Here is a 407585-nt window from a genome sequence, read left to right as displayed (position 1 = left end):
TGCAGCTCTTCAAGATGGGCCTGCAGGCCGATACGAAGTGCTGGAGATGTGGTGTGAGGGACGCTACGTTCTTCCATCTGGTGTGGACATGCGGTCCCATTGACGGCTTCTGGGATGCCATATTTAAAGCTGTCAGTGAAATTGTGGGCATGCGCATTGTTCCGGACCCTTTGGTGGCCCTCCTGGGCTTCGTCAAGAATATACCCCCGGCGTTGCGTCGCCTTGTGGCCCTTCTCCTACTACTCGCTAAGCGCCAACTGGCAGTACACTGGAAGAAGCAGGCTCCGCCGGCTGTTGCAGGATGGGTTAGGTCTGCGATATACTGCAAGGACCAACTCACTGCCTATTGGGATCAGATGCCGCAGCGTTCACGACCAGTGGATATATGGCAGCCGCTAGTAGAATGGCTGGCGAGTAGAGATGCGGCTGGCGAGGATTGAGGCCGTGGGAGAGTGGACTGGTGGTTTGATATGGGCGCACTTTGGGTCTGCATGTGGAGGCTGATTGGCGTTGGGGCTGCGCTGCCCAGGCCGCTGCTGCTCTGGTGGCTGGGCTGTGATATGACTGGATGGGACGACTAGGGTTCCCGAGGCTGCGGCATTGCATAGGTGCGCGTTAGTAACTGCAGGAGTACTGATGACTGGAATGTGCTACTGTTCTTCGACTGTCGCTTTTTGGTTGTATGTTACTGTAAATTGTGTATATTCATATTTTGGATATATCGCTCAGATGTACAAGGTGGATAATCTTTGGCGGTGTGCCGCCACGTCACTTTGCTGCCTGCCTCCGGGTTGTTGGCTAAATAGCGGTGAACAGTTTGAAATGACAATAAAGGTTTTTAAAACACAAAAAAAAAAAAAAAAAAAAAAAAAATGTAGTATTTAGGGTAGGCCTGGGCGAAGCACTACGCTACGCTCGCGTAGTTTGCGAAGTTCGCGCTACTTCGCGCTACGCGAACTGCACGTAGCACAGTGCGAACACGCGTAGCGTAGTGTTGCGTAGTGCTGCGGTCATTTTTTGCTTGCTCGCGGTCCTCAACGTCAAGTTGGCGACCGCGAGCAAGCAAAATGACATCCTGGCGAGACTTTTTCCTTGTTCGCGATCGCGAGCATGGAAAATAAACCTCCCGGCGAGATTCCCAACTAGAGAAGGTCAGGTTTCTCATTGCGAGGGGTCGCGTATGCTCGCGACCGCTCGCGATGAGAAACTACCAGTTCGCGTTGAGAAAGCTGCAGCTCGAGTAAAAATCTACTCGAGCAGCAGAAAACTACAGCTCGCACTGTGCAAGATGCCATTTTCAATGATTGCACAGTGCCGGTTGCTTGTCCGCACTGTGCAATCATTGAAAACAACATCTTGCACAGTGCGAACATGTTACTTCGCAGTTCGCGAAGTGCTACGCGTAGCTCGCGTAGTGCGAACTTCACTTTGCGTAGCTTCGCGAAGTGCTACTTCGCGAACTACGCCCACCCTTAGGGGCACCCTGAACCTTCCTTCCCCAGATTCCAGATTCCGAAATACAAAGAAGAGGAAGAAGAAAGAAGACCTGCCCTGCAGCTGCTAAGAAGAGGAAGACACCAACTGCTTTGGCCCCAGCCCTACAGGCCTGGCGACACTCGAACCTGCTCCTGCTCCAACCCGGCATCTATTGTGGCCAGCAACCTCACAAACCCCGGAGGACCTGGCTACCTTTTGGCTCTAAGCCCCTGGGACTCCCATGAGTAGAGGCTCTACTCAAAATCTACTTCTAATCCCTGGCATCAGCCCGGAACCGCGAACCCTACACACTCTGCACCCGCCAAGCCTGGCCTGTGCCGGAGTGACCAAAGACCACGAGGACGACCCCACGACGACTGTGAACCCGAGTCCGGCACCCAAGGACTTCCCTAGACGCTCCTGACGACACCTGCAGCCTCAGAACCAGGTACCCCCCCAACGCGATCAACAGAGGGTAAGATTTCCCGACACCAAAAGGCACCCCTGCACCCGGCGCCCTGCGGCTCCCTGTGCCCAAATCCTGGGTACCTACCTATCCTCCAACTACCCAACTTACCTCTCGAAGTGGTGGTGGCACCTAAAGAATCTTCGTCCCCGAGCTTGCAATCTTTTTCTAAACCGGAGCTCTCCCATTGAAATCAATTGAGCGCCCAAGAGCTCAAAAGCACCCGGCACCCAGCCGCCCGAGTGGCCCTGGCAGTGTAACCTCTACACTTATCTACTTCCCCATTTGCCCTGAGCAAGTGACCAGGAGCCCAGCTCCCACAGCCGCGTAGCCTGCTAGTCAGCAGCCACCAACCAAGGCCCCCCTACCTCTCATAGGATAACATTGGGCCTAACTCTCTCTGCACCCGGCTGCCCCTGAGCCGCTGAGGGTGAAAAAACTCTACCTACCTGACCCTGGGAGACCCCTGAGTCTATGCCCAGAACCTTAACTCTGCCAGTCGAGTACTTACCTTTAAACCGATAACTCAATTTTCTCCATAGGGTAACATTGACTGGTTTCTTCTGAAAATTTCTTCAAAGTGTGGAGTTTTCAAAACTTAAAATATTCACAAAAAATCAGCCGAGTAACGAAAGCGAAAATACTCACCTGCTATTAGGTGAGCTCCCAGTGCTGGATCTTGGTGCCCAGCACTGACTTTGAAAAATACTTACAACTGTACTTACCAGTAACCCAATTTTCTTCCATAGGGAATCATTGACTGTTTTTCTGTGAAATTTCTTCAAAGTGTCAATTTCTGCAAACTTTAAATATGCTTTAAAAATCGTATAACTTCTGAAAACGTAATTACTTACCTGTTTTGGATAAAGGTCCCAGTACTGAGTCTAGGCACCCAGTACTGGATTACAAAAGTAACGAGAACATACTATACCTGCAGCTTGAATTTTCTTCCATAGGGAATCATTGACTGTTTTCTATGAAATTTCTTCTAAGTGTCAACTTTTAAAATAGCAAAATATTACTTAAAAATCCTAGTAGTAACTAAGTCGACTTTTATCACTTGTTTCTAAGTACTGTCCCAGGACTGAATCTAGGATCCAGTCCTGGAATCTCTAAAGTAATCCTGAAAGTAATCTATTGCAAATAACTTGAAATTTCTATTGAACTCAATGCATTATTGTGTTTAAAACTGTGTTGCCTATTGCAACAACTTATAACTTTCTACAAAAGCCAATTGCATATTGCAAAAGTATTTAAATAAAGCATCTCATTCTGAGAAAGTATATTTTAATTCCTATTGTTGGTTCTAAAACAAAACAGACATATATTTTTTATACAAACCATTGGCCTAGAGTTCAGTTATTGAGTGTGTGAAATCATTTCGCTGACTGAGTGTGTACAACAAATGCTTTACACTGTCCTCTGATACTGCCTTACTGCTCGACCAAGCTACCACTTTAGAGACTAAGGTTATTTCTAACTTTAGCCTCTGCCAAACCTCTGGGGACTGTGGACTCTGTACACCCTGTACCTATTTTGGAACAGTATATACAGAGCCACTTTCTCACAATAGTACATTTGATCTAAAACCTAGAGAGATGCTGAATAAATGTCTGAATCTTCGGACACTGCGCAGCTTCTAAATCAATTAGCACCCACAGTTTAATATGTGTACCTTACCTAATGATTAAGCGGACCCTCTTTTACGCATATAAAAAACACGTTGGTTGAAATGAAACAGTTAATGAAAAACATATCGAGCAAAGAGTATTGATATTCTATGAAAAATATCTACACCTTTTTTCTTACTGAATAAATACATTGATGTATAATCAATCATTTTTTGACACAATTGATCTAGCCTCCGTAAAGATTATCCTAAATTACCAACAACAACTGTTGTTCAAGTTGACAAAACTAGGTATTGCACAAAGTTTTGAATAAGCAACAATCACACCTCGGATACACCACATTGGTTACAATACTGCCACTATTCAAAGATAACGTCCAATTGGCAATATGAGCAGTCCCACAATCGTGACACTTTTGTCTCTTACAGGGAGACAAAGTTGGAACATATGCACTGATCAGAGAGATATGCAAGCATACTTTCTATGTTTTCTATCACTCAGGTCAAAAGCCAGACATCAGGTGGACTACTTTATCTTCTGTTGGTTCTGCAGATAAGTGCCCATTGGGCTCTGGGATTCCATATGCTAATTAGCAGATTTCACTATACAGCCTCCTTTGGCACCTCCCTTCATCCCTCTCTATGTGTGATGTCATCAGTACATGATTCTGTATGCAAACACATATACTCCTAAGCCCCATCTGGCTCCTCCCAAAACGAGTTATTGTACCTAAATGCAAGCAGAGCAACCAAAGGAGTACTATTCTAGAATATTACAAGAGTTCACTTTGGCACCTCTTTGTTCACCCAGATACAAGATGCCTTTCTTGTAAAAGGATACATATCAGTCTGCCGACAAAGGAGTGTACAATCTCAGCTATTCACTCAATAGCCGACAAAATAGCACATTAGCTCGGCTACTTAGAGAGATGCTGAATGAATGTCTGAAGCTTTGGACACTGTGCAGCTTCCAAGACAATTAGATCACAAAGTTTAATACGTGTACCTTACCTATTGATTAAGAGGACCCTTTTCCACAGATATGAGAAACACTTTAGTTGAAATAAAACAGTTGTTAAAAAAACATATTGACCAATGAGTATTGACATTCTATGAAAAATATCTACACCTCTTTGCTTACTAAATAACTATAATGATGTATAATCAATCTTCTTTTGACACAATTGATCCAGCCTCCATAGAGACTATCAAAAATTGCCAATATCAACTATTTTTCAAGTTGACATGGCAGGGTATTGGGTAAAGTTTTCAATAAGCAATAATCACGTCTCGGATAAACCTCATTGGCTACAATACTGCCACTGCACAAAAATAACATCAGCTAGGCAATATGAGCAGTCCCACAACGGTGACACTTTTGTCTGTTACAGGGAGACAAATTTGAAACGTGCACCGATCAGAGAGATATGCAAGCATACTTTCTATGTTTTCTATCACTCGAGTCAAAAGCCAGACATCATATGTACTACTCTATCTTCTGTTGCTTCTGCAGGTAAGTGCCCGTTGGGCTCTGGGATTCCGTATGCTAATTAGCAGATTTCACTATACAGCATCCTTTGGCACCTCCCTTCATCCCTCTCTATGTGGGATGTCATCAGTACATGATTATGAATGCAACCACATATCCTCCTAAGCCCAAGCAGGCTCCTCCCAAAACTAGTTCTTGTACCTAAATGCAAGAAAGCAACCAAAGGTGTACTATTCTAGAATATTACAAGAGTTAACTTTGGCGCCTCTTGTTCACCCGGATACGAGATGCTTTTCTTGTAAATGGATACATATCAGTCTGCGGACAAAGGAGTGTACAATCTCAGCTATTCACTCAATAGCCAACAAAATAGTTGTGTGAAAGTTAGCCAACTGGGGTATTATTTCACACTGCCAGGTTATTAACGAGCGCTCTCTTTTATACGTTCTTGTATCAAGTTGTAATAAATCAGTAACGGTGCATCAGAAGAGGGAAAACAACCCCTAAACCCTCTATAAGTGGGCCTAAGCCCGCTATACGAACAGTAAGCAAGACCTTGCACACGTTAATTTCACAGTATTTAAGGTATGTTACCATTTGTATCAAACAAGATTCATGCAATACAATAATTGAGTAATGAGGGATCACAGGACGATCAAGTAGATTCAGTTTTCGGTTTTATGGTGTAATTCAGACAAATCCAGCCAGCCAACACGTGTTTCGTCATGGGGTACACACACCCCCCGACTTCTTCAGGGCTTATCGTAGTACGGCCAATGATTCAGACCTTCCACCTGGTGATAATTCCAACCCAGGGGGTCTTATATTTCAACAAACAACCGGTGTAATTAAGCGTTGTCAGCAGTTGTTTACCCAAAGGTCCAAACAAGTCTGTGCGTATGTCACACTGTTCAATTTCGACACTCAGGCTCCGTTGACGAGTACGTCTATCCGGAGGACCTTGCTACCTTTTGGCTCTAAGCCCCTGGGACTCCCATGAGTAGAGGCTCTACTCAAAATCTACTTCTAATCCCTGGCATCAGCCCGGAACCGCGAACCCTACACACTCTGCACCCGCCAAGCCTGGCCTGTGCCGGAGTGACCAAAGACCACGAGGACGACCCCACGACGACTGTGAACCCGAGTCCGGCACCCAAGGACTTCCCTAGACGCTTCTGACGACACCTGCAGCCTCAGAACCAGGTACCCCCCCAACGCGATCAACAGAGGGTAAGATTTCCCGACACCAAAAGGCACCCCTGCACCCGGCGCCCTGCGGCTCCCTGTGCCCAAATCCTGGGTACCTACCTATCCTCCAACTACCCAACTTACCTCTCGAAGTGGTGGTGGCACCTAAAGAATCTTCGTCCCCGAGCTTGCAATCTTTTTCTAAACCGGAGCTCTCCCATTGAAATCAATTGAGCGCCCAAGAGCTCAAAAGCACCCTGCACCCAGCCGCCCGAGTGGCCCTGGCAGTGTAACCTCTACACCTATCTACTTCCCCATTTGCCCTGAGCAAGTGACCAGGAGCCCAGCTCCCACAGCCGCGTAGCCTGCTAGTCAGCAGCCACCAACCAAGGCCCCCCTACCTCTCATAGGATAACATTGGGCCTAACTCTCTCTGCACCCGGCTGCCCCTGTGCCGCTGAGGGTGAAAAAACTCTACCTACCTGACCCTGGGAGACCCCTGAGTCTATGCCCAGAACCTTAACTCTGCCAGTCGAGTACTTACCTTTAAACCGATAACTCAATTTTCTCCATAGGGTAACATTGACTGGTTTCTTCTGAAAATTTCTTCAAAGTGTGGAGTTTTCAAAACTTAGAAATTCACCAAAAATCAGCCGAGTAATGAAAATACTCACCTGCTATTAGGTGAGCTCCCAGTGCTGGATCTTGGTGCCCAGCACTGACTCTGAAAAATACTTACAACTGTACTTACCAGTAACCCAATTTTCTTCCATGGCGAATCATTGACTGTTTTTCTGTGAAATTTCTTCAAAGTGTCAATTTCTGCAAACTTTAAATATTCTTTAAAAATCGTATAACTTCTGAAAACGTAATTACTTACCTGTTTTGTATAAAGGTCCCAGTACTGAGTCTAGGCACCCAGTACTGGATTACAAAAGTAACGAGAACATACTATACCTGCAGCTTGAATTTTCTTCCATAGGGAATCATTGACTGTTTTCTATGAAATTTCTTCTAAGTTTCAACTTTTAAAATAGCAAAATATTACTTAAAAATCCTAGTAGTAACTAAGTCGACTTTTATCACTTGTTTCTAAGTACTGTCCCAGGACTGAATCTAGGATCCAGTCCTGGAATCTCTAAAGTAATCCTGAAAGTAATCTATTGCAAATAACTTGAAATTTCCATTGAACACAATGCATTATTGTGTTTAAAACTGTGTTGCCTATTGCAACAACTTCTAACTTTCTACAAAAGCCAATTGCATATTGCAAAAGTATTTAAATAAAGCATCTCATTCTGAGAAAGTATATTTTAATTCCTATTGTTGGTTCTAAAACAAAACAGACATATATTTTTTATACAAACCATTGGCCTAGAGTTCAGTTATTGAGTGTGTGAAATCATTTCGCTGACTGAGTGTGTACAACAAATGCTTTACACTGTCCTCTGATACTGCCTTACTGCTCGACCAAGCTACCACTTTAGAGACTAAGGTTATTTCTAACTTTAGCCTCTGCCAAACCTCTGGGGACTGTGGACTCTGTACACCCTGTACCTATTTTGGAACAGTATATACAGAGCCACTTTCTCACAATAGTACATTTGATCTAAAACCTAGAGAGATGCTGAATAAATGTCTGAATCTTCGGACACTGCGCAGCTTCTAAATCAATTAGCACCCAAAGTTTAATATGTGTACCTTACCTAATGATTAAGCGGACCCTCTTTTACGCATATAAAAAACACGTTGGTTGAAATGAAACAGTTAATGTAAAACATATCGAGCAAAGAGTATTGATATTCTATGAAAAATATCTACACCTTTTTTCTTACTGAATAAATACATTGATGTATAATCAATCATTTTTTGACACAATTGATCTAGCCTCCGTAAAGATTATCTTAAATTACCAACAACAACTGTTGTTCAAGTTGACAAGACTAGGTATTGCGCAAAGTTTTGAATAAGCAACAATCACACCTCGGATACACCGCATTGGTTACAATACTGCCACTATTCAAAGATAACTTCCAATTGGCAATATGAGCAGTCCCACAATCGTGACACTTTTGTCTCTTACAGGGAGACAAAGTTGGAACATATGCACTGATCAGAGAGATATGCAAGCATACTTTCTATGTTTTCTATCACTCAGGTCAAAAGCCAGACATCAGGTGGACTACTTTATCTTCTGTTGGTTCTGCAGATAAGTGCCCATTGGGCTCTGGGATTCCATATGCTAATTAGCAGATTTCACTATACAGCCTCCTTTGGCACCTCCCTTCATCCCTCTCTATGTGTGATGTCATCAGTACATGATTCTGTATGCAAACACATATACTCCTAAGCCCCATCTGGCTCCTCCCAAAACGAGTTATTGTACCTAAATGCAAGCAGAGCAAGCAAAGGAGTACTATTCTAGAATATTACAAGAGTTCACTTTGGCACCTCTTTGTTCACCCAGATACAAGATGCCTTTCTTGTAAAAGGATACATATCAGTCTGCCGACAAAGGAGTGTACAATCTCAGCTATTCACTCAATAGCCGACAAAATAGCACATTAGCTCGGCTACTTAGAGAGATGCTGAATGAATGTCTGAAGCTTTGGACACTGTGCAGCTTCCAAGACAATTAGATCACAAAGTTTAATACGTGTACCTTACCTATTGATTAAGAGGACCCTTTTCCACAGATATGAGAAACACTTTAGTTGAAATAAAACAGTTGTTAAAAAAACATATTGACCAATGAGTATTGACATTCTATGAAAAATATCTACACCTCTTTGCTTACTAAATAACTATAATGATGTATAATCAATCTTCTTTTGACACAATTGATCCAGCCTCCATAGAGACTATCAAAAATTGCCAATATAAACTATTTTTCAAGTTGACATGGCAGGGTATTGGGTAAAGTTTTCAATAAGCAATAATCACGTCTCGGATAAACCTCATTGGCTACAATACTGCCACTGCACAAAAATAACATCAGCTAGGCGATATGAGCAGTCCCACAACGGTGACACTTTTGTCTGTTACAGGGAGACAAATTTGAAACGTGCACCGATCAGAGAGATATGCAAGCATACTTTCTATGTTTTCTATCACTCGAGTCAAAAGCCAGACATCATATGTACTACTCTATCTTCTGTTGCTTCTGCAGGTAAGTGCCCGTTGGGCTCTGGGATTCCGTATGCTAATTAGCAGATTTCACTATACAGCCTCCTTTGGCACCTCCCTTCATCCCTCTCTATGTGGGATGTCATCAGTACATGATTATGAATGCAACCACATATCCTCCTAAGCCCAAGCAGGCTCCTCCCAAAACTAGTTCTTGTACCTAAATGCAAGAAAGCAACCAAAGGTGTACTATTCTAGAATATTACAAGAGTTAACTTTGGCGCCTCTTGTTCACCCGGATACGAGATGCCTTTCTTGTAAATGGATACATATCAGTCTGCGGACAAAGGAGTGTACAATCTCAGCTATTCACTCAATAGCCAACAAAATAGTTGTGTGAAAGTTAGCCAACTGGGGGTATTATTTCACACTGCCAGGCTATTAACGAGCGCTCTCTTTTATACGTTCTTGTATCAAGTTGTAATAAATCAGTAACGGTGCATCAGAAGAGGGAAAACAACCCCTAAACCCTCTATAAGGGGGCCTAAGCCCGCTATACGAACAGTAAGCAAGACTGTGCACACGTTAATTTCACAGTATTTAAGGTATGTTACCATTTGTATCAAACAAGATTCATGCAATACAATAATTGAGTAATGAGGGTGTCAAGTTCCTCAGCTGAGTTCTTAATCCACAGGAGCAGATGCTGGTTCTCCACTCCCCTACTCCGCTACCGCGAACTCTAAGGCTCACGAGCAGCAGTGAGGGGGAAAGGGGAATTGGACAGACAAGAGAGACAGCACTGTACGTTCTTCCTGGACTGGCCTCGAAACCTCTTCGTCAAGGATCCTGCAAAGAAAACTCATTAACTACTGCTCTACTTCTACTAACTCACAAAGTTCTAGTTACCACCTTCTACACTATACCTGTCCAGATACAGTGGGTAGCTGCTCTCTATACAACTTCAGCGAAATTCTCTTAGGTGGAAGTTGGTGTGGGTGGATGGCATGCAACTATTCCTGTAATAGAAATTCACATGTGAGAACCAAAACTACCCAAGACCTTCCCCACCCTGTACCCTTTCTAGTAACTATCTTTACCTGTCTACCATCTGAGAGAGTGGAATCTATCGCTGAATTTGAAGGTGGAGCTGAAGTATAATGAATCTTCTTTTAGAGTTTGGTACTCCACAATAGGTTATTGAACTAATGTATACCCCATATATATATATATATATATATCAATATACTACTAGGAAGCTCTTTGTGGCCAGTAGATAGGTCTCTACTCGATGAAAGTTCTCCTCACAAGTCTCTTTATTTTCAGGTACTCTGGAGTCAATGTTAAGACGACTGAAAATGCCTCTCTACAAGAAAATCGAACTACTGCAGGACTTGGCTGGAACTCGTAGTTGGTTCTGAATGACTGAATTCAATATACAACTGTCTCTGGAATAAAGGCACTGGAAAGATGTGGCAACAGCAAATTGAATGAGAGGCAGCACTTACTTCTCAAGAGTCATAGCCTCCCTCTTGCCACCTTGCCTCCTTACTTTCAGAAGAACGAAGTCACAGAAAAAATGCAGACTGCTAAAATCTCCGCTTCACGCTGACAAAACTTCAGGATACGCTGTGGAGATTTCCCTCAAAAAATACGCTCCGCTCATAGAGCCAAATGGAAGTCACAAAACAGGGAAACTCTTGTTGAACTTTCCAAGAATCCGACTGAAAATAACCTGAGGGAAAGAGTCGGATCTCCAGACGAAAACCGCCTCTTCCCAGAGTTTGACGGTTGAAGTGCGCCGCGTATTGGCCACGCGCGCACTAAATCAAAAATGAAACACTGCAACGCAGTCACAGCGGGAGTAACTGGGAAGTGATGAACCTACCAGCGGCCATCTTAGGGAGGGGAAGGGGATGGAAACTAAGCGACTACCTAAACTAATAGTAACCGGAGGAAAGCGGAAAGTGATCTAGCAGACACACATCTCCGCTTCCTTCTTCCCACTCTGGTCTGACTACCGTGTAGTAGTTGTAATCGGGGGAATCTGACTCTCTCAACTCCAAACCTGACAGTACCTCCCACCAAAACCCCCCTCCTTCCCTCCTTGGGTTTAGCGGGATAAGTGCGATGGAACTCTTGAAGCAAACGTGGTGCATGAATATTGGATGATGGCTCCCATGATCTCTCTTCAGGACCATACCCCTTCCAATCCACTAAGTAGAAAATCTTCCCTCTCTGTAGCCTAGAATCTAAGATTCTCTTCACCTCAAATTCCTCACTACCCTGCACTTGAATTGACATAGGAGACTTCCTTAGCCTACAACCCTCGGGACTACGCTGGAGCAGGGAGGCATGAAAGACTGGATGAATCTTTAACCTAGGTGGGAGTCTAACCTTGACACTGACGGGATTCACCATTCGGTCTACACGAAAGGGACCCACGAACCTTGGTTGAAACTTCCGGTTCCCCTTCATACGTAGATTTTTAGTAGAAACCCAAACCAGATCTCCCTTTTTATAAACTGGATTTGGACACCTCTTCTTATCTGCCTGCTTCTTAAAAGAACTTTTTGCCTTAGATAGATTTCTGGAAGCTGACTGATAGGCCAAGTGTAACTCCTGTACTACTGTTTCTACTGCTGGAACATCACTGAATTCTTTCCCAACTAGGGTGTTTGGGTGCCTACCTTGATTCAAATAAAATGGGGAGTAACCGGTAGAAGCATGCTGAGCATTATTGTAGGCAAACTCAGCTGCCCAAACCAAATCTGGCCATTCTCCCTCCTGATCCATCAAGAACAGGCGCAGGTATTGTTCCAATTCCTGATTTACTCTTTCTGTCTGTCCATCAGTCTCTGGATGGAAACTGGTGGACAGACGAGAATCCACACCCAACCTCTTCAAAAAGGATCTCCAGAAACGAGAGACAAACTGCGGGCCCCTGTCGGAAATAACTGTCTTAGGGATTCCATGTGCCCTTACAATGTGTTGTGTGAACAATTTGGACAGTTGTGTGGCATTGGGGAGAGCTTTCAATGGGACGAAATGGCTCATCTTAGAAAAATGATCCACCACCACCCAGATGACAGAAAGACCTCCACTGGACGGAAGATCAACTATGAAGTCCATAGAAATGGTATGCCAAGGGTATGGGGCTATAGGCAACGGCTGTACAAGACCTTGTGGAGCCCTTCTAGGTGTCTTTCCCTTGATACATAACACACAAGTGGCTACATACTGCCGCACCTGAGCTTCCATTGCCGGCCACCAAAATTCTCTCCGAATCAGCTCCAACGTCTTCTTTACTCCTTTATGTCCTGCCAGTGGATCGTCGTGGAAATGTTCTATGATCTGCCTTCGCAAATCCAAATTTAACACCAACACCTTGTCAAGATAATGGAGTTTCCCTTCTTTGACTTGGAATTCTTTTCCCTTGGCTGTCCAAATCTTCACCTCTTCGGGGGACTGCGAATCACTTAACTTCTTTTCAATGTCAGCATAGGAGAGTGTTCCAATGATTCGTTCTACAGGGATAATTACCCCTTTGTCACTGGTGTGGACTTCTTCACCCACATTCAAACGGGAAAGAGCGTCCACCTTTCCATTAGCTGTTCCAGGTTTGTAGGTTAAAACAAAATCATAATCTGCAAAAAATAAAGACCATCTCAATTGACGTGGAGTTAGGGTGCGAGCGGATTTTAGGAACTGCAGATTTCGATGGTCCGTAAAGACAGTTACAACATGCTTGGCACCCAACAAGTAATGTCTCCACTCTAAAAACGCATCCTTGACTGCCAACAGCTCCTTATCAGCGATGGGATAGTTGATTTCCGCAGCTGATAATTTCCTTGAACGATAGGCAACTGGATGCAGCTGACCTGTCTGTTTATGGCGCTGAGACAAGATCCCCCCAATGGCCAGATTGGAGGCATCTGCTTCCACAAAAAATGGCTCTTCAGGATTTGGATGGAGCAGCACTGGGGAGGATACAAAAATTCTCTTAAGTTCATTGAACGCTGATTCAGTTTCTGCATTCCACTCAAACTTGGTCTTCTTCTTGAGTAGTCTCGTGAGAGGACATACTCGCTCAGAGAAGTTGACGATGAAACGCCTGTAGAAATTGGCGAAGCCGAGGAAACTTTGAACTTCCTTCACTGAGCTCGGAGAGGGCCACTCCTTGATGGCTCTAACCTTGGATTCATCCATGGACACACCATTTGGTGACAGCACAAATCCTAAAAACTCAACTTGGGTGGAATGAAATACACACTTCTCCAATTTGACAAAAAGTTGGTTCTCAAGCAACTTCTTCAAGATGGCTCGAACATGCTGGACATGTTCCTTTAAACTAGCTGAAAAAATTAGGATGTCGTCAATATACACCACTGCACATCGATCCAAAAATTCACGTAGCACCTCGTTCACGAAGTGCTGAAATGCAGCTGGGGCGTTACATAATCCAAAGGGCATGACTTGGTATTCGTACAACCCAAACCGAGTACGAAAAGCCGTCTTCCACTCCTCTCCTTCTGCCATGCGCACCAGATGATAGGCACCTCTCAGATCCAATTTAGTATATAACTTCGCTCCCTTAACCTGGTCCAAGAGCTCAGAAATCAAAGGTAGTGGATAACGATTCTTCTTGGTCACCAAATTGAGGGCACGATAATCAATGCAAGTGCGCAGTTGGCCATCCTTCTTCGGAATGAAGAAGAGGGGAGACGAAACCGGAGACTGAGAAGGGCGTATGAAGCCATTGGCCAAGTATCTACTCAGATATTCCTTCAGATGGACATTTTCTGCTTCGGTCAGTGCATATATTCGGCTACAGGGCAGTGAGGCACCAGGCTCCAGCTCAATTCGACAGTCGTACTCTCGATGGGGGGGCAAACGTTCCGCTTCTCTTTCATCGAACACTGGGGCGAGATCTTCATAGTCTTGGGGAATTTCTTGTGTATCTACTGCACAAATGGTCTGAGTTATACTGGCTAAACATTGGGACTGAGAAACTAGTGTTGCAACTGATGTATCTGGATTTGAATGGAAACAATGTTGCAGACAGTAGTCTGAATTCATGCGAATGGATCGTTGAGCCCAGTCTATTTGAGGGTTATGCTCAGTGAGCCAAGGCAGACCCAAGATAAATTGGAATTGCGGAGCATCAATCAAATTGAATTGGACAGAGCTTACATGTTTTCCTGGACCATACAACAAAATTTCCTCAGAATCATAGACTATGGGTCCAGAGGACAAACTCGTTCCATCTACTGCTCGTACCGGCTCTGGCCGTTCTTTTCTCACAAATGCGATTCCAAGAGCCTTAGCAAAACCAATGTCACAAAAATTTCCTGTGGCCCCTGAATCGATCATGACAGAAATCCCCTCCTTGTCTTGCCCACCGAACCTAATCCGTACCAATAAAATCAAATGTGGGGCCGAAGATTGCAAGGTGTTTGCCGCTAATTTCAAATCTGGAGTTGGCTGTTCCTTCGCTTCCACCAGGGCAACCCCTTCTACTGGTGGAGCCGATCTTTTACCCAAGAATTGTTCTTAGGTTTCTTTTGGCATTCCTTCACAAAATGACCTGGATTCCCACAGTACATGCACAGCTTACCCAGACGTCTCTTCTCTCTTTCTTCCTTGGACAAGGGTCCTCGCACTGAACCAATCTGCATAGGCTCATCTTCAGAAGTCGTTTCCCTTGACTTAGCACCTTCTGCCTTCATTCTGTCGAAACGAGGAGGGATAAACCTAGTTTCCCTTCTCCTCTCATTCTTCCTCTCATTCTGACGCTGATCAATCTGAAGGACAAGGTCAATCAATTCGGAAACCTCTGTGGGACGTCTTGGGATCTGAGATAGGCCATCCTTGATCTCATCCTTGAGACCTCGATAAAAGATTGCAGCACGTTTTGCTTCTGGCCAGTTAGTTTCAACAATTAATTTATTAAATTGCGCCAAATACGCAACTAATTCTCGATTCCCCTGCTTCAGATCTAATAATTCATTATCTGTAGATTGAGAGATGGACCGTCTGTCAAAAATCCGTAGAAACTCTTTCTTGAATTCTTCAAAACCATATAAAATGGGATCATTGTTATTTACCAAAGGCATGGACCAAGCGGCGGCATCTCCACTCAGGTACGACAGCATGAACGCCACCTTTGACTGATCTTCCTTAAAAATTATGGGCCGACAGAGATAGTGTAAGGAGCATTGTGTGAGGAAAATTTGGGCCTTATTCGGGTCCCCACTATATCTCTCAGGGGCTGCCAAAGGAATAGTTGGCGAGATTGTGTGGATCACCTGTGTAGTGAGTTCCGCCGCAGATGGGGCGGGAGCGAAAGAGGGGGACTTATCTTCCTTGACAGGTAAACGAATTCCCCCAGAAAACTCCTCAAACTGTTGGCGCAAATGACTAGCATCTGAGACTGACTTTCTAACTTCTTCTCTCAGGGACCTATTCTCTTCCATAGTATCTGTTAACTGCTTTTGGATACTATCTAATACTGTGGCTAGGGCCTTGACGTCAATTCCCTCAGCCATCGTGCTCAGGTGGAAAATTCAGTTTTAAGGCACTTCAATCTGTCAAGTTCCTCAGCTGAGTTCTTAATCCACAGGAGCAGATGCTGGTTCTCCACTCCCCTACTCCGCTACCGCGAACTCTAAGGCTCACGAGCAGCAGTGAGGGGGAAAGGGGAATTGGACAGACAAGAGAGACAGCACTGTACGTTCTTCCTGGACTGGCCTCGAAACCTCTTCGTCAAGGATCCTGCAAAGAAAACTCATTAACTACTGCTCTACTTCTACTAACTCACAAAGTTCTAGTTACCACCTTCTACACTATACCTGTCCAGATACAGTGGGTAGCTGCTCTCTATACAACTTCAGCGAAATTCTCTTAGGTGGAAGTTGGTGTGGGTGGATGGCATGCAACTATTCCTGTAATAGAAATTCACATGTGAGAACCAAAACTACCCAAGACCTTCCCCACCCTGTACCCTTTCTAGTAACTATCTTTACCTGTCTACCATCTGAGAGAGTGGAATCTATCGCTGAATTTGAAGGTGGAGCTGAAGTATAATGAATCTTCTTTTAGAGTTTGGTACTCCACAATAGGTTATTGAACTAATGTATACCCCATATATATATATATATATATATCAATATACTACTAGGAAGCTCTTTGTGGCCAGTAGATAGGTCTCTACTCGATGAAAGTTCTCCTCACAAGTCTCTTTATTTTCAGGTACTCTGGAGTCAATGTTAAGACGACTGAAAATGCCTCTCTACAAGAAAATCGAACTACTGCAGGACTTGGCTGGAACTCGTAGTTGGTTCTGAATGACTGAATTCAATATACAACTGTCTCTGGAATAAAGGCACTGGAAAGATGTGGCAACAGCAAATTGAATGAGAGGCAGCACTTACTTCTCAAGAGTCATAGCCTCCCTCTTGCCACCTTGCCTCCTTACTTTCAGAAGAACGAAGTCACAGAAAAAATGCAGACTGCTAAAATCTCCGCTTCACGCTGACAAAACTTCAGGATACGCTGTGGAGATTTCCCTAAAAAAATACGCTCCGCTCATAGAGCCAAATGGAAGTCACAAAACAGGGAAACTCTTGTTGAACTTTCCAAGAATCCGACTGAAAATAACCTGAGGGAAAGAGTCGGATCTCCAGACGAAAACCGCCTCTTCCCAGAGTTTGACGGTTGAAGTGCGCCGCGTATTGGCCACGCGCGCACTAAATCAAAAATGAAACACTGCAACGCAGTCACAGCGGGAGTAACTGGGAAGTGATGAACCTACCAGCGGCCATCTTAGGGAGGGGAAGGGGATGGAAACTAAGCGACTACCTAAACTAATAGTAACCGGAGGAAAGCGGAAAGTGATCTAGCAGACACACATCTCCGCTTCCTTCTTCCCACTCTGGTCTGACTACCGTGTAGTAGTTGTAATCGGGGGAATCTGACTCTCTCAACTCCAAACCTGACAGAGGGATCACAGGACGATCAAGTAGATTCAGTTTTCGGTTTTATGGTGTAATTCAGACAAATCCAGCCAGCCAACACGTGTTTCGTCATGGGGTACACACACCCCCCGACTTCTTCAGGGCTTATCGTAGTACGGCCAATGATTCAGACCTTCCACCTGGTGATAATTCCAACCCAGGGGGTCTTATATTTCAACAAACAACCGGTGTAATTAAGCGTTGTCAGCAGTTGTTTACCCAAAGGTCCAAACAAGTCTGTGCGTATGTCACACTGTTCAATTTCGACACTCAGGCTCCGTTGACGAGTACGTCTATCCGGAGGACCTTGCTACCTTTTGGCTCTAAGCCCCTGGGACTCCCATGAGTAGAGGCTCTACTCAAAATCTACTTCTAATCCCTGGCATCAGCCCGGAACCGCGAACCCTACACACTCTGCACCCGCCAAGCCTGGCCTGTGCCGGAGTGACCAAAGACCACGAGGACGACCCCACGACGACTGTGAACCCGAGTCCGGCACCCAAGGACTTCCCTAGACGCTTCTGACGACACCTGCAGCCTCAGAACCAGGTACCCCCCCAACGCGATCAACAGAGGGTAAGATTTCCCGACACCAAAAGGCACCCCTGCACCCGGAGCCCTGCGGCTCCCTGTGCCCAAATCCTGGGTACCTACCTATCCTCCAACTACCCAACTTACCTTTTGAAGTGGTGGTGGCACCTAAAGAATCTTCGTCCCCGAGCTTGCAATCTTTTTCTAAACCGGAGCTCTCCCATTGAAATCAATTGAGCGCCCAAGAGCTCAAAAGCACCCTGCACCCAGCCGCCCGAGTGGCCCTGGCAGTGTAACCTCTACACCTATCTACTTCCCCATTTGCCCTGAGCAAGTGACCAGGAGCCCAGCTCCCACAGCCGCGTAGCCTGCTAGTCAGCAGCCACCAACCAAGGCCCCCCTACCTCTCATAGGATAACATTGGGCCTAACTCTCTCTGCACCCGGCTGCCCCTGTGCCGCTGAGGGTGAAAAAACTCTACCTACCTGACCCTGGGAGACCCCTGAGTCTATGCCCAGAACCTTAACTCTGCCAGTCGAGTACTTACCTTTAAACCGATAACTCAATTTTCTCCATAGGGTAACATTGACTGGTTTCTTCTGAAAATTTCTTCAAAGTGTGGAGTTTTCAAAACTTAGAAATTCACCAAAAATCAGCCGAGTAACGAAAATACTCACCTGCTATTAGGTGAGCTCCCAGTGCTGGATCTTGGTGCCCAGCACTGACTCTGAAAAATACTTACAACTGTACTTACCAGTAACCCAATTTTCTTCCATGGCGAATCATTGACTGTTTTTCTGTGAAATTTCTTCAAAGTGTCAATTTCTGCAAACTTTAAATATTCTTTAAAAATCGTATAACTTCTGAAAACGTAATTACTTACCTGTTTTGTATAAAGGTCCCAGTACTGAGTCTAGGCACCCAGTACTGGATTACAAAAGTAACGAGAACATACTATACCTGCAGCTTGAATTTTCTTCCATAGGGAATCATTGACTGTTTTCTATGAAATTTCTTCTAAGTGTCAACTTTTAAAATAGCAAAATATTACTTAAAAATCCTAGTAGTAACTAAGTCGACTTTTATCACTTGTTTCTAAGTACTGTCCCAGGACTGAATCTAGGATCCAGTCCTGGAATCTCTAAAGTAATCCTGAAAGTAATCTATTGCAAATAACTTGAAATTTCAATTGAACTCAATGCATTATTGTGAATAAAACTGTGTTGCCTATTGCAACAACTTATAACTTTCTACAAAAGCCAATTGCATATTGCAAAAGTATTTAAATAAAGCATCTCATTCTGAGAAAGTATATTTTAATTCCTATTGTTGGTTCTAAAACAAAACAGACATATATTTTTTATACAAACCATTGGCCTAGAGTTCAGTTATTGAGTGTGTGAAATCATTTCGCTGACTGAGTGTGTACAAAAATGCTTTACACTGTCCTCTGATACTGCCTTACTGCTCGACCAAGCTACCACTTTAGAGACTAAGGTTATTTCTAACTTTAGCCTCTGCCAAACCTCTGGGGACTGTGGACTCTGTACACCCTGTACCTATTTTGGAACAGTATATACAGAGCCACTTTCTCACAATAGTACATTTGATCTAAAACCTAGAGAGATGCTGAATAAATGTCTGAATCTTCGGACACTGCGCAGCTTCTAAATCAATTAGCACCCAAAGTTTAATATGTGTACCTTACCTAATGATTAAGCGGACCCTCTTTTACGCATATAAAAAACACGTTGGTTGAAATGAAACAGTTAATGTAAAACATATCGAGCAAAGAGTATTGATATTCTATGAAAATTATCTACACCTTTTTTCTTACTGAATAAATACATTGATGTATAATCAATCATTTTTTGACACAATTGATCTAGCCTCCGTAAAGATTATCTTAAATTACCAACAACAACTGTTGTTCAAGTTGAGAAGACTAGGTATTGCGCAAAGTTTTGAATAAGCAACAATCACACCTCGGATACACCGCATTGGTTACAATACTGCCACTATTCAAAGATAACTTCCAATTGGCAATATGAGCAGTCCCACAATCGTGACACTTTTGTCTCTTACAGGGAGACAAAGTTGGAACATATGCACTGATCAGAGAGATATGCAAGCATACTTTCTATGTTTTCTATCACTCAGGTCAAAAGCCAGACATCAGGTGGACTACTTTATCTTCTGTTGGTTCTGCAGATAAGTGCCCATTGGGCTCTGGGATTCCATATGCTAATTAGCAGATTTCACTATACAGCCTCCTTTGGCACCTCCCTTCATCCCTCTCTATGTGTGATGTCATCAGTACATGATTCTGTATGCAAACACATATACTCCTAAGCCCCATCTGGCTCCTCCCAAAACGAGTTATTGTACCTAAATGCAAGCAGAGCAACCAAAGGAGTACTATTCTAGAATATTACAAGAGTTCACTTTGGCACCTCTTTGTTCACCCAGATACAAGATGCCTTTCTTGTAAAAGGATACATATCAGTCTGCCGACAAAGGAGTGTACAATCTCAGCTATTCACTCAATAGCCGACAAAATAGCACATTAGCTCGGCTACTTAGAGAGATGCTGAATGAATGTCTGAAGCTTTGGACACTGTGCAGCTTCCAAGACAATTAGATCACAAAGTTTAATACGTGTACCTTACCTATTGATTAAGAGGACCCTTTTCCACAGGTATGAGAAACACTTTAGTTGAAATAAAACAGTTGTTAAAAAAACATATTGACCAATGAGTATTGACATTCTATGAAAAATATCTACACCTCTTTGCTTACTAAATAACTATAATGATGTATAATCAATCTTCTTTTGACACAATTGATCCAGCCTCCATAGAGACTATCAAAAATTGCCAATATCAACTATTTTTCAAGTTGACATGGCGGGGTATTGGGTAAAGTTTTCAATAAGCAATAATCACGCATCGGATAAACCTCATTGGCTACGATACTGCCACTGCACAAAGATAACATCAGCTAGGCAATATGAGCAGTCCCACAACGGTGACACTTTTGTCTGTTACAGGGAGACAAATTTGAAACGTGCACCGATCAGAGAGATATGCAAGCATACTTTCTATGTTTTCTATCACTCGAGTCAAAAGCCAGACATGATATGTACTACTCTATCTTCTGTTGCTTCTACAGGTAAGTGCCCGTTGGGCTCTGGGATTCCGTATGCTAATTAGCAGATTTCACTATACAGCCTCCTTTGGCACCTCCCTTCATCCCTCTCTATGTGGGATGTCATCAGTACATGATTATGAATTGTTGGAAAGGCGTTCGCCGGAGGGGGGTTCGGTACACGTCTTGCCCACCCCTGTGACCCACCTCTCCCAAGCAGGCCGAACCAGGCGCGCACCCCCTGAGCTCACACTACGAACAGAGGGACACCACATGTATTCTTTGTAGGACGATAGGTTCTTTTATCGAAGGTTTCAAGGGATCTTTATGATCCAAGGAGTAAGTAGTACATCAGCGGCACAAGATACTACAAATCGGTGGTAGGGGACTGGGGGTAGCGGGACAGTCTTTGAAGGTAGTGTCTCTGCAAAGTACCCTGCGGATAGCTCACAATCCTCGAGCTGGAGGGTGTTGTTTCTCTGGGCGATCTCTTGCCAATTCGTCCTCGAGGGGAGCGCCGCGAGTCACTCAGCAGGCACAGGTAGTCGGAGTTCGGGAGCCGCGATCTCGTCAGCAGGGCTCAGATGGTTCAATGGCTGGGGGCCGCGAGTCACTCAGCAGGCCCAGGTGGTTCGGAGTTCGGGAGCCGCGATCTCGTCAGCAGGGCTCAGATGGTTCAATGGCTGGGGGCCGCGAGTCACTCAGCAGGCCCAGGTGGTTCGGAGTTCGGGAGCCGCGATCTCGTCAGCAGGGCTCAGATGGTTCAATGGCTGGGGGCCGCGAGTCACTCAGCAGGCCCAGGTGGTTCGGTATTCGGGAGCCGCGACAGCGTCAGCAGGCTTCGATGGTTCCAGGTCTTCTCTCCCCTTGTTCCTCCGGCACCCCCTATTATACTCCCCCTGCCCTTTGAAGTCCGGAGTCCTCGCAGAGAGGGGTCTTTGGTGACTGAGGGGGTTCGGCGGGATTTCCTGCCGCTCGTTTCTTTGGTCTTTTCAGGTGGGTCTGGGAGGGTCCCCAGACGCTCGGCAGGCGAGGCGCCTGCTCCCCAGGGGCCTGGTGGCCGATCGAGTCCTCCCGGGGGAAGGCGATCCGAGGTGTGACTGGGCTGGCGTCTCTTGGTCTGGCTCGGGGGTTCCCGCTCCCTCGGTCGGACATGCGTGGTAGGGTGTCGAGTCTGTCGGGGACTCTGGCCGGCCCTCGGGTCTGTGTGGCTGGTGCGGCCGGAGTCGGAGATGCCGTGTCTTGGGGGTGGTTGCAGGTTGGCTGGATGATCGGGAGGGCATACGCCGTGAGGCCGGTCTCACACGCGTCCCCCCCAGCTGAAAGGCGTGGAGAACTACCCATCCACTGGGGGGTTCTCCTCGCCGAAGCGGAAGAACCGGGACAGGCCGTCGGCGTTGTCATGATCCGTCCCGGGGCGATGCTCGACAGTGAAGTCCATCCCTTGGGGGGAGATTGACCATCGTAATAGCTTGGGGTTCTCTCCCCTCATCTGCATCAGCCACCGCAAGGGCCGGTGGTCCGTCTGCACTCGGAAGTGGGTTCCGAACAAATAGGGCCGTAGTTTCTTAAGGGCCCAGACTACGGCGAAGGTCTCTCGTTCTATGGTACTCCAACGTTGTTCTCGAGGCAGCAGCCTTCGGCTGATGAAGGCTATGGGCTGATCTATGCCCTTGTCGTTGAACTGCGAGAGGACGGCTCCGATGCCGTGTTCGGATGCGTCGGTCTGGACCACAAACTCTTGGGAGTAGTCGGGGGCCTTGAGTACTGGGGCGGTGCACATGGCGGTTTTCAAGGCGTCGAACGCCTGCTGGCACGGGGGGGTCCACTGCACCTTCTTCGGGAGCTTTTTGGAGGTCAACTCCGTGAGAGGCCCTGCGAGGCTACCATAGTTTTTAATGAACCGCCGGTAGTATCCTGTGAGGCCCAGGAAGGCCCGGACTTCCGTCTGAGTGGTGGGGGGCTCCCAGGACTTGATGGCGTCGATCTTTGGTTGGAGGGGGGCGACCTGCCCGCTGCCCACCTGATGCCCCAGGTAGACCACGGAGCCTTGCCCGAGCTGGCATTTGCTGGCCTTCACTGTTAGGCCGGCTTGGCGCAGGGCCAGCAGTACTTGTCGGAGGTGCTGGAGATGCTCGTGCCATTGAGAGCTGAATACGGCTATGTCGTCAAGGTACGCTGCGCTGAACTCCTCGAGTCCGGCCAGGACCTTGTTTACCAACCGCTGGAAAGTGGCCGGGGCATTTTTCATCCCGAACGGCATGACCCTGAAGCGGTAGTGTCCATCGGGTGTGGAGAAGGCGGAGCGTTCTTTTGCTTCCTCCGTGAGCGCAATCTGCCAGTAACCGCAGGTCAGGTCGAAGGTGCTGAGGAAACGTGCGGCCCCAAGGCGGTCGATGAGCTCGTCGGCGTGGGGAATAGGGTGAGCGTCCGCTCGGGTGACCGCATTGAGCCCCCGGTAGTCCACACAGAATCTTAGTTCGGGGGCGACCCCAGGGGCGGCTGCTTTCGGGACCAGGACTACCGGGCTGGCCCAGGGGCTATCGGAGGGTTCGATCACTCCAAGGGTTAACATCTTCTGTACTTCGGTCTTGATACAGGTGCGGACCCGGTCAGGCACCCGGTAGGCTCGGTGTCTCACAGGTGGGCTGTCGCCGGTGTCTACGTCGTGGACACACCAGTCGGTGACCCTTGGGATGAGGGAGAAGAGGTCTGCGAATTGTCTGAGCAGCTGGCGACAGTCGTCGGACTGTTGGGGAGTGAGGGTGGTTGACAGCTTCACTCCCTCCACGGAACCATCCAGTTCTTTCGCGCACAGGGGGTCGGGCAGGGGTTCAGTGTCTTCTTCCGCCCCATCATCGGTGGCCAGTAGCAAACTCAACTCCGTTCTCACAAAGTGGGGCTTGAGACGGTTCACGTGGAGAACCCGGAGGGGGTTCCGCGGGGACTGTACATCGATCAGGTACGTGACCTGACTCTTCCGCTCGATCACCTTGAAGGGGCCAGTCCATTTGTCCTGTAGGGCGCAGGGTTTCACCGGGGCCATGACCCAAACCTGCTGGCCCGGCTGGAACTCGACCAGAGTTGTGTTCTGGTCATACCAGCGCTTCATCTCTTCTTGGCTGGCCTCGAGGTTAGCCTCAGCGAGTTCTCTGAACTTCCGGGTCTGGTTGCGGAGCGCCAGGATGTAGCGGAACACATCAGGGGGGGTCCCCCAGGGGCTTGTCTCCCAGCCCTCTTTGACCAGGCTCAGGGGCCCCCGGACGGGGTGTCCGTATAGTAGTTCGAATGGGCTGAACCCCAGGGACTTTTGGGGAACTTCCCGGTACGCGAACAGGAGGCAAGGGAGGAGGACGTCCCGTCTTCGGCGCAGGGGCTCCTCGAGGCCCAGGATCATCCCCTTCAGGGTTCGGTTGATGCGTTCCACCAGGCCATTGCCCTGGGGGTGGTAGGGGGTCGTGAACTTATATGTTACTCCGCACTGCTGCCACAGGGACTTCATGTAGCGGGATATGAAGTTAGTGCAGCGATCACTCACAACCTCGCGAGGGAATCCGACACGGGAGAAGATCCCCATGAGAGCCCGGCCCACCACGGGAGCCGTCACGGTGCGGAGGGGAATGGCCTCAGGGTAGCGGGTGGCATGGTCCACCAGGACGAGGATGAATCTGTGGCCCTGGGCGGTCTTCGGATCCAGGGGTCCCACGATGTCGATGCCGACCCGCTCAAACGGGGTACTCACAACGGGAAAGGGTTGTAATGGAGCCTTGCGCTTCCCGCCACTTTTCCCACTGCCCTGGCACGTGAGGCAGGATTTACAGTGGACTTCTACATTTGCTCGCATCTTGGGCCAATAGAAGTGTGTAACTAATCGCTGATATGTTTTGTCTTGGCCTAAGTGTCCTGCCAAGGGTACATCGTGGGCCAGGCCCAGGAGGAGGCTTCTGAAGCGCAGGGGTACCACCAGTACTCGGGCTGCGCCTAGCTCGGCTGACTTTTGTTCGCTGTATAGGAGGCCATTGTCCCAATAGACCCAGTGGGTTCCGGTCCGGTCACCGGCGGTCTGGGCTTCGGCTTGTTGTCGGAGTCCCACGAGGGAAGGGCAGGTGGCCTGTTCCTGGCAGAACTCTTCACGGGAGGGCCCTCCCTCACAGCGCCACTGGGCCATCTCGGGCAGTTCTCCGAGCTCAGTCAGTGCCTCAGGGGCGGAAGGTTCCGGCCCTTCTCCCGGGTTAGTGTCTTCTTCTCCCTCCGAAGGAGGGTTGTCCGTTTCTGGTAGGGTGTCCCGGTTCTCGGGGACAGTGTTCGGTGGGAGGGCCTCACCGCCCTCGGAGAGAGGCAATCGCGCGGTCATGGAGCGCGTGGTGGCGCAGACCCATTCGGGTAGGCCCATCATCCCGAGATGGGCTCTTCGTTCCACTTGCCCCCACGGGGAACTCTCAAGGTCGTTGCCCAGGAGGCAGTCTACGGGCTGTGATGTTCGGACGGCTACCTTCAATTCTCCGGAGACTTCTCCCCACTCGAAAGGCACCAGAGCCATCTGGCAGAGGCTCTCGGAATTGTCGGAGGATATGACCGGACAGAGGGCACCGGGTAGGATCTGGTCTTCAGAGATTAGGTTGCGGTGGACCGCGGTGACACTTGCCCCGGTATCGCGGAGGCCCTCGACTCGGTGGCCGTTGATGGTCACCTGCTGTCGGTACTTCTTCGTGTTGGCGGGCAAGGGTGTCCCGGGGACCATCTCTCGATCACCAAGGGAGACCAGGGCCATGGCAGCTGGTTCCCACTCTTCAGAGTCCTCTATCTCTTCCCCTAGGGCCACGGAGGCCATCTGCCGGGCCGGGGGGTTGGTCATTGCGGTTCGTTGATACTGGGGACACTGGGGGTCACTGGCGTAGTGTCCGGGCTGTTGGCAGCGGAAGCAGGTGATCCTGGTTCGAGGCCCTAGCCGCCCCGGGGCTCCGGTGCTGGCTGGGGATGGGGCTGGACCTGCCGCTGGTGGGCTGCTGGGAGGGCTGTGCGGGGGCCCCCCTGGGAAGTCTCTCGGTCGGCCGTGGTTTCCTCCGCCCCTCTGGTGGGGGGGTCCTTGACTGTGGCGACCGTAGTCTCCCACGGGGCCTCGGGTGGCCCGGGTGTTCACCCAACGGTCAGCCTCGGCGGCCAGCTTTCGAGGGTCGGTGAGTTTACTGTCCAAGAGATGTTGGCGCAGTTCTACAAAGCAATTGGCCGCTAAATGTTCCCAGGCGATCAGATCAAACAGCTCTTCGAAGGTGGAGACCTTGCTGCCCTTGATCCACCCGTCCAAGGCCCGGCTGTAAAAGTTCACGTATTCTACCCATGTGGTGCCCGGTATCTTTTTGCAATCTCGGAACCGTTGCCGGTACATCTCGGGGGTGAGTCCATACCGGCCCACGAGGGCTTCTTTTATGTGGCTGTAGGAGTTCATGACCGTGGAGGGCAGATCCAGCAGGGTATCTCTTCCCTCGCTTAAGAACCGGCCCCATAGGCCAGCCCCCCAATCCTTCTGCGGGACTCGGTGAGAGGTCATGGCCTTAAACCACTGCTGGATATCGTCGTTTTTGTAATACTCCTTTACCACATCCTTGGGGATGTGGACTTTGGCTTCCACGGTGGGAGCGGATGGTAGATTCCCGGAAGGTTGTGACTTTTCGCTTTTAGCCCTCAACTCGATCTCTTTCAGGCTGCGTTCATGTTCCAGCTGGAGTTTCTTTTCGTCGTGCTCTCTTTGGCGTCTCTTTTCCTCGAGTTCCCCTTGTAGCCGTAACTGCTCGACGGCTAACTTTTTCTCGGCCAGTTTTATTTCTCCCTCGATTTTCAGCTTGGCCAGTTCAAGTTCGTGGTTGCGGCTTCTCTCTCGGTCTGCTAGTTCCTCGGGGGACAGGTTGCCCTCTGGCCCGATGTTTCTCACCGGGATGCTTTGTGGTTCATGGGCGGAGTCTCCTTCCGTTTGGGTCGGGGCCGCCCCTGTCTCGACCCAGGACTTCAATACTTTCTGGATGTCTTCCTTTGTGCTTAATCCGGTGGTAGAGATTCCAAGGTCTTTGCAAAATTGTTTTAATTCTCTATGCGTATAATAGTCCAATTGATCCTCTCGGAACGGTGAGCTCATTTCGGTACCTGCGGCACCCAGGGAGGTTTCTCCTTCCATCTCTGTTTGGTAGTGCGTCAGTCGTTCCCTGCACGCTCTCTTTCGGTGTCGGCTCGGATCCCGTCGTCTGCCACCAAATGTTGGAAAGGCGTTCGCCGGAGGGGGGTTCAGTACACGTCTTGCCCACCCCTGTGACCCACCTCTCCCAAGCAGGCCGAACCAGGCGCGCACCCCCTGAGCTCACACTACGAACAGAGGGACACCACACGTATTCTTTGTAGGACGATAGGTTCTTTTATCGAAGGTTTCAAGGGATCTTTATGATCCAAGGAGTAAGTAGTACATCAGCGGCACAAGATACTACAAATCGGTGGTAGGGGACTGGGGGTAGCGGGACAGTCTTTGAAGGTAGTGTCTCTGCAAAGTACCCTGCGGATAGCTCACAATCCTCGAGCTGGAGGGTGTTGCTTCTCTGGGCGATCTCTTGCCAATTCGTCCTCGAGGGGAGCGCCGCGAGTCACTCAGCAGGCACAGGTAGTCGGAGTTCGGGAGCCGCGATCTCGTCAGCAGGGCTCAGATGGTTCAATGGCTGGGGGCCGCGAGTCACTCAGCAGGCCCAGGTGGTTCGGAGTTCGGGAGCCGCGATCTCGTCAGCAGGGCTCAGATGGTTCAATGGCTGGGGGCCGCGAGTCACTCAGCAGGCCCAGGTGGTTCGGAGTTCGGGAGCCGCGATCTCGTCAGCAGGGCTCAGATGGTTCAATGGCTGGGGGCCGCGAGTCACTCAGCAGGCCCAGGTGGTTCGGTATTCGGGAGCCGCGACAGCGTCAGCAGGCTTCGATGGTTCCAGGTCTTCTCTCCCCTTGTTCCTCCGGCACCCCCTATTATACTCCCCCTGCCCTTTGAAGTCCGGAGTCCTCGCAGAGAGGGGTCTTTGGTGACTGAGGGGGTTCGGCGGGATTTCCTGCCGCTCGTTTCTTTGGTCTTTTCAGGTGGGTCTGGGAGGGTCCACAGACGCTCGGCAGGCGAGGCGCCTGCTCCCCAGGGGCCTGGTGGCCGATCGAGTCCTCCCGGGGGAAGGCGATCCGAGGTGTGACTGGGCTGGCGTCTCTTGGTCTGGCTCGGGGGTTCCCGCTCCCTAGGTCGGACATGCGTGGTAGGGTGTCGAGTCTGTCGGGGACTCTGGCCGGCCCTCGGGTCTGTGTGGCTGGTGCGGCCGGAGTCGGAGATGCCGTGTCTTGGGGGTGGTTGCAGGTTGGCTGGATGATCGGGAGGGCATACGCCGTGAGGCCGGTCTCACATGAATGCAACCACATATCCTCCTAAGCCCAAGCAGGCTCCTCCCAAAACTAGTTCTTGTACCTAAATGCAAGAAAGCAACCAAAGGTGTACTATTCTAGAATATTACAAGAGTTAACTTTGGCGCCTCTTGTTCACCCGGATACGAGATGCCTTTCTTGTAAATGGATACATATCAGTCTGCGGACAAAGGAGTGTACAATCTCAGCTATTCACTCAATAGCCAACAAAATAGTTGTGTGAAAGTGCCATCTTTCTTGAATGGTATGCCCCCACTTTTTGCTGAATTGCTGAATGTACTTTGACTGAGTGTGCCCTGGACTCCTGCCAATCAGGAGCCCAGGGCCTATGTTCCTTCCCAAAACAAAAATCTCAAAACAAAATTGGCAAACCCTGGCCACATGTCAGCCCCTGGTAAGTGGTACCCTAGGTACCCAGGGCCTTGTGAGCAGGGAAGGCCTCTAAGGGCTGCAGCACTCATTGTGCCACCCTTAGAGGCCCTGTACCCTAACACACACACACTGCCCTGGCAGGCTGAGTGTCTGGGTACAAGACAAAACAGAGAATCGACATGGCACACATCCCTGTGTGCCATGCCCACAACCTTCACTGCCCTGGCATACATCAGCCACCCCTCTAGCTGGGTGCCCTATGCCAGTGGTGTGGGCACAGAGGCAGGAGCCCGGTGCCCCTACAGTACCCAGGTCCATTCCTGGGCCCTGTAAGTGCAGTGCTTCCATTTAAGAGTACATGGTGCTGGGAGCTTGTCAAACACGAACTCCACAGCACTATAATGGCAGCACAGAAGACTGAGAAGTTTGGTATCAAACTGCTCAGCACATTAAACCCACACTGATGCCAGTATGGTATTTAATGTACCAAGCACCACAGAGGGCATCTTAGAGAGGCCCCCTGAAACCTAACCTACAATCCACGTCTGTTCTGAGGCTGCCTAGGCTGCCACACAGCAGACATGTTGCTGGACCCCTGGGTAGGAGAGCCCCTGCTCTCCTGGGTCTGCAACAATGCACATCCTGGGCGAGATGCTAGATCTCCTCCCCCAGGATGGGCAGGGGGAAGCTTCAAAGGCATGCCGCCTCAGTGAGCTTCCCCAGCCCACTTGCAACCCCCACTCTGGCGGGAAGCTTGGCCGGAAACCCCAAATAAGGACAGGGGATGGGCCAGCATGCCAACCCCACCCCTCAGGTGGGGATGGCGAGGTGAAGCACATCTCCGGGCGCTCGCCATCTTGAAGATGGGAGGCCCTACCCAATCAGGACTAGGCTGCTGCCCCCCTCCCAGAGGAGAGTGGCTGAATAGGGGGTGTACTCACCCCAGGACAGGGACCCATTGGTCCCTGCCCTTCGCCTACTTGTAACGCCCCTAAATTTAGTATTTAGGGGCACCCTGAACCTTCCTTCCCCAGATTCCAGATTCCGAAATACAAAGAAGAGGAAGAAGAAAGAAGACCTGCCCTGCAGCTGCTAAGAAGAGGAAGACCCCAACTGCTTTGGCCCCAGCCCTACAGGCCTGGCGACACTCGAACCTGCTCCTGCTCCAACCCGGCATCTATTGTGGCCAGCAACCTCACAAACCCCGGAGGACCTGGCTACCTTTTGGCTCTAAGCCCCTGGGACTCCCATGAGTAGAGGCTCTACTCAAAATCTACTTCTAATCCCTGGCATCAGCCCGGAACCGCGAACCCTACACACTCTGCACCCGCCAAGCCTGGCCTGTGCCGGAGTGACCAAAGACCACGAGGACGACCCCACGACGACTGTGAACCCGAGTCCGGCACCCAAGGACTTCCCTAGACGCTCCTGACGACACCTGCAGCCTCAGAACCAGGTACCCCCCCAACGCGATCAACAGAGGGTAAGATTTCCCGACACCAAAAGGCACCCCTGCACCCGGCGCCCTGCGGCTCCCTGTGCCCAAATCCTGGGTACCTACCTATCCTCCAACTACCCAACTTACCTCTCGAAGTGGTGGTGGCACCTAAAGAATTTTCGTCCCCGAGCTTGCAATCTTTTTGTAAACCGGAGCTCTCCCATTGAAATCAATTGAGCGCCCAAGAGCTCAAAAGCACCCTGCACCCAGCCGCCCGAGTGGCCCTGGCAGTGTAACCTCTACACCTATCTACTTCCCCATTTGCCCTGAGCAAGTGACCAGGAGCCCAGATCCCACAGCCGCGTAGCCTGCTAGTCAGCAGCCACCAACCAAGGCCCCCCTACCTCTCATAGGATAACATTGGGCCTAACTCTCTCTGCACCCGGCTGCCCCTGTGCCGCTGAGGGTGAAAAAACTCTACCTACCTGACCCTGGGAGACCCCTGAGTCTATGCCCAGAACCTTAACTCTGCCAGTCGAGTACTTACCTTTAAACCGATAACTCAATTTTCTCCATAGGGTAACATTGACTGGTTTCTTCTGAAAATTTCTTCAAAGTGTGGAGTTTTCAAAACTTAAAATATTCACCAAAAATCAGCCGAGTAACGAAAACGAAAATACTCACCTGCTATTAGGTGAGCTCCCAGTGCTTGATCTTGGTGCCCAGCACTGACTCTGAAAAATACTTACAACTGTACTTACCAGTAACCCAATTTTCTTCCATGGCGAATCATTGACTGTTTTTCTGTGAAATTTCTTCAAAGTGTCAATTTCTGCAAACTTTAAATATTCTTTAAAAATCGTATAACTTCTGAAAACGTAATTACTTACCTGTTTTGGATAAAGGTCCCAGTACTGAGTCTAGGCACCCAGTACTGGATTACAAAAGTAACGAGAACATACTATACCTGCAGCTTGAATTTTCTTCCATAGGGAATCATTGACTGTTTTCTATGAAATTTCTTCTAAGTGTCAACTTTTAAAATAGCAAAATATTACTTAAAAATCCTAGTAGTAACTAAGTCGACTTTTATCACTTGTTTCTAAGTACTGTCCCAGGACTGAATCTAGGATCCAGTCCTGGAATCTCTAAAGTAATCCTGAAAGTAATGTATTGCAAATAACTTGAAATTTCCATTGAACTCAATGCATTATTGTGTTTAAAACTGTGTTGCCTATTGCAACAACTTATAACTTTCTACAAAAGCCAATTGCATATTGCAAAAGTATTTAAATAAAGCATCTCATTCTGAGAAAGTATATTTTAATTCCTATTGTTGGTTCTAAAACAAAACAGACATATATTTTTTATACAAACCATTGGCCTAGAGTTCAGTTATTGAGTGTGTGAAATCATTTTGCTGACTGAGTGTGTACAACAAATGCTTTACACTGTCCTCTGATACTGCCTTACTGCTCAACCAAGCTACCACTTTAGAGACTAAGGTTATTTCTAACTTTAGCCTCTGCCAAACCTCTGGGGATTGTGGACTCTGTACACCCTGTACCTATTTTGGAACAGTATATACAGAGCCACTTTCTCACAATAGTACATTTGATCTAAAACCTAGAGAGATGCTGAATAAATGTCTGAATCTTCGGACACTGCGCAGCTTCTAAATCAATTAGCACCCAAAGTTTAATATGTGTACCTTACCTAATGATTAAGCGGACCCTCTTTTACGCATATAAAAAACACGTTGGTTGAAATGAAACAGTTAATGAAAAACATATCGAGCAAAGAGTATTGATATTCTATGAAAAATATCTACACCTTTTTTCTTACTGAATAAATACATTGATGTATAATCAATCATTTTTTGACACAATTGATCTAGCCTCCGTAAAGATTATCCTAAATTACCAACAACAACTGTTGTTCTAGTTGACAAGACTGGGTATTGCGTAAAGTTTTGAATAAGCAACAATCACACCTCGGATACACCGCATTGGTTACAATACTGCCACTATTCAAAGATAACGTCCAATTGGCAATATGAGCAGTCCCACAATCGTGACACTTTTGTCTCTTTCAGGGAGACAAAGTTGGAACATATGCACTGATCAGAGAGATATGCAAGCATACTTTCTATGTTTTCTATCACTCAGGTCAAAAGCCAGACATCAGGTGGACTATTTTATCTTCTGTTGGTTCTGCAGATAAGTACCCATTGGGCTCTGGGATTCCATATGCTAATTAGCAGATTTCACTATACAGCCTCCTTTGGCACCTCCCTTCATCCCTCTCTATGTGTGATGTCATCAGTACATGATTCTGTATGCAAACACATATACTCCTAAGCCCCATCTGGCTCCTTCCAAAACGAGTTATTGCACCTAAATGCAAGCAGAGCAACCAAAGGAGTACTATTCTAGAATATTACAAGAGTTCACTTTGGCACCTCTTTGTTCACCCAGATACAAGATGCCTTTCTTGTAAAAGGATACATATCAGTCTGCCGACAAAGGAGTGTACAATCTCAGCTATTCACTCAATAGCCGACAAAATAGCACATTAGCTCTGCTACTTAGAGAGATGCTGAATGAATGTCTGAAGCTTTGGACACTGTGCAGCTTCCAAGACAATTAGATCACAAAGTTTAATACGTGTACTTTACCTATTGATTAAGAGGACCCTTTTCCACTGATATGAGAAACACTTTAGTTGAAATAAAACAGTTGTTAAAAAAACATATTGACCAATGAGTATTGACATTCTATGAAAAATATCTACACCTCTTTGCTTACTAAATAACTATAATGATGTATAATCAATCTTCTTTTGACACAATTGATCCAACCTCCATAGAGACTATCAAAAATTGCCAATATCAACTATTTTTCAAGTTGACATGGCGGGGTATTGGGTAAAGTTTTCAATAAGCAATAATCACGCCTCGGATAGACCTCATTGGCTACGATACTGCCACTGCACAAAGATAACATCAGCTAGGCGATATGAGCAGTCCCACAACGGTGACACTTTTGTCTGTTACAGGGAGACAAATTTGAAACGTGCACCGAACAGAGAGATATGCAAGCATACTTTCTACGTTTTCTATCACTCGAGTCAAAAGCCAGACATCATATGTACTACTCTATCTTCTGTTGCTTCTGCAGGTAAGTGCCCGTTGGGCTCTGGGATTCCGTATGCTAATTAGCAGATTTCACTATACAGCCTCCTTTGGCACCTCCCTTCATCCCTCTCTATGTGGGATGTCATCAGTACATGATTATGTATGCAACCACATATCCTCCTAAGCCCAAGCAGGCTCCTCCCACAACTAGTTCTTGTACCTAAATGCAAGAAAGCAACCAAAGGTGTACTATTCTAGAATATTACAAGAGTTAACTTTGGCGCCTCTTGTTCACCCGGATACGAGATGCCTTTCTTGTAAATGGATACATATCAGTCTGCGGACAAAGGAGTGTACAATCTCAGCTATTCACTCAATAGCCAACAAAATAGTTGTGTGAAAGTGCCATCTTTCTTGAATGGTATGCCCCCACTTTTTGCTGAATTGCTGAATGTACTTTGACTGAGTGTGCCCTGGACTCCTGCCAATCAGGAGCGCAGGGCCTATGTTCCTTCCCAAAACAAAAATCTCAAAACAAAATTGGCAAACCCTGGCCACATGTCAGACCCTGGTAAGTGGTACCCTAGGTACCCAGGGCCTTGTGACCAGGGAAGGCCTCTAAGGGCTGCAGCACTCATTGTGCCACCCTTAGAGGCCCTGTACCCTAACACACACACACTGCCCTGGCAGGCTGAGTGTCTGGGTGCAAGACAAAACAGAGAATCGACATGGCACACATCCCTGTGTGCCATGCCCACAACCTTCACTGCCCTGGCATACATCAGCCACCCCTCTAGCTGGGTGCCCTATGCCAGGGGTGTGGGCACAGAGGCAGGAGCCCGGTGCCCCTACAGTACCCAGGTCCATTCCTGGGCCCTGTAAGTGCAGTGCTTCCATTTAAGAGTACATGGTGCTGGGAGCTTGTCAAACACGAACTCCACAGCACTATAATGGCAGCACAGAAGACTGAGAAGTTTGGTATCAAACTGCTCAGCACATTAAACCCACACTGATGCCAGTATGGTATTTAATGTACCAAGCACCACAGAGGGCATCTTAGAGAGGCCCCCTGAAACCTAACCTACAATCCACGTCTGTTCTGAGGCTGCCTAGGCTGCCACACAGCAGACATGTTGCTGGACCCCTGGGTAGGAGAGCCCCTGCTCTCCTGGGTCTGCAACAATGCACATCCTGGCCGAGATGCTAGATCTCCTCCCCCAGGATGGGCAGGGGGAAGCTTCAAAGGCATGACGCCTCTGTGAGCTTCCCCAGGCCACTTGCAACCCCCACTCTGGCGGGAAGCTTGGCCGGAAACCCCAAACAAGGACAGGGGATGGGCCAGCCTGCCAACTCCACCCCTCAGGTGGGGAAGGCGAGGTGAAGCACATCTCCGGGCGCTCGCCATCTTGAAGATGGGAGGCCCTACCCAATCAGGACTAGGCTGCTGCCCCCCTCCCAGAGGAGAGTGGCTGAATAGGGGGTGTACTCACCCCAGGACAGGGACCCATTGGTCCCTGCCCTTCGCCTACCTGTAACGCCCCTAAATTTAGTATTTAGGGGCACCCTGAACCTTCCTTCCCCAGATTCCAGATTCCGAAATACAAAGAAGAGGAAGAAGAAAGAAGACCTGCCCTGCAGCTGCTAAGAAGAGGAAGACACCAGCTGCTTTGGCACCAGCCCTACAGGCCTGGCGACACTCGAACCTGCTCCTGCTCCAACCCGGCATCTATTGTGGCCAGCAACCTCACAAACCCCGGAGGACCTGGCTACCTTTTGGCTCTAAGCCCCTGGGACTCCCATGAGTAGAGGCTCTACTCAAAATCTACTTCTAATCCCTGGCATCAGCCCGGAACCGCGAACCCTACACACTCTGCACCCGCCAAGCCTGGCCTGTGCCGGAGTGACCAAAGACCACGAGGACGACCCCACGACGACTGTGAACCCGAGTCCGGCACCCAAGGACTTCCCTAGACGCTCCTGACGACACCTGCAGCCTCAGAACCAGGTACCCCCCCAACACGATCAACAGAGGGTAAGATTTCCCGACACCAAAAGGCACCCCTGCACCCGGCGCCCTGCGGCTCCCTGTGCCCAAATCCTGGGTACCTACCTATCCTCCAACTACCCAACTTACCTCTCGAAGTGGTGGTGGCACCTAAAGAATCTTCGTCCCCGAGCTTGCAATCTTTTTCTAAACCGGAGCTCTCCCATTGAAATCAATTGAGCGCCCAAGAGCTCAAAAGCACCCTGCACCCAGCCGCCCGAGTGGCCCTGGCAGTGTAACCTCTACACCTATCTACTTCCCCATTTGCCCTGAGCAAGTGACCAGGAGCCCAGCTCCCACAGCCGCGTAGCCTGCTAGTCAGCAGCCACCAACCAAGGCCCCCCTACCTCTCATAGGATAACATTGGGCCTAACTCTCTCTGCACCCGGCTGCCCCTGTGCCGCTGAGGGTGAAAACACTCTACCTACCTGACCCTGGGAGACCCCTGAGTCTATGCCCAGAACCTTAACTCTGCCAGTCGAGTACTTACCTTTAAACCGATAACTCAATTTTCTCCATAGGGTAACATTGACTGGTTTCTTCTGAAAATTTCTTCAAAGTGTGGAGTTTTCAAAACTTAGAAATTCACCAAAAATCAGCCGAGTAACGAAAACGAAAATACTCACCTGCTATTAGGTGAGCTCCAAGTGCTGGATCTTGGTGCCCAGCACTGACTCTGAAAAATACTTACAACTGTACTTACCAGTAACCCAATTTTCTTCCATAGGGAATCATTGACTGTTTTTCTGTGAAATTTCTTCAGTGTCAATTTCTGCAAACTTTAAATATTCTTTAAAAATCGTATAACTTCTGAAAACTTAATTACTTACCTGTTTTGGATAAAGGTCCCAGTACTGAGTCTAGGCACCCAGTACTGGATTACAAAAGTAACGAGAACATACTATACCTGCAGCTTGAATTTTCTTCCATAGGGAATCATTGACTGTTTTCTATGAAATTTCTTCTAAGTGTCAACTTTTAAAATAGCAAAATATTACTTAAAAATCCTAGTAGTAACTAAGTCGACTTTTATCACTTGTTTCTAAGTATTGTCCCAGGACTGAATCTAGGATCCAGTCCTGGAATCTCTAAAGTAATCCTGAAAGTAATCTATTGCAAATAACTTGAAATTTCCATTGAACTCAATGCATTATTGTGTTTAAAACTGTGTTGCCTATTGCAACAACTTATAACTTTCTACAAAAGCCAATTGCATATTGCAAAAGTATTTAAATAAAGCATCTCATTCTGAGAAAGTATATTTTAATTCCTATTGTTGGTTCTAAAACAAAACAGACATATATTTTTTATACAAACCATTGGCCTAGAGTTCAGTTATTGAGTGTGTGAAATCATTTCGCTGACTGAGTGTGTACAACAAATGCTTTACACTGTCCTCTGATACTGCCTTACTGCTCGACCAAGCTACCACTTTAGAGACTAAGGTTATTTCTAACTTTAGCCTCTGCCAAACCTCTGGGGACTGTGGACTCTGTACACCCTGTACCTATTTTGGAACAGTATATACAGAGCCACTTTCTCACAACAGTACATTTGATCTAAAACCTAGAGAGATGCTGAATAAATGTCTGAATCTTCGGACACTGCGCAGCTTCTAAATCAATTAGCACCCAAAGTTTAATATGTGTACCTTACCTAATGATTAAGCAGACCCTCTTTTACGCATATAAAAAACACGTTGGTTGAAATGAAACAGTTAATGAAAAACATACCGAGCAAAGAGTATTGATATTCTATGAAAAATATCTACACCTTTTTTCTTACTGAATAAATACATTGATGTATAATCAATCATTTTTTGACACAATTGATCTAGCCTCCGTAAAGATTATCCTAAATTACCAACAACAACTGTTGTTCAAGTTGACAAGACTGGGTATTGCGTAAAGTTTTGAATAAGCAACAATCACACCACGGATACACCGCATTGGTTACAATACTGCCACTATTCAAAGATAACGTCCAATTGGCAATATGAGCAGTCCCACAATCGTGACACTTTTGTCTCTTACAGGGAGACAAAGTTGGAACATATGCACTGATCAGAGAGATATGCAAGCATACTTTCTATGTTTTCTATCACTCAGGTCAAAAGCCAGACAACAGGTGGACTACTTTATCTTCTGTTGGTTCTGCAGATAAGTACCCATTGGGCTCTGGGATTCCATATGCTAATTAGCAGATTTCACTATACAGCCTCCTTTGGCACCTCCCTTCATCCCTCTCTATGTGTGATGTCATCAGTACATGATTCTGTATGCAAACACATATACTCCTAAGCCCCATCTGGCTCCTTCCAAAACGAGTTATTGCACCTAAATGCAAGCAGAGCAACCAAAGGAGTATTATTCTAGAATATTACAAGAGTTCACTTTGGCAAGTCTTTGTTCACCCAGATACAAGATGCCTTTCTTGTAAAAGGATACATATCAGTCTGCCGACAAAGGAGTGTACAATCTTAGCTATTCACTCAATAGCCGACAAAATAGCACATTAGCTCTGCTACTTAGAGAGATGCTGAATGAATGGCTGAAGCTTTGGACACTGTGCAGCTTCCAAGACAATTAGATCACAAAGTTTAATACGTGTACCTTACCTATTGATTAAGAGGACCCTTTTCCACTGATATGAGAAACACTTTAGTTGAAATAAAACAGTTGTTAAAAAAACATATTGACCAATGAGTATTGACATTCTATGAAAAATATCTACACCTCTTTGCTTACTAAATAACTATAATGATGTATAATCAATCTTCTTTTGACACAATTGATCCAGCCTCCATAGAGACTATCAAAAATTGCCAATATCAACTATTTTTCAAGTTGACATGGCAGGGTATTGGGTAAAGTTTTCAATAAGCAATAATCACACCTCGGATAGACCTCATTGGCTACGATACTGCCACTGCACAAAGATAACATCAGCTAGGCGATATGAGCAGTCCCACAACGGTGACACTTTTGTCTGTTACAGGGAGACAAATTTGAAACTTGCACCGATCAGAGAGATATGCAAGCATACTTTCTATGTTTTCTATCACTCGAGTCAAAAGCCAGACATCATATGTACTACTCTATCTTCTGTTGCTTCTGCAGGTAAGTGCCCGTTGGGCTCTGGGATTCCGTATGCTAATTAGCAGATTTCACTATACAGCCTCCTTTGGCACCTCCCTTCATCCCTCTCTATGTGGGATGTCATCAGTACATGATTATGTATGCAACCACATATCCTCCTAAGCCCAAGCAGGCTCCTCCCACAACTAGTTCTTGTACCTAAATGCAAGAAAGCAACCAAAGGTGTACTATTTTAGAATATTACAAGAGTTAACTTTGGCGCCTCTTGTTCACCCGGATACGAGATGCCTTTCTTGTAAATGGATACATATCAGTCTGCGGACAAAGGAGTGTACAATCTCAGCTATTCACTCAATAGCCGACAAAATAGTTGTGTGAAAGTGCCATCTTTCTTGAATGGTATGCCCCCACTTTTTGCGGAATTGCTGAATGTACTTTGACTGAGTGTGCCTTGGACTCCTGCCAATCAGGAGCCCAGGGCCTATGTTCCTTCCCAAAACAAAAATCTCAAAACAAAATTGGCAAACCCTGGCCACATGTCAGCCCCTGGTAAGTGGTACCCTAGGTACCCAGGGCCTTGTGACCAGGGAAGGCCTCTAAGGGCTGCAGCAATCATTGTGCCACCCTTAGAGGCCCTGTACCCTAACACACACACACTGCCCTGGCAGGCTGAGTGTCTGGGTACAAGACAAAACAGAGAATCGACATGGCACACATCCCTGTGTGCCATGCCCACAACCTTCACTGCCCTGGCATACATCAGCCACCCCTCTAGCTGGGTGCCCTATGCCAGTGGTGTGGGCACAGAGGCAGGAGCCCGGTGCCCCTACAGTACCCAGGTCCATTCCTGGGCCCTGTAAGTGCAGTGCTTCCATTTAAGAGTACATGGTGCTGGGAGCTTGTCAAACACGAACTCCACAGCACTATAATGGCAGCACAGAAGACTGAGAAGTTTGGTATCAAACTGCTCAGCACATTAAACCCACACTGATGCCAGTATGGTATTTAATGTACCAAGCACCACAGAGGGCATCTTAGAGAGGCCCCCTGAAACCTAACCTACAATCCACGTCTGTTCTGAGGCTGCCTAGGCTGCCCCACAGCAGACCTGTTGCTGGACCCCTGGGTAGGAGAGCCCCTGCTCTCCTGGGTCTGCAACAATGCACATCCTGGGCGAGATGCTAGATCTCCTCCCCCAGGATGGGCAGGGGGAAGCTTCAAAGGCATGCCGCCTCAGTGAGCTTCCCCAGGCCACTTGCAACCCCCACTCTGGCGGGAAGCTTGGCCGGAAACCCCAAATAAGGACAGGGGATGGGCCAGCCTGCCAACCCCACCCCTCAGGTGGGGAAGGCGAGGTGAAGCACATCTCCGGGCGCTCGCCATCTTGAAGATGGGAGGCCCTACCCAAACAGGACTAGGCTGCTGCCCCCCTCCCAGAGGAGAGTGGCTGAATAGGGGGTGTACTCACCCCAGGACAGGGAGCCATTGGTCCCTGCCCTTCGCCTACCTGTAACGCCCCTAAATTTAGTATTTAGGGGCACCCTGAACCTTCCTTCCCCAGATTCCAGATTCCGAAATACAAAGAAGAGGAAGAAGAAAGAAGACCTGCCCTGCAGCTGCTAAGAAGAGGAAGACACCAACTGCTTTGGCCCCAGCCCTACAGGCCTGGCGACACTCGAACCTGCTCCTGCTCCAACCCGGCATCTATTGTGGCCAGCAACCTCACAAACCCCGGAGGACCTGGCTACCTTTTGGCTCTAAGCCCCTGGGACTCCCATGAGTAGAGGCTCTACTCAAAATCTACTTCTAATCCCTGGCATCAGCCCGGAACCGCGAACCCTACACACTCTGCACCCGCCAAGCCTGGCCTGTGCCGGAGTGACCAAAGACCACGAGGACGACCCCACGACGACTGTGAACCCGAGTCCGGCACCCAAGGACTTCCCTAGACGCTCCTGACGACACCTGCAGCCTCAGAACCAGGTACCCCCCCAACGCGATCAACAGAGGGTAAGATTTCCCGACACCAAAAGGCACCCCTGCACCCGGCGCCCTGCGGCTCCCTGTGCCCAAATCCTGGGTACCTACCTATCCTCCAACTACCCAACTTACCTCTCGAAGTGGTGGTGGCACCTAAAGAATCTTCGTCCCCGAGCTTGCAATCTTTTTCTAAACCGGAGCTCTCCCGTTGAAATCAATTGAGCGCCCAAGAGCTCAAAAGCACCCTGCACCCAGCCGCCCGAGTGGCCCTGGCAGTGTAACCTCTACACCTATCTACTTCCCCATTTGCCCTGAGCAAGTGACCAGGAGCCCAGCTCCCACAGCCGCGTAGCCTGCTAGTCAGCAGCCACCAACCAAGGCCCCCCTACCTCTCATAGGATAACATTGGGCCTAACTCTCTCTGCACCCGTCTGCCCCTGTGCCGCTGAGGGTGAAAAAACTCTACCTACCTGACCCTGGGAGACCCCTGAGTCTATGCCCAGAACCTTAACTCTGCCAGTCGAGTACTTACCTTTAAACCGATAACTCAATTTTCTCCATAGGGTAACATTGACTGGTTTCTTCTGAAAATGTCTTCAAAGTGTGGAGTTTTCAAAACTTAAAATATTCACCAAAAATCAGCCGAGTAACGAAAACGAAAATACTCACCTGCTATTAGGTCAGCTCCCAGTGCTTGATCTTGGTGCCCAGCACTGACTCTGAAAAATACTTACAACTGTACTTACCAGTAACCCAATTTTCTTCCATGGCGAATCATTGACTGTTTTTCTGTGAAATTTCTTCAAAGTGTCAATTTCTGCAAACTTTAAATATTCTTTAAAAATCGTATAACTTCTGAAAACGTAATTACTTACCTGTTTTGGATAAAGGTCCCAGTACTGAGTCTAGGCACCCAGTACTGGATTACAAAAGTAACGAGAACATACTATACCTGCAGCTTGAATTTTCTTCCATAGGGAATCATTGACTGTTTTCTATGAAATTTCTTCTAAGTGTCAACTTTTAAAATAGCAAAATATTACTTAAAAATCCTAGTAGTAACTAAGTCGACTTTTATCACTTGTTTCTAAGTACTGTCCCAGGACTGAATCTAGGGTCCAGTCCTGGAATCTCTAAAGTAATCCTGAAAGTAATCTATTGCAAATAACTTGAAATTTCCATTGAACTCAATGCATTATTGTGTTTAAAACTGTGTTGCCTATTGCAACAACTTATAACTTTCTACAAAAGCCAATTGCATATTGCAAAAGTATTTAAATAAAGCATCTCATTCTGAGAAAGTATATTTTAATTCCTATTGTTGGTTCTAAAACAAAACAGACATATATTTTTTATACAAACCATTGGCCTAGAGTTCAGTTATTGAGTGTGTGAAATCATTTCGCTGACTGAGTGTGTACAACAAATGCTTTACACTGTCCTTTGATACTGCCTTACTGCTCGACCAAGCTACCACTTTAGAGACTAAGGTTATTTCTAACTTTAGCCTCTGCCAAACCTCTGGGGACTGTGGACTCTGTACACCCTGTACCTATTTTGGAACAGTATATACAGAGCCACTTTCTCACAATAGTACATTTGATCTAAAACCTAGAGAGATGCTGAATAAATGTCTGAATCTTCGGACACTGCGCAGCTTCTAAATCAATTAGCACCCAAAGTTTAATATGTGTTCCTTACCTAATGATTAAGCGGACCCTCTTTTACGCATATAAAAAACACGTTGGTTGAAATGAAACAGTTAATGAAAAACATATCGAGCAAAGAGTATTGATATTCTATGAAAAATATCTACACCTTTTTTCTTACTGAATAAATACATTGATGTATAATCAATCATTTTTTGACACAATTGATCTAGCCTCCGTAAAGATTATCCTAAATTACCAACAACAACTGTTGTTCAAGTTGACAAGACTAGGTATTGCGCAAAGTTTTGAATAAGCAACAATCACACCTCGGATACACCGCATTGGTTACAATACTGCCACTATTCAAAGATAACGTCCAATTGGCAATATGAGCAGTCCCACAATCGTGACACTTTTGTCTCTTACAGGGAGACAAAGTTGGAACATATGCACTGATCAGAGAGATATGCAAGCATACTTTCTATGTTTTCTATCACTCAGGTCAAAAGCCAGACATCAGGTGGACTACTTTATCTTCTGTTGGTTCTGCAGATAAGTGCCCATTGGGCTCTGGGATTCCATATGCTAATTAGCAGATTTCACTATACAGCCTCCTTTGGCACCTCCCTTCATCCCTCTCTATGTGTGATGTCATCAGTACATGATTCTGTATGCAAACACATATACTCCTAAGCCCCATCTGGCTCCTCCTAAAACGAGTTATTGTACCTAAATGCAAGCAGAGCAACCAAAGGAGTACTATTCTAGAATATTACAAGAGTTCACTTTGGCACCTCTTTGTTCACCCAGATACAAGATGCCTTTCTTGTAAAAGGATACATATCAGTCTGCCGACAAAGGAGTGTACAATCTCAGCTATTCACTCAATAGCCGACAAAATAGCACATTAGCTCTGCTACTTAGAGAGATGCTGAATGAATGTCTAAAGCTTTGGACACTGTGCAGCTTCCAAGACAATTAGATCACAAAGTTTAATACGTGTACCTTACCTATTGATTAAGAGGACCCTTTTCCACAGATATGAGAAACACTTTAGTTGAAATAAAACAGTTGTTAAAAAAACATATTGACCAATGAGTATTGACATTCTATGAAAAATATCTACACCTCTTTGCTTACTAAATAACTATAATGATGTATAATCAATCTTCTTTTGACCCAATTGATCCAGCCTCCATAGAGACTATCAAAAATTGCCAATATCAACTATTTTTCAAGTTGACATGGCGGGGTATTGGGTAAAGTTTTCAATAAGCAATAATCACGCCTCGGATAAATCTCATTGGCTACGATACTGCCACTGCACAAAGATAACATCAGCTAGGCAATATGAGCAGTCCCACAACGGTGACACTTTTGTCTGTTACAGGGAGACAAATTTGAAACGTGCACCGATCAGAGAGATATGCAAGCATACTTTCTATGTTTTCTATCACTCGAGTCAAAAGCCAGACATGATATGTACTACTCTATCTTCTGTTGCTTCTGCAGGTAAGTGCCCGTTGGGCTCTGGGATTCCGTATGCTAATTAGCAGATTTCACTATACAGCCTCCTTTGGCACCTCCCTTCATCCCTATCTATGTGGGATGTCATCAGTACATGATTATGAATGCAACCACATATCCTCCTAAGCCCAAGCAGGCTCCTCCCAAAACTAGTTATTGTACCTAAATGCAAGAAAGCAACCAAAGGTGTACTATTCTAGAATATTACAAGAGTTAACTTTGGCGCCTCTTGTTCACCCGGATACGAGATGCCTTTCTTGTAAATGGATACATATCAGTCAGCGGACAAAGGAGTGTACAATCTCAGCTATTCACTCAATAGCCAACAAAATAGTTGTGTGAAAGTGCCATCTTTCTTGAATGGTATGCCCCCACTGTTTGTTGAATTGCTGAATGTACTTTGACTGAGTGTGCCCTGGACTCCTGCCAATCAGGAGCCCAGGGCCTATGTTCCTTCCCAAAACAAAAATCTCAAAACAAAATTGGCAAACCCTGGCCACATGTCAGCCCCTGGTAAGTGGTACCCTAGGTACCCAGGGCCTTGTGACCAGGGAAGGCCTCTAAGGGCTGCAGCACTCATTGTGCCACCCTTAGAGGCCCTGTACCCTAACACACACACACTGCCCTGGCAGGCTGAGTGTCTGGGTACAAGACAAAACAGAGAATCGACATGGCACACATCCCTGTGTGCCATGCCCACAACCTTCACTGCCCTGGCATACATCAGCCACCCCTCTAGCTGGGCGCCCTATGCCAGTGGTGTGGGCACAGAGGCAGGAGCCCGGTGCCCCTACAGTACCCAGGTCCATTCCTGGGCCCTGTAAGTGCAGTGCTTCCATTTAAGAGTACATGGTGCTGGGAGCTTGTCAAACACGAACTCCACAGCACTATAATGGCAGCACAGAAGACTGAGAAGTTTGGTATCAAACTGCTCACCACATTAAACCCACACTGATGCCAGTATGGTATTTAATGTACCAAGCACCACAGAGGGCATCTTAGAGAGGCCCCCTGAAACCTAACCTACAATCCACGTCTGTTCTGAGGCTGCCTAGGCTGCCACACAGCAGACATGTTGCTGGACCCCTGGGTAGGAGAGCCCCTGCTCTCCTGGGTCTGCAACAATGCACATCCTGGGCGAGATGCTAGATCTCCTCCCCCAGGATGGGCAGGGGGAAGCTTCAAAGGCATGCCGCCTCTGTGAGCTTCCCCAGGCCACTTGCAACCCCCACTCTGGCGGGAAGCTTGGCCGGAAACCCCAAACAAGGACAGGGGATGGGCCAGCCTGCCAACTCCACCCCTCAGGTGGGGAAGGCGAGGTGAAGCACATCTCCGGGCGCTCGCCATCTTGAAGATGGGAGCCCTACCCAATCAGGACTAGGCTGCTGCCCCCCTCCCAGAGGAGAGTGGCTGAATAGGGGGTGTACTCACCCCAGGACAGGGACCCATTAGTCCCTGCCCTTCGCCTACCTGTAACGCCCCTAAATTTAGTATTTAGGGGCACCCTGAACCTTCCTTCCCCAGATTCCAGATTCCGAAATACAAAGAAGAGGAAGAAGAAAGAAGACCTGCCCTGCAGCTGCTAAGAAGAGGAAGACACCAACTGCTTTGGCACCAGCCCTACAGGCCTGGCGACACTCGAACCTGCTCCTGCTCCAACCCGGCATCTATTGTGGCCAGCAACCTCACAAACCCCGGAGGACCTGGCTACCTTTTGGCTCTAAGCCCCTGGGACTCCCATGAGTAGAGGCTCTACTCAAAATCTACTTCTAATCCCTGGCATCAGCCCGGAACCGCGAACCCTACACACTCTGCACCCGCCAAGCCTGGCCTGTGCCGGAGTGACCAAAGACCACGAGGACGACCCCACGACGACTGTGAACCCGAGTCCGGCACCCAAGGACTTCCCTAGACGCTCCTGACGACACCTGCAGCCTCAGAACCAGGTACCCCCCCAACGCGATCAACAGAGGGTAAGATTTCCCGACACCAAAAGGCACCCCTGCACCCGGCGCCCTGCGGCTCCCTGTGCCCAAATCCTGGGTACCTACCTATCCTCCAACTACCCAACTTACCTCTCGAAGTGGTGGTGGCACCTAAAGAATCTTCGTCCCCGAGCTTGCAATCTTTTTCTAAACCGGAGCTCTCCCATTGAAATCAATTGAGCGCCCAAGAGCTCAAAAGCACCCTGCACCCAGCCGCCCGAGTGGCCCTGGCAGTGTAACCTCTACACCTATCTACTTCCCCATTTGCCCTGAGCAAGTGACCAGGAGCCCAGCTCCCACAGCCGCGTAGCCTGCTAGTCAGCAGCCACCAACCAAGGCCCCCCTACCTCTCATAGGATAACATTGGGCCTAACTCTCTCTGCACCCGGCTGCCCCTGTGCCGCTGAGGGTGAAAACACTCTACCTACCTGACCCTGGGAGACCCCTGAGTCTATGCCCAGAACCTTAACTCTGCCAGTCGAGTACTTACCTTTAAACCGATAACTCAATTTTCTCCATAGGGTAACATTGACTGGTTTCTTCTGAAAATTTCTTCAAAGTGTGGAGTTTTCAAAACTTAGAAATTCACCAAAAATCAGCCGAGTAACGAAAACGAAAATACTCACCTGCTATTAGGTGAGCTCCCAGTGCTTGATCTTGGTGCCCAGCACTGACTCTGAAAAATACTTACAACTGTACTTACCAGTAACCCAATTTTCTTCCATGGCGAATCATTGACTGTTTTTCTGTGAAATTTCTTCAAAGTGTCAATTTCTGCAAACTTTAAATATTCTTTAAAAATCGTATAACTTCTGAAAACGTAATTACTTACCTGTTTTGGATAAAGGTCCCAGTACTGAGTCTAGGCACCCAGTACTGGATTACAAAAGTAACGAGAACATACTATACCTGCAGCTTGTATTTTCTTCCATAGGGAATCATTGACTGTTTTCTATGAAATTTCTTCTAAGGGTCAACTTTTAAAATAGCAAAATATTACTTAAAAATCCTAGTAGTAACTAAGTCGACTTTTATCACTTGTTTCTAAGTATTGTCCCAGGACTGAATCTAGGATCCAGTCCTGGAATCTCTAAAGTAATCCTGAAAGTAATCTATTGCAAATAACTTGAAATTTCCATTGAACTCAATGCATTATTGTGTTTAAAACTGTGTTGCCTATTGCAACAACTTATAACTTTCTACAAAAGCCAATTGCATATTGCAAAAGTATTTAAATAAAGCATCTCATTCTGAGAAAGTATATTTTAATTCCTATTGTTGGTTCTAAAACAAAACAGACATATATTTTTTATACAAACCATTGGCCTAGAGTTCAGTTATTGAGTGTGTGAAATCATTTTGCTGACTGAGTGTGTACAACAAATGCTTTACACTGTCCTCTGATACTGCCTTACTGCTCGACCAAGCTACCACTTTAGAGACTAAGGTTATTTCTAACTTTAGCCTCTGCCAAACCTCTGGGGATTGTGGACTCTGTACACCCTGTACCTATTTTGGAACAGTATATACAGAGCCACTTTCTCACAATAGTACATTTGATCTAAAACCTAGAGAGATGCTGAATAAATGTCTGAATCTTCGGACACTGCGCAGCTTCTAAAACAATTAGCACCCAAAGTTTAATATGTGTACCTTACCTAATGATTAAGCGGACCCTCTTTTACGCATATAAAAAACACGTTGGTTGAAATGAAACAGTTAATGAAAAACATATCGAGCAAAGAGTATTGATATTCTATGAAAAATATCTACACCTTTTTTCTTACTGAATAAATACATTGATGTATAATCAATCATTTTTTGACACAATTGATCTAGCCTCCGTAAAGATTATCCTAAATTACCAACAACAACTATTGTTCTAGTTGACAAGACTGGGTATTGCGTAAAGTTTTGAATAAGCAACAATCACACCTCGTATACACCGCATTGGTTACAATACTGCCACTATTCAAAGATAACGTCCAATTGGCAATATGAGCAGTCCCACAATCGTGACACTTTTGTCTCTTTCAGGGAGACAAAGTTGGAACATATGCACTGATCAGAGAGATATGCAAGCATACTTTCTATGTTTTCTATCACTCAGGTCAAAAGCCAGACATCAGGTGGACTATTTTATCTTCTGTTGGTTCTGCAGAAAAGTACCCATTGGGCTCTGGGATTCCATATGCTAATTAGCAGATTTCACTATACAGCCTCCTTTGGCACCTCCCTTCATCCCTCTCTATGTGTGATGTCATCAGTACATGATTCTGTATGCAAACACATATACTCCTAAGCCCCATCTGGCTCCTCCCAAAACGAGTTATTGCACCTAAATGCAAGCAGAGCAACCAAAGGAGTACTATTCTAGAATATTACAAGAGTTCACTTTGGCACCTCTTTGTTCACCCAGATACAAGATGCCTTTCTTGTAAAAGGATACATATCAGTCTGCCGACAAAGGAGTGTACAATCTCAGCTATTCACTCAATAGCAGACAAAATAGCACATTAGCTCTGCTACTTAGAGAGATGCTGAATGAATGTCTGAAGCTTTGGACACTGTGCAGCTTCCAAGACAATTAGATCACAAAGTTTAATACGTGTACCTTACCTATTGATTAAGAGGACCCTTTTCCACTGATATGAGAAACACTTTAGTTGAAATAAAACAGTTGTTAAAAAAACATATTGACCAATGAGTATTGACATTCTATGAAAAATATCTACACCTCTTTGCTTACTAAATAACTATAATGATGTATAATCAATCTTCTTTTGACACAATTTATCCAGCCTCCATAGAGACTATCAAAAATTGCCAATATCAACTATTTTTCAAGTTGACATGGCGGGGTATTGGGTAAAGTTTTCAATAAGCAATAATCACGCCTCGGATAGACCTCATTGGCTACGATACTGCCACTGCACAAAGATAACATCAGCTAGGCGATATGAGCAGTCCCACAACGGTGACACTTTTGTCTGTTACAGGGAGACAAATTTGAAACGTGCACCGATCAGAGAGATATGCAAGCATACTTTCTATGTTTTCTATCACTCGAGTCAAAAGCCAGACATCATATGTACTACTCTATCTTCTGTTGCTTCTGCAGGTAAGTGCCCGTTGGGCTCTGGGATTCCGTATGCTAATTAGCAGATTTCACTATACAGCCTCCTTTGGCACCTCCCTTCATCCCTCTCTATGTGGGATGTCATCAGTACATGATTATGTATGCAACCACATATCCTCCTAAGCCCAAGCAGGCTCCTCCCACAACTAGTTCTTGTACCTAAATGCAAGAAAGCAACCAAAGGTGTACTATTCTAGAATATTACAAGAGTTAACTTTGGCGCCTCTTGTTCACCCGGATACGAGATGCCTTTCTTGTAAATGGATACATATCAGTCTGCGGACAAAGGAGTGTACAATCTCAGCTATTCACTCAATAGCCAACAAAATAGTTGTGTGAAAGTGCCATCTTTCTTGAATGGTATGCCCCCACTTTTTGCTGAATTGCTGAATGTACTTTGACTGAGTGTGCCCTGGACTCCTGCCAATCAGGAGCCCAGGGCCTATGTTCCTTCCCAAAACAAAAATCTCAAAACAAAATTGGCAAACCCTGGCCACATGTCAGCCCCTGGTAAGTGGTACCCTAGGTACCCAGGGCCTTGTGACCAGGGAAGGCCTCTAAGGGCTGCAGCACTCATTGTGCCACCCTTAGAGGCCCTGTACCCTAACACACACACACTGCCCTGGCAGGCTGAGTGTCTGGGTACAAGACAAAACAGAGAATCGACATGGCACACATCCCTGTGTGCCATGCCCACAACCTTCACTGCCCTGGCATACATCAGCCACCCCTCTAGCTGGGTGCCCTATGCCAGTGGTGTGGGCACAGAGGCAGGAGCCCGGTGCCCCTACAGTACCCAGGTCCATTCCTGGGCCCTGTAAGTGCAGTGCTTCCATTTAAGAGTACATGGTGCTGGGAGCTTGTCAAACACGAACTCCACAGCACTATAATGGCAGCACAGAAGACTGAGAAGTTTGGTATCAAACTGCTCAGCACATTAAACCCACACTGATGCCAGTATGGTATTTAATGTACCAAGCACCACAGAGGGCATCTTAGAGAGGCCCCCTGAAACCTAACCTACAATCCACGTCTGTTCTGAGGCTGCCTAGGCTGCCACACAGCAGACATGTTGCTGGACCCCTGGGTAGGAGAGCCCCTGCTCTCCTGGGTCTGCAACAATGCACATCCTGGCCGAGATGCTAGATCTCCTCCCCCAGGATGGGCAGGGGGAAGCTTCAAAGGCATGACGCCTCTGTGAGCTTCCCCAGGCCACTTGCAACCCCCACTCTGGCGGGAAGCTTGGCCGGAAACCCCAAACAAGGACAGGGGATGGGCCCGCCTGCCAACTCCACCCCTCAGGTGGGGAAGGCGAGGTGAAGCACATCTCCGGGCGCTCGCCATCTTGAAGATGGGAGGCCCTACCCAATCAGGACTAGGCTGCTGCCCCCCTCCCAGAGGAGAGTGGCTGAATAGGGGGTGTACTCACCCCAGGACAGGGACCCATTGGTCCCTGCCCTTCGCCTACCTGTAACGCCCCTAAATTTAGTATTTAGGGGCACCCTGAACCTTCCTTCCCCAGATTCCAGATTCCGAAATACAAAGAAGAGGAAGAAGAAAGAAGACCTGCCCTGCAGCTGCTAAGAAGAGGAAGACACCAGCTGCTTTGGCACCAGCCCTACAGGCCTGGCGACACTCGAACCTGCTCCTGCTCCAACCCGGCATCTATTGTGGCCAGCAACCTCACAAACCCCGGAGGACCTGGCTACCTTTTGGCTCTAAGCCCCTGGGACTCCCATGAGTAGAGGCTCTACTCAAAATCTACTTCTAATCCCTGGCATCAGCCCGGAACCGCGAACCCTACACACTCTGCACCCGCCAAGCCTGGCCTGTGCCGGAGTGACCAAAGACCACAAGGACGACCCCACGACGACTGTGAACCCGAGTCCGGCACCCAAGGACTTCCCTAGACGCTCCTGACGACACCTGCAGCCTCAGAACCAGGTACCCCCCCAACACGATCAACAGAGGGTAAGATTTCCCGACACCAAAAGGCACCCCTGCACCCGGCGCCCTGCGGCTCCCTGTGCCCAAATCCTGGGTACCTACCTATCCTCCAACTACCCAACTTACCTCTCGAAGTGGTGGTGGCACCTAAAGAATCTTCGTCCCCGAGCTTGCAATCTTTTTCTAAACCGGAGCTCTCCCATTGAAATCAATTGAGCGCCCAAGAGCTCAAAAGCACCCTGCACCCAGCCGCCCGAGTGGCCCTGGCAGTGTAACCTCTACACCTATCTACTTCCCCATTTGCCCTGAGCAAGTGACCAGGAGCCCAGCTCTCACAGCCGCGTAGCCTGCTAGTCAGCAGCCACCAACCAAGGCCCCCCTACCTCTCATAGGATAACATTGGGCCTAACTCTCTCTGCACCCGGCTGCCCCTGTGCCGCTGAGGGTGAAAAAACTCTACCTACCTGACCCTGGGAGACCCCTGAGTCTATGCCCAGAACCTTAACTCTGCCAGTCGAGTACTTACCTTTCAACCGATAACTCAATTTTCTCCATAGGGTAACATTGACTGGTTTCTTCTGAAAATTTCTTCAAAGTGTGGAGTTTTCAAAACTTAAAATATTCACCAAAAATCAGCCGAGTAACGAAAACGAAAATACTCACCTGCTATTAGGTGAGCTCCCAGTGCTTGATCTTGGTGCCCAGCACTGACTCTGAAAAATACTTACAACTGTACTTACCAGTAACCCAATTTTCTTCCATAGGGAATCATTGACTGTTTTTCTGTGAAATTTCTTCAGTGTCAATTTCTGCAAACTTTAAATATTCTTTAAAAATCGTATAACTTCTGAAAACGTAATTACTTACCTGTTTTGGATAAAGGTCCCAGTACTGAGTCTAGGCACCCAGTACTGGATTACAAAAGTAACGAGAACATACTATACCTGCAGCTTGAATTTTCTTCCATAGGGAATCATTGACTGTTTTCTATGAAATTTCTTCTAAGTGTCAACTTTTAAAATAGCAAAATATTACTTAAAAATCCTAGTAGTAACTAAGTCGACTTTTATCACTTGTTTCTAACTACTGTCCCAGGACTGAATCTAGGGTCCAGTCCTGGAATCTCTACAGTAATCCTGAAAGTAATCTATTGCAAATAACTTGAAATTTCCATTGAACTCAATGCATTATTGTGTTTAAAACTGTGTTGCCTATTGCAACAACTTATAACTTTCTACAAAAGCCAATTGCATATTGCAAAAGTATTTAAATAAAGCATCTCATTCTGAGAAAGTATATTTTAATTCCTATTGTTGGTTCTAAAACAAAACAGACATATATTTTTTATACAAACCATTGGCCTAGAGTTCAGTTATTGAGTGTGTGAAATCATTTCGCTGACTGAGTGTGTACAACAAATGCTTTACACTGTCCTTTGATACTGCCTTACTGCTCGACCAAGCTACCACTTTAGAGACTAAGGTTATTTCTAACTTTAGCCTCTGCCAAACCTCTGGGGACTGTGGACTCTGTACACCCTGTACCTATTTTGGAACAGTATATACAGAGCCACTTTCTCACAATAGTACATTTGATCTAAAACCTAGAGAGATGCTGAATAAATGTCTGAATCTTCGGACACTGCGCAGCTTCTAAATCAATTAGCACCCAAAGTTTAATATGTGTTCCTTACCTAATGATTAAGCGGACCCTCTTTTACGCATATAAAAAACACGTTGGTTGAAATGAAACAGTTAATGAAAAACATATCGAGCAAAGAGTATTGATATTCTATGAAAAATATCTACACCTTTTTTCTTACTGAATAAATACATTGATGTATAATCAATCATTTTTTGACACAATTGATCTAGCCTCCGTAAAGATTATCCTAAATTACCAACAACAACTGTTGTTCAAGTTGACAAGACTAGGTATTGTGCAAAGTTTTGAATAAGCAACAATCACACCTCGGATACACCGCATTGGTTACAATACTGCCACTATTCAAAGATAACGTCCAATTGGCAATATGAGCAGTCCCACAATCGTGACACTTTTGTCTCTTACAGGGAGACAAAGTTGGAACATATGCACTGATCAGAGAGATATGCAAGCATACTTTCTATGTTTTCTATCACTCAGGTCAAAAGCCAGACATCAGGTGGACTACTTTATCTTCTGTTGGTTCTGCAGATAAGTGCCCATTGGGCTCTGGGATTCCATATGCTAATTAGCAGATTTCACTATACAGCCTCCTTTGGCACCTCCCTTCATCCCTCTCTATGTGTGATGTCATCAGTACATGATTCTGTATGCAAACACATATACTCCTAAGCCCCATCTGGCTCCTCCTAAAACGAGTTATTGTACCTAAATGCAAGCAGAGCAACCAAAGGAGTACTATTCTAGAATATTACAAGAGTTCACTTTGGCACCTCTTTGTTCACCCAGATACAAGATGCCTTTCTTGTAAAAGGATACATATCAGTCTGCCGACAAAGGAGTGTACAATCTCAGCTATTCACTCAATAGCCGACAAAATAGCACATTAGCTCTGCTACTTAGAGAGATGCTGAATGAATGTCTGAAGCTTTGGACACTGTGCAGCTTCCAAGACAATTAGATCACAAAGTTTAATACGTGTACATTACCTATTGATTAAGAGGACCCTTTTCCACAGATATGAGAAACACTTTAGTTGAAATAAAACAGTTGTTAAAAAAACATATTGACCAATGAGTATTGACATTCTATGAAAAATATCTACACCTCTTTGCACACTAAATAACTATAATGATGTATAATCAATCTTCTTTTGACACAATTGATCCAGCCTCCATAGAGACTATCAAAAATTGCCAATATCAACTATTTTTCAAGTTGACATGGCGGGGTATTGGGTAAAGTTTTCAATAAGCAATAATCACGCCTCGGATAAACCTCATTGGCTACGATACTGCCACTGCACAAAGATAACATCAGCTAGGCAATATGAGCAGTCCCACAACGGTGACACTTTTGTCTGTTACAGGGAGACAAATTTGAAACGTGCACCGATCAGAGAGATATGCAAGCATACTTTCTATGTTTTCTATCACTCGAGTCAAAAGCCAGACATGATATGTACTACTCTATCTTCTGTTGCTTCTGCAGGTAAGTGCCCGTTGGGCTCTGGGATTCCGTATGCTAATTAGCAGATTTCACTATACAGCCTCCTTTGGCACCTCCCTTCATCCCTATCTATGTGGGATGTCATCAGTACATGATTATGAATGCAACCACATATCCTCCTAAGCCCAAGCAGGCTCCTCCCAAAACTAGTTATTGTACCTAAATGCAAGAAAGCAACCAAAGGTGTACTATTCTAGAATATTACAAGAGTTAACTTTGGCGCCTCTTGTTCACCCGGATACGAGATGCCTTTCTTGTAAATGGATACACATCAGTCTGCGGACAAAGGAGTGTACAATCTCAGCTATTCACTCAATAGCCAACAAAATAGTTGTGTGAAAGTGCCATCTTTCTTGAATGGTATGCCCCCACTGTTTGTTGAATTGCTGAATGTACTTTGACTGAGTGTGCCCTGGACTCCTGCCAATCAGGAGCCCAGGGCCTATGTTCCTTCCCAAAACAAAAATCTCAAAACAAAATTGGCAAACCCTGGCCACATGTCAGCCCCTGGTAAGTGGTACCCTAGGTACCCAGGGCCTTGTGACCAGGGAAGGCCTCTAAGGGCTGCAGCACTCATTGTGCCACCCTTAGAGGCCCTGTACCCTAACACACACACACTGCCCTGGCAGGCTGAGTGTCTGGGTACAAGACAAAACAGAGAATCGACATGGCACACATCCCTGTGTGCCATGCCCACAACCTTCACTGCCCTGGCATACATCAGCCACCCCTCTAGCTGGGCGCCCTATGCCAGTGGTGTGGGCACAGAGGCAGGAGCCCGGTGCCCCTACAGTACCCAGGTCCATTCCTGGGCCCTGTAAGTGCAGTGCTTCCATTTAAGAGTACATGGTGCTGGGAGCTTGTCAAACACGAACTCCACAGCACTATAATGGCAGCACAGAAGACTGAGAAGTTTGGTATCAAACTGCTCACCACATTAAACCCACACTGATGCCAGTATGGTATTTAATGTACCAAGCACCACAGAGGGCATCTTAGAGAGGCCCCCTGACACCTAACCTACAATCCACGTCTGTTCTGAGGCTGCCTAGGCTGCCACACAGCAGACATGTTGCTGGACCCCTGGGTAGGAGAGCCCCTGCTCTCCTGGGTCTGCAACAATGCACATCCTGGGCGAGATGCTAGATCTCCTCCCCCAGGATGGGCAGGGGGAAGCTTCAAAGGCATGCCGCCTCTGTGAGCTTCCCCAGGCCACTTGCAACCCCCACTCTGGCGGGAAGCTTGGCCGGAAACCCCAAACAAGGACAGGGGATGGGCCAGCCTGCCAACTCCACCCCTCAGGTGGGGAAGGCGAGGTGAAGCACATCTCCGGGCGCTCGCCATCTTGAAGATGGGAGCCCTACCCAATCAGGACTAGGCTGCTGCCCCCCTCCCAGAGGAGAGTGGCTGAATAGGGGGTGTACTCACCCCAGGACAGGGACCCATTAGTCCCTGCCCTTCGCCTACCTGTAACGCCCCTAAATTTAGTATTTAGGGGCACCCTGAACCTTCCTTCCCCAGATTCCAGATTCCGAAATACAAAGAAGAGGAAGAAGAAAGAAGACCTGCCCTGCAGCTGCTAAGAAGAGGAAGACACCAACTGCTTTGGCACCAGCCCTACAGGCCTGGCGACACTCGAACCTGCTCCTGCTCCAACCCGGCATCTATTGTGGCCAGCAACCTCACAAACCCCGGAGGACCTGGCTACCTTTTGGCTCTAAGCCCCTGGGACTCCCATGAGTAGAGGCTCTACTCAAAATCTACTTCTAATCCCTGGCATCAGCCCGGAACCGCGAACCCTACACACTCTGCACCCGCCAAGCCTGGCCTGTGCCGGAGTGACCAAAGACCACGAGGACGACCCCACGACGACTGTGAACCCGAGTCCGGCACCCAAGGACTTCCCTAGACGCTCCTGACGACACCTGCAGCCTCAGAACCAGGTACCCCCCCAACGCGATCAACAGAGGGTAAGATTTCCCGACACCAAAAGGCACCCCTGCACCCGGCGCCCTGCGGCTCCCTGTGCCCAAATCCTGGGTACCTACCTATCCTCCAACTACCCAACTTACCTCTCGAAGTGGTGGTGGCACCTAAAGAATCTTCGTCCCCGAGCTTGCAATCTTTTTCTAAACCGGAGCTCTCCCATTGAAATCAATTGAGCGCCCAAGAGCTCAAAAGCACCCTGCACCCAGCCGCCCGAGTGGCCCTGGCAGTGTAACCTCTACACCTATCTACTTCCCCATTTGCCCTGAGCAAGTGACCAGGAGCCCAGCTCCCACAGCCGCGTAGCCTGCTAGTCAGCAGCCACCAACCAAGGCCCCCCTACCTCTCATAGGATAACATTGGGCCTAACTCTCTCTGCACCCGGCTGCCCCTGTGCCGCTGAGGGTGAAAACACTCTACCTACCTGACCCTGGGAGACCCCTGAGTCTATGCCCAGAACCTTAACTCTGCCAGTCGAGTACTTACCTTTAAACCGATAACTCAATTTTCTCCATAGGGTAACATTGACTGGTTTCTTCTGAAAATTTCTTCAAAGTGTGGAGTTTTCAAAACTTAGAAATTCACCAAAAATCAGCCGAGTAACGAAAACGAAAATACTCACCTGCTATTAGGTGAGCTCCCAGTGCTTGATCTTGGTGCCCAGCACTGACTCTGAAAAATACTTACAACTGTACTTACCAGTAACCCAATTTTCTTCCATGGCGAATCATTGACTGTTTTTCTGTGAAATTTCTTCAAAGTGTCAATTTCTGCAAACTTTAAATATTCTTTAAAAATCGTATAACTTCTGAAAACGTAATTACTTACCTGTTTTGGATAAAGGTCTCAGTACTGAGTCTAGGCACCCAGTACTGGATTACAAAAGTAACGAGAACATACTATACCTGCAGCTTGAATTTTCTTCCATAGGGAATCATTGACTGTTTTCTATGAAATTTCTTCTAAGTGTCAACTTTTAAAATAGCAAAATATTACTTAAAAATCCTAGTAGTAACTAAGTCGACTTTTATCACTTGTTTCTAAGTACTGTCCCAGGACTGAATCTAGGATCCAGTCCTGGAATCTCTAAAGTAATCCTGAAAGTAATCTATTGCAAATAACTTTAAATTTCCATTGAACTCAATGCATTATTGTGTTTAAAACTGTGTTGCCTATTGCAACAACTTATAACTTTCTACAAAAGCCAATTGCATATTGCAAAAGTATTTAAATAAAGCATCTCATTCTGAGAAAGTATATTTTAATTCCTATTGTTGGTTCTAAAACAAAACAGACATATATTTTTTATACAAACCATTGGCCTAGAGTTCAGTTATTGAGTGTGTGAAATCATTTTGCTGACTGAGTGTGTACAACAAATGCTTTACACTGTCCTCTGATACTGCCTTACTGCTCGACCAAGCTACCACTTTAGAGACTAAGGTTATTTCTAACTTTAGCCTCTGCCAAACCTCTGGGGATTGTGGACTCTGTACACCCTGTACCTATTTTGGAACAGTATATACAGAGCCACTTTCTCACAATAGTACATTTGATCTAAAACCTAGAGAGATGCTGAATAAATGTCTGAATCTTCGGACACTGCGCAGCTTCTAAAACAATTAGCACCCAAAGTTTAATATGTGTACCTTACCTAATGATTAAGCGGACCCTCTTTTACGCATATAAAAAACACGTTGGTTGAAATGAAACAGTTAATGAAAAACATATCGAGCAAAGAGTATTGATATTCTATGAAAAATATCTACACCTTTTTTCTTACTGAATAAATACATTGATGTATAATCAATCATTTTTTGACACAATTGATCTAGCCTCCGTAAAGATTATCCTAAATTACCAACAACAACTATTGTTCTAGTTGACAAGACTGGGTATTGCGTAAAGTTTTGAATAAGCAACAATCACACCTCGTATACACCGCATTGGTTACAATACTGCCACTATTCAAAGATAACGTCCAATTGGCAATATGAGCAGTCCCACAATCGTGACACTTTTGTCTCTTTCAGGGAGACAAAGTTGGAACATATGCACTGATCAGAGAGATATGCAAGCATGCTTTCTATGTTTTCTATCACTCAGGTCAAAAGCCAGACATCAGGTGGACTATTTTATCTTCTGTTGGTTCTGCAGAAAAGTACCTATTGGGCTCTGGGATTCCATATGCTAATTAGCAGATTTCACTATACAGCCTCCTTTGGCACCTCCCTTCATCCCTCTCTATGTGTGATGTCATCAGTACATGATTCTGTATGCAAACACATATACTCCTAAGCCCCATCTGGCTCCTCCCAAAACGAGTTATTGCACCTAAATGCAAGCAGAGCAACCAAAGGAGTACTATTCTAGAATATTACAAGAGTTCACTTTGGCACCTCTTTGTTCACCCAGATACAAGATGCCTTTCTTGTAAAAGGATACATATCAGTCTGCCGACAAAGGAGTGTACAATCTCAGCTATTCACTCAATAGCAGACAAAATAGCACATTAGCTCTGCTACTTAGAGAGATGCTGAATGAATGTCTGAAGCTTTGGACACTGTGCAGCTTCCAAGACAATTAGATCACAAAGTTTAATACGTGTACCTTACCTATTGATTAAGAGGACCCTTTTCCACTGATATGAGAAACACTTTAGTTGAAATAAAACAGTTGTTAAAAAAACATATTGACCAATGAGTATTGACATTCTATGAAAAATATCTACACCTCTTTGCTTACTAAATAACTATAATGATGTATAATCAATCTTCTTTTGACACAATTTATCCAGCCTCCATAGAGACTATCAAAAATTGCCAATATCAACTATTTTTCAAGTTGACATGGCGGGGTATTGGGTAAAGTTTTCAATAAGCAATAATCACGCCTCGGATAGACCTCATTGGCTACGATACTGCCACTGCACAAAGATAACATCAGCTAGGCGATATGAGCAGTCCCACAACGGTGACACTTTTGTCTGTTACAGGGAGACAAATTTGAAACGTGCACCGATCAGAGAGATATGCAAGCATACTTTCTATGTTTTCTATCACTCGAGTCAAAAGCCAGACATCATATGTACTACTCTATCTTCTGTTGCTTCTGCAGGTAAGTGCCCGTTGGGCTCTGGGATTCCGTATGCTAATTAGCAGATTTCACTATACAGCCTCCTTTGGCACCTCCCTTCATCCCTCTCTATGTGGGATGTCATCAGTACATGATTATGTATGCAACCACATATCCTCCTAAGCCCAAGCAGGCTCCTCCCACAACTAGTTCTTGTACCTAAATGCAAGAAAGCAACCAAAGGTGTACTATTCTAGAATATTACAAGAGTTAACTTTGGCGCCTCTTGTTCACCCGGATACGAGATGCCTTTCTTGTAAATGGATACATATCAGTCTGCGGACAAAGGAGTGTACAATCTCAGCTATTCACTCAATAGCCAACAAAATAGTTGTGTGAAAGTGCCATCTTTCTTGAATGGTATGCCCCCACTTTTTGCTGAATTGCTGAATGTACTTTGACTGAGTGTGCCCTGGACTCCTGCCAATCAGGAGCCCAGGGCCTATGTTCCTTCCCAAAACAAAAATCTCAAAACAAAATTGGCAAACCCTGGCCACATGTCAGCCCCTGGTAAGTGGTACCCTAGGTACCCAGGGCCTTGTGACCAGGGAAGGCCTCTAAGGGCTGCAGCACTCATTGTGCCACCCTTAGAGGCCCTGTACCCTAACACACACACACTGCCCTGGCAGGCTGAGTGTCTGGGTACAAGACAAAACAGAGAATCGACATGGCACACATCCCTGTGTGCCATGCCCACAACCTTCACTGCCCTGGCATACATCAGCCACCCCTCTAGCTGGGTGCCCTATGCCAGTGGTGTGGGCACAGAGGCAGGAGCCCGGTGCCCCTACAGTACCCAGGTCCATTCCTGGGCCCTGTAAGTGCAGTGCTTCCATTTAAGAGTACATGGTGCTGGGAGCTTGTCAAACACGAACTCCACAGCACTATAATGGCAGCACAGAAGACTGAGAAGTTTGGTATCAAACTGCTCAGCACATTAAACCCACACTGATGCCAGTATGGTATTTAATGTACCAAGCACCACAGAGGGCATCTTAGAGAGGCCCCCTGAAACCTAACCTACAATCCACGTCTGTTCTGAGGCTGCCTAGGCTGCCACACAGCAGACATGTTGCTGGACCCCTGGGTAGGAGAGCCCCATCTCTCCTGGGTCTGCAACAATGCACATCCTGGCCGAGATGCTAGATCTCCTCCCCCAGGATGGGCAGGGGGAAGCTTCAAAGGCATGACGCCTCTGTGAGCTTCCCCAGGCCACTTGCAACCCCCACTCTGGCGGGAAGCTTGGCCGGAAACCCCAAACAAGGACAGGGGATGGGCCCGCCTGCCAACTCCACCCCTCAGGTGGGGAAGGCGAGGTGAAGCACATCTCCGGGCGCTCGCCATCTTGAAGATGGGAGGCCCTACCCAATCAGGACTAGGCTGCTGCCCCCCTCCCAGAGGAGAGTGGCTGAATAGGGGGTGTACTCACCCCAGGACAGGGACCCATTGGTCCCTGCCCTTCGCCTACCTGTAACGCCCCTAAATTTAGTATTTAGGGGCACCCTGAACCTTCCTTCCCCAGATTCCAGATTCCGAAATACAAAGAAGAGGAAGAAGAAAGAAGACCTGCCCTGCAGCTGCTAAGAAGAGGAAGACACCAGCTGCTTTGGCACCAGCCCTACAGGCCTGGCGACACTCGAACCTGCTCCTGCTCCAACCCGGCATCTATTGTGGCCAGCAACCTCACAAACCCCGGAGGACCTGGCTACCTTTTGGCTCTAAGCCCCTGGGACTCCCATGAGTAGAGGCTCTACTCAAAATCTACTTCTAATCCCTGGCATCAGCCCGGAACCGCGAACCCTACACACTCTGCACCCGCCAAGCCTGGCCTGTGCCGGAGTGACCAAAGACCACAAGGACGACCCCACGACGACTGTGAACCCGAGTCCGGCACCCAAGGACTTCCCTAGACGCTCCTGACGACACCTGCAGCCTCAGAACCAGGTACCCCCCCAACACGATCAACAGAGGGTAAGATTTCCCGACACCAAAAGGCACCCCTGCACCCGGCGCCCTGCGGCTCCCTGTGCCCAAATCCTGGGTACCTACCTATCCTCCAACTACCCAACTTACCTCTCGAAGTGGTGGTGGCACCTAAAGAATCTTCGTCCCCGAGCTTGCAATCTTTTTCTAAACCGGAGCTCTCCCATTGAAATCAATTGAGCGCCCAAGAGCTCAAAAGCACCCTGCACCCAGCCGCCCGAGTGGCCCTGGCAGTGTAACCTCTACACCTATCTACTTCCCCATTTGCCCTGAGCAAGTGACCAGGAGCCCAGCTCTCACAGCCGCGTAGCCTGCTAGTCAGCAGCCACCAACCAAGGCCCCCCTACCTCTCATAGGATAACATTGGGCCTAACTCTCTCTGCACCCGGCTGCCCCTGTGCCGCTGAGGGTGAAAAAACTCTACCTACCTGACCCTGGGAGACCCCTGAGTCTATGCCCAGAACCTTAACTCTGCCAGTCGAGTACTTACCTTTCAACCGATAACTCAATTTTCTCCATAGGGTAACATTGACTGGTTTCTTCTGAAAATTTCTTCAAAGTGTGGAGTTTTCAAAACTTAAAATATTCACCAAAAATCAGCCGAGTAACGAAAACGAAAATACTCACCTGCTATTAGGTGAGCTCCCAGTGCTTGATCTTGGTGCCCAGCACTGACTCTGAAAAATACTTACAACTGTACTTACCAGTAACCCAATTTTCTTCCATAGGGAATCATTGACTGTTTTTCTGTGAAATTTCTTCAGTGTCAATTTCTGCAAACTTTAAATATTCTTTAAAAATCGTATAACTTCTGAAAACGTAATTACTTACCTGTTTTGGATAAAGGTCCCAGTACTGAGTCTAGGCACCCAGTACTGGATTACAAAAGTAACGAGAACATACTATACCTGCAGCTTGAATTTTCTTCCATAGGGAATCATTGACTGTTTTCTATGAAATTTCTTCTAAGTGTCAACTTTTAAAATAGCAAAATATTACTTAAAAATCCTAGTAGTAACTAAGTCGACTTTTATCACTTGTTTCTAACTACTGTCCCAGGACTGAATCTAGGGTCCAGTCCTGGAATCTCTACAGTAATCCTGAAAGTAATCTATTGCAAATAACTTGAAATTTCCATTGAACTCAATGCATTATTGTGTTTAAAACTGTGTTGCCTATTGCAACAACTTATAACTTTCTACAAAAGCCAATTGCATATTGCAAAAGTATTTAAATAAAGCATCTCATTCTGAGAAAGTATATTTTAATTCCTATTGTTGGTTCTAAAACAAAACAGACATATATTTTTTATACAAACCATTGGCCTAGAGTTCAGTTATTGAGTGTGTGAAATCATTTCGCTGACTGAGTGTGTACAACAAATGCTTTACACTGTCCTTTGATACTGCCTTACTGCTCGACCAAGCTACCACTTTAGAGACTAAGGTTATTTCTAACTTTAGCCTCTGCCAAACCTCTGGGGACTGTGGACTCTGTACACCCTGTACCTATTTTGGAACAGTATATACAGAGCCACTTTCTCACAATAGTACATTTGATCTAAAACCTAGAGAGATGCTGAATAAATGTCTGAATCTTCGGACACTGCGCAGCTTCTAAATCAATTAGCACCCAAAGTTTAATATGTGTTCCTTACCTAATGATTAAGCGGACCCTCTTTTACGCATATAAAAAACACGTTGGTTGAAATGAAACAGTTAATGAAAAACATATCGAGCAAAGAGTATTGATATTCTATGAAAAATATCTACACCTTTTTTCTTACTGAATAAATACATTGATGTATAATCAATCATTTTTTGACACAATTGATCTAGCCTCCGTAAAGATTATCCTAAATTACCAACAACAACTGTTGTTCAAGTTGACAAGACTAGGTATTGTGCAAAGTTTTGAATAAGCAACAATCACACCTCGGATACACCGCATTGGTTACAATACTGCCACTATTCAAAGATAACGTCCAATTGGCAATATGAGCAGTCCCACAATCGTGACACTTTTGTCTCTTACAGGGAGACAAAGTTGGAACATATGCACTGATCAGAGAGATATGCAAGCATACTTTCTATGTTTTCTATCACTCAGGTCAAAAGCCAGACATCAGGTGGACTACTTTATCTTCTGTTGGTTCTGCAGATAAGTGCCCATTGGGCTCTGGGATTCCATATGCTAATTAGCAGATTTCACTATACAGCCTCCTTTGGCACCTCCCTTCATCCCTCTCTATGTGTGATGTCATCAGTACATGATTCTGTATGCAAACACATATACTCCTAAGCCCCATCTGGCTCCTCCTAAAACGAGTTATTGTACCTAAATGCAAGCAGAGCAACCAAAGGAGTACTATTCTAGAATATTACAAGAGTTCACTTTGGCACCTCTTTGTTCACCCAGATACAAGATGCCTTTCTTGTAAAAGGATACATATCAGTCTGCCGACAAAGGAGTGTACAATCTCAGCTATTCACTCAATAGCCGACAAAATAGCACATTAGCTCTGCTACTTAGAGAGATGCTGAATGAATGTCTGAAGCTTTGGACACTGTGCAGCTTCCAAGACAATTAGATCACAAAGTTTAATACGTGTACCTTACCTATTGATTAAGAGGACCCTTTTCCACAGATATGAGAAACACTTTAGTTGAAATAAAACAGTTGTTAAAAAAACATATTGACCAATGAGTATTGACATTCTATGAAAAATATCTACACCTCTTTGCACACTAAATAACTATAATGATGTATAATCAATCTTCTTTTGACACAATTGATCCAGCCTCCATAGAGACTATCAAAAATTGCCAATATCAACTATTTTTCAAGTTGACATGGCGGGGTATTGGGTAAAGTTTTCAATAAGCAATAATCACGCCTCGGATAAACCTCATTGGCTACGATACTGCCACTGCACAAAGATAACATCAGCTAGGCAATATGAGCAGTCCCACAACGGTGACACTTTTGTCTGTTACAGGGAGACAAATTTGAAACGTGCACCGATCAGAGAGATATGCAAGCATACTTTCTATGTTTTCTATCACTCGAGTCAAAAGCCAGACATGATATGTACTACTCTATCTTCTGTTGCTTCTGCAGGTAAGTGCCCGTTGGGCTCTGGGATTCCGTATGCTAATTAGCAGATTTCACTATACAGCCTCCTTTGGCACCTCCCTTCATCCCTATCTATGTGGGATGTCATCAGTACATGATTATGAATGCAACCACATATCCTCCTAAGCCCAAGCAGGCTCCTCCCAAAACTAGTTATTGTACCTAAATGCAAGAAAGCAACCAAAGGTGTACTATTCTAGAATATTACAAGAGTTAACTTTGGCGCCTCTTGTTCACCCGGATACGAGATGCCTTTCTTGTAAATGGATACACATCAGTCTGCGGACAAAGGAGTGTACAATCTCAGCTATTCACTCAATAGCCAACAAAATAGTTGTGTGAAAGTGCCATCTTTCTTGAATGGTATGCCCCCACTGTTTGTTGAATTGCTGAATGTACTTTGACTGAGTGTGCCCTGGACTCCTGCCAATCAGGAGCCCAGGGCCTATGTTCCTTCCCAAAACAAAAATCTCAAAACAAAATTGGCAAACCCTGGCCACATGTCAGCCCCTGGTAAGTGGTACCCTAGGTACCCAGGGCCTTGTGACCAGGGAAGGCCTCTAAGGGCTGCAGCACTCATTGTGCCACCCTTAGAGGCCCTGTACCCTAACACACACACACTGCCCTGGCAGGCTGAGTGTCTGGGTACAAGACAAAACAGAGAATCGACATGGCACACATCCCTGTGTGCCATGCCCACAACCTTCACTGCCCTGGCATACATCAGCCACCCCTCTAGCTGGGCGCCCTATGCCAGTGGTGTGGGCACAGAGGCAGGAGCCCGGTGCCCCTACAGTACCCAGGTCCATTCCTGGGCCCTGTAAGTGCAGTGCTTCCATTTAAGAGTACATGGTGCTGGGAGCTTGTCAAACACGAACTCCACAGCACTATAATGGCAGCACAGAAGACTGAGAAGTTTGGTATCAAACTGCTCACCACATTAAACCCACACTGATGCCAGTATGGTATTTAATGTACCAAGCACCACAGAGGGCATCTTAGAGAGGCCCCCTGAAACCTAACCTACAATCCACGTCTGTTCTGAGGCTGCCTAGGCTGCCACACAGCAGACATGTTGCTGGACCCCTGGGTAGGAGAGCCCCTGCTCTCCTGGGTCTGCAACAATGCACATCCTGGGCGAGATGCTAGATCTCCTCCCCCAGGATGGGCAGGGGGAAGCTTCAAAGGCATGCCGCCTCTGTGAGCTTCCCCAGGCCACTTGCAACCCCCACTCTGGCGGGAAGCTTGGCCGGAAACCCCAAACAAGGACAGGGGATGGGCCAGCCTGCCAACTCCACCCCTCAGGTGGGGAAGGCGAGGTGAAGCACATCTCCGGGCGCTCGCCATCTTGAAGATGGGAGCCCTACCCAATCAGGACTAGGCTGCTGCCCCCCTCCCAGAGGAGAGTGGCTGAATAGGGGGTGTACTCACCCCAGGACAGGGACCCATTAGTCCCTGCCCTTCGCCTACCTGTAACGCCCCTAAATTTAGTATTTAGGGGCACCCTGAACCTTCCTTCCCCAGATTCCAGATTCCGAAATACAAAGAAGAGGAAGAAGAAAGAAGACCTGCCCTGCAGCTGCTAAGAAGAGGAAGACACCAACTGCTTTGGCACCAGCCCTACAGGCCTGGCGACACTCGAACCTGCTCCTGCTCCAACCCGGCATCTATTGTGGCCAGCAACCTCACAAACCCCGGAGGACCTGGCTACCTTTTGGCTCTAAGCCCCTGGGACTCCCATGAGTAGAGGCTCTACTCAAAATCTACTTCTAATCCCTGGCATCAGCCCGGAACCGCGAACCCTACACACTCTGCACCCGCCAAGCCTGGCCTGTGCCGGAGTGACCAAAGACCACGAGGACGACCCCACGACGACTGTGAACCCGAGTCCGGCACCCAAGGACTTCCCTAGACGCTCCTGACGACACCTGCAGCCTCAGAACCAGGTACCCCCCCAACGCGATCAACAGAGGGTAAGATTTCCCGACACCAAAAGGCACCCCTGCACCCGGCGCCCTGCGGCTCCCTGTGCCCAAATCCTGGGTACCTACCTATCCTCCAACTACCCAACTTACCTCTCGAAGTGGTGGTGGCACCTAAAGAATCTTCGTCCCCGAGCTTGCAATCTTTTTCTAAACCGGAGCTCTCCCATTGAAATCAATTGAGCGCCCAAGAGCTCAAAAGCACCCTGCACCCAGCCGCCCGAGTGGCCCTGGCAGTGTAACCTCTACACCTATCTACTTCCCCATTTGCCCTGAGCAAGTGACCAGGAGCCCAGCTCCCACAGCCGCGTAGCCTGCTAGTCAGCAGCCACCAACCAAGGCCCCCCTACCTCTCATAGGATAACATTGGGCCTAACTCTCTCTGCACCCGGCTGCCCCTGTGCCGCTGAGGGTGAAAACACTCTACCTACCTGACCCTGGGAGACCCCTGAGTCTATGCCCAGAACCTTAACTCTGCCAGTCGAGTACTTACCTTTAAACCGATAACTCAATTTTCTCCATAGGGTAACATTGACTGGTTTCTTCTGAAAATTTCTTCAAAGTGTGGAGTTTTCAAAACTTAGAAATTCACCAAAAATCAGCCGAGTAACGAAAACGAAAATACTCACCTGCTATTAGGTGAGCTCCCAGTGCTTGATCTTGGTGCCCAGCACTGACTCTGAAAAATACTTACAACTGTACTTACCAGTAACCCAATTTTCTTCCATGGCGAATCATTGACTGTTTTTCTGTGAAATTTCTTCAAAGTGTCAATTTCTGCAAACTTTAAATATTCTTTAAAAATCGTATAACTTCTGAAAACGTAATTACTTACCTGTTTTGGATAAAGGTCTCAGTACTGAGTCTAGGCACCCAGTACTGGATTACAAAAGTAACGAGAACATACTATACCTGCAGCTTGAATTTTCTTCCATAGGGAATCATTGACTGTTTTCTATGAAATTTCTTCTAAGTGTCAACTTTTAAAATAGCAAAATATTACTTAAAAATCCTAGTAGTAACTAAGTCGACTTTTATCACTTGTTTCTAAGTACTGTCCCAGGACTGAATCTAGGATCCAGTCCTGGAATCTCTAAAGTAATCCTGAAAGTAATCTATTGCAAATAACTTTAAATTTCCATTGAACTCAATGCATTATTGTGTTTAAAACTGTGTTGCCTATTGCAACAACTTATAACTTTCTACAAAAGCCAATTGCATATTGCAAAAGTATTTAAATAAAGCATCTCATTCTGAGAAAGTATATTTTAATTCCTATTGTTGGTTCTAAAACAAAACAGACATATATTTTTTATACAAACCATTGGCCTAGAGTTCAGTTATTGAGTGTGTGAAATCATTTTGCTGACTGAGTGTGTACAACAAATGCTTTACACTGTCCTCTGATACTGCCTTACTGCTCGACCAAGCTACCACTTTAGAGACTAAGGTTATTTCTAACTTTAGCCTCTGCCAAACCTCTGGGGATTGTGGACTCTGTACACCCTGTACCTATTTTGGAACAGTATATACAGAGCCACTTTCTCACAATAGTACATTTGATCTAAAACCTAGAGAGATGCTGAATAAATGTCTGAATCTTCGGACACTGCGCAGCTTCTAAAACAATTAGCACCCAAAGTTTAATATGTGTACCTTACCTAATGATTAAGCGGACCCTCTTTTACGCATATAAAAAACACGTTGGTTGAAATGAAACAGTTAATGAAAAACATATCGAGCAAAGAGTATTGATATTCTATGAAAAATATCTACACCTTTTTTCTTACTGAATAAATACATTGATGTATAATCAATCATTTTTTGACACAATTGATCTAGCCTCCGTAAAGATTATCCTAAATTACCAACAACAACTATTGTTCTAGTTGACAAGACTGGGTATTGCGTAAAGTTTTGAATAAGCAACAATCACACCTCGTATACACCGCATTGGTTACAATACTGCCACTATTCAAAGATAACGTCCAATTGGCAATATGAGCAGTCCCACAATCGTGACACTTTTGTCTCTTTCAGGGAGACAAAGTTGGAACATATGCACTGATCAGAGAGATATGCAAGCATGCTTTCTATGTTTTCTATCACTCAGGTCAAAAGCCAGACATCAGGTGGACTATTTTATCTTCTGTTGGTTCTGCAGAAAAGTACCCATTGGGCTCTGGGATTCCATATGCTAATTAGCAGATTTCACTATACAGCCTCCTTTGGCACCTCCCTTCATCCCTCTCTATGTGTGATGTCATCAGTACATGATTCTGTATGCAAACACATATACTCCTAAGCCCCATCTGGCTCCTCCCAAAACGAGTTATTGCACCTAAATGCAAGCAGAGCAACCAAAGGAGTACTATTCTAGAATATTACAAGAGTTCACTTTGGCACCTCTTTGTTCACCCAGATACAAGATGCCTTTCTTGTAAAAGGATACATATCAGTCTGCCGACAAAGGAGTGTACAATCTCAGCTATTCACTCAATAGCAGACAAAATAGCACATTAGCTCTGCTACTTAGAGAGATGCTGAATGAATGTCTGAAGCTTTGGACACTGTGCAGCTTCCAAGACAATTAGATCACAAAGTTTAATACGTGTACCTTACCTATTGATTAAGAGGACCCTTTTCCACTGATATGAGAAACACTTTAGTTGAAATAAAACAGTTGTTAAAAAAACATATTGACCAATGAGTATTGACATTCTATGAAAAATATCTACACCTCTTTGCTTACTAAATAACTATAATGATGTATAATCAATCTTCTTTTGACACAATTTATCCAGCCTCCATAGAGACTATCAAAAATTGCCAATATCAACTATTTTTCAAGTTGACATGGCGGGGTATTGGGTAAAGTTTTCAATAAGCAATAATCACGCCTCAGATAGACCTCATTGGCTACGATACTGCCACTGCACAAAGATAACATCAGCTAGGCGATATGAGCAGTCCCACAACGGTGACACTTTTGTCTGTTACAGGGAGACAAATTTGAAACGTGCACCGATCAGAGAGATATGCAAGCATACTTTCTATGTTTTCTATCACTCGAGTCAAAAGCCAGACATCATATGTACTACTCTATCTTCTGTTGCTTCTGCAGGTAAGTGCCCGTTGGGCTCTGGGATTCCGTATGCTAATTAGCAGATTTCACTATACAGCCTCCTTTGGCACCTCCCTTCATCCCTCTCTATGTGGGATGTCATCAGTACATGATTATGTATGCAACCACATATCCTCCTAAGCCCAAGCAGGCTCCTCCCACAACTAGTTCTTGTACCTAAATGCAAGAAAGCAACCAAAGGTGTACTATTCTAGAATATTACAAGAGTTAACTTTGGCGCCTCTTGTTCACCCGGATACGAGATGCCTTTCTTGTAAATGGATACATATCAGTCTGCGGACAAAGGAGTGTACAATCTCAGCTATTCACTCAATAGCCAACAAAATAGTTGTGTGAAAGTGCCATCTTTCTTGAATGGTATGCCCCCACTTTTTGCTGAATTGCTGAATGTACTTTGACTGAGTGTGCCCTGGACTCCTGCCAATCAGGAGCCCAGGGCCTATGTTCCTTCCCAAAACAAAAATCTCAAAACAAAATTGGCAAACCCTGGCCACATGTCAGCCCCTGGTAAGTGGTACCCTAGGTACCCAGGGCCTTGTGACCAGGGAAGGCCTCTAAGGGCTGCAGCACTCATTGTGCCACCCTTAGAGGCCCTGTACCCTAACACACACACACTGCCCTGGCAGGCTGAGTGTCTGGGTACAAGACAAAACAGAGAATCGACATGGCACACATCCCTGTGTGCCATGCCCACAACCTTCACTGCCCTGGCATACATCAGCCACCCCTCTAGCTGGGTGCCCTATGCCAGTGGTGTGGGCACAGAGGCAGGAGCCCGGTGCCCCTACAGTACCCAGGTCCATTCCTGGGCCCTGTAAGTGCAGTGCTTCCATTTAAGAGTACATGGTGCTGGGAGCTTGTCAAACACGAACTCCACAGCACTATAATGGCAGCACAGAAGACTGAGAAGTTTGGTATCAAACTGCTCAGCACATTAAACCCACACTGATGCCAGTATGGTATTTAATGTACCAAGCACCACAGAGGGCATCTTAGAGAGGCCCCCTGAAACCTAACCTACAATCCACGTCTGTTCTGAGGCTGCCTAGGCTGCCACACAGCAGACATGTTGCTGGACCCCTGGGTAGGAGAGCCCCTGCTCTCCTGGGTCTGCAACAATGCACATCCTGGCCGAGATGCTAGATCTCCTCCCCCAGGATGGGCAGGGGGAAGCTTCAAAGGCATGACGCCTCTGTGAGCTTCCCCAGGCCACTTGCAACCCCCACTCTGGCGGGAAGCTTGGCCGGAAACCCCAAACAAGGACAGGGGATGGGCCCGCCTGCCAACTCCACCCCTCAGGTGGGGAAGGCGAGGTGAAGCACATCTCCGGGCGCTCGCCATCTTGAAGATGGGAGGCCCTACCCAATCAGGACTAGGCTGCTGCCCCCCTCCCAGAGGAGAGTGGCTGAATAGGGGGTGTACTCACCCCAGGACAGGGACCCATTGGTCCCTGCCCTTCGCCTACCTGTAACGCCCCTAAATTTAGTATTTAGGGGCACCCTGAACCTTCCTTCCCCAGATTCCAGATTCCGAAATACAAAGAAGAGGAAGAAGAAAGAAGACCTGCCCTGCAGCTGCTAAGAAGAGGAAGACACCAGCTGCTTTGGCACCAGCCCTACAGGCCTGGCGACACTCGAACCTGCTCCTGCTCCAACCCGGCATCTATTGTGGCCAGCAACCTCACAAACCCCGGAGGACCTGGCTACCTTTTGGCTCTAAGCCCCTGGGACTCCCATGAGTAGAGGCTCTACTCAAAATCTACTTCTAATCCCTGGCATCAGCCCGGAACCGCGAACCCTACACACTCTGCACCCGCCAAGCCTGGCCTGTGCCGGAGTGACCAAAGACCACAAGGACGACCCCACGACGACTGTGAACCCGAGTCCGGCACCCAAGGACTTCCCTAGACGCTCCTGACGACACCTGCAGCCTCAGAACCAGGTACCCCCCCAACACGATCAACAGAGGGTAAGATTTCCCGACACCAAAAGGCACCCCTGCACCCGGCGCCCTGCGGCTCCCTGTGCCCAAATCCTGGGTACCTACCTATCCTCCAACTACCCAACTTACCTCTCGAAGTGGTGGTGGCACCTAAAGAATCTTCGTCCCCGAGCTTGCAATCTTTTTCTAAACCGGAGCTCTCCCATTGAAATCAATTGAGCGCCCAAGAGCTCAAAAGCACCCTGCACCCAGCCGCCCGAGTGGCCCTGGCAGTGTAACCTCTACACCTATCTACTTCCCCATTTGCCCTGAGCAAGTGACCAGGAGCCCAGCTCTCACAGCCGCGTAGCCTGCTAGTCAGCAGCCACCAACCAAGGCCCCCCTACCTCTCCTAGGATAACATTGGGCCTAACTCTCTCTGCACCCGGCTGCCCCTGTGCCGCTGAGGGTGAAAAAACTCTACCTACCTGACCCTGGGAGACCCCTGAGTCTATGCCCAGAACCTTAACTCTGCCAGTCGAGTACTTACCTTTCAACCGATAACTCAATTTTCTCCATAGGGTAACATTGACTGGTTTCTTCTGAAAATTTCTTCAAAGTGTGGAGTTTTCAAAACTTAAAATATTCACCAAAAATCAGCCGAGTAACGAAAACGAAAATACTCACCTGCTATTAGGTGAGCTCCCAGTGCTTGATCTTGGTGCCCAGCACTGACTCTGAAAAATACTTACAACTGTACTTACCAGTAACCCAATTTTCTTCCATAGGGAATCATTGACTGTTTTTCTGTGAAATTTCTTCAGTGTCAATTTCTGCAAACTTTAAATATTCTTTAAAAATCGTATAACTTCTGAAAACGTAATTACTTACCTGTTTTGGATAAAGGTCCCAGTACTGAGTCTAGGCACCCAGTACTGGATTACAAAAGTAACGAGAACATACTATACCTGCAGCTTGAATTTTCTTCCATAGGGAATCATTGACTGTTTTCTATGAAATTTCTTCTAAGTGTCAACTTTTAAAATAGCAAAATATTACTTAAAAATCCTAGTAGTAACTAAGTCGACTTTTATCACTTGTTTCTAACTACTGTCCCAGGACTGAATCTAGGGTCCAGTCCTGGAATCTCTACAGTAATCCTGAAAGTAATCTATTGCAAATAACTTGAAATTTCCATTGAACTCAATGCATTATTGTGTTTAAAACTGTGTTGCCTATTGCAACAACTTATAACTTTCTACAAAAGCCAATTGCATATTGCAAAAGTATTTAAATAAAGCATCTCATTCTGAGAAAGTATATTTTAATTCCTATTGTTGGTTCTAAAACAAAACAGACATATATTTTTTATACAAACCATTGGCCTAGAGTTCAGTTATTGAGTGTGTGAAATCATTTCGCTGACTGAGTGTGTACAACAAATGCTTTACACTGTCCTTTGATATTGCCTTACTGCTCGACCAAGCTACCACTTTAGAGACTAAGGTTATTTCTAACTTTAGCCTCTGCCAAACCTCTGGGGACTGTGGACTCTGTACACCCTGTACCTATTTTGGAACAGTATATACAGAGCCACTTTCTCACAATAGTACATTTGATCTAAAACCTAGAGAGATGCTGAATAAATGTCTGAATCTTCGGACACTGCGCAGCTTCTAAATCAATTAGCACCCAAAGTTTAATATGTGTTCCTTACCTAATGATTAAGCGGACCCTCTTTTACGCATATAAAAAACACGTTGGTTGAAATGAAACAGTTAATGAAAAACATATCGAGCAAAGAGTATTGATATTCTATGAAAAATATCTACACCTTTTTTCTTACTGAATAAATACATTGATGTATAATCAATCATTTTTTGACACAATTGATCTAGCCTCCGTAAAGATTATCCTAAATTACCAACAACAACTGTTGTTCAAGTTGACAAGACTAGGTATTGTGCAAAGTTTTGAATAAGCAACAATCACACCTCGGATACACCGCATTGGTTACAATACTGCCACTATTCAAAGATAACGTCCAATTGGCAATATGAGCAGTCCCACAATCGTGACACTTTTGTCTCTTACAGGGAGACAAAGTTGGAACATATGCACTTATCAGAGAGATATGCAAGCATACTTTCTATGTTTTCTATCACTCAGGTCAAAAGCCAGACATCAGGTGGACTACTTTATCTTCTGTTGGTTCTGCAGATAAGTGCCCATTGGGCTCTGGGATTCCATATGCTAATTAGCAGATTTCACTATACAGCCTCCTTTGGCACCTCCCTTCATCCCTCTCTATGTGTGATGTCATCAGTACATGATTCTGTATGCAAACACATATACTCCTAAGCCCCATCTGGCTCCTCCTAAAACGAGTTATTGTACCTAAATGCAAGCAGAGCAACCAAAGGAGTACTATTCTAGAATATTACAAGAGTTCACTTTGGCACCTCTTTGTTCACCCAGATACAAGATGCCTTTCTTGTAAAAGGATACATATCAGTCTGCCGACAAAGGAGTGTACAATCTCAGCTATTCACTCAATAGCCGACAAAATAGCACATTAGCTCTGCTACTTAGAGAGATGCTGAATGAATGTCTGAAGCTTTGGACACTGTGCAGCTTCCAAGACAATTAGATCACAAAGTTTAATACGTGTACCTTACCTATTGATTAAGAGGACCCTTTTCCACAGATATGAGAAACACTTTAGTTGAAATAAAACAGTTGTTAAAAAAACATATTGACCAATGAGTATTGACATTCTATGAAAAATATCTACACCTCTTTGCACACTAAATAACTATAATGATGTATAATCAATCTTCTTTTGACACAATTGATCCAGCCTCCATAGAGACTATCAAAAATTGCCAATATCAACTATTTTTCAAGTTGACATGGCGGGGTATTGGGTAAAGTTTTCAATAAGCAATAATCACACCTCGGATAAACCTCATTGGCTACGATACTGCCACTGCACAAAGATAACATCAGCTAGGCAATATGAGCAGTCCCACAACGGTGACACTTTTGTCTGTTACAGGGAGACAAATTTGAAACGTGCACCGATCAGAGAGATATGCAAGCATACTTTCTATGTTTTCTATCACTCGAGTCAAAAGCCAGACATGATATGTACTACTCTATCTTCTGTTGCTTCTGCAGGTAAGTGCCCGTTGGGCTCTGGGATTCCGTATGCTAATTAGCAGATTTCACTATACAGCCTCCTTTGGCACCTCCCTTCATCCCTATCTATGTGGGATGTCATCAGTACATGATTATGAATGCAACCACATATCCTCCTAAGCCCAAGCAGGCTCCTCCCAAAACTAGTTATTGTACCTAAATGCAAGAAAGCAACCAAAGGTGTACTATTCTAGAATATTACAAGAGTAATTTTGGCGCCTCTTGTTCACCCGGATACGAGATGCCTTTCTTGTAAATGGATACACATCAGTCTGCGGACAAAGGAGTGTACAATCTCAGCTATTCACTCAATAGCCAACAAAATAGTTGTGTGAAAGTGCCATCTTTCTTGAATGGTATGCCCCCACTGTTTGTTGAATTGCTGAATGTACTTTGACTGAGTGTGCCCTGGACTCCTGCCAATCAGGAGCCCAGGGCCTATGTTCCTTCCCAAAACAAAAATCTCAAAACAAAATTGGCAAACCCTGGCCACATGTCAGCCCCTGGTAAGTGGTACCCTAGGTACCCAGGGCCTTGTGACCAGGGAAGGCCTCTAAGGGCTGCAGCACTCATTGTGCCACCCTTAGAGGCCCTGTACCCTAACACACACACACTGCCCTGGCAGGCTGAGTGTCTGGGTACAAGACAAAACAGAGAATCGACATGGCACACATCCCTGTGTGCCATGCCCACAACCTTCACTGCCCTGGCATACATCAGCCACCCCTCTAGCTGGGCGCCCTATGCCAGTGGTGTGGGCACAGAGGCAGGAGCCCGGTGCCCCTACAGTACCCAGGTCCATTCCTGGGCCCTGTAAGTGCAGTGCTTCCATTTAAGAGTACATGGTGCTGGGAGCTTGTCAAACACGAACTCCACAGCACTATAATGGCAGCACAGAAGACTGAGAAGTTTGGTATCAAACTGCTCACCACATTAAACCCACACTGATGCCAGTATGGTATTTAATGTACCAAGCACCACAGAGGGCATCTTAGAGAGGCCCCCTGAAACCTAACCTACAATCCACGTCTGTTCTGAGGCTGCCTAGGCTGCCACACAGCGGACATGTTGCTGGACCCCTGGGTAGGAGAGCCCCTGCTCTCCTGGGTCTGCAACAATGCACATCCTGGGCGAGATGCTAGATCTCCTCCCCCAGGATGGGCAGGGGGAAGCTTCAAAGGCATGCCGCCTCTGTGAGCTTCCCCAGGCCACTTGCAACCCCCACTCTGGCGGGAAGCTTGGCCGGAAACCCCAAACAAGGACAGGGGATGGGCCAGCCTGCCAACTCCACCCCTCAGGTGGGGAAGGCGAGGTGAAGCACATCTCCGGGCGCTCGCCATCTTGAAGATGGGAGCCCTACCCAATCAGGACTAGGCTGCTGCCCCCCTCCCAGAGGAGAGTGGCTGAATAGGGGGTGTACTCACCCCAGGACAGGGACCCATTAGTCCCTGCCCTTCGCCTACCTGTAACGCCCCTAAATTTAGTATTTAGGGGCACCCTGAACCTTCCTTCCCCAGATTCCAGATTCCGAAATACAAAGAAGAGGAAGAAGAAAGAAGACCTGCCCTGCAGCTGCTAAGAAGAGGAAGACACCAACTGCTTTGGCACCAGCCCTACAGGCCTGGCGACACTCGAACCTGCTCCTGCTCCAACCCGGCATCTATTGTGGCCAGCAACCTCACAAACCCCGGAGGACCTGGCTACCTTTTGGCTCTAAGCCCCTGGGACTCCCATGAGTAGAGGCTCTACTCAAAATCTACTTCTAATCCCTGGCATCAGCCCGGAACCGCGAACCCTACACACTCTGCACCCGCCAAGCCTGGCCTGTGCCGGAGTGACCAAAGACCACGAGGACGACCCCACGACGACTGTGAACCCGAGTCCGGCACCCAAGGACTTCCCTAGACGCTCCTGACGACACCTGCAGCCTCAGAACCAGGTACCCCCCCAACGCGATCAACAGAGGGTAAGATTTCCCGACACCAAAAGGCACCCCTGCACCCGGCGCCCTGCGGCTCCCTGTGCCCAAATCCTGGGTACCTACCTATCCTCCAACTACCCAACTTACCTCTCGAAGTGGTTGTGGCACCTAAAGAATCTTCGTCCCCGAGCTTGCAATCTTTTTCTAAACCGGAGCTCTCCCATTGAAATCAATTGAGCGCCCAAGAGCTCAAAAGCACCCTGCACCCAGCCGCCCGAGTGGCCCTGGCAGTGTAACCTCTACACCTATCTACTTCCCCATTTGCCCTGAGCAAGTGACCAGGAGCCCAGCTCCCACAGCCGCGTAGCCTGCTAGTCAGCAGCCACCAACCAAGGCCCCCCTACCTCTCATAGGATAACATTGGGCCTAACTCTCTCTGCACCCGGCTGCCCCTGTGCCGCTGAGGGTGAAAACACTCTACCTACCTGACCCTGGGAGACCCCTGAGTCTATGCCCAGAACCTTAACTCTGCCAGTCGAGTACTTACCTTTAAACCGATAACTCAATTTTCTCCATAGGGTAACATTGACTGGTTTCTTCTGAAAATTTCTTCAAAGTGTGGAGTTTTCAAAACTTAGAAATTCACCAAAAATCAGCCGAGTAACGAAAACGAAAATACTCACCTGCTATTAGGTGAGCTCCCAGTGCTTGATCTTGGTGCCCAGCACTGACTCTGAAAAATACTTACAACTGTACTTACCAGTAACCCAATTTTCTTCCATGGCGAATCATTGACTGTTTTTCTGTGAAATTTCTTCAAAGTGTCAATTTCTGCAAACTTTAAATATTCTTTAAAAATCGTATAACTTCTGAAAACGTAATTACTTACCTGTTTTGGATAAAGGTCTCAGTACTGAGTCTAGGCACCCAGTACTGGATTACAAAAGTAACGAGAACATACTATACCTGCAGCTTGAATTTTCTTCCATAGGGAATCATTGACTGTTTTCTATGAAATTTCTTCTAAGTGTCAACTTTTAAAATAGCAAAATATTACTTAAAAATCCTAGTAGTAACTAAGTCGACTTTTATCACTTGTTTCTAAGTACTGTCCCAGGACTGAATCTAGGATCCAGTCCTGGAATCTCTAAAGTAATCCTGAAAGTAATCTATTGCAAATAACTTTAAATTTCCATTGAACTCAATGCATTATTGTGTTTAAAACTGTGTTGCCTATTGCAACAACTTATAACTTTCTACAAAAGCCAATTGCATATTGCAAAAGTATTTAAATAAAGCATCTCATTCTGAGAAAGTATATTTTAATTCCTATTGTTGGTTCTAAAACAAAACAGACATATATTTTTTATACAAACCATTGGCCTAGAGTTCAGTTATTGAGTGTGTGAAATCATTTTGCTGACTGAGTGTGTACAACAAATGCTTTACACTGTCCTCTGATACTGCCTTACTGCTCGACCAAGCTACCACTTTAGAGACTAAGGTTATTTCTAACTTTAGCCTCTGCCAAACCTCTGGGGATTGTGGACTCTGTACACCCTGTACCTATTTTGGAACAGTATATACAGAGCCACTTTCTCACAATAGTACATTTGATCTAAAACCTAGAGAGATGCTGAATAAATGTCTGAATCTTCGGACACTGCGCAGCTTCTAAAACAATTAGCACCCAAAGTTTAATATGTGTACCTTACCTAATGATTAAGCGGACCCTCTTTTACGCATATAAAAAACACGTTGGTTGAAATGAAACAGTTAATGAAAAACATATCGAGCAAAGAGTATTGATATTCTATGAAAAATATCTACACCTTTTTTCTTACTGAATAAATACATTGATGTATAATCAATCATTTTTTGACACAATTGATCTAGCCTCCGTAAAGATTATCCTAAATTACCAACAACAACTATTGTTCTAGTTGACAAGACTGGGTATTGCGTAAAGTTTTGAATAAGCAACAATCACACCTCGTATACACCGCATTGGTTACAATACTGCCACTATTCAAAGATAACGTCCAATTGGCAATATGAGCAGTCCCACAATCGTGACACTTTTGTCTCTTTCAGGGAGACAAAGTTGGAACATATGCACTGATCAGAGAGATATGCAAGCATGCTTTCTATGTTTTCTATCACTCAGGTCAAAAGCCAGACATCAGGTGGACTATTTTATCTTCTGTTGGTTCTGCAGAAAAGTACCCATTGGGCTCTGGGATTCCATATGCTAATTAGCAGATTTCACTATACAGCCTCCTTTGGCACCTCCCTTCATCCCTCTCTATGTGTGATGTCATCAGTACATGATTCTGTATGCAAACACATATACTCCTAAGCCCCATCTGGCTCCTCCCAAAACGAGTTATTGCACCTAAATGCAAGCAGAGCAACCAAAGGAGTACTATTCTAGAATATTACAAGAGTTCACTTTGGCACCTCTTTGTTCACCCAGATACAAGATGCCTTTCTTGTAAAAGGATACATATCAGTCTGCCGACAAAGGAGTGTACAATCTCAGCTATTCACTCAATAGCAGACAAAATAGCACATTAGCTCTGCTACTTAGAGAGATGCTGAATGAATGTCTGAAGCTTTGGACACTGTGCAGCTTCCAAGACAATTAGATCACAAAGTTTAATACGTGTACCTTACCTATTGATTAAGAGGACCCTTTTCCACTGATATGAGAAACACTTTAGTTGAAATAAAACAGTTGTTAAAAAAACATATTGACCAATGAGTATTGACATTCTATGAAAAATATCTACACCTCTTTGCTTACTAAATAACTATAATGATGTATAATCAATCTTCTTTTGACACAATTTATCCAGCCTCCATAGAGACTATCAAAAATTGCCAATATCAACTATTTTTCAAGTTGACATGGCGGGGTATTGGGTAAAGTTTTCAATAAGCAATAATCACGCCTCGGATAAACCTCATTGGCTACGATACTGCCACTGCACAAAGATAACATCAGCTAGGCGATATGAGCAGTCCCACAACGGTGACACTTTTGTCTGTTACAGGGAGACAAATTTGAAACGTGCACCGATCAGAGAGATATGCAAGCATACTTTCTATGTTTTCTATCACTCGAGTCAAAAGCCAGACATCATATGTACTACTCTATCTTCTGTTGCTTCTGCAGGTAAGTGCCCGTTGGGCTCTGGGATTCCGTATGCTAATTAGCAGATTTCACTATACAGCCTCCTTTGGCACCTCCCTTCATCCCTCTCTATGTGGGATGTCATCAGTACATGATTATGTATGCAACCACATATCCTCCTAAGCCCAAGCAGGCTCCTCCCACAACTAGTTCTTGTACCTAAATGCAAGAAAGCAACCAAAGGTGTACTATTCTAGAATATTACAAGAGTTAACTTTGGCGCCTCTTGTTCACCCGGATACGAGATGCCTTTCTTGTAAATGGATACATATCAGTCTGCGGACAAAGGAGTGTACAATCTCAGCTATTCACTCAATAGCCAACAAAATAGTTGTGTGAAAGTGCCATCTTTCTTGAATGGTATGCCCCCACTTTTTGCTGAATTGCTGAATGTACTTTGACTGAGTGTGCCCTGGACTCCTGCCAATCAGGAGCCCAGGGCCTATGTTCCTTCCCAAAACAAAAATCTCAAAACAAAATTGGCAAACCCTGGCCACATGTCAGCCCCTGGTAAGTGGTACCCTAGGTACCCAGGGCCTTGTGACCAGGGAAGGCCTCTAAGGGCTGCAGCACTCATTGTGCCACCCTTAGAGGCCCTGTACCCTAACACACACACACTGCCCTGGCAGGCTGAGTGTCTGGGTACAAGACAAAACAGAGAATCGACATGGCACACATCCCTGTGTGCCATGCCCACAACCTTCACTGCCCTGGCATACATCAGCCACCCCTCTAGCTGGGTGCCCTATGCCAGTGGTGTGGGCACAGAGGCAGGAGCCCGGTGCCCCTACAGTACCCAGGTCCATTCCTGGGCCCTGTAAGTGCAGTGCTTCCATTTAAGAGTACATGGTGCTGGGAGCTTGTCAAACACGAACTCCACAGCACTATAATGGCAGCACAGAAGACTGAGAAGTTTGGTATCAAACTGCTCAGCACATTAAACCCACACTGATGCCAGTATGGTATTTAATGTACCAAGCACCACAGAGGGCATCTTAGAGAGGCCCCCTGAAACCTAACCTACAATCCACGTCTGTTCTGAGGCTGCCTAGGCTGCCACACAGCAGACATGTTGCTGGACCCCTGGGTAGGAGAGCCCCTGCTCTCCTGGGTCTGCAACAATGCACATCCTGGCCGAGATGCTAGATCTCCTCCCCCAGGATGGGCAGGGGGAAGCTTCAAAGGCATGACGCCTCTGTGAGCTTCCCCAGGCCACTTGCAACCCCCACTCTGGCGGGAAGCTTGGCCGGAAACCCCAAACAAGGACAGGGGATGGGCCAGCCTGCCAACTCCACCCCTCAGGTGGGGAAGGCGAGGTGAAGCACATCTCCGGGCGCTCGCCATCTTGAAGATGGGAGGCCCTACCCAATCAGGACTAGGCTGCTGCCCCCCTCCCAGAGGAGAGTGGCTGAATAGGGGGTGTACTCACCCCAGGACAGGGACCCATTGGTCCCTGCCCTTCGCCTACCTGTAACGCCCCTAAATTTAGTATTTAGGGGCACCCTGAACCTTCCTTCCCCAGATTCCAGATTCCGAAATACAAAGAAGAGGAAGAAGAAAGAAGACCTGCCCTGCAGCTGCTAAGAAGAGGAAGACACCAGCTGCTTTGGCACCAGCCCTACAGGCCTGGCGACACTCGAACCTGCTCCTGCTCCAACCCGGCATCTATTGTGGCCAGCAACCTCACAAACCCCGGAGGACCTGGCTACCTTTTGGCTCTAAGCCCCTGGGACTCCCATGAGTAGAGGCTCTACTCAAAATCTACTTCTAATCCCTGGCATCAGCCCGGAACCGCGAACCCTACACACTCTGCACCCGCCAAGCCTGGCCTGTGCCGGAGTGACCAAAGACCACGAGGACGACCCCACGACGACTGTGAACCCGAGTCCGGCACCCAAGGACTTCCCTAGACGCTCCTGACGACACCTGCAGCCTCAGAACCAGGTACCCCCCCAACACGATCAACAGAGGGTAAGATTTCCCGACACCAAAAGGCACCCCTGCACCCGGCGCCCTGCGGCTCCCTGTGCCCAAATCCTGGGTACCTACCTATCCTCCAACTACCCAACTTACCTCTCGAAGTGGTGGTGGCACCTAAAGAATCTTGGTCCCCGAGCTTGCAATCTTTTTCTAAACCGGAGCTCTCCCATTGAAATCAATTGAGCGCCCAAGAGCTCAAAAGCACCCTGCACCCAGCCGCCCGAGTGGCCCTGGCAGTGTAACCTCTACACCTATCTACTTCCCCATTTGCCCTGAGCAAGTGACCAGGAGCCCAGCTCCCACAGCCGCGTAGCCTGCTAGTCAGCAGCCACCAACCAAGGCCCCCCTACCTCTCATAGGATAACATTGGGCCTAACTCTCTCTGCACCCGGCTGCCCCTGTGCCGCTGAGGGTGAAAACACTCTACCTACCTGACCCTGGGAGACCCCTGAGTCTATGCCCAGAACCTTAACTCTGCCAGTCGAGTACTTAACTTTAAACCGATAACTCAATTTTCTCCATAGGGTAACATTGACTGGTTTCTTCTGAAAATTTCTTCAAAGTGTGGAGTTTTCAAAACTTAGAAATTCACCAAAAATCAGCCGAGTAACGAAAACAAAAATACTCACCTGCTATTAGGTGAGCTCCAAGTGCTGGATCTTGGTGCCCAGCACTGACTCTGAAAAATACTTACAACTGTACTTACCAGTAACCCAATTTTCTTCCATAGGGAATCATTGACTGTTTTTCTGTGAAATTTCTTCAGTGTCAATTTCTGCAAACTTTAAATATTCTTTAAAAATCGTATAACTTCTGAAAACTTAATTACTTACCTGTTTTGGATAAAGGTCCCAGTACTGAGTCTAGGCACCCAGTACTGGATTACAAAAGTAACGAGAACATACTATACCTGCAGCTTGAATTTTCTTCCATAGGGAATCATTGACTGTTTTCTATGAAATTTCTTCTAAGTGTCAACTTTTAAAATAGCAAAATATTACTTAAAATTCCTAGTAGTAACTAAGTCGACTTTTATCACTTGTTTCTAAGTATTGTCCCAGGACTGAATCTAGGATCCAGTCCTGGAATCTCTAAAGTAATCCTGAAAGTAATCTATTGCAAATAACTTTAAATTTCCATTGAACTCAATGCATTATTGTGTTTAAAACTGTGTTGCCTATTGCAACAACTTATAACTTTCTACAAAAGCCAATTGCATATTGCAAAAGTATTTAAATAAAGCATCTCATTCTGAGAAAGTATATTTTAATTCCTATTGTTGGTTCTAAAACAAAACAGACATATATTTTTTATACAAACCATTGGCCTAGAGTTCAGTTATTGAGTGTGTGAAATCATTTCGCTGACTGAGTGTGTACAACAAATGCTTTACACTGTCCTCTGATACTGCCTTACTGCTCGACCAAGCTACCACTTTAGAGACTAAGGTTATTTCTAACTTTAGCCTCTGCCAAACCTCTGGGGACTGTGGACTCTGTACACCCTGTACCTATTTTGGAACAGTATATACAGAGCCACTTTCTCACAATAGTACATTTGATCTAAAACCTAGAGAGATGCTGAATAAATGTCTGAATCTTCGGACACTGCGCAGCTTCTAAATCAATTAGCACCCAAAGTTTAATATGTGTACCTTACCTAATGATTAAGCGGACCCTCTTTTACGCATATAAAAAACACGTTGGTTGAAATGAAACAGTTAATGAAAAACATATCGAGCAAAGAGTATTGATATTCTATGAAAAATATCTACACCTTTTTTCTTACTGAATAAATACATTGATGTATAATCAATCATTTTTTGACACAATTGATCTAGCCTCCATAAAGATTATCCTAAATTACCAACAACAACTGTTGTTCAAGTTGACAAGACTGGGTATTGCATAAAGTTTTGAATAAGCAACAATCACACCTCGGATACACCGCATTGGTTACAATACTGCCACTATTCAAAGATAACGTCCAATTGGCAATATGAGCAGTCCCACAATCGTGGCACTTTTGTCTCTTACAGGGAGACAAAGTTGGAACATATGCACTGATCAGAGAGATATGCAAGCATACTTTCTATGTTTTCTATCACTCAGGTCAAAAGCCAGACAACAGGTGGACTACTTTATCTTCTGTTGGTTCTGCAGATAAGTACCCATTGGGCTCTGGGATTCCATATGCTAATTAGCAGATTTCACTATACAGCCTCCTTTGGCACCTCCCTTCATCCCTCTCTATGTGTGATGTCATCAGTACATGATTCTGTATGCAAACACATATACTCCTAAGCCCCATCTGGCTCCTTCCAAAACGAGTTATTGTACCTAAATGCAAGCAGAGCAACCAAAGGAGTACTATTCTAGAATATTACAAGAGTTCACTTTGGCACCTCTTTGTTCACCCAGATACAAGATGCCTTTCTTGTAAAAGGATACATATCAGTCTGCCGACAAAGGAGTGTACAATCTCAGCTATTCACTCAATAGCCGACAAAATAGCACATTAGCTCTGCTACTTAGAGAGATGCTGATTGAATGTCTGAAGCTTTGGACACTGTGCAGCTTCCAAGACAATTAGATCACAAAGTTTAATACGTGTACCTTACCTATTGATTAAGAGGACCCTTTTCCACAGATATGAGAAACACTTTAGTTGAAATAAAACAGTTGTTAAAAAAACATATTGACCAATGAGTATTGACATTCTATGAAAAATATCTACACGTCTTTGCTTATTAAATAACTATAATGATGTATAATCAATCTTCTTTTGACACAATTGATCCAGCCTCCATAGAGACTATCAAAAATTGCCAATATCAACTATTTTTCAAGTTGACATGGCGGGGTATTGGGTAAAGTTTTCAATAAGCAATAATCACGCCTCGGATAGACCTCATTGACTACAATACTGCCACTGCACAAAGATAACATCAGCTCGGCGATATGAGCAGTCCCACAACGGTGACACTTTTGTCTGTTACAGGGAGACAAATTTGAAACGTGCACCGATCAGAGAGATATGCAAGCATACTTTCTATGTTTTCTATCACTCGAGTCAAAAGCCAGACATGATATGTACTACTCTATCTTCTGTTGCTTCTGCAGGTAAGTGCCCGTTGGGCTCTGGGATTCCGTATGCTAATTAGCAGATTTCACTATACAGCCTCGTTTGGCACCTCCCTTCATCCCTCTCTATGTGGGATGTCATCAGTACATGATTATGTATGCAACCACATATCCTCCTAAGCCCAAGCAGGCTCCTCCCAAAACTAGTTCTTGTACCTAAATGCAAGAAAGCAACCAAAGGTGTACTATTCTAGAATATTACAAGAGTTAACTTTGGCGCCTCTTGTTCACCCGGATACGAGATGCCTTTCTTGTAAATGGATACATATCAGTCTGCGGACAAAGGAGTGTACAATCTCAGCTATTCACTCAATAGCCGACAAAATAGTTGTGTGAAAGTGCCATCTTTCTTGAATGGTATGCCCCCACTTTTTGCTGAATTGCTGAATGTACTTTGACTGAGTGTGCCCTGGACTCCTGCCAATCAGGAGCCCAGGGCCTATGTTACTTCCCAAAACAAAAATCTCAAAACAAAATTGGCAAAACCTGGCCACATGTCAGCCCCTGGTAAGTGGTACCCTAGGTACCCAGGGCCTTGTGACCAGGGAAGGCCTCTAAGGGCTGCAGCACTCATTGTGCCACCCTTAGAGGCCCTGTACCCTAACACACACACACTGCCCTGGCAGGCTGAGTGTCTGGGTACAAGACAAAACAGAGAATCGACATGGCACACATCCCTGTGTGCCATGCCCACAACCTTCACTGCCCTGGCATACATCGGCCACCCCTCTAGCTGGGTGCCCTATGCCAGTGGTGTGGGCACAGAGGCAGGAGCCCGGTGCCCCTACAGTACCCAGGTCCATTCCTGGGCCCTGTAAGTGCAGTGCTTCCATTTAAGAGTACATGGTGCTGGGAGCTTGTCAAACACAAACTCCACAGCACTACAATGGCAGCACAGAAGACTGAGAAGTTTGGTATCAAACTGCTCAGCACATTAAACCCACACTGATGCCAGTATGGTATTTAATGTACCAAGCACCACAGAGGGCATCTTAGAGAGGCCCCCTGAAACCTAACCTACAATCCACGTCTGTTCTGAGGCTGCCTAGGCTGCCACACAGTAGACATGTTGCTGGACCCCTGGGTAGGAGAGCCCCTGCTCTCCTGGGTCTGCAACAATGCACATCCTGGGCGAGATGCTAGATCTCCTCCCCCAGGATGGGCAGGGGGAAGCTTCAAAGGCATGCCGCCTCAGTGAGCTTCCCCAGGCCACTTGCAACCCCCACTCTGGCGGGAAGCTTGGCCGGAAACCCCAAATAAGGACAGGGGATGGGCCAGCCTGCCAACCCCACCCCTCAGGTGGGGAAGGCGAGGTGAAGCACATCTCCGGGCGCTCGCCATCTTGAAGATGGGAGGCCCTACCCAATCAGGACTAGGCTGCTGCCCCCCTCCCAGAGGAGAGTGGCTGAATAGGGGGTGTACTCACCCCAGGACAGGGACCCATTGGTCCCTGCCCTTCGCCTACCTGTAACGCCCCTAAATTTAGTATTTAGGGGCACCCTGAACCTTCCTTCCCCAGATTCCAGATTCCGAAATACAAAGAAGAGGAAGAAGAAAGAAGACCTGCCCTGCAGCTGCTAAGAAGAGGAAGACACAAACTGCTTTGGCCCCAGCCCTACAGGCCTGGCGACACTCGAACCTGCTCCTGCTCCAACCCGGCATCTATTGTGGCCAGCAACCTCACAAACCCCGGAGGACCTTGCTACCTTTTGGCTCTAAGCCCCTGGGACTCCCATGAGTAGAGGCTCTACTCAAAATCTACTTCTAATCCCTGGCATCAGCCCGGAACCGCGAACCCTACACACTCTGCACCCGCCAAGCCTGGCCTGTGCCGGAGTGACCAAAGACCACGAGGACGACCCCACGACGACTGTGAACCCGAGTCCGGCACCCAAGGACTTCCCTAGACGCTCCTGACGACACCTGCAGCCTCAGAACCAGGTACCCCCCCCAACGCGATCAACAGAGGGTAAGATTTCCCGACACCAAAAGGCACCCCTGCACCCAGCGCCCTGCGGCTCCCTGTGCCCAAATCCTGGGTACCTACCTATCCTCCAACTACCCAACTTACCTCTCGAAGTGGTGGTGGCGCCTAAAGAATCTTCGTCCCCGAGCTTGCAATCTTTTTCTAAACCGGAGCTCTCCCATTGAAATCAATTGAGCGCCCAAGAGCTCAAAAGCACCCTGCACCCAGCCGCCCGAGTGGCCCTGGCAGTGTAACCTCTACACCTATCTACTTCCCCATTTGCCCTGAGCAAGTGACCAGGAGCCCAGCTCCCACAGCCGCGTAGCCTGCTAGTCAGCAGCCACCAACCAAGGCCCCCCTACCTCTCATAGGATAACATTGGGCCTAACTCTCTCTGCACCCGGCTGCCCCTGTGCCGCTGAGGGTGAAAAAACTCTACCTACCTGACCCTGGGAGACCCCTGAGTCTATGCCCAGAACCTTAACTCTGCCAGTCGAGTACTTACCTTTAAACCGATAACTAAATTTTCTCCATAGGGTAACATTGACTGGTTTCTTCTGAAAATTTCTTCAAAGTGTGGAGTTTTCAAAACTTAGAAATTCACCAAAAATCAGCCGAGTAACGAAAACGAAAATACTCACCTGCTATTAGGTGAGCTCCAAGTGCTGGATCTTGGTGCCCAGCACTGACTCTGAAAAATACTTACAACTGTACTTACCAGTAACCCAATTTTCTTCCATAGGGAATCATTGACTGTTTTTCTGTGAAATTTCTTCAGTGTCAATTTCTGCAAACTTTAAATATTCTTTAAAAATCGTATAACTTCTGAAAACTTAATTACTTACCTGTTTTGGATAAAGGTCCCAGTACTGAGTCTAGGCACCCAGTACTGGATTACAAAAGTAACGAGAACATACTATACCTGCAGCTTGAATTTTCTTCCATAGGGAATCATTGACTGTTTTCTATGAAATTTCTTCTAAGTGTCAACTTTTAAAATAGCAAAATATTACTTAAAAATCCTAGTAGTAACTAAGTCGACTTTTATCACTTGTTTCTAAGTACTGTCCCAGGACTGAATCTAGGATCCAGTCCTGGAATCTCTAAAGTAATCCTGAAAGTAATCTATTGCAAATAACTTGAAATTTCCATTGAACTCAATGCATTATTGTGTTTAAAACTGTGTTGCCTATTGCAACAACTTATAACTTTCTACAAAAGCCAATTGCATATTGCAAAAGTATTTAAATAAAGCATCTCATTCTGAGAAAGTATATTTTAATTCCTATTTTTGGTTCTAAAACAAAACAGACATATATTTTTTATACAAACCATTGGCCTAGAGTTCAGTTATTGAGTGTGTGAAATCATTTCGCTGACTGAGTGTGTACAACAAATGCTTTACACTGTCCTCTGATACTGCCTTACTGCTCGACCAAGCTACCACTTTAGAGACTAAGGTTATTTCTAACTTTAGCCTCTGCCAAACCTCTGGGGACTGTGGACTCTGTACACCCTGTACCTATTTTGGAACAGTATATACAGAGCCACTTTCTCACAATAGTACATTTGATCTAAAACCTAGAGAGATGCTGAATAAATGTCTGAATCTTCGGACACTGCGCAGCTTCTAAATCAATTAGCACCCAAAGTTTAATATGTGTACCTTACCTAATGATTAAGCGGACCCTCTTTTACGCATATAAAAAACACGTTGGTTGAAATGAAACAGTTAATGAAAAACATGTCGAGCAAAGAGTATTGATATTCTATGAAAAATATCTACACCTTTTTTCTTACTGAACAAATACATTGATGTATAATCAATCGTTTTTTGACACAATTGATCTAGCCTCCGTAAAGATGCAACAATCACACCTCGGATACACCGCATTAGTTACAATACTGCCACTATTCAAAGATAACGTCCAATTGGCAATATGAGCAGTCCCACAATCGTGGCACTTTTGTCTCTTACAGGGAGACAAAGTTGGAACATATGCACTGATCAGAGAGATATGCAAGCATACTTTCTATGTTTTCTATCACTCAGGTCAAAAGCCAGACATCAGGTGGACTACTTTATCTTCTGTTGGTTCTGCAGATAAGTACCCATTGGGCTCTGGGATTCCATATGCTAATTAGCAGATTTCACTATACAGCCTCCTTTGGCACCTCCCTTCATCCCTCTCTATGTGTGATGTCATCAGTACATGATTCTGTATGCAAACACATATACTCCTAAGCCCCATCTGGCTCCTCCCAAAACGAGTTATTGTACCTAAATGCAAGCAGAGCATCCAAAGGAGTACTATTCTAGAATATTACAAGAGTTCACTTTGGCACCTCTTTGTTCACCCAGATACAAGATGCCTTTCTTGTAAAAGGATACATATCAGTCTGCCGACAAAGGAGTGTACAATCTCAGCTATTCACTCAATAGCCGACAAAATAGCACATTAGCTCTGCTACTTAGAGAGATGCTGAATGAATGTCTGAAGCTTTGGACACTGTGCAGCTTCCAAGACAATTAGATCACAAAGTTTAATACGTGTACCTTACCTATTGATTAAGAGGACCCTCTTCCACAGATATGAGAAACACTTTAGTTGAAATAAAACAGTTGTTAAAAAAACATATTGACCAATGAGTATTGACATTCTATGAAAAATATCTACACCTCTTTGCTTACTAAATAACTATAATGATGTATAATCAATCTTCTTTTGACACAATTGATCCAGCCTCCATAGAAACTATCAAAAATTGCCAATATCAACTATTTTTCAAGTTGACATGGCGGGGTATTGGGTAAAGTTTTCAATAAACAATAATCACGCCTCGGATAGACCTCATTGGCTACGATACTGCCACTGCACAAAGATAACATCAGCTAGGCGATATGAGCAGTCCCACAACGGTGACACTTTTGTCTGTTACAGCGAGACAAATTTGAAACGTGCACCGATCAGAGAGATATGCAAGCATACTTTCTATGTTTTCTATCACTCGAGTCAAAACCCAGACATCATATGTACTACTCTATCTTCTGTTGCTTCTGCAGGTAAGTGCCCGTTGGGCTCTGGGATTCCGTATGCTAATTAGCAGATTTCACTATACAGCCTCCTTTGGCACCTCCCTTCATCCCTCTCTATGTGGGATGTCATCAGTACATGATTATGTATGCAACCACATATCCTCCTAAGCCCAAGCAGGCTCCTCCCAAAACTAGTTCTTGTACCTAAATGCAAGAAAGCAACCAAAGGTGTACTATTCTAGAATATTACAAGAGTTAACTTTGGCGCCTCTTGTTCACCCGGATACGAGATGCCTTTCTTGTAAATGGATACATATCAGTCTGCCGACAAAGGAGTGTACAATCTCAGCTATTCACTCAATAGCCGACAAAATAGTTGTGTGAAAGTGCCATCTTTCTTGAATGGTATGCCCCCACTTTTTGCTGAATTGCTGAATGTACTTTGACTGAGTGTGCCCTGGACTCCTGCCAATCAGGAGCCCAGGGCCTATGTTCCTTCCCAAAACAAAAATCTCAAAACCAAATTGGCAAGCCCTGGCCACATGTCAGCCCCTGGTAAGTGGTACCCTAGGTACCCAGGGCCTTGTGACCAGGGAAGGTCTCTAAGGGCTGCAGCACTCATTGTGCAACCCTTAGAGGCCCTGTACCCTAACACACACACACTGCCCTGGCAGGCTGAGTGTCTGGGTACAAGACAAAACAGAGAATCGACATGGCACACATCCCTGTGTGCCATGCCCACAACCTTCACTGCCCTGGCATACATCAGCCACCCCTCTAGCTGGGTGCCCTCTGCCAGTGGTGTGGGCACAGAGGCAGGAGCCCGGTGCCCCTACAGTACCCAGGTCCATTCCTGGGCCCTGTAAGTGCAGTGCTTCCATTTAAGAGTACATGGTGCTGGGAGCTTGTCAAACACGAACTCCACAGCACTATAATGGCAGCACAGAAGACTGAGAAGTTTGGTATCAAACTGCTCAGCACATTAAACCCACACTGATGCCAGTATGGGATTTAATGTACCAAGCACAACAGAGGGCATCTTAGAGAGGCCCCCTGAAACCTAACCTACAATCCACGTCTGTTCTGAGGCTGCCTAGGCTGCCACACAGCAGACATGTTGCTGGACCCCTGGGTAGGAGAGCCCCTGCTCTCCTGGGTCTGCAACAATGCACATCCTGGGCGAGATGCTAGATCTCCTCCCCCAGGATGGGCAGGGGGAAGCTTCAAAGGCATGCCGCCTCAGTGAGCTTCCCCAGGCCACTTGCAACCCCAACTCTGGCGGGAAGCTTGGCCGGAAACCCCAAATAAGGACAGGGGATGGGCCAGCCTGCCAACCCCACCCCTCAGGTGGGGAAGGCGAGGTGAAGCACATCTCCGGGCGCTCGCCATCTTGAAGATGGGAGGCCCTACCCAATCAGGACTAGGCTGCTCACCCCCTCCCACAGGAGAGTGGCTGAATAGGGGGTGTACTCACCCCAGGACAGGGACCCATTGGTCCCTGCCCTTCGCCTACCTGTAACGCCCCTAAATTTAGTATTTAGGGGCACCCTGAACCTTCCTTCCCCAGATTCCAGATTCCGAAATACAAAGAAGAGGAAGAAGAAAGAAGACCTGCCCTGCAGCTGCTAAGAAGAGGAAGACACCAACTGCTTTGGCCCCAGCCCTACAGGCCTGGCGACACTCGAACCTGCTCCTGCTCCAACCCGGCATCTATTGTGGCCAGCAACCTCACAAACCCCGGAGGACCTGGCTACCTTTTGGCTCTAAGCCCCTGGGACTCCCATGAGTAGAGGCTCTACTCAAAATCTACTTCTAATCCCTGGCATCAGCCCGGAACCGCGAACCCTACACACTCTGCACCCGCCAAGCCTGGCCTGTGCCGGAGTGACCAAAGACCACGAGGACGACCCCACAACGACTGTGAACCCGAGTCCGGCACCCAAGGACTTCCCTCGACGCTCCTGACGACACCTGCAGCCTCAGAACCAGGTACCCCCCCAACGCGATCAACAGAGGGTAAGATTTCCCGACACCAAAAGGCACCCCTTCACCCGGCGCCCTGCGGCTCCCTCTGCCCAACTCCTGGGTACCTACCTATCCTCCAACTACCCAACTTACCTCTCGAAGTGGTGGTGGCACCTAAAGAATCTTCGTCCCCGAGCTTGCAATCTTTTTCTAAACCGGAGCTCTCCCATTGAAATCAATTGAGCGCCCGAGAGCTCAAAAGCACCCTGCACCCAGCCGCCCGAGTGGCCCTGGCAGTGTAACCTCTACACCTATCTACTTCCCCATTTGCCCTGAGCAAGTGACCAGGAGCCCAGCTCCCACAGCCGCGTAGCCTGCTAGTCAGCAGCCACCAACCAAGGCCCCCCTACCTCTCATAGGATAACATTGGGCCTAACTCTCTCTGCACCCGGCTGCCCCTGTGCCGCTGAGGGTGAAAAAACTCTACCTACCTGACCCTGGGAGACCCCTGAGTCTATGCCCAGAACCTTAACTCTGCCAGTCGAGTACTTACCTTTAAACCGATAACTCAATTTTCTCCATGGGGTAACATTGACTGGTTTCTTCTGAAAATTTCTTCAAAGTGTGGAGTTTTCAACACTTAAAAATTCACCAAAAATCAGCCGAGTAACGAAAACAAAAATACTCACCTGCTATTAGGTGAGCTCCCACTGCTGGATCTTGGTGCCCAGCACTGACTCTGGAAAATACTTACAACTGTACTTACCAGTAACCCAATTTTCTTCCATAGGGAATCATTGACTGTTTTTCTGTGAAATTTCTTCAAAGTGTCAATTTCTGCAAACTTTAAATATTCTTTAAAAATCGTATAACTTCTGAAAACGTAATTACTTACCTGTTTTGGATAAAGGTCCCAGTACTGAGTCTAGGCACCCAGTACTGGATTACAAAAGTAACGAGAACATACTATACCTGCAGCTTGAATTTTCTTCCATAGGGAATCATTGACTGTTTTCTATGAAATTTCTTCTGTCAACTTTTAAAATAGCAAAATATTACTTAAAAATCCTAGTAGTAACTAAGTCGACTTTTATCACTTGTTTCTAAGTACTGTCCCAGGACTGAATCTAGGATCCAGTCCTAGAATCTCTAAAGTAATCCTGAAAGTAATCTATTGCAAATAACTTGAAATTTCCATTGAACTCAATGCATTATTGTGTTTAAAACTGTGTTGCCTATTGCAACAACTTATAACTTTCTACAAAAGCCAATTGCATATTGCAAAAGTATTTAAATAAAGCATCTCATTCTGAGAAAGTATATTTTAATTCCTATTGTTGGTTCTAAAACAAAACAGACATATATTTTTTATACAAACCATTGGCCTAGAGTTCAGTTATTGAGTGTGTGAAATCATTTCGCTGACTGAGTGTGTACAACAAATGCTTTACACTGTCCTCTGATACTGCCTTACTGCTCGACCAAGCTACCACTTTAGAGACTAAGGTTATTTCTAACTTTAGCCTCTGCCAAACCTCTGGGGACTGTGGACTCTGTACACCCTGTACCTATTTTGGAACAGTATATACAGAGCCACTTTCTCACAATAGTACATTTGATCTAAAACCTAGAGAGATGCTGAATAAATGTCTGAATCTTCGGACACTGCGCAGCTTCTAAATCAATTAGCACCCAAAGTTTAATATGTGTACCTTACCTAATGATTAAGCGGACCCTCTTTTACGCATATAAAAAACACGTTGGTTGAAATGAAACAGTTAATGAAAAACATCTCGAGCAAAGAGTATAGATATTCTATGAAAAATATCTACACCTTTTTTCTTACTGAATAAATACATTGATGTATAATCAATCATTTTTTGACACAATTGATCTAGCCTCCGTAAAGATTATCCTAAATTACCAACAACAACTGTTGTTCAAGTTGACAAGACTGGGTATTGCGTAAAGTTTTGAATAAGCAACAATCACACCTCGGATACACCGCATTGGTTACAATACTGCCACTACTCAAAGATAACGTCCAATTGGCAATATGAGCAGTCCCACAATCGTGACACTTTTGTCTCTTACAGGGAGACAAAGTTGGAACATATGCACTGATCAGAGAGATATGCAAGCATACTTTCTATGTTTTCTATCACTCAGGTCAAAAGCCAGACATCAGGTGGACTACTTTATCTTCTGTTGGTTCTGCAGATAAGTACCCATTGGGCTCTGGGATTCCATATGCTAATTAGCAGATTTTACTATACAGCCTCCTTTGGCACCTCCCTTCATCCCTCTCTATTGGTCATGTCATCAGTACATGATTCTGTATGCAAACACATATACTCCTAAGCCCCATCTGGCTCCTCCCAAAACGAGTTATTGTACCTAAATGCAAGCAGAGCAACCAAAGGAGTACTATTCTAGAATATTACAAGAGTTCACTTTGGCACCTCTTTGTTCACCCAGATACAAGATGCCTTTCTTGTAAAAGGATACATATCAGTCTGCCGACAAAGGAGTGTACAATCTCAGCTATTCACTCAATAGCCGACAAAATAGCACATTAGCTCTGCTACTTAGAGAGATGCTGAATGAATGTCTGAAGCTTTGGACACTGTGCAGCTTCTAAGACAATTAGATCACAAAGTTTAATACGTGTACTTTACCTATTGATTAAGAGGACCCTTTTCCACAGATATGAGAAACACTTTAGTTGAAATAAAACAGTTGTTAAAAAAACATATTGACCAATGAGTATTGACATTCTATGAAAAATATCTACACCTCTTTGCTTACTAAATAACTATAATGATGTATAATCAATCTTCTTTTGACACAATTGATCCAGCCTCCATAGAGACTATCAAAAATTGCCAATATCAACTATTTTTCAAGTTGACACTGCGGGGTATTGGGGAAAGTTTTCAATAAGCAATAATCACGCCTCGGATAGACCTCATTGGCTACGATACTGCCACTGCACAAAGATAACATCAGCTAGGCGATATGAGCAGTCCCACAACGGTGACACTTTCGTCTGTTACAGGGAGACAAATTTGAAACGTGCACCGATCAGAGAGATATGCAAGCATACTTTCTATGTTTTCTATCACTCGAGTCAAAAGCCAGACATCATATGTACTACTCCATCTTCTGTTGCTTCTGCAGGTAAGTGCCCGTTGGGCTCTGGGATTCCGTATGCTAATTAGCAGATTTCACTATACAGCCTCCTTTGGCACCTCCCTTCATCCCTCTCTATGTGGGATGTCATCAGTACATGATTATGTATGCAACCACATATCCTCCTAAGCCCAAGCAGGCTCCTCCCAAAACTAGTTCTTGTACCTAAATGCAAGAAAGCAACCAAAGGTGTACTATTCTATAATATTACAAGAGTTAACTTTGGCGCCTCTTGTTCACCCGGATACGAGATGCCTTTCTTGTAAATGGATACATATCAGTCTGCCGACAAAGGAGTGTACAATCTCAGCTATTCACTCAATAGCCGACAAAATAGTTGTGTGAAAGTGCCATCTTTCTTGAATGGTATGCCCCCACTTTTTGCTGAATTGCTGAATGTACTTTGACTGAGTGTGCCCTGGACTCCTGCCAATCAGGAGCCCAGGGCCTATGTTCCTTCCCAAAACAAAAATCTCAAAACCAAATTGGCAAGCCCTGGCCACATGTCAGCCCCTGGTAAGTGGTACCCTAGGTACCCAGGGCCTTGTGACCAGGGAAGGTCTCTAAGGGCTGCAGCACTCATTGTGCCACCCTTAGAGGCCCTGTACCCTAACACACACACACTGCCCTGGCAGGCTGAGTGTCTGGGTACAAGACAAAACAGAGAATCGACATGGCACACATCCCTGTGTGCCATGCCCACAACCTTCACTGCCCTGGCATACATCAGCCACCCCTCTAGCTGGGTGCCCTATGCCAGTGGTGTGGGCACAGAGGCAGGAGCCCGGTGCCCCTACAGTACCCAGGTCCATTCCTGGGCCCTGTAAGTGCAGTGCTTCCATTTAAGAGTACATGGTGCTGGGAGCTTGTCAAACACGAACTCCACAGCACTATAATGGCAGCACAGAAGACTGAGAAGTTTGGTATCAAACTGCTCAGCACATTAAACCCACACTGATGCCAGTATGGGATTTAATGTACCAAGCACAACAGAGGGCATCTTAGAGAGGCCCCCTGAAACCTAACCTACAATCCACGTCTGTTCTGAGGCTGCCTAGGCTGCCACACAGCAGACATGTTGCTGGACCCCTGGGTAGGAGAGCCCCTGCTCTCCTGGGTCTGCAACAATGCACATCCTGGGCGAGATGCTAGATCTCCTCCCCCAGGATGGGCAGGGGGAAGCTTCAAAGGCATGCCGCCTCTGTGAGCTTCCCCAGGCCACTTGCAACCCCCACTCTGACGGGAAGCTTGGCCGGAAACCACAAATAAGGACAGGGAATGGGCCAGCCTGCCAACCCCACCCCTCAGGTGGGGAAGGCGAGGTGAAGCACATCTCCGGGCGCTCGCCATCTTGAAGATGGGAGGCCCTACCCAATCAGGACTAGGCTGCTGCCCCCCTCCCACAGGAGAGTGGCTGAATAGGGGGTGTACTCACCCCAGGACAGGGACCCATTGGTCCCTGCCCTTCGCCTACCTGTAACGCCCCTAAATTTAGTATTTAGGGGCACCCTGAACCTTCCTTCCCCAGATTCCAGATTCCGAAATACAAAGAAGAGGAAGAAGAAAGAAGACCTGCCCTGCAGCTGCTAAGAAGAGGAAGACACCAACTGCTTTGGCCCCAGCCCTACAGGCCTGGCGACACTCGAACCTGCTCCTGCTCCAACCCGGCATCTATTGTGGCCAGCAACCTCACAAACCCCGGAGGACCTGGCTACCTTTTGGCTCTAAGCCCCTGGGACTCCCATGAGTAGAGGCTCTACTCAAAATCTACTTCTAATCCCTGGCATCAGCCCGGAACCGCGAACCCTACACACTCTGCACCCGCCAAGCCTGGCCTGTGCCGGAGTGACCAAAGACCACGAGGACGACCCCACGACGACTGTGAACCCGAGTCCGGCACCCAAGGACTTACCTCGACGCTCCTGACGACACCTGCAGCCTCAGAACCAGGTACCCCCCCAACGCGATCAACAGAGGGTAAGATTTCCCGACACCAAAAGGCACCCCTTCACCCGGCGCCCTGCGGCTCCCTGTGCCCAACTCCTGGGTACCTACCTATCCTCCAACTACCCAACTTACCTCTCGAAGTGGTGGTGGCACCTAAAGAATCTTCGTCCCCGCGCTTGCAATCTTTTTCTAAACCGGAGCTCTCCCATTGAAATCAATTGAGCGCCCGAGAGCTCAAAAGCACCCTGCACCCAGCCGCCCGAGTGGCCCTGGCAGTGTAACCTCTACACCTATCTACTTACCCATTTGCCCTGAGCAAGTGACCAGGAGCCCAGCTCCCACAGCCGCGTAGCCTGCTAGTCAGCAGCCACCAACCAAGGCCCCCCTACCTCTCATAGGATAATATTGGGCCTAACTCTCTCTGCACCCGGCTGCCCCTGTGCCGCTGAGGGTGAAAAAACTCTACCTACCTGACCCTGGGAGACCCCTGAGTCTATGCCCAGAACCTTAACTCTGCCAGTCGAGTACTTACCTTTAAACCGATAACTCAATTTTCTCCATGGGGTAACATTGACTGGTTTCTTCTGAAAATTTCTTCAAAGTGTGGAGTTTTCAAAACTTAAAAATTCACCAAAAATCAGCCGAGTAACGAAAACAAAAATACTCACCTGCTATTAGGTGAGCTCCCAGTGCTGGATCTTGGTGCCCAGCACTGACTCTGAAAAATACTTACAACTGTACTTACCAGTAACCCAATTTTCTTCCATAGGGAATCATTGACTGTTTTTCTGTGAAATTTCTTCAGTGTCAATTTCTGCAAACTTTAAATATTCTTTAAAAATCGTATTACTTCTGAAAACGTAATTACTTACCTGTTTTGGATAAAGGTCCCAGTACTGAGTCTAGGCACCCAGTACTGGATTACAAAAGTAACGAGAACATACTATACCTGCAGCTTGAATTTTCTTCCATAGGGAATCATTGACTGTTTTCTATGAAATTTCTTCTGTCAACTTTTAAAATAGCAAAATATTACTTAAAAATCCTAGTAGTAACTAAGTCGACTTTTATCACTTGTTTCTAAGTACTGTCCCAGGACTGAATCTAGGATCCAGTCCTGGACTCTCTAAAGTAATCCTGAAAGTAATCTATTGCAAATAACTTGAAATTTCCATTGAACTCAATGCATTATTGTGTTTAAAACTGTGTTGCCTATTGCAACAACTTATAACTTTCTACAAAAGCCAATTGCATATTGCAAAAGTATTTAAATAAAGCATCTCATTCTGAGAAAGTATATTTTAATTCCTATTGTTGGTTCTAAAACAAAACAGACATATATTTTTTATACAAACCATGCCTAGAGTTCAGTTATTGAGTGTGTGAAATCATTTCGCTGACTGAGTGTGTACAACAAATGCTTTACACTGTCCTCTGATACTGCCTTACTGCCCGACCAAGCTACCACTTTAGAGACTAAGGTTATTTCTAACTTTAGCCTCTGCCAAACCTCTGGGGACTGTGGACTCTGTACACCCTGTACCTATTTTGGAACAGTATATACAGAGCCACTTTCTCACAATAGTACATTTGATCTAAAACCTAGAGAGATGCTGAATAAATGTCTGAATCTTCGGACACTGCGCAGCTTCTAAATCAATTAGCACCCAAAGTTTAATATGTGTACCTTACCTAATGATTAAGCGGACCCTCTTTTACGCATATAAAAAACACGTTGGTTGAAATGAAACAGTTAATGAAAAACATATCGAGCAAAGAGTATAGATATTCTATGAAAAATATCTACACCTTTTTTCTTACAGAATAAATACATTGATGTATAATCAATCATTTTTTGACACAATTGATCTAGCCTCCGTAAAGATTATCCTAAATTACCAACAACAACTGTTGTTCAAGTTGACAAGACTGGGTATTGCGTAAAGTTTTGAATAAGCAACAATCACACCTCGGATACACCGCATTGGTTACAATACTGCCACTATTCAAAGATAACGTCCAATTGGCAATATGAGCAGTCCCACAATCGTGACACTTTTGTCTCTTACAGGGAGACAAAGTTGGAACATATGCACTGATCAGAGAGATATGCAAGCATACTTTCTATGTTTTCTATCACTCAGGTCAAAAGCCAGACATCAGGTGGACTACTTTATCTTCTGTTGGTTCTGCAGATAAGTACCCATTGGGCTCTGGGATTCCATATGCTAATTAGCAGATTTTACTATACAGCCTCCTTTGGCACCTCCCTTCATCCCTCTCTATGTGTGATGTCATCAGTACATGATTCTGTATGCAAACACATATACTCCTAAGCCCCATCTGGCTCCTCCCAAAACGAGTTATTGTACCTAAATGCAAGCAGAGCAACCAAAGGAGTACTATTCTAGAATATTACAAGAGTTCACTTTGGCACCTCTTTGTTCACCCAGATACAAGATGCCTTTCTTGTAAAAGGATACATATCAGTCTGCCGACAAAGGAGTGTACAATCTCAGCTATTCACTCAATAGCCGACAAAATAGCACATTAGCTCTGCTACTTAGAGAGATGCTGAATGAATGTCTGAAGCTTTGGACACTGTGCAGCTTCCAAGACAATTAGATCACAAAGTTTAATACGTGTACCTTACCTATTGATTAAGAGGACCCTTTTCCACAGATATGAGAAACACTTTAGTTGAAATAAAACAGTTGTTAAAAAAACATATTGACCAATGAGTATTGACATTCTATGAAAAATATCTACACCTCTTTGCTTACTAAATAACTATAATGATGTATAATCAATTTTCTTTTGACACAATTGATCCAGCCTCCATAGAGACTATCAAAAATTGCCAATATCAACTATTTTTCAAGTTGACACTGCGGGGTATTGGGTAAAGTTTTCAATAAGCAATAATCACGCCTCGGATAGACCTCATTGGCTACGATACTGCCACTGCACAAAGATAACATCAGCTAGGCGATATGAGCAGTCCCACAACGGTGACACCTTCGTCTGTTACAGGGAGACAAATTTGAAACGTGCACCGATCAGAGAGATATGCAAGCATACTTTCTATGTTTTCTATCACTCGAGTCAAAAGCCAGACATCATATGTACTACTCTATCTTCTGTTGCTTCTGCAGGTAAGTGCCCGTTGGGCTCTGGGATTCCGTATGCTAATTAGCAGATTTCACTATACAGCCTCCTTTGGCACCTCCCTTCATCCCTCTCTATGTGGGATGTCATCAGTACATGATTATGTATGCAACCACATATCCTCCTAAGCCCAAGCAGGCTCCTCCCAAAACTAGTTCTTGTACCTAAATGCAAGAAAGCAACCAAAGGTGTACTATTCTAGAATATTACAAGAGTTAACTTTGGCGCCTCTTGTTCACCCGGATACGAGATGCCTTTCTTGTAAATGGATACATATCAGTCTGCCGACAAAGGAGTGTACAATCTCAGCTATTCACTCAATAGCCGACAAAATAGTTGTGTGAAAGTGCCATCTTTCTTGAATGGTATGCCCCTACTTTTTGCTGAATTGCTGAATGTACTTTGACTGAGTGTGCCCTGGACTCCTGCCAATCAGGAGCCCAGGGCCTATGTTCCTTCCCAAAACAAAAATCTCAAAACCAAATTGGCAAGCCCTGGCCACATGTCAGCCCCTGGTAAGTGGTACCCTAGGTACCCAGGGCCTTGTGACCAGGGAAGGTCTCTAAGGGCTGCAGCACTCATTGTGCCACCCTTAGAGGCCCTGTACCCTAACACACACACACTGCCCTGGCAGGCTGAGTGTCTGGGTACAAGACAAAACAGAGAATCGACATGGCACACATCCCTGTGTGCCATGCCCACAACCTTCACTGCCCTGGCATACATCAGCCACCCCTCTAGCTGGGTGCCCTATGCTAGTGGTGTGGGCACAGAGGCAGGAGCCCGGTGCCCCTACAGTACCCAGGTCCATTCCTAGGCCCTGTAAGTGCAGTGCTTCCATTTAAGAGTACATGGTGCTGGGAGCTTGTCAAACACGAACTCCACAGCACTATAATGGCAGCACAGAAGACTGAGAAGTTTGGTATCAAACTGCTCAGCACATTAAACCCACACTGATGCCAGTATGGGATTTAATGTACCAAGCACAACAGAGGGCATCTTAGAGAGGCCCCCTGAAACCTAACCTACAATCCACGTCTGTTCTGAGGCTGCCTAGGCTGCCACACAGCAGACATGTTGCTGGACCCCTGGGTAGGAGAGCCCCTGCTCTACTGGGTCTGCAACAATGCACATCCTGGGTGAGATGCTAGATCTCCTCCCCCAGGATGGGCAGGGGGAAGCTTCAAAGGCATGCCGCCTCTGTGAGCTTCCCCAGGCCACTTGCAACCCCCACTCTGGCGGGAAGCTTGGCCGGAAACCCCAAATAAGGACAGGGGATGGGCCAGCCTGCCAACCCCACCCCTCAGGTGGGGAAGGCGAGGTGAAGCACATCTCCGGGCGCTCGCCATCTTGAAGATGGGAGGCCCTACCCAATCAGGACTAGGCTGCTGCCCCCCTCCCACAGGAGAGTGGCTGAATAGGGGGTGTACTCACCCCAGGACAGGGACCCATTGGTCCCTGCCCTTCGCCTACCTGTAACGCCCCTAAATTTAGTATTTAGGGGCACCCTGAACCTTCCTTCCCCAGATTCCAGATTCCGAAATACAAAGAAGAGGAAGAAGAAAGAAGACCTGCCCTGCAGCTGCTAAGAAGAGGAAGACACCAACTGCTTTGGCCCCAGCCCTACAGGCCTGGCGACACTCGAACCTGCTCCTGCTCCAACCCGGCATCTATTGTGGCCAGCAACCTCACAAACCCCGGAGGACCTGGCTACCTTTTGGCTCTAAGCCCCTGGGACTCCCATGAGTAGAGGCTCTACTCAAAATCTACTTCTAATCCCTGGCATCAGCCCGGAACCGCGAACCCTACACACTCTGCACCCGCCAAGCCTGGCCTGTGCCGGAGTGACCAAAGACCACGAGGACGACCCCACGACGACTGTGAACCCGAGTCCGGCACCCAAGGACTTACCTCGACGCTCCTGACGACACCTGCAGCCTCAGAACCAGGTACCCCCCCAACGCGATCAACAGAGGGTAAGATTTCCCGACACCAAAAGGCACCCCTTCACCCGGCGCCCTGCGGCTCCCTGTGCCCAACTCCTGGGTACCTACCTATCCTCCAACTACCCAACTTACCTCTCGAAGTGGTGGTGGCACCTAAAGAATCTTCGTCCCCGAGCTTGCAATCTTTTTCTAAACCGGAGCTCTCCCATTGAAATCAATTGAGCGCCCGAGAGCTCAAAAGCACCCTGCACCCAGCCGCCCGAGTGGCCCTGGCAGTGTAACCTCTACACCTATCTACTTCCCCATTTGCCCTGAGCAAGTGACCAGGAGCCCAGCTCCCACAGCCACGTAGCCTGCTAGTCAGCAGCCACCAACCAAGGCCCCCCTACCTCTCATAGGATAATATTGGGCCTAACTCTCTCTGCACCCGGCTGCCCCTGTGCCGCTGAGGGTGAAAAAACTCTACCTACCTGACCCTGGGAGACCCCTGAGTCTATGCCCAGAACCTTAACTCTGCCAGTCGAGTACTTACCTTTAAACCGATAACTCAATTTTCTCCATGGGGTAACATTGACTGGCTTCTTCTGAAAATTTCTTCAAAGTGTGGAGTTTTCAAAACTTAAAAATTCATCAAAAATCAGCCGAGTAACGAAAACAAAAATACTCACCTGCTATTAGGTGAGCTCCCAGTGCTGGATCTTGGTGCCCAGCACTGACTCTGAAAAATACTTACAACTGTACTTACCAGTAACCCAATTTTCTTCCATAGGGAATCATTGACTGTTTTTCTGTGAAATTTCTTCAGTGTCAATTTCTGCAAACTTTAAATATTCTTTAAAAATAGTATAACTTCTGAAAATGTAATTACTTACCTGTTTTGGATAAAGGTCCCAGTACTGAGTCTAGGCACCCAGTACTGGATTACAAAAGTAACGAGAACATACTATACCTGCAGCTTGAATTTTCTTCCATAGTGAATCATTGACTGTTTTCTATGAAATTTCTCCTGTCAACTTTTAAAATAGCAAAATATTACTTAAATATCCTAGTAGTAACTAAGTCGACTTTTATCACTTGTTTCTAAGTACTGTCCCAGGACTGAATCTAGGATCCAGTCCTGGAATCTCTAAAGTAATCCTGAAAGTAATCTATTGCAAATAACTTGAAATTTCCATTGAACTCAATGCATTATTGTGTTTAAAACTGTGTTGCCTATTGCAACAACTTATAACTTTCTACAAAAGCCAATTGCATATTGCAAAAGTATTTAAATAAAGCATCTCATTCTGAGAAAGTATATTTTAATTCCTATTGTTGGTTCTAAAACAAAACAGACATATATTTTTTATACAAACCATTGGCCTAGAGTTCAGTTATTGAGTGTGTGAAATCATTTCGCTGACTGAGTGTGTACAACAAATGCTTTACACTGTCCTCTGATACTGCCTTACTGCTCGACCAAGCTACCACTTTAGAGACTAAGGTTATTTCTAACTTTAGCCTCTGCCAAACCTCTGGGGACTGTGGACTCTGTACACCCTGTACCTATTTTGGAACAGTATATACAGAGCCACTTTCTCACAATAGTACATTTGATCTAAAACCTAGAGAGATGCTGAATAAATGTCTGAATCTTCGGACACTGCGCAGCTTCTAAATCAATTAGCACCCAAAGTTTAATATGTGTACCTTACCTAATGATTAAGCGGACCCTCTTTTACGCATATAAAAAACACGTTGGTTGAAATGAAACAGTTAATGAAAATCATATCGAGCAAAGAGTATAGATATTCTATGAAAAATATCTACACCTTTTTTCTTACTGAATAAATACATTGATGTATAATCAATCATTTTTTGACACAATTGATCTAGCCTCCGTAAAGATTATCCTAAATTACCAACAACAACTGTTGTTCAAGTTGACAAGACTGGGTATTGCGTAAAGTTTTGAATAAGCAACAATCACACCTCGGATACACTGCATTGGTTACAATACTGCCGCTATTCAAAGATAACGTCCAATTGGCAATATGAGCAGTCCCACAATCGTGACACTTTTGTCTCTTACAGGGAGACAAAGTTGGAACATATGCACTGATCAGAGAGATATGCAAGCATACTTTCTATGTTTTCTATCACTCAGGTCAAAAGCCAGACATCAGGTGGACTACTTTATCTTCTGTTGGTTCTGCAGATAAGTACCCATTGGGCTCTGGGATTCCATATGCTAATTAGCAGATTTTACTATACAGCCTACTTTGGCACCTCCCTTCATCCCTCTCTATGTGTGATGTCATCAGTACATGATTCTGTATGCAAACACATATACTCCTAAGCCCCATCTGGCTCCTCCCAAAACGAGTTATTGTACCTAAATGCAAGCAGAGCAACCAAAGGAGTACTATTCTAGAATATTACAAGAGTTCACTTTGGCACCTCTTTGTTCACCCAGATACAAGATGCCTTTCTTGTAAAAGGATACATATCAGTCTGCCGACAAAGGAGTGTACAATCTCAGCTATTCACTCAATAGCCGACAAAATAGCACATTAGCTCTGCTACTTAGAGAGATGCTGAATGAATGTCTGAAGCTTTGGACACTGTGCAGCTTCCAAGACAATTAGATCACAAAGTTTAATACGTGTACCTTATCTATTGATTAAGAGGACCCTTTTCCACAGATACGAGAAACACTTTAGTTGAAATAAAACAGTTGTTAAAAAAACATATTGACCAATGAGTATTGACATTCTATGAAAAATATCTACACCTCTTTGCTTACTAAATAACTATAATGATGTATAATCAATCTTCTTTTGACACAATTGATCCAGCCTCCATAGAGACTATCAAAAATTGCCAATATCAACTATTTTTCAAGTTGACATGGCGGGGTATTGGGTAAAGTTTTCAATAAGCAATAATCACGCCTCGGATGGACCTCATTGACTACAATACTGCCACTGCACAAAGATAACATCAGCTAGGCGATATGAGCAGTCCCACAACGGTGACACTTTTGTCTGTTACAGGGAGACAAATTTGAAACGTGCTCCGAACAGAGAGATATGCAAGCATACTTTCTATGTTTTCTATCACTCGAGTCAAAAGCCAGACATCATATGTACTACTCTATCTTCTGTTGCTTCTGCAGGTAAGTGCCCGTTGGGCTCTGGGATTCCGTATGCTAATTAGCAGATTTCACTATACAGCCTCCTTTGGCACCTCCCTTCAACCCTCTCTATGTGGGATGTCATCAGTACATGATTATGTATGCAACCACATATCCTCCTAAGCCCAAGCAGGCTCCTCCCAAAACTAGTTCTTGAACCTAAATGCAAGAAAGCAACCAAAGGTGTACTATTCTAGAATATTACAAGAGTTAACTTTGGCGCCTCTTGTTCACCCGGATACGAGATGCCTTTCTCTTGTAAATGGATACATATCAGTCTGCCGACAAAGGAGTGTACAATCTCAGCTGTTCACTCAATAGCCGACAAAATAGTTGTGTGAAAGTGCCATCTTTCTTGAATGGTATGCCCCCACTTTTTGCTGAATTGCTGAATGTACTTTGACTGAGTGTGCCCTGGACTCCTGCCAATCAGGAGCCCAGGGCCTATGTTCCTTCCCAAAACAAAAATCTCAAAACCAAATTGGCAAGCCCTGGCCACATGTCAGCCCCTGGTAAGTGGTACCCTAGGTACCCAGGGCCTTGTGACCAGGGAAGGTCTCTAAGGGCTGCAGCACTCATTGTGCCACCCTTAGAGGCCCTGTACCCTAACACACACACACTGCCCTGGCAGGCTGAGTGTCTGGGTACAAGACAAAACAGAGAATCGACATGGCACACATCCCTGTGTGCCATGCCCACAACCTTCACTGCCCTGGCATACATCAGCCACCCCTCTAGCTGGGTGCCCTATGCCAGTGGGGTGGGCACAGAGGCAGGAGCCCGGTGCCCCTACAGTACCCAGGGCCATTCCTGGGCCCTGTAAGTGCAGTGCTTCCATTTAAGAGTACATGGTGCTGGGAGCTTGTCAAACACGAACTCCACAGCACTATAATGGCAGCACAGAAGACTGAGAAGTTTGGTATCAAACTCCTCAGCACATTAAACCCACACTGATGCCAGACTGGGATTTAATGTACCAAGCACAACAGAGGGCATCTTAGAGAGGCCCCCTGAAACCTAACCTACAATCCACGTCTGTTCTGAGGCTGCCTAGGCTGCCACACAGCAGACATGTTGCTGGACCCCTGGGAAGGAGAGCCCCTGCTCTCCTGGGTCTGCAACAATGCCCATCCTGGGCGAGATGCTAGATCTCCTCCCCCAGGATGGGCAGGGGGAAGCTTCAAAGGCATGCCGCCTCTGTGAGCTTCCCCAGGCCACTTGCAACCCCCACTCTGGCGGGAAGCTTGGCCGGAAACCCCAAATAAGGACAGGGGATGGGCCAGCCTGCCAACCCCACCCCTCAGGTGGGGAAGGCGAGGTGAAGCACATCTCCGGGCGCTCGCCATCTTGAAGATGGGAGGCCCTACCCAATCAGGACTAGGCTGCTGCCCCCCTCCCACAGGAGAGTGGCTGAATAGGGGGTGTACTCACCCCAGGACAGGGACCCATTGGTCCCTGCCCTTCGCCTACCTGTAACGCCCCTAAATTTAGTATTTAGGGGCACCCTGAACCTTCCTTCCCCAGATTCCAGATTCTGAAATACAAAGAAGAGGAAGAAGAAAGAAGACCTGCCCTGCAGCTGCTAAGAAGAGGAAGACACCAACTGCTTTGGCCCCAGCCCTACAGGCCTGGCGACACTCGAACCTGCTCCTGCTCCAACCCGGCATCTATTGTGGCCAGCAACCTCACAAACCCCGGAGGACCTGGCTACCTTTTGGCTCTAAGCCCCTGGGACTCCCATGAGTAGAGGCTCTACTCAAAATCTACTTCTAATCCCTGGCATCAGCCCGGAACCGCGAACCCTACACACTCTGCACCCGCCAAGCCTGGCCTGTGCCGGAGTGACCAAAGACCACGAGGACGACCCCACGACGACTGTGAACCCGAGTCCGGCACCCAAGGACTTCCCTCGACGCTCCTGACGACACCTGCAGCCTCAGAACCAGGTACCCCCCCAACGCGATCAACAGAGGGTAAGATTTCCCGACACCAAAAGGCACCCCTTCACCCGGCGCCCTGCGGCTCCGTGTGCCCAACTCCTGGGTACCTACCTATCCTCCAACTACCCAACTTACCTCTCGAAGTGGTGGTGGCACCTAAAGAATCTTCGTCCCCGAGCTTGCAATCTTTTTCTAAACCGGATCTCTCCCATTGAAATCAATTGAGCGCCCGAGAGCTCAAAAGCACCCTGCACCCAGCCGCCCGAGTGGCCCTGGCAGTGTAACCTCTACACTTATCTACTTCCCCATTTGCCCTGAGCAAGTGACCAGGAGCCCAGCTCCCACAGCCGCGTAGCCTGCTAGTCAGCAGCCACCAACCAAGGCCCCCCTACCTCTCATAGGATAACATTGGGCCTAACTCTCTCTGCACCCGGCTGCCCCTGTGCCGCTGAGGGTGAAAAAACTCTACCTACCTGACCCTGGGAGACCCCTGAGTCTATGCCCAGAACCTTAACTCTGCCAGTCGAGTACTTACCTTTAAACCGATAACTCAATTTTCTCCATGGGGTAACATTGACTGGTTTCTTCTGAAAATTTCTTCAAAGTGTGGAGTTTTCAAAACTTAAAAATTCACCAAAAATCAACCGAGTAACGAAAACAAAAATACTCACCTGCTATTAGGTGAGCTCCCAGTGCTGGATCTTGGTGCCCAGCACTGACTCTGAAAAATACTTACAACTGTACTTACCAGTAACCCAATTTTCTTCCATAGGGAATCATTGACTGTTTTTCTGTGAAATTTCTTCAAAGTGTCAATTTCTGCAAACTTTAAATATTCTTTAAAAATCGTATAACTTCTGAAAACGTAATTACTTACCTGTTTTGGATAAAGGTCCCAGTACTGAGTCTAGGCACCCAGTACTGGATTACAAAAGTAACGAGGACATACTATACCTGCAGCTTGAATTTTCTTCCATAGGGAATCATTGACTGTTTTCTATGAAATTTCTTCTAAGTGTCAACTTTTAAAATGGCAAAATATTACTTAAAAATCCTAGTAGTAACTAAGTCGACTTTTATCACTTGTTTCTAAGTACTGTCCCAGGACTGAATCTAGGATCCAGTCCTGGAATCTCTAAAGTAATCCTGAAAGTAATCTATTGCAAATAACTTGAAATTTCCATTGAACTCAATGCATTATTGAGTTTAAAACTGTGTTGCCTATTGCAACAACTTATAACTTTCTACAAAAGCCAATTGCATATTGCAAAAGTATTTAAATAAAGCATCTCATTCTGAGAAAGTATATTTTAATTCCTATTGTTGGTTCTAAAACAAAACAGACATATATTTTTTATACAAACCATTGGCCTAGAGTTCAGTTATTGAGTGTGTGAAATCATTTCGCTGACTGAGTGTGTACAACAAATGCTTTACACTGTCCTCTGATACTGCCTTACTGCTCGACCAAGCTACCACTTTAGAGACTAAGGTTATTTCTAACTTTAGCCTCTGCCAAACCTCTGGGGACTGTGGACTCTGTACACCCTGTACCTATTTTGGAACAGTATATACAGAGCCACTTTCTCACAATAGTACATTTGATCTAAAACCTAGAGAGATGCTGAATAAATGTCTGAATCTTCGGACACTGCGCAGCTTCTAAATCAATTAGCACCCAAAGTTTAATATGTGTACCTTACCTAATGATTAAGCGGACCCTCTTTTACGCATATAAAAAACACGTTGGTTGAAATGAAACAGTTAATGAAAAACATATCGAGCAAAGAGTATAGATATTCTATGAAAAATATCTACACCTTTTTTCTTACTGAATAAATACATTGATGTATAATCAATCATTTTTTGACAGAATTGATCTGGCCTCCGTAAAGATTATCCTAAATTACCAACAACAACTGTTGTTCAAGTTGACAAGACTGGGTATTGCGTAAAGTTTTGAATAAGCAACAATCACACCTCAGATACACCGCATTGGTTACAATACTACCACTATTCAAAGATAACGTCCAATTGGCAATATGAGCAGTCCCACAATCGTGACACTTTTGTCTCTTACAGGGAGACAAAGTTGGAACATATGCACTGATCAGAGAGATATGCAAGCATACTTTCTATGTTTTCTATCACTCAGGTCAAAAGCCAGACATCAGGTGGACTACTTTATCTTCCGTTGGTTCTGCAGATAAGTACCCATTGGGCTCTGGGATTCCATATGCTAATTAGCAGATTTCACTATACAGCCTCCTTTGGCACCTCCCTTCATCCCTCTCTATGTGTGATGTCATCAGTACATGATTCTGTATGCAAACACATATACTCCTAAGCCCCATCTGGCTCCTCCCAAAACGAGTTATTGTACCTAAATGCAAGCAGAGCAACCAAAGGAGTACTATTCTAGAATATTACAAGAGTTCACTTTGGCACCTCTTTGTTCACCCAGATACAAGATGCCTTTCTTGTAAAAGGATACACATCAGTCTGCCGACAAAGGAGTGTACAATCTCAGCTATTCACTCAATAGCCGACAAAATAGCACATTAGCTCTGCTACTTAGAGAGATGCTGAATGAATGTCTGAAGCTTTGGACACTGTGCAGCTTCCAAGACAATTGGATCACAAAGTTTAATACGTGTACCTTACCTATTGATTAAGAGGACCCTTTTCCACAGATATGAGAAACACTTTAGTTGAAATAAAACAGTTGTTAAAAAAACATATTGACCAATGAGTATTGACATTCTATGAAAAATATCTACACCTCTTTGCTTACTAAATAACTATAATGATGTATAATCAATCTTCTTTTGACACAATTGATCCAACCTCCATAGAGACTATCAAAAATTGCCAATATCAACTATTTTTCAAGTTGACATGGCGGGGTATTGGGTAAAGTTTTCAATAAGCAATAATCACGCCTCAGATAGACCTCATTGGCTACGATACTGCCACTGCACAAAGATAACATCAGCTAGGCGATATGAGCAGTCCCACAACGGTGACACTTTTGTCTGTTACAGGGAGACAAATTTGAAACGTGCACCGATCAGAGAGATATGCAAGCATACTTTCTATGTTTTCTATCACTCGAGTCAAAAGCCAGACATGATATGTACTACTCTATCTTCTGTTGCTTCTGCAGGTAAGTGCCCGTTAGGCTCTGGGATTCCGTATGCTAATTAGCAGATTTCACTATACAGCCTCCTTTGGCACCTCCCTTCATCCCTCTCTATGTGGGATGTCATCAGTACATGATTATGTATGCAACCACATATCCTCCTAAGCCCAAGCAGGCTCCTCCCAAAACTAGTTCTTGTACCTAAATGCAAGAAAGCAACCAAAGGTGTACTATTCTAGAATATTACAAGAGTTAACTTTGGCGCCTCTTGTTCACCCGGATACGAGATGCCTTTCTTGTAAATGGATACATATCAGTCTGCGGACAAAGGAGTGTACAGTCTCAGCTATTCACTCAATAGCCGACAAAATAGTTGTGTGAAAGTGCCATCTTTCTTGAATGGTATTGTTGGAGGGAGGACCACCGGGGCGTCGGGGGGACTACTCCGGGGCACCTTCCTACCGCAAAGTTATAGCCGAGCGCCGCTGACAAGCCCCCTAGGGGAGGTCCTTCTCCTATGATCGTACTAGGTCCAGTAACACCACCACACAGGACTCCGTATTAGTTGCTTATCTTGGGTCTTTATCAATAGTAGCACATTCAATATTTACAGTGGGATTGAGTGATCCAGTAAGAGTCTCAATGTCCTTGGAGGGATATGGTAGCGGGACAGTCTTAGTACCAGCCAGGTACGGGAAGGCTCTGCGACAGACCTTGAATGCTGGTCTCAGAGCGGCTCGGACGTGGAGAGCCGCGACGGCGTCAGCAGGCTCGGGTGGTAGTTCCGCTTGGGTCGAGCCGCGACACAGTCAGCAGGGCTCCGGTGGTAGGTCCGCTTCGGTCGAGCCGCGACGAGGTCAGCTGGGCTCTGATGGTACGTTTCAACAAGGTCGGGCCGCGACAGCGTCAGCAGGGCCCCAAAGGTTCGTGAAGGTCTTTAAGCACGGTGGAGCCGCGACGTCGTCAGCAGGGCTCAGAGTGTGGTTTCAGGAAGAGTCTTTCTCCGTAGGGTCAGCCGCGATCCGATCAGCAGGGCTCTTTACTCCGGGATACAACTGTCGTCTTGTTGCCGGGTCGCCCCAGATATAGGTCTGGAGCCCTTTGATGTCCGGACCCTTGCGCCCAGGAGGGTGGAGAGGCCGGGTAGGGCGCGGCCAGACGCCCAGCAGGAGAGGTGCCAGGCCCCAGAGAGCTGTGGGGCGATCGCACCTAGGTGTGGAAGGACGGTTGGGGGTCCCATCGATACTGCCCTTCGCCGGGAGTGGGAAGGGCTCACGTGGTATCCTCCGGGCCAGGGGTTGGCGCCTCGATGTCGCGCCTCGCTGGGACCGAGGCCGGGTGGAGCGGGGTCACGTAGGTGGTCACGTAGAGTCACGTACAATCCAAAATGGGGGAGCCACGAGGTGCATGGGACCTCGTGCGGCTTAGCGAGGGGGAACAGGACCACGCCACGAGGCCGGCTCCAACACGCGTCCCCCCCAGCTGAAGGCAGGGAGAGTCACCCATCTCCTTGGGGGTTCTCCTCGCCGAGGCGGAAGAATCTGGACAGGCCGTCAGCATTGGCGTGGTCGTTGCCGGGCCGGTGTTCCACAGTGAAGTCCATCCCTTGCAGCGAGATGGACCATCGCAACAATTTGGGGTTCTCGCCCCGCATTTGCATGAGCCACCGCAAGGGGCGGTGGTCAGTCTGGACCCTGAAGTGGGTGCCGAAAAGGTAGGGCCGGAGCTTCTTGAGAGCCCATACCACAGCGAAGGCCTCCCGCTCGATGGTGCTCCACCTCTGTTCTCGTGGCAGTAGTCGGCGGCTGATAAAGGCCACAGGTCGGTCGAGGCCCTCGGTGCCCATCTGGGAGAGGACTGCCCCGACCCCGTACTCCGAGGCATCGGTCTGAACCACAAATTCCTTGCTGTAGTCAGGGGCCTGTAGCACAGGGGCAGCACACATGGCCGTCTTGAGGGCTTCAAAAGCGGTTTGACAGCGGGGCGTCCAGTGCACCGCCTTGGGCTGTTTCTTGGAAGTGAGCTCCGTAAGGGGGCCCACAAGGCTGGCATAATCCTTAATAAATTGTCGGTAGTAGCCTGTGAGGCCTAAGAAGGCCCGGACAGTGGTTTGGGTTGCGGGGGGCTCCCACGCCTGGATGGCATCGACCTTTAACTGGAGGGGCGCCACCTGGCCACTCCCCACCTGGTGGCCCAGATAGGTCACAGATCCTTGACCGATCTGGCACTTGCTGGCCTTAATTGTGAGCCCGGCCCTTTGGAGAGCGGCCAGGACTTCCCCAAGGTGTCCTAGGTGCGCGGCCCAATGGTCGCTGAAGACTGCAATGTCGTCGAGGTAGGCCGCGCTGAAGGCTTCTAGCCCGGCCAGGACCTTGTTCACCAGCCTCTGAAAGGTCGCTGGGGCGTTCTTCATACCGAAGGGCATCACCCGAAAGTGCTAGTGCCCATCGGGGGTGGAAAAGGCGGATCGTTCCTGGGCGCCGGGAGTGAGCTTGATCTGCCAGTACCCAGCGGTGAGGTCAAAGGTGCTTAGGTAGCGGGCGGCCCCTAAGCGATCGATCAGCTCGTCAGCCCGTGGCAGGGAGTGGGCATCGGTCTTGGTGACTGCGTTCAGGCCCCGGTAGTCTACACAAAATCTGAGTTCCGGGGAAGTGCCGGGGGCGGCGGCCTTCGGCACCAAGACCACCGGGCTGGCCCACGGGCTGTCTGAGGGCTCGATGACTCCGAGGGCGAGCATCTTGGCGACCTCGGTCTGTATGCAGGCTTGGACTCGGTCAGGTACTCTGTAGGCGCGGTGTCGCACAGGGGGGCTGTCCCCGGTATCCACGTCGTGGACGCACCAGGGGGTCACCCCAGGCGTGAGCGAGAAGAGGGCAGCGAAGGGTTGCAGCAGCTTCCGGCAGTCATGGCGCTGTTCTGGGGTCAGGGTGGCGGAGAGGTGGACGCCCTCCAAGGAGCCGTCTTGGCCCGAGGACCCCAGGAGGTCTGGTAGGGGCTCGGAGTCGCTTTCACCCCCATCGTCAGTAGCCAGCAGCAGGCTTAGTTCAGTCCGGGCAAAGTGGGGCTTGAGCCGGTTGGCGTGTAGGACCCGGAGGGGGTTCCTCGGGGACTCCATGTCGACCAGGTAGGTGACGGGGCTCTTCCTCTCAACCACCTTGAAGGGCCCGGTCCACTTGTCCTGCAGGACGCAGGGGTCCACGGGTGACATGACCCAGACTTGCTGGCCCGGCTCGAACTCGATGGTCGAGGCATTCTCGTCATACCAGCGCTTCATGTCTTCTTGGCTGGCTTCGAGGTTGGCTTCTGACAGGGCCCGGAACTTCCGAGTCTGGTTCCGCAGGGTCAGGAGGTACCGGTAGACGTCGGGGGGGGCATCTTGGACGTTCGCCTCCCAGCCCTCCTTGACCAGGCTGAGGGGCCCTCGGACGGGGTGCCCATACAATAGTTCGAAGGGGCTGAAGCCCAGGGATTTCTGTGGTACCTCTCGATAGGCGAACAGGAGGCAGGGCAGCAGGACATCCCACCTCCTCCTCAGGGGCTCTTCCAGGCCCTTGATCATTCCCTTCAGGGTTCTGTTGAACCGCTCGACCAGTCCGTTCCCCTGGGGGTGGTAAGGGGTGGTGAATTTGTAGGTGACCCCACATTGTTGCCAGAGGGATCTCATGTATTTTGAAATAAAGTTCGTACCCCTGTCGCTCACCACTTCTCGGGGGAACCCCACCCGGGAGAAGATGCCCATCAGGGCCCGGCCCACCACTGGAGCTGTCACAGTGCGGAGTGGGATGGCCTCGGGGTATCGGGTGGCGTGGTCGACCAGTACCAGGATGAAGCGGTGTCCCAGGGCGGTTCGGGGGTCGAGGGGCCCCACGATGTCGATCCCCACTCGTTCGAACGGGGTGTGGACGGCTGGAAATGGTTGGAGGGGGGCTTTAATTCGACCCCCAGTCTTTCCGCTCGCCTGGCAGGTCGGGCAGGACCGGCAGTGATGGTCCACGTCCCTCCGCATTCGGGGCCAATAGAAATGGGTCACTAGGCAGGCTGTAAGTCTTGTCCCGCCCGAGGTGTCCGGCGAGGGGCACGTCATGCGCCAGGTTCAGGAGGAACCCTCGGAATCGGAGGGGAACCACCAACACCCCGCCGGCTCCCAGTTCGGCGACTTTCTGCTCGCTATACAATAAGTCATTGTCCCAATAGACCCAGGGGGTTCCCGTGGGGTCCCCCGAGGCCTGGGCGGCCGCTTGCTGTCAGGCCCCCTCGAGGGACGGGCAGGCCTTCTGCTCTTGCTGGAATTGTTCGCGGGTGGGGCCCCCGTCGTGGCGCCACTGGGCCAGCTCGGGGATCTCGCTGAGGGAGGCGGCCTCGTCGGGAGAAAGTTCGGATGGCCCGGCCTCATCGTCAGATTCCTCTGGGCCGGAAGATGGTGGTAGTTCTGGGCCCGTAGGCTTGTCGGGGGCCGCGGCAGCGGCTGGTTGGGCGGTCATGGACCGGGTGGTGGCGCAGGCCCACTCGGGCAGCCCTAGCATCCCCAGATGCTTTCGGCGCTCCACCTGGGCCCAGGGGGAGCTCTCTAGGTCATTCCCCAGGAGGCAGTCCACTGGGGCGTCGTCGCGGACAGTCACTTTTAGGGTGCCGGACACTCCTCCCCACTCGAAGGGGATCCTGGCCATCCGGCACATGCTTTCGGTGTTGTCCGCGGTCCGGACAGGGCATAGGACATGTGGCAGGATTTGTTCGGGGGTCACTAGGTGGCAGCGGACAGTGGTCACACTGGCCCCAGTGTCCCGGAGGGCTTCGGCCCGTCGTCCATTGATGGTGACCCACTGCTGGTACTTCTGGGTGTTGCTTGGGATGGCAGCTCGGGGCACCATTTCTCGGGAGCCCAGGCATACGAGCGACATGGCAGCTGGTTCCCACTCGGGGGACCCGTCGTCGCGGTTTTCCTCCTCGTCCTCTCCTTCCCCCAGGGCTGCGGCGGCTATTTGTCGGGGAGGGGGCCCAGCGGTCCCGTTCCGTCGGTTCACGGGGCAGGCCGGGTCGCTCGCATAGTGGCCGGTCTGCTGGCAGCCGAAGCAGGTCACCGTTGGTCGGGGTCCAGGCCGGGCGATGGGGGTCCCCCTTCGGCCCAGGGTCGGGGACGTGTGGTTGGCGGCTTGGCCTCGTGGCGGGCTTCTGGGCGGCCCGGCCGGGAATTCTCGACTGCGGTGGGACCCCCCTCCTCCGCCCCGCTGGCGAGGCGGTCCCGTGGTACTCCGTTGGTAGTCCCCCACGGGGTTCCGGGGGACCTGGGTGTTGACCCATCGGTCCGCTTCGGCGGTGAGCTTCCGGGGCTCGGTCAGCTTACTGTCCAGGAGGTGTTGCCTTAGTTCAACGAAGCAGTTGTTGGCGAGGTGCTCCCAGACAATGAGGTCGAACAGTTCATTGTACGAGGTGACCTTGCTCCCTTTTATCCACCCTTCAAAGGCCCGGCTGAAGAAGTCCACGTATTCTACCCATGTGGTACCGGGGAGCTTCTTGCAGTCCCGGAAGCGCTGCCGGTACATCTCGGCTGATAGTCCGTAGCGGGTGAGTAGGGCTTCTTTCATGTGGTCGTATGAGGTCATCACCGCGTCGGGGAGTTGCAGCAGGGTATCACGGCCCTCGCTGAGGAACCTGCCCCATAGGCCGGCACCCCAATCCTTCCGGGGTACCCGATGGGAGGTCATGGCTACCTCGTAGGCTCGGAACCACTGCTGGATGTCGTCGTTTTTGTAGTATTCCTTGACGACATCCTTGGGGATATGAACCTTTGGCTCGGTCAGTGGCAGGGCGTCCCGGGCCCCGGGGGTGCTGGTCTCCCCCGTTTTGGATTTCAGTTCGAGTTCCTTGAGGCTCCTCTCGTGCTCGAGGGTTAGCCGTCTCTCTTCTAGTTCCCGATGCCGTTTCTTTTCTTCGATTTCCTCCTGCAGCCGTAGTTGCTCCAAGGCTATTTTCTTCTCCGCCAGTAGGAGCTCACCGTCCAGCCGGAGTCGTGCGAGGTCCATTTCGTGTGTCCGGACCCTCTCCCGTTCTCGCATTTCTTCGTGGGACAGGCTGGCTTCCGGGATGCTTCGCCCCCCCATCTGTCGGGGTTATGGTCGGTGGCAGGTTTCCGTCCCGGGCCGAGGTCCCTTCGGTTCGGGGTGGAGTGGCCTCGGCTTCTGCCCAGGCTTTCAGGGTTTTCTGCATTTCCTCCTTGGTGCCCAATCCTGTGGTTGGGATCCCTTTGTCCTTGCAGAATTGTTTTAGTTCTTTGTGGGTGTATTCTTCCAGCTTTTCCAGCTGGAAGGTTGCGGCCACGGTTGCTTCTCGGCCGTCCATGGTTCCCTTTTTTTTTTTTTTCGTCTGGTTAGGTAGTGGGTGCGTTACTTGCCTGTACGATTGCGTCTGGCTCGGATCCCGTCGCTGGCCACCAAATGATGGAGGGAGGACCACCGGGGCGTCGGGGGGACTACTCCGGGGCACCTTCCTACCGCAAAGTTATAGCCGAGCGCCGCTGAGAAGCCCCCTAGGGGAGGTCCTTCTCCTATGATCGTACTAGGTCCAGTAACACCACCACACAGGACTCCGTATTAGTTGCTTATCTTGGGTCTTTATCAATAGTAGCACATTCAATATTTACAGTGGGATCGAGTGATCCAGTAAGAGTCTCAATGTCCTTGGAGGGATAGGGTAGCGGGACAGTCTTAGTACCAGCCAGGTACGGGAAGGCTCTGCGCCAGACCTTGAGTGCTGGTCTCAGAGCGGCTCAGACGTGGAGAGCCGCGACGGCGTCAGCTGGCTCGGGTGGTAGTTCCGCTTGGGTCGAGCCGCGACACAGTCAGCAGGGCTCCGGTGGTAGGTCCGCTTCGGTCGAGCCGCGACGAGGTCAGCTGGGCTCTGATGGTACGTTTCAACAAGGTCGGGCCGCGACAGCGTCAGCAGGGCCACAAAGGTTCGTGAAGGTCTTTAAGCACGGTGGAGCCGCGACGTCGTCAGCAGGGCTCAGAGTGTGGTTTCAGGAAGAGTCTTTCTCCGTAGGGTCAGCCGCGATCCGATCAGCAGGGCTCTTGACTCCGAGATACAACTGTCGTCTTGTTGCCGGGTCGCCCCAGATATAGGTCTGGAGCCCTTTGATGTCCGGACCCTTGCGCCCAGGAGGGCGGAGAGGCCGGGTAGGGCGCGGCCAGACGCCCAGCAGGAGAGGCACCAGGCCCCAGAGAGCTGTGGGGCGATCGCACCTAGGTGTGGAAGGACGGTTGGGGGTCCCATCAATACTGCCCTTCGCCGGGAGTGGGAAGGGCTCACGTGGTATCCCCCGGGCCAGGGGTTGGCGCCTCGATGTCGGGCCTCGCTGGGACCGAGGCCGGGTGGAGCGGGGTCACGTAGGTGGTCACGTAGAGTCACGTACAATCCAAAATGGGGGAGCCCCGAGGTGCATGGGACCTCGTGCGGCTTAGCGAGGGGGAACAGGACCACGCCACGAGGCCGGCTCCAACAGGTATGACCCCACTTTTTGCTGAATTGCTGAATGTACTTTGACTGAGTGTGCCCTGGACTCCTGCCAATCAGGAGCCCAGGGCCTATGTTCCTTCCCAAAATAAAAATCTCAAAACAAAACCCTGGCCACATGTCAGCCCCTGGTAAGTGATACCCTAGGTACCCAGGGCCTTGTGACAAGGGAAGGCCTCTAAGGGCTGCAGCACTCATTGTGCCACCCTTAGAGGCCCTGTACCCTAACACACACACACTGCCCTGGCAGGCTGAGTGTCTGGGTACAAGACAAAACAGAGAATCGACATGGCACACATCCCTGTGTGCCATGCCCACAACCTTCACTGCCCTGGCATACATCAGCCACCCCTCTAGCTGGGTGCCCTATGCCAGTGGTGTGGGCACAGAGGCAGGAGCCCGGTGCCCCTACAGTACCCAGGTCCATTCCTGGGCCCTGTAAGTGCAGTGCTTCCATTTAAGAGTACATGGTGCTGGGAGCTTGTCAAACACGAACTCCACAGCACTATAATGGCAGCACAGAAGACTGAGAAGTTTGGTATCAAACTGCTCAGCACATTAAACCCACACTGATGCCAGTATGGTATTTAATGTACCAAGCACCACAGAGGGCATCTTAGAGAGGCCCCCTGAAACCTAACCTACAATCCACGTCTGTTCTGAGGCTGCCTAGGCTGCCACACAGCAGACATGTTGCTGGACCCCTGGGTAGGAGAGCCCCTGCTCTCCTGGGTCTGCAACAATGCACATCCTGGGCGAGATGCTAGATCTCCTCCCCCAGGATGGGCAGGGGGAAGCTTCAAAGGCATGCCGCCTCAGTGAGCTTCCCCAGGCCACTTGCAACCCCCACTCTGGCGGGAAGCTTGGCCGGAAACCCCAAATAAGGACAGGGGATGGGCCAGCCTGCCAACCCCACCCCTCAGGTGGGGAAGGCGAGGTGAAGCACATCTCCGGGCGCTCGCCATCTTGAAGATGGGAGGCCCTACCCAATCAGGACTAGGCTGCTGCCCCCCTCCCAGAGGAGAGTGGCTGAATAGGGGGTGTACTCACCCCAGGACAGGGACCCATTGGTCCCTGCCCTTCGCCTACCTGTAACGCCCCTAAATTTAGTATTATACAAAGAAGAGGAAGAAGAAAGAAGACCTGCCCTGCAGCTGCTAAGAAGAGGAAGACACCAACTGCTTTGGCCCCAGCCCTACAGGCCTGGCGACACTCGAACCTGCTCCTGCTCCAACCCGGCATCTATTGTGGCCTGCAACCTCACAAACCCCGGAGGACCTGGCTACCTTTTGGCTCTAAGCCCCTGGGACTCCCATGAGTAGAGGCTCTACTCAAAATCTACTTCTAATCCCTGGCATCAGCCCGGAACCGCGAACCCTACACACTCTGCACCCGCCAAGCCTGGCCTGTGCCGGAGTGACCAAAGACCACGAGGACGACCCCACGACGACTGTGAACCCGAGTCCGGCACCCAAGGACTTCCCTAGACGCTCCTGACGACACCTGCAGCCTCAGAACCAGGTACCCCCCCAACGCGATCAACAGAGGGTAAGATTTCCCGACACCAAAAGGCACCCCTGCACCCGGCGCCCTGCGGCTCCCTGTGCCCAAATCCTGGGTACCTACCTATCCTCCAACTACCCAACTTACCTCTCGAAGTGGTGGTGGCACCTAAAGAATCTTCGTCCCCGAGCTTGCAATCTTTTTCTAAACCGGAGCTCTCCCATTGAAATCAATTGAGCGCCCAAGAGCTCAAAAGCACCCTGCACCCAGCCGCCCGAGTGGCCCTGGCAGTGTAACCTCTACACCTATCTACTTCCCCATTTGCCCTGAGCAAGTGACCAGGAGCCCAGCTCCCACAGCCGCGTAGCCTGCTAGTCAGCAGCCACCAACCAAGGCCCCCCTACCTCTCATAGGTAAACATTGGGCCTAACTCTCTCTGCACCCGGCTGCCCCTGTGCTGCTGAGGGTGACAAAACTCTACCTACCTGACCCTGGGAGACCCCCGAGTCTATGCCCAGAACCTTAACTCTGCCAGTCGAGTGCTTACCTTTAAACCGATAACTCAATTTTCTCCATAGGGTAACATTGACTGGTTTCTTCTGAAAATTTCTTCAAAGTGTGGAGTTTTCAAAACTTAAAATATTCACCAAAAATCAGCCGAGTAACGAAAACGAAAATACTCACCTGCTATTAGGTGAGCTCCCAGTGCTTGATCTTGGTGCCCAGCACTGACTCTGAAAAATACTTACAACTGTACTTACCAGTAACCCAATTTTCTTCCATAGCGAATCATTGACTGTTTTTCTGTGAAATTTCTTCAAAGTGTCAATTTCTGCAAACTTTAAATATTCTTTAAAAATCGTATAACTTCTGAAAACGTAATTACTTACCTGTTTTGGATAAAGGTCCCAGTACTGAGTCTAGGCACCCAGTACTGGATTACAAAAGTAACGAGAACATACTATACCTGCAGCTTGAATTTTCTTCCATAGGGAATCATTGACTGTTTTCTATGAAATTTCTTCTAAGTGTCAACTTTTAAAATAGCAAAATATTACTTAAAAATCCTAGTAGTAACTAAGTCGACTTTTATCACTTGTTTCTAAGTACTGTGCCAGGACTGAATCTAGGATCCAGTCCTGGAATCTCTAAAGTAATCCTGAAAGTAATCTATTGCAAATAACTTGAAATTTCCATTGAACTCAATGCATTATTGTGTTTAAAACTGTGTTGCTATTGCAACAACTTATAACTTTCTACAAAAGCCAATTGCATATTGCAAAAGTATTTAAATAAAGCATCTCATTCTGAGAAAGTATATTTTAATTCCTATTGTTGGTTCTAAAACAAAACAGACATATATTTTTTATACAAACCATTGGCCTAGAGTTCAGTTATTGAGTGTGTGAAATCATTTCGCTGACTGAGTGTGTACAACAAATGCTTTACACTGTCCTCTGATACTGCCTTACTGCTCGACCAAGCTACCACTTTAGAGACTAAGGTTATTTCTAACTTTAGCCTCTGCCAAACCTCTGGGGACTGTGGACTCTGTACACCCTGTACCTATTTTGGAACAGTATATACAGAGCCACTTTCTCACAATAGTACATTTGATCTAAAACCTAGAAAGATGCTGAATAAATGTCTGAATCTTCGGACACTGCGCAGCTTCTAAATCAATTAGCACCCAAAGTTTAATATGTGTACCTTACCTAATGATTAAGCGGACCCTCTTTTCGCATATAAAAAACACGTTGGTTGAAATGAAACAGTTAATGAAAAACATATCGAGCAAAGAGTATTGATATTCTATGAAAAATATCTACACCTTTTTTCTTACTGAAAAAATACATTGATGTATAATCAATCATTTTTTGACACAATTGATCTAGCCTCCGTAAAGATTATTCTAAATTACCAACAACAACTGTTGTTCAAGTTGACAAGACTAGGTATCGCGCAAAGTTTTGAATAAGCAACAATCACACCTCGGATACACCGCATTGGTTACAATACTGCCACTATTCAAAGATAACGTCCAATTGGCAATATGAGCAGTCCCACAATCGTGACACTTTTGTCTCTTACAGGGAGACAAAGTTGGAACATATGCACTGATCAGAGAGATATGCAAGCATACTTTCTATGTTTTCTATCACTCAGGTCAAAAGCCAGACAACAGGTGGACTACTTTATCTTCTGTTGGTTCTGCAGATAAGTACCCATTGGGCTCTGGGATTCCATATGCTAATTAGCAGATTTCACTATATAGCCTCCTTTGGCACCTCCCTTCATCCCTCTCTATGTGTGATGTCATCAGTACATGATTCTGTATGCAAACACATATACTCCTAAGCCCCATCTGGCTCCTCCCAAAACGAGTTATTGTACCTAAATGCAAGCAGAGCAACCAAAGGAGTACTATTCTAGAATATTACAAGAGTTCACTTTGGCACCTCTTTGTTCACCCAGATACAAGATGCCTTTCTTGTAAAAGGATACATATCAGTCTGCCGACAAAGGAGTGTACAATCTCAGCTATTCACTCAATAGCCGACAAAATAGCACATTAGCTCAGCTACATAGAGAGATGCTGAATGAATGTCTGAAGCTTTGGACACTGTGCAGCTTCCAAGACAATTAGATCACAAAGTTTAATACGTGTACCTTACCTATTGATTAAGAGGACCCTTTTCCACAGATATGAGAAACACTTTAGTTTAAATAAAACAGTTGTTAAAAAAACATATTGACCAATGAGTATTGACATTCTATGAAAAATATCTACACCTCTTTGCTTACTAAATAACTATAATGATGTATAATCAATCTTCTTTTGACACAATTGATCCAGCCTCCATAGAGACTATCAAAAATTGCTGATATCAACTATTTTTCAAGTTGACATGGCGGGGTATTGGGTAAAGTTTTCAATAAGCAATAATCACGCCTCATATAAACCTCATTGGCTACGATACTGCCACTGCACAAAGATAACATCAGCTAGGCGATATGAGCAGTCCCACAACGGTGACACTTTTGTCTGTTACAGGGAGACAAATTTGAAACGTGCACCGATCAGAGAGATATGCAAGCATACTTTCTATGTTTTCTATCACTCGAGTCAAAAGCCAGACATCATATGTACTACTCTATCTTCTGTTGCTTCTGCAGGTAAGTGCCCGTTGGGCTCTGGGATTCCGTATGCTAATTAGCAGATTTCACTATACAGCCTCCTTTGGCACCTCCCTTCATCCCTCTCTATGTGGGATGTCATCAGTACATGATTATGAATGCAACCACATATCCTCCTAAGCCCAAGCAGGCTCCTCCCAAAACTAGTTCTTGTACCTAAATGCAAGAAAGCAACCAAAGGTGTACTATTCTAGAATATTACAAGAGTTAACTTTGGCGCCTCTTGTTCACCCGGATACGAGATGCCTTTCTTGTAAATGGATACATATCAGTCTGCGGACAAAGGAGTGTACAATCTCAGCTATTCACTCAATAGCCGACAAAATAGTTGTGTGAAAGTGCCATCTTTCTTGAATGATATGCCCCCACTTTTTGCTGAATTGCTGAATGTACTTTGACTGAGTGTGCCCTGGACTCCTGCCAATCAGGAGCCCAGGGCCTATGTTCCTTCCCAAAACAAAAATCTCAAAACCAAATTGGCAAGCCCTGGCCACATGTCAGCCCCTGGTAAGTGGTACCCTAGGTACCCAGGGCCTTGTGACCAGGGAAGGCCTCTAAGGGCTGCAGCACTCATTGTGCCACCCTTAGAGGCCCTGTACCCTAACACACACACACTGCCCTGGCAGGCTGAGTGTCTGGGTACAAGACAAAACAGGGAATCGACATGGCACACATCCCTGTGTGCCATGCCCACAACCTTCACTGCCCTGGCATACATCAGCCACCCCTCTAGCTGGGTGCCCTATGCCAGTGGTGTGGGCACAGAGGCAGGAGCCCGGTGCCCCTACAGTACCCAGGTCCATTCCTGGGCCCTGTAAGTGCAGTGCTTCCATTTAAGAGTACATGGTGCTGGGAGCTTGTCAAACACGAACTCCACAGCACTATAATGGCAGCACAGAAGACTGAGAAGTTTGGTATCAAACTGCTCAGCACATTAAACCCACACTGATGCCAGTATGGGATTTAATGTACCAAGCACCACTGAGGGCATCTTAGAGAGGCCCCCTGAAACCTAACCTACAATCCACGTCTGTTCTGAGGCTGCCTAGGCTGCCACACAGTAGACATGTTGCTGGACCCCTGGGTAGGAGAGCCCCTGCTCTCCTGGGTCTGCAACAATGCACATCCTGGGCGAGATGCTAGATCTCCTCCCCCAGGATGGGCAGGGGGAAGCTTCAAAGGCATGCCGCCTCAGTGAGCTTCCCCAGGCCACTTGCAACCCCCACTCTGGCGGGAAGCTGGGCCGGAAACCCCAAATAAGGACAGGGGATGGGCCAGCCTGCCAACCCCACCCCTCAGGTGGGGAAGGCGAGGTGAAGCACATCTCCGGGCGCTCGCCATCTTGAAGATGGGAGGCCCTACCCAATCAGGACTAGGCTGCTGCCCCCCTCCCAGAGGAGAGTGGCTGAATAGGGGGTGTACTCACCCCAGGACAGGGACCCATTGGTCCCTGCCCTTCGCCTACTTGTAACGCCCCTAAATTTAGTATTTAGGGGCACCCTGAACCTTCCTTCCCCAGATTCCAGATTCCAAAATACAAAGAAGAGGAAGAAGAATGAAGACCTGCCCTGCAGCTGCTAAGAAGAGGAAGACACCAACTGCTTTGGCCCTAGCCCTACAGGCCTGGCGACACTCGAACCTGCTCCTGCTCCAACCCGGCATCTATTGTGGCCAGCAACCTCACAAACCCCGGAGGACCTGGCTACCTTTTGGCTCTAAGCCCCTGGGACTCCCATGAGTAGAGGCTCTACTCAAAATCTACTTCTAATCCCTGGCATCAGCCCGGAACCGCGAACCCTACACACTCTGCACCCGCCAAGCCTGGCCTGTGCCGGAGTGACCAAAGACCAAGAGGACGACCCCACGACGACTGTGAACCCGAGTCCGGCACCCAAGGACTTCCCTAGACGCTCCTGATGACACCTGCAGCCTCAGAACCAGGTACCCCCCCAACGCGATCAACAGAGGGTAAGATTTCCCGACACCAAAAGGCACCCCTGCACCCGGCGCCCTGCGGCTCCCTGTGCCCAAATCCTGGGTACCTACCTATCCTCCAACTACCCAACTTACCTCTCGAAGTGGTGGTGGCACCTAAAGAATCTTCGTCCCCGAGCTTGCAATCTTTTTCTAAACCGGAGCTCTCCCATTGAAATCAATTGAGCGCCCAAGAGCTCAAAAGCACCCTGCACCCAGCCGCCCGAGTGGCCCTGGCAGTGTAACCTCTACACCTATCTACTTCCCCATTTGCCCTGAGCAAGTGACCAGGAGCCCAGCTCCCACAGCCGCGTAGCCTGCTAGTCAGCAGCCACCAACCAAGGCCCCCCTACCTCTCATAGGATAACATTGGGCCTAACTCTCTCTGCACCCGGCTGCCCCTGTGGCGCTGAGGGTGAAAAAACTCTACCTACCTGACCCTGGGAGACCCCTGAGTCTATGCCCAGAACCTTAACTCTGCCAGTCGAGTACTTACCTTTAAACCGATAACTCAATTTTCTCCATAGGGTAACATTGACTGGTTTCTTCTGAAAATTTCTTCAAAGTGTGGAGTTTTCAAAACTTAAAAATTCACCAAAAATCAGCCGAGTAACGAAAACGAAAATACTCACCTGCTATTAGGTGAGCTCCCAGTGCTGGATCTTGGTGCCCAGCACTGACTCTGAAAAATACTTACAACTGTACTTACCAGTAACCCAATTTTCTTCCATAGGGAATCATTGACTGTTTTTCTGTGAAATTTCTTCAAAGTGTCAATTTCTGCAAACTTTAAATATTCTTTAAAAATCGTATAACTTCTGAAAACGTAATTACTTACCTGTTTTGGATAAAGGTCCCAGTACTGAGTCTAGGCACCCAGTACTGGATTACAAAAGTAACGAGAACATACTATACCTGCAGCTTGAATTTTCTTCCATAGGGAATCATTGACTGTTTTCTATGACATTTCTTCTAAGTGTCAACTTTTAAAATAGCAAAATATTACTTAAAAATCCTAGTAGTAACTAAGTCGACTTTTATCACTTGTTTCTAAGTACTGTCCCAGGACTGAATCTAGGATCCAGTCCTGGAATCTCTAAAGTAATCCTGAAAGTAATCTATTGCAAATAACTTGAAATTTCCATTGAACTCAATGCATTATTGTGTTTAAAACTGTGTTGCCTATTGCAACAACTTATAACTTTCTACAAAAGCCAATTGCATATTGCAAAAGTATTTAAATAAAGCATCTCATTCTGAGAAAGTATATTTTAATTCCTATTGTTGGTTCTAAAACAAAACAGACATATAGTTTTTTATACAAACCATTGGCCTAGAGTTCAGTTATTGAGTGTGTGAAATCATTTTGCTGACTGAGTGTGTACAACAAATGCTTTACACTGTCCTCTGATACTGCCTTACTGCTCGACCAAGCTACCACTTTAGAGACTAAGGTTATTTCTAACTTTAGCCTCTGCCAAACCTCTGGGGACTGTGGACTCTGTACACTCTGTACCTATTTTGGAACAGTATATACAGAGCCACTTTCTCACAATAGTACATTTGATCTAAAACCTAGAGAGATGCTGAATAAATGTCTGAATCTTCGGACACTGCGCAGCTTCTAAATCAATTAGCACCCAAAGTTTAATATGTGTACCTTACCTAATGATTAAGCGGACCCTCTTTTACGCATATAAAAAACACGTTGGTTGAAATGAAACAGTTAATGAAAAACATACCGAGCAAAGAGTATTGATATTCTATGAAAAATATCTACACCTTTTTTCTTACTGAATAAATACATTGATGTATAATCAATCATTTTTTGACACAATTGATCTAGCCTCCGTAAAGATTATCCTAAATTACCAACAACAACTGTTGTTCTAGTTGACAAGACTGGGTATTGCGTAAAGTTTTGAATAAGCAACAATCACACCTCGGATACACCGCATTGGTTACAATACTGCCACTATTCAAAGATAACGTCCAATTGGCAATATGAGCAGTCCCACAATCGTGGCACTTTTGTCTCTTACAGGGAGACAAAGTTGGAACATATGCACTGATCAGAGAGATATGCAAGCATACTTTCTATGTTTTCTATCACTCAGGTCAAAAGCCAGACATCAGGTGGACTATTTTATCTTCTGTTGGTTCTGCAGATAAGTACCCATTGGGCTCTGGGATTCCATATGCTAATTAGCAGATTTCACTATACAGCCTCCTTTGGCACCTCCCTTCATCCCTCTCTATGTGTGATGTCATCAGTACATGATTCTGTATGCAAACACATATACTCCTAAGCCCCATCTGGCTCCTTCCAAAACGAGTTATTGTACCTAAATGCAAGCAGAGCAACCAAAGGAGTACTATTCTAGAATATTACAAGAGTTCACTTTGGCACCTCTTTGTTCACCCAGATACAAGATGCCTTTCTTGTAAAAGGATACATATCAGTCTGCCGACAAAGGAGTGTACAATCTCAGCTATTCACTCAATAGCCGACAAAATAGCACATTAGCTCTGCTACTTAGAGAGATGCTGAATGAATGTCTGAAGCTTTGGACACTGTGCAGCTTCCAAGACAATTAGATCACAAAGTTTAATACGTGTACCTTACCTATTGATTAAGAGGACCCTTTTCCACAGATATGAGAAACACTTTAGTTGAAATAAAACAGTTGTTAAAAAAACATATTGACCAATGAGTATTGACATTCTATGAAAAATATCTACACCTCTTTACTTACTAAATAACTATAATGATGTATAATCAATCTTCTTTTGACACAATTGATCCAGCCTCCATTGAGACTATCAAAAATTGCCAATATCAACTATTTTTCAAGTTGACATGGCGGGGTATTGGGTAAAGTTTTCAATAAGCAATAATCACACCTCGGATAGACCTCATTGACTACGATACTGCCACTGCACAAAGATAACATCAGCTAGGCAATATGAGCAGTCCCACAACGGTGACACTTTTGTCTGTTACAGGGAGACAAATTTGAAACGTGCATCGATCAGAGAGATATGCAAGCATACTTTCTATGTTTTCTATCACTCGAGTCAAAAGCCAGACATGATATGTACTACTCTATTTTCTGTTGCTTCTGCAGGTAAGTGCCCGTTGGGCTCTGGGATTCCGTATGCTAATTAGCAGATTTCACTATACAGCCTCCTTTGGCACCTCCCTTCATCCCTCTCTATGTGGGATGTCATCAGTACATGATTATGTATGCAACCACATATCCTCCTAAGCCCAAGCAGGCTCCTCCCAAAACTAGTTCTTGTACCTAAATGCAAGAAAGCAACCAAAGGTGTACTATTCTAGAATATTACAAGAGTTAACTTTGGCACCTCTTGTTCACCCGGATACGAGATGCCTTTCTTGTAAATGGATACATATCAGTCTGCGGACAAAGGAGTGTACAATCTCAGCTATTCACTCAATAGCCGACAACATAGTTGTGTGAAAGTGCCATCTTTCTTGAATGGTATGCCCCCACTTTTTGCTGAATTGCTGAATGTACTTTGACTGAGTGTGCCCTGGACTCCTGCCAATCAGGAGCCCAGGGCCTATGTTCCTTCCCAAAACAAAAATCTCAAAACAAAATTGGCAAACCCTGGCCACATGTCAGCCCCTGGTAAGTGGTACCCTAGGTACCCAGGGCCTTGTGACCAGGGAAGGCCTCTAAGGGCTGCAGCACTCATTGTGCCACCCTTAGAGGCCCTGTACCCTAACACACACACACTGCCCTGGCAGGCTGAGTGTCTGGGTACAAGACAAAACAGAGAATCGACGTGGCACACATCCCTGTGTGCCATGCCCACAACCTTCACTGCCCTGGCATACATCAGCCACCCCTCTAGCTGGGTGCCCTATGCCAGTGGTGTGGGCACAGAGGCAGGAGCCCGGTGCCCCTACAGTACCCAGGTCCATTCCTGGGCCCTGTAAGTGCAGTGCTTCCATTTAAGAGTACATGGTGCTGGGAGCTTGTCAAACACGAACTCCACAGCACTATAATGGCAGCACAGAAGACTGAGAAGTTTGGTATCAAACTGCTCAGCACATTAAACCCACACAGATGCCAGTATGGTATTTAATGTACCAAGCACCACAGAGGGCATCTTAGAGAGGCCCCCTGAAACCTAACCTACAATCCACGTCTGTTCTGAGGCTGCCTAGGCTGCCACACAGTAGACATGTTGCTGGACCCCTGGGTAGGAGAGCCCCTGCTCTCCTGGGTCTGCAACAATGCACATCCTGGGCGAGATGCTAGATCTCCTCCCCCAGGATGGGCAGGGGGAAGCTTCAAAGGCATGCCGCCTCAGTGAGCTTCCCCAGGCCACTTGCAACCCCCACTCTGGCGGGAAGCTTGGCCGGAAACCCCAAATAAGGACAGGGGATGGGCCAGCCTGCCAACCCCACCCCTCAGGTGGGAAAGGCGAGGTGAAGCACATCTCCGGGCGCTCGCCATCTTGAAGATGGGAGGCCCTACCCAATCAGGACTAGGCTGCTGCCCCCCTCCCAGAGGAGAGTGGCTGAATAGGGGGTGTACTCACCCCAGGACAGGGACCCATTGGCCCCTGCCCTTCGCCTACCTGTAACGCCCCTAAATTTAGTATTTAGGGGCACCCTGAACCTTCCTTCCCCAGATTCCAGATTCCGAAATACAAAGAAGAGGAAGAAGAAAGAAGACCTGCCCTGCAGCTGCTAAGAAGAGGAAGACACCAACTGCTTTGGCCCCAGCCCTACAGGCCTGGCGACACTCGAACCTGCTCCTGCTCCAACCCGGCATCTATTGTGGCCAGCAACCTCACAAACCCCGGAGGACCTTGCTACCGTTTGGCTCTAAGCCCCTGGAACTCCCATGAGTAGAGGCTCTACTCAAAATCTACTTCTAATCCCTGGCATCAGCCCGGAACCGCGAACCCTACACACTCTGCACCCGCCAAGCCTGGCCTGACCCGGAGTGACCAAAGACCACGAGGACGACCCCACGACGACTGTGAACCCGAGTCCGGCACCCAAGGACTTCCCTAGACGCTCCTGACGACACCTGCAGCCTCAGAACCAGGTACCCCCCCAACGCGATCAACAGAGGGGAAGATTTCCCGACACCAAAAGGCACCCCTGCACCCGGCGCCCTGCGGCTCCCTGTGCCCAAATCCTGGGTACCTACCTATCCTCCAACTACCCAACTTACCTCTCGAAGTGGTGGTGGCACCTAAAGAATCTTCGTCCCCGAGCTTGCAATCTTTTTCTAAACCGGAGCTCTCCCATTGAAATCAAGTGAGCGCCCAAGAGCTCAAAAGCACCCTGCACCCAGCCGCCCGAGTGGCCCTGGCAGTGTAACCTCTACACCTATCTACTTCCCCATTTGCCCTGAGCAAGTGACCAGGAGCCCAGCTCCCACAGCCGCGTAGCCTGCTAGTCAGCAGCCACCAACCAAGGCCCCCCTACCTCTCATAGGATAACATTGGGTCTAACTCTCTCTGCACCCGGCTGCCCCTGTGCCGCTGAGGGTGAAAAAACTCTACCTACCTGACCCTGGGAGACCCCTGAGTCTATGCCCAGAACCTTAACTCTGCCAGTCGTGTACTTACCTTTAAACCGATAACTCAATTTTCTCCATAGGGTAACATTGACTGGTTTCTTCTGAAAATTTCTTCAAAGTGTGGAGTTTTCAAAACTTAAAATATTCACCAAAAATCAGCCGAGTAACGAAAACGAAAATACTCACCTGCTATTAGGTGAGCTCCCAGTGCTGGATCTTGGTGCCCAGCACTGACTCTGAAAAATACTTACAACTGTACTTACCAGTAACCCAATTTTCTTCCATAGGGAATCATTGACTGTTTTTCTGTGAAATTTCTTCAAAGTGTCAATTTCTGCAAACTTTAAATATTCTTTAAAAATCGTATAACTTCTGAAAACGTAATTACTTACCTGTTTTGGATAAAGGTCCCAGTACTGAGTCTAGGCACCCAGTACTGGATTACAAAAGTAACGAGAACATACTATACCTGCAGCTTGAATTTTCTTCCATAGGGAATCATTGACTGTTTTCTATGAAATTTCTTCTAAGTGTCAACTTTTAAAATAGCAAAATATTACTTAAAAATCCTAGTAGTAACTAAGTCGACTTTTATCACTTGTTTCTAAGTATTGTCCCAGGACTGAATCTAGGATCCAGTCCTGGAATCTCTAAAGTAATCCTGAAAGTAATCTATTGCAAATAACTTGAAATTTCCATTGAACTCAATGCATTATTGTGTTTAAAACTGTGTTGCCTATTGCAACAACTTATAACTTTCTACAAAAGCCAATTGCATATTGCAAAAGTATTTAAATAAAGCATCTCATTCTGAGAAAGTATATTTTAATTCCTATTGTTGGTTCTAAAACAAAACAGACATATCTTTTTTATACAAACCATTGGCCTAGAGTTCAGTTATTGAGTGTGTGAAATCATTTCGCTGACTGAGTGTGTACAACAAATGCTTTACACTGTCCTCTGATACTGCCTTACTGCTCGACCAAGCTACCACTTTAGAGACTAAGGTTATTTCTAACTTTAGCCTCTGCCAAACCTCTGGGGACTGTGGAGTCTGTACATCCTGTACTTATTTTGGAACAGTATATACAGAGCCACTTTCTCACAATAGTACATTTGATCTAAAACCTAGAGAGATGCTGAATAAATGTCTGAATCTTCGGACACTGCGCAGCTTCTAAATCAATTAGCACCCAAAGTTTAATATGTGTACCTTACCTAATGATTAAGCGGACCCTCTTTTACGCATATAAAAAACACGTTGGTTGAAATGAAACAGTTAATGAAAAACATATCGAGCAAAGAGTATTGATATTCTATGAAAAATATCTACACCTTTTTTCTTACTGAATAAATACATTGATGTATAATCAATCATTTTTTGACACAATTGATCTAGCCTCCGTAAAGATTATCCTAAATTACCAACAACAACTGTTGTTCAAGTTGACAAGACTGGGCATTGCGTAAAGTTTTGAATAAGCAACAATCACAACTCGGATACACCGCATTGGTTACAATACTGCCACTATTCAAAGATAATGTCCAATTGGCAATATGAGCAGTCCCACAATCGTGACACTTTTGTCTCTTACAGGGAGACAAAGTTGGAACATATGCACTGATCAGAGAGATATGCAAGCATACTTTCTATGTTTTCTATCACTCAGGTCAAAAGCCAGACAACAGGTGGACTACTTTATCTTCTGTTGGTTCTGCAGATAAGTACCCATTGGGCTCTGGGATTCCATATGCTAATTAGCAGATTTCACTATACAGCCTCCTTTGGCACCTCCCTTCATCCCTCTCTATGTGTGATGTCATCAGTACATGATTCTGTATGCAAACACATATACTCCTAAGCCCCATCTGGCTCCTTCCAAAACGAGTTATTGTACCTAAATGCAAGCAGAGCAACCAAAGGAGTACTATTCTAGAATATTACAAGAGTTCACTTTGGCACCTCTTTGTTCACCCAGATACAAGATGCCTTTCTTGTAAAAGGATACATATCAGTCTGCCGACAAAGGAGTGTACAATCTCAGCTATTCACTCAATAGCCGACAAAATAGCACATTAGCTCTGCTACTTAGAGAGATGCTGAATGAATGTCTGAAGCTTTGGACACTGTGCAGCTTCCAAGACAATTAGATCACAAAGTTTAATACGTGTACCTTACCTATTGATTAAGAGGACCCTTTTCCACAGATATGAGAAACACTTTAGTTGAAATAAAACAGTTGTTAAAAAAACATATTGACCAATGAGTATTGACATTCTATGAAAAATATCTACACCTCTTTGCTTACTAAATAACTATAATGATGTATAATCAATCTTCTTTTGACACAATTGATCCAGCCTCCATAGAGACTATCAAAAATTGCCAATATCAACTATTTTTCAAGTTGACATGGCGGGGTATTGGGTAAAATTTTCAATAAGCAATAATCACGCCTCGGATAGACCTCATTGGCTACGATACTGCCACTGCACAAAGATAACATCAGCTAGGCGATATGAGCAGTCCCACAACGGTGACACTTCTGTCTGTTACAGGGAGACAAATTTGAAACGTGCACCGATCAGAGAGATATGCAAGCATACTTTCTATGTTTTCTATCACTCGAGTCAAAAGCCAGACATGATATGTACTACTCTATCTTCTGTTGCTTCTGCAGGTAAGTGCCCGTTGGGCTCTGGGATTCCGTATGCTAATTAGCAGATTTCACTATACAGCCTCCTTTGGCACCTCCCTTCGTCCCTCTCTATGTGGGATGTCATCAGTACATGATTATGTATGCAACCACATATCCTCCTAAGCCCAAGCAGGCTCCTCCCAAAACTAGTTCTTGTACCTAAATGCAAGAAAGCAACCAAAGGTGTACTATTCTAGAATATTACAAGAGTTAACTTTGGCGCCTCTTGTTCACCCGGATACGAGATGCCTTTCTTGGAAATGGATACATATCAGTCTGCGGACAAAGGAGTGTACAATCTCAGCTATTCACTCAATAGCCGACAAAATAGTTGTGTTAAAGTGCCATCTTTCTTGAATGGTATGCCCCCACTTTTTGCTGAATTGCTGAATGTACTTTGACTGAGTGTGCCCTGGACTCCTGCCAATCAGGAGCCCAGGGCCTATGTTCCTTCCCAAAACAAAAATCTCAAAACAAAATTGGCAAACCCTGGCCACATGTCAGCCCCTGGTAAGTGGTACACTAGGTACCCAGGGCCTTGTGACCAGGGAAGGCCTCTAAGGGCTGCAGCACTCATTGTGCCACCCTTAGAGGCCCTGTACCCTAACACACACACACTGCCCTGGCAGGCTGAGTGTCTGGGTACAAGACAAAACAGAGAATCGACGTGGCACACATCCCTGTGTGCCATGCCCACAACCTTCACTGCCCTGGCATACATCAGCCACCCCTCTAGCTGGGTGCCCTATGCCAGTGGTGTGGGCACAGAGGCAGGAGCCCGGTGCCCCTACAGTGCCCAGGTCCATTTGTGGGCCCTGTAAGTGCAGTGCTCCCATTTAAGAGTACATGGTGCTGGGAGCTTGTCAAACACGAACTCCACAGCACTATAATGGCAGCACAGAAGACTGAGAAGTTTGGTATCAAACTGCTCAGCACATTAAACCCACACTGATGCCAGTATGGTATTTAATGTACCAAGCACCACAGAGGGCATCTTAGAGAGGCCCCCTGAAACCTAACCTACAATCCACGTCTGTTCTGAGGCTGCCTAGGCTGCCACACAGCAGACATGTTGCTGGACCCCTGGGTAGGAGAGCCCCTGCTCTCCTGGGTCTGCAACAATGCACATCCTGGGCGAGATGCTAGATCTCCTCCCCCAGGATGGGCAGGGGGAAGCTTCAAAGGCATGCCGCCTCAGTGAGCTTCCCCAGGCCACTTGCAACCCCCACTCTGGCGGGAAGCTTGGCCGGAAACCCCAAATAAGGACAGGGGATGGGCCAGCCTGCCAACCCCACCCCTCAGGTGGGGAAGGCGAGGTGAAGCACATCTCCGGGCGCTCGCCATCTTGAAGATGGGAGGCCCTACCCAATCAGGACTAGGCTGCTGCCCCCCTCCCAGAGGAGAGTGGCTGAATAGGGGGTGTACTCACCCCAGGACAGGGACCCATTGGCCCCTGCCCTTCGCCTACCTGTAACGCCCCTAAATTTAGTATTTAGGGGCACCCTGAACCTTCCTTCCCCAGATTCCAGATTCCGAAATACAAAGAAGAGGACGAAGAAAGAAGACCTGCCCTGCAGCTGCTAAGAAGAGGAAGACACCAACTGCTTTGGCCCCAGCCCTACAGGCCTGGCGACACTCGAACCTGCTCCTGCTCCAACCCGGCATCTCTTGTGGCCAGCAACCTCACAAACCCCGGAGGACCTTGCTACCGTTTGGCTCTAAGCCCCTGGAACTCCCATGAGTAGAGGCTCTACTCAAAATCTACTTCTAATCCCTGGCATCAGCCCGGAACCGCGAACCCTACACACTCTGCACCCGCCAAGCCTGGCCTGTGCCGGAGTGACCAAAGACCACGAGGACGACCCCACGACGACTGTGAACCCGAGTCCGGCACCCAAGGACTTCCCTAGACGCTCCTGACGACACCTGCAGCCTCAGAACCAGGTACCCCCCCAACGCGATCAACAGAGGGTAAGATTTCCCGACACCAAAAGGCACCCCTGCACCCGGCGCCCTGCGGCTCCCTGTGCCCAAATCCTGGGTACCTACCTATCCTCCAACTACCCAACTTACCTCTCGAAGTGGTGGTGGCACCTAAAGAATCTTCGTCCCCGAGCTTGCAATCTTTTTCTAAACCGGAGCTCTCCCATTGAAATCAATTGAGCGCCCAAGAGCTCAAAAGCACCCTGCACCCAGCCGCCCGAGTGGCCCTGGCAGTGTAACCTCTACACCTATCTACTTCCCCATTTGCCCTGAGCAAGTGACCAGGAGCCCAGCTCCCACAGCCGCGTAGCCTGCTAGTCAGCAGCCACCAACCAAGGCCCCCCTACCTCTCATAGGATAACATTGGGTCTAACTCTCTCTGCACCCGGCTGCCCCTGTGCCGCTGAGGGTGAAAAAACTCTACCTACCTGACCCTGGGAGACCCCTGAGTCTATGCCCAGAACCTTAACTCTGCCAGTCGAGTACTTACCTTTAAACCGATAACTCAATTTTCTCCATAGGGTAACATTGACTGGTTTCTTCTGAAAATTTCTTCAAAGTGTGGAGTTTTCAAAACTTAAAATATTCACCAAAAATCAGCCGAGTAACGAAAACGAAAATACTCACCTGCTATTAGGTGAGCTCCCAGTGCTGGATCTTGGTGCCCAGCACTGACTCTGAAAAATACTTACAACTGTACTTACCAGTAACCCAATTTTCTTCCATAGGGAATCATTGACTGTTTTTCTGTAAAATTTCTTCAAAGTGTCAATTTCTGCAAACTTTAAATATTCTTTAAAAATCGTATAACTTCTGAAAACGTAATTACTTACCTGTTTTGGATAAAGGTCCCAGTACTGAGTCTAGGCACCCAGTACTGGATTACAAAAGTAACGAGAACATACTATACCTGCAGCTTGAATTTTCTTCCATAGGGAATCATTGACTGTTTTCTATGAAATTTCTTCTAAGTGTCAACTTTTAAAATAGCAAAATATTACTTAAAAATCCTAGTAGTAACTAAGTCGACTTTTATCACTTGTTTCTAAGTATTGTCCCAGGACTGAATCTAGGATCCAGTCCTGGAATCTCTAAAGTAATCCTGAAAGTAATCTATTGCAAATAACTTGAAATTTCCATTGAACTCAATGCATTATTGTGTTTAAAACTGTGTTGCCTATTGCAACAACTTATAACTTTCTACAAAAGCCAATTGCATATTGCAAAAGTATTTAAATAAAGCATCTCATTCTGAGAAAGTATATTTTAATTCCTATTGTTGGTTCTAAAACAAAACAGACATATCTTTTTTATACAAACCATTGGCCTAGAGTTCAGTTATTGAGTGTGTGAAATCATTTCGCTGACTGAGTGTGTACAACAAATGCTTTACACTGTCCTCTGATACTGCCTTACTGCTTGACCAAGCTACCACTTTAGAGACTAAGGTTATTTCTAACTTTAGCCTCTGCCAAACCTCTGGGGACTGTGGAGTCTGTACACCCTGTACTTATTTTGGAACAGTATATACAGAGCCACTTTCTCACAATAGTACATTTGATCTAAAACCTAGAGAGATGCTTAATAAATGTCTGAATCTTCGGACACTGCGCAGCTTCTAAATCAATTAGCACCCAAAGTTTAATATGTGTACCTTACCTAATGATTAAGCGGACCCTCTTTTACGCATATAAAAAACGCGTTGGTTGAAATGAAACAGTTAATGAAAAACATATCGAGCAAAGAGTATTGATATTCTATGAAAAATATCTACACCTTTTTTCTTACTGAATAAATACATTGATGTATAATCAATCATTTTTTGACACAATTGATCTAGCCTCTGTAAAGATTATCCTAAATTACCAACAACAACTGTTGTTCAAGTTGACAAGACTGGGTATTGCGTAAAGTTTTGAATAAGCAACAATCACACCTCGGATACACCGCATTGGTTACAATACTGCCACTATTCAAAGATAACGTCCAATTGGCAATATGAGCAGTCCCACAATCGTGACACTTTTGTCTCTTACAGGGAGACAAAGTTGGAACATATGCACTGATCAGAGAGATATGCAAGCATACTTTCTATGTTTTCTATCACTCAGGTCAAAAGCCAGACAACAGGTGGACTACTTTATCTTCTGTTGGTTCTGCAGATAAGTACCCATTGGGCTCTGGGATTCCATATGCTAATTAGCAGATTTCACTATACAGCCTCCTTTGGCACCTCCCTTCATCCCTCTCTATGTGTGATGTCATCAGTACATGATTCTGTATGCAAACACATATACTCCTAAGCCCCATCTGGCTCCTTCCAAAACGAGTTATTGTACCTAAATGCAAGCAGAGCAACCAAAGGAGTACTATTCTAGAATATTACAAGAGTTCACTTTGGCACCTCTTTGTTCACCCAGATACAAGATGCCTTTCTTGTAAAAGGATACATATCAGTCTGCCGACAAAGGAGTGTACAATCTCAGCTATTCACTCAATAGCCGACAAAATAGCACATTAGCTCTGCTACTTAGAGAGATGCTGAATGAATGTCTGAAGCTTTGGACACTGTGCAGCTTCCAAGACAATTAGATCACAAAGTTTAATACGTGTACCTTACCTATTGATTAAGAGGACCCTTTTCCACAGATATGAGAAACACTTTAGTTGAAATAAAACAGTTGTTAAAAAAACATATTGACCAATGAGTATTGACATTCTATGAAAAATATCTACACCTCTTTGCTTACTAAATAACTATAATGATGTATAATCAATCTTCTTTTGACACAATTGATCCAGCCTCCATAGAGACTATCAAAAATTGCCAATATCAACTATTTTTCAAGTTGACATGGCGGGGTATTGGGTAAAGTTTTCAATAAGCAATAATCACGCCTCGGATAGACCTCATTGGCTACGATACTGCCACTGCACAAAGATAGCATCAGCTAGGCAATATGAGCAGTCCCACAACGGTGACACTTTTGTCTGTTACAGGGAGACAAATTTGAAACGTGCACCGATCAGAGAGATATGCAAGCATACTTTCTATGTTTTCTATCACTCGAGTCAAAAGCCAGACATCATATGTACTACTCTATCTTCTGTTGCTTCTGCAGGTAAGTGCCCGTTGGGCTCTGGGATTCCGTATGCTAATTAGCAGATTTCACTATACAGCCTCCTTTGGCACCTCCCTTCATCCCTCTCTATGTGGGATGTCATCAGTACATGATTATGTATGCAACCACATATCCTCCTAAGCCCAAGCAGGCTCCTCCCAAAACTAGTTCTTGTACCTAAATGCAAGAAAGCAACCAAAGGTGTACTATTCTAGAATATTACAAGAGTTAACTTTGGCGCCTCTTGTTCACCCGGATACGAGATGCCTTTCTTGTAAATGGATACATATCAGTCTGCGGACAAAGGAGTGTACAATCTCAGCTATTCACTCAATAGCCGACAAAATAGTTGTGTGAAAGTGCCATCTTTCTTGAATGGTATGCCCCCACTTTTTGCTGAATTGCTGAATGTACTTTGACTGAGTGTGCCCTGGACTCCTGCCAATCAGGAGCCCAGGGCCTATGTTCCTTCCCAAAACAAAAATCTCAAAACAAAATTGGCAAACCCTGGCCACATGTCAGCCCCTGGTAAGTGGTACCCTAGGTACCCAGGGCCTTGTGACCAGGGAAGGCCTCTAAGGGCTGCAGCACTCATTGTGCCACCCTTAGAGGCCCTGTACCCTAACACACACTCTGCCCTGGCAGGCTGAGTGTCTGGGTACAAGACAAAACAGAGAATCGACGTGGCACACATCCCTGTGTGCCATGCCCACAACCTTCACTGCCCTGGCATACATCAGCCACCCCTCTAGCTGGGTGCCCTATGCCAGTGGTGTGGGCACAGAGGCAGGAGCCCGGTGCCCCTACAGTACCCAGGTCCATTCCTGGGCCCTGTAAGTGCAGTGCTTCCATTTAAGAGTACATGGTGCTGGGAGCTTGTCAAACACGAACTCCACAGCACTATAATGGCAGCACAGAAGACTGAGAAGTTTGGTATCAAACTGCTCAGCACATTAAACCCACACTGATGCCAGTATGGTATTTAATGTACCAAGCACCACAGAGGGCATCTTAGAGAGGCCCCCTGAAACCTAATTTACAATCCACGTCTGTTCTGAGGCTGCCTAGGCTGCCACACAGCAGACATGTTGCTGGACCCCTGGGTAGGAGAGCCCCTGCTCTCCTGGGTCTGCAACAATGCACATCCTGGGCGAGATGCTAGATCTCCTCCCCCAGGATGGGCAGGGGGAAGCTTCAAAGGCATGCCGCCTCTGTGAGCTTCCCCAGGCCACTTGCAACCCCCACTCTGGCGGGAAGCTTGGCCGGAAACCCCAAATAAGGACAGGGGATGGGCCAGCCTGCCAACTCCACCCCTCAGGTGGGGAAGGCGAGGTGAAGCACATCTCCGGGCGCTCGCCATCTTGAAGATGGGAGGCCCTACCCAATCAGGACTAGGCTGCTGCCCCCCTCCCAGAGGAGAGTGGCTGAATAGGGGGTGTACTCACCCCAGGACAGGGACCCATTGGTCCCTGCCCTTCGCCTACCTGTAACGCCCCTAAATTTAGTATTTAGGGGCACCCTGAACCTTCCTTCCCCAGATTCCAGATTCCGAAATACAAAGAAGAGGAAGAAGAAAGAAGACCTGCCCTGCAGCTGCTAAGAAGAGGAAGACACCAACTGCTTTGGCCCCAGCCCTACAGGCCTGGCGACACTCGAACCTGCTCCTGCTCCAACCCGGCATCTATTGTGGCCAGCAACCTCACAAACCCCGGAGGACCTGGCTACCTTTTGGCTCTAAGCCCCTGGGACTCCCATGAGTAGAGGCTCTACTCAAAATCTACTTCTAATCCCTGGCATCAGCCCGGAACCGCGAACCCTACACACTCTGCACCCGCCAAGCCTGGCCTGTGCCGGAGTGACCAAAGACCACGAGGACGACCCCACGACGACTGTGAACCTGAGTCCGGCACCCAAGGACTTCCCTAGACGCTCCTGACGACACCTGCAGCCTCAGAACCAGGTACCCCCCCAACGCGATCAACAGAGGGTAAGATTTCCCGACACCAAAAGGCACCCCTGCACCCGGCGCCCTGCGGCTCCCTGTGCCCAAATCCTGGGTACCTACCTATCCTCCAACTACCCAACTTACCTCTCGAAGTGGTGGTGGCACCTAAAGAATCTTCGTCCCCGAGCTTGCAATCTTTTTCTAAACCGGAGCTCTCCCATTGAAATCAATTGAGCGCCCAAGAGCTCAAAAGCACCCTGCACCCAGCCGCCCGAGTGGCCCTGGCAGTGTAACCTCTACACCTATCTACTTCCCCATTTGCCCTGAGCAAGTGACCAGGAGCCCAGCTCCCACAGCCGCGTAGCCTGCTAGTCAGCAGCCACCAACCAAGGCCCCCCTACCTCTCATAGGATAACATTGGGTCTAACTCTCTCTGCACCCGGCTGCCCCTGTGCCGCTGAGGGTGAAAAAACTCTACCTACCTGACCCTGGGAGACCCCTGAGTCTATGCCCAGCACCTTAACTCTGCCAGTCGAGTACTTACCTTTAAACCGATAACTCAATTTTCTCCATGGGGTAACATTGACTGGTTTCTTCTGAAAATTTCTTCAAAGTGTGGAGTTTTCAAAACTTAAAAATTCACCAAAAATCAGCCGAGTAACGAAAACAAAAATACTCACCTGCTATTAGGTGAGCTCCCAGTGCTGGATCTTGGTGCCCAGCACTGACTCTGAAAAATACTTACAACTGTACTTACCAGTAACCCAATTTTCTTCCATAGGGAATCATTGACTGTTTTTCTGTGAAATTTCTTCAGTGTCAATTTCTGCAAACTTTAAATATTCTTTAAAAATCGTATAACTTCTGAAAACGTAATTACTTACCTGTTTTGGATAAAGGTCCCAGTACTGAGTCTAGGCACCCAGTACTGGATTACAAAAGTAACGAGAACATACTATACCTGCAGCTTGAATTTTCTTCCATAGGGAATCATTGACTGTTTTCTATGAAATTTCTTCTAAGTGTCAACTTTTAAAATAGCAAAATATTACTTAAAAATCCTAGTAGTAACTAAGTCGACTTTTATCACTTGTTTCTAAGTATTGTCCCAGGACTGAATCTAGGATCCAGTCCTGGAATCTCTAAAGTAATCCTGAAAGTAATCTATTGCAAATAACTTGAAATTTCCATTGAACTCAATGCATTATTGTGTTTAAAACTGTGTTGCCTATTGCAACAACTTATAACTTTCTACAAAAGCCAATTGCATATTGCAAAAGTATTTAAATAAAGCATCTCATTCTGAGAAAGTATATTTTAATTCCTATTGTTGGTTCTAAAACAAAACAGACATATCTTTTTTATACAAACCATTGGCCTAGAGTTCAGTTATTGAGTGTGTGAAATCATTTCGCTGACTGAGTGTGTACAACAAATGCTTTACACTGTCCTCTGATACTGCCTTACTGCTCGACCAAGCTACCACTTTAGAGACTAAGGTTATTTCTAACTTTAGCCTCTGCCAAACCTCTGGGGACTGTGGAGTCTGTACATCCTGTACTTATTTTGGAACAGTATATACAGAGCCACTTTCTCACAATAGTACATTTGATCTAAAACCTAGAGAGATGCTGAATAAATGTCTGAATCTTCGGACACTGCGCAGCTTCTAAATCAATTAGCACCCAAAGTTTAATATGTGTACCTTACCTAATGATTAAGCGGACCCTCTTTTACGCATATAAAAAACACGTTGGTTGAAATGAAACAGTTAATGAAAAACATATCGAGCAAAGAGTATTGATATTCTATGAAAAATATCTACACCTTTTTTCTTACTGAATAAATACATTGATGTATAATCAATCATTTTTTGACACAATTGATCCAGCCTCCGTAAAGATTATCCTAAATTACCAACAACAACTGTTGTTCAAGTTGACAAGACTGGGTATTGCGTAAAGTTTTAAATAAGCAACAATCACACCTTGGATACACCGCATTGGTTACAATACTGCCACTATTCAAAGATAGCGTCCAATTGGCAATATGAGCAGTCCCACAATCGTGACACTTTTGTCTCTTACAGGGAGACAAAGTTGGAACATATGCACTGATCAGAGAGATATGCAAGCATACTTTCTATGTTTTCTATCACTCAGGTCAAAAGCCAGACAACAGGTGGACTACTTTATCTTCTGTTGGTTCTGCAGATAAGTACCCATTGGGCTCTGGGATTCCATATGCTAATTAGCAGATTTCACTATACAGCCTCCTTTGGCACCTCCCTTCATCCCTCTCTATGTGTGATGTCATCAGTACATGATTCTGTATGCAAACACATATACTCCTAAGCCCCATCTGGCTCCTTCCAAAACGAGTTATTGTACCTAAATGCAAGCAGAGCAACCAAAGGAGTACTATTCTAGAATATTACAAGAGTTCACTTTGGCACCTCTTTGTTCACCCAGATACAAGATGCCTTTCTTGTAAAAGGATACATATCAGTCTGCCGACAAAGGAGTGTACAATCTCAGCTATTCACTCAATAGCCGACAAAATAGCACATTAGCTCTGCTACTTCGAGAGATGCTGAATGAATGTCTGAAGCTTTGGACACTGTGCAGCTTCCAAGACAATTAGATCACAAAGTTTAATACGTGTACCTTACCTATTGATTAAGAGGACCCTTTTCCACAGATATGAGAAACACTTTAGTTGAAATAAAACAGTTGTTAAAAAAACATATTGACCAATTAATATTGACATTCTATCAAAAATATCTACACCTCTTTGCTTACTAAATAACTATAATGATGTATAATCAATCTTCTTTTGACACAATTGATCCAGCCTCCATAGAGACTATCAAAAATTGCCAATATCAACTATTTTTCAAGTTGACATGGCGGGGTATTGGGTAAAGTTTTCAATAAGCAATAATCACGCCTCGGATAGACCTCATTGGCTACAATACTGCCACTGCACAAAGATAACATCAGCTAGGCGATATGAGCAGTCCCACAACGGTGACACTTTTGTCTGTTACAGGGAGACAAATTTGAAACGTGCACCGATCAGAGAGATATGCAAGCATACTTTCTATGTTTTCTATCACTCGAGTCAAAAGCCAGACATGATATGTACTACTCTATCTTCTGTTGCTTCTGCAGGTAAGTGCCCGTTGGGCTCTGGGATTCCGTATGCTAATTAGCAGATTTCACTATACAGCCTCCTTTGGCACCTCCCTTCGTCCCTCTCTATGTGGGATGTCATCAGTACATGATTATGTATGCAACCACATATCCTCCTAAGCCCAAGCAGGCTCCTCCCAAAACTAGTTCTTGTACCTAAATGCAAGAAAGCAACCAAAGGTGTACTATTCTAGAATATTACAAGAGTTAACTTTGGCGCCTCTTGTTCACCCGGATACGAGATGCCTTTCTTGTAAATGGATACATATCAGTCTGCGGACAAAGGAGTGTACAATCTCAGCTATTCACTCAATAGCCGACAAAATAGTTGTGTGAAAGTGCCATCTTTCTTGAATGGTATGCCCCCACTTTTTGCTGAATTGCTGAATGTACTTTGACTGAGTGTGCCCTGGACTCCTGCCAATCAGGAGCCCAGGGCCTATGTTCCTTCCCAAAACAAAAATCTCAAAACAAAATTGGCAAACCCTGGCCACATGTCAGCCCCTGGTAAGTGGTACACTAGGTACCCAGGGCCTTGTGACCAGGGAAGGCCTCTAAGGGCTGCAGCACTCATTGTGCCACCCTTAGAGGCCCTGTACCCTAACACACACACACTGCCCTGGCAGGCTGAGTGTCTGGGCACAAGACAAAACAGAGAATCGACGTGGCACACATCCCTGTGTGCCATGCCCACAACCTTCACTGCCCTGGCATACATCAGCCACCCCTCTAGCTGGGTGCCCTATGCCAGTGGTGTGGGCACAGAGGCAGGAGCCCGGTGCCCCTACAGTGCCCAGGTCCATTCCTGGGCCCTGTAAGTGCAGTGCTTCCATTTAAGAGTACATGGTGCTGGGAGCTTGTCAAACACGAACTCCACAGCACTATAATGGCAGCACAGAAGACTGAGAAGTTTGGTATCAAACTGCTCAGCATATTAAACCCACACTGATGCCAGTATGGTATTTAATGTACCAAGCACCACAGAGGGCATCTTAGAGAGGCCCCCTGAAACCTAACCTACAATCCACGTCTGTTCTGAGGCTGCCTAGGCTGCCACACAGCAGACATGTTGCTGGACCCCTGGGTAGGAGAGCCCCTGCTCTCCTGGGTCTGCAACAATGCACATCCTGGGCGAGATGCTAGATCTCCTCCCCCAGGATGGGCAGGGGGAAGCTTCAAAGGCATGCCGCCTCAGTGAGCTTCCCCAGGCCACTTGCAACCCCCACTCTGGCGGGAAGCTTGGCCGGAAACCCCAAATAAGGACAGGGGATGGGCCAGCCTGCCAACCCCACCCCTCAGGTGGGGAAGGCGAGGTGAAGCACATCTCCGGGCGCTCGCCATCTTGAAGATGGGAGGCCCTACCCAATCAGGACTAGGCTGCTGCCCCCCTCCCAGAGGAGAGTGGCTGAATAGGGGGTGTACTCACCCCAGGACAGGGACCCATTGGCCCCTGCCCTTCGCCTACCTGTAACGCCCCTAAATTTAGTATTTAGGGGCACCCTGAACCTTCCTTCCCCAGATTCCAGATTCCGAAATACAAAGAAGAGGACGAAGAAAGAAGACCTGCCCTGCAGCTGCTAAGAAGAGGAAGACACCAACTGCTTTGGCCCCAGCCCTACAGGCCTGGCGACACTCGAACCTGCTCCTGCTCCAACCCGGCATCTATTGTGGCCAGCAACCTCACAAACCCCGGAGGACCTTGCTACCGTTTGGCTCTAAGCCCCTGGAACTCCCATGAGTAGAGGCTCTACTCAAAATCTACTTCTAATCCCTGGCATCAGCCCGGAACCGCGAACCCTACACACTCTGCACCCGCCAAGCCTGGCCTGTGCCGGAGTGACCAAAGACCACGAGGACGACCCCACGACGACTGTGAACCCGAGTCCGGCACCCAAGGACTTCCCTAGACGCTCCTGACGACACCTGCAGCCTCAGAACCAGGTACCCCCCCAACGCGATCAACAGAGGGTAAGATTTCCCGACACCAAAAGGCACCCCTGCACCCGGCGCCCTGCGGCTCCCTGTGCCCAAATCCTGGGTACCTACCTATCCTCTAACTACCCAACTTACCTCTCGAAGTGGTGGTGGCACCTAAAGAATCTTCGTCCCCGCGCTTGCAATCTTTTTCTAAACCGGAGCTCTCCCATTGAAATCAATTGAGCGCCCAAGAGCTCAAAAGCACCCTGCACCCAGCCGCCCGAGTAGCCCTGGCAGTGTAACCTCTACACCTATCTACTTCCCCATTTGCCCTGAGCAAGTGACCAGGAGCCCAGCTCCCACAGCCGCGTAGCCTGCTAGTCAGCAGCCACCAACCAAGGCCCCCCTACCTCTCATAGGATAACATTGGGTCTAACTCTCTCTGCACCCGGCTGCCCCTGTGCCGCTGAGGGTGAAAAAACTCTACCTACCTGACCCTGGGAGACCCCTGAGTCTATGCCCAGAACCTTAACTCTGCCAGTCGAGTACTTACCTTTAAACCGATAACTCAATTTTCTCCATAGGGTAACATTGACTGGTTTCTTCTGAAAATTTCTTCAAAGTGTGGAGTTTTCAAAACTTAAAATATTCACCAAAAATCAGCCGAGTAACGAAAACGAAAATACTCACCTGCTATTAGGTGAGCTCCCAGTGCTGGATCTTGGTGCCCAGCACTGACTCTGAAAAATACTTACAACTGTACTTACCAGTAACCCAATTTTCTTCCATAGGGAATCATTGACTGTTTTTCTGTGAAATTTCTTCAAAGTGTCAATTTCTGCAAACTTTAAATATTCTTTAAAAATCGTATAACTTCTGAAAACGTAATTACTTACCTGTTTTGGATAAAGGTCCCAGTACTGAGTCTAGGCACCCAGTACTGGATTACAAAAGTAACGAGAACATACTATACCTGCAGCTTGAATTTTCTTCCATAGGGAATCATTGACTGTTTTCTATGAAATTTCTTCTAAGTGTCAACTTTTAAAATAGCAAAATATTACTTAAAAATCCTAGTAGTAACTAAGTCGACTTTTATCACTTGTTTCTAAGTATTGTCCCAGGACTGAATCTAGGATCCAGTCCTGGAATCTCTAAAGTAATCCTGAAAGTAATCTATTGCAAATAACTTGAAATTTCCATTGAACTCAATGCATTATTGTGTTTAAAACTGTGTTGCCTATTGCAACAACTTATAACTTTCTACAAAAGCCAATTGCATATTGCAAAAGTATTTAAATAAAGCATCTCATTCTGAGAAAGTATATTTTAATTCCTATTGTTGGTTCTAAAACAAAACAGACATATCTTTTTTATACAAACCATTGGCCTAGAGTTCAGTTATTGAGTGTGTGAAATCATTTCGCTGACTGAGTGTGTACAACAAATGCTTTACACTGTCCTCTGATACTGCCTTACTGCTCGACCAAGCTACCACTTTAGAGACTAAGGTTATTTCTAACTTTAGCCTCTGCCAAACCTCTGGGGACTGTGGAGTCTGTACACCCTGTACTTATTTTGGAACAGTATATACAGAGCCACTTTCTCACAATAGTACATTTGATCTAAAACCTAGAGAGATGCTGAATAAATGTCTGAATCTTCGGACACTGCGCAGCTTCTAAATCAATTAGCACCCAAAGTTTAATATGTGTACCTTACCTAATGATTAAGCGGACCCTCTTTTACGCATATAAAAAACACGTTGGTTGAAATGAAACAGTTAATGAAAAACATATCGAGCAAAGAGTATTGATATTCTATGAAAAATATCTACACCTTTTTTCTTACTGAATAAATACATTGATGTATAATCAATCATTTTTTGACACAATTGATCTAGCCTCCGTAAAGATTATCCTAAATTACCAACAACAACTGTTGTTCAAGTTGACAAGACTGGGTATTGCGTAAAGTTTTGAATAAGCAACAATCACACCTCGGATACACCGCATTGGTTACAATACTGCCACTATTCAAAGATAACGTCCAATTGGCAATATGAGCAGTCCCACAATCGTGACACTTTTGTCTCTTACAGGGAGACAAAGTTGGAACATATGCACTGATCAGAGAGATATGCAAGCATACTTTCTATGTTTTCTATCACTCAGGTCAAAAGCCAGACAACAGGTGGACTACTTTATCTTCTGTTGGTTCTGCAGATAAGTACCCATTGGGCTCTGGGATTCCATATGCTAATTAGCAGATTTCACTATACAGCCTCCTTTGGCACCTCCCTTCATCCCTCTCTATGTGTGATGTCATCAGTACATGATTCTGTATGCAAACACATATACTCCTAAGCCCCATCTGGCTCCTTCCAAAACGAGTTATTGTACCTAAATGCAAGCAGAGCAACCAAAGGAGTACTATTCTAGAATATTACAAGAGTTCACTTTGGCACCTCTTTGTTCACCCAGATACAAGATGCCTTTCTTGTAAAAGGATACATATCAGTCTGCCGACAAAGGAGTGTACAATCTCAGCTATTCACTCAATAGCCGACAAAATAGCACATTAGCTCTGCTACTTAGAGAGATGCTGAATGAATGTCTGAAGCTTTGGACACTGTGCAGCTTCCAAGACAATTAGATCACAAAGTTTAATACGTGTACCTTACCTATTGATTAAGAGGACCCTTTTCCACAGATATGAGAAACACTTTAGTTGAAATAAAACAGTTGTTAAAAAAACATATTGACCAATGAGTATTGACATTCTATGAAAAATATCTACACCTCTTTGCTTACTAAATAACTATAATGATGTATAATCAATCTTCTTTTGACACAATTGATCCAGCCTCCATAGAGACTATCAAAAATTGCCAATATCAACTATTTTTCAAGTTGACATGGCAGGGTATTGGGTAAAGTTTTCAATAAGCAATAATCACACCTCGGATAGACCTCATTGCCTACGATACTGCCACTGCACAAAGATAACATCAGCTAGGCGATATGAGCAGTCCCACAACGGTGACACTTTTGTCTGTTACAGGGAGACAAATTTGAAACGTGCACCGATCAGAGAGATATGCAAGCATACTTTCTATGTTTTCTATCACTCGAGTCAAAAGCCAGACATGATATGTACTACTCTATCTTCTGTTGCTTCTGCAGGTAAGTGCCCGTTGGGCTCTGGGATTCCGTATGCTAATTAGCAGATTTCACTATACAGCCTCCTTTGGCACCTCCCTTCATCCCTCTCTATGTGGGATGTCATCAGTACATGATTATGTATGCAACCACATATCCTCCTAAGCCCAAGCAGGCTCCTCCCAAAACTAGTTCTTGTACCTAAATGCAAGAAAGCAACCAAAGGTGTACTATTCTAGAATATTACAAGAGTTAACTTTGGCGCCTCTTGTTCACCCGGATACGAGATGCCTTTCTTGTAAATGGATACATATCAGTCTGCGGACAAAGGAGTGTACAATCTCAGCTATTCACTCAATAGCCGACAAAATAGTTGTGTGAAAGTGCCATCTTTCTTGAATGGTATGCCCCCACTTTTTGCTGAATTGCTGAATGTACTTTGACTGAGTGTGCCCTGGACTCCTGCCAATCAGGAGCCCAGGGCCTATGTTCCTTCCCAAAACAAAAATCTCAAAACAAAATTGGCAAACCCTGGCCACATGTCAGCCCCTGGTAAGTGGTACCCTAGGTACCCAGGGCCTTGTGACCAGGGAAGGCCTCTAAGGGCTGCAGCACTCATTGTGCCACCCTTAGAGGCCCTGTACCCTAACACACACACACTGCCCTGGCAGGCTGAGTGTCTGGGTACAAGACAAAACAGAGAATCGACGTGGCACACATCCCTGTGTGCCATGCCCACAACCTTCACTGCCCTGGCATACATCAGCCACCCCTCTAGCTGGGTGCCCTATGCCAGTGGTGTGGGCACAGAGGCAGGAGCCCGGTGCCCCTACAGTACCCAGGTCCATTCCTGGGCCCTGTAAGTGCAGTGCTTCCATTTAAGAGTACATGGTGCTGGGAGCTTGTCAAACACGAACTCCACAGCACTATAATGGCAGCACAGAAGACTGAGAAGTTTGGTATCAAACTGCTCAGCACATTAATCCCACACTGATGCCAGTATGGTATTTAATGTACCAAGCACCACAGAGGGCATCTTAGAGAGGCCCCCTGAAACCTAATTTACAATCCACGTCTGTTCTGAGGCTGCCTAGGCTGCCACACAGCAGACATGTTGCTGGACCCCTGGGTAGGAGAGCCCCTGCTCTCCTGGGTCTGCAACAATGCACATCCTGGGCGAGATGCTAGATCTCCTCCCCCAGGATGGGCAGGGGGAAGCTTCAAAGGCATGCCGCCTCTGTGAGCTTCCCCAGGCCACTTGCAAACCCCACTCTGGCGGGAAGCTTGGCCGGAAACCCCAAATAAGGACAGGGGATGGGCCAGCCTGCCAACTCCACCCCTCAGGTGGGGAAGGCGAGGTGAAGCACATCTCCGGGCGCTCGCCATCTTGAAGATGGGAGGCCCTACCCAATCAGGACTAGGCTGCTGCCCCCCTCCCAGAGGAGAGTGGCTGAATAGGGGGTGTACTCACCCCAGGACAGGGACCCATTGGTCCCTGCCCTTCGCCTACCTGTAACGCCCCTAAATTTAGTATTTAGGGGCACCCTGAACCTTCCTTCCCCAGATTCCAGATTCCGAAATACAAAGAAGAGGAAGAAGAAAGAAGACCTGCCCTGCAGCTGCTAAGAAGAGGAAGACACCAACTGCTTTGGCCCCAGCCATACAGGCCTGGCGACACTCGAACCTGCTCCTGCTCCAACCCGGCATCTATTGTGGCCAGCAACCTCACAAACCCCGGAGGACCTGGCTACCTTTTGGCTCTAAGCCCCTGGGACTCCCATGAGTAGAGGCTCTACTCAAAATCTACTTCTAATCCCTGGCATCAGCCCGGAACCGCGAACCCTACACACTCTGCACCCGCCAAGCCTGGCCTGTGCCGGAGTGACCAAAGACCACGAGGACGACCCCACGACGACTGTGAACCTGAGTCCGGCACCCAAGGACTTCCCTAGACGCTCCTGACGACACCTGCAGCCTCAGAACCAGGTACCCCCCCAACGCGATCAACAGAGGGTAAGATTTCCCGACACCAAAAGGCACCCCTGCACCCGGCTCCCTGCGGCTCCCTGTGCCCAAATCCTGGGTACCTACCTATCCTCCAACTACCCAACTTACCTCTCGAAGTGGTGGTGGCACCTAAAGAATCTTCGTCCCCGAGCTTGCAATCTTTTTCTAAACCGGAGCTCTCCCATTGAAATCAATTGAGCGCCCAAGAGCTCAAAAGCACCCTGCACCCAGCCGCCCGAGTGGCCCTGGCAGTGTAACCTCTACACCTATCTACTTCCCCATTTGCCCTGAGCAAGTGACCAGGAGCCCAGCTCCCACAGCCGCGTAGCCTGCTAGTCAGCAGCCACCAACCAAGGCCCCCCTACCTCTCATAGGATAACATTGGGTCTAACTCTCTCTGCACCCGGCTGCCCCTGTGCCGCTGAGGGTGAAAAAACTCTACCTACCTGACCCTGGGAGACCCCTGAGTCTATGCCCAGAACCTTAACTCTGCCAGTCGAGTACTTACCTTTAAACCGATAACTCAATTTTCTCCATAGGGTAACATTGACTGGTTTCTTCTGAAAATTTCTTCAAAGTGTGGAGTTTTCAAAACTTAAAATATTCACCAAAAATCAGCCGAGTAACGAAAACGAAAATACTCACCTGCTATTAGGTGAGCTCCCAGTGCTGGATCTTGGTGCCCAGCAGTGACTCTGAAAAATACTTACAACTGTACTTACCAGTAACCCAATTTTCTTCCATAGGGAATCATTGACTGTTTTTCTGTGAAATTTCTTCAAAGTGTCAATTTCTGCAAACTTTAAATACTCTTTAAAAATCGTATAACTTCTGAAAACGTAATTACTTACCTGTTTTGGATAAAGGTCCCAGTACTGAGTCTAGGCACCCAGTACTGGATTACAAAAGTAACGAGAACATACTATACCTGCAGCTTGAATTTTCTTCCATAGGGAATCATTGACTGTTTTCTATGAAATTTCTTCTAAGTGTCAACTTTTAAAATAGCAAAATATTACTTAAAAATCCTAGTAGTAACTAAGTCGACTTTTATCACTTGTTTCTAAGTACTGTCCCAGGACTGAATCTAGGATCCAGTCCTGGAATCTCTAAAGTAATCCTGAAAGTAATCTATTGCAAATAACTTGAAATTTCCATTGAACTCAATGCATTATTGTGTTTAAAACTGTGTTGCCTATTGCAACAACTTATAACTTTCTACAAAAGCCAATTGCATATTGCAAAAGTATTTAAATAAAGCATCTCATTCTGAGAAAGTATATTTTAATTCCTATTGTTGGTTCTAAAACAAAACAGACATATTTTTTATACAAACCATTGGCCTAGAGTTCAGTTATTGAGTGTGTGAAATCATTTTGCTGACTGAGTGTGTACAACAAATGCTTTACACTGTCCTCTGATACTGCCTTACTGCTCGACCAAGCTACCACTTTAGAGACTAAGGTTATTTCTAACTTTAGCCTCTGCCAAACCTCTGCGGATTGTGGACTCTGTACACCCTGTACCTATTTTGGAACAGTATATACAGAGCCACTTTCTCACAATAGTACATTTGATCTAAAACCTAGAGAGATGCTGAATAAATGTCTGAATCTTCGGACACTGCGCAGCTTCTAAATCAATTAGCACCCAAAGTTTAATATGTGTACCTTACCTAATGATTAAGCGGACCCTCTTTTACGCATATAAAAAACACGTTGGTTGAAATGAAACAGTTAATGAAAAACATATCGAGCAAAGAGTATTGATATTCTATGAAAAATATCTACACCTTTTTTCTTACTGAATAAATACATTGATGTATAATCAATCATTTTTTGACACAATTGATCTAGCCTCCGTAAAGATTATCCTAAATTACCAACAACAACTGTTGTTCTAGTTGACAAGACTGGGTATTGCGTAAAGTTTTGAATAAGCAACAATCACACCTCGGATACACCGCATTGGTTACAATACTGCCACTATTCAAAGATAACGTCCAATTGGCAATATGAGCAGTCCCACAATCGTGACACTTTTGTCTCTTTCAGGGAGACACAGTTGGAACATATGCACTGATCAGAGAGATATGCAAGCATACTTTCTATGTTTTCTATCACTCAGGTCAAAAGCCAGACATCAGGTGGACTATTTTATCTTCTGTTGGTTCTGCAGATAAGTACCCATTGGGCTCTGGGATTCCATATGCTAATTAGCAGATTTCACTATACAGCCTCCTTTGGCACCTCCCTTCATCCCTCTCTATGTGTGATGTCATCAGTACATGATTCTGTATGCAAACACATATACTCCTAAGCCCCATCTGGCTCCTTCCAAAACGAGTTATTGCACCTAAATGCAAGCAGAGCAACCAAAGGAGTACTATTCTAGAATATTACAAGAGTTCACTTTGGCACCTCTTTGTTCACCCAGATACAAGATGCCTTTCCTGTAAAAGGATACATATCAGTCTGCCGACAAAGGAGTGTACAATCTCAGCTATTCACTCAATAGCCGACAAAATAGCACATTAGCTCTGCTACTTAGAGAGATGCTGAATGAATGTCTGAAGCTTTGGACACTGTGCAGCTTCCAAGACAATTAGATCACAAAGTGTAATACGTGTACCTTACCTATTGATTAAGAGAACCCTTTTCCACTGATATGAGAAACACTTTAGTTGAAATAAAACAGTTGTTAAAAAAACATATTGACCAATGAGTATTGACATTCTATGAAAAATATCTACACCTCTTTGCTTACTAAATAACTATAATGATGTATAATCAATCTTCTTTTGACACAATTGATCCAGCCTCCATAAAAACTATCAAAAATTGCCAATATCAACTATTTTTCAAGTTGACATGGCGGGGTATTGGGTAAAGTTTTCAATAAGCAATAATCACGCCTCGGATAGACCTCATTGGCTACGATACTGCCACTGCACAAAGATAACATCAGCTAGGCGATATGAGCTGTCCCACAACGGTGACACTTTTGTCTGTTACAGGGAGACAAATTTGAAACGTGCACCGATCAGAGAGATATGCAAGCATACTTTCTATGTTTTCTATCACTCGAGTCAAAAGCCAGACATCATATGTACTACTCTATCTTCTGTTGCTTCTGCAGGTAAGTGCCCGTTGGGCTCTGGGATTCCGTATGCTAATTAGCAGATTTCACTATACAGCCTCCTTTGGAACCTCCCTTCATCCCTCTCTATGTGGGATGTCATCAGTACATGATTATGTATGCAACCACATATCCTCCTAAGCCCAAGCAGGCTCCTCCCACAACTAGTTCTTGTACCTAAATGCAAGAAAGCAACCAAAGGTGTACTATTCTAGAATATTACAAGAGTTAACTTTGGCGCCTCTTGTTCACCCGTATACGAGATGCCTTTCTAGTAAATGGATACATATCAGTCTGCGGACAAAGGAGTGTACAATCTCAGCTATTCACTCAATAGCCGACAAAATAGTTGTGTGAAAGTGCCATCTTTCTTGAATGGTATGCCCCCACTTTTTGTTGAATTGCTGAATGTACTTTGACTGAGTGTGCCCTGGACTCCTGCCAATCAGGAGCCCAGCGCCTATGTTCCTTCCCAAAACAAAAATCTCAAAACAAAATTGGCAAACCCTGGCCACATGTCAGCCCCTGGTAAGTGGTACCCTAGGTACCCAGGGCCTTGTGACCAGGGAAGGCCTCTAAGGGCTGCAGCACTCATTGTGCCACCCTTAGAGGCCCTGTACCCTAACACACACACACTGCCCTGGCAGGCTGAGTGTCTGGGTACAAGACAAAAGAGAGAATCGACATGGCACACATCCCTGTGTGCCATGCCCACAACCTTCACTGCCCTGGCATACATCAGCCACCCCTCTAGCTGGGTGCCCTATGCCAGTGGTGTGGGCACAGAGGCAGGAGCCCGGTGCCCCTACAGTACCCAGGTCCATTCCTGGGCCCTGTAAGTGCAGTGCTTCCATTTAAGAATACATGGTGCTGGGAGCTTGTCAAACACGAACTCCACAGCACTATAATGGCAGCACAGAAGACTGAGAAGTTTGGTATCAAACTGCTCAGCACATTAAACCCACACTGATGCCAGTATGGTATTTAATGTACCAAGCACCACAGAGGGCATCTTAGAGAGGCCCCCTGAAACCTAACCTACAATCCACGTCTGTTCTGAGGCTGCCTAGGCTGCCACACAGCAGACATGTTGCTGGACCCCTGGGTAGGAGAGCCCCTGCTCTCCTGGGTCTGCAACAATGCACATCCTGGGCGAGATGCTAGATCTCCTCCCCCAGGATGGGCAGGGGGAAGCTTCAAAGGCATGACGCCTCTGTGAGCTTCCCCAGGCCACTTGCAACCCCCACTCTGGCGGGAAGCTTGGCCGGAAACCCCAAATAAGGACAGGGGATGGGCCAGCCTGCCAACTCCACCCCTCAGGTGGGGAAGGCGAGGTGAAGCACATCTCCGGGCGCTCGCCATCTTGAAGATGGGAGGCCCTACCCAATCAGGACTAGGCTGCTGCCCCCCTCCCAGAGGAGAGTGGCTGAATAGGGGGTGTACTCACCCCAGGACAGGGACCCATTGGTCCCTGCCCTTCGCCTACCTGTAACGCCCCTAAATTTAGTATTTAGGGGCACCCTGAACCTTCCTTCCCCAGATTCCAGATTCCGAAATACAAAGAAGAGGAAGAAGAAAGAAGACCTGCCCTGCAGCTGCTAAGAAGAGGAAGACACCAACTGCTTTGGCACCAGCCCTACAGGCCTGGCGACACTCGAACCTGCTCCTGCTCCAACCCGGCATCTATTGTGGCCAGCAACCTCACAAACCCCGGAGGACCTGGCTACCTTTTGGCTCTAAGCCCCTGGGACTCCCATGAGTAGAGGCTCTACTCAAAATCTACTTCTAATCCCTGTCATCAGCCCGGAACCGCGAACCCTACACACTCTGCACCCGCCAAGCCTGGCCTGTGCCGGAGTGACCAAAGACCACGAGGACGACCCCACGACGACTGTGAACCCGAGTCCGGCACCCAAGGACTTCCCTAGACGCTCCTGACGACACCTGCAGCCTCAGAACCAGGTACCCCCCCAACGCGATCAACAGAGGGTAAGATTTCCCGACACCAAAAGGCACCCCTGCACCCGGCGCCCTGCGGCTCCCTGTGCCCAAATCCTGGGTACCTACCTATCCTCCAACTACCCAACTTACCTCTCGAAGTGGTGGTGGCACCTAAAGAATCTTCGTCCCGAGCTTGCAATCTTTTTCTAAACCGGAGCTCTCCCATTGAAATCAATTGAGCGCCCAAGAGCTCAAAAGCACCCTGCACCCAGCCGCCCGAGTGGCCCTGGCAGTGTAACCTCTACACCTATCTACTTCCCCATTTGCCCTGAGCAAGTGACCAGGAGCCCAGCTCCCACAGCCGCGTAGCCTGCTAGTCAGCAGCCACCAACCAAGGCCCCCCTACCTCTCATAGGATAACATTGGGCCTAACTCTCTCTGCACCCGGCTGCCCCTGTGCCGCTGAGGGTGAAAACACTCTACCTACCTGACCCTGGGAGACCCCTGAGTCTATGCCCAGAACCTTAACTCTGCCAGTCGAGTACTTACCTTTAAACCGATAACTCAATTTTCTCCATAGGGTAAAATTGACTGGTTTCTTCAGAAAATTTCTTCAAAGTGTGGAGTTTTCAAAACTTAGAAATTCACCAAAAATTAGCCGAGTAACGAAAACGAAAATACTCACCTGCTATTAGGTGAGCTCCCAGTGCTTGATCTTGGTGCCCAGCACTGACTCTGAAAAATACTTACAACTGTACTTACCAGTAACCCAATTTTCTTCCATGGCGAATCATTGACTGTTTTTCTGTGAAATTTCTTCAAAGTGTCAATTTCTGCAAACTTTAAATATTCTTTAAAAATCGTATAACTTCTGAAAACGTAATTACTTACCTGTTTTGGATAAAGGTCCCAGTACTGAGTCTAGGCACCCAGTACTGGATTACAAAAGTAACGAGAACATACTATACCTGCAGCTTGAATTTTCTTCCATAGGGAATCATTGACTGTTTTCTATGAAATTTCTTCTAAGTGTCAACTTTTAAAATAGCAAAATATTACTTAAAAATCCTAGTAGTAACTAAGTCGACTTTTATCACTTGTTTCTAAGTACTGTCCCAGGACTGAATCTAGGATCCAGTCCTGGAATCTCTAAAGTAATCCTGAAAGTAATCTATTGCAAATAACTTGAAATTTCCATTGAACTCAATGCATTATTGTGTTTAAAACTGTGTTGCCTATTGCAACAACTTATAACTTTCTACAAAAGCCAATTGCATATTGCAAAAGTATTTAAATAAAGCATCTCATTCTGAGAAAGTATATTTTAATTCCTATTGTTGGTTCTAAAACAAAACAGACATATATTTTTTATACAAACCATTGGCCTAGAGTTCAGTTATTGAGTGTGTGAAATCATTTTGCTGACTGAGTGTGTACAACAAATGCTTTACACTGTCCTCTGATACTGCCTTACTGCTCGACCAAGCTACCACTTTAGAGACTAAGGTTATTTCTAACTTTAGCCTCTGCCAAACCTCTGCGGATTGTGGACTCTGTACACCCTGTACCTATTTTGGAACAGTATATACAGAGCCACTTTCTCACAATAGTACATTTGATCTAAAACCTAGAGAGATGCTGAATAAATGTCTGAATCTTCGGACACTGCGCAGCTTCTAAATCAATTAGCACCCAAAGTTTAATATGTGTACCTTACCTAATGATTAAGCGGACCCTCTTTTACGCATATAAAAAACACGTTGGTTGAAATGAAACAGTTAATGAAAAACATATCGAGCAAAGAGTATTGATATTCTATGAAAAATATCTACACCTTTTTTCTTACTGAATAAATACATTGATGTATAATCAATCATTTTTTGACACAATTGATCTAGCCTCCGTAAAGATTATCCTAAATTACCAACAACAACTGTTGTTCTAGTTGACAAGACTGGGTATTGCGTAAAGTTTTGAATAAGCAACAATCACACCTCGGATACACCGCATTGGTTACAATACTGCCACTATTCAAAGATAACGTCCAATTGGCAATATGAGCAGTCCCACAATCGTGACACTTTTGTCTCTTTCAGGGAGACAAAGTTGGAACATATGCACTGATCAGAGAGATATGCAAGCATACTTTCTATGTTTTCTATCACTCAGGTCAAAAGCCAGACATCAGGTGGACTATTTTATCTTCTGTTGGTTCTGCAGATAAGTACCCATTGGGCTCTGGGATTCCATATGCTAATTAGCAGATTTCACTATACAGCCTCCTTTGGCACCTCCCTTCATCCCTCTCTATGTGTGATGTCATCAGTACATGATTCTGTATGCAAACACATATACTCCTAAGCCCCATCTGGCTCCTTCCAAAACGAGTTATTGCACCTAAATGCAAGCAGAGCAACCAAAGGAGTACTATTCTAGAATATTACAAGAGTTCACTTTGGCACCTCTTTGTTCACCCAGATACAAGATGCCTTTCCTGTAAAAGGATACATATCAGTCTGCCGACAAAGGAGTGTACAATCTCAGCTATTCACTCAATAGCCGACAAAATAGCACATTAGCTCTGCTACTTAGAGAGATGCTGAATGAATGTCTGAAGCTTTGGACACTGTGCAGCTTCCAAGACAATTACATCACAAAGTGTAATACGTGTACCTTACCTATTGATTAAGAGAACCCTTTTCCACTGATATGAGAAACACTTTAGTTGAAATAAAACAGTTGTTAAAAAAACATATTGACCAATGAGTATTGACATTCTATGAAAAATATCTACACCTCTTTGCTTACTAAATAACTATAATGATGTATAATCAATCTTCTTTTGACACAATTGATCCAGCCTCCATAGAGACTATCAAAAATTGCCAATATCAACTATTTTTCAAGTTGACATGGCGGGGTATTGGGTAAAGTTTTCAATAAGCAATAATCACGCCTCGGATAGACCTCATTGGCTACGATACTGCCACTGCACAAAGATAACATCAGCTAGGCGATATGAGCAGTCCCACAACGGTGACACTTTTGTCTGTTACAGGGAGACAAATTTGAAACGTGCACCGATCAGAGAGATATGCAAGCATACTTTCTATGTTTTCTATCACTCGAGTCAAAAGCCAGACATCATATGTACTACTCTATCTTCTGTTGCTTCTGCAGGTAAGTGCCCGTTGGGCTCTGGGATTCCGTATGCTAATTAGCAGATTTCACTATACAGCCTCCTTTGGCACCTCCCTTCATCCCTCTCTATGTGGGATGTCATCAGTACATGATTATGTATGCAACCACATATCCTCCTAAGCCCAAGCAGGCTCCTCCCAAAACTAGTTCTTGTACCTAAATGCAAGAAAGCAACCAAAGGTGTGTGTTGTGATGTGCTTATTCTCTATACACTCTCCCTACTCTGGCTCTCTGCCTGCCTGCTCAGTCTTTGATGAGGTATGTTAGAATGTTGAGGGTGGTTGGAATTCTAGTGGGATCAGTTGGTGAGAAGGGGCTGAGCAGGGAGGACGCTGCTCCTGGTGGGGCATTAAGAAGGAACAGAACATCTTCCTGTAACATGTAACTAATGATTTGGATCTAAAGAATAAATCATCATTCATTAATACAAGACATTGCCTGCGCCCATTCTTTCTTCATAACACTGGCGACGAGTTAAAGAACCTGCGTGTACCTTCATAGAGTTTGGACTTGTGAACTGAAGGGCCTACTTTGGATGAACTTGGAACTGAAGAAGCGCACTTAAGGAAAAAAAAAGAAGTAATTTTGCACTCCACAAGCCCCACCAGTGACCATAAGACCGGTCAGCCCTATTGTGGAGGTGCCTGATGATGGACTGGGGTGAGAGTTCCCCAAAAGACTGATTGGACTAGTTGCTGTTTGGTCCTGGGTAAAACCGACATCCCTGTGAGGAGTAAAGGCTGGTAGTCTATTATTTGCTGCTGCTGAGGTGAAAATGATGACGATATGAATTCCGGCGCAAGGGAAAGGGACTGATCAGCATCACAGCATCACACACGCACTACGGAGCATCGCATTTCAGTCTGTGTGCCCGTTTCAATTGGTGTTGGTTATGTCTGACTTGAGCTGCAACGTGTCAGAGGAATAGACAGCTGCACCGTGTACTGGGGATTTGGCAACTGGGAGCTGTTCCGGAGTAAACTGTGGTACAGTACAGTAGGAATTTCTCCGACTTTGTCTGCCAAGAAGTGGATCTTGCAGTGACTTTTGTGGAATTACTTCCACGAGTTTTGTTTGCCCTTATGCTGCTATGTCTATGTTGAGACTGGAAGTATGCGGTAATTTGCAACCGCCGCAATCGGGCTTTTAAAAAAAAATAAAGAGAGACTGTGACTAAACTGTGGATTTATGATCGGACACTCCTGTGTCGGGGGGCACGAGTCGAGCCCCAGGAAGTGTTTGCCTGGACTTCGTGCTCGCATGGAGTATTGGCGTGACAGCTATGGGAGTAATTTAACGTCCTAAGATGGTGGCCATAACGGGCGGATATTGATTTGAGGTTTAAAAACATACCGGCATTCTGTAAGTAGCGCGTGGTTCTCTTGAAGAGTGGGTTTCCGCGCGCTGAGCCGTCCTTCAAGTTCTTCTCCGATGCGTGTCATTGTGGAACGCGTATTGTCAACGCGACCCCGGATGTTCCTTGGTGACCTCAGCGTTGTTGTTACGGCGTTTCGTAATTGCGTAGTTCAACGCGGAAGGTCGTTGGACGTTGCCCTGGTAACCACTGCGCGGCGAGTTTCGTGATGGTGGATTTAGGAATTCTTTGAACGCGGGTATTTCGGGACGCTATCCTGCATGATGTCACTGGATTGAAAGTTATCAGCTGGGGGAGTCCTAGGTGAGAATCTCGGGTGAGAGATCGCTCACCGGAGCCAGAGACTTTCCTCTTCTTTATTTTTCAGCAATGTGACACTGTTATTGTTTTTATGTTCTGAATGGTGGGGTTTATTTCCCTAGGATGTGGTGGTTGGTTGGGTTACAGTTTATTATTGGGGGTTTTGTGCATTTGAGTTTAAATTCCTTATTGTGGCCAATATATTTTGGGGTTCAAGGACATACTTGTTTTGATATGTTGCCTTGAACTGTAGGGGGTTGAAGGTTACCCTGTGTTTGTATAAGGGTTAAAGGATACCCTAAATGGTCTAGAGTCACCCACGTGTGGGTGTGTCTTGGGTTAAAGGTTACCCTAAATTTTGTCTTGGGTTATAAATACCCATAGTGTTTTGCGTGTGTGTGTTATAGGGTTAAGGGATACCCTAAATTTTGACATGGGCTATAAATTTCCCATAGTGTATATTGAGTGTGTGTTTTAGGGTTAAGGGATACCCTAAAATTCGTCGTGGGGTATAATTACCCATAGTCTTTTGCGAGTGTGTTTTTGGGTTAAAGGGATACCCTAGATTTGACATGAGTTATGGTTACTCATAGTTATCGCAAGTGTGTTTTAGGGTTAAGGGATACCCTAGTTCTGTCAGTTTTAGTTACCTATAAAGCATTTTGAGTTTTAAGGTACCCTATGTTTGGTTAGGGTTATGGGATTTAGTCTTAGATCTGTTTTTATTGGTGGATCTGTCTTGTCTCAGGTTGTGCAGCTTAGGGTTGTAGTTCCCTTTTCTGCCGCAGTCTTGTGCCTTTTTATGAGGCATAATGGGTACGTTGTGGGGTGTAGTGTTGTGTCTTGTACCCATAGTTGTAGTCTGAGTTTTCATGCTTGTTTTGCAATTTTGTTTTTGATCATTATCAGGGGAAGGATGGTGTTTAATGTGTTGGTTATTCATCTTTCCTTTCTACTAAATGTGTGTTAAATTTTATCGTCATGCATTTTACTGTTATGATCATTATCGCTGGGGGGGTGATGTTTAATTTGTTGTTATTAATGCATCCTCCTATGCTCAGTGAGTGTTGTATTATCATAACACTTGTTGATTGTTTTCGAATATTATAAGGGGGGAGATGTGTTGTGATGTGCTTATTCTCTATACACTCTCCCTACTCTGGCTCTCTGCCTGCCTGCTCAGTCTTTGATGAGGTATGTTAGAATGTTGAGGGTGGTTGGAATTCTAGTGGGATCAGTTGGTGAGAAGGGGCTGAGCAGGGAGGACGCTGCTCCTGGTGGGGCATTAAGAAGGAACAGAACATCTTCCTGTAACATGTAACTAATGATTTGGATCTAAAGAATAAATCATCATTCATTAATACAAGACATTGCCTGCGCCCATTCTTTCTTCATAACAGTGTACTATTCTAGAATATTACAAGAGTTAACTTTGGCGCCTCTTGTTCACCCGGATACGAGATGCCTTTCTTGTAAATGGATACATATCAGTCTGCGGACAAAGGAGTGTACAATCTCAGCTATTCACTCAATAGCCGACAAAATAGTTGTGTGAAAGTGCCATCTTTCTTGAATGGTATGCCCCCACTTTTTGCTGAATTGCTGAATGTACTTTGACTGAGTGTGCCCTGGACTCCTGCCAATCAGGAGCCCAGGGCCTATGTTACTTCCCAAAACAAAAATCTCAAAACAAAATTGGCAAACCCTGGCCACATGTCAGCCCCTGGTAAGTGGTACCCTAGGTACCCAGGGCCTTGTGACCAGGGAAGGCCTCTAAGGGCTGCAGCACTCATTGTGCCACCCTTAGAGGCCCTGTACCCTAACACACACACACTGCCCTGGCAGGTTGAGTGTCTGGGTACAAGACAAAACAGAGAATCGACATGGCACACATCCCTGTGTGCCATGCCCACAACCTTCACTGCCCTGGCATACATCAGCCACCCCTCTAGCTGGGTGCCCTATGCCAGTGGTGTGGGCACAGAGGCAGGAGCCCGGTGCCCCTACAGTACCCAGGTCCATTCCTGGGCCCTGTAAGTGCAGTGCTTCCATTTAAGAGTACATGGTGCTGGGAGCTTGTCAAACACGAACTCCACAGCACTATAATGGCAGCACAGAAGACTGAGAAGTTTGGTATCAAACTGCTCAGCACATTAAACCCACACTGATGCCAGTATGGTATTTAATGTACCAAGCACCACAGAGGGCATCTTAGAGAGGCCCCCTGAAACCTAACCTACAATCCACGTCTGTTCTGAGGCTGCCTAGGCTGCCACACAGCAGACATGTTGCTGGACCCCTGGGTAGGAGAGCCCCTGCTCTCCTGGGTCTGCAACAATGCACATCCTGGCCGAGATGCTAGATCTCCTCCCCCAGGATGGGCAGGGGGAAGCTTCAAAGGCATGACGCCTCTGTGAGCTTCCCCAGGCCACTTGCAACCCCCACTCTGGCGGGAAGCTTGGCCGGAAACCCCAAACAAGGACAGGGGATGGGCCAGCCTGCCAACTCCACCCCTCAGGTGGGGAAGGCGAGGTGAAGCACATCTCCGGGCGCTCGCCATCTTGAAGATGGGAGGCCCTACCCAATCAGGACTAGGCTGCTGCCCCCCTCCCAGAGGAGAGTGGCTGAATAGGGGGTGTACTCACCCCAGGACAGGGACCCATTGGTCCCTGCCCTTCGCCTACCTGTAACGCCCCTAAATTTAGTATTTAGGGGCACCCTGAACCTTCCTTCCCCAGATTCCAGATTCCGAAATACAAAGAAGAGGAAGAAGAAAGAAGACCTGCCCTGCAGCTGCTAAGAAGAGGAAGACACCAGCTGCTTTGGCACCAGCCCTACAGGCCTGGCGACACTCGAACCTGCTCCTGCTCCAACCCGGCATCTATTGTGGCCAGCAACCTCACAAACCCCGGAGGACCTGGCTACCTTTTGGCTCTAAGCCCCTGGGACTCCCATGAGTAGAGGCTCTACTCAAAATCTACTTCTAATCCCTGGCATCAGCCCGGAACCGCGAACCCTACACACTCTGCACCCGCCAAGCCTGGCCTGTGCCGGAGTGACCAAAGACCACGAGGACGACCCCACGACGACTGTGAACCCGAGTCCGGCACCCAAGGACTTCCCTAGACGCTCCTGACGACACCTGCAGCCTCAGAACCAGGTACCCCCCCAACACGATCAACAGAGGGTAAGATTTCCCGACACCAAAAGGCACCCCTGCACCCGGCGCCCTGCGGCTCCCTGTGCCCAAATCCTGGGTACCTACCTATCCTCCAACTACCCAACTTACCTCTCGAAGTGGTGGTGGCACCTAAAGAATCTTCGTCCCCGAGCTTGCAATCTATTTCTAAACCGGAGCTCTCCCATTGAAATCAATTGAGCGCCCAAGAGCTCAAAAGCACCCTGCACCCAGCCGCCCGAGTGGCCCTGGCAGTGTAACCTCTACACCTATCTACTTCCCCATTTGCCCTGAGCAAGTGACCAGGAGCCCAGCTCCCACAGCCGCGTAGCCTGCTAGTCAGCAGCCACCAACCAAGGCCCCCCTACCTCTCATAGGATAACATTGGGCCTAACTCTCTCTGCACCCGGCTGCCCCTGTGCCGCTGAGGGTGAAAACACTCTACCTACCTGACCCTGGGAGACCCCTGAGTCTATGCCCAGAACCTTAACTCTGCCAGTCGAGTACTTACCTTTAAACCGATAACTCAATTTTCTCCATAGGGTAACATTGACTGGTTTCTTCTGAAAATTTCTTCAAAGTGTGGAGTTTTCAAAACTTAGAAATTCACCAAAAATCAGCCGAGTAACGAAAACGAAAATACTCACCTGCTATTAGGTGAGCTCCAAGTGCTGGATCTTGGTGCCCAGCACTGACTCTGAAAAATACTTACAACTGTACTTACCAGTAACCCAATTTTCTTCCATAGGGAATCATTGACTGTTTTTCTGTGAAATTTCTTCAGTGTCAATTTCTGCAAACTTTAAATATTCTTTAAAAATCGTATAACTTCTGAAAACTTAATTACTTACCTGTTTTGGATAAAGGTCCCAGTACTGAGTCTAGGCACCCAGTACTGGATTACAAAAGTAACGAGAACATACTATACCTGCAGCTTGAATTTTCTTCCATAGGGAATCATTGACTGTTTTCTATGAAATTTCTTCTAAGTGTCAACTTTTAAAATAGCAAAATATTACTTAAAAATCCTAGTAGTAACTAAGTCGACTTTTATCACTTGTTTCTAAGTATTGTCCCAGGACTGAATCTAGGATCCAGTCCTGGAATCTCTAAAGTAATCCTGAAAGTAATCTATTGCAAATAACTTGAAATTTCCATTGAACTCAATGCATTATTGTGTTTAAAACTGTGTTGCCTATTGCAACAACTTATAACTTTCTACAAAAGCCAATTGCATATTGCAAAAGTATTTAAATAAAGCATCTCATTCTGAGAAAGTATATTTTAATTCCTATTGTTGGTTCTAAAACAAAACAGACATATATTTTTTATACAAACCATTGGCCTAGAGTTCAGTTATTGAGTGTGTGAAATCATTTCGCTGACTGAGTGTGTACAACAAATGCTTTACACTGTCCTCTGATACTGCCTTACTGCTCGACCAAGCTACCACTTTAGAGACTAAGGTTATTTCTAACTTTAGCCTCTGCCAAACCTCTGGGGACTGTGGACTCTGTACACCCTGTACCTATTTTGGAACAGTATATACAGAGCCACTTTCTCACAATAGTACATTTGATCTAAAACCTAGAGAGATGCTGAAAAAATGTCTGAATCTTCGGACACTGCGCAGCTTCTAAATCAATTAGCACCCAAAGTTTAATATGTGTACCTTACCTAATGATTAAGCGGACCCTCTTTTACGCATATAAAAAACACGTTGGTTGAAATGAAACAGTTAATGAAAAACATATCGAGCAAAGAGTATTGATATTCTATGAAAAATATCTACACCTTTTTTCTTACTGAATAAATACATTGATGTATAATCAATCATTTTTTGACACAATTGATCTAGCCTCCGTAAAGATTATCCTAAATTACCAACAACAACTGTTGTTCAAGTTGACAAGACTGGGTATTGCGTAAATTTTGAATAAGCAACAATCACACCTCGGATACACCGCATTGGTTACAATACTGCCACTATTCAAAGATAACGTCCAATTGGCAATATGAGCAGTCCCACAATCGTGGCACTTTTGTCTCTTACAGGGAGACAAAGTTGGAACATATGCACTGATCAGAGAGATATGCAAGCATACTTTCTATGTTTTCTATCACTCGAGTCAAAAGCCAGACATCATATGTACTACTCTATCTTCTGTTGCTTCTGCAGGTAAGTGCCCGTTGGGCTCTGGGATTCCGTATGCTAATTAGCAGATTTCACTATACAGCCTCCTTTGGCACCTCCCTTCATCCCTCTCTATGTGGGATGTCATCAGTACATGATTATGTATGCAACCACATATCCTCCTAAGCCCAAGCAGGCTCCTCCCAAAACTAGTTCTTGTACCTAAATGCAAGAAAGCAACCAAAGGTGTACTATTCTAGAATATTACAAGAGTTAACTTTGGCGCCTCTTGTTCACCCGGATACGAGATGCCTTTCTTGTAAATGGATACATATCAGTCTGCGGACAAAGGAGTGTACAATCTCAGCTATTCACTCAATAGCCGACAAAATAGTTGTGTGAAAGTGCCATCTTTCTTGAATGGTATGTCCCCACTTTTTGCTGAATTGCTGAATGTACTTTGACTGAGTGTGCCCTGGACTCCTGACAATCAGGAGCCCAGGGCCTATGTTACTTCCCAAAACAAAAATCTCAAAACAAAATTGGCAAAACCTGGCCACATGTCAGCCCCTGGTAAGTGGTACCCTAGGTACCCAGGGCCTTGTGACCAGGGAAGGCCTCTAAGGGCTGCAGCACTCATTGTGCCACCCTTAGAGGCCCTGTACCCTAACACACACACACTGCCCTGGCAGGCTGAGTGTCTGGGTACAAGACAAAACAGAGAATCGACATGGCACACGTCCCTGTGTGCCGTGCCCACAACCTTCACTGCCCTGGCATACATCAGCCACCCCTCTAGCTGGGTGCCCTATGCCAGTGGTGTGGGCACAGAGGCAGGAGCCCGGTGCCCCTACAGTACCCAGGTCCATTCCTGGGCCCTGTAAGTGCAGTGCTTCCATTTAAGAGTACATGGTGCTGGGAGCTTGTCAAACACGAACTCCACAGCACTATAATGGCAGCACAGAAGACTGAGAAGTTTGGTATCAAACTGCTCAGCACATTAAACCCACACTGATGCCAGTATGGTATTTAATGTACCAAGCACCACAGAGGGCATCTTAGAGAGGCCCCCTGAAACCTAACCTACAATCCACGTCTGTTCTGAGGCTGCCTAGGCTGCCACACAGCAGACATGTTGCTGGACCCCTGGGTAGGAGAGCCCCTGCTCTCCTGGGTCTGCAACAATGCACATCCTGGGCGAGATGCTAGATCTCCTCCCCCAGGATGGGCTGGGGGAAGCTTCAAAGGCATGCCGCCTCAGTGAGCTTCCCCAGGCCACTTGCAACCCCCACTCTGGCGGGAAGCTTGGCCGGAAACCCCAAATAAGGACAGGGGATGGGCCAGCCTGCCAACCCCACCCCTCAGGTGGGGAAGGCGAGGTGAAGCACATCTCCGGGCGCTCGCCATGTTGAAGATGGGAGGCCCTACCCAATCAGGACTAGGCTGCTGCCCCCCTCCCAGAGGAGAGTGGCTGAATAGGGGGTGTACTCACCCCAGGACAGGGACCCATTGGTCCCTGCCCTTCGCCTACCTGTAACGCCCCTAAATTTAGTATTTAGGGGCACCCTGAACCTTCCTTCCCCAGATTCCAGCTTCCGAAATACAAAGAAGAGGAAGAAGAAAGAAGACCTGCCCTGCAGCTGCTAAGAAGAGGAAGACACCAACTGCTTTGGCCCCAGCCCTACAGGCCTGGCGACACTCGAACCTGCTCCTGCTCCAACCCGGCATCTATTGTGGCCAGCAACCTCACAAACCTCGGAGGACCTTGCTACCTTTTGGCTCTAAGCCCCTGGGACTCCCATGAGTAGAGGCTCTACTCAAAATCTACTTCTAATCCCTGGCATCAGCCCGGAACCGCGAACCCTACACACTCTGCACCCGCCAAGCCTGGCCTGTGCCGGAGTGACCAAAGACCACGAGGACGACCCCACGACAACTGTGAACCCGAGTCCGGCACCCAAGGACTTCCCTAGACGCTCCTGACGACACCTGCAGCCTCAGAACCAGGTACCCCCCCAACGCGATCAACAGAGGGTAAGATTTCCCGACACCAAAAGGCACCCCTGCACCCGGCGCCCTGCGGCTCCCTGTGCCCAAATCCTGGGTACCTACCTATCCTCCAACTACCCAACTTACCTCTCGAAGTGGTGGTGGCACCTAAAGAATCTTCGTCCCCGAGCTTGCAATCTTTTTCTAAACCGGAGCTCTCCCATTGAAATCAATTGAGCGCCCAAGAGCTCAAAAGCACCCTGCACCCAGCCGCCCGAGTGGCCCTGGCAGTGTAACCTCTACACCTATCTACTTCCCCATTTGCCCTGAGCAAGTGACCAGGAGCCCAGCTCCCACAGCCGCGTAGCCTGCTAGTCAGCAGCCACCAACCAAGGCCCCCCTACCTCTCATAGGATAACATTGGGCCTAACTCTCTCTGCACCCGGCTGCCCCTGTGCCGCTGAGGGTGAAAACACTCTACCTACCTGACCCTGGGAGACCCCTGAGTCTATGCCCAGAACCTTAACTCTGCCAGTCGAGTACTTACCTTTAAACCGATAACTCAATTTTCTCCATAGGGTAAAATTGACTGGTTTCTTCAGAAAATTTCTTCAAAGTGTGGAGTTTTCAAAACTTAGAAATTCACCAAAAATTAGCCGAGTAACGAAAACGAAAATACTCACCTGCTATTAGGTGAGCTCCCAGTGCTTGATCTTGGTGCCCAGCACTGACTCTGAAAAATACTTACAACTGTACTTACCAGTAACCCAATTTTCTTCCATGGCGAATCATTGACTGTTTTTCTGTGAAATTTCTTCAAAGTGTCAATTTCTGCAAACTTTAAATATTCTTTAAAAATCGTATAACTTCTGAAAACGTAATTACTTACCTGTTTTGGATAAAGGTCCCAGTACTGAGTCTAGGCACCCAGTACTGGATTACAAAAGTAACGAGAACATACTATACCTGCAGCTTGAATTTTCTTCCATAGGGAATCATTGACTGTTTTCTATGAAATTTCTTCTAAGTGTCAACTTTTAAAATAGCAAAATATTACTTAAAAATCCTAGTAGTAACTAAGTCGACTTTTATCACTTGTTTCTAAGTACTGTCCCAGGACTGAATCTAGGATCCAGTCCTGGAATCTCTAAAGTAATCCTGAAAGTAATCTATTGCAAATAACTTGAAATTTCCATTGAACTCAATGCATTATTGTGTTTAAAACTGTGTTGCCTATTGCAACAACTTATAACTTTCTACAAAAGCCAATTGCATATTGCAAAAGTATTTAAATAAAGCATCTCATTCTGAGAAAGTATATTTTAATTCCTATTGTTGGTTCTAAAACAAAACAGACATATATTTTTTATACAAACCATTGGCCTAGAGTTCAGTTATTGAGTGTGTGAAATCATTTTGCTGACTGAGTGTGTACAACAAATGCTTTACACTGTCCTCTGATACTGCCTTACTGCTCGACCAAGCTACCACTTTAGAGACTAAGGTTATTTCTAACTTTAGCCTCTGCCAAACCTCTGCGGATTGTGGACTCTGTACACCCTGTACCTATTTTGGAACAGTATATACAGAGCCACTTTCTCACAATAGTACATTTGATCTAAAACCTAGAGAGATGCTGAATAAATGTCTGAATCTTCGGACACTGCGCAGCTTCTAAATCAATTAGCACCCAAAGTTTAATATGTGTACCTTACCTAATGATTAAGCGGACCCTCTTTTACGCATATAAAAAACACGTTGGTTGAAATGAAACAGTTAATGAAAAACATATCGAGCAAAGAGTATTGATATTCTATGAAAAATATCTACACCTTTTTTCTTACTGAATAAATACATTGATGTATAATCAATCATTTTTTGACACAATTGATCTAGCCTCCGTAAAGATTATCCTAAATTACCAACAACAACTGTTGTTCTAGTTGACAAGACTGGGTATTGCGTAAAGTTTTGAATAAGCAACAATCACACCTCGGATACACCGCATTGGTTACAATACTGCCACTATTCAAAGATAACGTCCAATTGGCAATATGAGCAGTCCCACAATCGTGACACTTTTGTCTCTTTCAGGGAGACAAAGTTGGAACATATGCACTGATCAGAGAGATATGCAAGCATACTTTCTATGTTTTCTATCACTCAGGTCAAAAGCCAGACATCAGGTGGACTATTTTATCTTCTGTTGGTTCTGCAGATAAGTACCCATTGGGCTCTGGGATTCCATATGCTAATTAGCAGATTTCACTATACAGCCTCCTTTGGCACCTCCCTTCATCCCTCTCTATGTGTGATGTCATCAGTACATGATTCTGTATGCAAACACATATACTCCTAAGCCCCATCTGGCTCCTTCCAAAACGAGTTATTGCACCTAAATGCAAGCAGAGCAACCAAAGGAGTACTATTCTAGAATATTACAAGAGTTCACTTTGGCACCTCTTTGTTCACCCAGATACAAGATGCCTTTCCTGTAAAAGGATACATATCAGTCTGCCGACAAAGGAGTGTACAATCTCAGCTATTCACTCAATAGCCGACAAAATAGCACATTAGCTCTGCTACTTAGAGAGATGCTGAATGAATGTCTGAAGCTTTGGACACTGTGCAGCTTCCAAGACAATTACATCACAAAGTGTAATACGTGTACCTTACCTATTGATTAAGAGAACCCTTTTCCACTGATATGAGAAACACTTTAGTTGAAATAAAACAGTTGTTAAAAAAACATATTGACCAATGAGTATTGACATTCTATGAAAAATATCTACACCTCTTTGCTTACTAAATAACTATAATGATGTATAATCAATCTTCTTTTGACACAATTGATCCAGCCTCCATAGAGACTATCAAAAATTGCCAATATCAACTATTTTTCAAGTTGACATGGCGGGGTATTGGGTAAAGTTTTCAATAAGCAATAATCACGCCTCGGATAGACCTCATTGGCTACGATACTGCCACTGCACAAAGATAACATCAGCTAGGCGATATGAGCAGTCCCACAACGGTGACACTTTTGTCTGTTACAGGGAGACAAATTTGAAACGTGCACCGATCAGAGAGATATGCAAGCATACTTTCTATGTTTTCTATCACTCGAGTCAAAAGCCAGACATCATATGTACTACTCTATCTTCTGTTGCTTCTGCAGGTAAGTGCCCGTTGGGCTCTGGGATTCCGTATGCTAATTAGCAGATTTCACAATACAGCCTCCTTTGGCACCTCCCTTCATCCCTCTCTATGTGGGATGTCATCAGTACATGATTATGTATGCAACCACATATCCTCCTAAGCCCAAGCAGGCTCCTCCCACAACTAGTTCTTGTACCTAAATGCAAGAAAGCAACCAAAGGTGTACTATTCTAGAATATTACAAGAGTTAACTTTGGCGCCTCTTGTTCACCCGGATACGAGATGCCTTTCTTGTAAATGGATACATATCAGTCTGCGGACAAAGGAGTGTACAATCTCAGCTATTCACTCAATAGCCAACAAAATAGTTGTGTGAAACTGCCATCTTTCTTGAATGGTATGCCCCCACCTTTTGCTGAATTGCTGAATGTACTTTGACTGAGTGTGCCCTGGACTCCTGCCAATCAGGAGCCCAGGGCCTATGTTCCTTCCCAAAACAAAAATCTCAAAACAAAATTGGCAAACCCTGGCCACATGTCAGACCCTGGTAAGTGGTACCCTAGGTACCCAGGGCCTTGTGACCAGGGAAGGCCTCTAAGGGCTGCAGCACTCATTGTGCCACCCTTAGAGGCCCTGTACCCTAACACACACACACTGCCCTGGCAGGCTGAGTGTCTGGGTACAAGACAAAACAGAGAATCGACATGGCACACATCCCTGTGTGCCATGCCCACAACCTTCACTGCCCTGGCATACATCAGCCACCCCTCTAGCTGGGTGCCCTATGCCAGATGTGTGGGCACAGAGGCAGGAGCCCGGTGCCCCTACAGTACCCAGGTCCATTCCTGGGCCCTGTAAGTGCAGTGCTTCCATTTAAGAGTACATGGTGCTGGGAGCTTGTCAAACACGAACTCCACAGCACTATAATGGCAGCACAGAAGACTGAGAAGTTTGGTATCAAACTGCTCAGCACATTAAACCCACACTGATGCCAGTATGGTATTTAATGTACCAAGCACCACAGAGGGCATCTTAGAGAGGCCCCCTGAAACCTAACCTACAATCCACGTCTGTTCTGAGGCTGCCTAGGCTGCCACACAGCAGACATGTTGCTGGACCCCTGGGTAGGAGAGCCCCTGCTCTCCTGGGTCTGCAACAATGCACATCCTGGCCGAGATGCTAGATCTCCTCCCCCAGGATGGGCAGGGGGAAGCTTCAAAGGCATGACGCCTCTGTGAGCTTCCCCAGGCCACTTGCAACCCCCACTCTGGCGGGAAGCTTGGCCGGAAACCCCAAATAAGGACAGGGGATGGGCCAGCATGCCAACCCCACCCCTCAGGTGGGGATGGCGAGGTGAAGCACATCTCCGGGCGCTCGCCATCTTGAAGATGGGAGGCCCTACCCAATCAGGACTAGGCTGCTGCCCCCCTCCCAGAGGAGAGTGGCTGAATAGGGGGTGTACTCACCCCAGGACAGGGACCCATTGGTTCCTGCCCTTCGCCTACTTGTAACGCCCCTAAATTTAGTATTTAGGGGCACCCTGAACCTTCCTTCCCCAGATTCCAGATTCCGAAATACAAAGAAGAGGAAGAAGAAAGAAGACCTGCCCTGCAGCTGCTAAGAAGAGGAAGACACCAACTGCTTTGGCCCCAGCCCTACAGGCCTGGCGACACTCGAACCTGCTCCTGCTCCAACCCGGCATCTATTGTGGCCAGCAACCTCACAAACCCCGGAGGACCTGGCTACCTTTTGGCTCTAAGCCCCTGGGACTCCCATGAGTAGAGGCTCTACTCAAAATCTACTTCTAATCCCTGGCATCAGCCCGGAACCGCGAACCCTACACACTCTGCACCCGCCAAGCCTGGCCTGTGCCGGAGTGACCAAAGACCACGAGGACGACCCCATGACGACTGTGAACCCGAGTCCGGCACCCAAGGACTTCCCTAGACGCTCCTGACGACACCTGCAGCCTCAGAACCAGGTACCCCCCCAACACGATCAACAGAGGGTAAGATTTCCCGACACCAAAAGGCACCCCTGCACCCGGCGCCCTGCGGCTCCCTGTGCCCAAATCCTGGGTACCTACCTATCCTCCAACTACCCAACTTACCTCTCGAAGTGGTGGTGGCACCTAAAGAATTTTCGTCCCCGAGCTTGCAATCTTTTTCTAAACCGGAGCTCTCCCATTGAAATCAATTGAGCGCCCAAGAGCTCAAAAGCACCCTGCACCCAGCTGCCCGAGTGGCCCTGGCAGTGTAACCTCTACACCATCTACTTCCCCATTTGCCCTGAGCAAGTGACCAGGAGCCCAGCTCCCACAGCCGCGTAGCCTGCTAGTCAGCAGCCACCAACCAAGGCCCCCCTACCTCTCGTAGGATAACATTGGGCCTAACTCTCTCTGCACCCGGCTGCCCCTGTGCCGCTGAGGGTGAAAACATTCTACCTACCTGACCCTGGGAGACCCCTGAGTCTATGCCCAGAACCTTAACTCTGCCAGTCGAGTACTTACCTTTAAACCGATAACTCAATTTTCTCCATAGGGTAACATTGACTGGTTTCTTCTGAAAATTTCTTCAAAGTGTGGAGTTTTCAAAACTTAGAAATTCACCAAAAATCAGCCGAGTAACGAAAACGAAAATACTCACCTGCTATTAGGTGAGCTCCCAGTGCTGGATCTTGGTGCCCAGCACTGACTCTGAAAAATACTTACAACTGTACTTACCAGTAACCCAATTTTCTTCCATAGGGAATCATTGACTGTTTTTCTGTGAAATTTCTTCAAAGTGTCAATTTCTGCAAACTTTAAATATTCTTTAAAAATCGTATAACTTCTGAAAACTTAATTACTTACCTGTTTTGGATAAAGGTCCCAGTACTGAGTCTAGGCACCCAGTACTGGATTACAAAAGTAACGAGAACATACTATACCTGCAGCTTGAATTTTCTTCCTTAGGGAATCATTGACTGTTTTCTATGAAATTTCTTCTAAGTGTCAACTTTTAAAATAGCAAAATATTACTTAAAAATCCTAGTAGTAACTAAGTCGACTTTTATCACTTGTTTCTAAGTACTGTCCCAGGACTGAATCAAGGATCCAGTCCTGGAATCTCTAAAGTAATACTGAAAGTAATCTATTGCAAATAACTTGAAATTTCCATTGAACTCAATGCATTATTGTGTTTAAAACTGTGTTGCCTATTGCAACAACTTATAACTTTCTACAAAAGCCAATTGCATATTGCAAAAGTATTTAAATAAAGCATCTCATTCTGAGAAAGTATATTTTAATTCCTATTGTTGGTTCTAAAACAAAACAGACATATATTTTTTATACAAACCATTGGCCTAGAGTTCAGTTATTGAGTGTGTGAAATCATTTCGCTGACTGAGTGTGTACAACAAATGCTTTACACTGTCCTCTGATACTGCCTTACTGCTCGACCAAGCTACCACTTTAGAGACTAAGGTTATTTCTAACTTTAGCCTCTGCCAAACCTCTGGGGACTGTGGACTCTGTACACCCTTTAGCTATTTTGGAACAGTATATACAGAGCCACTTTCTCACAATAGTACATTTGATCTAAAACCTAGAGAGATGCTGAATAAATGTCTGAATCTTCGGACACTGCGCAGCTTCTAAATCAATTAGCACCCAAAGTTTAATATGTGTACCTTACCTAATGATTAAGCGGACCCTCTTTTACGCATATAAAAAACACGTTGGTTGAAATGAAACAGTTAATGAAAAACATATCGAGCAAAGAGTATTGATATTCTATGAAAAATATCTACACCTTTTTTCTTACTGAATAAATACATTGATGTATAATCAATCATTTTTTGACACAATTGATCTAGCCTCCGTAAAGATTATCCTAAATTACCAACAACAACTGTTGTTCTAGTTGACAAGACTGGGTATTGCGTAAAGTTTTGAATAAGCAACAATCACACCTCGGATACACCGCATTGGCTACAATACTGCCACTATTCAAAGATAACGTCCAATTGGCAATATGAGCAGTCCCACAATCGTGACACTTTTGTCTCTTACAGGGAGACAAAGTTGGAACATATGCACTGATCAGAGAGATATGCAAGCATACTTTCTATGTTTTCTATCACTCAGGTCAAAAGCCAGACATCAGGTGGACTATTTTATCTTCTGTTGGTTCTGCAGGTAAGTACCCATTGGGCTCTGGGATTCCATATGCTAATTAGCAGATTTCACTATACAGCCTCCTTTGGCACCTCCCTTCATCCCTCTCTATGTGTGATGTCATCAGTACATGATTCTGTATGCAAACACATATACTCCTAAGCCCCATCTGGCTCCTTCCAAAACGAGTTATTGCACCTAAATGCAAGCAGAGCAACCAAAGGAGTACTATACTAGAATATTACAAGAGTTCACTTTGGCACCTCTTTGTTCACCCAGATACAAGATGCCTTTCTTGTAAAAGGATACATATCAGTCTGCCGACAAAGGAGTGTAGAATCTCAGCTATTCACTCAATAGCCGACAAAATAGCACATTAGCTCTGCTACTTAGAGAGATGCTGAATGAATGTCTGAAGCTTTGGACACTGTGCAGCTTCCAAGACAATTAGATCACAAAGTTTAATACGTGTACCTTACCTATTGATTAAGAGGACCCTTTTCCACAGATATGAGAAACACTTTAGTTGAAATAAAACAGTTGTTAAAAAAACATATTGACCAATGAGTATTGACATTCTATGAAAAATATCTACACGTCTTTGCTTACTAAATCACTATAATGATGTATAATCAATCTTCTTTTGACACAATTGATCCAGCCTCCATAGAGACTATCAAAAATTGCCAATATCAACTATTTTTCAAGTTGACATGGCGGGGTATTGGGTAAAGTTTTCAATAAGCAATAATCACGCCTCGGATAGACCTCATTGGCTACGATACTGCCACTGCACAAAGATAACATCAGTTAGGCGATATGAGCAGTCCCACAACGGTGACACTTTTGTCTGTTACAGGGAGACAAATTTGAAACGTGCACCGATCAGAGAGATATGCAAGCATACTTTCTATGTTTTCTATCACTCGAGTCAAAAGCCAGACATCATATGTACTACTCTATCTTCTGTTGCTTCTGCAGGTAAGTGCCCGTTGGGCTCTGGGATTCCGTATGCTAATTAGCAGATTTCACTATACAGCCTCCTTTGGCACCTCCCTTCATCCCTCTCTATGTGGGATGTCATCAGTACATGATTATGTATGCAACCACATATCCTCCTAAGCCCAAGCAGGCTCCTCCCAAAACTAGTTCTTGTACCTAAATGCAAGAAAGCAACCAAAGGTGTACTATTCTAGAATATTACAAGAGTTAACTTTGGCGCCTCTTGTTCACCCGGATACGAGATGCCTTTCTTGTAAATGGATACATATCAGTCTGCGGACAAAGGAGTGTACAATCTCAGCTATTCACTCAATAGCCGACAAAATAGTTGTGTGAAAGTGCCATCTTTCTTGAATGGTATGCCCCCACTTTTTGCTGAATTGCTGAATGTACTTTGACTGAGTGTGCCCTGGACTCCTGCCAATCAGGAGCCCAGGGCCTATGTTACTTCCCAAAACAAAAATCTCAAAACAAAATTGGCAAAACCTGGCCACATGTCAGCCCCTGGTAAGTGGTACCCTAGGTACCCAGGGCCTTGTGACCAGGGAAGGCCTCTAAGGGCTGCAGCACTCATTGTGCCACCCTTAGAGGCCCTGTACCCTAACACACACACACTGCCCTGGCAGGCTGAGTGTCTGGGTACAAGACAAAACAGAGAATCGACATGGCACACATCCCTGTGTGCCATGCCCACAACCTTCACTGCCCTGGCATACATCAGCCACCCCTCTAGCTGGGTGCCCTATGCCAGTGGTGTGGGCACAGAGGCAGGAGCCCGGTGCCCCTACAGTACCCAGGTCCATTCCTGGGCCCTGTAAGTGCAGTGCTTCCATTTAAGAGTACATGGTGCTGGGAGCTTGTCAAACACGAACTCCACAGCACTATAATGGCAGCACAGAAGACTGAGAAGTTTGGTATCAAACTGCTCAGCACATTAAACCCACACTGATGCCAGTATGGTATTTAATGTACCAAGCACCACAGAGGGCATCTTAGAGAGGCCCCCTGAAACCTAACCTACAATCCACGTCTGTTCTGAGGCTGCCTAGGCTGCCCCACAGCAGACATGTTGCTGGACCCCTGGGTAGGAGAGCCCCTGCTCTCCTGGGTCTGCAACAATGCACATCCTGGGCGAGATGCTAGATCTCCTCCCCCAGGATGGGCAGGGGGAAGCTTCAAAGGCATGCCGCCTCAGTGAGCTTCCCCAGGCCACTTGCAACCCCCACTCTGGCGGGAAGCTTGGCCGGAAACCCCAAATAAGGACAGGGGATGGGCCAGCCTGCCAACCCCACCCCTCAGGTGGGGAAGGCGAGGTGAAGCACATCTCCGGGCGCTCGCCATGTTGAAGATGGGAGGCCCTACCCAATCAGGACTAGGCTGCTGCCCCCCTCCCAGAGGAGAGTGGCTGAATAGGGGGTGTACTCACCCCAGGACAGGGACCCATTGGTCCCTGCCCTTCGCCTACCTGTAACGCCCCTAAATTTAGTATTTAGGGGCACCCTGAACCTTCCTTCCCCAGATTCCAGATTCCGAAATACAAAGAAGAGGAAGAAGAAAGAAGACCTGCCCTGCAGCTGCTAAGAAGAGGAAGACACCAACTGCTTTGGCCCCAGCCCTACAGGCCTGGCGACACTCGAACCTGCTCCTGCTCCAACCCGGCATCTATTGTGGCGAGCAACCTCACAAACCCCGGAGGACCTTGCTACCTTTTGGCTCTAAGCCCCTGGGACTCCCATGAGTAGAGGCTCTACTCAAAATCTACTTCTAATCCCTGGCATCAGCCCGGAACCGCGAACCCTACACACTCTGCACCCGCCAAGCCTGGCCTGTGCCGGAGTGACCAAAGACCACGAGGACGACCCCACGACGACTGTGAACCCGAGTCCGGCACCCAAGGACTTCCCTAGACGCTCCTGACGACACCTGCAGCCTCAGAACCAGGTACCCCCCCAACGCGATCAACAGAGGGTAAGATTTCCCAACACCAAAAGGCACCCCTGCACCCGGCGCCCTGCGGCTCCCTGTGCCCAAATCCTGGGTACCTACCTATCCTCCAACTACCCAACTTACCTCTCGAAGTGGTGGTGGCACCTAAAGAATTTTCGTCCCCGAGCTTGCAATCTTTTTCTAAACCGGAGCTCTCCCATTGAAATCAATTGAGCGCCCAAGAGCTCAAAAGCACCCTGCACCCAGCCGCCCGAGTGGCCCTGGCAGTGTAACCTCTACACCTATCTACTTCCCCATTTGCCCTGAGCAAGTGACCAGGAGCCCAGCTCCCACAGCCGCGTAGCCTGCTAGTCAGCAGCCACCAACCAAGGCCCCCCTACCTCTCATAGGATAACATTGGGCCTAACTCTCTCCGCACCCGGCTGCCCCTGTGCCGCTGAGGGTGAAAACATTCTACCTACCTGACCCTGGGAGACCCCTGAGTCTATGCCCAGAACCTTAACTCTGCCAGTCGAGTACTTACCTTTAAACCGATAACTCAATTTTCTCCATAGGGTAACATTGACTGGTTTCTTCTGAAAATTTCTTCAAAGTGTGGAGTTTTCAAAACTTAGAAATTCACCAAAAATCAGCCGAGTAACGAAAACGAAAATACTCACCTGCTATTAGGTGAGCTCCCAGTGCTGGATCTTGGTGCCCAGCACTGACTCTGAAAAATACTTACAACTGTACTTACCAGTAACCCAATTTTCTTCCATAGGGAATCATTGACTGTTTTTCTGTGAAATTTCTTCAGTGTCAATTTCTGCAAACTTTAAATATTCTTTAAAAATCGTATAACTTCTGAAAACGTAATTACTTACCTGTTTTGGATAAAGGTCTCAGTACTGAGTCTAGGCACCCAGTACTGGATTACAAAAGTAACGAGAACATACTATACCTGCAGCTTGAATTTTCTTCCATAGGGAATCATTGACTGTTTTCTATGAAATTTCTTCTAAGTGTCAACTTTTAAAATAGCAAAATATTACTTAAAAATCCTAGTAGTAACTAAGTCGACTTTTATCACTTGTTTCTAAGTACTGTCCCAGGACTGAATCTAGGATCCAGTCCTGGAATCTCTAAAGTAATCCTGAAAGTAATCTATTGCAAATAACTTGAAATTTCCATTGAACTCAATGCATTATTGTGTTTAAAACTGTGTTGCCTATTGCAACAACTTATAACTTTCTACAAAAGCCAATTGCATATTGCAAAAGTATTTAAATAAAGCATCTCATTCTGAGAAAGTATATTTTAATTCCTATTGTTGGTTCTAAAACAAAACAGACATATATTTTTTATACAAACCATTGGCCTAGAGTTCAGTTATTGAGTGTGTGAAATCATTTCGCTGACTGAGTGTGTACAACAAATGCTTTACACTGTCCTCTGATACTGCCTTACTGCTCGACCAAGCTACCACTTTAGAGACTAAGGTTATTTCTAACTTTAGCCTCTGCCAAACCTCTGGGGACTGTGGACTCTGTACACCCTGTACCTATTTTGGAACAGTATATACAGAGCCACTTTCTCACAATAGTACATTTGATCTAAAACCTAGAGAGATGCTGAATAAATGTCTGAATCTTCGGACACTGCGCAGCTTCTAAATCAATTAGCACCCATAGTTTAATATGTGTACCTTACCTAATGATTAAGCGGACCCTCTTTTACGCATATAAAAAACACGTTGGTTGAAATGAAACAGTTAATGAAAAACATATCGAGCAAAGAGTATTGATATTCTATGAAAAATATCTACACCTTTTTTCTTACTGAATAAATACATTGATGTATAATCAATCATTTTTTGACACAATTGATCTAGCCTCCATAAAGATTATCCTAAATTACCAACAACAACTGTTGTTCTAGTTGACAAGACTGGGTATTGCGTAAAGTTTTGAATAAGCAACAATCACACCTCGGATACACCTCATTGGTTACAATACTGCCACTATTCAAAGGTAACGTCCAATTGGCAATATGAGCAGTCCCACAATCGTGACACTTTTGTCTCTTACAGGGAGACAACGTTGGAACATATGCACTGATCAGAGAGATATGCAAGCATACTTTCTATGTTTTCTATCACTCAGGTCAAAAGCCAGACATCAGGTGGACTATTTTATCTTCTGTTGGTTCTGCAGATAAGTACCCATTGGGCTCTGGGATTCCATATGCTAATTAGCAGATTTCACTATACAGCCTCCTTTGGCACCTCCCTTCATCCCTCTCTATGTGTGATGTCATCAGTACATGATTCTGTATGCAAACACATATACTCCTAAGCCCCATCTGGCTCCTTCCAAAACGAGTTATTGCACCTAAATGCAAGCAGAGCAACCAAAGGAGTACTATTCTAGAATATTACAAGAGTTCACTTTGGCACCTCTTTGTTCACCCAGATACAAGATGCCTTTCTTGTAAAAGGATACATATCAGTCTGCCGACAAAGGAGTGTACAATCTCAGCTATTCACTCAATAGCCGACAAAATAGCACATTAGCTCTGCTACTTAGAGAGATGCTGAATGAATGTCTGAAGCTTTGGACACTGTGCAGCTTCCAAGACAATTAGATCACAAAGTTTAATACGTGTACCTTACCTATTGATTAAGAGGACCCTTTTCCACAGATATGAGAAACACTTTAGTTGAAATAAAACAGTTGTTAAAAAAACATATTGACCAATGAGTATTGACATTCTATGAAAAATATCTACACCTCTTTGCTTACTAAATAACTATAATGATGTATAATCAATCTTCTTTTGACACAATTGATCCAGCCTCCATAGAGACTATCAAAAATTGCCAATATCAACTATTTTTCAAGTTGACATGGCAGGGTATTGGGCAAAGTTTTCAATAAGCAATAATCACGCCTCGGATAGACCTCATTGGCTACGATACTGCCACTGCACAAAGATAACATCAGCTAGGCGATATGAGCAGTCCCACAACGGTGACACTTTTGTCTGTTACAGGGAGACAAATTTGAAACGTGCACCGATCAGAGAGATATGCAAGCATACTTTCTATGTTTTCTATCACTCGAGTCAAAAGCCAGACATGATATGTACTACTCTATCTTCTGTTGCTTCTGCAGGTAAGTGCCCGTTGGGCTCTGGGATTCCGTATGCTAATTAGCAGATTTCACTATACAGCCTCCTTTGGCACCTCCCTTCATCCCTCTCTATGTGGGATGTCATCAGTACATGATTATGTATGCAACCACATATCCTCCTAAGCCCAAGCAGGCTCCTCCCAAAACTAGTTCTTGTACCTAAATGCAAGAAAGCAACCAAAGGTGTACTATTCTAGAATATTACAAGAGTTAACTTTGGCGCCTCTTGTTCACCCGGATACGAGATGCCTTTCTTGTAAATGGATACATATCAGTCTGCGGACAAAGGAGTGTACAATCTCAGCTATTCACTCAATAGCCGACAAAATAGTTGTGTGAAAGTGCCATCTTTCTTGAATGGTATGCCCCCACTTTTTGCTGAATTGCTGAATGTACTTTGACTGAGTGTGCCCTGGACTCCTGCCAATCAGGAGCCCAGGGCCTATGTTACTTCCCAAAACAAAAATCTCAAAACAAAATTGGCAAAACCTGGCCACATGTCAGCCCCTGGTAAGTGGTACCCTAGGTACCCAGGGCCTTGTGACCAGGGAAGGCCTCTAAGGGCTGCAGCACTCATTGTGCCACCCTTAGAGGCCCTGTACCCTAACACACACACACTGCCCTGGCAGGCTGAGTGTCTGGGTACAAGACAAAACAGAGAATCGACATGGCACACATCCCTGTGTGCCATGCCCACAACCTTCACTGCCCTGGCATACATCAGCCACCCCTCTAGCTGGGTGCCCTATGCCAGTGGTGTGGGCACAGAGGCAGGAGCCCGGTGCCCCTACAGTACCCAGGTCCATTCCTGGGCCCTGTAAGTGCAGTGCTTCCATTTAAGAGTACATGGTGCTGGGAGCTTGTCAAACACGAACTCCACAGCACTATAATGGCAGCACAGAAGACTGAGAAGTTTGGTATCAAACTGCTCAGCACATTAAACCCACACTGATGCCAGTATGGTATTTAATGTACCAAGCACCACAGAGGGCATCTTAGAGAGGCCCCCTGAAACCTAACCTACAATCCACGTCTGTTCTGAGGCTGCCTAGGCTGCCCCACAGCAGACATGTTGCTGGACCCCTGGGTAGGAGAGCCCCTGCTCTCCTGGGTCTGCAACAATGCACATCCTGGGCGAGATGCTAGATCTCCTCCCCCAGGATGGGCAGGGGGAAGCTTCAAAGGCATGCCGCCTCAGTGAGCTTCCCCAGGCCACTTGCAACCCCCACTCTGGCGGGAAGCTTGGCCGGAAACCCCAAATAAGGACAGGGGATGGGCCAGCCTGCCAACCCCACCCCTCAGGTGGGGAAGGCGAGGTGAAGCACATCTCCGGGCGCTCGCCATGTTGAAGATGGGAGGCCCTACCCAATCAGGACTAGGCTGCTGCCCCCCTCCCAGAGGAGAGTGGCTGAATAGGGGGTGTACTCACCCCAGGACAGGGACCCATTGGTCCCTGCCCTTCGCCTACCTGTAACGCCCCTAAATTTAGTATTTAGGGGCACCCTGAACCTTCCTTCCCCAGATTCCAGATTCCGAAATACAAAGAAGAGGAAGAAGAAAGAAGACCTGCCCTGCAGCTGCTAAGAAGAGGAAGACACCAACTGCTTTGGCCCCAGCCCTACAGGCCTGGCGACACTCGAACCTGCTCCTGCTCCAACCCGGCATCTATTGTGGCGAGCAACCTCACAAACCCCGGAGGACCTTGCTACCTTTTGGCTCTAAGCCCCTGGGACTCCCATGAGTAGAGGCTCTACTCAAAATCTACTTCTAATCCCTGGCATCAGCCCGGAACCGCGAACCCTACACACTCTGCACCCGCCAAGCCTGGCCTGTGCCGGAGTGACCAAAGACCACGAGGACGACCCCACGACGACTGTGAACCCGAGTCCGGCACCCAAGGACTTCCCTAGACGCTCCTGACGACACCTGCAGCCTCAGAACCAGGTACCCCCCCAACGCGATCAACAGAGGGTAAGATTTCCCAACACCAAAAGGCACCCCTGCACCCGGCGCCCTGCGGCTCCCTGTGCCCAAATCCTGGGTACCTACCTATCCTCCAACTACCCAACTTACCTCTCGAAGTGGTGGTGGCACCTAAAGAATTTTCGTCCCCGAGCTTGCAATCTTTTTCTAAACCGGAGCTCTCCCATTGAAATCAATTGAGCGCCCAAGAGCTCAAAAGCACCCTGCACCCAGCCGCCCGAGTGGCCCTGGCAGTGTAACCTCTACACCTATCTACTTCCCCATTTGCCCTGAGCAAGTGACCAGGAGCCCAGCTCCCACAGCCGCGTAGCCTGCTAGTCAGCAGCCACCAACCAAGGCCCCCCTACCTCTCATAGGATAACATTGGGCCTAACTCTCTCCGCACCCGGCTGCCCCTGTGCCGCTGAGGGTGAAAACATTCTACCTACCTGACCCTGGGAGACCCCTGAGTCTATGCCCAGAACCTTAACTCTGCCAGTCGAGTACTTACCTTTAAACCGATAACTCAATTTTCTCCATAGGGTAACATTGACTGGTTTCTTCTGAAAATTTCTTCAAAGTGTGGAGTTTTCAAAACTTAGAAATTCACCAAAAATCAGCCGAGTAACGAAAACGAAAATACTCACCTGCTATTAGGTGAGCTCCCAGTGCTGGATCTTGGTGCCCAGCACTGACTCTGAAAAATACTTACAACTGTACTTACCAGTAACCCAATTTTCTTCCATAGGGAATCATTGACTGTTTTTCTGTGAAATTTCTTCAGTGTCAATTTCTGCAAACTTTAAATATTCTTTAAAAATCGTATAACTTCTGAAAACGTAATTACTTACCTGTTTTGGATAAAGGTCTCAGTACTGAGTCTAGGCACCCAGTACTGGATTACAAAAGTAACGAGAACATACTATACCTGCAGCTTGAATTTTCTTCCATAGGGAATCATTGACTGTTTTCTATGAAATTTCTTCTAAGTGTCAACTTTTAAAATAGCAAAATATTACTTAAAAATCCTAGTAGTAACTAAGTCGACTTTTATCACTTGTTTCTAAGTACTGTCCCAGGACTGAATCTAGAATCCAGTCCTGGAATCTCTAAAGTAATACTGAAAGTAATCTATTGCAAATAACTTGAAATTTCCATTGAACTCAATGCATTATTGTGTTTAAAACTGTGTTGCCTATTGCAACAACTTATAACTTTCTACAAAAGCCAATTGCATATTGCAAAAGTATTTAAATAAAGCATCTCATTCTGAGAAAGTATATTTTAATTCCTATTGTTGGTTCTAAAACAAAACAGACATATATTTTTTATACAAACCATTGGCCTAGAGTTCAGTTATTGAGTGTGTGAAATCATTTCGCTGACTGAGTGTGTACAACAAATGCTTTACACTGTCCTCTGATACTGCCTTACTGCTCGACCAAGCTACCACTTTAGAGACTAAGGTTATTTCTAACTTTAGCCTCTGCCAAACCTCTGGGGACTGTGGACTCTGTACACCCTGTACCTATTTTGGAACAGTATATACAGAGCCACTTTCTCACAATAGTACATTTGATCTAAAACCTAGAGAGATGCTGAATAAATGTCTGAATCTTCGGACACTGCGCAGCTTCTAAATCAATTAGCACCCATAGTTTAATATGTGTACCTTACCTAATGATTAAGCGGACCCTCTTTTACGCATATAAAAAACACGTTGGTTGAAATGAAACAGTTAATGAAAAACATATCGAGCAAAGAGTATTGATATTCTATGAAAAATATCTACACCTTTTTTCTTACTGAATAAATACATTGATGTATAATCAATCATTTTTTGACACAATTGATCTAGCCTCCATAAAGATTATCCTAAATTACCAACAACAACTGTTGTTCTAGTTGACAAGACTGGGTATTGCGTAAAGTTTTGAATAAGGAACAATCACACCTCGGATACACCGCATTGGTTACAATACTGCCACTATTCAAAGATAACGTCCAATTGGCAATATGAGCAGTCCCACAATCGTGACACTTTTGTCTCTTACAGGGAGACAAAGTTGGAACATATGCACTGATCAGAGAGATATGCAAGCATACTTTCTATGTTTTCTATCACTCAGGTCAAAAGCCAGACATCAGGTGGACTATTTTATCTTCTGTTGGTTCTGCAGATAAGTACCCATTGGGCTCTGGGATTCCATATGCTAATTAGCAGATTTCACTATACAGCCTCCTTTGGCACCTCCCTTCATCCCTCTCTATGTGTGATGTCATCAGTACATGATTCTGTATGCAAACACATATACTCCTAAGCCCCATCTGGCTCCTTCCAAAACGAGTTATTGCACCTAAATGCAAGCAGAGCAACCAAAGGAGTACTATTCTAGAATATTACAAGAGTTCACTTTGGCACCTCTTTGTTCACCCAGATACAAGATGCCTTTCTTGTAAAAGGATACATATCAGTCTGCCGACAAAGGAGTGTACAATCTCAGCTATTCACTCAATAGCCGACAAAATAGCACATTAGCTCTGCTACTTAGAGAGATGCTGAATGAATGTCTGAAGCTTTGGACACTGTGCAGCTTCCAAGACAATTAGATCACAAAGTTTAATACGTGTACCTTACCTATTGATTAAGAGGACCCTTTTCCACAGATATGAGAAACACTTTAGTTGAAATAAAACAGTTGTTAAAAAAACATATTGACCAATGAGTATTGACATTCTATGAAAAATATCTACACCTCTTTGCTTACTAAATAACTATAATGATGTATAATCAATCTTCTTTTGACACAATTGATCCAGCCTCCATAGAGACTATCAAAAATTGCCAATATGAACTATTTTTCAAGTTGACATGGCAGGGTATTGGGCAAAGTTTTCAATAAGCAATAATCACGCCTCGGATAGACCTCATTGGCTACGATACTGCCACTGCACAAAGATAACATCAGCTAGGCGATATGAGCAGTCCCACAACGGTGACACTTTTGTCTGTTACAGGGAGACAAATTTGAAACGTGCACCGATCAGAGAGATATGCAAGCATACTTTCTATGTTTTCTATCACTCGAGTCAAAAGCCAGACATGATATGTACTACTCTATCTTCTGTTGCTTCTGCAGGTAAGTGCCCGTTGGGCTCTGGGATTCCGTATGCTAATTAGCAGATTTCACTATACAGCCTCCTTTGGCACCTCCCTTCATCCCTCTCTATGTGGGATGTCATCAGTACATGATTATGTATGCAACCACATATCCTCCTAAGCCCAAGCAGGCTCCTCCCAAAACTAGTTCTTGTACCTAAATGCAAGAAAGCAACCAAAGGTGTACTATTCTAGAATATTACAAGAGTTAACTTTGGCGCCTCTTGTTCACCCGGATACGAGATGCCTTTCTTGTAAATGGATACATATCAGTTTGCGGACAAAGGAGTGTACAATCTCAGCTATTCACTCAATAGCCGACAAAATAGTTGTGTGAAAGTGCCATCTTTCTTGAATGGTATGCCCCCACTTTTTGCTGAATTGCTGAATGTACTTTGACTGAGTGTGCCCTGGACTCCTGCCAATCAGGAGCCCAGGGCCTATGTTACTTCCCAAAACAAAAATCTCAAAACAAAATTGGCAAAACCTGGCCACATGTCAGCCCCTGGTAAGTGGTACCCTAGGTACCCAGGGCCTTGTGACCAGGGAAGGCCTCTAAGGGCTGCAGCACTCATTGTGCCACCCTTAGAGGCCCTGTACCCTAACACACACACACTGCCCTGGCAGGCTGAGTGTCTGGGTACAAGACAAAACAGAGAATCGACATGGCACACATCCCTGTGTGCCATGCCCACAACCTTCACTGCCCTGGCATACATCAGCCACCCCTCTAGCTGGGTGCCCTATGCCAGTGGTGTGGGCACAGAGGCAGGAGCCCGGTGCCCCTACAGTACCCAGGTCCATTCCTGGGCCCTGTAAGTGCAGTGCTTCCATTTAAGAGTACATGGTGCTGGGAGCTTGTCAAACACGAACTCCACAGCACTATAATGGCAGCACAGAAGACTGAGAAGTTTGGTATCAAACTGCTCAGCACATTAAACCCACACTGATGCCAGTATGGTATTTAATGTACCAAGCACCACAGAGGGCATCTTAGAGAGGCCCCCTGAAACCTAACCTACAATCCACGTCTGTTCTGAGGCTGCCTAGGCTGCCCCACAGCAGACATGTTGCTGGACCCCTGGGTAGGAGAGCCCCTGCTCTCCTGGGTCTGCAACAATGCACATCCTGGGCGAGATGCTAGATCTCCTCCCCCAGGATGGGCAGGGGGAAGCTTCAAAGGCATGCCGCCTCAGTGAGCTTCCCCAGGCCACTTGCAACCCCCACTCTGGCGGGAAGCTTGGCCGGAAACCCCAAATAAGGACAGGGGATGGGCCAGCCTGCCAACCCCACCCCTCAGGTGGGGAAGGCGAGGTGAAGCACATCTCCGGGCGCTCGCCATGTTGAAGATGGGAGGCCCTACCCAATCAGGACTAGGCTGCTGCCCCCCTCCCAGAGGAGAGTGGCTGAATAGGGGGTGTACTCACCCCAGGACAGGGACCCATTGGTCCCTGCCCTTCGCCTACCTGTAACGCCCCTAAATTTAGTATTTAGGGGCACCCTGAACCTTCCTTCCCCAGATTCCAGATTCCGAAATACAAAGAAGAGGAAGAAGAAAGAAGACCTGCCCTGCAGCTGCTAAGAAGAGGAAGACACCAACTGCTTTGGCACCAGCCCTACAGGCCTGGCGACACTCGAACCTGCTCTTGCTCCAACCCGGCATCTAGTGTGGCCAGCAACCTCACAAACCCCGGAGGACCTGGCTACCTTTTGGCTCTAAGCCCCTGGGACTCCCATGAGTAGAGGCTCTACTCAAAATCTACTTCTAATCCCTGGCATCAGCCCGGAACCGCGAACCCTACACACTCTGCACCCGCCAAGCCTGGCCTGTGCCGGAGTGACCAAAGACCACGAGGACGACCCCACGACGACTGTGAACCCGAGTCCGGCACCCAAGGACTTCCCTAGACGCTCCTGACAACACCTGCAGCCTTAGAACCAGGTACCCCCCCCAACGCGATCAACAGAGGGTAAGATTTCCCGACACCAAAAGGCACCCCTGCACCCGGCGCCCTGCGGCTCCCTGTGCCCAAATCCTGGGTACCTACCTATCCTCCAACTACCCAACTTACCTCTCGAAGTGGTGGTGGCACCTAAAGAATCTTCGTCCCCGAGCTTGCAATCTTTTTCTAAACCGGAGCTCTCCCATTGAAATCAATTGAGCGCCCAAGAGCTCAAAAGCACCCTGCACCCAGCCGCCCGAGTGGCCCTGGCAGTGTAACCTCTACACCTATCTACTTCCCCATTTGCCCTGAGCAAGTGACCAGGAGCCCAGCTCCCACAGCCGCGTAGCCTGCTAGTCAGCAGCCACCAACCAAGGCCCCCCTACATCTCATAGGATAACATTGGGCCTAACTCTCTCTGCACCCGGCTGCCCCTGTGCCGCTGAGGGTGAAAAAACTCTACCTACCTGACCCTGGGAGACCCCTGAGTCTATGCCCAGAACCTTAACTCTGCCAGTCGAGTACTTACCTTCAAACCGATAACTCAATTTTCTCCATAGGGTAACATTGACTGGTTTCTTCTGAAAATTTCTTCAAAGTGTGGAGTTTTCAAAACTTAAAATATTCACCAAAAATCTGCCGAGTAACGAAAACGAAAATACTCACCTGCTATTAGGTGAGCTCCCAGTGCTGGATCTTGGTGCCCAGCACTGACTCTGAAAAATACTTACAACTGTACTTACCAGTAACCCAATTTTCTTCCATAGGGAATCATTGACTGTTTTTCTGTGAAATTTCTTCAGAGTGTCAATTTCTGCAAACTTTAAATATTCTTTAAAAATCGTATAACTTCTGAAAACGTAATTACTTACCTGTTTTGGATAAAGGTCCCAGTACTGAGTCTAGGCACCCAGTACTGGATTACAAAAGTAACGAGAACATACTATACCTGCAGCTTGAATGTTCTTCCTTAGGGAATCATTGACTGTTTTCTATGAAATTTCTTCTAAGTGTCAACTTTTAAAATAGCAAAATATTACTTAAAAATCCTAGTAGTAACTAAGTCGACTTTTATCACTTGTTTCTAAGTACTGTCCCAGGACTGAATCTAGGATCCAGTCCTGGAATCTCTAAAGTAATCCTGAAAGTAATCTATTGCAAATAACTTGAAATTTCCATTGAACTCAATGCATTATTGTGTTTAAAACTGTGTTGCCTATTGCAACAACTTATAACTTTCTACAAAAGCCAATTGCATATTGCAAAAGTATTTAAATAAAGCATCTCATTCTGAGAAAGTATATTTTAATTCCTATTGTTGGTTCTAAAACAAAACAGACATATTTTTTTTATACAAACCATTGGCCTAGAGTTCAGTTATTGAGTGTGTGAAATCATTTCGCTGACTGTGTACAACAAATGCTTTACACTGTCCTCTGATACTGCCTTACTGCTCGACCAAGCTACCACTTTAGAGACTAAGGTTATTTCTAACTTTAGCCTCTGCCAAACCTCTGGGGACTGTGGACTCTGTACACCCTGTACCTATTTTGGAACAGTATATACAGAGCCACTTTCTCACAATAGTACATTTGATCTAAAACCTAGAGAGATGCTGAATAAATGTCTGAATCTTCGGACACTGCGCAGCTTCTAAATCAATTAGCACCCAAAGTTTAATATGTGTACCTTACCTAATGATTAAGCGGACCCTCTTTTACGCATATAAAAAACACGTTGGTTGAAATGAAACAGTTAATGAAAAACATATCGAGCAAAGAGTATTGATATTCTATGAAAAATATCTACACCTTTTTTCTTACTGAATAAATACATTGATGTATAATCAATCATTTTTTGACACAATTGATCTAGCCTCCATAAAGATTATCCTAAATTACCAACAACAACTGTTGTTCAAGTTGACAAGACTGGGTATTGCGTAAAGTTTTGAATAAGCAACAATCACACCTCGGATACACCGCATTGTTTACAATACTGCCACTTTTCAAAGATAACGTCCAATTGGCAATATGAGCAGTCCCACAATCGTGACACTTTTGTCTCTTACAGGGAGACAAAGTTGGAACATATGCACTGATCAGAGAGATATGCAAGCATACTTTCTATGTTTTCTATCACTCAGGTAAAAAGCCAGACAACAGGTGGACTACTTTATCTTCTGTTGGTTCTGCAGATAAGTACCCATTGGGCTCTGGGATTCCATATGCTAATTAGCAGATTTCACTATACAGCCTCCTTTGGCACCTCCCTTCATCCCTCTCTATGTGTGATGTCATCAGTACATGATTCTGTATGCACACACATATTCTCCTAAGCCCCATCTGGCTCCTTCCAAAACGAGTTATTGTACCTAAATGCAAGCAGAGCAACCAAAGGAGTACTATTCTAGAATATTACAAGAGTTCACTTTGGCACCTCTTTGTTCACCCAGATACAAGATGCCTTTCTTGTAAAAGGATACATATCAGTCTGCCGACAAAAGAGTGTACAATCTCAGCTATTCACTCAATAGCCGACAAAATAGCACATTAGCTCTGCTACTTAGAGAGATGCTGAATGAATGTCTGAAGCTTTGGACACTGTGCAGCTTCCAAGACAATTAGATCACAAAGTTTAATACGTGTACCTTACCTATTGATTAAGAGGACCCTTTTCCACAGATATGAGAAACACTTTAGTTGAAATAAAACAGTTGTTAAAAAAACATATTGACCAATGAGTATTGACATTCTATGAAAAATATCTACACCTCTTTGCTTACTAAATAACTATAATGATGTATAATCAATCTTCTTTTGACACAATTGATCCAGCCTCCATAGAGACTATCAAAAATTGCCAATATCAACTATTTTTCAAGTTGACATGGCGGGGTATTGGGTAAAGTTTTCAATAAACAATAATCACGCCTCGGATAGACCTCATTGGCTACGATACTGCCACTGCACAAAGATAACATCAGCTAGGCGATACGAGCAGTCCCACAACGGTGACCCTTTTTTCTGTTACAGGGAGACAAATTTGAAACGTGCACCGATCAGAGAGATATGCAAGCATACTTTCTATGTTTTCTATCACTCGAGTCAAAAGCCAGACATGATATGTACTACTCTATCTTCTGTTGCTTCTGCAGGTAAGTGCCCGTTGGGCTCTGGGATTCCGTATGCTAATTAGCAGATTTCACTATACAGCCTCCTTTGGCACCTCCCTTCATCCCTCTCTATGTGGGATGTCATCAGTACATGATTATGTATGCAACCACATATCCTCCTAAGCCCAAGCAGGCTCCTCCCAAAACTAGTTCTTGTACCTAAATGCAAGAAAGCAACCAAAGGTGTACTATTCTAGAATATTACAAGAGTTAACTTTGGCGCCTCTTGTTCACCCGGATACGAGATGCCTTTCTTGTAAATGGATACATATCAGTCTGCGGACAAAGGAGTGTACAATCTCAGCTATTCACTCAATAGCTGACAAAATAGTTGTGTGAAAGTGCCATCTTTCTTGAATGGTATGCCCCCACTTTTTGCTGAATTGCTGAATGTACTTTGACTGAGTGTGCCCTGGACTCCTGCCAATCAGGAGCCCAGGGCCTATGTTCCTTTCCAAAACAAAAATCTCAAAACAAAATTGGCAAACCCTGGCCACATGTCAGCCCCCGGTAAGTGGTACCCTAGGTACCCAGGGCCTTGTGACCAGGGAAGGCCTCTAAGGGCTGCAGCACTCATTGTGCCACCCTTAGAGGCCCTGTACCCTAACACACACACACTGCCCTGGCAGGCTGAGTGTCTGGGTACAAGACAAAACAGAGAATCGACATGGCACACATCCCTGTGTGCCATGCCCACAACCTTCACTGCCCTGGCATACATCAGCCACCCCTCTAGCTGGGTGCCCTATGCCAGTGGTGTGGGCACAGAGGCAGGAGCCCGGTGCCCCTACAGTACCCAGGTCCATTCCTGGGCCATGTAAGTGCAGTGCTTCCATTTAAGAGTACATGGTGCTGGGAGCTTGTCAAACACGAACTCCACAGCACTATAATGGCAGCACAGAAGACTGAGAAGTTTGGTATCAAACTGCTCAGCACATTAAACCCACACTGATGCCAGTATGGTATTTAATGTACCAAGCACCACAGAGGGCATCTTAGAGAGGCCCCCTGAAACCTAACCTACAATCCACGTCTGTTCTGAGGCTGCCTAGGCTGCCACACAGCAGACATGTTGCTGGACCCCTGGGTAGGAGAGCCCCTGCTCTCCTGGGTCTGCAACAATGCACATCCTGGGCGAGATGCTAGATCTCCTCCCCCAGGATGGGCAGGGGGAAGCTTCAAAGGCATGCCGCCTCTGTGAGCTTCCCCAGGCCACTTGCAACCCCCACTCTGGCGGGAAGCTTGGCCGGAAACCCCAAACAAGGACAAGGATGGGCCAGCCTGCCAACTCCACCCCTCAGGTGGGGAAGGCGAGGTGAAGCACATCTCCGGGCGCTCGCCATCTTGAAGATGGGAGGCCCTACCCAATCAGGACTAGGCTGCTGCCCCCCTCCCAGAGGAGAGTGGCTGAATGGGGGGTGTACTCACCTCAGGACAGGGACCCATTGGTCCCTGCCCTTCGCCTACCTGTAACGCCCCTAAATTTAGTATTTAGGGGCACCCTGAACCTTCCTTCCCCAGATTCCAGATTCCGAAATACAAAGAAGAGGAAGAAGAAAGAAGACCTGCCCTGCAGCTGCTAAGAAGAGGAAGACACCAACTGCTTTGGAACCAGCCCTACAGGCCTGGCGACACTCGAACCTGCTCTTGCTCCAACCCGGCATCTATTGTGGCCAGCAACCTCACAAACCCCGGAGGACCTGGCTACCTTTTGGCTCTAAGCCCCTGGGACTCCCATGAGTAGAGGCTCTACTCAAAATCTACTTCTAATCCCTGGCATCAGCCCGGAACCGCGAACCCTACACACTCTGCACCCGCCAAGCCTGGCCTGTGCCGGAGTGACCAAAGACCACGAGGACAACCCCACGACGACTGTGAACCCGAGTCCGGCACCCAAGGACTTCCCTAGACGCTCCTGACAACACCTGCAGCCTCAGAACCAGGTACCCCCCCAACGCGATCAACAGAGGGTAAGATTTCCCGACACCAAAAGGCACCCCTGCACCCGGCGCCCTGCGGCTCCCTGTGCCCAAATCCTGGGTACCTACCTATCCTCCAACTACCCAACTTACCTCTCGAAGTGGTGGTGGCACCTAAAGAATCTTCGTCCCCGAGCTTGCAATCTTTTTCTAAACCGGAGCTCTCCCATTGAAATCAATTGAGCGCCCAAGAGCTCAAAAGCACCCTGCACCCAGCCGCCCGAGTGGCCCTGGCAGTGTAACCTCTACACCTATCTACTTCCCCATTTGCCCTGAGCAAGTGACCAGGAGCCCAGCTCCCACAGCCGCGTAGCCTGCTAGTCAGCAGCCACCAACCAAGGCCCCCCTACCTCTCATAGGATAACATTGGGCCTAACACTCTCTGCACCCGGCTGCCCCTGTGCCGCTGAGGGTGAAAAAACTCTACCTACCTGACCCTGGGAGACCCCTGAGTCTATGCCCAGAACCTTAACTCTGCCAGTCGAGTACTTACCTTTAAACCGATAACTCAATTTTCTCCGTATGGTAACATTGACTGGTTTCTTCTGAAAATTTCTTCTAAGTGTGGAGTTTTCAAAACTTAAAATATTCACCAAAAAACCGGCCGAGTAACGAAAACGAAAATACTCACCTGCTATTAGGTGAGCTCCCAGTGCTGGATCTTGGTGCCCAGCACTGACTCTGAAAAATACTTACAACTGTACTTACCAGTAACCCAATTTTCTTCCATAGGGAATCATTGACTGTTTTTCTGTGAAATTTCTTCAAAGTGTCAATTTCTGCAAACTTTAAATATTCTTTAAAAATCGTATAACTTCTGAAAACGTAATTACTTACCTGTTTTGGATAAAGGTCCCAGTACTGAGTCTAGGCACCCAGTACTGGATTACAAAAGTAACGAGAACATACTATACCTGCAGCTTGAATTTTCTTCCATAGGGAATCATTGACTGTTTTCTATGAAATTTCTTCTGTCAACTTTTAAAATAGCAAAATATTACTTAAAAATCCTAGTAGTAACTAAGTCGACTTTTATCACTTGTTTCTAAGTATTGTCCCAGGACTGATTCTAGGATCCAGTCCTGGAATCTCTAAAGTAATCCTGAAAGTAATCTATTGCAAATAACTTGAAATTTCCATTGAACTCAATGCATTATTGTGTTTAAAACTGTGTTGCCTATTGCAACAACTTACAACTTTCTACAAAAGCCAATTGCATATTGCAAAAGTATTTAAATAAAGCATCTCATTCTGAGAAAGTATATTTTAATTCCTATTGTTGGTTCTAAAACAAAACAGACATATATTTTTTATACAAACCATTGGCCTAGAGTTCAGTTATTGAGTGTGTGAAATCATTTCGCTGACTGAGTGTGTACAACAAATGCTTTACACTGTCCTCTGATACTGCCTTACTGCTCGACCAAGCTACCACTTTAGAGACTAAGGTTATTTCTAACTTTAGCCTCTGCCAAACCTCTGGGGACTGTGGACTCTGTACACCCTGTACCGATTTTGGAACAGTATATACAGAGCCACTTTCTCACAATAGTACATTTGATCTAAAACCTAGAGAGATGCTGATTAAATGTCTGAATCTTCGGACACTGCGCAGCTTCTAAATCAATTAGCACCCAAAGTTTAATATGTGTACCTTACCTAATGATTAAGCGGACCCTCTTTTACGCATATAAAAAACACGTTGGTTGAAATGAAACAGTTAATGAAAAACATATCGAGCAAAGAGTATTGATATTCTATGAAAAATATCTACACCTTTTTTCTTGCTGAATAAATACATTGATGTATAATCAATCATTTTTTGACACAATTGATCTAGCCTCCGTAAAGATTATCCTAAATTACCAACAACAACTGTTGTTCAAGTTGACAAGATTAGGTATTGCGCAAAGTTTTGAATAAGCAACAATCACACCACGGATACACCGCATTGGTTACAATCCTGCCACTATTTGAAGATAACTTCCAATTGGCAATATGAGCAGTCCCACAATCGTGACACTTTTGTCTCTTACAGGGAGACAAAGTTGGAACATATGCACTGATCAGAGAGATATGCAAGCATACTTTCTATGTTTTCTATCACTCAGGTCAAAAGCCAGACATCAGGTGGACTACTTTATCTTCTGTTGGTTCTGCAGATAAGTGCCCATTGGGCTCTGGGATTCCATATGCTAATTAGCAGATTTCACTATACAGCCTCCTTTGGCACCTCCCTTCATCCCTCTCTATGTGTGATGTCATCAGTACATGATTCTGTATGCAAACACATATACTCCTAAGCCCCATCTGGCTCCTTCCAAAACGAGTTATTGAACCTAAATGCAAGCAGAGCAACCAAAGGAGTACTATTCTAGAATATTACAAGAGTTTACTTTGGCACCTCTTTGTTCACTCAGATACAAGATGCCTTTCTTGTAAAAGGATACATATCAGTCTGCCGACAAAGGAGTGTACAATCTCAGCTATTCACTCAATAGCCGACAAAATAGCACATTAGCTCTGCTACTTAGAGAGATGCTGAATGAATGTCTGAAGCTTTGGACACTGTGCAGCTTCCAAGACAATTAGATCACAAAGTTTAATACGTGTACCTTACCTATTGATTAAGAGGACCCTTTTCCACTGATATGAGAAACACTTTATTTGAAATAAAACAGTTGTTAAAAAAACATATTGACCAATGAGTATTGACATTCTATGAAAAATATCTACACCTTTTTGCTTACTAAATAACTATAATGATGTATAATCAATCTTCTTTTGACACAATTGATCCAGCCTCCATAGAGACTATCAAAAATTGCCAATATCAACTATTTTTCAAGTTGACATGGCGGGGTATTGGGTAAAGTTTTCAATAAGCAATAATCACGCCTCGGATAGACCTCATTGGCTATGATACTGCCACTGCACAAAGATAACATCAGCTAGGCGATATGAGCAGTCCCACAACGGTGACACTTTTGTCTGTTACAGGGAGACAAATTTGAAACGTGCACCGATCAGAGAGATATGCAAGCATACTTTCTATGTTTTCTATCACTCGAGTCAAAAGCCAGACATCATATGTACTACTCTATCTTCTGTTGCTTCTGCAGGTAAGTGCCCGTTGGGCTCTGGGATTCCGTATGCTAATTAGCAGATTTCACTATACAGCCTCCTTTGGCACCTCCCTTCATCCCTCTCTATGTGGGATGTCATCAGTACATGATTATGTATGCAACCACATATCCTTCTAAGCCCAAGCAGGCTCCTCCCACAACTAGTTCTTGTACCTAAATGCAAGAAAGCAACCAAAGGTGTACTATTCTAGAATATTACAAGAGTTAACTGTGGTGCCTCTTGTTCACCCGGATACGAGATGCCTTTCTTGTAAATGGATACATATCAGTCTGCGGACAAAGGAGTGTACAATCTCAGCTATTCACTCAATAGCCGACAAAATAGTTGTGTGAAAGTGCCATCTTTCTTGAATGGTATGCCCCCACTTTTTGCTGAATTGCTGAATGTACTTTGACTGAGTGTGCCCTGGACTCCTGCCAAGCAGGAGCCCAGGGCCTATGTTCCTTCCCAAAACAAAAATCTCAAAACAAAATTGGCAAACCCTGGCCACATGTCAGCCCCTGGTAAGTGGTACCCTAGGTACCCAGGGCCTTGTGACCAGGGAAGGCCTCTAAGGGCTGCAGCACTCATTGTGCCACCCTTAGAGGCCCTGTACCCTAACACACACACACTGCCCTGGCAGGCTGAGTGTCTGGGTACAAGACAAAACAGAGAATCGACATGGCACACATCCCTGTGTGCCATGCCCACAACCTTCACTGCCCTGGCATACATCAGCCACCCCTCTAGCTGGGTGCCCTATGCCAGTGGTGTGGGCACAGAGGCAGGAGCCCGGTGCCCCTACAGTACCCAGGTCCATTCCTGGGCCATGTAAGTGCAGTGCTTCCATTTAAGAGTACATGGTGCTGGGAGCTTGTCAAACACGAACTCCACAGCACTATAATGGCAGCACAGAAGACTGAGAAGTTTGGTATCAAACTGCTCAGCACATTAAACCCACACTGATGCCAGTATGGTATTTAATGTACCAAGCACCACAGAGGGCATCTTAGAGAGGCCCCCTGAAACCTAACCTACAATCCACGTCTGTTCTGAGGCTGCCTAGGCTGCCACACAGCAGACATGTTGCTGGACCCCTGGGTAGGAGAGCCCCTGCTCTCCTGGGTCTGCAACAATGCACATCCTGGGCGAGATGCTAGATCTCCTCCCCCAGGATGGGCAGGGGGAAGCTTCAAAGGCATGCCGCCTCTGTGAGCTTCCCCAGGCCACTTGCAACCCCCACTCTGGCGGGAAGCTTGGCCGGAAACCCCAAACAAGGACAGGGGATGGGCCAGCCTGCCAACTCCACCCCTCAGGTGGGGAAGGCGAGGTGAAGCACATCTCCGGGCGCTCGCCATCTTGAAGATGGGAGGCCCTACCCAATCAGGACTAGGCTGCTGCCCCCCTCCCAGAGGAGAGTGGCTGAATAGGGGGTGTACTCACCTCAGGACAGGGACCCATTGGTCCCTGCCCTTCGCCTACCTGTAACGCCCCTAAATTTAGTATTTAGGGGCACCCTGAACCTTCCTTCCCCAGATTCCAGATTCCGAAATACAAAGAAGAGGAAGAAGAAAGAAGACCTGCCCTGCAGCTGCTAAGAAGAGGAAGACACCAACTGCTTTGGCACCAGCCCTACAGGCCTGGCGACACTCGAACCTGCTCCTGCTCCAACCCGGCATCTATTGTGGCCAGCAACCTCACAAACCCCGGAGGACCTGGCTACCTTTTGGCTCTAAGCCCCTGGGACTCCCATGAGTAGAGGGTCTACTCAAAATCTACTTCTAATCCCTGGCATCAGCCCGGAACCGCGAACCCTACACACTCTGCACCCGCCAAGCCTGGCCTGTGCCGGAGTGACCAAAGACCACGAGGACGACCCCACGACGACTGTGAACCCGAGTCCGGCACCCAAGGACTTCCCTAGACGCTCCTGACGACACCTGCAGCCTCAGAACCAGGTACCCCCCCAACGCGATCAACAGAGGGTAAGATTTCCCGACACCAAAAGGCACCCCTGCACCCGGCGCCCTGCGGCTCCCTGTGCCCAAATCCTGGGTACCTACCTATCCTCCAACTACCCAACTTACCTCTCGAAGTGGTGGTGGCACCTAAAGAATCTTCGTCCCCGAGCTTGCAATCTTTTCTAAACCGGAGCTCTCCCATTGAAATCAATTGAGCGCCCAAGAGCTCAAAAGCACCCTGCACCCAGCCGCCCGAGTGGCCCTGGCAGTGTAACCTCTACACCTATCTACTTCCCCATTTTCCCTGAGCAAGTGACCAGGAGCCCAGCTCCCACAGCCGCGTAGCCTGCTAGTCAGCAGCCACCAACCAAGGCCCCCCTACATCTCATAGGATAACATTGGGCCTAACTCTCTCTGCACCTGGCTGCCCCTGTGCCGCTGAGGGTGAAAAAACTCTACCTACCTGACCCTGGGAGACCCCTGAGTCTATGCCCAGAACCTTAACTCTGCCAGTCGAGTACTTACCTTCACACCGATAACTCAATTTTCTCCATAGGGTAACATTGACTGGTTTCTTCTGAAAATTTCTTCAAAGTGTGGAGTTTTCAAAACTTAAAATATTCACCCAAAATCAGCCGAGTAACGAAAACGAAAATACTCACCTGCTATTAGGTGAGCTCCCAGTGCTGGATCTTGGTGCCCAGCACTGACTCTGAAAAATACTTACAACTGTACTTACCAGTAACCCAATTTTCTTCCATAGGGAATCATTGACTGTTTTTCTGTGAAATTTCTTCAGAATGTCAATTTCTGCAAACTTTAAATATTCTTTAAAAATCGTATAACTTCTGAAAACGTAATTACTTACCTGTTTTGGATAAAGGTCCCAGTACTGAGTCTAGGCACCCAGTACTGGATTACAAAAGTAACGAGAACATACTATACCTGCAGCTTGAATTTTCTTCCATAGGGAATCATTGACTGTTTTCTATGAAATTTCTTCTGTCAACTTTTAAAATAGCAAAATATTACTTCAAAATCCTAGTAGTAACTAAGTCGACTTTTATCACTTGTTTCTAAGTACTGTCCCAGGACTGAATCTAGGATCCAGTCCTGGAATCTCTAAAGTAATCCTGAAAGTAATCTATTGCAAATAACTTGAAATTTCCATTGAACTCAATGCATTATTGTGTTTAAAACTGTGTTGCCTATTGCAACAACTTATAACTTTCTACAAAAGCCAATTGCATATTGCAAAAGTATTTAAATAAAGCATCTCATTCTGAGAAAGTATATTTTAATTCCTATTGTTGGTTCTAAAACAAAACAGACATATATTTTTTATACAAACCATTGGCCTAGAGTTCAGTTATTGAGTGTGTGAAATCATTTAGCTGACTGAGTGTGTACAACAAATGCTTTACACTGTCCTCTGATACTGCCTTACTGCTCGACCAAGCTACCACTTTAGAGACTAAGGTTATTTCTAACTTTAGCCTCTGCCAAACCTCTGGGGACTGTGGACTCTGTACACCCTGTACCTATTTTGGAACAGTATATACAGAGCCACTTTCTCACAATAGTACATTTGATCTAAAACCTAGAGAGATGCTGAATAAATGTCTGAATCTTCGGACACTGCGCAGCTTCTAAATCAATTAGCACCCAAAGTTTAATATGTGTACCTTACCTAATGATTAAGCGGACCCTCTTTTACGCATATAAAAAACACGTTGGTTGAAATGAAACAGTTAATGAAAAACATATCGAGCAAAGAGTATTGATATTCTATGAAAAATATCTACACCTTTTTTCTTACTGAATAAATACATTGATGTATAATCAATCATTTTTTGACACAATTGATCTAGCCTCCGTAAAGATTATCCTAAATTACCAACAACAACTGTTGTTCAAGTTGACAAGATTAGGTATTGCGCAAAGTTTTGAATAAGCAACAATCACACCACGGATACACCGCATTGGTTACAATACTGCCACTATTTGAAGATAACTTCCAATTGGCAATATGAGCAGTCCCACAATCGTGACACTTTTGTCTCTTACAGGGAGACAAAGTTGGAACATATGCACTGATCAGAGAGATATGCAAGCATACTTTCTATGTTTTCTATCACTCAGGTCAAAAGCCAGACATCAGGTGGACTACTTTATCTTCTGTTGGTTCTGCAGATAAGTGCCCATTGGGCTCTGGGATTCCATATGCTAATTAGCAGATTTCACTATACAGCCTCCTTTGGCACCTCCCTTCATCCCTCTCTATGTGTGATGTCATCAGTACATGATTCTGTATGCAAACACATATACTCCTAAGCCCCATCTGGCTCCTTCCAAAACGAGTTATTGTACCTAAATGCAAGCAGAGCAACCAAAGGAGTACTATTCTAGAATATTACAAGAGTTCACTTTGGCACCTCTTTGTTCACCCAGATACAAGATGCCTTTCTTGTAAAAGGATACATATCAGTCTGCCGACAAAGGAGTGTACAATCTCAGCTATTCACTCAATAGCCGACAAAATAGCACATTAGCTCTGCTACTTAGAGAGATGCTGAATGAATGTCTGAAGCTTTGGACACTGTGCAGCTTCCAAGACAATTAGATCACAAAGTTTAATACGTGTACCTTACCTATTGATTAAGAGGACCCTTTTCCACTGATATGAGAAACACTTTAGTTGAAATAAAACAGTTGTTAAAAAAACATATTGACCAATGAGTATTGACATTCTATGAAAAATATCTACACCTTTTTGCTTACTAAATAACTATAATGATGTATAATCAATCTTCTTTTGACACAATTGATCCAGCCTCCATAGAGACTATCAAAAATTGCCAATATCAACTATTTTTCAAGTTGACATGGCGGGGTATTGGATAAAGTTTTCAATAAGCAATAATCACGCCTCGGATAGACCTCATTGGCTACGATACTGCCACTGCACAAAGATAACATCAGCTAGGCGATATGAGCAGTCCCACAACGGTGACACTTTTGTCTGTTACAGGGAGACAAATTTGAAACGTGCACCGATCAGAGAGATATGCAAGCATACTTTCTATGTTTTCTATCACTCGAGTCAAAAGCCAGACATCATATGTACTACTCTATCTTCTGTTGCTTCTGCAGGTAAGTGCCCGTTGGGCTCTGGGATTCCGTATGCTAATTAGCAGATTTCACTATACAGCCTCCTTTGGCACCTCCCTTCATCCCTCTCTATGTGGGATGCCATCAGTACATGATTATGTATGCAACCACATATCCTCCTAAGCCCAAGCAGGCTCCTCCCACAACTAGTTCTTGTACCGAAATGCAAGAAAGCAACCAAAGGTGTACTATTCTAGAATATTACAAGAGTTAACTTTGGTGCCTCTTGTTCACCCGGATACGAGATGCCTTTCTTGTAAATGGATACATATCAGTCTGCGGACAAAGGAGTGTACAATCTCAGCTATTCACTCAATAGCCGACAAAATAGTTGTGTGAAAGTGCCATCTTTCTTGAATGGTATGCCCCCACTTTTTGCTGAATTGCTGAATGTACTTTGACTGAGTGTGCCCTGGACTCCTGCCAATCAGGAGCCCAGGGCCTATGTTCCTTCCCAAAACAAAAATCTCAAAACAAAATTGGCAAACCCTGGCCACATGTCAGCCCCTGGTAAGTGGTACCCTAGGTACCCAGGGCCTTGTGACCAGGGAAGGCCTCTAAGGGCTGCAGCACTCATTGTGCCACCCTTAGAGGCCCTGTACCCTAACACACACACACTGCCCTGGCAGGCTGAGTGTCTGGGTACAAGACAAAACAGAGAATCGACATGGCACACATCCTTGTGTGCCATGCCCACAACCTTCACTGCCCTGGCATACATCAGCCACCCCTCTAGCTGGGTGCCCTATGCCAGTGGTGTGGGCACAGAGGCAGGAGCCCGGTGCCCCTACAGTACCCAGGTCCATTCCTGGGCCATGTAAGTGCAGTGCTTGCATTTAAGAGTACATGGTGCTGGGAGCTTGTCAAACACGAACTCCACAGCACTATAATGGCAGCACAGAAGACTGAGAAGTTTGGTATCAAACTGCTCAGCACATTAAACCCACACTGATGCCAGTATGGTATTTAATGTACCAAGCACCACAGAGGGCATCTTAGAGAGGCCCCCTGAAACCTAACCTACAATCCACGTCTGTTCTGAGGCTGCCTAGGCTGCCACACAGCAGACATGTTGCTGGACCCCTGGGTAGGAGAGCCCCTGCTCTCCTGGGTCTGCAACAATGCACATCCTGGGCGAGATGCTAGATCTCCTCCCCCAGGATGGGCAGGGGGAAGCTTCAAAGGCATGCCACCTCTGTGAGCTTCCCCAGGCCACTTGCAACCCCCACTCTGGCGGGAAGCTTGGCCGGAAACCCCAAACAAGGACAGGGATGGGCCAGCCTGCCAACTCCACCCCTCAGGTGGGGAAGGCGAGGTGAAGCACATCTCCGGGCGCTCGCCATCTTGAAGATGGGAGGCCCTACCCAATCAGGACTAGGCTGCTGCCCCCCTCCCAGAGGAGAGTGGCTGAATAGGGGGTGTACTCACCTCAGGGCAGGGACCCATTGGTCCCTGCCCTTCGCCTACCTGTAACGCCCCTAAATTTAGTATTTAGGGGCACCCTGAACCTTCCTTCCCCAGATTCCAGATTCCGAAATACAAAGAAGAGGAAGAAGAAAGAAGACCTGCCCTGCAGCTGCTAAGAAGAGGAAGACACCCACTGCTTTGGCACCAGCCCTACAGGCCTGGCGACACTCGAACCTGCTCTTGCTCCAACCCGGCATCTATTGTGGCCAGCAACCTCACAAACCCCGGAGGACCTGGCTACCTTTTGGCTCTAAGCCCCTGGGACTCCCATGAGTAGAGGCTCTACTCAAAATCTACTTCTAATCCCTGGCATCAGCCCGGAACCGCGAACCCTACACACTTTTCACCCGCCAAGCCTGGCCTGTGCCGGAGTGACCAAAGACCACGAGGACGACCCCACGACGACTGTGAACCCGAGTCCGGCACCCAAGGACTTCCCTAGACGCTCCTGACAACACCTGCAGCCTCAGAACCAGGTACCCCCCCAACGCGATCAACAGAGGGTAAGATTTCCCGACACCAAAAGGCACCCCTGCACCCGGCGCCCTGCGGCTCCCTGTGCCCAAATCCTGGGTACCTACCTATCCTCCAACTACCCAACTTACCTCTCGAAGTGGTGGTGGCACCTAAAGAATCTTCGTCCCCGAGCTTGCAATCTTTTTCTAAACCGGAGCTCTCCCATTGAAATCAATTGAGAGCCCAAGAGCTCAAAAGCACCCTGCACCCAGCCGCCCGAGTGGCCCTGGCAGTGTAACCTCTACACCTATCTACTTCCCCATTTTCCCTGAGCAAGTGACCAGGAGCCCAGCTCCCACAGCCGCGTAGCCTGCTAGTCAGCAGCCACCAACCAAGGCCCCCCTACATCTCATAGGATAACATTGGGCCTAACTCTCTCTGCACCCGGCTGCCCCTGTGCCGCTGAGGGTGAAAAAACTCTACCTACCTGACCCTGGGAGACCCCTGAGTCTATGCCCAGAACCTTAACTCTGCCAGTCGAGTACTTACCTTTAAACCGATAACTCAATTTTCTCCATAGGGTAACATTGACTGGTTTCTTCTGAAAATTTCTTCAAAGTGTGGAGTTTTCAAAACTTAAAATATTCACCAAAAATCAGCCGAGTAACGAAAACGAAAATACTCACCTGCTATTAGGTGAGCTCCCAGTGCTGGATCTTGGTGCCCAGCACTGACTCTGAAAAATACTTACAACTGTACTTACCAGTAACCCAATTTTCTTCCATAGGGAATCATTGACTGTTTTTCTGTGAAATTTCTTCAGAGTGTCAATTTCTGCAAACTTTAAATATTCTTTAAAAATCGTATAACTTCTGAAAACGTAATTACTTACCTGTTTTGGATAAAGGTCCCAGTACTGAGTCTAGGCACCCAGTACTGGATTACAAAAGTAACGAGAACATACTATACCTGCAGCTTGAATTTTCTTCCATAGGGAATCATTGACTGTTTTCTATGAAATTTCTTTTTAGTGTCAACTTTTAAAATAGCAAAATATTACTTAAAAATCCTAGTAGTAACTAAGTCGACTTTTATCACTTGTTTCTAAGTACTGTCCCAGGACTGAATCTAGGATCCAGTCCTGGAATCTCTAAAGTAATCCTGAAAGTAATCTATTGCAAATAACTTGAAATTTCCATTGAACTCAATGCATTATTGTGTTTAAAACTGTGTTGCCTATTGCAACAACTTATAACTTTCTACAAAAGCCAATTGCATATTGCAAAAGTATTTAAATAAAGCATCTCATTCTGAGAAAGTATATTTTAATTCCTATTGTTGGTTCTAAAACAAAACAGACATATATTTTTTATACAAACCATTGGCCTAGAGTTCAGTTATTGAGTGTGTGAAATCATTTCGCTGACTGAGTGTGTACAACAAATGCTTTACACTGTCCTCTGATACTGCCCTACTGCTCGACCAAGCTACCACTTTAGAGACTAAGGTTATTTCTAACTTTAGCCTCTGCCAAACCTCTGGGGACTGTGGACTCTGTACACCCTGTACCTATTTTGGAACAGTATATACAGAGCCACTTTCTCACAATAGTACATTTGATCTAAAACCTAGAGAGATGCTGAATAAATGTCTGAATCTTCGGACACTGCGCAGCTTCTAAATCAATTAGCACCCAAAGTTTAATATGTGTACCTTACCTAATGATTAAGCGGACCCTTTTTTACGCATATAAAAAACACGTTGTTTGAAATGAAACAGTTAATGAAAAACATATCGAGCAAAGAGTATTGATATTCTATGAAAAATATCTACACCTTTTTTCTTACTGAATAAATACATTGATATATAATCAATCATTTTTTGACACAATTGATCTAGCCTCCGTAAAGATTATCCTAAATTACCAACAACAACTGTTGTTCAAGTTGACAAGATTAGGTATTGCGCAAAGTTTTGAATAAGCAACAATCGCACCTCGGATACACCGCATTGTTTACAATACTGCCACTATTTGAAGATAACTTCCAATTGGCAATATGAGCAGTCCCACAATCGTGACACTTATGTCTCTTACAGGGAGACAAAGTTGGAACATATGCACTGATCAGAGAGATATGCAAGCATACTTTCTATGTTTTCTATCACTCAGGTCAAAAGCCAGACATCAGGTGGACTACTTTATCTTCTGTTGGTTCTGCAGATAAGTGCCCATTGGGCTCTGGGATTCCATATGCTAATTAGCAGATTTCACTATACAGCCTCCTTTGGCACCTCCCTTCATCCCTCTCTATGTGTGATGTCATCAGTACATGATTCTGTATGCAAACACATATACTCCTAAGCCCCATCTGGCTCCTTCCAAAACGAGTTATTGTACCTAAATGCAAGCAGAGCAACCAAAGGAGTACTATTCTAGAATATTACAAGAGTTCACTTTGGCACCTCTTTGTTCACCCAGATACAAGATGCCTTTCTTGTAAAAGGATACATATCAGTCTGCCGACAAAGGAGTGTACAATCTCAGCTATTCACTCAATAGCCGACAAAATAGCACATTAGCTCTGCTACTTAGAGAGATGCTGAATGAATGTCTGAAGCTTTGGACACTGTGCAGCTTCCAAGACAATTAGATCACAAAGTTTAATACGTGTACCTTACCTATTGATTAAGAGGACCCTTTTCCACTGATATGAGAAACACTTTAGTTGAAATAAAACAGTTGTTAAAAAAACATATTGACCAATGAGTATTGACATTCTATGAAAAATATCTACACCTTTTTGCTTACTAAATAACTATAATGATGTATAATCAATCTTCTTTTGACACAATTGATCCAGCCTCCATAGAGACTATCAAACATTGCCAATATCAACTATTTTTCAAGTTGACATGGCGGGGTATTGGGTAAAGTTTTCAATAAGCAATAATCACGCCTCGGATAGACCTCATTGGCTATGATACTGCCACTGCACAAAGATAACATCAGCTAGGCGATATGAGCAGTCCCACAACGGTGACACTTTTGTCTGTTACAGGGAGACAAATTTGAAACGTGCACCGATCAGAGAGATATGCAAGCATACTTTCTATGTTTTCTATCACTCGAGTCAAAAGCCAGACATCATATGTACTACTCTATCTTCTGTTGCTTCTGCAGGTAAGTGCCCGTTGGGCTCTGGGATTCCGTATGCTAATTAGCAGATTTCACTATACAGCCTCCTTTGGCACCTCCCTTCATCCCTCTCTATGTGGGATGTCATCAGTACATGATTATGTATGCAACCACATATCCTCCTAAGCCCAAGCAGGCTCCTCCCACAACTAGTTCTTGTACCTAAATGCAAGAAAGCAACCAAAGGTGTACTATTCTAGAATATTACAAGAGTTAACTTTGGTGCCTCTTGTTCACCCGGATACGAGATGCCTTTCTTGTAAATGGATACATATCAGTCTGCGGACAAAGGAGTGTACAATCTCAGCTATTCACTCAATAGCCGACAAAATAGTTGTGTGAAAGTGCCATCTTTCTTGAATGGTATGCCCCCACTTTTTGCTGAATTGCTGAATGTACTTTGACTGAGTGTGCCCTGGACTCCTGCCAATCAGGAGCCCAGGGCCTATGTTCCTTCCCAAAACAAAAATCTCAAAACAAAATTGGCAAACCCTGGCCACATGTCAGCCCCTGGTAAGTGGTACCCTAGGTACCCAGGGCCTTGTGACCAGGGAAGGCCTCTAAGGGCTGCAGCACTCATTGTGCCACCCTTAGAGGCCCTGTACCCTAACACACACACACTGCCCTGGCAGGCTGAGTGTCTGGGTACAAGACAAAACAGAGAATCGACATGGCACACATCCCTGTGTGCCATGCCCACAACCTTCACTGCCCCGGCATACATCAGCCACCCCTCTAGCTGGGTGCCCTATGCCAGTGGTGTGGGCACAGAGGCAGGAGCCCGGTGCCCCTACAGTACCCAGGTCCATTCCTGGGCCATGTAAGTGCAGTGCTTGCATTTAAGAGTACATGGTGCTGGGAGCTTGTCAAACACGAACTCCACAGCACTATAATGGCAGCACAGAAGACTGAGAAGTTTGGTATCAAACTGCTCAGCACATTAAACCCACACTGATGCCAGTATGGTATTTAATGTACCAAGCACCACAGAGGGCATCTTAGAGAGGCCCCCTGAAACCTAACCTACAATCCACGTCTGTTCTGAGGCTGCCTAGGCTGCCACACAGCAGACATGTTGCTGGACCCCTGGGTAGGAGAGCCCCTGCTCTCCTGGGTCTGCAACAATGCACATCCTGGGCGAGATGCTAGATCTCCTCCCCCAGGATGGGCAGGGGGAAGCTTCAAAGGCATGCCGCCTCTGTGAGCTTCCCCAGGCCACTTGCAACCCCCACTCTGGCGGGAAGCTTGGCCGGAAACCCCAAACAAGGACAGGGATGGGCCAGCCTGCCAACTCCACCCCTCAGGTGGGGAAGGCGAGGTGAAGCACATCTCCGGGCGCTCGCCATCTTGAAGATGGGAGGCCCTACCCAATCAGGACTAGGCTGCTGCCCCCCTCCCAGAGGAGAGTGGCTGAATAGGGGGTGTACTCACCTCAGGACAGGGACCCATTGGTCCCTGCCCTTCGCCTACCTGTAACGCCCCTAAATTTAGTATTTAGGGGCACCCTGAACCTTCCTTCCCCAGATTCCAGATTCCGAAATACAAAGAAGAGGAAGAAGAAAGAAGACCTGCCCTGCAGCTGCTAAGAAGAGGAAGACACCCACTGCTTTGGCACCAGCCCTACAGGCCTGGCGACACTCGAACCTGCTCTTGCTCCAACCCGGCATCTATTGTGACCAGCAACCTCACAAACCCCGGAGGACCTGGCTACCTTTTGGCTCTAAGCCCCTGGGACTCCCATGAGTAGAGGGTCTACTCAAAATCTACTTCTAATCCCTGGCATCAGCCCGGAACCGCGAACCCTACACACTCTGCACCCGCCAAGCCTGGCCTGTGCCGGAGTGACCAAAGACCACGAGGACGACCCCACGACGACTGTGAACCCGAGTCCGGCACCCAAGGACTTCCCTAGACGCTCCTGACGACACCTGCAGCCTCAGAACCAGGTACCCCCCCAACGCGATCAACAGAGGGTAAGATTTCCCGACACCAAAAGGCACCCCTGCACCCGGCGCCCTGCGGCTCCCTGTGCCCAAATCCTGGGTACCTACCTATCCTCCAACTACCCAACTTACCTCTCGAAGTGGTGGTGGCACCTAAAGAATCTTCGTCCCCGAGCTTGCAATCTTTTTCTAAACCGGAGCTCTCCCATTGAAATCAATTGAGCGCCCAAGAGCTCAAAAGCACCCTGCACCCAGCCGCCCGAGTGGCCCTGGCAGTGTAACCTCTACACCTATCTACTTCCCCATTTTCCCTGAGCAAGTGACCAGGAGCCCAGCTCCCACAGCCGCGTAGCCTGCTAGTCAGCAGCCACCAACCAAGGCCCCCCTACATCTCATAGGATAACATTGGGCCTAACTCTCTCTGCACCCGGCTGCCCCTGTGCCGCTGAGGGTGAAAAAACTCTACCTACCTGACCCTGGGAGACCCCTGAGTCTATGCCCAGAACCTTAACTCTGCCAGTCGAGTACTTACCTTCACACCGATAACTCAATTTTCTCCATAGGGTAACATTGACTGGTTTCTTCTGAAAATTTCTTCAAAGTGTGGAGTTTTCAAAACTTAAAATATTCACCCAAAATCAGCCGAGTAACGAAAACGAAAATACTCACCTGCTATTAGGTGAGCTCCCAGTGCTGGATCTTGGTGCCCAGCACTGACTCTGAAAAATACTTACAACTGTACTTACCAGTAACCCAATTTTCTTCCATAGGGAATCATTGACTGTTTTTCTGTGAAATTTCTTCAGAATGTCAATTTCTGCAAACTTTAAATATTCTTTAAAAATCGTATAACTTCTGAAAACGTAATTACTTACATGTTTTGGATAAAGGTCCCAGTACTGAGTCTAGGCACCCAGTACTGGATTACAAAAGTAACGAGAACATACTATACCTGCAGCTTGAATTTTCTTCCTTAGGGAATCATTGACTGTTTTCTATGAAATTTCTTCTAAGTGTCAACTTTTAAAATAGCAAAATATTACTTAAAAATCCTAGTAGTAACTAAGTCGACTTTTATCACTTGTTTCTAAGTACTGTCCCAGGACTGAATCTAGGATCCAGTCCTGGAATCTCTAAAGTAATCCTGAAAGTAATCTATTGCAAATAACTTGAAATTTCCATTGAACTCAATGCATTATTGTGTTTAAAACTGTGTTGCCTATTGCAACAACTTATAACTTTCTACAAAAGCCAATTGCATATTGCAAAAGTATTTAAATAAAGCATCTCATTCTGAGAAAGTATATTTTAATTCCTATTGTTGGTTCTAAAACAAAACAGACATATATTTTTTATACAAACCATTGGCCTAGAGTTCAGTTATTGAGTGTGTGAAATCATTTCGCTGACTGAGTGTGTACAACAAATGCTTTACACTGTCCTCTGATACTGCCTTACTGCTCGACCAAGCTACCACTTTAGAGACTAAGGTTATTTCTAACTTTAGCCTCTGCCAAACCTCTGGGGACTGTGGACTCTGTACACCCTGTACCTATTTTGGAACAGTATATACAGAGCCACTTTCTCACAATAGTACATTTGATCTAAAACCTAGAGAGATGCTGAATAAATGTCTGAATCTTCGGACACTGCGCAACTTCTAAATCAATTAGCACCCAAAGTTTAATATGTGTACCTTACCTAATGATTAAGCGGACCCTCTTTTACGCATATAAAAAACACGTTGTTTGAAATGAAACAGTTAATGAAAAACATATCGAGCAAAGACTATTGATATTCTATGAAAAATATCTACACCTTTTTTCTTACTGAATAAATACATTGATGTATAATCAATCATTTTTTGACACAATTGATCTAGCCTACGTAAAGATTATCCTAAATTACCAACAACAACTGTTGTTCAAGTTGACAAGATTAGGTATTGCGCAAAGTTTTGAATAAGCAACAATCACACCTCGGATACACCGCATTGGTTACAATACTGCCACTATTCAAAGATAACTTCCAATTGGCAATATGAGCAGTCCCACAATCGTGACACTTTTGTCTCTTACAGGGAGACAAAGTTGGAACATATGCACTGATCAGAGAGATATGCAAGCATACTTTCTATGTTTTCTATCACTCAGGTCAAAAGCCAGACATCAGGTGGACTACTTTATCTTCTGTTGGTTCTGCAGATAAGTGCCCATTGGGCTCTGGGATTCCATATGCTAATTAGCAGATTTCACTATACAGCCTCCTTTGGCACCTCCCTTCATCCCTCTCTATGTGTGATGTCATCAGTACATGATTCTGTATGCAAACACATATACTCCTAAGCCCCATCTGGCTCCTTCCAAAACGAGTTATTGTACCTAAATGCAAGCAGAGCAACCAAAGGAGTACTATTCTAGAATATTACAAGAGTTCACTTTGGCACCTCTTTGTTCACCCAGATACAAGATGCCTTTCTTGTAAAAGGATACATATCAGTCTGCCGACAAAGGAGTGTACAATCTCAGCTATTCACTCAATAGCCGACAAAATAGCACATTAGCTCTGCTACTTAGAGAGATGCTGAATGAATGTCTGAAGCTTTGGACACTGTGCAGCTTCCAAGACAATTAGATCACAAAGTTTAATACGTGTACCTTACCTATTGATTAAGAGGACCCTTTTCCACTGATATGAGAAACACTTTAGTTGAAATAAAACAGTTGTTAAAAAAACATATTGACCAATGAGTATTGACATTCTATGAAAAATATCTACACCTTTTTGCTTACTAAATAACTATAATGATGTATAATCAATCTTCTTTTGACACAATTGATCCAGCCTCCATAGAGACTATCAAAAATTGCCAATATCAACTATTTTTCTAGTTGACATGGCGGGGTATTGGGTAAAGTTTTCAATAAGCAATAATCATGCCTCGGATAGACCTCATTGGCTATGATACTGCCACTGCACAAAGATAACATCAGCTAGGCGATATGAGCAGTCCCACAACGGTGACACTTTTGTCTGTTACAGGGAGACAAATTTGAAACGTGCACCGATCAGAGAGATATGCAAGCATACTTTCTATGTTTTCTATCACTCGAGTCAAAAGCCAGACATCATATGTACTACTCTATCTTCTGTTGCTTCTGCAGGTAAGTGCCCGTTGGGCTCTGGGATTCCGTATGCTAATTAGCAGATTTCACTATACAGCCTCCTTTGGCACCTCCCTTCATCCCTCTCTATGTGGGATGTCATCAGTACATGATTATGTATGCAACCACATATCCTCCTAAGCCCAAGCAGGCTCCTCCCACAACTAGTTCTTGTACCTAAATGCAAGAAAGCAACCAAAGGTGTACTATTCTAGAATATTACAAGAGTTAACTTTGGTGCCTCTTGTTCACCCGGATACGAGATGCCTTTCTTGTAAATGGATACATATCAGTCTGCGGACAAAGGAGTGTACAATCTCAGCTATTCACTCAATAGCCGACAAAATAGTTGTGTGAAAGTGCCATCTTTCTTGAATGGTATGCCCCCACTTTTTGCTGAATTGCTGAATGTACTTTGACTGAGTGTGCCCTGGACTCCTGCCAATCAGGAGCCCAGGGCCTATGTTCCTTCCCAAAACAAAAATCTCAAAACAAAATTGGCAAACCCTGGCCACATGTCAGCCCCTGGTAAGTGGTACCCTAGGTACCCAGGGCCTTGTGACCAGGGAAGGCCTCTAAGGGCTGCAGCACTCATTGTGCCACCCTTAGAGGCCCTGTACCCTAACACACACACACTGCCCTGGCAGGCTGAGTGTCTGGGTACAAGACAAAACAGAGAATCGACATGGCACACATCCCTGTGTGCCATGCCCACAACCTTCACTGCCCTGGCATACATCAGCCACCCCTCTAGCTGGGTGCCCTATGCCAGTGGTGTGGGCACAGAGGCAGGAGCCCGGTGCCCCTACAGTACCCAGGTCCATTCCTGGGCCATGTAAGTGCAGTGCTTGCATTTAAGAGTACATGGTGCTGGGAGCTTGTCAAACACGAACTCCACAGCACTATAATGGCAGCACAGAAGACTGAGAAGTTTGGTATCAAACTGCTCAGCACATTAAACCCACACTGATGCCAGTATGGTATTTAATGTACCAAGCACCACAGAGGGCATCTTAGAGAGGCCCCCTGAAACCTAACCTACAATCCACGTCTGTTCTGAGGCTGCCTAGGCTGCCACACAGCAGACATGTTGCTGGACCCCTGGGTAGGAGAGCCCCTGCTCTCCTGGGTCTGCAACAATGCACATCCTGGGCGAGATGCTAGATCTCCTCCCCCAGGATGGGCAGGGGGAAGCTTCAAAGGCATGCCGCCTCTGTGAGCTTCCCCAGGCCACTTGCAACCCCCACTCTGGCGGGAAGCTTGGCCGGAAACCCCAAACAAGGACAGGGATGGGCCAGCCTGCCAACTCCACCCCTCAGGTGGGGAAGGCGAGGTGAAGCACATCTCCGGGCGCTCGCCATCTTGAAGATGGGAGGCCCTACCCAATCAGGACTAGGCTGCTGCCCCCCTCCCAGAGGAGAGTGGCTGAATAGGGGGTGTACTCACCTCAGGACAGGGACCCATTGGTCCCTGCCCTTCGCCTACCTGTAACGCCCCTAAATTTTAGGGGCACCCTGAACCTTCCTTCCCCAGATTCCAGATTCCGAAATACAAAGAAGAGGAAGAAGAAAGAAGACCTGCCCTGCAGCTGCTAAGAAGAGGAAGACACCCACTGCTTTGGCACCAGCCCTACAGGCCTGGCGACACTCGAACCTGCTCTTGCTCCAACCCGGCATCTATTGTGGCCAGCAACCTCACAAACCCCGGAGGACCTGGCTACCTTTTGGCTCTAAGCCCCTGGGACTCCCATGAGTAGAGGGTCTACTCAAAATCTACTTCTAATCCCTGGCATCAGCCCGGAACCGCGAACCCTACACACTCTGCACCCGCCAAGCCTGGCCTGTGCCGGAGTGACCAAAGACCACGAGGACGACCCCACGACGACTGTGAACCCGAGTCCGGCACCCAAGGACTTCCCTAGACGCTCCTGACGACACCTGCAGCCTCAGAACCAGGTACCCCCCCAACGCGATCAACAGAGGGTAAGATTTCCCGACACCAAAAGGCACCCCTGCACCCGGCGCCCTGCGGCTCCCTGTGCCCAAATCCTGGGTACCTACCTATCCTCCAACTACCCAACTTACCTCTCGAAGTGGTGGTGGCACCTAAAGAATCTTCGTCCCCGAGCTTGCAATCTTTTTCTAAACCGGAGCTCTCCCATTGAAATCAATTGAGCGCCCAAGAGCTCAAAAGCACCCTGCACCCAGCCGCCCGAGTGGCCCTGGCAGTGTAACCTCTACACCTATCTACTTCCCCATTTTCCCTGAGCAAGTGACCAGGAGCCCAGCTCCCACAGCCGCGTAGCCTGCTAGTCAGCAGCCACCAACCAAGGCCCCCCTACATCTCATAGGATAACATTGGGCCTAACTCTCTCTGCACCCGGCTGCCCCTGTGCCGCTGAGGGTGAAAAAACTCTACCTACCTGACCCTGGGAGACCCCTGAGTCTATGCCCAGAACCTTAACTCTGCCAGTCGAGTACTTACCTTCACACCGATAACTCAATTTTCTCCATAGGGTAACATTGACTGGTTTCTTCTGAAAATTTCTTCAAAGTGTGGAGTTTTCAAAACTTAAAATATTCACCCAAAATCAGCCGAGTAACGAAAACGAAAATACTCACCTGCTATTAGGTGAGCTCCCAGTGCTGGATCTTGGTGCCCAGCACTGACTCTGAAAAATACTTACAACTGTACTTACCAGTAACCCAATTTTCTTCCATAGGGAATCATTGACTGTTTTTCTGTGAAATTTCTTCAGAATGTCAATTTCTGCAAACTTTAAATATTCTTTAAAAATCGTATAACTTCTGAAAACGTAATTACTTACCTGTTTTGGATAAAGGTCCCAGTACTGAGTCTAGGCACCCAGTACTGGATTACAAAAGTAACGAGAACATACTATACCTGCAGCTTGAATTTTCTTCCATAGGGAATCATTGACTGTTTTCTATGAAATTTCTTTTTAGTGTCAACTTTTAAAATAGCAAAATATTACTTAAAAATCCTAGTAGTAACTAAGTCGACTTTTATCACTTGTTTCTAAGTACTGTCCCAGGACTGAATCTAGGATCCAGTCCTGGAATCTCTAAAGTAATCCTGAAAGTAATCTATTGCAAATAACTTGGAATTTCCATTGAACTCAATGCATTATTGTGTTTAAAACTGTGTTGCCTATTGCAACAACTTATAACTTTCTACAAAAGCCAATTGCATATTGCAAAAGTATTTAAATAAAGCATCTCATTCTGAGAAAGTATATTTTAATTCCTATTGTTGGTTCTAAAACAAAACAGACATATATTTTTTATACAAACCATTGGCCTAGAGTTCAGTTATTGAGTGTGTGAAATCATTTCACTGACTGAGTGTGTACAACAAATGCTTTACACTGTCCTCTGATACTGCCTTACTGCTCGACCAAGCTACCACTTTAGAGACTAAGGTTATTTCTAACTTTAGCCTCTGCCAAACCTCTGGGGACTGTGGACTCTGTACACCCTGTACCTATTTTGGAACAGTATATACAGAGCCACTTTCTCACAATAGTACATTTGATCTAAAACCTAGAGAGATGCTGAATAAATGTCTGAATCTTCGGACACTGCGCAGCTTCTAAATCAATTAGCACCCAAAGTTTAATATGTGTACCTTACCTAATGATTAAGCGGACCCTCTTTTACGCATATAAAAAACACGTTGGTTGAAATGAAACAGTTAATGAAAAACATATCGAGCAAAGAGTATTGATATTCTATGAAAAATATCTACACCTTTTTTCTTACTGAATAAATACATTGATGTATAATCAATCATTTTTTGACACAATTGATCTAGCCTCCGTAAAGATTATCCTAAATTACCAACAACAACTGTTGTTCAAGTTGACAAGACTAAGTATTGCGCAAAGTTTTGAATAAGCAACAATCACGCCTCGGATACACCGCATTGGTTACAATACTGCCACTATTTGAAGATAACTTCCAATTGGCAATATGAGCAGTCCCACAATCGTGACACTTTTGTCTCTTACAGGGAGACAAAGTTGGAACATATGCACTGATCAGAGAGATATGCAAGCATACTTTCTATGTTTTCTATCACTCAGGTCAAAAGCCAGACATCAGGTGGACTACTTTATCTTCTGTTGGTTCTGCAGATAAGTACCCATTGGGCTCTGGGATTCCATATGCTAATTAGCAGATTTCACTATACAGCCTCCTTTGGCACCTCCCTTCATCCCTCTCTATGCGTGATGTCATCAGTACATGATTCTGTATGCAAACACATATACTCCTAAGCCCCATCTGGCTCCTTCCAAAACGAGTTATTGTACCTAAATGCAAGCAGAGCAACCAAAGGAGTACTATTCTAGAATATTACAAGAGTTCACTTTGGCACCTCTTTGTTCACCCAGATACAAGATGCCTTTCTTGTAAAAGGATACATATCAGTCTGCCGACAAAGGAGTGTACAATCTCAGCTATTCACTCAATAGCCGACAAAATAGCACATTAGCTCTGCTACTTAGAGAGATGCTGAATGAATGTCTGAAGCTTTGGACACTGTGCAGCTTTCAAGACAATTAGATCACAAAGTTTAATGCGTGTACCTTACCTATTGATTAAGAGGACCCTTTTCCACTGATATGAGAAACACTTTAGTTGAAATAAAACAGTTATTAAAAAAACATATTGACCAATGAGTATTGACATTCTATGAAAAATATCTACACCTTTTTGCTTACTAAATAACTATAATGATGTATAATCAATCTTCTTTTGCACAATTGATCCAGCCTCCATAGAGACTATCAAAAATTGCCAATATCAACTATTTTCCTAGTTGACATGGCAGGGTATTGGGTAAAGTTTTCAATAAGCAATAATCACGCCTCGGATAGACCTCATTGGCTATGATACTGCCACTGCACAAAGATAACATCAGCTAGGCGATATGAGCAGTCCCACAACGGTGACACTTTTGTCTGTTACAGGGAGACAAATTTGAAACGTGCACCGATCAGAGAGATATGCAAGCATACTTTCTATGTTTTCTATCACTCGAGTCAAAAGCCAGACATCATATGTACTACTCTATCTTCTGTTGCTTCTGCAGGTAAGTGCCCGTTGGGCTCTGGGATTCCGTATGCTAATTAGCAGATTTCACTATACAGCCTCCTTTGGCACCTCCCTTCATCCCTCTCTATGTGGGATGTCATCAGTACATGATTATGTATGCAACCACATATCCTCCTAAGCCCAAGCAGGCTCCTCCCACAACTAGTTCTTGTACCTGAATGCAAGAAAGCAACCAAAGGTGTACTATTCTAGAATATTACAAGAGTTAACTTTGGTGCCTCTTGTTCACCCTGGATACGAGATGCCTTTCTTGTAAATGGATACATATCAGTCTGCGGACAAAGGAGTGTACAATCTCAGCTATTCACTCAATAGCCGACAAAATAGTTGTGTGAAAGTGCCATCTTTCTTGAATGGTATGCCCCCACTTTTTGCTGAATTGCTGAATGTACTTTGACTGAGTGTGCCCTGGACTCCTGCCAATCAGGAGCCCAGGGCCTATGTTCCTTCCCAAAACAAAAATCTCAAAACAAAATTGGCAAACCCTGGCCACATGTCAGCCCCTGGTAAGTGGTACCCTAGGTACCCAGGGCCTTGTGACCAGGGAAGGCCTCTAAGGGCTGCAGCACTCATTGTGCCACCCTTAGAGGCCCTGTACCCTAACACACACACACTGCCCTGGCAGGCTGAGTGTCTGGGTACAAGACAAAACAGAGAATCGACATGGCACACATCCCTGTGTGCCATGCCCACAACCTTCACTGCCCTGGCATACATCAGCCACCCCTCTAGCTGGGTGCCCTATGCCAGTGGTGTGGGCACAGAGGCAGGAGCCCGGTGCCCCTACAGTACCCAGGTCCATTCCTGGGCCATGTAAGTGCAGTGCTTGCATTTAAGAGTACATGGTGCTGGGAGCTTGTCAAACACGAACTCCACAGCACTATAATGGCAGCACAGAAGACTGAGAAGTTTGGTATCAAACTGCTCAGCACATTAAACCCACACTGATGCCAGTATGGTATTTAATGTACCAAGCACCACAGAGGGCATCTTAGAGAGGCCCCCTGAAACCTAACCTACAATCCACGTCTGTTCTGAGGCTGCCTAGGCTGCCACACAGCAGACATGTTGCTGGACCCCTGGGTAGGAGAGCCCCTGCTCTCCTGGGTCTGCAACAATGCACATCCTGGGCGAGATGCTAGATCTCCTCCCCCAGGATGGGCAGGGGGAAGCTTCAAAGGCATGCCGCCTCTGTGAGCTTCCCCAGGCCACTTGCAACCCCCACTCTGGCGGGAAGCTTGGCCGGAAACCCCAAACAAGGACAGGGATGGGCCAGCCTGCCAACTCCACCCCTCAGGTGGGGAAGGCGAGGTGAAGCACATCTCCGGGCGCTCGCCATCTTGAAGATGGGAGGCCCTACCCAATCAGGACTAGGCTGCTGCCCCCCTCCCAGAGGAGAGTGGCTGAATAGGGGGTGTACTCACCTCAGGACAGGGACCCATTGGTCCCTGCCCTTCGCCTACCTGTAACGCCCCTAAATTTAGTATTTAGGGGCACCCTGAACCTTCCTTCCCCAGATTCCAGATTCCGAAATACAAAGAAGAGGAAGAAGAAAGAAGACCTGCCCTGCAGCTGCTAAGAAGAGGAAGACACCCACTGCTTTGGCACCAGCCCTACAGGCCTGGCGACACTCGAACCTGCTCTTGCTCCAACCCGGCATCTATTGTGGCCAGCAACCTCACAAACCCCGGAGGACCTGGCTACCTTTTGGCTCTAAGCCCCTGGGACTCCCATGAGTAGAGGGTCTACTCAAAATCTACTTCTAATCCCTGGCATCAGCCCGGAACCGCGAACCCTACACACTCTGCACCCGCCAAGCCTGGCCTGTGCCGGAGTGACCAAAGACCACGAGGACGACCCCACGACGACTGTGAACCCGAGTCCGGCACCCAAGGACTTCCCTAGACGCTCCTGACGACACCTGCAGCCTCAGAACCAGGTACCCCCCCAACGCGATCAACAGAGGGTAAGATTTCCCGACACCAAAAGGCACCCCTGCACCCGGCGCCCTGCGGCTCCCTGTGCCCAAATCCTGGGTACCTACCTATCCTCCAACTACCCAACTTACCTCTCGAAGTGGTGGTGGCACCTAAAGAATCTTCGTCCCCGAGCTTGCAATCTTTTTCTAAACCGGAGCTCTCCCATTGAAATCAATTGAGCGCCCAAGAGCTCAAAAGCACCCTGCACCCAGCCGCCCGAGTGGCCCTGGCAGTGTAACCTCTACACCTATCTACTTCCCCATTTTCCCTGAGCAAGTGACCAGGAGCCCAGCTCCCACAGCCGCGTAGCCTGCTAGTCAGCAGCCACCAACCAAGGCCCCCCTACATCTCATAGGATAACATTGGGCCTAACTCTCTCTGCACCCGGCTGCCCCTGTGCCGCTGAGGGTGAAAAAACTCTACCTACCTGACCCTGGGAGACCCCTGAGTCTATGCCCAGAACCTTAACTCTGCCAGTCGAGTACTTACCTTCACACCGATAACTCAATTTTCTCCATAGGGTAACATTGACTGGTTTCTTCTGAAAATTTCTTCAAAGTGTGGAGTTTTCAAAACTTAAAATATTCACCCAAAATCAGCCGAGTAACGAAAACGAAAATACTCACCTGCTATTAGGTGAGCTCCCAGTGCTGGATCTTGGTGCCCAGCACTGACTCTGAAAAATACTTACAACTGTACTTACCAGTAACCCAATTTTCTTCCATAGGGAATCATTGACTGTTTTTCTGTGAAATTTCTTCAGAATGTCAATTTCTGCAAACTTTAAATATTCTTTAAAAATCGTATAACTTCTGAAAACGTAATTACTTACCTGTTTTGGATAAAGGTCCCAGTACTGAGTCTAGGCACCCAGTACTGGATTACAAAAGTAACGAGAACATACTATACCTGCAGCTTGAATTTTCTTCCTTAGGGAATCATTGACTGTTTTCTATGAAATTTCTTTTTAGTGTCAACTTTTAAAATAGCAAAATATTACTTAAAAATCCTAGTAGTAACTAAGTCGACTTTTATCACTTGTTTCTAAGTACTGTCCCAGGACTGAATCTAGGATCCAGTCCTGGAATCTCTAAAGTAATCCTGAAAGTAATCTATTGCAAATAACTTGAAATTTCCATTGAACTCAATGCATTATTGTGTTTAAAACTGTGTTGCCTATTGCAACAACTTATAACTTTCTACAAAAGCCAATTGCATATTGCAAAAGTATTTAAATAAAGCATCTCATTCTGAGAAAGTATATTTTAATTCCTATTGTTGGTTCTAAAACAAAACAGACATATATTTTTTATACAAACCATTGGCCTAGAGTTCAGTTATTGAGTGTGTGAAATCATTTCGCTGAGTGTGTACAACAAATGCTTTACACTGTCCTCTGATACTGCCTTACTGCTCGACCAAGCTACCACTTTAGAGACTAAGGTTATTTCTAACTTTAGCCTCTGCCAAACCTCTGGGGACTGTGGACTCTGTACACCCTGTACCTATTTTGGAACAGTAAATACAGAGCCACTTTCTCACAATAGTACATTTGATCTAAAACCTAGAGAGATGCTGAATAAATGTCTGAATCTTCGGACACTGCGCAGCTTCTAAATCAATTAGCACCCAAAGTTTAATATGTGTACCTTACCTAATGATTAAGCGGACCCTCTTTTACGCATATAAAAAACACGTTGGTTGAAATGAAACAGTTAATGAAAAACATATCGAGCAAAGAGTATTGATATTCTATGAAAAATATCTACACCTTTTTTCTTACTGAATAAATACATTGATGTAGAATCAATCATTTTTTGACACAATTGATCTAGCCTCCGTAAAGATTATCCTAAATTACCAACAACAACTGTTGTTCAAGTTGACAAGACTAGGTATTGCGCAAAGTTTTGAATAAGCAACAATCACACCTCGGATACACCGCATTGGTTACAATACTGCCACTATTTGAAGATAACTTCCAATTGGCAATATGAGCAGTCCCACAATCGTGACACTTTTGTCTCTTACAGGGAGACAAAGTTGGAACATATGCACTGATCAGAGAGATATGCAAGCATACTTTCTATGTTTTCTATCACTCAGGTCAAAAGCCAGACAACAGGTGGACTACTTTATCTTCTGTTGGTTCTGCAGATAAGTGCCCATTGGGCTCTGGGATTCCATATGCTAATTAGCAGATTTCACTATACAGCCTCCTTTGGCACCTCCCTTCATCCCTCTCTATGCGTGATGTCATCAGTACATGATTCTGTATGCAAACACATATACTCCTAAGCCCCATCTGGCTCCTTCCAAAACGAGTTATTGTACCTAAATGCAAGCAGAGCAACCAAAGGAGTACTATTCTAGAATATTACAAGAGTTCACTTTGGCACCTCTTTGTTCACCCAGATACAAGATGCCTTTCTTGTAAAAGGATACATATCAGTCTGCCGACAAAGGAGTGTACAATCTCAGCTATTCACTCAATAGCCGACAAAATAGCACATTAGCTCTGCTACTTAGAGAGATGCTGAATGAATGTCTGAAGCTTTGGACACTGTGCAGCTTTCAAGACAATTAGATCACAAAGTTTAATGCGTGTACCTTACCTATTGATTAAGAGGACCCTTTTCCACTGATATGAGAAACACTTTAGTTGAAATAAAACAGTTGTTAAAAAAACATATTGACCAATGAGTATTGACATTCTATGAAAAATATCTACACCTTTTTGCTTACTAAATAACTATAATGATGTATAATCAATCTTCTTTTGACACAATTGATCCAGCCTCCATAGAGACTATCAAAAATTGCCAATATCAACTATTTTTCAAGTTGACATGGCGGGGTATTGGGTAAAGTTTTCAATAAGCAATAATCACGCCTCGGATAGACCTCATTGGCTATGATACTGCCACTGCACAAAGATAACATCAGCTAGGCGATATGAGCAGTCCCACAACGGTGACACTTTTGTCTGTTACAGGGAGACAAATTTGAAACGTGCACCGATCAGAGAGATATGCAAGCATACTTTCTATGTTTTCTATCACTCGAGTCAAAAGCCAGACATCATATGTACTACTCTATCTTCTGTTGCTTCTGCAGGTAAGTGCCCGTTGGGCTCTGGGATTCCGTATGCTAATTAGCAGATTTCACTATACAGCCTCCTTTGGCACCTCCCTTCATCCCTCTCTATGTGGGATGTCATCAGTACATGATTATGTATGCAACCACATATCCTCCTAAGCCCAAGCAGGCTCCTCCCACAACTAGTTCTTGTACCTAAATGCAAGAAAGCAACCAAAGGTGTACTATTCTAGAATATTACAAGAGTTAACTTTGGTGCCTCTTGTTCACCCGGATACGAGATGCCTTTCTTGTAAATGGATACATATCAGTCTGCGGACAAAGGAGTGTACAATCTCAGCTATTCACTCAATAGCTGACAAAATAGTTGTGTGAAAGTGCCATCTTTCTTGAATGGTATGCCCCCACTTTTTGCTGAATTGCTGAATGTACTTTGACTGAGTGTGCCCTGGACTCCTGCCAAGCAGGAGCCCAGGGCCTATGTTCCTTCCCAAAACAAAAATCTCAAAACAAAATTGGCAAACCCTGGCCACATGTCAGCCCCTGGTAAGTGGTACCCTAGGTACCCAGGGCCTTGTGACCAGGGAAGGCCTCTAAGGGCTGCAGCACTCATTGTGCCACCCTTAGAGGCCCTGTACCCTAACACACACACACTGCCCTGGCAGGCTGAGTGTCTGGGTACAAGACAAAACAGAGAATCGACATGGCACACATCCCTGTGTGCCATGCCCACAACCTTCACTGCCCTGGCATACATCAGCCACCCCTCTAGCTGGGTGCCCTATGCCAGTGGTGTGGGCACAGAGGCAGGAGCCCGGTGCCCCTACAGTACCCAGGTCCATTCCTGGGCCATGTAAGTGCAGTGCTTCCATTTAAGAGTACATGGTGCTGGGAGCTTGTCAAACACGAACTCCACAGCACTATAATGGCAGCACAGAAGACTGAGAAGTTTGGTATCAAACTGCTCAGCACATTAAACCCACACTGATGCCAGTATGGTATTTAATGTACCAAGCACCACAGAGGGCATCTTAGAGAGGCCCCCTGAAACCTAACCTACAATCCACGTCTGTTCTGAGGCTGCCTAGGCTGCCACACAGCAGACATGTTGCTGGACCCCTGGGTAGGAGAGCCCCTGCTCTCCTGGGTCTGCAACAATGCACATCCTGGGCGAGATGCTAGATCTCCTCCCCCAGGATGGGCAGGGGGAAGCTTCAAAGGCATGCCGCCTCTGTGAGCTTCCCCAGGCCACTTGCAACCCCCACTCTGGCGGGAAGCTTGGCCGGAAACCCCAAACAAGGACAGGGGATGGGCCAGCCTGCCAACTCCACCCCTCAGGTGGGGAAGGCGAGGTGAAGCACATCTCCGGGCGCTCGCCATCTTGAAGATGGGAGGCCCTACCCAATCAGGACTAGGCTGCTGCCCCCCTCCCAGAGGAGAGTGGCTGAATAGGGGGTGTACTCACCTCAGGACAGGGACCCATTGGTCCCTGCCCTTCGCCTACCTGTAACGCCCCTAAATTTAGTATTTAGGGGCACCCTGAACCTTCCTTCCCCAGATTCCAGATTCCGAAATACAAAGAAGAGGAAGAAGAAAGAAGACCTGCCCTGCAGCTGCTAAGAAGAGGAAGACACCAACTGCTTTGGCACCAGCCCTACAGGCCTGGCGACACTCAAACCTGCTCCTGCTCCAACCCGGCATCTATTGTGGCCAGCAACCTCACAAACCCCGGAGGACCTGGCTACCTTTTGGCTCTAAGCCCCTGGGACTCCCATGAGTAGAGGGTCTACTCAAAATCTACTTCTAATCCCTGGCATCAGCCCGGAACCGCGAACCCTACACACTCTGCACCCGCCAAGCCTGGCCTGTGCCGGAGTGACCAAAGACCACGAGGACGACCCCACGACGACTGTGAACCCGAGTCCGGCACCCAAGGACTTCCCTAGACGCTCCTGACGACACCTGCAGCCTCAGAACCAGGTACCCCCCCCAACGAGATCAACAGAGGGTAAGATTTCCCGACACCAAAAGGCACCCCTGCACCCGGCGCCCTGCGGCTCCCTGTGCCCAAATCCTGGGTACCTACCTATCCTCCAACTACCCAACTTACCTCTCGAAGTGGTGGTGGCACCTAAAGAATCTTCGTCCCCGAGCTTGCAATCTTTTTCTAAACCGGAGCTCTCCCATTGAAATCAATTGAGCGCCCAAGAGCTCAAAAGCACCCTGCACCCAGCCGCCCGAGTGGCCCTGGCAGTGTAACCTCTACACCTATCTACTTCCCCATTTTCCCTGAGCAAGTGACCAGGAGCCCAGCTCCCACAGCCGCGTAGCCTGCTAGTCAGCAGCCACCAACCAAGGCCCCCCTACATCTCATAGGATAACATTGGGCCTAACTCTCTCTGCACCCGGCTGCCCCTGTGCCGCTGAGGGTGAAAAAACTCTACCTACCTGACCCTGGGAGACCCCTGAGTCTATGCCCAGAACCTTAACTCTGCCAGTCGAGTACTTACCTTCACACCGATAACTCAATTTTCTCCATAGGGTAACATTGACTGGTTTCTTCTGAAAATTTCTTCAAAGTGTGGAGTTTTCAAAACTTAAAATATTCACCCAAAATCAGCCGAGTAACGAAAACGAAAATACTCACCTGCTATTAGGTGAGCTCCCAGTGCTGGATCTTGGTGCCCAGCACTGACTCTGAAAAATACTTACAACTGTACTTACCAGTAACCCAATTTTCTTCCATAGGGAATCATTGACTGTTTTTCTGTGAAATTTCTTCAGAATGTCGATTTCTGCAAACTTTAAATATTCTTTAAAAATCGTATAACTTCTGAAAACGTAATTACTTACCTGTTTTGGATAAAGGTCCCAGTACTGAGTCTAGGCACCCAGTACTGTATTACAAAAGTAACGAGAACATACTATACCTGCAGCTTGAATTTTCTTCCTTAGGGAATCATTGACTGTTTTCTATGAAATTTCTTCTGTCAACTTTTAAAATAGCAAAATATTACTTAAAAATCCTAGTAGTAACTAAGTCGACTTTTATCACTTGTTTCTAAGTACTGTCCCAGGACTGAATCTAGGATCCAGTCCTGGAATCTCTAAAGTAATCCTGAAAGTAATCTATTGCAAATAACTTGAAATTTCCATTGAACTCAATGCATTATTGTGTTTAAAACTGTGTTGCCTATTGCAACAACTTATAACTTTCTACAAAAGCCAATTGCATATTGCAAAAGTATTTAAATAAAGCATCTCATTCTGAGAAAGTATATTTTAATTCCTATTGTTGGTTCTAAAACAAAACAGACATATATTTTTTATACAAACCATTGGCCTAGAGTTCAGTTATTGAGTGTGTGAAATCATTTCGCTGACTGAGTGTGTACAACAAATGCTTTACACTGTCCTCTGATACTGCCTTACTGCTCGACCAAGCTACCACTTTAGAGACTAAGGTTATTTCTAACTTTAGCCTCTGCCAAACCTCTGGGGACTGTGGACTCTGTACACCCTGTACCTATTTTGGAACAGTATATACAGAGCCACTTTCTCACAATAGTACATTTGATCTAAAACCTAGAGAGATGCTGAATAAATGTCTGAATCTTCGGACACTGCGCAGCTTCTAAATCAATTAGCACCCAAAGTGTAATATGTGTACCTTACCTAATGATTAAGCGGACCCTCTTTTACGCATATAAAAAACACGTTGGTTGAAATGAAACAGTTAATGAAAAACATATCGAGCAAAGAGTATTGATATTCTATGAAAAATATCTACACCTTTTTTCTTACTGAATAAATACATTGATGTATAATCAATCATTTTTTGACACAATTGATCTAGCCTCCGTAAAGATTAACCTAAATTACCAACAACAACTGTTGTTCAAGTTGACAAGATTAGGTATTGCGCAAAGTTTTGAATAAGCAACAATCACACCTCGGATACACCGCATTGGTTACAATACTGCCACTATTTGAAGATAACTTCCAATTGGCAATATGAGCAGTCCCACAATCGTGACACTTATGTCTCTTACAGGGAGACAAAGTTGGAACATATGCACTGATCAGAGAGATATGCAAGCATACTTTCTATGTTTTCTATCACTCAGGTCAAAAGCCAGACATCAGGTGGACTACTTTATCTTCTGTTGGTTCTGCAGATAAGTGCCCATTGGGCTCTGGGATTCCATATGCTAATTAGCAGATTTCACTATACAGCCTCCTTTGGCACCTCCCTTCATCCCTCTCTATGTGTGATGTCATCAGTACATGATTCTGTATGCAAACACATATACTCCTAAGCCCCATCTGGCTCCTTCCAAAACGAGTTATTGTACCTAAATGCAAGCAGAGCAACCAAAGGAGTACTATTCTAGAATATTACAAGAGTTCACTTTGGCACCTCTTTGTTCACCCAGATACAAGATGCCTTTCTTGTAAAAGGATACATATCAGTCTGCCGACAAAGGAGTGTACAATCTCAGCTATTCACTCAATAGCCGACAAAATAGCACATTAGCTCTGCTACTTAGAGAGATATTGAATGAATGTCTGAAGCTTTGGACACTGTGCAGCTTCCAAGACAATTAGATCATAAAGTTTAATACGTGTACCTTACCTATTGATTAAGAGGACCCTTTTCCACTGATATGAGAAACACTTTAGTTGAAATAAAACAGTTGTTAAAAAAACATATTGACCAATGAGTATTGACATTCTATGAAAAATATCTACACCTTTTTGCTTACTAAATAACTATAATGATGTATAATCAATCTTCTTTTGACACAATTGATCCAGCCTCCATAGAGACTATCAAAAATTGCCAATATCAACTATTTTTCAAGTTGACATGGCGGGGTATTGGGTAAAGTTTTCAATAAGCAATAATCACGCCTCGGATAGACCTCATTGGCTACGATACTGCCACTGCACAAAGATAACATCAGCTAGGCGATATGAGCAGTCCCACAACGGTGACACTTTTGTCTGTTACAGGGAGACAAATTTGAAACCTGCACCGATCTGAGAGATATGCAAGCATACTTTCTATGTTTTCTATCACTCGAGTCAAAAGCCAGACATCATATGTACTACTCTATCTTCTGTTGCTTCTGCAGGTAAGTGCCCGTTGGGCTCTGGGATTCCGTATGCTAATTAGCAGATTTCACTATACAGCCTCCTTTGGCACCTCCCTTCATCCCTCTCTATGTGGGATGTCATCAGTACATGATTATGTATGCAACCACATATCCTCCTAAGCCCAAGCAGGCTCCTCCCACAACTAGTTCTTGTACCTAAATGCAAGAAAGCAACCAAAGGTGTACTATTCTAGAATATTACAAGAGTTAACTTTGGTGCCTCTTGTTCACCCGGATCCGAGATGCCTTTCTTGTAAATGGATACATATCAGTCTGCGGACAAAGGAGTGTACAATCTCAGCTATTCACTCAATAGCCGACAAAATAGTTGTGTGAAAGTGCCATCTTTCTTGAATGGTATGCCCCCACTTTTTGCTGAATTGCTGAATGTACTTTGACTGAGTGTGCCCTGGACTCCTGCCAATCAGGAGCCCAGGGCCTATGTTCCTTCCCAAAACAAAAATCTCAAAACAAAATTGGCAAACCCTGGCCACATGTCAGCCCCCGGTAAGTGGTACCCTAGGTACCCAGGGCCTTGTGACCAGGGAAGGCCTCTAAGGGCTACAGCACTCATTGTGCCACCCTTAGAGGCCCTGTACCCTAACACACACACACTGCCCTGGCAGGCTGAGTGTCTGGGTACAAGACAAAACAGAGAATCGACATGGCACACATCCCTGTGTGCCATGCCCACAACCTTCACTGCCCTGGCATACATCAGCCACCCCTCTAGCTGGGTGCCCTATGCCAGTGGTGTGGGCACAGAGGCAGGAGCCCGGTGCCCCTACAGTACCCAGGTCCATTCCTGGGCCATGTAAGTGCAGTGCTTCCATTTAAGAGTACATGGTGCTGGGAGCTTGTCAAACACGAACTCCACAGCACTATAATGGCAGCACAGAAGACTGAGAAGTTTGGTATCAAACTGCTCAGCACATTAAACCCACACTGATGCCAGTACGGTATTTAATGTACCAAGCACCACAGAGGGCATCTTAGAGAGGCCCCCTGAAACCTAACCTACAATCCACGTCTGTTCTGAGGCTGCCTAGGCTGCCACACAGCAGACATGTTGCTGGACCCCTGGGTAGGAGAGCCCCTGCTCTCCTGGGTCTGCAACAATGCACATCCTGGGCGAGATGCTAGATCTCCTCCCCCAGGATGGGCAGGGGGAAGCTTCAAAGGCATGCCGCCTCTGTGAGCTTCCCCAGGCCACTTGCAACCCCCACTCTGGCGGGAAGCTTGGCCGGAAACCCCAAACAAGGACAGGGGATGGGCCAGCCTGCCAACTCCACCCCTCAGGTGGGGAAGGCGAGGTGAAGCACATCTCCGGGCGCTCGCCATCTTGAAGATGGGAGGCCCTACCCAATCAGGACTAGGCTGCTGCCCCCCTCCCAGAGGAGAGTGGCTGAATAGGGGGTGTACTCACCTCAGGACAGGGACCCATTGGTCCCTGCCCTTCGCCTACCTGTAACGCCCCTAAATTTACTATTTAGGGGCACCCTGAACCTTCCTTCCCCAGATTCCAGATTCCAAAATACAAAGAAGAGGAAGAAGAAAGAAGACCTGCCCTGCAGCTGCTAAGAAGAGGAAGACACCAACTGCTTTGGCACCAGCCCTACAGGCCTGGCGACACTCGAACCTGCTCCTGCTCCAACCCGGCATCTATTGTGGCCAGCAACCTCACAAACCCCGGAGGACCTGGCTACCTTTTGGCTCTAAGCCCCTGGGACTCCCATGAGTAGAGGGTCTACTCAAAATCTACTTCTAATCCCTGGCATCAGCCCGGAACCGCGAACCCTACACACTCTGCACCCGCCAAGCCTGGCCTGTGCCGGAGTGACCAAAGACCACGAGGACGACCCCACGACGACTGTGAACCCGAGTCCGGCACCCAAGGACTTCCCTAGACGCTCCTGACGACACCTGCAGCCTCAGAACCAGGTACCCCCCCAACGCGATCAACAGAGGGTAAGATTTCCCGACACCAAAAGGCACCCCTGCACCCGGCGCCCTGCGGCTCCCTGTGCCCAAATCCTGGGTACCTACCTATCCTCCAACTACCCAACTTACCTCTCGAAGTGGTGGTGGCACCTAAAGAATCTTCGTCCCCGAGCTTGCAATCTTTTTCTAAACCGGAGCTCTCCCATTGAAATCAATTGAGCGCCCAAGAGCTCAAAAGCACCCTGCACCCAGCCGCCCGAGTGGCCCTGGCAGTGTAACCTCTACACCTATCTACTTCCCCATTTTCCCTGAGCAAGTGACCAGGAGCCCAGCTCCCACAGCCGCGTAGCCTGCTAGTCAGCAGCCACCAACCAAGGCCCCCCTACATCTCATAGGATAACATTGGGCCTAACTCTCTCTGCACCCGGCTGCCCCTGTGCCGCTGAGGGTGAAAAAACTCTACCTACCTGACCCTGGGAGACCCCTGAGTCTATGCCCAGAACCTTAACTCTGCCAGTCGAGTACTTACCTTCACACCGATAACTCAATTTTCTCCATAGGGTAACATTGACTGGTTTCTTCTGAAAATTTCTTCAAAGTGTGGAGTTTTCAAAACTTAAAATATTCACCCAAAATCAGCCGAGTAACGAAAACGAAAATACTCACCTGCTATTAGGTGAGCTCCCAGTGCTGGATCTTGGTGCCCAGCACTGACTCTGAAAAATACTTACAACTGTACTTACCAGTAACCCAATTTTCTTCCATAGGGAATCATTGACTGTTTTTCTGTGAAATTTCTTCAGAATGTCAATTTCTGCAAACTTTAAATATTCTTTAAAAATCGTATAACTTCTGAAAACGTAATTACTTACCTGTTTTGGATAAAGGTCCCAGTACTGAGTCTAGGCACCCAGTACTGGATTACAAAAGTAACGAGAACATACTATACCTGCAGCTTGAATTTTCTTCCTTAGGGAATCATTGACTGTTTTCTATGAAATTTCTTCTAAGTGTCAACTTTTAAAATAGCAAAATATTACTTAAAAATCCTAGTAGTAACTAAGTCGACTTTTATCACTTGTTTCTAAGTACTGTCCCAGGACTGAATCTAGGATCCAGTCCTGGAATCTCTAAAGTAATCCTGAAAGTAATCTATTGCAAATAACTTGAAATTTCCATTGAACTCAATGCATTATTGTGTTTAAAACTGTGTTGCCTATTGCAACAACTTATAACTTTCTACAAAAGCCAATTGCATATTGCAAAAGTATTTAAATAAAGCATCTCATTCTGAGAAAGTATATTTTAATTCCTATTGTTGGTTCTAAAACAAAACAGACATATATTTTTTATACAAACCATTGGCCTAGAGTTCAGTTATTGAGTGTGTGAAATCATTTCGCTGACTGAGTGTGTACAACAAATGCTTTACACTGTCCTCTGATACTGCCTTACTGCTCGACCAAGCTACCACTTTAGAGACTAAGGTTATTTCTAACTTTAGCCTCTGCCAAACCTCTGGGGACTGTGGACTCTGTACACCCTGTACCTATTTTGGAACAGTATATACAGAGCCACTTTCTCACAATAGTACATTTGATCTAAAACCTAGAGAGATGCTGAATAAATGTCTGAATCTTCGGACACTGCGCAGCTTCTAAATCAATTAGCACCCAAAGTGTAATATGTGTACCTTACCTAATGATTAAGCGGACCCTCTTTTACGCATATAAAAAACACGTTGGTTGAAATGAAACAGTTAATGAAAAACATATCGAGCAAAGAGTATTGATATTCTATGAAAAATATCTACACCTTTTTTCTTACTGAATAAATACATTGATGTATAATCAATCATTTTTTGACACAATTGATCTAGCCTCCGTAAAGATTATCCTAAATTACCAACAACAACTGTTGTTCAAGTTGACAAGATTAGGTATTGCGCAAAGTTTTGAATAAGCAACAATCACACCTCGGATACACCGCATTGGTTACAATACTGCCACTATTTGAAGATAACTTCCAATTGGCAATATGAGCAGTCCCACAATCGTGACACTTATGTCTCTTACAGGGAGACAAAGTTGGAACATATGCACTGATCAGAGAGATATGCAAGCATACTTTCTATGTTTTCTATCACTCAGGTCAAAAGCCAGACATCAGGTGGACTACTTTATCTTCTGTTGGTTCTGCAGATAAGTGCCCATTGGGCTCTGGGATTCCATATGCTAATTAGCAGATTTCACTATACAGCCTCCTTTGGCACCTCCCTTCATCCCTCTCTATGTGTGATGTCATCAGTACATGATTCTGTATGCAAACACATATACTCCTAAGCCCCATCTGGCTCCTTCCAAAACGAGTTATTGTACCTAAATGCAAGCAGAGCAACCAAAGGAGTACTATTCTAGAATATTACAAGAGTTCACTTTGGCACCTCTTTGTTCACCCAGATACAAGATGCCTTTCTTGTAAAAGGATACATATCAGTCTGCCGACAAAGGAGTGTACAATCTCAGCTATTCACTCAATAGCCGACAAAATAGCACATTAGCTCTGCTACTTAGAGAGATGCTGAATGAATGTCTGAAGCTTTGGACACTGTGCAGCTTCCAAGACAATTAGATCACAAAGTTTAATACGTGTACCTTACCTATTGATTAAGAGGACCCTTTTCCACTGATATGAGAAACACTTTAGTTGAAATAAAACAGTTGTTAAAAAAACATATTGACCAATGAGTATTGACATTCTATGAAAAATATCTACACCTTTTTGCTTACTAAATAACTATAATGATGTATAATCAATCTTCTTTTGACACAATTGATCCAGCCTCCATAGAGACTATCAAAAATTGCCAATATCAACTATTTTTCAAGTTGACATGGCGGGGTATTGGGTAAAGTTTTCAATAAGCAATAATCACGCCTCGGATAGACCTCATTGGCTACGATACTGCCACTGCACAAAGATAACATCAGTTAGGCGATATGAGCAGTCCCACAACGGTGACACTTTTGTCTGTTACAGGGAGACAAATTTGAAACGTGCACCGATCAGAGAGATATGCAAGCATACTTTCTATGTTTTCTATCACTCGAGTCAAAAGCCAGACATCATATGTACTACTCTATCTTCTGTTGCTTCTGCAGGTAAGTGCCCGTTGGGCTCTGGGATTCCGTATGCTAATTAGCAGATTTCACTATACAGCCTCCTTTGGCACCTCCCTTCATCCCTCTCTATGTGGGATGTCATCAGTACATGATTATGTATGCAACCACATATCCTCCTAAGCCCAAGCAGGCTCCTCCCACAACTAGTTCTTGTACCTAAATGCAAGAAAGCAACCAAAGGTGTACTATTCTAGAATATTACAAGAGTTAACTTTGGTGCCTCTTGTTCACCCGGATCCGAGATGCCTTTCTTGTAAATGGATACATATCAGTCTGCGGACAAAGGAGTGTACAATCTCAGCTATTCACTCAATAGCCGACAAAATAGTTGTGTGAAAGTGCCATCTTTCTTGAATGGTATGCCCCCACTTTTTGCTGAATTGCTGAATGTACTTTGACTGAGTGTGCCCTGGACTCCTGCCAATCAGGAGCCCAGGGCCTATGTTCCTTCCCAAAACAAAAATCTCAAAACAAAATTGGCAAACCCTGGCCACATGTCAGCCCCCGGTAAGTGGTACCCTAGGTACCCAGGGCCTTGTGACCAGGGAAGGCCTCTAAGGGCTGCAGCACTCATTGTGCCACCCTTAGAGGCCCTGTACCCTAACACACACACACTGCCCTGGCAGGCTGAGTGTCTGGGTACAAGACAAAACAGAGAATCGACATGGCACACATCCCTGTGTGCCATGCCCACAACCTTCACTGCCCTGGCATACATCAGCCACCCCTCTAGCTGGGTGCCCTATGCCAGTGGTGTGGGCACAGAGGCAGGAGCCCGGTGCCCCTACAGTACCCAGGTCCATTCCTGGGCCATGTAAGTGCAGTGCTTCCATTTAAGAGTACATGGTGCTGGGAGCTTGTCAAACACGAACTCCACAGCACTATAATGGCAGCACAGAAGACTGAGAAGTTTGGTATCAAACTGCTCAGCACATTAAACCCACACTGATGCCAGTATGGTATTTAATGTACCAAGCACCACAGAGGGCATCTTAGAGAGGCCCCCTGAAACCTAACCTACAATCCACGTCTGTTCTGAGGCTGCCTAGGCTGCCACACAGCAGACATGTTGCTGGACCCCTGGGTAGGAGAGCCCCTGCTCTCCTGGGTCTGCAACAATGCACATCCTGGGCGAGATGCTAGATCTCCTCCCCCAGGATGGGCAGGGGGAAGCTTCAAAGGCATGCCGCCTCTGTGAGCTTCCCCAGGCCACTTGCAACCCCCACTCTGGCGGGAAGCTTGGCCGGAAACCCCAAACAAGGACAGGGGATGGGCCAGCCTGCCAACTCCACCCCTCAGGTGGGGAAGGCGAGGTGAAGCACATCTCCGGGCGCTCGCCATCTTGAAGATGGGAGGCCCTACCCAATCAGGACTAGGCTGCTGCCCCCCTCCCAGAGGAGAGTGGCTGAATAGGGGGTGTACTCACCTCAGGACAGGGACCCATTGGTCCCTGCCCTTCGCCTACCTGTAACGCCCCTAAATTTAGTATTTAGGGGCACCCTGAACCTTCCTTCCCCAGATTCCAGATTCCGAAATACAAAGAAGAGGAAGAAGAAAGAAGACCTGCCCTGCAGCTGCTAAGAAGAGGAAGACACCAACTGCTTTGGCACCAGCCCTACAGGCCTGGCGACACTCGAACCTGCTCCTGCTCCAACCCGGCATCTATTGTGGCCAGCAACCTCACAAACCCCGGAGGACCTGGCTACCTTTTGGCTCTAAGCCCCTGGGACTCCCATGAGTAGAGGCTCTACTCAAAATCTACTTCTAATCCCTGACATCAGCCCGGAACCGCGAACCCTACACACTCTGCACCCGCCAAGCCTGGCCTGTGCCGGAGTGACCAAAGACCACGAGGACGACCCCACGACGACTGTGAACCCGAGTCCGGCACCCAAGGACTTCCCTAGACGCTCCTGACGACACCTGCAGCCTCAGAACCAGGTACCCCCCCAACGCGATCAACAGAGGGTAAGATTTCCCGACACCAAAAGGCACCTCTGCACCCGGCGCCCTGCGGCTCCCTGTGCCCAAATCCTGGGTACCTACCTATCCTCCAACTACCCAACTTACCTCTCGAAGTCGTGGTGGCACCTAAAGAATCTTCGTCCCCGAGCTTGCAATCTTTTTCTAAACCGGAGCTCTCCCATTGAAATCAATTGAGCGCCCAAGAGCTCAAAAGCACCCTGCACCCAGCCGCCCGAGTGGCCCTGGCAGTGTAACCTCTACACCTATCTACTTCCCCATTTGCCCTGAGCAAGTGACCAGGAGCCCAGCTCCCACAGCCGCGTAGCCTGCTAGTCAGCAGCCACCAACCAAGGCCCCCCTACATCTCATAGGATAACATTGGGCCTAACTCTCTCTGCACCCGGCTGCCCCTGTGCCGCTGAGGGTGAAAAAACTCTACCTACCTGACCCTGGGAGACCCCTGAGTCTATGCCCAGAACCTTAACTCTGCCAGTCGAGTACTTACCTTCACACCGATAACTCACTTTTCTCCATAGGGTAACATTGACTGGTTTCTTCTGAAAATTTCTTCAAAGTGTGGAGTTTTCAAAACTTAAAATATTCACCAAAAATCAGCCGAGTAACGAAAACGAAAATACTCACCTGCTATTAGGTGAGCTCCCAGTGCTGGATCTTGGTGCCCAGCACTGACTCTGAAAAATACTTACAACTGTACTTACCAGTAACCCAATTTTCTTCCATAGGGAATCATTGACTGTTTTTCTGTGAAATTTCTTCAGTGTCAATTTCTGCAAACTTTAAATATTCTTTAAAAATCGTATAACTTCTGAAAACGTAATTACTTACCTGTTTTGGATAAAGGTCCCAGTACTGAGTCTAGGCACCCAGTACTGGATTACAAAAGTAACGAGAACATACTATACCTGCAGCTTGAATTTTCTTCCTTAGGGAATCATTGACTGTTTTCTATGAAATTTCTTCTAAGTGTCAACTTTTAAAATAGCAAAATATTACTTAAAAATCCTAGTAGTAACTAAGTCGACTTTTATCACTTGTTTCTAAGTACTGTCCCAGGACTGAATCTAGGATCCAGTCCTGGAATCTCTAAAGTAATCCTGAAAGTAATCTATTGCAAATAACTTGAAATTTCCATTGAACTCAATGCATTATTGTGTTTAAAACTGTGTTGCCTATTGCAACAACTTATAACTTTCTACAAAAGCCAATTGCATATTGCAAAAGTATTTAAATAAAGCATCTCATTCTGAGAAAGTATATTTTAATTCCTATTGTTGGTTGTAAAACAAAACAGACATATATTTTTTATACAAACCATTGGCCTAGAGTTCAGTTATTGAGTGTGTGAAATCATTTCGCTGACTGAGTGTGTACAACAAATGCTTTACACTGTCCTCTGATACTGCCTTACTGCTCGACCAAGCTACCACTTTAGAGACTAAGGTTATTTCTAACTTTAGCCTCTGCCAAACCTCTGGGGACTGTGGACTCTGTACACCCTGTACCTATTTTGGAACAGTATATACAGAGCCACTTTCTCACAATAGTACATTTGATCTAAAACCTAGAGAGATGCTGAATAAATGTCTGAATCTTCGGACACTGCGCAGCTTCTAAATCAATTAGCACCCAAAGTTTAATATGTGTACCTTACCTAATGATTAAGCGGACCCTCTTTTACGCATATAAAAAACACGTTGGTTGAAATGAAACAGTTAATGAAAAACATATCGAGCAAAGAGTATTGATATTCTATGAAAAATATCTACACCTTTTTTCTTACTGAATAAATACATTGATGTATAATCAATCATTTTTTGACACAATTGATCTAGCCTCCGTAAAGATTATCCTAAATTACCAACAACAACTGTTGTTCAAGTTGACAAGACTAGGTATTGCGCAAAGTTTTGAATAAGCAACAATCACACCTCGGATACACCGCATTGGTTACAATACTGCCACTATTTGAAGATAACTTCCAATTGGCAATATGAGCAGTCCCACAATCGTGACACTTTTGTCTCTTACAGGGAGACAAAGTTGGAACATATGCACTGATCAGAGAGATATGCAAGCATACTTTCTATGTTTTCTATCACTCAGGTCAAAAGCCAGACATCAGGTGGACTACTTTATCTTCTGTTGGTTCTGCAGATAAGTGCCCATTGGGCTCTGGGATTCCATATGCTAATTAGCAGATTTCACTATACAGCCTCCTTTGGCACCTCCCTTCATCCCTCTCTATGCGTGATGTCATCAGTACATGATTCTGTATGCAAACACATATACTCCTAAGCCCCATCTGGCTCCTTCCAAAACGAGTTATTGTACCTAAATGCAAGCAGAGCAACCAAAGGAGTACTATTCTAGAATATTACAAGAGTTCCCTTTGGCACCTCTTTGTTCACCCAGATACAAGATGCCTTTCTTGTAAAAGGATACATATCAGTCTGCCGACAAAGGAGTGTACAATCTCAGCTATTCACTCAATAGCCGACAAAATAGCACATTAGCTCTGCTACTTAGAGAGATGCTGAATGAATGTCTGAAGCTTGGGAGGAGCCTAGCGCGCATCCAAGATGGTCGCGTGAGCACAGGGCTCCCCGGACCCTCTCTGCTCCTCGGAATTTATCCTGAGAATATCCTGACGTGGCTTATGGAATCTGGGAGATAACGACCAGCTGGGCGTATATCTCTTTTCAAAACTCAAATCGGACCTGGGAATCCTGAGTTGTTGTCGTCGGAACTTTTGGGACCCACCCGACGGAGGTGGCCGGGGTGAAGGAGACCCGAGGGACCGGGCTGCAATTGAACAACAGCGGCTTCAGCGCGGTGCCAGCTGCCGATCCACCACTTTCGGTTTCGGTTTTGCACTTCAGGAGACCGGCAGGGAGGTGCGCTCGGGGTGGAGAGGTGCTTCCTGGGCCTCTGCATGAGGTTTTCTTTCACCTGCCACTAGAGTGCCTATCGCCTCGGACCCCCTATACCGACAGTTTGTGGTTTTCTTGCTGGTGCCCTTACACCTCTTGATTGGAGGTCCCCTCGGGTGACCGTGTTCACATGGGGGGCAAAGGGGGTCCCGAGGGCCGCAAGACCAAGGCTTCCCTCCGCGGGGGAGCGGTCCAGAGCAATAACATGGATCGCTACACCCAGGGCAGGGGGCCTTCTGGCGCTGCTGGCCTCCCCTCGGACACTGCGGAGGGAGGCGCGACCGTCACTACGGAACTATCCCTGCAGGACATTATGGGCGCCATTGATGGCATCAGGGAAACCATCGCGACGCAATATGAGGCCCTGGCCCGTAAGATTGACACTGTCGCGATCGATGTCACCCTGATCCGGGCCGACCTCTCCAAAACTAACGAGAGGGTCCAGGCTCTCGACGCACGGACATCCACCCTCGGTGCGGAGGTGTCGGATCTGCGGGCCGCGCTTGGAGACATCAGGGTGGTTAACGATCATATGGCCCGGCGGCTTGAGGACTTCGAGGGACGGGCCCGACGCAACAACATCCGCGTCATAGGTGTACCGGAGTCCTCTGACGGCCGCCCGGTTGACCTCGTGGTCGAGGAACTTATCCTGAAACAGTTGTCCTCGGCTGGCCTAAGTAAGTTCTTTGCCGTGGAGCGGGCCCATCGAGTTCCGGGCGGTCGGCCACGGCCGGGGGCCCCTCCGAGGCCTATCGTGGCCAAACTGTTCTACTACAGGGACCGCGACGCTATTCTGCAGGCCTCACGGACCCACGGCCCGGTTCGACATGAGAACTCGACCATCAATTTTTACCCGGACTTCACGCAACTGGTCCAGAAACAACGTATGGGATTCCAAGGGGTGAAGCGTCGTCTCCGTGAGCTGGGCCTAAAGTATTCGATGCTCTACCCTGCAAAACTCCGAGTGGAACACGGGGATCGGACAGCCTTTTTTGACTCTCCTGTGGCTGCAAGTGACTGGCTGGACTCTCTGCCGGACGGAGGTGACCGTCCCGGACCCTCTGCGGGCACCGCAGGTGTTGGGTCCCCTTTAGAATGACTTTTGGTCCTTGATTTTGCCTTTTTGCACTGTACAGTCGGGTCTTATTTCATTTGCACATTGTGTTTTACCAGGACCAGTGAGGGGGGCGGGCGGGGACGGGTCCCTTACCTCCTCTGGGTTCTTTCCGTAGAATGGGGTTAGTGGGGCGACAGGCACACTGCAAGTTGGGGGGGTTTTTTGGCCCGCAGGGGTGCAGGGTGGGGGGAGTTGGTCATGGGGTGGGGTTGGGGGGGAGGAGGGTTTGTTTTGCTGTGTGTTTTTTGTTTACAGGGCGAGGTACTGATTTTTGTCCACATTTGGGAACTGTGCTGCAGGCTGGGGGACCCTTGATCTATTGGGGGGGATGGGGGGGGACGGGTTGAGGCTTATGTCATGGAACGTCAATGGGTTGGGGGACCGTATCAAGCGGGGTGTAGTACTGCAATATTTGCGTCGTTTGACTCCTGATGTGGTGTTTCTCCAGGAGACGCATCTGGTTGGCAATGTTTGTCATGCAATGAACAGGGGGGGATACCGCCTCGTGGCCCATTCTGGTTTCACAACTGGTTCCAGGGGGGTGGGCATTCTGCTGCGAACCTCACTTCCGGTGGAGATCACTAAGATAGTCTCGGATGACAGAGGGCGCTATGTGTGTTTGATTGGGAGGTGGGAGGGGCAGCCCCTTGCCCTGGTTTCAGTTTACGTCCCCCCGGGCCTCCAGAACTCCACCTTCACTGACTTGGGTCGAATGCTGCTTGACCTTCCGGACAGCCTCCTGCTCATGGGCGGGGACTTTAATTCTGTGGTTTCGGGTGAACTGGATCGTCACCCACCGAGGACCCTCCCCGCTGCCCAGGCATGGCTGGGTGGGATGCTGGAGACCTTCGGCCTGGTGGATAGTTGGAGATTAATGCATCCGACCCAATGTCAATTCACCTTTCACTCGGGGGCGCATGGGAGTCTCTCTAGGTTAGACTACTTCCTTATGCCCGCGGCGCAGACTGGTCGGATTCGAGAGGTCAGGCATCTGGCGCGGGGTATCTCCGACCATTCTCCGCTGTGGCTTCTTTTTGACGCCGGGCCGCGGTCTGCAGGACGGATCGCTCCCATTAACCCATGGTACCTGCGAGACCCTACGACTCGTGACAGCCTGGTTAAGGCTATGGACCAATACTTCCTGGATAACGAGGGGTCGGTGTCTTCTGCAATGTCCCTGTGGGAAGCCTTTAAAACCGTGATCCGCGGACACGCCCTTTCCCAGATAGTGGTGACTAAGAGGGTCAGGAGTGAGGCAGTGGTGAGGCTGGAGACTGACATCTTGGGGCTGGAGTCGGCCTTGGAGGCGAATGTTACTCCGGACGGGCTCCATGCCCTCAGCCTGAAACAGTTTGAATATAGGTCCCTGGTCACTGACGCGGCCAAAACTATGTATAGGGAGCAGCAGGGTCGACTGTACGATGCCGGGGACAAGGCGGGTAAGTTGATCGCGTGGCTGGACAGGAAGGAGAGAGTGAATCGTGTGGTCCCGGAGTTGCGTGCGGCGGATGGTGTGTGTGTGACGGAGCCTGACGAGATTGTGGAATGTTTTGCCGACCACCTCCGGGCTGTGTACTCCCCAGTGACTGACAGGGATGAGGACGACTCTCGCCTTCTACTGAGGGATATCGCCTTGCCCTGCCTGTCCGTTGAGGACCGTGAGCGGCTGGACGCCCCCTTGTCGGCGGATGAAATAGCGACCGCGATCCGCTCCCTTCGCTCGGGCAAGGCTATGGGTCCCAACGGTCTGCCCGTTGAGCTATATAAATTGCGCCCCGACAAGCTTGCGCCCTTCCTCAGTCGCATGTTCCGTGAGTCTCTGGCGGCGGGTTCCCTCCCGGCCGATCAGCGTTTGGCCACGATAGTCGTTATCCCCAAGGAGGACAAGCCGCGAGATCGCTGTACGTCTTACCGGCCTATTTCATTGCTAAATGCGGAGCCTAAGATCCTGGCGAAAGTACTTGCCAATCGTCTGTTGAGCGTCGTGTGCGATCTGATTCATCCGGACCAATGCGGATTCATCCCGCATCGTAACACCGCTCTTAACTTGCGGCGTCTTCATGGCGCCCTTGCCAGGGCGGAGCTCCTCTCTGAACCGGCCGTGCTGGTTTCTTTGGATGCCACGATGGCCTTTGATACCATCGAATGGCCATTCCTCTGGGCTGTCTTGGCTAAATTTGGCTTTGGGGAAGGATTTATTGGCTGGGTGAGGCTTCTGTACACGGGACCCATGGCTCAGGTGGTGGTGAACGGGCGGGTCTCTCGGCCCTTTGCCCTCGGCAGGGGCACGAGGCAGGGATGCCCGTTGTCCCCTTTGCTCTTCGCTCTCGCCCTGGAGCCACTCGCGGCTTGGCTCCGCTGGGAGCCCTCGCTTAGGGGGATCCGGTGGGCCCCGGGCTTTGAAGACCGGGTTTCGCTGTATGCGGACGATATTCTCCTATATCTCACCTCACCGCGGCAGTCGCTCAACGTCCTCTTTGACGTTCTGACTTCCTTTGGGAATAACTCGGGTCTCACGATCAATTGGTCTAAATCCTGCGTCTATCCGATCTCCGGTGGTCCTCCACTCCTACCGCCTCGGCTTCCGATCCAGGTGCCTCAGAGCGGCTTTAAGTACCTGGGGATATACGTTTCGCTGGACCCGGTGGCTCGCTATGAGCAGAATCTCCTGCGTCCGCTCCGGCGATTGCGAGAGGATACGGCCCGGTGGTGCAGGCTGCCCCTGTCCCCGCTGGGTCGGGCCGCGCTGTTCAAAATGATGTCCCTTCCCAGGTTCCTCTATGCACTCCAGAATTCCTTCGACGTCATCCCAGTGGCCTACTTTCGGGAGGTAGAGAGCCTGCAGAGGAGACTGGTGTGGGACGGGCGGGCGCGTATTGCTCTTGCTAAGCTTACTCTCCCCTGGTACGACGGGGGCATCGCGCTTCCTGACATTCGCAGGTATTATTGGGCCGCGCAGCTTTCGGCCATCAACCATGCCACGTATGCGCCTGGCCCGAACCCGGCGTATGAGATGGACAAGTTCCTGCTTCCCGGCGGGGACTATAACAGGGCGCTGTACTCCCGCTCGGCTGGCCGGACCCTTACGGGTCCTACTAAGATTGCGGTGCGGACCTGGAGGGCCGCCACTGCGGCCACGGGCTGGGGTGAGCGACTGACATGTGCTACTCCTTTGTTTGCCTCCGATCGCCTGGGGAGCCTTTGGACTACGAAGGGGTTTGACCAGTGGGACACGATTGGTATCAGCAAAGTGGGAGACCTGTGGCAAAAGGGCGCGGTTAAGACTTTTGCGGCTCTTCAGGCCGAATATGAGCTTACAGACAGGGAGTTCTTCCGCTATGCCCAGGTTCGACACGCCCTGCTCTCGGTCTTTGGAGAGGGGACCAAGATCCCGGTTTCCTCGCCCCTCGAGGACCGCATACTTGACGGACATGTCCCGGACAGTACTATTTCTTTAATTTATAAGAAACTGATTAATCATCGGGCTGACCTCTTGGTGCGCCTTCGGGAGGCTTGGACGGGGGATGGGGTGGAATTGGACGACGAGGACTGGCAGTCTGCACTGTCGTCCCCCAAGGAGGTCGCCATTCCAGCCCGTCTCCGGTTGGTACAGCTTAAGATTCTTCACCGGGTGTATGTGACGGGTCCTCGCTTGGTCTCGATGGGATATTCCGACGATGGGCTCTGTAAGCGGGGTTGTGGGCTCAGTGCCACCTTTCTCCATATCCTGTGGGAGTGCCGCGAGGTGGCGGACTACAGGCGCCGGGTGCATACGGTTATGGGACAGGTCACTGGGGTTGTGCTGCTGCCGGAGGTGCGTCGCTGTGTCCTGAATGTGTGGGAGCCCAATGATTATAGCGCGGCTCAGACTCGGTGGGCGGCCCTGGGGAACATGATTGCCAAGAGAGATATAGCGCAGCTTTGGGGTGCCCAGCGGCCGCCCGCCGTGTCAGTATGGAAGGAGAATATGGACTGGTGTATGTTCAGGGAGAAGACTGTGTATGTTGCCCGTGGTAAGCCGGGGGCATGGGGCAGAATCTGGGGGCAATGGAATGCATATCGCGGGGGTATCTGTACGCCCCCCCTGGTGGACACCGATATCGCCATGTCCCCCTGACCCTTGACAGTTCCGGGCACTTTTTGTAATGACTACATATGGACGTTCATTTCCCTTGGCCCCCCCCCCACCCCCCGTCCCCAGCCTCCCGGTACTCCTTCCTTTCATGTGCTGCTTAATGGTCTGACCTGGAGTTCCCCGGAGGAAGCCTGACCTGCGCCGTTTGTCTTTATGCCTCGCCTTTTGTTTTTCTTTTAGTTTTCTGTGTTTGTTGGATTTAAGTCTCCTGTGCCTCTAGAACGATCCGGGCTCACTACGGGGCCGAACCCCGGGAACCGACTGCAGCTTTGATAAATGTATATCGCACTCTGTACTTAGCGGCCGGCCCTGGTGGTTGTAGGCCCGTGCTTGTAATCGAATTATTGTTCAATAAAAACTTTTAAAAACAAAAAAAAAAAAAAAAAAAAAAAGAATGTCTGAAGCTTTGGACACTGTGCAGCTTCCAAGACAATTAGATCACAAAGTTTAACACGTGTACCTTACCTATTGATTAAGAGGACCCTTTTCCACTGATATGAGAAACACTTTAGTTGAAATAAAACAGTTGTTAAAAAAACATATTGACCAATGAGTATAGACATTCTATGAAAAATATCTACACCTTTTTGCTTACTAAATAACTATAATGATGTATAATCAATCTTCTTTTGACACAATTGATCCAGCCTCCATAGAGACTATCAAAAATTGCCAATATCAACTATTTTTCAAGTTGACATGGCGGGGTATTGGGTAAAGTTTTCAATAAGCAATAATCACGCCTCGGATAGACCTCATTGGCTACGATACTGCCACTGCACAAAGATAACATCAGCTAGGCGATATGAGCAGTCCCACAACGGTGACACTTTTGTCTGTTACAGGGAGACAAATTTGAAACGTGCACCGATCAGAGAGATATGCAAGCATACTTTCTATGTTTTCTATCACTCGAGTCAAAAGCCAGACATCATATGTACTACTCTATCTTCTGTTGCTTCTGCAGGTAAGTGCCCGTTGGGCTCTGGGATTCCGTATGCTAATTAGCAGATTTCACTATACAGCCTCCTTTGGCACCTCCCTTCATCCCTCTCTATGTGGGATGTCATCAGTACATGATTATGTATGCAACCACATATCCTCCTAAGCCCAAGCAGGCTCCTCCCACAACTAGTTCTTGTACCTAAATGCAAGAAAGCAACCAAAGGTGTACTATTCTAGAATATTACAAGAGTTAACTTTGGTGCCTCTTGTTCACCCGGATACGAGATGCCTTTCTTGTAAATGGATACATATCAGTCTGCGGACAAAGGAGTGTACAATCTCAGCTATTCACTCAATAGCCGACAAAATAGTTGTGTGAAAGTGCCATCTTTCTTGAATGGTATGCCCCCACTTTTTGCTGAATTGCTGAATGTACTTTGACTGAGTGTGCCCTGAACTCCTGCCAATCAGGAGCCCAGGGCCTATGTTCCTTCCCAAAACAAAAATCTCAAAACAAAATTGGCAAACCCTGGCCACATGTCAGCCCCTGGTAAGTGGTACCCTAGGTACCCAGGGCCTTGTGACCAGGGAAGGCCTCTAAGGGCTGCAGCACTCATTGTGCCACCCTTAGAGGCCCTGTACCCTAACACACACACACTGCCCTGGCAGGCTGAGTGTCTGGGTACAAGACAAAACAGAGAATCGACATGGCACACATCCCTGTGTGCCATGCCCACAACCTTCACTGCCCTGGCATACATCAGCCACCCCTCTAGCTGGGTGCCCTATGCCAGTGGTGTGGGCACAGAGGCAGGAGCCCGGTGCCCCTACAGTACCCAGGTCCATTCCTGGGCCATGTAAGTGCAGTGCTTCCATTTAAGAGTACATGGTGCTGGGAGCTTGTCAAACACGAACTCCACAGCACTATAATGGCAGCACAGAAGACTGAGAAGTTTGGTATCAAACTGCTCAGCACATTAAACCCACACTGATGCCAGTATGGTATTTAATGTACCAAGCACCACAGAGGGCATCTTAGAGAGGCTCCCTGAAACCTAACCTACAATCCACGTCTGTTCTGAGGCTGCCTAGGCTGCCACACAGCAGACATGTTGCTGGACCCCTGGGTAGGAGAGCCCCTGCTCTCCTGGGTCTGCAACAATGCACATCCTGGGCGAGATGCTAGATCTCCTCCCCCAGGATGGGCAGGGGGAAGCTTCAAAGGCATGCCGCCTCTGTGAGCTTCCCCAGGCCACTTGCAACCCCCACTCTGGCGGGAAGCTTGGCCGGAAACCCCAAACAAGGACAGGGGATGGGCCAGCCTGCCAACTCCACCCCTCAGGTGGGGAAGGCGAGGTGAAGCACATCTCCGGGCGCTCGCCATCTTGAAAATGGGAGGCCCTACCCAATCAGGACTAGGCTGCTGCCCCCCTCCCAGAGGAGAGTGGCTGAATAGGGGGTGTACTCACCTCAGGACAGGGACCCATTGGTCCCTGCCCTTCGCCTACCTGTAACGCCCCTAAATTTAGTATTTAGGGGCACCCTGAACCTTCCTTCCCCAGATTCCAGATTCCGAAATACAAAGAAGAGGAAGAAGAAAGAAGACCTGCCCTGCAGCTGCTAAGAAGAGGAAGACACCAACTGCTTTGGCACCAGCCCTACAGGCCTGGCGACACTCGAACCTGCTCCTGCTCCAACCCGGCATCTATTGTGGCCAGCAACCTCACAAACCCCGGAGGACCTGGCTACCTTTTGGCTCTAAGCCCCTGGGACTCCCATGAGTAGAGGCTCTACTCAAAATCTACTTCTAATCCCTGACATCAGCCCGGAACCGCGAACCCTACACACTCTGCACCCGCCAAGCCTGGCCTGTGCCGGAGTGACCAAAGACCACGAGGACGACCCCACGACGACTGTGAACCCGAGTCCGGCACCCAAGGACTTCCCTAGACGCTCCTGACGACACCTGCAGCCTTAGAACCAGGTACCCCCCAACGCGATCAACAGAGGGTAAGATTTCCCGACACCATAAGGCACCTCTGCACCCGGCGCCCTGCGGCTCCCTGTGCCCAAATCCTGGGTACCTACCTATCCTCCAACTACCCAACTTACCTCTCGAAGTCGTGGTGGCACCTAAAGAATCTTCGTCCCCGAGCTTGCAATCTTTTTCTAAACCGGAGCTCTCCCATTGAAATCAATTGAGCGCCCAAGAGCTCAAAAGCACCCTGCACCCAGCCTCCCGAGTGGCCCTGGCAGTGTAACCTCTACACCTATCTACTTCCCCATTTGCCCTGAGCAAGTGACCAGGAGCCCAGCTCCCACAGCCGCGTAGCCTGCTAGTCAGCAGCCACCAACCAAGGCCCCCCTACATCTCATAGGATAACATTGGGCCTAACTCTCTCTGCACCCGGCTGCCCCTGTGCCGCTGAGGGTGAAAAAACTCTACCTACCTGACCCTGGGAGACCCCTGAGTCTATGCCCAGAACCTTAACTCTGCCAGTCGAGTACTTACCTTCACACCGATAACTCAATTTTCTCCATAGGGTAACATTGACTGGTTTCTTCTGAAAATTTCTTCAAAGTGTGGAGTTTTCAAAACTTAAAATATTCACCAAAAATCAGCCGAGTAACGAAAACGAAAATACTCACCTGCTATTAGGTGAGCTCCCAGTGCTGGATCTTGGTGCCCAGCACTGACTCTGAAAAATACTTACAACTGTACTTACCAGTAACCCAATTTTCTTCCATAGGGAATCATTGACTGTTTTTCTGTGAAATTTCTTCAGTGTCAATTTCTGCAAACTTTAAATATTCTTTAAAAATCGTATAACTTCTGAAAACGTAATTACTTACCTGTTTTGGATAAAGGTCCCAGTACTGAGTCTAGGCACCCAGTACTGGATTACAAAAGTAACGAGAACATACTATACCTGCAGCTTGAATTTTCTTCCTTAGGGAATCATTGACTGTTTTCTATGAAATTTCTTCTAAGTGTCAACTTTTAAAATAGCAAAATATTACTTAAAAATCCTAGTAGTAACTAAGTCGACTTTTATCACTTGTTTCTAAGTACTGTCCCAGGACTGAATCTAGGATCCAGTCCTGGAATCTCTAAAGTAATCCTGAAAGTAATCTATTGCAAATAACTTGAAATTTCCATTGAACTCAATGCATTATTGTGTTTAAAACTGTGTTGCCTATTGCAACAACTTATAACTTTCTACAAAAGCCAATTGCATATTGCAAAAGTATTTAAATAAAGCATCTCATTCTGAGAAAGTATATTTTAATTCCTATTGTTGGTTCTAAAACAAAACAGACATATATTTTTTATACAAACCATTGGCCTAGAGTTCAGTTATTGAGTGTGTGAAATCATTTCGCTGACTGAGTGTGTACAACAAATGCTTTACACTGTCCTCTGATACTGCCTTACTGCTCGACCAAGCTACCACTTTAGAGACTAAGGTTATTTCTAACTTTAGCCTCTGCCAAACCTCTGGGGACTGTGGACTCTGTACACCCTGTACCTATTTTGGAACAGTATATACAGAGCCACTTTCTCACAATAGTACATTTGATCTAAAACCTAGAGAGATGCTGAATAAATGTCTGAATCTTCGGACACTGCGCAGCTTCTAAATCAATTAGCACCCAAAGTTTAATATGTGTACCTTACCTAATGATTAAGCGGACCCTCTTTTACGCATATAAAAAACACGTTGGTTGAAATGAAACAGTTAATGAAAAACATATCGAGCAAAGAGTATTAATATTCTATGAAAAATATCTACACCTTTTTTCTTACTGAATAAATACATTGATGTATAATCAATCATTTTTTGACACAATTGATCTAGCCTCCGTAAAGATTATCCTAAATTACCAACAACAACTGTTGTTCAAGTTGACAAGATTAGGTATTGCGCAAAGTTTTGAATAAGCAACAATCACACCTCGGATACACCGCATTGGTTACAATACTGCCACTATTTGAAGATAACTTACAATTGGCAATATGAGCAGTCCCACAATCGTGACACTTTTGTCTGTTACAGGGAGACAAAGTTGGAACATATGCACTGATCAGAGAGATATGCAAGCATACTTTCTATGTTTTCTATCACTCAGGTCAAAAGCCAGACATCAGGTGGACTACTTTATCTTCTGTTGGTTCTGCAGATAAGTGCCCATTGGGCTCTGGGATTCCATATGCTAATTAGCAGATTTCACTATACAGCCTCCTTTGGCACCTCCCTTCATCCCTCTCTATGTGTGATGTCATCAGTACATGATTCTGTATGCAAACACATATACTCCTAAGCCCCATCTGGCTCCTTCCAAAACGAGTTATTGTACCTAAATGCAAGCAGAGCAACCAAAGGAGTACTATTCTAGAATATTACAAGAGTTCACTTTGGCACCTCTTTGTTCACCCAGATACAAGATGCCTTTCTTGTAAAAGGATACATATCAGTCTGCCGACAAAGGAGTGTACAATCTCAGCTATTCACTCAATAGCCGACAAAATAGCACATTAGCTCTGCTACTTAGAGATATGCTGAATGAATGTCTGAAGCTTTGGACACTGTGCAGCTTCCAAGACAATTAGATCACAAAGTTTAATACGTGTACCTTACCTATTGATTAAGAGGACCCTTTTCCACTGATATGAGAAACACTTTAGTTGAAATAAAACAGTTGTTAAAAAAACATATTGACCAATGAGTATTGACATTCTATGAAAAATATCTACACCTTTTTGCTTACTAAATAACTATAATGATGTATAATCAATCTTCTTTTGACACAATTGATCCAGCCTCCATAGAGACTATCAAAAATTGCCAATATCAACTATTTTTCAAGTTGACATGGCGGGGTATTGGGTAAAGTTTTCAATAAGCAATAATCACGCCTCGGATAGACCTCATTGGCTACGATACTGCCACTGCACAAAGATAACATCAGCTAGGCGATATGAGCAGTCCCACAACGGTGACACTTTTGTCTGTTACAGGGAGACAAATTTGAAACGTGCACCGATCAGAGAGATATGCAAGCATACTTTCTATGTTTTCTATCACTCGAGTCAAAAGCCAGACATCATATGTACTACTCTATCTTCTGTTGCTTCTGCAGGTAAGTGCCCGTTGGGCTCTGGGATTCCGTATGCTAATTAGCAGATTTCACTATACAGCCTCCTTTGGCACCTCCCTTCATCCCTCTCTATGTGGGATGTCATCAGTACATGATTATGTATGCAACCACATATCCTCCTAAGCCCAAGCAGGCTCCTCCCACAACTAGTTCTTGTACCTAAATGCAAGAAAGCAACCAAAGGTGTACTATTCTAGAATATTACAAGAGTTAACTTTGGTGCCTCTTGTTCACCCGGATCCGAGATGCCTTTCTTGTAAATGGATACATATCAGTCTGCGGACAAAGGAGTGTACAATCTCAGCTATTCACTCAATAGCCGACAAAATAGTTGTGTGAAAGTGCCATCTTTCTTGAATGGTATGCCCCCACTTTTTGCTGAATTGCTGAATGTACTTTGACTGAGTGTGCCCTGGACTCCTGCCAATCAGGAGCCCAGGGCCTATGTTCCTTCCCAAAACAAAAATCTCAAAACAAAATTGGCAAACCCTGGCCACATGTCAGCCCCTGGTAAGTGGTACCCTAGGTACCCAGGGCCTTGTGACCAGGGAAGGCCTCTAAGGGCTGCAGCACTCATTGTGCCACCCTTAGAGGCCCTGTACCCTAACACACACACACTGCCCTGGCAGGCTGAGTGTCTGGGTACAAGACAAAACAGAGAATCGACATGGCACACATCCCTGTGTGCCATGCCCACAACCTTCACTGCCCTGGCATACATCAGCCACCCCTCTAGCTGGGTGCCCTATGCCAGTGGTGTGGGCACAGAGGCAGGAGCCCGGTGCCCCTACAGTACCCAGGTCCATTCCTGGGCCATGTAAGTGCAGTGCTTCCATTTAAGAGTACATGGTGCTGGGAGCTTGTCAAACACGAACTCCACAGCACTATAATGGCAGCACAGAAGACTGAGAAGTTTGGTATCAAACTGCTCAGCACATTAAACCCACACTGATGCCAGTATGGTATTTAATGTACCAAGCACCACAGAGGGCATCTTAGAGAGGCCCCCTGAAACCTAACCTACAATCCACGTCTGTTCTGAGGCTGCCTACGCTGCCACACAGCAGACATGTTGCTGGACCCCTGGGTAGGAGAGCCCCTGCTCTCCTGGGTCTGCAACAATGCACATCCTGGGCGAGATGCTAGATCTCCTCCCCCAGGATGGGCAGGGGGAAGCTTCAAAGGCATGCCGCCTCTGTGAGCTTCCCCAGGCCACTTGCAACCCCCACTCTGGCGGGAAGCTTGGCCGGAAACCCCAAACAAGGACAGGGGATGGGCCAGCCTGCCAACTCCACCCCTCAGGTGGGGAAGGCGAGGTGAAGCACATCTCCGGGCGCTCGCCATCTTGAAGATGGGAGGCCCTACCCAATCAGGACTAGGCTGCTGCCCCCCTCCCAGAGGAGAGTGGCTGAATAGGGGGTGTACTCACCTCAGGACAGGGACCCATTGGTCCCTGCCCTTCGCCTACCTGTAACGCCCCTAAATTTAGTATTTAGGGGCACCCTGAACCTTCCTTCCCCAGATTCCAGATTCCGAAATACAAAGAAGAGGAAGAAGAAAGAAGACCTGCCCTGCAGCTGCTAAGAAGAGGAAGACACCAACTGCTTTGGCACCAGCCCTACAGGCCTGGCGACACTCGAACCTGCTCCTGCTCCAACCCGGCATCTATTGTGGCCAGCAACCTCACAAACCCCGGAGGACCTGGCTACCTTTTGGCTCTAAGCCCCTGGGACTCCCATGAGTAGAGGCTCTACTCAAAATCTACTTCTAATCCCTGGCATCAGCCCAGAACCGCGAACCCTACACACTCTGCACCCGCCAAGCCTGGCCTGTGCCGGAGTGACCAAAGACCACGAGGACGACCCCACGATGACTGTGAACCCGAGTCCGGCACCCAAGGACTTCCCTAGACGCTCCTGACGACACCTGCAGCCTCAGAACCAGGTACCCCCCCAACGCGATCAACAGAGGGTAAGATTTCCCGACACCAAAAGGCACCCCTGCACCCGGCGCCCTGCGGCTCCCTGTGCCCAAATCCTGGGTACCTACCTATCCTCCAACTACCCAACTTACCTCTCGAAGTGGTGGTGGCACCTAAAGAATCTTCGTCCCCGAGCTTGCAATCTTTTTCTAAACCGGAGCTCTCCCATTGAAATCAATTGAGCGCCCAAGAGCTCAAAAGCACCCTGCACCCAGCCGCCCGAGTGGCCCTGGCAGTGTAACCTCTACACCTATCTACTTCCCCATTTGCCCTGAGCAAGTGACCAGGAGCCCAGCTCCCACAGCCGCGTAGCCTGCTAGTCAGCAGCCACCAACCAAGGCCCCCCTACATCTCATAGGATAACATTGGGCCTAACTCTCTCTGCACCCGGCTGCCCCTGTGCCGCTGAGGGTGAAAAAACTCTACCTACCTGACCCTGGGAGACCCCTGAGTCTATGCCCAGAACCTTAACTCTGCCAGTCGAGTACTTACCTTCACACCGATAACTCAATTTTCTCCATAGGGTAACATTGACTGGTTTCTTCTGAAAATTTCTTCAAAGTGTGGAGTTTTCAAAACTTAAAATATTCACCAAAAATCAGCCGAGTAACGAAAACGAAAATACTCACCTGCTATTAGGTGAGCTCCCAGTGCTGGATCTTGGTGCCCAGCACTGACTCTGAAAAATACTTACAACTGTACTTACCAGTAACCCAATTTTCTTCCATAGGGAATCATTGACTGTTTTTCTGTGAAATTTCTTCAGTGTCAATTTCTGCAAACTTTAAATATTCTTTAAAAATCGTATAACTTCTGAAAACGTAATTACTTACCTGTTTTGGATAAAGGTCCCAGTACTGAGTCTAGGCACCCAGTACTGGATTACAAAAGTAACGAGAACATACTATACCTGCAGCTTGAATTTTCTTCCTTAGGGAATCATTGACTGTTTTCTATGAAATTTCTTCTAAGTGTTAACTTTTAAAATAGCAAAATATTACTTAAAAATCCTAGTAGTAACTAAGTCGACTTTTATCACTTGTTTCTAAGTACTGTCCCAGGACTGAATCTAGGATCCAGTCCTGGAATCTCTAAAGTAATCCTGAAAGTAATCTATTGCAAATAACTTGAAATTTCCATTGAACTCAATGCATTATTGTGTTTAAAACTGTGTTGCCTATTGCAACAACTTATAACTTTCTACAAAAGCCAATTGCATATTGCAAAAGTATTTAAATAAAGCATCTCATTCTGAGAAAGTATATTTTAATTCCTATTGTTGGTTCTAAAACAAAACAGACATATATTTTTTATACAAACCATTGGCCTAGAGTTCAGTTATTGAGTGTGTGAAATCATTTCGCTGACTGAGTGTGTACAACAAATGCTTTACACTGTCCTCTGATACTGCCTTACTGCTCGACCAAGCTACCACTTTAGAGACTAAGGTTATTTCTAACTTTAGCCTCTGCCAAACCTCTGGGGACTGTGGACTCTGTACACCCTGTACCTATTTTGGAACAGTATGTACAGAGCCACTTTCTCACAATAGTACATTTGATCTAAAACCTAGAGAGATGCTGAATAAATGTCTGAATCTTCGGACACTGCGCAGCTTCTAAATCAATTAGCACCCAAAGTTTAATATGTGTACCTTACCTAATGATTAAGCGGACCCTCTTTTACGCATATAAAAAACACGTTGGTTGAAATGAAACAGTTAATGAAAAACATATCGAGCAAAGAGTATTGATATTCTATGAAAAATATCTACACCTTTTTTCTTACTGAATAAATACATTGATGTATAATCAATCATTTTTTGACACAATTGATCTAGCCTCCGTAAAGATTATCCTAAATTACCAACAACAACTGTTGTTCAAGTTGACAAGATTAGGTATTGCGCAAAGTTTTGAATAAGCAACAATCACACCTCGGATACACCGCATTGGTTACAATACTGCCACTATTTGAAGATAACTTCCAATTGGCAATATGAGCAGTCCCACAATCGTGACACTTTTGTCTCTTACAGGGAGACAAAGTTGGAACATATGCACTGATCAGAGAGATATGCAAGCATACTTTCTATGTTTTCTATCACTCAGGTCAAAAGCCAGACATCAGGTGGACTACTTTATCTTCTGTTGGTTCTGCAGATAAGTGCCCATTGGGCTCTGGGATTCCATATGCTAATTAGCAGATTTCACTATACAGCCTCCTTTGGCACCTCCCTTCATCCCTCTCTATGTGTGATGTCATCAGTACATGATTCTGTATGCAAACACATATACTCCTAAGCCCCATCTGGCTCCTTCCAAAACGAGTTATTGTACCTAAATGCAAGCAGAGCAACCAAAGGAGTACTATTCTAGAATATTACAAGAGTTCACTTTGGCACCTCTTTGTTCACCCAGATACAAGATGCCTTTCTTGTAAAAGGATACATATCAGTCTGCCGACAAAGGAGTGTACAATCTCAGCTATTCACTCAATAGCCGACAAAATAGCACATTAGCTCTGCTACTTAGAGAGATGCTGAATGAATGTCTGAAGCTTTGGACACTGTGCAGCTTCCAAGACAATTAGATCACAAAGTTTAATACGTGTACCTTACCTATTGATTAAGAGGACCCTTTTCCACTGATATGAGAAACACTTTAGTTGAAATAAAACAGTTGTTAAAAAAACATATTGACAATGAGTATTGACATTCTATGAAAAATATCTACACCTTTTTGCTTACTAAATAACTATAATGATGTATAATCAATCTTCTTTTGACACAATTGATCCAGCCTCCATAGAGACTATCAAAAATTGCCAATATCAACTATTTTTCAAGTTGACATGGCGGGGTATTGGGTAAAGTTTTCAATAAGCAATAATCACGCCTCGGATAGACCTCATTGGCTACGATACTGCCACTGCACAAAGATAACATCAGCTAGGCGATATGAGCAGTCCCACAACGGTGACACTTTTGTCTGTTACAGGGAGACAAATTTGAAACGTGCACCGATCAGAGAGATATGCAAGCATACTTTCTATGTTTTCTATCACTCGAGTCAAAAGCCAGACATCATATGTACTACTCTATCTTCTGTTGCTTCTGCAGGTAAGTGCCCGTTGGGCTCTGGGATTCCGTATGCTAATTAGCAGATTTCACTATACAGCCTCCTTTGGCACCTCCCTTCATCCCTCTCTATGTGGGATGTCATCAGTACATGATTATGTATGCAACCACATATCCTCCTAAGCCCAAGCAGGCTCCTCCCACAACTAGTTCTTGTACCTAAATGCAAGAAAGCAACCAAAGGTGTACTATTCTAGAATATTACAAGAGTTAACTTTGGTGCCTCTTGTTCACCCGGATCCGAGATGCCTTTCTTGTAAATGGATACATATCAGTCTGCGGACAAAGGAGTGTACAATCTCAGCTATTCACTCAATAGCCGACAAAATAGTTGTGTGAAAGTGCCATCTTTCTTGAATGGTATGCCCCCACTTTTTGCTGAATTGCTGAATGTACTTTGACTGAGTGTGCCCTGGACTCCTGCCAATCAGGAGCCCAGGGCCTATGTTCCTTCCCAAAACAAAAATCTCAAAACAAAATTGGCAAACCCTGGCCACATGTCAGCCCCTGGTAAGTGGTACCCTAGGTACCCAGGGCCTTGTGACCAGGGAAGACCTCTAAGGGCTGCAGCACTCATTGTGCCACCCTTAGAGGCCCTGTACCCTAACACACACACACTGCCCTGGCAGGCTGAGTGTCTGGGTACAAGACAAAACAGAGAATCGACATGGCACACATCCCTGTGTGCCATGCCCACAACCTTCACTGCCCTGGCATAGATCAGCCACCCCTCTAGCTGGGTGCCCTATGCCAGTGGTGTGGGCACAGAGGCAGGAGCCCGGTGCCCCTACAGTACCCAGGTTCATTCCTGGGCCATGTAAGTGCAGTGCTTCCATTTAAGAGTACATGGTGCTGGGAGCTTGTCAAACACGAACTCCACAGCACTATAATGGCAGCACAGAAGACTGAGAAGTTTGGTATCAAACTGCTCAGCACATTAAACCCACACTGATGCCAGTATGGTATTTAATGTACCAAGCACCACAGAGGGCATCTTAGAGAGGCTCCCTGAAACCTAACCTACAATCCACGTCTGTTCTGAGGCTGCCTAGGCTGCCACACAGCAGACATGTTGCTGGACCCCTGGGTAGGAGAGCCCCTGCTCTCCTGGGTCTGCAACAATGCACATCCTGGGCGAGATGCTAGATCTCCTCCCCCAGGATGGGCAGGGGGAAGCTTCAAAGGCATGCCGCCTCTGTGAGCTTCCCCAGGCCACTTGCAACCCCCACTCTGGCGGGAAGCTTGGCCGGAAACCCCAAACAAGGACAGGGGATGGGCCAGCCTGCCAACTCCACCCCTCAGGTGGGGAAGGCGAGGTGAAGCACATCTCCGGGCGCTCGCCATCTTGAAGATGGGAGGCCCTACCCAATCAGGACTAGGCTGCTGCCCCCCTCCCAGAGGAGAGTGGCTGAATAGGGGGTGTACTCACCTCAGGACAGGGACCCATTGGTCCCTGCCCTTCGCCTACCTGTAACGCCCCTAAATTTAGTATTTAGGGGCACCCTGAACCTTCCTTCCCCAGATTCCAGATTCCGAAATACAAAGAAGAGGAAGAAGAAAGAAGACCTGCCCTGCAGCTGCTAAGAAGAGGAAGACACCAACTGCTTTGGCACCAGCCCTACAGGCCTGGCGACACTCGAACCTGCTCCTGCTCCAACCCGGCATCTATTGTGGCCAGCAACCTCACAAACCCCGGAGGACCTGGCTACCTTTTGGCTCTAAGCCCCTGGGACTCCCATGAGTAGAGGCTCTACTCAAAATCTACTTCTAATCCCTGGCATCAGCCCGGAACCGCGAACCCTACACACTCTGCACCCGCCAAGCCTGGCCTGTGCCGGAGTGACCAAAGACCACGAGGACGACCCCACGACGACTGTGAACCCGAGTCCGGCACCCAAGGACTTCCCTAGACGCTCCTGACGACACCTGCAGCCTCAGAACCAGGTACCCCCCCAACGCGATCAACAGAGGGTAAGATTTCCCGACACCAAAAGGCACCCCTGCACCCGGCGCCCTGCGGCTCCCTGTGCCCAAATCCTGGGTACCTACCTATCCTCCAACTACCCAACTTACCTCTCGAAGTGGTGGTGGCACCTAAAGAATCTTCGTCCCCGAGCTTGCAATCTTTTTCTAAACCGGAGCTCTCCCATTGAAATCAATTGAGCGCCCAAGAGCTCAAAAGCACCCTGCACCCAGCCGCCCGAGTGGCCCTGGCAGTGTAACCTCTACACCTATCTACTTCCCCATTTGCCCTGAGCAAGTGACCAGGAGCCCAGCTCCCACAGCCGCGTAGCCTGCTAGTCAGCAGCCACCAACCAAGGCCCCCCTACATCTCATAGGATAACATTGGGCCTAACTCTCTCTGCACCCGGCTGCCCCTGTGCCGCTGAGGGTGAAAAAACTCTACCTACCTGACCCTGGGAGACCCCTGAGTCTATGCCCAGAACCTTAACTCTGCCAGTCGAGTACTTACCTTCACACCGATAACTCAATTTTCTCCATAGGGTAACATTGACTGGTTTCTTCTGAAAATTTCTTCAAAGTGTGGAGTTTTCAAAACTTAAAATATTCACCAAAAATCAGCCGAGTAACGAAAACGAAAATACTCACCTGCTATTAGGTGAGCTCCCAGTGCTGGATCTTGGTGCCCAGCACTGACTCTGAAAAATACTTAAATCTGTACTTACCAGTAACCCAATTTTCTTCCATAGGGAATCATTGACTGTTTTTCTGTGAAATTTCTTCAGTGTCAATTTCTGCAAACTTTAAATATTCTTTAAAAATCGTATAACTTCTGAAAACGTAATTACTTACCTGTTTTGGATAAAGGTCCCAGTACTGAGTCTAGGCACCCAGTACTGGATTACAAAAGTAACGAGAACATACTATACCTGCAGCTTGAATTTTCTTCCTTAGGGAATCATTGACTGTTTTCTATGAAATTTCTTCTAAGTGTCAACTTTTAAAATAGCAAAATATTACTTAAAAATCCTAGTAGTAACTAAGTCGACTTTTATCACTTGTTTCTAAGTACTGTCCCAGGACTGAATCTAGGATCCAGTCCTGGAATCTCTAAAGTAATCCTGAAAGTAATCTATTGCAAATAACTTGAAATTTCCATTGAACTCAATGCATTATTGTGTTTAAAACTGTGTTGCCTATTGCAACAACTTATAACTTTCTACAAAAGCCAATTGCATATTGCAAAAGTATTTAAATAAAGCATCTCATTCTGAGAAAGTATATTTTAATTCCTATTGTTGGTTCTAAAACAAAACAGACATATATTTTTTATACAAACCATTGGCCTAGAGTTCAGTTATTGAGTGTGTGAAATCATTTCACTGACTGAGTGTGTACAACAAATGCTTTACACTGTCCTCTGATACTGCCTTACTGCTCGACCAAGCTACCACTTTAGAGACTAAGGTTATTTCTAACTTTAGCCTCTGCCAAACCTCTGGGGACTGTGGACTCTGTACACCCTGTACCTATTTTGGAACAGTATATACAGAGCCACTTTCTCACAATAGTACATTTGATCTAAAACCTAGAGAGATGCTGAATAAATGTCTGAATCTTCGGACACTGCGCAGCTTCTAAATCAATTAGCACCCAAAGTTTAATATGTGTACCTTACCTAATGATTAAGCGGACCCTCTTTTACGCATATAAAAAACACGTTGGTTAAAATGAAACAGTTAATGAAAAACATATCGAGCAAAGAGTATTGATATTCTATGAAAAATATCTACACCTTTTTTCTTACTGAATAAATACATTGATGTATAATCAATCATTTTTTGACACAATTGATCTAGCCTCCGTAAAGATTATCCTAAATTACCAACAACAACTGTTGTTCAAGTTGACAAGACTGGGTATTGCGCAAAGTTTTGAATAAGCAACAATCACACCTCGGATACACCGCATTGGTTACAATACTGCCACTATTTGAAGATAACTTCCAATTGGCAATATGAGCAGTCCCACAATCGTGACACTTTTGTCTCTTACAGGGAGTCAAAGTTGGAACATATGCACTGATCAGAGAGATATGCAAGCATACTTTCTATGTTTTCTATCACTCAGGTCAAAAGCCAGACATCAGGTGGACTACTTTATCTTCTGTTGGTTCTGCAGATAAGTACCCATTGGGCTCTGGGATTCCATATGCTAATTAGCAGATTTCACTATACAGCCTCCTGTGGCACCTCCCTTCATCCCTCTCTATGTGTGATGTCATCAGTACATGATTCTGTATGCAAACACATATACTCCTAAGCCCCATCTGGCTCCTTCCAAAACGAGTTATTGTACCTAAATGCAAGCAGAGCAACCAAAGGAGTACTATTCTAGAATATTACAAGAGTTCACTTTGGCACCTCTTTGTTCACCCAGATACAAGATGCCTTTCTTGTAAAAGGATACATATCAGTCTGCCGACAAAGGAGTGTACAATCTCAGCTATTCACTCAATAGCCGAGAAAATAGCACATTAGCTCTGCTACTTAGAGAGATGCTGAATGAATGTCTGAAGCTTTGGACACTGTGCAGCTTCCAAGACAATTAGATCACAAAGTTTAATACGTGTACCTTACCTATTGATTAAGAGGACCCTTTTCCACTGATATGAGAAACACTTTAGTTGAAATAAAACAGTTGTTAAAAAAACATATTGACCAATGAGTATTGACATTCTATGAAAAATATCTACACCTTTTTGCTTACTAAATAACTATAATGATGTATAATCAATCTTCTTTTGACACAATTGATCCAGCCTCCATAGAGACTATCAAAAATCGCCAATATCAACTATTTTTCAAGTTGACATGGCGGGGTATTGGGTAAAGTTTTCAATAAGCAATAATCACGCCTCGGATAGACCTCATTGGCTACGATACTGCCACTGCACAAAGATAACATCAGCTAGGCGATATGAGCAGTCCCACAACGGTGACACTTTTGTCTGTTACAGGGAGACAAATTTGAAACGTGCACCGATCAGAGAGATATGCAAGCATACTTTCTATGTTTTCTATCACTCGAGTCAAAAGCCAGACATCATATGTACTACTCTATCTTCTGTTGCTTCTGCAGGTAAGTGCCCGTTGGGCTCTGGGATTCCGTATGCTAATTAGCAGATTTCACTATACAGCCTCCTTTGGCACCTCCCTTCATCCCTCTCTATGTGGGATGTCATCAGTACATGATTATGTATGCAACCACATATCCTCCTAAGCCCAAGCAGGCTCCTCCCACAACTAGTTCTTGTACCTAAATGCAAGAAAGCAACCAAAGGTGTACTATTCTAGAATATTACAAGAGTTAACTTTGGTGCCTCTTGTTCACCCGGATACGAGATGCCTTTCTTGTAAATGGATACATATCAGTCTGCGGACAAAGGAGTGTACAATCTCAGCTATTCACTCAATAGCCGACAAAATAGTTGTGTGAAAGTGCCATCTTTCTTGAATGGTATGCCCCCACTTTTTGCTGAATTGCTGAATGTACTTTGACTGAGTGTGCCCTGGACTCCTGCCAATCAGGAGCCCAGGGCCTATGTTCCTTCCCAAACAAAAATCTCAAAACAAAATTGGCAAACCCTGGCCACATGTCAGCCCCTGGTAAGTGGAACCCTAGGTACCCAGGGCCTTGTGACCAGGGAAGGCCTCTAAGGGCTGCAGCACTCATTGTGCCACCCTTAGAGGCCCTGTACCCTAACACACACACACTGCCCTGGCAGGCTGAGTGTCTGGGTACAAGACAAAACAGAGAATCGACATGGCACACATCCCTGTGTGCCATGCCCACAACCTTCACTGCCCTGGCATACATCAGCCACCCCTCTAGCTGGGTGCCCTATGCCAGTGGTGTGGGCACAGAGGCAGGAGCCCGGTGCCCCTACAGTACCCAGGTCCATTCCTGGGCCATGTAAGTGCAGTGCTTCCATTTAAGAGTACATGGTGCTGGGAGCTTGTCAAACACGAACTCCACAGCACTATAATGGCAGCACAGAAGACTGAGAAGTTTGGTATCAAACTGCTCAGCACATTAAACCCACACTGATGCCAGTATGGTATTTAATGTACCAAGCACCACAGAGGGCATCTTAGAGAGGCTCCCTGAAACCTAACCTACAATCCACGTCTGTTCTGAGGCTGCCTAGGCTGCCACACAGCAGACATGTTGCTGGACCCCTGGGTAGGAGAGCCCCTGCTCTCCTGGGTCTGCAACAATGCACATCCTGGGCGAGATGCTAGATCTCCTCCCCCAGGATGGGCAGGGGGAAGCTTCAAAGGCATGCCGCCTCTGTGAGCTTCCCCAGACCACTTGCAACCCCCACTCTGGCGGGAAGCTTGGCCGGAAGCCCCAAACAAGGACAGGGGATGGGCCAGCCTGCCAACTCCACCCCTCAGGTGGGGAAGGCGAGGTGAAGCACATCTCCGGGCGCTCGCCATCTTGAAGATGGGAGGCCCTACCCAATCAGGACTAGGCTGCTGCCCCCCTCCCAGAGGAGAGTGGCTGAATAGGGGGTGTACTCACCTCAGGACAGGGACCCATTGGTCCCTGCCCTTCGCCTACCTGTAACGCCCCTAAATTTAGTATTTAGGGGCACCCTGAACCTTCCTTCCCCAGATTCCAGATTCCGAAATACAAAGAAGAGGAAGAAGAAAGAAGACCTGCCCTGCAGCTGCTAAGAAGAGGAAGACACCAACTGCTTTGGCACCAGCCCTACAGGCCTGGCGACACTCGAACCTGCTCCTGCTCCAACCCGGCATCTATTGTGGCCAGCAACCTCACAAACCCCGGAGGACCTGGCTACCTTTTGGCTGTAAGCCCCTGGGACTCAAATGAGTAGAGGCTCTACTCAAAATCTACTTCTAATCCCTGGCATCAGCCCGGAACCGCGAACCCTACACACTCTGCACCCGCCAAGCCTGGCCTGTGCCGGAGTGACCAAAGACCACGAGGACGACCCTACGACGACTGTGAACCCGAGTCCGGCACCCAAGGACTTCCCTAGACGCTCCTGATGACACCTGCAGCCTCAGAACCAGGTACCCCCCCAACGCGATCAACAGAGGGTAAGATTTCCCGACACCAAAAGGCACCCCTGCACCCGGCGCCCTGCGGCTCCCTGTGCCCAAATCCTGGGTACCTACCTATCCTCCAACTACCCAACTTACCTCTCGAAGTGGTGGTGGCACCTAAAGAATCTTCGTCCCCGAGCTTGCAATCTTTTTCTAAACCGGAGCTCTCCCATTGAAATCAATTGAGCGCCCAAGAGCTCAAAAGCACCCTGCACCCAGCCGCCCGAGTGGCCCTGGCAGTGTAACCTCTACACCTATCTACTTCCCCATTTGCCCTGAGCAAGTGACCAGGAGCCCAGCTCCCACAGCCGCGTAGCCTGCTAGTCAGCAGCCACCAACCAAGGCCCCCCTACATCTCATAGGATAACATTGGGCCTAACTCTCTCTGCACCCGGCTGCCCCTGTGCCGCTGAGGGTGAAAAAACTCTACCTACCTGACCCTGGGAGACCCCTGAGTCTATGCCCAGAACCTTAACTCTGCCAGTCGAGTACTTACCTTCACACCTGATACAGATCAGGGTATCAAAAATATGCCCACTACCACAGATAGAGTAATCTCACAGTTACACGCACATACATTCATCATACGCTAGGGCCCATTTCACTAACATACACTCAAATACTCTACCAGCAATAAACCTGTGGGAAGAAAACTCCTAAACCACCCTGCATCTATATCTAAGTGATAGGACCTGATTATAGTGGTTGTCCTTAAACATACCATAAGCAATCTATAAACAATGATCAAAAATATACTCAATAATTGACAAGGAAAGAAATATTCAACACCATGTTTAAAAGTTATATTGCTTTATCTAAAATTAGTCAAAATAAATCAGAATAAATCATTTCTTATAGTTACCTATTCTAACTAAGTGTCAGAACGGGTCAGGACCAGTCTCTTGGCAAAGTCTCTCAGGACAGTCCTCAGCATCAGTCCTCAGCAACGCAAGTTCACGCAGCGAAGGTAAAATGGCAAGTGGCAAAAGAGTGGGGAGAGCCCTCCCTAAGCTAACAGTTTTTATAATGAAAAATACAATAGAAACACACATAAAATTGGCAGGATAAACTGTATCACTGAGCAGAACGAGAAGGAAGAGATGTAACATTGCTACATCTGAAAATCGTCGCTCAGGAAAAGTCACAGGACGTAACCACGGAACAGGAACCAAGAAACAGAAACTATTAAAGTATCCAACTCATTCCGCTTCCCTCGGCAGCCGAGCTACAGCTCAGAGTTTATTTCAGAAGCTCCTTTGTCCTCCGAGATCGCCAAGGACACTTTCACTTTTCTTGGAGAACACCCAAAACTGCTGCTGTCCTCATGGAAAGTTTTATAGAAGGACCATGGTCAGTTGTCTTCAACCGATTTCCAGCAGGGGTCTCCCTTGCCACATCACAGAATATTCACTCGAGGCCAGGCTCATAAAATCAGCCATCATGGATTAGGCCTCCATAGGCCACAATAGCCCATCTTTAATTAAAGAGACAAAATAAACGTTACTACAGCATAATGATTAAACAGTGTAAACCCCACTAATACCCTTATGTGTATGCATTTATCTAGCTTTGCGACATAAAAAGCATTAATTCAGACAGCGTTTTGTGCTCAAAATAAATAGCACACAGCAACGTTTAAACATGAAAACTTGCACGTTATTGTAAATACAGAAACAGCACACGCATGCTAACCCTCATGTAACTTTCTCTTGTGTTAGGACAAACGGGTTGATTAGTAAAACACACTTGCACAAGACAAATAATTAGTTGTTATTTATTAATAAATTAATAAAACACATAGACATGCCAGAGCTTCAAAAACCCATGAATTTTCTAAAAGAAAACTCTGCTCCAGCAATCCCCCCTTTGGTGATTTTATCACCAAATAAACCCAAAAAAAAAAAAAAAAAATAGTGAAAATTTAGTCCCATTTTAGGAGATATCAGAAATGTCTTTTCCCCTTAGACAACATTACACACCAGTCACTCTTTCATCATCTCTCTTTGTCTCTAAATAAACACTCTCCCTCAATTCTTCTAATTCAATTTCTTCTGGTTCTCTTTTCAAAATCTTATTTTTCTTTTCATTTTTCAATTTCTCTTTCCCTCTCCTGTTTTTACAACACACACACACCAATCTTAGTATCAGTAAAGCAACAATTATACAAGACAAAGGAAATAATATCCTACCTATAATAGTACTACCTATTTTTGCAATAAAATCCTTAACAGCTATCATCTTATTAGCTATTTTAGTCCACAAACTCCCAGTTTCAAGTGGTACTAATTCTTCATGCAAATCCGTAATATTTTTGATATAGACCTTCAGGTCTTTACTTTCGTCAGGAATGTAAGTGCAACAATGTTGAACTTTCAATATTCCACAAACTCCACCCTCCTTGGCCAAAAGAATATCAAGGGCAAGTCGATTTTGCATTGACATGGCACGTACGGCACTTAATTCCGTATTTACCAAAAGAAACCCTCCTGCGGTATTTGTCGATAAGCGATCAACCACTGTGGACAGTTTCCGAATTCCATAAGCATTTAAAGAAATTCCCACTGCTGGAATCAAAACCCCAAAAATGTCACCCACAATTCCAGACCAAGTTTCTCTCTTAAAACGTGTTAGTAAATTAATATCTTCTACATCTCTTATTTTATCTGTATGAAAAATCTTAGGAAAAACCAGGCCCACATAACACGTGCCATACCAATGGTCAGGCAACTTGTAATAAGCCTTGTTCCCACAAACATAGTACACTCCCGGAAAAATTGTATCTTCTCCACCTCTGAAACCCCAACCAGTCGCAATGAAGTATGTATCATGGCACTCACTAGTTCCAACAAAATATGTATCATATTGGGATTTCCTTCTGGTAATGCATAGTTTACCCTTCTGTGGTGTATCCAAAGCTAAAGTTGGACTAACCCCATTTTTCAATTCTTTTCCCATTTCAATGTCCCAAATTGTCTCACTCACTTCATATTTTCCCGCTTTCTCATGCATGTTCACTCTCCTTTCCTCTACCATATCCAGGAAAGCTTTCTCTTCTTCTTTCAGACTGCAAGTTAAATTATTCTTAAAAATGTAATCTAATGTTAATCCTTTTTCTTCTATAAAAATCTCACCAAAAGTGTTAGCTTCTTTAGCTGGATTCAGCTCTTTGTTCATTGGCAAGTGCCCAAAAATACTATCTCTGTTAGACATCTTATAATCTATTTTCCCTAACAAATAAAAAACACTACTTAAAATACTACAAGAAATACCATATGTAGCTGGCAAATGGTGATAAGTAACACCCTCTGAAACGGATGCAGGTAACTGCATGCAGACATAGCAATCCCTCACTTCCATTGTCTTCACATATTCATACAACAGTTTTGAAAAAACATTACTGGAAAAATTATTAATTGACCTATCTTTATGTATGTAACTACTACTTCTAATAGGAACTACTTTTTGTGAATTCTTCTCTATATTAGTCATATTTTCTGTATTCATCCCAAACTCTACTTTGAAAGTAACTAATAAAACTAAAACACCCCATAGAAGCATTAATAATCCAGTACAACAGCAGCACATCCTACACCACCTCTTAAAGAAGGCACATCTATTTTGATTATTCTCTATGTTAGCCATTTTCTGTTTAGCCTCTACTACTCCACTACTGTTTGAACTCTCAAATTCTTTTAGCCTCTACTACTCCACTACTGTTTGAACTCTCAAATTCTTCAGTGTCTGTTCCAACTCTTCAGTTTCTCCAAATGATCTTTCTATTCACTCAGTCCAAGTGAATCCTTCTTTTACTCAGTTTGGATACTCATCATTTTTCACTCCAATTTCTTCAACATCAAACTGTATCAGATCTCCAGTATCACAATCCTCAGTACCCGACTCTTCTCCAATGTCAGTCAAGAGTACTTTCAGGATTTCACCAGTATCTTCCTCAACCACTTCTCTCAAGACCACTTCCGGATTATCTCGAGTCACTGTTTCTTCTTTTCCTTCTTCAGACAGTGTCACATAAGACCATTCCGGTGATCTGTACTTTTGGTTGAGTCTTTTAACTCTTTTTATTTCTACTGGTTCTTTTGACTCCTTTGATTCTTCTCCTTCAGCTTTTGAACTTTGACTTGATACTTCATTCACTTGTTCAGCTTTCGATGAATTTACTCTTATTATTTTGCATCTCAGCCTCTTAACTCTGTTGTTAGGCCAACGATCTCCTTTCACAACCTTTTTCGGTCTTACTTCTTTCTTATTCTTTTCTTCAATCCAAGTTCTCTTCCTCAGAACTCGACCCTCTGTTTGTTCATTTTCATCATTCAATTCTGTCTCAAGTGCCTTTTGTTTTCGTTTCACAGCAGTCTTCTTTTTCTCCACAGATTTTTCCACCACTATTTGAGACTTCCCTACTTCTGTCCCTCCTCGGGTCTCCGACACGCAATCTTCTTGCTGTCTACTTGTCCCTTCATCTAGCTCCTCATCAATGTTCCCTACACCTCCTCGGGGGTCTTCCGCAATCTGTCCCTCTCTATCTTCTTCTGACCCTGCTTCTTCAAGTACAATCTCAAGTGGTTCTTCAATCTCCTCCTCTTCTGATTCAGGAGTAGTTTCTGCGTGATTTCTCTTTTCTTTTCTTTTTCCTCCACTGCTACTTGAAACTTCAGGCTCTTTTACAGAATCTGATCTCCTTTCTGATACTCGCAGTGAATCTCTTGAAGCACTTTCTGCTTCTTTTCTCACTGATTCCGTATCTTCAGGATCTTCACCATCACTAGAATCTGACTCTTCAAAATACTCTTCACCAGTCCCTTCTTTTGGATTTGGAACTCTCAGAGTATGACTTGCATGTACCCAGTGCTTCACCCCAGCACACTTTACTGCAGTTGTCGTAGTCAGAATAACTTGTCTTGGCCTTCCCCACCTTGGAATCAAGCAATTTCTTCTTCTGTGCACCTTAATCCTCACCCAGTCTCCTGGACTTAGATCATGGGCTTGCTTCTTCTCAAGTGTGGTAGCTTCTTCTCCAACCTGGTGAAACACAGAATGAACTGCGTCAGCCAGGCCTTTACAGTAATCCAAAATCATGTCATCAGTTATTGTCACCAATTTATTCACAGGCACATATGCATGGCGCATTGCACGTCCCATGATTATCTCATGCGGGCTCAATCCTGTAGTTCTATCTGGAGTAGATCTCATAGTCATCAAAACTAGAGGCAAAACATCTGGCCATTTCATGCCAGTGGCTAAGCACATTTTTCCAATCCTATTCTTGATTGTGCCATTAATCTGCTCAACCACACCAGAAGCCTCTGGTCGGTATGCACAATGTAGCTTCTGCTGTATTTTCAATGCTTCACAAATCAAACCTATGAGTTCATTTTGAAAGTGTCTACCTCTATCAGACTCAACTGTAACTGGAAACCCGTACCTAGGAATCAACTCCCTCAACAGTAACTTTGCCACTGTTAATCCATCATTTCTTCTAGTCGGGTAAGCTTCCACCCACCTTGAAAACAAACAGACTACCACTAGAACATACCTCAGTCTGTTTACTTGGGGCATTTCAATGAAATCAATCTGCATTCTTGTAAAAGGACCTCCTTCTCTGCCTATTGTTCCTAGACTCACCACTGTCTTTTTCCCAGTGTTAAATTGCTGACAAATCAAACACCTTTGACAGATGCTCTCTGCAATTGTCCTGAACTTTGCATTGTACCAGGTTTGTTTAAAGGACCTAACCATTGCGTCCCTCCCCAGATGTCCCTGGCCATGATACATCCTTGTCATTGACGACAAGATTGAGTTTGGCATCACTGGTCTGCCATCTCTGTAGACCCAAACATGGTCTGTTTCTCTTGGAGCACATCCTGCCTTTACCCAATCTTGTTTCTCTTCTTTTCCTGCCTCATCTTGTAACTGCTTCACTTCATCCCACGTTTCTAGGACATTAGTAAACATCACAGAAAGAAAAGACATTTCCTTCTCTCTTTCCCTGTTAATCGACTGGTTCGTCTTGGCGCAATACTGCGCCACATCGTTGGCATACCTATTGCCAACCGTGATAAAATCATCCCCTGGACCATGTGCTGCACATTTTACAACTGCTAACTCCTTAGGCAGCTGTATCGCCTCAAGCAATTTTCCAATCAGTTCAGCATTCTTTATCGGAGTTCCACCCGATGTCAAGAAACCTCTTTGTAGCCAAAGCTGGCGAAAGTCATGCACCACTCCAAATCCATACTGACTATCGGTCAACACAGTTGTTCTCAAATCTTTCCCAATCTCACAAGCTTTTGTCAATGCCACTAATTCAGCAACTTGCGCAGATTTCACTCCTTTCAATGGTGATGCTTCCATAACCTCTGAAACTTTGCACACCGCATATGCTGCACATAACACACCATTATCATTTCTCAGGCATGATCCATCCACAAACAACACATGATCACTCTCATGTAAGGGAAGATCCCTTATGTCTGGTCTTGGTTTTGTACAGTACTCAAGCACATCCAAACAATCATGATCATCTTCCATTTTCACACCCACATTTTCAATGTCTGGTAAAAGTGTCGCTGGATTCACATTCACACATCTCTCAAGAGTCACGTTTGATGCTCCCAGAATCACTTTTTCATACTTAGTCAACCGACTATGTGACATATGCTGAGTTCTGCTTCTTGTCAAAAGAATTGCCACATTGTGAGGTACGAATACCCTTACAGGATATCCCATTATGATCCCCTCACTCTGTTCCAGGCTTCTGCATGTTGCAGCCACAGATTTCAGACAACCTGGTAAACCCACAGCCACAGGGTCAAGTGTCGATGAGAAGTACGCAATAGGTCTTCTCAGTTGTCCATGTTTCTGGATTAACACTGAAAGTGCACATCCATTTCTCTCACTGCAGTACAGTTCGAACTCTTTTTCGTAGTCAGGCATACCCAAAGCTGGAGCTTCACACATTTTAGTTTTGAGCTCTTCAAATGCTGCCAATTGTTCTGCATCCAGATCCAATGGATCTGTCATTTCACTTTTTGTCAATTTAATCAATGGCTTTGCTATCAGGGAAAAATTAATTATCCACTGACGACAATATCCCACCATACCCAGGAACATTCTCACTTCTCTCTGGGTTTTTGGAGCTTTCATTTCTCTGATTATTCTGATCCTGTCAGTCGTCACTTTTCTCAGACCTTTTTCAATATTGTGTCCAAGATAATGAACCTCTTTCTTGCAAAATTGCAATTTGGCTGGAGATACCTTTAACCCTCCATCTGCCAGATGATTCAGTAAAGCTATGGTATCCACTTCACAAGCTTCACGTGTCTTTGATGCCACCAATAGGTCATCAATGTATTGTACTAGCACTGAACTCTCAGGCATGATCAGACTTTCCAACGATCTTTTCAATAACTGATTGAATATCGAAGGACTCTCCGTATACCCCTGTGGGATACGACACCATGCTAAAATCCGCTGGCCAAACCTAAATGCAAAAATCGGCTGGCTGTCATGATGCAATGGAATTGAAAAGAACGCATGACACAAATCAATCACTGTATACCACTCAGCATCATGTGGAATTTGATACAGAATCACTGATGGATTTGGCACAATGGGACAACATGCCACCACAATCTGATTAATTTTTCTCAGGTCTTGCACTATTCTGAATTTGCCATTAGGCTTTTTCAGTCCCATTATCGGTGAATTACACGGACTACTCAATAGTTCTCTCAGAACTCCTTGCTGAATCATTTTCTCAATTATAGGAGTTATCCCTTCAATTATTTCTGGTGTCATTTTGTACTGAGGAATGTTAGGATATGTAATTCCCTCTTTCACTGCAATTTTCACTGGATCTACATTATTCATCAATCCCACATCCTCTACTGTAAAATCCCAAACTGCTCTTTTCACTGTGTCTCTCAGCACTTGAGGCAAATCCTCCGGATTGAACACTGCAAATGCACCAATTAACTCACTTTCTCTATTTTCTAGAGTCATTCGGTAGAAAACATCATCATCTGGTGTTTCAAAAGCTATTCCATCCGGTGTACAGAAAATTGTGCAGTTCATCTTACACAATAAGTCCCTACCTAACAGGTTCACTGGACTCGTGTCACAGACAATAAATCTGTGCATGTCTGAAAATTTCCCTATCTGTACTCTTACTGGTTCAGTAAGACGTGTTCTGATTTGTGTATTGGCTACACCAACTACTTGGATTGCTTCATCCGAGAGAGGAAGATTTCTAACATCTGTTGACCTGACAGTTGATCTTGTCGCACCTGTGTCTACCAAAAAAGTAACACTCTCTTCATTTATTTTTCCATCCACAAATGGTCCTGCCTGGTCTATTTCTAGAGTTGCACCAAGTATGCACTCTTCCTCCTCTCTTCGGCACCGTCAATAATCACCCTCAGACTCACTCCCTTCACTCTTTAACAAGTACTGCTGTACTTTGTTAGTACGTCTTGGTTTATTTACCTGCTCATCATTGTAGAATCCCGAATCCTGATTGTATTTTTGTACCCCTCTATTCTGCGGCAAGGGCGGTTTTGGCTCTTGACTCTGCTGTCTCACAACTTTCTGTTGCTGTTGCTGCTGGTTATTCCCTTCATTCTGCACCTGTTGATTTAAGGATTTACCCTCATTATTCACTAATGGTGGATTAGGACATTCAGATCTCCAATGTCCCAGTTGGCCACAGTTGTGACACGGGAACTTTTTCTTTGCTTCCTCAAGACTTCCCTTTCCTTTTCCTGCAAATCTCGGTCTATTCCCTGCATTATTTCCTGGATTATTTGCCTGTTCCACCAACTGTGCTTCTTGTCTTTCTGCAACTTTCACCTGTGCCCACATCGCTTTCTCTTTCAGCTTTCTTTGTTTTGCTTCAATTTCATCACTGAAATATTTTGCATGCCTCAGGATCTCATCTACTTTCTTACTCTGCCAATCCACTGTGTGTTCACGAATTCTCTCACCGATTTCAGGTCTAAGACCATATACAAATCGGTATACAAAATGACTTAAATCCTTGTCACCCAGGTGTTCATCTCCACTGAATTGTTTAAAAGCCAGTATCAGCCTTTCGTAAAAAGCATGAACTGATTCCTTTGCTTCCTGTTGTGTTCGATCTATCTTAACCCAGTCTGTCTCTTTTGGAGGTACTTTACTCTTCAGGTATACCATCACCTGATCATACTTCCTCATCACTTCTGGATCTGGTGCCCCTGTTCTTGGATCTCTTGGATACTCTTCAGTAGGCCAACTCACAACTATTTTACACTCAGTCCACAAGTCTGCTGGAACAATTATATCAAACAGACTATTCAGGTCAACCCACAGCACTTTTGACAATTTCACAAACCTGTCTACCTGCCTATACCACTCGACGGGCTTTTCTCTCAATCGAGGGAAATCATTCGTAAATGATAAAATATCCTGTCTGGTCCATGGAACATGTACATATCCTCCTCCAGGTATTTCTCTCATGGGATAGTTACTCACTGGTTTCTCCTTTTCTCTCACTGGAAATGCTGAATAAGTTGTTCTGTCTTCAGATTCCTCTCTTTTCTTATACCACCTATCCTTCCACTTTTCTACATCACCCCATCTTCGCAATAATGCCACCATTTCTTTAATCTGTCCTGTTCTACCAGAAGTATTCAAATTTTCAATGTCCTTCTCTGTGAAATCCATCCTATACGTTTTCTGTAAAGCCTTTACTCTATCAATGTCAACTCCTTGCTCATTTGCTATCGCTCTTAGTCTATCATGTGTATTTCTTGCTCTCCATGTTATGCTCTTGCACATAAACATTAATTCACCATCATGATGACTCTTCAGGATTTCTGTTGGAACTGTTCCTGTCACAAGCTCTTCTAATTCTATACGTAACTTAACCACATCAATAACTTGTGAATCCTTATCCTTTTTCTGAAGAACCTTCATCCAATCATTCAAATCGTCAGCCGTTATTTCAGCAGTTTTTCTCACTGGAACCACTTTTTTCTGCGGTTCTAAAATTGGCATCCCTGAACAACTAGGTTCACTAGCATCCAATAGTTCACTACATGTGTCATGTCTTGATCGTCTCAGGTCACTTCTTTCTGTCCTCTTACCCGAGTCTCCTGAAGGACCAGCTGAATTTGTCAAATCATTCCCAACATATGGAACCACCAGTCCATTCTCAACTGTCCTCTGTTTATCAAACACAGGAATAACTGGACCTATAGTTACAGGCACCGTAACAGCTTCTAGATTCTTCGTTAACTCCCTAATTTTCTCAATCAGCTCCGTTGTAGTTCTGGCTAATTGTCTGGCATTTTCATCACTACCTCGATTACTACCTCTAGCTTCAGGCGTCACCTTTTCTGTCTCAATAGTACAAACTGTATTTCTTATCGGAGAAACAACTGGTGTACTCTCATCTGGTTCTGGTCTATATGGAGGTGGTCTTTTGTAAATCATGTCATTCAAGACCTCATCTTCATACTCTCCATATCTTCTCATATCTGACTCAGAAACCCTTTCCACAGAAGGAGCAGAAACTTCAACTGTTCTCATAGGATATAATCCCTCTGACATATTAGCATCTCGCCACCTTTTCATTCGATCATGATGTGTTTCACGATCATGTCTCCTCCCAAACATATATCTGTACTGACCTCCAGATCTTTGTCTTTCTCTATTATATATTTCCTCTTCCCATTCCACCAAAGCCTCGAACTGTGTAGGTCTCGGCTTCGGGTCCAGACGTACCATCTTTTCCCGTAAATTTCTCAACACGGCCAAATTAAATGAACCATGTTCTGGAAAGGCTAGAACACCATCTTCTTTAGTATACTCAACCCAATTCTGCAACCATATACAGGTATGTAATCCATATTTCGCAGCCATGAAGGATGCAGGTGTTTTCGCTGGAGGTAGCAACTCACCCTCTCTCGTTTTGACCTCTTTATCCTTGCTAAACCACTTCTTAACTTTTCCAAAGAAGGTCTTTTTCTTTTTCTCTTCTTGGTAATACATTTTAGCGCTTTACCAAAACTCTCTACTCTTCCCGTACTATAAATATACAATACGAGTTAACGCACCAATCCTGGAGCGTCTACGTCACTAATCAGCTCTTCCAATCCCTGCGCGACTCACACTAACGCACCAATCCTAGCGCGAACCCTATTCTGATTCACTATCCAATCAGTGCGCGGACCTTCTGTGACGTCAGCAGCCGCTGCAGTCTCTGTCTCCTGTCTCTATCACTCGTCTACCCCTCCTTTACAAAACTCTCAGTAGACTTCGTGTGTCAAAATTTCTACAAAATCTATTAGTTACAACATAAAAACATCTCCATTGTCTGCTTCGCTAACCACAGAATAGTAAAAGAGACTATTTCTCAAGGGTCAACAAACTTACATACATCTCATAACTGTTTCCCCTAGGACTTATCCAAAGAGTCTTACAATCAATAAATGTATATGCATCCACGCACATTCATACGAGAAAAATATGGTACATACACACAGAATCCTGCTTCTTGAGAACAGCGCACAATCTGTCTCTGTACAGAATTATAACTCACAACCACTAAGCAACTTCGCCCAGTTCCTCAAACAAGCTCAGAGAATACCTATTACTCCTCCCGCAATAAGCTTTAACGGCAATCCTTACGGATCCCTGGGACTTAAGACCAGAGTTTCACAGATAACCTTCACTATGATACACACTCCTTATATACCAGAAATATATTCTAATAGTAACATACAATAATGTCACTGATTCCGAACCCAGACAATGTGAACGCGCAACTTCTATTGTCACACGTAATTCCTTACAATCCCGTCTTTCCCGAGAGCAGCATATACACCTTCCTCTGCCCTACTACGGAACTGTTTCCAGCTTCCAAGTTCCAGAAGCACTACATATAACTCAACATTACGACTCCAACATATAGTATTAGTGCACAAATACCAACAACATCAAAATAAGTCAATAATCAATAAGCCAATATACAAGCAATCTTATCTTATCAGATCAAGACAACCATCTATAACCATCCTCTGCTACCAGAGAAATTGATACAGATCAGGGTATCAAAAATATGCCCACTACCACAGATAGAGTAATCTCACAGTTACACGCACATACATTCATCATACGCTAGGGCCCATTTCACTAACATACACTCAAATACTCTACCAGCAATAAACCTGTGGGAAGAAAACTCCTAAACCACCCTGCATCTATATCTAAGTGATAGGACCTGATTATAGTGGTTGTCCTTAAACATACCATAAGCAATCTATAAACAATGATCAAAAATATACTCAATAATTGACAAGGAAAGAAATATTCAACACCATGTTTAAAAGTTATATTGCTTTATCTAAAATTAGTCAAAATAAATCAGAATAAATCATTTCTCATAGTTACCTATTCTAACTAAGTGTCAGAACGGGTCAGGACCAGTCTCTTGGCAAAGTCTCTCAGGACAGTCCTCAGCATCAGTCCTCAGCAACGCAAGTTCACGCAGCGAAGGTAAAATGGCAAGTGGCAAAAGAGTGGGGAGAGCCCTCCCTAAGCTAACAGTTTTTATAATGAAAAATACAATAGAAACACACATAAAATTGGCAGGATAAACTGTATCACTGAGCAGAACGAGAAGGAAGAGATGTAACATTGCTACATCTGAAAATCTTCGCTCAGGAAAAGTCACAGGACGTAACCACGGAACAGGAACCAAGAAACAGAAACTATTAAAGTATCCAACTCATTCCGCTTCCCTCGACAGCCGAGCTACAGCTCAGAGTTTATTTCAGAAGCTCCTTTGTCCTCCGAGATCGCCAAGGACACTTTCACTTTTCTTGGAGAACACCCAAAACTGCTGCTGTCCTCATGGAAAGTTTTATAGAAGGACCATGGTCAGTTGTCTTCAACCGATTTCCAGCAGGGGTCTCCCTTGCCACATCACAGAATATTCACTCGAGGCCAGGCTCATAAAATCAGCCATCATGGATTAGGCCTCCATAGGCCACAATAGCCCATCTTTAATTAAAGAGACAAAATAAACGTTACTACAGCATAATGATTAAACAGTGTAAACCCCACTAATACCCTTATGTGTATGCATTTATCTAGCTTTGCGACATAAAAAGCATTAATTCAGACAGCGTTTTGTGCTCAAAATAAATAGCACACAGCAACGTTTAAACATGAAAACTTGCACGTTATTGTAAATACAGAAACAGCACACGCATGCTAACCCTCATGTAACTTTCTCTTGTGTTAGGACAAACGGGTTGATTAGTAAAACACACTTGCACAAGACAAATAATTAGTTGTTATTTATTAATAAATTAATAAAACACATAGACATGCCAGAGCTTCAAAAACCCATGAATTTTCTAAAAGAAAACTCTGCTCCAGCACACCGATAACTCAATTTTCTCCATAGGGTAACATTGACTGGTTTCTTCTGAAAATTTCTTCAAAGTGTGGAGTTTTCAAAACTTAAAATATTCACCAAAAATCAGCCGAGTAACGAAAACGAAAATACTCACCTGCTATTAGGTGAGCTCCCAGTGCTGGATATTGGTGCCCAGCACTGACTCTGAAAAATACTTACAACTGTACTTACCAGTAACCCAATTTTCTTCCATAGGGAATCATTGGCTGTTTTTCTGTGAAATTTCTTCAGAGTGTCAATTTCTGCAAACTTTAAATATTCTTTAAAAATCGTATAACTTCTGAAAACATAATTACTTACCTGTTTTGGATAAAGGTCCCAGTACTGAGTCTAGGCACCCAGTACTGGATTACAAAAGTAACGAGAACATACTATACCTGCAGCTTGAATTTTCTTCCATAGGGAATCATTGACTGTTTTCTATGAAATTTCTTTTTAGTGTCAACTTTTAAAATAGCAAAATATTACTTAAAAATCCTAGTAGTAACTAAGTCGACTTTTATCACTTGTTTCTAAGTACTGTCCCAGGACTGAATCTAGGATCCAGTCCTGGAATCTCTAAAGTAATCCTGAAAGTAATCTATTGCAAATAACTTGAAATTTCCATTGAACTCAATGCATTATTGTGTTTAAAACTGTGTTGCCTATTGCAACAACTTATAACTTTCTACAAAAGCCAATTGCATATTGCAAAAGTATTTAAATAAAGCATCTCATTCTGAGAAAGTATATTTTAATTCCTATTGTTGGTTCTAAAACAAAACAGACATATATTTTTTATACAAACCATTGGCCTAGAGTTCAGTTATTGAGTGTGTGAAATCATTTCGCTGACTGAGTGTGTACAACAAATGCTTTACACTGTCCTCTGATACTGCCTTACTGCTCGACCAAGCTACCACTTTAGAGACTAAGGTTATTTCTAACTTTAGCCTCTGCCAAACCTCTGGGGACTGTGGACTCTGTACACCCTGTACCTATTTTGGAACAGTATATACAGAGCCACTTTCTCACAATAGTACATTTGATCTAAAACCTAGAGAGATGCTGAATAAATGTCTGAATCTTCGGACACTGCGCAGCTTCTAAATCAATTAGCACCCAAAGTTTAATATGTGTACCTTACCTAATGATTAAGCGGACCCTCTTTTACGCATATAAAAAACACGTTGGTTGAAATGAAACAGTTAATGAAAAACATATCGAGCAAAGAGTATTGATATTCTATGAAAAATATCTACACCTTTTTTCTTACTGAATAAATACATTGATGTATAATCAATCATTTTTTGACACAATTGATCTAGCCTCCGTAAAGATTATCCTAAATTACCAACAACAATTGTTGTTCAAGTTGACAAGACTAGGTATTGCGCAAAGTTTTGAATAAGCAACAATCACACCTCGGATACACCGCATTGGTTACAATACTGCCACTATTTGAAGATAACTTCCAATTGGCAATATGAGCAGTCCCACAATCGTGACACTTTTGTCTCTTACAGGGAGACAAAGTTGGAACATATGCACTGATCAGAGAGATATGCAAGCATACTTTCTATGTTTTCTATCACTCAGGTCAAAAGCCAGACATCAGGTGGACTACTTTATCTTCTGTTGGTTCTGCAGATAAGTGCCCATTGGGCTCTGGGATTCCATATGCTAATTAGCAGATTTCACTATACAGCCTCCTTTGGCACCTCCCTTCATCCCTCTCTATGTGTGATGTCATCAGTACATGATTCTGTATGCAAACACATATACTCCTAAGCCCCATCTGGCTCCTTCCAAAACGAGTTATTGTACCTAAATGCAAGCAGAGCAACCAAAGGAGTACTATTCTAGAATATTACAAGAGTTCACTTTGGCACCTCTTTGTTCACCCAGATACAAGATGCCTTTCTTGTGAAAGGATACATATCAGTCTGCCGACAAAGGAGTGTACAATCTCAGCTATTCACTCAATAGCCGACAAAATAGCACATTAGCTCTGCTACTTAGAGAGATGCTGAATGAATGTCTGAAGCTTTGGACACTGTGCAGCTTCCAAGACAATTAGATCACAAAGTTTAATACGTGTACCTTACCTATTGATTAAGAGGACCCTTTTCCACTGATATGAGAAACACTTTAGTTGAAATAAAACAGTTGTTAAAAAAACATATTGACCAATGAGTATTGACATTCTATGAAAAATATCTACACATTTTGCTTACTAAATAACTATAATGATGTATAATCAATCTTCTTTTGACACAATTGATCCAGCCTCCATAGAGACTATCAAAAATTGCCAATATCAACTATTTTTCAAGTTGACATGGCGGGGTATTGGGTAAAGTTTTCAATAAGCAATAATCACGCCTCGGATAGACCTCATTGGCTATGATACTGCCACTGCACAAAGATAACATCAGCTAGGTGATATGAGCAGTCCCACAACGGTGACACTTTTGTCTGTTACAGGGAGACAAATTTGAAACGTGCACCGATCAGAGAGATATGCAAGCATACTTTCTATGTTTTCTATCACTCGAGTCAAAAGCCAGACATCATATGTACTACTCTATCTTCTGTTGCTTCTGCAGGTAAGTGCCCGTTGGGCTCTGGGATTCCGTATGCTAATTAGCAGATTTCACTATACAGCCTCCTTTGGCACCTCCCTTCATCCCTCTCTATGTGGGATGTCATCAGTACATGATTATGTATGCAACCACATATCCTCCTAAGCCCAAGCAGGCTCCTCCCACAACTAGTTCTTGTACCTAAATGCAAGAAAGCAACCAAAGGTGTACTATTCTAGAATATTACAAGAGTTAACTTTGGTGCCTCTTGTTCACCCGGATACGAGATGCCTTTCTTGTAAATGGATACATATCAGTCTGCGGACAAAGGAGTGTACAATCTCAGCTATTCACTCAATAGCCGACAAAATAGTTGTGTGAAAGTGCCATCTTTCTTGAATGGTATGCCCCCACTTTTTGCTGAATTGCTGAATGTACTTTGACTGAGTGTGCCCTGGACTCCTGCCAATCAGGAGCCCAGGGCCTATGTTCCTTCCCAAAACTAAAATCTCAAAACAAAATTGGCAAACCCTGGCCACATGTCAGCCCCTGGTAAGTGGTACCCTAGGTACCCAGGGCCTTGTGACCAGGGAAGGCCTCTAAGGGCTGCAGCACTCATTGTGCCACCCTTAGAGGCCCTGTACCCTAACACACACACACTGCCCTGGCAGGCTGAGTGTCTGGGTACAAGACAAAACAGAGAATCGACATGGCACACATCCCTGTGTGCCATGCCCACAACCTTCACTGCCCTGGCATACATCAGCCACCCCTCTAGCTGGGTGCCCTATGCCAGTGGTGTGGGCACAGAGGCAGGAGCCCGGTGCCCCTACAGTACCCAGGTCCATTCCTGGGCCATGTAAGTGCAGTGCTTCCATTTAAGAGTACATGGTGCTGGGAGCTTGTCAAACACGAACTCCACAGCGCTATAATGGCAGCACAGAAGACTGAGAAGTTTGGTATCAAACTGCTCAGCACATTAAACCCACACTCATGCCAGTATGGTATTTAATGTACCAAGCACCACAGAGGGCATCTTAGAGAGGCCCCCTGAAACCTAACCTACAATCCACGTCTGTTCTGAGGCTGCCTAGGCTGCCACACAGCAGACATGTTGCTGGACCCCTGGGTAGGAGAGCCCCTGCTCTCCTGGGTCTGCAACAATGCACATCCTGGGCGAGATGCTAGATCTCCTCCCCCAGGATGGGCAGGGGGAAGCTTTAAAGGCATGCCGCCTCTGTGAGCTTCCCCAGGCCACTTGCAACCCCCACTCTGGCGGGAAGCTTGGCCGGAAACCCCAAACAAGGACAGGGGATGGGCCAGCCTGCCAACTCCACCCCTCAGGTGGGGAAGGCGAGGTGAAGCACATCTCCGGGCGCTCGCCATCTTGAAGATGGGAGGCCCTACCCAATCAGGACTAGGCTGCTGCCCCCCTCCCAGAGGAGAGTGGCTGAATAGGGGGTGTACTCACCTCAGGACAGGGACCCATTGGTCCCTGCCCTTCGCCTACCTGTAACGCCCCTAAATTTAGTATTTAGGGGCACCCTGAACCTTCCTTCCCCAGATTCCAGATTCCGAAATACAAAGAAGAGGAAGAAGAAAGAAGACCTGCCCTGCAGCTGCTAAGAAGAGGAAGACACCAACTGCTTTGGCACCAGCCCTACAGGCCTGGCGACACTCGAACCTGCTCCTGCTCCAACCCGGCATCTATTGTGGCCAGCAACCTCACAAACCCCGGAGGACCTGGCTACCTTTTGGCTCTAAGCCCCTGGGACTCCCATGAGTAGAGGCTCTACTCAAAATCTACTTCTAATCCCTGGCATCAGCCCAGAACCGCGAACCCTACACACTCTGCACCCGCCAAGCCTGGCCTGTGCCGGAGTGACCAAAGACCACGAGGACGACCCCACGACGACTGTGAACCCGAGTCCGGCACCCAAGGACTTCCCTAGACGCTCCTGACGACACCTGCAGCCTCAGAACCATGTACCCCCCAACGCGATCAACAGAGGGTAAGATTTCCCGACACCAAAAGGCACCCCTGCACCCGGCGCCCTGCGGCTCCCTGTGCCCAAATCCTGGGTACCTACCTATCCTCCAACTACCCAACTTACCTCTCGAAGTGGTGGTGGCACCTAAAGAATCTTCGTCCCCGAGCTTGCAATCTTTTTCTAAACCGGAGCTCTCCCATTGAAATCAATTGAGCGCCCAAGAGCTCAAAAGCACCCTGCACCCAGCCGCCCGAGTGGCCCTGGCAGTGTAACCTCTACACCTATCTACTTCCCCATTTGCCCTGAGCAAGTGACCAGGAGCCCAGCTCCCACAGCCGCGTAGCCTGCTAGTCAGCAGCCACCAACCAAGGCCCCCCTACATCTCATAGGATAACATTGGGCCTAACTCTCTCTGCACCCGGCTGCCCCTGTGCCGCTGAGGGTGAAAATACTCTACCTACCTGACCCTGGGAGACCCCTGAGTCTATGCCCAGAACCTTAACTCTGCCAGTCGAGTACTTACCTTTAAACCGATAACTCAATTTTCTCCGTAGGGTAACATTGACTGGTTTCTTCTGAAAATTTCTTCAAAGTGTGGAGTTTTCAAAACTTAAAATATTCACCAAAAATCAGCCGAGTAACGAAAACGAAAATACTCACCTGCTATTAGGTGAGCTCCCAGTGCTGGATCTTGGTGCCCAGCACTGACTCTGAAAAATACTTACAACTGTACTTACCAGTAACCCAATTTTCTTCCATAGGGAATCATTGACTGTTTTTCTGTGAAATTTCTTCAGAGTGTCAATTTCTGCAAACTTTAAATATTCTTTAAAAATCGTATAACTTCTGAAAACGTAATTACTTACCTGTTTTGGATAAAGGTCCCAGTACTGAGTCTAGGCACCCAGTACTGGATTACAAAAGTAACGAGAACATACTATACCTGCAGCTTGAATTTTCTTCCTTAGGGAATCATTGACTGTTTTCTATGAAATTTCTTCTAAGTGTCAACTTTTAAAATAGCAAAATATTACTTAAAAATCCTAGTAGTAACTAAGTCGACTTTTATCACTTGTTTCTAAGTACTGTCCCAGGACTGAATCTAGGATCCAGTCCTGGAATCTCTAAAGTAATCCTGAAAGTAATCTATTGCAAATAACTTGAAATTTCCATTGAACTCAATGCATTATTGTGTTTAAAACTGTGTTGCCTATTGCAACAACTTATAACTTTCTACAAAAGCCAATTGCATATTGCAAAAGTATTTAAATAAAGCATCTCATTCTGAGAAAGTATATTTTAATTCCTATTGTTGGTTCTAAAACAAAACAGACATATATTTTTTATACAAACCATTGGCCTAGAGTTCAGTTATTGAGTGTGTGAAATCATTTCGCTGACTGAGTGTGTACAACAAATGCTTTACACTGTCCTCTGATACTGCCTTACTGCTCGACCAAGCTACCACTTTAGAGACTAAGGTTATTTCTAACTTTAGCCTCTGCCAAACCTCTGGGGACTGTGGACTCTGTACACCCTGTACCTATTTTGGAACAGTATATACAGAGCCACTTTCTCACAATAGTACATTTGATCTAAAACCTAGAGAGATGCTGAATAAATGTCTGAATCTTCGGACACTGCGCAGCTTCTAAATCAATTAGCACCCAAAGTTTAATATGTGTACCTTACCTAATGATTAAGCGGACCCTCTTTTACGCATATAAAAAACACGTTGGTTGAAATGAAACAGTTAATGAAAAACATATCGAGCAAAGAGTATTGATATTCTATGAAAAATATCTACACCTTTTTTCTTACTGAATAAATACATTGATGTATAATCAATCATTTTTTGACACAATTGATCTAGCCTCCGTAAAGATTATCCTAAATTACCAACAACAACTGTTGTTCAAGTTGACAAGACTAGGTATTGCGCAAAGTTTTGAATAAGCAACAATCACACCTCAGATACACCACATTGGTTACAATACTGCCACTATTTGGAGATAACTTCCAATTGGCAATATGAGCAGTCCCACAATCGTGACACTTTTGTCTCTTACAGGGAGACAAAGTTGGAACATATGCACTGATCAGAGAGATATGCAAGCATACTTTCTATGTTTTCTATCACTCAGGTCAAAAGCCAGACATCAGGTGGACTACTTTATCTTCTGTTGGTTCTGCAGATAAGTGCCCATTGGGCTCTGGGATTCCATATGCTAATTAGCAGATTTCACTATACAGCCTCCTTTGGCACCTCCCTTCATCCCTCTCTATGTGTGATGTCATCAGTACATGATTCTGTATGCAAACACATATACTCCTAAGCCCCATCTGGCTCCTTCCAAAACGAGTTATTGTACCTAAATGCAAGCAGAGCAACCAAAGGAGTACTATTCTAGAATATTACAAGAGTTCACTTTGGCACCTCTTTGTTCACCCAGATACAAGATGCCTTTCTTGTGAAAGGATACATATCAGTCTGCCGACAAAGGAGTGTACAATCTCAGCTATTCACTCAATAGCCGACAAAATAGCACATTAGCTCTGCTACTTAGAGAGATGCTGAATGAATGTCTGAAGCTTTGGACACTGTGCAGCTTCCAAGACAATTAGATCACAAAGTTTAATACGTGTACCTTACCTATTGATTAAGAGGACCCTTTTCCACTGATATGAGAAACACTTTAGTTGAAATAAAACAGTTGTTAAAAAAACATATTGACCAATGAGTATTGACATTCAATGAAAAATATCTACACCTTTTTGCTTACTAAATAACTATAATGATGTATAATCAATCTTCTTTTGACACAATTGATCCAGCCTCCATAGAGACTATCAAAAATTGCCAATATCAACTATTTTTCAAGTTGACATGGCGGGGTATTGGGTAAAGTTTTCAATAAGCAATAATCACGCCTCGGATAGACCTCATTGGCTATAATACTGCCACTGCACAAAGATAACATCAGCTAGGCGATATGAGCAGTCCCACAACGGTGACACTTTTGTCTGTTACAGGGAGACAAATTTGAAACGTGCACCGATCAGAGAGATATGCAAGCATACTTTCTATGTTTTCTATCACTCGAGTCAAAAGCCAGACATCATATGTACTACTCTATCTTCTGTTGCTTCTGCAGGTAAGTGCCCGTTGGGCTCTGGGATTCCGTATGCTAATTAGCAGATTTCACTATACAGCCTCCTTTGGCACCTCCCTTCATCCCTCTCTATGTGGGATGTCATCAGTACATGATTATGTATGCAACCACATATCCTCCTAAGCCCAAGCAGGCTCCTCCCACAACTAGTTCTTGTACCTAAATGCAAGAAAGTAACCAAAGGTGTACTATTCTAGAATAGTACAAGAGTTAACTTTGGTGCCTCTTGTTCACCTGGATACGAGATGCCTTTCTTGTAAATGGATACATATCAGTCTGCGGACAAAGGAGTGTACAATCTCAGCTATTCACTCAATAGCCGACAAAATAGTTGTGTGAAAGTGCCATCTTTCTTGAATGGTATGCCCCCACTTTTTGCTGAATTGCTGAATGTACTTTGACTGAGTGTGCCCTGGACTCCTGCCAATCAGGAGCCCAGGGCCTATGTTCCTTCCCAAAACAAAAATCTCAAAACAAAATTGGCAAACCCTGGCCACATGTCAGCCCCTGGTAAGTGGTACCCTAGGTACCCAGGGCCTTGTGACCAGGGAAGGCCTCTAAGGGCTGCAGCACTCATTGTGCCACCCTTAGAGGCCCTGTACCCTAACACACACACACTGCCCTGGCAGGCTGAGTGTCTGGGTACAAGACAAAACAGAGAATCGACATGGCACACATCCCTGTGTGCCATGCCCACAACCTTCACTGCCCTGGCATACATCAGCCACCCCTCTAGCTGGGTGCCCTATGCCAGTGGTGTGGGCACAGAGGCAGGAGCCCGGTGCCCCTACAGTACCCAGGTCCATTCCTGGGCCATGTAAGTGCAGTGCTTCCATTTAAGAGTACATGGTGCTGGGAGCTTGTCAAACACGAACTCCACAGCACTATAATGGCAGCACAGAAGACTGAGAAGTTTGGTATCAAACTGCTCAGCACATTAAACCCACACTGATGCCAGTATGGTATTTAATGTACCAAGCACCACAGAGGGCATCTTAGAGAGGCCCCCTGAAACCTAACCTACAATCCACGTCTGTTCTGAGGCTGCCTAGGCTGCCACACAGCAGACATGTTGCTGGACCCCTGGGTAGGAGAGCCCCTGCTCTCCTGGGTCTGCAACAATGCACATCCTGGGCGAGATGCTAGATCTCCTCCCCCAGGATGGGCAGGGGGAAGCTTCAAAGGCATGCCGCCTCTGTGAGCTTCCCCAGGCCACTTGCAACCCCCACTCTGGCGGGAAGCTTGGCCGGAAACCCCAAACAAGGACAGGGGATGGGCCAGCCTGCCAACTCCACCCCTCAGGTGGGGAAGGCGAGGTGAAGCACATCTCCGGGCGCTCGCCATCTTGAAGATGGGAGGCCCTACCCAATCAGGACTAGGCTGCTGCCCCCCTCCCAGAGGAGAGTGGCTGAATAGGGGGTGTACTCACCTCAGGACAGGGACCCATTGGTCCCTGCCCTTCGCCTACCTGTAACGCCCCTAAATTTAGTATTTAGGGGCACCCTGAACCTTCCTTCCCCAGATTCCAGATTCCGAAATACAAAGAAGAGGAAGAAGAAAGAAGACCTGCCCTGCAGCTGCTAAGAAGAGGAAGACACCAACTGCTTTGGCACCAGCCCTACAGGCCTGGCGACACTCGAACCTGCTCCTGCTCCAACCCGGCATCTATTGTGGCCAGCAACCTCACAAACCCCGGAGGACCTGGCTACCTTTTGGCTCTAAGCCCCTGGGACTCCCATGAGTAGAGGCTCTACTCAAAATCTACTTCTAATCCCTGGCATCAGCCCAGAACCGCGAACCCTACACACTCTGCACCCGCCAAGCCTGGCCTGTGCCGGAGTGACCAAAGACCACGAGGACGACCCCACGACGACTGTGAACCCGAGTTCGGCACCCAAGGACTTCCCTAGATGCTCCTGACGACACCTGCAGCCTCAGAACCAGGTACCCCCCCAACGCGATCAACAGAGGGTAAGATTTCCCGACACCAAAAGGCACCCCTGCACCCGGCGCCCTGCGGCTCCCTGTGCCCAAATCCTGGGTACCTACCTATCCTCCAACTACCCAACTTACCTCTCGAAGTGGTGGTGGCACCTAAAGAATCTTCGTCCCCGAGCTTGCAATCTTTTTCTAAACCGGAGCTCTCCCATTGAAATCAATTGAGCGCCCAAGAGCTCAAAAGCACCCTGCACCCAGCCGCCCGAGTGGCCCTGGCAGTGTAACCTCTACACCTATCTACTTCCCCATTTGCCCTGAGCAAGTGACCAGGAGCCCAGCTCCCACAGCCGCGTAGCCTGCTAGTCAGCAGCCACCAACCAAGGCCCCCCTACATCTCATAGGATAACATTGGGCCTAACTCTCTCTGCACCCGGCTGCCCCTGTGCCGCTGAGGGTGAAAAAACTCTACCTACCTGACCCTGGGAGACCCCTGAGTCTATGCCCAGAACCTTAACTCTGCCAGTCGAGTACTTACCTTCACACCGATAACTCAATTTTCTCCATAGGGTAACATTGACTGGTTTCTTCTGAAAATTTCTTCAAAGTGTGGAGTTTTCAAAACTTAAAATATTCACCAAAAATCAGCCGAGTAACGAAAACGAAAATACTCACCTGCTATTAGGTGAGCTCCCAGTGCTGGATCTTGGTGCCCAGCACTGACTCTGAAAAATACTTACAACTGTACTTACCAGTAACCCAATTTTCTTCCATAGGGAATCATTGACTGTTTTTCTGTGAAATTTCTTCAGAGTGTCAATTTCTGCAAACTTTAAATATTCTTTAAAAATCGTATAACTTCTGAAAACGTAATTAATTACCTGTTTTGGATAAAGGTCCCAGTACTGAGTCTAGGCACCCAGTACTGGATTACAAAAGTAACGAGAACATACTATACCTGCAGCTTGAATTTTCTTCCTTAGGGAATCATTGACTGTTTTCTATGAAATTTCTTCTAAGTGTCAACTTTTAAAATAGCAAAATATTACTTAAAAATCCTAGTAGTAACTAAGTCGACTTTTATCACTTGTTTCTAAGTACTGTCCCAGGACTGAATCTAGGATCCAGTCCTGGAATCTCTAAAGTAATCCTGAAAGTAATCTATTGCAAATAACTTGAAATTTCCATTGAACTCAATGCATTATTGTGTTTAAAACTGTGTTGCCTATTGCAACAACTTATAACTTTCTACAAAAGCCAATTGCATATTGCAAAAGTATTTAAATAAAGCATCTCATTCTGAGAAAGTATATTTTAATTCCTATTGTTGGTTCTAAAACAAAACAGACATATATTTTTTATACAAACCATTGGCCTAGAGTTCAGTTATTGAGTGTGTGAAATCATTTCGCTGACTGAGTGTGTACAACAAATGCTTTACACTGTCCTCTGATACTGCCTTACTGCTCGACCAAGCTACCACTTTAGAGACTAAGGTTATTTCTAACTTTAGCCTCTGCCAAACCTCTGGGGACTGTGGACTCTGTACACCCTGTACCTATTTTGGAACAGTATATACAGAGCCACTTTCTCACAATAGTACATTTGATCTAAAACCTAGAGAGATGCTGAATAAATGTCTGAATCTTCGGACACTGCGCAGCTTCTAAATCAATTAGCACCCAAAGTTTAATATGTGTACCTTACCTAATGATTAAGCGGACCCTCTTTTACGCATATAAAAAACACGTTGGTTGAAATGAAACAGTTAATGAAAAACATATCGAGCAAAGAGTATTGATATTCTATGAAAAATATCTACACCTTTTTTCTTACTGAATAAATACATTGATGTATAATCAATCATTTTTTGACACAATTGATCTAGCCTCCGTAAAGATTATCCTAAATTACCAACAACAACTGTTGTTCAAGTTGACAAGACTAGGTATTGCGCAAAGTTTTGAATAAGCAACAATCACACCTCGGATACACCGCATTGGTTACAATACTGCCACTATTTGAAGATAACTTCCAATTGGCAATATGAGCAGTCCCACAATCGTGACACTTTTGTCTCTTACAGGGAGACAAAGTTGGAACATATGCACTGATCAGAGAGATATGCAAGCATACTTTCTATGTTTTCTATCACTCAGGTCAAAAGCCAGACATCAGGTGGACTACTTTATCTTCTGTTGGTTCTGCAGATAAGTGCCCATTGGGCTCTGGGATTCCATATGCTAATTAGCAGATTTCACTATACAGCCTCCTTTGGCACCTCCCTTCATCCCTCTCTATGTGTGATGTCATCAGTACATGATTCTGTATGCAAACACATATACTCCTAAGCCCCATCTGGCTCCTTCCAAAACGAGTTATTGTACCTAAATGCAAGCAGAGCAACCAAAGGAGTACTATTCTAGAATATTACAAGAGTTCACTTTGGCACCTCTTTGTTCACCCAGATACAAGATGCCTTTCTTGTGAAAGGATACATATCAGTCTGCCGACAAAGGAGTGTACAATCTCAGCTATTCACTCAATAGCCGACAAAATAGCACATTAGCTCTGCTACTTAGAGAGATGCTGAATGAATGTCTGAAGCTTTGGACACTGTGCAGCTTCCAAGACAATTAGATCACAAAGTTTAATACGTGTACCTTACCTATTGATTAAGAGGACCCTTTTCCACTGATATGAGAAACACTTTAGTTGAAATAAAACAGTTGTTAAAAAAACATATTGACCAATGAGTATTGACATTCTATGAAAAATATCTACACCTTTTTGCTTACTAAATAACTATAATGATGTATAATCAATCTTCTTTTGACACAATTGATCCAGCCTCCATAGAGACTATCAAAAATTGCCAATATCAACTATTTTTCAAGTTGACATGGCGGGGTATTGGGTAAAGTTTTCAATAAGCAATAATCACGCCTCGGATAGACCTCATTGGCTATGATACTGCCACTGCACAAAGATAACATCAGCTAGGCGATATGAGCAGTCCCACAACGGTGACACTTTTGTCTGTTACAGGGAGACAAATTTGAAACGTGCACCGATCAGAGAGATATGCAAGCATACTTTCTATGTTTTCTATCACTCGAGTCAAAAGCCAGACATCATATGTACTACTCTATCTTCTGTTGCTTCTGCAGGTAAGTGCCCGTTGGGCTCTGGGATTCCGTATGCTAATTAGCAGATTTCACTATACAGCCTCCTTTGGCACCTCCCTTCATCCCTCTCTATGTGGGATGTCATCAGTACATGATTATGTATGCAACCACATATCCTCCTAAGCCCAAGCAGGCTCCTCCCACAACTAGTTCTTGTACCTAAATGCAAGAAAGCAACCAAAGGTGTACTATTCTAGAATATTACAAGAGTTAACTTTGGTGCCTCTTGTTCACCCGGATACGAGATGCCTTTCTTGTAAATGGATACATATCAGTCTGCGGACAAAGGAGTGTACAATCTCAGCTATTCACTCAATAGCCGACAAAATAGTTGTGTGAAAGTGCCATCTTTCTTGAATGGTATGCCCCCACTTTTTGCTGAATTGCTGAATGTACTTTGACTGAGTGTGCCCTGGACTCCTGCCAATCAGGAGCCCAGGGCCTATGTTCCTTCCCAAAACTAAAATCTCAAAACAAAATTGGCAAACCCTGGCCACATGTCAGCCCCTGGTAAGTGGTACCCTAGGTACCCAGGGCCTTGTGACCAGGGAAGGCCTCTAAGGGCTGCAGCACTCATTGTGCCACCCTTAGAGGCCCTGTACCCTAACACACACACACTGCCCTGGCAGGCTGAGTGTCTGGGTACAAGACAAAACAGAGAATCGACATGGCACACATCCCTGTGTGCCATGCCCACAACCTTCACTGCCCTGGCATACATCAGCCACCCCTCTAGCTGGGTGCCCTATGCCAGTGGTGTGGGCACAGAGGCAGGAGCCCGGTGCCCCTACAGTACCCAGGTCCATTCCTGGGCCATGTAAGTGCAGTGCTTCCATTTAAGAGTACATGGTGCTGGGAGCTTGTCAAACACGAACTCCACAGCACTATAATGGCAGCACAGAAGACTGAGAAGTTTGGTATCAAACTGCTCAGCACATTAAACCCACACTGATGCCAGTATGGTATTTAATGTACCAAGCACCACAGAGGGCATCTTAGAGAGGCCCCCTGAAACCTAACCTACAATCCACGTCTGTTCTGAGGCTGCCTAGGCTGCCACACAGCAGACATGTTGCTGGACCCCTGGGTAGGAGAGCCCCTGCTCTCCTGGGTCTGCAACAATGCACATCCTGGGCGAGATGCTAGATCTCCTCCCCCAGGATGGGCAGGGGGAAGCTTCAAAGGCATGCCGCCTCTGTGAGCTTCCCCAGGCCACTTGCAACCCCCACTCTGGCGGGAAGCTTGGCCGGAAACCCCAAACAAGGACAGGGGATGGGCCAGCCTGCCAACTCCACCCCTCAGGTGGGGAAGGCGAGGTGAAGCACATCTCCGGGCGCTCGCCATCTTGAAGATGGGAGGCCCTACCCAATCAGGACTAGGCTGCTGCCCCCCTCCCAGAGGAAAGTGGCTGAATAGGGGGTGTACTCACCTCAGGACAGGGACCCATTGGTCCCTGCCCTTCGCCTACCTGTAACGCCCCTAAATTTAGTATTTAGGGGCACCCTGAACCTTCCTTCCCCAGATTCCAGATTCCGAAATACAAAGAAGAGGAAGAAGAAAGAAGACCTGCCCTGCAGCTGCTAAGAAGAGGAAGACACCAACTGCTTTGGCACCAGCCCTACAGGCCTGGCGACACTCGAACCTGCTCCTGCTCCAGCCCGGCATCTATTGTGGCCAGCAACCTCACAAACCCCGGAGGACCTGGCTACCTTTTGGCTCTAAGCCCCTGGGACTCCCATGAGTAGAGGCTCTACTCAAAATCTACTTCTAATCCCTGGCATCAGCCCAGAACCGCGAACCCTACACAATCTGCACCCGCCAAGCCTGGCCTGTGCCGGAGTGACCAAAGACCACGAGGACGACCCCACGACGACTGTGAACCCGAGTCCGGCACCCAAGGACTTCCCTAGACGCTCCTGACGACACCTGCAGCCTCAGAACCAGGTACCCCCCCAACACGATCAACAGAGGGTAAGATTTCCCGACACCAAAAGGCACCCCTCCACCCGGCGCCCTGCGGCTCCCTGTGCCCAAATCCTGGGTACCTACCTATCCTCCAACTACCCAACTTACCTCTCGAAGTGGTGGTGGCACCTAAAGAATCTTCGTCCCCGAGCTTGCAATCTTTTTCTAAACCGGAGCTCTCCCATTGAAATCAATTGAGCGCCCAAGAGCTCAAAAGCACCCTGCACCCAGCCGCCCGAGTGGCCCTGGCAGTGTAACCTCTACACCTATCTACTTCCCCATTTGCCCTGAGCAAGTGACCAGGAGCCCAGCTCCCACAGCCGCGTAGCCTGCTAGTCAGCAGCCACCAACCAAGGCCCCCCTACATCTCATAGGATAACATTGGGCCTAACTCTCTCTGCACCCGGCTGCCCCTGTGCCGCTGAGGGTGAAAAAACTCTACCTACCTGACCCTGGGAGACCCCTGAGTCTATGCCCAGAACCTTAACTCTGCCAGTCGACTACTTACCTTCACACCGATAACTCAATTTTCTCCATAGGGTAACATTGACTGGTTTCTTCTGAAAATTTCTTCAAAGTGTGGAGTTTTCAAAACTTAAAATATTCACCAAAAATCAGCCGAGTAACGAAAACGAAAATACTCACCTGCTATTAGGTGAGCTCCCAGTGCTGGATCTTGGTGCCCAGCACTGACTCTGAAAAATACTTACAACTGTACTTACCAGTAACCCAATTTTCTTCCATAGGGAATCATTGACTGTTTTTCTGTGAAATTTCTTCAGTGTCAATTTCTGCAAACTTTAAATATTCTTTAAAAATCGTATAACTTCTGAAAACGTAATTACTTACCTGTTTTGGATAAAGGTCCCAGTACTGAGTCTAGGCACCCAGTACTGGATTACAAAAGTAACGAGAACATACTATACCTGCAGCTTGAATTTTCTTCCTTAGGGAATCATTGACTGTTTTCTATGAAATTTCTTCTAAGTGTCAACTTTTAAAATAGCAAAATATTACTTAAAAATCCTAGTAGTAACTAAGTCGACTTTTATCACTTGTTTCTAAGTACTGTCCCAGGACTGAATCTAGGATCCAGTCCTGGAATCTCTAAAGTAATCCTGAAAGTAATCTATTGCAAATAACTTGAAATTTCCATTGAACTCAATCCATTATTGTGTTTAAAACTGTGTTGCCTATTGCAACAACTTATAACTTTCTACAAAAGCCAATTGCATATTGCAAAAGTATTTAAATAAAGCATCTCATTCTGAGAAAGTATATTTTAATTCCTATTGTTGGTTCTAAAACAAAACAGACATATATTTTTTATACAAACCATTGGCCTAGAGTTCAGTTATTGAGTGTGTGAAATCATTTCGCTGACTGAGTGTGTACAACAAATGCTTTACACTGTCCTCTGATACTGCCTTACTGCTCGACCAAGCTACCACTTTAGAGACTAAGGTTATTTCTAACTTTAGCCTCTGCCAAACCTCTGGGGACTGTGGACTCTGTACACCCTGTACCTATTTTGGAACAGTATATACAGAGCCACTTTCTCACAATAGTACATTTGATCTAAAACCTAGAGAGATGCTGAATAAATGTCTGAATCTTCGGACACTGCGCAGCTTCTAAATCAATTAGCACCCAAAGTTTAATATGTGTACCTTACCTAATGATTAAGCGGACCCTCTTTTACGCATATAAAAAACACGTTGGTTGAAATGAAACAGTTAATGAAAAACATATCGAGCAAAGAGTATTGATATTCTATGAAAAATATCTACACCTTTTTTCTTACTGAATAAATACATTGATGTATAATCAATCATTTTTTGACACAATTGATCTAGCCTCCGTAAAGATTATCCTAAATTACCAACAACAACTGTTGTTCAAGTTGACAAGACTAGGTATTGCGCAAAGTTTTGAATAAGCAACAATCACACCTCAGATACACCGCATTGGTTACAATACTGCCACTATTTGAAGATAACTTCCAATTGGCAATATGAGCAGTCCCACAATCGTGACACTTTTGTCTCTTACAGGGAGACAAAGTTGGAAAATATGCACTGATCAGAGAGATATGCAAGCATACTTTCTATGTTTTCTATCACTCAGGTCAAAAGCCAGACAACAGGTGGACTACTTTATCTTCTGTTGGTTCTGCAGATAAGTACCCATTGGGCTCTGGGATTCCATATGCTAATTAGCAGATTTCACTATACAGCCTCCTTTGGCACCTCCCTTCATCCCTCTCTATGTGTGATGTCATCAGTACCTGATTTTGTATGCAAACACATATACTCCTAAGCCCCATCTGGCTCCTTCCAAAACGAGTTATTGTACCTAAATGCAAGCAGAGCAACCAAAGGAGTACTATTCTAGAATATTACAAGAGTTCACTTTGGCACCTCTTTGTTCACCCAGATACAAGATGCCTTTCTTGTAAAAGGATACATATCAGTCTGCCGACAAAGGAGTGTACAATCTCAGCTATTCACTCAATAGCCGACAAAATAGCACATTAGCTCTGCTACTTAGAGAGATGCTGAATGAATGTCTGAAGCTTTGGACACTGTGCAGCTTCCAAGACAATTAGATCACAAAGTTTAATACGTGTACCTTACCTATTGATTAAGAGGACCCTTTTCCACAGATATGAGAAAAACTTTAGTTGAAACAAAACGGTTGTTAAAAAAACATATTGACCAATGAGTATTGACATTCTATGAAAAATATCTACACCTCTTTGCTTACTAAATAACTATAATGATGTATAATCAATCTTCTTTTGACACAATTGATCCAGCCTCCATAGAGACTATCAATAATTGCCAATATCAACTATTTTTCAAGTTGACATGGCGGGGTATTGGGTAAAGTTTTCAATAAGCAATAATCACGCCTCGGATAGACCTCATTGGCTACGATACTGCCACTGCACAAAGATAACATCAGCTAGCCGATATGAGCAGTCCCACAACGGTGACACTTTTGTCTGTTACAGGGAGACAAATTTGAAACGTGCACCGATCAGAGAGATATGCAAGCATACTTTCTATGTTTTCTATCACTCGAGTCAAAAGCCAGACATGATATGTACTACTCTATCTTCTGTTGCTTCTGCAGGTAAGTGCCCGTTGGGCTCTGGGATTCCGTATGCTAATTAGCAGATTTCACTATACAGCCTCCTTTGGCACCTCCCTTCATCCCTCTCTATGTGGGATGTCATCAGTACATGATTATGTATGCAACCACATATGTAAATGTAAATGTAAATGGATACTTGTATAGCGCACTACTCACCCGCAAGGGTCTCAAGGCGCTTGTACGAATACCGCTGTGGAACCCATCCTGGCTTTCCCTGTGAGGCGTCCACTCCTGGGCACCCCCAAGGTGGAGGCCAGGCATCCTTAGCGTTGTGGGGGCCGTTGTGGAGATTAAGCAAGCTATTGCCCAGAGTTGCAGAGTGGGACTCCATGATTGGAATGGCACCGAGGCGAGAATAATCAGGTCCGTGGAATTTTTGAGCCCAAGACCCGCCAAGGCGGGGAATTGAACCCTGGTCCCGGGCTAGACCTCTGCATCAGGATCTGCCGCTCTAATCATTGAGCCACACTTCTCCATATCCTCCTAAGCCCAAGCAGGCTCCTCCCAAAACTAGTTCTTGTACCTAAATGCAAGAAAGCAACCAAAGGTGTACTATTCTAGAATATTACAAGATTTAACTTTGGCGCCTCTTGTTCACCCGGATACGAGATGCCTTTCTTGTAAATGGATACATATCAGTCTGCGGACAAAGGAGTGTACAATCTCAGCTATTCACTCAATAGCCGACAAAATAGTTGTGTGAAAGTGCCATCTTTCTTGAATGGTATGCCCCCACTTTTTGCTGAATTGCTGAATGTACTTTGACTGAGTGTGCCCTGGACTCCTGCCAATCAGGAGCCCAGGGCCTATGTTCCTTCCCAAAACAAAAATCTCAAAACAAAATTGGCAAAACCTGGCCACATGTCAGCCCCTGGTAAGTGGTACCCTAGGTACCCAGGGCCTTGTGACCAGGGAAGGCCTCTAAGGGCTGCAGCACTCATTGTGCCACCCTTAGAGGCCCTGTACCCTAACACACACACACTGCCCTGGCAGGCTGAGTGTCTGGGTACAAGACAAAACAGAGAATCGACATGGCACACATCCCTGTGTGCCATGCCCACAACCTTCACTGCCCTGGCATACATCAGCCACCCCTCTAGCTGGGTGCCCTATGCCAGTGGTGTGGGCACAGAGGCAGGAGCCCGGTGCCCCTACAGTACCCAGGTCCATTCCTGGGCCATGTAAGTGCAGTGCTTCCATTTAAGAGTACATGGTGCTGGGAGCTTGTCAAACACGAACTCCACAGCACTATAATGGCAGCACAGAAGACTGAGAAGTTTGGTATCAAACTGCTCAGCACATTAAACCCACACTGATGCCAGTATGGTATTTAATGTACCAAGCACCACAGAGGGCATCTTAGAGAGGCCCCCTGAAACCTAACCTACAATCCACGTCTGTTCTGAGGCTGCCTAGGCTGCCACACAGCAGACATGTTGCTGGACCCCTGGGTAGGAGAGCCCCTGCTCTCCTGGGTCTGCAACAATGCACATCCTGGGCGAGATGCTAGATCTCCTCCCCCAGGATGGGCAGGGGGAAGCTTCAAAGGCATGCCGCCTCTGTGAGCTTCCCCAGGCCACTTGCAACCCCCACTCTGGCGGGAAGCTTGGCCGGAAACCCCAAACAAGGACAGGGGATGGGCCAGCCTGCCAACTCCACCCTTCAGGTGGGGAAGGCGAGGTGAAGCACATCTCCGGGCGCTCGCCATCTTGAAGATGGGAGGCCCTACCCAATCAGGACTAGGCTGCTGCCCCCCTCCCAGAGGAGAGTGGCTGAATAGGGGGTGTACTCACCCCAGGACAGGGACCCATTGGTCCCTGCCCTTCGCCTACCTGTAACGCCCCTAAATTTAGTATTTAGGGGCACCCTGAACCTTCCTTCCCCAGATTCCAGATTCCGAAATACAAAGAAGAGGAAGAAGAAAGAAGACCTGCCCTGCAGCTGCTAAGAAGAGGAAGACAACAGCTGCTTTGGCCCCAGCCCTACAGGCCTGGCGACACTCGAACCTGCTCCTGCTCCAACCCGGCATCTATTGTGGCCAGCAACCTCACAAACCCCGGAGGACCTGGCTACCTTTTGGCTCTAAGCCCCTGGGACTCCCATGAGTAGAGGCTCTACTCAAAATCTACTTCTAATCCCTGGCATCAGCCCGGAACCGCGAACCCTACACACTCTGCACCCGCCAAGCCTGGCCTGTGCCGGAGTGACCAAAGACCACGAGGACGACCCCACGACGACTGTGAACCCGAGTCCGGCACCCAAGGACTTCCCTAGACGCTCCTGACGACACCTGCAGCCTCAGAACCAGGTACCCCCCCAACGCGATCAACAGAGGGTAAGATTTCCCGACACCAAAAGGCACCCCTGCACCCGGCGCCCTGCGGCTCCCTGTGCCCAAATCCTGGGTACCTACCTATCCTCCAACTACCCAACTTACCTCTCGAAGTGGTGGTGGCACCTAAAGAATCTTCGTCCCCGAGCTTGCAATCTTTTTCTGAACCGGAGCTCTCCCATTGAAATCAATTGAGCGCCCAAGAGCTCAAAAGCACCCTGCACCCAGCCGCCCGAGTGGCCCTGGCAGTGTAACCTCTACACCTATCTACTTCCCCATTTGCCCTGAGCAAGTGACCAGGAGCCCAGCTCCCACAGCCGCGTAGCCTGCTAGTCAGCAGCCACCAACCAAGGCCCCCCTACCTCTCATAGGATAACATTGGGCCTAACTCTCTCTGGACCCGGCTGCCCCTGTGCCGCTGAGGGTGAAAAAACTCTACCTACCTGACCCTGGGAGACCCCTGAGTCTATGCCCAGAACCTTAACTCTGCCAGTCGAGTACTTACCTTTAAACCGATAACTCAATTTTCTCCATAGGGTAACATTGACTGGTTTCTTCTGAAAATTTCTTCAAAGTGTGGAGTTTTCAAAACTTAAAATATTCACCAAAAATCAGCCGAGTAACGAAAACGAAAATACTCACCTGCTATTAGGTGAGCTCCCAGTGCTGGATCTTGGTGCCCAGCACTGACTCTGAAAAATACTTACAACTGTACTTACCAGTAACCCAATTTTCTTCCATAGGGAATCATTGACTGTTTTTCTGTGAAATTTCTTCAGTGTCAATTTCTGCAAACTTTAAATATTCTTTAAAAATCGTATAACTTCTGAAAACGTAATTACTTACCTGTTTTGGATAAAGGTCCCAGTACTGAGTCTAGGCACCCAGTACTGGATTACAAAAGTAACGAGAACATACTATACCTGCAGCTTGAATTTTCTTCCTTAGGGAATCATTGACTGTTTTCTATGAAATTTCTTCTAAGTGTCAACTTTTAAAATAGCAAAATATTACTTAAAAATCCTAGTAGTAACTAAGTCGACTTTTATCACTTGTTTCTAAGTACTGTCCCAGGACTGAATCTAGGATCCAGTCCTGGAATCTCTAAAGTAATCCTGAAAGTAATCTATTGCAAATAACTTGAAATTTCCATTGAACTCAATCCATTATTGTGTTTAAAACTGTGTTGCCTATTGCAACAACTTATAACTTTCTACAAAAGCCAATTGCATATTGCAAAAGTATTTAAATAAAGCATCTCATTCTGAGAAAGTATATTTTAATTCCTATTGTTGGTTCTAAAACAAAACAGACATATATTTTTTATACAAACCATTGGCCTAGAGTTCAGTTATTGAGTGTGTGAAATCATTTCGCTGACTGAGTGTGTACAACAAATGCTTTACACTGTCCTCTGATACTGCCTTACTGCTCGACCAAGCTACCACTTTAGAGACTAAGGTTATTTCTAACTTTAGCCTCTGCCAAACCTCTGGGGACTGTGGACTCTGTACACCCTGTACCTATTTTGGAACAGTATATACAGAGCCACTTTCTCACAATAGTACATTTGATCTAAAACCTAGAGAGATGCTGAATAAATGTCTGAATCTTCGGACACTGCGCAGCTTCTAAATCAATTAGCACCCAAAGTTTAATATGTGTACCTTACCTAATGATTAAGCGGACCCTCTTTTACGCATATAAAAAACACGTTGGTTGAAATGAAACAGTTAATGAAAAACATATCGAGCAAAGAGTATTGATATTCTATGAAAAATATCTACACCTTTTTTCTTACTGAATAAATACATTGATGTATAATCAATCATTTTTTGACACAATTGATCTAGCCTCCGTAAAGATTATCCTAAATTACCAACAACAACTGTTGTTCAAGTTGACAAGACTAGGTATTGCGCAAAGTTTTGAATAAGCAACAATCACACCTCAGATACACCGCATTGGTTACAATACTGCCACTATTTGAAGATAACTTCCAATTGGCAATATGAGCAGTCCCACAATCGTGACACTTTTGTCTCTTACAGGGAGACAAAGTTGGAACATATGCACTGATCAGAGAGATATGCAAGCATACTTTCTATGTTTTCTATCACTCAGGTCAAAAGCCAGACAACAGGTGGACTACTTTATCTTCTGTTGGTTCTGCAGATAAGTACCCATTGGGCTCTGGGATTCCATATGCTAATTAGCAGATTTCACTATACAGCCTCCTTTGGCACCTCCCTTCATCCCTCTCTATGTGTGATGTCATCAGTACATGATTCTGTATGCAAACACATATACTCCTAAGCCCCATCTGGCTCCTTCCAAAACGAGTTATTGCACCTAAATGCAAGCAGAGCAACCAAAGGAGCACTATTCTAGAATATTACAAGAGTTCACTTTGGCACCTCTTTGTTCACCCAGATACAAGATGCCTTTCTTGTAAAAGGATACATATCAGTCTGCCGACAAAGGAGTGTACATTCTCAGCTATTCACTCAATAGCCGACAAAATAGCACATTAGCTCTGCTACTTAGAGAGATGCTGAATGAATGTCTGAAGCTTTGGACACTGTGCAGCTTCCAAGACAATTAGATCACAAAGTTTAATACGTGTACCTTACCTATTGATTAAGAGGACCCTTTTCCACAGATATGAGAAACACTTTAGTTGAAATAAAACAGTTGTTAAAAAAACATATTGACCAATGAGTATTGACATTCTATGAAAAATATCTACACCTCTTTGCTTACTAAATAACTATAATGATGTATAATCAATCTTCTTTTGACACAATTGATCCAGCCTCCATAGAGACTATCAAAACTTGCCAATATCAACTATTTTTCAAGTTGACATGGCGGGGTATTGGGTAAAGTTTTCAATAAGCAATAATCACGCCTCGGATAGACCTCATTGGCTACGATACTGCCACTGCACAAAGATAACATCAGCTAGGCGATATGAGCAGTCCCACAACGGTGACACTTTTGTCTGTTACAGGGAGACAAATTTGAAACGTGCACCGATCAGAGAGATATGCAAGCATACTTTCTATGTTTTCTATCACTCGAGTCAAAAGCCAGACATGATATGTACTACTCTATCTTCTGTTGCTTCTGCAGGTAAGTGCCCGTTGGGCTCTGGGATTCCGTATGCTAATTAGCAGATTTCACTATACAGCCTCCTTTGGCACCTCCCTTCATCCCTCTCTATGTGGGATGTCATCAGTACATGATTATGTATGCAACCACATATCCTCCTAAGCCCAAGCAGGCTCCTCCCAAAACTAGTTCTTGTACCTAAATGCAAGAAAGCAACCAAAGGTGTACTATTCTAGAATATTACAAGAGTTAACTTTGGCGCCTCTTGTTCACCCGGATACGAGATGCCTTTCTTGTAAATGGATACATATCAGTCTGCGGACAAAGGAGTGTACAATCTCAGCTATTCACTCAATAGCCGACAAAATAGTTGTGTGAAAGTGCCATCTTTCTTGAATGGCATGCCCCCACTTTTTGCTGAATTGCTGAATGTACTTTGACTGAGTGTGCCCTGGACTCCTGCCAATTAGGAGCCCAGGGCCTATGTTCCTTCCCAAAACAAAAATCTCAAAACAAAATTGGCAAACCCTGGCCACATGTCAGCCCCTGGTAAGTGGTACCCTAGGTACCCAGGGCCTTGTGACCAGGGAAGGCCTCTAAGGGCTGCAGCACTCATTGTGCCACCCTTAGAGGCCCTGTACCCTAACACACACACACTGCCCTGGCAGGCTGAGTGTCTGGGTACAAGACAAAACAGAGAATCGACATGGCACACAATGCATTGGGTTTTTATCGAATAAACACTGTCTGACGAACCTCGCATCTGTTCATGTTTTTACAAGAGGCCGGAGGAGCACAGTTTAAACATTAAGAAATTTGGAAAACGGCGTATTGGATTCCGTGTGGGGACAAAATTGGAGAAAATAGAGGACAAACTGAGAACACTGAGAGAAAAGTTCATGATTAAGATTGGATTAACTTTATATATGATCGCTAACAAGGCGCTTTCACGCAGTGCGTTTGGTTGGGGCGGAATCTGGCCCCATTTCATATGCTTATGTTTACCTGGGTGTCATTTGGGCAGGGCACCCACCAAGCTGCACGCAGCAATAGAAACAAAACTGAATTTAGAATACTAAATCGGAGTGCATCCCGCCATTACAGATGTATGTTCTACAATTTTGGCCCAACCGACGGGAATGCACCCACTCGAAGTATGGAGAAATATGTTTGGTTAAAGTATGATGATAGAAGTATTTTTCTCACACGGTTTGATTAACATCTAGGTTCGTTACAATTGTTGGTGTCATATTCTTTTGAGAAACATTGTTACAACGTACATTAATAAACAACTGTTCTTATATAAAATTTAAAGATCGGGTCAGCTTAGCTGAGTGCCAATACATTTGAAGTGCATCATGGGAGTTGCAGTATGTTTAACTTTCCACGCAATCTTAGTAACATCGCGATAACGGGAAATGTTGAATTGTGGGTATTTAAATATGGGAGGAGTAATGAGGGACATAAAGACTTTTCTGGAATGGGGAAGAGGACCGGCGGTCGTATGGATTTGTGACAGGTATGGATAACAGTGAAACAGTTCACATTTGTTGAAATGAGTATACAAATTTGACGAGTTTAAATTGAGAATACAGGGAGACAGAGTACTTGTAAAAGTTGCAATTTGCAGACGAAAGAAGAAAAGAATGGAAGTCATAGTAGGCTCTATCTAACTGTTAGAATTTTGATGAACTGTTTAGTGATGAGGTTAATAGTGTGAAAAATTAACGGAATGCGTTTTGGGAATGGATGACACGGAAAGGGGGAAGAAAGAAGGAAAACATTTGGTTAACGTATTAGAGAAGTTAGTGGCAACTAAAGGGGTGTAAAACAAATGTTTATGGTGGGATATCGCATATTAAGTCATGAGAACAATTGTAGCATGATGGCAATAAGTGTAAATAGTAACTGGTCATTTTATCGTTGTTTATAGTGACCCCTGACGAAGGGCACTGCGTTGCCCGAAATGCATTGGGTTTTTATCGAATAAACACTGTCTGACGAACCTCGCATCTGTTCATGTTTTTACAAGAGGCCGGAGGAGCACAGTTTAAACATTAAGAAATTTGGAAAACGGCGTATTGGATTCCGTGTGGGGACAAAATTGGAGAAAATAGAGGACAAACTGAGAACACTGAGAGAAAAGTTCATGATTAAGATTGGATTAACTTTATATATGATCGCTAACAAGGCGCTTTCACGCAGTGCGTTTGGTTGGGGCGGAATCTGGCCCCATTTCATATGCTTATGTTTACCTGGGTGTCATTTGGGCAGGGCACCCACCAAGCTGCACGCAGCAATAGAAACAAAACTGAATTTAGAATACTAAATCGGAGTGCATCCCGCCATTACAGATGTATGTTCTACAATTTTGGCCCAACCGACGGGAATGCACCCACTCGAAGTATGGAGAAATATGTTTGGTTAAAGTATGATGATAGAAGTATTTTTCTCACACGGTTTGATTAACATCTAGGTTCGTTACAATTGTTGGTGTCATATTCTTTTGAGAAACATTGTTACAACGTACATTAATAAACAACTGTTCTTATATAAAATTTAAAGATCGGGTCAGCTTAGCTGAGTGCCAATACATTTGAAGTGCATCATGGGAGTTGCAGTATGTTTAACTTTCCACGCAATCTTAGTAACATCGCGATAACGGGAAATGTTGAATTGTGGGTATTTAAATATGGGAGGAGTAATGAGGGACATAAAGACTTTTCTGGAATGGGGAAGAGGACCGGCGGTCGTATGGATTTGTGACAGGTATGGATAACAGTGAAACAGTTCACATTTGTTGAAATGAGTATACAAATTTGACGAGTTTAAATTGAGAATACAGGGAGACAGAGTACTTGTAAAAGTTGCAATTTGCAGACGAAAGAAGAAAAGAATGGAAGTCATAGTAGGCTCTATCTAACTGTTAGAATTTTGATGAACTGTTTAGTGATGAGGTTAATAGTGTGAAAAATTAACGGAATGCGTTTTGGGAATGGATGACACGGAAAGGGGGAAGAAAGAAGGAAAACATTTGGTTAACGTATTAGAGAAGTTAGTGGCAACTAAAGGGGTGTAAAACAAATGTTTATGGTGGGATATCGCATATTAAGTCATGAGAACAATTGTAGCATGATGGCAATAAGTGTAAATAGTAACTGGTCATTTTATCGTTGTTTATAGTGACCCCTGACGAAGGGCACTGCGTTGCCCGAAATGCATTGGGTTTTTATCGAATAAACACTGTCTGACGAACCTCGCATCTGTTCATGTTTTTACAAGAGGCCGGAGGAGCACAGTTTAAACATTAAGAAATTTGGAAAACGGCGTATTGGATTCCGTGTGGGGACAAAATTGGAGAAAATAGAGGACAAACTGAGAACACTGAGAGAAAAGTTCATGATTAAGATTGGATTAACTTTATATATGATCGCTAACAAGGCGCTTTCACGCAGTGCGTTTGGTTGGGGCGGAATATGGCCCCATTTCATATGCACACATCCCTGTGTGCCATGCCCACAACCTTCACTGCCCTGGCATACATCAGCCACCCCTCTAGCTGGGTGCCCTATGCCAGTGGTGTGGGCACAGAGGCAGGAGCCCGGTGCCCCTACAGTACCCAGGTCCATTCCTGGGCCCTGTAAGTGCAGTGCTTCCATTTAAGAGTACATGGTGCTGGGAGCTTGTCAAACACGAACTCCACAGCACTATATTGGCAGCACAGAAGACTGAGAAGTTTGGTATCAAACTGCTCAGCACATTAAACCCACACTGATGCCAGTATGGTATTTAATGTACCAAGCACCACAGAGGGCATCTTAGAGAGGCCCCCTGAAACCTAACCTACAATCCACGTCTGTTCTGAGGCTGCCTAGGCTGCCACACAGTAGACATGTTGCTGGACCCCTGGGTAGGAGAGCCCCTGCTCTCCTGGGTCTGCACCAATGCACATCCTGGGCGAGATGCTAGATCTCCTCCCCCAGGATGGGCAGGGGGAAGCTTCAAAGGCATGCCGCCTCAGTGAGCTTCCCCAGGCCACTTGCAACCCCCACTCTGGCAGGAAGCTTGGCCGGAAACCCCAAATAAGGACAGGGGATGGGCCAGCCTGCCAACCCCACCCCTCAGGTGGGGAAGGCGAGGTGAAGCACATCTCCGGGCGCTCGCCATCTTGAAGATGGGAGGCCCTACCCAATCAGGACTAGGCTGCTGCCCCCCTCCCAGAGGAGAGTGGCTGAATAGGGGGTGTACTCACCCCAGGACAGGGACCCTTTGGTCCCTGCCCTTTGCCTACCTGTAACGCCCCTAAATTTAGTATTTAGGGGCACCCTGAACCTTCCTTCCCCAGATTCCAGATTCCGAAATACAAAGAAGAGGAAGAAGAAAGAAGACCTGCCCTGCAGCTGCTAAGAAGAGGAAGACACCAACTGCTTTGGCCCCAGCCCTACAGGCCTGGCGACACTCGAACCTGCTCCTGCTCCAACCCGGCATCTATTGTGGCCAGCAACCTCACAAACCCCGGAAGACCTTGCTACCTTTTGGCTCTAAGCCCCTGGGACTCCCATGAGTAGAGGCTCTACTCAAAATCTACTTCTAATCCCTGGCATCAGCCCGGAACCGCGAACCCTACACACTCTGCACCCACCAAGCCTGGCCTGTGCCGGAGTGACCAAAGACCACGAGGACGACCCCACGACGACTGTGAACCCGAGTCCGGCACCCAAGGACTTCCCTAGACGCTCCTGACGACACCTGCAGCCTCAGAACCAGGTACCCCCCCAACGCGATCAACAGAGGGTAAGATTTCCCGACACCAAAAGGCACCCCTGCACCCGGCGCCCTGCGGCTCCCTGTGCCCAAATCCTGGGTACCTACCTATCCTCCAACTACCCAACTTACCTCTCGAAGTGGTGGTGGCACCTAAAGAATCTTCGTCCCCGAGCTTGCAATCTTTTTCTAAACCGGAGCTCTCCCATTGAAATCAATTGAGCGCCCAAGAGCTCAAAAGCACCCTGCACCCAGCCGCCCGAGTGGCCCTGGCAGTGTAACCTCTACACATATCTACTTCCCCATTTGCCCTGAGCAAGTGACCAGGAGCCCAGCTCCCACAGCCGCATAGCCTGCTAGTCAGCAGCCACCAACCAAGGCCCCCCTACCTCTCTTAGGATAACATTGGGCCTAACTCTCTCTGCACCCGGCTGCCCCTGTGCCGCTGAGGGTGAAAAAACTCTACCTACCTGACCCTGGGAGACCCCTGAGTCTATGCCCAGAACCTTAACTCTGCCAGTCGAGTACTTACCTTTAAACCGATAACTCAATTTTCTCCATAGGGTAACATTGACTGGTTTCTTCTGAAAATTTCTTCAAAGTGTGGAGTTTTCAAAACTTAAAATATTCACCAAAAATCAGCCGAGTAACGAAAACGAAAATACTCACCTGCTATTAGGTGAGCTCCCAGTGCTTGATCTTGGTGCCCAGCACTGACTCTGAAAAATACTTACAACTGTACTTACCAGTAACCCAATTTTCTTCCATGGCGAATCATTGACTGTTTTTCTGTGAAATTTCTTCAGTGTCAATTTCTGCAAACTTTAAATATTCTTTAAAAATCGTATAACTTCTGAAAACTTAATTACTTACCTGTTTTGGATAAAGGTCCCAGTACTGAGTCCAGGCACCCAGTACTGGATTACAAAAGTAACGAGAACATACTATACCTGCAGCTTGAATTTTCTTCCATAGGGAATCATTGACTGTTTTCTATGAAATTTCTTCTAAGTGTCAACTTTTAAAATAGCAAAATATTACTTAAAAATCCTAGTAGTCACTAAGTCGACTTTTATCACTTGTTTCTAAGTATTGTCCCAGGACTGAATCTAGGATCCAGTCCTGGAATCTCTAAAGTAATCCTGAAAGTAATCTATTGCAAATAACTTGAAATTTCCATTGAACTCAATGCATTATTGTGTTTAAAACTGTGTTGCCTATTGCAACAACTTATAACTTTCTACAAAAGCCAATTGCATATTGCAAAAGTATTTAAATAAAGCATCTCATTCTGAGAAAGTATATTTTAATTCCTATTGTTGGTTCTAAAACAAAACAGACATATATTTTTTATACAAACCATTGGCCTAGAGTTCAGTTATTGAGTGTGTGAAATCATTTCGCTGACTGAGTGTGTACAACAAATGCTTTACACTGTCCTCTGATACTGCCTTACTGCTCGACCAAGCTACCACTTTAGAGACTAAGGTTATTTCTAACTTTAGCCTCTGCCAAACCTCTGGGGACTGTGGACTCTGTACACCCTGTACCTATTTTGGAACAGTATATACAGAGCCACTTTCTCACAATAGTACATTTGATCTAAAACCTAGAGAGATGCTGAATAAATGTCTGAATCTTCGGACACTGCGCAGCTTCTAAATCAATTAGCACCCAAAGTTTAATATGTATACCTTACCTAATGATTAAGCGGACCCTCTTTTACGCATATAAAAAACACGTTGGTTGAAATGAAACAGTTAATGAAAAACATATCGAGCAAAGAGTATTGATATTCTATGAAAAATATCTACACCTTTTTTCTTACTGAATAAATACATTGATGTATAATCAATCATTTTTTGACACAATTGATCTAGCCTCCGTAAAGATTATCCTAAATTACCAACAACAACTGTTGTTCAAGTTGACAAGACTGGGTATTGCGTAAAGTTTTGAATAAGCAACAATCACACCTCGGATACACCGCATTGGTTACAATACTGCCACTATTCAAAGATAAAGTCCAATTGGCAATATGAGCAGTCCCACAATCGTGACACTTTTGTCTCTTACAGGGAGACAAAGTTGGAACATATGCACTGATCAGAGAGATATGCAAGCATACTTTCTATGTTTTCTATCACTCAGGTCAAAAGCCAGACAACAGGTGGACTACTTTATCTTCTGTTGGTTCTGCAGATAAGTACCCATTGGGCTCTGGGATTCCATATGCTAATTAGCAGATTTCACTATACAGCCTCCTTTGGCACCTCCCTTCATCCCTCTCTATGTGTGATGTCATCAGTACATGATTCTGTATGCAAACACATATACTCCTAAGCCCCATCTGGCTCCTTCCAAAACGAGTTATTGCACCTAAATGCAAGCAGAGCAACCAAAGGAGCACTATTCTAGAATATTACAAGAGTTCACTTTGGCACCTCTTTGTTCACCCAGATACAAGATGCCTTTCTTGTAAAAGGATACATATCAGTCTGCCGACAAAGGAGTGTACATTCTCAGCTATTCACTCAATAGCCGACAAAATAGCACATTAGCTCTGCTACTTAGAGAGATGCTGAATGAATGTCTGAAGCTTTGGACACTGTGCAGCTTCCAAGACAATTAGATCACAAAGTTTAATACGTGTACCTTACCTATTGATTAAGAGGACCCTTTTCCACAGATATGAGAAACACTTTAGTTGAAATAAAACAGTTGTTAAAAAAACATATTGACCAATGAGTATTGACATTCTATGAAAAATATCTACACCTCTTTGCTTACTAAATAACTATAATGATGTATAATCAATCTTCTTTTGACACAATTGATCCAGCCTCCATAGAGACTATCAAAATCTGCCAATATCAACTATTTTTCAAGTTGACATGGCGGGGTATTGGGTAAAGTTTTCAATAAGCAATAATCACACCTCGGATAGACCTCATTGGCTACGATACTGCCACTGCACAAAGATAACATCAGCTAGGCGATATGAGCAGTCCCACAACGGTGACACTTTTGTCTGTTACAGGGAGACAAATTTGAAACGTGCACCGATCAGAGAGATATGCAAGCATACTTTCTATGTTTTCTATCACTCGAGTCAAAAGCCAGACATGATATGTACTACTCTATCTTCTGTTGCTTCTGCAGGTAAGTGCCCGTTGGGCTCTGGGATTCCGTATGCTAATTAGCAGATTTCACTATACAGCCTCCTTTGGCACCTCCCTTCATCCCTCTCTATGTGGGATGTCATCAGTGCATGATTATGTATGCAACCACATATCCTCCTAAGCCCAAGCAGGCTCCTCCCAAAACTAGTTCTTGTACCTAAATGCAAGAAAGCAACCAAAGGTGTACTATTCTAGAATATTACAAGAGTTAACTTTGGCGCCTCTTGTTCACCCGGATACGAGATGCCTTTCTTGTAAATGGATACATATCAGTCTGCGGACAAAGGAGTGTACAATCTCAGCTATTCACTCAATAGCCGACAAAATAGTTGTGTGAAAGTGCCATCTTTCTTGAATGGTATGCCCCCACTTTTTGCTGAATTGCTGAATGTACTTTGACTGAGTGTGCCCTGGACTCCTGCCAATCAGGAGCCCAGGGCCTATGTTCCTTCCCAAAACAAAAATCTCAAAACAAAATTGGCAAACCCTGGCCACATGTCAGCCCCTGGTAAGTGGTACCCTAGGTACCCAGGGCCTTGTGACCAGGGAGGCCTCTAAGGGCTGCAGCACTCATTGTGCCACCCTTAGAGGCCCTGTACCCTAACACACACACACTGCCCTGGCAGGCTGAGTGTCTGGGTACAAGACAAAACAGAGAATCGACATGGCACACATCCCTGTGTGCCATGCCCACAACCTTCACTGCCCTGGCATACATCAGCCACCCCTCTAGCTGGGTGCCCTATGTCAGTGGTGTGGGCACAGAGGCAGGAGCCCGGTGCCCCTACAGTACCCAGGTCCATTCCTGGGCCCTGTAAGTGCAGTGCTTCCATTTAAGAGTACATGGTGCTGGGAGCTTGTCAAACACGAACTCCACAGCACTATAATGGCAGCACAGAAGACTGAGAAGTTTGGTATCAAACTGCTCAGCACATTAAACCCACACTGATGCCAGTATGGTATTTAATGTACCAAGCACCACAGAGGGCATCTTAGAGAGGCCCCCTGAAACCTAACCTACAATACACGTCTGTTCTGAGGCTGCCTAGGCTGCCACACAGTAGACATGTTGCTGGACCCCTGGGTAGGAGAGCCCCTGCTCTCCTGGGTCTGCAACAATGCACATCCTGGGCGAGATGCTAGATCTCCTCCCCCAGGATGGGCAGGGGGAAGCTTCAAAGGCATGCCGCCTCAGTGAGCTTCCCCAGGCCCCTTGCAACCCCCACTCTGGCGGGAAGCTTGGCCGGAAACCCCAAATAAGGACAGGGGATGGGCCAGCCTGCCAACCCCACCCCTCAGGTGGGGAAGGCGAGGTGAAGCACATCTCCGGGCGCTCGCCATCTTGAAGATGGGAGGCCCTACCCAATCAGGACTAGGCTGCTGCCCCCCTCCCAGAGGAGAGTGGCTGAATAGGGGGTGTACTCACCCCAGGACAGGGACCCATTGGTCCCTGCCCTTCGCCTACTTGTAACGCCCCTAAATTTAGTATTTAGGGGCACCCTGAACCTTCCTTCCCCAGATTCCAGATTCCGAAATACAAAGAAGAGGAAGAAGAAAGAAGACCTGCCCTGCAGCTGCTAAGAAGAGGAAGACACCAACTGCTTTGGCCCCAGCCCTACAGGCCTGGCGACACTCGAACCTGCTCCTGCTCCAACCCGGCATCTATTGTGGCCAGCAACCTCACAAACCCCGGAGGACCTGGCTACCTTTTGGCTCTAAGCCCCTGGGACTCCCATGAGTAGAGGCTCTACTCAAAATCTACTTCTAATCCCTGGCATCAGCCCGGAACCGCGAACCCTACACACTCTGCACCCGCCAAGCCTGGCCTGTGCCGGAGTGACCAAAGACCACGAGGACGACCCCACGACGACTGTGAACCCGAGTCCGGCACCCAAGGACTTCCCTAGACGCTCCTGACGACACCTGCAGCCTCAGAACCAGGTACCCCCCCAACGCGATCAACAGAGGGTAAGATTTCCCGACACCAAAAGGCACCCCTGCACCCGGCGCCCTGCGGCTCCCTGTGCCCAAATCCTGGGTACCTACCTATCCTCCAACTACCCAACTTACCTCTCGAAGTGGTGGTGGCACCTAAAGAATCTTCGTCCCCGAGCTTGCAATCTTTTTCTAAACCGGAGCTCTCCCATTGAAATCAATTGAGCGCCCAAGAGCTCAAAAGCACCCTGCACCCAGCCGCCCGAGTGGCCCTGGCAGTGTAACCTCTACACCTATCTACTTCCCCATTTGCCCTGAGCAAGTGACCAGGAGCCCAGCTCCCACAGCCGCGTAGCCTGCTAGTCAGCAGCCACCAACCAAGGCCCCCCTACCTCTCTTAGGATAACATTGGGCCTAACTCTCTCTGCACCCGGCTGCCCCTGTGCCGCTGAGGGTGAAAAAACTCTACCTACCTGACCCTGGGAGACCCCTGAGTCTATGCCCAGAACCTTAACTCTGCCAGTCGAGTACTTACCTTTAAACCGATAACTCAATTTTCTCCATAGGGTAACATTGACTGGTTTCTTCTGAAAATTTCTTCAAAGTGTGGAGTTTTCAAAACTTAAAATATTCACCAAAAATCAGCCGAGTAACGAAAACGAAAATACTCACCTGCTATTAGGTGAGCTCCCAGTGCTTGATCTTGGTGCCCAGCACTGACTCTGAAAAATACTTACAACTGTACTTACCAGTAACCCAATTTTCCTCCATGGCGAATCATTGACTGTTTTTCTGTGAAATTTCTTCAGTGTCAATTTCTGCAAACTTTAAATATTCTTTAAAAATCGTATAACTTCTGAAAACTTAATTACTTACCTGTTTTGGATAAAGGTCCCAGTACTGACTCCAGGCACCCAGTACTGGATTACAAAAGTAACGAGAACATACTATACCTGCAGCTTGAATTTTCTTCCATAGGGAATCATTGACTGTTTTCTATGAAATTTCTTCTAAGTGTCAACTTTTAAAATAGCAAAATATTACTTAAAAATCCTAGTAGTAACTAAGTCGACTTTTATCACTTGTTTCTAAGTATTGTCCCAGGACTGAATCTAGGATCCAGTCCTGGAATCTCTAAAGTAATCCTGAAAGTAATCTATTGCAAATAACTTGAAATTTCCATTGAACTCAATGCATTATTGTGTTTAAAACTGTGTTGCCTATTGCAACAACTTATAACTTTCTACAAAAGCCAATTGCATATTGCAAAAGTATTTAAATAAAGCATCTCATTCTGAGAAAGTATATTTTAATTCCTATTGTTGGTTCTAAAACAAAACAGACATATATTTTTTATACAAACCATTGGCCTAGAGTTCAGTTATTGAGTGTGTGAAATCATTTCGCTGACTGAGTGTGTACAACAAATGCTTTACACTGTCCTCTGATACTGCCTTACTGCTCGACCAAGCTACCACTTTAGAGACTAAGGTTATTTCTAACTTTAGCCTCTGCCAAACCTCTGGGGACTGTGGACTCTGTACACCCTGTACCTATTTTGGAACAGTATATACAGAGCCACTTTCTCACAATAGTACATTTGATCTAAAACCTAGAGAGATGCTGAATAAATGTCTGAATCTTCGGACACTGCGCAGCTTCTAAATCAATTAGCACCCAAAGTTTAATATGTGTACCTTACCTAATGATTAAGCGGACCCTCTTTTACGCATATAAAAAACACGTTGGTCGAAATGAAACAGTTAATGAAAAACATATCGAGCAAAGAGTATTGATATTCTATGAAAAATATCTACACCTTTTTTCTTACTGAATAAATACATTGATGTATATTCAATCATTTTTTGACACAATTGATCTAGCCTCTGTAAAGATTATCCTAAATTACCAACAACAACTGTTGTTCAAGTTGACAAGACTGGGTATTGCGTAAAGTTTTGAATAAGCAACAATCACACCTCGGATACACCGCATTGGTTACAATACTGCCACTATTCAAAGATAACTTCCAATTGGCAATATGAGCAGTCCCACAATCGTGACACTTTTGTCTCTTACAGGGAGACAAAGTTGGAACATATGCACTGATCAGAGAGATATGCAAGCATACTTTCTATGTTTTCTATCACTCAGGTCAAAAGCCAGACAACAGGTGGACTACTTTATCTTCTGTTGGTTCTGCAGATAAGTACCCATTGGGCTCTGGGATTCCATATGCTAATTAGCAGATTTCACTATACAGCCTCCTTTGGCACCTCCCTTCATCCCTCTCTATGTGTGATGTCATCAGTACATGATTCTGTATGCAAACACATATACTCCTAAGCCCCATCTGGCTCCTTCCAAAACGAGTTATTGTACCTAAATGCAAGCAGAGCAACCAAAGGAGTACTATTCTAGAATATTACAAGAGTTCACTTTGGCACCTCTTTGTTCACCCAGATACAAGATGCCTTTCTTGTAAAAGGATACATATCAGTCTGCCGACAAAGGAGTGTAGAATCTCAGCTATTCACTCAATAGCCGACAAAATAGCACATTAGCTCTGCTACTTAGAGAGATGCTGAATGAATGTCTGAAGCTTTGGACACTGTGCAGCTTCCAAGACAATTAGATCACAAAGTTTAATACGTGTACCTTACCTATTGATTAAGAGGACCCTTTTCCACAGATATGAGAAACACTTTAGTTGAAATAAAACAGTTGTTAAAAAAACATATTGACCAATGAGTATTGACATTCTATGAAAAATATCTACACCTCTTTGCTTACTAAATAACTATAATGATGTATAATCAATCTTCTTTTGACACAATTGATCCAGCCTCCATAGAGACTATCAAAATCTGCCAATATCAACTATTTTTCAAGTTGACATGGCGGGGTATTGGGTAAAGTTTTCAATAAGCAATAATCACGCCTCGGATAGACCTCATTGGCTACGATACTGCCACTGCACAAAGATAACATCAGCTAGGCGATATGAGCAGTCCCACAACGGTGACACTTTTGTCTGTTACAGGGAGACAAATTTGAAACGTGCACCGATCAGAGAGATATGCAAGCATACTTTCTATGTTTTCTATCACTCGAGTCAAAAGCCAGACATCATATGTACTACTCTATCTTCTGTTGCTTCTGCAGGTAAGTGCCCGTTGGGCTCTGGGATTCCGTATGCTAATTAGCAGATTTCACTATACAGCCTCCTTTGGCACCTCCCTTCATCCCTCTCTATGTGGGATGTCATCAGTACATGATTATGTATGCAACCACATATCCTCCTAAGCCCAAGCAGGCTCCTCCCAAAACTAGTTCTTGTACCTAAATGCAAGAAAGCAACCAAAGGTGTACTATTCTAGAATATTACAAGAGTTAACTTTGGCGCCTCTTGTTCACCCGGATACGAGATGCCTTTCTTGTAAATGGATACATATCAGTCTGCGGACAAAGGAGTGTACAATCTCAGCTATTCACTCAATAGCCGACAAAATAGTTGTGTGAAAGTGCCATCTTTCTTGAATGGTATGCCCCCACATTTTGCTGAATTGCTGAATGTACTTTGACAGAGTGTGCCCTGGACTCCTGCCAATCAGGAGCCCAGGGCCTATGTTCCTTCCCAAAACAAAAATCTCAAAACAAAATTGGCAAACCCTGGCCACATGTCAGCCCCTGGTAAGTGGTACCCTAGGTACCCAGGGCCTTGTGACCAGGGAAGGCCTCTAAGGGCTGCAGTACTCATTGTGCCACCCTTAGAGGCCCTGTACCCTAACACACACACACTGCCCTGGCAGGCTGAGTGTCTGGGTACAAGACAAAACAGAGAATCGACATGGCACACATCCCTGTGTGCCATGCCCACAACCTTCACTGCCCTGGCATACATCAGCCACCCCTCTAGCTGGGTGTCCTATGCCAGTGGTGTGGGCACAGAGGCAGGAGCCCGGTGCCATTACAGTACCCAGGTCCATTCCTGGGCCCTGTAAGTGCAGTGCTTCCATTTAAGAGTACATGGTGCTGGGAGCTTGTCAAACACGAACTCCACAGCACTATAATGGCAGCACAGAAGACTGAGAAGTTTGGTATCAAACTGCTCAGCACATTAAACCCACACTGATGCCAGTATGGTATTTAATGTACCAAGCACCACAGAGGGCATCTTAGAGAGGCCCCCTGAAACCTAACCTACAATCCACGTCTGTTCTGAGGCTGCCTAGGCTGCCACACAGTAGACATGTTGCTGGACCCCTGGGTAGGAGAGCCTCTGCTCTCCTGGGTCTGCAACAATGCACATCCTGGGCGAGATGCTAGATCTCCTCCCCCAGGATGGGCAGGGGGAAGCTTCAAAGGCATGCCGCCTCAGTGAGCTTCCCCAGGCCACTTGCAACCCCCACTCTGGCGGGAAGCTTGGCCGGAAACCCCAAATAAGGACAGGGGATGGGCCAGCCTGCCAACCCCACCCCTCAGGTGGGGAAGGCGAGGTGAAGCACATCTCCGGGCGCTCGCCATCTTGAAGATGGGAGGCCCTACCCAATCAGGACTAGGCTGCTGCCCCCCTCCCAGAGGAGAGTGGCTGAATAGGGGGTGTACTCACCCCAGGACAGGGACCCATTGGTCCCTGCCCTTCGCCTACCTGTAACGCCCCTAAATTTAGTATTTAGGGGCACCCTGAACCTTCCTTCCCCAGATTCCAGATTCCGAAATACAAAGAATAGGAAGAAGAAAGAAGACCTGCCCTGCAGCTGCTAAGAAGAGGAAGACACCAACTGCTTTGGCCCCAGCCCTACAGGCCTGGCGACACTCGAACCTGCTCCTGCTCCAACCCGGCATCTATTGTGGCCAGCAACCTCACAAACCCCGGAAGACCTGGCTACCTTTTGGCGGCTCTAAGCCCCTGGGACTCCCATGAGTAGAGGCTCTACTCAAAATCTACTTCTAATCCCTGGCATCAGCCCGGAACCGCGAACCCTACACACTCTGCACCCGCCAAGCCTGGCCTGTGCCGGAGTGAACAAAGACCACGAGGACGACCCCACGACGACTGTGAACCCGAGTCCGGCACCCAAGGACTTCCCTCGGCGCTCCTGACGACGCCTGCAGCCTCAGAACCAGGTACCCCCCCAACGCGATCAACAGAGGGTAAGATTTCCCGACACCAAAAGGCACCCCTGCACCCGGCGCCCTGCGGCTCCCTGTGCCCAAATCCTGGGTACCTACCTATCCTCCAACTACCCAACTTACCTCTCGAAGTGGTGGTGGCACCTGAAGAATCTTCGTCCCCGAGCTTGCAATCTTTTTCTAAACCGGAGCTCTCCCGTTGAAATCAATTGAGCGCCCGAGAGCTCAATAGCACCCTGCACCCAGCCGCCCGAGTGGCCCTGGCAGTGTAACCTCTACACCTATCTACTTCCCCATTTGCCCTGAGCAAGTGACCAGGAGCCCAGCTCTCACAGCCGCGTGGCCTGCTAGTCAGCAGCCACCAACCAAGGCCCCCCTACCTCTCATAGGATAACATTGGGCCTAACTCTCTCTGCACCCGGCTGCCCTGTGCCGCTGAGGGTGAAACAACTCTACCTACCTGACCCTGGGAGACCCCTGAGTCTATGCCCAGAACCTTAACTCTGCCAGTAGAGTACTTACCTTTAAACCGATAACTCAATTTTCTCCATAGAGTAACATTGACTGGTTTCTTCTGAAAATTTCTTCAGTGTGGAGTTTTCAAAACTTAAAATATTCACCAAAAATCAGCCGAGTAACGAAAACGAAAATACTCACCTGCTATTAGGTGAGCTCCCAGTGCTGGATCTTGGTGCCCAGCACTGACTCTGAAAAATACTTACAACTGTACTTACCAGTAACCCAATTTTCTTCCATAGGGAATCATTGACTGTTTTTCTGTGAAATTTCTTCAAAGTGTCAATTTCTGCAAACTTTAACTGTTCTTTAAAAATCGTATAACTTCTGAAAACGTAATTACTTACCTGTTTGGATAAAGGTCCCAGTACTGAGTCTAGGCACCCAGTACTGGATTACAAAAGTAACGAGAACATACTATACCTGCAACTTGAATTTTCTTCCATAGGGAATCATTGACGGTTTTCTATGAAATTTCTTCTAAGTGTCAACTTTTAAAATAGCAAAATATTACTTAAAAATCCTAGTAGTAACTTAGGGGCATATTATCAAGGACGGCATTAAAAATTATCGCCGGTTTAGCGGCAGAAAACTGCCGCTAAAGCGGCGATAATGGGCTTGATAATATGCTCTATGGAATTCCCATAGAAGCCCATGTTCTGGTGAGACAATGGGCTTCTATGGGAATTCTCTGCGGCATATTATCAAGCCCATTATCGCCGGTTTAGCTGCAGGTTTCTGCCGCTAAACCGGCGATAATGTTAACGCAGTTTCTTGATTATATGCCCCTAAGTCGACTTTTATCACTTGTTTCTAAGTACTGTCCCAGGACTGAATCTAGGATCCAGTCCTGGAATCTCTAAAGTAATCCTGAAAGTAATCTATTGCAAATAAATTGAAATTTCCATTGAACTCAATGCATTATTGTGTTTAAAACTGTGTTGCCTATTGCAACAACGTATAACTTTCTACAAAAGCCAATTGCATATTGCAAAAGTATTTAAATAAAGCATCTCATTCTGAGAAAGTATATTTGAATTCCTATTGTTGGTTCTAAAATAAAACAGACATATATTTTTTGTACAAACCATTGGCCTAGAGTTCAGTTATTGAGTGTGTGAAATCATTTTGCTGACTGAGTGTGTACAACAAATGCTTTACACTGTCCTCTGATACTGCCTTACTGCTCGACCAAGCTACCACTTTAGAGACTAAGGTTATATCTAACTTTAGCCTCTGCCAAACCTCTGGGGACTGTGGACTCTGTACACCCTGTACCTATTTTGGAACAGTATATAGAGCCACTTTCTCACAATAGTACATTTGATCTAAAACCTAGAGAGATGCTGAATAAATGTCTGAATCTTCGGACACTGCGCAGCTTCTAAATCAATTAGCACCCAAAGTTTAATATGTGTACCTTACCTAATGATTAAGCGGACCCTCTTTTACGCATATAAGAAACACGTTGGTTGAAATGAAACAGTTAATGAAAAACATATTGAGCAAAGAGTATTGATATTCTATGAAAACTATCTACACCTTTTTACTTATTGAATAAATACATTGATGTATAATCAATCATTTTTTAACACAATTGATCTAGCCTCCGTAAAGATAATCCTAAATTGCCAATATCAACTGTTGTTCAAGTTGACAAGACCGGGTTTTGCGTAAAGTTTTGAATAAGCAACAATCGCACCTCGGATACACCTCATTGGTTACAATACGGCCACTACACAAAGATTACGTCCACTTGGCAATATGAGCAGTCCCACAATCGTGACACTTTTGTCTCTTACAGGGAGACAAAGTTGGAACATATGCACTGATCAGAGAGATATGCAAGCATACTTTCTATGTTTTCTATCACTCAGGTCAAAAGCCAGACATCAGGTGGACTACTTTATCTTCTGTTGGTTCTGCAGATAAGTCCCCATTGGGCTCTGGGATTCCATATGCTAATTAGCAGATTTCACGATACAGCCTCCTTTGGCACCTCCCTTCCTCCCTCTCTATGTGTGATGTCATCAGTACATGATTCTGTATGCAAACACATATACTCCTAAGCCCCATCTGGCTCCTCCCAAAACGAGTTATTGTACCTAAATGCAAGCAGAGCAACCAAAGGAGTACTATTCTAGAATATTACAAGAGTTCACTTTGGCACCTCCTTGTTCACCCAGATACAAGATGCCTTTCTTGTAAAAGGATACATATCAGTCTGCCGACAAAGGAGTGTACAATCTCAGCTATTCACTCAATAGCTGACAAAATAGCACATTAGCTCTGCTACTTAGAGAGATGCTGAATGAATGTCTGAAGCTTTGGACACTGTGCAGCTTCCAAGACAATTAGATCACAAAGTTTAGTACGTGTACCTTACCTATTGATTAAGAGGACCCTTTTCCACAGATATGAGAAACACATTAGTTGAAATAAAACAGTTGTTAAAAAACATATTGACCAATGAGTATTGACATTCTATGAAAAATATCTACACCTTTTTGCTTACTAAATAACTATAATGATGTATAATCAATCTTCTCTTGACACAAATGATCCAGCCTCCATAAAGACTATCAAAAATTACGAATATCAACTATTTTTCAAGTTGACATGGCGGGGTATTGGGTAAAGTTTTCAATAAGCAATAATCACACCTCGGAGAGACTTCATTGGCTACGATACTGCCACTGCACAAAGATAACATCAGATAGGCGACATGAGCAGTCCCACAACGGTGACACTTTTGTCTGTTACAGGGAGACAAATTTGAAACGTGCACCGATCAGAGAGATATGCAAGCATACTTTCTATGTTTTCTATCACTCGGGTCAAAAGCCAGACATCATATGTACAACTCTATCTTCTGTTGCTTCTGCAGGTAAGTGCCCGTTGGGCTCTGGGATTCCGTATGCTAATCAGCAGATTTCACTATACAGCCTCCTTTGGCACCTCCCTTCATCCCTCTCTATGTGGGATGTCACTATGTATGGAATGATATATCCTCCTAAGCCCAACAGGCTCCTCCCAAAACGAGTTCTTGTACCTAAATGCAAGAAAGCAACCAAAGGTGTACTATTCTAGAATATTACAAGAGTTAACTTTGGCGCCTCATGTTCACCCGGATACGAGATGCCTTCCTTGTAAATGGATACATATCAGTCTGCCGACAAAGGAGTGTACAATCTCAGCTATTCACTCAATAGCCGACAAAATAGTTGTGTGAAAGTGCCATCTTTCTTGAATGGTATACCCTCACTTTTTGCTGAATTGCTGAATGTACTTTGACTGAGTGTGCCCTGGACTCCTGCCAATCAGGAGCCCAGGGCCTATGTTCCTTTCCAAAACAAAAATCTCAAAACCAAATTGGCAAACCCTGGCCACATGTCAGCCCCTGGTAAGTGGTACCCTAGGTACCCAGGGCCTTGTGACCAGGGAAGGCCTCTAAGGGCTGCAGCACTCATTGTGCCACCCTTAGAGGACCTGTACCCTAACACACACACACTGCCCTGGCAGGCTGAGTGTCTGGGTACAAGACAAAACAGAGAGTCGACATGGAACACATCCCTGTGTGCCATGCCCACAACCTTCACTGCCCTGGCATACATCAGCCACCCCTCTAGCTGGGTGCCCTATGTAAGTGGTGTGGGCACAGAGGCAAGAGCCCTGTGCCCCTACAGTACCCAGGTCCATTCCTGGGCCCTGTAAGTGCAGTGCTGCCATTTAAGAGTACATGGTGCTAGAGCGCTAGGTGGCGCTAGCCAAGATGGCCGCGCTGAGGTGAGGCTCCTGGATGCTTGACCCCTCGCATCCGCCCTACATCCGTTGTGGCTGTCCCAGGTGTCCCCTGATGACCGCCGAGTGCTGAGGAGCTGCTGCCCTGTCCCCGGTGCAAGTTTCGGCCGAATTCCTGCAGCGGACGCCGAGATATACAGCCCGTGAGCTGCACCGGTAGCCGAGACGCGCCCAACTGATCCTGGAGATGGCAGTGTCCCCTAATCGAGCCCCCGGCGCACCACGAGGGGCGAAGGCCGCGAGGCCGCCGGAGGCCGGCCGGGGCCCAGGGGACTTGCGGAGAGGAGCCTGGGCTGGCGCCGGGCCTTGGGTGAGCTTGGGTGAGCTGGGGGGGCGGCTGACGGTGAGCGCCCCCCGGCGGTGAGGCGGCCCTGTCCGGCGGGCGGCTCGGCCCGAGCTGAGTGGGACTGATTGAGGGGCTGACTCCGGCCTCGCCGCTGCTGATGCCTGCTATTCCCTGGTGCTGGGCCGACGCTGCCTAAAAGGGGGCGGGCCCTCCCTGGACCCCTGCTGGCCTGGCTGGGTGCCGTCCTCTCTGGTCGCCCCGGGTGTGGCGTGGCCCCCACGGACCCTGTGGACATCTGCTGTGCCTGGAGCGGGGACGTTCTCTGGCGCCTCCGGTGCTGGCCCGCGGGGACGACGGTACCGGACCTCTTCTGCCCTGCGCTGCCACCCGGGGGCCGCTGCCGGCCGGGGGGTCCTCTCCCTCCCTCACCTTGACTGTCCCCCCCAGCGCTGTGCCTGATCCGTCGGAACCGGACCTTGAGTGGACACGGCGTCCCCTGGAGCCCTGGGCCTACACGTTGGACGGAGGATCATCGCTGGCGCAGACCGTGGCGTGAGGCCCGCGGCGTGGTGAGTGCGGTACGGCCCGGATCAGCCGGAGGGGGTGCGTGTCGAGCGGGCTCTGGACCTTCCATTGTTGGGGATCAGACGCGCCTTCGCCCTCTCCCTTCTCCTCGAACCCCCTCATTTCTGGCCAGGTGCAGGGGGCGGCTCCGCTTGGCGGGTGGGGGCCGCCTGCCGGTCCACTCCGCCCGCCCTTGGGGCCGGCACGTGCCCCCTGGATCCAACATGGGCAAAGAAAAGGGCTCCAAACCACCGGCGGCGTCCCACCAGACGCGGATTGATCAATTCGCCAACTCGGACCCGCCGGGTGCGGGTGGAGGGGGGGCGCCGGCCCCGAACAAAGACTTGGCCGTCATCCTCCAGGCCATCGAGGCCTCTCGCACATCCTTGGAGGGGATGGTTGGGGAGGTGAAGGTCGATGTTGCGCTCCTGCGGCAGGACCTCCGCAACGCCACGGCTCGCATTACCGAAACGGAATCCCGGATCTCTACAGCGGAAGATGACATTCGCTTGCTACAGGACCAGGTCCGGGAGCTCACGACCCACTCCAAGGAACTGCACAGGCGGGCAGAAGACGCCGAAAAGCGCCCGTCGCAACAACCTTCGCCTGGTGGGCTTTCCGGAGGGGGTCGAGTCCGGCCGCGCAGATGACTTCCTCGAAACGTGGTTCAAGTCCTGGATGCCAGCGGCCGGTCGACCTGGTTTGTGGTGGAGCGGGCGCACCGGTCGCTGGCGGCCAAACCTCCGGTGGGAGCCCCCCCTCGCCCCTTCATTCTTAGGATCCTCAACTTTCGGGACAGAGACGCTATCCTGCGGGAGGCGCGGGTGAGTGGCCCTTTGACTTTCAACAACCACACCATCATGGTCTTCCCAGATTACACCCGGGAGGTCCAGGAGCAACGCCGCTCCTACACGGAGGTCAAGCAAAAGCTGCGTTCCCTGGGCCTTCAATACCAGCTCCAATTCCCGGCCCGCCTACGTGTCGTTTTCCAGAACACGACACTGTTCTTTGACACTCCCAGGGCGGCTTGGACATGGCTCACTGAGGAACGACCCCTGCGCCAACCCGGTGAGTCGTCCTCCAATTCTGTGCCCCGGGGCCACGGTGCAGCTGGGTCGCAGCGACCGCGGCGTAGGAAACGCACACACTCGAGACAGCGCCGGGGTGCAGTGACGGCCAGGACCCGGTCTGAGAGTACATCTGGGAGACGGGTGAGGGACTCTTCGGCCTCTTCTGGCACATCATCCCATGCGGTTGGGGGGTCCCGGCGCCGTCTGATGCCTCGCCCGGCCGGGTCTCAAACCCCCCTCAATGTGCAAATTGACTTGTCAGACCTCTCCCGCAGTCCTGCTATATGACTTACGGTCTGTTCATACATCCACAGGGGGAGGCGGCGTCCCTGCCGGGTGGCGGGGGTGGGGGGCTCTGCAACCTCACGCTTTCCCGCAGCAACCTGGGACGAGACACTGGAAATCCGTGCTTCAGGAGGGGTCCACCACGCTCTTTACACCCGAGCGCTTAGGCTTGGGGTCTTGTAATTGTTGGTTTAGTTAGGGCGACAGATGCTTCCGTTCTTGAAGTGTAGGGTGGGGGGTTGGGGTTTGCTGTTTGTGGGTTGTTCCTCCTCGGGGGACTGTTTTGTTTGGTTTGGGTCTGTTTTTCTTTGAGCCTCCTCTGCAGCATCTCACTTCGCGCGACGCCGCGCTTCTCCATGCAACCACCAACACAGGCGCCGCCGTCAATTGCCCTCCTGCGCTGCCCGCTGGCTTCCCCTAGCGAGAGATCCGTAGCCCTGGCTTCCCCTGGCCACTCCACTCCCAACGCGCTTCGTTCCCGCCACTACCATGGATGAACTAGCCTCTAAGGCTCAGGTGCGCGTCCTGTCCTGGAACGTGAACGGCTTACTAGATAGACTCAAGCGCACCGCCGTCCTTAAGTACGCCCAGCGCGCGGAGGCTGATGTGCTCTTGCTTCAGGAAACCCACCTGCTTGGTGAGAAATGTCCCTTTCTGGCACGCTACGGGTACGACCGGGTATGGCACTCGGGGTTCTCGCGCGGATCGCGGGGGGTCGCCATCCTATTGCGCCGCTCCTTCCCTTTTGTGTTTACCCGGGCGATTCACGACCCACATGGGATGGGGATTGCCGTTTGTGGCACGCTTGAGGGTCGGCCGCTCAGTCTCCTGTCACTCTATGCGCCGCCTACCGGGCTATCTCAGGCTCTATCTCACGCCGCATCGTTATTGACAACTCTCCCACCGGGCGCTCTTGTTCTGGGGGGGGACTTCAATGCTGTCTCGGCTCCGCTGCTCGACTCCTCGGGTCCGGTTTCGGCGCCCCGCGCCGCGCGAGCAAAGCAGATGGCGAGTTGGGCGGAGGCCCAGGGCTTATGCGATGCGTGGCGGATCTGGCACCCACGCGCACGTCAGTACACTCACACCTCGGCGGCCCACCACACCCACGCGCATATTGATGCGATCTTTGTCCCCCCCGCCGACTGTGTAGGCATCCAGGATGTCCGCATCCTTCCCAGGGGGATTTCCGATCACTCTCCAGTCCTCCTGGGTCTGGGCCCCCCACCCCGTGGGGCCCGCCAGATGTGGCGCCTCAACGCCTGGTTCCTCCAGGACAGGAAGCTCCGTAGGGAGGTGGGGTCCGCACTGACGCAGTATTTTACCGATAACGACGGGTCGGTCTCCTCGGCGGGTACCCTGTGGGAAGCCTGTAAAGCCACCGTCAGGGGGGCAGCCAAGGCACAGGTGGTGCGGCACCGCCGGGCGCAAATCCAGCAGCTCACTGCCTGTGAGGCCCAGGCGCTACGTCTGGAGCAGTCCCTCTCTGGGACCGGGGATCCGGCCGGGACTCGGCAACTGCGACTTTTGAGGGAGGAGATCCGTCAACGGTCGCTTGATGCGGCTAAGCTCCTCTGGCAATCCTCGGTGGCGAGGGTATATGGGTGGGGCGATAAGAATGGTGCGCTGCTGCATCGGCTAGCCACTTACCCCAGGGCCTCGCGCATCATCCCGGCGGTGGTTGACTCTGCCGGCCTGCTCCAATCTTCCTCCGCGGCCATCGCGGATGCCTTCGCTCAGTATTACTCGCAGCTATATCGGGCCCGGGTGTCAGACCTCTCCTTGGCTTCAATGCTTGCCGCTAGTAACCTACGGCTTCCCCGTCTTCGGTCCAGCGACTGGGAGAGTATGGAGGTGCCCATTTCCCCTGAGGAAATTGGGGATGCGATAGGGCGCAAGTCCGCGGGGAAAACTCCGGGTCCGGACGGCTTCCCCCAGGAGTTCTATGCCACCTACAAGGACCACCTGGTCCCACGGTTGGGTGCCCTCTACGCTGAGGCGATCAAGAACGGCTCCTTCCCTCCGGAAGCCGACATAGCCACGATCGTGGTCCTGCCCAAGTCTACGCCGCCTTCTTGCGATCGGTCGGCATACCGGCCGATCTCTCTTATCAATACTGACATCACACTTTATGCGGCGGTCCTGGCCCAGAGGCTCCGGCCCTTTCTGTCATGCTTGGTGCACCCGGGCCAATGCGGTTTCATGTCGGACCGCGGCACTCGCCATTGCCTTCGTCGTCTTCACGTGGCCCTGGCTCACCGCCAGCGCATCTCTCCGTATCTCACCCTTCTCCTTGCTGATTTCGAGAAGGCCTTCGATTCGGTTGGGTGGCCCTATCTCTTTGAGGTCCTGACCCACATGGGCTTCGGCCCCAAGTTCGTTGGAATGGTGCGGGTCCTTTATGCGCGCCCTCGCGCCAGAGTGCTGGTTAACGGGGCACTGTCGAGGCCCTTTCGGATTGGCCGGGGAACGCGGCAGGGGTGCCCTCTGTCGCCCCTCCTTTTTGCTCTTGCAATGGAACCCCTTGCTGCCCTGGTCCGAGCGGATCCTCTTCTTCAGGGCTGGGAGTGGCCGGGCCGTGTGTCGGACAGGATAGCTCTTTACGCGGACGACGTTCTGCTGTATCTTAGTGACCCGGCGCGCTCGGGTCCCCGGGCGCTTCATCTCTTGAGCCGCTTCGGTCGCGCCTCCGGCCTTTATTTAAACCCGCAAAAATCGGTTCTTGTGCCTCTGCACCCCTCCCGGGAGTGCTTCGACTGGCAGGACAATATTCCCCTCCGTCGGTTGTCCTTCAGGTACCTGGGCATCTGGGTCTCTCTCCTCCCGGAGCTGAGCTGGGCTCTCAATGTGGCTCCCCTGGTCAAGAAAGCCAAGGTGGATCTGGCGCGATGGCAGTCGCTCCCACTCAATCCACTGGGGAAGGTGGCGCTTTACAAAATGATGATTCTCCCCCGGTTCCTTTAGGTATTGCAGAACACTCCCGTGTCCTTCCCGAGGCCTTGGTTCCGCGAGCTGGACGGGTTGGCGACTAGGTTTCTCTGGGGCGGTGGGAGACCGAGGTTGGCCCTGTCGACGTGTCGCCTCCCCACCTTTGATGGCGGGCTCGGCATGACCAACCTTTACCTCTACTATTTGGCCACCCGCCTCCTGGTCATTCATGATTGGTTTGGAGGGGAATGGTCCGATCCGGCCTACAGGGTGGAATTGGAGGGCCTGGGTTTCCCCTGCATTTTAGACCGCCTGTATGGCACCCCCATCCCCGTCTCCTGCCCAGACATCACCATACGCACCTACACTCCTCTGGACGTTCGGCTGCCGGACCACAGTCCCCCAGAGGCGCAGGTCATGCTGGGCAACCTGGGGAGGGGGGGCATATCCCGAATACACCGTTCTCTTATTAACAACACCCCCGCGGCCCGGGAAGACCTGAAGGAACGGTGGGAGGTGTGGGTGGGTCCCCTGGACGAGGTCGACTGGCGGGATGCCCTTATGGCCCCCAGGCTGGTGACGGCCTCCGCCAAATTGAGGCTTATTCAAATTTATTATCTTCATACTGCCTACCTCACACCGGCTCGTCTGCACCGTGCGGGCCTCTCCGCTGACGCGGCCTGCCCCCGCTGCGGTTTTGGCCCGGCCGACTTTATTCATATCGTGTGGTCGTGTCCGGATTTGGGGGACTACTGGAGGGGCATAGAAGCCGATCTCACGGAGGTCTTGGGCTGGGTGGTGCCACATAACCCTAGACACACTCTTCTGGGCATCACTGATGGTCTCGATGGCACGCGTGCTGAGAAGCTGTTCCTTATGACGGCATTAATGGTGGCAAAAAGGGATATTGCGGCTGCCTGGAAGCACCCACAAGCGCCTAGCCTGGCCAAATGGAGTGCTGGAGTGGACTGGTGTGCGGCACAGGAACGGACCCTCTATCAGGCGCGGGGTTGCCTTAAGAAATACCGTAGGATCTGGGGGAAATGGTTGGGCAATGTCTTATGAGGATGTGGTTCCGGGGGGGAGGAGGCGGGGGGGGGGCTTTGGGTGGGGGCGGGGGGGTGGTGTGGTATTGTGTTGTGCGTTTGTAAAGTGGCGGCTCGACAGGCTCAATGTTTCTTTTGTTGTGTCACTAAAAATAATAAAAACTTGGTTATCAAAAAAAGAGTACATGGTGCTGGGAGCTTGTCAAACACGAACTCCAGAGCACTATAATGGCAGCACAGAAGGCTGAGAAGTTTGGTATCAAACTGCTCAGCACATTAAACCCACACTGATGCCAGTATGGGATTTAATGTACCAAGCACCACAGAGGGCATCTTAGAGAGGCCCCCTGAAACCTAACCTACAATCGACGTCTGTTCTGAGGCTGCCTAGGCTGCCACACAGCAGACTTGTTGCTGGACCGCTGGGTAGGAGAGCCCCTGCTCTCCTGGGTCTGCAACAATGCACATCCTGGATGAAGTGCTAGATCTCCTTCCCCAGGATGCACAGGGGAAGCTTCAAAGGCATGCCGCCTCTGTGAGCTTCCCCGGGCCACTTGCAAACCCCACTCTGGCGGGAAGCTTGGCCGGAAACCCTAAATAAGGACAGGGGATGTGCCAGCCTGCCAATCACACCCCTCAGGTGGGGAAGGCGAGGTGAAGCACATCTCCGGGCGCTCGCCATCTTGAAGATGGGAGGCCCTACCCAACCAGGACTAGGCTGCTGCCCCCCTCCCACAGGAGAGTGGCAGAATAGGGGGTGTACTCACCCCAGGACAGGGACCCATTGGTCCCTGCCCTTCGCCTACCTGTAACGCCCCTAAATTTAGTATTTAGGGGCACCCTGAACCTTCCTTCCCCAGATTCCAGATTCCGAAATACAAAGAAGAGGAAGAAGAAAGAAGACCTGCCCTGCAGCTGCTAAGAAGAGGAAGACACCAACTGCTTTGGCCCCAGCCCTACCGGCCTGGCGACCCTCGAGCCTGCTCCTGCTCCAACCCGGCATCTATTGTGGCCAGCAACCTCACAAACCCCGGAGGACCTGGCTACCTTTGGGCTCTAAGCCCCTGGGACTCCCATGAGTAGATGCTCTTCTCAAAATCTACTTCTAATCCCTGGCATCAGCCCGGAACCACGAACCCTACACACTCTGCACCCGCCAAGCCTGGCCTGTGCCGGAGTGAACAAAGACCACGAGGACGACCCGACGACGACTGTGAACCCGAGTCCGGCACCCAAGGACTTCCCTCGACGCTGCTGACGACGCCTGCAGCCTCAGAACCAGGTACCCCCCAACGCGTTCAACAGAGAGTAAGATTTCCCGACACCAAAAGGCACCCCTGCACTCGGCACCCTGCGGCTCCCTGTGCCCAACTCCTGGGTACCTACCTATCCTCCAACTACCCAACTTACCTCTCAAAGTGGTGGTGGCAGCTGAAGAATCTACGTCCCCGAGCTTGCAATCTTTTTCTAAACCGGAGCTCTCCCATTGAAATCAATTGAGCACCCGAGAGCTCAAAAGCACCCTGCACCCAGCCGCCCAAGTGGCCCTGGCAGTGTAACCTCTACACCTATCTACTTCCCCATTTGCCCTGAGCAAGTGACCAGGAGCCCAGCTCCCACAGCCGCTTGGCCTGCTAGTCAGCAGCCACCAACCAAGGCCCCCCTACCTCTCATAGGGTAACATTAGGCCTAACTCTCTCTGCACCCGGCTGCCCCTGTGGCGCTGAGGGTGAAACAACTTTACCTACCTTACCCTGGTAGACCCCTGAGTCTATGCCCAGAACCTTAACTCTGCCAGTCGAGTACTTACCTTTAAGACGATAACTCAATTATCTCCATAGAGTAACATTGACTGGGTTCTTCTGAAAGTTTCTTCAAAGTGTGGAGTTTTCAAAACTTAAAATATTCACCAAAATCAGCAGAGTAACGAAAACGAAAATACTCACCTGCTATTTGGTGAGCTCCCAGTGCTGGATCTTGGTGCCCAGCACTGACTCTGAAAAATACTTACAACTGTACTTACCAGTAACCCAATTTTCTTCCATAGGGAATCATTGACTGTTTTTCTGTGAAATTTCTTCAAAGTGTCAATTTCTGCAAACTTTAAATATTCTTTAAAAAACGTATAACTTCTGAAAACGTAATTACTTACCTGTTTTGGAAAAAGGTCCCAGGACTGAGTCTAGGCACCCAGTACTGGATTACAAAAGTAACGAGAACATACTATACCTGCAACTTGAATTTTCTTCCATAGGGAATCATTGACTGTTTTCTATGAAATTTCTTCTGTGTCAACTTTTAAAATAGCAAAATATCACTTAAAAATCCTAGTAGTTACTAAGTCGACTTTTATCACTTGTTTCTAAGTACTGTCCCAGAACTGAATCTAGGATCCAGTCCTGGAATCTCTAAAGTAATCCTGAAAGTAATCTATTGCAAATAACTTGAAATTTCCATTGAACTCAATGCATTATTGTGTTTAAAACTGTGTTGCCTATTGCAACAACTTATAACTTTCTACAAAAGCCAATTGCATATTGCAAAAGTATTTAAATAAAGCATCTCATTCTGAGAAAGTATATTTTAATTGCTATTGTTGGTTCTAAAATAAAACAGACATATATTTTTTATACAAACCATTGGCCAAGAGTTCAGTTATTGAGTGTGTGAAATCATTTTGCGGACTGCGTGTGTACAACAAATGCTTTACACTGTCCTCTGATACTGCCTTACTGCTCGACCAAGCTACCACTTTAGAGACTAAGGTTATATCTAACTTTATTCTCTGCCAAACCTCTGGGGACTGTGGACTCTGTACACCCTGTACCTATTTTGGAACAGTATATACAGAGCCACTTTCTCACAATAGTACATTTGATCTAAAACCAAGAGAGATGCTGAATAAATGTCTGAATCTTCGGACACTGCGCAGCTTCTAAATCAATTAGCACCCAAAGTTTAATATGTGTACCTTACCTAATGATTAAGCGGACCCTCTTTTACGCATATAAGAAACACGTTGGTTGAAATGAAACAGTTAATGAAAAACATATCGAGCAAAGAGTATTGATATTCTATGAAAAATATCTACACCTTTTTACTTATTGAATAAATACATTGATGTATAATCAATCATTTTTTGACACAATTGATCTAGCCTCCGTAAAGATTATCCTAAATCGCCAACAACAACTGTTGTTCAAGTTGACAAGACAGGGTATTGCGTAAAGTTTTGAATAAGCAACAATCGCACCTCGGATACACCGCATTGTTTACAATACTGCCACTACACAAAGATAACGTCCAATTGGCAATATGAGCAGTCCCACAATCGTGACACTTTTGACTCTTACAGGGAGACAAAGTTGGAACATATGCACTGATCAGAGAGATATGCAAGCATACTTTCTATGTTTTCTATCACTCAGGTCAAAAGCCAGACATCAGTTGGACTACTTTATCTTCTGTTGGTTCTGCAGATAAGTGCCCATTGGGCTCTGGGATTCCATATGCTAATTAGCAGATTTCACTATACAGCCTCCTTTGGCACCTCCCTTCATCCCTCTCTATGTGTGATGTCATCAGTACATGATTCTGTATGCAAACACATATACTCCTAAGCCCCATCTAGCTCCTCCCAAAACTAGTTCTTGTACCTAAATGCAAGCAGAGTAACCAAAGGAGTACTATTCTAGAATATTACAAGTGTTCACTTTGGCACCTCCTTGTTCACGCAGATACAATATGCCTTTCTTGTAAAAGGATACATATCAGTCTGCCGACAAAGGAGTGTACAATCTCAGCTATTCACTCAACAGCCAACAAAATAGTACATTAGCTCTGCTACTTAGAGAGATGCTGAATGAATGTCTGAAGCTTTGGACACTGTGCAGCTTCCAAGACAATTAGATCACAAAGTTTAATACGTGTACCTTACATATTGATTAAGAGGACCCTTTTCCACAGATATGAGAAACACTTTAATTAAAATAAAACAGTTGTTAAAAAACATATTGACCAATGAGTATTGACATTCTATGAAAAATATCTACACCTTTTTGCTTGCTAAATAACTATAATGATTTATAATTAATCTTATTTTGACACAATTGATCCAGCCTCCATAGAAACTATCAAAAATTGCCAATATCAACTATTTTTCAAGTTGACATGGCGGGGTATTGGATAAAGTTTTCAATAAGCAATAATCGCGTCTCGGATAGACCTCGTTGGCTACGATATTGCCACTGCACAAAGATAACATCAGATAGGCGATATGAGCAGTCCCACAACGGTGACACTTTTGTCTGTTACTGGGAGACACATTTGAAACGCGCACCGATCAGAGAGATATGCAAGCATACTTTCTATGTTTTCTATCACTCGGGTCAAAAGCCAGACATCATATGTACTACTCTATCTTCTGTTGCTTCTGCAGGTAAGTGCCCGTTGGGCTCTGGGATTCCGTATGCTAATTAGCAGATTTCACTATACAGCCTCCTTTGGCACCTCCCTTCATCCCTCTCTATGTGGGATGTCATCAGTGCATGATTATGTATGCAACCTCATATCCTCCTATGCCCAAGCAGGCTCCTCCCAAAACTAGTTCTTATACCTAAATGCAAGAAAGCAACCAAAGGTGTACTATTCTAGAATATTACAAGAGTTAACTTTGGCGCCTCTTGTTCACCCGGATACGAGATGCCTTCCTTGTAAATGGATACATATCAGTCTGCCGACAAAGGAGTGTACAATCTCAGCTATTCACTCAGTAGCCGACAAAATAGTTGTGTGAAAGTGCCATCTTTCTTGAAGGGTATGCCCCCACTTTTTGCTGAATTGCTGAATGTACTTTGACTGAGTGTGCCCTGGACTCCTGCCAATCAGGAGCCCAGGGCCTATGTTCCTTCCCAAAACAAAAATCTCAAAACCAAATTGGCAAACCCTGGCCACATGTCAGCCCCTGGTAAGTGGTACCCTAGGTTCCCAGGGCCTTGTGACCCGGGAAGGCCCCTAAGGGCTGCAGCACTCATTGTGCCACCCGTTGAGACCCTGTACCCTAACACACACACACTGCCCTGGCAGGCTGAGTGTCTGGGTACAAGACAAACCAGAGAGTCGACATGGCACACATCCCTGTGTGCCATGCCCACAACCTTCACTGCCCTGGCATACATCAGCCACCCCTCTAGCTGGGTGCCCTATGCCAGTGGTGTGGGCACAGAGGCAGGAGCCCTGTGCCCCTACAGTACCCAGGTCCATTCCTGGGCCCTGTAAGTGCAGTGCTGCCATTTAAGACTACATGGTGCTGGGAGCTTGTCAAACACGAACTCCACAGCACTATAATGGCAGCACAGAAGACTGAGAAGTTTGGTATCAAACTGCTCAGCACATTAAACCCACACTGATGCCAGTATGGGATTTAATGTACCAAGCACCACAGAGGGCATCTTAGAGAGGCCCCCTGAAACCTAGCCTACAATCCACGTCTGTTCTGAGGCTGCCTAGGCTGCCACACAGCAGACATGTTGCTGGACCCCTGGGTAGGAGAGCCCCTGCTCTCCTGGGTCTGCAACAATGCACATCCTGGGTGAGATGCTAGATCTCCTCCCCCAGGATGGGCAGGGGGAAGCTTCAAAGGCATGCCGCCTCTGTGAGCTTCCCCAGGCCACTTGCAACCCCCACTCTGGCGGGAAGCTTGGCCGGAAACCCCAAATAAGGACAGGGGTGTGCCAGCCTGCCCACCCCACCCCACCCCTCAGGTGGGGAAGGCGAGGTGAAGCACATCTCCGGGCGCTCGCCATCTTGAAGATGGGAGGCCCTACCCAACCAGGACTAGGCTGCTGTCCCCCTCCGACAGGAGAGTGGCAGAATAGGGGGTGTACTCACCCCAGGACAGGGACCCATTGGTCCCTGCCCTTCGCCTACCTGTAACGCCCCTAAATTTAGTATTTAGGGGCACCCTGAACCTTCCTTCCCCAGATTCCAGATTCCAAAATACAAAGAAGAGGAAGAAGAAAGAAGACCTGCCCTGCAGCTGCTAAGAAGAGGAAGACACCAACTGCTTTGGCCCCAGCCCTACCGGCCTGGCGACCGTCGAACCTGCTCCTGCTCCAACCCGGCATCTATTGTGGCCAGCAACCTCACAAACCCCGGAGGACCTGGCTACCGTTTGGCTCTAAGCCCCTGGGACTCCCATGAGTAGAGGCTCTACTCAAAATCTACTTCTAATTCCTGACATCAGCCCGGAACCGCGAACCCTACACACTCTGCACCCGCCAAGCCTGGCCTGTGCCAGAGTGAACAAAGACCACGAGGACGACCCCACGATGACTGTGAACCCGAGTCCGGCACCCAAGGACTTCCCTCAACGCTCCTGACGACGCCTGCAGCCTCAGAACCAGGTACCCCCCCCAACGCGAACAACGGAGGGTAAGATTTCCCGACACCAAAAGGCACCCCTGCACCCAGCGCCCTGCGGCTCCCTGTGCCCAACTCCTGGGTACGTACCTATCCTCCAGCTACCCAACTTACCTCTCAAAGTGGTGGTGGCAGCTGAAGAATCTACGTCCCCGAGCTTGCAATCTTTTTCTAAACCGGAGCTCTCCCATTGAAATCAATTGAGCACCCGAGAGCTCAAAAGCACCCTGCACCCAGCCGCCCAAGTGGCCCTGGCAGTGTAACCTCTACACCTATCTACTTCCCCATTTGCCCTGAGCAAGTGACCAGGAGCCCAGCTCCCACAGCCGCTTGGCCTGCTAGTCAGCAGCCACCAACCAAGGCCCCCCTACCTCTCATAGGGTAACATTAGGCCTAACTCTCTCTGCACCCGGCTGCCCCTGTGGTGCTGAGGGTGAAACAACTTTACCTACCTTACCCTGGTAGACCCCTGAGTCTATGCCCAGAACCTTAACTCTGCCAGTCGAGTACTTACCTTTAAGACGATAACTCAATTATCTCCATAGAGTAACATTGACTGGGTTCTTCTGAAAGTTTCTTCAAAGTGTGGAGTTTTCAAAACTTAAAATATTCACCAAAATCATCAGAGTAACGAAAACGAAAATACTCACCTGCTATTTGGTGAGCTCCCAGTGCTGGATCTTGGTGCCCAGCACTGACTCTGAAAAATACTTACAACTGTACTTACCAGTAACCCAATTTTCTTCCATAGGGAATCATTGACTGTTTTTCTGTGAAATTTCTTCAAAGTGTCAATTTCTGCAAACTTTAAATATTCTTTAAAAAACGTATAACTTCTGAAAACGTAATTACTTACCTGTTTTGGAAAAAGGTCCCAGGACTGAGTCTAGGCACCCAGTACTGGATTACAAAAGTAACGAGAACATACTATACCTGCAACTTGAATTTTCTTCCATAGGGAATCATTGACTGTTTTCTATGAAATTTCTTCTGTGTCAACTTTTAAAATAGCAAAATATCACTTAAAAATCCTAGTAGTTACTAAGTCGACTTTTATCACTTGTTTCTAAGTACTGTCCCAGAACTGAATCTAGGATCCAGTCCTGGAATCTCTAAAGTAATCCTGAAAGTAATCTATTGCAAATAACTTGAAATTTCCATTGAACTCAATGCATTATTGTGTTTAAAACTGTGTTGCCTATTGCAACAACTTATAACTTTCTACAAAAGCCAATTGCATATTGCAAAAGTATTTAAATAAAGCATCTCATTCTGAGAAAGTATATTTTAATTGCTATTGTTGGTTCTAAAATAAAACAGACATATATTTTTTATACAAACCATTGGCCAAGTGTTCAGTTATTGAGTGTGTGAAATCATTTTGCGGACTGCGTGTGTACAACAAATGCTTTACACTGTCCTCTGATACTGCCATACTGCTCGACCAAGCTACCACTTTAGAGACTAAGGTTATATCTAACTTTATTCTCTGCCAAACCTCTGGGGACTGTGGACTCTGTACACCCTGTACCTATTTTGGAACAGTATATACAGAGCCACTTTCTCACAATAGTACATTTGATCTAAAACCAAGAGAGATGCTGAATAAATGTCTGAATCTTCGGACACTGCGCAGCTTCTAAATCAATTAGCACCCAAAGTTTAATATGTGTACCTTACCTAATGATTAAGCGGACCCTCTTTTACGCATATAAGAAACACGTTGGTTGAAATGAAACAGTTAATGAAAAACATATCGAGCAAAGAGTATTGATATTCTATGAAAAATATCTACACCTTTTTACTTATTGAATAAATACATTGATGTATAATCAATCATTTTTTGACACAATTGATCTAGCCTCCGTAAAGATTATCCTAAATCGCCAACAACAACTGTTGTTCAAGTTGACAAGACTGGGTATTGCGTAAAGTTTTGAATAAGCAACAATCGCACCTCGGATACACCGCATTGTTTACAATACTGCCACTACACAAAGATAACGTCCAATTGGCAATATGAGCAGTCCCACAATCGTGACACTTTTGACTCTTACAGGGAGACAAAGTTGGAACATATGCACTGATCAGAGAGATATGCAAGCATACTTTCTATGTTTTCTATCACTCAGGTCAAAAGCCAGACATCAGTTGGACTACTTTATCTTCTGTTGGTTCTGCAGATAAGTGCCCATTGGGCTCTGGGATTCCATATGCTAATTAGCAGATTTCACTATACAGCCTCCTTTGGCACCTCCCTTCATCCCTCTCTATGTGTGATGTCATCAGTACATGATTCTGTATGCAAACACATATACTCCTAAGCCCCATCTAGCTCCTCCCAAAACTAGTTCTTGTACCTAAATGCAAGCAGAGTAACCAAAGGAGTACTATTCTAGAATATTACAAGTGTTCACTTTGGCACCTCCTTGTTCACGCAGATACAATATGCCTTTCTTGTAAAAGGATACATATCAGTCTGCCGACAAAGGAGTGTACAATCTCAGCTATTCACTCAACAGCCAACAAAATAGTACATTAGCTCTGCTACTTAGAGAGATGCTGAATGAATGTCTGAAGCTTTGGACACTGTGCAGCTTCCAAGACAATTAGATCACAAAGTTTAATACGTGTACCTTACATATTGATTAAGAGGACCCTTTTCCACAGATATGAGAAACACTTTAATTAAAATAAAACAGTTGTTAAAAAACATATTGACCAATGAGTATTGACATTCTATGAAAAATATCTACACCTTTTTGCTTGCTAAATAACTATAATGATTTATAATTAATCTTATTTTGACACAATTGATCCAGCCTCCATAGAAACTATCAAAAATTGCCAATATCAACTATTTTTCAAGTTGACATGGCGGGGTATTGGATAAAGTTTTCAATAAGCAATAATCGCGTCTCGGATAGACCTCGTTGGCTACGATATTGCCACTGCACAAAGATAACATCAGATAGGCGATATGAGCAGTCCCACAACGGTGACACTTTTGTCTGTTACTGGGAGACACATTTGAAACGCGCACCGATCAGAGAGATATGCAAGCATACTTTCTATGTTTTCTATCACTCGGGTCAAAAGCCAGACATCATATGTACTACTCTATCTTCTGTTGCTTCTGCAGGTAAGTGCCCGTTGGGCTCTGGGATTCCGTATGCTAATTAGCAGATTTCACTATACAGCCTCCTTTGGCACCTCCCTTCATCCCTCTCTATGTGGGATGTCATCAGTGCATGATTATGTATGCAACCTCATATCCTCCTATGCCCAAGCAGGCTCCTCCCAAAACTAGTTCTTATACCTAAATGCAAGAAAGCAACCAAAGGTGTACTATTCTAGAATATTACAAGAGTTAAGTTTGGCGCCTCTTGTTCACCCGGATACGAGATGCCTTCCTTGTAAATGGATACATATCAGTCTGCCGACAAAGGAGTGTACAATCTCAGCTATTCACTCAGTAGCCGACAAAATAGTTGTGTGAAAGTGCCATCTTTCTTGAAGGGTATGCCCCCACTTTTTGCTGAATTGCTGAATGTACTTTGACTGAGTGTGCCCTGGACTCCTGCCAATCAGGAGCCCAGGGCCTATGTTCCTTCCCAAAACAAAAATCTCAAAACCAAATTGGCAAACCCTGGCCACATGTCAGCCCCTGGTAAGTGGTACCCTAGGTTCCCAGGGCCTTGTGACCCGGGAAGGCCCCTAAGGGCTGCAGCACTCATTGTGCCACCCGTTGAGACCCTGTACCCTAACACACACACACTGCCCTGGCAGGCTGAGTGTCTGGGTACAAGACAAACCAGAGAGTCGACATGGCACACATCCCTGTGTGCCATGCCCACAACCTTCACTGCCCTGGCATACATCAGCCACCCCTCTAGCTGGGTGCCCTATGCCAGTGGTGTGGGCACAGAGGCAGGAGCCCTGTGCCCCTACAGTACCCAGGTCCATTCCTGGGCCCTGTAAGTGCAGTGCTGCCATTTAAGACTACATGGTGCTGGGAGCTTGTCAAACACGAACTCCACAGCACTATAATGGCAGCACAGAAGACTGAGAAGTTTGGTATCAAACTGCTCAGCACATTAAACCCACACTGATGCCAGTATGGGATTTAATGTACCAAGCACCACAGAGGGCATCTTAGAGAGGCCCCCTGAAACCTAGCCTACAATCCACGTCTGTTCTGAGGCTGCCTAGGCTGCCACACAGCAGACATGTTGCTGGACCCCTGGGTAGGAGAGCCCCTGCTCTCCTGGGTCTGCAACAATGCACATCCTGGGTGAGATGCTAGATCTCCTCCCCCAGGATGGGCAGGGGGAAGCTTCAAAGGCATGCCGCCTCTGTGAGCTTCCCCAGGCCACTTGCAACCCCCACTCTGGCGGGAAGCTTGGCCGGAAACCCCAAATAAGGACAGGGGTGTGCCAGCCTGCCCACCCCACCCCACCCCTCAGGTGGGGAAGGCGAGGTGAAGCACATCTCCGGGCGCTCGCCATCTTGAAGATGGGAGGCCCTACCCAACCAGGACTAGGCTGCTGTCCCCCTCCGACAGGAGAGTGGCAGAATAGGGGGTGTACTCACCCCAGGACAGGGACCCATTGGTCCCTGCCCTTCGCCTACCTGTAACGCCCCTAAATTTAGTATTTAGGGGCACCCTGAACCTTCCTTCCCCAGATTCCAGATTCCAAAATACAAAGAAGAGGAAGAAGAAAGAAGACCTGCCCTGCAGCTGCTAAGAAGAGGAAGACACCAACTGCTTTGGCCCCAGCCCTACCGGCCTGGCGACCGTCGAACCTGCTCCTGCTCCAACCCGGCATCTATTGTGGCCAGCAACCTCACAAACCCCGGAGGACCTGGCTACCGTTTGGCTCTAAGCCCCTAGGACTCCCATGAGTAGAGGCTCTACTCAAAATCTACTTCTAATTCCTGACATCAGCCCGGAACCGCGAACCCTACACACTCTGCACCCGCCAAGCCTGGCCTGTGCCAGAGTGAACAAAGACCACGAGGACGACCCCACGATGACTGTGAACCCGAGTCCGGCACCCAAGGACTTCCCTCAACGCTCCTGACGACGCCTGCAGCCTCAGAACCAGGTACCCCCCCCAACGCGAACAACGGAGGGTAAGATTTCCCGACACCAAAAGGCACCCCTGCACCCAGCGCCCTGCGGCTCCCTGTGCCCAACTCCTGGGTACGTACCTATCCTCCAGCTACCCAACTTACCTCTCAAAGTGGTGGTGGCAGCTGAAGAATCTACGTCCCCGAGCTTGCAATCTTTTTCTAAACCGGAGCTCTCCCATTGAAATCAATTGAGCACCCGAGAGCTCAAAAGCACCCTGCACCCAGCCGCCCAAGTGGCCCTGGCAGTGTAACCTCTACACCTATCTACTTCCCCATTTGCCCTGAGCAAGTGACCAGGAGCCCAGCTCCCACAGCCGCTTGGCCTGCTAGTCAGCAGCCACCAACCAAGGCCCCCCTACCTCTCATAGGGTAACATTAGGCCTAACTCTCTCTGCACCCGGCTGCCCCTGTGGCGCTGAGGGTGAAACAACTTTACCTACCTTACCCTGGTAGACCCCTGAGTCTATGCCCAGAACCTTAACTCTGCCAGTCGAGTACTTACCTTTAAGACGATAACTCAATTATCTCCATAGAGTAACATTGACTGGGTTCTTCTGAAAGTTTCTTCAAAGTGTGGAGTTTTCAAAACTTAAAATATTCACCAAAATCATCAGAGTAACGAAAACGAAAATACTCACCTGCTATTTGGTGAGCTCCCAGTGCTGGATCTTGGTGCCCAGCACTGACTCTGAAAAATACTTACAACTGTACTTACCAGTAACCCAATTTTCTTCCATAGGGAATCATTGACTGTTTTTCTGTGAAATTTCTTCAAAGTGTCAATTTCTGCAAACTTTAAATATTCTTTAAAAAACGTATAACTTCTGAAAACGTAATTACTTACCTGTTTTGGAAAAAGGTCCCAGGACTGAGTCTAGGCACCCAGTACTGGATTACAAAAGTAACGAGAACATACTATACCTGCAACTTGAATTTTCTTCCATAGGGAATCATTGACTGTTTTCTATGAAATTTCTTCTGTGTCAACTTTTAAAATAGCAAAATATCACTTAAAAATCCTAGTAGTTACTAAGTCGACTTTTATCACTTGTTTCTAAGTACTGTCCCAGAACTGAATCTAGGATCCAGTCCTGGAATCTCTAAAGTAATCCTGAAAGTAATCTATTGCAAATAACTTGAAATTTCCATTGAACTCAATGCATTATTGTGTTTAAAACTGTGTTGCCTATTGCAACAACTTATAACTTTCTACAAAAGCCAATTGCATATTGCAAAAGTATTTAAATAAAGCATCTCATTCTGAGAAAGTATATTTTAATTGCTATTGTTGGTTCTAAAATAAAACAGACATATATTTTTTATACAAACCATTGGCCAAGAGTTCAGTTATTGAGTGTGTGAAATCATTTTGCGGACTGCGTGTGTACAACAAATGCTTTACACTGTCCTCTGATACTGCCATACTGCTCGACCAAGCTACCACTTTAGAGACTAAGGTTATATCTAACTTTATTCTCTGCCAAACCTCTGGGGACTGTGGACTCTGTACACCCTGTACCTATTTTGGAACAGTATATACAGAGCCACTTTCTCACAATAGTACATTTGATCTAAAACCAAGAGAGATGCTGAATAAATGTCTGAATCTTCGGACACTGCGCAGCTTCTAAATCAATTAGCACCCAAAGTTTAATATGTGTACCTTACCTAATGATTAAGCGGACCCTCTTTTACGCATATAAGAAACACGTTGGTTGAAATGAAACAGTTAATGAAAAACATATCGAGCAAAGAGTATTGATATTCTATGAAAAATATCTACACCTTTTTACTTATTGAATAAATACATTGATGTATAATCAATCATTTTTTGACACAATTGATCTAGCCTCCGTAAAGATTATCCTAAATCGCCAACAACAACTGTTGTTCAAGTTGACAAGACTGGGTATTGCGTAAAGTTTTGAATAAGCAACAATCGCACCTCGGATACACCGCATTGTTTACAATACTGCCACTACACAAAGATAACGTCCAATTGGCAATATGAGCAGTCCCACAATCGTGACACTTTTGACTCTTACAGGGAGACAAAGTTGGAACATATGCACTGATCAGAGAGATATGCAAGCATACTTTCTATGTTTTCTATCACTCAGGTCAAAAGCCAGACATCAGTTGGACTACTTTATCTTCTGTTGGTTCTGCAGATAAGTGCCCATTGGGCTCTGGGATTCCATATGCTAATTAGCAGATTTCACTATACAGCCTCCTTTGGCACCTCCCTTCATCCCTCTCTATGTGTGATGTCATCAGTACATGATTCTGTATGCAAACACATATACTCCTAAGCCCCATCTAGCTCCTCCCAAAACTAGTTCTTGTACCTAAATGCAAGCAGAGTAACCAAAGGAGTACTATTCTAGAATATTACAAGTGTTCACTTTGGCACCTCCTTGTTCACGCAGATACAATATGCCTTTCTTGTAAAAGGATACATATCAGTCTGCCGACAAAGGAGTGTACAATCTCAGCTATTCACTCAACAGCCAACAAAATAGTACATTAGCTCTGCTACTTAGAGAGATGCTGAATGAATGTCTGAAGCTTTGGACACTGTGCAGCTTCCAAGACAATTAGATCACAAAGTTTAATACGTGTACCTTACATATTGATTAAGAGGACCCTTTTCCACAGATATGAGAAACACTTTAATTAAAATAAAACAGTTGTTAAAAAACATATTGACCAATGAGTATTGACATTCTATGAAAAATATCTACACCTTTTTGCTTGCTAAATAACTATAATGATTTATAATTAATCTTATTTTGACACAATTGATCCAGCCTCCATAGAAACTATCAAAAATTGCCAATATCAACTATTTTTCAAGTTGACATGGCGGGGTATTGGATAAAGTTTTCAATAAGCAATAATCGCGTCTCGGATGGACCTCGTTGGCTACGATATTGCCACTGCACAAAGATAACATCAGATAGGCGATATGAGCAGTCCCACAACGGTGACACTTTTGTCTGTTACTGGGAGACACATTTGAAACGCGCACCGATCAGAGAGATATGCAAGCATACTTTCTATGTTTTCTATCACTCGGGTCAAAAGCCAGACATCATATGTACTACTCTATCTTCTGTTGCTTCTGCAGGTAAGTGCCCGTTGGGCTCTGGGATTCCGTATGCTAATTAGCAGATTTCACTATACAGCCTCCTTTGGCACCTCCCTTCATCCCTCTCTATGTGGGATGTCATCAGTGCATGATTATGTATGCAACCTCATATCCTCCTATGCCCAAGCAGGCTCCTCCCAAAACTAGTTCTTATACCTAAATGCAAGAAAGCAACCAAAGGTGTACTATTCTAGAATATTACAAGAGTTAAGTTTGGCGCCTCTTGTTCACCCGGATACGAGATGCCTTCCTTGTAAATGGATACATATCAGTCTGCCGACAAAGGAGTGTACAATCTCAGCTATTCACTCAGTAGCCGACAAAATAGTTGTGTGAAAGTGCCATCTTTCTTGAAGGGTATGCCCCCACTTTTTGCTGAATTGCTGAATGTACTTTGACTGAGTGTGCCCTGGACTCCTGCCAATCAGGAGCCCAGGGCCTATGTTCCTTCCCAAAACAAAAATCTCAAAACCAAATTGGCAAACCCTGGCCACATGTCAGCCCCTGGTAAGTGGTACCCTAGGTTCCCAGGGCCTTGTGACCCGGGAAGGCCTCTAACGGCTGCAGCACTCATTGTGCCACCCGTTGAGACCCTGTACCCTAACACACACACACTGCCCTGGCAGGCTGAGTGTCTGGGTACAAGACAAACCAGAGAGTCGACATGGCACACATCCCTGTGTGCCATGCCCACAACCTTCACTGCCCTGGCATACATCAGCCACCCCTCTAGCTGGGTGCCCTATGCCAGTGGTGTGGGCACAGAGGCAGGAGCCCTGTGCCCCTACAGTACCCAGGTCCATTCCTGGGCCCTGTAAGTGCAGTGCTGCCATTTAAGACTACATGGTGCTGGGAGCTTGTCAAACACGAACTCCACAGCACTATAATGGCAGCACAGAAGACTGAGAAGTTTGGTATCAAACTGCTCAGCACATTAAACCCACACTGATGCCAGTATGGGATTTAATGTACCAAGCACCACAGAGGGCATCTTAGAGAGGCCCCCTGAAACCTAGCCTACAATCCACGTCTGTTCTGAGGCTGCCTAGGCTGCCACACAGCAGACATGTTGCTGGACCCCTGGGTAGGAGAGCCCCTGCTCTCCTGGGTCTGCAACAATGCACATCCTGGGTGAGATGCTAGATCTCCTCCCCCAGGATGGGCAGGGGGAAGCTTCAAAGGCATGCCGCCTCTGTGAGCTTCCCCAGGCCACTTGCAACCCCCACTCTGGCGGGAAGCTTGGCCGGAAACCCCAAATAAGGACAGGGGTGTGCCAGCCTGCCCACCACACCCCTCAGGTGGGGAAGGCGAGGTGAAGCACATCTCCGGGCGCTCGCCATCTTGAAGATGGGAGGCCCTACCCAACCAGGACTAGGCTGCTGTCCCCCTCCGACAGGAGAGTGGCAGAATAGGCGGTGTACTCACCCCAGGACAGGGACCCATTGGTCCCTGCCCTTCGCCTACCTGTAACGCCCCTAAATTTAGTATTTAGGGGCACCCTGAACCTTCCTTCCCCAGATTCCAGATTCCAAAATACAAAGAAGAGGAAGAAGAAAGAAGACCTGCCCTGCAGCTGCTAAGAAGAGGAAGACACCAACTGCTTTGGCCCCAGCCCTACCGGCCTGGCGACCGTCGAACCTGCTCCTGCTCCACCCCGGCATCTATTGTGGCCAGCAACCTCACAAACCCCGGAGGACCTGGCTACCGTTTGGCTCTAAGCCCCTGGGACTCCCATGAGTAGAGGCTCTACTCAAAATCTACTTCTAATTCCTGACATCAGCCCGGAACCGCGAACCCTACACACTCTGCACCCGCCAAGCCTGGCCTGTGCCAGAGTGAACAAAGACCACGAGGACGACCCCACGACGACTGTGAACCCGAGTCCGGCACCCAAGGACTTCCCTCAACGCTCCTGACGACGCCTGCAGCCTCAGAACCAGGTACCCCCCCAACGCGAACAACGGAGGGTAAGATTTCCCGACACCAAAAGGCACCCCTGCACCCAGCGCCCTGCGGCTCCCTGTGCCCAACTCCTGGGTACGTACCTATCCTCCAACTACCCAACTTACCTCTCAAAGTGGTGGTGGCACCTGAAGAATCTTCGTCTCCGAGCTTGCAATCTTTTTCTAAACCGGAGCTCTCCCATTGAAATCAATTGAGCGCCCGAGAGCTCAAAAGCACCCTGCACCCAGCCGCCCGAGTGGCCCTGGCAGTGTAACCTCTACACCTATCTACTTCCCCATTTGCCCTGAGCAAGTGACCAGGAGCCCAGCTCCCACAGCCGCGTGGCCTGCTAGTCAGCAGCCACCAACCAAGGCCCCCCTACCTCTCATAGGATAACATTGGGCCTAACTCTCTCTGCACCCGGCTGTCCCTGTGGCGCTGAGGGTGAAACAACTCTACCTACCTGGCCCTGGTAGACCCCTGAGTCTATGCCCAGAACCTTAACTCTGCCAGTCGAGTACTTACCTTTAAACCGATAACTCAATTTTCTCCATAGGGTAACATTGACTGGTTTCTTCTGAAATTTCTTCAGAGTGGAGTTTTCAAAACATAAAATATTCACCAAAATCAGCAGAGTAACGAAAACGAAAATACTCACCTGCTATTTGGTGAGCTCCCAGTGCTGGATCTTGGTGCCCAGCACTGACTCTGAAAAATACTTACATCTGTACTTACCAGTAACCCAATTTTCTTGCATAGGGAATGATTGTTAAACCAGATTGGTCGCACACTGCTACACCTACCAGTCGTGTTCCCCCAATGAAAATGGTCCCTGAAGGTCAGCGTCGGCGGATACACCTATGCTCGAGTGTGAATGCAAGGATGCGTGGCGTGTGCCATCCCTGGACACGTGTTTCGAGGTAGTTGCCTCTCGTCAGCAGGGAGTAGGAAAATGTGTGGGGTTGCTGTGTAAGCTGCTAAAATCGTTATCAGGTCTAGTACCTCTCGTAGCGCGCAGGTGCGTAACCATGAGTCCGTCGACTCCACCGGCTCAAGGGAGCCTGAATATAAAGTTAAACCAGATTGGTCGCACACTGCTACACCTACCAGTCGTGTTCCCCCAATGAAAATGGTCCCTGAAGGTCAGCGTCGGCGGATACACCTATGCTCGAGTGTGAATGCAAGGATGCGTGGCGTGTGCCATCCCTGGACACGTGTTTCGAGGTAGTTGCCTCTCGTCAGCAGGGAGTAGGAAAATGTGTGGGGTTGCTGTGTAAGCTGCTAAAATCGTTATCAGGTCTAGTACCTCTCGTAGCGCGCAGGTGCGTAACCATGAGTCCGTCGACTCCACCGGCTCAAGGGAGCCTGAATATAAAGTTAAACCAGATTGGTCGCACACTGCTACACCTACCAGTCGTGTTCCCCCAATGAAAATGGTCCCTGAAGGTCAGCGTCGGCGGATACACCTATGCTCGAGTGTGAATGCAAGGATGCGTGGCGTGTGCCATCCCTGGACACGTGTTTCGAGGTAGTTGCCTCTCGTCAGCAGGGAGTAGGAAAATGTGTGGGGTTGCTGTGTAAGCTGCTAAAATCGTTATCAGGTCTAGTACCTCTCGTAGCGCGCAGGTGCGTAACCATGAGTCCGTCGACTCCACCGGCTCAAGGGAGCCTGAATATAAAGTTAAACCAGATTGGTCGCACACTGCTACACCTACCAGTCGTGTTCCCCCAATGAAAATGGTCCCTGAAGGTCAGCGTCGGCGGATACACCTATGCTCGAGTGTGAATGCAAGGATGCGTGGCGTGTGCCATCCCTGGACACGTGTTTCGAGGTAGTTGCCTCTCGTCAGCAGGGAGTAGGAAAATGTGTGGGGTTGCTGTGTAAGCTGCTAAAATCGTTATCAGGTCTAGTACCTCTCGTAGCGCGCAGGTGCGTAACCATGAGTCCGTCGACTCCACCGGCTCAAGGGAGCCTGAATATAAAGTTAAACCAGATTGGTCGCACACTGCTACACCTACCAGTCGTGTTCCCCCAATGAAAATGGTCCCTGAAGGTCAGCGTCGGCGGATACACCTATGCTCGAGTGTGAATGCAAGGATGCGTGGCGTGTGCCATCCCTGGACACGTGTTTCGAGGTAGTTGCCTCTCGTCAGCAGGGAGTAGGAAAATGTGTGGGGTTGCTGTGTAAGCTGCTAAAATCGTTATCAGGTCTAGTACCTCTCGTAGCGCGCAGGTGCGTAACCATGAGTCCGTCGACTCCACCGGCTCAAGGGAGCCTGAATATAAAGTTAAACCAGATTGGTCGCACACTGCTACACCTACCAGTCGTGTTCCCCCAATGAAAATGGTCCCTGAAGGTCAGCGTCGGCGGATACACCTATGCTCGAGTGTGAATGCAAGGATGCGTGGCGTGTGCCATCCCTGGACACGTGTTTCGAGGTAGTTGCCTCTCGTCAGCAGGGAGTAGGAAAATGTGTGGGGTTGCTGTGTAAGCTGCTAAAATCGTTATCAGGTCTAGTACCTCTCGTAGCGCGCAGGTGCGTAACCATGAGTCCGTCGACTCCACCGGCTCAAGGGAGCCTGAATATAAAGTTAAACCAGATTGGTCGCACACTGCTACACCTACCAGTCGTGTTCCCCCAATGAAAATGGTCCCTGAAGGTCAGCGTCGGCGGATACACCTATGCTCGAGTGTGAATGCAAGGATGCGTGGCGTGTGCCATCCCTGGACACGTGTTTCGAGGTAGTTGCCTCTCGTCAGCAGGGAGTAGGAAAATGTGTGGGGTTGCTGTGTAAGCTGCTAAAATCGTTATCAGGTCTAGTACCTCTCGTAGCGCGCAGGTGCGTAACCATGAGTCCGTCGACTCCACCGGCTCAAGGGAGCCTGAATATAAAGTTAAACCAGATTGGTCGCACACTGCTACACCTACCAGTCGTGTTCCCCCAATGAAAATGGTCCCTGAAGGTCAGCGTCGGCGGATACACCTATGCTCGAGTGTGAATGCAAGGATGCGTGGCGTGTGCCATCCCTGGACACGTGTTTCGAGGTAGTTGCCTCTCGTCAGCAGGGAGTAGGAAAATGTGTGGGGTTGCTGTGTAAGCTGCTAAAATCGTTATCAGGTCTAGTACCTCTCGTAGCGCGCAGGTGCGTAACCATGAGTCCGTCGACTCCACCGGCTCAAGGGAGCCTGAATATAAAGTTAAACCAGATTGGTCGCACACTGCTACACCTACCAGTCGTGTTCCCCCAATGAAAATGGTCCCTGAAGGTCAGCGTCGGCGGATACACCTATGCTCGAGTGTGAATGCAAGGATGCGTGGCGTGTGCCATCCCTGGACACGTGTTTCGAGGTAGTTGCCTCTCGTCAGCAGGGAGTAGGAAAATGTGTGGGGTTGCTGTGTAAGCTGCTAAAATCGTTATCAGGTCTAGTACCTCTCGTAGCGCGCAGGTGCGTAACCATGAGTCCGTCGACTCCACCGGCTCAAGGGAGCCTGAATATAAAGTTAAACCAGATTGGTCGCACACTGCTACACCTACCAGTCGTGTTCCCCCAATGAAAATGGTCCCTGAAGGTCAGCGTCGGCGGATACACCTATGCTCGAGTGTGAATGCAAGGATGCGTGGCGTGTGCCATCCCTGGACACGTGTTTCGAGGTAGTTGCCTCTCGTCAGCAGGGAGTAGGAAAATGTGTGGGGTTGCTGTGTAAGCTGCTAAAATCGTTATCAGGTCTAGTACCTCTCGTAGCGCGCAGGTGCGTAACCATGAGTCCGTCGACTCCACCGGCTCAAGGGAGCCTGAATATAAAGTTAAACCAGATTGGTCGCACACTGCTACACCTACCAGTCGTGTTCCCCCAATGAAAATGGTCCCTGAAGGTCAGCGTCGGCGGATACACCTATGCTCGAGTGTGAATGCAAGGATGCGTGGCGTGTGCCATCCCTGGACACGTGTTTCGAGGTAGTTGCCTCTCGTCAGCAGGGAGTAGGAAAATGTGTGGGGTTGCTGTGTAAGCTGCTAAAATCGTTATCAGGTCTAGTACCTCTCGTAGCGCGCAGGTGCGTAACCATGAGTCCGTCGACTCCACCGGCTCAAGGGAGCCTGAATATAAAGTTAAACCAGATTGGTCGCACACTGCTACACCTACCAGTCGTGTTCCCCCAATGAAAATGGTCCCTGAAGGTCAGCGTCGGCGGATACACCTATGCTCGAGTGTGAATGCAAGGATGCGTGGCGTGTGCCATCCCTGGACACGTGTTTCGAGGTAGTTGCCTCTCGTCAGCAGGGAGTAGGAAAATGTGTGGGGTTGCTGTGTAAGCTGCTAAAATCGTTATCAGGTCTAGTACCTCTCGTAGCGCGCAGGTGCGTAACCATGAGTCCGTCGACTCCACCGGCTCAAGGGAGCCTGAATATAAAGTTAAACCAGATTGGTCGCACACTGCTACACCTACCAGTCGTGTTCCCCCAATGAAAATGGTCCCTGAAGGTCAGCGTCGGCGGATACACCTATGCTCGAGTGTGAATGCAAGGATGCGTGGCGTGTGCCATCCCTGGACACGTGTTTCGAGGTAGTTGCCTCTCGTCAGCAGGGAGTAGGAAAATGTGTGGGGTTGCTGTGTAAGCTGCTAAAATCGTTATCAGGTCTAGTACCTCTCGTACCTTCAGGGACTATTTTCATTGGGGGAACACGACTGGTAGGTGTAGCAGTGTGCGACCAATCTGATGTAACTTTATATTCAGGCTCCCTTGAGCCGGTGGAGTCGACGGACTCATGGTTACGCACCTGCGCGCTAAGAGAGGTACTAGACCTGATTATGTTTTTAGCAGCTTACACAGCAACCCCACTCTAATTTTCCTACTCCCTGCTGACGAGAGGCAACTACCTCGAAACACGTGTCCAGGGATGGCACACGCCACGCATACTTGCACGCACTCTTGAGCATAGGTGTATCCGCCGACGCTGACCTTCAGGGACTATTTTCATTGGGGGAACATGACTGGTAGGTGTAGCAGTGTGCGACCAATCTGATGTAACTTTATATTCAGGCTCCCTTGAGCCGGTGGAGTCGACGGACTCATGGTTACGCACCTGCGCGCTAAGAGAGGTACTAGACCTGATTATGTTTTTAGCAGCTTACACAGCAACCCCACTCTAATTTTCCTACTCCCTGCTGACGAGAGGCAACTACCTCGAAACACGTGTCCAGGGATGGCACACGCCACGCATACTTGCACGCACTCTTGAGCATAGGTGTATCCGCCGACGCTGACCTTCAGGGACTATTTTCATTGGGGGAACACGACTGGTAGGTGTAGCAGTGTGCGACCAATCTGATGTAACTTTATATTCAGGCTCCCTTGAGCCGGTGGAGTCGACGGACTCATGGTTACGCACCTGCGCGCTAAGAGAGGTACTAGACCTGATTATGTTTTTAGCAGCTTACACAGCAACCCCACTCTAATTTTCCTACTCCCTGCTGACGAGAGGCAACTACCTCGAAACACGTGTCCAGGGATGGCACACGCCACGCATACTTGCACGCACTCTTGAGCATAGGTGTATCCGCCGACGCTGACCTTCAGGGACTATTTTCATTGGGGGAACACGACTGGTAGGTGTAGCAGTGTGCGACCAATCTGATGTAACATAGGGAATGATTGACTGTTTTTCTGTGAAATTTCTTCAAAGTGTCAATTTCTGCAAACTTTAAATATTCTTTAAAAATTGTATAACTTCTGAAAACGTAATTACTTACCTGTTTTGGATAAAGATCTCAGTACTGAGTCTAGGCACCCAGTACTGGGTTACAAAAGTAACGAGAACATACTATACCTGCAACTTGAATTTTCTTCCATAGGGAATCATTGACTGTTTTCTATGAAATTCCTTCTAAGTGTCAACTTTTAAAATAGCAAAATATTACTTAAAAATCCTAGTAGTAACTAAGTCGACTTTTATCACTTGTTTCTAAGTACTGTCCCAGGACTGAATTTAGGATCCAGTCCTGGAATCTGTAAAGTAATCCTGAAAGTAATCTATTGCAAACAAATTGAAATTTCCATTGAACTCAAAGCATTATTGTGTTTAAAACTGTGTTGGCTATTGCAACAACTTATAACTTTCTACAAAAGCCAATTGCATATTGCAAAAGTATTTAAATAAAGCATCTCATTCTGATATTGAGCGTGTGAAATCATTTTGCTGACTGAGTGTGTACAACAAATGCTTTACACTGTCCTCTGATACTGCCTTACTGCTCGACCAAGCTACCACTTTAGAGACTAAGGTTATATCTAACTTTAGCCTCTGCCAAACCTCTGGGGACTGTGGACTCTGTACACCCTGTACCTATTTTGCAAAAGTATATACAGAGCCACTTTCTCACAATAGTACATTTGATCTAAAACCTAGAGAGATGTTGAATAAATGTCTGACTCTTCGGACACTGCGCAGCTTCTAAATCAATTAGCACCCAAAGTTTAATATGTGTACCTTACCTAATGATTAAGCGGACCCTCTTTTACGCATATAAGAAACACGTTGGTTGAAATGAAACAGTTAATGAAAAACATATCGACCAAAGAGTATTGATATTCTATGAAAAATATCTACGCCTTTTTACTTATTGAATAAATACATTGATGTATAATCAATCATTTTTTGACACAATTGATCTAGCCTCCGTAAAGATTATCCTAAATTGCCAATATCAACTGTTGTTCAAGTTGACAAGACTGGGTATTGCGTAAAGTTTTGAATAAGCAACAATCGCACCTCGGATACACCTCATTGGTTACAATACTGCCACTACATAAAGATAACGTCCAATTGGCAATATGAGCAGTCCCACAATCGTGACACTTTTGTCTCTTACAGGGAGACAAAGTTGGAACATATGCACTGATCAGAGAGATGTGCAAGCATACTTTCTATGTTTTCTATCACTCAGGTCAAAAGCCAGACATCAGGTGGACTACTTTATCTTCTGTTGGTTCTGCAGATAAGTGCCCATTGGGCTCTGGGATTCCATATGCTAATTAGCAGATTTCACTATACAGCCTCCTTTGGCACCACCCTTCATCTCTCTCTATGTGTGATGTCATCAGTACATGATTCTGTATGCAAACACATATACTCCTAAGTCCCATCTGGCTCATCCCAAAACTAGTTCTTGTACCTAAATGCAAGCAGAGCAACCAAAGGAGTACTATTCTAGAATATTACAAGAGTTCACTTTGGCACCTCCTTGTTCACCCAGATACAAGATGCCTTCCTTGTAAATAGATACATATCAGTCTGCCGACAAGGGAGTGTACAATCTCAGCTATTCACTCAATAGCTGACAAAATAGTACATTCGATCTAAAAGTTAGAGAGATGCTGAATAAATGTCTGAAGCTTTGGACACTGCGTAGCTTCTAAGTCAATCAGCACACAATATAATATGTGTACCTTACCTCATGATTAAGCAGACCCTTTTTTACAGATATAAGAAACACTCTGGTTCAAATGAAACAGTTGTTAAAAAACATATTGACCAATGAGTATTGATATTTTATGAAAAATATCTACACCTTTTTGTTTATTGAATGATAACATTGATGTATAATCAATCTTCTTTTGACAGAATTGACCTAGTCTCCATGGAGACTATCAAAAATTACCAATATCAACTGTTTTTCAAGTTGATAATGCGGGGTATTGGGTAAAATTTTCAATAAGCCATAATTACGCCTCGGATAAACCTCATTTGCTTCGATATTGCCACAGAACAAAGATAATGTCATATAAGCGATATGAGCAGACCCACAATGGTGACACTTTTGTCTCTTACAGGGAGACAACGTTTTGCAATATATGCACTGATCAGAGAGATATGCAAGCATACTTTATATATTTTATTATCACACAGGTCAAACGCCAGACATCATGTGGACTACTTTATCGTCTGTTGGTTCTGCAGATAAGTGCCCATTGGGTTCTGGGATTCCATATACTAATCAACAGATTTCACTATACAGCCTCCTTTTGCACCTCCCTTCATCCCTCTCTATATGTGATGTTATCAGTACATGATTCTGTATGCAAATACATATTCTCCTAAGCCCCATCTAGCTCCTCCCAAAACTAGTTCTTGGGCCTAAATGCGATAAAGCAACCAAAGGTGTACTATTCTAGAATATTACAAGAGTTAACTTTGGCGCCTCCTTGTTCACCCGGATACGAGATGCCTTCCTTGTAAATGGATACATATCAGTCTGCCGACAAAGGAGTATACAATCTCAGCTATTCACTCAATAGCCGACAAAATAGTACATTCGATCTAAAACTTAGAGAGATGCTGAATAAATGTCTGAATATTTGGACACTGCGCAGCTACTAAATCAATTAGCACACAAAGTCAAATATGTGTACCATACCTAATAATTAAGCGGACCCTCTTTTACAGATATAAGAAACACGTTGGTTCAAACGAAACAGTTGTTGAAAAACATATTGAGCAAAGAGTATTGATATTCTATGAAAAATATCTACACCTTTTTACTTATTGACTAAATACATTGATGTATAATCAAACTTTTTTTGACACAATTGATCTAGCCTCGGTAGAGACTATCCTAAATTGCCAATATAAACTGTTGTTTAAGTTGACAAGACTAGGTATTGCGTAAAGTTTTGAATAAGCAATAATCACACCTCAAATACAGATCATTGGTTACAATACTGCCACTACACAAAGATACCGTCCAATTGGCAATATGAGCAGTCCCACAATGGTGACACTTTTACAGGGAGACAAAGTTGGAACATATGCACTGATCAGAGAGACATGCAAGCATACTTTCTATGGGGCATATCAGCAACAACCGGCGATAATTATCGCTAAGCGCACTTAGCGCTAGGATAATTATCGCCGGCTAGCGTGGATTTTTATCGCTGAGATAGCGTGCTATTAGCAACGCTTATCTCAAAAGCGATAAAAATCCTAGCGCTAGCTGCCAAACGTGAGATTATCGCTGGAAACCTATCGACAATCCCACGAAGTTCGGCGATAGCTTGCTGATAGGGCCTCCAATACTTAGCCATGATATCCACCTTCCATAGGATATCATGGCTAAATCAGTCCTGAAGCAGGCGTAAGGAAAGTAGCAATAACAGAGGTTATCGCTACTTTTCTTGTCGCTATGCAGCTTTGCGTGAAGCTTGATAATAGGAGAAATGCCCCCGTTATCCTGGAGAGGAACGCCCACTTTGCATCTCATTAGAGATGCATAGATGGGCGTTAGGAATTCAGGCGCTAAGGCAAGGTTTCACGCGATAGTGTGACCTTGCTGATATAGCTATATAATTATCGCCGCTTTTCGGCCGAAAACGGCCGCAAAAGTGGCGATAATTTTATATCGCCGCCTTGTAGATATGCCCCTATGTTTTCTATCACTTAGGTCAAAAGCCAGACATCATGTGGACTACTTTATCTTCTGTTGGTTCTGCAGATACGTGTCCATTGGGCTCTGGGATTCCATATGCTAATTAGCAGATTTCACTATACAGCCTCCTTTGGCACCTCCCTTCATCCCTCTCTATGTGTGATGTCATCAGTACATGATTATGTATGCAACCACATATCCTCCTAAGATCAAGCAGGCTCCTCCCAAAACTAGTTCTTGGCAATTTAGGATAATCTCTACCGAGGCTAGATCAATTGTGTCAAAACAAGATTGATTATACATCAATGTATTTATTTAATAAGTAAAAAGGTGTAGATATTTTTCATAGAATATCAATACTCTTTGCTCAATATGTTTTTCAACAACTGTTTCATTTGAACCAACGTGTTTCTTATATCTGTAAAAGAGGGTCTGCTTAATAATTAGGTATGGTACACATATTAAACTTTGTGTGCTAATTGATTTACAAGCTGCGCAGTGTCCAAAGATTCAGACATTTATTCAGCATCTCTCTAAGTTTTAGATCGTAACTCCCTGGTGAAATCCGGGAAGATCATCACCATGGCATTCGCGATTTGGAGGTTCTGCTCTCCGCGCGCCTGTTCCAAGATGTGGTCTCTGTCGCGGTAGTGGAGCAATCGCACGACCATCGGACGCGGAGGTGTGCCCGGCTTTGGAGGTCTGGCTGGGACCCTGTGTGCGCGTTCAAGGGCGAATATACTGAGACGACTTTGGAGGAGGTTCGGGACGCAATCTCTACCCTGCAGCGCTCTCTGAAACTGGTAGAAGAGAGGGTCAGGATCTTGGAGGTGAGAGCGGAGGACAGCGAGGGGTGCTCTTACAGGAACAATCTGCTCATAGTGGGGGTCCCAGAACGAGAGGAAGGAGATGACGCTGTTCGGTATTTAGAGAATTGGCTTCGGACGGAAGTGGCCCCGGAGGGGCTCTCCCCACAGCGGACTTCCTCATGTGAAATGGATCCATGATGTTGGGTGAGAGAGGCCCGAGCTGGCGCTAGGGAGCAACTCCTGGTCGGGCTGAACTCTGGGGGCGGAGGTGTGGAGGCCCCTGCCATGAACGACATATTTGGTGCGGAGGGAGGTACAGATTGCTATGCTGCAGAAAACACATTTAACACAGACGGAGGGGGCGGCACTACAGCGTAGCTGGAGGGGGCAGTTGTTGTACACCTCATACTCGGCCTTTGACAGGGGCACATTGATCTGGATACGAGCGTGGGTCCCGTTTCAGAGTGCTATGCAGCTGATTGACCCAGATGGTAGATACGTGGTGGTAGTGGGATGGCTGGACGGTAGGGATATAGTGTTGGGGAGCTTCTACGCCCCCAATGTAGCTCAAGCTGGATTCTTTGACCACCTCTCCGGGAAGCTGGCTCCCCTGTTGACGGGTTCAGTGCTGCTGGGGGGGGGACTTTAATTGTGTTGCTGACTTGGACCTGGATCGCTCTCATCTACCTCTTCCAGATGCTCCCATGCACAGACTTGCAGTGACTAGGCGGGCGTGGCAGTGCCAGTGGGGGCTGATAGATACTTGGAGGGCCCACCACCCGGGGGATAGGGACTACTCATACTTCTCTGGGTTGCATGAGTTGCATGTTCGTCTGGACTCATTCCTTTGCTCCCCAGAGGTGCACGGAGGGATTACCCATAGTGAATATTTGAACAGAACGATCTCTGATCATAACACGTTGCTGCTATTGCTAGATTGGATATGGGCAAAGCCTGCCATTCCTACTTGGCGGTTGAGACCGGAGGCGCTAGAAGATCCAGTGTTTAAGACCTCGATTGGATCTGCGATCGAAGACGATTTCCTAGATAATGCGGGGTCTGCATTGAGCCTACTTATCGAATGGGACGCGTTCAAAACAGTAATCAGAGGGCGTTGCATTGGGGAGGTGGTGGGAGTCCGAAAGGTGATGACACAGGAGGTGCTGAGGGCAGAGAATAGGCTCCGAGACCTGGAAAAGGAGAGATCGGAACGACCTGATAGGCAGGAGGACCTGATTGCGGCACGCGATGAGGTGGCGACGCAGGTGGAAAGGCTGCGCTCCTTTGATTATAAGGCCTACACCACTTGGGCCCAAGCGAAACTGGACAAATCTGGGACGCTGCTGGCGTGGTTGGCAAACCCGGCGCGTAGAGGCACGCTGATTCTGGAGATTAGGGACCAGGAGGGTGTGGCGTATTACACTCAACAAGCCATCAACACACACTTTCTGGACTATTATACCACTCTTTATATGAGTAGGCATGATCCTGGGGCTGCTACTGGTGGGGGCTATTAAAGGGCATAGAACTCCCCCAGATTGATATCGAAGCTGCAGAGGAGGTTGGTAAAGATGTTGAGGTGGGAGAAGTGCGCAGCACTATCAAGCATATGGCTCGGAACAAGACGCCGGGGACGGACGGCCTTCCGGTGGAATTTTATTCTGCATTTGTAGATAGCCTGGCCCCGAAGTTGGTCGTAGTGTATAACAAAGCACGGCGGGAGGGTTGTCTTCCTGTTTCCACACTGGAGGCAATCATCGTGCCTCTCCTTAAACCAGGTAGGGTGCCCTGGGACCGGACTGCATACAGACTGCTTGCCATGCTTAACCTGGACTATAAGATACTAAGTCGAATCCTCGCTAGTCAGCTAATGGCCCACATGTCGACGTTAGTTCATGTGGACCAGGAGGGATTTATCCCGGCTAGGAACACGGCGATGAACATAAGGAGGTTACTGCGGGCAGACACCTATTGCAGGGAGGAGGCTTGTATTTTTGCGGTTGATATCGAGAAGGCCTTCGATAGTCTAGAGTGGCCATATCTTTTCGCGGTCCTGAGGGCGTTTGGCCTGGGAGACCGCTTCGTGGAATGGACAGCGATCTTGTATAACAACTCCACTGCCAGGGTCAGAATGGGAGGGTTGATCTCTGCTGCTTGCAATGTGGGTAGGGGGACGAGGCAGGGTTGCCCACTGTCGCCCCTGCTCTTTGCGCTGGCAATGGAGCCAATGGCTGTTCAGGCCCGATCTGGACGTCACTACCAGGGGTTAGTAGTGGAGGGACACTTGCAACACATAGCGCTGTATGATCTACTATTATTTCTGGCTGACTCTGGGGAGGCCCTCCGGGGAGCCAAGGGACTGCTCCATTCTCTGGGGGAGGCCGCAGGGCTTCTTGTGAACTGGTCCAAGTCCTGTCTTTTTCCGACACACCCAGGCAGGGATGGTACGCAGCCGGCGGAGGGGGTCCCGTGAGAAACTAGCTGCTTGCCTTACCTTGGAACCAGATCTATCACAACCCTACTGACATGTTGGAGGGCAATATAGGGCAGGCCGTACGTAAGGTCAAGACCTGTTTTGAGTTTTGGGGAAAGCTCCCTTTATCGGTAGCGGGCAGGGTTGCCTTGGTGAAAATGGTCACACTACCCAGGCTTCTCTATTTTTTTGTGACCCTTCCAATCTGGATCCCAACCCAGGTGTTCGCGCAGCTCAACACATTGCTCACAGGATTCTTGTGGGGCGTGGGGCGCCGGAGGGTGGCCCTGGTCACCATGCAGCAACTCAGAGCGGAGGGAGGATTTGCCTTGTCGGATCTAGAGGCATATTAACATGCAGCGCAGTTACAATGGTTCACTAAATGGGTGGCTGGCCGAATTAGGCACCGGGAGAAGCCTGGTGGGCCGGACCCTCCCTTGGCGCTGCTATCCCGGGTGCTGCTGCGCTTGCCCATAAGGAATAGGGTGCTCCCGACTGACTTACAGGTGGTGCGCAAGTGCTGGAACCGTTTGGCCAGGCGTGCGTGCACGCGCACCCCCTATGCTCCGGAGATCCCGCTGATGATATGTGAGGCCCTACCACATGGAGGTGACTGGGGTAGACTACGGGACTGGGAGGAGGCGGGGATACTTACTGAAGGGGATCTATTTGGCAACCTCCTACCTTTTAATGACCTGGTGGAGTGCCATGACCTACCATGCGGGGACTTACTGCTTCATGCCGCACTGACAACAGCCATTAGGAAACACTGGCGGGAGGGGATGGTGGATCCTCAGACCTCGCTGGCCTGCCAATATGTAGTAATGGCGGCGGGAACGTTTAAGGCGGTCACGTGTCTCTACAGGCGGATTACCCACAGCTTGCGAAAGCCCTTATCGGCCCTACGTCTCAAATGGGAAGATGATTTGGGGAACCCATTGAGGAGAAGCCATGGAGGGAATTGGTAGAATGGGCCTGGAAGTGTTCCAGGAATGCCCGCTTCCAGCTAATCCACTTCTACGTGCTGCATAGGGCTTACCTTACCCCGGGTAAGGTGAATGAATACTTCGGGGTTTCAAGAGCGTGTCCACGGTGTAACCTGGAGGGGGCGGGGTTCCTCCACATGTTTTGGAATTGTCCACTTCTGGGAGAGTTCTGGAGGGGAGTGACGTCTGAGTTGGCAGCGGCAACAGAAAGAGGGGTAGCGCTGACACCGAGCTGTTGTTTGTTGCATTGGTTTCTGCATACTGCCAAGACCAAAGTCACTAGCAAGTTTATAGACCTGGGGCTGGTCTTGGCCCAGAGGGAGATCACCAGCCACTGGAAGGCAAGGACTGGCCCCAACTTAGCGCGATGGACTAGGAAGTTAGTGAAATGGGCAGAAGCGGAGGGGAGCTGCAGATTGCGCATGGCCACCCGAACTGGGAGTGACAAATCTCTGGAAATGGCGCGTGCGTGGGTTGCACTGGTGGAGCTGGTAAAACATCCACATGGTGATATTGAGGGCTCTCCTGACCGGGGGGAGCCAGCAGCAGATAACTGAGGCTGGGAGGCACTGATTGCTTAGAGAGCATGGTGCAGATACAGCGGGGCGATCCTGGGTGCGCACTTGTCCCTAACACTGACACTTGTGGTTTGGAATACATGGGCCACGGAGCATCACTGTCCTGCCCACGGATCCAGCACCGAACCTTTTCTTAACTCAGCGATATGCTGGGGGGGAGAGGGAGGGGGGGATAGTTGGGATTGGGAGGGGAGGGGAGGGGATTGTTAGAGTTGCAAGCTATAGATGGTGGCCGGAGAGATACCAACTAATAGATCTCGCTGACTTATATTGTTAGAATTGGGGATCTCTGGTTGGCACAGGTAGGTACTTGTGTCAAGCAGGTATCCTCTCCTCTAGTCAGGGTAAGGGGTTACACTCCCAACACAACCCCTGCTCACCCTCTAGGTAGCTTGGCGCGAGCAGACAAGGCTTATCTCAGGGCGCAATGGTTAAGCATTTGTGACCACATACAGTAATTCAATGGCAACCCCACAAATGGACTCCACACTGGGTTTATCAAAAATAATAATTTTATATAATAAGACTTAGCACAAGACCCAATAACGATAAAAAGGCCCACAATACTTATTGGCATTAAGCAGTTCTTGATTCAAGCGTATTTAACAGTTCTGTGCGGTTCGTTCCTCATTGTACGGTGAGTACGGGGATGAAAGATGCTTACGAGCGAGTCTCACTAGCGTTGCAGACGCTCCGATGCGAAGCGTACACCCTGCGGTGCTTACGAACGGGGTTCACAAACGCTGCAGACGATCCGGTGCGAAGCGTACACCCTGCGGTGCGTACGTACACAGTACCTTATCTTTGAAAGTTTGTCACGGATGATGCGGTGAATCCCAGCGCGTTGTACGTTGCGATGTCCTCCTGTTACGGTGCGAGCTTCAGCTCATAGGGGGCCTCAGTCACGATGTTCGAGCGGACGGTGAGTAGGTACGGTGCTCTGGCGATTCGTTGCGGTGTACGAGCCGTACCTTGAGAGTGGTGCCTTTTCTTCAAGCGCAGTGCAAAGCAGGCAGTACGCTCCGATGGTGAGCGATGTACCAACCACTCTACGCGCCGCCCCACAACAGGGGTAGGGGGGCACGCTGAGCAGTACGACGCGAAGAGGGGGAGTTAAAAGTGCGGCACGAAGTCCTTCCTTCACGGTGCGAGCTCCGGCTCATAGGGGGCCTTAGTCGCGTTGTTTGGGCCTGACAGCTGGGCACAGGTTCTCCAGTGTACGCGCCGATCTAGGAGGCGCACACTTCCCTTGGCTTCGGTTTTGCGGTGAGAACGGCGGTTCTCGGCGGCGGTTCTCAAGGGGGGTGAAGTCCACTGGTCCTGGGACTTCATTCAGGGAGCAATCTCAGTCACAAGCCCTTGGAGATCTTAAAAGTTGAAATAAAGGTTCTGGATAATCTTTCTCCTCTCCTTCAGCAGCAAGGCCACCACTGCAGGCCAATCCCCCAGGTCAGGGACAGTACTCCTCCTACCGCTTTCCCGGTTCCTTCTCCTCAGGCAGAGGTTCGTCTTGTTAGCAGGATCTAACCTCTTGGGAGCAGGGACCCAATACTTATAGTGCGATTCTTTTGTTCTTTCAGGCCAGGGGGCCCCTTGCCGAGTTCGGTCCGGTTTCTGAGCACTTTGTTGACATGATGCAGGCTTCTGCTTTCAGTGTGCAGGGCAGAGTCATAAGACGCTCCACAGGGGTTGGAGCCAGCATTGTGGTGGCAGAGCACAGCCCTATTCAGAGTCCAGGTGTACTCCTCCCACCCATCTATATGTCAGTCTCTCTATTCACCACAAGGCTACCTAGCCCTGCCCCTCTGGGATTCCCCAGCCCTGTCACTCACACAAACCAGACAGCAGATACACATCAGCGCAGAGGCGGGCTGAAATGGTTAGGCAAGCAAATGCCAACTTTCTAAAAGTGGCATTTGTCAACACACAACATTAAAATAAACTTTGCTAAAAGATGTATTTTATTATTCTGAGTTCAGGCATACTAAACTCAAATCTCTACCATGTTCCCTGGGTCTGTTAGGATCATAGAATGTAACAATTCTAACAGCCCATTCTGGCCTATGAGAACAGGTAGCCTTGCACTAGTGAAAAACGAAAATGGCTGTAATTCACTATTAGGACATGCCACACACATCCGGGCTTGTCCTACCTTATGCTTACAATGCACCCTGCCCTTGGGCCTACCATAGGGGTGACTAACTTGAAGTTAAGGGAAGGTTTAGGGACTGGCAAGTGGTGGCACTTGCCCAGTCAGCATGACAGTACCAGACTGCATGCAGGTTCTGCAATGGCAGACCTTAGACACATTTTACCAGGCCGCTTCTGTGGGTGGCACAACCAGTGCTGCAAGCCCACGCAGCATTTGTATTTACAAGCCCTGGGCACTCCTGGTGCACTTTACTGGGGTCTGACAGTAAACCAAATAAGCCAATCATGGAATCCAACCAACATATACATTTTATATAGGGAGCACAGCGACAAAAAGTGGAAGGGAGACTCACGCCAAGGTCCCAGGTCTAACATATATCACAAGACGGAGGATGGGGTAGCGGGGATTATCCCCCATTCAGATCACATTTCCCCATGTTAGGAGAGGGTTCCTTTTCTCCTTTTGCTTGCAGATGATTGCTGATGCACTATGGAACTGTAATCTCATGCTAAGTACTAAATTTGTATTCAATCTGTCCACGTGCATCCTTATTCAGGTACATTTCTGTGCTTATGCTTTTTGATAACCCAATAAAACATGTTTAAAAAAAAATCAGTACATGATTCTGGATGAAAACACATATACTCCTAAGCCCCATCTGGCTCCTCCCAAAACTAGTTCTTGTACCTAAATGCAAGCAGAGCAACCAAAGGAGTACTATTCTAGAATATTACAAGAGTTCACTTTGGCACCTCCTTGTTCACCCAGATACAAGATGCCTTTCTTGTAAAAGGATAAATATCAGTCTGCCGACAAAGGAGTGTACAATCTCAGCTATTCACTCAATAGCCGACAAAATAGTACATTAGCTCCTCTACTTAGAGAGATGCTGAATAAATGTCTGAAGCTTTGGACACTACGCAGCTTCTAAGTCAAAGAGTACACAAAGTTTAATAGGTGTACCTTACCTAATGATTAAGAGGACCCTTTTTTACAGATATAAAATACACTTTGGTTGAAAAGAAACAGTTATAAAAAACATATTGACCAATGAGAATTTATATGTTATGAAAAATATCTACACAATTTTGTTTATTGAATAATGACATTGATGTATAATCAATCTTCTTTTAACACAATTGATCTAGCCTCCCTGGAGACTATTAAAAATTGTCAATATCAACTATTTTTCAAGTTGACATGATGGGGTATTGGGTAAAGTTTTCAATAAGCAATAATTGCGTCTCAGATAGACTTCATTGGCTACGATACTGCCACTGCACAAAGATAACATCAGATAGGCGATATGAGCAGTCCCACAATGGTGACACTTTTGTCTCTTACAGGGAGACAAATTTGAAACATATGCACTGATCAGAGAGGTATGCAAGCATACTTTCTATGTTTTCTATCACTCAGGTCAAAAGCCAGACATCAGGTGGACTACTTTATCTTCTGTTGGTTCTGCAGATAAGTGCCTGTTGGGCTCTGGGATTTGATATGGTAATTAGCGGATTTCACTGTACAGCCTCTCTTGGCACCTCCCTTCATCCCTCTCTATGTGTGATGTCATTAGTACATGATTCTGTATGCAAACACATATCCTCCTAAGCCCCATCAGGCTCCTCCCAAAACTAGTTCTTGTACCTAAATGCAAGCAGAGCAACCAAAGGAGTACTATTCTAGAATATTACAAGAGTTCACTTTGGCACCTCCTTGTTCACTCGGATACGAGATGCCTTCCTTGTAAATGGATACTTATCAGTCTGCCGACAAAGGAGTGTTCAATCTCAGCTATTCACTCAATAGCTGATAAAATAGTACATTAGCTCTGCTACTTAGAGAGATGCTGAATAAATGTCCGAAGCTGCGGACAGTGTGCAACTTCTAAGTCAATTAGCACACAAAGTTTAACGTGCGTACCTTACCTAAAGATTAAGCGGACCCTTTTATACAGATATTAGAATCAAGTTTGTTAAAATAAAGCAGTTGTTGAAAAACATATTGAGCAATGAGTATCGATATTCTATGAAAAATATCTACACATTTTTCCTTATTGAATAATTACATTGATGTATAATCAATCTTCTTTTGATGCAATTGATGCAGCCTCCGTGGAAACTATGAAAAATGTCCTATATCGGGGGGCGTGGCTAGCAGCCGCGGAAGATGGCCGCAGGCTGAGAATGCTGCGCTAGCGACCAGTACTAGCGCCCCATCCATCCGACAAAATCCTGCCTCGGTGTGCCGATTTCGAGAGATAAACAACCAGTGAGGCGACGGCACCCGCTAAGCAGTGAAACTTGGGCGGCAATTGGCAGCGGCGGCGCTGGGTAACGATCGGAGGCCAGGTGCGGGAGCTGACAAGATGGCGACTGCTCTGGAGGTGTTAGGAGGAGTCGCCACCACAAAGACGACTGCGAGGGCGAGCTGTGGCCCGAATCCCGCTGGCTGTAAGGAGGAGGTGTACCACGGCGGCGACAAGTATACCAGTGGAGCAAGTGTAGGAAACCGCGACATACCTCAGAGGCCGGCCCAGACTGGGGTGGGCGCGGCCAGGAAACACAGAGGCCAATAGACCGGCATCGGAACCCCAGCAGTGTGAGCGCGGCGGACTGCGCTGCAATCAAGTGGCTGCCCCAGGATAGCACGGGTGCGACTGCAGAGACGGAGCAGTGCCGGGACTAACCGCGCGGGTGAGGGACGCCCAACAGGGGAAGCAGCAACTGATGTGGGGCAGGTGAGCCGGCCCAGCGGTGGACCAAGGCATGTCCGAGTGGCTGCCCCGGGTCAGGGGGAGTGCGGCTGGGTAATAAAGCAACCACGGGACCCCTACCGGAGCCCCGGCGAAAGGGGCGAGGTAGAAGGCGTATCAATCAATAAGCAACCCCAACACAACGTGGGTGTAGCCAGTGAGACCAAGCAGCACCGGGGCCCTCCCAGATAGTGAGGGCTGCCCACCCGGGGTAGCGAAGATCAGTGTGTCGTGAGTGAGTCAGCCCGGTGGCCCTGCGGCGTACTGAGGGTACAGACCGTTTTACCCCTCCCCCCCCACCCTGACCGGTGAGTTGAGTGACATCTGGGGCTGTACAATCCTGGCCCCCTGTGGGAGTCGGGCAGGGCAGCGGCCAGAGAGTGCGACGATTGGGGTGTGACATCAGCGGCCGCCTGATGACAGTGGGGGGCCTAAGCTCAACGCAGCTATACCGGTGGAGATACATAAGAGACTGAGCAACAGGTGGGTCATCTAGGGCTCGCATTAGCGGGACGGCCCGGGCGGAACCCTCCCGCCCTGACTACAGCAGATGTCTGCGGAATTGATCGTGCCTGGTGGGACGTGCCCCCCATTACTTCACAGACGGTGAAATGGGTCACACCAAGGGGACGGGGCCCGGGCAAGCCAACCACATAGATAAATATATGGTAGCCATGGGGTGTGATGATGGTGCGGTCGAAAGGGACATGCAGGTGGAGGAGAGCGACCAGGGCCCGGATCCGACCTTGAAAGATATTATGCGGGCTATCTGCGAATTCAAGGGGACCCTGGAGCCCAAACATGATTCGGTCACCGAGGAAGTCAACCTCCTGCGGGCGGACTTTCGCAAGATATCAGAAAAGGTGGCCAAAGGAAGCTGACATTGGGGGCGTCCAAGCAAAAACAAAATGACTTGAGGAACGGGTGTTGACCCTCACGAAGAACCAAGCGGACATTTACACCCGGCTCGAAAATCAAGAAGGAAGGGCCCGGTGCAACAACATCCGGGTGGTGGGGGTGCCGGAGGGTATTGAGGGGCACGCAGTCGACCTCTTCCTGGAGGACTTAATCCTGAATCACCTCAAGCCCAAGAGACTGTCGCAGTTTTTCTCCATAGAGCAGGCCCACAGAGCGTTGGGGGGGAAACCCAGACCGGGGGTCCCCCCACGCACCATCATTGCCCACATCCTAAACTTTAGGGCCCGAGATGCCTTACTTCATGCGACGTGGATGCACGGAGACTTCAGACATCAGAACGCTACAATCCGGTTCTTTCCGGACTTCACGCTGCATGTACAGCGCCAGCGCCGCTCCTTTGATGCAGTGAAACAGGGCGTAAAATACATGATGCTCTTTCCGGCTCGACTCAAAATCCTGGACAATGGAAAGGCGTATTTCTTCGACAAGCCGGAGGAGGCGAGCGACTGGCTGGAGGGCTGGCTGCCGCAAAGGCGGACACAGGAGATCGGCGATGGACTGGAGTTGTGAAGAGTCGGGCGTGGGGACAGAGAACTCGCCCAGTGGCTAGAGACTCCGACATCGGACAGATGAGTGAACAATGGGGGCACCACCTCAGGGACAATGATTGCACTGTGGCTCTGGGAGGGGGGGGGGTTGGGACTTGGTTAATGGGGGTGAGATCCATGATGCTGCTGTGATATTGAGGCCTGGGCCCTGGACTTATGCTGGGGAGATAACAGAACTGCACAAGATGATATTTGACCTGGGAGATGTGATAGTGGCGCTGCGGGGTGACGTTAGCATAAGTTGGCCTGGTGGGGATTGACTGTGGGGCTAAGAATCCCAGTTAGCAGGTAGACTTAAGTTCACGCTGGAGGCTAGTTCACAACCCCTCACAAATGGGTTTAGGGGTGTTTAATGGGTGACAGGCACTCTGCAAGTTGGGGTGGTGGGAGGTTGGGGGCTTACCAAGCAGGGATGCAGGGAGGGGTGCGTTTGTTTTTGTTTGCAGGAGGGGAGAAATGCTCAAGACTTACATAACCAACAGACGTCGAGGGTAGACTCAGAGTCCAAGGCGGGGGAGCAGGGAGGCCCCGGTGCCACTAGTTAGACGCACGGCCAATGGGTGAACCGGCTATTGTGAAGGTTTGGTCCTGGAATGTGAACGGGCTGGGCAATAAGATTGAGCGCACACTGGTGATGCAATACCTGAAGAGGCATTCCCCGGACTTTGTTCTTATTCAAGAATCGCACCTGAGGGGCAGTAGATGTAAAGCCCTTGATAGGTTTGGGTACACGATGGTAACGCACTTGGGGTTTACGTCCGGGGCTCGGGGAGTGGGTATTCTCATACGCAAAGCACTACTTCTTGTGATTACTGGCACTTGGTCAGATACTGCGGCATGCTTTACCACGGCGGTGGGCAAATGGGAGGGTCGCCTGATGATCTTTGTCTCCTGCTATGTGCCACCGGGGCTCCACTCGTTGACACTCCCACAGCTCGGATCACTCATAACCGACCTATCCGAGGGCACCCTAGTCCTCGGAGGCGACACAAACTCAGTAATGAACCCGGAAATGGATAGGTCTGGCCCTCGGTCGAGCACAAAGGGGGAACGTGGCCTGGCAGAATTTGTAGGGGCATTGGGTTGGGTGGACTTGTGGCGCGCGCACAACCCTACACTGAGACACTACACTTTTTACTCGGCTAGACACGGGACTTCCTCTAGGCTTAATCATTTGTTCACACACACTGACAAAGTAGGGGACTTCTCTACAACCCACCATATGGCGAGGGGGATCTCAGATCATGCGCCGGTGTGTGCTACTCAAAAGGCCCACTGATAGACAGGGCAGCCTTCCCGTGGATAGATCCATGGCAACTGTGCGATCCGACGCTGAGTGACAAGCCTACTAGATGGTGTTGAGGGGGCAGGCGCAGGCGTTAATAGGGGCAAAAAAGAAGGAAGAGACCCTGCAGTGTAGACAAACGGATCAGGAAATTAGCCAGATGGAGGGCGAGGCGCGAAAACAACATGTGCGGTGGCACGGCACCGGTTGGCACTGAAACAATGGGAACTGCGGGCCCTAGCGGACGGTGAGGCACGGGCATATGCGTTGGCCACCCAGCATCGTCTATATGATGTCGGAGATAAGGCCCTTAAACTCCTAGCGTGGCTTGAGAGGCGCGATAGGGGAAGGTCCTGGGTGGTGGGGACCCGAGACGCGGAGGGGGTGCTTCGGTCCACCAGTGCAGATATCGCAGAAGCCTTTACAACACACTTCGAAAGCGTGTACGCTCCAGTTAGCACGCGGTCTGCACAAGACTGTGAAGAATTACTCAGGGATTTCAACCTGCCTATGGCGCACCCGGAAAAATATGACGACCTAGAGGCAGACATTTCGGTTGAAGGGCTGGGTAAGGCGCTGGGGTCGCTTCGGGCAGGTCCGAGCTCAACGGTGATTTACAAGGAAGGCAAGCCGGACGATCTGTGCAGTTCCTATAGGCCTATCTCCCTCATTAACGTGGAGGCTAAGGTCCTGGCAAAGGTATTGGCGGACAGGGTGCTGCTGGTTATCAAGGACCTGGTACATGTGGACCAGTCAGGGTTTATGCAGGGTATCCCAGCAAATGGCATTGATGTCGCTTGATGCCTCAATGGCCTTCAACAACATTGAATGGCCGTACTTATTTGGGGTCCTCCAGAAACTGGGCTTTGGCCCGTCCTTTTGCAGCTGGGTCAGACTCCTATATGAGGGGCGCACGGTGCGAGTGCAGGTGAATGGTGTCTTGTCCAGGTCCTTTCGGCTTCGGAGGGGCACTCGGCAGGGGTGCCCTCTCTCCCCGCTCCTGTTTGCACTGGCGCTGGAGCCTCTGGCCCACTGGGTAAGGAGAGATCCTGAAATTTGGTAGCTGCGGGCACCGGAGGATTGGGAGGAACATATTTCCCTGTATGCTGATGACATCGTACTGTTCCTAGCACGGCCGAACTATTCCATAGCGAGGGTCCTCCATATTTTTGAGTTGTTCGGTAGTTATTCAGGATGCAACATTAATTGGTCAAAGTCAGTGATATTTCCTCTCCCGAGTCGTACACCCAGGATCCCGCTGTGCTGCGCGGCTCCGGTGGTGGTGGGCTGGTTTAAGTACCTGGGGATTTTCATCACCCGGGACCTGAAGGATTTCCTGGCGAAAAACCTGGAGCCTCAAGTGAGGCATCTCACTACAGACGTTAGTCACTGGCGTTTGCTCCCACTCTCGCTCCTAGGTAGGTCGGCCCTGTACAAGATGCTGATGCTTCCGTGGCTGCTTTATGTGCTACAGAACACTCCCTATCGGATACCACAGACTATTTTTAAGCGTATTGCACAAGAGGTGCGATCTCTGCTGTGGGCTGGAGAGTCGCAGAGAATCGCCCTACACAAGTTACACAGAGGGGTCTTTGATGGGGGGATTGCAGTACCGGACGTCAAGTTGTATTACTGGGCCTCCCAAATGCAGGTGATCAACGATTGGGTGTATGTAGAGACGGATGAACCAGCATATCGAGTGGATTGGGCAGCGATGCCACGAGGTAATTGCAAATCACTTTTATACTCCCAGCGGATGGGCCTGGCTTGGCCAGAGCATACCAAAGTGGTGGTCCAATGCTGGAGAGACGCCAATAAATTGCTAGGTTGGGCGGGGAGACTGACGGGCAGAACCCCGCTTTGGGCAGGTGATCCCCTCAGAGAGGTGGCAGCGCTGACGGGATTCAGAGGCTGGCGCTTAATAGGCATTAAATATTTGGGTGATGTGCGGAAGGGGGATGCACCCCACACGTTTGAATACCTATGGAAAGAGTATAGCATGCACGACTCACAGCACTAGACGCACCTGCGGCTCCTTCATGCTCTGCATGCCCACATCCAGCTTGGGGTCTCCATTCCGGAATATTCACCGATGGAGGATCGGCTACTGTTGGACCCCATACAGGGGAAACTAACCTCCATGATCTACCGTAAACTGCTTAACAACCTCCCAGATTCTTTGGTCTCCCTCAGGGCAATATGGGCTGGTGATTTGGGGGCGCTGGATGATGAGGACTGGCAGGAGGAACTCAAAAGCCCTAGAGAAGTGGCTACGCTCATTAGAATTAGGCTAGTACAGCTCAAGATCCTGCATTGTACCTTCTATCGTCGCACCCACCTATACTCCTGGGGTCGGGTTCAGTCAGCGATGTGCATCAGGGGGTGCGGGGAGGAGGACAGCTTCATACATATCTAGTGGGGGTGCCCAGAGATTTCCATATTCTGGCGGAAGGTCACAGAAATCATGTCAGAGGTGGTGGGAGTGCCTGTTCCCCTTGATCCCAAGTGGCTTCTCCTAATGATCAGGGGAGGCAGATTGGTCCGGGTATGTGAGTTTATGGCTGGCACTATCAGTGGGGGTGGAAACGCGCAACATTGCCAGAAGTTGGGGGGCGTTGGCACCCCCACAGATTGAGGAATGGAAACATGATCTTGATTGGTGCCAGAGGGCGGAGGAAACAGTATATAAGAGTAGGGGGGGTGCTAAGAAATGGGAGAAGGTGTGGCTGCCCTGGAGAAGGTTTAGAGGGCTGCGGGGGGCAGACTTGTACTGATAAGAAGGGCAACTTGGTAGCCTGCTTAACCCGGGAAAGTATTGATTATGATTATCTGTACATAGCATTTCAAGTACTCACGACGTTGTCACTGTATGATGTGGTCTCTCCAGCTTTGTTAATAAAAAGATTTTTTTTAGAAAATAAAAATTGCCTATATCAAATAGTTTTTGAGTTGACATGATGGGGTATTGCGTAAAGTTTCAATAAGCAATAATCGCGCCTTGGATAGACCTCATTAGCTACAATACTACCACCTCACAAAAATAACATACCATAGGGGGGATATGAGCAGTCCCACAATGGTGACACTTTTGTCTCTTAAAGGGAGACAAAGTTGGAACATATGCACTGATCCGAGAGATATGCAAGCATACTTTCTATGTTTTCTATCACTCCGGTCAAAAACCCCACATCATATCGACTACTTTATTTTCTGTTGGCTCTGCAGATAAGTGCCCGTTGGGCTCTGGGATTCCATATGCTAATTAGCAGATTTCAATATACAGCCTCCTTTGGCACCTCCCTTCGTCTCTCTCTATATGTGTGATGTCATCAGTAAATGATTCCGTATAAAAACACATATTCTCCTAAACCCCATCTGGCTCCTCCCAAAATTAGTACATGTACCTGAATGCAAGCCGAGCAACCAAAGGAGTACTATTCTAGAATATTACAAGAGTTCACTTTGGCACCTCCTTGTTCACCCAGATACAAGATGCCTTTCTTGTAAAAGGATACATATCAGTCTGCCGACAAAGGAGTGTACAATCTCAGCTATTCACTCAATAGCCGACAAAATAATACATTAGCTCTGCTACTTAGAGAAATGCTGAATAAATGTCTGAAGCTTTGGACACTGTGCAGCTTCCAAGACAATTAGATCACAAAGTTTAATACGTGTACCTTACCTATTGATTAAGAGGACCCTTTTCCACTGATATGAGAAACACTTTAGTTGAAATAAAACAGTTGTTGAAAAACATATTGAGCAAAGAGTATTGATATTCTATGAAAAATATCTACATCTTTTTTCTTATTGAATGATTACATTGATGTAGAATCAATATTCTTTTGCCACAATTGATGCAGCCTCCATGGAGACTATAAAAAATGCCAAAATGAACTATTTTTCAAGTATACACGGTGGGGTATTGGGTAAAGTTTACCATAAGCAATAATCGCACCTCGGAGAGACCTCATTGGCTACAATACTGCCACTACACAAAGATAACGTCCAATTGGCAATATGAGCAGTTCCACAATGGTGACACTTTTGTCTCTTACAGGGAGACAAAGTTGGAACATATGCACTGTTTTCTATCACTCGGGTCAAAAGCCAGACATCATGTGGACTACTTTATCTTCTGTTGGTTCTGCAGATAAGTGCCCATTTGGCTCTGGGATTCCGTATGCTAATTAGCATATTTCAATATACAGCCTCCTTTGGAACCTCCCTTCATCCCTCTCTATATGTGATGTCATCAGTACATGATTCTGAATGCAAACACATATCCTCCTAAGCCCCATCTGGCTCCTCCCAAAACTAGTTATTGTACCTAAATGCAAGCAGAGCAACCAAAGGAGTACTATTCTAGAATATTCCATATCCTTCCATAGATATTCTTTTAAAGTTCCTTGATTGGATTTCCACACTTTGTCCAAGGTAGTTATGTACGCCCCCTGTCTTGCCAAAGAACTGTTTCTGAATGCCAAACTCTAGCCTGATTTGAGCTGGTGAAGTATGTTTGGGCAAACCAAGAATAATCCTGTATGCGGCTATGATTGTATTATCAAGAGTTTTTGCATCTCTGCCTCTCTGTACTTTACTGCCATAAGCAATTTTTGGCAGGAGCTTGGCTCGTATCACTTGAGCCAGCGGTAGGAGCGATGGACCGGTTAGTTTACTGTTTTTAAAGACATTGCTAAGGCGAGGCCTTTGCCTCTAATGCTGGTTTTTTGCACAGTGAAATGGCCGCGATTATCGATTTTTACTCCTAGATATTTATATACTGACATATCCTCAATACGAGTATTGTCCCAATACCAGGTAGACAATTTTTTCCTATTTTTGCTGATCGTCATTGTCTGCGTTTTCTCAAGATTTATAGTCAGTTCATTTGCTTCAGAATAGCCCTGTGTAGCGTTAACAAGATGTTGCAGATCTACTTGTGTGTGGCTGATTAGGACTATCTCGTCCGCATAGAGGAGACACAGTAGTGATAGCCCACCTAACCTGGGTGCGTGAGAGTTACATCTATTTAATATCAGGACGAGGTCCGCTAAAAACAAGTTGAATATGTGGGCGCTAAGACACAACCCTGTTTGAGCCCTTTGTTGGTTAGTATGCGTCTTGACAGTAGTGACCCATCACCCAGCTTTATCTGGACCCATGTGTCCGTGTGAAGGCTGATCAGCAAGTCTAACAGAGACCTTGGTATCCGCCAGCTGCTTAATTTAGACCATAGGATGTTCCGATTTATATGGTCCAAGGCAGCCTTGTAATCTATAAAGCAGAAATGAATGGGCATTTTAGTTGATTCTGCCTTATCTATTAGCATTCCCATGGTTAGGATATTTGTGGTTGTTCCAACTGATTTAGCGAAACCAGTCTGATTAGCTGGAATTAAATAATTCTCTGTGGCCTAGGCCTGCAGCTCCTCTAAGAGTGTACCTGCAAAATACTTTGCCTTGTTGTCCATAAGGGCCACTAATCGATAGTTCTGTGGAAGTGACTTGTCCCCTGGCTTGAAATTTGGAGACATAATTGATCCCTTCCAAGAGCTAGGCAATCTGTTAAAATATCTTATTTCCAAAAACAGTGGTTCAAGTGCTGCTGCCCATTCATTCTCGTCTTGTTTATTAAGGATGGGTGGAATTCCGTTCGAGCCTGGACCCTCCACTCTTCTTCCTTTTCTAATTTGGCACTTAATGGTGTTTCGTGTGCTCGTCAGACCATCATTTATTGATAATGTATGACCCTCAGGTTTGCCGGTGCTCATGTGGAATGTTTGTGCTTTATTTATAATAATGCTTTTTGCCGTATTATCAGATTTTGTCTCCAAATTAATAGAATCCACATCTTGATTGAAGTGGTTCCCGAGGTAGTTTGCCCACACTTCTTCTGTAATATTAGAGGAAACTCCGTCATGCGAAGGTCTTGTAAATTGGTTTATGGTTTTCCAAAATCTTGCACTATTGCTCTGTTTGGTGTCAGTGTGTAGTTTTGACAAAAGATTGTCCTCCGCTGATCAGTTGGCTTTCCATTTTTGTTTTTTCAGCATTGCCTTTAGCTTCCTTAATAGATCAAGTTTCAGTGCATTTGTTGGATTAAGCCGAAGTTGTCTCATCGTTTGGTAAATTTATATTCTCGTGAGACATGCTTCATGCTACTATGGCACGGTTGGACCCATGGATTAGTTCTTGTAGCGTAAGCTGCCACAGATGTTGTAAATTGCACTCATTTCTCGACTTCACTTGATCTGGTTCTAGCACTAAAGTGCTATTTAACATTTTCCAGCATAGTAACGTCGATCGCTACTGCAAACATAGGGGCATATTATCAAGCCAGGCGATAAAATTATCGCCGTTTTAGCGGCAGAAAACTGCCGCTAAAACGGCGATAATGGGCTTGATAATATGCTCTATGGAATTCCAATTGAAGTTCATGTTAGATGTCCTTCACATCTAACATCAGCTTCAATTGGAATTCCATAGAGCATATTATCAAGCCCATTATCGCCGTTTTAGCGGCAGTTTTCTGCCGCTAAAACGGCGATAATTGTATCGCCTGGCTTGATAATATGCCCCTAAATCCTTTTAAAATTGATAGTATAAAGTGATTCTTTAGGAGCTAAAGATCGCTCAAATTTGGGTTTGCCTACTTTAAGCACAATTTCTTGGGGACGGTGAGCACTGTCAGCTTTAGCACCCATCTGAAATAAAATCATGTGTTGAAATAGAGGCAGTGAAATGAAAGTATAATCCAGTATTGTATTAATGTTTTTTGAATAACGTGTTGTAGCTGGGGGGTTATCTCTGGCAAATCTTCCATTTATTGCTCTGATATTAAAATGTTCGAAATCCTCTAATATCTGTTTCCCTATTCCGTCTTTCCCGAGAGCAGCGCTTACCTCTGCCCTACTACGGAATCGTTACTTCCGTTGATAAAGTAGCACATCCCTCTACTTCACCCTTCTAGCAAGCATTAGCTAATTGTTTCTCTGGCATTTTAGAAAATAAACCTATTGTTTCGCAATCAACCCGAATGCCTTTACATTCACACTCGTTCATACAAGAGAATGTAGTACATACGCACAGAATCCTGTCTTTCCCGAGAACAGCGAACAGTCTGTCCTACTACAGAATTATGACACACGTTAACAAAGCAGCGCTTCCCTCTACTTTGTCCTTCTAACAAGCTCAGAGAACACCTGCTACCTTTTCAGTGATAAGCGTTATCGGTATTTCACAGGTAACCTTCGCTATCATACACACTTCTCTCACACCGAGAAAATTTCTAATGGCAACACACGACGATGCCGCCGAATCGAACCCAGACAATGCGCCGTGCAACTTCACTTGTCACACGTTTCCCCTGTGTACTTACAGGGCAACAACAATTCCGTCTTTCCCGAGAGCAGCGCTTACCTGTGCTCTGCTACGGAACTGTTACAAACTTCCGACTTCCTACATCCCAGAAGCCGTGCTAACAACATATAACTCAACGCAACTCAACCTATAGTGTTAGTACATAAATCAATACCAATCAATAATCAATAAGCTATTTACAAGCAATAATTACTAAACCAAACCAGTAGTAAACCATACCTCTGCTACCAAGAAAAACTGATGCAGCGCGGAATGCAAAATCCCTCCCTTCGTCACAGATCATAGATCACACACAATCACTACATTCGCAGGTGGGGCCCATAACACCAACATACATCCTTCTAATAACCTGTTTCAAGGAGGTGATTGTTCCACTCGCTGTAATGGAAGAGAGTACTTACATATCCCTATTCATAAAGATCTAAACTTCACCTTTAGTACTCCTCCCATGAATAGGCCATGGATCTACTAGCTGCAGGTTGGAGTGATAACAAAATCTATAACATCATTTACATAAATACATTTTCTCAAATAATAACGACCCAACACAGTTCTTGTAATGTATATTAAATTTTATCTAAATAATTGAAATTCAAGTCTCTGGTTTAATCAAGCAAATAGATCATCATAGTTACCTATTCTGGCTAAAAGTCGCCCTCTAAGTCAAAATCTTGGTCATCAGTTCATACTGTCAGAGTCTTAGGAAACAGCTGTCCTGCAGTGTCACCGTCCTCTCCGTCAGCATAACGTCAGGAAATCGAAAATCTTCTGAAGGGTCTCGCTAAACCAACCTCTCTAGTCTACCATTTTTATAGTAAAATTTACATTCCGAAGTGTAACAAATTATACTTTGAACGACTCTCATTGGTTCGTTTAAAATTGTTCGACTTCTTTCCCATACATATAATGTGTCTTTAGATATAGTTCCAATCCACGCAATAGTATCTTTTCATTGTTTCTTTCAGAGCAGCTGGCTGGTAGCCCGGTGTGTCCTTGGGTGGCACAGTTGGGTTAGGGTCGTTCAAGGGCCACTGCAGCTAATGGCGACGCATGCGCACTTCACCCAGAGATGCTCACAAATGATGTCAATTTCGTCTGATAGGGATGTCGGCCATTTTGTGGCTACCAAATGGTCAACTTAAGCAAAGAAACACAAAAATGTAATTAATACATGGAAATGACTAATAATCTGTTATCCCCTTACTAATACCCATAGGTGTATGTATTTATCTAGCAGAAGCAACACTTAATGCGGGTTATATTCACATTAATAAAGCACAAATCACGGATACATCACACAAGCAACATATAATCATGCAATTTCTGATTGTCTTTTATTAATATGCATACGAACATTAGTTTACATCATTAATTAGGCCATGCAAATGCAATTCCCACGTGTATTTCTTATATTAGTAATGTTGGTCAGTTCACACAGCAAACAATTAGTACAATTGCTATTAATTAATTAATCTTATTAATCTAAACATGCAAAATGGAGAGGGTGTACGATTTTTAAAGAAACCCCCACTCCAGCACTTTATCACCCATCTGAAATGAAATCATGTGTTGAAATAGAGGCAGTGAAATGAAAGTATAATCCAGTATTGTATTAATGTTTTTTGAATAACGTGTTGTAGCTGGGGTGTTATCTCCGGCAAATCTTCCATTTATTGCTCTGATATTAAAATGTTCGAAATCCTCTAATATCTGTTTGCCTATTTTGGTTTGTGTTAATATTCGCGGCATCCCTTGTAATGGGATATCCCAAGTTGAATTTTGCAGTAGAATCTCTTCATTTGATGAAGTTCCCATAAGATTAAGGTTAAAGTCCCCAGTAAGCACACCTCCAGAAAATTGCATAGTTCTTGTGCTGCCTTTGTTTTCCTTTTTGGATGGACGTAGGCATTGATCAAAGTAAGATCGATGCCCCCTCTACCCGGTGTTAGTTGCGAGGTGAGGTTTACTGCCATTGTCACTGAAGAGGTTGGTCCAACTTCCTTAGCTATGTGTGCACTTGTGACCGAAAAGTAGGTTACTAGTCCGCCTTGGAGGTGACCATATTTTACCCTCCTAAGTGCACAAGTAAAGAAACGCAAAAATCCATGAAGGTGCGGAGGGTCTATTTGCCATGTTTCTTGTAATGCCACGATGTCGAAAGATCTTCTGTAGCTAACAAAATCTAGGTCAGTCATTTTGTTTGCTAGATCATTTACATTCCATGAACATATTCGTAAATGATCATGCTTACTTGATTAGTTAGTTGTAAACTGGTGTTTTGTCAATTTGTTTGGTTATTGTTCTAGCTTTCCATCTTAGATCTGTTAACCAACATGATGACATTGTGAATTCTTGGTCGCTTCTGATGTTACTAGGATATTGCTCATTACTCGCTCTGCAGTTCACCACCCCTCCTCTCAGCACCGATATTCCTGGTCTATTAACAGAAGCCTGAGCTCCCACCATTGTCCCCGGAATTAGCAAGTCAGGATATCCTGGCTTTATATAAGGAGTAACTGCTATCCCCCAGTTTTTAAATGTATGAGCCTCTAAAAGTATTTTTTGTTCAACTGATGACGTTGTCCATGTTGTTTTCGTATTTTCACTGTCCGTTTCATCCTTGTCTTTGATAAATTCAATTGAACCCAAATCCAAAGTTGTCACTTCATTCTGAGAGGGAATATGAGATAACAGCCATAGAATATTACCTTTGTTCAGGATGTCGTACCTGCCTTTAGAGATATAGTCAGGCCTGAACCATATAGCCCTTGTTTCCTTCCTTGATTCCTCTGAGCTGATGGTCCCTTTGTTTTCTCTGCATAGTGGTGTAGGCTCGTGTCTTCGATTTTCTGATAGTGCCTGACGATTGGAAGATTCTACTTTCTCTCCCTCACTTTGAGGTATTATTTGATGTCTTGGTTTAGACAATTGGCCTCCAACTCCCTGACAGGGGAGATCTAACGTGGTTCCTAGTTGTTCTGCAGGTGCCTGGGTTTCTTGTCTCTGTTGGGCCCTTGTATGTATAATTGGTGTTGCTTGAATAGTGGAGGCCAGTTGATTGTCATTTGTCTCTTTATAAATGCTCCTTTTTGTTTCACCTGGCTTCCTAAACTGTGAGCATTGGTCGTTGTAATTGTTTAGGTTAATTACCGAAGTGTTATCACCATTTGTTGTTCGATTGATGATGAAATGAGTTGTGGTATTGCTCTTTTGTGGTAACTTCTGATCAGGTTCAATTTTCCTCTTTGATCATTTGAGGGATCATGCTAGACCTTTTTTGGTGGGGGGCTTCTAGTTCTTCATTCATAGCGTTCCCGAGATCTTGTATTTTCTCAGTTACTTGCATTGCTCTGTTGACGGTCTGATTTGTTCATTTTGCAGCTTGTGTATACTTTTCGGGGACCCCTACTGAATTGATGTCATTTTCGGGCGTAAGTTCGCTTTGTGCTAATGATGACCCAAAGAGGCGCATTAATTCATCCTGATTTGAATTTGTTTTTTGGTTTCAGCCTTTCCATCTTTTTGCTCGCCTTTGCTTTGTGTTCATTTTTTTGTCTAAATTATCTCCTGATAGGGCCTCAGGCATTTGACCTACTAGAGTTTTAGTTTTGCTACCCTCTGTTCCTATAACTGATTGTACTGGGTTCCTTTGTCGTGAAATTCCCTTTATTGTAGATTTTGGTTGAGTGTGTTTCTGTTGGTTCATGAATTTCTTTTTCCGGGTGACCCTCAGAAGGTTAGTTATTTGGGCACTGCGGAGCCCTTTTGAGTTGTGTACATAGATCACTCAGCATTACTGGGAGGGAGGCTAATTTGTCAATAATTGGACCAATTTAAATTGGCACCTTGCGATCGGTCATACTTGTTTTGTAAAAACACGTTTAATGTGCCTAACTTTCCCTCGATAGCAACCACAAAGACAGCCAGAGTGTCTAGTAGCGTTAGTTGTGTGTCCATCTTGTCAGATTGGTAGTGGAGGGCCTCTACCAGAAGTTGCACTGTTTTTAACAGATTTGGCCAAGCACTTCCATGATTTGTATGTTTTGGAGATCCCTCTGGACTTCCTAAGTTTATTGTAGCCTTTTGTTCTCCATTAGTCATCCCCGCCACCTGATCTTCTTGATTGCCTTCAGTTGGCATATTAGAAGTATTTGCGGGAAGCCCGTTCCTACACTTGTCTTGAGAATAGGTGGCCATAAGGTCCTCCCACTCTTCCTTCCCCAAGTATGAAGAGGCTTCTGTGTCTTCCAAGAAGTGAATTGCTGGCCTATCTTCTTTTTCTTGCTTTGATGCCGATCCTAATGGCATTTTATAATCTGTTGATACTGGAGATGCCGGAGAAGGTTCTTTTTCGCTCCACTCCTCCCTTTCCCTCATATATGTGTACTTTATATTCCTAGGCTGCTTTGTTACCTCTGGCCTTCTCAGTTCACAGATCGCTGGTACGTCAGTTGTAGCGCAGCTGCCTATTATATTTTTACTGTGAAGTGATCCTCCGGCCATAAGCATTTCATATATACCCATTTGTCCTTCTCCTAGACCTTCGACAGAGATTTTGCGTGCTTCATTGGTCCTATGTACTTGGATTAGCTCAGTGTCAATTGTAGCTTTCTTGACTAGTTTTAGTGTCCTGAGCCACCAATGTCTTGTGACATTGTGGGGTCCATGTTACTTGCAGTGGTCTGACAACTACCATACTTGAACTTTCCTTTTAATAAGTGCTTCTCAGCGAGCCAGTAAATTGTAATGCCTGAAGAGGCGACTGGAGGCCCGGCACTTCTCTGGCATTTGAAAGGAGAGTGTCCCCCGCATTATTTAAAAAGCAAAATTTCTTGTAAATCTTTGGTTGAAAAAGATTTTTTCCGGTTTTGATAGATGTTCACTCGCCGCTTGTTCGCTTGAAGTGTTTCTATCTGTAGTTATTTAAGTTTAGGAGCAGTCACACTGTACTGCTGGCCTGGTTTTAGTTGGCGGTTCTTCCCTGGAACCCTCTATCATCTTAGCGGTCTGCTTACGCTTTTTTGTAGTTCCTTTGACCGTCGGTCCTCCCCGTACACGGCCATACCTCATACTGTGCTTATTTTTAATTAGATAAATAGAACCTTTAGGTGACTTTCCAAGGGACCTTTGAAGAACTACAAGTTTTGAGGGTTTAGAGGGTTTTGAGGGTTTTCGTAAAAGATTTTTGTTTCCAGTCTTTAATATCTAAATTTATGATAGGTTTGTGATGCTCCCAACACAGCGCAGCACAGCACAACGCAGCGCCCATTGATATTTCCAAGGCAGCCCTAGTGTGCAGACTTCCTCAATGTAATTTGACATCAGAGGAGGATAACACGTGCTGGGGCCCCCTCTTATTGCCTGCCAAAGTTTCAGATTATTTTTCCATTCTTTAATGTGCAGCAAACCGCCTCCTGCAGTGTGATCTTTTTCACAGGCTCTGATGCTGATTATTTGCTGGTTTAGCGCTGTTTGACAATATTTCGTTCTCTGTTTTCACCTTTTCTCCACCCTACAATGATGAACGATACAGTGGTTTAGAAAATGCCACTGGAAATGCTCCCCTCCTGTCCTCGCTGTTAGCAGGTGCCTTTGGGCTGTTGAGAGTAGGATGCCTTTGGGCTGTTGAAGAGAAGGGAGCAGGAATAAGGGAAGTATGGGGAGAAAACCTCCCCTCTGCTCAACCCTGCCCAACGTAAGTCTGCAGCAGTTTCCTCCTCCCTTGTGATGGAATATTCAAAATTGAAAGCGGGTGCAACGGACTCACCAGTGACTGTCTCTCGCTTGTGCTTGAGGGAGTCCGGGCTCTTGGTCGTACTTGAGGGAGTCCAGGCTTTATAGGCTGTAGCTGTGGCTGCTCACCATCCGCCTGCCAGCCTGCGTTTTCTGACATCCACTCACCGCCCCTCACTGCGCAGCAACGGTGGTGTCGGTGGAAGCAGGCGGTGGAAGCAGGAGGTAGAAAACAGACGGCTTGACCACCTGGTGGCTTAACCTCCCTTCACCTCTCAGCTCACAGCTCACAGCTTCAGGCAGATTCAGGGATCCTACACCTCCCGCGGTTCCCACGGCCCCCGCAGAGCTCCGGCGGATCTGGCGGGTTTCGGATTCGGATTCGCTCTCCTTCTCCTGCAGCTCTGGCTCCCGCAGCTCGGCTCGGCTCTCCCGGCCGCACTGCACTGCGCTCTCTGCCGACAAAGGAGTGTACAATCTCAGCTATTCACTCAATAGCCGACAAAAAAATACTTTAGCTCTGCTACTTAGAGAGATGCTGAATAAATGTCTGACGCTTTGGACACTGCGTAGCTTTTAAGTCAATTAGCCCACAAAGATTAATATGTGCACCTTACCTAATGATTAAGCAGACCCTTTTTAACAGATATAAGAAGTATTTTGGTTCAAATTAAACAGTTTTTGAAAAACATATTGAGCAATGAGTATTGATATTCTACGAAAAATGTCTACACCTTTTTGCTTATTGAATAATTACATTGATCTATAATCAATATTCTTTTGGCACAATCGATCCAGCTTCCGTGGAGACTATCAAAAATTGCCTATATCAACTATTTTTCAAGTTGACATGAGGGAGTATTGGGTAAAGTTTTCAATAAGCAATAATCGCGCCTCGGATAGACCTCATTGGCTACGATACTACCACTGCACAAAGATAACATCCTATAGGCGATATGAGCAGTCCCACAACGGTGACACTTTTGTCTCTTACAGGGAGACAAATTTGAAACGTGCACCGATCAGAGAGATATGCAAGCATACTTTCTATGTTTTCAATCACTCGAGTCAAAAGCCAGACAACAGGTGGACTACTCTATCTTCTGTTGCTTCTGCAGGTAAGTGCCCGTTGGGCTCTGGGATTCCGTATGCTAATTAGCAGATTTCACTATACAGCCTCCTTTGGCACCTCCCTTCATCCCTCTCTATGTGTGATGTCATCAGTACATGATTATGTATGCAACCACATATCCTCCTAAGCCCAAGCAGGCTCCTCCCAAAACGAGTTCTTGTACCTAAATGCAAGCAGAGCAACCAAAGGAGTACTATTCTAGAATATTACAGGGCATATGAGCAAGGGCCTGCGATAATTATCGCTCAGCTCTTTTAGAGCAAGGATGATTATCACAGGCTAACGCTGGATTCTATCGCGGAGATAGCGTGCTATCAGCAACGCTTATCTCCCAAGCGACAGGAATCCATGCGTTAGCTGGAAAACAGTGTGATTATCGCTGGTAATCCAGCGATAATCGCACTGTGACCAGCGATACCTTGCTGCAAGGGTAGGGTGGTCTTAGCCATGTAATCCACCTCCCATTGGATTACATGGCTAACTCAGATTACAAGCAGGCGTAAGGAAAGTAGCGATAACTGCGGTTAGCGCTACTTTTCTTATTGCTCTGCTTGTTTGCATGCAGCTTGATAGTTGGAGAAATGTCGGTTAGCGACTTTTCTCCAGTTATTTTGGCACGGCACACCCAGTTTGCATCTCATTAGAGATGCAAAGCTGGGCGTTGTTGTAAGGGGCGCTAAATCAGCAAAACACGCGATAGCGTGTCTTTGCTGATAAGGCGATGAAATTATCGCTGCTTTTTGCCCGAAAAATGGACGCAAAAGCGGCAATAATTTCATAGCGCCGCCTTGCTGATATGCCCCTACAAGAGTTCACTTTGGCGCCTCCTTGTTCACCCGGATACGAGATGCCTCCCTTGTAAACGAATACTGATCAGTCTGCAGACAAAGTAGTGTACAATCTTGGCTATTCACTCAATAGCTGACAAAATAGTACATTAGCTTTGCTACTTAGAGAGATGCTGAATAAATGAGGGCATTTAGGAGTAGTAAAGTTAGGATTTTGTCTCAGTTAAACTTAAGTTTTGGTCTTAAATTTATCTTAAGTAAAACTTAAGTTTAACTGAGACAAAATCCTAACTTTACTACTCCTAAATGCCCTTTGTGAATACCGAAAGTCGTAAACTTAGGATTTTGTCTCAGATTAGTTTTGTGAATCCAGCCCCAAGTGACTAACCCATATGCAAACTTGACTCAGCAAGGGTGACGCATCCACAATGCAGTGTTAAGACACATGAAGTAGATCAAATCTGCATTGTCAATAAGGTGAATCAACCAGCATCCAAAATAATTTTTGAACACATTTAACAAGTGCAGCATCGGCATAGAAATATGCTCATCACTGTTGGCATACAGGGAATCTGACCTGAACTATGTACAACCTAAATGTTACATAAGTGACGTTGTAAACTAAATTACCAATCTCCGTGCAATAGCTGTAGCATGAAAGAATAGAGAATGGGAATTGTCATGCACTCTGATTGTCAACTGATAAAATGCTTGCCCAAACTGGACATACCCATACAACAGTATATGTCCTTTACATTGAAAAGGAAGAAACATCACCTTCTGGTCAGCAGCCTGTCCCACTCTTCAATGATGAAGATGAAGAAGAGCTCACAACCATCGACCAGAACACCCTCCAAGAGCTGCTCGACTCCATAGGCAGTCCATCTCCGGAAGCAGGGCCATCCAGCAGCCTTGTGGCATCTGCACCTGCCACCCAACACATCCAACAGGCACCACCTAGCACCACGGCTGTCAATCTGGACTCTGAGGAAGCACTGTTAGATTTTCAGTGGAGTGCGGTAGGAGTCCAGTGTAAGACATGTCAACAGTGCATGAGCAGTCTAGGCAGCAAAACTAATCCAGAGGGCAATTTTAAAAAGGGTCCTGCTGAATCTGCATCCCTGATAGGCAGTGAGATGACAGGATGTATGTGAATTTGCCAATCCCTCATATCTCAAATTCAACATTATTGCTGGAAGTTCACATTTCCCTATGTTCAGGATGGGGATAGGGACTTGGTTCAATATTCACGAGATTATATATTACAATATTCACAACATTCTTGGGGAGAGGAGTTGGCCTAACGGCTAGGGCGCTCGACCTTGGACCTGGGGAACTGGGTTCGTGTCTCGGTAATGACGCTGAACATCCTGCGATTCTGGGCAAATCACTTTATCTCCCCGTGCCTAACAAAGAATGAATGTGTGTCCTAATGTAACGTAACTGGTGCTATGTAAAGCGCTCTGATACCTGATTGGATTCGGGTCAAGTTTGCGCTATATAAAACTCTGCAAAAAACAAAAAAAAAGTCAGTGTCATGCCACAAGAAGTGGCTTCACATTGCAATGCTAACAAGTCATACTTGGCAGATCTACTCATAGTCAATGGTGTGGACAATGGTTGCTGCGATGAGTGTCATGTCATGCCACATCTCAAGATAAAGCCCTCATCATACTCACAAAGAGGATGAAGCATAATGGGGCATATTTACAAGCCCCTATTGCTACCACAACTTCACTGAAAGTGATGTTGTGGTGGCGAGAGGGGTTTGCCCTATTTACAAGGCAGCGTTAAGCCACTTAAATGGCTTAATGCTGCCTTGTAAATAAGGCGCCCTTTCATGCTGTGCTCAGCGTGAAAGGGGAGGGTAATGGGTGTTGTGGTGGGCATTCCACCACAACACCCATTGATTTTGATGCTGCCCCCTATTTACAAGGGTGGCGTAAATAGGGAGTAGCACAAACATTAAGACCTGGGAAAACCCGGTCTTACCCTGGTGCAACGAGGAGAAATGCTTTATTGTTCCTCGTTGTTGCTGTTTCCATGTGTACTGCCGTGTGCAGCACACATAGAAACAGAAAATTGCCATTGATTGTGTATGTGCATCAAGCAGCACACATAGAATTTTCTAAATGTTATGAATCATCGTTTATGTGCAGGAAGGGAGACCTTCCTGCACATAAACAATCATTTCCCCCAATGCAGACACCCTTGCACTATGTTGCAAGGGTGTCAGCGTTGGCGCTAGGCAGCTGAACTCAGCTCTAGAGGAAACACAGGGGTGCACCGCATTCTTGTGAATAAGGCGCTTGCCTGCATTTTCAGAATGGAGAAGCATGGCGTTAGCAATGTTTTCTTAACACCACGCTTCTCCATTCTGTTGTAAATATGTCCCAATCAGTCTTACAACTCCGTCAGTTTCTCATAAGATGCTAAATAAATCAGCAGACTATCCCTTTGCAAGGTCATAACTCAACTTTGCCAGCCTGAAATTCACACATGTTGTCTGATCAAAATCCAACAGCAGTATGACAGTAGCCTTTCCCTAGACGATGATCTCATGAGCACACTGAGACATCCAAATGATAGTTTTGTGAATGAATCTGTTGTATCCAACTTCCAAATAACCACTCCATCAATTCACTTCAAACATAAGTGCCACCACAAATCACAAGCCACTAACAATTTATTACATATTTAAAACACTACCTAACTTAAACTAATACTAATTACCTCAGCTAACCTAATCTAAACTAACTAATGTTAACTAACATTTATACTAAACTAACTACCTTATCTAATACTAAACACTCAATAACATATATGAGACATCAACCCACCTAACCTCCTTAAAGCACATCTTCAGACGGGACAAAGACAGCTTAATCTAAACATGATATAACTATACATATATCCTAGATACTAATACATTTTTTTGTATTTTTTTAACAAGAAAAAATACATCTACCCCCCCACCCAAAGGAATAGGAAACTTAGCTGATAACATTACATAAATTGAATAAAACTTCTAAAACCTTACCCAAAATTTACAGTAACTATCATTACTCTAAAAATACACTTAAAAACACATAAAATCCTAAACTAATTAATAAACAGTATTCAAAAAGGAATAGGGGGACTGTATGAAGGGGAAAGGATCACATATGTGAGGGCTCAGAATGGGAGCCCCAGGGCACCCTTGATGTCCTGGAGTTGGGTGTTGATGTCCGATACGTCCCTCTTAACTTGTGCCAATCTCACATTTATGTCCAGTAAACACCGACGGTCCCTGTTGGTGTACCTGACAGCATGTGTCCGGGCTGCAGATGGCAGCGATGCAGTGACTTGTGTGCGAGGTTGTGAGGGGCACTTGGTTGAGTGCCTGAGGCAGGTGCAGCAGGTTGGATAGGTGGTGTCTGACTTGTTGTAGCAGCTCTGTGAGGATGTCTGGACCCACGCCAGCCATTAGAAGGGCCTGGGATTGCTTGGGTGTCCCTTCCTCCACTTTTCCATTCAAATTCGGGCAGAGATTTCCATTGTCCAGCTGCCCGGTGTGCTCGATACCTCCTCGCCATTGCATGATATCCCTTGGCCACATGTCGTATATGCAAGCATCGTTCCTTCCTGACTTGGCACTCTCGTACCTCCTCAGGTGACTTGGGGGCATATTAACAAGCCAGGCGATAAAAGTATCGCCGCTTTAGCGGCAGAAAACTGCCGCTAAAACGGCGATAATGGGCTTGATAATATGCTATAATATGCTCTATGGAATTCCCATTGAAACCCATGTTAAATGTGAAGGAGTCTAACATGGGCTTCAATTGGAATTCCATAGAGCATATTATCAAGCCCATTATCGCCGCTTTAGCGGCAGTTTTCTGCCGCTAAAGCGGCGATAATTTTATCGTCTGGCTTGTTATTATGCCCCATGTTGTCTAAGAAATAAGACATATGACAATATGTAAGATCAAAGATAAATGAAAATGTTCACCATGTAAGTTTGAAACACAAGTGCATGAAAACATGGACTCTACACTCTCATCAAATGTTTGCTACTTCCACTTGCAGCAATTTCCTCCTCCCTTGTGATGGAATATTCAAAATTGAAAGCGGGTGCAACGGACTCACCAGTGACTGTCTCTCGCTTGTGCTTGAGGGAGTCCAGGCTCTTGGTCGTACTTGAGGGAGTCCAGGCTTTAAAGGCTGTAGCTGTGGCTGCTCACCATCCGCCTGCCAGCCTGCGTTTTCTGACATCCACTCACCGCCCCTCACTGCGCAGCAACGGTGGTGTCGGTGGAAGCAGGCGGTGGAAGCAGGAGGTAGAAAACAGACGACTTGACCACCTGGTGGCTTAACCTCCCTTCACCTCTCAGCTCACAGCTCAGCTTCAGGCAGATTCAGGGATCCTACACCTCCCGCGGTTCCTACGGTCCCCCGCAGAGCTCCGGCGGATCTGGCGGGTTTCGGATTCGGATTCGCTCTCCTGCACCTGCAGCTCTGGCTCCCGCAGCTCGGCTCGGCTCTCCCGGCCGCACTGCACTGCGCTCTCTGCCGACAAAGGAGTGTACAATCTCAGCTATTCACTCAATAGTCGACAAAAAAATACATTAGCTCTGCTACTTAGAGAGATGCTGAATAAATGTCTGAAGCTTTGGACACTGCGCAGCTTTTAAGTCAATTAGCACCCAAAGTTTAATATGTGTACCTTACCTAATGATTAAGCAGACCCTTTTTAACAGATATAAGAAGTATTTTGGTTCAAATTAAACAGTTTTTGAAAAACATATTGAGCAATGAGTATTGATATTCTACGAAAAATGTCTACACCTTTTTGCTTATTGAATAATTACATTGATCTATAATCAATATTCTTTTGGCACAATTGATCCAGCTTCCGTGGAGACTATCAAAAATTGCCTATATCAACTATTTTTCAAGTTGACATGAGGGAGTATTGGGTAAAGTTTTCAATAAGCAATAATCGCTCTTCAGATAGACCTTATCGGCTACGATACTGCCACTGCACAAATATAACATCCTATAGGCGATATGAGTAGTCCCACAACGGTGACACTTTTGTCTCTTACAGGGAGACAAAGTTGGAACTTATGCACTGATCAGAGAGATAGGCAAGCATACTTTATATGTTTTCTATCACTCAGGTCAAAAGCCAGACATCATGTGGACTACTTTATCTTCTGTTGGTTCTGCAGATAACTGCCCATTGAAAAAGACACACAATTGATGGACGGAATGCAGAACCAATCAAAACATTCACCCCAGTCAAGAGAGTTGGGTTAAATCCATCATTCTTTTGCTCACCATGCCACCCCAGTTTAGACCTGGCCATATGCAAATCAGTCTTGGCCCTGTGCCTCATGGGAACAGTCCAAATGCAAAAACAACAATTGATGGACAGAATGCAGAACAATGTCATACATTCACCCCAGTACAGAGATCTGGGCCTAAATCCATCTTTTTTTTGCTCACCATGCCATTCAAGTTTGAACCCAGCCATATGCAAATCAGTCTTGACCCTGTGCCTCATGGGAACAGTCCAGCCCGAACTACCAAGCCAGGTCCTCCCTGGACTGGAAACAAGCATCCTAGGACCGGTTTCGGGGTTTCACCCCTCTTCAGCCAGTGGCATGGAGAGCACGGGGCTCACGTCTGAGCATACCCGTCCCACTGGGGTGGCAGAGTGGGCTAAAGAACGGTGATGGATCAAACCCAGATCTGTTGACTGGGTGTCAGTGTTTGATTGGTTCTGATGCTCCGTCCATCACCACCCCTTTTTGTACCGCTTTGTTCGCCATAAGTTGGCAGGGTATGCTCAGACGTGAGTCCCTTGCTCACTTTGCCACTGGATTCAAGCAAGCCTGGCTGAAGACGGCTGAAATGCCAGAAACCTTGTATCCGGTCCAGGGAATGCATGGCTTGGCAGTTCGGGCTGGACACAAAGATAACGTCCAATTGGCAATATGAGCAGTCCCACAATCGTGACACTTTTGTCTCTTACAGGGAGACAAAGTTGGAACATATGCACTGATCAGAGAGATATGCAAACAGTGGTTCCAAAGGGAAACAGTTATTTTCAATAGAACAGATCAAACAACATAAATCAAAAGAAATCAAGAAACAAAAACCAGAAAACACAGCATTAATAAATCAACCAAACAATCAATATTAGGCAATGACTTGTAGTTCAAAAAACAAACAATTTATTTTTATATTTTCTATTGGATATCAACTCATTTGGATATGGACAAGAAATGAAAGGCTGTATATACAATATTTTTGAAAAACGACGCAGTGACAAAGTGAATAAAGTGACTGGGTGTGATTGTGAAAGTGTAAGTATTTACAGTATATGACAGTGATTAACAATAAAATCAGAATATATACAAAATACAAAAATTACAACAAACTTTTTGTTGTAAATAGTCCCAAATTTCGTCATAAACAAAGAATAAACCTTGTAAGGCACATGTCCTAGTTTTTAGGTCGAGCCTAGAACAGCGCATGCGCTGTTGCTCGAATTTTTGTAAGGGGATTTTCAAAGTGCTGCAGCCGCTGGCCTAAAGCCTGCGTGCATGTGCGCGTGAACGCGCGCAGCCGCCATATGTCTCCGTCACGGAAGGCGCTTTTGCTGTAATCGCAGCTCCAGCGCTTTACTTTTAGTGTTAAAAATAAAGCGCCGGTGCCGCGATTATAGCAAAAGTAAAGAAATAGATGCTTGTTTCTATTTCTTTACCTTTGGTATAATCGCGGCAACGGCGCTTTACTTTTAATGTTAAAAATAAAGCGCCGGTGCCGTGATTGTAGCAAAAGTAAGTTAGAGTGTGCTCCTGCACACAACACACGCCCCCCGCACCTCTGGCAGTGTCATCATGGGGAGTTTAAACCCTACAATGGCCCTGTCCTCGGGAACTGAACATAGCTTGTTTTTCTTTCTTCTTGTAAAAGCATTTGGTGAGATCAACAACGGGCATAATGCTGTGGGAGGCACTGCACGCATTTAATCTTTCCATGCCTAAAAAAATTAATGCGTCTCTCTGTAATGCAACTGGTGCTCATGTAAAGTCCTCGGATGCCTTTGGGTCGAGTTCACGCAATTTAAAACTGCAACAACAAAAAATGGTTATGATGTTGTGATGTTATTTTCATATTTACATGGTTGTTCATCAAGCATGAATAAAATATATTAAAATTAAAATTAGATTTAAGAAATACTGGAGGTTGTGTAATCTACACTTTTTTATAAGTATAATGCCAAACAAGTAAATTCCCCAGCATGTGCCGAATAAAGAAATCAAAAGTCAGAATGGTTTACGTAAAAAATTATTTCAGCATACCGAAAGTGATTAGGGGCCTACAAATGGTTCAGTCCGCAGTGAACGTGCTGCAAATTGTCTGACAATGCTTGGATTTTGTACTAAGAAGTAAACTTTATGAACTAACTTGTTGGCTATAATACAGATGTAATTAGTCTAAAGTACATCACAATATTCTATTAAGGTGCCCGTCCTGCTCTCTGGGAGGATTTTCTAATTTGTGAAATTGCAATTCAGACTTTAGGCAAATACAAGTGTCTTTATATCACTGCCCAGAACGTCAAGTGTGTGTTTTATTAAATCGAACCATGCCAGTGGGTGTTACTAACACATTTCACACTAGAAACCTAGAACACTGCAATGCACTACCTTATATATATACACACACACACACACAAACGAACTTCTGCAAACGTGCCCTTTTGCTCAACTTCCCTCTCTTCTTCCTAGCCAACAGACAGCACACACAACCTGCCCTTTTCAAAACATCATACCTACATTGTGACCTTCGTCGGGAACTCCCTACGGTGACTTCCTCTTACACCCATTAGGTTAACTGAGTCATTCTCTGGGACCCTTGGCTCACCCCTATTGGTGCTATCATCCTTCAGCCCCGATGATGACCCTCTAACCCGGAATAAGATCGAAATGCTGTAGACTCTCATACAGCCAGATTCTTACATTACCTCTTCTGGTGCACACAACATTTAAGGGGAATTTTTCATGTTTGACTAGCCCCGGATTTTCTTTTTACCGAGTACCAGGTCAGCTGTTTTTATTCCTGTGTATATATAGTCATCTCATCTTGTCCCTTGTGCACAGTGTAATCGCCTCTTGAGCACCTATTTTAGTGTTTTGCCTTTAGATTGTTTGCAAATATAGTGTTTGCCTTGCACTACTCTCATGTTTGTTTAAATTAATGTAGTATTCAGCACATTTCTGTGTTTAAGTGGTAATCCAGTGATTAATAAAATTACTAAAAAAATCAGTCTACTATGAACATATGATGAACCGTTGTTCTGTTACTATCTTTGCAAAACATTCTGCATCATTTCCACACCTGCTCTAAGCAGCCAAGACAAGGCCTGCTTTCTCAACATTGGGACGCAATGTATGGGAGCATGGAAATATTTCACACTGACATGTTTTGGCAAATCGCTATGTCAGCATCGCAAACAAAAAAGTCACGACGTTCCACAAATTTGAATTATCTCATATGTTTATAGTGCTTCATTCCACTCTTTATCCGAACAACTGATGATGCCTTCTTATTGCAAAAAAACAATTAACTGCCTCATATTTGCTGGTAAAAGAGCCAATGACAAATTCAACAAGCATTTGCAATGCAATAGGTCTCGCATTTACGCGAGTTTGAGCTATTGGCATTGTAAATGACAATGCCTTTGAATTATGTTGTGGTTTTTAAAACACAAATAAAAAAAGGCAGGTTACAAATGAAAATGTTAATAAAAAGAGTTTAAAAAAAAAAAAAAAAAAAAAGGCATTGCCATTTACAATGCCATAACTTAAACTTGTGTGAATGCGAGACCTATTGCATTGCAAATGCTTGTTTATATTGTACACAAGGGATTCCAAATGATGGGGAACTGTAGAACTGCAGTGTCAGTTTCTAGCGGACCAAGCAGGAGTAAGAGGAGTAACCTGTTAACATCAGTTGAATTTGTATCCTGATGGTTGTGCCTACTTCAGCAGCGGTACATGTAAAGTTCCTACCTTTAAGTCAGCAATTGACAACAGATCTCGTCAATCTAAGCGTTATAGAAACAGAATAAAGGACCTACTAAGTAGACCAAGACGTATCTGCCTTCTAGTCAAGTTCTTCTATGACCCTGGTAGTTCCATCTGACTGATATCGAGTGGCATTTGCGATAATAGAGTGAACATCAGTCTCATCACCTACAATCTAGGCTGTTATACACCCTTTGTGTCCTGAAGAAGACCCGTTATGACTATATACAACGAGTGGTTGATATAGGGTCGAAACGTTGACGGTTCTACAGTTCCCCATCATTTGGAATCCCTTGTGTACAATATAAAAAACTAGGACATGTGCCTTACAAGGTTTATTCTTTGTTTATGACGAAATTTGGGACTATTTACAACAAAAAGTTTGTTGTAATTTTTGTATTTTGTATATATTCTGATTTTATTGTTAATCACTGTCATATACTGTAAATACTTACACTTTCACAATCACACCCAGTCACTTTATTCACTTTGTCACTGCGTCGTTTTTCAAAAATATTGTATATACAGCCTTTCATTTCTTGTCCATATCCAAATGAGTTGATATCCAATAGAAAATATAAAAATAAATTGTTTGTTTTTTGAACTACAAGTCATTGCCTAATATTGATTGTTTGGTTGATTTATTAATGCTGTGTTTTCTGGTTTTTGTTTCTTGATTTCTTTTGATTTATGTTGTTTGATCTGTTCTATTGAAAATAACTGTTTCCCTTTGGAACCACTGTTTATATTACGTTGATAAAGGCCCAGGTTCCTTGGGTTATAGGGTTACCCCTGTTTATATAACTTCAGAGAGATATGCAAGCATACTTTCTATGTTTTCTATCACTCAGGTCAAAAGCCAGACAACAGGTGGACTACTTTATCTTCTGTTGGTTCTGCAGATAAGTACCCATTGGGCTCTGGGATTCCATATGCTAATTAGCAGATTTCACTATACAGCCTCCTTTGGCACCTCCCTTCATCCCTCTCTATGTGTGATGTCATCAGTACATGATTCTGTATGCAAACACATATACTCCTAAGCCCCATCTGGCTCCTCCCAAAACGAGTTCTTGTACCTAAATGCAAGCAGAGCAACCAAAGGAGTACTATTCTAGAATATTACAGGGCATATGAGCAAGGGCCTGCGATAATTATCGCTCAGCGCTTTTAGAGCAAGGATGATTATCACAGGCTAACGCTGGATTCTATCGCGGAGAAAGCATGCTATCAGCAACGCTTATCTCCCAAGCGACAGGAATCCATGCGTTAGCTGGAAAACAGTGTGATTATCGCTGGTAATCCAGCGATAATCGCACTGTGACCAGCGATACCTTGCTGCAAGGGTAGGGTGGTTTTAGCCATGTAATCCACCTCCCATTGGATTACATGGCTAACTCAGATTACAAGCAGGCGTAAGGAAAGTAGCGATAACTGCGGTTAGCGCTACTTTTCTTATTGCTCTGCTTGTTTGCATGCAGCTTGATAGTTGGAGAAATGTCGGTTAGCGACTTTTCTCCAGTTATTTTGGCACGGCACACCCAGTTTGCATCTCATTAGAGATGCAAAGCTGTGCGTTGTTGTAAGGGGCGCTAAATTAGCAAAACACGCGATAGCGTGTCTTTGCTGATAAGGCGATGAAATTATCGCTGCTTTTTGCCCGAAAAATGGACGCAAAAGCGGCGATAATTTCATAGCGCTGCCTTGCTGATATGCCCCTACAAGAGTTCACTTTGGCGCCTCCTTGTTCACCCGGATACGAGATGCCTCCCTTGTAAACGAATACTGATCAGTCTGCAGACAAAGTAGTGTACAATCTTGGCTATTCACTCAATAGCTGACAAAATAGTACATTAGCTTTGCTACTTAGAGAGATGCTGAATAAATGAGGGCATTTAGGAGTAGTAAAGTTAGGATTTTGTCTCAGTTAAACATAAGTTTTGGTCTTAAATTTAACTTAAGTAAAACTTAAGTTTAACTGAGACAAAATCCTAACTTTACTACTCCTAAATGCCCTTTGTGAGTACCGAAAGTCGTAAACTTAGGATTTTGTCTCAGATTAGTTTTGTGAATCCAGCCCCAAGTGACTAACCCATATGCAAATTTATTATTTTATTTATTTAGCGATTTGTATAGCGCCTGGTGACCCAAGGGCATCCCCGCGCTGTAAGAAGGTTGTTATCCATTGAGGGAAGGGAAGGGAGGAGGGACATTTATTTCGGGAATAGGTGCGTTTTCAGTTTTTTGCGAAAAACCAGGTAACTGGATTCCAGTCTGAGGGTGCGTGGGAGGGAGTTCCATCCCATGGCCGCTTGAACCGAGAATCGTCGTCCTCCTGTGCGTGTCCTTTTGAATTTGGGGATGTTGGCTAAGTGCTCATTCTCCGAACTGAGGGATCTGGATGCTTTGTAGGGGGTGACCAAGCTGCTGAGGATCGCAGGGCCAGATCCGTTGATCAGTTTGTGTGTCGTGCACATGGCTTTGAATTCCACCCTTTGGCGCACAGGGAGCCAGTGCAGGGCCTTGAGGGCTGGTTTTGCTGACACTCTCGAGGGAAGGTTCATGAGCAGACGTGCCGCAGCGTTCTGTGTCCGCTGCAGTCTCGTCAAGGTGGCCTCTGGGGCTCCCAGGTAGACCATATTGCTATAATCCAGACGGGACAATACTAGTCCCTGGATAAGGAGTTTCCTGGAAGCAGGTGGTAGTAAGGGGAGAATCTTACGGATAGTGCGCATGAGCCCAAAACAGGTGCCCGCAGTTTTGGCCGCTTGCGTCTTCATGGTGAGCTCAGGTTCGAGCCATACTCCAAGGGTCTTGATTTCACACTTCGGGGAGGGGATTTCTCCGAACACGTCAGGCCAGACTGTTGGGGGAATGGAATTGTTTTCCCAGGAGCATCACTTCAGTCTTAGACCCATTTAGTTTTAATGATGAATCACTCATCCAGCTGTGGATTTGTGTGAGACAGTTAGCCAGGATCTCTAGGTGGTCGACTAGTTGGGATAAGGAGACGACCAGTTGAGTGTCGTCAGCGTAGCTTACCATTTTAATGTCAAATGGTGTCACCACGTCTTCAAGAGGGGCCATATATGCATTAAAAAGCGTCGGGCTCAGGGAAGATCCCTGAGGGACCCCGCTTGTGAGGGGGAGGGTTGATGAGTGGTAATTGCCGTCCCATACCTGGAACGTGCGTCCGGTGAGGAAGGATTCTATCCAGCTGAGTGCCGTCCCGGTGATCCCTGCTGCCGCGAGTCGATGGAGAAGGACACGATGGTTGACTGTGTCGAAGGCTGCGCTGAGATCCAGGAGGATCACTGCCACTGACCCTCCTGAATCCAGTATGCGCCTTGCCTCCTCGATGACGGCGAGGAGGGCAGTATCTGTGCCATGACCCGGGAAATCCAGTTTGGGATTCCCGTAGGACGTTGTTTGTTTCAAAGAACTGGGACAATTGTCCGTTGACCAGTTTCTCAGCTACCTTGCTGATTGCCGGGAGGAGTGATATTGGTCGGTAGTTTGCCATATCTGCTGGATCGAGCTGGGGTTTTTTTAAGGAGTGCTTTTACCACCGCGCTCTTCCAGCTGGCAGGAACAGATCCCTGGGCAAGTGAGCTGTTAATGAGCTCCATGACCGTGGGGACGATGACAGGGGCCACGGTTTTGAGGAATCTAATGGGAGCCGGATCCAGAGGTGATCCGCTTCTCATTTTGGTCATGGTTCGTTCTACCTCTACGCATGTTACTGGCCTGAATGTCGCAAGTTGAGGGCGGGGATTACTTTCGGTCTGGCTGGGAGGTGGAGGATTGTCCAAATGGCTGGCGGGACCAGGAGAGGGGAGGGAAGCTAGAATACGGGCGATTTTGTCGTCGAAATAGGTGGCTAGATCATTACTTCGGTCCACAGGGGGGGAACTGGAGGAAGGAGAGTTAGGTACTTTAAGCAGCTCCTTTACAATTAGGAAGGATTCCCTGGCCGAATTGGAGGATTCTGTTATCCGCGAGTCATAATGGGAAGCTTTGGCGTGCCTGATGGCATCTTTGTAGAGTCTGACTGTATTATTGTATGCTTCCTTGCTGGTGTGCTGCCAGTCTTTCCTCCAAAGCCGTTCGGCTCTTTTACAGTTTTTACGGAGTAGTCGGAGGTCCGAGGTATACCACGGGGCGGACCCGGGTTTTCCGTTTTTGTCCTCCCTGGTTCTTAGTGGGAGTAGGGTGACGCATCCACAATGCAGTGTTAAGACACATGAAGTAGATCAAATCTGCATTGTCAATAAGGTGAATCAACCAGCATCCAAAATAATTTTTGAACACATTTAACAAGTGCAGCATCGGCATAGAAATATGCTCATCACTGTTGGCATACAGGGAATCTGACCTGAACTATGTACAACCTAAATGTTACATAAGTGACGTTGTAAACTAAATTACCAATCTCCGTGCAATAGCTGTAGCATGAAAGAATAGAGAATGGGAATTGTCATGCACTCTGATTGTCAACTGATAAAATGCTTGCCCAAACTGGACATACCCATACAACAGTATATGTCCTTTACATTGAAAAGGAAGAAACATCACCTTCTGGTCAGCAGCCTGTCCCACTCTTCAATGATGAAGATGAAGAAGAGCTCACAACCATCGACCAGAACACCCTCCAAGAGCTGCTCGACTCCATAGGCAGTCCATCTCCGGAAGCAGGGCCATCCAGCAGCCTTGTGGCATCTGCACCTGCCACCCAACACATCCAACAGGCACCACCTAGCACCACAGCTGTCAATCTGGACTCTGAGGAAGCACTGTTACATTTTCAGTGGAGTGCGGTAGGAGTCCAGTGTAAGACATGTCAACAGTGCATGAGCAGTCTAGGCAGCAAAACTAATCCAGAGGGCAATTTTAAAAAGGGTCCTGCTGAATCTGCATCCCTGATAGGCAGTGAGATGACAGGATGTATGTGAATTTGCCAATCCCTCATATCTCAAATTCAACATTATTGCTGGAAGTTCACATTTCCCTATGTTCAGGATGGGGATAGGGACTTGGTTCAATATTCACGAGATTATATATTACAATATTCACAACATTCTTGGGGAGAGGAGTTGGCCTAACGGCTAGGGCGCTCGACCTTGGACCTGGGGAACTGGGTTCGTGTCTCGGTAATGACGCTGAACATCCTGCGATTCTGGGCAAATCACTTTATCTCCCCGTGCCTAACAAAGAATGAATGTGTGTCCTAATGTAACGTAACTGGTGCTATGTAAAGCGCTCTGATACCTGATTGGATTCGGGTCAAGTTTGCGCTATATAAAACTCTGCAAAAAACAAAAAAAAAGTCAGTGTCATGCCACAAGAAGTGGCTTCACATTGCAATGCTAACAAGTCATACTTGGCAGATCTACTCATAGTCAATGGTGTGGACAATGGTTGCTGCGATGAGTGTCATGTCATGCCACATCTCAAGATAAAGCCCTCATCATACTCACAAAGAGGATGAAGCATAATGGGGCATATTTACAAGCCCCTATTGCTACCACAACTTCACTGAAAGTGATGTTGTGGTGGCGAGAGGGGTTTGCCCTATTTACAAGGCAGCGTTAAGCCACTTAAATGGCTTAATGCTGCCTTGTAAATAAGGCGCCCTTTCATGCTGTGCTCAGCGTGAAAGGGGAGGGTAATGGGTGTTGTGGTGGGCATTCCACCACAACACCCATTGATTTTGATGCTGCCCCCTATTTACAAGGGTGGCGTAAATAGGGAGTAGCACAAACATTAAGACCTGGGAAAACCCGGTCTTACCCTGGTGCAACGAGGAGAAATGCTTTATTGTTCCTCGTTGTTGCTGTTTCCATGTGTACTGCCGTGTGCAGCACACATAGAAACAGAAAATTGCCATTGATTGTGTATGTGCATCAAGCAGCACACATAGAATTTTCTAAATGTTATGAATCATCGTTTATGTGCAGGAAGGGAGACCTTCCTGCACATAAACAATCATTTCCCCCAATGCAGACACCCTTGCACTATGTTGCAAGGGTGTCAGCGTTGGCGCTAGGCAGCTGAACTCAGCTCTAGAGGAAACACAGGGGTGCACCGCATTCTTGTGAATAAGGCGCTTGCCTGCATTTTCAGAATGGAGAAGCATGGCGTTAGCAATGTTTTCTTAACACCACGCTTCTCCATTCTGTTGTAAATATGTCCCAATCAGTCTTACAACTCCGTCAGTTTCTCATAAGATGCTAAATAAATCAGCAGACTATCCCTTTGCAAGGTCATAACTCAACTTTGCCAGCCTGAAATTCACACATGTTGTCTGATCAAAATCCAACAGCAGTATGACAGTAGCCTTTCCCTAGACGATGATCTCATGAGCACACTGAGACATCCAAATGATAGTTTTGTGAATGAATCTGTTGTATCCAACTTCCAAATAACCACTCCATCAATTCACTTCAAACATAAGTGCCACCACAAATCACAAGCCACTAACAATTTATTACATATTTAAAACACTACCTAACTTAAACTAATACTAATTACCTCAGCTAACCTAATCTAAACTAACTAATGTTAACTAACATTTATACTAAACTAACTACCTTATCTAATACTAAACACTCAATAACATATATGAGACATCAACCCACCTAACCTCCTTAAAGCACATCTTCAGACGGGACAAAGACAGCTTAATCTAAACATGATATAACTATACATATATCCTAGATACTAATACATTTTTTTGTATTTTTTTAACAAGAAAAAATACATCTACCCCCCCACCCAAAGGAATAGGAAACTTAGCTGATAACATTACATAAATTGAATAAAACTTCTAAAACCTTACCCAAAATTTACAGTAACTATCATTACTCTAAAAATACACTTAAAAACACATAAAATCCTAAACTAATTAATAAACAGTATTCAAAAAGGAATAGGGGGACTGTATGAAGGGGAAAGGATCACATATGTGAGGGCTCAGAATGGGAGCCCCAGGGCACCCTTGATGTCCTGGAGTTGGGTGTTGATGTCCGATACGTCCCTCTTAACTTGTGCCAATCTCACATTTATGTCCAGTAAACACCGACGGTCCCTGTTGGTGTACCTGACAGCATGTGTCCGGGCTGCAGATGGCAGCGATGCAGTGACTTGTGTGCGAGGTTGTGAGGGGCACTTGGTTGAGTGCCTGAGGCAGGTGCAGCAGGTTGGATAGGTGGTGTCTGACTTGTTGTAGCAGCTCTGTGAGGATGTCTGGACCCACGCCAGCCATTAGAAGGGCCTGGGATTGCTTGGGTGTCCCTTCCTCCACTTTTCCATTCAAATTCGGGCAGAGATTTCCATTGTCCAGCTGCCCGGTGTGCTCGATACCTCCTCGCCATTGCATGATATCCCTTGGCCACATGTCGTATATGCAAGCATCGTTCCTTCCTGACTTGGCACTCTCGTACCTCCTCAGGTGACTTGGGGGCATATTAACAAGCCAGGCGATAAAAGTATCGCCGCTTTAGCGGCAGAAAACTGCCGCTAAAACGGCGATAATGGGCTTGATAATATGCTATAATATGCTCTATGGAATTCCCATTGAAACCCATGTTAAATGTGAAGGAGTCTAACATGGGCTTCAATTGGAATTCCATAGAGCATATTATCAAGCCCATTATCGCCGCTTTAGCGGCAGTTTTCTGCCGCTAAAGCGGCGATAATTTTATCGTCTGGCTTGTTATTATGCCCCATGTTGTCTAAGAAATAAGACATATGACAATATGTAAGATCAAAGATAAATGAAAATGTTCACCATGTAAGTTTGAAACACAAGTGCATGAAAACATGGACTCTACACTCTCATCAAATGTTTGCTACTTCCACTTGCAGCAATTTCCTCCTCCCTTGTGATGGAATATTCAAAATTGAAAGCGGGTGCAACGGACTCACCAGTGACTGTCTCTCGCTTGTGCTTGAGGGAGTCCAGGCTCTTGGTCGTACTTGAGGGAGTCCAGGCTTTAAAGGCTGTAGCTGTGGCTGCTCACCATCCGCCTGCCAGCCTGCGTTTTCTGACATCCACTCACCGCCCCTCACTGCGCAGCAACGGTGGTGTCGGTGGAAGCAGGCGGTGGAAGCAGGAGGTAGAAAACAGACGACTTGACCACCTGGTGGCTTAACCTCCCTTCACCTCTCAGCTCACAGCTCAGCTTCAGGCAGATTCAGGGATCCTACACCTCCCGCGGTTCCTACGGTCCCCCGCAGAGCTCCGGCGGATCTGGCGGGTTTCGGATTCGGATTCGCTCTCCTGCACCTGCAGCTCTGGCTCCCGCAGCTCGGCTCGGCTCTCCCGGCCGCACTGCACTGCGCTCTCTGCCGACAAAGGAGTGTACAATCTCAGCTATTCACTCAATAGTCGACAAAAAAATACATTAGCTCTGCTACTTAGAGAGATGCTGAATAAATGTCTGAAGCTTTGGACACTGCGCAGCTTTTAAGTCAATTAGCACCCAAAGTTTAATATGTGTACCTTACCTAATGATTAAGCAGACCCTTTTTAACAGATATAAGAAGTATTTTGGTTCAAATTAAACAGTTTTTGAAAAACATATTGAGCAATGAGTATTGATATTCTACGAAAAATGTCTACACCTTTTTGCTTATTGAATAATTACATTGATCTATAATCAATATTCTTTTGGCACAATTGATCCAGCTTCCGTGGAGACTATCAAAAATTGCCTATATCAACTATTTTTCAAGTTGACATGAGGGAGTATTGGGTAAAGTTTTCAATAAGCAATAATCGCTCTTCAGATAGACCTTATCGGCTACGATACTGCCACTGCACAAATATAACATCCTATAGGCGATATGAGTAGTCCCACAACGGTGACACTTTTGTCTCTTACAGGGAGACAAAGTTGGAACTTATGCACTGATCAGAGAGATAGGCAAGCATACTTTATATGTTTTCTATCACTCAGGTCAAAAGCCAGACATCATGTGGACTACTTTATCTTCTGTTGGTTCTGCAGATAACTGCCCATTGAAAAAGACACACAATTGATGGACGGAATGCAGAACCAATCAAAACATTCACCCCAGTCAAGAGAGTTGGGTTAAATCCATCATTCTTTTGCTCACCATGCCACCCCAGTTTAGACCTGGCCATATGCAAATCAGTCTTGGCCCTGTGCCTCATGGGAACAGTCCAAATGCAAAAACAACAATTGATGGACAGAATGCAGAACAATGTCATACATTCACCCCAGTACAGAGATCTGGGCCTAAATCCATCTTTTTTTTGCTCACCATGCCATTCAAGTTTGAACCCAGCTATATGCAAATCAGTCTTGACCCTGTGCCTCATGGGAACAGTCCAGCCCGAACTACCAAGCCAGGTCCTCCCTGGACTGGAAACAAGCATCCTAGGACCGGTTTCGGGGTTTCACCCCTCTTCAGCCAGTGGCATGGAGAGCACGGGGCTCACGTCTGAGCATACCCGTCCCACTGGGGTGGCAGAGTGGGCTAAAGAACGGTGATGGATCAAACCCAGATCTGTTGACTGGGTGTCAGTGTTTGATTGGTTCTGATGCTCCGTCCATCACCACCCCTTTTTGTACCGCTTTGTTCGCCATAAGTTGGCAGGGTATGCTCAGACGTGAGTCCCTTGCTCACTTTGCCACTGGATTCAAGCAAGCCTGGCTGAAGACGGCTGAAATGCCAGAAACCTTGTATCCGGTCCAGGGAATGCATGGCTTGGCAGTTCGGGCTGGACACAAAGATAACGTCCAATTGGCAATATGAGCAGTCCCACAATCGTGACACTTTTGTCTCTTACAGGGAGACAAAGTTGGAACATATGCACTGATCAGAGAGATATGCAAACAGTGGTTCCAAAGGGAAACAGTTATTTTCAATAGAACAGATCAAACAACATAAATCAAAAGAAATCAAGAAACAAAAACCAGAAAACACAGCATTAATAAATCAACCAAACAATCAATATTAGGCAATGACTTGTAGTTCAAAAAACAAACAATTTATTTTTATATTTTCTATTGGATATCAACTCATTTGGATATGGACAAGAAATGAAAGGCTGTATATACAATATTTTTGAAAAACGACGCAGTGACAAAGTGAATAAAGTGACTGGGTGTGATTGTGAAAGTGTAAGTATTTACAGTATATGACAGTGATTAACAATAAAATCAGAATATATACAAAATACAAAAATTACAACAAACTTTTTGTTGTAAATAGTCCCAAATTTCGTCATAAACAAAGAATAAACCTTGTAAGGCACATGTCCTAGTTTTTAGGTCGAGCCTAGAACAGCGCATGCGCTGTTGCTCGAATTTTTGTAAGGGGATTTTCAAAGTGCTGCAGCCGCTGGCCTAAAGCCTGCGTGCATGTGCGCGTGAACGCGCGCAGCCGCCATATGTCTCCGTCACGGAAGGCGCTTTTGCTGTAATCGCAGCTCCAGCGCTTTACTTTTAGTGTTAAAAATAAAGCGCCGGTGCCGCGATTATAGCAAAAGTAAAGAAATAGATGCTTGTTTCTATTTCTTTACCTTTGGTATAATCGCGGCAACGGCGCTTTACTTTTAATGTTAAAAATAAAGCGCCGGTGCCGTGATTGTAGCAAAAGTAAGTTAGAGTGTGCTCCTGCACACAACACACGCCCCCCGCACCTCTGGCAGTGTCATCATGGGGAGTTTAAACCCTACAATGGCCCTGTCCTCGGGAACTGAACATAGCTTGTTTTTCTTTCTTCTTGTAAAAGCATTTGGTGAGATCAACAACGGGCATAATGCTGTGGGAGGCACTGCACGCATTTAATCTTTCCATGCCTAAAAAAATTAATGCGTCTCTCTGTAATGCAACTGGTGCTCATGTAAAGTCCTCGGATGCCTTTGGGTCGAGTTCACGCAATTTAAAACTGCAACAACAAAAAATGGTTATGATGTTGTGATGTTATTTTCATATTTACATGGTTGTTCATCAAGCATGAATAAAATATATTAAAATTAAAATTAGATTTAAGAAATACTGGAGGTTGTGTAATCTACACTTTTTTATAAGTATAATGCCAAACAAGTAAATTCCCCAGCATGTGCCGAATAAAGAAATCAAAAGTCAGAATGGTTTACGTAAAAAATTATTTCAGCATACCGAAAGTGATTAGGGGCCTACAAATGGTTCAGTCCGCAGTGAACGTGCTGCAAATTGTCTGACAATGCTTGGATTTTGTACTAAGAAGTAAACTTTATGAACTAACTTGTTGGCTATAATACAGATGTAATTAGTCTAAAGTACATCACAATATTCTATTAAGGTGCCCGTCCTGCTCTCTGGGAGGATTTTCTAATTTGTGAAATTGCAATTCAGACTTTAGGCAAATACAAGTGTCTTTATATCACTGCCCAGAACGTCAAGTGTGTGTTTTATTAAATCGAACCATGCCAGTGGGTGTTACTAACACATTTCACACTAGAAACCTAGAACACTGCAATGCACTACCTTATATATATACACACACACACACACAAACGAACTTCTGCAAACGTGCCCTTTTGCTCAACTTCCCTCTCTTCTTCCTAGCCAACAGACAGCACACACAACCTGCCCTTTTCAAAACATCATACCTACATTGTGACCTTCGTCGGGAACTCCCTACGGTGACTTCCTCTTACACCCATTAGGTTAACTGAGTCATTCTCTGGGACCCTTGGCTCACCCCTATTGGTGCTATCATCCTTCAGCCCCGATGATGACCCTCTAACCCGGAATAAGATCGAAATGCTGTAGACTCTCATACAGCCAGATTCTTACATTACCTCTTCTGGTGCACACAACATTTAAGGGGAATTTTTCATGTTTGACTAGCCCCGGATTTTCTTTTTACCGAGTACCAGGTCAGCTGTTTTTATTCCTGTGTATATATAGTCATCTCATCTTGTCCCTTGTGCACAGTGTAATCGCCTCTTGAGCACCTATTTTAGTGTTTTGCCTTTAGATTGTTTGCAAATATAGTGTTTGCCTTGCACTACTCTCATGTTTGTTTAAATTAATGTAGTATTCAGCACATTTCTGTGTTTAAGTGGTAATCCAGTGATTAATAAAATTACTAAAAAAATCAGTCTACTATGAACATATGATGAACCGTTGTTCTGTTACTATCTTTGCAAAACATTCTGCATCATTTCCACACCTGCTCTAAGCAGCCAAGACAAGGCCTGCTTTCTCAACATTGGGACGCAATGTATGGGAGCATGGAAATATTTCACACTGACATGTTTTGGCAAATCGCTATGTCAGCATCGCAAACAAAAAAGTCACGACGTTCCACAAATTTGAATTATCTCATATGTTTATAGTGCTTCATTCCACTCTTTATCCGAACAACTGATGATGCCTTCTTATTGCAAAAAAACAATTAACTGCCTCATATTTGCTGGTAAAAGAGCCAATGACAAATTCAACAAGCATTTGCAATGCAATAGGTCTCGCATTTACGCGAGTTTGAGCTATTGGCATTGTAAATGACAATGCCTTTGAATTATGTTGTGGTTTTTAAAACACAAATAAAAAAAGGCAGGTTACAAATGAAAATGTTAATAAAAAGAGTTTAAAAAAAAAAAAAAAAAAAAAGGCATTGCCATTTACAATGCCATAACTTAAACTTGTGTGAATGCGAGACCTATTGCATTGCAAATGCTTGTTTATATTGTACACAAGGGATTCCAAATGATGGGGAACTGTAGAACTGCAGTGTCAGTTTCTAGCGGACCAAGCAGGAGTAAGAGGAGTAACCTGTTAACATCAGTTGAATTTGTATCCTGATGGTTGTGCCTACTTCAGCAGCGGTACATGTAAAGTTCCTACCTTTAAGTCAGCAATTGACAACAGATCTCGTCAATCTAAGCGTTATAGAAACAGAATAAAGGACCTACTAAGTAGACCAAGACGTATCTGCCTTCTAGTCAAGTTCTTCTATGACCCTGGTAGTTCCATCTGACTGATATCGAGTGGCATTTGCGATAATAGAGTGAACATCAGTCTCATCACCTACAATCTAGGCTGTTATACACCCTTTGTGTCCTGAAGAAGACCCGTTATGACTATATACAACGAGTGGTTGATATAGGGTCGAAACGTTGACGGTTCTACAGTTCCCCATCATTTGGAATCCCTTGTGTACAATATAAAAAACTAGGACATGTGCCTTACAAGGTTTATTCTTTGTTTATGACGAAATTTGGGACTATTTACAACAAAAAGTTTGTTGTAATTTTTGTATTTTGTATATATTCTGATTTTATTGTTAATCACTGTCATATACTGTAAATACTTACACTTTCACAATCACACCCAGTCACTTTATTCACTTTGTCACTGCGTCGTTTTTCAAAAATATTGTATATACAGCCTTTCATTTCTTGTCCATATCCAAATGAGTTGATATCCAATAGAAAATATAAAAATAAATTGTTTGTTTTTTGAACTACAAGTCATTGCCTAATATTGATTGTTTGGTTGATTTATTAATGCTGTGTTTTCTGGTTTTTGTTTCTTGATTTCTTTTGATTTATGTTGTTTGATCTGTTCTATTGAAAATAACTGTTTCCCTTTGGAACCACTGTTTATATTACGTTGATAAAGGCCCAGGTTCCTTGGGTTATAGGGTTACCCCTGTTTATATAACTTCAGAGAGATATGCAAGCATACTTTCTATGTTTTCTATCACTCAGGTCAAAAGCCAGACAACAGGTGGACTACTTTATCTTCTGTTGGTTCTGCAGATAAGTACCCATTGGGCTCTGGGATTCCATATGCTAATTAGCAGATTTCACTATACAGCCTCCTTTGGCACCTCCCTTCATCCCTCTCTATGTGTGATGTCATCAGTACATGATTCTGTATGCAAACACATATACTCCTAAGCCCCATCTGGCTCCTCCCAAAACGAGTTCTTGTACCTAAATGCAAGCAGAGCAACCAAAGGAGTACTATTCTAGAATATTACAGGGCATATGAGCAAGGGCCTGCGATAATTATCGCTCAGCGCTTTTAGAGCAAGGATGATTATCACAGGCTAACGCTGGATTCTATCGCGGAGAAAGCATGCTATCAGCAACGCTTATCTCCCAAGCGACAGGAATCCATGCGTTAGCTGGAAAACAGTGTGATTATCGCTGGTAATCCAGCGATAATCGCACTGTGACCAGCGATACCTTGCTGCAAGGGTAGGGTGGTTTTAGCCATGTAATCCACCTCCCATTGGATTACATGGCTAACTCAGATTACAAGCAGGCGTAAGGAAAGTAGCGATAACTGCGGTTAGCGCTACTTTTCTTATTGCTCTGCTTGTTTGCATGCAGCTTGATAGTTGGAGAAATGTCGGTTAGCGACTTTTCTCCAGTTATTTTGGCACGGCACACCCAGTTTGCATCTCATTAGAGATGCAAAGCTGTGCGTTGTTGTAAGGGGCGCTAAATTAGCAAAACACGCGATAGCGTGTCTTTGCTGATAAGGCGATGAAATTATCGCTGCTTTTTGCCCGAAAAATGGACGCAAAAGCGGCGATAATTTCATAGCGCTGCCTTGCTGATATGCCCCTACAAGAGTTCACTTTGGCGCCTCCTTGTTCACCCGGATACGAGATGCCTCCCTTGTAAACGAATACTGATCAGTCTGCAGACAAAGTAGTGTACAATCTTGGCTATTCACTCAATAGCTGACAAAATAGTACATTAGCTTTGCTACTTAGAGAGATGCTGAATAAATGAGGGCATTTAGGAGTAGTAAAGTTAGGATTTTGTCTCAGTTAAACATAAGTTTTGGTCTTAAATTTAACTTAAGTAAAACTTAAGTTTAACTGAGACAAAATCCTAACTTTACTACTCCTAAATGCCCTTTGTGAGTACCGAAAGTCGTAAACTTAGGATTTTGTCTCAGATTAGTTTTGTGAATCCAGCCCCAAGTGACTAACCCATATGCAAATTTATTATTTTATTTATTTAGCGATTTGTATAGCGCCTGGTGACCCAAGGGCATCCCCGCGCTGTAAGAAGGTTGTTATCCATTGAGGGAAGGGAAGGGAGGAGGGACATTTATTTCGGGAATAGGTGCGTTTTCAGTTTTTTGCGAAAAACCAGGTAACTGGATTCCAGTCTGAGGGTGCGTGGGAGGGAGTTCCATCCCATGGCCGCTTGAACCGAGAATCGTCGTCCTCCTGTGCGTGTCCTTTTGAATTTGGGGATGTTGGCTAAGTGCTCATTCTCCGAACTGAGGGATCTGGATGCTTTGTAGGGGGTGACCAAGCTGCTGAGGATCGCAGGGCCAGATCCGTTGATCAGTTTGTGTGTCGTGCACATGGCTTTGAATTCCACCCTTTGGCGCACAGGGAGCCAGTGCAGGGCCTTGAGGGCTGGTTTTGCTGACACTCTCGAGGGAAGGTTCATGAGCAGACGTGCCGCAGCGTTCTGTGTCCGCTGCAGTCTCGTCAAGGTGGCCTCTGGGGCTCCCAGGTAGACCATATTGCTATAATCCAGACGGGACAATACTAGTCCCTGGATAAGGAGTTTCCTGGAAGCAGGTGGTAGTAAGGGGAGAATCTTACGGATAGTGCGCATGAGCCCAAAACAGGTGCCCGCAGTTTTGGCCGCTTGCGTCTTCATGGTGAGCTCAGGTTCGAGCCATACTCCAAGGGTCTTGATTTCACACTTCGGGGAGGGGATTTCTCCGAACACGTCAGGCCAGACTGTTGGGGGAATGGAATTGTTTTCCCAGGAGCATCACTTCAGTCTTAGACCCATTTAGTTTTAATGATGAATCACTCATCCAGCTGTGGATTTGTGTGAGACAGTTAGCCAGGATCTCTAGGTGGTCGACTAGTTGGGATAAGGAGACGACCAGTTGAGTGTCGTCAGCGTAGCTTACCATTTTAATGTCAAATGGTGTCACCACGTCTTCAAGAGGGGCCATATATGCATTAAAAAGCGTCGGGCTCAGGGAAGATCCCTGAGGGACCCCGCTTGTGAGGGGGAGGGTTGATGAGTGGTAATTGCCGTCCCATACCTGGAACGTGCGTCCGGTGAGGAAGGATTCTATCCAGCTGAGTGCCGTCCCGGTGATCCCTGCTGCCGCGAGTCGATGGAGAAGGACACGATGGTTGACTGTGTCGAAGGCTGCGCTGAGATCCAGGAGGATCACTGCCACTGACCCTCCTGAATCCAGTATGCGCCTTGCCTCCTCGATGACGGCGAGGAGGGCAGTATCTGTGCCATGACCCGGGAAATCCAGTTTGGGATTCCCGTAGGACGTTGTTTGTTTCAAAGAACTGGGACAATTGTCCGTTGACCAGTTTCTCAGCTACCTTGCTGATTGCCGGGAGGAGTGATATTGGTCGGTAGTTTGCCATATCTGCTGGATCGAGCTGGGGTTTTTTTAAGGAGTGCTTTTACCACCGCGCTCTTCCAGCTGGCAGGAACAGATCCCTGGGCAAGTGAGCTGTTAATGAGCTCCATGACCGTGGGGACGATGACAGGGGCCACGGTTTTGAGGAATCTAATGGGAGCCGGATCCAGAGGTGATCCGCTTCTCATTTTGGTCATGGTTCGTTCTACCTCTACGCATGTTACTGGCCTGAATGTCGCAAGTTGAGGGCGGGGATTACTTTCGGTCTGGCTGGGAGGTGGAGGATTGTCCAAATGGCTGGCGGGACCAGGAGAGGGGAGGGAAGCTAGAATACGGGCGATTTTGTCGTCGAAATAGGTGGCTAGATCATTACTTCGGTCCACAGGGGGGGAACTGGAGGAAGGAGAGTTAGGTACTTTAAGCAGCTCCTTTACAATTAGGAAGGATTCCCTGGCCGAATTGGAGGATTCTGTTATCCGCGAGTCATAATGGGAAGCTTTGGCGTGCCTGATGGCATCTTTGTAGAGTCTGACTGTATTATTGTATGCTTCCTTGCTGGTGTGCTGCCAGTCTTTCCTCCAAAGCCGTTCGGCTCTTTTACAGTTTTTACGGAGTAGTCGGAGGTCCGAGGTATACCACGGGGCGGACCCGGGTTTTCCGTTTTTGTCCTCCCTGGTTCTTAGTGGGAGTAGGGTGACGCATCCACAATGCAGTGTTAAGACACATGAAGTAGATCAAATCTGCATTGTCAATAAGGTGAATCAACCAGCATCCAAAATAATTTTTGAACACATTTAACAAGTGCAGCATCGGCATAGAAATATGCTCATCACTGTTGGCATACAGGGAATCTGACCTGAACTATGTACAACCTAAATGTTACATAAGTGACGTTGTAAACTAAATTACCAATCTCCGTGCAATAGCTGTAGCATGAAAGAATAGAGAATGGGAATTGTCATGCACTCTGATTGTCAACTGATAAAATGCTTGCCCAAACTGGACATACCCATACAACAGTATATGTCCTTTACATTGAAAAGGAAGAAACATCACCTTCTGGTCAGCAGCCTGTCCCACTCTTCAATGATGAAGATGAAGAAGAGCTCACAACCATCGACCAGAACACCCTCCAAGAGCTGCTCGACTCCATAGGCAGTCCATCTCCGGAAGCAGGGCCATCCAGCAGCCTTGTGGCATCTGCACCTGCCACCCAACACATCCAACAGGCACCACCTAGCACCACAGCTGTCAATCTGGACTCTGAGGAAGCACTGTTACATTTTCAGTGGAGTGCGGTAGGAGTCCAGTGTAAGACATGTCAACAGTGCATGAGCAGTCTAGGCAGCAAAACTAATCCAGAGGGCAATTTTAAAAAGGGTCCTGCTGAATCTGCATCCCTGATAGGCAGTGAGATGACAGGATGTATGTGAATTTGCCAATCCCTCATATCTCAAATTCAACATTATTGCTGGAAGTTCACATTTCCCTATGTTCAGGATGGGGATAGGGACTTGGTTCAATATTCACGAGATTATATATTACAATATTCACAACATTCTTGGGGAGAGGAGTTGGCCTAACGGCTAGGGCGCTCGACCTTGGACCTGGGGAACTGGGTTCGTGTCTCGGTAATGACGCTGAACATCCTGCGATTCTGGGCAAATCACTTTATCTCCCCGTGCCTAACAAAGAATGAATGTGTGTCCTAATGTAACGTAACTGGTGCTATGTAAAGCGCTCTGATACCTGATTGGATTCGGGTCAAGTTTGCGCTATATAAAACTCTGCAAAAAACAAAAAAAAAGTCAGTGTCATGCCACAAGAAGTGGCTTCACATTGCAATGCTAACAAGTCATACTTGGCAGATCTACTCATAGTCAATGGTGTGGACAATGGTTGCTGCGATGAGTGTCATGTCATGCCACATCTCAAGATAAAGCCCTCATCATACTCACAAAGAGGATGAAGCATAATGGGGCATATTTACAAGCCCCTATTGCTACCACAACTTCACTGAAAGTGATGTTGTGGTGGCGAGAGGGGTTTGCCCTATTTACAAGGCAGCGTTAAGCCACTTAAATGGCTTAATGCTGCCTTGTAAATAAGGCGCCCTTTCATGCTGTGCTCAGCGTGAAAGGGGAGGGTAATGGGTGTTGTGGTGGGCATTCCACCACAACACCCATTGATTTTGATGCTGCCCCCTATTTACAAGGGTGGCGTAAATAGGGAGTAGCACAAACATTAAGACCTGGGAAAACCCGGTCTTACCCTGGTGCAACGAGGAGAAATGCTTTATTGTTCCTCGTTGTTGCTGTTTCCATGTGTACTGCCGTGTGCAGCACACATAGAAACAGAAAATTGCCATTGATTGTGTATGTGCATCAAGCAGCACACATAGAATTTTCTAAATGTTATGAATCATCGTTTATGTGCAGGAAGGGAGACCTTCCTGCACATAAACAATCATTTCCCCCAATGCAGACACCCTTGCACTATGTTGCAAGGGTGTCAGCGTTGGCGCTAGGCAGCTGAACTCAGCTCTAGAGGAAACACAGGGGTGCACCGCATTCTTGTGAATAAGGCGCTTGCCTGCATTTTCAGAATGGAGAAGCATGGCGTTAGCAATGTTTTCTTAACACCACGCTTCTCCATTCTGTTGTAAATATGTCCCAATCAGTCTTACAACTCCGTCAGTTTCTCATAAGATGCTAAATAAATCAGCAGACTATCCCTTTGCAAGGTCATAACTCAACTTTGCCAGCCTGAAATTCACACATGTTGTCTGATCAAAATCCAACAGCAGTATGACAGTAGCCTTTCCCTAGACGATGATCTCATGAGCACACTGAGACATCCAAATGATAGTTTTGTGAATGAATCTGTTGTATCCAACTTCCAAATAACCACTCCATCAATTCACTTCAAACATAAGTGCCACCACAAATCACAAGCCACTAACAATTTATTACATATTTAAAACACTACCTAACTTAAACTAATACTAATTACCTCAGCTAACCTAATCTAAACTAACTAATGTTAACTAACATTTATACTAAACTAACTACCTTATCTAATACTAAACACTCAATAACATATATGAGACATCAACCCACCTAACCTCCTTAAAGCACATCTTCAGACGGGACAAAGACAGCTTAATCTAAACATGATCTAACTATACATATATCCTAGATAATAATACATTTTTTTGTATTTTTTCAACAAGAAAAAATACATCTACCCCGCACCCAAAGGAATAGGAAACTTAGCTGATAACATTACATAAATTGAATAAAACATCTAAAACCTTACCCAAAATTTTACAGTAACTATTATTACTCTAAAAATACACTTAAAAACACATAAAATCCTAAACTAATTAATAAACAGTATTCAAAAAGGAATAGGGGGACTGTATGAAGGGGAAAGGATCACATATGTGAGGGCTCAGAATGGGAGCCCCAGGGCACCCTTGATGTCCTGGAGTTGGGTGTTGATGTCCGATACGTCCCTTTTCACTTGTGCCAATCTCACATTTATGTCCAGCAAACACCGACGGTCCCTGCTGGTGTACCTGACAGCATGTGTCCGGGCTGCAGATGGCAGCGATGCAGTGCCTTGTGTGCGAGGTTGTGAGGGGCACTTGGTTGAGTGCCTGAGGCAGGTGCAGCAGGTTGGATAGGTGGTGTCTGACTTGTTGTAGCAGCTCTGTGAGGATGTCTGGACCCACGCCAGCCATTAGAAGGGCCTGGGATTGCTTGGGTGTCCCTTCCTCCACTTTTCCATGCAAATTCGGGCAGAGATTTCCATTGTCCAGCTGCCCGGTCTGCTCGATACCTCCTCGCCATTGCATGATATCCCTTGGCCACATGTCGTATATGCAAGTATCATTCCTTCCTGACTTGGAACTCTCGTACCTCCTCAGGTGACATGTTGTCTAAGAAATAAGACATATGATATGTAAGATCAAAGATAAATGAAAATGTTCACCATGTAAGTTTGAAACACAAGTGCATGAAAACATGGACTCTACACTCTCATCAAATGTTTGCTACTTCCAACATGACCTGAACTATGCAATGTGAATGAAAGGACCAATTACAACCTGATGGTGTTACTGACCTGTTAATGTATGGCATGGGACATGTCAAGGGCAGAGTAGAGTCACAACATTTGCAGATTAGCAGAGTTAACCCCTGTGGCGCTGCGCGAATTCTCCCGCTGTGCGGGAGAATTCATGAGTGGGCGGGGTTTGGACGGCCCCCGGCCATCCTCCGCACACGCCCACCGTGACATCGGATGGCCGGGGGCCGTCCTCAGCACCAAAGAGGTTAAATGATGGTGCTGACACATACTCAGACTGGGTCTACCAGGGGAATGACCTCAAGAAAACAGCTTGACAGGCCCATTGCAGAGCCAGGCAATGCCAGGCCAGGCCATGACAAAAAAAGACAAAGGGGCATCTTTACAAGGAAGTGGCGTAGCATGGCATTGGCCTCCTTGGCTTAACGCCACTCCCTGCGACTTCAGGAATTCAGGACTGCACCATATCTACAACAGTATGGTGCAGACCTGTGTTTACCCCTGCGCTGCTGCAAATGTTTTGCATCCTTGCGCCTACGCAGACCCCCCTGCACCATGGCACAAGTGTGTCTGCGTTGATGAGAAGATTTTTCATGTGCCGAAGGGTGCCCCTTCCTGCACATAAACAATCTTGAAATGATGTTGTGTCACTTCTATGTGTGTTGCTTAATGCAGCACATATTGAAGTTACAAGATGTCATTTTTTTCAAAGATTGTTCATGTGCTGTAAGGCTCACCTTCCTGCACAAGAGCATTCAATGGTGCCTTGCTGTTTCCATGTGTGCTGCACAACGCAGCACACATTGGAACAGCAGGGATGATGAGTTAATAAACCATCCTCATTACAGCACATTTTTCAATACAGTTTGTCCAGAGTATTGCACATTACGCACTCCAACATATTCACACTTGGCTTGTAGATAGGAGCTATACCTGCGAAATGTTGGCTGTGCAAGTATACAGTGCCCACCATTTGCACCCAAGATACAGTGTGAAAAGGTGGTAGAAAGCACTAATGGGAATCAATCAGAGGGAGTTGGCTTAACGCTGCATGATGACTAAGGCTAAGCCACTCTTGCTAGCACAATGTTTTCCAAGTAACGTTGCGGCGGCAATGGTGTTCTTGCAATATGCACCACCATGTTAAGGATACCATCGATCAGAGGCAAGATTGTGACTATAGATAGAAATTAAATGTTGGCACCTAACTATCTCTGATGGTGATTCATACAAGGGAAAAAAGAGACAATTTGCTCAGCGCTACTTCTCAGTTCCACGTTTTCCTACCAGGGAATATCATAAATTAAATCATGCACTGAGAATAATACAAATTTCTACGGAAGTGGTTCATTGAACATATTTATTGTTCAAAGATGTTGCTTGCATGTTCACAGAGTTCATCTTCATTGTGTTCATTCAGCAACTGGATACCAAATTCTTCTTCAATCGATACAAGGAAATACTGCCAAGTCTTGATACAAAATTCTTCGTTAACAGATATAAGGAAATACAGCCAAGCCAACATGTGTTTCGTGAAAAACATTCGCTTCTTCAGGGCTTTCAAAATA

At 46.2% G+C, this 407585-nt stretch overlaps 119 non-coding genes across 119 annotated transcripts; all 119 read right to left on the bottom strand.

Moving 5' to 3' along the window:
* Positions 1-3803: 3803 nt before the first annotated feature.
* LOC146783648 (U4 spliceosomal RNA) lies at positions 3804-3944 on the bottom strand. The gene has a single exon (XR_014971240.1). It is a non-coding gene; the product is annotated as a U4 spliceosomal RNA (small nuclear RNA).
* Positions 3945-4765: 821 nt separating this feature from the next.
* Positions 4766-4906, bottom strand: LOC146783647 (U4 spliceosomal RNA). The gene has a single exon (XR_014971146.1). It is a non-coding gene; the product is annotated as a U4 spliceosomal RNA (small nuclear RNA).
* A 3230-nt stretch (positions 4907-8136) lies between these two features.
* Positions 8137-8277, bottom strand: LOC146783646 (U4 spliceosomal RNA). Its single transcript, XR_014971220.1, has one exon. It is a non-coding gene; the product is annotated as a U4 spliceosomal RNA (small nuclear RNA).
* An 821-nt stretch (positions 8278-9098) lies between these two features.
* On the bottom strand, positions 9099-9239 carry LOC146783645 (U4 spliceosomal RNA). Its single transcript, XR_014971156.1, has one exon. It is a non-coding gene; the product is annotated as a U4 spliceosomal RNA (small nuclear RNA).
* Positions 9240-19810: 10571 nt separating this feature from the next.
* On the bottom strand, positions 19811-19951 carry LOC146783644 (U4 spliceosomal RNA). Its single transcript, XR_014971227.1, has one exon. It is a non-coding gene; the product is annotated as a U4 spliceosomal RNA (small nuclear RNA).
* Positions 19952-20772: 821 nt separating this feature from the next.
* On the bottom strand, positions 20773-20913 carry LOC146783643 (U4 spliceosomal RNA). The gene has a single exon (XR_014971118.1). It is a non-coding gene; the product is annotated as a U4 spliceosomal RNA (small nuclear RNA).
* An 11287-nt stretch (positions 20914-32200) lies between these two features.
* LOC146783642 (U4 spliceosomal RNA) lies at positions 32201-32341 on the bottom strand. Its single transcript, XR_014971210.1, has one exon. It is a non-coding gene; the product is annotated as a U4 spliceosomal RNA (small nuclear RNA).
* Positions 32342-33162: 821 nt separating this feature from the next.
* Positions 33163-33303, bottom strand: LOC146783641 (U4 spliceosomal RNA). The gene has a single exon (XR_014971071.1). It is a non-coding gene; the product is annotated as a U4 spliceosomal RNA (small nuclear RNA).
* Positions 33304-37320: 4017 nt separating this feature from the next.
* On the bottom strand, positions 37321-37461 carry LOC146783640 (U4 spliceosomal RNA). Its single transcript, XR_014971241.1, has one exon. It is a non-coding gene; the product is annotated as a U4 spliceosomal RNA (small nuclear RNA).
* An 821-nt stretch (positions 37462-38282) lies between these two features.
* On the bottom strand, positions 38283-38423 carry LOC146783639 (U4 spliceosomal RNA). Its single transcript, XR_014971121.1, has one exon. It is a non-coding gene; the product is annotated as a U4 spliceosomal RNA (small nuclear RNA).
* A 4020-nt stretch (positions 38424-42443) lies between these two features.
* On the bottom strand, positions 42444-42584 carry LOC146783638 (U4 spliceosomal RNA). The gene has a single exon (XR_014971224.1). It is a non-coding gene; the product is annotated as a U4 spliceosomal RNA (small nuclear RNA).
* An 821-nt stretch (positions 42585-43405) lies between these two features.
* On the bottom strand, positions 43406-43546 carry LOC146783637 (U4 spliceosomal RNA). Its single transcript, XR_014971119.1, has one exon. It is a non-coding gene; the product is annotated as a U4 spliceosomal RNA (small nuclear RNA).
* Positions 43547-47564: 4018 nt separating this feature from the next.
* LOC146783636 (U4 spliceosomal RNA) lies at positions 47565-47705 on the bottom strand. Its single transcript, XR_014971250.1, has one exon. It is a non-coding gene; the product is annotated as a U4 spliceosomal RNA (small nuclear RNA).
* Positions 47706-48526: 821 nt separating this feature from the next.
* Positions 48527-48667, bottom strand: LOC146783635 (U4 spliceosomal RNA). The gene has a single exon (XR_014971070.1). It is a non-coding gene; the product is annotated as a U4 spliceosomal RNA (small nuclear RNA).
* A 4018-nt stretch (positions 48668-52685) lies between these two features.
* Positions 52686-52826, bottom strand: LOC146783634 (U4 spliceosomal RNA). Its single transcript, XR_014971216.1, has one exon. It is a non-coding gene; the product is annotated as a U4 spliceosomal RNA (small nuclear RNA).
* Positions 52827-53647: 821 nt separating this feature from the next.
* On the bottom strand, positions 53648-53788 carry LOC146783633 (U4 spliceosomal RNA). The gene has a single exon (XR_014971057.1). It is a non-coding gene; the product is annotated as a U4 spliceosomal RNA (small nuclear RNA).
* A 4018-nt stretch (positions 53789-57806) lies between these two features.
* LOC146783632 (U4 spliceosomal RNA) lies at positions 57807-57947 on the bottom strand. Its single transcript, XR_014971249.1, has one exon. It is a non-coding gene; the product is annotated as a U4 spliceosomal RNA (small nuclear RNA).
* An 821-nt stretch (positions 57948-58768) lies between these two features.
* On the bottom strand, positions 58769-58909 carry LOC146783631 (U4 spliceosomal RNA). The gene has a single exon (XR_014971069.1). It is a non-coding gene; the product is annotated as a U4 spliceosomal RNA (small nuclear RNA).
* A 4018-nt stretch (positions 58910-62927) lies between these two features.
* On the bottom strand, positions 62928-63068 carry LOC146783630 (U4 spliceosomal RNA). The gene has a single exon (XR_014971215.1). It is a non-coding gene; the product is annotated as a U4 spliceosomal RNA (small nuclear RNA).
* An 821-nt stretch (positions 63069-63889) lies between these two features.
* Positions 63890-64030, bottom strand: LOC146783629 (U4 spliceosomal RNA). The gene has a single exon (XR_014971056.1). It is a non-coding gene; the product is annotated as a U4 spliceosomal RNA (small nuclear RNA).
* A 4018-nt stretch (positions 64031-68048) lies between these two features.
* LOC146783628 (U4 spliceosomal RNA) lies at positions 68049-68189 on the bottom strand. Its single transcript, XR_014971248.1, has one exon. It is a non-coding gene; the product is annotated as a U4 spliceosomal RNA (small nuclear RNA).
* Positions 68190-69010: 821 nt separating this feature from the next.
* On the bottom strand, positions 69011-69151 carry LOC146783627 (U4 spliceosomal RNA). The gene has a single exon (XR_014971103.1). It is a non-coding gene; the product is annotated as a U4 spliceosomal RNA (small nuclear RNA).
* Positions 69152-73169: 4018 nt separating this feature from the next.
* Positions 73170-73310, bottom strand: LOC146783626 (U4 spliceosomal RNA). Its single transcript, XR_014971214.1, has one exon. It is a non-coding gene; the product is annotated as a U4 spliceosomal RNA (small nuclear RNA).
* Positions 73311-74131: 821 nt separating this feature from the next.
* Positions 74132-74272, bottom strand: LOC146783625 (U4 spliceosomal RNA). Its single transcript, XR_014971088.1, has one exon. It is a non-coding gene; the product is annotated as a U4 spliceosomal RNA (small nuclear RNA).
* Positions 74273-78289: 4017 nt separating this feature from the next.
* Positions 78290-78430, bottom strand: LOC146783624 (U4 spliceosomal RNA). Its single transcript, XR_014971247.1, has one exon. It is a non-coding gene; the product is annotated as a U4 spliceosomal RNA (small nuclear RNA).
* Positions 78431-79251: 821 nt separating this feature from the next.
* On the bottom strand, positions 79252-79392 carry LOC146783623 (U4 spliceosomal RNA). Its single transcript, XR_014971055.1, has one exon. It is a non-coding gene; the product is annotated as a U4 spliceosomal RNA (small nuclear RNA).
* A 4017-nt stretch (positions 79393-83409) lies between these two features.
* Positions 83410-83550, bottom strand: LOC146783622 (U4 spliceosomal RNA). The gene has a single exon (XR_014971192.1). It is a non-coding gene; the product is annotated as a U4 spliceosomal RNA (small nuclear RNA).
* Positions 83551-84371: 821 nt separating this feature from the next.
* Positions 84372-84512, bottom strand: LOC146783621 (U4 spliceosomal RNA). Its single transcript, XR_014971120.1, has one exon. It is a non-coding gene; the product is annotated as a U4 spliceosomal RNA (small nuclear RNA).
* A 4910-nt stretch (positions 84513-89422) lies between these two features.
* On the bottom strand, positions 89423-89563 carry LOC146783620 (U4 spliceosomal RNA). The gene has a single exon (XR_014971131.1). It is a non-coding gene; the product is annotated as a U4 spliceosomal RNA (small nuclear RNA).
* A 4015-nt stretch (positions 89564-93578) lies between these two features.
* Positions 93579-93719, bottom strand: LOC146783619 (U4 spliceosomal RNA). The gene has a single exon (XR_014971177.1). It is a non-coding gene; the product is annotated as a U4 spliceosomal RNA (small nuclear RNA).
* Positions 93720-94540: 821 nt separating this feature from the next.
* Positions 94541-94681, bottom strand: LOC146783618 (U4 spliceosomal RNA). The gene has a single exon (XR_014971135.1). It is a non-coding gene; the product is annotated as a U4 spliceosomal RNA (small nuclear RNA).
* A 4011-nt stretch (positions 94682-98692) lies between these two features.
* On the bottom strand, positions 98693-98833 carry LOC146783617 (U4 spliceosomal RNA). The gene has a single exon (XR_014971195.1). It is a non-coding gene; the product is annotated as a U4 spliceosomal RNA (small nuclear RNA).
* An 821-nt stretch (positions 98834-99654) lies between these two features.
* Positions 99655-99795, bottom strand: LOC146783616 (U4 spliceosomal RNA). Its single transcript, XR_014971130.1, has one exon. It is a non-coding gene; the product is annotated as a U4 spliceosomal RNA (small nuclear RNA).
* A 4013-nt stretch (positions 99796-103808) lies between these two features.
* On the bottom strand, positions 103809-103949 carry LOC146783615 (U4 spliceosomal RNA). The gene has a single exon (XR_014971259.1). It is a non-coding gene; the product is annotated as a U4 spliceosomal RNA (small nuclear RNA).
* An 821-nt stretch (positions 103950-104770) lies between these two features.
* LOC146783614 (U4 spliceosomal RNA) lies at positions 104771-104911 on the bottom strand. The gene has a single exon (XR_014971128.1). It is a non-coding gene; the product is annotated as a U4 spliceosomal RNA (small nuclear RNA).
* Positions 104912-108932: 4021 nt separating this feature from the next.
* Positions 108933-109073, bottom strand: LOC146783613 (U4 spliceosomal RNA). Its single transcript, XR_014971234.1, has one exon. It is a non-coding gene; the product is annotated as a U4 spliceosomal RNA (small nuclear RNA).
* An 821-nt stretch (positions 109074-109894) lies between these two features.
* On the bottom strand, positions 109895-110035 carry LOC146783612 (U4 spliceosomal RNA). The gene has a single exon (XR_014971102.1). It is a non-coding gene; the product is annotated as a U4 spliceosomal RNA (small nuclear RNA).
* Positions 110036-121094: 11059 nt separating this feature from the next.
* On the bottom strand, positions 121095-121235 carry LOC146783611 (U4 spliceosomal RNA). Its single transcript, XR_014971261.1, has one exon. It is a non-coding gene; the product is annotated as a U4 spliceosomal RNA (small nuclear RNA).
* Positions 121236-122056: 821 nt separating this feature from the next.
* LOC146783610 (U4 spliceosomal RNA) lies at positions 122057-122197 on the bottom strand. Its single transcript, XR_014971155.1, has one exon. It is a non-coding gene; the product is annotated as a U4 spliceosomal RNA (small nuclear RNA).
* A 4020-nt stretch (positions 122198-126217) lies between these two features.
* LOC146783609 (U4 spliceosomal RNA) lies at positions 126218-126358 on the bottom strand. Its single transcript, XR_014971209.1, has one exon. It is a non-coding gene; the product is annotated as a U4 spliceosomal RNA (small nuclear RNA).
* Positions 126359-127179: 821 nt separating this feature from the next.
* LOC146783608 (U4 spliceosomal RNA) lies at positions 127180-127320 on the bottom strand. The gene has a single exon (XR_014971127.1). It is a non-coding gene; the product is annotated as a U4 spliceosomal RNA (small nuclear RNA).
* Positions 127321-131340: 4020 nt separating this feature from the next.
* On the bottom strand, positions 131341-131481 carry LOC146783607 (U4 spliceosomal RNA). Its single transcript, XR_014971265.1, has one exon. It is a non-coding gene; the product is annotated as a U4 spliceosomal RNA (small nuclear RNA).
* Positions 131482-132302: 821 nt separating this feature from the next.
* On the bottom strand, positions 132303-132443 carry LOC146783606 (U4 spliceosomal RNA). The gene has a single exon (XR_014971090.1). It is a non-coding gene; the product is annotated as a U4 spliceosomal RNA (small nuclear RNA).
* A 4020-nt stretch (positions 132444-136463) lies between these two features.
* On the bottom strand, positions 136464-136604 carry LOC146783605 (U4 spliceosomal RNA). The gene has a single exon (XR_014971187.1). It is a non-coding gene; the product is annotated as a U4 spliceosomal RNA (small nuclear RNA).
* Positions 136605-137425: 821 nt separating this feature from the next.
* LOC146783604 (U4 spliceosomal RNA) lies at positions 137426-137566 on the bottom strand. The gene has a single exon (XR_014971068.1). It is a non-coding gene; the product is annotated as a U4 spliceosomal RNA (small nuclear RNA).
* Positions 137567-141581: 4015 nt separating this feature from the next.
* Positions 141582-141722, bottom strand: LOC146783603 (U4 spliceosomal RNA). Its single transcript, XR_014971233.1, has one exon. It is a non-coding gene; the product is annotated as a U4 spliceosomal RNA (small nuclear RNA).
* An 821-nt stretch (positions 141723-142543) lies between these two features.
* LOC146783602 (U4 spliceosomal RNA) lies at positions 142544-142684 on the bottom strand. Its single transcript, XR_014971098.1, has one exon. It is a non-coding gene; the product is annotated as a U4 spliceosomal RNA (small nuclear RNA).
* Positions 142685-146704: 4020 nt separating this feature from the next.
* Positions 146705-146845, bottom strand: LOC146783601 (U4 spliceosomal RNA). The gene has a single exon (XR_014971194.1). It is a non-coding gene; the product is annotated as a U4 spliceosomal RNA (small nuclear RNA).
* Positions 146846-147666: 821 nt separating this feature from the next.
* LOC146783600 (U4 spliceosomal RNA) lies at positions 147667-147807 on the bottom strand. Its single transcript, XR_014971150.1, has one exon. It is a non-coding gene; the product is annotated as a U4 spliceosomal RNA (small nuclear RNA).
* A 4018-nt stretch (positions 147808-151825) lies between these two features.
* On the bottom strand, positions 151826-151966 carry LOC146783599 (U4 spliceosomal RNA). The gene has a single exon (XR_014971208.1). It is a non-coding gene; the product is annotated as a U4 spliceosomal RNA (small nuclear RNA).
* Positions 151967-152787: 821 nt separating this feature from the next.
* Positions 152788-152928, bottom strand: LOC146783598 (U4 spliceosomal RNA). The gene has a single exon (XR_014971116.1). It is a non-coding gene; the product is annotated as a U4 spliceosomal RNA (small nuclear RNA).
* A 4018-nt stretch (positions 152929-156946) lies between these two features.
* LOC146783597 (U4 spliceosomal RNA) lies at positions 156947-157087 on the bottom strand. The gene has a single exon (XR_014971207.1). It is a non-coding gene; the product is annotated as a U4 spliceosomal RNA (small nuclear RNA).
* Positions 157088-157908: 821 nt separating this feature from the next.
* Positions 157909-158049, bottom strand: LOC146783596 (U4 spliceosomal RNA). Its single transcript, XR_014971067.1, has one exon. It is a non-coding gene; the product is annotated as a U4 spliceosomal RNA (small nuclear RNA).
* A 6911-nt stretch (positions 158050-164960) lies between these two features.
* Positions 164961-165100, bottom strand: LOC146783595 (U4 spliceosomal RNA). Its single transcript, XR_014971243.1, has one exon. It is a non-coding gene; the product is annotated as a U4 spliceosomal RNA (small nuclear RNA).
* A 4021-nt stretch (positions 165101-169121) lies between these two features.
* LOC146783594 (U4 spliceosomal RNA) lies at positions 169122-169262 on the bottom strand. Its single transcript, XR_014971206.1, has one exon. It is a non-coding gene; the product is annotated as a U4 spliceosomal RNA (small nuclear RNA).
* An 821-nt stretch (positions 169263-170083) lies between these two features.
* LOC146783593 (U4 spliceosomal RNA) lies at positions 170084-170224 on the bottom strand. Its single transcript, XR_014971066.1, has one exon. It is a non-coding gene; the product is annotated as a U4 spliceosomal RNA (small nuclear RNA).
* Positions 170225-174242: 4018 nt separating this feature from the next.
* LOC146783592 (U4 spliceosomal RNA) lies at positions 174243-174383 on the bottom strand. The gene has a single exon (XR_014971223.1). It is a non-coding gene; the product is annotated as a U4 spliceosomal RNA (small nuclear RNA).
* An 821-nt stretch (positions 174384-175204) lies between these two features.
* On the bottom strand, positions 175205-175345 carry LOC146783591 (U4 spliceosomal RNA). The gene has a single exon (XR_014971065.1). It is a non-coding gene; the product is annotated as a U4 spliceosomal RNA (small nuclear RNA).
* A 4017-nt stretch (positions 175346-179362) lies between these two features.
* Positions 179363-179503, bottom strand: LOC146783590 (U4 spliceosomal RNA). Its single transcript, XR_014971178.1, has one exon. It is a non-coding gene; the product is annotated as a U4 spliceosomal RNA (small nuclear RNA).
* An 821-nt stretch (positions 179504-180324) lies between these two features.
* On the bottom strand, positions 180325-180465 carry LOC146783589 (U4 spliceosomal RNA). Its single transcript, XR_014971111.1, has one exon. It is a non-coding gene; the product is annotated as a U4 spliceosomal RNA (small nuclear RNA).
* A 4017-nt stretch (positions 180466-184482) lies between these two features.
* On the bottom strand, positions 184483-184623 carry LOC146783588 (U4 spliceosomal RNA). The gene has a single exon (XR_014971257.1). It is a non-coding gene; the product is annotated as a U4 spliceosomal RNA (small nuclear RNA).
* An 821-nt stretch (positions 184624-185444) lies between these two features.
* Positions 185445-185585, bottom strand: LOC146783587 (U4 spliceosomal RNA). The gene has a single exon (XR_014971136.1). It is a non-coding gene; the product is annotated as a U4 spliceosomal RNA (small nuclear RNA).
* Positions 185586-189602: 4017 nt separating this feature from the next.
* LOC146783586 (U4 spliceosomal RNA) lies at positions 189603-189743 on the bottom strand. Its single transcript, XR_014971256.1, has one exon. It is a non-coding gene; the product is annotated as a U4 spliceosomal RNA (small nuclear RNA).
* Positions 189744-190564: 821 nt separating this feature from the next.
* On the bottom strand, positions 190565-190705 carry LOC146783585 (U4 spliceosomal RNA). Its single transcript, XR_014971112.1, has one exon. It is a non-coding gene; the product is annotated as a U4 spliceosomal RNA (small nuclear RNA).
* Positions 190706-194721: 4016 nt separating this feature from the next.
* LOC146783584 (U4 spliceosomal RNA) lies at positions 194722-194862 on the bottom strand. The gene has a single exon (XR_014971278.1). It is a non-coding gene; the product is annotated as a U4 spliceosomal RNA (small nuclear RNA).
* Positions 194863-195683: 821 nt separating this feature from the next.
* Positions 195684-195824, bottom strand: LOC146783583 (U4 spliceosomal RNA). The gene has a single exon (XR_014971054.1). It is a non-coding gene; the product is annotated as a U4 spliceosomal RNA (small nuclear RNA).
* Positions 195825-199839: 4015 nt separating this feature from the next.
* Positions 199840-199980, bottom strand: LOC146783582 (U4 spliceosomal RNA). Its single transcript, XR_014971272.1, has one exon. It is a non-coding gene; the product is annotated as a U4 spliceosomal RNA (small nuclear RNA).
* An 821-nt stretch (positions 199981-200801) lies between these two features.
* Positions 200802-200942, bottom strand: LOC146783581 (U4 spliceosomal RNA). The gene has a single exon (XR_014971084.1). It is a non-coding gene; the product is annotated as a U4 spliceosomal RNA (small nuclear RNA).
* Positions 200943-204961: 4019 nt separating this feature from the next.
* On the bottom strand, positions 204962-205102 carry LOC146783580 (U4 spliceosomal RNA). Its single transcript, XR_014971269.1, has one exon. It is a non-coding gene; the product is annotated as a U4 spliceosomal RNA (small nuclear RNA).
* Positions 205103-205923: 821 nt separating this feature from the next.
* On the bottom strand, positions 205924-206064 carry LOC146783579 (U4 spliceosomal RNA). Its single transcript, XR_014971101.1, has one exon. It is a non-coding gene; the product is annotated as a U4 spliceosomal RNA (small nuclear RNA).
* A 4019-nt stretch (positions 206065-210083) lies between these two features.
* On the bottom strand, positions 210084-210224 carry LOC146783578 (U4 spliceosomal RNA). The gene has a single exon (XR_014971222.1). It is a non-coding gene; the product is annotated as a U4 spliceosomal RNA (small nuclear RNA).
* Positions 210225-211045: 821 nt separating this feature from the next.
* Positions 211046-211186, bottom strand: LOC146783577 (U4 spliceosomal RNA). Its single transcript, XR_014971050.1, has one exon. It is a non-coding gene; the product is annotated as a U4 spliceosomal RNA (small nuclear RNA).
* A 4013-nt stretch (positions 211187-215199) lies between these two features.
* Positions 215200-215340, bottom strand: LOC146783576 (U4 spliceosomal RNA). Its single transcript, XR_014971275.1, has one exon. It is a non-coding gene; the product is annotated as a U4 spliceosomal RNA (small nuclear RNA).
* Positions 215341-216160: 820 nt separating this feature from the next.
* Positions 216161-216301, bottom strand: LOC146783575 (U4 spliceosomal RNA). Its single transcript, XR_014971085.1, has one exon. It is a non-coding gene; the product is annotated as a U4 spliceosomal RNA (small nuclear RNA).
* Positions 216302-220317: 4016 nt separating this feature from the next.
* Positions 220318-220458, bottom strand: LOC146783574 (U4 spliceosomal RNA). Its single transcript, XR_014971264.1, has one exon. It is a non-coding gene; the product is annotated as a U4 spliceosomal RNA (small nuclear RNA).
* Positions 220459-221279: 821 nt separating this feature from the next.
* LOC146783573 (U4 spliceosomal RNA) lies at positions 221280-221420 on the bottom strand. The gene has a single exon (XR_014971053.1). It is a non-coding gene; the product is annotated as a U4 spliceosomal RNA (small nuclear RNA).
* Positions 221421-225437: 4017 nt separating this feature from the next.
* On the bottom strand, positions 225438-225578 carry LOC146783572 (U4 spliceosomal RNA). Its single transcript, XR_014971258.1, has one exon. It is a non-coding gene; the product is annotated as a U4 spliceosomal RNA (small nuclear RNA).
* An 821-nt stretch (positions 225579-226399) lies between these two features.
* LOC146783571 (U4 spliceosomal RNA) lies at positions 226400-226540 on the bottom strand. The gene has a single exon (XR_014971064.1). It is a non-coding gene; the product is annotated as a U4 spliceosomal RNA (small nuclear RNA).
* Positions 226541-230560: 4020 nt separating this feature from the next.
* Positions 230561-230701, bottom strand: LOC146783570 (U4 spliceosomal RNA). Its single transcript, XR_014971246.1, has one exon. It is a non-coding gene; the product is annotated as a U4 spliceosomal RNA (small nuclear RNA).
* An 821-nt stretch (positions 230702-231522) lies between these two features.
* On the bottom strand, positions 231523-231663 carry LOC146783569 (U4 spliceosomal RNA). The gene has a single exon (XR_014971063.1). It is a non-coding gene; the product is annotated as a U4 spliceosomal RNA (small nuclear RNA).
* Positions 231664-235681: 4018 nt separating this feature from the next.
* On the bottom strand, positions 235682-235822 carry LOC146783568 (U4 spliceosomal RNA). Its single transcript, XR_014971263.1, has one exon. It is a non-coding gene; the product is annotated as a U4 spliceosomal RNA (small nuclear RNA).
* A 6856-nt stretch (positions 235823-242678) lies between these two features.
* On the bottom strand, positions 242679-242819 carry LOC146783567 (U4 spliceosomal RNA). Its single transcript, XR_014971062.1, has one exon. It is a non-coding gene; the product is annotated as a U4 spliceosomal RNA (small nuclear RNA).
* A 4017-nt stretch (positions 242820-246836) lies between these two features.
* LOC146783566 (U4 spliceosomal RNA) lies at positions 246837-246977 on the bottom strand. The gene has a single exon (XR_014971245.1). It is a non-coding gene; the product is annotated as a U4 spliceosomal RNA (small nuclear RNA).
* An 821-nt stretch (positions 246978-247798) lies between these two features.
* LOC146783565 (U4 spliceosomal RNA) lies at positions 247799-247939 on the bottom strand. Its single transcript, XR_014971061.1, has one exon. It is a non-coding gene; the product is annotated as a U4 spliceosomal RNA (small nuclear RNA).
* Positions 247940-251957: 4018 nt separating this feature from the next.
* On the bottom strand, positions 251958-252098 carry LOC146783564 (U4 spliceosomal RNA). The gene has a single exon (XR_014971244.1). It is a non-coding gene; the product is annotated as a U4 spliceosomal RNA (small nuclear RNA).
* Positions 252099-252918: 820 nt separating this feature from the next.
* Positions 252919-253059, bottom strand: LOC146783563 (U4 spliceosomal RNA). Its single transcript, XR_014971060.1, has one exon. It is a non-coding gene; the product is annotated as a U4 spliceosomal RNA (small nuclear RNA).
* A 4018-nt stretch (positions 253060-257077) lies between these two features.
* Positions 257078-257218, bottom strand: LOC146783562 (U4 spliceosomal RNA). The gene has a single exon (XR_014971254.1). It is a non-coding gene; the product is annotated as a U4 spliceosomal RNA (small nuclear RNA).
* An 821-nt stretch (positions 257219-258039) lies between these two features.
* LOC146783561 (U4 spliceosomal RNA) lies at positions 258040-258180 on the bottom strand. Its single transcript, XR_014971110.1, has one exon. It is a non-coding gene; the product is annotated as a U4 spliceosomal RNA (small nuclear RNA).
* Positions 258181-275140: 16960 nt separating this feature from the next.
* Positions 275141-275281, bottom strand: LOC146783560 (U4 spliceosomal RNA). Its single transcript, XR_014971273.1, has one exon. It is a non-coding gene; the product is annotated as a U4 spliceosomal RNA (small nuclear RNA).
* An 820-nt stretch (positions 275282-276101) lies between these two features.
* Positions 276102-276242, bottom strand: LOC146783559 (U4 spliceosomal RNA). Its single transcript, XR_014971052.1, has one exon. It is a non-coding gene; the product is annotated as a U4 spliceosomal RNA (small nuclear RNA).
* A 4019-nt stretch (positions 276243-280261) lies between these two features.
* Positions 280262-280402, bottom strand: LOC146783558 (U4 spliceosomal RNA). The gene has a single exon (XR_014971276.1). It is a non-coding gene; the product is annotated as a U4 spliceosomal RNA (small nuclear RNA).
* Positions 280403-281223: 821 nt separating this feature from the next.
* On the bottom strand, positions 281224-281364 carry LOC146783557 (U4 spliceosomal RNA). The gene has a single exon (XR_014971087.1). It is a non-coding gene; the product is annotated as a U4 spliceosomal RNA (small nuclear RNA).
* A 4020-nt stretch (positions 281365-285384) lies between these two features.
* Positions 285385-285525, bottom strand: LOC146783556 (U4 spliceosomal RNA). The gene has a single exon (XR_014971262.1). It is a non-coding gene; the product is annotated as a U4 spliceosomal RNA (small nuclear RNA).
* An 821-nt stretch (positions 285526-286346) lies between these two features.
* On the bottom strand, positions 286347-286487 carry LOC146783555 (U4 spliceosomal RNA). The gene has a single exon (XR_014971051.1). It is a non-coding gene; the product is annotated as a U4 spliceosomal RNA (small nuclear RNA).
* A 4018-nt stretch (positions 286488-290505) lies between these two features.
* Positions 290506-290646, bottom strand: LOC146783554 (U4 spliceosomal RNA). The gene has a single exon (XR_014971271.1). It is a non-coding gene; the product is annotated as a U4 spliceosomal RNA (small nuclear RNA).
* Positions 290647-291467: 821 nt separating this feature from the next.
* Positions 291468-291608, bottom strand: LOC146783553 (U4 spliceosomal RNA). Its single transcript, XR_014971106.1, has one exon. It is a non-coding gene; the product is annotated as a U4 spliceosomal RNA (small nuclear RNA).
* A 4385-nt stretch (positions 291609-295993) lies between these two features.
* LOC146783552 (U4 spliceosomal RNA) lies at positions 295994-296134 on the bottom strand. The gene has a single exon (XR_014971270.1). It is a non-coding gene; the product is annotated as a U4 spliceosomal RNA (small nuclear RNA).
* Positions 296135-296955: 821 nt separating this feature from the next.
* Positions 296956-297096, bottom strand: LOC146783551 (U4 spliceosomal RNA). Its single transcript, XR_014971117.1, has one exon. It is a non-coding gene; the product is annotated as a U4 spliceosomal RNA (small nuclear RNA).
* Positions 297097-303898: 6802 nt separating this feature from the next.
* LOC146783550 (U4 spliceosomal RNA) lies at positions 303899-304039 on the bottom strand. The gene has a single exon (XR_014971193.1). It is a non-coding gene; the product is annotated as a U4 spliceosomal RNA (small nuclear RNA).
* An 821-nt stretch (positions 304040-304860) lies between these two features.
* LOC146783549 (U4 spliceosomal RNA) lies at positions 304861-305001 on the bottom strand. The gene has a single exon (XR_014971147.1). It is a non-coding gene; the product is annotated as a U4 spliceosomal RNA (small nuclear RNA).
* Positions 305002-309018: 4017 nt separating this feature from the next.
* Positions 309019-309159, bottom strand: LOC146783548 (U4 spliceosomal RNA). The gene has a single exon (XR_014971186.1). It is a non-coding gene; the product is annotated as a U4 spliceosomal RNA (small nuclear RNA).
* Positions 309160-309980: 821 nt separating this feature from the next.
* On the bottom strand, positions 309981-310121 carry LOC146783547 (U4 spliceosomal RNA). The gene has a single exon (XR_014971137.1). It is a non-coding gene; the product is annotated as a U4 spliceosomal RNA (small nuclear RNA).
* A 4272-nt stretch (positions 310122-314393) lies between these two features.
* LOC146783546 (U4 spliceosomal RNA) lies at positions 314394-314534 on the bottom strand. The gene has a single exon (XR_014971172.1). It is a non-coding gene; the product is annotated as a U4 spliceosomal RNA (small nuclear RNA).
* Positions 314535-315354: 820 nt separating this feature from the next.
* LOC146783545 (U4 spliceosomal RNA) lies at positions 315355-315495 on the bottom strand. The gene has a single exon (XR_014971160.1). It is a non-coding gene; the product is annotated as a U4 spliceosomal RNA (small nuclear RNA).
* Positions 315496-325921: 10426 nt separating this feature from the next.
* On the bottom strand, positions 325922-326062 carry LOC146783544 (U4 spliceosomal RNA). The gene has a single exon (XR_014971184.1). It is a non-coding gene; the product is annotated as a U4 spliceosomal RNA (small nuclear RNA).
* Positions 326063-326882: 820 nt separating this feature from the next.
* On the bottom strand, positions 326883-327023 carry LOC146783543 (U4 spliceosomal RNA). Its single transcript, XR_014971139.1, has one exon. It is a non-coding gene; the product is annotated as a U4 spliceosomal RNA (small nuclear RNA).
* A 4022-nt stretch (positions 327024-331045) lies between these two features.
* Positions 331046-331186, bottom strand: LOC146783542 (U4 spliceosomal RNA). Its single transcript, XR_014971191.1, has one exon. It is a non-coding gene; the product is annotated as a U4 spliceosomal RNA (small nuclear RNA).
* Positions 331187-332006: 820 nt separating this feature from the next.
* On the bottom strand, positions 332007-332147 carry LOC146783541 (U4 spliceosomal RNA). Its single transcript, XR_014971138.1, has one exon. It is a non-coding gene; the product is annotated as a U4 spliceosomal RNA (small nuclear RNA).
* Positions 332148-336169: 4022 nt separating this feature from the next.
* On the bottom strand, positions 336170-336310 carry LOC146783540 (U4 spliceosomal RNA). Its single transcript, XR_014971190.1, has one exon. It is a non-coding gene; the product is annotated as a U4 spliceosomal RNA (small nuclear RNA).
* Positions 336311-337130: 820 nt separating this feature from the next.
* On the bottom strand, positions 337131-337271 carry LOC146783539 (U4 spliceosomal RNA). The gene has a single exon (XR_014971140.1). It is a non-coding gene; the product is annotated as a U4 spliceosomal RNA (small nuclear RNA).
* An 8823-nt stretch (positions 337272-346094) lies between these two features.
* Positions 346095-346235, bottom strand: LOC146783538 (U4 spliceosomal RNA). Its single transcript, XR_014971168.1, has one exon. It is a non-coding gene; the product is annotated as a U4 spliceosomal RNA (small nuclear RNA).
* An 818-nt stretch (positions 346236-347053) lies between these two features.
* Positions 347054-347194, bottom strand: LOC146783537 (U4 spliceosomal RNA). The gene has a single exon (XR_014971167.1). It is a non-coding gene; the product is annotated as a U4 spliceosomal RNA (small nuclear RNA).
* An 822-nt stretch (positions 347195-348016) lies between these two features.
* On the bottom strand, positions 348017-348157 carry LOC146783536 (U4 spliceosomal RNA). Its single transcript, XR_014971179.1, has one exon. It is a non-coding gene; the product is annotated as a U4 spliceosomal RNA (small nuclear RNA).
* An 8832-nt stretch (positions 348158-356989) lies between these two features.
* On the bottom strand, positions 356990-357130 carry LOC146783535 (U4 spliceosomal RNA). Its single transcript, XR_014971161.1, has one exon. It is a non-coding gene; the product is annotated as a U4 spliceosomal RNA (small nuclear RNA).
* Positions 357131-364313: 7183 nt separating this feature from the next.
* On the bottom strand, positions 364314-364449 carry LOC146783534 (U4 spliceosomal RNA). Its single transcript, XR_014971180.1, has one exon. It is a non-coding gene; the product is annotated as a U4 spliceosomal RNA (small nuclear RNA).
* Positions 364450-365273: 824 nt separating this feature from the next.
* On the bottom strand, positions 365274-365413 carry LOC146783533 (U4 spliceosomal RNA). The gene has a single exon (XR_014971171.1). It is a non-coding gene; the product is annotated as a U4 spliceosomal RNA (small nuclear RNA).
* A 9910-nt stretch (positions 365414-375323) lies between these two features.
* LOC146783532 (U4 spliceosomal RNA) lies at positions 375324-375464 on the bottom strand. The gene has a single exon (XR_014971154.1). It is a non-coding gene; the product is annotated as a U4 spliceosomal RNA (small nuclear RNA).
* A 5872-nt stretch (positions 375465-381336) lies between these two features.
* On the bottom strand, positions 381337-381477 carry LOC146783531 (U4 spliceosomal RNA). The gene has a single exon (XR_014971170.1). It is a non-coding gene; the product is annotated as a U4 spliceosomal RNA (small nuclear RNA).
* A 12740-nt stretch (positions 381478-394217) lies between these two features.
* Positions 394218-394358, bottom strand: LOC146783530 (U4 spliceosomal RNA). Its single transcript, XR_014971169.1, has one exon. It is a non-coding gene; the product is annotated as a U4 spliceosomal RNA (small nuclear RNA).
* Between the last annotated feature and the right edge of the window lie 13227 nt (positions 394359-407585).

Source organism: Triturus cristatus, chromosome 11, assembly GCF_964204655.1.
Source record: "Triturus cristatus chromosome 11, aTriCri1.1, whole genome shotgun sequence".
NCBI lineage: Eukaryota > Metazoa > Chordata > Amphibia > Caudata > Salamandridae > Triturus > Triturus cristatus.
This window is presented reverse-complemented; position numbering and strand designations above follow the sequence as displayed.